Here is a 527,846-nt window from a genome sequence, read left to right on the forward strand (position 1 = left end):
TCCTTTTCTTGAGACAGAGTCTCATTCTATACCTAGGCTGGAGTGCAGTGGTGTGATCACAGTTCGCTGGAGCCTCCACCTCCTAGGCTCAAGTGATCCTCTCACCTCACCCTCCTGAGCAGCTGGGACTTACAGGTGTGCGGCACCACTTCTGGGTAAATTTTGTATGTTTGGTAGAGGCAGGGTCTTGCCATGTTTCCCAGCCTGGTCTCAAGCTCCTGGACTCAAGCAGTTCACCCGCCTTGGCCTTCCATAGGCCCGGCTTACTAATGTAATTTAAAAGACTTTACAGAATAGTGTAATGATTCAAATTGAATATTCTAAATTAGATTTATGCTGCTAACAAAATGTTTTTTAAACGTAGGGCATTTATTCATATTTTCTTCTCTAAATAAGTTTCCTTATGTTCTATATTTATGTCAATGTCTCGATCTATATGTATTTATCTACAAATCTATTGATTTAGTTTTCATGTATGTTGTAGACTTTCATATTAACTATGGTAACACCATATAATGTTAAATCAGTACACTCATCTTTGAGGGACTATCATGTTATTCTCTCATACGCTCTTTCTCCTTATCTTTTTAATTTTGATATTTGACTGTTATATTTTCTTATGAGAGTTTAGCTATAAACATAAAAAAACTAAATTATTAATAATAGTATTATTAATAATTTATTTATTGGAGGGCTGACACTTCAATGACACAATTTGAATGAAAGAGAACAGTATCTTATCATCTGATTTCATTTTTTAAAGTGTTAAAAATATTTTAATTGTATTTAATTCGTTTGATATTTTTAATCCTGATGTTATATGCCATGTAACAGAGTATCAAGCGACAGGTTGTTAAGATATTTTTTCCCCTAGGACTGTAGTATGATCTCTCACTTTTTGAATGTATAAGCTTATGGAGACATATGTTACTTTATATTACTTCCCCCTGTGATTTACATTTTCTAATAGCAAGTTAATATGAGAAAGCCAATGAAGTAAAAAAATATAGCATTGAAATACACCTGTGTTATTACTGACAACTGGGTATTGGGATGATGCTCTCTGCCTTCTAATGCTGAATATTTCTCTTGATTATTAGTTTTCCTGTTTGCTTATTTGTTGTAACTTTTTCCTTACTGCTCAGGTCAAAGTTTAGGTATTAAGTTCATCATCTGAACTTTTGCTTGAAGACAGTTATATCTCCTGTGTAAAAGTGAGGTCTTAACTTGTACAGAGCACCATGTGTGATCCCATTTATTCATGCAGTTGGGGATCATCTAGCCCAGGCAGAACTATGTCTTGTCTGTGCCTTGGCTTGCTTGAGGGCTGCTACCCAATCACAGCCCTCTCCTAGCAATCTAAAGGTGAGAAGAGGACACACGTTTACAAAACAGTCTTTCAAAAAATAATGGGCTGTGGGGAGATTGATCCAATGTAGGCTTAGAACATCAGAATATTCCTCTCCCTAATACTGTGACCAAATTACATTCTAAACCTTGAGAAAGACTAATCCTAGCTTTACCTTTTGTAGGTTGAATGGGAGCAGGGTAGCACATTTTAGTTTCTAGAGATACCATCAAAACAGTGTCATATCAGAAATCAGCTGTGGCAGGCATGGTAACCTTTATTTAGTAATGAAAGGAGATAAGAGAGAAAGCATACAACCATGTCCTACTCCATTACATGATTAAATGTTTGAGAGTGGATTCTTTTCTTCTGATCACTTATCTGAGCAAGAGCTGGCATTATCTTCTAGGTATACTCATTGGGAACTGAGACAAGTTTTAATTCTATCAGATTATGTGTGTGTGTGTGCGTGTATGTGGCAATTAAAACATCTATTCAAATGATGATCATAATTTTCCTCCAAAGGACTAATGAAGTGAAATATCGATTTTGAGGAGACTTATTAGGATAATAAAATGCAATGACATTCTGAAGACTAAGGCTATAATTTAATTTTTTTCTATTGTTTTACCATAAAAACAAGGGTGAGAAACCTACGAGGCATTAGGACGTTTGAATATGTTGGAATTGGATCTTTGTTTTGATTGACATTGAACGACCAGACCCTTTCATTCAGTTCTGTGTGTCTGTTGTATTCTTATGTAAACTCATCATTTTTACTCTTTTTTTTATTTTATTTTATTTTTATTTTTGAGACAGAGTCTCGCTCTATCGCCCAGGCTGGAGTTCAGTGGCGCGATCTCGGCTCACCACAAGCTCCGCCTCCCGGGTTCACGCCATTCTCCTGCCTCAGCCTCCCGAGTACCTGGGACTACAGGCGCCCACCACCACGCCCAGCTAATTTTTTTTGTATTTTTAGTAGAGATGGGGTTTCACCGTGTTAGCCAGGATGGTCTCGATCTCCTGACCTCATGATCCGCCCGCCTCGGCCTCCCAAAGTGCAGGGATTACAGGCGTGAGCCACCGCGCCCGCCCATTTTCACTCTTTAAGAGATTGTATAAAAGTTTTCTTCTGACCTTTCTTCTAGTTTACTAGTTCTCTTTAGTTGTTCTTCTCTACTTTTAAACTTACCTATTTCTTGAGTTCCTAATTTTTGTCATTACAGCAATCATTCCCAGAATTTCCATTTTATTCCCTATGGCATCACATCTTCCATTTAAATTATTCTTGTCATTTCATTTCTTGAAAGTATTAATTGCTGTTAAAGTCCTTCAGTGTCTGACCTGCCTGTTAGTCTGTTTTCAGTGTTTCTTCTCCCGTCTCATTTCTCAGACCATCTACTTTTTTTTTGATGCCTGCTATTTTTTCCCCTGTGTTTTGGGCATTGTGATTTGATGCTCTGTAGGATGTTTCTATTTTTCAGAGATCATTTATTTTTGCATTGGGTTGGCTATTATGTAGTGACAGATCCCCCTAATCCAAGCAAAGATTGAGCAGATCTGTGGGGGCTAATTTATGTTTAGGTCCCCTTTACTTCTAGTATATATCCCTTGTTATTCCTAAATAATACCCTGGAGTTTGTACGGCTCCTGAATTCCAAATTTGTCCCTTTATTCCTTGGAGCCAGCCAAAAGCCTCAGGTGAAAAATGATATTAAATACTGAGCTCGTCTCCCTGTATGCCTCTCCTCTCTCAGACTTTGGCCTTTCAAAACTTTTGTGACTTGCAGCCTTACCAATACTTTTAAATAGGTGTGTGTGTGTGTTTACATGTGTGTTCATATGTGTGTGTTCATGCATGTGTACAAGGATATGTGTATGTTCTATCCACCTTCTCTTCTTCTTCTCTTTGGGAAGTTTAGCTGAAATTAAAATAGTCTGCAATTTTGAGAAGACATTCCTTGTTAGGAAGTAAGTTGTGGTATAGCAGTGTGCCTGGAATTGTGCATAAACCTAAGAGAACTGGCAGGCAATTAGTCACACAGCTATGACAAGTTCTACGCACATGCATAGAAATGCATCACTAGGCAATTTTGTTATGTGAACATTATAAAGTGTACTTACACAAACCTAAATCGTATGACCTACTGCACACCTAAACTATATGTTGTAGCCTATTACTCCTATGCCACAAACTGGTACAGCATGTAACTGTACTAAATACTGTAGGCAACTGTAACACAGTGATAAATAATTGTGTATTTAAACATATCTAAGTGTAGAAAAGGTACAGTAAAATTATAGTATAAAAGATAAAGAATGGTATACCTATATAAGGCATTTACCATGAATGGAGCTTGCACGACTGGAGATTGCTCTGTGTGAGTCAGTGAGAGAGAAGTGAGTGAATGAGAAGACCTAGGACGTCACCACACACTATTGTCGATTTTATAAACACTGAATATTCAGGCTACACTAAATTTATTAAAATTTCTTTTCTTTCTTCAATAATATATTTACCCTAGCTTATTGTAACATCTTTATTCTATGAACTTTTAAAATTTTTAACTTTTGGGCTTTTTGTAAGAAAATTTAGCTTAAAACACACACACATTGGGCAGTCATACAAGAATATTTCTTTCTTTATATTCTGATTTTATAAGACTTTTTTCCATTTTTAAAATTTTTTATCTTTATTTTTATAATTTTGAGCTTTTTTTGTCTGTCTGTTTGTTTTTTTTAAAAACTAAGACATAAACAGATTTGCCTAGACCTACATAGGGTCAGGAGAATCTGTATCACTGTCTTCCATTTGTACATCTTGTCCTGCTGGAAGGTCTTCTAGGTCAATAACACGCATGGAGCTGCCATCTGCTATGACAACAATGCTTTCCCCTGGAATACCTCCTGAAGGACCTGCCTGAGGTTGTTTTACAGTTAACTTTTTTTCTTCTTTTTTTGTAGAGACGGAGTCTTGTTCTGTTGCCCAGGCTGGAGTGCAGTGGCGTGATCTCAGCTCATTGTAACCTCTGCCTCCCCGGTTCAAGCAATTCTCCTGCCTCAGCCTCCCAAGTAGCTGGGACTACAGGTGCACACCGCCCCGCCTGGCTAATTTCTTTTGTATTTTAGTAGAGACGGGATTTCACTGTGTTGCCCAGGCTGGTCTCGAACTCCTGAGCTCAGGCAATTTGCCCGTCTCAGCCTCCCAAAGTGCTAGGATTACATGCATGAGCCACCACGCCCTGTCTTTTTTTGTCGTTGTTGTTAAGTAGAAGGAACACACTCTAAAATACTGATAAAAAGTATAACAAAGTAAATACATAAACCAGCAACATTGTCATTTATTATCATTTTCAAGTATTATTTACTGTGCCTAATTGTATGTGCTACACTTTTATATGAATGGAAGTGCAGTAGGTTTGTTTACATCAGCATTACCACAAGCCCATGAGTAATGAATGCTACAACATTATGATGTCACTAGGCGATAGGAAGTTTTCAGCTTCCTTAGAATTTACGGGACCACTCCCATTTTATATGCAGTCTGTTGTTGACTGAAACATAGCTATGCATCACACGGCTCTACATTTTACCTTTACTGTCCTCTACATTGTTTGCTTACCCAAGCCATGCTATTTTTTCATTTCATTATAGATGTGAGCAGAGACCGCGTTCTCCTTGTCATACAGAATGGGGCATTATATTTACATATTTCAGAGATAATGTATGTGAGAGAGAAAATATACTGTTTTCTCATCCATCTTGTGATTTCACAAAATTACTTTGTGTAAGATTACGTTAAATTGGGCGACAACCCTATTAGGTGTAAAATTAAAATACATTTCTATTTTATGTCTGTGACTAGGAAAACATTTGTGAAGATTTTAAGTTAAAGTTTGTCATTGGACCTCTTGTTTTTCTACTGTTAAAGATTAGGACTGTGGACCAGGCGCTGTGTCTCACGCCTGTAATCCCAGCACTTTTTGGGCGGCTGAGGCAGGCGGATCACGAGGTCAGGAGATAGAGACCATCCTGGCTAACATGGTGAAACTCCGTCTCTATTAAAAATACAAAAAATTAGCCGGGCGTGGTGGCGGGCGCCTGTAGTCCCAGCTACTCGGGAGGCTGAGGCAGGAGAATGGCTTGAACCCGGGAGGCGGAGCTTGCAGTGAGCCGAGATCGCGCCACTGCACTCCAGGCAGGGTGACACAGCGAGACTCCGTCTCAACAACAACAACAACAGAAAGATTAGGAGTGGTTAATTGGTCATAAATGAACATTGATTTACAAAAGGAAATAAACAGAGGAAGAAAGTAGAGAGCCTTATATTAGAAACAGCTTTGGCAGTGGGAGCAACAGCTGCAGTAAGGATTATTGGGTAATACACGACACAGGCAGCCTAAATTCCCAAGAGAGTTCTCACAACAGACTGTCTTTTGTTTCTGGAAGTGCCTGGAAATGCGCTGAGGGCAGGAGAAGAGAGAGGTAAACTATCCAGACACACAAGAGTGATGTTAGGTCAGAATCCCCGGCCATTTGTATTGCACAATTTCAGAAAATAAAACCTCACAGGTGTGGGCATACCAGGACACCCTGTCTGCTAAGAGTAAATAACTGCTCCTTCTTACCCCAGGGTCTCCACAGTTGACCGTCCTGGAGGAGAAGAGGTTAACTGCTCTAAGAGATGTGGCTGACCCTATCCTACAGGCTTGTCTGAAAACCTTTCCGGTGTATTGAGGACCTTATAAATCCCAAAGTATCCTTGGAACTTCTTTTGCAGTTTCCTGAATTGAGCAAGTTTGGATTTCTATGAGAATTGACATGCAATTACAAATGGATGAATTTATAAGGAAAATGCAAAGATAAAGAAGGAAAGCTACCTGCATAGTATATATTTATCTACACTGCATGTTAGTATAATCTGTGAATATTTCTGTATGTGACCCAATACTTACCATAAAATTAGAGAAGCAAATGAACAAATTAATGATTGTATTAATGCTAAAATATATAATTTTTCTATTTTGTCATTTAAACAATAAAACAGCTCATTCTGATTTATTTATCAATAATAAGTACCTGTGTGTATAGCTTATTATTACCAGTGGAGAGGTGGCTTATAATAAAATTATAACAATTTATAAAGCTATAGTTAACTATGTAGAAAAGAATGGTTTAAGCTCAATAAAAATCCAGTTTAATTACTGCCTCAGCATTGTAATAGTAAGCAACAAATGCACTCTAGTGGGTGCATATAGCAATTTAAAAAGCTATTCAATCTATATAAAACCAGGTTTTTCGTTTGTCTTGTTTTAAATATTTACAAGTATTATTAAAACACATTAGAAACTTTATTCTTAGAGCAATATCCTTGTATGGCTCTTCATTCATATTCATCCATACCTTATAGAATCAACAATTCTATTTTTCCTAAATCATTTCATAGGCAAAACAAACTGGCTTGTCTATTCAAATAAAACAAGGATAAACAAGAAAGGGAGAAGGGTAGAAGGAATATATTGCAACTGATACAGAAATGAGCTTAAGTTTTAAGCCTGGACTCTCTTTAAATTCATGGTCATTGTATTAGTTTGTTTTCACACTGCTGATAAAGACATACCTGAGACTAAGTAATTTATAAAGAAAAAGAGGTTTAATGGACTCACAGTTCCATGTGACTGGGAAGCCTCACAATCATAGTGGAGGCCAAAAGGCATGTCTACATAGGGGCAGGTAAGAGAGAATGAGAGCCAAGAGAAAAGGGAAACTCTTTATAAAACCATCAGATCTCGTGAGACTTACTCACTACTATGAAAACAGTATGGGGGGAACCCATAATTCAATTATCTCCCACTGGGTCCCTCCCACAACACTTGGGAATCATGCGAGCTACAATTCAAGATGAAATTTAGGTGGGGACACAGCCAAACCATATCAATCACTAACCTCAAGAGTACCCTTCATTCTACTTAGCAAATGTGCCTCTTTTTTTTCCACATTCCCATATTCTTTGGAAATTTCATACTTCGTCTTTTTCATAAACCTTCAGCATCTTTCCCCAACATCTTTGCATTTAACTTTCTGTCATTTCCTCTTCTCCATGTAAAATGAAGTTCTTAGAAAATAGATTTCATAAACTCTCATCATCACAACTCTTGACTACTCCACATTTCCCAGCACTTGCATCTATGTATTCTACCTGCCTCCCTAAAATTTCTTATAGACCTATGCTTCCCAATACAATAGCTGCTGTCCACATGCGGCTGTGGAGCATAGGAAGTGAATGAGGCTAGTTCAAAGTGAGACGTGCTGTCAGGTAAAACTCACATTAGATTCACAGAGAGTATAAAAATTAAATGTAAAATATCTCATTCAATTTGTTATATTAAGAAGCTATCCTTCAAAAATGAAGCAGAAATAAAATCTTTCCCACACAAATAGAAACCAAGGTAATTCATCACCACTAGATCAGCCCTACAAGAAATGCTTAAGGGAGTCCTACATCTGGCAGCAAAAGGACAATATCTATCTTCATAAAACACGGACAAATAGAAAACTCACTGGCACAGAAGAAACAAAAGAATAACATTTTGGATATATTGGGTTAAATCACATATTAGAGTGAATTCCACATGCTTCTTTTACCTTTTTTTTTTTTTTAGTGCAGCTGTTAGAAAATTTAAAATGACCTACGCTGTTCATATTATAATTCTATTAGGCAACATTTCTATTAGAACTCTCCAAACTTCCATCTTAAGCCAATCTCTCCAATTTCGTAGATTTTTTAAAAGCAGACTTTAGTTAGGAACATTGTTCTAGCACATTTCCTATCTCCTACATTGCCAGTTTGTTTTCTCTCCCACATCTTTTCCGATTGTATGTAGATATGATGTTATTCTCCAGGTTTTAAAAAGACATTCACGTAATTCTTCTTCCCAATGAGTATCCCATTTCTCCAGTTTCCTTTTTAGTAAAACTTTTCAAGAGTGTCCCAAATTCTTAGTGTTTGCATTCTCCTTTTCTCATTCTTTCTTAAACTTACTTTTATTTGGCTTTTGCCCTCTCCTTGTCATCCTCTGCTTCTCAACAACAAAAAACCTCAATGACAACAAGCTGTTTTTCTTATGGTCACTATTGACTCTCATATGGTGTAAATTTAGTGGTCAATTTTAGGCAGTCATCTTTCTGGACCTACCATCAGTTTTGGCAGAGGTATCTCTCCTTCTTGACATCGTTCCTTATTGAGCTTCCAAAACACCACATACTCTTGGCTTCCCTTCAACGTTCTGCTGTTACTCCTTCTCAGTCTCTGTTTCTGGAATATTCTTTTCCCCCTGAGCACTTATGTTTTACATATTCTCTTTTAGTCTTTTCTTTATGCATATTTCTTGGTGATCTCATAAAACCCCAAGAATTCTCAACTTTTATCTTCTGCCAGACCTCTGCAAGAACTCCAGACTAATATATACAAATGCCTGTTAAATATCTCTTTTTATGTTTCTAATTTGCCAATCAAACTTAGCCCTTCTAAAACTGATATTCTGACCTCCCTGACTCCAAAACTGCTCCAGTGGCAGTTTCTTCGTCATCTCAGCTGATAAAAACTCTTTTCCTATTGCTGAGACTAAAAATCTCTGTGGAGTCAATTTTAAGCCTCTGGGTCTCCTCTTACTGATCATATTCTATTGGGCACCAAAACTTGTCTTTCATTTCGAAACTCAATACAAATTCCAGCCATTTCCCATCACCACCATTTCTACCACTGGGAATGTACCTCACTGGCCCCAATTCTTACACAGCTCTTTAACTGTGCTCTCTGGTTCTACGCTTGCTCACTGTATCGTGTTCGTAGCATAGAAAGTGGAGTGATCCTTTTAGGACACAAATTAGATCATGCCTAACTTCTACTTAAAGCCCTGCAATGGTTCTCCATCACACCATAATAAAAGCCCAAGTGTTTGCAATGGTGTGGCTGTGAAACCCACATCATCTCTTTTCCTCCAGCACTCTCCTGCCGTTTTCTTTTACTCATTTTATACTAACCTTTCTTTGTTCTAAGTTGGCTGAAGCTACACTGGTTTCCTCTTTGTTCTTGGAAAAAAAAAAGTTCACGCTTTAAAAGTAGGCACTGGTCGTTTGCTCTCCCTGAAAAGTTTCTCCTCTGGATGTAACATAAGAATAACGTTGTTACCTACTACTAGTCTTTGTTCAAGTGTCAACTTCCTGATAAGTACCCTGAGACAATTAATCAGAATCCCTTTGCCATTCCCATGTCTTTGTCCCATCCCATTGTAATAAACTATTCTTTAGTTAAAATATGGAAAACTTGATCTTTCAAAATTCAAATATGTGCATTAAAACATTTAGATTAATCATTCGCCCACTCCCCACTTTTCTGTGATGAGTAACAAGATTTCCTCTTTGCTTGACTGCCAACTTTCTCCAAGGAATCTAGAATAAATAATGAATATTTTCAGTCATAATGTTTATTTGAACTTCTCAGGGAAAAACCTGAGGTATGGGAGAAAAGGGGAAAGAAAAATTGCGTATTTAATTAACAATGGCATGTGAAGAGAGAATGAAGACTGATTACACTGTAGAAAGCCTTCTATTGGATTTTGTACTTTTTTCTGTTGCCTGAAATGCCAGAAGCAAAATCTGTATCTTCCTGGTGGATGCTGCACTAAATACTGAGGTGCAGACACTTGTGGACACAGAGGCTCAGGCCAAAATCACAGAGGATTTTATTTCCTTGTTACTTAAAAAAAAAAAAAAAAAAAAAGAATGTTTTTGAATACACAGTATCCCTAATAGTACAGGCTATTGTTTTTTCTTTAACTAACTATTATTATTACTATTATTATTACTATTTGGAGACAGTGTCTAGCTTTGTTGCCCAGGCTGGAGAGCAGTGGCACAGTCAGAGCTCACTGCAGCATCAGACTCCTGAGCTCAAGTGATTCTCCCATCTTAGCCTCCAGAATAACTGAGACTTACAGGTGTACCCACTGTGCCTGGACTGATGGTTTTTATAGAGTCAATTTTATTCTCATTAGGTTAAGGAAGTCACTAAAAGAAAATATTTTAAAAATACAAATGAGAAGAGAAGAGACTGAATCAGGAAGCATTATTCATTTTGTCTGTGATTAGCAGAAGTAACCTTTGGAGTATGTTGTGTTTCCTTAGTGAAACACAATTATTTCACCTATAAATAACACTCATAACTTGACTTTTTACCCCCTTTTTGTCCCATTGATTCTTATCTTCTGTTGCTCATATTGTTGGTTTGTGGTTTGTTTCTTTTGGTAATGTTTGATCTCTTTTCAAGTCTATAGTAAAAGTGAATTAAGTATCATTCAGAGATTTTCTTGAATCAAGGACAAGGTAAGAGTAATTTTTATATAACTTCATTAAATTAAGTGCACTAGAAGTACTGGGATCTTTAGGGAACTATAATGTTTGACCAGATCAAAGACTATACCAAAGGCATGCTCTTAAAATTGTCTAAATCTAAACACAGTGGGCTGGCTTTTTATGGAATTATTAACTATTTTAAAAAGTTGGCTATGCTAGCTCTTCCTATACTAGAATAATTTTTAAAAACCACAAAATGGTAGACCTAGTTTATTCTATATAATTTGATCATTTCTGCTGGTTATCTGAACTTTTTCAGATAAGGCTTCTACCATCTCCAATCTCATAGGTACATTCTGCATATACTTAGTATTTTTTCTAATCATTTTATGGACCAATGTGAATATATAAAATAGGATTTCAGATACACGGTGGCCATTGTACATCTTTCTTTGATTGCTAAGTGGAATAGGGCTCTCTCAAAATAATTTACATTGCTGTGTTTATTCCAGGAATAGCTTCAGCAGTTTTGGCGTGGATTGTCTTTAAATCTATATCACAATGTTGCTGCTACAGATAATCATAATTGAAATTAATTGTGGCCTGAAAACTATTTCTATTAAAATAATAGTCTACATCAGCAATTTCTTTGATGCATAAAACCAATAATAATTTATGTAACTACATTTATTTCAGTCTAAATGGAGATGTTTATTATTAGGCTGAACAAGGGGATATATTTGCCTGTATCATCTCACTTTTTTAGAATGAAATAAGTGGTTCTAGAAACTTTCCCTACATGGTCAAAAATGTATCAAAAATTGATATTTATCATTTTGCACTTTTATAATAATGGTTCAACTACGAAGATGCAGCTATATTGTGACCAGCAGTGAAGAGTTTTTAAAAAGATAAGATTAAAAATTTGTATACATAGGAAAGATTCATAGCAGTGCCTGCTTTTAAAGCTCTCAGGATGGCATCAAGTATCATTAATATCCCTGACAGTATTTCTTTATATATGTCATGGACAAGTATAGATTTTGATAAGCAGTCACCTTCTGGATCAATATTTTATAAGAAATTAAATACCTTTAATGATAGAAAACTACTCTGGACAGTTTCATCTTTTTGTAATGAAGTTTTTAAATTATAAAAGTAATAATTTATTGTAATTAGAAATTACAGAGTGCTAAGAAATTTAATATTTGCTAATTTCATTATTCATATTTTTCACTTTTTTGTGACAATGCAGTGCACTGCAATTTGGCATTTTATGTCAGTATATATTATGGGAGGGTTTACACATTTTTATAACATTGAGATCTTATCTTTGGAAATTTTGAGTCCAGGTTTTGTCTTGTTTACTAAATCCTTTCTGATACTGAAATCACTAGGACCGTTTTCTATTTTTTTCTAACACTTTTAAGTTTATTCTCCTAAATTGAACCCTTTAATTATTCTGGAGTATATTTCTGCACAATGCACAATACGGATTTTCTGAAATATATGCCATCTAATTTATATTTTCCAATATTATATTGTAAACATTTTCAAATTTTAAAAAAAGAATGAATTTACATACCCTCAGGGTTCTATAATTAAGATTTTATTATATTGTTTTGTCAGACACTTTTAATTTATTGATCTTTCGTCCATTAACACATTTCCTTTTTGAATAAATTTCAATGTATATTGAAGATATCAATACATTTCCCCTTGAATACTTTGCATATTATTAACTTGAATCTGCAACACGACTATAGACTATAGTTTTTATGTAAAAATTGCATACAATGAAATAAATAAATATTACATGTATTAAATGTATGTATTAATCCTAGTCCCGACTCACAGACACATCTTTAGGTCTAGTTATGTTGTTTGCTTTATCTATTGAAAACAGGTTGTTTTCTTCTTGGCTCTTTGTGTATCTCATGTTTGGTTGAAAGCCAGAAACTATTTGTAGAAGAATGCTAGGAACCAAGGTAAATGAAAATTACACAGAGAAATGGGCACACATTTTCATCTGTCAAGCAGTCAGCGTAAGGAATTCTGTCTTGTCATGAGTTGAACTAGGTTTGTGTTTTGTTTTTATCATTTTCAGTGCTCCACAGACATCAAATTCCCAGTGTTTTCTTTTTTTGTTTTTGTTTTTTGTTTTGTTTTGTTTTTCTTTGTGACCGAGTCTCGCTCTGTCACCCAGGCTGGAGTGCAGTGGTGTGATCTTGGCTCACTGCAAAGCTCCGCCTCCCGGGTTCACACCATTCTCCTGCATCAGCCTCCTGAGTAGCTGGGACTACAGGTGCCCACCACCACGCCTGGCTAATTTTTTTTGTATTTTTTATTAGAGACAGGGTTTCACCGTGTTAGCCAGGATGGTCTCCATCTCCTGACCTTGTGATCCACCTGCCTCGGCCTCCCAAAGTGCTGGGATTACAGGCATGAGCCACTGCGCCCAGCCCCCAGTGTGGTTTTAATTAAAGATGGGCTGCTCTTGCCTTGGGCTTAGAGTGATGCTTAGATCTTTCTTCTGAGTTCCTGCTTTGTCCCTAATTTTGTTCAGTCCCTGGACACTTGGTGCAAAAGTAGGGATCTTATCTTTACTCTTGATCCTTCCCCAGCAGCAAGCTTCTCTTGCTTCTTTCTCTGGGTTAGGCTGCTGAGTGGTGGTGGTGGGGATCCAATTCTACTGTTTGGACCACTAAAACTCTGCACCTGGGATTTAAAACTAGGCTTTCTCAGCAACCCCTACTCCCCAGCAGCAAACCTTTGTTCTGCATTAGCTCAGAATGTTTTGGCAGATAAAGTTTTGTATCTTTTGCTGCCAGGCAAAGCACTTTTGTTTCTACTTTCCACCAGGACAAATGGATCTTATCTCAATGGTTATATTTGAAAATAAAGGTATGAATTTTACATTACTAAAGAGAATTAAAACTAAATTTAACAGAAATTATTGCAATATTTATATTTAAGTTTCTTGAGGACACACTTAAATATTACATTTGTAATTTGCCATGTTGACTTTTAATTTATAAGAACTATATCATTGGATTAAAGATAGTTTGAAATGCTCTGCATTCAAATTCTAGTAATTCCTTATGTATATATTTCTTTCTTCTGGATCAAATATTCTTGTACAAATTTTAATTTTTAAGTAGAAAAAAATATTTGGAGTTATGACTTACCTTCCCACACGAAACTTTTAGGTGGTTATGATGATACAAAATTTACCAGGTCTTCTACCTGTGCATTGCTTTTATTTTTCTTTGGATAAGAAAAAATAATGCTCACTCTATCTTACTGGCTCATCTATCTAGAATATATGTACACAAACACACAGACACTTGTATTTTCTTCCAGAAACCAAATTCTAGAAATTTTTGAAACTATAATTTTCTTCTTCGTGCACTTTTTTTTTGCCATAAACACGTGGATAAGTTGTGGACATTAGTAACAAATCAGGTATGTCATGGCATTATGAAGTTTAAAAGTATCTGTATGAAATAAACTCTGTACCTCATTGACTCAATTCAGATATTTCTTCGTTAATTAACTGAAAAGCTCTACCCAAATCATACAGCCATAAAGCCTCTCTTTTCATCTTTCACCATCATGAAATACTAAATTTCCTTCTCTACTACCAGAAATCCAGTGTTTATTAGTAATAAAGCTAAGACTCAGAAGCTAAGGTATTTTTCCAGCAAACCTTAGGGACCCTTTCTCTAGTATTCCAGATGCACATTACAAACAGTAGGAAAGGTAGGAAGTCTTTCTAAAAAATTTTCCATGTGGGATCTTGAAGACAGAATTATTTACTGCCCAGGCTTTAGTTCATTGTTTCATCATTCTTTTTTTGAATAACATTTCATACCTTATGCTTTTTCTTGTTTTATTTTTGTTATGTGCTCAGAATGGCAAACCTGAGGTCAGAAGCAGTCTATAGCTTGACAGAGGATGTTTTGGTCAGAAGCAGGCTCCAGTGTGACAGTGGGTGTCTCTGGTAGCTGAAAGACAAGACATTAATTAATACCTGACAAGGTTTGCAGGCAGTTGGGAAACCCTCCTGATGAAGAGCTTCTTGTTCTGCTTCAAGCAGCCACCATGTACATGGCCAATCTTGTGTGTGGAAAAGGCTCTCAAGACTGTTAGTCACCATGTGCCCACTACATAACAGGAAGAGAGAGCTTGATTTTAAGCAGTGTTAGGATGCTAGACTAAAAGCCAGTCTGCTAGATTTCCATACGTGCACTTAGTCAAGTTCCAGCCCTTTCTAGAAGATTGGCTGCTAAGATTACTGCCTTACCCTTGTGGAACAGTCTCAGGCTAGGAACAGCAAGGATAAGTCCTCAGATGTTATGGGACATTTTCCTAATTCAATTGGCATGCCCTAAGGAATTCCATAACATAAAAACAACCTATCTCAAAGAAGTTCAAAGCTTTGAGAATTTGAACCCACCAACATGTAATGTTATTTAAAAAATTTTAAATATTAGAAGCAATAAAGTTTTCACATATGAGATCATCTAAAATCTCAGTAAAACCAGGCTGTTTCCTTACTCTTGAACACCTTACCCACTGTTCTAAGATTTTAATTAGTAACAATATCGTTGGTTATTCTAATGACATTTATAAATGGTTAAAATAAACTAATATCAGTCATGAATACTTAAAACAGAACAAAACAGACAACACTGTCAAGTTTTATAAAATATTAATTACCTGCAAAGCTGTTATTAATGCTACTAGTGTCAAACAAATACAATTTGGAGGAAAAAAGTAATACATGTCACTTTATTACCAGAATCCTCACTGCTTCCTTAAAAAAGAAACATTATATTCTATGTTCAGGCTCTTGAAATAAATACACCAAAAGTCATAGATATATTGTTATTTTATGGATATTAATTTTAATGTAGATGATATTATAAATTTATTTCCTATTATACATAGCTGATGAGTAACTTTATTGGTTATTTAAAATACAAGTTGTCTCATTTATTTACACAGCAGCTAGAAGTTTCACTATTTAAACTCCCAGCTTAATTTTTAGGTATGGTTGCAGTCATAAAAATAAGTAAATTTTATACATACCATACACAAGATTAGGTTTACATTTTCTGTTTGCACAGTTACCTAAGCCTTTTTATTTTTAGAATGTGTCACAACTACATCAAGGAGATGCTTCCAGATCAAAAACCCTGAAAATAAAAACTTTGCCTTTTCTGGTTTAATGTAAGAGCCAGGTATTAACTTTAGATGTAAACAATCCACTACTGAAAGTTACTTAAGTACACTAGCCAGACAACAACATCACCATCTAGGTGATAAGTTGATATCACCAATGAAAATTTGGCTGTTATAATTCTCAACACAACATTATCAGATAAAGCTACACAAAATCTGAGCTGGATACAAATCCCTCCCTTCTTGAGAAGCTGAGATTTGAAAGTTGTTTTCATGACTACATCACAGATAATTGACTAATTGCATTCTACAGTCAAAACATGCTGACTTGAAAGTATACTAACAAAAAAAGTTCAACAAGTTTTCCAAGCTAACGTAGATTCAAAATTGATTTAACTCTTTTGTTAATTGGTCACATTTTATTTTGTTAATATATTTGTCTTCCAATGGTATATTTTTAAAGCTAAATTAGTACTTTCGGTAATATTCAAAACCTAAGCCCAAACTACATTTAATGAGAAGATATTTTTAATTTCAAATGTTACAATGCGTTTCTACTTACAATAGTTTATTTAAATTGCGTCTTTAGACTAGTGGTGTTATCAATAGTATCTCTCTACTTTTGCTCTAAGGTATTGGTTCCAATGGAGAGGAACAATGCAAAATAATCATTCATATTCTGACTTGGATCAAGAATAGTTTTTGTCTTTAATGTCATCAAATAGAAACTTTATTACCTTTCCTTTTCTTATTAAATAGTTCTTTAAAAGAAATTTCCACCGACTAGTTAAACATATTTATATTTATGTACTGGTTAATTACTGCTTATCTGAAATGCATAGATCAAAAGTGTTTCTGATTTCAGATTTTTTTTATTTTTGGAATACTTGCAACATGCATAATGAGATATGTTGGAAATGGAACTAAAGATGAAACAAAATTCATGCATGCTTCATATACACCTCATACCCATAGACTGAAGGAAATTTTGTGCAATATTATACATTATAGAGTGTACTTACACAAACCTGGATAGTATAGCCTACTACAAACCCAGGCTATGTGATGTAATCTATTGCCCCTACACTACAGACCTGTATAATATGTTACTGTACTGAATAGTGTAGGCAGTTGTAACATAATGGTATTTATGTATCTAAACATTTAAACATATAAAAAAGATACAGTAAAAATAAGATACTATAATGTGGGAACACTGTCATATATGAAGCCTGTCATTAACTAAAGCACTATGTGGTATGTGTATTCCTTTGTGATTTGTATTTTCCCACTAACAAGTATTAGGTTTTCAACATCGCTTTTAGTTCTTTGAAATGTCAGCTAAATTTATCTAGGCGTCACTTTATTTTATTTTGTTATTTTTATATGTCCCTTTAGGGATTCATTGTACTTTCAAAATATATAGTTTCTAAACTGTCTAGCTCTAGAAAATTCTCAGGTATTTTTAAGTTTAACCTCTTAAACTCGCTTCCATTTTTTCCATTCCTTCTACTCTCAGTAATGTTTTCTGAATAACTAACTGGTGTTTTTTTTTTTCTTTAGTAATTTTCTTTTCAGCTTTTAAAATATACTTTGTCTCATCCATGAATTGAAAAATTTTAGGTTTTATAATTTACCCTTCTATACTTTTATAAAGTTTCATTTATTCAAATATGTTTATTAGTGTTTATAGTATCTACTTCCGTACTTATACTTTCAGTTTCATCTTATTTTCTTAATGTTCTTACAGATATTTATTTATTTTATATTACATAATTAATAATATCAATGTCTTTATTTTTCTAATTGTTCTGCTTACTTTTGTTTGGATTTTTGTTAATGGGCTTTATTATTTCATGTGTCTTGTAATTTTATGTTTTGGGTATGTTCATTTGAGATTCATGTTTAAAATTATTTGGGGAATATAGATATGAGGCATTTTCTTTGAAATGGAGACAAAAAGAAAAGTCCTATTTTCTTCTGTAGTATACAAAACAAATCTCAGTAAGTGCATTTTTAGTTTTTGTTTGTTTGTCTTAAATTCTGTGGTTAGTGAATCATCTGGGTCCAAACCTATATAAAAGGTAGTTCATGGTCACCCATACTCAGAGGAGACCCCCTCCTCTGTCTAGTACCAAGACCAGGTCAGATGAAATCTCTTTTTATTTAAGTGTCTACCGGCGAGTTTGTGTTGGGGGTATAAATGGGGGTGTTTGAGTGTTTATAGTTCACCCATACTGTGCGCTGAGTCTCTTCATGAAGACTTTGATCTGACATCCCTGATTGAGGTTCTTTAACATTTTTGACGTGGTTACAGAGAACAACCTTGGCAAATTCCTCCAAGGCAATAGTCAACTTTATCTTGCTTTTTCTTGATTTACACGCCTCACTGTTGCTTATTTACTTACTTATTATAGTTCTACCTTTGATTATTATCCATAATTTGTTGGACACTCCACCATTCCTTAATGAGATTTTGAATTATGTAAATATATGTATTTTTTTCTAAATTTTTGGTTATTTTTCTTTTTTAATTAAAGCCAATAATTTGTCCATATATGTAAATAAACTCATGAATCATGTAATGTATCATGTCTTTATACCCCAGAGTTTGCTATGATAGTGCATTATACAGTTCATCCCATCTTGTTTGTTTCAGAGCTTTTTTCAACAAACCTGTTGCTTATTACAAATAAATTAGCAATGTGGCCTGGCCAATTTCCTTTTACAATAATTTTCATAGAAATATAATAGATTTCTTCATTATTAGGATTTCCAAATTTTTAAGTTAAGGAATAGCTATAACTATAATTTCAAACATATGTAATCTTAATCAAAATATATTGTATGAAAATGTGAAAACCAGACTTTCACCACTATGTAATACATCCATATGACAAAACTGCACTGGTACCCCCTAAATGTATATACGTATAGAATAGAAAAGAAAACAACCTAAATTCCTTACCTTGAGCCTTATGATAATATTGCAACACAGGAACAACTCAAAGGTGGGAATTCTGTGGAGGGAAGAAATATAAAGGTTTTATAAAATAGGCTGAGGAATACAGTCAATTTTAAATTTTGTTCTAAGAATCATTCACTGAATTCTTGGAAGCTGTGGAAAAACTTGGGTTACCATAGACATGAAGCAGATTGTCGTGGGAAGCAAAGACTGTAGTCACAGTTGGGCAACCGTTGCCCAGGCAATTTGGGTTTAGCCAGACGGGTGGTGTTATGGACTGAACTGTGTCCCCGCCAAATTATTATATCAAAGCTCTAAAACCAAATATATTTGGAGATAAAGTCTTTAAGGACATAAATAAAGCAAAATCAGGTCATAGGGGTGGGACCAGAATCCACTAGAACTGGAGTCCTTATAAAGAGAAGAGGACACAAAAGCACTTTCTCCATGCCCAGAGAAAAGGCCACATGAGGATGCAGCAAGAAAGTAAGCCAGGAAAGAAGTCCCCATCAGAAGTCATCCAGGTTGATGCCTGGATGCTGGACTTTTAGCCTCCAGAACTGTGAGAAAATACATTTTTGTTGTTTAAGACATTAGTCTGTGGTATTTTGTCAGGGCAGCATGAGAAGACTAACATAGGGAAAGAAGGATGATCATGAGCTAAAGTCCTACTAGGATTAGTAAAAACTAGTCTTTCATCCATCTTTCATAATGATATGTATGGTTCTAACGATGTTCTGCAATAACATATACTTTCTTGAATTATAGGCAACGATGAATATGTCCAAGCTGGATGTGGGGATGGAAATGCAAATTAACGTCTTTGAGACTTGGAACAGCAATCTCTGTCTCCTGTCCATGCTATCTGGAACATTGTCATGGTAACTAATGAATGTACCCCCTTTTGGTAGACAATTGATCTGTTTGCCTTTTGGAAGTACTTGTTAGGAGAAGAGAGTAATTTGAAATATGAGAAGGGAACACAAATGAAAGAAAAGTTTCTGTTGAGGAGATAAAACTTGACTAATTATACTTTAAAAATATAATTTAGTAGAGTTGAAGTATCATTATTCTAAACCAATTTATAGTAAGTATGTTTTCAAATTATAGGATAAAGTATTTCAAAGGCAAAATTTTAACATTATTTTATTTAAGTACTCTAAGCACCTGTGAGATTAAAGAGTTCTGTAGACCATGATTTAAAAGATCAAATCTACAGATAATTGTGTCAACTCTAATTAGTAAATTTAGAAATACAGCGGTGTGAAGAGTCTTTCTTATTTTGTTCTATGAATTACCAGAAATCTCTGTCTCCTTTATGATAAACCTGAATGGAATTAATTTCAAAGTGCATGTATGTGTTTAATTTACTAAACAAGATAAATTAAATAACAGGCTTTTTCAAGGAGATTGGATACCTCAGATTTGATAAAAATCAGAAATTTAAAAAGGAAAGCAGCAATGAAATACTCATAAAATTCAACACTGGAAGATATTGAACATTATTCTCAAAGTATTATATTCCTTTACCCACGTTCTTTCAATTTAAGTTTTTACTTTAATCTCTTTTGCCTTTTGTTTTTAAAGTGATGCTTTTATTTATCTACTTATGCTATGAAATTGTCTACATGGATATTTTTGTGCTCAGAATTTTAAAATAATGCATTTATTCAAATTTGTCTAACTCTGTTTTTTGATCCAAGTCTTATTTACTTCAAAGGAAATTCACCTTTTAAAGAACATCACTTTGAAAACTCTTTAAATGCTTTCCCTTGTTTGGGGGTTGTGGGAGGTGAATATGAGTACTGCATTTTCCTCTCCCTCTAAGCTTAACCTTGGTAAGCCTTGACTCAGTACCAGATAAATTAACTCCATATAAAACACCACCTAGTACTATATTTCTAAAATTTAATAAAGGCTTCTACTTGAGACATTATTTTATTTTTAGAAAATTTGGATTGAGTGTTTTTGAGGCTGAATATATATATATATATATTAACAGCACTTCATAGATTCACTATAGTCACTCCTTCTTATGGATGGGACTGAGAAGATAATGTATCTTCCAGAACCGGAAAAGGTAACGTGGGCACCAGGAGTACATACCTTCTATATTACACTGATGATACAATATGGAAATCCAGTGTTGTCACAACAATCTACATTTTGAGTATTTAAGCAATACATTGGTTTGCACTCCAGCTGCTTTAGATTTTGACATGTCTTAGCTGGCATCGTGTGTGTGTGTGTGTGTGTGTGTGTGTGTGTGTGTGTGTGTGTGTGTGTATGTGAGCATGTGTATGAAAATGTCGATTATATAAAACATATCTTTGGGGTTGTGTATTTTGGTTGTTGTGTTGTTTTAATTCCATTCATTTTGGTCATGTGTGCATAACTGTATCTATTTGATGGTGGGGTTGTTTGAAAATGTTCCTTAGGAGGATGTAGGATGTGATATATAATCTTCAATACCTGTTAAATATCCATGGCCTTGAATCTCCAGTAAGTTCATCTGCCTTTTATATCTTTGCTTTCTTCTTGTAATATGTGAACCAACTGCAATACCTCCTCCTGCTTGATTCTCGGAAATAAACTATTCTTTTGCAAAGCATTTAGCCTCTTTTAAAAAGCATTAAAACATAGCTTCCTGATAACTCTATTGCTGCCTTTCTCATCTTGATTATGGATCATTTTGATGTGATGTTAGTATGTTACAAAAGAGAAGATTGTTTTCTTTACCATAAGGTACTAATTGCTAGAAGACACTTTACAAGTGATAGGTAGCTATGTGGTGGAGGAGGCAGTTGCTTTCAAAGGACCTGTGCATCATACATTTTAAGACTTGGCACTTGAGTATTATTTTCTAGATTAAAAAATTACACATTTGATGATGATGCTCTTTCACAAGTACCGACATCTTTTAAGAAAAGACAAATTATAAGACAAGTCTGCAGCAGCAAATGAGTCAAATGAAGCTAACCTAATTAGCACTAATAGGACAGTAAATTTTATTATACTATTTATTGACTCCTTGCATTTACTAAAAATGATAACCAGGCTTCAGCCATGTTATACAGCATCGAGTCTGTAGTACATCTCTAAATCTGTACTGCAATAAAGCAGACTATCAGCATTATTTGGTGAAATAACGTATTACCCCTAGATTAGTCAGCCACTGTGGTATAGAAAAGAGAAAAAAAGCTTCAGGTAATTAAAGAAATTGTAAGTACTTGACATTTTACATCAAAGTTCTTTTGTCACAATTGAGATGTTCCTACAAAATGTAATACATATTTTATCACATTTTACTTTAAAATGAATTTTTATTAGTTTTATGAGATTAACATGTGAAAAAGCATTTTATCAAAATTTCATGGGTTCTGATTGAGAGATTATACTTATACAGCCCTCATGGTTTTAAACCTTTTGAAGAAAATTAACCAAAATCTTGGTTAATATTTTTCACTGTTATTAAACTGATTTGCTTGGGCCGTGTGTGTGTGTATCTGTGTGTATAAAACTTTGTTAGCAATAATAGAAATATGATAGATGTAATTAAATACAATATTAAAATCTATATATTTGTGATTCTGGAAAGAGAGCAGATCCTCTCTGTCTGATTCAAAAACCAATTATCATACTCAATTAAAATGTTTGTCCACTTGCAGATTGATTTAGAAAGAGAGGGACAAAGAGGCATAGTGAAAGGGAGAGAAAAAAGAAAAGAGAGAAAAGAAGGGAAAGTAGAAGAATAAGACAGAGAGAGGGCAAGAGAAGAGGTCCCTTTTTCTTGCTAGGAGTGTTTGCTGGGAACCAGGACTGGGGAAGCTATACTTGCTCACTTCCACCACTCGTCCTGTCACTGCTTTCTTTGTGACCTTGATTTAGGAACTTAATTTTATGCATCTCATGTGTAGAACAGAAATGTTAACAATTACTTAATATTTGATCACTGTGATATTTTATTATGCTAAGATAGTAAATGCTACTTAAAGGTCATCATTATTAGGGGCATTATTCTCTATCATGTTGCTGTTGGGAGGATTTGGTGAGTTAACATGTATCAAACGCTAAATGTCTCAGTCAGTTCAAGCTGCTATAACAAACATACCTTAGACTGGCTGGCTTGAACAACATTTACTTCTCATAGTTCTGGAGGGAGTAGCAGATCTGGTGTCTAAAGGGAGTTTGCTTCTTGACTTATAGATGGCCATCTTCTGGTGGTGTCAGGTGGCAGAGAACAGACACAGAGAGGCAAATCTCTCCAGTCTCTTCTTAGAAAAGCACTAATCTCATTCATGAGGGCTCTGCCCTAATGACTTAATCTCCTCCCAAAGTCCCCATGTCCAAATACCAACCCCTTGGGAATTCCAAGATGTTGACTGAATGCTGATAAGCTAATGTGTTTGCAACATTTTTCTATAACACAACTCTCTGGTGTTATTTTATAATTTTGTAATTAAAATAGGAAAAACACTTTTTAATTTAATATTTTAAAAATTCATTTGCAAGAGAAAACACATTTCATTAGTTGCTGCCATATAAATTTCTGATTCAGTAAACAAGAGCAAATTGTACACACCACATATGACGTACTAGCTATGTAATAGTTTCACAATTGTGACACGAAAATATTAAGTGCATATGCTTTTAAAAAAATTGGATTCACAGAATTTCCCTCCTCAAACATCAATACACACTTTAAAAAAGTTGTCAGTGGAAATAAATCACAACCATAGAAGACCAGAATGCTTCAACTATATCCATTTTAATTATGCCAGTATTCGTGGGAGAAAACAAATCTTTCCCTCAGCAATGTTATTTTACTTCAGCAGTGACAAAAATTTTGTCATAGAAGAAAGACAGTACTACTTTTCCTTTTATATGCTAAACAATAGCTCTGACACATTTTTTGAAAGTTGGTGGTGTTGCCAGTCTCAGAATTTATATGATTCATTTAGGTTCTGATTAAAATACATACAAAGAAATAAAGAATACAATAAGACTGAAATTTATACTTAGTGACAAATTTATATGGAAGTAAAATCTATTGTAAGGAAGATAAAGAGTGACCTTCTCTGGGGAAACAAACAACACTTACTTCCAGCTTCATTCTTTTGTTATTAGGTGCCAAGCAGCGTATGTAATAAAATTGTTTTAAGAATTATTTGGAGGCCTAGGACAACATTAACTTCTTTCAGAGGAGATTTGCATTTACTTCTGCCAGGCACCTCTCAGAGACCCTAGCAGTCTGTGGTCTCCTACCCCAATTTCAGAGACTGAGATTGGAGGTTGGAAGTAGGGTTGCTTCACCCTTATTTCTGAGGTACAGCTTTTCAGGGCTCCTTGCTAAATTCAGGCAGTTTAGCAGAGCCCCAAACTCGTTGGCTGTTAATTTCAACTTTTATCCTTTTCTTCTCACAAAACCCTCAAACATCCTGCTCATATTCATTGAGTGTCAGACACCTCTTTCAGAATTGAAAAGAAGAATCCTCTTTGAATTTCCGTCTCCTACCAAGATTGTGGCCTCATAAGCTTCAGAGCCTTGTAAGGCCCCAGTCCGGTTTATGCTTTGTCTATGGTTCTTAGTAGGAGGGTTGCTCTGGATTTTCTAGTTCACTTTAAGGGGACAAATATTCCATATTTTCTATAATTTTAAATAATTTTCCATTCCTAAGGCTGAATAAATTCCTTCTAAAATTTTGAATCTGTGAGTGAAGGTCTGGCAAGTCAAGGTTACCCACATCAAATCAGCAAAGAAAACCAAACTTTTGTGCTTTTAAAATTCATTATACTTGCTTGATAAGCATTCTGATTCTAATAACAATAACTGGAATAACATTAGACAATGAAAAATAATCACCAGGCAAGATCATTTCATGACAAGAAAAGTATTAACTTGGGAGAAAACAGTAATTTGGGAGAAAATATTCATTCATGTGTTCATTTACTCAGTAAATTTCTATCAGTGCCTTGCGTATGGATATATACAGCACTGAGCTGGGTACTGGGGGTTTATGTGATGACAATACGGATATGGGCCCTTCCCTCCTTAGAAGGCTTGGAATCCAGTGTGTGCTGAAATGTGTTTCGTGTTCATGAGCAGTGAAGAGTCATCAGTGATTAGGTTTCTATGTTTAAAGTAAAGTAGGCCTTAGAAATCACGTAGTCATTCTGAGCAAACTATCGCAAGGACAGAAAACCAAATACTGCATGTTCTCACTCATAGGTGGGCACTGAACTATGAGAACACTTGGACACAGGGAGGGGAACATCACACACCAGGGCCTGTCATGAGGTGGAGGGATGGGGGAGGGATAGCATTAAGAGAAATACCTAATGTAAATGATGAATTAATGTGTGCAACACACCAACATGGCACATGTGTACATATGTAACAAACCTGCACGTTGTGCACATGTATCTTAGAAATTAAAGTATAATAAAAAAAAGAAATAATGTTGTCAAATTTTCTTTTCTTATTGAAAAGTGAAAACTTGCCAATTAAGCTCCACTGAATTTCCTAAGGCCTCAAAGGTAAGTTAGTGGATGAACGTAGAGTAAAACTCTTCCAACTCTCAGAAGAGTTCTTTTCGTGGTAATAAAATGGCCTCTTTCATCCTCTGGGTGCTTTGAATAATCTTCACAAATACATTTTAGACATTGGAAATAATGATACAGGCTCGGAATTCATAGACATAATGACTGAAAGGCCATTTTTGTTTATGTAATTTCAAAAATTAATTATAATTTTAAAATAAAATATTTAGACTAAGTTGGTCCACTATGTCAATCTACTATACTCATATACGATTGAACTTGAAATGGCTGGCATCAAACACGAATGAGAACTTGAAACATTGTAAGTTAAATATTACCTAAAAATCTGTTATAGTTTTTAATCAAAAGTTTATTTACTAGAAAACTCAGTTCTGCTAGCACTTTTACATTATTCTCATTGTTTTATTGATTATAATACAATCATAGTTTTATATCTGTTTTCATAACAAATTAGAGATTTATGGCACTTAAAGTCAATAAAATATTAACACATATATAGCATGCAACTAAAATGTCGTGTGTGTTTCACATTAGGTGCAATCTATGACTTTTTTTCTTCAACATTTCTTTGCTACATGACTAAGTTCTATTATCATAGTTCAAGCTAAATTCTAATTTTTCCTTTTAAATAAAGTAAAAATTTTGAACTTTTCATTACAAATGATCATTTTATAATATTTAAAGGAAATAAAACAGAGGTAATTTGCCTACAATACCAAAGGCCATTTTTTATTTTAACATTTGCAGAAGGTTGATATGCCAAATTGCACTTGACCCAAAGTTTGCTATTTTTAACAGTGAAAAAATTTCTAGTATTTTTACAGAAATTAATAATGCAACAGGGAGGAAAAAGTGAAGTCTTACAATGCCTAGAAACTATATGCCAAATATTTGGAACAATAAGTACTCTAACTCCAGCAGCAGAATTATCTTCCTGGTACATATTTAAGTGAGGAGTTGTAATGATGTGTACATTTCATTTCTTAATGTACATTCACAGTTTGCTAAACATTCAGTTTGCTAAAATATGGAAAAATAACAAACCGTTCTCATTTCTAACAAGAGAACGCAGAAGTTGCAATTTTTGTCCTGCATGCATATTCCAAGCAGCACATTAAAAAAAGGTAAGGGTCCAAAATTCACTGGCTTTTACACTAGGGTGATAGCTGCTAAGGGCATTTTAAATAGTGAGAAAGATAAATGGTCTTTGAATTATAATCCCTAGTGAAATCTGAAATAAGAAAATACAGTTTCTATTACAATAAATAAAATAGAAAACATGGTCTATGCTTCCCAGAACGCCATATTGAAAGGACAAAATGAAATAATTAGAAACTAGGACTTTAGCTCAAAATACAAAATTTATGTCGGTAGCTATCACAAACTATTCTTTTCCTTTGATGTATCAATAAGTAATTCATTCTTTGCTCACCTGCTTATGACCCTCACTTAGCTTGGAAAAAAATGTGTTTTTCTTCTAGTGACTTTATTGTGAGAAAAATAAAGGAAAATATTACAATGTTATTATGCTTGATGAAAAAAATTGAACTATGCATTATTAAGAATTATCATTTTGCAAATCTGTCATAAGCCACATGGGATTTCTAGCATCTTCATCTTTATCTGTTTGCTCTGTTTTGGCATATCCAGAAACCTGTGAGCAATTCTTAGAGACACTTTTTTCTATACATACATCAAAGTGGCAACTTTTTAATAATCCCTAAGCTAGAGAAGGCCAGATAGTATCTCCTGCCTTTGTGAAACTATAAAAAGAAAGCAGGGGATATTTTATTTCTTTTCTTAATTGCCTTCCAAAGTTCTCAAGGTAAGCAAAATAAATTATGTACACAAAAATGAAGATCCTCAAAGGTTGCTTGTTACGGTCTAGATATTTTTTTACTTTCTAACATATATTTATAGAATTGTTATACTACAGAAAGCTTTAGGTAACAATGAATAGAGCCAAGCAAAATTTTTTTTTTAAGTACAGTAATTTAGGTGGAAGTTAGTATGATAGAGTAGAAAAACATGAAGATTTTACTGGAAGAGAGATTCTTAGCTTTTGGAATGTAGGTTTCCTTTTAAAATGGAACATTGCAAACTCAAGCTACTTTGTGTATAGGATCTGCTAATTTAATTTGGCGATTATCTAAAAAAGTTGCCTCATTTTGATTGATTTTATTTATTAGCTATTAATTTCTTGTCACTAAAGAAGGTGTGTGGGTGTGTGTGTTTATGTGGAGCTAAGCATAATCAGGGGAAGGGAGGTCATTTCAAATAATGTTTTCCACCAAAAATTTATCCTGGACTCTAAATTATTTTCACACAAGGAGGGGGCAGAAGGGTGCAGCAGAAAAATAATGGACACTAGAGTCTTGAGTTTGAGTTTCACATGTAGCCACTTATAGGAAAGTAATGTAAGACAATTTACTTAGATTCTCTAAATTCTTCTTGTGAGAATATGATAAACCGTATGAAATCCCTACTCTAGTGCCTGGTACATAGATGATTGATGTTTCTCAATAAAAGTTCCAACTATTTTTCATGAATAACAAAATAGATTGTAACAAGTATGTGAGTTGTATGTTGCCCTCTGCTGCATAAGAAACCAAAAACATAGGGGCTTAAAACCATCACCACGGGTCTAGGGTTCTGTAAATCTGGGCCAGCCGTGGCTCTTTCAGCTGGTTTTTCTCATTGTCTTGTGAGCTGCTGGGTCAGCAAGGGTTGGACTGGTTAGAATGGCTATAGCTTGGAAAACTCAATTTTTGCTCCACATGATCTCTTCTCAGTAGGCCAGCACAGTCTTTTTCTCAGAGTGGAGACCAAATTCCAAGAAACTGAGGTGATGCACATCAGGCTTCATGGATCAAAATGAACAGCCAGTGATATAGACACCAGAGTGGACCTCTATAAAGATGACTGACTGAGAAGTCTGTAGGTAGCTATCAGCCTCCCCTCACTGTGAGTCTGCACACAAAGTTCTGGTGATAGGTTTGATCGTTGGTCATTATGGGCAAGAGTCAGGAATAAGAAATGGGTGTGTTATTTAATAGAGCAAGAACAAGCTGGAATTTGCTGGTTACTCTGCCTCTGCCACAAGAGCCTTTCAATGGTGTTCATATAGTGATAGCTATTTTTTACATCCTCATGCCAAATCACATGCAAAGCCTTTGAAATCAACCCTAACCCCAAATCGTACTGAGGAGGGGACTCTGGGAAACATAGCTCTACATAAACCAAATCCACTCCTTGTCAACTTTTCATCCATTCACATATATCTAAATTGTGGTTTTTCATATCTCTAAAGTAAGTACATAAAACATTAAACTTATTTGTTTTGGTGTACAGTTCTATAAACTTTACCATCTGTACAGATTTGTGTAACTATCACAAATTAAAAAACAGGATGGTTTTATCATCCTAGAAAACATCTTCATAGTTATATAATCCCCCAACCGTATACTTTCCTAACAGTGAGCCTCTGGCAAACGGGAGAATCATTTCAAGACTGAATTCCTTCACTCAGTATCATAACTTTGAGATTCAGACAACTTACTGGGTGTATCAATAACTGGTTCATTTTTATTGCTGATTCATATTCCATTTTGTATACGTCTACCAGTTGAAAACATTTTGGTTTGAAAAACATGGGCTGTTATGAACAGAGCTACTACGTAAATTGGTGTATAGGTTTCTGTTTGCACTCAACTTTTTATTTATCTAGTATAATTCTTAGAAGTAGATTGCTGGACCATACTACAGATATAGATAGAGAATTATAAGACATTGCTAACGTGATTTCCTAAGGGCTGTACCATTTCGCATTCCCACCAGCCTTGTCTGAGGTTGCCACTAGCTCTGCATTCTCTCCCGCCTTTAGTATTGGTATTATTTTAACCATTCTATTAAGTGTATAGTGATATCTCATTGGAGTTTTAATTTGCAGCTCCCCATAGTCTAATAATGCACATTTTTGTCTATTTTCTGTCTGTATACCCTATTTGATAAAGTATCTTTTCAAATTATTTGTCCATTATTAATTGTGTTTTCAATTTCCTTTTACTTAGATTTTGAGAGGTCTTTTTATATTCTGGATACAAGTCCTTTACAGATGTAATTTTAAAAGATTTATGCAGGTGTAAAAATCTGTCCTTCCATGATTTTAATAGGGTCTTTGCAAGAAAATTTTTAAAAATACAGACTCCACTTTGTCCGTTTTATAGCTTTGATCAGGTATAAGAAACTTTTGTCTCATCACAGGACAGGAAGATTTTCTCTTTAAAACTTTGATTTTATAACTTTATATTTCAGATTTGGATCTATAAAAAATTTAAGAACTTTTTGTGAAGTTTAAGATTTGTGTCAAATTTCTTTTTTTTTGTATAGTGTTGGCCAATTATTCTAACTGCTGTTGAAAAAAATCACAGTTTCTGATGATAAATCTGAGGTCATTAGAATTTTTAGGCATTTCTCTGAATTTTCAGAGTGAATATTCCCTTAAAGCATTTTTTTGTTAACTTTTATTTTACTTTCAGGAATACATGTATAGATTTGTTATATAGGTACATTGTGCATCCTGGGAGTTTGACATACAGATTATTTCTTCACCCAGGTGATAAGCATAGACTCCAATAGGTAGTTTTTTGATCTTCTCCCTCCTCCTACCCTTCACCCTCAAGTAGGCCCTGGTGTCTGTTGTTCTCTTCTTTGTGTCCATGTGTACTCAATGTTTAGCTCCTACTTATAAGTGAGAACATGTAATATTTGGTTTTCTGTTCCTGTGTTAGTTCACTTAGGATAACAGCCTCAAGCTCCATCCATGTTGCTGTTAGGGACAGGATCTCATTACTTTTATGATGTTGTAGTATTCCATAATGCCTATGTACCAAATTTTCCTTATGCAATCAATGGTTAATGGGCAGTTAGATTAATGTCATGTGTTTGCTACTGTAAAAAGTGCTGCAGTGAACATATGTGTGGCATGTGTGTTTATGCTAGAATGATTTATATTCCTTTAGGTATGTACCCAATAATGGGATTGCTGAGTCAAATACTACTTCTGTTTTAAGCTCTTTAAGGAACCACCACGCTGCTTTTCACAATAGCTGAACTAAATTAGATTTCTACCAGCCATGTATAAGTGTCCCCTTTTCTCGTCAAACTCACCATCATCTGTGTTATAAACATCTGTTAAACATTTTGCTAAATTTTTCTCCCATCCTATAGGTTGTCTGTTTACTCTGCTTATAGTTTCTTTTGCTGTGCAGAAGCTCTTTAGTTTAATTAGAACCCATTTGTCAATTTTTGCTTTTGTTGCCACTGCTTTTGGCATCTTTGTTATAAAATCTTTGCCAGGGTCTATGTCCAGAATGGTATTTCCTAGGTTATCTCTTAAGGTTTTATAGTTTTGGGTGTTTTTTTTTTTGTATATAGTGTGAGGATGGGGTCCAGTCTCAATCTTCTGCATATGACTATCCAGTTATCTCAGCACCATTTATTGAAAAGGGAGTCCTTTCCCCATTGCTTGTTATTGTCAACTTTGTCATAGACAAGATGGTTTGAAGTGTGTGGCTCTCAATTCTATTCAATTGGTCTTTGTACCAGTACCATGCTGTTTTGCTTACTATAGGCTTGTAGCATAGTTTGAAGTCAGGTAACGTGATTTCTCCAACTTTGTTCTTTTGCTTATAATTGCCTTGGCTATTCAAGCTCTGTATTTGTTCCGTATGAATTTTAAGATTTTTTTTTTCTAATTCTGTGAAGAATGTCATTGATAGCTAGGAATTGAATCTAGCTATCAATGCTTTGGGCAATATGATCATTTTAACCTTATTGATTATTCCTATCCATGAGCATGTAATGTTTTTCCATTTGTTTATGCCATCTGTTATTTCTTCGAGCACTGTTTTGTAATTCTCATTACAGAGATCTTTCACCTCCCTGGTTAGCTGTATTTCTAGGTATTTTATTCTTTTGTGGCTATTGTGAATGCAACAATTTGGCTCTCAGGTTGGACACTGTTGGGGTATAGAAATACTACTGATTTTCGTATATTAATTTTTGTATTCTGAAACTTTGCTGAAGCTGTTTATTAGATCTAGGAGTTTGGTGGCCAAAACCGTGGGGTTTTCTAGGTATAGAATCCTATTGTCTACAAATAGAGATAGTTTGACTTCCTCAATTCCTATTTTGATGGACTTTTTTTCTTTCTCTTCTCTGATTGCTGTAGCTAGGACTTCTACTGCTATGTCAAAATAAGAGTGGTAAGAATGGGCATCCTTGTTTTCTTCTGTTTATATATTAAGGAGAATGCTTCCAGCTTTTGGCCCTTCAGTACAATGTTGGTTGTGAGTTTGTCAAAGATAGGTCTCATTATTTTGAGATATGTTCCTTCAATGCCTAGCTTGTTGTGGGTTTTAAACATAAAGAGAGGTTGAATTTTATTGAAAGACTTTTCTGCATCTATTGAGAAGATCATGTGTTTTTTGTTTCTAGTTCTCTTGATATGGTGAATCACATTTATTGATTTATGTATGTTGAACCAACCTTATATCCCAGGGACTAAGCCTACTTGATTGTGGTGTATATGCTTTTTGATGTGCTGCTGGGTTTGGTTTGCCAGCATTTTGTTTACAATTTTATCATCAAGGATATCTGCCTAAAGTTTTCTTTTTCGTTGTTGGGTCTCTGCCAAATTTTGGTATCAGAATGATGCTGACCTTGTAGAATTAGTCCGGTTGGAGCCCCTCCTTCTTAATTTTTTGAAGTAGTTTCAGTAGGAATGGTACCACCTCTTGTTTATACACTTGGTAGCATTTGGCTGTGAATCTCTCTGGTCCTGGGTTTTTTCTAGAGGGTAAGCTTTTCTTTATTTCCTGATTCAATTTCAGAACTTGTTATTGGTATGTTAAGGGAATTAGTTTCTTCCTGGTTCAATCATGGGAGGCTGCATGTTTCCAGGAATTTATCTCTTTCTTGTAGGATTCCTTGTTTGTGTGCATACGGGTGTTCATAGTAGTCTCTGAGGATTTTTTTTTTTTTTTGTATTTCTGTGGGGTTGGTTGTAATGTCCCCTTTGTCAACTCTGGTTGTGTTTATTTGGATCTTCTCTTTTTTCTCTTTATTAGTCTGGCTAGCAGTCTATCTGTCTTATTAATTCTTAAAAAAAAAACAAAGCCTTGGATTTGTTGGTCTTTCATAATTTTTTTTCTCAACTTCATTCAATTTAGCACCGATTTTGGATATTTCCTGTCTTCTGATATCTCTGGGGTTGGTTTGCTCTTGTTTTCAGGGGCTCCCAAGGGAAATAATACAGTCATGGTTTCTTAGTTTCTGTTTCTGATTGGGCCAGTAAAGATCCTTCCTTATTCCACTTTTCTGCCTATCACCAGAGACAGAAACTAAAAACCATGGCTTCAAGCTGCTAAAAGCCTAAAACAACAACGAAATAATGTGGGTTGGATAAGATTTTATTTCTTTAGTTTTGATGTAAGATTGTTAATTTGGAATCTTTCTAAGTTTTTCACGTGTGCATTTAGCACTATAGCCTTCCCTTTTAACACTGCTTTAGCTTTGTCCCATGGATTCTTGCATGTTGTATCTTTGTTCTTATCAGTTCCAAATAATTTCTTGATTTCTGCCTTAATTTCACTGTTTTATCCAAAAGTCATTCAGGAGCAGGTTGTTAAATTTCCATGTAATTGTATGGTTTTGAATGTCTTTTTAGTATTGATTTCTATTTTTATTGCACTACTGTCCAAGGCTGTGTTTAGTATGATTTCAGTTTTTTTTTTGGAATTTTTGGAGGATTGTTTTCTGGTTGATTTTAGAATATGTGCCATGTTCAGATGAGAAGAATGTATATTCTGTTGTTTTTGGGTGTAGACTTTCATAGATGTCTGTTACTCCCATTGTTCAAGTGTCTTTGCTAGTTTTCTGTCTCAATGATCCATGCCCTTCTTTGTCTTTTTTGATCATTGCATGTTTAAAGTCTGTTCTGTCTGGAATTAGAATAGCAGCCTCTGCTTTTTTCCTGTTTTCCATTTGCTTAGTAGATTATTCTCTATCTCTTTACTTTGAGCCTATGGGTGTTACTATATGTGAGATAGATCTCTTGAAGACAACATATAGTTGGGTATTGCCTCTTTATCCAACTTGCCACTCTGTGCCTTTTAAATGGGGGCATTTAGCTCATTTAATTTCAAGGTTAATATTGATGTGTATGAGTTTGATTCTGTCATCGTGTTGTTAGCTGTTTATTATATACACTTCATTGTGTGGTTGCTTTATAGTGTTAATGGTCTATAGATTTGAGTGTATTTTTGTGACGGAGAGTAACAATCTTTCCTTTACATATTTAGCACCCCCCTAATAACCTCTTACATGGCAGGTCTGGTGGTAACAAATGCCCTTGGCATTTGCTAGTCTGATAAGGATCTTATTTCTCCTTCTCTTATGAAGCTTATTCCAGCTGCATAAGAAATTCTTGGTTGGAATTTCTTTTCTTTAAGACTGGTTAGTATAGGCACTGAATCTCTTCTGGCTCTTGGACATTTTGCTGAAAGGTCCACTGTTGGCCTTATGGAGCTCCTTTCGTAGATAACCTGCCCCTTCTCTTTAAACCATGTTTAACAATTTTTCTTTCCTTTTGAACTTGCAGAATGACGACTATGTCTTGGGGATGGTCATCTTGAATAGTATCTCACAGGGGTTCTCTGCATTTCCTGGATTTGAATATTGCCCTCTCTAGCGAGGTTGGGAAAATCTTCATGGATGACATCCTCAAATATGTTTTCCAAGTTGCTTGCTTTCTCTCCCTCTCTTTAAGGGATGCCAATGAGTGTAAGATTTGTTCTCTTTACATGATTCCACGCTTCTCAGAGGTCTTCTTTATTTTTGTCTCACTGAGTTATTTTGGAGAGCTGGTCTTCAAGCTCTAAGATTCTTTCATCAGCTTCGTTGAGTCTGCTCTTAATACTTGTGATTGTATTATGAAATTCTTGAAGTGAGTTTTTCAGTTTTATCAGGTCATTTTGGTACTTTCTTAAAATGGCCATTTTGTCTTTTAGCTCCTGTGTCATTTTATTGGATTACTTAGATTCCTTGAATTGGGTTTTGGACTTTTTCCTGAAAGTTGATGATCTTTGTTCCTATCCATACTCTGAATTCTATTTCTGTCATTTCCACCATTTCAACCTGCTTAAGAACTATTACTGGGGATCTAGTGTAGTTGTTTGAAGGTAAGAAGATATGGTGGCTTTCTGAGTTGCCAGAGTTCTTGTATTAGCTCCTTCTTATTTGTGTGGGTGGCTGTTCCTTTCATCTTTGGAGTTGCTGTCCTTTGGAGAGATATTCTGGGGGACTTTTATCTTCTCTGATGTCCTTTGGGGTTTTATTTTGGTATAAGGTGGGTTCAGTCAACTTCCTTTGGTTCTGGAAGATTTCGGGTAGCCAAGCTTCAGTTCTGTGCTTCCTCATGCTGTAACTCTAGGGGACTGGGACAAAGTCCCTGGTTTTGTTCTCTGAACCCTTGAGGATAGGAACCTGCTGTGTTGCAGGGATTGACGTGTTCCTGGTCTTCTGGACACAACACTATGATGGATGTCGCTGGTCAAAGTGCTTCATCAAGGTGGTGGCAGTGGCAACTGTGCTTGCTTGCATGTGCCAGCAGGTATGGTGGTGCAGCAGGGTGCACACACATTGACTGGTGTGGGGCACTGATGGGAGACTTTGCTTTCATTTTCACAAGTGCTTCATATTGGCAATATATTTTGGTATTGTATTTTGGACTATGATCCAGTAGGTGGTGGTGAAGAGTGTTAGCCATCAGATATGCTCTTACTTGGCTGCACGGCTTTTTTGTGTGTGTTTCGGTGTAGTTGGCAGTAGTGCTCCGTGGTGGATGGGGAAAGAAAAGACTCCTTTACATAGTCCACTCCTGTGTCTTGGAGGAGCCCCCTCTGATGACTGTCTCTGTGCTCACATTTCTTTTGTTGGCTGTTCTGGTCCATGGGGCTCCCTCAGTCAGGGGCTGCAGTTTGCAGCCAGGCTGTATCCTCCTCGGGTCACCCTACTCCTCCACTGATCTGTAAACCCGAGCATCTCACTTCTCTCAGTAATTCGAGAGTAAGGGATCCTCCCTGCTTAGACACTGCCCAAACCAGCAAGTTCTGCTGAGCTAGAAGATGTGGGTGTGGGTGGGGTCACCCAATTTGCTATCTGAGTTCTTCCCAGGAAAACATGGGGTTGTGCCTGCCCAGAGACTTCAGGCAGTAGTGGGACCACTGCGCTGGAAGCTTTGGGAGGTGCGGCCCATCTAACTAAGAGAAGTGGGGTGGGTGGTGTTGTCCTCTCTGCCATCTAGGTGTTTTCCAGGGCAACAGGAGGCTGTACTGCTTGGCAGAATTCAGAAAGAAGTGGGTCCTCTTGGCCAAAAGCTCCTGCTGGCATTGCTCACCTGGCTACCAGTGGCAGGGATGGGTGGGGTCGCCTGCCCTGCCATCCAGGTGTTTCCCAGGATGAAAGGATGCTGTACCCATCAACACAGTCCACACAGAAGTGGGACTGCTGGGCTATTAGCTCTAGCATGCATTGACTACCTGATTAACAGTGGCAGTGGTGGATGAATCACTCACCATCCCTGGTGTCTGGTTGCTTCTGGGGACAACAGAAGGCTGCACCTGACTGACTGAGTTCACATAAAAGCAGGATGGCTGGGCTGGAAGCTCTAGCATGCATTGCCTTCCTGGCTACCAGTGGCAGGGGTGGAGTCTGGGGGATTGCTGGCCCTGTCGTCTGGGTACCTCCTAGGACAACAGGAGGCTGCAGCTGCTGGCCAAGTTCAGGCAAAGCAGGACCACCAGGCTGGAAGCTGGTACTGAGCCTTGTCTGGTGAAGTAGGGTGGAGCCATCTTACTGCTCCCATGAACTGCAACTGTGGCTTCTATTGGAGCTATAGTGCTTATGCTTGTCTGTTTCAGGGTCCAAGGCTTGTAGAGGACCCCTTGGACTTGATGGTTGCCTCCACAAAAGGGAGACTTTCTGCCTCAGCTTAGAAGTGCAGTGGAGGGGGCCAAGGGGCTTCTATCATTCCCAAGTCTTGCAAGGGTCCCTGTGGAAAGTATAAATCCCCCAAGGGACTCTCATTCATTTACCCTTTCCTGAGTCGGGGAGCTTCTCCTGGCTCCACATTGGGCCCTGTTAGGCTAGTGCCCAGTTTTGCCCCCTCTCTGTTCTCTGTGTCCCCCTGATGCCTTGATGGATCTTAGCATGGCTTCTTACATGATCAGCCTGTAGGGTCAGTGTTCACCAGCCCTATGTTTTGCTTTCCATGAGTGGCACACATGAGCTGCTCTAGTCTGCCATCCTGACCCAACATTTAGAGCATTTCTCTATAAAAATATATTATATTTTATTTTAATTTATGCCTTTTCAGACATTCTTTTTTAATTTTCATAGATCCACTGTTCTGACCTATGTCATATTCCTTCTACCTGGATAATTTATTTTAACATATCTTGTGGACAGTTCTGCTGGCAATAAATTTCTTGTTTTCCATTATCTGAGAAAGTTTTTACTTCTTCACTTCTTAAGAATATTTTCTCTGGACATGCAGCTTCTGATTGTCAACTTTTTCTTTCAAAATTTCAAACATTTCAGTCCAGTGTCTTCTTACTTGCCTGGTTTCTGATGAGAAGTCTGTTGTAATTATTGGTCTTGTTCATCCACAGGTGACATGCCCTGTCTCCCCACCTCAAGCTGCCTTCTTGGTTTTCTCTGTGGATTTTTGTCTTCAGTGGTATGAATATAGTATGTCTGGTTTGATTTATTTTTGCTCGTTAGTTTTATCTTTATATTTATTCTGTTATGGTGCAGTCTGTGCTTCTTGGATCTGTGTGGTTTGTTGTCTGTAACTAGTTTTGCAAAGTTTTGGGTAATTGATTATTTAAAAATTTCTGCTGCTCTAAATATCTTCTCCTTGTGGGATTGCAATGATGATGTATATCTTACATTGTTTATTACCTCAGAGTTCCTGTTTGTCATATTCTGTGTTTTCGACTTTTTGCTCTTTGCATTTCAGCGTTCTATTGAACCATCTTCAATTTCATAGGTAATTTGGCTGTCCTAAGTCTACTCATGGGCTCATTGAAAATATTTTCAGTTTTTGCTACTGTTTCTATTTATAAGATTTCCATTGGATTCTTTCATATAATTTCCATCTCTCTGATGATATTACTCATCAAATATTGCAGATTTTCTGCCTTTAATTATTTTAAATTCCTCTCTAATAACTTCATTGTCTCTGTTGTATCTGAGTATGGCTCTGATCATTACTTTGTTTTCTCACATTGTGCTTTTTCTTGCCTGTGGGCATGCTTTCTACATTTTTCTTCTGAAAATTGAATATCTTTTCACAAGGCAACGGATGCTTTAGTAGATAGGACTTTACTGTGAGAATTTTAATTAATTTAATCTGTACTCGAGCTATATTTGAAGTGTGTTGTTGGTGTGGGAACCAGAGGCTTCAAACTCCTCTAGTGACCTTGTTTCTAATCTCCCTTCTGATTTGGGTGCTTCCCTTTTAGCCATATCTCAGAGAAAGTCTATCTGTTGCCACTCGTAAGCTGCAGCCCACTGTTGTATTATTAATGGGGGCTTCCTAGCATGGTTAGAGCATGGGAAGAGCATTATCTAATCTTCTGATTAAGTCTTTGTCTTTGGAGTACACAATAGGCCTGTGTCTCAGGGGTGTGAACTTCAGAAACATTTCTATTTCTCCTTCAGGGCTAGAGACTTTTCCCTCTGTCCTCCTAACCCATTTCCTGGTTGCAATTGGACAATTTTCCTAATGTCCCTTAGGCCATTGTTCTTGCAGATTATGGCTTTTTCTGTGTCCTAAGCAAGACTGGGAGGCTGCAGCTGCACTTAGTTTGCTTCCCTTAACTATAATGGAATTTCACTACTCAGGAGGCGTTACTCATTTTCTACCCCTGTGGACTGAGACTTTGTTCTGTAAGTGAAAAGGATGTCTGGGCATCTCACTTGTCCCTTCCCACAACTGGTACTGGTGGGGCGTGTGTAGGGGGGTACTTTTTGCAGATCCACATTTTGAGAGACTTTGGGGGTTCTTGAAGGAAAAGGCTACAAAAGCATGGTGGTATCCCTACGACTATTGATCCCAAGCATTTCTCACTCTCATCCTAGCCCATATTTGGCTTCCAGCAATTTGTCAGAATTTTCAGTTTGATCTTACAATTGGTTTCTGTGGATTCCAGTGGCTTCTGTCCAGGTAAGAAAATTCTCAAATCCTGTATCTCGTTGCAGGTGCCTTGGGGATAGCAGTTTGTCCCGAGACCTCAAGATTCATGAAAAATCACTGGTTTTAAATTTGTGTAGTTCTTTCTATCTGAACTGAACTTATGTCAATTAATTTTTTTTATATATCAATTTATAATCTGACTAAGCAAATTGCTTGATATTTTCTTTACTAAAATAAATAAAAAGTGGATTGAAGAAATTAAGAGCTTCTTGCTTACAAACATAGAACATATAATGCATATTAAAACCTTAAGTATTTTGAGTTTTTTTTTTTTTGCCTTTGAAATAGTACTGGGATACTTCAGAGTTTTGTAAAAAAATTTTTTCTTTTTTTTTTTTTTTGAGACTGTGTCTTGCTCTGTTGCCCAGGCTGCAGTGCGGTGGTACGATCTCCGCTCACTGCAACCTCTGCCTCCCAGGTTCAAGTGATTCTCCTGCTTCAGACTCCTGAGTAGCTGGGACTACAGGCATGTGCCACCAGGCCCGGCTAATTTTTTGTATTTTTAGTATAGACGGGGTTTCATCGTGTTAGCCAGGATGATCTCGATCTCCTGACCTCATGATCCACCAGCCTCAGCCTCCCAAAGTGTTGGGGTTACAGGCGTGAGCCACTGTGCCCAGCCCTGTGAATATTTGAATAAAGAAAACAAATGTGAATCTTTACAAACATAGTTCCTTATATAAAGTTCTAGAAATGATAGTTAATTTGAGAATTCTTAAGGAAAAAATTAGATTGTTTATAACAACACTAGCAACCTTAATTTTTTGAGCAGCAATCAGAGTTTCTGTAAACACTTGTCATTAAAGAAAATAATTGTTTTTTAAGATTTATTAAACTTTTTTTAGAAACTTAGACAATTTTATAAAAAACCACTAAATCAGAGATTATTTGGAAACTCTAATTTTCACTGTACTGTTTTTGTATATTTTTCATCAGTTAGAGAGAGTTTTCAGTGATGGTAGAAACTAATAATATTTTGCTCACATATATTTATTATTTGTGAGAAATTATTTTTGAATAGGTTTCTTATTTCCCAATTGTTTCTTTTACAGAGATTTATTGGTTTAAATGGTGAACTGGTGGATATCTTACTCACCTCTTGTACCAGAGGTTTCTGCCTTCATAATTTTTGTATATAATTTGGTACCATCAATAATGTGCTTTTGCAAAAGCATAGTAATTGGTGTATTAACAAAAGCACATCTCATGCACTCACAAATGATTCTTATTGGAGAAGAAAGCCAAATATTTTTCCATGATAAAACAGTATCATTTACTATTCTTAACGTCAAGTAGAATAAAAGAGTACTGAAAACATAACCATACTGTGTAACAGTAGGACAAGTCTGTGCTTTGGATGATGCTGTGGGGTGACTTGTGCCCCCTCCCTGAAGTTTGTATGTTGAAGTAATTACCAGTACCTCAGGCTATGGCTGTATTTGGGAATAGGATCTTTTAAAAGGTATTTAAGGCCCTTAGTATGGGCTTTTATCCAGTATGATTTGTCTCCTCATTAGAAGAGATTAAGATACAGACACACACAGTGGAAAGATCATGTGAAGGCAGAGGGGAAAGATGACCATCTACGAGTCTAGGATAGGGGACTCAGGAGAAATCAACACTATCAACGCTTTGATCTTAGACTTCCAGCCTCCAGACCATGAGGAAATAAATTTCTGTTGTTTAAGCACCCAGCCTGTGACACCTTGTTATAGAAGCCCTGGCAAGCAAATATAGGTGATTGAGGATAATCATTTTTGGATTACAGTACAGATCTGGATGAAGGCCACCTGTCTCAATGAAAGCAATCATCAGTCTCATTAAGTTCTTGAAGATAATTAATAACAAACCAAAGAATAGAAATAATGTAATAGCCTTATGACAGTACAGTGGGAAATCTGGACAAAGCTTAGAATTCATGACTTCAAAAACTATCATCTTTTTCTAAATTTTTTATTTTGAAAATTGTTAAATTATAGGTGTTGACATTAGGGCACCAACTCATTTTTATTAGTTAATCCTTTTCAAAGAAGACTATGGTCTATTTATAAGAGCTCCAGAGAAGAATGTGTGAACATTGGGCTGTCACGATTCTCTCCTATGCTCATATGTTAAGACATTGCAACCATATCATGTTCTATTATTTCACAGGGGTCTAGATGGAGTCTCCGTATTCTTTCTGAACACAGTGTTCCACAACTCCCATGGCTATTGGTGATACTTACTCAACTTAGTCACTAAGAAAATGATTTTTCAGGCTACCATGTGCCCGACACTGCTATAGGCACAAGAAAAATAGTAGACAAAAAAGGAGTCAAGCAGCTGGTCTGGAATCCATTGATTTCCCTCTACCAGGAGGATGCTCAGACAGAAGGCAGGTGGCTTTCAATGGCATCATAAACTCTTTGGCAACTGACCTTCTGGTTACTAACTAATGGTATGTGTTATTTCATTAACAAAATAAAAATATTTTTGGTAGTTTGTTTCTGGTTTAGCATTTCTTTTGGCAGACAAACTTAACTCCTGTGGGCATGAATCCCTGGAAATTTTCATGTAAATTCTAACTATCTAAGTAAAAAAACAAATAGATGTTTCATGACCTAAAATATTGCTTGATGTTTCAGGGTGACTGTGATCTGCATTTGGAGACTTCATCCTTCAATCTGGGACAGAAAGCACATTTCCAGCAGAAAGAACCTGAGGAGTCACATTCTGTCCCAGCTTTCTCTAACCTTTGCTTGTGTTTCTTGATTCTTGTGGATTGAAAATGATGAGCAAACCTTGATTCTGTGCACTGCTTTGCCATTCCAGAACAACAGCATGGTTTTAACAAGGAGACGTAACCTTCACGACCATTGTTTCTAAAGTTTATAACAATTAGAGTTATTTCTTGAAGTATAAAATCTGTAAAACTGAATACAGTCTTCTGAGCTATTATTACAATTGCAGTTCGTCAATTTCTCCTTTGAAAACCTTGGGGCAAAATATAATTTGAAATTCGGTTATTTTTTAGATGTTAGGAGATACCAGTCAGGTATTATAAATGTTATAACAGCTGCAGTAGATTTGAAGGCATAGCTCCATACTCAAAAATGTTAATGTTTCTGAAATTAAACATATGAATATTTATACAAAATATCACACATACAGATTATAATATGTTGTTTCCTGTCAGTTCAGACTATGCCACCAAAGGAGTTAGAAAAAACTTTTAGTTTTCAGATAATTTTGGTTTATAATATTATAAATAAATAATTATGCAACTGAATTATCATTATTTATTTCTACATTTTTAACAAAAACATTTTTCAAAGCATTTTTGACTTCCTGTTTTAGATTAAACTGATTTCTTTTTCTGCCTGTTGTGGGCTGGGTATTTTTATACTACCTTGTGTATTTAATTAAATGCATTGATTCTTGCATCCCATGACTTCCTTACTGCTTTTTTGTTTTCAGTTTAGCTAAAACATGCTCAAGCAGTTTTATTTTCAAATGGATACGTGGGGGAAATTTAGATGCTTTTGCAAGAACAAAAATATGTTTAATTGTTTGTACACGTAATTTATAATTTGGTTGGGTAAAAAGTTCTAGATTCCAAATTCTTTTCCCTCAGAACATTGAAGATATTGCTCTATTGAGCTTTGAACTCAGTGCTGTTAATGGATTCTTTGATGACAGTCTGGTTTGCATTTATTTGCCAATAACCTGATCATTTTTTAAAGCCATTAGTATCCTCTCTTCATCTTTTATTCTTTGAAATTTCAACATGATGTTCTAAGGTGATGGTCCTTTTTAAATTTATCCTGGTGGTTACCTGGCAGAGCCTTTTATTACAAACGCTTTTATCTACTTTTTAAGCTTAGCTATTTTTCTTATTAGTCCTTTGTTTTCATTCTTCATCTATATATTCTGTTCCTTTATTCTAATGTAATATATTTTGCCATCCTGGTTTAATTCTATGTATTTCCTAACATTTTATGCATCTTTTTATTTTTATATTTTTTCTTTGTATTATGGGAAATTCTTTTAATTTTAATATTTTTGTATAATTTCAGGGCTTTTAACAAAGCAAACTTGTTCTCATATTCTTCAACTTCTTTATATGACCCTATTATTTTTAAAAAATATAATATCCTCTCATATATTTTTGTGAATAAAAATTAAAGTATTTTGAAAGTTGTTCTCATTCCCTTAAATATGCCTGTTTTCAGTACTAACTTTTTTGTTTATTAATCTTTCCCTTTCATGCTGTGCACTTAACCACAGTGTCATGATTTGTGTTCTTGTACATGATTGGTAAGGCCACTACCTGCTACCAGGCATCTCTTGTAACGCTCAGATCCTCACACTCCACATTCGCTATGTCATGACCTGTCAAGATCCTTCACATGATAGCTGCTTGTATTTTAAAAATTAATAGAAACCCAATAAGTGCAACAGAACAAGCTGCAGCTCTCCTCACCATGGTTGTTCCCATAGCCATAATTGCTATTCATCATTTCCTTCCTCTACCACTAATTCTAGATTCCTCTCATTCTTAGCCAGTATGTCTGCTGGCCCGTGACCTTGCCCAGCATCCTGCTGTGATCCTCAGTCATAAAACTATTTGCTTACCAGTTTTGTATTCACCACCTTCTCCAGTGCAGCACCCACAAGACCCATTCCCAAGCATGTTTTCTGAGTTACTTATTGTGTCTATTGACCACATCTCATAGCTCCTTTTGTGAATAACCTCCTTAGTCTTGAAGGGAGAACAAGACTTCTTTGATCAAGTCATGCTTAAATGCAGCCCTAGTTTTAGTCAAGTAGCAATGAAGTGAGTTTGATGCAGATTTGAAGACAAGTATCATCTTGCAAAGCATCCACTAGAGAATAGGACTTTCCATGGTCTTCAGGGGAGTGGAGGCTGCTTTCCACCAGCAAAGTGGAGAACATAATTTCAGAAGCTAGAGGCCTTGGACCTTTATATGTGTGTTTGAAACACATCCAACAGGATGTTCCTACTCCAGGTCTCCTGGGACCACACCTTCACTGTCAAAGCCTGAATTGCGGTGTAGGAATGCACTATTTTTTTATTGCTGCAAACAAAATACTACATCCTTGTCAGCTTCAAACAATACCATTAATGTCAAACAAAATTCTACAAACTTGTAAGCATTAAACAACACCATTAATTTATTAACTCTGAAAATCTGAAACCTGTTCATGGCCAGGATAGATTCTTTGTTCAAGTTCTCACAGATTAAATTCAAAGTATTGGCTTATCTAAGTTTTCAGCTGAAGATTAACATCCTCTCCCAAGCTCCGGTGCCTGTGACACAATTCAGTTCCTTTTCATTGTGGGACTAAAGTGTTTTTTTCTTGCTAGATGACAGCTAGATGCAGCACAAAGAGGCTGCCCACATTTCTTGCCATGTGGCAGCTTCTATCTTCAAAGCCAGCAATGGAGAATCTCTCTTGTGTTGAATCTCTCTCGTGAATAAATTTCTTTTGCCAGGAGGACTTCAGTGTTATTAAAAGACTGACTGATTTGGCCAGGTTTCTTATGTTCATGTCACCTGGTTAGAGTATTAAATACGTCTGTAAAATTCCTTTATAGCAGCACCTAGATTAGTGTTTGATTGAATACCTGGAAGAGTGGTGTGTCTACCAGGGATGGGAATCTTGAGGGCCATCTCAGAATTCTGTCTTCCACAAGGAGACTTGCGAGGGCTGTGAATTCAGCTTTCTCTGCACTTCTCTTCCCTCACAATGCATTCCTTGAATTGATATGCAGCACAGTCATCTTTCTAGATACAAGACATGGGGCCCTTAATACTATCCATAGAGACTGTACTGGGTTGACTGGTGTTCCTCCGAAATTCATGTCCACATGGAACCTCATAATGTGACCCAGTTCAGAAAAAGAGTCTTTGCTGATGTCATTAGTTGAGATTAGGTCATACTGGATTAAGTGGGTCTTAATTTAATGACTGGTGTCCTTATTAGAACACCACAGAAGCTAGGAAGAGACAAGACAGAATCCTTCCCTAGAGTTTTCCAAGAGAGTGTATAGCCTTGCCAACACCTTAGATTTACAGCTTCTAGAACAGGAGAAAATAAATTTCTACTGTTTTAAACATACAGTTTAAAACAGTATGTGTTACTATACAACTAATGCTGAGGAAACTAAGATACAGGCTTTCTGACTTTCTGACCATGTCCTGAGTCTGTAGTTGTTTAACCAACACTGTTATTTTCTTCGATTAGTACTGCAAAAATACTAAAAATTAATAAACCAATATGACAGTCCTTATGATTAGCATTGCCACTGTGGAGATATTGCAAAAACCAGTGTATACTTTCCTACCTATATCCCGTCCCACATGACCATGGGTGAGAATCCCTTAGCTCTGTGCTACAGCAAACAAACAGGTGCACAGGTTTTCTCTATATATGTATATCTATATACATATCATTCTTAGCTCTATATCTCTTTTTATTCCTATATCAATCTATCTACAGATTTATTTTAAGGAATTGGCAGACATGGTATTTCGGCTCCCATCTGAAGGAAGTCTGGAGGCACAATGCCTTCTTCCTCAGGGGAAATCAGTCATTTTCTCTTAAGGCCTTCAATGGATTCAATAAGGCATATTCACCTTCTGAGGAGTAATCTGCTTTACTCAGATTCTACTGATATAAATTTCAATTTCATCTAAACATGCCTTCACAGTGACATGTGAACTTGCATTTAGTCAAATATACGGGTATTGTGGACCAGAGAAGTGGGCACATAAAATTAACCATAATCAGCTGGGCGCGGGCGCTCATGCCTGTAATCCCAGCACTTTGGGAGGCAGAGGGGGGCAGATCATTAGGTTAAGAGATTGAGACCATCCTGGCTAACATGGTGAAACCCCATCTCTTTTAAAAATACCAAAAATTAGCCAGGTGTGGTGGCATGCACCTGTAGTCCCAGCTACTCAGGAGGCTGAGGCAGGAGAATCGCTTGAACCCTGGAGGCAGAGGTTGCAGTGAGCCAAGACTGCGCCACTGCACTCCAGCCTGGGAGACAGAGCAAGACTCCGTCTCAAAAACAAAAAAAAAAAAACAAAGCAAAACCAAAAAACCATAACCACTAGCAATTGAGTTCTCTTTGCTATGTCTGTTAAGTCAAGAAACCCATATTTCTAGGTACCAATCATGTTACTTAAATAACAGTAGGTAAAAATACTGTATACTGGTTATACTTAAAAATCACTTTATTGAAAGTTTCTGATAAAAATTTTAATGTTTCTTTTTAACTTTTAACTTATGAGTGAAGAATAAAAAAAGTACTATGGTGAAATACTATCAGTCTTGGAAGGGACCTCACAGCTATGTATTTTAGTCCTCATTTCACAGATGAGGACATTTTGATAAAGAAAAAGATAAGCTTTCTATAAGTGATTGTTAGTTTCATCATGCCTTTCTTATTTTTCAATCATTTTCCCAACATGACAATTAGTGGAGTCAGTGGCTCATTACTGGGGACATATGGCTAGGTTTGCTTTGTTTTATACATGTATTATATTTGTTACGGCATTTATTCCAGTTAAAAGATATATAATATATGCACAGATCGTAAGACATGTGCTAATAATTCCCTGACTGATTCTAATGATTTTCTTGGTACTTTTCTTCTTGTTTCAGCTCTGTATGTTTACTGAGAATTTCTGAATATCACAAATTACAATTGGTGGAAAGCTTTTGTTTTTACCACCTCGATTGAATTTGGCCACTGTGGCAGGAGATTTTTACAATGCCAAATATTCAACCAAGATTTACTGAGCCCTTAATTTATATTTGGCAAAAAGAAGAATATTGATTGTTTAAAGCATTGATCTTGTCAAAAAGTAGATAGGAAAAGCACATTACTATTTTTAATAATAATAACAAAATAATTTTTCAATTAGACTTATATAAGGTTTCAAAATATAACAAATATAAATTTCCAATAAAATTATTAAATTCAACAATAAACAAATAACTTTAAATTAAGTCCACAAGCATGAGTTGTTCTTCTCCTATCACACCTGTCAAATAAGTTTTTTTTTTTTTTTTTTTTTTTTTTTTTTTTGAGATGAAGGTTCGCTCTGTCACCCAGGCTGGAGTGCAGTGGTGCGATCTTGGCTTACTGCAACCTCCGCCTCCCAGGTTCAAGCAATTCTCCTGCCTCAACCTCCTGTGTAGCTGGGAATACAGGTGTGTGCCACCACACCCGGCTAAGTTTTTGTATTTTTAGTAGAGACAGGGTTTCACCATGTTAGCCAGGATGGTCTCGATCTCCTGACCTTGTGATCCGCCTGCCTCCGACTCCCAAAGTGCTGGGATTACAGGTGTGAGCCACTGTGCCTGGCCTCAAATACAATTTTTAATGTGAAAATAATCACTTAAATGCATTTTTCCTGTATAGCAGATTATTGCACAGTTAATTAACTGTTTTATTATATTTATGTTGCTTAAAGCTTCACAAGAGTCACTGCATTTCAACTTACTACTACCCAAATAATTTTATTAATATGCACTTATCTTAAAGTCTATGCCTTAATAAAATTTTATGTATAATTATGTTAAATATTACATGCTGTGTATTTGCCAAGCTATATTATTTATGAATATTGGTTCTAATGGCAGCGTTTGGTTTGAAGCATCAAACATTCATTTTATATTTTATAATAAACTATAATTACTAGTTTGGAGAAAAAAATGAAAGCATACATTGATTTAAAGAGCTAAATGTCACACATGTTACATAATAGAATGGTTTTAAGCCAGCATCAGATGCTTTACAGAATGCTTTTAGGAAAGAAAATTTACAGCTAATGGAACTTTGGGAAATAAAATTATAAGAAATAATTACCTGTGACACATTCATAAAGGAATAAGGATTTGAACAACATTTGAGGCAGGATTAGCATCTTGACTCACATTTTAAAAATTAGCCAACAACCTGATTTCATTCAAGAAATGATTGTTCTTTTCATTTGAGATTATTAAAAGGGAAGTATTATTATTCTGTCTGAAAGAGGCTTGAAGACAGAAATTCCCCAAGTTGGGTTTATTTTAAAAACTGTTGGTGGGACTGTAAACTAGTTCAACCATTGTGGAAGTCAGTGTGGCCATTCCTCAAGGATCTAGAACTAGAAATACCATTTGACCCAGCCATCCTATTACTGGGTATATACCCAAAGGATTGTAAATCATGCTGCTATAAAGACACATGCACACGTATGTTTACTGCAGTACTATTCACAATAACAAAGACTTGGAACCAACCCAAATGTCCATCAATGATAGACTGGATTAAGAAAATGTGGCACATATACACCATGGAATACTATGCAGCCATAAAAAATGATGAGTTCATGTCCATTGTAGGAACATGGATGAAGCTGGAAACCATCATTCTGAGCAAACCATCGCAAGGACAGAAAACCAAACACTGCATGTTCTCACTCATAGGTGGGAGTTGAACAATGAGAATACTTGGACACAGGGTGGGGAACATCACACACTGGGGCCTGTCTTGGGGCAGGGGGAGCGGGGAGGGATAGCATTAGGAGATATACCTAATGTAAATGACGAGTTAATGGGTGCAGCAAACCAACATGGCACATTTATACATATGTAACAAAACTGCACGTTGTGCACATGTATCCTAGAACTTAAAGTATAATAAAAAAATTTAAAAAGCTAGCTCAATATTCAGAGATCAATGTCATCCACCATATTAGCAGTCAAAAGAAGAAAAACCACATTATTGCATCAATTTATGTAGTTAAAGCATTTGACAGAACCCAACACCTACTCTTAACAAACTAGTATTAGAGAGAAACTTCAACTCCATAAAGAGCATCTACAAAAAAGTCCTACAGTTAACATCATACATAACATTGCAAAGGTGAATGCTGTCCTGCTATATAGAAAAAACGGTAAGGATGCCCACTCTCATCACTCTTATTCAGCATACGACTAGCCAGTGACATAAGGCAAGATAAGAAAAAGAAATGCACACAGATTAGAAGAGAATAAATAAAACTACCTTATGTGTGCATATGACAGGATTGTTCGTGTAGAAAATCCCAAGGTACCCAAAGAATCTCCTAGAACTAGTAAGTGAGTTTTGCAACACCACAGAAGGTCAAAACAAGTAAGTCAATATTTTGATATATTATCACAGAATATTTTGAAACTGAAAAAATATGATTTACAATAGCTTTAAATAAATCTGACAAAACACGTAGACGATCTATAAGCTGAAAACTTCAAAATGCTGATGAAAAACCTAAATATATGAAATGCTAGGTTTAACTCATTTTCCTTCAATAATCTGGCATGAATTCTTATAGATATGGTTAAATCTAAAATTATATGGAAATGAAGAAAGAACTAGAATAACACAATTTTAAATTAAGAAGAAAAAAATCGAAAGACCATACAACCAGATTTTAAAATTTAGTGTATTTCTACAGTGATGGAAAGGCTGTGGTTTTGCACAGAAATAGACACACAGATCAATGGAACCAATGAAAATTGAGAAATAGAACCAGAAATGTAGAATCAACTGAATTTTGAGATAGGCGCAAAGAAAGAGGAGTGTTTTCAAAAGTGATGTTGGTGCAATTATGCATCCATATGCAAAAGAATGATTCTTGACATAAGCCTTATACCTTTCAAAAAATCAAATCAAAATAGATAATTGGTACCAATTAAAAATATACAATTACAAAACGTTCAGAAGACAACAAAAGAAAAAAAATCTATGTGACCTATGAATAAGCAAGCAGTTTGTGAACTCATAAAATAAAAAAGTAATAAATTGGACTTTTTCAAAGTTAAAACTATTTGCTCTGCCAAAGACACTATAAGATAACCACACAATGGGCAAAAATATTTTCCAATAATATATCCAGCGAAGAACTTGTATTCAGGATATAAAAAAGGGTTCTTTAAACTTAACATTAAGAAAACAAATAATCCAATCAGAAAATTAAATACACTTCACCAAAGGGTATGTATAGCTGACAAATTACTACATGAACAAATATTTAACATCAGTAGGCATTAGAATAATGCAAATTAAAGCAAAAATTAGATATCATTATATAACTACTAGAATGGGATAAATAAATAAATAAATGAATAAATTTGCTCCACCAAGTACGGATAAGGCTGTGAAGCTCTAGAATCTCTTACATCTTGCTGGTGAAGACACAGATGTGTAGTAACTTGGAAAAGAATGCTGGCAGTTTCTTGGAAAGCTAAATATACAGTTATCACATGCCTCAGCCATCCCATTTCAGCATATTTATCCTGGAGAACTGAAAACGTATATTCAGGAAAAGAACCTGTACACATATTTCATATCATCTTTATTAGCAGTAGCCCCAAAATGAAAAAAATCTTTGATGTCCTTGTGTAGGAGAATGAATAAACAAACTGTCATTCATCCATATAATAGCATATCATTCAGCAATAAAAAGGAACAATTCACTGATGTGCACAATTTTAATGAATATAAAAAACTTTATGATAAGAGAAAATAATCTGTCTCAATGGGTTGCATAGTATATGGTTCCATTTATATAAAATCAAAATAACAAGCGGTGTTGCCAGAGTTAAAGTGTGGAGAGATGACATGACTATGACAGGGTAATACAGGAGTTTCTTTGGGGTGATGCAATTCTTGCCTATTCTGATTGCGGTGTTGGTTGCAAGAATCGATACATGTGATAAAATTTTGTGAACTTCTACAAATACAAACGAGTGCATAAAAAATAATAAATTCTGTATAAGGTCTGCAGCTAACAGTATTGTACCAATGTCTATTTTCTAGATTTGATAATTATGCTATGGTTATGTAAGATGCTATCATTTGGGGAAGTCAGGTGAAAGGAAGGTGAGAACCTTCTCATTATTTCTGCAACTTCTACAACAGTCTAAAATTATTTAAAAATGAAAGTTTACAAATAATATATTCAGATATTTTATATATATGTGTGTGTGTGTTTATACATACACACACACACACCATGGCATACATAATAATGGGGTAAATGCTAGTGTATATTTCCAAGATTTCCATTTTTTTACATAGTTGGTGCCATGTTGTAATACATTTTTTTAAAAAATGTAATACTGTCTTGCTCTGGTTATAAGGTCTTGGCTAGAGGCCAGTCAGGTCTCTTCTTGAGCAGCTGATTAAGTCCACACCCAAACCACTTCCTTTATGGGGCTTTCACACCTTTCACATTCCAGGCCTCTATGAACCTGCCCTAATTGTTCTAGGGCCAAGTATGACAACTAGAGACAGAGCTTTTGTCATGGAGCCCATGACATTATTCAAATTATCAAAGTGTTATGGGCTGATTTGCATCCCCATTGCGTCCCCCTCAATTTAATATGTTGAATCCTTAACGCTTCATACCTGAGAATCAACTATATTTGGTAACAGGGTCTTTAAGAGGTAACTAAGTTAAGATGAGGTAATTAGGGTGTGTCCTAATTCAGTATCACTGGTGTCCTTGTAAAGAAGAGGAAATCAGGCTATATGAACATATAGAGGAAAGATTATGTCAGGGCAGTGGGAGAAGAAACCAAAAAGAAACTCTCAGAAGAAACCAACCTTGCCAACACTTTAATCTTGGACTTCAAGACTCCAAAATTGTGAGAAAATAAATTTCCATTGTTTAAGCCACCTAGTCTATATTAGTTTGTTATGGCAGCCCTAGCAAACTAATGCATCAATCTTCAGAGAGCACAAACACCTAGCTACTAACCCCATTCCACTCAACATATGTGAACTGCCTCTAGCAGCTCCAGCTTGCTGTTTAACCGTGTCCCTGCATGTGACACCTTGTGTGACCCTACCTGGCAGCCTTCTCTCACTTGCAGCTGTAAGCAGCAAAGACTTCTTCCTTTCATCTCTTCAAGCACCAGTGTGTTCTGTCCTACCATCAATGAATCTCTAAATTTCAAAAAACAAATATTAATTTTAGGGTATCCTGTGAAAAGTTAAGAATGTATATTGTAGTACCTAAACAAGCCACTAAAAATGATGCACAGAAGTATCAGTAGTAAGCTGACAGACATATTACAATAAGATCCTAGGAGATATTCAAGTTATCCAAGGAAAACAGGGAATAAACAGCACCTAAATTGTTTAATATTAACGGACAAAACACCCAGTTAAAAGATGGATCCAGCTAATTGTTGTATACATGAGATGCACTCACAATATACAGACACAGAACTGTAGGAGTAAAAATGGTTGTAAAAATGTAACTACAAACAGTGACTCTAAGAGGCCTGAAATAGCTATATTAATATAAAATAAAGTACAAAACAGCAAGTACTACCTGTGATAAAAAAATGACATCTCACAATGATAAAAGTGTCAAGCCTATAGGAAGACATAATAAACTTAAGTGTGTATGTACAAAATAACAACTCCTCAAGGTAAAGTTGACAGGATCCAAGGGGACAATGAATTTTTCTTCAATTTTATTTGGAAAAATGTGAAACAATGTCTTAGCAATTGATAGAATTACTTAAAAAATTGAGGACAAAGGTGATCTGAACTAAACCTTATGAAGAATTCCACCCTGCCAATTTAGAATACAGATTTTTTTTTCATATTTGTGTGGTGGTGTATTTACTAATGTAGAACATATGTTGTATGACAAAATAGCATCAAATAATTTAAAAGAACTGGAATAACACAGTGTGTGCTGACCACAATAGCATTTAGTTAGCTATCAATAAAATATCTTGTTTGAACCTAACTATTTGGACATTAACATAAAGCTTAATAACCAATGGGTAAAAAGTAACTTGTAAACAGAATGAGCTCTTCATTGATTAGTGTTCGCATGATATGTCTTTCTCCAATCCTTTCACTGTAACCAATCTAAGTCTTTAAATTTAAAGTGGGTTTCTTATAAACACAACATAATAGGGTATTTTTTAATCCACTCTGGCAATCTGTCTTTTAATTGGTGCATTTAAAATGATTATTAATATAGTTGGATTAATATATACCATGTATGTGAATGTCTTCTATTCATTCCATTTGTTCTTTGTTTCCTTTTTATCTTTTTCTGCCTTCTATGGTTTTAATTGCACATTTTATATAATTCCATTTTATCTCCTCTTAGCATAGTAACTATACTTCTTGTTTTAATATTTTTAATAGCTGCCTTAGAATTTCCAGTATCCATTTTAACTAATATAAATTCATCTTCAGATAACACTATAGTGCTTCATGTATAACGCAGGTACTTTATAAAAAAGTATTCCCAATTTTTCCCTTTTGCTCCTTATAATATTGCTGTGATTTATTTTGCTTATTCATATGCTAAAAACACCCAATATATTTTTACCTTTATTTCAAACAAAGTTATTTTCAAATTGATTAAGAAAAAGGAAAATTGATCTCTTCTTTATTTATTCCTTCTATAACACTCTTCCTTTATGTAGATTTGAGACTTGTAAAAGCTAAATTGCACCACACACTAGTTAAAAACAGCAAAGAAGACTTATTTAACTATTACAATAAGGGAGAGAGCTTGAACTCAACTCAGCTGAAGCAAAAGGTGAGGCCATCCGTGTTTGCTAATAGCCACTTATGAAATTTAGGCTCCTATTCTCCCACAGATCTGAGAAAGTCTATTTCTCCTTCACTTTTGAAACAGTTTCACTGGATATAGATTATGGGTTACTGGGCTTTTTTTTTTTTTTTACCACTTTAAATATTTAACTATCCTTTTTTTGTGCATTCATAGTTTCTGACAGGAGATCCACTGAATTTCTTAGGCATATGCCTCTGTGAGTATGGTGTTTTCCCTCTCTCTCCTTTGAGTTATTTTAAGACCTTTGTCTTTGGTGTGCTACAGTTTGAATACGATATGTCAAAATGTAATTATTTTTCCTTTGGTGGTGTTCTTTGAGCTTTCTAGATCCATGTTTAGAGTCTGACATTAGTTCTGGAAATTTCTCAGCCAATATTACATCAAATATTTCTTTTACTCCATTCTCTTTCTTCTCCTCCTGGTGTTCCCACTATGCATATATTACAGCTATTGAAATTGTTCCACAGTACGTGGCTGTTGTATTCTGTCCCCCACATTCAGTTTCTCTTTTTATTTCAGTTTGGAAAGTTTCTATGCATTTGTTCACATTTTTCAAAACACAATGAATGTACGGTCAAGATTTGTGCATTTCATTTTACACTGAAGACATGAGTTCGGCCAGGCACTGTGGCTCATTCTTGTAATCCCAGCACTTTGGGAGGCGGAGGCAGGAGGATCACTTGAGCCTAGGAGTTCAATACTAGCTTGGACAATATGGTGAGACTTGTCTCTACAAAAAAAAAAAGTTAAACATTTTTTTAAATAAGAAATTAGCTGGGTGTGTTTGTACATGCCTGTGGTCCTAGCTACTTGAGAGACCGAGGTGGGGGGATTGCTTGAGCCTGGGAGGTTGAGGCAGCAGTGAGCCATGATTATGCTACTGTAATTCAGTCTGGGCCACAGAGCAAGATGCTGTAAACCCCATTTCTACTAAAAATACAAAATTAGCCAAGCGTTGTGGCGCATGCCTGTAATCCCAGCTACTTGGGAGGCTGAGGCAGGAGAATCGCTTGAATTCAGGAGGTGGATGTTGCAGTGAGCCAAGATCGTGCCACTGCACTCCAGCCTGGGTGACAGAATGAGACTCAGTCTCAAAAAAAAAAAAAAAAAAAAAAGAAAGACAAAAATTTATGATAAATAAATTGTGAACTCTAATTAACAATATAATGTTGGAGTATTTGAGTAAGTAAGTTAATTTCTGCTACTATTTGTGTAATTCATTGAAAGAGTTGGATGATTGATAGATTGGCGGTGGCAGATGGATGGAAGGATATGGGATAAAACAAGTCGAGTAGAATTCTATTTGTAGAATCCCCATGGTGAGTAGATAGACATTCACTATAAAATTATTGTATAACTGAGATATTCCTAATAAAATATTTGAAAAAAATACAATTGCTCAAAATCTCCTGAGGACTATAATTGAACAAAATGAGGCAATCAAATAATGAGGAAAATGTTGACCAGAGAACCCATATCAATCTGTCCCTAGATAGGCCGCACTTATTTTTGTACAAAGAGTATTATTTGTTATTAACCTAAACTCTAGTTTTGTTATTGACTTAAACACTAATTTAAGGTCAGACTCAATAAAGCCTCTCACATTTGAAATAAAATAATTTTAACTTAATACAGTAATAGACCTTTAAATCAGCAGAGTAGGGTTAAACATACTATGTCAAAGATATCAATGAGGATAAAAAGGATCACATGGTGATATTTAAAAAACAGAAATTAATTGTATGACTGTTGAAGTTAATGACTTTATACTAGAGGGAACTCAACGATTTAACAGACTATTTTGTGTTCTTTATCACATTATATAGGGTGATAAACCATAAACTTGAAAGGATTCTCTTTTATTTTCTCTCCTTATCAGTGCCATAAACATGCATTCTAATAGTGAGTATTTTCCTTTTGATAAAGTGGCAAATGAAAAGTTTTGTATTAAGTCCAGAGATAGATCAGCACATATCAAATTAGTTAATCTGCATCTGTGCTGCTTCACTTTGATATATTATCTAGCCATCCTGACCTCGAGCAGACATGTTCCTGCTGATCCTTCTGGTTGTCTGATGCTCAGGACTTTTTTCTCTGCTATTTCTTTAGATCCCTCTAGCATTGGGTGCATATAATCACAGATTTCCTCGTGGCTATTTTTGGTTTCTAATCTATCTTTCAGTTTGGGCACAGCTTCATTCTTTGATATTCTATTTACAGCTGCCTAGAGACCATCACCCTTTGAATGTCACCAGGTAACCTGTGATTCAAAATTTTTTTACACCAACTCTACTACACAGTCTTGGTATCACTTTTTAAATCAAATAGACTAGAAATCTTACAGTCCTTTTCACTATTCTCTCTGTTCCTTGTTTTCTTCTATTCTTTTATTCTCTCTATGACATATTCTTGCTTTTCTTCAAGTTTCTCTGGTATGTGGATTTTTCCTCATGTTACAATCATCATGAGGTCAATTCCATGCCCCTAGAACAATCAATTATTCAGTTCATCTAACAAAAAGAGCATATAATTTTGAAAGTATATCCAAGTAACTTCTCTAAGATTCAGAACAACTTTTTATAAAGTAGGAACAATAGTGATATTAATGAAAGCAAAAATATACATGGATGACAATGGAGCCTGAAATATATTGTTTATAAAGAGTTATAATGGCAAAGTCTTCAATCATGGCCTCTAGGGAGGCATTTTTGTTGGATTACAAGAATGTCTTGTCAAGTACGTTTCTGGCTCATGAGAACTGGCAATACCTATATATGAACTTAATCAAACTTTTTTGGGTTTAAACCATCTTTCTTTTATTTCACCATAGAAAAAACACAGAAAGATGCTAATTATGTGACAATTCTTAGAGAAAAAAGGTAAAGCCAAGAGCCAGATTATTTTATTTTCAGAGAACATAAAAAGGAACAAATCTCTGTATGAAATTTTTAAAGTTCATTATAGAAAATATGAGTAAAAGGAAATCTCATACTTCTAGTGCAGATAAAAGTCCTTTTTGTATGCACTTGTGTGATTTAACAAAATTAGCACATTACTGGATAGTTAATTTGCCATCTTTCAAGTTCTTTCAAAATTAACATCATGTAATAAGCAATTTTCCATCCATTAACTCATCCTCATGAGCATAATATAATGCATTTTATATGATAAATTATGCTTCATGATCTAATTGATCTTGTTAATATTTTTATATTAGAGTTTTTTCAATTTTGTAATATTGTTTAAAAAGTTTTTATTTTTTAGTTTTATGGGCACATAATAGATGTATGTATTTATGAGGTACATGAGATGTTTTGATACAGGCAGGCAATTCATAATAATCACATCCTGGAGAATGGGGTATCCATACCCTCGAGAATTTATCCTTACAATTTATCCAACAATTCAATTATACTCTTTTAGCTATTTTGAAATGTACAATTATAGTATTGTTGACTATAGTGACCCTGTTGTGCTACTTTTTGTAGGTCTTATTCATTCTTCCATTTTTTTTTGTACCCATTAATCATTCCCATCTTCCCCCTACCCTCACACTACCCTTCCCAGCCTCTGGTAATCATCACTCTACTCTCTATCTCCAAGGGTTTAATTGTTTTGGTTTTCAGATCTCACAAATAAATGAGACCATGCAATGCTTGTCTTTCTGTGCCTGGTTTATTTCATTTAACATAGTGATCTTCATTTCCATCCATGTTGTTGCAAATGACAGGGTCTCATTCTTTTTTAAACGGCTGAATAGTACTCCATTGTGTATATATACCACATTTTCTTTAACCACTTATCTGTTTATGGACATGTAGGTTGCTTCACAATCTTGGCTATTGTGAAGAGCGCTGCAACAAACATAGGAATGCAGGTACCTCTTCAATATACTGGTTTTCCTTCTTTTGGGTATATAGTCGGCAGTTAGATTGCTGGGTCATATGATAACTCTAATTTTATATTTTTGAGGAACCTCTAAATTGTTCTCCATGGTGGTTGTAATAACTTAAATTCCCACCAACAGGGTATGAGGGTTCCCTTTCTACACATGCTCACCAACATTTTTTACTTCCTGTCTTTTAGATGTGAGCCGCTTTAACTGGGGTAAGATGATAGTTCATGGTAGTTTTTATGTGCATTTCTGATGATCAATGATGTTGAGCACATTTTCATATGCCTGTTTGCCATTCTGTATGTCTTTTTTTGAGAAACGTCTATTTAAATCTTTTGTCCGTTTTATAATCAGATTATTAGATATTTTCCTATAGGGTTGTTTGAGCTCCTTATATATTCTGATTATTAATCTCTTTTCAGATGGGTAGTTTGCAAATAATTTCTCCCAGTATGTGCGTTGTCTCTTCACTTTGTTAATTCTTTTCTATGCTGAGCAGAAAATTTTTTCTCAATGTGATCTTATTTGTCCATTTTTGCTTTGGTTGCCTACGCTTGTGAGCAAAGTTACTCAAGAAATTTTGCCCAGACCAAGGTCCTAGAGATTTTCCCTAAGGTTTTCTTGTAGTGGTTTCATAGTTCATGGTCTTAGATTTAAATCTTTAATCCATTTTGATTTTATTTTTGTATACGGTGAGAGGCAGGGGTTTAGTTTTATTCTTCTTCATATGGATCATATAGATATCCAGTTTTCCCAGCACCATTTATCGAAAAGACTGTCTTGTCTCCAGTGTATGTTCTTGGCACCTTTTTTGAAAATGAGTTCACTGTAGGTGTTTGATTTGTTTCTGGGTTTGCTACTCTTTCCCTTGGTTTATGTGTCTACTTTTATGCCAGTACCATGCTATTTTGTCTACTATAGATTTGTAGTATAATTTGGCATCAGATTATGTAATTCCTCTTTCTTTTTCTTAGGATAGCTTTGACTATTCTGAGCCTTTGTGATTCCATGTAAATTTTAGGATGTTTTTTATTTCTGTGAAGAATGTCATTCATAATTTGATAGAGATTAGATTGAATCTGTATACTGTTTTGAATAGTATGGACATTTTAATAGTATTGATTCTTCCAATCCATGAACATGGAACATGTTTATATTTTTTGTGTGTCCTCTTAAATTTCTTTAATCAGTGTTGTATAGTTTTCATTATACTAAGATCTTTTACTTCTTTGATTACGTTAATGCTTAGGTTGTTTATTTTATTTTTTTGCTATTTAAATGCAATCACTTTTTAAATTTCTTTTCAGATTGTTTGCTGTTGTCATATAGACAGGATACTGATTTTTGAATGTTTGTGTCCTACAACTTTACTGAATTTGTTTATAAGTTCTAATAGTTTTTTTCTTTTCATTTTTGAGACAGAGTCTCACTCTGTTGCCTAGGCTACAGTGCAGTGGCTCAATCTCGGCTCACTGCAACCTCCTCCTCCCAGGTTCAAGCAATTCTCCTGCCTCAGCCTCCCAAGTAGCTGGGACTACAGGTGTGCAGCACCACCATGCCTGGCTAATTTTTTTGTATTTTTAGTAGAGATGGGGTTTCCCCATATTGGCCATGCTGGTCTCGAACTCGTGGTCTCAAGCGATCTACCCACCTTGGCCTCCCAAAGTGCTGGGATTACAGGCGTGAGCCACTGAGCCCGGCCCTAATAGTTGTTTTAATGAAGTCTCTAGTTTTTTTTTTTCCCCAAATAGAAGATCATATCTGCAAAAAAGGATACTTTGATTTCTCGCTTTCCAGCTTGGATGCCCTTTATTCTTTCTCTTATCTGATTGCTCTAGTTAGAACTTTCAGTATTATGTTGAATAACAGTGGTGAAAGTGGGCATTCCTGTTGTGTTTCAGATCTTAGAGGAAAGGCTTTCAGCTTTTCCCCATTCAGTATAATAATAGATGTTGGTCTGTTATATGTGGCTTTCATTATGTTTAGATATGTTCCTTCTATACCCAGTTTTTTTAGAGTTTTTATCATGATGGGATGTTGAACTTTATCAAATGTTTTTTCAGCATCAGTTTAAATGATGATATGGTTGTTGTCCTTCATTCTGTTCATATGATGTATCACATTGATTGTTTTGCATATGTTGAAACATCCTTGTATCCCAGGGGTAAACGCCACTCGGTCATGAGCAATGATCTTTTAAATATATTACTGAATTTGATTTGCTAGTATCTTGTTGAGGACATTTGCATCAATATTTATCAGGTATATTGGCCTGTTGTTTTATTTTTATGATAAGTATTTGTATTGTTTTGGTATTAGGGCAATACTGTCCTCATAGAATGAGCTTGGACGTTATTAGTCCTCCTCTTTTTCAGAACAGTTTGAATAGGATGCGTATTAGTTTCTATTAAAAACGTTTTATAGAGTTCAGCAGTGAGGCTATTGGGTCCCAGGCTTTCCTTTACTGGAAGACATTTTATTAAGATTTCAATCTTGTTACTTGTTATTCACATGTTCAGGTTTTGGATTTCTTCCTTGTTCAGTCTTAGTAGGTTAGATGTGTCTAGAATTTTGTCCATTTCTTCTAGATTTTCCAGTTTATTGTCATTTAGTTGCTCATAGTAGCAGTTAATGTTTCTTTGAATTTTTGTAGTATCAGTTTGTAATGGCTCTTTTTTCATCTGTGATTTTATTTATATGGATCTTCTCTCTTCTCTCCTTTTTTCTTTTTTCTTTTTTTTCTTTTTCTTTGAGATGGAGTCTCGCTCTGTCACCCAGGCTGGAGTGCAGTGGTGCGATCTCGGCTCACTGCAAGCTTCACCTCCTGGGTTCACACCATTCTCCTGCCTCAACCCCTGAGTAGCTGGGACAACAGGCGCCCACCACCACGCTGGCTAATTTTTTTTTTTTTTTTGTATTTTTAGTAGAGATGAGGTTTCACCGTGTTAGCCAGGGTGGTCTCAATCTCCTGACCTCGTGATCCGCCTGTCTCGGCCTCTCAAAGTACTAGGATTACAGGCGTGAGCCACCGCACCCAGCCTCCATTTTTCTTAGTCAGTCTGGCTAAAGGTTTGTCAATTTTGTTTAACTTTTCAAAAAAAACCTTTTTGTTTCATTGATATTTTGTATCATTTTCTTCATTTCAATTTCATTTATTTCTGCTTTGATTTTTATTATTTCTTTTGTTTTAGTAATTCTGGGTTTGGTTTGCTCTTGCTTTTCTAGTTCTTTAAGCTTCATTGTTAGGGCATTTATTTGAATTTTTCTTCTTTTCTGATGTGGGTTATTACAGTCATAAACTTCTCTCCTAGTACTGCTTTTCTTATATCCCATAGATTGTGATATGTTGTGTTTTTCTTATTTTTTTCAATAAATTTTTTAATCTCCTTCAAATTTTCTGCATAGACCCACTGGTCAGAAAGAAGCATATTGTTTAATTTTCATGTATTTGTATGATTTCCATAATTCCTATTGTTCTTGCTTTGTAGTTTTATACGACTGTGGTCATAGGATGTGCTTGGTATTATTTAAATTACTTAAAATGTCTCAAGACTTGTTTCATGACCTATCATATAATCTATCTTTGAGAATGATCCATGTGCTGAGACAAAGGATGTATATTCTGAAGCTGTTGGATGAAATATCTTGTAAATATCCATTGGATCCATTTGGTCCATAGTGCAGTTTAAGTCTGATGTTTGTTGATTTTCTATTTAGAAGTTCTGCCCAATGCTGAAAGTGAGGTGTTGAATTCTCCAGCTATAATTGTATTGGAATCTATCTCTCTCTTTAGCTCTAGTAATATTTACATGCCTGAGGGCTTCAGTGTTGGGTGCATATATACTTATAGTTGTTATATCCTCTTGCTAAATTCACCCTTTTATCATTTTATAGCATCCTTCTTTGTCTCTTCTTATACTCTTTGTCTTTCATCTGATATAAGTATAGCTACTCCTGCTTGTTTTGGGTTTGCAGTGACACGGAATATCTTTTTTTCAGGGTATGTGTGTCTTCATAGGTGAAGTGTGCTTCTTTTAGGCAACAGATCAATGTTTCTTGCCTTTTTTTTTTTTTGCCATTCAGCTACTCCATTGGAGACTTTAGTCCATTTACAGTCAATGTTATTATTAATAAGTGGACTTTCTCCTACCATTTTGATATTTGTTTTCTGGTTGTTTTGTAGTCTAAGCATCCATCTTTCCTTCCTGTCTTCTTTTTGTGAAGGTAGTTTTCTCTGGTGATATCATTTAGTTTCTTGCTTTTTATTTTTTTGTGTATCCATTGTATGGTTTTTGGTTTGAGATTACCATGAGGCTTGCAAATTCTATCTTATAACCCATTATTTTAAGTTGATAACAACTTAACTTAGTTTGCATAAAAAACCTAAAAAGCAAAAAGAAAACTAATAAAAACTCTACACCTTCATTCCCCACTTTTAGATTTTTTGTTGTTTCTATTTATATATTGTACTGTTTATATCTTGAAAAGTTGCTGTAGTTATTATTTTTATTGGTTCTTCATTTAGCCTTTCTACTTAGCCTAAGGTGAGTAATAACTAACCACAGTTACAGTGTTATAATGTTCTGTGTTTTTCTGGATACTTATTATTACCAGTGAGTTGTGTGCCTTCAGGTGATTACTTATTGATCCCTAATGTCTGTTTCTTTCTGATTAAAATACTCCCTTTAGAATTTCTTGTAGGACAGGTATAGTGTTGACGAAATCCCTCACCTTTTGTTTGTCTGGGAAAATCTTTATTTCTCCTTCATGTTTGAAGGATATATACCAGTATATCTGGAGTATTCACCAGATATATTATTCTAGTGTAAAGGTTTCCTTTTTTCTTCTTCAGCACTTTAAATATGTCATGCCACTCTCTTCGGGTCTGTAACATTTCCACTAAGAAGTCTGCTGCCAGACATATTGGAGCTTCATTGTATGTTATTTGTTTTTTTTTTCTCTTGCTGCTTTTAGAATAGTTTCTTTATCCTTGATATTTGGGAGTTTGATTATTAACTGCCTTGAGGTTGTCTTTGTGTTAAATCTGCTTGGTGTTTTATACATTCTTGTACTTGGACAATGATATCTGTCTAGATTTGGGAGGTTCTCTGTTATTATCCCTTTGAATAAACTTTCTTCCCCTGTCTCTTTCTCTACTTCCTCTTTAAGTCGAACTCTTAGATTTGCCCTGTTGAGGCTGTTTTTTAGATCCTGTAGCCGTGCTTCATTGTTTTTCATTCTTTTTTTGTGTGTGTGTCTCTTCTGACTGTGTATTTTAAAAGAGTCTGTCATCAAGCTCAGTAATTCTTCCTCTGTTTGGTCAAATCTGTATTTACAAACTCTGGTGCACTCTTCAGCATGTCTATTGCAATTTTCGGCTCCAGAATTTCTCCTTGAGTCTTTTTAATTACTTCGATCTCTTTGTTAAATTTATCTGATAGAATTCTGAGTTCTTTCATGGTGATACCTTGAATTTCTTCAAATTTCCTCAAGACAGCTGTTTTGAATTCTCTGTCTGAAAGGTCAGATATCTCTTTTCTCCAGGATTGCTCCCTGGCACCTTATTTACTTCTCTTGATGAGGTTGTGTATTCCTGGATTGTTTTGATACTTGTAGATAGATGTTCAGCTGTGTCTGGACATTGAATAGTTAAGTATTTATTGTAGTCTTCACTGTCTGGGCTTGTTTGTAACCATCCTTGGAAAGGCTTTCCAGATATTCACAAAGACTTGGGTATTGTGATCCAAGCTGTATCTGCTTTAGGAGGCCCAATAATGCTGTGGTTCATGAAGACTCGTAAAAGTACTGCCTCGATGATCTCGGACAAGATCTGGAATTCTCTGGATTACCAGGCAGAGACTTGCTCTCTTCACTCAGTTTCTCCCAAACAAATGGAGAAACTCTCTCTAGTTTCTGAACCACCTGAAGCTGAGGGTGGAATGACACAGTCACCCTGGTGGCCATCACCACTATGACTCTGCTAAGTCAGACCCGAAGCCAATACGTCACTGGGTCTCACACAAAGCCTGCTGTAAGTACTCCCTGGCTACTGCCTATGTTCACTCAAAGCCTTGGGACTCTATCGTCAGCAGGTAGCAAAGCCAGCCATTCCTCTGTCCTTCTTTTCAGGGTGGCGAGTTTGCCGGGAACCTGGAGGGTCCAGAGGTGCTGTCAGGGAGCCAGAGTCTATATTCAAATACCTTAAAAGTCCACCTGGTGTTCTATTGTACTGCTGCTGAGCTTGTACTCAAACCACTAGATGCTGACCTTCCACTCTTCCGTTCCCTTTCCAAAAGCAGAGGAGCCTCATCCCATGGCCACCACCACTACAGGCCCATGGAGAATACCTCCATACTACTGCTGATGTTCCCTTGAGGCTCAAGGGCTCTTCAGTCAGCTTGCAGTGAATGCTGCCTGGCCTGGGACTCGCCCTCCAGGGCATTGGATCCCCTTTTGCCCAGGGCAGGTCGGGACATGCCATCCAAGGGCCAAATTCTGGAATCAGGGACCCCAAGAGCCCACATGGTGCTCTACAACTCTGTGGCGGAGATGGTACCTAAAGTGCAAGACAATGTCCCCTTTACTTTATCCTCAACTTTTCTTAAGCAGATAGTGTTTTGCCTCATAGCCACCACAGCTAGGAATGTGCTGAGTCTCACGTGAAGCCAGCCGATCTCAGATTCTCACCCAAAGCCGTTAATGCAGTTCCTGGGTATCACTGCTTGTTTTTCAGGGCCCAAGGGCTCTTCAGTTAGCAGGTGATAAATGCTGCCAGGACTGGGTTCTTTCCTTCAAGGCAGTGGTTTCCCTTCTGACCCAAGGTGTACCTAGTATTGTTGTCTCGGAGCGATGCCCAAGGGCTAGGAAAAGGGATATCAGGACTCTGACAGGGGCCCTATCCTGCTGTGGCTTAGCTGGTAGGCAAAATGCAAAACAATGTCCTCCCCACTCTTTTGATTTCCTCTGCTCAGGGAGAAGGAAGGGGTTTCTTTTTAAACTGTAAACTGTGCAGCCTTGGCTTAGGGTTAGGGTGATGGCAGCATTACCTTAGCAACCCTGGCTTGTGTCTCAGTAGGTTATATGCCCACCCAATCTAGTATCTCTAGGCGCAGTTCAGCACTAGGACTCACCTAGTTGTTATAGTTCTTGTGGCATAGACCGCCTTTCTAGTTTATTTTATTTAGATCCTCGGAGTACTTTAGCCCAGTGTTGAGGCTTGCAGAATTCAAATTTGAGCTGCTGGGATTGATAATTTCTCTCTGGCGAGGGCTGCTTAAAAGCTCCCTCTGTGGGCTGGCATCAGCTGAGTTTGTTCTGATTTTCTTTTCTGCTGTAACAGGACAGCATTGAGTTTAATGCCTCATAATTACCGGGCTCTCCCTCCCCCAGCCCAGTTAAAGGCTCTCTGTACCATTCTGCTGCTGCCAGGTGGTGTCAGCAATTCAAAACGGTTTTTCTTCCCTCTTCAGTGCCTCTTTCAGTGATACGACAGTAAAACCAGGTACTGTGAGTGCTCAACTGATTTTTCATATGTACGAAGGTGTTTTCTTTTGTGTGTGTAGATAGTTGTTAAATTACTGCCCTTTTGGTGAGGGAAACAATTGATGGAGCCTTCTATTCTACCATCTTGCTCCACCTCCACCACGTGTTAAAAAGTTATTTTATTTCAATAATTATATGTTATATCTGACAAAGTCTTGTGGTGCTTTATCCCTCAGAATTTTGCGAAAACAACACAAGCCTTTAATGACAATGAAGAGACCCACATCGTGACATGGATACGATACCTTAAAGATTTTTTACAAACTCCCTCTTTCCGTGACACCAATACACTAATAAAAAGGTTTAGATCCTTTAGGTAGTAGGCAAAGTAATGGACCTCCAGCGCTTTTACTCCCTAATCTTTGGAACCTGTGAATATGTCACCTTACAGGGTAGAAAGAAACTTTGCAGGAGCAATAAAGGATAAACTGGAAATGAGATATTATTCTGAATTATCCAGGTGGGTCCCACCTAATCACATGGGTTCCTAAAAGTGGAAGAGGAAGGCAGAAGTTTGGGTTGGAGAGATGCAACAGAAGAAGAGAAAAGGTGGGAGTTGAGAGGGATTCAAAGGGTAAATGAGACACAACTGTCATTGCTGGCTTTGAAGAGGGAGGAATGTAGCCATAAGCCAAGGAAGTTGATGGTTTCTATAAGCTGGGTTCGGGCCTCAGCTTAAAGTCAGAGAGAAAATGGGGATCACAGTCTTAAAATCCAAGGAACTAAATTCTGGAAACCACCTAAATAAACAAGGAAATAGATTTTCCCTTAGAGCCTCCAGAATGAAGCATTACCAACATTACCAATGTCTTGATTTTAATCTGTTGAAATTATTATTATTATCTTTCAACATACAGAACTGTAGATAATAAATTCATGTTCTTTTAGCCCACTAAGTTTGTAGTAGTTTGTTGTGGTACTAATAGAAAACTAATATATTACACCTACTATATTAACAATAATAATGGTATAATTACAGTAATCATAATAGTTTACTATTTTTATTGAGCACTTACTATGCCCCAGTCTGTATATAACTATAGTAATTATATTAATTCAATTCATATTTAGACTCTATGAGTTAGAGTTAAATATCAAAGATGTGAGGAAACTGAGGTGCTAAATGGTTAAGTAACTCATTCAAAGGCATTTCATTAAAAGCACCATTAAAAGCAGCAATGTCAGGATTTGTTTTTAATTTTAGTTTGGATGTAGTTATCATAATCTTTATTTGTAAACAATTGATAATATGACATAACATATTTAAAGCCTTGAAACGTAACTATTAAACACAAAATCAATGAGTTATTGAAATGCATCATTGAGATACAACTTTTAAAACTCAACTTATATACTGTTTTTATTTTAATTTACTTATTTCTAAAATCAACCAGCATTTAGTGTCTATTCTATTTTTTATATGTTCATTTCTGATTTATTTAAAAATATATGTATAAAAATGCTTGTAACAAATTAATAGATTAAAATGAAAAACATTTTTTGGCAATATTTATTAATTCTTTGAACTTCTGAGTGTCATGTGCTCTAAATCACATAATAAACTCTCACCACAAAAATTATTTTTAAACCTATATTCCTTGACCATAAGGTAAGATCTTCTGCCAATTTAGTTGAGTTAAAATGATCTTGCAAAAAAAAATTTGCCTACACATTTGTAGTATCTACAGATTTACTTCATTTGAATTATGGGAAATAATCTCCATAGAAACTCATTGCCTGAAGCCCTGCTTCTCAAAACAAAAGCAAAATCACATACTCTCTCTCAGAAAAAGTCTCCCATATGACAGCCGGGATGGCTTTTTGGGAGGGAGAGGACACTAGAAAGGAAAAGATCAGAAAAGCCAACCCTTCTCCATGTTTCTCGGGTTTGGAGGAGTGACTATGCATACCCTCTGACCCTACACAGTCAGAGGCTTGGAAAAAGGAGAGGTAAGTATTGGACAAGTAGCTCACCTTAAGAAATTGGGGTACAGGTGCTCTACCCACCTGGGGAGCTTCCACAGAAAAATGCTATGTGACCAGGAGAAAGAGGCCTGCCAAATACTTTTGCCTAAATGTCCTTGAATTTAGAGTGCCAGGACCAGTGGGCAAGGGTGGCCTGCAGCAGTGGCAGAGGTAGGAGGTCAGGGTGCTGGATGAGTAGAGGATGAAGGATGTGATCAATGCCCAAGTGTGCACTTCGCAAGCAAAAACAACATTAAGCTCTGAGTTACAGCAACTAACACTTCAGCCCAAATATTCAACAGGGCAAACAATACTCAGTGGGGTGAGAGACACAGCTCTGGAGACGAATATAAGGAGGAACTAGCACAAAGTCAGCTGGTTCTTCTTAACACAACGCAGCTGACATTGAATTCCATTTTAGGAATAGGAAGGAGGAGGCTGGAGGACAAAGTAACACATTTCTAAAGATCATCTTTAAATAATCCTATAAAACTAACTTCAAACTAATTTGGTTACGTATTTATTTTGTTTCCTCTTATCATAAGAGTCAGGTCAGAGGAAAGTTCAGACTAGTCAGAGATACGAGTAGCTCCATTTTTTTCAGACATCTGTCCTGTACTGGGAGTTAAATTTGAAACTCTATTATATGTTATCTGGAAGTTTGCATTTTATTAACTTAAGCTTTGTGTACCTACAATGATACTTGCTATGTTCATGGAGGAAAATATCTTTTGGGAAAATAATAATTGCTGGAATTCTTTTTATCATTTACTAGATGCCATAGACTATTCTAGTACATATATTGTATTTTTTAAAAATCCTTATAATAACCCTACAAAATCACTCTTCACCTGCTGCAAATGAGAAAACTCTGGAACACAGGTTGTAAATAATCTGACCAGGACCAGCATTTTAATAGAAGGTGGAATCAGGATTCTGGACCAAGGAGTTTGAATCTAGAAGCTGAACTCTGAATTCATAAGTTGTACTTATATCCCAGGATGTAAAATGACATAGATCAGTTCTGAGTGGAAACTATGGAAACAAGAACAACATGTTTAAATATAATTCCCCCTTTTTAACCTGCCATTGGAAAAAGAAAGCGAGCTGTTGATTGATTGGTTCCCTTTTCTCACTCAAGGTATTTTATCAAAAAATAACTCAGCTGGCTGGATCTATAAAAGTCAGTTCCAAAATATGTTCTGTCTTTTCCTATTCACAGGAAGCTACTTACACTGCTTTACTGCTAACAAATCAAAAATTGGTCTCAGACAAACAGTCGGCCAGAAAACATCCTTCTTCCTTTTTAGCCAGAGAGTGAGGTATGGAGTATTGATTCTTCCATACAATCCAACTAAATCTTATAGTCAAATCTTATGTGATATAGCAAAATTTAAAGATACCTTCTTTATATACAACGATTGTGGCTCAGCAGGTGATAAAAAGTCATTTTCATTAGTGATTACGGAAAGGGATGTTTGTGCCTTACTGTAATAGTACCTCAACTGTCAGCAGGATAATTATTAGTGTGGACCCATCATTTTCTCTTTCACAACAACTAATGGTCCGTGAGGCCGGCAGCTTAGACCTGCCACAGACAACTGCAGTTGCTGAATATTTTTTCCTCTGACGTCTTCAGATGGCGAAGTTGGGATGGTGGGTGGGGGAAGAAAAGGAATATAAAACAAAGGAAAATCAGAAAACATGAGATATTCTTTCCCAAATATCCTCTTTTAGGTTTCAGAAATAGTTTGTGCCTAGTCTGGGTCTTCTGTCTGCCACTATTTTGTTAAACTTACTTATTCAAGGTAAAGAGTCAGGCCTCTGAGACACCTGATGAGTTTTGTAAGTAAATTCAGGCAGTGCATTGAAACCCTACTGAAAATATGCAGCCGTGGGAGTGTCTTATTCTATGATATCCACCTTATTTTTTTTATAAGGACACCATCTGGTTCCTACTAAAGTGGGAGCAAAACTTTGAGCACACATGGACATAAATATGGGAATAATAGACACTGTGGACTAGTAGAGAGTGGAGAGGAAAAGGTGGGTTAAAAAACTACCTATCAGGTACTGTGCTCACTGCCAGGGTGACAGGATCCCTGCTCCAAACTCCAGCATCATGCGATATTCCCATGCATCAAATCTATACATGTACCCACTCTATCTAAAAGTTACAACTAAAAATAAAATAAAATTTCAGGTAAAAGAAATAAAATGCTTAGGCAAAGCTTAATTTCCATTTTTAAAAAACATTATTTTTGATTATTAAATTTAATGTTATATTTCAAATATGTACTTTGTGGCTCCTCAAAGATTCCTGTTTGTTAGATCTTTCAACTTTTGACCTCCAGTGTCTCATGGGCAGGAATGAGCAGAGAGTCCAAGACCTTGAGTTATTTCTGGAAGGACCACCACCCACTTCTCCCAACCACATTCACCTCTCACCCCCTTTTCTGTCTTGATGCCACTAGCATTAGTTTCATTGTGGATATTAACTTTGTTTATCTTAGTCATCAAAGAAGCCCAGGACTACTGGATCTTCTTCACCCCAAACTCCTTAATTGTTAATATAACCCAATATAACCCCTTTGGTGATCCCCTACAACCATTTCCCAGGCTTTAACCAACTCCTCAAATCCTTCCTATTGCTCATGGAACTCCTGGCCTGTCAGCAGCAAAATCTCCAGAGGATTCATCTGTTCTCTGAGTATGCCCTTCCCTTTCTGGCTCTACAAGGAAAACAAAACTCTATGCAAGGAGTCACTGATCCCTGCAGTCCTCTCCAGTGGGAGCTTTTTCACTCCTGTAAATCTTATAACTTTGGTCTGGAGATGGGGTGTCTTCCTTACTCCCCGTGTCCACTTCCAGACAATTTACACCTCTCATTCCTTTAAACACCAGCTATGAATTTAGTAATGTCACATTGCACCACACACATTATCTCCTTGGAGTCATGTACCTAACCTTTATCACTGTCCTATACTCTGGACATTTTCCCTTCTGATGTGTGGTCACATTATGACTCTTCTTGATGCAATACTCACAATTCAATGCCCTGAGTGTCTCAGTATCTGGATCTTCTATTTGCTAATACTCCTAGTTCTTAAGTCTATCTCAGCCCTTCACTGCCAAGGTCTTTACTTTACACATCTTCTCATAAAGAAGTGGCCAGAAAGAACTTAGGCAAATTCCTACCACAATGTCTATTCACTACCTGCATTTATGCATGAATTCATATCTTTATAGTTTGAGTAAACTGCCCTTTCACAGAGCAATGCCTCTGCCATTGTTCTCAAACCCATTTTCCTCACCTACTCATGCACATAGTGCCAGCAGTTCTCCCGGCTGTCTCCTACGTCATCATTTTTTCTTCTCTCCTAGATAATTTCAATCAACATGGAAAATGCTTTCATTTTCCAATCTGCCTTCATTGTTACACATATGACAATCATTCATCCTTTCCAGTGCCAGACCATAGCAGCTTGGTGCTTTAACAGAGTCAACTGAAAAAAACTCTAGTTACAGTCTTGGGAAAAATGAAGTGCACTCCTGTATTTCCATCATCTGTGTCATTCCTGGGATTGTACTCTGGTTACTTCACACCTTACTACTACTACAATTTGCTAGAAAGATACCCAGAATTTTACTCAAGACAAAGATAAATGACTGGATTAGTAAATCTGTAAAAGTTGATCAATAACAACAGATTAATAAGCAAGAAACTCTTTAAAAAAGGAAAAAATGATATTATAATTAACCATCCCAATGTTTGCTTGGTCAGTTGCAAGCTGTTATTCCCCAAATTGACTAACTCTGTCTCCAATCAACAAACTGGCCATGAAAGAAAAACTGACACCAAGACACAGACAAAGGTTAGTCACCCCTGGGTCTCCTGTTAGATTTCTTTCATCTTCCCTAAGTTTAATTTAGTCTGTGAAATAAGTATTTTTTGCTGTTAATAAAAGAGAGATGGATCTCAAGAGCATTATGCTAAATAAGGGAAACCAGATTTAAAAGACTTTATGATTGCATTTACATAAAATATTAGAAAAAGCAAAATGATAGTGACAGCTAGCAGATCAGTGGATGCCAGGTTTTGGGTATGAGAAAGGAGACTGTAAATGTAAGAAGTGGACTTTCTGGAAGGCGGAAATATTCTACATCATGATTGTGGTGGTTGTTTTACAACTGCAGACATTTTTTTGAAAACATTGAATTGTAAAAATAAGTGAATTTTATAGTGTGTGAATTATAATTCAATAAAATCTAAAAAAGTATTTTGTGAATTATATAGCCTCTGTAGAGAGTTTATCTGAAAGGATTAATTTCACCCCAACATTAAAAAATTTCCAAGAATCTGTGTACTATACAATAACAAAAACAGTTGTCTCTTAGTCAAATATCAGATATATGTACATTTCACTCCAAAATAAATTATAATAATTTCATCTTTTACAATAAAAATTATATAATCAACACTTGATACATTTATTTTATAAAAATATACATTTAAAATTTTAGTTTTTAATACATTTCATATTTTTATTGGTTGCTAATAAAGTGTCCTAAAAAAGTAACAAGGCATTCTTGTATTTTCTAAAACTCAAGATAAAATATTTATACTAATAATTTCTATTCAAATTTCCAAAATTCAGCTCTACTTGTGATACAGTTTGGCTCTATGTCCCCACCCAAACCTCATCCTGAATTGTAATCCCCATGTCAAGGGAGGGACCTGGTGGGAGGTGATTGGATCATTGGGGTGGTTTTCCCCATGCTGTTCTCACGATACTGAGTAAATTCTCAAGGGATCTGATGGTTTAAAAGTGTTTGTCAGTTTTCCTGCCCCTCCTGCCACCATGTAAAATATGCCTTGCTTGCCCTTCACCTTCCACCATGATTGTAAGTTTCCTGAGGCCTCCCAAGACATGTGGAACTGTGAGTCAATTAAATTTATCTTCTGTATAAACTACCCAGCCTCAGGCGGTTCTTAATAGCAGTGTGAAAACAGACAAATACAGAAAATTGGTACCAGGATAGTGAGGCACTTCTGTAAAGATAACCTGAAAATGTGGAAGCAATTTTGGAACTGGGTAATGGGCAGAGATTGGAACATTTTGGAGGGCTCAGAAGAAGACAAGAAGATGTGGGAAAGTTTGGAACTTCCTAGAGACTTCTTAAATGACTTTGATCAAAATGCTGACAGCGATATGGACAATGAAATTCAGGCTGAGGTGGTCTCCAATGGAGATGCGGAACTTCTTGGGAACTGCAGCAAAGGTGACTCTTGTTACACTTTAGCAAAGAGACTGGTGGCATTTTGCTTCTGCCCTAGAGATCTGTGGAACTTTGAACTTGAGAAAAATGATTTAGGGTATCTGGCAGAATAAATTCCTAGGCAGCAAAGCATTCAAGATGTCACTTGGCTTTTTCTGAAAGCACATAGTCCTATGCATTCACAAAGAGATGATCTGATACTGGAACTTGTTTAAAAGAGAAGCAGAGTATAAAAGTTTGGAAAATTTGCATCCTGACCATGCAGTAGAATAGAAAAACCCGTTTTCTGGGGAGAAAATCAAGCTTTCATCTGCAGAAATTTGCATAAATAAAGGGAAGTGGAATGTTAATAGCAAAGACAATGGGGAAAATGTCTCCAGGACATTTCAGAGACCTTCATGGCAGCCCTTCCCATCAAAGGCCTGGACACATAGGAGGGAAAATGGCTTCCCAGGCCCAGGGCCTCCCTGCTGTATGCAGCCTCAGGTCATGGTGCCCTGCATCCCAGCTGCTTCAGCTCCCATTGTGGCTAGGGGAAAAAGGTGCAGCTCAGGCCATTGCTTCAGAGAGTGCAAGCCCTAAGACGTAGCAGTTTCAACATGGTGTTCAGCCTATGAGTGTGCAGAAGACAAGAGTTGAGGTTTAGAAGCCTCCACCTAGATTTCAGAGGATGTATGAAAACACCTGGATGTCCAGGCAGAAGTCTGCTGCAGACTTCTCATGAAGAACCTCTACTATGGCAGTACTGAAGGGAAATGTGGGATTAGAGGCCCCACACAGAGTCCCCACTGGGTCACTCTCCAGTGGTGTTGTGAAAAGAGGGCAACCATCCTCCAGACCTCAGATTGATAGATCCCATGGTAGCTTGCACCATGAGCCTGGAAAAGCCCCAGACACTCAACACCAGCCCATGGAAGCCACTGCAGGAGCTGTACCCTGCATAGCCACAAGGGTACAGCTGTCCAAGGCCTTAGGAGCCAACTCCTGCCTTCAGCGTGCCCTGAGTGTGTGACACAAAGTCAAAAGAGATCATTTTGAAGCTTTAAAATTTAATGAGTGCCCTGCTGGGTTTTGGACTTGCATAGGGCCTGTATCCCCTTTGTTTTGGCCAATTTCTCTCATTTGGAATGGGAACATTTATCCAAAGCCTGTAACCCCATTGTATCTTGGAAGTAACTAACATGTTTTTTATTTTACAGGCTCATAGGTGTAAGGGACTTGCCTTGCTTGTCTCAAATTAGACTTCGGACTTGGACTTTTGAGTTAGTGCTGGAATGAGTTAAGACTTTGGGGGACTGTTGGAAAGGCATGATTGTGTTTTGAAATGTGAGAAGGACATGAGATTTGGGAGGGATCAGGGGCAGAATGATATAGTTTGGCACTGCGTCCCCACCCAAATCTCATCTCAAAGTGTAATTCCTGCATGTTGAGGAAGGGACTTGGTGGAAGGTAATTGGATCATGGAGGTGATTTCCCCTATGCTGTTTTCATAACAGTAATTGAGTTCTCACAAGATCTGATGGTTTAAAAGTGTTTGGCAGTCTCCTACTCCCTCCTACTGCCAGGTAAGATATGCCTTGCTGCCGCTTTGCCTTCTGCTGTGATTGTAAGATTCCTGAGGCTTCCCAAGTCATGTGAAATTTTGAGTCAATTAAACCTCTTTTCTTTATAACTACCCAGTCTCAGGTAGTTCTTTATAGCAGTGTAAAAATGGACTAATACAACTTGTCAAACGCAGAAAATGCATTTCACAAAATTAAACACCAATCATGATATAAACACTCAGTAATCCAGAAATAGAGGTAATTTCCTCAATTAGATAAAGAGAATCTATGTAAACCAACAGCTAACATCACACTTAATGGTGAGAAACTAGATACTTTGATCCTAATACCAGGAACAAGACAAGATGTCCCCCTCACTATTTCTATATAACAACATATTGTATGTCATGGTTAATGAAATAAGGAAATAAATGGTACATTAATTGGAAAGGAAGAAACAATACTGTATGTTCACAAGTAACATAATTGTTTATGTATAATATTCCAAAGAATTAACAAAATAAATTCCTGGAACTAATAGCAAGGTTGTAGAAAAGAAGACTTCTATATAAAAGTCAATTGCTTTCTTATACCAGCAATGAACAATTGTTAGTTAAAATTAAAAATGTAAAATTAAATTTACGTTAACAATAAAAAATTAAATAGATATGAGCATAACAAAATGTACAGAATAAATGTTAAGAAAATTATAAAACTCTAATGAAAGAAGTCAAAGAACAATTAAATGAAGGAGATATATTCTTTGTTCCTAGATTGGAAAACTCAATATTGTTAAGATTTTAATTATTCCCATGTAGATGTATAGATTCCATACAATCTCAATTGTAATCCCAGTAAGCTATTTTATTGATACCAACAAATTAAACCTAAGTCTATATAGAAAGACAAAAAAAAAAAAAACAAGATTAGTTAACACTATATTTAAGAAGAGCAAAGTTGGAAGACTATAACTACCCAATTTTAAGACTCACCATAAACCTACAGTATCAAGACAGTATCAAGTGTTGAACTGGCAAAAGAATAGACAAATAAGTAAATGGAACAGAATAGAGAGCCTAAAACTAGCCCCAGTCACACATTGTCAACTCATCTTTAACAAAGGGGCAAAAACTATTCAAAGGTGAAAGATAATTTATAAATCGTGCTGGAAAAATTGAAAATATGTAGGCAAAAATAATAAATTTAGACACTTATTTTACATCTTTCACAAAAATTAACTCATAGTGGATTGATCATTGACCAGAAATATGAAAGGTAAAACTATACTACTTCTAGAACCCAATATAGGAGAAGATCTAAGGGACCTTGAGTTTGGTGTTGAGTTTTTAGATACAATACAAAAAGTACAATCCATACAAGAAAAACATTGATAAGTTGGGCTTTATTAACTGTAAAAACTTTTCCTCTGTGAAAGACCCTGTTAGAATGAAAAGAGAAACCCAGATTGGAAGAAAGTATTTGAAAAACACAAGTCTGATAAATGAAGTGTATCTAAATATGAACAGAACACTGTATATCTCAAAATAGCTGAGAATAAATTTCAAACTTTCAAACCCCCAAAATGATCAGCTTTTGAGGTGGTGGATGTTTTTCTTAGCTTCATTTAATTTTTCCACATTATATTCATAAATTTTAACATTACTTAATACCCCATGAATGTATACAACTATAACTTCTCAATTTATAGTAAAATAAACTGCCAAAGTCATGAATTAAAAGAAAAACTGAGAAACTGAAAACTGGATTGGATCCTGGAATGTGAAAAGAACATCCATGTAAAAACTGGTGAAGGAAAGGAGATTGTAAGGTTGTTACAAATACACTCTTGAGACAAACTTTAGACACGTCTAATCCCTGCAAGCCTCGGCATTTGCATTCACACTTGAGGGGCCTATATTGCTCAGTTGTAGCAAGCATCCTTCTAAGTCAATTTGGAGAGAAACCATCACCCTTGATATTGAACACCTGACTTGCTTTCAACAAGAATTCTGTCAAGTCAGTTTAGCCAGAATCCCCCATCCTCACTCCTGATATTCCCTGTAAGAACTTTTCCATCCGCTAGTCTATACCCTGCTCCTTGGGTATCCAGCCCCATCTGCCCATGGTGTATTCAGAATTGATCCAAGTTCTATACTGAAGTTTCTTTTCCCATATTGCAATAGTTCTGGTGTAAAATATATTTTTACTACTTTACTGTCTGGCTCTGGTTTTCTTTAGCAGTTAGTAAACTATTCTGTATGATACTTAATGGTGAACCCATGACATTATGTATCCCATAGAATTGCAGAACACAAAAAGTGAACTTTTATGTAAACTATGGTATTTAGTTACCAAAAAAGTATCAATATTGGTTCGTTAATTGTAATAAAGCTCCCACACAAGTGCAAGATATTAATAGTAGGGAAATATGTGTGCATGTGAGAGAGGGATAGATGTAATAAATCTCTGTACTGTCTACTAAATTTTTTGGTAAGTTTAAAGCTGTTCTAAAAATGGTGACTCCATTGACTTATCTGGAAAAAAGCTCTTATCTTTTGATCAAGAGCTGAATTATGTGTGTATGTACCCCTAATATGCAGATGTTGCATAGGCAGTTGTAGCTGGATTTCAGAAGAGGGCGCTTAGTTAGAGATAGAGATATAAGGGTTATTTAGAGCAATGACAATAAATAATCGCCAAGGCTGAAATTATAGAATGAAAGAAAACAATAGCAAGATTATTTCTGAAGAACCCCAACATTTGGAAATTGGGAACGTGAGTAGATGTGGGCAAAGTGTAAATAACATTGACTTGAGAAATAAGAGGAAAATAAGAAGAATGAGATATTAAAGTGCAGAATTGCTTATGCAAGACTTAGACTCAAGATATTTTTCTCAGTTGAAACAGGAAAAGTTATATTATGCTATGCAGCCAGGAAAACTTCCATCAGTGTATTAGTATGTAAAATACTGTCAAATGTATGTGAAAGACAAGTAAAAATTTTCATCTTTCCCCAAAATAATCCAACCCTAGTAAATAATTTTACCTAAGAGAAGACATACCAATTAATGATTGTGTGTGTGTATATATTATATATACTATATATATAGTGTATAATATATACACGCTATATATAGTGTATATATAGCGTGTATATATAGTGTATAGTGTATATATTATACACGCTATATATAGTGTATATATAGTGTATATATTATACACGCTATATATAGTGTATATATAGTGTATATATTATACACGCTATATATAGTGTATATATAGTGTATATATTATACACGCTATATATAGTGTATATATAGTGTATATATTATACACGCTATATATAGTGTATATATAGTGTATATATTATACACGCTATATATAGTGTATATATAGTGTATATATTATACACGCTATATATAGTGTATATATAGTGTATATATTATACACGCTATATATAGTGTATATATAGTGTATATATTATACACGCTATATATAGTGTATATATAGTGTATATATTATACACGCTATATATAGTGTATATATAGTGTATATATTATACACGCTATATATAGTGTATATATAGTGTATATATTATACACGCTATATATAGTGTATATATAGTGTATATATTATACACGCTATATATAGTGTATATATAGTGTATATATTATACACGCTATATATAGTGTATATATAGTGTATATATTATACACGCTATATATAGTGTATATATAGTGTATATATTATACACGCTATATATAGTGTATATATAGTGTATATATTATACACGCTATAGTGTATATATAGTGTATATATTATACACGCTATATATAGTGTATATATAGTGTATATATTATATATATAGTGTATATATATAAATATATTATATATATAGTGTATATATATAAATATATAGTATATATAGTATATATACACACTATATATATAGTATATATACACACTATATATATAGTATATATACACACTATATATAGTATATATACACACTATATATATAGTGTATATATACACACTATATATATAGTGTATATATACACTATATATATAGTGTATATATACACTATATATATATATAGTGTATATATACACTATATATATAGTGTATATATACACTATATATATAGTGACAGATTCTCACTCTATTGCCCAGGCTGGAGTGCTGTGGCACGATCTCAGCTCACTGCAACTTCCGTTTCCCAGCTCAAGTGATCCTCCCACCTTAGCCTCCCAAGTAGCTGGGATTACAAGGGTGTGCCACCACGCCCAGGTAATTTTTGTATTTTTAGTAGAGATAGGGTTTTTCTATGTTGACCAGGCTGGTCTCGAACTCCTGACCTCAAGTGATCTGCCTGCCTCAGCCTCCCAAAGTGCAGGGATTACAGGGGTGAGCTACTGCACCAGGCCTGCCTTAATAGTTTCTTATTTTATTCCATAAAACTCACTATTCTTTCAAGTCCTTCAATTTTCTACCTGAAAGAAAGCGTTGGTAACTGACCTGCTTACCATAGTAAGCTCTCAATTAGTGGCTTTTCATTAACTCTATTAGTCCTTTAGACATGAACAACAAAGGAAGAGTGTGTGAAATTCTTTTGAGCTGTGTGCATTGTGTTTTAAAAATAATCTGATGAGTTCACTCATTTATCAGTATATCACATAATAGAATACCCTTATATCTATTCCTAATTTTAAGAGTGTATGTTATATATTTTATTTGGGTTAACTTGTTTGTGTTTAGATCTTGTGACCTCTATAGTAATAACATTAATTGAAAAAAAGTACACAGTTAAATATGTATTCTACTAAACCAGTTTCTTCAAGCAAACATTAGTAATTTGAGGTTTAAGACATCAGCTCCTTAAATTATTAAGAAGTGTGTAATACTGTAGTAAGTTATCTTTGTCCTCTTTTTGTTAACAGACAAATAGGAACTTACATTTATGGCAAGACAAAATACTATATATACATATGTATAATAAAACTTAAATGTGTTTTGTTAAACTGGTAAACAATACATAAAAGATTTACTTCTTATTTTTCCTCTTTAAATAAAGTAAAATATTGAATATAGTATGTAGTGCAGTATTCACAAAACCAACTGCAATGATATCTTCAAATCCTCAGGTTTCCTGAAAACCAAAAGCAGAGAAATTATGTTTTGTCTGTATTCAACTATAATTTTAATGAAAATAAAATGAAAGATATTTAGAATTAATGAAAAATTATATCTACATCCCTGAGAAAAAGTCTTTAAATTCTCTTTCCATGTAGCAGCATGGATATCATTGGAGTGTCATTTTCAGTAAAAAATTCAATGAAATCGAAGAAAGATTGACATATGAAGAAGACCCAATAGGAAGTGAGAGAGTGAAGCCTGCATCATGTTTTTTCTCTAAACATTTCTGCCTTAGACTTGAATAACAGACTGTCTTATGTCTGGAAAGAATGCAATAGAAAACAAGAGTAGTGCTAAAGATGAAAGCCCCCTGAGCTGTGTGAGGACAAAGATTCATCTGAAAAATGACATGGCAGAGAAGGTGGAAGATACATTGTGATTGGACAGCATTGGCTTTAGTGACAGCAGCCATTTCTACTGCAGGCTTTCTCCAGAAGTATTTGGCTATTTAGAGTCTGCCTGTGACACGTAGGTGGTTGGGTAAGTTCAGACTGGATTTTTAATGAGAAGGTGATGGAAAAAGAAAAAGAAACGTGTTGGGAATATGTGTTAGTTTATTGTGGCTGCTGTAACAATGAGCACATGTTTTGGGGCTTAAAACAATGCACATTTATTCTTTCACAGTTATGGAGGTCAGAGTCCAAAACCAGTCTGAAATGGGCTGAAATCAAAGTATCCGCAGGTCCACTCTCCTTTTGGAGGCTCTAGGGAAACCTGTTCCTTACTTCTTCCTGCATCTGGTGGCTGTAGGCATTCCTTGGATTTTGGCCACATCACTCTAATGTCTGCCTCTGTTGTCACACTGCCTTCTCATCTATGTGTGTCAAATCTCCCTCTCCTTTTCTTAGAATACATGCTATTGCATTTAAGGACCGCTTGGAAAATCTGGGATAAACTTCCCACCTTTAGATCCTTAACTTTATTATACCAGAAAGACACTTTTTCCAAATAAGCTAATAGTTACAGTTTCCAGGAGTTAAGTCTTGGAATCTGGGGGCCATTATTGGCCTGCAGAGGGTATTTGATGATGATTTCAAAGATCAAAGCGATAAGAAACCTAAGCTAGATGAAAAAGTGAGAAAGTGTTAAAACATGGAAAAGAAGACAACTGTAAATCATATAATCAATATATTAAGAGAGAGAAAAGTCAGATGCTAAACCATACAGGCTATTTTAATTTATATTAAAAATACATACATATTAATGTGTGTAGATGCAGCTACAGTATATAAATTTATGCAAGTATGTTAACAGTGGTTTTTTTCCTGGTGGTGCTATTGGAGTGGCCTTTATATTTATTGAGTTTGTATTGTCTCCATGGTAGCACAGCCAAAACCTAAACTTAAAAGAAAAAAATCCTGCACCATTTTATCTCATATATGAAGTCTTTTTGATGGTCTTTGCAATATAACCATATTTCACTTGAAACATTTGCGGGAAAATCTGACATTGTGAATCAAACAATGTAATAGAGCCAGCAACATAGACTCCATTAAACCGAGAAAATATCTTAAGTTAGAGCAACACAAACTTCTTAAACATAAGAGTTTGTCATTTAGGATAAAGACCATGTAATTCTGACGACCTGTGGAGTTGAACATCAATAATCAATTGTTTTGATTTGGCAATTTGTTTTCCCTAACTTCAATCCTCCTTCAATTGCTGGTAAATATAATTCTTCAGCTCCCCCTTGATCTCAGTGAGGGTCTCTGACTTGAGGCTTACTTGGTGGTTATAAAATACCTTAAGCTCTTCAGATAAAAGGGATATTAGTGCAAAATACTAATAAGCATTATTATTATAAGTGGTCTGAGCACTAAGGTGTTTGCTTAGTACTGGAAGCTGGGAAATACGTAGTTTGAATGTAAAAGTGTCAAAAACATGTAGTTTGGGAAGTATTTTAGGAAAGTAAAGTGATGTTTTCTAATTCTTTCAAAAAATAATGCAAGAAATTAGGCAATGACTCAATGCAAGCCAACAGATAAAAATAGTAATTAAAAAATAAATTTTTCTAAAAGGAAAAGTCAAGCTACAAAAAAAGAAGAGTAATTTAGAGCAGTATTGATCCAAGGGAATGAAACTGAATGACAAAGCTCTATCCTAGGTAAAAGACAATGTCATGAAATTGGTTTTATTGGAGACACCTAGCAAGATAGATTTTAGTGAAGATCATTATTGACATGTTATATTTGGGAAATAGACAACTAAATTAGTATGTTCCTCCATCATTATTATGCATTGATGGTATTAATTTGTTCTGCAAATATGGTACATATATGCTTAATGTCTGCCATTTAGTTTTCTAACTACAAAAATATTTGCACTACTGATTTTTATGAGCATTATGTGGTCATGACACAATAGTTGCTATGAATATGAACAGTTACTGTAAATGCTCACACTTTTTTCTCACTGTGTGACTGCCCTTAGAGGGTCTTATTTGTTGTCTTACAAAATGTTAACAGAACCTCAAAGTGACAATATTCTCTTTATTTTTAAATAAAATGAAGGGCATGTTCTGATTGCTCACAAGCTGTTGTCTCTGAATTTACTGACATCTTAAATTCAAATGTCAAACTTCATAGTGATTCAAGAGAATGTTTTTATAATGAATTGAATAGATGAACTTTTGAAAGAAGATTATTATGGTCAGTGGGTTAACAAAATGCAAGAAATTCAGGATGACTTTGGAAAATATAATTTTGTATAATTATCTGTAGAATAAATGGTTTTTAACATAGAGAGTAACTTATTCTCAATTAATCCCACTCAAATATATTTTCTCTAAAGTGTTGTGGCTGCATGAGAATTTATTAATGGGCAACATATAAACATCCTAACTCCTCAAATATTTCAAGGAGGATGAGGATTTTTATGCACATTTATGCCTAGGGCTGTACTCCTTAAACATTAATGTATATAGGAATAGCCTGGAGGTTCTCTCTCTGATTCAGTAAGTCTCATTTGGGCTGCACGATTCTGCATTTCTAGACAGCTCCCAGGTGAGATTGCTGCTGCTGATTCACAGACTACATTTTGGAGTAGCCCAAGGCCCCACCCCACAGTGCATCACACACAGCTCTCTGTGCTGAACAAAATTATCAGCAGATGTAAAAAAAGCGAGGCAATGAAAGCTTATTATTCAAGTGGAAAGCAAGTTATTTCATGTATGTATTTATTATTTATTTACATTATTATTAAAGTAGAATGCAAGTCAGAAAGAAGCTTATAGTCAGACAGCAGGTTTTGTAGATAAAGTTCATGAAAGTGATTTAATGGTCAGACTAAATTTTCCACTCTTTTTAGTCATAATTTCTTAAAATTGATGTGTTGTCCCCTGTATCCCTGTAGAACAATACCATTGGTAGAAATAAACATTGTCCAATTTTTTAAAGGTAGATGTGCTTTTTGTTGCTTGTAAAGTGCATCTGTTTAGATGTGAAAAGATAGACGGTGTCCGTTTTATACCTGCCAGCTGTAGGCAGTGATGCTAGAAATAAATTTAATGATTTTTTTTCCTAGAAATTGGAATAAAACAAATTAAATTTAGCTTTAATAAGGTGGTTTAATCCATTTTCTAAAATTGTACCAGTACAATAAATATAAGCATCTTTAGCATTTAAAAATATGTTGTGGAAATCAATCATTAAAGCTAAAAACAGATTGTGGAAATCAATTATTAGAAACAATTTTAAAATGTTTCTGAAAGTATACAAATAAAATATACTAAATTGGTAATATGTTGGGTGCCAGTAATCAAATAGTATAATACATATGTGTGAGAGGGTAGATTGGAAGTGAAAGAACAAAAATCATCCACACAGAGACAGCATAGAACAGTTTTTGAAAGTATCCAGTAGTTCTGTAGCCTGGAGTAAATTACTTCAATTCTGTGTCTATCAGTTTTCTCATCTATACAACAGAGGTCATTATAACTGCCTCAAAGTGTTGTTCTATACATGAATACGTGTAAAATCTAAGAACAACGCCTGGAAGATAGTACATTCTCAGTAAATGTCAGTGTCTCAGTTCTTTTAGACTGCTCTAACAAAATACCATAGACAGGGTAGCTTATAAACAACAGAAACTTATCAAAAATCTGGAGGCTAGGAAGTCCAAGATCAAGGTGCCAGAAGAGTCAATGTCTGGTGAGAGGGCCTCTTTCCTGGTTCATAGATTGCAGTCTCTCTCTGTCCTCACCTAGTGGAAAAGGGTAAATCAGCTCTTCTCTCTGGGGCCTCTTATAAAGGTGGTTCTGCCCTCATGACCTAATCACTTTCCAAAGGCCTCATCTCCTAATACCATTACTTAATGGGTTAATATTTCAACATATGAAGTTTGGGGAGACATAACTATTCAGGTCATAGCATTTAGCTATCATTATCTAAATTTTTGCTAAAGTTAAAAGTTTCTTTGTGAAGAATCAGTATTTCTAAGTGATATTTGGGAATGTCTATAGGGATATTTTATAAGCCCTTTAAAATCAATGTCTTCAAATCTGTACTTATCAGGTTCAGCATTAATACTCTGTCTGCCTATTTACTGTCAACTCCTCCCCACAACAAATACATAATCAATAAAACCTTTGACCAAGGAAAGCTGAGTTTATTAGACCTAATGTAATAACGGAGAACACCACTTAGGTAGAAACTCAATACAATCTCAGAATAGAGACTTTGGGGAAAGGTATTGATATTGATTGAAACGTGGGAAGCTGATTGGGATTGGACAAAGTTCATGGCATGATAATTTGGGATTGGCAGGTACAGATGGCAGGAGGGTGGTTAAAGTGAGTCACAATAAACAAATAGCTTCCTGTTAGGGGAGTTCTTTGCCCAGGTGGGCAATCTATTGTCCAGAAAAGGAGAGCTGCTGTCTCAGAAGAAATAACTGTCTATATAAATCAATTTTCAGGGATTTTATGGAACCAATGTTAAAATATTTGTGGATTATAACTTTATATTCCTGACTGAGACTTTCACTGAAGAAATGGTTAAGTCATGTTGACACAGGTTGTGTGAGTTTTCAGGTCCAATAGTGTGTGAAGGTAATCTTAATTCTGATACCTAAAGTTCTCATGCCTTAATGATTGTCATGCCTACAGTTCAGATATAGACCCCTAAGTGACAACAACAAAAACATATTATATTCCCCAATTGTGCTCCTTTTCTCGTTCATATCCCTAGTTTACATCAACTATCTACCAGGTATTTTGGAAGACTCTATCTTCTCTATTGATGTCAGATTTCATGTCAGAACTACCAAAATGTCTTTTTAGCTTTATCCTCACTGCCAACTCTCATTGTCCTTCAAACCACATCTATAATCTTTAGAATATAATCCCAGTATTATCATTCCACTGCTTAATATCCTCTTTGTCTATAGGATGAAATACATTCTGTTTCTCAAGAAATAAAACTCCTTATAGCTTGTGGGGTGACCAGTTTTGCAGGCTTAACTTCTTCCTTGCTCATTAGAACCCTTCCCTTCCCTTCCCTTCCCCTCCCCTTCCCTCCCCTTCTCTCTTGTTCACTTTCCTTTCTCTCCTTCTTCTCTCCTCTCCTCTCACTCCCTCCCCCCCTCCATTCCTTCCTTCCTCTTTCTTTTATTTTCCTCTTTCTTTCTGTTATTTTCCTCTTTCTTTCTTTCTCTTTCTCTCTTCTTTCTTTCTCTCTCTTTCTTTCCTTTTTCTTCTTGTTCTTTTTCTTGTTCTTTCCTCCCCCTCCTCCTCTCCTCTCCTCCTCCTCCTCCTCCTCCTTCTTCTTCCTTTTTTTTCTCTCTCTCTCTCCTTGCTTTCATATCTCTGTTCTTAGTCTTGTTCCTAGTGAGCTAGGGTATCTTCCATGATGTGCTCAGACCAATAACTTAGAAATACGATTGTTATATAAATAGCAATGTTAAAATAAACTGTTCATTTATCATGATGTCTTGGCTAAGTGGAAAGTAAGAGTTGGCTTCTACAGGTGAGACAAATTAGATGGCACTTTAGTCTTATGTATCCACTTGTTCAAGTAATTCAATAAGCGTTGTTGGAATAGAAGTCATTTCCATCTGCCACTGGTGCCATATCTGATGGACTGTGGTCACACTGGCAGAGGCTTGGCTGTGGAGAGCAATGGGGGGACATGGAAATGAATGATCTTAAAGGAATAGTCTGACTGGTTAATAACAATATCTAGCTTTGGATGAATTTAGGAATTCCCATCTCTTCATATAAGTATTGATATCCCGGACCACTTGGACATGGAGATGTCTCTAGTGTAGGCAAGTGTTATAGCAAAGGTAATGGGGACATATGTGTAATACTTTCAGATTCAGAGTTGTTTGTCTGTACACCCATCTCCTACAATATTTCTGCCTACCCAACAATCATTAAAAGAATTGAAAGGATTTTTCTTTCTGCATTTGATCGGGAGGAGACTCTATGACATAGACATTTGAATAGTAGTCTATTTCTACCAGCTAATGAAGTCTGACAAAATGCTAGGCAGTAGACTCTAGTTCTATGAACAAAGCCCATTTAGTGTCGTATTATTACTGTTAACACAGTCTCTAGGAATGAGTGGGTACTTGATGAATATTTACTAAAGAATGGAAGGAAAAAAGAAAGAAGGAGAGAGAGGGAGGAACAGAAGTAGAGGTAGATAAGAAAAAAGAGTAGAAGAAAGAAAGGAAGGAATGAAATATTTGAGAAGAATAGAGGAAGAAAACAAAATTGAAGAAAAGCAAAGCAAAAAGGGAACTAGCATACTTAAAGGCCAACTGCATTCTTGTGTCTTAGATATAAAAAATCCCTACCCATAACGTAAGATAAAGGGAATATCTTAACTCTTTCACTATGTGAAATATATTCAAATATGTGTTTTTTTTGTGAGAAAAATCTCAAATATAATACTACATTTTACTATTTGCTATGGCCTCTTTTAAAATGTTATTTATAATTGCTAGGTGAGAATGTTTCAGAAAAGCATAGCTACATAAGGAAATATACAAATATTTATATGTTCTATATTATACTATATATAATTTATATATTGTATATTATACTATATATAATTTAATATATAATTTTACATATTGTATAAGATATAGTTTATCTATTTGTATTAGTCTGTTCTCATGCTCATGATAAAGACTTACCTGAGACTGGGTAATTTATAAAAAAAGAGAGGTTTAATGGACTCATAGTCCTACGTGGGTGGGAAGGCCTCACAATCATGGCATAAAGTGAAAGGCATGTCTTACTTGGTTGCAGGCAAAGAGAGAATGAAAGCCAAGCAAAAAGGGCAACCCCTTATAAAACCATCAGATCTCAGGTGACTTATTCACTACCATGAGAACTGTATGTGGGAAATGACCCCCATAATTCAATTATTTCCCACTGGGGAATAATTACTGTGTTAACATATTATTACTGTGTTAACAGTAATAGTATGACACTAAATAGACTTTGTTCATAGAACTAGAGTCTACTTCCTAGCATTTGATCAGGTTTCATTAGCTGGTAGAAACAGACGAACATTCAAATGTCTCTCCCACAACACGGGAATTATGGGAGCTATGATTCAAGATGAGATTTGGGTGGGGACACAGCCAAACCATATCATTATTCTATATATATAAAAATACCCCTCTCTCTCTAATATATATATATATATATATATATATATATATATATATACACACATATATATGTTATATATATATCACATATATAGTGTATATATATCACATATATATGTGTATATATATCACATATTATATATATATATGTTCCTCACAGGGAAAACAGAAGTTATAAAAGTTAGATTAACTGGTTTGTATTCTTTTTCCTTTACTCCTTCCTTTTCCTCTTTTTTCATTCTGACTCATTATTAAATCCTGCTTTCATTTAATATATATAAATGTAATTCTGCTTTAATTATATATAGTTATATTTTATATTTATTATAAATATTGTAATATATAAAAATATTTACTATTACAAAGATTCAGCATAAAGTAAAATAAATCCTAACCTTTTTGATAATTTATGTAAGGTATTTCTACTTAGTCAGAAAAATCACTCCTAACCTGTAATTTTTCATGGTCCTTTTGGGAAGTTTGTTTGACGCAAAAGGGATCATTTTGGAAATTATAAAGCTTCAATTTCTTTCTTTTTCCATATATATTGAGTTAGTGATCATCCACCCAAAAAATTTCTTATTAGGGTCATTGTCTATGGTTCTAATTTTTTTTTTTATAAACACCAACATGTCTGAGTGACATTACAGAAGTGAAAGGAAAGATGAAATTCTCTAACTTCAAATTCCTTACAACTCAGCAATTTGTTTCCTAGGGTATCTTAACATTTTAGGCTGAATAATTCTTAATTATGAGGGGGGTGTAGGCTGATCTGCACATTGTATGATGTTTAGTAGGATCCCATCCATTAGATGCCAGTAAGCTCCTCTTCCCAGTTATGACCATCAAAAATGTTCCAGGTACTGCCAAATGTCCCTTGGGGGACAAAACTTCCCCAGTTAACCATTGAAAGGCTGCATAAGTATATGTTAGTATAGTAGTAACATATTTTTTCAACTGTGTGTTAATATGGGTACTCATTTTTCAGTGGTAAGATCAAATACATATTTTTGAAAAAATCTATTTTGTAGTTTGCAATGTTGCATATTAACTTCATCTTTCCCTTAGATCTTTCTACATCAAAATGTAATTATGTTGTTATGCTTCTTGCTGGGATGTTTGGGTAATATCAGTTGTTGATAATAAAAAATAAATTTTTTTATACTAATAGAATTTGATTAAGACAAAAGCTGTACCTTTAAGTACTAACTGGAATTTATAATCTAATTCTGTCAGGCTGCATTGGCATGAGCTTCTAAGCTTGTGTTACAGAGTAATTGGGCATCTGGTACACAGAGTGGTGAGAAATAACATTTGGTACCTGGATACCATATCTTATTATAGACACTTGAAACATATGGTATCCCAACTTCTGTTTAGGAAGTTAGAATGGCACAGTCACTTTCATAAACAAAAGACTCAATGGCAATCTTCTTTCTCTCATTCGGAATCCCTTATGTGAAATGATATTCAACTCAACTGAAAGTAACTACAGAAAATTTCACATTTTAGAAGGTAAAGTGGTTTTGTGACTCCTAATTGTTCCTCACAGGGAAAACAGGAGTTATAAAAGTCAGATTTACTGGTTTTTGTTCTTTTTCCCTAAAACCTTCCTTTTCCTTTATCTTTTCTGACCTATTACTAAATTCTGCTTTAACTTCCTATCTTCTAAGTAGTATCACAATTATGAATATGTTACACTTGAGATCATCTGTAATCTCAAGCTTACCCTAAATTGCCTCTTGCTGAGATAAAAAATTCCTATGTATCTCTCTGTAGGAACTTGAAGTTGGAACTCAAATAGGGGAAGCCCTTTTATGGAATGAAATGAACTCCTGTTAATCTAGGGGTTCTCTAAGTTTGGTTTCCCAGTAGCGGCATGAGCTGCTAGATGTTTGTTAGAAATGAAATTTCATAGTCTCTGCTCCAGATCTACTGGATCAGATTCTGGTAGTAGGGCCCAGCAATCTACTTTATGAAGCCTGCCAAGTGGTAGTGATGACTGCCTACATTTAAGAACCAGTGGGCTCATACATCTATATCATCAAACTTTCAATGGAACAGGGATTCAGAATTTGCAAAATGACATTTGTTATATCTATCTTCTTGGAAAGATGGAGTAGAATGTTAAAATAACACACCACATAGGATGCAATTTAATAAAATCCACTGAGATTGTTTGAGTAACCTGTCACCATAGCAATTTCTTATCCACATAACATGTTCTTCCTTCTCTTCTCTCCTAGTGGTGCACATGGGGTTCCACATAAGTAGGCAATCAGACCTTAAACCATCAACTTATCAGCATATTCATCCAGTAAAAGCCAACCTTTTCCTACGGAGGGACTAGGTGCTGGAATTTCATAGCAGCTTCTGGAAGAATTATATTTATCTCTAGCTAGATAGCCATGTAAAATCAGCCACAGCTAAATGTTAGAAGAAACTTCAATAATATTCTACAGTTGAGGTGGTGATGAAGGGGATCAGGAGACATACAGTGATGGTTGGATGAGAAGAGAGAATTTAGGAGATTAAATTGGTTTTGGTAGACAAAGAATTTAGGCACACCTGAGGCCTGGGACTTAGGGAAAATGTGGTCATGGAAATTGACTTTCATGTCAACTTCCCGACAAGCCATTCAAGAATGTCCTCCATCTGTTCCCAGGGATGGGTTTGCAGATCACTGTCCCTAGAAATATCAGGAGGTGTTCAGAGGGTAAAGAATCTGCCCAGTTTGAATAATAAAATGACAATGATGATCTTGAGGTTAAAAACCCAGAGAAATTTGCTATCCCTAGAGAGAAAGCTATGGTGTGTCCTACCCTGTATAGCTCTATGTAGAAAGCTCTGTCATCTAAAATCATTACCTGAATTAAGAGAATTAGACTATGTCCCTGTGTTTATCACTAGGTGATAAAATGATTGGTGTATGTGTGTGTGTGTGTGTGTGTGTGTGTGTGTGTGTGTGTGTTTGAGATTGATGGATGGATAAGATAAAAAAGGAAAATGGGACCAAGATTGAACCCCTAGGATTTGTCTTGAGAAACCAGATGTTTAATCATGTTGTTCACAAGATAATATAAAAATAATAAAGGGAATCTCATTTAGTCATATTCGTATTAGGCATATAAATCTTGGACAGTTTTAGATCACATGATGCTGAAAAAATAGCTAAGATTACTCATGTCTTTCTAAATTAGCATGCATGAAAAAAATTGGTTAAAATGTATCCACTGCTTAACTAATTTGTACAAAAATTCTCTAGTCACCATTAGGTTCTATAAGGAAACGTGTAATACATGCCAGCTTCAATATTTTGCTTTTTTATAATATTTTTTCCTGTGTGTAAAATCATAGAGAAAAGTAGGTCATCCATTTGACTCCTGGCAAAGTACCTTAGGGAGACACGGATAAAATGCGGGATTTGTAGTTTGCGATAGGACCATGTTAACGATTTTTTAGTGGTTTGAACTTTGTGCTGTGATCAATATCATTTGGCTGTGTCATATCATCTTTGTCTGACTATTTCCGGGCATCTAATACAGGTCAGTTTAGATCGATATTAGGAAAAGCTGTTTTGAACTGTGGACAAAAGAAGAATGATTCTGAGTTTGGGTTCTCTTTAAAACTGTGCAATACTGTTTAATAATGCAGACATGCTAATATTAGGACATTGAAAATACTGCTCCCAGTATCGTTGGAAATTTGATGACACAGCATACACAGCAAACATATGATTTAGGAAGCCAACTGTACTGTATTTCATATAACTACATATAAATTGTTGTTAGAGACATTTTCTTGGGAATTGTTATTCTTTTTTTTTTGAGACAGAGTCTCGCTGTGTCGCCCAGGCTAGAGTGCGGTGGCTCGACCTCCGCTCACTGCAAGCTCCGCCTCCCGGGTTCACGCCATTCTCCCGCCTCAGCCTCCCGAGTAGCTGGGTCTACAGGCGCCCGCCACCACGCCTGGCTAATTTTTTGTATTTTTTAGTAGAGACGGGGTTTCACCGTGTTAGCCAGGATGGTCTCGATCTCCTGACCTCGTGATCCGCCTGCCTTGGCGTCCCAAAGTGCTGGGATTACAGGCGTGAGCCACCACCGCACCCAGCCAGGAATTATAATTCTAAAATTTGGTGAATGGACACATACATTCTTAACCACAATATTTTTGTTCATTTTTTCACATATATTTGTTAAAAGGATAAATAAAACATTTTTCTGCATCTAATTCAGTCCTCCAAACTGTCAGGTTCTACTTTTAATACCCTGATAGAAAACAGGGGAAGAATTTCTACATTTAGGGATTTTCAAAGTGGGCTAAGGCCTAACAGCCATTGAAGCAGCAATAATATAAAATAACATTGTTCATAATGACTTCCTGAAAACCACTTTATTTATTGAATTGTGGCGACATGAAGTCTTATATTGATGCCACTTCTCATGTAGGGAAAATACAAACGTCACAGCTCACGTTTTCAATGTGGTGTGGCTATAAAATAAGAGTTACTAGCTTTAAAATTGATGTAACAAAAAATGCATTCAAAGGATTATTACTGAATTTTTAAAAAGACTGTTTGGAAGGCTCTATGTATTCCAGTATATTGTATTGCTTTAACCATTTCTGAAATTATGCATGCAATTGTTATCAGAATCAGTAGCAAAACTTCTTTCACTTTTATTATATTAAATATTTTCATTTTATTAAAATAGTAGAATCTAATTTCAGAAAATTTAGAACATTTAGAAAAGCATGAAGAAATAATTAAAAATACCTGTAAAATGTTTTGATAGGTGGAAATAATAGCTATAAATATATTTATTTATTTCCTACCAATGTAGTACTTTGTTACTACCATTATTAATATGGCTTATATATAATGTATATGTGTATGTATGTGTATATGTGTATATATATAACTTAGTTCATAGTATCTGTATATCCTGTTCATATTAATATTTTAAATATTTTTGAAAAATTTAAAAAATATGATTGCATAAGCCAATGTAACGTCATTTATAACTAGACTCAAATTGATTCTTCTAGTGTAAAAATTGAGGTGCATATTTTTAAACATTCATATTTGTGCATACCTCATAATTTTCTTAAGATATTTGCTATTAGAGAAATTTGGGAGCAAAGTAGCGTAAAGTTTTTGTAGGTTGCCTAAACCATGTTGCCCTATTACATTTTGAAGATTGCAATGAACTCTGCTGACTCATAACCCCAGATTTGTTTCCAACTATCTTTTTTTGTTTGTTTGTTTTTGGAGACAGGGTCTCTCAGTCTATCAACCAGGATGGAGTGCAGTGGCTCCATCTTAGCTCACTGCAACCTCTGTCTCCTGGGCTCAAGCGATTCTCCATTCTTAGCCTCCCGTGTAGCTGGACTACCGACACGAGCCACCAACGCCCGGCTAATTTTTGTATTTTTTTTGTAGCGACAGGGTTTCGCCACGTTGCCCAGGCTGTTCTCTAACTCCTGAGCTCAAAACAATCTGCCCGCCTTGGCCTCCCAAAGTGCTGGGATTACAAGCTTGAGCAACTGTGCCTGTTCTCAACTATCTTATATTGAACAAGGATACAATTATTAAAGATGTGACAACTATCAAATGGCCATAAGAAATATTCCAAATGAATCACAACTTGGCCAGCCTGATAGTGTAAGCAGCTGAATCACCTCTAGAAGTCATATTTAGAATAAGTATCTGAGACAAATGAACTCCTAACTCTTTCAGACCACTTTTAGGAGGGTCTTCTTTGTCTTGCCTTTTGCCTTTATGATTGTAATGTGATTGAAATTACTTATAACTCTTATAAAGATCTTTAGTAGGGGGCAAATGCTTTTTGTCATTTAATACAAAATAAAAATTTATTTGGTATTAAGTCTAATGGATATTAACATTCACGTAAGAGAAAATCTTGTTTTGAAGATAAGTGTAATTTTTGACTGGGAAAGCAAAGAATCTTCAATATCTTTTAAACTATCTAAAGTTTTTAAAAATAGAAGTTCTGGAAATGTTTCGATTGGATTACATATGCAGATTCCTAAAGCTGGTTGCTCCTCAGGTAACCCTTCTCATTTGAGATTTCAATTCCCATGGATGTATTGAGTGAGGGAGATGAAGAAAAATAGATGCCTCAATAAGACAGAAATGGATAGAGGTAGAGACACAGATAGTACAAGAGTGAGAAAGTGAGATACAGAAAGAAAAAGAGACAGAGACAGAGAGACAGAAATTAAAGTGCCATATTTTCAGTGATTTTGAAAATGTTGTAGAAAAATGGTGTCTAGTTTACTGTTCTCATTTCATTTCATGTGATGATCTTTAACTCCTGCTCTTTTTATTTCCCTTCTTATAGGAGGAAAATCCTCCCTTACCTTGGCCCATTAAAGTATGCGGGCAGAATAAATTGTTAACTCCAACAACTGGCAAATATACTGAGAACCGAAGTTTTCCCACTGAAAAGAAGAAAAATATTGCTGCACTTGCTATTATTGAAATATGCCCTATTATAAATAATTTCTTGTCCTAAATTCTCATCATAAGGCACAAATAACATTCACCTGGAAAATGCAAAGAACCACATAACTGACGCACAAGGCAGAAAAACTGAAATGAAAATAAACAATTTACAAATTTGTACATCAGCATTTTTCAATATTTGGATAGAAAATGTCAATAGTACAATATATTCCATACTGTATAAATTCTTTCTGTGAGAAATAGTGTCTTTAATCCTTCCCTATGTTTTAGTTTTATTAGAATCACTAATCCATATGCATTTTCTCCACACAAACTTTCACATCCTTCTCTTGGGATCCACTCCACTTTCTACATAAAGTTAAAATATCACAACAGTTTCAAAACTACTCTCTGGTGTTTTGTATTCATCTTTCACAAAACCTAACTGAGTTGGCTATCTATAGTTTAGATTCTTCCTAAACTCTTACTTCTGCTACCCTAACTGCAGGGATTCTTTAAAAGCCAATACAAGTTCTGGAATCATTGCTTTTTCCCACTGTGTCCTTCAATTTCCCATTTCTGAGTTTACTTGTCTTCCCTAAAATGTCTTAGTTTCACAAAAACAACAGTCATGTCAATCATATTTATCATTTTCTCTCTGTGCCAATTACAAATAAGTTATTTCATAAATTTTTTTGAATCTTTTTATGTGTTAATTAATTTAGAAAGTGACAAATGGCGAGAATCCTAACAATCACCTAAATCTTTCAATAGTGGGTGATAATATCCTCCTAAATTACATTTTAACTTCTATTTCCAGAGTTAAATGTCATCAAATTGTTTACATTTTTGAAATATTTTGCCTAGATGGACTTATAAATGTATGAATAAGATATGTTTTGTTATTCTGCATAATTTAGACAACATGACGTTTATCTAACAATATATTATGTACTTCAGTTTTTAAAGGGCTTTATAGTATTCCAGAGAGCACAGTAATTCACTTTCACTAAACACTTTATAGTCTCCAGAGAAACAAAATCAAGAGAGGATACATGGATACACACACACACACACACACACACACACACACACACACACACGCGTATATACGTAGAGAGAGAAAGAGATAGTGGGGCAGGGGGAGAAAGAAAGGAGCAGAGGGAGGTTTTAAGAGACTGGCTCACATGATTGTGCGAGGTAGCAAGTTCAAACTGAAGGGAAGGTAGCAGACTGGAAATGCAATTAGGATTTCTATGGTGCATATTTGATGAGAATTCCTTCTTCTTTGGGAAATCTTAGTCTTTGCTTTTTATATTTTTACTTAATTGAATGAGGCCAATCTGCATTATAGAGGACAATATGCTTTACACAAAGTCTACTGATTTAATCATGTCTAAAAAATACTTTCACAGCAATATTTTACTAGTGCTTCACCACACAATTGGACTCTGTAGCCCAGTAAAATGGACATGTAAAATTAACCATCACAGCAATCTATCCATTGCTCAGGGCCAAAATTAGAGTTATTTTTGACTGATCTCCTTTATATGGCACAACCACTCCATAACTAATTCATATAGGCTTCTTGATCCAAACATGTCTACCTCTCTCCACATCTAATCCACTATACCATCATAGCCCAGTCACATTTTTTGTGTAGATTACTGCAATGGTACCTTAACTGCTCTCCTGCCTTCCACACTTGACCTCCCTCATATCCCACCCTCCCCAACACATATATATTCTCCATAAAACAATCAGAGTAATTTCATTTAAGGAAACTCCTCTACTGAGAACACCCCAATAGCTTCCCATCTAGGGCCAAGTAAAATTAACACTCCTTACTTCTTAGAACGCTCCAGACTCTGGGCCCTTGCCTCATTTCCTACCACAGCTCCATCATATGCCACTTCAGAAGCATTAGCTTACTTGACGTCCTGTGAACATATCAAGCATGGCCTCTCTCAGAACATTTCCTTTCTGTCCCATCTGTTCATAACCACCTTTCTCCAGGTATCTGTATTGCATTGTTTCTTACTGTATTTAGGTTTCTGCCTCTAAATCACTATAACACAGAGTACTCTCCTTATCAGTGTTTTTAAAGTACCCCAATCAAACACTGAAAGTCTTCATGCCTATAATTCTCCTTTATTCTTCCTTATTGCAACTATCATATTCGGATGTAAAGTGTATATATTGTAAACTTGTAAACTTATCTGTTGGTTTACTCCTTCACTCCCTGTGCACAGGAATAAAAGTGTCATGAAATTGGAGACCACACCAAAATCTTTCACTGTGGTTTTCTCAAGCAATTGAAGTTAATTTTGGCATATAGTGCCTCTATTTAAAAATGTGAAGATTTATTACTTAATTTGCAATATTTCTTCAATTCGAATGCCTCTTTTTCTACTTATTGAATTATGAATTATTGAATACTTATTAATTACTAAATATTCAAAATATTTTATTTCATGCTTTAAAAATCATTTTATGTGTGTCTATTATACCCCTTTTATAAATAACAACACTGATATTCAAATAGTTAATAACTCTCTGTCAGAGAGCTTACAAGAGATAAAACAAGAATTAAGATGCTGGATTTTGTAACTCAAAAGGCTATGATACCATAAATGAGTTACATATTAATAAAATAATGTTTAATTAATAAAATAATGAATAAAAGTGTCAGAGAACTAACACACATACACATTAACAAAATAATGAATAAAAGTGTCAGAGGACTAACGCACATACACACAAATCATCAGATAAATTCAGAACTATGCAGTCTAAATGTGAGTATAGAATGGGTAAAAGTATCTTGACTGAATACCATTGAAACAATGAAATAGACTAGTATAAAATTACTCTAAAATGTGGCAAGAAGAAAATAAATGGACTAGAGACCTCATGACTTGAAGAATGAGAATGAATTGAGTTTCTGTAGCTTTATTTTTATTCCTCATATATCTCATACTGGGTGCCAGAGAACTCTGCACACTCAGACTGCCAGCAGAGATAAGTAAAAAATAAGACAAAAAGAAAGAAAAGTGTACTCTGTCTGACCAAAGACTGCTAAAGGAGAATCCCAGTAGAGATTTAGTGTGGAGTCCCATGCCCAGTGGGAATGGTGGCCCAATCTGCCTGATGCATCATTGCCAGCAGATCCTGAATGGGCCAAGTTATCCCTTGTTTTACACCCACTGGTAGTAGCAGCTCCTTCTAACTCCAGTGGTGATGTCAATAGATACAGTGAAGGCTGTCAGAACCTACATTATAAACCTAAACATTTTGATAGCCAGTTAAATTAGAAGATTTAAATAGAATCAAGAATGCCTTAACATAATATCAAATATAACCAGAATATAATTGAATATCACTCATCATACCAAGAACCAGAAAAATCTCAATTTAAATGAGAAAAAGACAATACAGTTATGCCAAGGCTGAGATGAAATGGTTTTTAGAGCTATCTGGCAAAGAGTTCATATCAGCCATTATTAAGTAGATTTCTCAAATCGTTACAAATTTCATTAACACAAGTAAAAATAAGAAGCCTCAAAAATAGAAATATAAACTATAAAAAATCCAAATGGACATGGTAAAATAACAAAATGCAATAACAAATATGCACTCCTTGGAATGCATCAATAGTAAAGGTAACAAAAACCAGGATGTTAGGATAGATCATTGGAATTTACCTTATCTGAACAACAGAGATAAAACAGAATCAAAAATAAAAAAGCCTCACGAACACGTGGGATGATAAAAGGATCTCAATTTATGTCATTGAAATATCAGAAGGAAAGGAGAATGAATGAGGTGATTAAAAAGAATTCTAAGAAATAATGAACAAAAATGTCACAAACTTGGCCAAAGATAGAAACCTACAATTTCAAGAAACCATGTGAATACCAAATACGTAACTTCAACGAAATCTATGCCAAGACAGATCATAACTAAATCTCTCAAAACTAAAGACAAGGGAAAAATATTAAAAGCAACCAGAATGACATTCAGAATCTAGGTTTAAGGAAAGATATGTTAGCCTTGACTATGAAAGCATGTTTTATATAAGGAAAATTGACAAATTGGACTTTATTGAAAATAATAAGTTGGCTCCATGAAGAGGATACAAAGGTAAACTATAGACTTGGAAAAAATATTTTAAAATACTTACATGCCAGAGCACTAATATCTAGAATCTATATAGAAGGTTTTAAACTTCAAAAGTTAAAATTAAATAATTAAGTCCGAAAATGGCAGGTAATATTAAACAGATAGTCTAGAATCCTCACCCTCAGTGGGGTAGATAGAGGTTGGGGAGAGATACTTGAACAGCTGCACAAATTCCTGCAGCCTAGGCCACTGAGGAATCATGGATGTTGACAACAGCTGAAAACTGTATGAAGATGATACTACAGCGCCCACCCAGAAATCAAATCCAGTTCACCCCATCTAACCAAAATCCTGTAACACATCTGGAGTTGAAAATCTTTCCCTACAAAAACCACTTTACAAAACTGAAAAAGGCAGTTGTTGTGCCAGATGCACAGATATCAATGCAAGGACACAAGAAACATGAAACAGTAAAAAGAAATGACACAGTAACTGATCACTTGGAAAAGGAAATGTACAAATTGTCTGAAAAAGAAATCAAAATAATGATCTTAAGGAAATTCAGTAAGATACAAAAGAATCCAGATAGAAAATACAATTCAACCAGGAAAAAATTCATAATTTGGATTAGAAATTCAGCAAAAATATAGATATCATAAAAAATCTCAGAAACTTTGAAGCTGAAAACTTCAATAAATAAGATAAATATACAACTGAGAGCTTGAAAAGCAGACGATCAAATGAGAAGAAAGTGCTTATTTAAGAAAGAAATTTATATTTAGAATCAGAATCAAATCACAAAAAAGTGTAAATTTTGAAAAAAAATCAATAAATGCCAACCACATGAGATAATCCGAAAAGCATAGTTTTTTCTTAGCTACTTTCATCACACAACTCTATAGTACCTTTATTCCTTTGTTTTCCTTTTTGTTTGGCTGCACACTCTTTGGTCACCTATTCAAGTGACAATGATTTTATAATATTTCTAATAGCTAAGATAGAGTGATTATTTATTTATATCACTTATTGTTTCTTCTAACTTTTATCTTAGCCTCAGAGGTTATGTGAGCCAGTTTGTTACATGGGTAAATTGTGTGTCACTGGAGTTTGGTGTACAAGTAATTTTCATTACCCAGGTAGTAAGCATAGTACCTGACAGGTGTTTTTTTTAATCCTCACCCTTCTTCCACACTGCACCCTCAAGTAAGTACCAGTGTTTATTGTTTCCCTCTTTGTGTCCATGTGTACTTTTTGTTCTCATCTTTGTGTCCATATATTCTTAATGTTTAGCTCCCACTTATAAGTGAGAACATGTGGTATTTAGTTTTCTGGGACTGCATTAATTTGCTTAGAATAATGGCCTCCAGCTGCATTCATATTGCAGCAGAGGACCTAGTTGCATTCTTTTTTTATGGTGGCATAGTACCCCATGGTGTATATGTACCACATTTTCTTTATTCAGTTCACCCTCGGTGAGCATGTAGTTTGACTTCATATCTTTGTTATTGTGAAAAGTGCTATGATGAACATATGTGTGCATGTGTCTTAAGGGTAGAATAATTTATATTCCTTTGAGTATACATCCAGTAACGGGATTTCTGGGTTGAATTATGATTCTGTTTTAAGTTCTTTGGTAAATCTCCAAACTGCTTTCCACAGTGGCTAAACAAATTTACATTTCCTCCAGCAGTGTATAAGTTTCCTTTTCCCTGCATCCTCACCAGCATTGGTTATTTTTTCACTTTTTAATAATAATCATTCTGACTGATGTGAAATGGCATTTCACTGTGGTTTTGATTTGCATTTATCTAATAATTAGTCATGTTGAGCATTTTTCCTTATGTTTGTTGGCTATTGGTGTGTCTTCTTTTAAAAAATGTTTGTTCATGTGCTTTGTACATTTTTCAATGGGGTTGTTCGTTTTTTGACTTGTTGATTGGTTTAAATTCCTTATAGATTCTAGATATTAGACTTTTGTCAGATGGATACTTTGCAAATATTTTCTTCCATTATGTAAGTTGTGTGTTAACTCTGTTGATAGTTTGTGAGTATTTTGTGATTCCATATATATTTTAAGATTGTATTTGTGTTAAAGACTCCAAGTCTTTAACAACATCCCACCTGTAGTCGTTTGGGGCCCAGGACAGTCAATGTCAGCATCCTTCACAACTCTGAAATTCTAGTATATGTTGTATACATTACATACTTTGTACATTTTTTTTAAATGACAGAAAGCTAGATCCGACAGTGGTAATTCATTGGGACACAACAAATCACCAACTACTTGGGATATAATGGAAACCTTTTATCACCACGTGGATGACAGGAATAGGTGAAACTAATGGTCCTAACACAGGGAAATGATCAATGCTTGAGGTGACAGATACTCCCATTATCCTGATTTGATGATTAAACATTGTATGCTTATATCAAAATGCCACATGTATCCCATAAATATGTACAACTGTTATGTATCTGTAACAATTAAAAATTAAAAAATAAAGATCCTTTAGAAAGCCAGTGTTTATTAGAATACACTTAAATATTTATTTAACAATAAATTAATTATAATTTCCCAATGAAATACAAAATACAAAATTATAAATAATCTATTCAAAATTAAACTTGAAACTTATTTGAGGGGTTGACAACAGGTAAAATAAACTCTTTCCCGATCATAATTCAACTTCCATTTTTGTAATTATTTGTATTTAAATTGCCTGGAGTAGAGGCTTGCATATCATGATAGTGTTGTTTTGTTTCCCTGCACTGATTGGATGCTGCTTATTTAAAGAACTCTGGTAGTGGCACTCAAATAGTTCATAGATTGATAATTTTTCTTGTATATACGACAAGCAACAGGCAGTGATTTCTGTGAACTGCTTATCAACTTATTATAGAAGAAAAGCTTAAATATGCATATATTCATGTGATTCCTCTGTGCATATTTGAATTTCAAAAATTCAAAATTATTCAAACTATTTTATCTTTGTTAGTGTGTGTCATCGGCTACTTAGACCCTTGTGATATGGCCCTGAAGGAAAAATGCTTTTTTATTGATTTACTCACTCACAGAAACTAATGTCATCTCTAACTCTGCTCACTTGCTATTACTGTAAAAGAAGGTCAATAAGCAATATTTGGGATCTTTACTTTCTTTATTAGTGAGTTGAAATATAATCAGTGCAACCAATGTAATTTTCTGTTCCCCAAAATATATAAAAGCTCAAATTTCAAGAAGTATATTTGTCAATAACAATTGATTTAATAGCTCAAATATATACATAATTTAAACAGAAACCAAGTTGTCAAGAGACATATTTACCTTATATGTGTTTGACGTTCTTGTATTTTGACCAATTTACCAATAATAGCATTGCAAATTACCATTATTTTTCAACATAAATAAGAATTTTTGCTGAAAAAAATTGTGGATAATATGAAAATTTAAGTAATTCTCAGTAAAATATATTTTTTAAAGGGCTTGAGGACAAATAATTAACTGAGTAATAATCAGTTTCATTTTCCCTAAAATTTTTAGCAAAATGAATCACAATCTCTCTAGGTTTTTCTCCAGCGTAACTTCCTGTAGCAGGTCACACATGTGGATGCAACAGAGAGCTGGCATATGCTGCTACTACTTTGAGATCCTTGTCACCAAATAACCACTCTGTGAAGGACCTCTTCAAGGAGAACTACAATCCACTGCTCAACGAAATAAAAGAGGACACAAACAAATGGAAAAACTTTCCATGCTCATGGATAGGAAGAATCAATATCATGAAAATGGTCATACTGCCCAAAGTAATTTATGGATTCAATGCTATCCCCATTAAGCTACCACTGACTTTCTTCAGAGAATTGGAAAACACTACTTTAAATTTCATATGGAACCGAAAAAAAGACCGCATAGCCAAGACAATCCTAAGCAAAAAGAATAAAGCTGGAGGCATCATGCTACCTGACTTCAAACTATATTACAAGACTAAAGTAACCAAAAAAGCATGGTACTGGTACCAAAACAGATACATAGACCAATGGAACAGAACAGAGGCCTCAGAAATAATGCCACACATCTACAACCAACTGATCTTTGACAAACCTGACAAAAAACAAGCAATGGGGAAAGGATTCCCTATTTAATAAATGGTGTTGGGAAAACTGGCTAGCCATATGCACCAAGCTAAACCTGGATCCCTTCCTTATACCTTATACAAAAATTAGCGCAAGATGGATTAAAGACTTAAATGTAAGACCTAAAACCATAAAAACTCTAGAAGAAAACCTAGGCAATACCATTGAGGACATAGGCATGGGCAAATATTTCATGGCTAAAACACCAAATGAAATGGCAACAAAAGCCAAAATTGAAAAATGGGATCTAATTAAACTAAAGGGCTTCTGCACAGCAAAAGAAACTATCATCAGAGTGAACAGGCAACCTACAGAATGGGAGAAAATGTTTGTAATCTATCCATCTGACAAAGGGCTAATATCCAGAAGCTACAATGAACTTAAACAAATTTACAAGAAAAAAAAACCCCATCAAAAAGTGAGTGAAGCATATGAACACACAGTTCTCAAAAGAAGACATTTATGCAGCCAACAAACATATGAAAACAATCTCATCATCACTGGTCATTAGAGAAATGCAAATCAAAACCACAATGAGATACCATCTCACGCCAGTTAGAATGGCGATGATTAAAAAGTCAGGAAACAACAGATGCTGGAGAGGATGTGTAGAAATAGGAATGCTTTTACACTGTTGGTGGGAGTATAAATTAGTTCAACTATTGTGGAAGACATTGTGGCGATTCCTCAAGGATCTGGAACTGGAAATACTATTTGACCCAGCAATCCCATTACTGGGTATATGCCCAAAGGATTATAAATCATTCTACTATAAAGACACATGCACATGTATGTTTATTGCAGCACTGTTCACAATAGCAAAGACTTGGAACCAACCCAAATGCCCATCAATAATAGACTAGATAAATGTGGCACATATACACCATGGAATACTATGCAGCCATAAAAAACGATGAGTTTATGTCCTTTGCAGGGACATGGATGAAGCTGGAAGCCATCATTCTCAGCAAACTAACACAAGAACAGAAAACCAAATAGTGCATATTCTCACTCATAAGTGGGAGTTGAACAATGAGAACACATGGACACAGGGAGGGAAACATCACACACCAGGGCCTGTTGGGGGATGGGGCCTAGGGGAGGGATAGAATTAGGAGAAATACCTAATGTAGATGATGGGTTGATGGGTGCAGTAATCCACCATGGCACGTGTATACCTATGTAACAAACTTGCATGTTCTGCACATGTACCCCAGAACGTAAAGTGTAATAATAATAATAATTAAAAATAAAAAACCTTTCTGTGAAGAAGCTGAAATGAGATTGAAGAAACTATTTGGCGAAGACAAGTTCTGTAACAGAAGACCTCTGTATATGATTCCAGCCAATAGAGTTTAATATCTGCATTAAAAGAATTGATAAAATGTACTCAAATCTTCCCCGCCTGATTAGTATGCTGAATTGACATTGATGGGAACCAGATGACTCAACTGAGCAAAGCTTGAGCAATACTAAAATGTGAAACCCTGGCAATACGACTCTGAGATTTTGTCCTATGCACGATTTAACATTTTATCACAATAATAATTTGAGACGCTTTTATAGATTAGTGATTATAATATGATGGAATTTAGCTTTTTGTAACACTGCTTAAAGAGAAAAATTAAAAGGTTTTGTAGATAATTTAATACATTGTCTAATTTTATTAGAAACTTCAGGTGTGTCATGGAAGGAAATCTGTATCTCCTCAAAGTTCATAGGCTGAAGCTTTAATTCCTAGTATTTGAGAGTCTCTGTCTCCTAGTACCTCAGAATGTGACTGTGTTTGGAGATAAGGCCTTTAAAGAGGTGAGTAGGGTGAAGTGAGATAATAGGAGTTGGGTTCTAATCCAACAGGACTCGTGTCCTTAGTAAAAGAGAAGAAACACTAGGAATGCTGGTGCACAGAGGAAAGGCCAAGTGAGGAGAGAGAGAGAAGGCGGCCATCTTCAAGGCAGGGAGAGAGGCCTCAGGAGAAACCAATCTTGCTGGAACATTGATCTTGGACTTCCAGTGTCCAGAACTATGACAAAATAAATTGCTCTTGTTTAAGTCACCCAGTTTGTGATATTTTGTTATGGCAGCCCTAGCAAACCAATGCAAGAGGACTTATGTTTTCCTTAAACTCCTAAAAATTTACTTTGTTTTTAATTTCATTTACTATATGTAAACATGCTTTCAGAATTTCAGACTTCCTCAGAATGTTTAATTCCTTTCCAAAAAACATGTGACTCTTTTAATTATAGTATATTTTTCTATACTTACTGAAGAAATGATTTTATTATTCCCAATTTAGTTTCCACATTTCAAAGCTGGTTATGTATAGCAAGTCATACTTTTATATATAAAAAAATACCTTGCCAGTAACCTTCTCCAAAGTTATCTTCAGGTTTCTTAATGAAAGGGAGGATTCAATTCTTTTCTTTGTTGTGCTTCATAGATTTCAATTAATTGAAATAGTGGCTTTGACAGAAAGACTAACATCTCTCTTTTTTTTTGGTAAAAATGAGTGTAATTTTAAAATACATAAGTGTTAAATATTTTTTTTTTTGTTTTTTTAATTTTTTTTTTTATTATACTCTAAGTTTTAGTGTACATGTGCACATTGTGCAGGTTAGTTACATATGTATACATGTGCCATGCTGGTGCGCTGCACCCACTAACGTGTCATCTAGCATTAGGTATATCTCCCAATGCTATCCCTCCCCCCTCCCCCGACCCCACCACAGTCCCCAGAGTGTGATATTCCCCTTCCTGTGTCCAAGTGATCTCATTGTTCAATTCCCACCTATGAGTGAGAATATGCGGTGTTTGGTTTTTTGTTCTTGCGATAGTTTACTGAGAATGATGGTTTCCAATTTCATCCATGTCCCTACAAAGGACATGAACTCATCATTTTTTATGGCTGCATAGTATTCCATGGTGTATATGTGCCACATTTATTCAACAAGAGGAGCTAACTATCCTAAATATTTATGCACCCAATACAGGAGCACCCAGATTCATAAAGCAAGTCCTGAGTGACCTACAAAGAGACTTAGACTCCCACACATTAATAATGGGAGACTTTAACACCCCACTGTCAACATTAGACAGATCAACGAGACAGAAAGTCAACAAGGATACCCAGGAATTGAACTCAGCTCTGCACCAAGCAGACCTAATAGACATCTACAGAACTCTCCACCCCAAATCAACAGAATATACATTTTTTTCAGCACCACACCACACCTATTCCAAAATTGACCACATAGTTGGAAGTAAAGCTCTCCTCAGCAAATGTAAAAGAACAGAAATTATAACAAACTATCTCTCAGACCACAGTGCAATCAAACTAGAACTCAGGATTAAGAATCTCACTCAAAGCCGCTCAACTACATGGAAACTGAACAACCTGCTCCTGAATGACTACTGGGTACATAACGAAATGAAGGCAGAAATAAAAATGTTCTTTGAAACCAACGAGAACAAAGACACCACATACCAGAATCTCTGGGACGCATTCAAAGCAGTGTGTAGAGGGAAATTTATAGCACTAAATGCCTACAAGAGAAAGCAGGAAAGATCCAAAATTGACACCCTAACATCACAATTAAAAGAACTAGAAAAGCAAGAGCAAACACATTCAAGAGCTAGCAGAAGGCAAGAAATAACTAAAATCAGAGCAGAACTGAAGGAAATAGAGACACAAAAAACCCTTCAAAAAATCAATGAATCCAGGAGCTGGTTTTTTGAAAGGATCAACAAAATTGATAGACCGCTAGCAAGACTAATAAAGAAAAAAAGAGACAAGAATCAAATAGACACAATAAAAAATGATAAAGGGGATATCACCACCGATCCCACAGAAATACAAACTACCATCAGAGAATACTACAAACACCTCTACGCAAATAAACTAGAAAATCTAGAAGAAATGGATACATTCCTCGACACATACACTCTCCCAAGACTAAACCAGGAAGAAGTTGAATCTCTGAATAGACCAATAACAGGCTCTGAAATTGTGGCAATAATCAATAGTTTACCAACCAAAAAGAGTCCAGGACCAGATGGATTCACAGCCGAATTCTACCAGAGGTACAAGGAGGAACTGGTACCATTCCTTCTGAAACTATTCCAATCAATAGAAAAAGAGGGAATCCTCCCTAACTCATTTTATGAGGCCAGCATCATTCTGATACCAAAGCCGGGCAGAGACACAACCAAAAAAGAGAATTTTAGACCGATATCCTTGATGAACATTGATGCAAAAATCCTCAATAAAATACTGGCAAACCGAATCCAGCAGCACATCAAAAAGCTTATCCACCATGATCAAGTGGGCTTCATCCCTGGGATGCAAAGCTGGTTCAATATACGCAAATCAATAAATGTAATCCAGCATATAAACAGAGCCAAAGACAAAAACCACATGATTATCTCAATAGATGCAGAAAAAGCCTTTGACAAAATTCAACAACCCTTCATGCTAAAAACTCTCAATAAATTAGGTATTGATGGGACGTATTTCAAAATAATAAGAGCTATCTATGACAAACCCACAGCCAATATCATACTGAATGGGCAAAAACTGGAAGCATTCCCTTTGAAAACTGGCACAAGACAGGGATGCCCTCTCTCACCGCTCCTATTCAACATAGTGTTGGAAGTTCTGGCCAGGGCAATCAGGCAGGAGAAGGAAATAAAGGGTATTCAATTAGGAAAAGAGGAAGTCAAATTGTCCCTGTTTGCAGACGACATGATTGTTTATCTAGAAAACCCCATCGTCTCAGCCCAAAATCTCCTTAAGCTGATAAGCAACTTCAGCAAAGTCTCAGGATACAAAATCAATGTACAAAAATCACAAGCATTCTTATACACCAACAAGTGTTAAATATTTTAATGTTTAATCTCTTTGAAATTATCATTACCAGGAAGACAATTAAAATAAAGACACCCAAATGTAGAATTATTTTATATTTTGCATCCCTTACTGGAGAGGATTTAAAGAAAGACAGCACAGTCACAAGGCATTACTTCAGAGAATTGATTTTTTTAAAGGCTTTTATATGATAGGCTACAAATTATCTCCTGGCCAGAAAGTGAAAACCAGTCAAGGTTGGTTATTATAGTTTTAATCATAAACCCCTCCAATGTTCAATATTTTGAAATTAGTTGAAAGAATTATTATTATTGTCTTTGAAAATAGCTGTTATTGGAAATATATGTGTATGCATATGTATTATATATGTAATTCTGATGTTTCTGTATCCATTAACCTTATCCTATGCATTTCACTACAAACTTCATATTTGAGCTACTACTCAAAAGTGTGCTTTCTTTTCTTATGAAATTTCTCAGTGAGGCTATGAAGAATGCTGGGACTTTTTATGATGTTGCTGTTGCTGTTAATACTTGTGTCATTTTATTCCTCTAGAAGACTGCAACTGTGTGCCTGTTGAGAGATTTGACTCTGTAATTTCAGCAATCCCTGAAGAATAAAGTAATCTACACTTTGAAGTACAAGTTTTGAAATATTTCTGAGGCCAGTTCTTTCTGTATGGAAAGAATAAACACACCAAATATTCTCCCACTTGGTGAGATAAAAGAGAAATTCAGGCTAAGCACAAGAATATCATCTTGATGTAATAATAGTGATAATTATAATAACATCTTTATCTTGTGTAGTATTTTCTTATTGTAAAAATCATTTCAAATAACTTTAATGATTATTCATAGTGACTTCATCAACATGTTAAATAATACTCTGCAATATTGTAGAAATGGAATATATTTTAGTTTTTTTTGCATTCTTAAAATATCCTTTCATATCTTCATATATTTCAGCCACAGATGTTTCACATCTGCACATATAAATGATAGAGCTACATTTTACTATAATTGTATCTTTTGAGCCCAGTTTCACTCTTGTTGCCCAGGCTGGAGTGCAGTGGCACGATCTCGGCTCACTGCAACCTCCACCTCCCGGGTTCAAGAGATTCTCCTGCCTCAGCCTCCCGAGTAGCTGGGATTACAAGCATGAGCCACCACGCCTGGCCAATTTTTGTATTTTTAGTAGAGACAGGGTTTCACCATGTTGGCCAGGCTGGTCTTGGACTCCTGATCTCAGGTGATCCGCCTGCTTCGGCCTCCCAAAGTGCTGGGATTACAGTGCTGCTATGCTGGGCCGAAAATGAACCCATTTCTAAGAACTACCTTCCTATTTACTTTGATTTAGCTTACTCTTAAAAATGTTTTTATCATATACTCAATAAAACACACACTAGTAAAAATAAAAAGTCAACTTTTTAGAAAATACAAAAGTTAAGTATATTTGATATTCACACTTTTTTCTTACCAAGTAATTTATCTCTTTTATGAATTTCCAAAATCCTATGAGATTTATGATGTTCTAAATTTACCATATAAACAGGATTTTTATCAGTGTTTTGAATATGCCTTAAACATGGTTTATTTCTTTAAGTTTCTAAGTGATAATGTATAAAATGCAAACTAAATCTAAGACAAGAATGATCATATTTTCTAACTGCATGGTTATAAAAACGCAAGAGTTTTATCAAAATCTGATTCAAAGGAACCAATCCCAAGGAAAACCTAAGCAAAGCCAGTAAGCATTTAGAAATTACCTAGTGGATATCCAGCATTGTGCTGAACTTGCTGTTGAATTCAGAAAGAGTGTAGGTGAAGATTCTCCACTTAAACTATTAATAATCTAAGATATATATCTAATTAATTGTCTAGAAGATACATAAAATGATGTATATCAGCATATAATACACTAAATATGTGTATTTTATGTATTAATATATACTCATATTTTATACATTCTTCAGTGTAAAGCAAATGATTTCTTAATTTTCTTTACATGTTTCATCAGAGGTAAAAATAATGACCTTTCCATAAATGCATAAGGAATGAGGTAACTGGAACTGAACAGGTCCTCATGAAATAGTTATCATGTTTGTAAAATGTTTTTGGTATAATTATGGGTACCCATATCACAACTGAACAACTAAATTGCAAGGCCTGAGATTGTGGGGCTATGTTTTAACATCCTCTGTCCTCCATCTTGCGTTGAACCATGCTTTGGTTTTATCAGACATCGACTATGTTTCAGAGAAGGAATAAAAGATAGGAAGAAAAAAAAGAAAAGGCAGAAATGGGAAATGAAGGATGGAAGCAGAGGTCCAGGAAGAAAGGAAGATAATCAAATTGAAGTTTGCAACAGTCAACAAATTAAAACAAAGATGACTGGAATTGAATAGAAATACAGTTGATAAAAAAAGTAAAGATAGAAATGGGGCATGACACTTGATTTGGTTATCCTCTGTCTCTCCATGTCTGCACTCCACTTTATATTTTTTCTCTGCCCTCTACTTTACTCTGGGAGACTGATTCCCACAGATTGCAAGACCTAGGCCCTTGTGCTTTCTGGCTTTCAGTTAAGTGGTATCAATGGGGCGCAAACAAAAGATAGGAAGGCAAGAAGAGATGTATAACTTCCTGCCTTCTCATTATTTCACTGTGGATTGGAAAAAACTTTGTTTTCTCACTTATGGCTTTAGCTTCTCTTAGGTAGCTTTGCCCCTACAATTACAACAATTACTGGTTTCCAACAGCATTGTTCTCTCTCAAATAATCTACAGATCTAGGGCTACTAATGACTCCTTGCTTTTGTTAGTATCTGGAAGCTGTACCATCCCCTCTTAATTTCCTTAATCTTTTCCAGACCTTTGTAAACAGGCCTTTATTATTTTTTTAAATTACCCTTTTATATGTACCATCTCTTTTTCTACCAAAATTATCTGACAATTAGTACTAGGGTGGCCTCAAGAAAAAACCCACAAAACTAGATTATGTAATAAAAATGTTCATCTAATGACTCCTCAAAAAATCTCCATGTTGAAGGAAACGGGATTTAAGAGAATATAGCGTAGAGTGGTGTATCACAATCACACACATTATCACTGACACTGCCATGGGCTTGAATGCAAATGGAGGTCAAGGCATTGGGAGACAAGAATAAATGACACTCAATGGCCATGCTAAAAAGATTGGTATTGATTATGTTTTGCGCTGAATGATGTTGATCGTATTGCAATGATACAATCATTAAGCAATGATAGAAAACTTTGAGCAATGATAGAAAGATCAGTGATAGAAAACTCTGAATTTATATCTCAAGGTACAGGTCAACCTGTATCTGGCTACCTCTTTGGCAGATACAGATTCAGGGCATATATGGCTGAAGATTGATCATAAGAATTGGTTGTAAGAGTTGCAGAGTTGGAAGCAAATAAATACTTCATAAGGCACTGGTTGAGAAGAAATGGGAAAATCTTTCAGGAACAACACATGTAAGGAAATGAGGAGGCACAACAGGCAAAGGGAGAAACCGAAATATGATACATGGCTACAGATGTTTCAGCTGACCTTATGGGGAACTGTGAAGCCAGGATGATCCTTAAGAGAGTTTTTAATTGACAAAAAGGAACCAGGGTTTTTACCCCTCTATCCACGACCCAGTGGATGTAGGCCTTCCCTGAGAGGGATCATTTCTCAGTTAACTTATTATTGCATTAAAAACCATTCCCGAATTTAGAAGCCTAAATAAAAAATAATTATTTTTTCATCATTCTCTGTATTACCTTGTGATTCTTCTTTTGGTCTCACTTGAAATCACTCACGTGGTTGCATTCAGTTGGTCATTTCATTGTGGCCAGAATTCAGCCACATTTCTGCCATTTTCCTCCTCATGTTTAGGTTGAGCCCTAAACAGATTTTTGTGTTTGTTTTTAAACTAAAAGGCCACTTAAAGCCTAGCCTTAGAAATCACTGACTCTCTTCTACCACATACTATTGGTCAAATAAAATCATAGAGTCAGTTCAATTCAAGAGGAGAGGAAATACATTTCAAGAGGAGAGAAAATACATTTTGCAATGAGCAAATTCTCACTGCAAAAGGCAGGCAGGATGGGGAATGCAGTTGCAGCCATCTTTAGAAACAAACCACTGCAGGTTGCAACCTTGTGTGAGGCAGCTCTTTTTGGTTCATAAGAATTCTTGAAGAGATACTCATTAGTGAGCCATGGCAGACAAAGTTTCCTGCATTTGGGTCAGTGAGTGCCTTGATATTGAAAAGATCTAGGCAGTGTACCAGAACTTCCACTACCTTGACTGCACCTCATTTCTTCCAAGTTCTTAACTGGTTGGATCTCAGCAACTCCCAGATGGAAAAGTGCAAAGCATGATCTTCTTGGAAGAGAGTTGACACTCTTACATCTTGACACCATTTTTGGCATAAGTGTGGAGAACATATGGGAATACATTCTGAGGGTGTTAGACCAAAGAAGGCAGAATGTAAGATTTAATATTTCTGGATTTATCACTGTGAACACACGCATAGTGTTAGAAGGTTGACAAGTTAACTTAAAGGATATTAACAGTCTGCTAGGTTATTTAAGTGAAGCCTGCTTGTCAAAACATAGATCGTTAGGTCTCACTTTCAGAATTTCTAACTAATACAACATGGGCCAGAACTTTGGGCCAGGCTTAGGTGGAGCCTCTGCTCAGTGTGTTCAAGGGCTCATCATGTGAGATGTGGTCCTCATTTTGAACTTGGGATGCTTTTTCAAGTCTGTCCTGGTGATTGGAAGACTTTAACTCTTTGAGGTTGTAACACTGAGACCCTCAGTCACTAGATGCTACCTCTCTCTATATATAGTTTTGAACATCATTGTTTGGTTCTCTTCTTTGAGGCTAGAATGAGAATCTCTTTGATGTTTTAATATCTTTTAAGAGCTCACCTTATTAGGCCAGAATTACCCAGGATAATCTTATTTTATATTAACTCATTGTAAATATATTAATTATTAAACTGAGGCAGCCATATCCAATACAAGGACATGTACACCAGGGACTGGGAATCTCGACAATCATCTTAGAATTCTGCACATCAGAGATGGAAACAGAATATTTCCATTTCTACAAGGTTCCCCTTTACACTGGTGCTGTCAGGTTGGATGGCATACCTAGGAAAAAAATCAAACAGAGTAGATGAGTTTTGGATACCATAACTTCCTTGGCATAATGTATAAGAAGGGGTTTGAAGGTTCAAGGAGGTGAGGCTGTTGGAGAAGGTATGTTGTTTATAGCCTTCTCATTGAATACCTACTCATACCTTAATCCATAAAGACCTAGAAGGTTCTCTCTTCACCAAAGAATTTAACAATATTTTTGTAAGGGGCTTGTATATTTGTACAAGAACTTTTGTACTTGAACATTTCTGCTGCAGCTGACCTCTTCACTCCAGAGTTCATAGTTGGAGTGCAAGAATTAGATGTGTGGTAATGCCTAATTGATCACAAAGGCCCTAGGATTGAAGAATAAGGGGTATAATGAGATGACACATGACATATATAAGGAAAACAGTTCTAGGTCAAGTCATAGCGAGTAATCTTGGCCTGTTTCCCAGTTCACAGACACAGACTAATTCAAAAGACAGTACATTAACTGGCTGAGGGATGAATATAAATCCCTTAACAAACGTCCCAAATACATTCTGCAACTTTTCTCCCAAACTTTCCTGCAGAGACTCTTAATAATTTGTGTGGAAATAAAACAGTTCCTCTTCAAAGTTTCCCTTCTTGTTAAAGAATAAATCGTAAGTGTTAGAAATAATAGTTTCTTTTAAAGAATAACTTCCTTCACGCCTCCTTGCTTTTTGCTAATAACTCTTTGTTAAGCCCTATCCTATGTAGCTGTTAGATATAAGAGAATGAGTACATTCTACGTCCTTGTACTTTAACCAAGATATTTGTTCTAGACATGCTCAGGCCTGTCCCAGCTCACAGCATATGCCCCTTCCTTATTTGGAAATGTTATTACTTCTCTAAGTCTTTTCGTAAGCAAATTTCTCTTTTCCTTTGTTCTCCCTTGCCTTTACCTATTTCAGAAAGTTTTAAGTTATTAGCCAGTCGGGTTTAGCTTAGATTGTGCGGTCTGGCTCCAACCAATGGAGACAGGACAAAGTAGCAGGGACAAGCTGCGTAAGAGATAAAAATTGCTTCCCTCCTTTGTTCAGGTGTGCTCTCACCATTGTTCTACCTGTGAGGAGCCCCCTTTCTGCATAAAGTAAAATTGACTTGCTGAGAAAACTTTTTGTCTGAATGCTGATTTTTACTGGCAGTACTGAGGAATAAGCATTTTACTTATAACAATTTCTCAAGGAAAATGTAAACTGGGGAAACGAAAATGCCCAGAGCTTCCACAGACATATAAAATGCTCAATTTAAACCAGTGTTAATAATATGTAAATAAAATGATATTAAAGACATTTAGTGCTTAGGAAGGTTGGGTCATAAATGTAGCTATAGCCCTGGTTACTTTCCTAGTATGTTCAATGTGCATAGGAATCCTGACTTTGATTTTTATCCCAGGCTATACGCATAGTGGGAATGGACACACATTATCTGTAAAACTCTGCTTTTGAGTTCCTGACTCATGAAGACTATTATTCATGAAGGTCCAAGAAGGCCCTAAAACTAATTACCCAACTCTTAACTTGGAAAAACTACACATTTAAAGGAATACCACAACCCAAAGAAATAGAAGAAATTAGTGCTACCATCTAACACTTGAAAAATTCAGGATGGTGACTTTTTTCTACATACCAAGTTAGTGCACCTGGTTGGCTATGTCAAGATGTGGATCAATTTTGGATAAAGTATTAATATTAAGGTTTTGTTGTCAATTGCTGATGCTTTTCCAGATGTGCTATTTTAATTGAAGCGAATCAGTGTCAGCTCTGGCACTTGGCGTATAATTATTGACCTAGAAAATATTTTTTTGGTATTTTCTTCAACTAAGAAAACTAGAACAAATTTGCCTTCATTTCATAGAAATAGCAGAGTGTTTCGGGTTTCTTGTATCAAGAATACAATATTCCTCTTATCTCTCTTGTCATAGTCTGGAGAGATCTTGATGAGCTTGACATCACACAAAGCCTAGTAATGGCTTATATGCTTGGCAGATTAAGCTAACTGGATTGTCGAACAGCATAAAGCAAATGCACAAGAGGTTATAATGACATGTGCGCCAGAGGGTGGGAAATAACATGGAAGTTCAGATATCTGTTAAATCAGTAAATATTCTAGGGTTTCCATGGCCTTTGGCATACCCAGGTCTTTCAAGGAGGAGACAATTTGCTAGACCTTATGCTGTCCACAAAAGGCACAATGATTGATAGTGCCTTTTTGGATTATTGAGGTAATATGAATTATATTTGTATGTGCTGTCACCACATATTTACTGGGTATACCCTACATTTTCCAGTTTTGAATGTGCCTAGTGCTAAGGCATGCTTCATGCCAGGTCCAAGTTGCAGGATCTAGATGCTGCTGCATTAGATATTAGGAACTATCAGAACTATGATATTAGAAGAGTCTGTGTCAAATTGGATCCCTTGATGAAACCTCTCATGAGACCCAGAGCAGAGAAAATTAATAGAGATTTTGGGTAAAAACATTTTTTCATCGACCAATAACTATTTTCTATTTGAGAGAAGGTAGGCTTACTCTTGGAGTTCAGTAAAGAAGGAAGGTCTGACAGTGGCAACCAAGTGACAGTTCTCCTTCAGTTTCCAACATGAACTGGTTGTTATCTGGCACACTAAATCATAAATTAAGCTGTGCTCAGTAATATTCCATTTTAAAATATACCATCTTCACTTAAATCAATAGGCCCTCAAGCATAAGTGATAACATGTAAGCATGCAAAACAGATTCCCATGTAACCTATTTTACAGCCTCTCTGCTTGTCCTCTAGCCAAATCTATGGCCCCAAAGGTTATTCTCCATATTTAGTTAACAGAGAATGAAGCTATACATATCTTCCTGGTATGCTTGGATCCACCAGAAGTGGTCCCTATTAAGGGTAGCCTAAAAACAGCAATAAGAAAAATTTCCAACAGTGGATAGCACTGTTGGAAAACACATTTGATTTTTCAAATTCTGATGGAAAAAGAGACGGCCAGAGATTACCATAAGTTATAATTATTGGATTGGCCAGCTCATCACAGGCTCAGTAAAGGCCCCAAAAGAGCATCCACAAAAAAGGTGTTCTCAATAAACATGGTAATAAGTGAAATCTTCCTGTGGATGAAAATCAGCCACCTTCTTAAATTAACGTGGGCTTGTTCAAAGGGCCCATGAACACAGATGTTAAGGACATCAGATATGAGATACTAGTGGGCTCAACAAATTTTATTTTACATTATCAAGACCAACTGGGTCACTGAACCTGCTGAGGGATCAAAATTTCAAGAGCAAAGGTCAATGTCAATATATGTTTAAATAAATAAATATTTCAGAGTCCAGGAGAAATATGGACATAATTATTGATATATTAAGAATGAGAGCCAAACTACTAACAATAACAAAGACATGGAATCAACCTAGGTACCATTCAATGGTGGATTGGATAAAGAAAATGTGGTACATATACACCATGGAGTACTACACAGCCATAAAAAAATGAAACAATATCCTTTGCAGCAACATGGATGCAGCTGAAGGCCACTATCCTAAGTGCATAAACCCAGGAACATAAAACCAATTACTGCATGTTCTCATTTATAAGTGGGAACTAAACATTGAGTACATGTGGACACAAGGAAAGGAACAATAGACACTGAGGACTACATGAGGATGGAGGCCAGGAGGAGGGCTAGGGATGAAAAACTAACTGTTGGGTACTATGCTCACTACCTGGGTGACAGGATCAATCATATTCCAAAAGTCAATATCACCCAATCTACCCATGTAATAAAGCTGTACATGTACTCTGAATCTAAAATAAAATTTGAAATTACAAAGAAAAACAAAGGGAGAAAAGAATGAGGGCTAAATTGTCTCTTCCTATTTTTAGCTCATCATACCAATGAAATAATAAAGAAGAATGTCATTATGGTAGCCAAGGTAATTGATTTCAATTACCAAAGGCAGTTTTGATTGCTGCTACTGAATGAATGCAATTCAAGAGACATACTGGAGTGCCTCTTAGATTTATCATATTCCATAAAAATAGACAATGGGAAATGAGAAAAAGATGGGAATGCTATTAACTTAGATCAGTTAGTTTGGTTTATCCAATTAGGCTTGAAAAAGAAAGAAAAAAAGAAAACAGCTGAGGTACTAGAAAATGTTTGAAGGAAAATAGATTGGGTGTTATTCAATTCGGCCTTCTTAACATCTACATATGGAGAGATTGTGGCAGCTCTTGTATAATAATTAAATATATGTCATCCTCTCATTTTTCAAATACCTTATGTAAAGAGTGCTAGGAGTACATTTAGTAATTACCATAAGGATTTGTGTATCTTTGGTACTTAAAGTGTTTGTGAGATGTTCAAGCTTACAAAATTACGGTTGGTGATTTAAATTAGAATTGGGTAATTTATTTTACTATTGTGATTTTACTCTGAGCTATATGGGAAAAATGTCTTATTTGTAAAAACTGTAAATTGCTCAAATGAATTGGACTTATAGTAATAATTTTAATATACTTGATTCACAAGGGCTGTTAAGTCATTTGGAATATTTTGCTGCTTAAACTTTAAATGTTGTCCACTTTGGCTTTGAAAAGCTTTAAATGACTGTCAAATAGATTACATTCAAAAGTACTTTTTAAAATGATTAATGAAATTGCATTAACTAAGTCCTAAATGTTTTTGAGAACTTAGTCTGTTCAACTAAAGTTGATAGAACATTAATCAGATTTCCCTAGGAAATGTTCTAGAATTATAAATAGAATATTTTAATTTGTATGTCAAATGAAAATGTTTAAAAATATTTATTGCAATAAATTAACATTGACTTTAAATCTAGGACACTACTGGTGGACTTTTTTGTGTGGAAAATCCCTGGATATTAAGATATAAACATTAATTCTTCAGATACCCATTGTATTTTTTATATGCAGAAAAAAATTAGAAACTCATGACTATATCCTAAAAGACATCGTGATACAAAGTTGACTACAGTTCAACCTTTATGCCACCCAGCCTTCTTGTTCTCTTGACATGTAACCCAGTGTCTTTGACCTTTCTTCAAATGACTTAATCTATCCTTTTATTTAGGTCTCAGCCTAAAAGTCATCTTCTAAGAGAGGCTTTCCCTGAACCCTTGACTGAAATAGTCTCTGTATCATGATGGTTTCCACCTCCATAAGAACACCAAAACCTGGATAATCTTCTCTGTTTGTTTTTTCATTTAGTGTATGTTTCTATCGGAAGATAAATTTTTGTGACAGTTAGGTCCTTGTCTACCTGTTTCAGAGCTATATTTCTAAAAGTTAGCCGTGTGATCTTGGATTATGGTATATTCATAGTTAACACTTGTTAAATGAGGTTAATTTTCCCCTTCCTTTCCCCCTTTATTGGTATCAAGCTTCTGACTCTAAAGTCTGCAATGTCAGCCAGAAAGATATGCTGTGTCAGGTTCTAAGATATAAATATTAGTTGAGGTTATTAAGTAATACAATTTTATAAACCAAGTAGCTCAACTTTAGTTCAAAAAAGTTTTTTAAAGAACCATTCAGGAAATTAGAATATAGATATAAACAAGCTTAACAGTCTCCCAGGCATCATGAAGTTTAAAATCTCTATATTGAACTAATTTCAAACTATTAAGCATCTATCTGTATATACTTTTGTGGGTCTACCAATGCAGTTAATACAAGAATCGTATTATTTAATCTATAAAACGTAGGTAATGAAATAAAACTTTGCTCTGGCACTCATTGTACAATGCATAATGAACTAAGGAGATAGAATTTTTATTCTTCAAAAATGCCATTTAGTTTTTACATGTGCATTGTAACAAAGAAGCTCATGCTCTTTCAATGTTTTTATTCATTTTTTAAATCTTATTTAGTGACAGGCCATGCACAAGTTCCTATCAATAAATGAAATGTAATTGCTTTAATTATGGTCATTTTTAAACTGTCATTTTTTTATTTGAAGGATAATTATCAACAACTGTTAAATAAAGGATTAAAAAATTATATAAAAAACCCTGATTCCTGAAAAAGTACAAAATCCGAGCCAAATATAATTGTCTTTGATGGTAAAACACAGGAAAGCATAAAGAAATAACTTTGATAAGGATCAAGTGCTTTGTCCCTTGTCACTGTTAAGGATCAAGTGTTATGTCCCTTGTCCACTGAAATCCTTACATTGGGAGTTTCTACAAGTGCTTTTCCATATAAACATTGTGAAGTACTTTTACCTCATTCCATAGCATCAACCACTTACATCTCAAATGTTAACATGATGGTTGTGTTTGGTATTGTAAAGACTAAACTATGAATAATAAATAACACTTACAAATAATACATCATTACATAGGAGAATGTTGGAAGTAATGAAGTCAAAGCACTACCCCTTCTTCCCTTATGAATTTTAGCTACTTTGTAAAAGAACATAGGCAGCAAAGTCGGATTTAGTCATAAGATAGAGTCATCCCTCCATTACTCCACAGGTTCCTGGTAAAGTCTGTTGGAGTATAAATTTTAATCCTGAAGAGAAATTGAGGTTACCAATGAGCTAATCCTTCCTACTCTTCTTACCCAATTTATACGTTAGGGTCTGTCCGGGTGAACCCATAGAATTCCTATAGTTTGTGGTTTATATATTTGTAGACTGTTCACATCTTTTGGATTACAAGAGAGGTGTGTGTGTGTATGTGCGTGTATGTGTGTGTGTGTGTGTGTGTGACAGAGAGAGAGAGACAAAGAAAGAAAGAGAGAGAGAGAGAGAGGTGTGTGTCTGATTATATGAGATACGAAGAAATAAAGAAGCAAAGACCAAGTCAGAAAGGTCCTTACCATTTTCCTCTTTCAGTCCCTAAAGAAGGTGGCCTAGTAGCTTTCAAGTGTCCAACTTTTCCAGCAGATATAAAGCATAGGTTTGGTCTTGCTCCAAAATAGCCAACTAGACACCGCCAGAAAGAAAACCTCCCACAGAGAGACAAGGACATCAAGAAGACTGGCACACTCCTAGCAGATCTTCAGAGGGAAGGCCTTGAGAGCAGACAGAGGAAAAACACAGATGCTGGGCTGAAGTGGGAGGAAGCTGGGAATCTCGCACAGGGATATTATGCTACCATGTTCCTGACCCCCAGTGACTCCTGTGGAGGGTGTGAGTTGAACAGGCAAGGCAGAACCTGCTCTCCTCATGGGCCTCTGGAATCCCAGCAGGAGGAAACCCCTCGACCACCATGGACACTTGAGTTTGCAGGGAAAGTTACTTATAGAAGTGGTAGGGGAAGACCATCTGCTGCTGCAGAGCACAGGGGGTTTGGTGCAGGAGTACCTGTAGTGGAGCAGAGCCAGGGATGCACAACCCCCTAAGCTTGACTTGCTCCCATGGACAATTTTAGCCCTAGGAGAACTGTTGGACCTGAACCCTTCAGGGTGGTCTTGCCCATGAGACTGGGCAAGTACAGCCTGAGCACCTCATGGTCTAATGGGCTCTCCTGGGTTCCCAATAAGGTTGGGCCTCCTTGAAGTGTAGTCCCCAATACTTCCTGGAGGCCCATATATAGCTCCTGCATTGGTGGACTGCACATGACTGGCAGAGTGCTCCAGCAGAGATGGCCCTGTGGACCCACACAAGCCTGCCTGTGCCCTGCCCCCACTGCAGCCTTCCCCCGGCACTCTGTCTGCAAACACTTGCCCAACAGCACCCCCTACATTGCTTTGCTGGAGCATGTGTGCATGGGTGCTTGCCTTCCCCACCGGTGCCAATGTGCTGATGTACCATGCTGTGCCACTACGGCTGGCGTGAGTGCATCCCACTACCTCTTCCCCCACCACAGTACCACTGTAGTCAGAGCATTGGCAGGAACAGAGCCCACCAGCTCCACCCCCATCAGTACCCTGCTCCTGCATCAACACTGCCAAAAGCATGAAATTAAGCACAGAAAACAGTGGACCTGACCCCAGCCCTGAGTTGCCACTACTGCCTTCATAAAGGCACACAAAGGATAAACACTGTCTTGAGCCCACAAGTGCCCACCCCCATGCTAACATCCCCAATGGTGTGAACACATGCACTGTAGCTGGCAGGGGCCCCTTCATTCTACTGAGCTCTATTTCCACCACTGCTGCTATGAAGGCCCACATATGGGCTGGCACTCTGGCACCTGCCAGCACCCTGCCTCAGCCATTGAGTGTGCACTCTGCCACACTGCCACTGCCACTGCTGCTGGCATATGTGAATAAGGATGGATCCAACTGCCACTGCCCTACAAAGTGTTTTGGCTGGCACCACCCCTCACAGTGTTGTTACCAAGGGTCTGGGGGCACCTCAGCCCCCTCCAGTACAGCAGGTTCCTAACGTTGAGGAGCCAGTGAATAAAGCCAGGGCCTGATGCCAGTCCCCCAGAGTAAGAGCACATAGTCTAGAGGTCCTGAGATGAACCTTGGATGCCTAAAATTTCCCAGTAATGAAGCCAGTCAACTGGCCACAATCAAACCCCCAAGGTCATCAAATAGGATAAAAGAAAAAAAAAAAGACCAATCCAAGGGACAGCAACTTCAAAAGAATGAAGGAACATCAGCCCACAAAGATCAGAAAGAACCAGCACAAGAACCCTAATAACTCAAAAAGCCAGTGTCTCCTTTCTCCCAAAAGACTGCACCAGTTCTCTAACAAGGGTTCTTAACCAGGGTAGGATGGCTGCAATGACATAAATAGAATTCAGAACACGAAGGGGAAAGAACATCATCAATTTCAGAAGAACATTAAAACCAAATCTAAGGAAGCTAAGAATCACAATAAAACAATAAATGAGTGGACAGACAAGATAACTATTATAGAATAAAACATAACCAACCTGAGAGAGCTGAAAAACACTTTAGAAGAATTTCATAATGCAATCAGAAGTATTAACAACATACTAGAACAAGATGAGCAAAGAATCTCAGAACTTGAAGACTGGCTTTATGAAATAAGACAGACAAGAATAAAGAGAAAAGGATGAAAAGGAACAAACAGAACATCTGAGAAATATGAGATTATGTAAAAAGACTGAATCTATGAGTCATTGGTGTCCCTGAAAGAGATGGGAAGAATGAAAGGAACCTGGAAAACATATTTGAGGATATTATCCATAAGAACTTTTCCAATCTAGCCAGAGAAGACAACACTCAAATTCAGGAAATGCAGAGAACCCCTGAAAAACACTTCACAAGAAGATCATCCCTAAGACACATAATTATCAGATTCTCCAAGGTTAAAATGAATGAAAAAATTTTAAAGGTAATTAGAGAGAAAGGACAGGTTACATACAAAAGGAAGCCCATTAGACTAACTGCACCCCTCTCAGCAGAAACCCTACAAGCCAGAAGAGATTAGGGGTCTATATTCAGCCTACTTAAAGAAAAGAAATTCCAACTAGGAATTTCATATCCAGCCTAATTAAGCTACATAAGTGAAAGAGAAATAAAATTCTATTCAGACAAGCAAATGCTAAGGGAATTTATTACCATAAGATTTGCCTTACAAGAGGTACTTAAGGGAATGCTAAACATGGAAATAAAAGACCATTATCTGTCACCACAAAAACACACTTAAGTAGATAGTACTCTAACATTATAAAGCAACTGTACAATCATGTCCACAAAACAACCAGCTAACAATACAATGACAAGATCAAATTATCACATATAAATATTAATCTTGAATGTAAACAGGCTAAATGCCCCACTTAATGGGCACTGAGGCAAACTGGATAAAGAAGCAAGACCCAATTGTATGCTGTCTTCAAGAGCCATCTCATATGCAATGACACCTATAGGCTCAAAATAAAGGGATGGAGAAAAATGCACCAAGCAACAGAAAACAGAAAAAAGTAGAGGTACTAACTTCAGGTAAAAAGAATTTAAACCACCAAGATAAAAAAAGGCAAAGAAAAGCATTACATAATGGTAATGGTTCAATTTAACAAGAAGACCTAACTGTCGGTATTTAGGATAGTTATCCTAAATACATATGCAGCCAACACAGGAGGATCCGGCTTCATAAAGGAAATTCTTAGAGACCTTCAGCAAGACTGAGACTCCCACACAATAATAGTGGGAGACTTCAACACCCCACTGACAGTATTAGGCAAATCATGGAAGCAGAAAATTAACAAAGGTATTCAGGAGCTGAACTCAACACTGGACCGAATGAATCTGATAGACATCTACAGAACTCTCTACCCGGAACAACAGCGTATACATTCCTCTCATCTGCACATAGCACGTACTCTAAAATTGGCCACACAATCAGACATACAACAATCTTCAGCAAATGAAAAGTATTAGAAATCATACCAACTGCTCTCTCAGACCACAGTGCAATCAACATAGAATTCAAGATGAAGAAATCACTCAAAACAATACAATTATGTGGAAATTAAACAACCTGGTCCTGAATGACTGTTGGGTAAATAATGAAATAAAGGCAAAAACCAAGAAGTCTTTTGAAACTAATGAGAACAAAGATACAACAAACCAGAATCTCTGAGACACAGTCAAGACAGTGTTAAGAGGGAACTTTACAGTACTAAATGCTCACATCAAAAGAAAAAGACAGATCTCAAATAACAACCTAACATCATAAGTAAAAGAACTAGAGAAGAAAGAGAAAACCAACCCCAAATCTAGCAGAAGAAAAGAAAAACAAAATCAGAGCTAATTGAAGGAGACTCAGACATGAAAAACAGCTCAAAAGATCAACAAAACCAGGAGCTGTTTTTTTTTTGAAGTAACAAGATAGACCACTAGCTAGACTCTAACAAAAAAAGAGAGAAGATCCAAATAAACACAATCAGATATGACAACGGGGTTATTACCATTGACCCCACAAAAATGCAAATAACCATTAGAAATTATTATGAACACTTCTATGCACAAACTAGAAAATCTAGAAGAAATGGATTAATTTCTGGACACATACACCCTCCCAAGAGTGAACCAGGACTAAATGGAATCCCTCAAGAGATCACTAACGGTCTTGAAAATTGAATCAAAAATAGATAGCCTAGTGATGAAGAAAAAAAAAGCCCAGGACCAGATGAACGATTCCCAGTCAAATTCCACCATATGTACCAAGAAGAGCTGGCATCATTTCTACTGAAATCATTTCAAAAAATTGAGATGGGTGAACGCCTTCCTAACCCATTTTATAAGGCCAGCATCATCCTGATACCAAAACCTGCCAGAGACACAAGAAAATAAAACTTCAGGCCAATATCTTTGAGGAACATCTAAGCAAAAATCCTCAACAAAATAATAATAAACCAAAACCAGCGGCACATCAAAAAGCTAATCCATCACCATCAAGTAGGCTTTATTCCTAGATGCAAGATTTGTTCAACATATGCAAATAAATAATTGTGATTCATCACATAAACAGAACTAAAGACAAAAACCACATGATTATCTCAATAGATGCAGAAAGGCTTCTGATAAAATTCAACATCCCTTCATATTAAAAACTCTTAACAATCTAGGTATTAAAAGAACATGCAACAAAATAATAAGATCCATCTGTGACAAATCCACAGCCGACATCATACTGAATGGGCAAAAGCTGGAAGCATTCCCATTATAAACCAGCATAAGGCAAGGATGCCCTCTCACACCACTCCTATTCAACATAGTATTGGAAATCCTGGACAGAGCAATCAGACAAGAGAAATAAGTGAAGGCATCCAAATAAGAAGAGAGGAAGTCAAACTATCCGTGTTAGTAGACAGCATGATTCTTTACCTAGAAAACCCCATAGTCTTGGCTCACAAGCTCCTAAAACTGATAAATTCAGCAAGGTTTCAGGATACAAAATCAATGTACAGAAATCACTAGCATTCCCATACCTCAGCAATAGCCAAGTCAAAAGCTAAATCAGGAATGCAAACCCATTCACAATTGTCATGAAAAGAATAAAATACATAGGAATACCAGGGAGGTGAAAGACCTCTACAAGAAGAACTACAAAACTCTGCTCAAAGAAATCAGAGATGACACAAACAAATGGAAAAAATATTCCATGATGATAGGAAAAGAAGAATCATGTTGTTAAAATGGCCACACTGCCCAAAGCAATTTAGAGATTCAATGCTATTCCTATCAAACTGCCAATGACATTCTTCACAGAACTAAAAAAAAAAAAATCTATTTTACAATTCATATGGTACCAAAAAAGAGCCCAAATAGCCTAGGCAATCCTAAGCAAAAAGGACAAAGCTGGAGGCACCATGCTACCCTAATTCAAACTATACTACAGGGCCACTGTAATCAAAACAGTATGGTACTGGTATAAAAACAGACACAAAGACAAATAGAACAGAATAGAGAGCCCAGAAATGAATTTGCATGCCTACAACAAAGAGATCTTTGACAAAGTTGACAAAGATATGCAATGGGGAAAGGACTCCCTATTCAATAAATAGTGCTAGGATAACTGGCTAGCCATATGCAGAAGATTTAAACGGGACCCCATCCTTACACCACATTCAAAAATCAACACAAGATGGATTAAAGGCTTAAATGCAAAACCTAAAACTATGAAAACCCTATAAAAATTTGCCAAAAAAAGAAAATAGGCAATACTATTCTGGACATAGAACCTGCCAAGGATTTCATGACAAAGATGCCATAAGCAATTGCAATGAAAGCAAAAATTAACAAATGGGATCGAATTAAACTAAAGACCATCTTCACAGCAAAGAAACTATCAACAGACTAAGCAGACAGCCTACAGAATGAGAGAAAATATTTGAAAACTATGCATCTGACAAAGGTCTAATATACAGCATGTATAGGGAACTTACACAAATCTACAAGAAAACAAACAAGCAACCTCATTAAAAAGTGGGCAAATGATATGAACTGACGCTTCTCAAAAGAAGACATACACATGGCCAACAACCATATGTAAAAAGGCTCAATATCATTGATCATTAGAAAATCAAAACCACAATGAGATATCATCTCACACCAGTCACAATGACTATTCTTAAGAAGTCAAAAAATAAGAGATGCTAGTGAGGTTGAGGAGAAAAGGGAACACTTATACGCTGTTGGTGGGAGTGTGAATTTGTTCAACCATTGTGGAAAGCAGTGTGGTGGTCCCTCAAAGAACTAAAAACAGAACCTCCATTCGACCCAGCAGGCCCATTACTGGGTATATGCCTAAAGGAATATAAATTGCTCTACCATAAAGACAGATACATCTATATGTTAATTGCAGCACTATTCACAATAGCAAAGACATGGAATCAACCCAAATGCCCCTCAGTAGTAGACTGGATAAAGAAAATGTGGTGCATATACACCACGGAATACTATGGAGCCATGAAAAACAAGATCATGTTCTTTGCAGGATCAGGATGGAGGTGGAGGCCATTATACTTAGCAAACTAATGCAGGAACAGAAAACCAAATACTGCATGTTCTCACTTATCAGTGTAAGCTAAATTACGCGAACACATGGATACAAAGAGGGGAACAACAGACACTGAGTCCCACCAGAGGCTGAAGGATGGGAAAAGGAAGAGGAGCAGAAAAAAACAACTATTGAGTACTATACTTAATACCTGGGAGAAAAATTAATCTGCACATAAAAAGCTCAGGACCAGAAGGCTTCTACTGATGTGTTTTACCAAACATTTAAAGAAGAATTAATGCCCATCCTTCATAAACTCATCCAAAAATAGAAATGTTAGTACACTTCTCAACTCATTCTATGAGGCCCTTATACCAAAATTAGACAAAGATATCACAAAAAAACAAAACTACAAGCCAGTATGACTTATGAAGATAGATTAAAAAATCCTCAGCAGAGTACTAGCAATCCATTTCCAGTAACTATCCCTGAATTTGGACCTCTACTTCACATGCACACAAAATTTAACTCAAAATGAATAAAGACCTAGAATTTAATGCTAAATCTATAAAATTCTTAAATAAAAACTAAGTGCAAAAAAAAGCACAGGTGTGCACAAAGTAACCAGATGAATTACTCCAAGAGATGTCCATAGTATGATTAGAGTCAATTCCATTTATTAGGAATAGAGGAAACACCTTCCATGACTATGATTATGGATATCTGCCTTTTTTTTCTCTGAGGCTAGTTGAAACTGTAAAGTATTTTAAAGTAATATACCTTTTTTATCTTTCAGTACTAAACATAGTGGGACTAAAAATGTCAAAATGCCTTTTTCTTGTTAATGAATATAGGAAGAACAAGAGTGAATGTGTAACTTCTATATTTCTATGTTAAAATATAGTTGATTAATAATTTTCTTGAGAAGAGGATTCATTATAAAATCACTGGATTACTGTCAAAGTCTTTTCTTCAAGTATTTTGTATAGTTGTTTTTATTTCTGTTGTTCTACACTTCCCTCCTTACAAGAACATAGATTTACAACATTAGATTTAAAAAATTTTAAATACAATGGGATATTGAAGCATTATTTGTGTCAAATGCACATCATCTGCTACAAGTCAGTAACATCTCTGTTTATCATGAAAGATTTTGTGGCTTTTAGAAATGTCAGATGTCATCAAAATATATTGCCAGGTAAAAGCTTGAGTGGAGTGGAGAAAACTTTTTGTTGTTTAGGGTTGAAACATTTTTGAGTCTTGCGTATACATTAGGCTATTGTTTTGTCGGTAAGAAAGACTATCAATTAGTAATATTACGTGACTTTCCATATAGGCATGAATTGGCCTCTGCTATACTTCTTAAAATATCTTAACCTAGGGAGAGAGAAAAATGTGACTAATTTCAAAACCATCCTACTGTTAACTTTTCAAGATTTGGAGGCTAGGAAGGTACCCCAAATTCTTTAAGCACTTGACAGAACTTTAATCTTTATCTATAATATTTTTCACTTTAAAGGAGACAAAGAAAATAAGATACAATTATCACAATTTGGAAAGAAGAGGTTTACTCATGGCTTTTCTTAATTTTTGAGTATCTTTAGTTACACAGATGAAGTAAATATTTCTATTTAAGACTCAACCCGGCACCACTGGATATTTTACTGAAATAACGACAATGTAAAACTAAATGGCACTTTAGTCAAACTGCTACACTCTCAAAGGTTAAGTCAGAAAATGATGTAAATTTTTCAATACTCCTGGAGGAGCTGCTGCAAGCTGGAGTCAATAGTGATAAATCTCTGTAAATTTCTGGGCAGGTTGAAGATTTCAGATATTGGAAATTACCACAGGATGAGTTCTTAAGGTCATTTTTTAATTTAACGTTATGTGTTTTTAGTGCTTCATTTTATTCTGTCTGTTTGTACATGAACTATTTTTTTCTTTGCTTACTTTGTGTGTGCAAGTTTTACTTCTGATAAAAAAGCCATAGTGTCAATTTTCAGTTATTATACTGTTTACCTTTACCGCCAATGGAAATATACAAAGACCACCCAGATGAGAAAAACAAGGTCATTTATTCTTTACTTCCTATAGCAAGGGAGTTGGACATTGTCACTCGTGTTTGACAGAGACTCAGAGGCAGGCAGAGGAGTGGGAAAGTTTTATAGTGGAGAAAGGGAAGGGCTTGGGTGTGCCCTGTTGGTCTGGAGAAGCTGCACATGGGATTAATTAGAATCAGAACATCCCATGTGACGGTAAAGGGTGCACGTTTGGCTTTCTCTGGTTGGCCCTATTTGAAAGCAGGGACAAAAATTAAGGAAGCTGTCAGTTACTAATCAATTCCTGGCCTTTTCTGACTGATTGTTACAGAAGTTATTATTCAGCATCCTGGATTTTCATGGAGATAGTATTCTGACTCCCTGCAAGTCTGCCTCAAAGCTGGCTTCATGAGTTCTTTATTGTAGATAAGATCTTGGTTTCTTGGGCAGCTTGCTGAAGGTTGTGGGTCAAAGATCCATTTCTATATATGGTCTGGCCATTGTCTACTTCTATATTCAATCTTTCAACCTTCATGTATTGTTTCCAACCCAAAAGACCTTCTGTTTTCTGATCATGGGTGATTCCTATAGACTCATCTCTACCACTTCCTTTCTTACTCATCTTACCTGAGGTGTGATGGCCTTCCTTACCTTAGGCCTTTACATTTTCTATTTCTTCTTTATGAAATGCTCCGCAGCAAAACATGCACATGGCTCTTTTGCACTCTGTTATCTGGTCTCTGCTCAAATATGACTACTTCAGTAAGATTTTCCTTTATCAGCCTACACAAACTACACCAAATCAAAATCATTCTGCCCAATTTACATATTTCCTCCTTGTATAAATAATCATGACTGTGTTCCAGCTGTTCAATTTTGTTTGTTTATTATTTCTCCCTTACTAGAATGTAAACTACATGGCCTCATGGATACTGCCTGTTTTGTTCACTGCTATATCTCTTCTTCTTTGGACAGTAAATTAAGCAGAGTAATTGGTCATGCATTATCAGTTAAACACAGCTACGTACCTGTGCTCTGTGATTTAATAAATTTAAGCAGTAATTTTTCATCCACCACACGAATTATGAAACCTTACTTCATTGTTTTTCTACTCCCCATTTCCTATATCTTCTCACTATTTTAATTTGTTTTATTATCTTTAGTTTATCAAGACATATTCATTTCAGAATTATCCTTAATTTAATTGTAAAGTCAGAAAAAAGTAAAATATTGCCAACTAAAAACATTCCTGGATTAAAAAAATGAAAAAAACATTTTTTGCCATCTTGTTTAGTTCATGTCTCCCAACATCAAACCACACATTGCTTCCAAATTTGTAACCATTACTCTCTTCTATTGTATATGTTTTCAAATGATTCTATATTAATCATGGTAAATGAATGCTAATTCCTATAACAAGCAAACTTATTAATGGAAGATATCAGGAACTTGATATATTAAAGGTTTATTAAAATTAAAAGTATGATTAAAATTAGTTGTTTCTCAAGAAGTCACTGTTTAGAAATAAATTTCTCTGGAAGTCACCTTTCAGAAAACCAGGAATCCAATTTCCTTTATAATAAGCAATGGAAGATTCAATATCATGGTATCTGCACAAGGAGGAGATTGAAAATGAGCAAGAGCTATGCACTGGTCCATAAGTGGTACCATCAATATGCTCACATTTTTTTTAAGATTTAATGAAGTACACCAAAACTAACATGATGGGAAGTTGCAAAATACAGTCTGTTTATTCAGGCAAAATAAGTAGAAGACAGGGCCTTCTAAGGATAATAGCTGAAGTCAATCAAACAGAAAGCATATAAACAAAAATCACTTCAAAGTAGTTTTTGAAAAAAATCAATAATATTAATAATACTAACTTTAGCCAGATGAAGCAGTAAAATGATAGAAGACACAAATTATTACTATCAGAAAAAAAGTAGATAATACAGCAGATCTTACATGCATTAGAAGTATAAGGGGCTATTATAAACAAATGTTTAACAATAAATCAAAAAATTTAGATGACGTTGGCAAATTCCTTGAAAACCCCAGTATCCAAAAACTAATATAAAATGATGCAGAAAACCTGAATTGCAGTATATATGGAATACCAACCGGTATTTGTATTAAACCCAAGTACTGCCAATTTTAAAGTATCTCTTTAAGAAAACTACAGAGAAATATTTTTCTCCTCTATGATGCCTGAATTATCCTGATGCCAAAATAAGACAAATATATTGAAAGAAAATAAACAGAAGATGAATACATGTCATAAATATCAATGGAAAAATTCTTAACAAACATTAGCAAATAAAATTTAGCAATATATTTAGAATGAATTGTAATGATTTATTAGAGATTATAGCAAGAGTGAAAAATTCTGTATCAAAAAATCAAAAAAATTTGAACATGTGGATATGCACATATAAAGCCTTAGAAAATTTACAAAAAATTTGCTAGAACAAGTGAAGACTTTAGGTTGTGGAATACAAAGTCAATAAACAAAAAAACTTGCATTTCTATAAACTGAAAGATCATAAGAAGATGGAACAAATTACTATTTTTAATAGTTTATAAATACAAAATACTTTGAGCAAGATTTGGACACTGAAAATTTTGAACTAATGCTAATAGAAATTGAAAAAATTAAAAACGAACAGAGATATGTCAGTTCATGGATTCAGAGACAGTATTCATTAAGATGTCAATTACCTGGAAAGTAATCTAGAGATAGAATAAAATTCTAAACAAATTCCCTTATGTTTCTCTTAAATTAATGAGATGTTTCTAAAAGTTATATTAAAATGTAAAATATCTAGAATTATCTAAAGGAATCCTTAAAACTTAAGAATAAATAAATTTAGATGACATACACTACATTATTGCAAGTTTAAATATAATATAAATATAGCATATAAATATAAATACAGCAATCAAGAAAGTGTAATACCAGCCTAAGGATACATACAGATCAGTGAGACAAAATAGAGGATATAGACATAGACCCACAAATGTGTACATGTTGACTTTCAACAAAGATGCCGAGTTAACTCAGTAGGGGAAAGCCTCATCTTATGCACAAATGGTTCTAGTGAAATTGGATAACCATACTAAAAAAAATGAGCCTCAGTCTGTATATCATACCATAAATAATTAAAAATGGAGCAAGAATCATTTAGTAATACAAATCCTAAAACTCTAAAATCTCTAGAAGAAAACAGGATAAAATCTTCACAATAGACCTGATACAGCATAAAAATAACTATATCTTTAAAAAACAGTCAAATGGACTTCATCAAAATTTGAAATTTGAAATGTCAGGGGATGAAATATCTGTACTTCAAAAGGATACATTGTTAAAATTAAAATAAAAGTTATATTTCCGTGTGTGTGTGTGTATGTATTGGTTTGGTTACATGGATGTGTAACTTTGGCAAAATTCATTTAACAGTACTTTGTAAATGGGTGCTTTTATTATATGTAAATTACATACCAATAAGCTTCACTTTAAAAATTAATATGTAAGAATGATGTTTTCAGGCAAGCAAATATGAGAAAATGTGTTGCCAGTTAACCTGTACGAAGTAAATTACTAAAGGTAATTTTATCAAGCAGAAGAAAAATTATCCCGGACCAATTAAAATATTGGAGGAAATGAAGGGAACTGAACAATTTAAAAATGTGGATGTGGAAAAGCAAATAAACACAAATGATACACAATTATAATAATAATGCTTTGGGATTATAAAATATCAAAATATAAAACATTCTGAAAACCAAAAAGCAAAACAGTGGATATGAGGAATTGGTGCTAAAGTGTTCTAAAGTTCTAGCAACATTCAAAAATTAGTAGAAGTTACAGTCCATAAAAGTTTTATTTTATTTATTTTATTTTATTTTATTTTTTATTTTTTTGTTTGAATGGAGTCTCACTGTATTTCCCAGGCTGGAGTACAATGGTGAGATCTCGGCTCACTGCAACCTCTGCCTCCTGGGTTCAAGCAATTTTCCTGCTTCAGCTTCCCAAGTAGCTGGGATTACAGGTGCTTGCCACCATGCTTGGCTATTTTTTTTTTTTTTTTTTTTGTATTTTTAGTAGAGAAGGGGTTTCACCATGTTGGTCAGGCTGGTCTGGAACTCCCGAGCACAGGTGATCCACCCACTTTGGCCTCCCAAAGTGGTGGGATTACAGGTGTGAGCCACCATGTCTGGCCAAAAGTGTTCACTTCTAGAACAGTCTACAATGTTGTAATCATTGGGGTTTTCACTAAAAATAATATGAAAGCAATTAAGAATGTATAATTAGCAAGTGAGTGGATGGGCAAAGGAGAATAATGAAAACTGAAAAAAATCAAGGGAAGATAAGTAAATCTTAAAAAAAAAACCCACATAAAAGCAGTGGGTCAAATAGAAAACAAATAGCTTTATGATATAAACCCAGATATAGTGATGATTAAATTCATGTAAATATACTAAAATGTTTTTACTTGGTGGCACACATGAGGGTACAGAATGGTTGAAAGAAAAAGGGTAAAGAATGTATTTCCTAAAACACTAACCTAAAGGAAGTTTCTGTAGCTATATTCCTTTCAGAAATTAGTGTAGTAATAATGTAGTAGTAGACTACAAGCAAAATAAAATAAAATAAAGCATTATAGGAAATGAAATTTTTTATAATAAAAACAGCTAATCCTAAATATGTATGCTGTCAATAATATATACATTAAAAATAATGTAGAAAGTAGAAATAAGCAAATCCACAATAGTCGGAAAATTTAATATATCTCTCTAATTAGCTGGTAGAACATAGTAAAAGTACCATAAACAAAATAAAAACTCAATAGGAGCATGATACTTATAAAACATAACAGGCAAAAAGCAAACCTTCCTAATATATACAGAGTTCTTACCAATCAATAATGAAAGAACCATTTGCCCAGTGGAAAAAAATGGTCAAAGATATGAACACACAGTTCAGAGTGAAGCAACTACAAACTGCACTCAGAAAAACTCTCAAAATAAACATGTCTAGTGGCAAAGATTTCAGAATATTTATAATACACTACGATGCAAAGGTGTAAAGAGGTGCAAGTTGTCATAAAATGCTGAGGGGGACGTAAATATGTAAAACTCTCAAGGAAAACAAAGTGGTGAATTCTATCAAAATTCTAAATGTACATACTCTTAAATTCTGCTCCTCAGAATTTAGCATACTGATATGTTAGTGCTCTTGAAAAATGATTCATCTGCATACAGGGTTACTTATAACAGCATTGTCTGAAATGCAAAACACTAAAGCTTATCTAAATGATTACCAATGTGAAACTACATATATAATGTTTGCATATATATCATATATAATATACATATACATTTTATATTCATACACTAACAGATTAATTATATATAAATACCTGTAAATATTTATATACACTTATATATAAATATCTAGAAATACCTTACCCAAAATACCTAATAATTATGCCAGAATAAAAGATCTTAGTAATAGGATTAGGAGAGAGATTTTTCATTTGCCTTTTAGGTAATAGGGTGTGAGGGGAACATTTCATTGTTCCCATTTTTACTTGTTGTGAAGGTCAAATAATTTGGATACAAACATTCCAGAGGAAAAAAACTGAGGTGGAACTCATTTCACTGAATTGATTATTCCATTAATGTGCCACGTGTTTAAGTTAAAAAATTGGATTGGAATGAAAAACTGCTTAGTTAATAATATTATTTTACTGAGGCAGTGATATTGTATCTCTTCAAATTCTGTTTCAGAAGAAAAACAGATATAGATGTAGTGCCATCTAAGTCAATCAAAAAATATCTGAAGCTAGGAGCTATCTACACCACGAAATTCTGGCCAATAAATATCTGCATTAAGCAGCTTTATTGAAACAAAAACTGTTTTTTCTAGCCACTCTAATGTCACTCTCATCATCATGTTTGTTTCAGTAGGTTCTAACAAACTATATGTGTTAAGCCCAACCTATTTATGCAATCTGAGCTTCCCACAGGATTCACACTCTCTGCTATCTCATATCCAACCTACCCTATTTATTAAGTCATCAGCATGGATTTTGTAGGCAGTTGAATTTTAAGAATACCTGTTCCAAAGCATTAAGGATAAGAGAGGGATCTCGAAGGAAGTCAATCAGTGTGATGGCTTATAACTCAGTTAATCTTTACATTAATCAAGTTTAAGCCTGAAAACAAGTACTTTAAGCAACTTTATTAAATTAGACTAAAATTACATTTCCTTATGTGTGAACCAATATGTAATTTCTTAGATAGTTTTGAAAATACTTTCTAAACCTAACATTAGAGATTGAAATAGTAATCAGAAATAATTATTTAACTATGCAAAACACAGGCACTGGATACCATATGTATAATACAAAGACAAAGAAGCTGTAAACATGTTTTCAGCAAATAACATAATCTTATGTTTGGTACCTTTAATATGGACAGTTGTCATATAATTAGATAAGAGGAATATTAAATTCCAGTTCCAGAGGGGAAATATACATGCTTAAAAATCAGAAAATGTATAATTAAAAGACTCACTAAAATAACAGAAAAAATGTCAACCATTCCCATACAAATTAACTGAGATTATAACCTGGCAATACTTACTACTGGTTAAAGTGGGAGGAGGTGAATGTGAAAATGGTACTCTTTGTCTCAGTCATCAAAAAGTGATGGGCACAAGGTCCTAAGTCATCTGTTCCCATTGCCGATTCTTTTTCTATTTTACATTGTCTCCTTTCACTCTCCTCATTACTCACTTTGCATCAACCTGCTTGACCTCTGTCTCCTTGAACAGGCACAAATACCTGTAGATCTTTAACTATTCTTCTTTCTTCTGTCTAAATTTATTTGCCCTATGGATTGCTCACCAGATTCATACATGAAGCTCATATTAGAAATAGTTTCCTTAACCATCAAATATTAAAACGCTCACCCATATAAAGTCTGTTCCCATATTTGACATATATTTTTATGTATTTGTTGGTTTGCTTTTTGACTGTCTTCCCCACCTTAATATTCATGAATATCGATGTGTGCATATGTGTGTGTGTGTGTGTGTGTGTGTGTGTGTGTGTGTGTTTTCATTACTGCAGGTTCCAAGAACAATCCGTGGCACAAACTGTTTTGTAAATATATGTTGAATGAATCAATGCTCCCTCAACTTGGCAATCTGTCCTAAAAAGTGATTAAAATGTAGCCAAATATATATTAAAAAAGAATATTCATTGCAATATTTTCAGTCATAATGAATTATTGAAATGACCCAACATCCTATAATGTACAAATTTTTAGTCAACTTTTAACATAGAAACATGAACACATATTATACACAGTGAGGTGTTTTAATAATGTTGGAAAATATGCATCATATAATGTTACCTATATTGTACAAAAGTATGACTGCAATTGCAAAAGTAAACAAGAAAATAAATGGGGAAGAAATCCGTAAAAATTATGAATAGAATCATGGAGAAATTGATGCCAAGTTTTTCTTTAAACTCTTCTAATTAAAAAATGTTTAAAAAGTAATTATTACTAAGCAAATACCATTAATGAAAGTAGTCTGAGGATTAAAAAAATGAGTTTTTTTTGTTTTCTTTTTTTGAGAAAATGAAAATGATCAAGTCACTTGACAAAATCCCTACAAGCTTCAATTTTCTATACCCTTTTGGAATTATTTTATGACCATAGACTTTATTTTTTACGCCAAATGCACAACACATAAATTTGTTCTTTTAGTTATGAGAGAAACAAAGCTCTAAACTGTGGATGGAAGAGCCTAATTCTAGCACCCCCAGTAGAAATAAGAACACTGTCATGCCAAACTTTATCGAGTAATTAAATAGAAGTCTTAGGATCTTTAAATCACTGTATCTCCATGTGTTTGCAGTAGACGTCTAATTCATAAGATGACTTACTAGAAACATTTTCAAAACATCATATACCAAATACTGTTTATGTCTCATGTATGTATGTGCATGTCTCACGTATGAGTGTGCATGTATGTCTCATGTATGCGTGTACACATACACACACAATTACATATCTGAAGTTAAGAAAGTTCTTCCACTTCATTTAAAATGGTGTAACCACTATGGAAAACAGTATGGAGTCCGCTCAAAAAGTTAAAAATAGAACTACCATATAATCCGACAATCTCATTTCTGGGTGTACATAAAAAAATTGAAATCAGAATTTCAAAGAGACATGTTCACTCTCATGTTTGTTGCAGCATTATTCATAGCCAATATATGGAAACAAATCCAATGTGCATTGACAGATTAATGGGTAAAGAAGATGTATATAAATACATTTACATAAATGCAGAGAAATACATGGACTATTATTCAGCCTTTAATAATAGGAAATCCTACCATGTACTACAATATGGACAGACCTGAAAAACTAATGTGTTACATATACTAAGTTAGTAACAGATAAATACTGCATGATTCCACTTATATGAGGTATTAAAAATAATGAAGTAGGAAATAGAATGATGTATGCCAGGATCTGGGGAGAGGGGGAAACAGGGAATTGTTGTTCAGTGGGTATAAAGTTACCATTATACAGGATGGAGAAGTTCTAGAGAGAGGCTGTACAACATAGTGCCTACAGTTAATATGGTATTGTGCGTGTAAACATTTTTGAAGAGAGTAGATCTCTAAATTAAGCCATCCTTGCATTGCTATAAAGAGATACCTGAGACTAGGTAATTTATAAGAAAAGAGGTTTAATTAGATGACAGTTCTGCAGGCTGTACAGGAAGTAGAATGCTTGCATATGCTTCTCAGGGAGGCTCTGGGAGTTTTTACGCAAGGCAGAAGGTGAAGCAGGAACTTGTGCACCACATGGCAAAAGCGGGAACGAGAGAGAGAGAGAGAGAGAGAGAAATTGGTGGAGAGAGGGATCACATACTTTTAAATGATCAGATCTTGTGAGAACCCAGAGAACTCACTTATCACCAAGAAGATGGCCCAAGCCATCTGCCCCCGTGATTCAAAACCTTCCACCAGGCTCCACCTCCGACATGGGGGATTACAATTCAACATGAGATTTGGGCAGGGATAAATACCTAAACTACATCATTCTGCTCCTGGCCCCTCCCAAATCTCCTGTCTTTCTCACATTGCAAAATACAATTATGCCTTCCCAATAGTTTCCCAAATTCCAACTAATTCCAACATTAACTCAGAAGTTCAAAGGCTCATCTGGGAAAAGGCAAGTCCCTTCCACCTAGGAACCTGTAAAAAGAAAACCAAGTTATTTACTTCCAAGATGCAATGGGGATACAACATTGGATAAATATTCTCATTCCAAAAAAAAGAAATCAGCCAAACAAAAGGTACTACAGGTCCCATGCAAGTTCAAAACCCAACAGGCAGTCATTAAATCTTAAAGCTCCAAAATAATTTCCTTTGGCTCCATGTCCCACATCCAGTGTACACTGTCACTAGGGGTGGACTCCCAAGGCTATGGCAGCTCCACCCTTGCGTCTTTGCAGGGTTCAGCATCAATGGCTGCTCTCACAGGTTGTTGAATGCTTACAGCTTGTCCAGGTGCAAGGTGCAAGCTGCCAGTGAATCTATCAGGAGGCCAGTGGCCTCCTTCTCACAGCTCCACTAGGCAAAACCATGTTGGGGCTCTTCATGGGGACTCCAATTCCACATTTTTCCTCTTCACTGCCCTAGTAGAGGTTCTCTGTTAGGGTTCTGCCCTTGCCGCAGGCTTCTGCCTGAGCACCCAGACTTTCCTCTACATCCTCTGAAATTCAGGCAGAGGGCCTCCCAAGCCTCATTCACTTTTGCATTTTGTATGCCTACGAGCTTAACACCACATGGAAGCCACCTCCTTTTTTTTAAAGGAGGAAACTCACATTTACCGAGGCAATCAGTGAGCAGTGTACTACAGCTTTTCCTTCCTGTATATTTTCCATAAAAACTATTTTAATTGCTATTTAATATGGTTTGGATTTGTGGCCATGCCCAAATCTCATGTTGAATTCTAATACCCATAGTTGGAGGAGGGGCCTGATGGGAGGTGTTTGGATCACGGGGAATGAACATCCCCCTTGCTGTTGCTGTGATAGTGAGTGACTTGAGATCTCGTTGCTTAAAAGTGTGTAGCATCTCCTGCTTCTCCCTCTTCCTCTTGCTCCAGCCCTGTAAGAGGTACCACTTTCCTCTTTGCCTTCTGCCATGATTGTAAGTTTCCTAAGATCTCCCCGGCCATGCTTCTTGTGGAGCCATGAGCCAATTAATCCTCTTCTCTTTATAAATGACCCAGTCTCAGGTAATTAATTATAGCAATGTGAGAAGGGACTAATACGTTATTATTTTTGACAGATAAAATTTGCATATATGAATGGAGTACAATGTGATGTTTTGATATATGTAAACAATGGAATAATTAAATCAAATTAATTAACATATCTATCACCTCACTTTAAAACAGACAAGAGAATAATTACTATTACCTGGAATTTTATGATTTTTAAAACTGTTAATTGTTTGTGTAAAGATCTTGGTGCAGTGTCCAAAAGTAGCATTATATATGTTTTCTTCTTAATGTTTATGTTTAACTCAGTCTTTTTACTAAATTGCTTATTCTTTCAGGTTTTTCCTAACTTCTCTTCATCATGGCTAATCATGGCTAATATATAAATTATGATGGTGTTTACTTGTTCTTGGCGTGATGGGGCTCTGGGGTCTATGTTGGTCCTTGCATGTGCACTTCCTCTCATCCTCTGACTTATGGTCAATTGGTCACCTGTGGGCTCACTCATGCAGTTGGTGGCCTCTTGGTACCATATGTATCTCTGAAGCACATCTGCTGTGTGACAGTAGCCTAGGCTGACCTCACTGCAGCCTCTGTCACATTCTTGCCACCCAGTGCCCATCATCCATACTTCCAAAAGGGAGAGAATAAAATTTATTTTATTTTATTTTATTTTATTTTATTTTTTTGAGACGGAGTCTCACTCTGTTGCCCAGGCTGGAGTGCAGTGGTGCGATCTTGCCTCACTGCAAGCTCTGCCTCCCGGGTTCACGCCATTCTTCTACCTCAGCCTCCCAAGTAGCTGGGACTACAGGCACCCGCCACCATGCCCAGCTAATTTTTTGTATTTTTAGTAGAGACAGGGTTTCACCGTGTTAGCCAGGATGGTCTCGATCTCCTGACCTCGTGATCCACCCTCCCAGGCCTCCCAAAGTGCTGGGATTACAGGCGTGAGCCACCACGCCTGGCCTAAAATTTATTTTGAATTTGCTATTCCTTTTACCCACACAATTCAGGAAATACTTGACCACATTTGTGGAGCTCTGGAGCAGGGAGATTGGAACACACATTTCTACCAGTCTTCCTTTACATCCCATAATGTAGTGGTTCAGAAGAGGTTTTTTTCCTTACTTTCTACTCTGTGGCCTCTCCACTTTATCTAAAGCTTAATGGTTGGGATGTGACAGGGTGTGAAGAGAGAGAAGCTGTCCTACTAACAAATATTACACAATAAGAAATAATGATGGACACAATATATCTATTGTTCTTATGTTCATATCATATAAAGCCACTGCTCACTCCTCCTTTACCCTGCCCAGCTGAAGTTGATATGTATCAGCCCTTTTCCACGTCTTAATGAAATTCTCTATTCACACCATGCCTCAGTTTATCCTCCTAACATTGAAAATTTTATGTATAAGTTATATTATGGAAAATAGAACGTCCATTCAAATGTCAGTTATCAATGTTTAAATCAAATGTCTCCCATTTTCAATGAAGATTTTTGTATCTACCTTTTGAAAATAAGGATGTACTTAAAATTCTGGTCAAACAGCAAAATTCACATTTCTGGCTCTGTATTAAATTGCATGTCTCATTAGGCAGTAACTTCCTTGACAGTACTTTTCACCTTAAGTCCTGCATTTTCAGTTCCTTACATAGTCACAGATGCATAGCACATATTTTTAAAATGCCAAATGAATGTTTGTTTAATGAATTGATAGTAGCTAATTCATATTCTTGAATTTAGTAAAAACCTTTTTTCCACAGCAAATAATTGTTGGATGAATAAATTTTGTTAATACATTTAGAGGAATTGTCATTGTGTTCAAAAAATAACCATGGAGAGTGAAAAGGCAGCCACTAGAATTGTTTGGCATTTGTCCCCTGATAAAAAGGGACCAAATCAACAAGTAAACAACTATAATTTGACTGGAGTGACTGAAGATGTATGCTGGAGAGGACCAGGAAAACACAAAAGTTTGTGGAGGTTGTAAGCCCAGAATAGCACTATACAGAAGGGGGCAAGCCATCCTGCCTCTGCCACATTGTTTTCCCCAACAGGATCAGCTCAGAGTCAGGGGAGTCATCTTACAGGATAAAGGTGAGCTGGCGGCCCTGTGAGATCCCCATCACCCCGTAGATGTCAGCAGTTTTTGCTACAGAGGATCCCCTAGTTCTCACAGGTCTTGAATTCAACATGGACAGTTCCTGGGAGTTTGCCAGTTGTTTTGCCTGAGAGAAGTAACTCCCTTGACACACCCACCTCACCCCTCCAACATAAGCTGCTATGGCCCAGTGCCAACTGCAGTAGATTTTGCCCTGGGAGCCAGTACCCACTGATGCCCTCTATCTCTGAGACCCCACTGTCAGCCCAATACATTCATGCAGGTGCCCGCAGCACCAACACCCTGGCTGCCTAGAGCCTAGACATGAAACGAGGACCAAAATCCCAAATCTGAATCCATGAAGAACCTGATTTACCAGGAAAATAGGTGGGTCTGCACAATGGAGAAGGCTTGTGTGACCTCCCGCTCAGCATGTGCCAGCCACTTGAAGGACAGCAAACCCAGAGGTGGCCACCATACCCTCTTTACCCACCTGGTATGCATACTCACACTCAATCCAACATCCAGCCTGACAGCAGCACCTTCTTGGAGAGCCTGCCACACAAGCTGCTGGCTTGCTGCATCCACATGCACCTGGCCTGAAAAACAACCTGGTGCCCCTTCCCCTAGAAAATCTACACCATTGCCGTCATAAACTTCCACAGCTTATGCCACCAAAACAATTGCAGACATTGCAGATCTGGATTACAGCTAAAGCATCTGTATGGAAACCACGTTACCTCATCTACCTAGAATCAAAGCCAATACAACATTCCCAACAATTAACCAAATGGCAGAAGTAGATATTCACATATAAATAACTTTGTAAATGCATTAAATTCTCCAATTAAAGGATACAAATTCACTGCAGAGATTTAAAAAATAAGACTCAACCAAATTCTGTCTACAGGAGACATAATCCATTGTTAAAAAAAATGTAGAGTGAAAATGAAAGGATGAAAAATATATTCCATACAGATGGAAACCACAAGAAAGCAGGAGTAGCCATACTTTGATAAAATATACTAAAATTCAAACAGAATAAAAAGAGAGAAAATTGTAAAAATATATGCATCCAGCCCTGGAAGACTCAAATAGATAAAGCAAATATTTGATATAAAGGAAGAGAAAAATTGCAATCAACACTCCTCTTTCAACAATGGTCAGATCACCTATACAGAAAATCAACAAAAAACCCACTGAATTTGAACTAAACCTTAGACCAGAAGGACCTAGCAGACATTTAGAGAACAATCCATCCAACAGGAGCAGAATACACATTCTTCCTGACTACACATGGAACATTCTCCAGGATACATCATATGTTAGGCCACAACATAAGTCTTAAGAAATTTAACAAAACAGAGATCATATTAAGTGTCTTTTCAGACCACAGTGGTATATAACTAGAAATCAACAATAGGAGAACTTTGGAAAGCTTACGAATACAAGGAAAAGAAAAATATTCTTAAATAAACAATGAATCAATGAAAAGTTAAAAGGGAAATTTAAAAAACTTTTGAGACAAAAGAAAATGGAAACATACCATACCAAATCCTATGGGACACAGCAAAAGCATTTCTAAGAAAGAAGTTTATAATAATATATGCCTACATCAATAAAGAAAAAGCTATCTCATAAATAACCTAATCATGTACCTCAAGGAACAAACTGAACCCCAAATTCTTAGAAAAGGGGAAATAATGCAGCTCATAGAAGAAATGAGTAATGTAAATACTAAAACAATTCAAAAGATCAATAAAACAAAGGGTTGGTCTTTTGGAAAGATAAAATTAACAAACCTTTAGCCAGGCTAAGTGAAAATAAAAAGTCCCACACAAATAAAATCAGAGAAGTAAAAGGAATTATTAAACTGATATCACAGAAATACAAATGATCATGAGACTATTTTAAACAACTCTATATCAACAAATTTGAGAACACAGAAAAAACAGATAAATTCTGGACACATACAACCTATCAAGATTAAATTATGAAGAAACAAAATCTGACCAGAGTAATATAACAAGTGAGAAAATTGAATTAGTAATAAAAAGTATTCTTGGCTGACTCTCTTTTCGGACTCAGCCCGCCTGCACCCAGGTGAAATAAACAGCCATGTTGCTCACACAAAGCCTGTTTGGTGGTCTCTTCACAGGGACACGCATGAAATTTGGTGCCGTGACTCGGATCGGGGGACCTCCCTTGGGAGATCAATCCCCCGTCCTCCTGCTCTTTGCTCCATGAGAAAGATCCACCTACGACCTCAGGTCCTCAGACCGACCAGCCCAAGAAACATCTCACCAATTTCAAATCCGGTAAGTGGCCTCTACTCTTCTCCAACCTCCCTCACTATCCCTCAACCTCTTTCTCCTTTCAATCTTGGCGCCACACTTCAATCTCTCCCTTCTCTTAATTTCAATTCCTTTCATTTTCTGGTAGAGACAAAAGAGACATGTTTTATCCGTGAACCCAAAACTCTGGCGCCGGTCACGGACTGGGAAGGCAGCCTTCCCTTGGTGTTTAATCATTGCAGGGACGCCTCTCTGATTATATACTCACGTTTCAAGGGTGTCAGACCACGCAGGGACGCCTGCCTTGGTCCTTCACCCTCAGCGGCAAGTCCTACTTTCCTGGGGTAGGGGCAAGTACCCCTCAACCCCTTCTCCTTCACCCTCAGCGGCAAGTCCCGCTTTCCTGGGGTAGGGGCAAGTACCCCTCAACCCCTTCTCCTTCATCCTTAGCAGCAAGTCCCGCTTTCCTAGGGGGCAAGAACCCCCCAATCACTTATTTCCACACCCCAACCTCTTATCTCTGTGCCCCAATCCCTTATTTCCGCACCCTGACCTCTTATTTCCATGCCCCAACCCCTTCTCTGCTTTTCTGGAGGGCAAGAACCCCCCACCCCTTCTCTGTGTCACTACTCTTTTCTCTGGGCTTGCCTCCTTCACTATGGGTAAGCTTCCACCTTCCATTCCTCCTTCTTCTCCCTTAGCCTGTGTTCTCAAAAACTTAAAACCTCTTCAACTCACACCTGACCTAAAACCTAAATTCCTTACTTTCTTCTGCAATGCCGCTTGACTCCAATACAAGCTTGACAGTAGTTCCAAATAGCCAGAAAACGGCACTTTCAATTTTTCCATCCTACAAGATCTAAATAATTCTTGTCGTAAAATGGGCAAATGGTCTGAGGTACCTGAAGTCCAGGCATTCCTTTACACATCAGTCCCTTCCTAGTCTCTGTGCCCAGTGCAACTCGTCCCAAATCTTTCTTCTTTCCCTCCCGCCTGTCCCCTCAGTCCCAACCCCAAGTGTCGCTGAGTCTTTCTGATCTTCCTTTTCTACAGACCCATCTGACCTCTCCCCTCCTCGCCAGCCCAAGCTAGGTCCCAATTCTTCCTCAGCCTCTGCTCCTGCACCCTGTAATCTTTTTATCGCCTCCCCTCCTCACACCTGGTCGGGCTTACAGTTTCGTTCCGTGACTAGCCCTCCCCCACCTGCCCAGCAATTTACTCTTAAAAAGGTGGCTGGAGCCAAAGGCATAGTCAAGGTTAATGCTCCTTTTTCTTTATCCCAAATCAGATAGCGTTTAGGCTCTTTTTCATCAAATATAACCCTGAGACGCTTCACAGCCCTAGGCCCTAAAAGGTCAAAAGGCAATATTATTCTCAATATACATTTTATTACCCAATCTGCTCCCGACATTAAATAAAACTCCAAAAATTAAATTCCGGCCCTCAAACCCCACAACAGAATTTAATTAACCTCACCTTCAAGGTGTACAATAATAGAAAAAGTTGCAATTCCTTGCCTCCACTGCGAGACAAACCCCAGCCACATCTCCAGCACACAAGAACTTCCAAACGCCTGAACCGCAGCGGCCAGGCATTCCTCCAGAACCTCCTTCCCCAGGAGCTTGCTACAAGTGCCAGAAATCTGACCACCAGGCCAAGGAATGCATGCAGCCCAGGATTCCTCCTAAGCCGTGTCCCATCTGTGCGGGACCCCACTGGAAATTGGACTGTTCAACTCACCTGGCAGCCACTCCCAGAGCCCCTGGAACTCTGGCCCAAGGCTCTCTGACTGACTCCTTCTCGGCTTAGCGGCTGAAGACTGATGCTGCCCGATCGCCTCGGAAGCCCCGTAGACCATCACGGACGCCGAGCTTCCGGTAACTCTCACAGTGGAAGGTAAGCCCGTCCCCTTCTTAATCAATACGGAGGCTACCCGCTCCACATTACCTTCTTTCCAAGGGCCTGTTTCCCTTGCCTCCATAACTGTGGGTATTGACAGCCAGGCTTCTAAACCTCTTAAAACTCCCCACTCTGGTGCCAACTTGGACAACACTCTTTTATGCACTCTTTTTTAGTTATTCCCACCTGCCCAGTTTCCTTATTAGGCCGAGATATTTTAACCAAATTATCTGCTTCCCTGACTATTCCTGGACTACAGCCGCATCTCATTGCCGACCTTCTCCCCAACTCAAAGCCTCCTTTGCGTCTTCTTCTTATATCCCCCCACCTTAACCCACAAGTATGGGACATCTCTACTCCTTCCGTCACCCTTACCCCGCTCAACGCCAATATCCCATCCCACAGCATGCTTTAAAAGTATTAAAGCCTGTTATCACTCGCCTGCTACAGCATGGGCTTCTAAAACCTATAAACTCTCCTTACAATTCCCCCATTTTACCTGTCCAAAAACCAGATAAGTCTTACAGATTAGTTCAGGATCTGCGTCTTATCAACCAAATTGTTTTGCCTATCCACCCTGTGGTGCCCAACCCGTACACTCTTTTGTCCTCAATACGTTCCTCCACAACTCACTATTCTGTTCTCCATCTTAAAGATGCTTTTTTCACTATTCCCCTGCACCCCTCGTCCCAGCCTCTCTTTGCTTTCACTTAGACTGACCCTGACACCCCATTAGGCTCAGCAAATTACCTGGGCTGTACTGCTGCAAAGCTTCACAGACAGCCCCCATTACTTCAGTCAAGCCCAGATTTCTTCCTCATCTGTTACCTATCTCGGCGTAATTCTCGTAAAAGCACACGTGCTTTCCCTGCCAATCGTGTCCGACTGATCTCTCAAACCCCAGCACCTTCTACAAAACAACAACTCTTTTCCTTCCTAGGCATGGTTAGCGTGGTCGGAATTCTTACACAAGAGCCAGGACCACACCCTGTAGCCTTTTTGTCCAAACAACTTGACCTTACTGTTTTAGCCTAGCCCTCATGTCTGCGTGCAGCAGCTGCTGCTGCTTTAATACTTTTAGAGGCCCTCAAAATCACAAACTTTATCAGTCCTCCAGGCCCAAGTTGACTCTTTAGCTGCAGTTGTCCTCCAAAACCGCCGAGGCCTTGACTTACTTACTGCTGAAAAAGGAGGACTCTGCATATTCTTAAATGAGGAGTGTTGTTTTTACCTAAATCAGTCTGGCCTGGTGTATGACAACATAAAAAAACTCAAGGATAGAGCCCAAAAACTTGCCAACCAAGCAAGTAATTACGCTGAACCCCCTTGGGCACTCTCTAATTGGATGTCCTGGGTCCTCCCAATTCTTAGTCCTTTAATACCCATTTTTCTCCTCCTTTTATTCAGACCTTGTATCTTCCGTTTAGCTTCTCAGTTCATCCAAAACTGTATCCAGGCCATCACCAATCATTCTATATGACAAATGTTTCTTCTAACATCCCCACAATATCATCCCTTACCACAAGACTTCCCTTCAGCTTAATCTCTCCCACTTTATGTTCCCACGCCGCCCTAATCCCACTTGAAGCAGCCCTGAGAAACATCGCCCATTCTCTCTCCATACCACCCCCCAAAAATTTTCGCCGCTCCAACACTTCAACACTATTTTGTTTTATTTGTCTTATTAATATAAGAAGGCAGGAATGTCAGGCCTCTGAGCCCAGGCCAGGCCATCGCATCCCCTGAGACTTGCACGTATACATCCAGATGGCCTGAAGTAACTGAAGATCCATAAAAGAAGTAAAAACAGCCTTAACTGATGACATTCCACCATTGTGATTTGTTCCTGCCCCACCCTAACTGATCAATGTACTTTGTAATATCCCCCACTCTTAAGAAGGTACTTTGTAGTCTCCCCCACCCTTAAGAAGGTTCTTTGTAATTCTCCCCACCCTTGAGAATGTACTTTGTGAGATCCACCCCTGCCCACCAGAGAACAACCCCCTTTGACTGTAATTTTCCATTACCTTCCCAAATCCTATAAAATGGCCCCACCCCATCTCCCTTCGCTGACTCTCTTTTCGGACTCAGTCCGCCTGCACCCAGGTGAAATAAACAGCCATGTTGCTCACAAAAAAAAAAAAAAAAAAAAAAACTATTCTTTCAGAAAAACAAAAAAAAAAGAGCCTAGGATCTGATTATTTCACTCCTGCCTTCTATCATACATTTAAGGAAAACCTAATACCATTCAAACTACTTCAGAAAATTGAAGAGAAGGAGATATTTTCAAACCAATTTTATGACGCCAGCATTACCTTTATTTCAAAATCAGACAGGAACACAACAAAAAAAGGAAACTACTGGCCAATATTTCTGATAAACCTAGATACAAAACATCTCAACAATATACTAGCAAACCAAATAAAACAGCACATTACAAAGATCATTCATTATGATCAAGTGAAATTCATCCCTGAGATGCAAGCATAGTTCAACATGTGCAAATTAATAAACATGTTATACTACATTAACAATAAAAGTCAAACAAATCGTCACTTCAACAGACACAGGAAAAGTATTTGGCAAAATTCAACATTCCTCTGAAAAAATTAGTTATAGAAAGAATGTACCTCAATATAATAAAGACCATGTCTGACAGAACCACAGCTAACATCACACGAAATGAGGAAAAACTGAATTTACCCTAACATCAGGAACAAGACATGTATTCTCATTTTTGCCATTTTTATTCAACACAGTGCTGGAAGTCTTAGCCAGAAAACCTGGACAAGAGAAAGAAATAAAAGGTATCCAAATTGGATAGGAGGAAGTCACAATGTTTCTGTTTGCAGTGACATGATTGCACATACAGACAACTCTAAAGAACAGTTCCCCAAAAGAACTGCTATAACTAATACACAAATTCAGTAAAGAAGCAGAACACAAAATCCGCATGCACAAATTAGTAGCATTAAAAACAACTATTTTTAATTTTTGTGTGTACATAGTAGGTGTATACATTTGTGGTGTACATGAGATGATTTGATACAAGCATGCAATGCATTGTAATCACATCATGAAAATAGGGTATCTATGTCCCAAAGAATTTATCCTTTGTGTTACAAATAATCTAATTATACTATTTTTAGTTACTTTAAACTGAACAATTAAATTATCATTGACTATAGTAGCATTTTTATATCCTCATAGTGAACTATCTGAAAAAATAAAAAAATTCTATATCCAATAGTCACAAAACAAAAAAAGATACCTATGAATAAACATGACCAAGTAGATGAAAGAGATCTACACTAAAAGCCATAAAATATTAAGCGAAAAAAAATTGAAGGAATAAATAAATGAAAAGATAGCCCATTTGCATGGATTGGAAGAATTAATATTGTTAAAATTACCATATTACTAATCTTCAAATTTAATGCAAATCCTATTATAATACCAATGACATTCTTTTAGAAATATAAAAAAATCTTAAAATTCAGTTATAGTAATAAAAGACGCATGATACTGGCATAAAAACGGACACACAGACCAATGGAACAGAATAGAGAGCTTGGAAGTAAATTCATACACCAACAGCCATCTGATATTTGACAAAGGTATCAAGAAAACTCAATGAGGAAAAGACAGTCTTTTCAATAAATGTTGGTACGGAAACTGGATATCTACATGCATAAGAATAAGACTAGACCTCTACCTCTCACCATATACAAAACTAAATTCAAAATGGATTACAGACTTAAATGTAAAACCTGAAACTATGAAACTGCCATAAGTAAACATAGGTGAAATGCTTTATGACATTGGGCTGGGCTAGTGTTTTTAAAATAAGACCTCAAAAGCATAAGCAACAAAAGCAAAAATAGACAAATAGAATTACATCAAACTAAAAAGCGTTCGCATAGCAAAAGAAACAACACATTGAAGAAACAACCTTCAGAATGGGAGAAAACATTCTAAACTATACATCTGGCAAAGGGTTAATATCTAGAATATGTAAGAAACTCAAGCAACTCAGCAGCATAAAACACAAATAACCTGATTTTAAAAATGAGCAAAATACCTTGAGACATTTCTCAGAAGACATACAGTGGCCAACAGGTACATGAATAAATACTCAACATCGCTAGTCAGCAGGGAAATGCAAATCAAAACCACAATAAGATACCACTGAACTCTTTTTTGAATGGCTATTATCAATAAGACAAAAGAAAACAAGTGTTGGTGAGGATGTGGAAAAAAGGGAACACTTAAACACTGTCAGTGACGTCTTAAATTAGTACAGCCACTATGGAAAACTGTATGAAGCTTCCTTAAGTCATTAAAGATAGAACTATAATTTGATCTAGCGATCTCACTACCAGATATATATTTAATGAAATAAAATTACTATATCGATGTTATCTGCACTCCCATGTCTACTGCAGCACTATTTTCAATAGCCCAAGTGTCTTACAACAGATAAATGAATAAAGAACATGTGGTGTGCGTGTGTGTGTATATGTATGTCTCATTTCTTTATATACATATAGTTTGTACACACACACACAATGTGTATGTGTACACTATGTATATGTATACACAATGGTATACTATTTAGCCATAAAAAATGAAATCCTAGAATTTGTGACAACACAGATGTATTTGGAGAATGTTATATTAAGTGAAAAGCCAGACATAGAAACACAAATACTGCAGGATCTCATTCATTGTTTGGAATCTAAAACTCAAAAGAGTTGGTATTATAGAAGTGGATAGCAGAATAGTGGTGGTCATTGGGTGCAAAGTTACAATTAGATAGAATGAACAAGATCTGGTGTTCTACTGCACAGTAATGTGATGATGTTTAGCAGTAAGGTATGAGTATTATAAAGTAGCCAGAAAAGAGGCTTTTAAATGTTCTTACCAGAAATAAATAATAAATGTATGCAGTGATGAATTTACTGACTACTCTGATTTGCTCATCATAGATATGATCAACATAAACATGTTTCCTCAAATTGTATCACATAAATATGTACAATTACGGTGTGTCAATATAAATAAATAAATGATTAAATAAATAAACAGCATCACAGGTCATGATGACATGGATTTGTGTATGAACACATAGTAGAAATTTGGGATTAATAATACTCACATGATTTATTGGAAATAAGCATGTAAAGATGGCGGTATTAGTCAGGGTTCTCTAGCGAGATAAAACTAATAGGATAGACAAATATAAAGGGGAGTTTATTAAGGAGTATTGACTCACATGATTAAATTTGAGGTCCCACAATAGGCTGTCTGCAAGCTGAGGAGTAAGGAAGCCAGTCTGAGTCCTAAAGCTGAAGAACTTGGAGTCCCATGCTCGAGGGCAGGAAGCAGCCAGCACAGGAGAAAGATGTAGGCCAGAAGACTAAACCTGTCTAGTCCTTTCATGTTCTTCTGCCTGCTTTTATTCTGGCTGTGCTGGCAGCTGATTAGATGATGCCCACCCAGATTGAGGGTGGGTCTGCCTTTCCCACTCCACTGACTCAAATGTTAATCTCCTTTGGCAACAAACACCCTCACAGACACTCCCAGGAATAATAATTTGCATCCTTCAATTCAATCCAGCTGACACTCAATATTAGCCATCACAATGCCCTTTCTATTTTTAGAATTTGGGGAACGTAAAATATCAAGCACTGTAGCCCCCTTTTCTTTGGGCTTTACTTATTGCAAAACAGTTCCCATTGCAAATGACACTGATATACAAGTATTTTTATGAGATTCATTTCCTCATACTTGGCAATTATCAATTATCTTTGGAGGATAAAGAAAACACTTATAGCTTGACAAGTCATGTGTACCATTTCAGAAATTTCCCTTAAATTGATAGAACAAGTAAATAACATGTACACCATCAGATTTAAAGTTCTCTGACAAAAAAAAAAAAAATGATGAAAGGAGTTTGCTCCTGTTTCCATATCAAGGATTGTTTTAAAAGTGTTTCTTAAGAAGAATAGAAAAATTTATGGCCTTAAATTTTTAGAATCTTGAGAATTTACTGAGCCTCAGCCATCAGTTTTATATCTTATAGAAGTAGTTGTTCATATTTTTTAAATGGATCAAATCACTTTGAAGAAACTCAAACCATTCTACTGGTGCAACTAAAGCTAACAGCGATGGTCGAGGTCACTGGAAATTGAAAAATGCAAGTCCAAAAGAGGAAACAGTGACAAAAAGCTATCACCTATTTGTGACATTAGAGTGAAGCTGAAAAGGGCATTAAAGGGAAACATATTCTATTGTTATTTTAAAATATATTTAGTATTTTATAATTCCAAATGGATACATATAAAAATACATGTTTTTCAAGCTCAACCACAGCATGGAAAAGATAAATTTAATAGATAAAGTCATCTGATATGTCAGAAACACAAATAGTTTTAGAAAATTGAAGGAGTAGCAAAATAAAGACCCATAATAGAAGGGCATCCATGAAGTATATGATATGGAGAGAAATCCATTCCACTGACTTTCCAGTTTTGTTCTTTATCAGGCTTATCCTCAGGCTTACCTTGGTATAATACAGTATATCTTTCTCAGTATAGCCCATAGTTAAGAATACAAAGAGGTAAATCAGAAGCTGTAAAAACATACTGTGTTGGTACAAAGGGAGAGATGTCAGTAATTTCATCACCTAACATAAAGGATAAAAGGTGCTTACATCCTGATAAAAGACAAATATTTAGGGAACTGAAATTGTCCATTTCAAACCATTAGATCTGAAACCAGTTTACTTATAAACTTTACCTATAAATTTTGTGTCAGTATGGCTAGAACAACACACAAAACCTAGTGTGTGGTCTGTCAGCCAATATACTATGATTTAGGAAATGTAAAGAGAGAAAAATGATCTATTGACAAAAGTATATCACTATATACACAGACAAATTTGTATAATTACAATGCAAATTTTATGCTTTTATTTATTTGCCTAAGCAACAGATTTTCTCTCACTCACTAAGTGTACTTTCCTTTAGACATCTTATATATTTTGTCATGAAAGGGTGATAATATAAAAATGCAATGCCGCTAGTAATTTATTCAAATGGTAGACCATTTATTTTAGGTTTGTCTGAACATTTTAACCTATCTTTTTCTTAATACAACATAATATTGAATATATTATATAAGAATACACTACTGGCTGGGTGTGGTGTCTCACGACTGTAATCCAAACACTTTGGGAGGCCAACGTGGGCCAATCAAAAGGTCAGGAGTTCGAGACCAGCCTGGCCAACATGCTGAAACCACATCTTTACTAAAAATACAAAAAATTGGCTGGGCATGGTGGCGGGTGCCTATAATCCCAGCTAGCCGGGAGGCTGAGGCAGGAGAATTGTTTGAACTCGGGAGGCAGAGGTTGTGGTGAGCCAAGATTGTGCCACTGTACTCCAGTCTGGGCAACAGTGCGAGACTCTGTCTCCCCTGCCAAAAAAAAAAAAAAAGAATACACCATTAATAGTAATATATATTGGCAAAATTAGTTTATGCACACCTCTATAACATTTTCCGTGTGTGTCTGTGTATGTGTGTGTGTGTGTGTTAGTGAGTGAGTCAGAGAGAGAGAGGTATACTAATGTTTTCATGTCTTAATGGTTTGTGGCATAATATGTTATATTCAAGAAATGCAACAGACAAGTAAATGACTAAAGAAGCATCTGGCACTACTAAAATACCTTGGAAATAATAATAATTTCTTCATTTGGGAAAGTAATTTTAAGCTCATTTATGTTTATATATTTTGTATATATACATATATATAGTGATAACGTAATACTAACTATGAGAAATTTTAAGATGTAGCTGACCAGGCTTATTCACCATTTAGTTCTATGTGTGTGCATTTGCATCATACCAGTGCAATGATAGAGCATAGGTTATGTAATAAGACTCTGGAGTTCCAGTGTGAACTTTGCCATACGTTACCTGTGTGGAGTGAATTACCAAATCTCTCTGTGCCATAGTTTTCTTATCTATAAATTGGGTTAATAACAGTGTCTGTCTCCCAGGGTTGCTGTGAGGATGAAATGAGTTGATATATGAAATGTGCTTAGATGATTGGTGCATATGTTCTATTAGCTATAGTAGTAATGATAAAAATAATTACATGTAATATATTAATTTTAATGATAGTTATTATTGATTTTGTTTAAAAGATAAGCTGATTGATAATTTATTTTATCATTAAATATATATAATTGCTGTGGAAGAACCAACTAAAGTTTTCTAATAGTAAGCACATATGGAATTCCATAGGAACAGTTTTTTTATTCAAAATGTCATATTCATTTGCTTATTTGCCATCTTCTTTTCTCACTTGAAACTTTATGATGACATTATCTCCAGGTCACTAAAGTATATAGTAGAATATATTTAGTTACCCTGTTCCTTTTCTTGGTCTTTCTCCATAAATGAGGTTATCTACAACTGTAGCCTTCATTACCATCTATAGTTTGATCATTTCCAGAACTACAAATGCAGCTAAGAATATGACTGGATAGATAGATAGATAGATAGATAGATAGATAGATAGATAGATAGATAGATAGATAGATAGACACATACGTACATACATACTACATAGGTGATAGATAGATAGATTTATAGATAGATGGCTAGATGATTTTGAAAGTATCTTTAAGCTAATATGTCCCAAATTGAACTGATCATCTTCCACTCACAATGTGCTCTTCCTATTTGACCACAGGTGTAAACGGCATCATGTTTCTGCCCTGTCCTGGAACTCAGTCAGTATTTTTGCCTACTCATCTCTCTTGTGGTTCATGTCCCTCATCAGGTCCTCCTGGCTCTGCCTCCTGAAGAAGTTTCAATTATCCCCCTTCCCTCTACACTGATGTTGCTGTAAGTTAGGGGATGTTCACCTCCCACCTGCCTTGCTAAAGAATCTTATAACTATTTTTCTTCCATTTATAAGATTAAAAACTACTCATAGATCTGTGTTTTCTTCAATATAATAATGACTTTAAAAATACTGAGTAATTATAATGTGATAGGCACCTTTAAATTACTTTACATATCTTTTTAATTATCAGGAAAAATCTGATGAGAAAGATAATGATTGTTTTATCAATTTATCGTGAAGGAAACTGAGAAAGAAAATTTAAGTAATAGCACTATTTCACCTAGTTAGAAGGTGCTAGGCCAAATAAAAATTGCCTAATCATACTTAGAAGGCCATTATTTATGCCCTTGATTCACTTCAATGTGTTGCTCAGCTAATGTGCTTGCCTCTGGCAAGCCTCTCTTGTCCGCCCAACACTGGGCTAAATCTCATAGAATTCTCAACTTCAGAAAACACAGTATTCATTCAAATTTTTAGAATACTCATAGCTATTAATTCCATATCTACTTGTCTCCCTATTACTATAGGCTTTGTGAGAGAGAGGACTGGGCATCTGTGTTCATGTTTATCATTGCATGTGTCTGTCACATGTCAGGGAGGTCAATTAACAATTTTTATTAAAATAGTGAACCACTTGAGGTTACCCATGTCTCTTCATGGTGGTTTACCAAATTTCTAGCATACTTTTCTATAAGCATAACACCTATGTCATTTAAAAACTGAGCTATTAAAACATAGTAATTGTACGCACACTTGGGAGGTGTGGGTGAATGGAATGAGGAAACAATGATCTAACATAAAAGGGTTCTGAGTCTCTTTGTATAGATTTCAGGGGGATGACCGCTTATCACAGGCCTGAGATTAATTCATGGGCATAATCTGTTGTTACCTTCAGTTTCTCCTTCAGGCTTTTGTTGTTATCAGGCCAGATTTCTGTATTTGAAAACAGGTATCTTTGCTTTGCAATAGCTTTCTCTTTTTACCTATTCAGAATTGTTTAGCCCTTAAGCAAACTTTCACACACTTATTTTATTGCCATATCTGAAAAGGGAAATGGCTCTCTCTGTTATTCCTGGGTGTTAACCTTTTCAGAATAAAATTGTTAGTTGTGAAGATTTTACACATGTATCTTGATTTGTTAATGATGGTTTCATGCAACATGCTCTGTGGGTTAAAATGTATATATGTGTGAGAGTAATACATGACATATTGGAAGAAGTCTATGCTATTTATACTGAGAGAAAGGAAAAAAAGCATATAAAGCTAATTTGTGTCAAGTGCTGGATATCAGCCGATGTGTTTTCATTTGCCCTTTAGAAAACCCTGTATTGCAGGTAAGAAAATTGTGACTTAGACAGGAGGTGCTTTATGTAAGACCATGCATGCAGGCAGTAAGAAAAATTTTAATGTTCAACACATAGTGATAATATATGCTATGAAGAACTGCAATTATATGTAAGGTCTAATGTTCACACTCAAAGACATAAACATTAGTTGAGAAGAAAAATGATATTCATTAAAATCAAAGGCAGCAATCAGAAGAGGTAAATTACAAAGGTTATAGAAGGGAGTGTCTTAGTCCATTAGTACAGCTATAACAAAATACTTGTAACTGGGTTCTTTATACAAAACAGAGATTTATTTCTCAGTTCTGTAGGCTTGGAAGTTCAAGATCAAGGTGCCAGCAGGTGATGTTTGGTAATGGCTTGGTTTCCGTTTCCAAGATGGGACCTTGTTGCTGCATCTTCTGGATGGGAGGAACTCTGTGTTCTCACATGACAGAAGGGCAAAAAGGGGTGAATACTGTGTGAAGCCTTATTTTTTTTTTTAGCTTTTAAGTTCAGTAGTACATGTGCGGGTTTGTTACGTAAGCAAACCTGTATTGTGGGGGTTGGTTGTATAGATGATTTCATCACCCAGGTATCAAGCCTAGTATCCATTAGTTATTTTTTTCTGATCCTCTCCCTCATCCCATCTTCTACCTTTTGAAAAGCCCCAGTATGTATGGTTCACCTCTCTCTCTCCATGTGTTCTCATCATTTGGCACATACTTATAAGTGAGAACATGCAGTATTTGGTTTTCTGTTCTTGCATTAGTTTGCTAAGGATGATGGCCTACAGTTCCAACCATGTTCCTGCAAAGGACATGATCTCATTCTTTTTTATGGCTCCACAGTATTCTGTGGCATACTTGTACCACATTTTCTTTATCCACTTTACCATTGTTGGGCATTTAGGTTGATTCCATATCTTTGCTATTGTGAATAGTGATGAACATATGCATACATGTGTCTTTATAATAGAATTATTTATATTCCTTGCACCATTGGTGGAAGAGTAAATTAGTTCAGCCATTGTGAAAGATAGTGTGGTGAGTCCTCAAAACCTAAAGACAGAACTAACATTTGACCCAGCAATCCCATCACTGGGTATTGTAGTTCCCATAATCCTTATGTGTTGAGGGAGGGACCCAGTGGGAGGTAATCGAATCATGAGGGCAGTTACCTTCCTGCTGTTCTAGTAATAGTGAGTGAGTTCTCACAGGATTTGATGGTTTTGTAAGGGAATTTCCCCCACTTCACTCTGCACTTCTCCCTCCTACTACCATGTGAAGAAGGACATGTTTGCTTCCCCTTCCACCATGATTGTAACTTTCCTGAGGTCTCCCCAGCCATGCTGAACTGTGAATCAATTAAACCTATTTCCTTTATAACTTACCGAGTCTTGGGTATGTCTTTATTAACAGCATGACAATGGACTAATAAAGGTTGTTTTTTCTTGTAAATTTGTTTAAATTCCTTATAGATGCTGGATATTAGACCTTTGTCAGATGCATAGTTTGCAAAATTTTTCTCCCATTTTGTAAAATGTCTTTTTATTCTGTTGATAGTTTCTTTTCTGTGTAGAAGCTCTTTCATTCAACTAGATCCCATTTGTCAATTTTTGCTTTCACTGCAGTTGCTTTTGGCATCTTTGTTATGAAATTTTTGCCATGCCTATGTCCTGAGTGGTATTGCCTGATTGTCTTCCAGGGTTTTTGTAGTTTTGGGTTTTGTATTTAAGTCTTCAATCTTGAGTTAATTTTTGTATATGGTGTAAGGAAAAGGTCCAGTTTAAATCTGCATAAGACTAGCCAGTTATCCCAAGAACATTTATTAAATAGGGAATTCTTCCCTCATTGCTTGTTTTTGTCAGGTTTGTCAAAGATCAGGTAGTAATAGGTGTGCAGCCTTATTTCTGAGTTCTCTATTCTGTTCCACTGGTCTATGTGTCTGTTTTGTACCAGCACTGTGGTGTTTTGGTTACTGTAGCCCCATGCTATAGTTCGAAGTCAGGTAGCGTGATGCCTCCAGCTTTGTTCTTTTTGTTTAGGATTGCCTTGCCTATTTGGGCTCTTTTTTGGTTCCATATGAATTTTAAAATAGTTTTCTCTAGTTCTGTGAAGAATGTCATTAATAGTTTCATAGGAATAACATTAAATCTCTAAATTGTTTCAGGCAGTGTGGCCATTTTCATGATATTAATTCTTCCTATCCATTAGAATGGAATGTTTTTCTATTTGTTATTGTCATCTCTGATTTCTTTGAGCAGCGATTTGTAGTTCTCCTTGAAGAAATCATTCACCTTCCTTGTTAGCTATATTCCTAGGTAATTTATACTATTTTTGGCAATTGTGAATGGTAGTTTGTTCTTGATTTTACTCTCAGATTAACTGTTCTGTAGAAATGCTTGTGATTTTTGCACATTGATTTTGTATCTTGAGACTTGCTGAAATTATCAGCTTAACAAGCTTTTGGGCTGAGACTATGGGGTTTTCTAGATATTGGATCATGTCATCTGCAAACAGGGGTAGTTTGACTTCCTCTCTTCCCATTTGGATGCACTTTATTTCTTTGTCTTGCCTAATTGCCCTAGCCAGAACTTCCAATGTTATGTTGAATAGGAGTGGTGAGAGAGGGCGTCTTTGTCTTGTGATGGTTTTCAAGGGAAATGCTTCCAGCTTTTGCCCATTCAGTATGATGTTGGCTGTGGGTTTTTTACAGATGGTTGTTATAATTTTGATGGATGTTCCTTCAATACCTTGTTTACTGAGAGTTTTTAAGATGAATGGATGTTGAATTTATCAAAAGCCCTTTTCTGTATCTATTGATATAATCCTATGGTTTTTGTCTTTAATTCTGTTTGTGTGATGAACCATTTGGTATGCTGAATGAAACTTGCATCCCAGGGATGAAGCCTACTTGATTGTGGTGAATAAGCTTTTTGATGTGCTGTTAGGTTTAGTTTGTCAGTATTTTGTTGAGGATTTTCACATCGACATTCATCAAAAATATTGGTCTGAAGTGTTCTATTTTTTGTTGTATCTTTGCCAGGTTTGGGGATTAGGATGATCCTGGTCTCATAGAATGAGTTAGGGAGGAGTCCCTTTTTTGCAATTTTTTTGGAATAGTTTCAGTAGAAATGATACCAGCTCTTCTTTGTATTTCTGGTAGAATTCAGCTGTGAATCCATGTGATGCTGGGCTTTCTTTGGTTTGTAGGCTATTTATTACTGCCTCAATAACAAAACTTGTTGTTGATCTGTTTAGGGACCCAATTTCTTTCTACTTCAGTCTTGGGAGGGTGTATTTGTACAGGAATTTATCCATTTTTCTAGCTTTTCTAGTTTATGTGCATAAAGGTGTTCATAATCTCTGATGATTGTCTGTTTTTCTGTGGGAGGGTAATATCTGCCTTGTTGTTTCTGATTGTGTTTATTTGAACCTTCTCTCTTTTCTTCTTTATTTGTCTAACTAGTGGTCTATCTTATTAACATTTTTCAAAAAAACAGCTCCTAGATTTGTTGATCTTTTGAATTTTTTTTTCTACCTTTATCTCCTTTAGTTCAGCTCTGATTTTGTTTATTTCCTATCTTATGCTAGCTTTGGGATTTGTTTACTCTTGGTTCTCTAGTTCTTTTAGTTGTAAAGTTGCGTGATTAAGTTCAGATTTTTCTGATTTTTTAATGTGTCATTTAGTGCTATAAATTTCCTTCTTAACACTACCTTAGCTGTGTCCCAGGGATTCTGGTACATTGTATCTTTGTTAGTTTCAAAGAACTTCTTGATTTCTGCCTCAATTTCATTATTTACCCAAAAGTCATTCAAAAACAGGTTATTCAATTTCCATGTAATTGTATGATTTTGAGTGAATTTTTTAGTCTTGATTTCAAACTTGTCTGTATTGTGGTCTGAGAGAGTGTTTCTTATTATTTCTGTTCTTTTGCATTTGCTGCAGAGTGTTTTAGCTTCAATTATATGATGGATTTTGGAATAAAGGCCATGTAGTGATCAGAATAATATATGTTTTGTTGTTTTTTGAGTGGCGAATTCTGTAGATATCCATAAGATCAATTTGATTCAATGCTGAGTTCAGGTCCTGAATATCTTTGTTAATTGGCTGTCTCAATAATCTGCCTAATATTGTTAGTGGGATGTTAAAGTCTCCTATTATTACTATGAGGGAATCTAAATCTCTTTGACGGTCTCTATAAACTTCCTTTATAAATCTGCATGCACCTGTATTGGGTGCATATAAATTTAAGACAGATCTTCTTGTAGAAGTAAACCCTTTACCATTATGTAATGGCTTTTTTTTTGTTGAAGCCTCCTTTATAAAATCCTAAATTCCACTCACTAAGGCTCTGCCTTCATAACTTAATCACCTTCTAAAGATCCTGCCTCTTAATACTGTCATATTGACTTTAAATTTCAACACATGATATTTGGAAAGAATATTATTCAAACCATAGCGAAAGAGAACTTTAAATGTAGGTAGTGAGGAAACTCCTTTTCAAAAACAATAGCGCCTGAAGTATTCTTAGTTGAAAACAATCAATGAGTAGATTGTGATTACTTATCTTTATTTTAAGAAAGGCTTGTAGTGGGACTCTAGGAAGCATGCTTGGAAGTTTGAGGTTTTCTTAACTGGACAGTATTTTTTTTCCTTCAGCTTTTATTTTAAGTTCCTGGGTACATGTGAAGTACGTGCAGGTTCATTATGTAGGTAAATGTGTGCCAAGATGGTTTGCTGCAAAGATCAGCCCATTGCCTAGGTATTAAGCCCAGCATCCATTAACTATTCTTCCTGATGCTCTCCCTCCTCCCTCCCACCTCCCTTCAACAGGCCTCAGTGTGTGTTGCTCCCCAAAATTTTTCTACTTGTTATCATTGTTCAGCTCACACTTATAAGTGAGAACATGCAGTTTTTGGTTTTCTGTTCCTGTATTAGTTAGCTGAGGATAACAGCTTCCATCTCTATCCATGTCCCTGCAAAGAACATGATCTTCCTCCTTTTTATGTCTGCATAGTATTCCATGATGTACATGTACTACATTTTCTTTACCCAGTCTATTATTGATGGGCATTTGGGTTGATTACATGTCTTTGCGATTGTGAATAGTGGGGCAGTGAACAAACACGTTCATGGATCTTTATAACAGAATTATTTATATTCCTTTGGGTATATACCCAGTAATGAGTTTGCTGGGTAAAATGGTATTTCTGATTCTAGATCTTTGAGGAATTGTCACACTGTCTTCCACAGTAGTTGAACTAAATTACACTCCTACCAGAAATGTAAAAGCATTCCTTTTTCTCTGCAAATTCACCAGCATCTGTTGTTTCTTGACTTTTTCATAATCGTCATTCAAACTGGAGTGAGATGACATCTCATTGTGGTTTTGATTTGCATTTCTCTAATGATCAGTGATGTTGAGCTTTTTTTTTTTTTATGTTTGCTGGTTGCATGAACGTCTTCTTTTGAGAAGGGTCTATTCATGTCCTTTGCCCATTTTTTAATGGAGTTGTTTTGTTCTTGTAAATTTGTTTAAGTTCCTCGTAGCCTCTGGATATTAGACCTTTGTCAGATAGATAGATTGCAAAAATGTTCTCCCAATCTATAGGTTGTCTGTTCAATCAGATGATAGTTTATTTTGCTGTGAAGAAGATTTTCAGTTTAATTAGATGCCATTTGTCAATTTTGGCTTTCAGTGTTTTCATCATGAAATCTTTGACTGTGCCTATGTCCTGAAAGGTATTGCCTAGATTTTATTCTAGGGTTTTTATAGTTTGGGTTTTTACATTTAAGTCTTGAATCTATCTTGAGTTAACTTTTTTATAAGGTGTAAAGAAGGGGTCCAGCTTCAGTTTTCTACATATGGCTAGCCAGTTCTCCCAGCACCATTTATTAAATATGGAATTCTTTCTCCATTGCTTGTTTTTGTCAGGTTTGTAAAAGATCAAATGGTTGTAGGTTTGCAGTCTTAACTCTGAATTCTCTATGCTGTTGCATTTGTCTATGTGTCTGTATTTGTACCACTACCATGCTGTTTGGGTTATGGTAGCTTTGTAGTATAGTTTGAAGCCAGATAGCCTAATGTCTCCAGTTTTGTTCTTTTTGCTCAGCATTGTCTTGGCTAGACAAGCTTTTTTTCCCCATATGAATTTAAAAATAGTTTTTTTCTAATTCTGTGAAAAATATAAGTGGTAGTTTAACAGAAATAGCATTGAATCTATAAATTGCTTTAGGGAGTATGGCTAATTTCATGATACTGATTCCTCCTATTCATGAGCGTGGAATGTTTTTCCATTGTTTGTGTCCTCTCTGATTTCCTTCAGTAGTGCTTTGTAGTTCTCCTTGAAGATGTCCATTAATTCCCTTGTTAGCTGTATTCCTAAGTATTTTATTCTCTTTTTAGAAATTGTGAATGGGGGTTCATTCATGATTTGGCTTACTGCTTGCCTGATGTTGGTGTATAGAAATGCTAGCAATTTTGCACATGTATTTTGTACCCTGAGATTTTGTTGAAGTTGCTTATCAGCTTAAGAAGCTTTGAGCATGAGAAACTTTGGGGTTTTCTAGATATAGGATTTGCCACCTGCAAAATAAACAAACAAAAAAAATGATTTCCTCTCTTCCTATTTGAATACCCTTTATTTCTTTCTCTTGAGTGATTGCCCTGGCCAGAACCTCCAATATTATGTTAAAAAAGAGGGGTGACAGAGGGCATCCTTGTCTTGTGCTGGTTTTCAAAGGGAATATTTCCAGCTTTTGCCCATTCAGTGTGATACTAGCTATGGGTTTATCATATATGAATCTTATTTTGAGGTACATTCCTTCGATATCTAGTTTATTGAGAATTTTTAGCATGAAGGGATATTGAATTGTATCAAAAGTCTTTTCTGCATCTATTGAGATAATAATGTGGTTTTTGTCTTACATTCAATTAATGTGTTGAATTACATATACTGATTTGCATATGTTGAACCAACTTTGAATCCTTGGGATGAATCCAATTTGATGTTGTTGGATAAGCTTTTTGATGGGTGCTAGATTCTGTTTGCCAGTGTTTTAATGAGGATTTTTGCATCAGTGTTCTTCAGGGATATTGGCCTGAACTGTTCTTTTTTGTTGTTGTATTTCTGCCAGATTTTGGTGTCAGAATGATGGTGGCCTCATAAGATAAGGTAGGAACGAGTCCCTCCTATTCCACTGTTTGGAATAGTTTCAGAAAAAAATGGTACCAGCTCTTCTTTATATCTCTGGTGGAATTCAGCTGTAAATCCATCTGGTCCTGGGCTTTTGTTTTTTTGTGATTGGTAGGTGATATGGGTTTAGCTGTGTCCCCACCCAAAATCTCATCTTGAATTGTAGTTCCCATTATACCCACTTGTTGTAGGAGGAACCTGGTGGGAAGTTATTGAATCATGGAGGTGGTTTTCCCCATGCTGTTCTCATGATACTGAGTGAGTTCTCACAAGATGTGATGATTTCATAAGCATCTGGCATTTCCCCTGCTTGCACTTCTCCCTCCTGCCACCTTGTGAAGAAGGTGGCTGCTTCCCCTTGCCTTCCACCTTGATTGTACATTTTCTGAGGCTTCCCCAGCAATGCAGAACTGTGGGTCAATTAACCTATTTTCTTTACAAATTACCCAGTCTCAGGTATTTCTTCATAGCAGCATGAGAACAGACTAATACAGCAGGTTATTTATTACTGCCTCAATTTCAGAACTTCTTATTGGTCTACTCAAGGATTCAGTTTCTTCCTGGTTCAATCTTTGGAGGGAATATGAGTCCAGGAATTTATCCATTTCTTCTAGATTTTCTAGTTTATGTGCATAGGAGTTTTTATAATATTCTCTGATGGTTTTTTTTTTATTTTTGTGGGGTCAGTGGTGATATCTTCCATATAATGTCTGATTGCATCTATTTGATTTTCTCTCTTCTCATATTAGTCTAGCTAGCAGTGTACTTTATTATTTGTTTTAAAAAAACTCAGCTCCTTGATTTATTGATTTTTGAACGGTTTTTGTGTCGGTATCTCTATCACTTCTGCTCTGATCTTGGTTATTTCTTGTCTTTTGCTAGCTTTGGGTTTTGTTTGCTCTTGGTTCTCTAGTTCCTGTAGTTATAATGTTAGGTGGTTAAGTTTAGGTCTCCCTAATTTTTTGACGTGGGCATTAAGTGGTTAAATTTCCCTCTTAATACTGCTTTAGCTGTGTTGCAGAGATTCTGGTACATTGTCTGTTCTCATTCGTTTCAAAGGACTTTTTTATTTCTACTTTAATTTGATTATTTATGGAGGCATCATTCAGGGACAGGCTGTTAAATTTTCATGTATTTGTGTGTTTTGAGAGAGTTTCTTAATCTTTAGTTCTAATTTAATTGTGCTTTGTTTGTTTTGATTTCAGTACTTTTGCATTTGCTGAGGAGTGTTTTACTTCCTACTATGCAATCAATTTTAGAGTAAGTGCCATGTGGTGATGAGAAGAATGTATATTCTGTCGTTTTTGGGTGGAGTGTTCTGTAGATATGTAACAGGTCCACTTGATCCAGAGCTGAGTTCAAGTCCTGAATATCTTTGTTAATTTTCTGTCTCAATAATCTACCTAATATTGGCAGTGGGGTGTTAAAGTCCCCCATTATTATTGTGTGGAAGTCTAAGTCTATTTGTAGGTATCTAAGAACTTGCTTTGTGAATCTGGGTGCTCCTGTATTGGGTGCATATATATTTAAAATAGTTAGCTTTTTTGTTGTCATTGAATTAAACCCTTTTCCAGTATGTAACGGCCTTCTTTGTCTTTTTAAATCTTTGTTGGTTTAAAGTCTGTTTTGTCAGAAACTAGGATTGTAACCCCTGGTTCTTTTATGTTTGCCTTTTGCTTGGTAACTTTTCCTCCATCCCTTTATTTTGAGCCTATGTGTATTTTTGCACATGAGATGGGTCTCTTGAAGACAGCATACCATTGAGTCTTGACTCTTTATTCACCTTACCATTCTGTGTCTTTTAATTGGGGCTCTTGGCCCATTAACTTTTAAGGTTTATTTTGTTATGTGTGAATTTGATCCTGTCATCATGATGTTAGCTGGTCATTTTTCACACTTGTTTATTTGGTTGCTTTATGGTATCACTGGTCTGTGTACTTCAGTGTGTTTTTGCTGAGGCTAGTAACAGCTTTTTCTTTCCATATTTAGTGCTTCCTTCAGGATCTCTTTCAAGGCAGGCCTTGTGGTGAAGAATTTCCTCAGCATTTGCTTGTCTTAAAAATATCTTCTTCCTCCTTCAATTATGATGCCTAGTTTGGCCAGATATGAAGTCCTGGGTTGGAAGTTCTTTTTTTAAAAGAATGTTGAATATTGTTCTTCAATCTCTTCTGCCTTGCAGGGTTTCTGGTGAGAGATCCACTATTAGTCTGAGGGGCTCCCCTTTGTAGGTTACCTGGTCTTTCTCTCTGGCTGCCCTTAACATTTTTCCTTTCAATTTCACTTTGGATAATTTGATGATAATATGTCTTGGGGTTGATCTGCTCATGGAGTATCTTACTGGAGTTTTCTGAATTTCCTGAATTTGAATGTTGGCCTGTCTTGCTAGGTTGTGAAATTTTTCTTGATAATATCCTGAAATACATTTTCCAACTTGGTTTTATTCTTGTCTCTTTCAGGTACTCCAATTAGTAAGAGGTTCAGTCAGATATAAAAAATATGTGTTCTTTTTTTTCTATCACATTGTCAGGCTGCTTCCACATTCTCAGGTATCTTACAGCAATGTCTCACTACCTTGGTACCAATTTATTGTTTTAATCCATCTCACACTGCTATAAAGAAATACCTGAGACTGGGTAACTTATAAAGAAAAGAGGTTTAATTGATTCACAGTTCAGCATGGCTGAGGAGGCCTCAGGAAACTTACAATCATGGTGGAAGGCATGTCTTCACAGGGCGGCAGGACAGAGAATGAGTGCAAGTAGGGGAAATGTCAGATACTTATAAAACCATCAGATCTTGTGAGACTCACTCATTACTATGAGAACAGCATGGGGGAAATCATTCCCATGATCCAAGTATCTCTACCTGGTCCTGCCCTTGACATGTGGAGATTATTATAATTTAAGGTGAGATTATGGTGAGGACACGGAGCCAATCCATATCAAGCAGGCACCTTCTTTACAGGTGGCAGGAAGAAGAAGTGCAGACAGGTCAGAAGAACCTCTTATAAAACCATCAGATCTTGTGAGAACTCACTCACTGTTATGAGAACAGCATGGGGAAAGCTGTCTCCAAGATTCAATTACCTACACCTGGTTCCCCCTTGACAAATGGGGATCATGCAGATTAAAATTCAAGGTGATAGTTGGGTGGGGACAAAAAGCCAAGTCATATCACCCCTAAAAAAGTAACTTGCTAAAAGGACCCTTTAAAAATTATGTCATATAACCCTGTGGGACACTAGCTAGTTTTGTATCCAACCTAGAAAATTTATCCTAAGATTTATTTTTTAACTTGTATGTGCACGTGCACACACATATACATTTGCCTGAGAATCATGATTTTGAGCATTTCCAAATTATAATTTAACATGAAGTATGGCTGTTTACAATAATATTAAGTGAAAGAAAGCAGAAGGAAAGAAATCTAAGAAGCTAGAAGAAAATTTAGTGATTATTAGTTTATAAGTGTGGGGACCAAGCTTATGAGAGATTAGATAAAGGAAAACTACATACTGAAATCAGTCTCTTGTATTCCAGAGAAGAATCTCATTTAACAGTTAGTTTCACAGCTTAACTGTTAAGTTCCTGGGCCTATAACGTTCATTTTTTTATCTTTCCTCTCTGTTCTCCACATTGCCAGCAGGATTCTGACTGTGGGTACCAATGGTAGGAAACTGCAGGATTGGGAGAGATAATGGGAAATATGCCTCTTTCTTTTCTAATGAACTCTTTGACCTTTCTGATTGCAAGTGTAGATTTTCCCTGGGGATTGCACCTCCAACTCCAACTGAACCACTGCCTCTGTCTCTCTGGCCTAAGTGTAAAAGAGGCTCTTTTTTTTTTTTTCTCCTAGTGTCTAGGATGCTTCATTGTCTCCTTAGATCTCCAACTATTTTATTAGCTTTGCAAATAATCACCTGCATGAATTTACCATGATTGTAAACAATACTCAAGTGGGGTAATTTTCTTATTGGACATTAATGGTCTATTTGATTTCCATTTTATTGAGTAAAGTCAGATTTTTTTTCAGGGTTATTCCAACCAACAAATCTATTGTTGAATTTTGATTGGCCTTAAATATTAAATGAGAAACCAGTGAACATATTTGATTTTACTGGGGCTTGAGAGTGTTAGAACAGATGACAATATGCAGAAACTTACAGAATAATGAGATCAAATATTGGAATTAACAGACCTGGGATAAAGGAGTTGGCAAAGAAAAGGGAAAGTAATTAAAATGACAACAGGTGAGGTAAAAAGGGGATTTTTGTAGGCAAATAGAATTTGATGCAAAATTCTGACTAATTAAATCCTTGCAAGTATAAACATATTAATTAAACTTGTACACAAACAATTTATTTATTTGCTGTGTAGAACTAGTACTACCTAAATTCTAGTTTTTTAAAAAATTAATATTATTTGTAATGCACATAGTACAGCTTTTGATACATGGTGTAGGCCAAAATTTTGGGTTAGTATGGTGGTTAGTACTGCTGCCACTACAACAAATGCTACTGTTATGTGTAATGCGAAATATATTTTGTAGAAGAATCAGTAGTTTTGATAACTAAATATATAGGAGAAAAATGAGAGAAAAGAGTCAAATAGTTTCTTGAAAAAGTTAAACCAACTTTATTGGGTTAATCATGGAGCTGATTTTAGAAATAGGGAAACCACAAGCAAATAAAGAACATATACTTTTATCTGGTAAAACATGATGTGACTTAAAAAACTATGTCTTCATTATTATAGCTTCTAGGATATCACAATTGAAATACAAAGGGGAGGAGTGTATGTTTATTATATTTCCTGTCTTATTTCTCCTCCAAATCTTTTGGTCAACTAGTTACTTCTGAATAACCAGTGTGTCAGAAAGATTGTAGTGCAGTTTAAGTAGCATCACAAAACTAAAAGCTGGTAAGGGGAGAATAATTAATGTAATAAAAGATGTGAAATTATATCATATAAACAAAAGTTGAAGAATACAGGAGACATCCAGAATATAAATCTAGACCAGAATTTCTCAAATTCAGCATTTTTGACATTATGGGCTAAATAAACTTTATTTGGGGGTTGGAGGTAGCTTTCCTGTGCACTACCGGATGTGTAGCAGCATTCCTGGACTCTACCTACTAGATGCCAGTAGTAACACCCTCCTTCTTCAGTGTGACAAGAAAATATTAGACATGTTGTTACCTATGCCATAGGTGTCAGAATTGCCTCTAGTTGAAAACCACTGGTTATGTTGACATTTTAAATATATTTTTCTTAATATGTATTTTTCTCGCTAAGAATCTCATGTTTTAGAAGCAGCCACTATTTCTTCTGAAAACTGTTCCTTCTTCTCCCTCCACCATCTCCATTCGCTTCTCCAACTATGGAGTCCTGAGGGACTTGAAATTTTTAATATATTATATCTTATTCTTCTCACTTGATTGGTTCAGATATGTACATCTGATCCAAACTGGACCAATCCTAACTTTTTTTTCCTTCTGGATCCAGTTGACTTTTCTGAAGGTTAGCATTTTATTTAAAATAAACTAATAAGATAGTCAGGAGTTTTAAACTTAGCATGAATAAATAAAAAAAAAAAAGTCCAGGGCTTCTTAGGAGGTGAGAGTAGAGTGATGTCTGTACCTTACCATAAATTGTTATTTAAACTGAAGCTAGGTCTCTTATTTCTTCTATCTCATAATAATTAAAATATGCTATTATTTTGTCATAAGATGTCCTATATAAGCTGCCAGTGAAAAGACTCATATTGAATAACTTATGACACTACAATCTTATTCTAAAACATGGTATTTAATTCTGAGTCATCGCTGTAATAAGGCAAGTTTGGTTCCATAACTGAAAAGGTACTTACATATGATTTCTAAAGATGGGGTTATCTGGACATATCATTCTAATAGCAGCCAGGAATGTTGGCCAACATTCTTAATGTAGATACCATGTTGTAAATCCGATGAGATTAACAAGTTTGGTACCATAAGCATGTGGTAGCCTAAAGACAAAGGTCATCCTGAGAATTTTTAAATTATTGTTGAAATGCATGTCACATTTTTTTTGAAAGGTGACTTCTGATGTCTGATGGTTGTCAAAGTAAAAATTGGGCTGGATAAACTTAAACAAGTGATATGGTTAGGCTTTGTGTCCCTACCCAAATCTCATCTTGAATTGTAGTTTCCATAATCCCCACATGTGGGAGGAACCTGGTGGAGATAATTGAATCATGGGGGCCGTTTCTCCCCTCCTGTTCTCGTGATAGTGAATAGGTCTGATGAGATCTGATGTTTTTATAAAGGGCAGTTCCCCTGCACACACTCTCTTGCCTGTCACTATGTAAGATATGCCTTTGTTCCTCCTTCACCTTCCACCATAATTGTGAGGTCTCCCTAGCCATGTTGAACTGTGAGTTTATTAAACCTCTTTTTCTTTTTAAATTACTCAGTCTCAGGTATGTCTTTATTAACAGCAAAAGAACAGACAAATACAACAGGCAAGGAAGACTTTATACAAGACTACTGCAACAGGGGAGACAGACTAAACTGAACTCTGCTGAAACAAAAGAAGTCTCTGTGTGAGCTTGCAGAAGAGTACTGAAAGACATCAAGGGGTAGGTTGATCAATGAGATGTCTGGCATGTTGAGTTATTTCCAAATTTGTAAAGGTTTTTCCATGTGATTAGGCCATCTATACTTGCTTACTAGTGCCCATCAAAGTGGAAAAGTGCCTACCTTCCCATAGAGACTGGAAGATAGACATGCTACCTTTCTCGATGATTGCATTTCAAACGGATGGCTCTGAAATTCTTGAGAAAGATATTGCTGAGTTGTAAAACTGGCAAGAGGCTTTTAAGGAGATTTATATGCATCTAAATTGGGCAGAGAAAGAATTTGCAATTACAAGTATTTGTAAATCCTCTAAGAAAAAGGAGATCAGGAGCCTATAGTCATCAAGAAAACTGTCTGAATTAAGTCAACATAAAGAAAATATTATGGCAATCTTATTCATGACTTTGGGAAACAAAAAAAGGAATCCCAAGTTTCAACTGGTTATTTGCTTTTCTAAGTGTTCTAATGGTTCATTTAAATTTTAAAATTATATGATTTCTTTTGATATGCAGAGTATACAAATAAAAATCCATTATTATATCATACATTTATTTTTAAAATATAAAGTTTGATTTATGTCTTAGAGTATAGTTTTATTGATAGTCTTTATTACCATCCTTAGATATAACAGTAAATGACTGTTTATACTAAAATTAGATTCTAGTAGTTAGACAAGTTCTTAAATCTTCAAGGATAGTTAACATAATAATTGACAAACGTGTTGATTATCAAAACACATTTATATAAATAGCTTTGAAAATATTCTATAATGAATAGTGGAGTGGGTTAGTAAAGTAATTTAATTGTTACTGTAGTTACTTTTTGGTATCCACTGCAATATTTTCATAACCATATTAATTGGTCTTGTCACATACATGGGCCAATCCTCAGTTGCTAGGTATTTACACTACTAAAACTTGGAAAAACAGAAAAATTTTGAAGAAAACATTAAATCAATCCTTTAAAATAATCTTGATATGTTAAAAATAATTTAAAAAGTATTTGTTTAATTCCATGTTCTTTGATGTTTATTTATTCAACATTTTCCCCAATGAATTTATATTTTCTTTTACACTCTCTTTCTTATGCTAATTTCAGTAAAATGCTAATATATGCCATTGTCACAAGTTTTTTTACTTTTAGTTCAGCTGCTCAATATGAGACAATTTTTAAATTATACCTATTTGATATACCTGGATAATATTTTATTAGATCATAGGGAGTACAATCACCAAAAACAATGATTCGAAAATTACCATATTATCATCACAAGTCAATAATGCATTAGTCGTTTTATAGTCTTTGTATTAGGACAACGCATTCTACTTTTGCTTAATATATGATTGGAAAATAAATTATTTTAGAGAAGCACTAATGTTTTTGATTTGTTGGTGATCTTCAAATCTCCTACATTTATAGTGTTATGACTATCAAATGAACAAAGATGCCTGTATTCTGAGAATAAGCCTCATTAGGATCATCAGCAACATTTGACAAACAGGGAACATTGCTTTTGCAAACTGGCTTTTCATATCAGGAAGAAAGTGTTTCTGTTTTGTGTTTAATTACTTAGTCTCCAAAATGCAACAGTATGACTAAAAGAATTTTAAAAAATCTAATAACATTATTTCTTCTTTCATATATTGTGTTAGTCCATTTTCACATTGCTGGTAAAGACATACCCAAGACTGGGAAGAAAAAGAAATTTAATTTGACTTACAGTTTCGCATGGCTGGGGAGGCCTCAGATTCATGGTGGGAGGTGAAAGGCACTTCTTACATGGCAGCAAGAGAAAATGATAAAGAAGTAAAAGTGGAAACCCCTGAAAATCCCATCAGATCTTGTGAGACTTATTCACTATCATGAGAATAGCTGGGAAAGACCAGACCCCATGATTCAATTACATCCCCCTGGGCCCCTCCCACAACATGTGGGAATTCCAGGAGATACAAATCAAGTTGAGATTTGGGTGGGGACACAGCCAAACCATATCATTCCAACCCTGGCCACTCCATATCTCATGTCCTCATATTTCAAAACCAGTCATGCCTGCACAACAGTCCCCCAAAGTCTTAACTCATTTCAGCATTAACCCAAAAGTCCACAGTCCAAAGTCTCATCTGAGACAAGGCAAATTCCTTCCACCTATGAGCCCGTAAAATCAAAAACAAGCTAGTTACTCCCTAGATATAATGAGGGTACAGGCATTGGGTAAATACAGTCATCCCAAATGGAAGAAACTGGCCAAAACAAAGGGGTAACAGGGCCCATGTAAGTCTGAAATCCTGTGAAGCAGTCAAATTTTAAATCTCCTAAATGATCTCCCTTGACTCCAGCTCTCACATCCAGGTCATGCTGATGTGAGAGATGAGTTTCCATATTCTTGGGCAGCTCTGCCCCTGTGGCTTTGCATGGTACAGCCTCCCTCCCAGCTGCTTTCAAGGGCTGGCATTGAGTGTCTGTGGTTTTTCCAGGCACACATCCACGAGGGCACCACCCCTGCAGCAAAAATTTGCCTGGGCATCCAGACATTTCCATATATTTTCTGAAATCTAGGCAGAGGTTCCCAAACTTTATTTATTTAATTATTTATTTTTTTGAGATGGAGTTTTGCTCTTGTCCCCCAGATTGGAGTGCAATGGCACAATCTCAGCTCACTTCAACCTCTGCCCCTCAGGTTCAAGCGATTCTCCTTCTTCAGCCTCCCGAGTAGCTGGGATTACAGGCACCCACCACCATGGCCAGCTAATTTTTTTTTTTATTTTTATTTTTAGTAGAGATGAGATTTCACCACGTTAGCCAGGCCAGTCTTGAACTCCTGACCTCAGGTGATCTGCCTGACTTGGTCTCCCAGAGTGCTGGGATTACAGGCATGAGCCACCCCACCCAGCCCCAAACCTTAATTCTTGATTCAATACCACATGGAAGCTGGCAAGGCTTGGGGCTTGCACTCTCTGAAGCCACAGCCTGAGCTCTACATTGCCCCCCTTTAGCTATGACTAGAGTGGCTGGGACACAGGGCACCAAGTCCCTAGGCTGCACACAGCCTGGGCCCAGCCCACAAAACCACTTTTTCCTCCTGGGGCTCCAGGCCTGATGGGAGGGGTTGCCATGAATGTCTCTGATATGGCCTGGAGGCATTTTCCCCATGGTCTTGGGGATACACATTAGGCTCCTTGCTACTTATGCAAATTTCTGCAGCCAGCTTGAATTTCTCCCCAGAAAAACGGTTTTTTCCTTTCTATCATATAGTCAGGCTGCAAATTTTCCAAACTTTTATGCTCTGCTTCTCTTTTAAAACTGAATGCCTTAACAGTACCCAAGTCACCTCTTGAATGCTTTGCTGCTTAGAAATATTTTCCATCAGACACCCAAAATCATCTCTCTCAAGTTCAAAGTTCCAGAAATCTCTCAGGCAGGGGCAAAATGCCATCAGTCTCTTTGCTAAAACATAACAAGAGTCATCTTTGCTCCAGCTCCCATCAAGTTCCTCATCTCCATCTGAGACCACCTCAGCCTGGTTTTCATTGTCCTTATCATTATCAATGTCTTTGTCAAAGCCATTCAACAAGCCTCTAGGAAGTTCCAAACTTTCCCACATTTTCCTGTCTTCTTCTGAGCCCTCCAAACTGTTGCAATCTCTGTCTGTTACCCAATTCTAAATTCCCTTCCACATTTTCAGGTATCTTTTCAGCAATGCCCCACTCTACCTGTACCAATATATTGTATTAGTTCGTTTTCATGCTGCAGATAAAGACATACCCAAGACTGAGAAGAAAAAGAGGTTAAATTTGATTTACAGTTCCACAGGGCTGTGGAAACGTCAGAATCATGGTGGGAGGGGAAAGGCACTTTCTATATGGTGGTGGCAAGAGAAAATGAGGAAGAAGCAAAAGAGAAACCCCTGACAAACCCATCAGATCTCCTGAAACTTATTCACTATCATGAGAATAGCATGGGAAAGACTTGCCCCCATGATTCAGTTACTTTCTAGGGTGTGATATGCTTTGGATGTTTGTGCCCTCCAAATCTCACGTTGACATGTAATCTCCAATGCTGAAGGTGAGCCTGGTGTGAAGTGTTTGGGTCATGGGGGCAGATCCCTCATGAATGGCTTGGTGCCTTCCTTGTGGTAACCAGTGAGTTCTTGCTCTGAGTTTACAGGAGATCTGGTTGTTTAAAAGAGTGTGACATCTTCCTCCTTTCTTCCTTGCTCCCACTCTCACCACCTGACATGCATGTCTGCTTTCCTTTCACCTTCTGTCATGATTGGAAGCTTCCTGAAGCCCTCACTGGAAGCAGATACCAGTGCCATTCTGCCTGTATGGCCTGCAGAACCACAAGCCAAATAAACCTTTCTTTATAAGTCACCCGGCCTCAGGTATTTCTTTATGGCAACCCAAACAGATTATCACAGTGTGGATACAACATTACTGTCTGGTAAGCAAGCATATTTTAGAATTGTCGTGCTCATTACAGTAGTCACTAATCCTTATATGGCTTTAAATTTAAATGTAAGTGCTCTATACCCATCTGTGGTTAGTCTCCACTGTCATAAAAAGCTCAGAAATAGTATATTTCCATAATTACAGAAGGTTATGTTGAACCAATGTATTGTAGAAAGAACTGAGAATCTCACTAGATATGGCAAGAGTAGTAAAGATACTCACCTTTAGTCAAACCAGAGTAGATTGACTTCATATTTAATTAATATGGCAGAGGGTGCAGCCAATTCCTAAGACAAGGAGTAAAATCTACAAAAAATGATTCAGAGAATAGGAGCATCAAACACACGTATGTGCATGCATGTACACATGTGTGCACATGGGCACACACACAAGTCCTGATTATGTTTGAGATAAAAACAAACAAGGTTAAACTGTATATTTTTTGGTGTAATGGTATTTTTTTTAACATATATTGATGGTTTTAAAAACTGAGAAAGAAAGCCAGAAAAAAGTTAATAGTTTCCTCTAAATTAAAATTGCTCTTCAGGGAACAAAATATTCACTAGTTACAAAAAAAAAAAAAAAAGAGCAGAGATATGACCAAATATTGAATTACAGTAGCTGGTCTTGAACAAGGAATTATCATCTACACTATAGTCCACTTGATAAAGAAATGCATGGAGGTCGTCAATATTTGTGAGTGATTGCTATGATTTGGATATTTGACCCCTCCAAACCTCATGTTAAAATTTGATCCCCAATGTGGAGCCAAAAGGTAGGTGTTTGGGTTATGGGGGCAGATCCTTCAGGAATAGGCTTATGTCCTCCCTGGAATGCGGAGGTAGTGGGTGAGTTCTCAGCTGTTAGTTCCAGTGAGAGCTGGGTGTTCAGAAGAGCCTGTCGTCTTTCCTCCCCATCTCTCTCGCTTTCTCTCATCACACGATCCCTGTACATGCTGGCCCCCATTCACCTTCAGCTTTGAGTGGAAGCAGCTTGAGGCCCTCAGCAGATGCAGATGCTGGGCTGATGCCAGGTTTCTTGTACAGTCTGCAGAACTGTAAGCCAAATAATCCTCTTTTCTTCATAAATCACTTAGTCTCAGGAATGCCTTTATAGTAACACAAATAGGCTAAGACAGTGATCCACGAGCAAATGAGATGTATTCTCAACATAAGGAAGTAAAGTAGAAAAAAAGAAAGAAATATATTTAAAAAAGAAGAAGAATTTGGAGGACTATCATGAGAGTGAACATGATATTTATATCACATCTATCATAATGTCCAGTGAGCTCAACTTTAAAAACGTTAAATTCCACCTGCTGCTTTCTAACTGTTGATAAAGGAACTGTTTTCGTCGGGTGGGGTGGGGGAGCAGTGGGCAGGTGCTAAAGGAAGGTGAATCATTTCTGTTTTGACATGTTAAGAGTGAGATGCCAAGTGGATATGTAAGTGAAAATGTCAAATACGAATTCTGATGACTCATAAGCCTGGACTTCAGAAGAGAGGTCAGTGATGGAGGTTCAGTGTTAGAGTCCTTCACTAATACAGGATGTTAAAGCTCTGGAACTAGATGAGAACACAGGGATTAAATATGGATATAAAGAAGAAAGGTCAGGCCCAAACCCGGGGAAACTCCAAAATTTAGAGCTGTGAAAAAATACAGGAGCTAACCAGAAAACTATGAACAAAAACTCATGAAGGGGGAGGTAGTCTGGGATTACACATTTCATTAGAAGCTTAAGGAAAAAACATATTAAAGAAGGGGGAGTAGTCTAGGTTGAATTAGCTGCTGAGTGTTCAGGTAAAGGGAAGAAGAGAGGTGACCCCTGGATTTGGCAAAAGAGAAATTATTATTTACCTTGACAAAGTAGGTGCAATGGATTACAGGGAACAGCAATGTAACTAACTTGCACAGAGGGGATAATTCAAGGGGAATAAGTAAAGGCAATGCCAAAATGTGCCTTGTGTGGCAAAAATTAAAACATAGAGATGATTTTAACTCTGTCACAGGATTTCTCAATATAATAGCTTTATTCAGATATTTAAATTGTTAGTTAATTCTGAATCAAGTTTGTAATAATAAGCAGTACTTTGGGGTAATCTTTATTTGAATGTAATGCATACACTGGAAATAATTTTCTTTATTCATGAAATGTTTTACTATATTTATTGATCTCTTAACAGAGTTAATTGACACTCATTTATGAAACATGTCTGCATACCTCTAAAGTAAATGCTTCCAGAAACACCAAGATGAGAAGACAATATCTTCAACCAGCAAATTCTAATAGATATAAAGCAGCTAAAACTGATATTTATATTACCATTAGTTTACATAGTGATATAATTTATAGTGATTAAATTACATAGTGACATAATTTATGTCACTATTAATATTAAATTAAATATAAATAATTTGAGGAAGGCAAAATAAACACCTTTTGGAAATTAAAGGTGATCTAAGGAGATATCTGGTGGTAAATTCAGTAAAAAAGGAGATGTACTTACAGTTGAGTTCCAAAATATATTTAAGATTTGTAGGCAGTTAGAGTCAAAAGGGAGAGGTATGGGCAGTAAGAATTGTTTAGTGTGCCTGGAAGATGACTTCTCATTTATTCTGACTAGAGTATGAGGTACATCAAGGGAAGTGGGAAAATTGCTTGTGTGATTAATTTGAGGACAGGGTGGGATGTTAAGCTTTGCTAGTTTATACTCTCTTCTATGTTGTGACTATTTTATACTACCTTTTAATTAATTTTGTGATAATTATTTAAATAGAATTACATATTATAACAATAAAAGTTATTCTTATTTTCTCATATTCTGATGGTTTTGTTTTGTTGCAATACATGATTTCAGAGTCATACTTGAAAGTGTGTCTTCAGTGATAGCCTCAGACATAACATACATTCCTATATATTAGTTAATTTGACTTCAAAAATTAAATTAGGTCAAAATAATTTTATCTTAGAAACTTAAAGATATTTTTCTACAATGTTTTTCTAAAAAAAAAGCTTTTCTCTTTTGCAGGAGTTTTAATTATTGCAGAGAGTTTATATATATCTCTTAACTAGTTTTCCCTGTTATTGACATCTTATATTAGAACAGCAGATTTGTTATAATTGTAGGCCAATATTTACACATTATTATTACCAAAGTTCATATTTTTTATCAGATGCTCAGTTTTCCTCTCATATCTATTTTCTGTTTTCAGTCTCCCATCTAGTATACATCACATTGACTCAGCACATCTCTTTACACTTCTCTTGGTTTCAACAATTCCTTGAATATTTTCTGTTTTTGATGAATACTGGTTAGATATTTTATATAATGTCTTTGAATTGGCCTGAGGCTTATATGCTTTGAGTAGAAAGACCAGAGAGGTAATGTGCCATTTCATCACACCATATTAAGGGTAAATCATTTCAACATGACTTATAATTGTTGAGGCTGAGTTTGCTCACCTGGGTGAGGAAGTGTTTATCAGGTTTCTCCTCTGCCATGTTACTCTATTTTCCCTATTTATTATACTCTTTAGAAGAAGTCCCTTTTTTCAGATGAGTTCATGTCCTTTGTAGGGACATGGATGAAATTGGAAATCATCATTCTCAGTAAACTATCGCAAGGACAAAAAACCAAACACCGCATGTTCTCACTCATAGGTGGGAACTGAACAATGAACACATGGACACAGGAAGGGGAACATCACACACCGGCGACTGTTGTGGGGTGGGGGGAGGGGAGAGGGATAGCATTAGGAGATATTCTTAATGCTAAATGAGGAGTTAATGGGTGCAGCACACCAGCATGGCACATGTATACATATGTAACAAACCTGCACATTGTGCACATGTACCCTATAACTTAAAGTATAATAATAAAATAAAAATAAATAAAAAAATTTAAAAATAAAAAAAGAAGTCCCTTTTTTCAAACTACATTTACTATGCAAGGAGTTATGCTCCACCTTCTAGAGAGTATTTATATACATTATTTGGAAAACTGACCTATGAAAGATTTCTCTATTGTCCTTATTTATTTATGTATTCAATAACTTATTTATATCAGTATGAACTTATGAATATTGATTTCATATTTTGGGTTATAATTCAGTGCCACTTCGTTTTTTTTTTTTTTTGCTCAAATGTTTTCAGTTTTGGCCACTGACAATTCTTTCATTTGGCTTTTATGTCCATTTGTTACATCCCCACTCCCATAATTTTATTTTGTTTTGTTTAAGTACTTTCTTACTTCCGGCATTAAGCTTGAGTCTTTTTATTGGAAAAGGGTATGAGAAAACAAGATCTGGGTGAAAGAGGTGCTTGTTGCTATTGGGGTGTTATGTTTTCTAGTCCCTCTAAGCCGACACTGTTATCTTTGCATTTCCATTTGGGAAATTTCTATTGACCTGTCTTCAGCAAATTCTTCAATTCTTGATAAGCATTTTTGACAGTCCATTTTTTTGTTGTTAGCAGAATACATGAAACTAGATAATTTATAAAGAAAAGGAATTTATTTCTTACACTTATGAAGGTGGAGAAGTCCAAAGTTGACAACTCACATCTCATGAGAGCCTTCTTGCTGGTGGAGACCATCTGAAAGTCCAGAGGCAGCACAGGCATTGCCTACTGAGGAGGCTGAATGTACTAGTTCAGGACTCTCTTCCTCTTTTTGTAAAGCCACCGTCTCACTTCCATAACTTCTTAATTCATTAAACCATTAATCTATTAATTCATGAATGGATTAGTCCATTTATGAAGGGAGAGGCCTCATGACCCCATCACCGCTTTAATGTCATACCTCATAATGCTGCTACATTGGGGATTAAATTTCAATATGAGTTCTAAAGGGAAAAATTATTCAAGCCATAGAAGTTTCCATTTTTCCACTTATGTTACCTATCTCCCTTGCATGTTGTCTACTTTCTCAATTAGAGCCCATCACGAATTTCATCGGAAACTTCCAACATCTGTGTGTTATCTTTGTCTGGTTCTGACGCTTGATGTGTTTCTTCAGACTGTGTTTTTCTTTCCCTTCATTATGCTTGCAATTTTTTTTTCTGTGTTGAAAACTGGGCATGTTACATCAGGTAAGAGGAGAGATAAATAGGAATTTTATGTGAAAATTTAGACTATTCTGGCTAAGAGTTAGGCTGTATCTAACATTTGCTGTATCTGTTTATGTAAAAGGTTTAGATTTCTTAAGTATATTTGTTTCTGTCTTACTTCTTGAGCTTGGGCTTCCCAAATACTCCTCCTCAGAGAGAGTCTATGTCTTGCGGATGGCTTATCTGTACTTTCCTTTTACTACAGTGAAGCCCTGTTGCTGTGGAGGTATGTGGTGAAAGGCATAGCATTCTATAATCTTCTAAGTCCCAGTATTTTAGTGGGTCTGAGTCTTTTTTCTGTGACCTCCACATGTGTTTCTTAGTGGTATAGTTCTTCTCACCTTCTTACCCAACCCTATGACTCAGGGAGGTTAGAAATACTTAAAAGTATGAGGAAAGTCTTTCCTCAAAGGGATAGAGTTCTTGTATATTCTTTTGCCTTAGAGAGTAAGCCTTTGTAGTTCAAAATACTCAATGTACATTTTACAATGATAATCCTTCCCTCCTTCTGCCAGAGCCATAAGGGGATCTTTGTAGGATTTCCACCTTGACAATCTGGTGTTGATCCCGCAAATAGAATCCAAAAAGTGTTAAGGTTTCTCTAAGACTGTGGCACCCTGGAATTTCTCACAGTCAGGCTAGTTAGTATACACTTGACCTCTGGAAATTTGTCAAAATTATCATATATATGTTCCTGCCTGTTTATGATATCAGTGGCTTCTGCTCCAGGTAAATATATCTCATCTATGACTCTGTTATATATTCACCTCTCCAAATTTTGGAGGGATGTTTGCCCTGTAACCTTAGATCTCTAATGGGTACAAGAAAAGTGGTTGATTTATAGCTTGTCAAGCTTTTTCTTATTATGTGTACAGAAGTGATGACTTCCACTCTTTTTATATGTTGAAGCCACAACTAGCAGTTCCTCTTCATTATTTTTTTACTTCTTATTCTCTCATAATCATCATTTTTTCTCTCTCTGAGAATATAACAAATTTTATTAAAAATTTGTATCTAGAAATGTTACATAATGTTTGTGGTTTTAGGTCTGTTTTTATTCGTCTTACTGGACATACAGAAATCATATTTAATCTGATTTTTGCTTACCATTCAGCTGTGTAAAATTTTCCAACACTATGTTTTTTAGTATATTTTTCTTCATTCTCCCTCTTCTAATGTTTTGGAGCCCTTATGAAGGATTAAAGATCATTTAAAATATTCCCTTCTCTTATTTTTTGTGGCTTGTAGATGCTATTTATTTAGTGTAGACTGATGACAGAACTTCTGGAAAAGAGAGACATTGTCTAGACAGGTAAAGTAGGTCTCCAGCTTTTCTAGTTCCAGTGGAGCCTCTGCTTCTCTTGGTGTTCATAACTTAAATGAACCTATCCCTGCTTCCATAGCCCAAGTATGTGTAGGTCAAACACCTCTTCTTTGAACCTCTTTGAAGGCTTTCATATTTTCCATTTGTTTTCTCCTGAATTGGTTTCACATGATGGCTTTCTTTCCTGGACATTAATTGTCTGCCTGTCTTTCACGTATTCATTATATTCTGGTGTCCTGATGGGAATTCCTTTATACTCCAGTGATATTCTTTTTTTTCTTTAAACATTTATTTTAGGCTCAAGAGATACATACACAGGTTTGTTACACGGGTAAATTGTGTGTCTTAAGGGTTTGGTGTACAGATAATTTTGTCACCCAGGTAATCAGCATAATATCCAATAGGTAGTTTTTCAATCCTGTCCCTCCTCCCACACTCCACCCTCAAATAGGCCCCAAAATCTGTTGTTTCCTTCCTTGTGTCAACGACATTCTAAATCTTCTTTTTTTTTTTTAAGATTAAATTAGTTTTACCCAATTTTTACCTACAAATTTAAATCGTAGATAATTGTAGAAGTCTTTTTTCTTAAAGACAGCATAGTAAAACTATGCAGTGAAACAGCTTTAGTGGCTTGCATTAATTGTTTGTTTAATTTAATCAGTCTTGTTGTTTATTGATAAAATACTTTGCAATATACAAAAACAATGACCAAGAAGTGTACCATTTATGAACCTAAACATCATTTCCCATTACTCCTGGTATGTTTGTGACAAATTATGTTAAACTTATTAGTCACCTCAGATACTTGATACTTTGTGGTATAATCTATACTTATTAGGGCTGGAGAGCACTCTTCCTGAGGTGCCAACACTGAATTTATCACAGCTAAATCACAATGTGTCAGTTGTATTATGATAATGAATTTCTTTATCTAGAATGTATTCCTGACCCAGACAATTAGTTACTCAATCAGCAATGTTTCTTGACCCCTAAGTATAAGGAGGATTAATTCTACTCTGCATAGTGGGGAGTTAGAAGCAGATTTTCTTTCAAGTAGCAATGTACTCCAATTGTTAGGAAAATTATGCTCAGATGATAAGTTTAAGTTGAGGAAAGGATATTCCTCTTCTAAAATCCTATGTCTGTGTGAACAATTCATTGAATTTACAGAGGGAACATAGTCAAAACAATTAAAACTGTTACAGCATAAGAGCCAGCCAATCAAAACAAGTGTCTCTGATGCACCATACACAGGCAGAAACATGGCTAAATATCACTCATGTTTAGCAATAAAAGGAAAAAAGTCATATATATATAGGTAATGGGGATGGTAATAGTGTTTCACTATCTACTCAGGCACACACAATTTGCAGGCATTGGAAAAAATCTAAACCTACACTACCTATGTAACTAACTGAAAACACAAAGATTACTTTTTCCCAAACTTCCCAAACTCTTGAAAATAAAATTCATCCAAAAATATTTATTGAGCACTGTCTACTTTTGTAATGTGTCAAACACTGTGAAATATGCTTATAAGAGAATTCTAAATAGACTGTGTAGCAGTTTTCCAGGAGCTAACATTCTCTTAGATGGAGATAGGCTAGGCAAATTTATAAAATAAAAAAAATTATCAGATTGTATTAAATTCCATTAAAAAATTAAACGAAGTGATATGATCTTGCAGAAATAATTTTAAGATAAGTGTCCAGTAAAGTCACTTGCAAGTGAGAGTTGAGTAGTCACCATCTGAAGTTCTGTACACTTATTAAACAATGTAATTCTCACATAAATGCAGTCAGCTAAGCAATATTTTTATTCCCATCTTTCAGATGATGGAACAGAGGCACAAAAATGTCAAGTAATGTGCCCCAGGTCAGGGCACTCAGATCGTAGGTCTATGACCTTTATCACTATACCACACTGCATCTCCTGGTGAGAACTCATGAAAGTCTAAGATGATGAGACAGTTGACTACCTGAAAACATAATAGAATAAGTTTCTATTTAGAGATGACCATCCTTACAAAGCTAGAGGAAGACGTGGATGAGGAGTTGAGGTTGGAATGGGGTCCTGGTCCAAATCATGGAGAGCTTGCAGGGGATATTTAAAAAATATATACATATATAATTTACATTTACATATATGTGTATTTGTATATGTAAATATATATGACCAGATAATATGTTTTAAGAATCTTTTGAAAAGTGATAAATAACTTCAAAATAAAGATCATTACTGCAATTTATATACACAAAGAGATTCTTAAGTCATAAAAACTTGTCATATTACCATACGAAAGTATTGACTATTATACAGCAAATGAGATACTCTTCTTCTAAAGCAGTAAAAATATTGTTTATAATAATAGCTAACATTTTTGAGTACTTACTCCATGCCAAGCATTGCTGTTAGATGTTCTACAAGAAATATCTCACTTAATTCCATAAAACACCAGGAAGCAATACAATAATTTACAGGACAAGATCTAATTTTGTCTCGATTAAAAGCCTCTGTTGTAGGAGTTCTTTTTTCCCTTGACAGTAGTGATTTTTATGTAGAATATCAGTAAGTTCTGCTAATCTGATTCCTGTTCAGAAGTTTAAAATTATTTTTAAAATAAAAATGTTACTTGTGTTACATATACTGAATAGAAAAACAGAATTCCTGATATGACTTAGTTGAAATAGTTTAATGGATTGGGATTTTGTTAAGAAAAAAATTAGATGCATCACCGTTAGCCCATATCATCACCGTTTTGTTTCAACATTGTTAATTGTTTATATAAGAAGAGGACATCGGCTTTTGATTAGAAAACCTATCCTAAGTCTTTTCTCATGTTTAGATTTTGACACTGGTTGTTCCTTATCTCTTTTTCTCAGTTTTTCATCTATACAACTCACTGATCATTGCATCAGGTGATCTTATAAGGAAGCAGAAGGCAGGATGGGGAATTTTATCACAGACTGTTGCTTCCTCATGCAAGATCCACTCTCTCAGGAAGACGTGCTGAGAAAAATATAATTCATTTTCCTGGCAAACCTCTGGCCTCTGAGAAACCCTTGAGAAAACCGAAGCCTACTTCTGTAAGCGAGGCAGTCAGGGAGAAGTTGCCTCATAAAGCAGATGGTGGTCAGCTTGGTTATGAAACGATAAACTAAGGAGACAAATCCCAGCGATGTTTTACACTTACCTGTATCTGACTTTGCTCTTGGACAGTCAATACCAATCCTGCCTGTTCCATTTTAGCAATCAGTGGAACTACTCTAGTCAGTTGTACAGGTGGCCTCAGGTGAAAACTCAGGGCAGGACAAATATTCAGGAGATGAGACCTGGGGAAAACAGATGACAATGGACAAGTTACAGTCATTCCTTCATCCATCATCCTTCAATAAATGCCTGGTGAGTGGACTATGACTTAGCCAGTGCTTCCTCCCAATGCATCTCCAGAGGTTTTGAAGTTGAAGCCCTAAGCTTTGGAAAGGCATAAGTTCTTAAATTTTATTAAGTACTATTACTGCTTTCTCTTTTATTATATTTTAATGTCATATCTAAGAAATCATTATCTAGTGCTAAATCACACACATGATTAACGCTAAATCATGCTAAATCCTGCTATGTTACCTTCTAGAAATTTTATAGTATTAGGTTTTACATTTAGGTCTGTAATGCACTTTGAATTATTTATATGATTTGACTTATGTATTGATTTTTTTTTTTTGCATATGGATGCCAACTTGTTCTGACAACACATTACAAAAGAACTATTCTTTCTTCATTGACTAGGCTTTGCATCATTGTGAATAACAGTTGACTACATATAAGTGTATCTGTTCTGATTTTTTATTTTTATCTAATGTATTTGCTTATTATTAGGCCAATACCATCCAGTCTTTATTAACTAGTACTAGCTATACTATGTTTTGAAGTAGGAGACTGAAACTTTGGCAACATTTTTTGTGAAAGTTATTTTGGCTATTCTAAGTTATTTGCACTTGTATATAGTCTGTTTTACACAGGTTTTTTAAAAAAATTCAAATTCCCTTTTACACCCATTTTTTAAAAAATATTGTTAGTTTTAAGTTTACTGTCCTGTAATTTGTGACTTTACTGTCTGTACTTTGTTCCTTTTTCTTCTTATTTTTTAATACATTGACTAGGTTTCCTCCTAGTATATTTTTATTGTTGGCTTTAACTCTATGTCTTGTTTTTAATGGTTGCTTTCAAGTTTACACATCTTTCATTTATCTAATTACCTATTTACCTTCAGGAACTATTATGCAATTTCACATATAAGAATCTCTAAACATTATACTTTATTTCTCACTTGCCCGAATTCATGCTATCCTTGACAGACATTTTAATTTATATGTGTTATATATACCCAAATATATTATGTATTAACTTGCTTTAAATTGAAAAATATCTTTTAAAAATAACTAAATAAAATTAAAATATCTTTGTTTCTAAAATTTATATTTTCAAATTTTGTCACACTTCCTTTCTCTATGTAGATGTACATTTTTCACATTTCAAAAGGACCTTTCTCAATATTTATTGTATTACAGGTCTGCTAATGTTAATATCTTTTATTTTTAAATGTCTGGAGCCAAGATGGCCACCTAGACCTAGCCAGGAAGGGCTTCTTCCACTGAGAGGGACTAAACCATCAATTAGACTGGCACATTCCAAAGAGACCTTCAGAAAGAAAGCATTGAGAGTGGACAGGAGGAGGATGCAGACTCTGGGATGAAAGGGGATGAATCTAGGAACCCTGCACGAGGTTGTCAAGCACAAGAACTAGTTCCTCACCCTGAGCGGCTGCTGGGGAAAGGGTGAGTGGAATAGATATGGTTCACTCTGCCACAGACCTCTGGTAACCTAGGTAGAGGAGAGAGACCCTATGACCTCCATGGAAATTTCAGCCGACAGGAGAAACTGCCTAGAGAGTTGGCAGAGACAGAACCCCAGCCTTCATGGAGGCCATGGGACTTGGCCTGGGAACAGCTGCAGTGGAGCATGGCCATAAGTACTCATTCCAGAAGGCTCACCATCATCTTCTAGGTGGCTTTAGCCTTTATTAGCTGTCTGACCAAAACAGAGCAGGGCTATCTTACCTATTGGATGGACCCAGGCTGATTTGAGCACCCCTTGACTGCTGGTTTATCCCAGGGTTCCTGCCTGGCCACACCTGCTTGTAGCACAGCCTCAGCTGCCAGCTGAAGTGCTTGCTGGTGGCCCCCACTGGCAACCACATGTCCACAGCTCTTGCACTACCAGCATGCACTTGCCTGCAGCCTCCCATCCACTGCTTCACCACTGCACACGTGCTTCTCCATGTTGCTGCTGGCATATGTGAACACAGGGACTCCCCACAGCCCACTGCCTCCCCACCAAAGTGCTTTTTGCCAGAACCCCTCATCAAAATGTTGTTGCCAGTGGACTGGGAACAGCTCAGTCCCCGAAGTACAGCAGGTACTTAACTTCAAGGGGCTAGAGAAAAAAAAGCTATGGGCCTGGACCAGCCCCCAAGATAGAGCACACAGCCTAGGAGTGTTGAACTAAGCCTTGGCTCCCTGAAATTATTCAGAAATGAAGCCAATTGACTAAATCCAAATTAGACCACAGTCAAATCCTCAAGGGAATCAAAGAATATAAAAGCAAGATGTTCCATTCAAAAGATTAAAGTAACTTTAAAGATTAAAGTAACATTAACCCCAACATATGAGAAAGAACTGTGCAAGATATCTGGCAGTTCTAAAAACCAGAGTATCTTCTTACCTCCAAAAGATTGCACTAGCTCTTCAGCAGTGACTTGTAATCAAAATGAAAAGGCTGATGTCTGGATGGCAATGAAGATCATCAAGATTATGAGAAAGTTGAAAACCAATGCAAATAATCTAAGGAATTCAATAAAATGATACAAGAGCTGAAAGATGAAATAGTCATTTTAAGATAGAACCAAAGTAATCCTCTAGAGCTGAAAAACTCACTATGAGAATTTTGTAATACAATCAGAATTGTTAATACCAGAAGAGACCAAGCTGAAAAAAGAATCTAAGAGCTCAAAGACTGGTTATTCAAATCAACTCAGTCAGACAAAAGTAAAGAAAAAAGAATTTTAATAATTAACAAAACTTCTGAAAAATATGAGATTATGTAAAGAGATCAAATCTGTGACTGGTTTGTGTCCCAGAAAGAGAAGGGGAAGAGCAAGACATTTGGCAAATATATTGAGAATACTGCCCATGAAAATTTTCCCAATATTGCTAGAGGACTCAAGATGAAACTATAGGAAATTCAAAGAAATCCAGTGAGATACTATATAGGATGACCACCCCCAAGACACATAGTCATCAGATTTTCTAAAGTCAATGTGTAAGAAAATACATTAAAGACAGCTAGAGAAGAGGAGCAGGCCACATTTAAAGGAAACCCCATCAGGCTAACAGCTGAACTTTAATTCAGCTGAAACCTTTTTTTTTTTTTTTTTTGAGACGAAGCCTTACTCTGTCGCCCAGGCTGGAGTGCAGTGGCGTGACTGCAGCTCACTGCAATGTCCACCTCCGGGGTTCAAGCGATTCTCCTGTCTCAGCCTCCTGAGTAGCTGGGGCTGACTACAGGCATGTGCTACCATGCCCAGCTAATTTTTTATTTTTAGTAGAGATGGGGTTTCACCAAGTTGGCCAGGCTGGTCTCGAACTCCTGACCTCAAGTGATCCACCCACCTCGACCTCCCAAAGTGCTGGGATTACAGACATGAGCCTCTATGTCTAGCCCAGCTGAAACATTTTAAGCCAGAAGAGATTGGGAGCTTATATTCAGTATCCTTAAAGAAAAGAAGTTCCCACTAAGAATTTTATATCCAGGCAAACTAAGCTTCAAAAGTGAAGCAGAAATAAAATCCTATTAGACAAGAAAATGCTAAGGGAATTTATTACCACCAGACTGCCTTACAAGAGGTAGTTGAGGGAATGCTAAACATTAAAACAGAAGAATGTAACCTGCCACCATGAAAACATGCTTAATACATAGCACACTGACAGTATAAAGCAACATCAAGTCTCCATAATAACCAGCTAACAACACAACGACGAGATCAAATCCTCACATATAAATATTAACCTTGAACATAAAGCAGCTAAACACCCCACTTAAAAGACACAGAGTAGCAATTTGAATAAAGAAGCAAGATAAAACTGTATGCTGTCTCTCCACATCCTCTCCACATCGATGTGGAGAAATAGGAACACTTTTACACTGTTGGTGGGACTGTAAACTAGTTCAACCATTGTGGAAACCAGTGTGGTGATTCCTCAGGGATCTAGAACTAGAAATACCATTTGACCCAGCCATCCCATTACTGGGTATATACCCAAAGGACTATAAATCATGCTGCTATAAAGACACATGCACACGTATGTTTATTGCGGCACTATTCACAATAGCAAAGACTTGGAACCAACCCAAATGTCCAACAATGATAGACTGGATTAAGAAAATGTGGCCCATATACACCATGGAATACTATGCAGCCATAAAAAATGATGAGTTCATGTCCTTTGTAGGGACGTGGATGAAATTGGAAATCATCATTCTCAGTAAACTATCCCAAGGACAAAAAACCAAACACCGCATGTTCTCACTCATAGGTGGGAATTGAACATTGAGAATACATGGACACAGGAAGGGGAACATCACACTCTGGGGACTGTTGTGGGGTGGGGGAAGTGGGGAGGGATAGCATTAGGAGATATACCTAATGCTAAATGACGAGTTAATGGGTGCAGCACACCAGCATGGCACATGTATACATATGTAACTAACCTGCACATTGTGCACATGTACCCTAAAACTTAAAGTATAAGAATAAAAAAAAAAAACTGTATGCTGTCTTCAAAAGACCCATCTCACATGTAATTACACCTATAGGCTCAAAGTAAAGGAGTGAAGAAAAACCTACTTATCTAATGTAAAACATTAGATAAGTTGCTGATACATTTGGGATATATGTTTCTACTCAAACCTCATGTTGAAATGGACTCCCTGATGTTGGAGGTGGGGCCTGTTGGGAGGTGATTGGATCATAGGGCAGATTTCTCATGAATGGTTGGCACCATCTCCCTGGTGGTGTCCTCATGATAGTAAGTGAGCTATCATAAGATCTGGCAATTTAAAAGTGTGTTGCACCTCCCCTTACCCTTGTTCCTGCTCTGGCCACATGAGGTGCCTGTTTTCCCTTCACCTCCTGCCATGATTGTAATTCTCCTGATGCCTCTCCAGAAGCTGAGCAGATGCCAGCATCATCCTTTCTGTATAGCCTGCAGAAACATGAGCCAATTTAACCTCTTTTTTTTTTTTTTGAGATAGAGTCTCACTCTGTTTCACAGGCTGGAGTGTAGTGGCATGATAACCATTCATTGCAGCCTTGACTTCCAGGCTCAAGTGATCCTCCCACCTCAGACTCCTGAGTAGCTGGGACAACAGATGCATGTTACCACTTTCATCTATTTTTGTATTTTTTGTAGAGAAGGGATTTTGTTATGTTGCCCAGGCTGGTCTTGAACTCCTGGGCTCAAGTGATCCCACCCTAGCCTCCCAAAATACTGGGATTACTGGCATAAGACACCATACCTCACCTCTCTTTTCTTTATAAATTACCCAGTCACAGGATTTTTTATAAAAATGTGAGAACAGCCTACTACAGATTGTTATTCTTATTTTAGACTAAACATACTTTAAACCAACCAGTATCAGAAAGTAAAAGAAAGTCACTACATAATGATAAAGAATTCCATTTAATAAGACTTACCTATCCAAAATATGTATGCACCCAACACTTTAGCACCCAGATTCAAGTTTTTAGAGATGTACAAAGAGACTTAGATAACCACACAATAATAGTGAGAGACTTCAACACCCCATTGACAATGTTAGACAGATCACTGAGGCAGAAAACTAACAAAGATATTCAAAGTGTGCAGCCAACACTTGACCAAATGGACCTAACAGGCATCTATGGAACACTGCACACAACAGCAACAGGGCATACATTCTTTCCATGTGTACATGGTGCATACTCTTAGATTGACCACACACTTGGACATAAAGCAATTCTCAAAAATTTCATAAAAATAAAAATCATACCAACCACACTCTTGGACCACAGTGCAATAAAGATAAATAACTATGCCAAGAAGATCTCTCAAAACTGTAAAATTGCAAAGAAATTAACCCTTTTCTGGTTGGCCCCAAGAATACTTGCCCACAGTGCTTGTGGCTTGGTGTTTGCCCTGAGATAACTTTGCCATGAAATATTTCGCTTTTCTTCTTATTTTTGCATCACTCTTTAGTATATTGACCTTGGAAACAGAAGACATTGTTCTATTTTATAGCATTCTGGTTTTAGTAGTGGTATTTCCATGTATAAAATATGGTAATTCTTGATAGCTGAAAATATCAAATCCTAGAAAACATAGTATCCCTACACATGATATTAACATTGTTCTAAAACAATTGGCCAAAGATTGATTTGATGAATCCATTTTTTTAAAAAATAAATGACTCCGATGATTCAGGTGATTTTGATGTTACTTCTGTTTAGAAATTACTCCAAGAGCAGTTTTTATATTTTATTTTCATATAGAAAATCTGTCAGATTTGCTTCAAACTCAAAGAGCATGTTTATGTAAAATTAAATGATTGCAGACAGTGAGCTGCACTTATTTTTTTTAAATGGAAAAAGGTTAAAGAACTGCCTCCTAAATTATTTAAGGTAAAGAATAAAATTAATACAGAAATCAAGAAATCCACTGAAAGTAATGAAAACAAAGATACAACATTTCAGAATCTCTGAAACATAGCTAAAGTAGTGCTAAGATGAAAGTTTATAGTGTTAAATTCCTACATCCAAATGTTAGAAAGATCTCAGATAAACAACCTAACATCACATCCAGAGGAACTAGAAATACAGGAGCAAAACAACTCAGATGTGAGCAGAAGAAAATAAATAACTAAAATCAGGGCTGAACTCAATGAAATTGAGACATGTAAATTCATAAGGAGAATCAACAACACCAAGAGCTAGTTCTTTGCAAGAATAAATAGAATTTACAGACAAATAACTAGACTAATAAAGAACAAAAGAAAGAAGGTCCAAACAAACACAATCAGAAATGACAAATGTGACATTATCACTAACCCCACAGAAATATAAAAAACCTCTCAGAACCTATTATGAACACCAGTATGCACACAAACTAGAAACCTTAGAAGAAATGGATAAATTTCTTGAAACATAAAATATTCCACGATTGAACTGGGAAGAAATTGAATCCCTGAGCTGACCAATAATGAGTTCCTAAATTGAATTAGTAATAAGAAATTTACTAACCAGAAAAAAGGTCTGTACCAGACAGATTCACAGCCAAATTCTACCAGACATAGAAAGAAGACCTGGTATGAATCCCAGTGAAACTATTCCAAAATTTGAGAAGAGACTCCTCCTTAACTTCCTCTACAAGGCCAGCATTATTCTGATACCAAAACTTAGCAGAGACATAATGAAAAAAAGAAAATTTCAGGCCAGTACCCTAGATAAACATAGACACAAAAATTACCAACAGAATACTAGCAAATCAAATACAGCAGAATATAAAAAACTAATCCATCACAGTCAAATAGGCGTTGTTCTTGGTATGCAAGTTTGGGTCAACTTACGCACATCAATAAATGGGATTCGTCACACAAACAGAACTTAAAACTAAAGCCACATGGTCATTTCAATGGTCATAGAAAATGCATCTATCTCTTCATGTTTAAAACCTTCAACAAACTAGGTATTAAAGGAACATGTCTCAAAATTATAAGAGCTATCCATGATAAACCCACAGCAAACATCATACTGAATGGGAAAAAGCTGGAAGCCTTCCCACTGATAACTGGAACAAGACAAGTGTATCCACTCTCACTACTTCTGTTCAACAGAGTACTGGAAGTTCTAGCTGTCAATCAGGTAAGAGAAAGAAATAAAATAACATACAAGTAGAAAGACAGCAATCAAATTATCTCTCTTTGCAGATGATATGATTCTATACTTAGAAAAATCCCATAGTCTCTGCACAAAGTCCCCTAGAACTGATAAACAACCTCAGTAGTTTTATGATAGAAAATCAATGTTCAAAAATCAGTAGCATTTTTATATACCAGGAACATCCAAGCTGAGAGCCAAATCAAGAATTCAATCTCATTCACAATAGCCACAAAAAGAACAAAATACCTAGAAGTGCAAATAACCAGGATAGTCAAAGATGTTTAGAATGAGAATTATAAAACACGACTGAAAGAAATCCGAAATGACACAAATAAATGGAAAAATCTTCCATGCTCATGGATAGGAAGAGTCAATATTGTTAAATGGACATCTGCCCACAGCAATATACAGATTTGATGCAATTCCTATCAAATTATCAACATTATTTTTCACATAATTAGAAAAAGCAATTCTAAAATTTATATATGACCCTGAAAAGAGTCCAAATATCCAAAGCAATCCTAAGCAAAAAGAAAAAGCTGGAGGCATCACCTTATCTGATTTCAGATTTTAATTATAAGTCTATAGTAACCCAAAGAGCATGGTACTGGTACAAAAATGGGCACATAGATCAATGGAACAGAATAGAGAATCCAGAAATAATAAAGAAACATACCTATAACCTACTGATCTTCAACAAAGTTGACAAAAACATACAATTGGTAAAGAAGACCCTATTCAATAAATAGTGCTGGGAAAACTGAATTGCTATATGCAGAATAATGAAACTGGAACCCTATCACTCATTAAATACAAAAATTAACTCAATCTGCATTAAAGACTTAAATGTAAGACCTGAAACTATCTTAATTATCAAAGAAAACCTAAGAAAATCTCATTTAGGCATTGGACTAGGAAATGAATTTATGACTAAGACCTCAAAAGTAAATGCAACAAAAATAAAGCTAAACAAAAAAATCAGAACATACATAAATTAAAAAATCTTTTGTACAGTAAAAGAAATAATCAACAGAGTAAATATGTAACCTCCAGAATGAGGGAGAATATTTTCAAACTATGCTTCCAATAAAGGACTAATATCCAGAGTCTATAAGGAACTAAAACAACTTAGCAACAACAACAAAAACAATAACAGCATTAAAAAGTGGGCAAAGGACATGAACAGACATTCCTGAAAAGAAGACACAGAAGCAGCCAGAAAACATATGAAAAAATGTTGAATATTATTAATCATCAGAGAAATGCAAATTAAAGCCACAAAGAGATACCATCTCAAAGCAGTCAGAATGGTTATTAAAAAGTCAAAAAACAACAGATGTTGGCAAGAATGCAGAGAAAAGGGAATGCTTTACACACAGTTGATGAGAATGTAAATTAGTACAACTTCTATGAAAAATAGTATGGAGGTTTCTCAAACAATTAAAAATAGAATCACCATTTGATCTGGTAATCTCATAACTAGATGTTTACCCTCCACAAAATAAATTGTGATATCAAAAAGACACCTGTACTCCTATGTTTTCTGCAGCACTATTCACAACAGCTAAGTCATGGAATCAACCTGAGTTTTGATCAACAAATTGTTGGCTAAAGAAAATGTGGCATATATACACCATGGAATAGTACTCTGAGATAATAAAAAATAAAACCATGTCATTGCAGCAACATGCATGTTGCTTGAGGCCATTATACTAAGTGTTTTTTTACTCAGAAATAGAAAAGCAAATACCACATGTTCTCATTTATAAGTGGGTGCTAAACAATAGATACCTATGGCCATATAGAGGAGAATGATAGCAACTGGGGACTCCAAAAATGGGGAGGGTGTTTGTGGGTGAGTTTGGAATAATTATCTATTTTGCACAATACTATTTGACTGTCCAGGTGATGGATACACTAGAAACCCAGACTTTGCCACTATGCAATATATATCCATATTACGAAACTGTACATGTACCCCCCGAATCTATAAAAATTAAAAAAATACATTTTAACATAATAAAATATAGAATTTTAAATTTAAACTAAATAAGTTTTATTCAAAACCTACTTCTTAGAGACTGCCAATAGACTCTATATACTTGGCAAAGATTCTTGAAATACAGAAAATAGGCAAAAGACAGACCCTGGCATGTAATGCAGTTGTACAAATTAGAAATAAAATGACAAGTAATGAGTAGGAAAAAAAGGCAAATGATATAAAAGACATGTCATGAAATAGGAAATACATGTCACAGGAACATTTTTAAAGATGCTGAGAAATCACTTAACAGGTACAACATACAGTGTTTGGGTGATGGTTACACTAAAAGCTCAGAGTTCACCACTATGCAATATATCCATGTAACAGAATTGCACTTGAACCTCTTAAATTTTGTTTAAAATATACTCGAAATTATTTATAGGTAAATTCCAATGAAGTCCACACTTATTCAGTTGGTAAACTTTAAGAATGTTGCAATATCGTATTCTATAGAGCACATGTATCAGTCAGATGACTTGTATATTATGCTCCTGAGTTTAACATATTGCAATCCATTTTGTTAAATGGCTTGGCATTATATTGTGAAGACCAGTTTTCATATACAATGAGTCAATAACATACTTGTCTACACTCGTGAGAATTTTTAGTCCTTGTATCCCAGGAGAGAGTTACAATACTTAAAATGGCACTGCTCCAGATGTTAAAAGACAAAAGGAAGAAGACGAAATATAATCTGCCTTGATAGAGAAAATGAATAAATTGTAACACATTGCCACAAGTAATCCACACATTACAGAAATAAATGATAGCTACACTTAGCAATACGAATGTCCTGTCCTAATCTCTAATCTCTAGTGAAGAAAAAGACAGTTACAGAAAAATATATACTCTCTAATATTATTTTTGTGGAATTCAGCAACAATTGTGTGTGTATGTGTTTTTGTGTATGTATGTATAAGCACATTTATATGAAGCACTCACATAAATATTTTAATAAGTGATAAAATGATATTTAAAATTTTATAAAAGGGACAACAAAAAAATGCTTTAAGGGAGGGCGTAAGTAGATGAACATGGCTGTTAAAGTTCTAGAGCACTGAGCAATGGCCGTTCTTTGTATTATGAGAAACCCATATGGATAAGCATATGTAAATCTCTTACTGCACCAATAAAATCTAAATTGTTTCTCTTCTCATATCAATGAATAAAATAATATGAATATTACTAGCTGTTGCCCCTTTTTATATCTCTTTTTCTTCTATTTTATTTCTTGCAACACCTAGAATCTGATTTTTCTAAATTTCAAAGTGAAGCTGAAATAAACTTAGTTCCTTATATGGTAAGACAGAGCCCTTTAGGGAACAAGGAAATGGATTTCTTTGGCTACAATGACAAAAAGGAAATAAATATTTTACCACATCTTGTTTCACAGGGCTAACCTTGTCCTGGGCCAAACTGTCCTCAGGAAATCCAGTGCTATGTTGAGGAAATCCAGTTTCCCTCTCAGATTCTTTTTGAGTTCTTTTTTACTAAGTGAATAAATTATGCTGTTTTCTGGAAGAAAAATGAAGTCCTAACGAAATAATCCTCAGAAAAATCACCTACTTAAAGTGTATATGTTACATATGTTATAAATATTATAAATGTGTATCAATGAATTTCTAATAGGTAAATATAAGTAAGAAAAATTACAATATCTACAAATGTCTTCTAAATGACTTTAGACTTGACAAATCAGTGTCAATTGAGATTCTTTTTCTGTTGCTTGAGGGACACTTTAGCAAAATAGATAAACAATCAGACCCTGGATTTAGCACTGAAGTCTCGTTTGAGATCTAAATCTGTCATGTACAAGACTTGTAACACAAATCAAGTTATATGTTCACTTGTGCCTCAGTATCCTCAACTATAAAATAGTAGTTCTTCCCTCACTGTATTGTTGTAAGGATTAATTAAATTAATAAATAAGGGACATTTTAAAAAATCCTGTCAAAATAATACTATACATTGATTTGCTATTTTTTTCCATAGCAAATCTTTTTTCACCCCTCAAAAATTTGCATGCATTGTAATAGATGCCAGACATTAACGACTATGCCAGACATATGCATTTCTTCCTGGATGGCTGTTACAATATAGCAAGGATGACACTGTGAACAGTAAACATAAAAAGGCATTTATTTCTCATGAAGGAAGATGGTATGGGTGAATAAGTACATTTGGGAATTGAGGTGGAGCTTTCTTGAGGAAACGATATTTTAGATTGTACCTAAAGAATAAAATGGACACTTTGGGAGGCCGAGGTGGGCGGATCACGAGGTCAGGAGATCGAGACCATCCTGGCCAACATGGAGAAAGCCCATCTCTACTAAAAATACAAAAATTAGCCAGGCATGCGTGCCTGTAATCCCAGCTACTCGGGAGGCTGAGGCAGGAGAATTGCTTGAACCAGGGAGTTGGAGGTTGCAGTGAGCCGAGATATCGCCATCGCACTCCAGCCTGGTGATAGAAGGGAAACTCCATCTCAAAAATTATAAAATAAAATAAAATAAAATATAAAATAAAATAAAATAAATAAAATAAAATAAAATACATAAAATAAAATAAAATAAATAAAATAAAATAAAATAAAATAAAATGGAGTAAGTAAGAGGGGCAAGATAATTCCAATGAGAATTAACCAAATGGGCCAAGATCTGAGGCAAGAAAGGGAATAGTGGGGAAGATTAAGTTAAGAGAAGAGCAAGGACTAACATACAAATGAAAGAAGTTACACTAAATATTAGCGATTTTAGAGGGAATAAAATAGGAAGCCATGAATTAGTTTCTGGAAAATAAAAAGAAAATGATCCGATTTATATGTTTTAAAAAAATACGTTAACATTTGAAGTAAGGGTTTGGAGAAGAAATAGCAAGAGCAGAGGTAAGGAGACTAGTTCACGTGCCTTTGCATGATATTGTGTTGGGCTGAGCTACAGTGGTGGAGGTAGGAGAAAGAATTTAAATGACTGCAGAAACCAGTTAGGTGCAGCATCTATAAAACATTGCATGAGCATAGACAGGAGGAAAAGGAAGGTGTTAAGAATACATTGAGAAAAAAGATGGACTATTATCCCTTTTTAAATATGGAGAACCCTTTGGATTTAGGAAAAAATATAGATATCGGGTATGAGTTGTTGAGTTTCTGAATAAAATGAGACAATAAAGTAAATATGTCAGCCTGGGATTCAAAACTGTATGTAAGTGTGCGTATGTTTGCATGTTCTATGTTTGTAGATACATATATATTTACATATATAAGACAGATGCAAAATATGACATTTCAAAGCATGAGAATGAGTAATGTTGCCCAGAGATAAAATTGAGAGAGATAATGTGTCCAAGACTTGATTTCTATAAAATTGGGGAAATTAAAATAGAAATTAGGGCCACGTGTTAATATTAAATAAAAAAGCCAATGTTTCTACAAGAAATGAAGAATCAACTATATTGAACATATCTGCAGTTCCAGGAAAGATGTGGACTCAAAAGTTCCAAATGCCTTGGAAATGGGTAATAAGTCTAACATAAGCAATAGCCAATTTCCTGGATATTAAAAACTGCAAGACTAAAAAGACTTGGTTGCAGAGTGTGGGGAAAATGTGAGTGGGGACAGGTTTCATGAGAACATGAATGTTTTGAGCCATGTGAAAGAGACATGAGTACAGTCATTGAGTGGATAGAGTCTAGGGTAGATTGGGGCACTGTAGTACATTTTCACATAGAGGTGCATGATCTAGGAGAGGGATGTGAGGAAGGTTCAGGAAAATAATAAGATAAAGAAAGTTGCTGAGAAAATGAACAGGGATGGTGCAGTAGCACTGCAACACTGCTAATAAAGACATACCAGAGACTGGGTAATTTATAAAGGGAAGAGGTTTAATTGACTCACAGTTCCTGTGAGGGGGCTGGAGGGGGCTCACAAACATGGTGGAAGGTTAATGGGGAGCAAAGTCATATCTTTCAAGGTGGTAGGCAAGCGAGTGTGTGCAGGGGAACCCTCCTTTATAAAACCATCAGATCTCGTGAGACGTATTCACTACCAGGAGAACAACGTGGGAAAGACCCGCCCCCATGATTCAATTACCTCCCACTGGGTCCCTCCCATGACACGTGGCAATTATGGGAGATAAAATTCAAGATGAGATTTGGGTGGGGACACAACCAAACCATATCACTTGGGTTCCAAAGCTCATATGGAGAAATGGCCTCAGGTAAGCGAAGAGCAGACACCTTAGGAAGGAAAAACTCTACTCTCTGCTTTTTAATTTATTGCTTATTCTGGAAATATCTCATGTTGCACTATAGTTTTTTCTAATAATATCTGCGTTATTACATGAAGTTTTTCCCAAGCATGCTTGCATAATTGTAGCCTATTGTATTATTTTTTATAATGTAGTCTGAATATTGGTAGAAAAGTTGATAGAAAAGTTTTGTTTCCTTCATTCAACAATGTATAGTTTCAACATAACGACTATATTTTAGAAAGGAAAATATATTAATGTATTGCCACATGACATATCGGTTATAAATGACTATTAACATTCAACATTTTTAAGTTAGCTTTTTAACATTATTGCATTGTGAAACTCCTGAATTATCTTGAGGGAGAAAGACTCTATATACAATTTGACCCTAAACTACATTATCATTATCATTATTTTTTGAGATGGAGTCTCGCATTGTCATAGGGGCTTGTGTGCAGTGGCACAATCTTGGCTCAATGTAACCTCTGCCTCCCAGGTTCAAGTGATTCTCCTGCCTCAGCCTCCTGAGTAGCTAGGATTACAGGTGCCCGCCACCCCGCCTGGCTAACTTTTTGTATTTTTAGTAGAGACGGGGTTTCACTCTGATGGCCACACTGGTCTTGAACTCCTGACCTCGTGATCCGCCCGACTCAGCCTCCCAAAGTGCTGGGATTTCAGCCACTGCACCCGGCCTATTATTTTTGTTTTTTTAAAAATGATTATTTATTATTACATGTGCTGGGATTACAGGCGTGGGCTACCGTGCCCAGCCTATTATTTTTGTTTTTTTAAAATAATTATTTATTATTACATATATATGTTTTATGAGTCTCACATCTTTAAAGGATTATAGTTGACCAAATACATCCTTAAAAAGTTCTGTAATTCCCAGACAATATTATGCAAGTTAATAAAAATTTGTTGTGATTAGGCTACACAGATTTGTTGAAGATGGACATGATTTCTTCCTTTGTATTATGCAATTAAGAATTTCAATTTATAACATACATTCAGAGCTAATTATAAGATACCAAGCATTTTGAACAAAATTGGAGATCTATATTTGCAGATATCTGTGACTTTCATTCATTTCCAAGAGGGTACACTGTGTTTCTGGACACGAGTGAAAGTTCCAGGTGCATGGGTGTCTCATTGAACAGCAGAAGGAGGATGAAAAGTACTGTTGAACTGTAGGGAGGCTAAAGAAATACTCTTCTTGGAGACTAGTCTCATAAAACATTACTGCATTCCCTCACTTCTTCATTCATTCATTTATTCTACAATTCTTTTGAGATTTTAATACATTCCAAGAATTATGTTAGCTGTTATGAGTTGCATAAGTATTCTCATCCTGATTCTTCAAGTACAAATTGAAGTATGAGAAAGACATACGATAATAAACCCCCCCCAAACAATAGCATTGGCTCATGGAACATCAAGGACAGTGTCCTGGGAGGAGAACTGTGTGGAAAACATTTTGCCTGCCCCCTGACCTTGTAGGGGGATATTTTCTTCAAAATCCTGGGAGATTTGGGAGAAATCTCATAGATCCACATAGATCCCAAATCCTGGGATTCTATGTGGATAAAATTAATGTAAATATAGACCTCTTTCTCTGCTCTTTAATTTCATCTATCCTACTTTAATTATTTATCTGATTGGAAAACTAAAATGAGAGAAATTGAAAAAAGGGAGAGAGTGAATGAAACTAGGTAAGCTTGGCTCAGTTTTGTATTTCTTCCTTTCAGGAGAATACTGCACACTTGGGTTGGCAAGCTGCTTTGCTGTACTGTCAATGGGCATCCTCCTGAGAACAAGAAGTCTGGCATTCCTAGGACTGTGTCTAGGAAAAGGTAATAACTTGCCCTTCATCTTCTATTCTCTGCATCATTTTAAAGCTTGTTTAGAACCTGGGAAGGGAAGAGGACCATTAGTTTTTTGATTCCCCTCAGAGTATCCCCAAGCAACTTCAGCATCCTTCTGGTTGGTTATTATCATTAAACTGAAATCTGAACCTAAAATATGTATCTTCAGAGAATTTTAAGAATTTAGCCAAGAGTGTTTTAGTAGTGATTTGAGGAAAGAAGAAAGAGGAAAAGCTAGGTTGAATTAGCTGACTCAGCAGACTCAGATATATATATATATATATATATATATATATATATATATATATATATATATATATATAATATGTATATATATGATCTATATATATCTGAGAATATATATTATATGTAACATAATCTTATAATATATTTATGTGAACAATGGAGAAATTTTTACTTACAAAAAAGTTACTAACAAGATATTTTGAAAAATTACTCTAGGAAACAGGATATTTTTATGGTACAAAATTTTGAGGAATTAAAAGTTTAAAACAAAACATGAACAACCTGAGATAAAATCAAATTTAGAATAAGTTAAAGACATACTTGGTAGAATTTAAAAAAGGAATCAAAAAAGGAAAATACCATTGAGTGATTTATTACTATTTACAGGGGAAAATAAAACCCTACAAAATAAATTATTTAGATTAAAAAAAAAACAGCAGCAATAATGGGGACATATTGGAGAATATGACAGAGTAGTCAGTAAAGGCAAATAGATAAAAATGAGTTCCAAGAATATTATTCCTCTGGACACAGACACTATGATATAAAATGTCCATAATTGATGTATTTGAAAGTAGACGAGGAAAAATGAAACAAAATATTCAGAATAAATACAGGAACATTTTCTGTAAAAGAAACCTGAATAGGTAGATTCAAAACACTCAATGTATTTCAGTGACTCAAAAAGCATTAATAATGATCAAAAAGACTGAGACAGATTCTGGTAAACTTACTGATCTTCGGGTTTAAAGAAGGAAACCTGCAAGCATCCAGGGAAAAAGACAGGAGGTCATTTAAAAAGGGAAATACAGAGATGATTTTATATTTCTCAGTAACTTTAGGTGACAGATGACAACAGGGAAACCTCTACAATGCATGAAAAAGAAATGAATAGACCCAGCAATCTTATGACCAGCTGGCATGTTATCCATTGTATAGCACAAAATGAAGATGAGTTTGACAAATCCAAGGTTCAGGAAATAAAGCATTCACTAACTCACTGTTAAAGAATATGCTGGTGAATGTGTCCATTCATCAGAACTATAGCTAAATAACCATAAAAAGTACAAACAGAGAATGGGATGTAAAAGCTACAAGTAAAAAAAAGATGTTTAACATGAAAAATAATATATTTCTTATACACTGAATGAGAATGTATCCAGATATTTTCCCCAGTCTCTTTTGAGAAAAAAATGACTAATTATGAAAGTATATTCATTTATTTATGCCTGAATAAAACAAATTATTTATTTAACACACAATGTGTCAGCCACCTCTCTGCATGCTAAGGATACTACAAAGAAAAACAAAAATTCCTTCCTTCCTAACAGATCCTTCCTAACAGAGTATATGTGCTAGAGCAGGGGTCCCCAACCCCTGGGCCATCCAGTAGTGGTCTGTGGCCTGTCAGGAACGAGGCCACACAGCAGGGGTTGAGTGGTGGCAAGTGAGCATTACCACCTGAGCTCTACCTCCTGTCAGATCAGCAGCAGCATTAGATTCTCATAGGAGCACAAACCCCACGGTAAACTGTGCATGCGAGGACTCTGGGTTGCATGCTCCTTACGCGAATCTAACACCTGATGATCTGAGGTGGAGCAGTTTTATCCCAAAACCATCTCCCCCCAACTGTCTGTGAAAAAACTGTCTTCCACAAAACCGGTTCCTGATGCCAAAAAGGTTGGGTACCACTGCTCTACAGAGATAGACATAAATTAAAAAGGTAAATATATAATATGTTAGATAATCAGTGTTATATAGAACAAAAGCAAAGAAGGAGCACAGGGAATGACTTATTAATCACCTTCCTTATTTAGTTGAGTTTGCAATTTTAAACTGGGTGGTAAGTGAAGACAAATAAGAAAGAAGGTTGTATTTAAGCCTTCTAAAAGAAGATGTGTATGACCTTCAGATTCCCTTGGGGAGAGGTCACCTAGATCCCACATGTAATCATTATTCTCCTTAAAATAGCTGAGATGTAGGTGGAGAGGAAGGGTGAGATCAGGGAGCTTGGAGGGAGAGAGCAAGTCCATGTCAGGAAGCAAGGATTTACCTTTTTTTTTTTCAGTTTTGAATGACGGCCTCCTGAGGCAACATTTTGTTGATTCTGGACAAATTCAAGCATCGTAATGCAAAAGTACGTCATCTCATCCTCCTGTCTTATACCCTTTAACTTCTGCACTAGATCTCTGCTGCTGACCCTGAGGCTGGAGAAGCCACAGGACTATGTACAAGCTTGTCCAACCCCCAAGACCCACTGGGCTGCATGGGCCACAAGCAGCCCAGGACAGCTTTGAATGCCGCCTAACAGATTCGTAAGCTTTCTTAAAATATTATGAGATTTTTTGTGATTTTTTTTTTTTTGGCTATCGTTAGTGTTAGTGTATTTTATGTGTAACCCAAGACAATTCTTTTTCAAATGTGGCCCAGGGAAGCAAAAAGATTTGATGCTGCTGCTGATGAATTCTGACTAAATGTCCTATAAGGCAAAACACTGACAAATAACAGAAAAGCAATGGTGAATACAATTTTCTTTCTTCCACTTTCCAACAGGCTTGTCTTAGTTCATTTGTGCTGTAATAACAAAACATACAGACTGAGTAATTTATTAAAAAAAATAAGAAATTCATTTTTTACAATTCTGCAGGCTGGAAGTCCAAGATCCAGGCATGGTTAAGGTTGGTGTCCAGTGAGGGCTACTCTCTGCTTTGAAGATGGTGCCTTGTGGCTACATCCTCTCATGGTAGAAAGTGAAAGGGCAAAGTGGGAGAACCCTATGTGAAGGCTCTTTTATAAGAGCCTTAATTCATGCATGGGGGTGGAGTCCTCATGACTAAATCATTTCCCAAAAGGCCTCACCTCTTAATATAACTGCATTAGAAATTAAGTTAAAAACGTGGATTTTGGAGGGGACACAAACATTCAAACCCTAGCAAGGCTATATTGAATTATCATTTGTGTGGCTTTTTAGAAGAGGGTCCTGCAAAATGGAACAATCAGTAGTGCTTGATATCTCGTTCCCCTTTCCCTGCCCTTTTGTCCTGGGGTTGCACTCTCAAAAATATAATAGAATGTAAATATATGCTACAGGATCTGCTTCTGGAGAAGCTCAGGGTAAAACAATATTTATAATTTTACAAATTACAACATCTATAAATTCTAGAATCACTAACTGTTTCACTTTGGTCTCAGATGGTTTATTGGACACGGCTTTCATTAATGGCATCCTAATTGTCAAAGGGGTCAAAACTGCCCCAACTTCTCTCGGGGAATAAGCCTATACAGATATTTTGGAAAACGAATTGCCCCATAAAGATATGTCCTGGAAATAAGGGTGTCAGTGTCTTGGCAGACCTTCTGGGACAGTAACCAGCATCTCACAAAACCAGATGCTCCATGAATGACAGGCGGTCTCTGAAGAAACTGGTGGTCTTGTCCATTATACAGCAGCAGAGGGAGTTAAAATGTCTCCATTTGCTTCATTTTGGTTCATGTGACCCTATTTTCTCTGGAGAAAACAACAACAGCAGCAACAAAACCAACAATAAGAACACCCAATTTGCCATGAAGTATTTCTTCCAATATTTATTTTTTTTGTGTGTATATCTTTGTTTTTGTTTTTACAGATAGACTCTCACTCTGTTGCCCATGCTGGAGTACGGGGTGTTCTATAACTCACTGTAACCTTGAACTTCTAGGCTCTAGTGATTCTCCCACCTTGGCCTCCCAAAACACTTGGATTACAGGTGCAAGCCACCATGCCCAACCTTATGATAGCATTTATTTTGTATCCATAGACTTTCTTTGCTAGATTGAGTAAATCTTCTATATCTGATAGAAGGGAAAGGAGAAAGTCATAAGGGAATGTAGAGTTAAGAAAATTTGATGAGCTTTGGTGTACAGAAAAGGGTAATACATGTGCATCAAATATTTAATTATTTAAGTATATAAATATGTTACAAATGAGTGCGTAATAATATCATTGTTATTTGGTAGGGAAGTGGTGACACAGAGGACATTAATACTTTATGCCTCATCTTCTTAGAACACCTCTGATTTCCATGCACAATTCTGTGCAACATCAGCCTCTGCCCATGAATCCCTTCCTATGCCTGGACTGAGAGTCTTACCATTTCCTATCCAGTGCCATTTCTAGGTCTTTTCGAAGACATGTAAGAGTTACCCATAATGTAGAAGGGTTAAGGTACCCAGGGTCATCCCCTAACAAATGAATTAATAAAAGTTTTCTTGTGTTTCAGGAGGAAAATTCAGACAGGCATTTTATACATTGGTTGGGAAGTATCAGCAGAATTAATTCTGGTAGCCACAACCGTGATCTTGACAAAACACTCTCCATATTGGCTTTTCCAACTTCTTTCCCTTCATGTCATCCTCCCAAACTGCCCATCTCTGCCATCATCTCCCCAGTAAAATATGTCCACCTATTCTATTGACCTCAAGCTCTGCCTTGGGGAGGGAGTTATTAACCATATGAGAGTTTTTATTTCATAGGGAGAACACTATGTTTGCCAGTTGCCACATTCATATGCAGAAAAAGGGAAAGTCCAGTGGGCAGTAAGAAGCAACTGAAAGAGAACGAAATGTTTTGCAAGGGAAGGGGATACAAGGTAAACTATTAAAGAGAAGACTGAGTTTTACATAGTTTTATATAAGAATGACTCTACTTATAATCAAGGAATCTCATAGATATTCCAATTTTTTTCTAAGTAAACATTCGTTTTCATGACAGATGATTTAAAATCTCTTTCCTTATGCTAAACAAAAGTAACTCTTTGGGGACAAATTTATAAATAGATTTATAGGGAATATGATTTGGAGAATGTGATAATTAGGGACCTCAAGATATTCCACATAATCTGGAGGTAAAGAAAATAAAAGTTTAATAAGAAGTGCCTCAGGATATTGGAAATCAGAAGTAACATTTTTTTTTTTTTTTGCACAAAGTTATTTTAAGATGTAATGACACCCAAAGGAACATGATATTAACACAGCCAGATTGAAGGAACTGCACATAAAGTAATTCACTGACGTTTACTCAGGAAAGAAACATAGAAAGAATCCTGGAATCAAATCCCAGGAGAAATAAACCCAAGTCCCAATTATAATTTTAATCACATTGTGTGAATGGACACATTAGGTCATTTCTAATCTTTTTTATTTTGACTTTATGCTCAAAACAGCTATAGCTTTGGGAATGGAGAAAAGAACCAATTTTCTCCAAGAATTAGCAGAAAAGAACTATTTTCTTACTATATTAAAAGAAGATGGAAATTTTAAACATTCATAAAAGCAATGATATAAATTTGTCACACACAGGCAATCGTTTCATATACTTAGAAACAACTTTTTTATCCATTAGATATCAATGTGAGATAGTTAATATCAAAGAGCAGCAACTATTGCTTAAAAAGAATTGCTTGTGTTTAAGTGAATCACAGTTTATCAAGATTATAGACTTAAGAAACTTATTTTTATCTTTTAATTTCAAGTTAAAAAAGTAAGTTTTATGTAAAATAAAATCAATCCATTTATAAGCATGATTAATGTTTGCATGTATACATTTCTTATAAATAGTTCCATTTTTAGACTCATTTCATGATTTTCCTTTAAATGTTTCAAACTATTTATTAATTTTCTAGGTTTGATTTTATTTTAAGCAGTTAATTGCTTCCTGATTGAACAAGTTTATGAGTTTACCAAGAAAATATTCCTAAGTACTTAAACAACATATGCAAATCCAGTAAATTAAAACTGTAAATATAGTAAAAATAGTCTGCAAAAATATTCATTCTTTATGTATTTACTAAAATATATATCTTTTAAATTAAAATAATAAATTTGAAATCAATTTTATATTGTTAGATTGAGATTTTTAGGGCTGATCTGTCAGGTTCTCTAATGAACCAAAGTTTTTCAAACATAACAATACTTCAAACATTATTCAGATTTTTTCTAATAAAAAAATTGCTCTTGTGACATATCTGATCTACTGTTGTAAATCACCTCTATATATTTATCCTTTTTTTAACACAAACTTGTAAAATCACTTATCTTTTGATAAAGCAGATTTTATGTTTCAAAGAGTTGTAGTCTGCAGATCAATTATGTAGGACCAGGTAATGGTGAAGATGTCAGGTAGATTGAGGTCACAATGAAGTCTTGGAGGCTGCATTCATTTAACTGAATTATTTCGTCCTGTACATAAGCATACTGAGGACTTTTCTCATTCTGATGACATGAGGAATCTTCACTAAGAAGGCTTCTACAACTACATTAAGATTGATTTCAGGGCTGGAGTGGCGGCTCACATCTGTAATCCTAGCACTTTGGGAGGTTGAGGGAGGAGGATCTCTTGAGCCCAAAATTCGAGATCAGGCTGGGCAACATGGCAAAACTCTGTCTCTACAAAAAATACAAAAATTAGCTAGGCATGGTGTTGCATGCCTGTAGTCCCAGTTACTCAGGAGGCTGAGGTGGGAGGATGGCTTGAGCCTGGGAAGTGGAGGTTGCAGTGAGCTAACATCAAGCCACTGAACTCCAGCCTGGATGACAGGGTGAGACTTTGTCTCAAAAAAAAATTTTAAAATGGACTTCAAAACATTAATTTTTTACCTCAAATACTTCACATGTACTACATTCATCTAATTAGAACTGATACCTATTTGCACACACTCTTACAGATAACTAATTTTACAACTTATTTTTACTCTGCATTACAATAAAACAATATGTTTTCCAATATTTTAAAATATATTATAATTCTTAATTCTCACACATAACTTTATCTGACTAGTAACAATTTGAATGTCACTCGGCATTACAATAAAATAATATGTTTTCCAATATTTTAAAATATATTGTAATTCTTAATTCTCATACATAACTTTATCTGACTGGTAACAATTTGAATGTCAGGAAAATGAAAAGACAGACATAGAAATAGAATTAGAAAATCAAATTCTCTTCCTGAATTAAGTAAAGCCATCTCTCAATCACTGTAGATATGCTGTATCTATGTTCCCTAAGAAAAAATAACAGCCGGGCACGGTGGCTCACGCTTGTAATCCCAGCACTTTGGGAGGCCAAGGCAGGTGGATCACGAGGTCAGGACATCGAGACCACGGTGAAACGCCGTCTCTACTAAAAATACAAAAAATTAGCCGGGCGTGGTGGCGGGCGCTTGTAGTCCTAGCTAATCGGGAGGCTGAGGCAGGAAAATGGTGTGAACCCGGGAGGCGGAGCTTGCAGTGAGCCGAGATTGCGCCACTGTACTCCAGCTTGGGCGAGAGAGTGAGACTCCGTCTCAAAAAAAAAGAAAAAATAACAATAATCAATATTCTCATGTCTTTCATGCCTTCAGAAGGAAAAAAATAGAGGTTTACCAGTTGTCGAAAGAAAATGTAAACAGCCATTCCACTTTATATACCTTAAACTATTCGGTCTTGGATATAATAAGTGCCTTTATAAATAAACAGACGGAAACAGGAATTAGGAAAGTTGTGACTGTAAAGTAACATAATAGAACAGGATGTGTAAAATACATTTTAAAATAATAATTATTAAATGTTAAATTTCAAAGTAGAAAAACATAGTAAAATATCTTTAAGGACACATGATGAATTAATGGAAATTGGTATTAATTCAAGTTGAAACACAAAACAAGGAGAAAAGATCAAGTTTTTCAGACCCTAGAAGGTAAAAATATGTGATTGCAATCTTAGAAAACAAGATAAAATTACGGAATAATAGTATTTTAGGGTTATATAAGCTAATACAACCTCACCTGCTTACATTACAAATAAGGATATTAAAATTCTGTAATGTAACATGACTATTACTATTTTAGACACATGTATATTTAGCACCAAATATTTAATAATATAAATCATTTGAGAAAAACCAAATTAGTTCTTTTTCTGATGTAGTGATCACCAAACCACACTCTGATGACAAATTCAGTATGTAGAGTTAACATGCATATGGCAAGGGAATGTCTAAGATGCTTCTATATGTGTTAAATTATTTAATAACTGAGGGTCATGTAAACCTTCAGTCTTTGACAAGTCATTCCAGTTACAAGTATTAATTAAAAAGTTATTGAGTAAGTAGTTGATGTGCAATAGCATCTATCTAAAAAAGTCTACACTGTCACTTTTTAGAATGGAAATGAAAAATACACATAGATGTAAATTTCAAATTTTATTGACTTTGTTTTATTGTAATCTAGAAGAAAGACTTTTTAAAATTTAATGAAGTTTCTCCTCAAACCTATTTTGACATGATCTTTGAGAGACCATAATTCTATAATATTCTTTTAAACAGTAGATAATGTATCAATTATTCATGTAACTATTATATTGCAGATAAATGTAAAGGGCACAATAACACTCTTAATGCCAGCTAGAAATACATCTTATAATTGAAGATTTATATTAAAATATTTAAAAAGTAGCTGATACTTTGCCTAGGATACATAAGTACATAATTTTTATTTAGACTTAGGCTAATTTGAATGACTATATTTGACTATATTTGAATGACTGTTTAATTTGAATGACTTTAATTATTAATTACAATAGATTGTCAAAATGTATGTAAAAATTCACACAAACACTAGTGTCTTAGTTAATATGTAAAACAAAACTTCAATATGAAAGTTTTATCTCAAATTAATATTTATTATTATGATACTGTTTGCTTATCTCAAAGACAATGGTGTCTTGAATAACACAATAGAAAATTATCTCAATAAAGAATACTACTTCTGGGTCAGGTGCAATGGCTCACACCTGTAATCCTAGCACTTTGGGAGGCCGAGGCAGGTGGATCACAAGGTCAGGAGTTCAAGACCAGCCTGGCCAAGATGGTGAACCCCCATCTCTACTAAAAATAAAAAATTAGCTGGGCATGGTGGTGGGCGCCTGTAATCCCAGCTACTCGGGAGGCTGAGGCAGAGAACTGCTTGAACCTGGGAGGTAGAGGTTGCAGTGAGCAGAGATCGCACAACTGCACTCCAGCCTGGGTGACAGAGAGAGACTCCATGCCAAAAAAAAAAAACAAAAAACAAAAAAACAAAAAACAAAAACAAAAAACTAGTACTTTTGAATACTGCTAAAATTTTCAAAATAATTCTAGCTATTGAGGTGTATTTTGATCCTTTAAGAAAGATACAGGAAGCAGTTATGTCTTCCCTGATTTAAAGAGTCTTCTAATGTAAAGATTAAGTAGGCTATGCATGTTCTCATGTAATAATTATCATTAAATTTGTTGTCACAAACACAAAAGGCATTGGTGACAATATACATTATTTTTTATTCTCCATGTTAATTTTCAGTTATGTGTGTATGTGTGTGACAAATAAGAATTTTAAAAATTTTAAAAATTTTAATATTCTTTTCTTTCCAAATATTAGACACCTTCTTTCATGAAAAATACTTTATATAGCTTTAAGTGTTCTCAAATGTTGCACATTGACTTATAACATCTAAATTACACAGACACTTTTCCTGCACATTTACTTTAAGCTGTCTGATGTTGTTATTATGCTCCTTTTTTTTTTTTTTTTTTTTTTGAGACGAAGTATCTCTCTGTCGCCCAGGCTGGAGTGCAGTGGCGTGATCTTGGCTCCCCACAACCTCTGCCTCCCAGGTTCAAGCAATTCTCCTGCCTCAGCCTCCCAAGTACCTGGGATTACAGGAACGTGCCACGGCACCTGGCTAATTTTTTGTATTTTTAGTAGAGACTGGGTTTCACCATGTTGGTCAGGCTGGGCTTGAACTCCCGACCTCAGGTAATCAGCCCACCTCGGTCTCCCAAAGTCTTATGATTACAGGCGTGAACCACAGTTCCCAGCCATGTTACTTTTTATATAACAGAAATAGTTGTGCTAATGGTCTTCTGAGAAGGAAGGTAGGAAACTACAAATCTTAAAGGAAGTAAACCAAAAGTCAAATGCCACCTTATATGGATATTGAGTAATTGATTTTGTGATTTAGTAGTTTGTTTAGCTTATCATTCAAAGGCATACGTTAATTGTTACTCAATTTCATTTTTGGTACATTAGGAAACTGAAAAACCTGACGTGCATGTGTCGATTTGTGTTTATAAGCCATGGACTTTGTGTGTGATCATTATATTAGCTGCTCTAATGAAAATTGTTACACTTTCAATGCTCTTTCAACCTGCAGTTTCTAATCTGTCACAAATCATTGTGGGTACCCCTACTGTAGCTAGATCACCTCGTCAGTGTTAAGACAATTGCAAGGCACAGCCAGTATCTGGAATTTTGTTTTCACCTTCTGCCCATAAACATTATTTTCATATTATCTACTCTCTTCACAGTCAGAGCCAAAACTTTGTCTTAATTCTAAAGTACTACATTACAAAAATTTTAAATATCTTAATTTCTGACTATATTGACAAATATATCCAGCCTGCTTACTCACCTTGTTTGTTCAGTCGATCTCTCTATTTGTCCTGTCCTAGTTCTACTTATATTTCTATCCAACTTAGATCTCTTGGGCCATTATTTCAATATTTTTATTGCCATTTCCAGAAGGAATTTTGTTGACTTTCTTCTAACAAAACTATAATTCTGGAAGAGGCCACGTCACCCAATATCAACAAAATGCTTATAATTGCACATGATTTATATCAAGCTTTTCTAACCAATATTTTTGGAAGGTAGGCCTGGCTACATAATTTGCTAGGACTAGTGCAAAATAAAAATGCAGGTCAAAAGCTTTATTTTTGTACAAACAGCTGTACTTAAAGGCATTAAAATATGTAGCTTTCCCCATTAAAAATATTTTATAACTTATAAAATGTAATAATGATACATGAAAACAACATAAAATTCCAAAATTATTAAAAAAAACCCAATATTATAAAATACAATAGAAAATAGCACCTTATGAATGTAAAATCTTGATTGATAAAATATTGTCCTGAATATTTATTTATTAGGACATTAAAAGTTATATATTTATCAACTTTATTTTTAATTGGTACAAATAAAAAGTGATGTTATTCACTCTAAAAATGCATGGTTATGAATAATTTTTGATACTTTTTGATTCTGAGAAGGATCTGTTGATGCAATTGCTATAGAAGCTGTTAGAGTATTTTGTAGACTGTTAATATATTTAGATAAATTCCTTTGAAGTATAAATTTTAGTACTTCTACAGCTAATAATTTTCGTGGAATGAAATATTTTTCTCAAAAGATTTAACTGTATACAAATCTGTTTGATATAAGTATGAATTTAATTTTAAATATAAATGTATTCAATAACATTTTAACGTTCTCTCTGACATTTGCTGTGTGGTGGTGACAAAGAAACCAAAGTCACTTCATGAGTTGTATCTAACTTAAAATTTTTACCTAACCACCAGAGGTTTGGTCTAGGTCCTGGTGCTCACTGCACTGAAAGATGATGACTGAGACAACAGGTATTACCAAGGAAGAAGGCTTTAAATCAGGCACTACAGCCAAGGAGATGGGAGCTCAGTCTCAAATCCCCCTCTGAGGAGCCAAAACTAGGAGTTTATATAGCAGGGAAGAAATTTAACAATGTGTAAGAAAACAGCAACTAGGGAGGGGCAAGGAAGCAATCACGATAAATGAGGGATCTGGTATTTCATTGTCTGAATGTGGTGATCTGGTGAGTTTCAGTTCTTTGATAAGTTTTTTTGGGGACCAGAATATCATTTTCTGAGGAAGCAACTCAGATAAAACAAATGTAAATTTTAAGTTTTAAGGCCAGAAGCATCCATTTCAGTTTATCAAAAACAACAACAACAACAACAGCAAACAACAACAACAAACCTATCTATGGGACTGTTGGGTCAGTTTCAAAATGGCTGTTTTTTTCTTAGTGCTATATTTTCAATTTAGGTAAAAAATAACTTTAAAAATATATTCCTCATTAATAATTTTTATGCCATTTAAAACTGCAAATTTAAGGAAAATGTTGTCAAGAACGTCAACACAGTGACCGCAGAGTGAGCAAGCTGTGTCTCATGCCCTTAAGCCAACCCTGTTAGAAGACATGGATGCAGCAACAGTATTTTTTAATCTAAATACTTTTATTTGCTGTCCAAAAGTATAAATCCACAATAGAACATAAATAAATAAATAAATATATCCATCACATTACATACTTTTTTTTTTTTTGAGACAAGTCTCTCTCTTTCTCCCAGCCTGGAGTCCAGTGGCAGGATCATATCCCCTCGCAGCCTCAAACTCCTGGGCTCAAGCAATCCTCTTACATCAGCCTACCAAGTAGCTGGGACTACTGGTATGTTCCACCATTCCTGGCTAATTTCTTTTAAATTTTATTTGGAACAGATGGGGTGTTCCTTTGTTGCCCAGGCTGGTCTTGGAAGCCTGGGCTCAAACAATCCTTCTCCCTCAACCTCTTAAAGTGATGGCATTATAGGCATAGACCAGTGCACCTGGCCTACATACATTTTTTATTTATTAGTAGGAATGCCTGAGAGTTCCAGGCCAGAAAATCAGAGACATGTAAATTCCGGAATGCCTTTTTTATTGACAGTAAGAATAATGGTGCTATTTATAAGTTTGAGAAGGCATAATGATTTTATGCTTTGTCATACTCAAGGAAGATTAGTTTTTTTCTCTTTATTTTTTAAGGACCAAAAAGTCTATATTGCAACTCAATATAAAAATTTGCAAAAACTTAATTCTAACAATAAACTGAATCATTTTGGAGAACTAACAGTGTATTATGAGCATGAAGATATGATGATGACATTAGAAGGAATGTTGGTCTAAAAGGGATACCTTGGTCCTGCCTAAAATTAAGGATCATTGGTTCCCTAACCTCCAAACCTTTCCAAATCACACAGTAAAAGAGAGTGACATCAGTACCTTGATCTCATAGATAAACTATTAATTCTACATTGATTTTGTCTTTAATTTTTTCTCTATTTTTTTAAAGGTACTAAGCCTCATATAGCTTTGGTGTGTTTAGCAGAATGACACAGATGAAACGTGGATAAATAGTAGTATGATGTATTCTTCCTCCTTTCACCCCAGGATGCATCCCCTAGTATTCAGATTTCAAAGTTGACTGAAATAGATATTGATATAGAGAATGCTTTTGTGGATTATTACTTGTTTGCTCAGTGAATTCCATAATCTACTTTTCTATATCTTGCTCAGATTCATTTCCTGGAAAGCTGACTTCTATAAACTATATCATCTAGGCCACTTTTCTCTTTGGGTTGAATCTGGATTTGAAAAATGGCAGGAGTTACTCAGAGATAGAGAAATTATTTGTAAAATTTAAGCCACCCTAATTTCCTGGTAAGCTGTTTTCACGGTTACCCTGATTATCCTAAAGTGTACAGATCCTGACAGATCGCAGTTTTCCTTATATGTTTAGATACATGCTCCTTATCAGATATATGATTGCAAATATTTTCTTTCATTGGTGGTTTGTCTTTTTCTTTTCTCTTGACTTTTATTTTAGGTCCAGGAATACATGTGCAGGTTTGTTAGATGAGTAAATTGCATGTCTCTGAGGTTTGGTGCATGAACGACCCCATCACCCAAGTAGTGAGCGTACTATCCAATAGGTAGTTTTTCAACTCACTCCCCTTCCATTCTCCCCAATAGTCCCAAGTGTTTATTGTTTCCATGTTTGTGTCCATGTGTTCTCAGTGTTTAGCTCCTGATTGTAAGTGAGAACAGGCGGTATTTGGTTTTCTGTGCTTGCATTAGTTCTCTTAGGACAATGACCTCAAGCTGCATTCATATGTATTTTGAAACATAGAAGCATGGAACTGTGAGGAAGACCATATTATCTTTTTTGGGTTTCTTTTACTTCTTGTCATTCTAAGAAACCATTCTAGGAAGTCATTATCAAATTAGAGGGTATTCAGATTTGCCCATAATAGTTTTCTAGTTTAAATTTCTACATTTAGGTCTTTCACCCATTTAGTTATTTAATATTGTGAGAGGTAAGAATCTCTATATGTGCTATCCAGATGTTTCAACAACATTTGTTGAAAAGACTTTTTGTTCATTAAATAATCATGGCACTCTCATCAAAATAAGTTGACCATAGACACATTACTTATTTCTGAATGTTAGATTTGATTCCATTGTTATACCTGTATATAAATACTGGTACCTCGCTATCTTGATTACTGCTGCTTTTTAGTAAGTTTTAATATTGAAAAGTGTGAGTCCTCCAAGTTTTTCTTCTTTATCAAGATTATTTTGTCTATTCTAGATCCCGTGCAATTCCATATAAATTTTAGGATTAGCTTGTCGGTTTCCAAAATTGAGACTCCAAAATTCCAAGATTGTGGTGAATCTATATATCAATTTAGTGAGTATTGCCATCTTAACAATATTAAGTCTTTCGATCCTTGAACATAGGATTTTTTTCCACATATTTAGATTTTTCTTTAATATTTTTCAACAGTTTTGTAATCTTCATAGAGTAAGTTTTGCATTATTTTTGTTAAATATTTTCCTAAGTATTTTATTCTTTCTAATGCTCTTAAACATAAAATTGTAACTTCACTTTTAAATTGTTTGATTAAAGTGTCTAAAACTAAAATTGATTTTTGTATATTAACCTTGAATCCTATAATCTTGCTGTACTTATTAGTATTAATTTTCTTCTAATGGTTTCTATAGAAATTTATATATACATATATAATATATAATTATGTGATCTTGTGTATATACGTATGTATATATGTATATATGATCTTGTGTGTGTATACAAGATCGTATAACACATATATATTAATATATGTTATATATGTGTGTACGTATATATAGAATAGTGTGTGTGTGTGTGTGTGTGCGCTTGTGTGAGAGAGAGAGAGAGAGAGAGAATGGGGATAGTTTTCCTGCTTTCTTTCCAATCTGTATGTCTTCCATTTCATTTTCTTGCCTAATTGCTCTAGCTAAAACTTCTAGTATAATGTTGAATAGAATTAAAAAGGGTGAGTATCATTACCTTGTTCCTGATCTCAGGGGGGAAAACTTCAGGCTTTCACCACTGTGATGTTAGCTGTGAGTTTTCCATAGATGCTTTTTTTCTCTTTTTTTTCTTTTAAGTGGGAATAATTTTATTTTCAAACTTTCATCTTGGATTTAGGAAGTACATATGCAGATCTGTTACCTGGGTATACTGCATGCTCCTAAGGTTTGGGGTATGAATAATCCCATCACCCAGGCACTGAACACAATGGTATAATTTGAATTGCAAATAATTTTGCCACACAATAAAATAAATTATGTATCAAGTAGCAAAAAGATTTCAATTTTAATAATAGGCAATTTTCATTGTTTTCAAAATTGTATGAGGGTTTTACCATTTATGAAAACGTTTCGCTTCTGTGGTTACATCAAAAAGAATTTTGTGATCACTTTTTCTTTTCAAAAAATATGACACACCTGTGAAAGATCAAATATATCAGACATATTCAATGTTACTATTGATAAGAAATATTTTTTATTCTGTCACTTTCTACAAAGTCAAAAAGAATCATAAACTTAAGAGGAGGTGAAAGTCCTCTTAGAAATGTTACCTCAAATAATTGAAAGAAGACATGACATCTGAATAAATATTTTACTTTATTTTTCATTATGGCACACTTGTATGTACTGGATTATTACAATTAGGTTTTTGTTTTCATTTAGGTAGACACAATGCTGTTATCATTAACGTTCATATTCTCCAGGGACAGAAGAAGAATAACATACAATGATTTTTTTATTGTCAGGTGAAATATTGCAATGTGGCAACCAGATTACTTGGGTGAAAGTGACATATCCTTAGGAGAAAAAATATATTCCTCACAGCAAAAAACTTTTCTTTTTCTTTCTTTCATACCCGTTGTATTATTTCCTGCACAAATGCAATTTTAATGTCATATTTTTAAACTGGTAAAAAAAATTTCAAAAGACATTCTTATTTCTACCCATTATATGCTTAGGAAATAACATAATTCATTTTCTGTTATTCATACCTCCAACAACAATGAAGAATAATTTTGAGCATTAAAATATAATTTTTTTCATTCATTTGTCTTTTATTTAAGTTCAATTGTTACAGTTTAGTTCTTACAATTGAGTTGCTGCATCACCAGGCTTAACCAACTGGTCTTCACCATGTTACTTAGAGACTATATACACACCATCATCCTAAGATTTATTAAATTATCAGTCTTATTCACTAACATTAAAACTGGAAGGTAATATGAGATTGATTATTCTTATTAAGTGCACTGTTTTGAAATAAGACAGGCATTCATAAAATTTCATTGAACAGTACTATACCAAAAGCTTATTTCATATTTTCTCATTAATCTTATTATTTTCCCAAATGGACATCTGACACAGTAAAAGGAATAAAATATTTACATACATATATGATACATATATAAATGATAAATGTATGACACACATATGATGTATATATATGCCTCATATATGTACCATACATGTGCATATGCATTATATATATGCATCATAGATGCGTTATTATATATGTGTGTGTGTATATATATATGTGTGTGTGCGTGTTTGTATATATATATAATTTTATCTACCTTCCCCAGTTTCTCCAAAAGTCAAACTGATGATATAAACTGGGCACTGGTTTCTAAGAGTCTGTGCATTGCAGGCCCTTTATAAGACAAGTGTCTGGGAAGCAACTCAAAATAGTTTCAGCCAAAGAAGAAACATAATGGGTCACAAAACTGAGGACATGGGTGGTTTTGTTTTAATAAGATGGAGTACAAGACTGTATGGAATATTGCAGACACTCTTACTATCTTTAATCTGTGCTATTCCTGTATTCTCATTGCCCCATTTAAGAGACCAATAAGAGGGTGCAGCTTGGATGAGGGTAAAGTGACTGCAGGCCTCTCCAGACATTTTTTTAAAGGGAGATGTGGCTACCACATGCCCTGCTTTCCTTACTGTGTGGCATCATAGACATGTTATGGTTGTTTTTAAATTTTATATGAATGGCATCATAGACAGTATTTTGTCTTTTTCCTAAGTAATATGTTTGTTAAATGGACCTACGCTCTTGTATAGAGTATCTATGTTAATTGTTACTTCTATAGGCTTGTATTAGTTTGTTCTCATGCTGCTGATAAAAACATACCTGAGACTGGCCAATTTACAAAAGAAAGACACTTAATGAACTTGTTCCACATGGCTCTGGAGGCCTCACAAGTATGGTGGAAGGCAAAGAGGAGAAAATCACTTCTTACATGGATGGTAGAGAGAGAGCTTATGCAGGAAAACTCCCCCTTATAGAACCATCAAATCTTGTGAGACTTATTCACTATTCATGAGAACAGCACAGAAAAGATCTGACCCCATAATTCAATTACCTCCCACCAGGTCCCTCCCACAAGAGAGGGAACTCAAGATGAGATTTGGGTGGGTACACAGACAAACCGTATCATTCCACCCCACCCCCTCCCAAATCTCATGCCATTACATTTCAAAACCAATTATGCCTTCCCAATAGTACCCCAAAGACCTATCTCATTTCAGCATTAACTCAAAAGTCCACAGTCCAACGTCTCATTTGAGACAAGGCAAGTCCCTTCAGCCTATGAGCCTGTAAAATCAAAAGCAAGTTAGTTGCTTCCTAGATACAATGGGGTTACAGGCATTGTGTAAATACATCCATTTCAAATGGGAGAAATTGGTCAAAAGAGTGGGGCTACAGGCCCCATGCAAGTTTGAAATCCAGCAGGGCAGTCAAATATTAAAGCTCTAAAATGGTCTCCTTTGACTCCATGTCTCACATCCAGGTCATGCTGAGGCAAGAGATGAGTTCCCATGGTCTTGGGCAGCTCCACCCCTGTAGCTTTGTAAGGTACAGTCTCCTTCTCGGCTGCTTTCATGGGCTGGTGTTGAGTGCTGGCGCTTTTCCAGGCGCACGGTGCAAGCTCTCAGTGGATCTACTATTCTGGGGTCTGGAGGATGGTGGCCCTCTTCTCACAGTTCCACTAGGAAATGCCCCAGTAGAGATTCTGTGTGAAGGGCTCCAACCCCACATTTCCCTTCCACACTGCCTTAGCAGGGGTTCTCCATTAGGGCCACACCCCTGCAGCAAAATTTCTGCCAGGGCATCCAGGCATTTCCATACATCTTCTGAAATCTAGGTGGAGGTTCTCAAACCCCAATTCTTGACTTCGTTGCACTCGCAGGCTCAACATCATGTGGAAGCTGCCAAGGCTTGGGGCTTGCACTCTCTGAAGCGACGGCCCATGCTCTATATTGGCCTCTTTCAGCCATGCCTGTAGCAGCTGGGATGCAGGGCACCAGGTCCCTAGGCTGCACACAGCATACAGACCCTGGGCCTGGCCCAAGAAACCATTTTTTCCTCCTAGGCCTTTGAGTCTGTGATGGGAGAGGCTGCCATGAAGTCCTCTGACATGTCCTTGAAACATTTTCCCCATTGTCTTGGGGATTAACATTTGGCTCTTTGTTACTTAAGCAAATTTTTGCAGGCAGCTTGAAATTTCTCCTCAGAAAATGGGATTTTCTTTTCTAGCACATCTTCAGGCTGTAGATTTTCCAAAATTTTATGCTCTGCCTCCCTTGTAAAACTGAATGCCTTTAACAGCACCCAAGTTACCTCTTGAATGTTTTGCTGCTTAGAAATTTCTTCTGGAAGATACCCTAAATCATCTCTCTCAAGTTTAAAGTTTCAGAAATATCTAGTGTAGGGGCAAAATGCCGCCAGTCTCATTGCTATAACATAACAAGAGTCACCTTTGCTCCAGTTCCCAACAAGTTCGTCATCTCCATCTGAGATAAGCTCAGCCTAGATTTCATTGCCAATATCATTATCGACATTTTGGTGAAAGCCATTTCACAAGTCTCTAGAGAGTTCCACAGTTTCTCACATTTTCCTGTCTTCTTCTGAGCCCTCCAAACTGTTCCAATCTCTGCCTGTTATGCAGTTCCGAAGTCCCTTCCACATTTTTGGGTATCTTTTCAGCAGCGACCCACTCTATTGGTACCAATTTACTGTATTAGTCTGTTCTCACGCTGCTGATAAAGACATACCAAAGACTGGGTAATTTACTAAAGAAAGAGGTTTAATAGACTTACAGTTCCACATGGATTGGGAGGCCTCACAATTATGGTGGAAGGCAAGGAGGAGCAAGTCTTATTCTACATGGATAGCAGCAGGTAAAGAGAAAGCTTGTTCAGGGAAACTCCTTCTTATATAACCATCAGATCTTGTGAGACTTATTCATTATCACGAGAACAGCATGGGAAAGACCTGCCTTCATGATTCAATTACCTCCTACAAGTTCTGTCCCACAACATGTGGGCATTCAAGATGAGATTTGGGTGGGGACACAGCCAAACCCTATCAAATATCAATGCTATAACATTATATCAATATTCTGCATTATATTTATGCATTTCAATTTGATACATTAGGTAGTTCCCAGATTTAGGACATTATGAAAAACATTGTTACTAATATAGCATTACTTTTTTTGGTGGTGTGTGGTAGACATGAAGACATCACACCTAGGTCACACTTCAAGGAAGACATCTATGTAGAGCTTCAGAGAATGCAGTCACTGAACAGACTCCAGGTGTCAATTCCTTCAGGACCAGCCTCCTATGCAGAAAGTCACCTTGCCCAAAGCTCTAAAAGTTTGAAAATTTGGTTTGATGTGGTACAAAGATGATGAGCAATTTCATTGCAGAGATCCCCTCTGGGTGACAGAGGCTTTCTTGGTCCTGCAGTTTGTCTAATCCAGCTTGCTTTGTTCCCTTTTCCCTTACTGATGTTGACTCTTAAAAAGTATCTTGTACTCCAAGCTCTGACTCACTTCCTGGAGTGGTCCCAGGAAGGAAGGAATAAGATGGGGTTTGGGAATTGCATCACTCACTGCGCAGGTTGCAATGAAGAACCCATCACTGCTGACAGAGCACACTGCCCCTGGCACAAGTGCCAAGCCAGCTTTTAAACCTTTCAGCCATGGTGAACTGGGAGGGTTTCCCAGTGGGGAAGAATGCAATAGCTGATGTGATATTTGAAGCACTTGAAGCATGAAAAAGCAAAATATCTATAAGAATAAGAGGATTGATGACTATTGCTAAATCTCATTAATGCTAACAATAGCTGAGGTCAACATCCCCCAAAAAACTCAAACTTTATTTTTCTAGTTCCTCAATATGAACCAGGCTTTAGAAATTGATCTCATAACTAAAAATTACTGAATCCCAGGCAGAAGGACTCCAAAATATTATGGCAAATATGTGATATACTGATTCAGTGCTTCTCCAAAGGGACATATGGCCATTTACTTAGAGAGCTATAATTAGAATCCATTGTTCTTTTCCCATATGGCTGCTTGGATAGAGTTAAAAGACCCTGCTAAAGGCATGAAGAAGTTCCATCTGAGAAGGAATACTCTTAAAATTTGGTGTGCCATACTCCAGGGTGAACTGGATCAAAAGAAACAAATCAAGGGATGGAAGTGAGAGTTTGTTGAATCATGTAACTTTTTATAATGCTATATAATCAATAAAAAGAATACCTGGTCAGAAAACTAAGAGATGAAAGCAGAAGGAGTCCCTCTAAGCACCATTCTCAATGACCTGTTGGGGAATTTATGCTTCCCATCCCTGCAGCCCTGGGATATGCAGGGTTAGAGTTTCTTATCCTCAAATGTGGCACCTTTCTACTGGGGACATAAGAAAGTCAGTTGAACTATAAATTATGGTTGCTCCCTAGGCATTTTGAGATCTTTTGTTTTGTTTTATCAACAATCAGAAAATAGAAAATTGAGTTGTAATTTTCAGTGGACTTCTGTTACACCAAAGGGCAAGGAGAAATCCAAGTGTAACCCACATGATCCATTTGAGCCCACTACTATTTCTTTGTCCACCCATGGTTTAAACAAACAGATACAGAGACTTTGGTATAAGAAGGGCATGGAAATCAGGAACTCAAACCCCTCAAGGATGCAGGTCTCACCTCCAGGTAAGCTACTAAGGTCAAGCAGAGCTATTTGCTGATTGAGAGAGATATAGAATGGTTAATGGAAGGAGGAGAAAATGGGTGTCAATTGTGGCCCTGACAATAACTGCTTCAGTTAGTTTCTTTTCTCTTAGTTTTCCCTCAGAAGAGAAAGAAATGCAAGAAGGAGTCCTGGGAAAGCTTTTCCCTGAAAATGTATATGAGAATGTATTTGAGTGCTGCAAGAGATCAACTGCTGTACACAAGAAGACATGCCACACAGCAATCCTTTCAGAGACATTCTTGCTGGGTTCTGGAATCTCTTTTCCTCTCATGCCTTTATCTGTTTATCTATTCCCACATTGATTACGCAGTATGGTATTTGTGTATTAAAATAAGATGTGATTTTTAGTAATGGAATTTCTCCAGGTTTGTTATATCTCTTTAAGATTATCTGGGCTATTTTGAGCCCTTTATATTTGCATATAAATTTTAGAGAAAGTTTATCAATGTATGCACATTAAAACAAACTCTGAGGAAATATTTTCTGAAGTGGTTGTGGGATTGCATGCATTTATAAGCATATTTGGAAGAAATGCTGTCTTCAAATCTATATTTATGTACAGGCCTCACAGACCTATTTATGTATTAATATCTTTCAGGAGTATGTTGTGTTTTTCATCATATAAATTGTTCCTATCTTTTGTTAGATATATTCATAGGTAATTAATTTTTATATGATTGTAAATGGTAAAATTTATCATTTTATTTTCTATAACTTTCTGAGTTTTGCAAATGCAATTCATTTATTTTGCATTGCTCTTATCTTTTCCAATATTATTGTATTAATTGATTAATTCTAATATTTGTTTAGTGTACTAGTCCATTCTCTTGCTGCTATAAAGAAATACCTGAGACTGGGTAATTTATAAAGAAAAGAGTTTTAACTGACTCGCAGTTCCACATGGCTAGGGAGGCCTAAGGAAGCTTACAATCATGAGGGAAAGCACCTCTTCACAGGGCAGTAGGCGAGAGAATGAGTGCAAAAAGGAGAATTGCCAGATGCTTATAAAACCATCAGATCTTATGAAACTCACTCATTATCACAAGAACAGCATAGGGGAACCTGACCTCTTGATTCAGTTACCTCACCTGGTCCTGCCTTTGAAATGTGGGGATTACAATTCAAGGTGAGTTTTGGGTGGAAACACAGAGCTGAACCACAGCACAGAGAATCTTTTGGATTATTTTTATTCATATTATTTTGAATGAGGAAACACCTTCACGATGTTTCTGAATATATTATACATTGAATTTTTTGGGTTTTTTTGTGTTGTGCTATCTTAGATCACTGGCACAAAATTGAACAGAAGTAGTGAATGTGGGTATCAGTGTATTTGTAATGATAATTCATGATAGTTTTCTGTATGGATGCATTAAAAAGGACATTTTATTTTTTTAAAATTTGCTTTGCTTTTAAAAGTTAATATTTGTTAAATTTCATCAAATATTTGAATACATCTATAAAGACAGTCATACATATTTAATTTCTTATGTGATCATGCAGAAAGATTAACATTAATTCTACATTGTCTTTGCATTCGTGATTTATAAAACAGACATCTGTAATTTAATACTAATCTTATTTGTTTCTGGATTTTTATTTACAAATGTTTCATGTAATTTGTTTTGATGTGTATACATATACTCTATGTTCTTGTTGGATTTTGTTATCATGGTTCTGCTGGCTTCACAAAAATACTTTTTAAATACTTTCCCTGTTTCTTCACTTTAGAAGAATATGTGTGAAGTTGCTGTTATTTTGGCAATAGCTATTAGGAAAAAATCACTGATAAGGTAATCTGTTTGTGGGAATGTTTTGGAGAAAGATATTAATAATAGGTTCAACTTCTTTAACTGGCATAATATAAGGTACAAGTAATTTTAAGTTGCCACACAATAAAAAGAACACAGAACATACGCAAGATGCAGACTGTGACAGCATCATTGGATCAGCCTCCTAAACTCTGGCTTCACTGAGCATGTCATTCCTCTAGACTCAGTGGCTCATGCCTGTAATCCCAGCATTTTGGGAAGCTTAGGCGGGCAGATCGCTCGAGCCCCGCAGTTTGAGATGAGCCTGGGCAACATGGTTAAATCTTGTTTCTACTAGAATAAAAGAATAAATAAATAAATACACAAAAGTTAGCCAGGCATGCTGGCATGCACATGTAGTCTCAGCTACTCGGAAGGCTGAGGATGGCTTGAGTTCAGGAGGTGGAAGTTGTAGTGAGCCAATATTGCACCACTTCACTCTACTCTTGGCGAAAGAGATAGACCTTGTCTCAAAAAAAAAAACAACTAATTTTTCAGTTCTCTTGCTTATCAGATACCAAGAGTTAGAATTGAGAATATTTATAGGATTTTAAAATGAAAATGTGATATAGTTAGTGAGTTGAATGATATCTTCTCAACATATATGGTCACCTGAAACCTTTTATTTAGAATAAGAGTGTTTGCAGATGAAATGAAGGATCTGAAGAAGAGTTCATCCAAGATTTAGCCAGACCCTAAATCTAATGAGTTTCCTCATAAGGACAGAAAAGAAGACACAAAGATAGACAGAGAACAAGTGAATGTGAAGATGGAGGCAGGAATTGTAGCAACGTGTCTCAGCCAGGGAATGCTACAGATTCCAGGAAACTACCAGAAACTAGGAAAGAGGCATGCACAGACTCTCCCTCAAAGCCACCAGGAGAAAGTCATTCTTATTTCAGGAGGCATCTGACCTCCTGAACTGGGAGATAATGAATTTCTATTGTCTTAAACCACAAAGCTTTTGGTAATTTGCTATAGTGGCCCTAGGAAACTAAAATATGACCCTTCATGTATAGATGATAAAAGACAAAGTAACTTTAAGGTTCTACTATATTGAAAAATGTGATTAGTTCTTTTCCACCCAGTAGTCTCTTGACAAATCCCTGAAGGCATTATATCTGTTCTTTCCTTCCACAGAGAAACTATTTGCTTTGGAGGAGAGTTTGTTTTCTCAAAAAGGAAAATAATCCATTGAACATGTAAGCCTCTGATCCTTTTTTTTAATCCACAGGAGAATCAGAAGATGATTTTGCCATGACTAACACCCTGCCGATGACAGAAACAAATAACTCTTAAATTCTTATATCCTGTCTTTAAACAATTGAAATGCCTTTGACAATTGACCTACACTGCAAAGTATGTTTTCCACTCTTGATTGTATTGATCAGTAAATAAAGCCAGAGCCAAACTCTGTGCCTTTTTCTTGCTTAGAAAACCTCAATATAATCCTTGACCATTTGGAAAATAAAATAATGGTGAGGATTGAAATGATTTTTAATAGGTAATTCACCAGTTTTAAAATTTTCATTTTACAGAATAGTCTTGGCTTCAGGCACATAGATAACTTGTTTGATTATTCAAGTTGCATATTGTAATTAGTTATTTTTGTTTAAATGAACCTGGTAAATTCTGTTTAATTATTTTTTTAAAAGATGGCCTGGAATTAAATCTTCTCTGTTTCAGAATACCTTCTCTTTATTATCTCAGAGTAGCATTAGAGCATTTGATCATTGTGACTGTTTGTAATGCATAAATGATGAGTCCGGTGACGGCTTGTACACTTTTATTAACCGAAATTACATGCACCCCATAGAAAAACCAATACTTGAAACTAATGAAGTCTCTGATGTTTTGAATATTTTTTGTACAATCAAGTGCATGTGTATGTTCATTTTGCTAGTCCAACGGGTATCTGAACCTCAAAAGGCAAAGAATCCCATTAATACTAGATGCAATTTGAGAACAGAAGCATAATCTTTGTTACTGAGATTTCAGGTGGAGCATCCCACAGCATCAGACTTTGTTAAGATCAAATAAGAGACTACATTCCAAGACAATTGAGAGCATATATCCTAGAGGCAGAAAATTGTTAACCTACATAGATACACCCTATCATCATCTCTACCACTACTATGATAGTAATATTCTGGAATTCTGGAATTCTGCTGATGGGAAGTACTTAAATCTTAAGTTTACCTGGTGTATCATGGTACATGCACTTTGCGTCAATCTTTAAATCTTCTATTTTTCAAATGGTCGTAGTTCTGAAATGGGAATCCTGTAACCTGTTAGGTAAATGTGATAGTTACTAACTTGAACAACTAGTAAATGTGGAGCGCGCAAATATCAAAATAAAAATTGGTAACACAAATTCTATAATGTCAAAGAGAATCAGAGAAGAAATAGGACACAAATATTTCTTATGTCCCTGAGAGCAAAATGCTCTCATGCATCACAAATATTTGAAGTACGCTATCCACCACTAATATTGAAGTACCAATGTGAGGTAAAATTTGTGGTTTGAGAAAAAGCAAACAAAAACAAATGGAACAATCTTTTGATGTATATGCACGTGTCTTGGTCTATTTCATGCTATCATAATCGAACACTGAAGACTGAGTAATTTAGAATAAACAGACATTTATTGGTTTACAGTTCTGGAGGCTGGAGTCTATTATCCTGATGCTGGCACCTGTGAGGGCCTTTTTGCTGCATCATCAAATGGCAGAAGGTGAAAAGGCTAGAAGCGCAAGAGGGGGCTGAATTTCTCCATTTATAATGGCACAAATCCACCCATGACGGTGGAGCCTTCATGGCCTATCACGTTTTAAAGGTCTCACCTCTTAATACTGTTAAATGGTGATTAAATTTCAAAATGAATTTTGAAGGAGACAAACTTTCAAACCATAGCAGCGTGCCCTTACAAATAAAAATTGCACGTGTTTTCATTTAGTATTTATAAGGCCCTCACTCTATATCCTACAGCCGCCTTTTCTATACATGGCAATGTGAAGGTAGGGGTGTGGAAGGAAATAATTGGTTGTCTATGAAGCTTGAAAGGTTTAGAAAAATACTTATCAAGCCAAGAAATAATACAGTGGCATACAAAATAATAATTAAAAATTCAAAGATTACACAAGGACAACCACCACCACAAACATGTAATACCTGTAAGCTATGCCTTTTTTTTTTTTACTTTGCTAATTGGAAATCAGATATAGTTTATGCAACGAACCAAGTATTCAAACACAATATGAGAGAAAATCTAAAATGTTCTTAATTGTTGAAGTTGTCCATATTTTACAAATTCAACATGGTTATAGTTTCTGAAAAGTACCTAGGGCTCTAAGTAATAAGCATTGCCTAGTATTCAGAGTAATATACATGCACTAGACTCAAGAGTCTAGCATAGCTCCTGTACATAGCATTTCTTCCCTTAAAAGAAAGAGTTACCAAGCTGTATGAAAATCATGTGATCCTTTAACTTCTCTCTGCATTTAAGTAATTAAGATCGATTTGAGAGTGAGCATGGTGACACTCTCATTGTGGCTATTCATTGGATATTGCTAGAGCAAAGCCTGTAAGGCATCTTTAAGGACAAGGAGCTCCACATAGGCAGATGACCTATTTTTATAGGACATTCTTTTACGTTCTAAAGTCAAGAGAAATATTTTAAGAAATTGACATTTTGTTTCTCTCTTGAGCACTTATGTTCAATGAAATAAACTACTGTTTGTTTCTATTGCTTACCATCTTCCTATGAGTTCTTGCGTGAAAAACAGCTGATATTTGCCTAGTTTGAAATTTTAATCGTGAATATAATTGTTTTCCTACTCTGCTAATTCTAACTAAATTGTGATGAGTCAAAATCATTTTAAAGAGAGAATATGGGGGTTGCATTATTTTTCGTAGAAAATAAATCCACAGAGGACATGTAAATCCCATGAATTCCAGCTTGTTATGAATTGCTTACAAAGTGGAAAGACTGTAGAGTAACTAATAGTTAGCAATGATTACAAATTTCAGATGGTTTATGCTAATTTCCATTATTTATATAAATACCTCTATCTGGGCACATGTACAATTGGAATCCTTGTTAGCCATAATTATTTGCTGCAATTCATAGGTGGGTGTTCACATCAAGTGTTTTTTTTCCTGCTTCAGTGAACTTCCTCAGAGCTTATTTATGTGATTAAAAATAATCTGGTTCTGAGTTCTCTTGAAATGGTTTATTGTTTTTCTCTCCAATGTAAGTGCAATGTACAACCATCAGCCGTCCCTAAGAAACTAAAATTGTTTGATTTTTTTATGTGCTAAGAGAGGACACTCCTCAGCCCTTGGGTGGTCGACGGGACTGGGCGCCGTGGAGCAGGGGGTGGCGCTCGCCGGGGCGGCTCCGGCAGCACAGAAGCCCATGGAGGGGGTGGGACGCTCAGGCATGGCGGGCTGCAGGTCCCGAACCCTGCCCCGCGGGAAGGCAGCTAAGGCCTGGCGAGAAATCGAGTGCAGCGCCGGTGGGCTGGCACTGCTGGGGGACCCAGTACACCCTCCGCAGCCACTGGCCCGGGTGCTAAGCCCCTCATTGCCCGGGGCCAGCAGGGCCAGCCGGCCGCTCCGAGTGCGGGGCCCACCAAGCCCACGCCCACCCGGAACTCCAGCTGGCCCGCAAGCGCCGGGCGCAGCCCCGGTTCCCGCTCGCGCCTCTCCCTCCACACCTCCCTGCAAGCTGAGGGAGCCGGCTCTGGCCTTGGCCAGCCCAGAAAGGGGCTCCCATAGTGCAGCGGTGGGCTGAAGGGCTCCTCAAGTGCCGCCAAAGTGGGAGCCCAGGCAGAGGAGGCGCCGAGCGAGGGCTGTGAGGACTGCCAGCACGCTGTCACCACTCACCGTGAGCCCGCACTCCTCAGCCCTTGGGTGGTCGATGGGACTGGGCATCGTGGAGCAGGGGGCGGCGCTCGTCGGGGAGGCTCGGGCCGCACAGGAGCCCACGGCGGGGGCGGGGGGAAGCTCAGGCATGGCGGGCTGCAGGTCCCAAGCCCTGCCCCGCGGGGAGGCAGCTAAGGCCCCGCGAGAACTCGAGCACAGCAGCTGCTGGACCAGGTGCTAAGCCCTTCACTGCCCAGGGCAGGCGGGGCCAGCAGGCCGCTCTGAGTGCCGGGCCCGCCGAGTCCACGCCCACCCGGAACTCACGCTGGCCCGGAAGCGCCGCGCGCAGCCCTGGTTCCCGCCTGCGCCTCTCCCTCCACACCGCCTTGCAAGCTGAGGGAGCCGGCTCCGGCCTCTGCCAGCCCAGGAAGGGGCTCCCACAGTGCAGCGGCGGGCTGAAGGACTCCTCAAGTGCCACCAAAGTGGGAGCCCAGGCAGAGGAGGCGCCGAGAGCGAGCGAGGGCTGCCTGCCAGCACGCTGTCACGTCTCAGCAATAGACTGCTCTTGAGGTAAGCAGTAAGAATAAAAAATGAAATCAAGTCATTTTGCTTAGTGTACTACAACAATAGAGAATATTTTCTTTTTAATACAAAGGTTATTTAATTTTCCAGAGTAACTCTATTGCATCCAGTGGTGTAATTCTCAATTCATAAGGATGAAGAGAAGTTACCTGTGACCTATTACGTAATTTATAAACCTCTTCTTACAGAGAATGATGTGTCTTAGAGGAATAAAAGTGAGGCATTTTATTTTCTTCAAAATTAAATATTAACAATTGTCTTATACTGATCATGGGAAAAGTAAGCTGCTACCACCAATTCCAATCTGTATGAGGTACTTTTATTTAAGAATTATAACTAATGATTCAAGAACTAACTTAAGTCCTATTTTATTTACAATGATTCCTGAATGTAAGAACACCTACTGCATTTGCTCTGTATCCATGTAGGACCTAATTAGAAAGCTGGGCTCCATATAGAAAAACCAATGAATATTTTTTGATTGATAACTAGCCAAAATGACAGAGTTTTCCGTCTGTAAGCATACAAACATGCATTTTATTTTGAACTTTCATTTTGTTATAATTCTTTATGATTTTATCGGCAAAACCAACAAAATAATACATTGTTCTTAAAGGAACACATGCTAAAACAGAGGTACATTATACATGTTTACCAAAAGTACTGTAGGGTTGTTTTTACATTGAAAAATGCATTTGTCTGTATCCTTTGGAAAATCAAACTGATCTAATATAATTTCATTAAGTCTTTAAACAAAAAATACTTTAGAAATGTATGCAACTAACAAAGGGAAGAACATTTTATGCTCATGGATAGGAAGAATCAATATCATGAAAATGGCCATATTGCCCAAGGTAATTTATAGATTCAATGCCATCCCCATCAAGCTACTGATGACTTTTTTCACAGAATGGGAAAAAACTACTTTAAAGTTCAAAAAAGAGCCCACATTGCCAAGACAATCCTAAGCCAAAAGAGCAAAGCTGGAGGCATCACGCTACCTGACTTCAAACTATACTGCAAGGCTACAGTAAGCAAAACACAGATATAGACCAATGGAACAGAACAGAGCCCTCAGAAATAATACCACACATCTACAACCATCTGATCTTTGACAAACCTGACAAAAACAAGAAATGGGGAAACGATTCCCTATTTAATAAATGGTGCTTGGAAAACTGCCTAGCCATATGTAGAAAGCTGAAACTGGATCCCTTCCTTACATCTTATACAAAAATTAATTCAAGATGGATTAAAGACTTAAATGTTAGAACTAAAACCATAAAAACCCTAGAAGAAAACCTAGGCAATACCATTCAGGACATAGGCTTGGGCAAGGACTTCATGTCTAAAACACCAAAAGCAATGGCAACAGAAGCCAAAATTGACAAATGGGATCTAATTAAACTAAAGAGCTTCTGCATAGCAAAAGAAACTACCATCAGAATGAACAGGCAACCTACAGAATGGGAGAAAATTTTGGCAATCTGTCCATCTGACAAAAGGCTAATATCCAGAATCTACGAAGAACTTAAACAAATTTACAAGAAAAAGTCAACCCCATTAAAAAGTGGGCAAAGTATATGAACAGACACTTCTCAAAAGAATACATTTATGCAGCCAACAGACACATGAAAAAAATGCTCATCATCACTGGCCATCAGAGAAATGCAAATCAAAACCACAATGAGGTACCATCTCATGCCAGTTAGAATGGTGATCATTAAAAAGTCAGGAAACAACAGGTGCTGGAGAGGATGTGGAGAAATAGGAACACTTTTACACTGTTGGTGGGACTGTAAACTAGTTCAACCCTTGTGGAAGGCAGTGTGGCGATTCCTCAAGGATCTAGAACTAGAAATACCATTTGACCCAGCCGTCCCATTACTGAGTATATACCCAAACTATTACAAATCATGCTGCTATAAAGAAACATGCACAGGTATGTTTATTGCGGCACTATTCACAATAGCAAAGACTTGGAACCAATCCAAATGTCCATCAATGATAGACTGGATTAGGAAAATGTGGCACATATACACCATGGAATACTATGCAGCCATAAAAAAGGATGAGTTCATGTCCTTTGTAGGGGACATGGATGAAGCTGGAAACCATCATTCTGAGCAAACTATAGCAAGGACAGAAAACCAAACACCACATGTTCTCACTCATAGGTGGGAGTTGAACAATGAGAACACTTGGACACAGGGTGGGGAACATCACACACTGGGGCCTGTCATGGGGTGGGAGGAGGGGGGAGGGATAGCATTAGGAAAAATACCTAATGTAAATGATGAGTTGATGGGTGTAGCACACCAACATGGCACATGTATACATATGTAACAAACCTGCACATTGGGCATATGTACCCTAGAACTTAAACTATAATTTAAAAAAAAAGAAATGTATGCAACTTCAAATAAAACAAGAACATTTAATTCTGAGTTCATGTAACGATGTTAATGCTCAATGTTTTCACATTTTAGTGAATAAAAATTTTCCTTCAAAACTGTAAAACAATTTAAATTTACATACACCTCTAACATTTGTGAGGCTCAGGGAATGAGTGTAAGTGAAGACATCTACACTATATGCCAAAAATTTAAGGTTATAAATCAAGCTAAGAAACAATTAAATAAAATATGCTTGTCCTCCTACCTTAACAAATGAGACTTCAGTGTTGAAATTGAAAAATGTATGTAAAGTTATCTGTGTATATTACTTCTAGACAACTATCAAAAATAATTGAATGTAAATATTAATGTCCATAGTTGTACTGATAGCCAAGAATGTGGTGAAGGATGTAATTTATAAGTCATTTTATATTTATAGTAAGCATAATTTTTCTTTGCCTTTCCACATAAGCAATAATTAGGTTATTAAATCTAGGCTGTTTTCACATGTTTTCTTCTATCTATATAGCACATATATAAGTGCTTAGATTACAATCGTATTAGAGGTGTACAATATTTTCCCAAAAAATATAAATGGAATGAAATATTTTTAAAAATATAAGAAACAATGTACGTTATTATAAAAGTCAATATTCTTATAAAATACCTAAATTAATATTAAAATGTAATAAAATAAAACTAATTTTAACCATTTTAACTAAATATCATTGAATACTTTTGTAAAATAAAACTACAATTTCACCCCCAAATGTCTCTCTAATTTTCAACATAAGTTATTAGCATCAAGCTTTATGCATTTTACATATAAAATTATATATACATAGATTTCAGAGAGTAATAAATTGTTGAAAAGTATGTATGTTCCTTACTCCAATTCTTACACATGATGCATTAATTTTTGAATAGTGCTACAACTAAAATTATAGTAATAAAGAGATTCAAGATACCCATGTTAGCATTTTTAGATGATACTACTTAAGGAAATATATATTTCATTGGTGCAATTTCAGTGGAAGGAAATGACAATTATTATTATTTTTTTCTTCCTTCCTAATTGCTTCTGCCACTAATAGCCTCCTCACACTTTGAATCAATATCCATCTCTAAAGTCTATCGGGGCACAAACCACACAAATTCACAGAATCTAGACGAGATCACAATTTTTTTTTTGTTTTGAAGACACAGGACTTCAAGGACATGTAGGAGGAGAAAAAAAAATACTGTGGGGCTGGGACAGTGTGAAACATGACTGTTTTTCCTTTCTTTCTTTCTTTTTTTTTTTGAGACAGAGTCTTGCTCTGTTGCCCAGGCTGGAGTGCAGTGGTGTGATCTTGGCTCACTGCAACCTCCGCCTCTCGGATTCAAGCGATACTCCTGCCTAAGCCTCCCAAGTAGCTGGGACTACAGGTGCGTGCCACCACACCTGGCTAATTTTTTGTTTTTTATATATTTAGTGGAGACGGGAGTTTCACCATGTTAGCCAGGATGATCTCGATCTTCTGACCTCGTGATCCGCCCACCTCAGCCTCCCGTAGTGCTGGGATTACAGGCGTGAGCCACGGCGCCTGGCCATGACATGTGTTTTTAGGGCTAAAGTCACTCTGCGTCAGTGTTGTATGTTAGACACCTAGTGAGAGACTATGCTTGATAAATGCATTTTTTTGAGTTTGTGATATATTGAACCCTTGAAATCATGAAACCCAAGGCAGAGGTACCTCTTGCATAGGTTTAAGTAAGTATTAATTACACGCATGTTATTGAGCAAACGTTGAACGGAGGGACACTGGATTTTTACTCAGGTTTCTATAGGTGATTAAGATTCACTAACAAGGTAAACAAAGTATAAAGATATATTAGAAATTTTCTTAGTGTCTTCAAAACTAGCTTTAATGGGATAAGAACTCACTCCAGAAAACATAGCATTGGCAAGTCAAGTTTCAAAAATATGACACTAAAAACATTCAAGCTGAGATCCAAATAAGAAATGCAATCTCATTTACAATAACCACAACTAGAATAAAATACCTAAGAATACAACTAACCAACGGGGTGAAATGTCTCTATGAGGAGAATTACACACAGCACAACTGAAGGAAATAACAGGTGACACAAATAAATTGAAAAACATACCATGCTTATGGATTGGAAGAATCAACGTCATTAAAATGGCCATATTGCCCAAAGCATTTTAAAGATTCAGTGCTATTCCTATGAAACTACCAATGCCATTTTTTACAGAATTAGAGAAACAATTCTAAAATTCACAAAGAATTGAATACCCCAAAATGAAAACATGAGTACAAGGAAATTTTCTGTGTGGAACAGTGGCATCACCAGCAGTAGGAATTTGAGACCCATCTCAATCTTGGTCATGAAATCAACCAGAACATGCCAATATCAAGGGAAATGTTCTATTCTTAGAAATGTTTCCACTGACCTGTTTGCAAATATCTTCTTTTTTTTCACAAATATGTTTATTGCAGCATTATATATATGTAATAGTATAAAAATGAAAAAGTATAAATATGTATCCTATATGGGTGACATAATATTTTCCTCTACAGATTTCCATACAGAGGTTGCAAACCAAAAAATGTAACTTGTATAATAAAATTTTTAATCTTTGGAAGTACCTAGATGTTCCCTTGGAAGATTCCATGCCCATCTGACAAATAATTAAACAGTTTAATTTTTATCAATTGTTTAAATTTTTATTTTATTTATACTTGCAACACTATTTGAGGATGGTGGCAATAGCAGTAGAAGTAACAGCTCTGTTTTCAATTCTAAGTGGCTTTATTCTACATTGTTTTCTAAAACATTCTTTCATCTACTAAATCATGAACATATTCTCATGTAAATACACACATACAAACACCGTTTCCTCCTACATATTAATATCCCTTTTCACTCTCTATTCTATCATGTATTTGTGTGTGTGTGTCTGTGTGTGTTGGTATGGGTGTAATTTTCAGTATCCAAATGTTTTACATATGTATACCTTCTGATGTGTGCTTTTGATGGATTGGGGGTGTTAAGTTGTGTTTTTATTCTCTTTTTGGAGTCTTTCTGTTTTTAGAATGCCGGCTTTTTACTCCATATTCTTTTATTTGTTTTATTAGTAAATTAGTACATTTGTGCTGGTACCTAGTGAGAAGAATCTCTTGAATGCATTTAGTTTAATTTTATCTTTGGAATAACATGGATTTCCCTTTTGCAGCTTAATAAATAACTTGAATTATGAAGAATGTTCTTTTACACATACTAGATGCAACTACTGCTCCATGAGTGGTTTTACAGAAGCATTTCATTATGTCTGCAAACATCTTTACAATTATTGAGACACCATCTCCCAAAAAGCGCTCTTCTGCCTTTGAGTGTAAGAAGATTGGTAGTTTTGCACACTTTGCACCATATTTTTTATGTATATGCCTTTTGTTTGGGGGGGATGATACCATTTTTATGTGACTCTTAATTAGATACATTATATGTAGAAAATTGTGTGTATATTGCTGGCCACTTTGTGTTTCTGACAAACCATAGTAACTTGGAATTGAATCATGAAAGTTTTCAGAAGTCTCTAAGTTTTTAACCTGAAAAATCTGTATGTAATTCTCTCAACCATAAGCTTCCAAAAAATTTAGGTTGTGTTATCTTCTAAATTTATGAAAGCTTGTTCTTCAGTAACATTTTTGTCTATGTTATTATCCATTACTCTTTATTTTTCTCGTTTTAGTTTGTGAGTAGAACAGCCGTGACATTTATTTTCAATCCTAGTGTGAAATTCCTCGGGCCTCTCAATTAGTACTAACTAAAAATGTGTTTTACTTATCCTCTCAAAAGTTACAGTAATGGCTAAGAAGCTAAACCAACCCATGTTCTCCTTGGAGTTTGATGCTAAACCAGCAAAGCTGATATTTTCTTGAACCCCCCTTTTTTTGACACTATTGACTATTCAAGACCATTCCAGTGACCAAGATTTCTTGTTTGTTTTTAGATGACATTTTTATAGGTATGTTTAAAATGAGAATGTAAAATGTGTAGATGGAAGATTCTCTCTTCCTCTCGTTGATTAGCCTTCACTTTCTTGTAAATATTCTTTTTCTCAAAAGCCTGTGGGAAATCACAGGAGATATTTTTTATTGCACATGTCACATGTGCATGGTTTAACTCACAAATGTTTGAGGCATATTATGACAGCAAAGTTATATGGCAGAGGACAAGCAAGTATATACAAAAATTGAGAAAGTAAGGATTTTTAACATGCCACATTGTGAAAATTTACGTATAGGAGGCTAGCGATGACCAGTGATACACTCCAATAGGTAGATTTCAAATTTATGAGACTATTTTGAACACATTGTTCCAAGGTTGTTCATAAGTACAGCACATTTGTTCTTCTGGAAGGTAAATCTTTTGTTATTTAATTCATGGATTAGAAAAATTGTTTGAAAATTCTATTACTTTTTAAAATTAAAAAATCAATCATAATTTTATATTCCAATCCTATCTGAAATTGAGTTAGATCATTTCTGTATTGGTTGCTTTTTATGCATCTATTTTTTAAAGTATTTTGGAGGCAATGACCTTAACAACAGATTCTAGATTACTTTGCCATTGTTTTCCAATTCTCAAATCCTAATCAGTCAATTGAGAGCAGGAGTCATACTTCATCTGCATTTGTAACTTGAACATATAACAAAATGGCCTATAAATATAGAATAGGTAAAAAGCAAGTAAGACAAGCAATACTTTTGCTTAATTAGAAATGTTTTTTAAAAACTTTAAGATATCCTGGAATGGTTCAAATACTGATTCACTAATATATTGCAATCTAGAAAGATAAAACTCCTAGTGTGTTTATTCTGTTTCAGTTACTAAGACACATGGTAAAGAAATTAGTTTTAGTAAATTATCTTTTACAGGGGATATTAAGATTGTGTGATTATAGAGTGTTTTTTTTAAGAAGTACCAAATATAACTAAACTTTAAATATTTAATCATATTTTGTTCAATATCAATGTAAAATTTATTTAAATCTTACATTAAAGTTAAAAGCCATGTTAAATAAAATATTATTTATGAAAAACAATTATAATATACTATGAAACATTTGCTTTTAATTCAGCTATGCTAATTATTTTTTCCATTTTAAAATAAATATAAATCATTGTCATCATAAAATAGTTTTCAGCCAGGTGTGGTGGCTCACACCTGTTATCCCAGCACTTTGGGAGGCAGAGGTGAACAGATGACTTGAGATCAGGAGTTGGAGATCAGTCTGGTTAACATGATGAAACCCCATCTCTACTAGCAATACAAATATTAGCCAGGTGCAGTAGCACACCTCTGTAGTCCCAGTTACTCGGGAGGCTGGGGTGGGAGGATCACTTGGGCCTGGGAGGCAGAGGTTGCAGTGAGCTAAGTAAGATTGCACCACTATACTCCAGCCTGGCTGACATAGGAGACATTGTCTAAAAAAAAAAAAATTTTTCTCTTAAAAGTTTTATATTATATATAATTAACATAACTATTTTTTATATTTATGGGATACAGTGTGATGTTTCTCTTTTTTTTCATTTTTACTTTTTGTGGGGACATAGTTGATGTATATATGTATGGGGCACATGAGATGTTTTTATATAGGCATGCAATGCACAATAATTACATTATGGAAAATGAGGTAACCATCCCATCAAGTATGTATCTTTTGTCTTACAAGTAACCCAATTATACTCTTCCAGTTATTTTTTAAATGTACAATTAAATGATTGTTGACTATAGTCACCCTGTTGTGCTATTAAATATACATTCTTTCTAACAATATTTTTTTGTAGCCATTAACCATCACCACCTTCCCACCACCCCACACACTACCTTTCCCAGATTCTGGTAACCATCGTTCTACTCTCTATATCCATGAGTTCAATTGTTTGGAATTTTAAATTTCACAAATAAGTAAGAACGTACTATTTCTGTCCTTCTGTGCCTGGCTTATTTTACTTAACATAATGACTTTTTGTCATATCCACACTGTTGCAAATGACAGGATCTCATTAATTTTATGGCTGAATAGTACTCCACCGTGTGTAAGTACCACATTTTCTTTATCCATTCATCTGCTGATGGACACTCAGGTTGCTTCCAAATCTTAGCTATTGTAAACAATGCTGCAACAAACATAGGAGTGAAGATATCCCTTCAACATATGGATTTTCTTTCTTTTGGCTTATATGCTGAGCAGTGGGATTGCTGGATCATATGATAGCTCTATTTTTATTGTTTTGAAGAACCTCCAGACTATTCTCCATAGTGATTATACTAATTTACATTCCCACCAGCAGTGTACAAGGGTTCCTTTTCTCCACATACTCACCAACATTTGTGTTATTACCTGTCTTTTGGATATAGGCCATTTTAACTGGGGTGAGATAATATCTCATTGTAGTTTTGATTTGCATTTTTCTGATGATCAGTGATGTTGATCACCTTTTCATATGCCTGTTTGCCATTTGTATGTCTTTTAATAAATGTCTATTCAAATATTTTGCTTATTTTTAAATCAGATTTTTAGATTTTTTTTCTACTCAGTTGTTTGAGCTCCTAATATGTTCTAGTTAAGAATCCTTTGTCAGATGAGTAGGTTGCAAATATTTTATACCATTCTGTGAGTTGTCTTTTTACTTTGTTAACTGCTTTGTTTGCTATGCAGAAGCTTTTGTACTTGATGTAATCTCACTTGTCCATTTTTGCTTTGGTTCCTGTACTTGTGGGGTATTACTCAGGGCATTTTTGTCCAGATTAATGTCCTAGAGATTTTCCCCAATGTTTTCTTCTTGCAGTTGTATAGTTTGAGGTCTTAGATTCATTTTGATTTGAGGGTTTTTTTATATTGCAAAAGATTCTGTAGGTATGCTGCATTATGGTTTATGCTTTTTTCTTTTGTCTACTCTGTGTATTTTCAAAAATAGCCTGTCTTCAATCTCACTAATTATTTCTTCTGCTTGGTCAATTCTGTTGTTAAAAGACTCTAATTCATTCTTTAGTATGTCTATTGTACTTTTTAGCTTGAGAATTTCTGCTTAATTCTTTTAAATTATTTCAATCTCTTTGTTAAATTTATCTAATAGAATTCTGAATTTTTTCTCTGTTTTACCTTGAATTCCTGTGAGTTTCCTCAAAACAGCTATTTTGAATTCTCTGCCTGAAAGGTCACATATCTCTGTCTCCAGGATTGATCCCTAGTGCCTTTTGTTTTTTTTTTTTTTGACAGAGTCTCGCTCTGTTGCCCAGGCTGGAGTGCAGTGGCGCAATCTTGGCTCACTGCAAGCTTCGCCTCCCAGGTTCACGCCATTCTCCTGCCTTAGTCTCCCGAGTAGCTGGGACTACAGGTGCCTGCCACCATGCCCGGCTAATTTTTTGTATTTTTAGTAGAGACAGGGTTTCGCCATGTAAGCCAGGAAGGTATCGATCTCCTGACCTCGTGATCTGCCCCCTCGGCCTCCCAAAGTGCTGGGATTATAGGCGTGAGTGACTGCGCCCGGCCCCTAGTGCCTTTTTTAGTTCATTTTGTGATATTATGCTTTCCTGGATTGTCTTGAGACTTGTAGATATTCCTATGTGTCTGGACATTGAAGAGTTAGATATTTATTGTAGACTTCGCAGTCTGGTTTTTTACCTGTCCTTCTTGGGAAGAATTTCCAGATATTCTTAAGAACTTGAGTGTTGTAGTCTAAGCTGTATCTTTTTTTATGGGGACCCCAAGTCCAGTAATTCTGTGGTTCTTGCAGACTCCTGGAATCTACCATCATGATAGTCTTTGATAAGATCAAGAAGAATTCTCTGTATTACCAGGCAGAGACTCTTGTTCTCTTCCCTTCCTTTCTCCCAAACAAACACAGTACCACTCTCTGTTCTGAGCTACCTGAAGCTAAGGGTCAAGTGACACAAGTGCCCCTGTGGCCACCACTATTAGGGCTGTGCTGTGTCAGACTCGATGCCAACACAGCACTGGGTGTCACTGAAGGCCTGCTGTAACCACTCCTTGGCTACCACCTATACTCACTCAAGGCCCTGGGCTTCTACAATCAGCAGGTGACAAAGACAGCTGGGCCCGTGTCCTTGCATTCAGGGTGGTGAGTTTCCCCAGAACCTGGGTAGATCCAGAGGTGCTTTTTGGGAGCCAGGAGATAGACTCAAAACCATAGAAGTCTGCTTTTTCAAAGGTACATGGTTGAGCTGGCACTCAAACCACAGGATGCAATCCTTCATACTCTTTATTCCCCTTTCCAAAGGCAGAGGAGCCTCACTTCATGGCCACTGCCACCACAGACCCACAGGGAGTACTGCCAGACTACTGGCAATGCTCCTGTAAGGCCCGTGGGCTCTTCAGTCATCCTGTGGTGAATGCTGCCTGCATGGTCTAGGACTCACTCTTTAGGGAAGTGGTCTCCTCTGTGGCCCAGGGCTGGATCAGAAATGCTGTCAAAGAGTGAAATCCTGGAACTGGGGACCCAATGAGCTTGCTTGGTGTTCTACACCTCTGTGGCTGAGCTGGTACCTGAGGTGCAAATCAAAGTCCCCTTCACTTTTCCTCCACTTTTCGCAAGCACAAAGAGTCTCACCCCATAGTCACTACAGCTGGGAATGTGCTGAGTCTCACCTGAAGTCAGAAAGTCTCAGAGTCTCACTCAAGGCCTTCAACATAGTATCTGGTTATCACCATTCTTCACACAATTAGAAAAAAGCTATTTAAAAATTCATGTGGAACCGAAAAAGGGCCCAAATAGCCCAGGCAGTCTTAAGCAAAAAGAATAAACCTGGGGGCATTATGCTACCAAAGTTCAAACCATACCACATGGCTACAGTAACCAAAACAGCATGGCAATGTTATGAAAACATGCACATAGACTAATGAAACGGAATAAAGAACCCAGAAATAAGACCACCCACCTACATCTGAACTTCAACAAATCTGACAAAAACAATCAATGGGGAAAGAATTCCCTATTCAATAAATGGTGCTGTGATAACTGGTTAGCCACATGCAGAATATTAATACTGGACCCATTATCTTCTTATACTACTCCAAGAAATTATATGAATTAATTTAAAAAATCTCTATGTCATCATTTTTCATAAATATTATTTATTAGGATTATTTTCCCCTGTTGGAGGATTGTGATAGCATTAATACAATTCAATTGTTTGTGATGGATATCTGCATTTTATCTTAATGGCATACCTTATCATAATTTTAATGACATACTTTGTTTTTTAAATTTAATTTGTGTCAATTTTTCATCATTACACATTATGAATGTGCTTATGTTTTTAATCTCTTTTTTCCTCAACTTAATTTCTAAACAAAATCAATTTAGTAAACATAAAACAAATTTATAAAACATTTGAATATAAGCAAAAATGAAAATAACATCACAATTGCTCATTGAAAAAGATTTGTTTAATCTAGAAATAAAAATGATGTGCTAACATTTTTGGGAATATCTATGTCATTATTATCAATGTCTGTATCTTACAGCATCTTGTTTGTACATCTATGTATTAAAGAGCCCAATAATGCCTATATATGTATTAAGTAATCATATTTATGCATATGACAATAATTTGTTTTATGCAAACACACACAAACATATACACACTCAAATAAAATACAACATAAACCACCCTTCAAAATGACAACAACCTGGTTTTCAGTTTGTTTTCAATAATCTTTGAAGAGAAAATATATTGCGATATATCCATGCTTAGTAACTTTTATTTTGAAACCTTTTATTGATAGCTTTTTAGGACATTTTAGAGAACCTGGGGAAGATTTCTTTTCAGTACTTCGGAATCACTCAATAAAAATTAATCAACTGTGATTAAATGATAATGCCATTCTGAGCTTAGTGACTGCAAAATAGATGTGTAATTAATGAGGACAAACTTCTAATAGACATCACAAAGGTAAGCAGCTATAGAAAAAGTCTAGACACCAGGATATTTTAGATTTCCTTCTACCCTCAGTCCTGACACTCAACTTTTTATCCCAATTTCTCTACTCCCCCTTATTTTTTACTCTCTTCTTCCCTTCCCTGTTAGTTTTTTGTCAGTCTCATCCAGCTCAACACCCTTGCTAAATTTTTGAAAAGTCTATTTCAGCTCTTTATTGCCTACATCCCCAACTTAGGATTTCTTCTAATCATGATTTAGATCTCCATTAATCCCCATTTATCTTGATTTCCAATGGGCAGAGAATTTTACCTTTAAATTATTGAGTGTAAACAAATAAATTATATTACTGAGAGATGTTTGGTTGGAGATACATCTGGAATTTTTTTTTCTGAATGTATAAAAGAGAAGAATAGTTTAGAATTATAAACAGAGTTAAGAGTAATTTATTCAATTGAAACAATACTGATACATCAACTTTTATTTACTTTCTGCTGTTATATTTCCAGCTATACATGTTACAAATATAACATACAATTCCTCCCCAGAGTGCTAATAGGGAAATAATATATACATATACAAAGGCAGCTAATAATATTATTGGATTATCCAAATATGTATCAAATTGACTTGTGACTTTAAATGCTATAAAAGTTTAGAATAGGGTAAGAGACTACTATACATTTTTTTCCTTTTCAATCACAGTTAAATTGGAACATATTTTAGATTATCATAATACCACCTAGAGAGGCATAATAAAAATTATTTCAAGCTCTCAGGTTTGATAAATAATTTGTATTTCATCTTCCACAGTTTCTCAGAAACTCTGTCAAATAGTGTTTGAAAATCTTGAAATGTCCTATAATCCTAGTACTTTGGGAGGCCAAGGCAGGAGGATCGCTGGGCTCAGGAGTTCAAGACTAACCTGGGCAACATAGCAAGATCCTGTGTCTACTAAAAATTAAAAAATTTAGTCACACATGATGGTGCACACCTGTTGCCTCACTTACTTGGGAGGCTGAAGTTGGAAGATCGCTTGAGCCCATGAGGTCAAGGCTGCAGTGAGTTCATGTTGTTGAGCTTATTATTAGCCTGCATATACACTCCCATGGCAGCATTTTTCATGAAATTCTTGTGCAAGCGCCATGGTAGCTCAAAACAGAATGGTTCACTATCTTTGGTATAAGTCATCCTGTCCACTGTGAGTCAATGCTTCTCCTGCAGTAGATGCTCTTTGGTGAAAATTAACATGTGTTATAAAGATTCTTATATATTTTGCCAACTCTCATGTGCCCACTCATTCACCATAGCCAAAATTTCCTTTAGATTAAGATCCCTTGGCATTTTTTTCTGGCCTCTCTTCCCATTGTTCCAAATCCTGGGATTAAGTTACTCCATTTACCAGCTGCTATTCTGGATTTCTACGATCTCCATTGTCACTAGGATCTATAATAACATCCCCTACATGAGCTGCAGATAGCTGTCACCTGAAGAGGATAGTTAGGCACTAGTGAGCATGTCTATGCTACCATTGCCTTTTTGGTAACATATTTCTTACTATATTAATTCTATGAATGTCTTCTGGATCCTTTCAAGAAACAGAAGCATCTGTTGCCTTCTCCATTATTGTACACTTAATTTGTTTGAGCATGCTGAATTTTTTATTCTTTCTTCAGAATCCTGCAAAGACATTTTGGTATTTCCAACTTGTTTAATATGGGACATAATTTTTCCCAAGGTTCCAACAGCCAGCCCAGTGGCATGTTAGTATTGCTCCCACTGGTAACACATTTTATCATGGCTAAAGGAAATTTCCCAACGTCAAAGAGCTCTCCATTACTTAACATTAAATTTTACCTCTTGGTCTATTGCCCTCAAGGTCTCCTCTCAAGTATGCTCTCTCAGTTCCCGTAGGTATGCATCTATGAGGTCCTGAAGCTCCCTTGGAGAATAATTCCCTTCTTAGTGTGGTCAGAACATTCCTGATTACTACTTGTTCTAATTAACTAACCCTAGATATTGGTATTAGCTGAGAGCTAAGGTAGGGAAAGTCTTGAGGAGGGCAAATACAGTCTTGTAAGTCATCTGCCCCGGTTGATGCCTCCAAGAAAAGCTTCTTGGTAGTCCAGCTATAATTCTCTAACAAAGGAAGGAGCTCACTCCTATTTGCCCAAATTTTTCAGGAAAATGTGATGTGTTCATTGCTATAGGTTTGACAAAATACAGAGATCCACATCCCAATTTCAGTGTCATACTCTTGTAAAGAAGACTGGCTAAAGATAAAAGTCCACATTTACCTGAAGCTCTTCTACTCATAGAATTAGCTATGATAGGTATGAGGTCTGGTTTTCAACATGATTGCAAACCTGGCTAGTGGAGATGATTGTCTCTTTAAATGTTAATGTGGAAGCCTACTGACTTTTCCAACATGCCTTATAATGGATTATGCTGGCAATATCTTTTTTATGTTTTAATGGAGCTCAGTAACTATTAGCCCATTTCATAGACCTTATAGTGTCAATTTGCCTGTTTTCTCCAGGCCATATCCACTGCAGAAGCCAGTGCATCTCCTTCCCCTCTACTGCACCCTGATTCCCTCAGGCAATCTGTTGGTAATCAGTATGCTACGGTATGCCAGGGGCTTCCAACTATCTATTTATCAACAGCCCCCGTTTATTTGTTGCCATGTTACTGGCAAGCAATATACCTCAGAATCTCATCCTTTTTTTGTTTTCGTTTTTTTTTGAGACGGAGTTTCGCTCTCGTTGCCCAGGCTGGAGTGCAATGGCGCGATCTCGGCTCACCGCAACCTCCGCCCCGTGGGTTCGAGCAATTCTCCTGCCTCAGCCTCTCAAGTAGCTGGGATTACAGTCATGCACCACCACGCCCAGCTCATTTTGTATTTTTTTTAGTAGAGTCGGGCTTTCTCCATGTCGATCAGGCTAGTCCCGAACTCCCGACCTCAGGTGATCCGCCCACCTTGGCCTCACAAAGTGCTGGGATTACAGGCGTGAGCCACCACGCCCGGCAGAATCTCAATCTTAATTCTTACAAGATATGAGTTGTCTAATGAGACACCTGCAAAAGAGTTATAAATTAAAAATTCATGTTCAGGAGATTAATTAACTGCTCCCAGGAGATACTGGTAAAGTCCTGAGGAAGGGAGGCCAGGGGAGGAGTGGAAGCCGAGCAAGGATGAAAGTTCAGGCAAACACCCACAGAAGCTTCAGCTCGACTACATGAAGGAAGTCTGGCATCAAAATTACATTCAGAATTATAATGACACAAGGCATTCTCTAATGTGCAATGTTCATAAAATTATATGCCTCCTTAAATATAAATATTACTATTTATTTTATATTACATGCAATTTGATATTTTAAATTGCATGACAATATGAGTCTTTTCATAAATGACACAATCTAATAGTATTCAATAATTATATTTTAAAATATATTAAGCATTTTTCACATTGTGCTTATTTTTTCTTTTAAAATAAAATCATTTTTTACAACACCTCTTTGCTTTGAGGATTTCTTTATTGTTCTTTTTAAGGTGCAACAATTTATTATTAGAAGAGTGATACATTTATAGAAAATGGGTCTATTTAATCCAAGGATCACTAGTTCCCCTTTAAATATCACATTATATGCACATGGACAGAGCTAAAGAAAGATGGAATAAACAATGTTAGAGTTAACTTGTAGTTACATTTCATTCAAAATGCATTATTTCTGAATGTATGGATTTCCCTTCTTTTCACGTCTCTAACACTTCCTTACTTTTATAAGATGTTTTCAAAACAGCCTCAGAAAAATAAGAGACAGTTGTACAAAGATTTTTTTAAAAAAAAAAAAACCCTCAATTTATGTTATTGTGCATTGAGACTAAATGAAGTGATATTTCAAGGACCAATTACTCGCCTTAATAACAACCAAGTTTTATTTACTGTTAAAGCAAAACAAAACACAAAAACACTTAGCTCATATACTTCATGGCTACTATGATAAAAGACAATAAGGCATATGGTTCCATCTAAATCTGGAAGTTGTATACTTTCCATAGAAACTTATATAAAATAATGCAATAAATTAATAAGGAAAGTAACCTATTAGTAATTTGGAAAATAAGTAAAATTTGGGATTTATTATTATTATTATTTTGAGATGGAGTCTTGCTCAGTTGCCCAGACTGGAATGCAGTGGCACAGTCTCAGTTCATTGCAACCTTAACCTCCCAGTTTCAAGTGATTCGCCTGCCTCAGCCTCCTGAGTAGCTGGGATTACAGGTGCCCACCACCACACCTGTCTCATTTTTGTATTTTTAGTAGAGACAGGGTTTCACTATATTGGCCAGGCTGGTCTCTAATTCCTGACCTCGTGATCCGCCCTCCTCAGCCTCTCCTCAAAATTTGGGAATTTGTCTGAGCAAGTAGTACTTTAGAATTGTTTTTTTTCTCATCTAATGGGTTTCTAGTTTATGAAATTCAATTCAACCTTAAATGTCAAATATTTAAATTCTTACTTGTTATATTACATAATGTATGCATCTTGATATTGTTTGTACACTAGAGACTATGCAGGCAAACTTCATTAATTTGTAGATGAGGAAATTTAAGCACAAATAATTTAAGTGACAATCATTTGTGATAATTATAAACAATGCCTAAGACAAAAGCCAATTGAATGTTAGCCCCGTGATATCTTCTTGCTGCTTCACAGTCACACTAGAGCAGCAGGAAGCTCTGTAGCTTGTACCTCTGATTTGTTAAAGTTATAAAATGTTAGAAAATGTGTTGTTGCACAATAAGTAAGACAGATCTCCTAAGAAAATTTACTCTGGCTACTAAAATATGAACTATGATCTTGCTTCACGAGAACGCTTCTGACAGAATTCTTGAAAGTATTGCTCTCCTGAAGACAAGTGCTTTAGAAACACATAATTGTCCCCTTCATGAAAGTCAAAACCTTCCCTTCTATGAACCAACATACGTCTCTCTCTATCTCTTTTTCAAGAGAGTGAGTCACTGTATGAAAACTTAATCTATACAAGATTCTTACAAACTGGAGTATTTTTAACCTAACTAAAATTCAGTTTTACTTTCATGGTCAGCCTTTCCAGAGAGCAACATGTATATAAAAACTGAACTCACAATTAGAATGGGCAACTATTATATGGTTAATAGTCTAAAAAGGAAAAGTATTAGAAAAGTTTTTTTTTCTTTTTATTTAGAGGAGACAGCAAAATATTTCTTACATAATCCTTCAGAGACAATGAAAAGTAAACCAAGAACTCTTAAATACTAAAGAGATACAAAAAAAATTAATTCCTCTGGGCAATATATCACATGTAGTAGATTGTAACACAAAAATCAATGAGACATAAATGAATGTAAATTCCCCATGAGATTTAGAATATTACGTCAAAATGCATGTATAGATCATCATCCACATGTTACAGAAGCACCAGCACCCTAATTTGTCTTTCAAAATATCATAACAAAATTATAAGTCAACATGTACTACATTTTAGATGCTTAAATATTTCAAGACAAAATTAACATTTAATACATATAACAAATGTTAGCAATTTTTAACCAGGTAGACAATGATAAGGTCATATATCAAATTTAATGTAATGGAAAGTCCATTTTATAAAGAATGAAATTTGCAAGTGTACAGAAAAATTATTCTCTTTTTGACCATTTTAGTTGATAAAAAGGCACTAGAATATAATTTTCTAGGAATACAGTAGAAAGTAAGATGAGGTTTCATTATCTAAAAACCATAGAGGCTATGACAAGCAGTTTAACAAAATCAATAATTGAGATTTTTGTTGAAATACATTAGAGACTTAGAAAAAGGAAAATGTAAGATATATATGTATAATCATAATGTATTCACTTTCTTCACTTAGAAATTCAATATTTTGCAAAGAATAATATATGCTCTCAACTTCAATTACATTTATTTTGTAATGTCTCAGTACAATATTATATATCTTAAATGTACTATGGCTTTCAAAATATAGCAAAAGGGATATAAGTTTAATGAGTTAGGAAAATGAGCTATAAAAAAGTGATGACTAAATAGAAGAATTTACAAGGATTGTAACTATGAGTGAGAAGGCTTACACAATAAGATCCATCAATTACTTCTTCCAGGAAAACTAAGCTTTAATTATGGAATGGCAGAATACATCTTCATTTAAACTTATTTCTCACATCAGTGTTTGGTTGGGAGAATGTTTCTGCATGGATTTTTGTGGCTTCTTTATTCCTAAACTAGAAACTAGTGTAAGCGCGTGTGTTTTTGTGTGTGTGTGTTTTAATCAAGATTATTTGAAGAAAAGAATAGTATTACATCTAAGGAGAAAACTATGTCAAGGAGAGGAAAATTATTAACAAAAACATTGGACACAGAAGAAAAAACAAAAGAGGAAAGCCATGTGTCAAAATTTCACAAGAGCCTATTACAAAATATAAAGAGACTCAGAGTTTCAAGATTATATGATAATTTTCAAAACTCCATTAAAGACATAGGAAAATCTATTTTCTACAGATGGAGTCAACTTACTCTTTAAATGAAGTAAACATGGAATAGCAATTTCTGAAGGCAGGTCATAGCAACTTGAGAATGAAATTATGTGAACTATTACAAATAATTAATTACATACATTTTATTTCTTTTTGTTAAATTGTATGAGATTTACAGGTTATATGAAACAACTAGCTCTATCAAATTGATATAAACAAAAGTTATTCATGTAAAAACAGTTCAATGATTTTAGCTTTTAATGTTTAATAATTTTTAACTTTGTAAAGGAAACATTTACATTAGAATTTTAAATAGGATTCAAATTATGTGACCACTAGTAATTGCTTTATTTCTCAGATGATCTAAAATTAATTGAGGGGGGTAAGCCCATACAATGTATATGGATATGAGGTAAAACATTTTGTATTAGTTACCAATCTAAAAAACATTGCCAAATGCTAACAAACTTTTGCAGTTTAGAATCCACAAATATAAAATCTGAATAATAATTCTAAATACTTGGGTAACATTGGGAGCTCTTTATTATTCAAATAAAATAAAAACTCTTTAGAGTGAATATTGAATGAGTTCATTTTTGTAAAATTGGAGTATTCCCAATGTATTAGTTTTCACATTGCTATAAAGAACTACCTGAGACTGGATAATTTATGAAGAAAAGAGGTTTAATTGACTCACAGTTCTGCAGGATTAGCAGGAAGCATGACTGGAAGACTTCAGGAAACTGACAAGGCAGAAGGTGAAGGGGAAGCAAGGCCCCTTCTTCACATGGTGGCAGGAGAGAGACAGAGAGCAAGTGGGGAAGTGCCACAAACTTTTAAACCATCAGATCTCCTGAGAACTCTATCACAAGAACAGCAAGGGGGAAGTTTACCCTCATGATTCAGTCACCTCCCATCACGACCCTCCTCTAATTTTACATGAGATTTGGGTGGGTACTGAAATCTAAACCATATCACCCAACATGCAGTAAGTGTTTTGATAATTCTTTTGCTACTGTTATAATACTGGGATATGAGAAAAGACATGTACATCATGAATTCCTTGACTTGTGTACAGTGTCCCTAGTTTAATAATCCTGGGAACTGGTAAGTAAAGCAAATTCAACTGGTCTCTTTGCTCAAGCTTCCTTCAGATATCCATATTTAATTGTTAATATCCACTGTAAATCTTTGAATGGTATATGTTATACATGTGCAATGCTTATTTCAATCTAGCTATACTTTCTTTAAACATCCAAAAGCCTTTTGATATAGGCACAACTTACCTTCCACATTGCACACAGAGTAAATTCTTAACTATCCAAATGCTGGTTATTAGTCTCAGCAATGGCTTTAAAAGCTTTGAAACAAATGATTAGTTAAGAACTCTATGTTCATTATTTTAGCAAAGGTAAAAATAATCTAAGTCATAGCCCTGATGTAATCTCTGTTATTCTTAACCAGTGTAAAGTAGTAGTTATATATACTTTGTTATTTTAATTTGAAAGACAATGATTTATGATAGCCTCTTCAGTTTGTGGGATCTCAGTTTACTTCAAATCTAAACCAAGATTGAACCAAATAGCAAATGGATTTTCATAAATAATGAGAGATTTAAAAGGTGTGATCTAGCAATGGATACAGAAAATAGAGTAATCTAGATGTTGTTCCTGTTCTTTTTTTATTTTTTATTTTGTTAAAGACAGCGTCTTGCTCTGTCCCCCAGGCTGGAGTGCAATGTTGTTATCATAGCTCACTGCAACCTGGAACCCCTAGTCTCAAGAGATCCTCCAGCCTCAGCCTCCCTGGTAAGTAGAACTACAAGCAAGTGCCACCATACCTAATTTTTCTATTTTTTTGTAAAGATGGAGTCTTGCTATGTTGTCTAGGCTAGCCTGTAAATCCTGGCCTTAAGGGATCCTCCTGCCTAGGCCTCCCAAAGTGCTGAGATTACAGGCATGCCACCATGCCAGGCCTGTTCTTGTCCTTAAGTAGGTCCACTGTAAGTGATTCTGGGCAGACATTTATCTCACTATAGCTGTCAGCTTTAGAAAAAGTCACTTAGGTAACTTTGGGCTGTGAAAAATTATATAATCAGTTCAGGAACCCCTTTGGTTTTCTATCTTGATTTATTTGTCCATAGCACTTGGATTAGAATTGGGTACTTAAATCAATTCAAGAAAAATATTAAGAAAGCCATTATCTCATTATACAACAAATTAAGCCAGGATTGTTGGCATGTGCCTACAGTCCCAGCTACTCAGGATGCTGAAGTGGGAAGACTGTTTGAGCCCAGGAGTTCAAGGCTGTCGTGCTCATGATCATGCCTGTGAATAGTCATTGCACTCTAGCCTGGGCAGCATAGTGAGACTCTGCCTCTAAAAATATAATAATAATAATAACATAAATTACTTCTATAAAAATATATGATAAAATGTGAATATTGAATTATGTTTTATATCAGGGATGTGTAGGGTTCATTTGCTGTATCTTCTTCACTTTCAAAACCAATCTCCTATCTTTATAATACAATAATATATCTTTATGTTAAATACAATTGGATATTTTTCTAATAAAGGATTAAGCAAATTAACAGTAGGAACTTTAAAAAAAAGTTAATTCTATGTGTGACTCATTTTCATCAATACCTGTCTGTAATTCAAAATTATTTTAAAAACAACACAATATTGTGTTGATTATATTAATAATTGAGCATTCAATTGAGATGTTCCATATTACTTGTTCCTAAATTGCCAAAATCTAATCAGGAAAATGCAAACAATTTGCTTTGTGTTCTGTTTGTAGATGTTCGTTGTTTACTGGAAATATTTGGAATGTGGGACAATTCTTATTCTACCTTCCTTGATATTTCTTCCCCACTCATTTCTTGTGATTCTATTTTCAATAATCATCTTTCTAACATATATAAGTCTATAACAGTAAGTTTTAGAGAAATGTAGTAACTATATTGCATCATATGAAGAGAGTCTGTATTCTTTTTATTATTTATTTAGGAACCTCTAGCCCAGAGTGTAATCGATATTAAATTTTTTGGTGAGTGTATAAGTGAGAGCATTAATCAATGAAACATATAATTTTTTATCTAATGGAATCACCTAGTGCTTTTTTGTTATTCATTTACATTTCTAGTTAAAGCCAGTTTATGTGTACATCTTTATACTAAATACCATCAATTTTTTTTCTGTCATTACACAATCAGCATATAAATTGTATGAGGATTAAAAAGTATTTGATTGACTAAAAATGCAATCATATTTAATTGTGACTTCCCTCAAAAGGAGTATGGGTACCTCACAAAACTATGTATCAACCCATAATATTCTGTTAGTAAAACCACTTATTTTAAAAAAGAAGTGCTTTGTCGTCAAAAACACTGAAGGCTTTCAACGACAATGAAAAACCATAGATTGTTTACACTTTTTGTCTTAAAGAACAAAGTATGAGAAGCCTTTTACATTTTGTTTCTTTTAATACTTGTTTTGAATGAGCAGATGAAGTAATCAAAATTATAGAGCAGCTCTACCCTGCTACGCTGCTAAGCTGCTATGCTAGCTCTACGCTAGCCCCTATTACTACAAGTAACAGCTAGACAGACAATGTAATAAATTCTGTTGTCTTACTGTCCTTATACAGACCTGACCTGAGAAAATATCACTCTAGTTTCACACACATGTTTCATCTTTTTCTATGTTTGAGAATTGCTCTCACTTTGATAAGATTCATGGCCATGAATTGGGACTATAGTTGGAACCCCCACAGTGTCAAGTGATCTTTTTATTTCTCCCTTGCAAGAGTTCTATATGCCCAAAGTTTTCACTTTAAAACTTCACTAACTTATCTCCAAAGAATAAAATCTTGCTTTTCACTTGATATAAATGGCTCTACCACTCAGATCACATATAAAAGGAATAAAAAGTTTTGTGCTATCTGTTTGTCTCTATTGTGATACCATATTGGTTTGCATGGAGGTCATGAAACTCTCTGTGACCAGAAGAATTCTCAGGTTGAGTGTGGAAGTGTGGGCAAAGAGAGGTTTTGCCCTCAAATCCACAACTTTGGCGTCTAGTCCACCTGTGTTCTCCAGGTCAGCTTCACCACTGAGATCTGTACTTTGCAAGGCACAGGACTTCTCTTAATATAACTGAATCCTTGATTCCCATTTCATATGCTACTTCTGTTATCCGTGGTTGGAACTTTTAGGAAGAGAAAGGTATGATTATTAGACACCCTATCTATAAGTGACCATGTCCCTTTTATTAAATGCAATAAGGGCCCAAAGTTAACATCATCTTGTTAAATTAACAAAAACATTCCAATAAATAAAGATTGTGAATCCCTTTTATTGCTGTCAAATGTATAAATATTTATTACTTTAAATGGAATATAAATGACACTAGACATTGACTATCATTCAGAAAGGTTTCCTTGTGTTTTTGTTTGTTATTTTTACCTTTCCTTTAAGGTTTTCTAGCTCACAGTTGGGAGGGGGAAACATATTACTTGTGAGACTGCTTGAGGCACATTAAAGCATTAAGCAGCCATTGGGCAATCGAGTCTTAGAAAGCTCCCTTGTGAACAAATGTGTATAAAAAGGGGACAAAGAATTCTGAATGATTTCATGCTGAAAAACATACAGAGTATAAGAAAATAACTTATAAATCTGGGGTTTTCTACGACTTATGACTTTTTCTCAGAAAAGAGATAACTCATCTGGAATTATTTCTGATTTAATTACTTGGACAAAAACAAGGTACATTTTGTTTCCCATTTTAAGGGTTCATTAGGGTCCTACCTTGCAAACCCCATGCAGACAGAGAGCACCCTCTTCTGTCACTTAATTTTAGAGCCAGTATACATTTTTCTCTGATACCAATTTAACAGGATTTTGAAAAGTTCTTGGTTATGAGGCATCATGACTAAAAGTACTTAACTGACAAAATGGCCCTGAATGAAAACCATGGAGTCCTCAGGAGAGTAGGGCTGTTTTGGGAAGGTGTTTTTATCATCTTAGAGATTCCGTTTGATGTTCAAAATGGCTTGTAAATACCACCATGGGGTAAGTGACTGTAAGTTTCTGCGTATAAAAAAGCCCATTCGTGACAACTACTGCTTCTACATTAAATATATCACTGGCTGTCGTATGAACTGTGTCCTCACTGCAGCAAATACAGTAGATTCTGCTTCTAGTGTCAGGAAATTAGAACTCTGAGCATTGATGGTCATGCATTTTTATCTTGGATCTATCCATAATACACTGGAAACTGATTTTCTCATAACATTGAATCTACTTATGTAGGATCCATCAGTGACTTTTTTTCTCATTTGAGAATTTGCACTTTTGAAATAATATCTGGTTATAAGTACTATGATGTGAATTTATCCAGGGAAATTCTAAAACTAGATTTAGAGTATTTGCACATTGGATCCCCTGTTTTTTTTCTGATTTAATAAGAATTCTACTTTAGAATACATGAAAATATGTGTGTGTGTATATATGTATATATGTAAATATGTATATATCTCCGTGTGTATATATATGCATGTGTAAACATGTGTATGAGTATACACATGTATATACTTATAAGCATACGCATATATACTTATACATATTTACACATGCATATATATTTACATGTTTCTATATGTGTAAATATGTATATAAGTATACATATATACTTACATATACATACACACATATACTTATATACATATTTACATATATATGTTTACATATTTGTGTATATATGTAAATACGTATATAATTATACATACATATTATATATACATACACATATACACACACATATATATTTACACACATATATATACACACGCAGATTCTCCCAATAAACTACTAAGGATATTTTGTATTTATCTGTGTATTCATTTATCTGGCATTTCCCTAAAATGGGCTTACTGGATGATAATAAAATGACACAGAATTTCAAGTATACATTTTAAAATATATGCACAATACAGCATAATAGAGTTAATTCTTCTTGAATTGAAAGTTTCAATGATTGCTTCTCAGACTACAAATATTTCTTATATTTCTTACTTTTCATACTTCTGCATTCTCTTGCTTCTCTTCTCATTCATTTACTTTTTTATTTGAATCATTCTTTTTTTTACAATACTCTTTTCCTGACCCAAAATATATTATAGAAAATATGTAGGACTGAACTCAGGTCTACTATTTGTACCCTGTTATTCAAAAATCTCATTTACTCCCATGGCTTTGTCCTATCACTTTACATTTTTCTATCTACATGTGGCCTTTCTCCTGAGTTCCATTAGTTCAGACTGCTTGCATGTAGGATGTCTTCATGTTGGATACCCTTCAATCAACTTGAATCCATCTTTGCTCCAAAAGCCATGATTTCTCTGGACTTTTCAATTTTAATTTTTTTTTTTTTTGAGACAGGGTCTCACTCTATCACCCAGGCTGGAGTGCAGTGGCATGATCATGGCTTACTGCAGCCTTGACCTCCCACACTCTAGCGATCTTCCCACCTTAGCCTCCTAAGTAGCTGGGACTACAGGCATGCACCACCACTCAATTTTCATTTTTGAAAGGGTAATTTTCCCATATCCCAAGTTTAAATTTTTATGGCTACCTTTGTCTCCCTCCTAGCTCTCATTTTTCTACCTACTCACATTTCTACTTACTAAGTTCTTTTTATTCCCTCTGAAACTAGTTCAATGCAGGCCCTTAGGACTTGGCACCAGGAATTTCTATTATTCTTCTAAAGCCCTCTCTGCCTCTTTCTTTATTTCTGCAAAGAAATTTCAAAAACACATTACTGGAACTTTACTCTACACGTTTCGTTTCCTAAGTTCTCACTACCAAAGCTTTCAAGAACAACTTCCTTCTTGAAGGTCCCGCATCCTGCTGTGCTTAGAACAGATTAGTTCAATACTTACACTGTTATACTTCTGCCAGGCTTCCAGGTCCCTCAGGCACCTGTGTGACTGAATCCCTGGCTCATCTGAAAGTTGACCAGAGTACTTTATAATAGGTTAAATGCCCATGTTAGCATGTTTTTTCCTCTTATGGAGTCATGCTTAATTTTGGAAATTCGTTGGTCACTAAAAAAAAAAATAGTAATATTTATTGTATTTTAGTCTATCATTAAATGTTGTTTGTTTTATTAGGACTTTTCTGATACCTAACACATATTCCCATAGTACATTTCCTAATACTTCTCATTCTCATTCAAATTATCTGTTTAGCCCTGGTCTGGACTTTCTGTAGAGGTCAGCGGGATCCATGTGACCTTTGCAATATATGTGATTAGGTAATTGATTTTTTTTAAACAAATACTCGTGCTTAGTACAATGCTCTGTATTAGGAATAGAAAAATTCATAAATACAGAATTGGTGCTTTCTCCATATTTTCAAACTCTTTTTTGGCATTATATATTTCTTATCTTACCATAAGATATTCTTATTCTCTTCTCTATTTATTTTACAATAAAATTTCTTCTCATTTTATTCTTTCTTTAACTACTGATTTATAAATTAGATTTTCTCTAATTTAATGCATTTGTTTACTCATACATCAGTGACCGCTGAGTACAGTATCACAGTATCATATTCTAACATTAAGCTTGATTGATATCACTATCTCAGATTGTTTTTACAAGCATTACTCATTTTACCTTGAATACAATCTTGGAGGTAAATGACATAATACTATTATAACCATTTTACATATGGATAAAATGAATAGCACAGTTTCAAAGCAAACTGATGATTTGACACACATGGCTGGTATTCTTATCACTCACATTCTGATTTCTTCTGTGTGTATATGTGTGTAATGACTTGCTCATTGGTATAAAATGTTAACTCTTATTATGATGATTTTTCCTGTAGTTTGATCAAACAAACTCTTTTTGTCCCCCAGAGAATAAAAACAAGTCAATAACCACACAAAGATTTTCGTTCTCAAGGGCAGCATATTTCATTTGCATGATTCAGAAAATGTTTAGTCTTGGCAGGATTTTCTTAACATCTTGAACATGAGATATGTGAATAAAATTTTCTGATATTGTTTTAAAAGTACACATTTTAAAATTGGTGCTGAGTTGAGATGAAAATTGAATGCATTGTGAATTACCCAAAAATAATAATAACTTTGGTTAAAGATACAATGTCTAACACTTTGCCTAATTGAAATTTAATTCATCTTTAAATCAATCACTAATTAGCCTTTATGTTGCCTAGAAAATAAAAAGTGTTTAAAAAAATATTTTCTTCCTGCTAAGGTGTAGTATTTCTTAAAGAATGTGTGGTATTTCTCAAAACACTCAACTCACTGAATTTTATTTGTACTCTACATAGAAAAACAAAATTGAACACTAGTCTGTATAGAAAGGTGTTGCAGACACCCATTCCTGATGTGGATATACAACATCAACTGTTTTTCTTCCACCTCTGAGTGATCATTTTATCCAGTTCTAGACAATAAGATAGATGTGGAAATCTGCTGTGTTTTCTCCAATTTTTCATCTTTTTCTGCCTCGTATATAGACATGTTTAAAGCCATTGGAGCTATGAATTAACAAGCATGTGGGAAAAAACAAATAAATTGCTCTGCATCCATCCTGCTACCACCTCTCACCATGTATTTACATAAAATAAGTTCTTATTTAAGTTGCTATTAACTGCTTTTTAAAAAATGTATGCAACAATAAGCATTTATAGCAGATATTGAAGGGTACCACTATATACAGAAAAAATGTTGTTGTACATCAAAAATATGGATTCAACAAGGAATATTATTATAATGAATAATCTAAAAATAAGATTGATGCCTAATTTTAGATATATACTTACATTTTGTATCAAATGAAATTGCAATGTAAAGTAAGATGTACGTTTTCAGTGGCATGAGTTTGAAGTATTTTTGTTTAACTTTTGAATATTTTTTCTTTTTTTTAATTATACTTCAAGTTTTAGGGTACATGTGCACAACGTGCAGGTTTGTTACATATATATACATGTGCCATGTTGGTGTGCTGCACCCATTAGCTCGTCATTTAACATTAGGTATATCTCCTAATGCTAGGAAAGCTCAGAAAATAACTCAGTATCTCTATAAGTTTTAACTTAAAATATTATAGAAGTGGGACAAAATCCTGGTAAACTATCTCTAGGTAATGTAGTAACATATGGCTAGCTATTTAATTGGGTCTAAACTTTATATAAAATTACAGTCTTTGCAGAAAGTTTTGGTATAAATTACATAAAGGCATCACCTCTGATTTGCTCCAATTGGTTTTATATGGTGTCTTGACAGCAAAGAGAAATTATCCATGATTGATAGAAACTGGGAGATAAAGCATCTACTTGAAACATTAGAAAGAACGAATATAATCAGTGTGGCAGAGGAAAAGCTGAAAGGGAGAAATGTTTCTCAGTGACTTTATTTTCAATGTTAAAAAATGCATGCCACTGTAATCCCAGCACTTTGGAAGGTCGAGGCGGGCGGATCACGAGGTCAACAGATTGAGATCATCCTGGCTAACCTGGTGAAATGCGGTCTCTACTAAAAATACAAAAAATTAGCTGGGCGTGGTGGCGGATGCCTGTAGTCCCAGCTACTTGGGAGGCTGAGGCAGGAGAATGGCGTGAACCTGGGAGGCAGAGCTTGCAGTGAGCAGAGATGGCACCACTGCACTCCAGCCTGGGCAACAGAGCGAGACTCCATCTCAAAAAAAAAAAAAAAGTATGCCAAACTTTAAGAAGTAATAATAGTAAGGTGTGGAAGGAAACATAAATTTAAAAGTCAGTAGAAAGTTTTGGTGGGAAAAAGTTTGCAAGACATGGAAGTTTGTTATAAACAAAAAGAGAAAATTGACCCACATATACTTTTTTTACTTTTTTGGTTTTACTTAAGCTTTTATTTTAGGTTCAGGGTTACATGTGCATGTTTGCTATATAGGTAAATTTCATATCGCAGGGGTTTGTTGTACATATTATTTCATCACCCAGGTAATAAGCATAGTACCTGACAGATACTATGATCCTCACTCTCCTTCCTCCCTTCACTCTCAAATAGTCTCTAGTGTCTATTGTTCCTTTCTTTGTGTACAGATGTACTCAGTGTTTAGCTCCCTCCTATAAGTAAGAACATGAGGGATTTGGTTTTCTGTTCTTGCATAAGTTTGCTTAGGATAATGGCTTCCAACTTCAGCCATGTTGCTGCAAATGTCATGATGTTGTTCTTTTTATGACTGTGTAGCATTCCATGGTGTAAATGTACCACATTTTTTTCTTTAATCCAGTCTACCACTGATGGGCATTTAGGTTGATTCCATGTCTTTGCTTTTGTGAACAGTGCTGCAATGAACCTACATGTGCATGTGTCTTTTTGGCAGAATGATTTATATTCCTTTGAGTATATACCCAATATTGGGATTGTTGGGTCTAGTGAAAACTCTGCTTTGAGTTCTTTGACAAATCACCACACTGTTATCACAATGGCTGAGCTAATTTACATCCCTTCAGCCATGTATAAGCTTTCTCTTTTCTCTGCAACCTCACCAGCATCTGTTACTTTTTGATTTTTAATCATAGCCATTCTGACTGTTATGAGATGGTATCTCACTGTGGTTTTGATTTGCATTTCTCTAATGATTTAGAATATGTGATAATATTTGAATATGTAACATTAGTTTACATATTATAAATATTACATGTTATGTAAAATTAGAATATGCAATGTCAGTAATGTTTAGAATATGTGATAACCTTTTCTAGTTACATATTTCTCTGTCAACATAAAAATTAAGAAAAATCATATTTATATTTTGTGGAAGCATCTTTCCCATTTGAATAAGATTTTACAAAATAAAGTAGATATATAGGCACACATTTTCTGAATTATATTTACTAAGACTTAACTGAACAAACTAATTTCAATATTACAGCATAAACCTGGAAAATATATAAAGTATGTGAATGCTTTAATTTGTACATTATTGGAAGTATGTGAATATCATCAATATTATAGGATTTCAAAAAAGAGCTGTGGAATGTATACTTTTTTCCCAGTACAATTATAGAAGTTTGATAAAATACCAAAAAACAAAGCCATTTGAAGGCATTGAAAATAAAAGATCAACAGATGTTCAAAATTCCGGAAAGAAGACAAGCAAATGATGATTATACCCACATCAGTCTTCTGTTTTCCCCCTTGAGGTATTTGTCAATTCACAGAAGGAATAATTTAGGATTAGTAGAAAGTGGATACTTTGGTTTGCTGGCAATTGTGTAGGTCTGAGGAGGCAAAGGTTAGGGTTTGAGGCTGCCAAGGAGCTGGGTTAAATGTGCTGAGAGAAAGAAAATCACAGGGAGTGAGCCTCAAATTCCAAGCGTAATTTATCCTGAGTCACTCTGTGGATTCCAAATCTGAAACTTTTGGAAACCAGACATAAACAACAGAGTCTAAGGTGCTGAGCAGAGATTTCAGCAGTTACATAGTGCTAAGAGACAGGTCTGAATTTAAATGCATGCCAATGATGTGAGACTGTTACACATGTTCTGTTTAACAGTGTGTTTCTGATGAGAACACAGAAGGTTTAAACTGTTGGAGCAAGAGCATACCTAAAATAGACGAGCCTTAACGATGTTTGTATAATTTTTCATACACAATGTCTGGTATACAAGTAAAATTTTTATAAAAAGCAGGAAAAGAAACAGTATCAGAAGACACTGAATCACAGAGATGTGATGAAATAATGAACAAATTCTGGAGATGGTTGGTGGTGATGGTTGCATAACAATGAGAGAATGTATACTTAATACTTCTGAACTGTACACTTAAGGGACATTGGATTTCTAACATTGAGTCTGAAAGAAGAGAGAAAGGAGATAGAAGCAATTTTTTCTAATTACTACCTGATAATTTTCTAAAACTGATAAAGGATATTAAGCTCTGAGCAAAAATCAAGGTTAAAAACATCCCCACCACAAAACAATCACAAAAACAACATAAACCTTAGAAAATCAGAGTTAAGCTTTTGAAAAAAGAAGTAAGAAACAGAAATATAGTTACAAAGACAGAGACACAATTCAGATTACCTTTTAGGGATCAATGTAAGGACAGACTGAAATTCTGAAGAGAGTTCCAAGAAGCTTGTTGATAGAATATAGTGGAATGATGTCTTTAAAGTGCTAAAAGATAGCAAATATCAGTGTATAATTTAATATCCAGCTAATATCTTTCAAAAATGGGATAAAAATTAATAGGTGTTCATAAAAAACGTTGTGATATTTAATTTTTAATAGTCCTATACTAAGGGGAAATACTAAAGAGAGTTCTTTAAAGTGAAAATATGTCATCGCAGATGGAATTGTGGAAGAAAAAATCAAACCTTCTGAGGGCACATAAATGTAAACAAATATTAACTAGTGATGTACTTGGGAGACTGTATGTAGAATTAACGTACATTATAATGATATGTAATCAAATCAAAATCACAAGATAAAACTTCGTATCAATTAGGCTATTAAGAAAAAATTAAAAATAACAAGTATTGGTGAGGAAATAACAAAATTGGAATCCTTGTGCATTGTTAGTGGGGATGTAAGATAGTGCAACTACTGTAAAAAATAGTACAGCAATTCCTCCAAAATTAAACATGAAATTAAAACATGATACACCAACTCCACTTCTGGGCATATACCCAGAATAACCAAAAGCAGGGAATAGAATAAAGATTTGTACACCAATATTCATAGGAACATTATTTATAATAGGCAAAAGATGGAAACAACTCCCAAGTGTCCATTCACAGCTAAATAGGTGAACAAAGTGTGGTATGTGCGTGCAATGGACTATAATCAAATTTGATAGGAATTACATTTTGACACATGCTACCACATGAATGAACCTTGAAGACATCATGCTAAGTGAAATAAGCCAGACAGTCAGAAAAGGACAAATGTTGTATGATTCCACTTATATGAAGTACATAGACTAGTCAAATTCATAGGGACAAAAAGTAGAAGGGAGCTTACCAGGGGTAAGGGGAACTGGGAATGGGGGATTATTTTTTAATGGGTAAAGAGTTTCTGCTTGGTATGATAAACGGATTCTGGAGGTGATGGTGATGATGGTTACACCACAGTTAGACTACTTAATTTTTCTGAACTGTTTACTTAAAATAGTTAAAATGATAAATTTTATGTTATATGTATAGTTTATCTTAATTAAAAATAGTATACAAGAATGGATTTGGGCTATTAAAATGTTATAAGTTTTTTTCAGCCAATAAGTGGTGAAAATATGACTTTAAAGAGGATATCAGCAAGTCAAGGTTGTGTGTTTAAGTTCAGGGTAAACACTAAAATAATAATAATAATCTATACCATAATCAAGAAAGTAGAAGGTACATTTGGCTACTGAAAATAAGTTTGAACTTTGGGAGGCCAAGGCAGGTGGATCACTTGAGCTCAGGCATTTGAGATCAGCCTAGACAACATGGCAAGACCTGTCTCTACTAAAAATACAAAAAATAGCCAGATATGGTGCTTTCTTGTTGTCCCAGCTACTCAGGAGGCTGAGGGGGAAGGATTGCTTGAGCCCCAGGGGCAGAGGTTGCAGTAAGTTGAGGTTGTGCCACTGCATTACAGCCTGGGTGACAAAGTGAGAACCTGTCTAAAAAAAAATTAGAAATCCAAAATTGGTTATGAATATTAAAGAAAGAAAGAAGAAACAACTAGAAAACAGAAAAAGTTGCTGCACATATCATCCCGTCATGCAGGTATTAAGCCCAGCACCCATTAACTGTTCTTTCTGGTGCTCTCCCTCTCCCTATACCCTGGACAGGCCCCAGCGTGTGCTGTTTTCCCCCATGTGTCTGTGTGTTCTTATTGTTCAGTTCCCACTTATAAGTGAGAACATGTGGTGTTTGGTTTTCTGTTCCTGCATTAGTTTGCTGCAGATTACCTCTTCCAGCTCCATCCATGTCCCTGCAAAGGACATGATCTCCTTCCTTTTTATGGCTGCATAGTATTCCATGGTGTATAGGTAACACATTTTTTTATCTAGTCTACTGTTGATGGACATTTGAGTTTATTCCATGTCTTTGCTATTGTGTGTAGTGCTGCAGTAAACATATCTGTGCATGTATCTTTATAATAGAATCATTTACATTACTTTGGGTACAGACCAAGTGATGGGATCGCTGGGTCAAATGATATTTCTGCCTCTATGTCTTTGTGCAATCATCACACTGTCTTCCACAATGATTGAATTAATTTACATTCCCATCAACAGTGTAAAAGTGTTCTTATTTCTCCACAATCCTGCCAGCATCTGTTGTTTCTTGACTTTTTAATAATTGTCATTCTGACTGGCGTGAGATAGTATCTCATTGTGGTTTTGATTTGCATTTCTCTAATTATCAGTGATGTTGAGCTTTTTAAAAATATGTTTGTTGGGTGCATGTATGTCTTCTTTTGAGAAATGTCTGTTTGTGACCTTTGCCCACATTTTATTGATTTTTTTTTTCTGCAAGTTCCTTGTAGGCTCTGGATATTAGACGTTTGTCTGATGGATAGCTTGCAAAACCGTTCTCCAATTCTGTAGGTTGCCTATTCACTCTGATGCTAGTTTCTTTTGCTATGCAGAAGTTCTTTAGTTTAATTAGATCCCATTTCTCTAGTTTTGCTTTTGTTGCAATTGCTTTTGGCATTTTTTGTCATAAAATCTTTGCCCCTGCTTATGTCTTGAATGGTATTGCATAGATTTTCTTCTAGAGTTTTTATAGTTTTGGGTTATACATTTAGGTCTTTAATCCATCTTGAGTTAATTTTTGTATAATGTGTAAGGAAGAGGTCCAAGTTCAGTTTTCTGCTTATGGCTAGCCAGTTCTCCCGGCACCATTTATTAAATAGGAAATCCTTTCCCCATTGCTTGTTTTTGTCAGATTTGTCAAAGATCAGGTGGCTGTATTTGTGTGGTTTTATTTCGAAGTTCTCTGTTCTGTTCTACTGGTCTATGTGCCTGTCTTCATACCAGTACCGTGCTGTTTTAGTTACTGTAGCCTCGTAATATAGTTTGAAGTTGGTTAGCATGACACCTTCAGCTGTGTTCTTTTTGCTTAGGATTGTCTTGGCAATTGGGGTCTTTTTTGGTTTTATATAAATTTTAAAATAGTTTTTTTCTAATTTTGTGAAGAATGTCAGTGGCAGTTTAATAGGAATAGCATTTAATCTATAAATTACTTTGAGCAGTATGGCTATTTTCACAACATTGATTCTCCCTATCCATGAGAATGGAATGTTTTTCCATTTGTTTGTGTCCTCTCTGATTTCCTTGAGCAGTGATTTGTAGTTCTTGAAGAGGTCCTTCTCTTCCCTTGTTAGCGGTATTCTTAGGTATTTTATTTTCTTTTTAGCAATTGTGAATGGGAGTTCATTCATGATTTAGCTCTCTGTATACCTGTTGTTGGTGTATAGAAATCTTAGCAATTTTTGCACATTGATTTTGCATCTTGAGACTTTGCTGAAGTTGTTTATCACCTTAAGAAGCTTTTGGGCTGAGGTGTTTGGGCTGTCTAGATATGGGATCCTGTCTTCTGCAAACAAAAATAATTTGACTTCTCCTCTTCCTATTTGAATACCCTTTCTTTCTTTCTTTTACCTGATTGCTCTGGCCAGAACTTTCAATATTATGTTAAATGAGAGTGGTGAGAGAGGGCATCCTTGTCTTGTGGGGGTTTTCAAGGGGAATGTTTCTAGCTTTTGCCCATTCAATATGATGTTGGCTGTGGGTTTGTCACATATGGCTCTTATTATTTTGAGGTATGTTCCTTCAGTATCTAATTTATTGAGAGATTTTAACATAAATGGGTGTTGAATTTTATTGAAGGTCTTCTTTGCATTTATTGTGATAATCATGTAGATTTTTGTTTTTATTTCTGTTTACCTGATAAATTACATTTATTGATTTGCATATGTTGAACCAGCCTTGCATCCTGGGGATGAAGCCAACTTGATCATGGTGAATAAGCTTTATGATGTGCCTCTTGATTTGGTTTGACAGTATTTATTGAGGATTTTTGCATAAATGTTCATCAGGGATATTGGCCTGAAGTATTCTTTTTTTGTTGTATCTCTGCCAGATTTCAATATCAGGAAGATGCTGGCCTCATAAGGAGAGTTAGGGAGGAGTCCCTTCTTTTCAATTGTTTGGAATAGTTTCAGAAGAAATGGTAATAGCTTCTCTTTGTACCTCTCATAGAATTTAGCTGTAAATGTGTCTGGTCTTGGGCTTTTTTGGTTAGTAGGCTATTTATTACCACCTCAATTTCAGAACTCATTATTGGTCTATTTAGGGATTCATTTTCTGATTCAGACTTGGGTGGGCATATGTGTCCAGAAATTTATTCATTTTTTTTTAGATTTTCTAGTTTATGTGCATACCGGTGTTTATAGTATTGTCTGATGGTTGTTTTTATTTCTGTGAGGTTTGTGGTGATATTCCTGTCATCATATCTGATTGTGTCTATTTCATTCTTTCCTTTTTTTTCTTTAAAGTCTAGCCAGTGGTATATTTATTTTATTAATTTTTTTTCAAAAGACCACCTCCTGGACTTGTTTTTTTAAAGGGTTTTTCGTGTCTCTATCTTCTTTAATTCCACTATCATCTTAGTTATTTCTTGTCTTCTGCTAGTTTTGGGATTTGTTTACTCATGATTCTCCAGTTTATTTAGTTGTGATGTTAGGTTGTCAATTTGAGATCATTCTACCTTTCTGATGTGGGCATTTAGTGCTATAAATTTCCCTCCTAACACTGCTTAGGTGCATCTGAGAAATTCTGGTATGATGTATGTTTGTTCTTCTATTTTTTTTTTTTTTTTTTTGAGACAGAGTCTCGTTCTTTCGCCCAGGCTGGACTGCAATGGCCTATCTCGGCTCACTGCAAGCTCCGCCTCCCGGGTTCACACCGTTCTCCTGCCTCAGCCTCCCGAGTAGCTGGGACTACAGGCACCCGCCACTGCGCTCGGCTAATTTTTTGTATTTTTAGTAGAGACGGGTTTTCACCGTGTTAGCCAGGATGGTCTCAATCTCCTGACCTCATGATCTGCCCACCTCAGCCTCCCAAAGCGGTATCTTTGTTCTTTTTACTTTCAAAAAACTTTTTATTTCTGTCTTAATTTCATTATTTCCCCAGGAGTCATTCAGGAGCAGGTTGTTCAATCTCCATATAGTTGTGTGGTTTTGAGTGTGTTTCTCAATCTTGAGTTCTAATTTGATTGTGCTGTGATCTGAAAGACTGCTTGTTATGATTGTTATTTTGCATTTGCTGAGGAGTGTTTTACTTCCTATGATGTAATCAATTTTACAGTAAGTGTCATATGACAATGAGAAGAATGTATATTCTGTTGTTTTGGAGTGGAGAGTTTTGTAGATATCTATCAGGTCCACTTGATCCAGAACTGAGTTTAGGTCCTGAATATCTTTGTTAATTTTCTGTCTCAATGATTTGTCTAATACTTTCAGTTATGTGTTAAAGTCTCCCACTATTATTTTGTCAGAGTCTAAGTCTCTTTATATGTCTCTACAAACTTGCTTTATGAATGCAGGTGCTCCTGTATTGGGTGCATATATATTTAGGATAGATAGATTTGCTTTGTGAATTGAAACCTTTACCATTATGTAATGCCCTTCTTTGTCTTTTTTGATCTTTGTTGGTTTAAAGTCCACTTTGTCATAAACTAGGATTGCAACCCTCCCTTTTTTTGTTTTCCATTTGCTTGGTAAATTTTCTAATTGTCTAATTTTCTTTGTTTTGAGCCTATGTGTGTCTTTGCATGTGAGATGTGTCTCTTGAAGGCAGCATACTGATGGGGCTTGAGTTTTTATCTAGCTTGCTATTCTGTGTCTTTTAATTGGGGCATTTAGTCCACTTACATTGAAAGTTAATATTGTTATGTATGGATTTGATCCTGTCATCATGATGTTAGCTAGTCATTTTGCAGACTTGTTTATGTAGTCACCTGATAGTGTTGCTGGTTTGTATACTTTGGTGTGTTTTTATAGTGGCTGGTAACAGTTTTTCCTTTCCATATTTAGAACTTCGTTAAGGAGCTCTTTCAAGGCAGGCCTGGTGATGATAAATTTTCTCAGCATTTGCTTGTCTGAATAGAATCTTATTTCTCATTTGCTTATGAAGTTTAGTTTGGCCAGATATGAAATTCTGGGTTGGAAAATGTTTTCTTTAAGAATATTGAATATTGGCCCTCAGTCTCTTCTGGCTTTTAGGATTTCCACTGAGAAGTCCACTGGTAGTCTGATGGGCTTCCCTTTGTAAGTGACATGGCCTTTCTCTCTGGCTGCTCTAACATTTTTCCTTTCATTTCGACCTTGGAGAATCTGACGGTTATGTGCCTTGGGGTTGATTTTCTTGTGGAGTATCTTAATGGAGTTCTCTGCGTTTCCTGAATTTGATTATTGGACGGTGTTGCCAGGTTGGAGAAGTTCTCCTGGATGATATCCTGCAGTATGTTTTTCAACTTGGTTCCATTCTCCCCATCTTTTTCAGGTACCCTAATAAGTCATAGGTTTTGTCTTTTTTACATAATTTTATATTTTTTGGAGGTTTTGTTCATTGCTTTTTATTCTTTTACCTCTATTCTTATCTGCCTGTCTTATTTCCAAAATACAGTCTTCAAGCTCTGAGATTCATTTCCCTACTTGGTCTATTTATCTATTGATGCTTGTGATTGCATTATGAAGTTCTTGTGTTGTGTTTTTCAGCTCCATCAGGTTATTTATGTTTCTCTATAAACTGACTATTTTGGTTATCAGCACCTGTAATGTTTTATCATGATTCTTAGTTTCTTTGCATTGGGTTAGAACGTGCTGCTTTAGCTCAGCAAAGTTTGTTATTACTCATCTTCTGAAGCCTACTTCTGTCAATTCGTTCATCTCAGCCTCAGCTGTTCTGTACCCTTGCTAGACAGGTATTGCAATCATTTGGAGAAGAAGAGACAGTCTGGCTTTTTGGGTTTTCAACATTTTTGCATTGATTCTTTCTCATCTTTGTGGATTTATTGACCTTTGATCTTTGAGGTTGCTGACCTTTGAGTGGAGTTTTTTGGGGGTCTTTTATGTTGTTGTTATTTTTTGTTTTTCTTTTAAATGTCAGGCTCCTCTTCTTTAGGGCTGCTACATTTTGGTAGGTGTCCACTCTAGACCCTGTCACCTTGGATCCTCCTGCACGAGAAGTTATCATCAGTGAAGGCTCCAAAACAGCAAATATAGCAGCCTGCTCCTTCCTCTGGGAGCTCCATCTAATAGGGGGCACTGACCTCATTCCAGCTGAGATGCTCCTGTAGCAGGTTTTTGGACATCCCTATTGGGAGGTCTCACCCAGTGAGGAGGAACAGGATCAGGGTCCCACTTAATGAAGTAGTCAGGCTGCCCCTTGGCAGAGCAGGTGCGCTGCACTGCAGGGAAGTCCCCTTGTCCAGATTGCCCAAACTTTCCAGAGCCAGCAGGAAGGAAAGTCTGTCAGCTGAGCTGCAGATATGGTGGCTGCCCATCCCCATGGTGGCTCCATCCCAGGGGGAGATCAGAGTTCTGTTTATAAAACCGTGGCTGGAGTTGCTGAAATTCCTGCAGGGAGACCCTTCTGGGTAAGGAGGGATGGATCAGGGTCCTACTTAAAGAAGCAGTCTGGCTACAATCTGCCACAGCAGCTGTGTTGCACTGTGGGGAATTCCTCCCTGTCTGGACCACCCAGTTTCCCTGGATCTGGCAGGTCAAAACCAAGGTTTTTAATATTGCTTTTGATGTAGACTTTTCGTTTTCCACCGACCAGTCTTGATTATTATAAAAATAGTTACTTGCTGTAATATATTGTGCCATTGTTAACATGAAATGGTTGATGATTCCCCTTTTACCCCCTTTATCCCCTTGGTGTTGATTAGACAACATTAGAAATAGTGACAAATAAGCAACTTTTACAAAATATCCTGTTTTGTTATAGTGATGAATGTGAGTTAGTTTGACCCAATAGGGAAGCTTTGAAGCACGTATAGGCTGCAGCTTAATATTTTACCAATATTTCAAACTCCAAACTTTTATTTTACTCCTTGGGTGTTTCTGGAAATATGAAATTACATATTTGAATACCTTTGAAACTTTAACTTACGATATATTTAGATACTCAGAATCTTGAGAATCGTCTTTCTACTCATTGTAAGGATTACCATTTGATTTTAACTGCACTCAGTATTGAAATGTGTAGTGTGATAACACTGACAAAACAATAGGCAAAAATAAAAATGCAACATGGAGGTTCTTCTATTTTACTTTGATGTTATGATTAACTGTTGTATCTTATGACAACGTACTGTATGTGTAACAGTGGAGAACTATTGTGAAAAGTCAAATTGTAAATTGTACTCATAGTATTGCTTCTATGAGAATGAAACTCACATAAATGAATTGCAGTCTTTGCAGTTACAACCAGTCTAGGAGAGGTGTTTGAGGAGAGTCTTTTAGACAGAAAAAGCATCAGCTTATGTTTATCAGGAGCCTAAGTATCAGCTACTAAGTGATTCAACTGCAGTATTGATAAGTCTTAAATCAATTAAAATTATCATCTCTAGTGTTTTGGCTTAAAGGATTACATTTTGGAAACAGGAAGTGAGTAGATTAAAAAGAAATAAACAAGGTTTTCTGGCAAATATATTTCCATGAAAGAAAATTAAGAATTTGTGAAACACAAACTACCAACCACTGTATCTCTAAATCTCCATGAAGAGATGTTGGCCAAAATCCAGACTTTGAGTATACTTCTGGTGAACATTCAAAAGGAAGAGAAGAACATGCTATTGGACACTAGAGAAAGGGGTATCTTCGCTATGTGCTGGAAGAAATCTTAGCAAAATTGTTTCCCTTAGAGCCAGTTAATGTGGAAAGAAGAAATTTGTTGTCTACTTAAGGAGATTTCCAAAATAAGGGTTGAAGCTATGGGCCTATGTATTTTTGTTGCTTATAACAAAATTTGAGAGGAAAAAGAGAAATTGAGGGAAGAACTTGTAAAGCAAAAAAAAAAAGGAAGGGCTTGACCATTTTGGATATTCTCAGCCTCTCCAGACAGCAAAGAATGCTAACATTTTGAAAAGGTTTCCAAATAACTTCAGGAAAATAAGGTCAAGAACAAAAGCCAGGAGTGTGACTGAATAAACTTCTGTTAACATTTCAGAAAGACAGAAACATGGACATGGTACTCAGTTACACAAAGGACTGTTTTAAGAGATTAAGAGTGTGCCTTGCAGACTTCTCAACCAAACCGCAGAATTTCTAGGAAGCCTATAGACTACGTCCCCAGCCTTGTCAGCAGAAGCCCAAGAAAGAAGAGCTTATCTTAAAAGCAGTCTGTGGGTATGGCTTTTTTATGACTGAGTGAGCCACAGGGATATTTTTCATGAGACTCACAAAGTATTTGAGAGTTATTTCAGCAGACATTACCAGCTTGGATCAAAAAAGACAGAGAGAGTACAAAATGAAAGAATATTGTTTTGTACCCCCAATTCTGCTGACAAACAGAAGGCAAGCAAAACTACTCAGCTGCAAATACTTGTCAGCTTTCATGAAAAAGAAAGAGGGCAGAACCAACAGCACAGAGAGTTGAACCCAGAGTAACTGAGAACTATATGCAGCCCTTAAATCCCAACCAAGCAACTCTGGACATTTACCCAGCTGGATTTCAGCACGGCTATTGATTAGTGACTATTTTGTGCCTTCACTTTCTCCATTTTTGAATAAGAATGTCTATAACTATTATGCTATGACTGTGCCACCATTGTACTCCAAGTTTGAAGGGCAAATAACTTGTTGGGTTTGCTTTCCAGATTGTCAGATAAAGATTGTTATATGCAAGGAGTCTCATCCACATGTGGAAGTAATTTAGATTATGACTTTTGGGGTTTTGATCACATGTTATAATAGGATTACAGACTTGGGGACTTGAAAGGGAATGAATGTATTTTGCATATAGGAGGAATGTGAATTGAGACTCTGGAGTGCACCCCATGATGCTCAACTTAATAGTGTTCTTACTCTTTCTTGATTCCCTCCCTTTAAGTGGAAATGGAACCTGTGACCTGCTTGTAACAAACAGATCACAGGAAAGGTGGTCTGTGCAATTACCTCAACCTGACTGTATTATGTAAGATTATAGTGGATCTTGCAAGGAGATTTTTGTCTTTCCCTTGGAGGTTTTAAGAAGCAAGCTCTTATACTGTAAGCTGCCACACAGGAAGGAGCCAAGGACAGCCTGTGGCTGACAGAAACGAACCCAAAACTTCAATTCAGCAGCTGGCATGGTCTGATATTTGCATCCTCCCGACATTTATACGTTAAAATCCTAAACTCCAAAGTGATAGTGTTAGGAGGTGGGGCCTTCGAGGGGTTATTATGTCATAGGAGTAAAGTAGAATTAGTGCCCTTACAAGAGAGACTTCAGACAGATCCCTTTCTCCTTACATCACGTGAGAACACAGTGAGAAGGTGTCATCTGTGAACGAGAAAGTGTGTCCACACCAGACACCAAATCTATTGGCAAGTTGATCTTGACCTTCCCAGCCTCCAGAATTATAAGAAATAAACTTCTATTCTTTATAAGCTACCCAGTTTGTAGTACTATATTATAGCAGCGGAAAGAGACTACGAAAGCAGCCCATGGAAACTGAGTTCTGTCAAAAACCATGTGAGTTTGGAAATGTCCCCGTCTCTAGTCAAACCTCAGATGAGATCACAACCCTAGGCAGTATCTTTATTGCAGCTTTGAGAGACCTGAAACAGAATACGCAGATAAATTGTTCCAGGACTCCTGATTCACTGAAACTATGAGATAATAAGTGTATTATTTTATTATTTAGAAATTATTTTTATAGTTTTAGTGGCACAATTTTTTTATTGTTATTGTTGTTGTTACATGGATGAATTGTATAGTGGCGAAGCCTGGGATGTTAGTGCACTCATTATTATTCAAGTAGTGTACGTTGTGCCCAATACATAGTTTTTCATCCCTCATCCAAGTCCCACCCTCCTTTGTTTTGAGTCTTCGATGTCCATTCTATCACTCCGTATGTCTTTGTGTACCCATAGCTTAGCTCTCACTTAGAAGTGAGAACATGCAGTATTTGTTTTTTGATTCCTGAGCTACTTCACGTAGAGTAATGGCTTCAAGTTCCATCCAAGTTGCTGGAAAAGACATTATTTCATTCTTTGTTATGGCTGAATAGTATTCCATGGTATGTAAGTGTGTGTGTGTGTGTGAGTGTATACATACATACATACATACCATGGAATACTACTCAGCCATAACAAAGAACGTATGTCACATTTTCTTTATCCACTCATTACTTTTTCTTTATCCTCTCATTGGTGGTTTGGGCATTTAGGTTGATTACATTTCTTTGCAATTGTGAATCATGCTGTAATAAACTTATGGATGCACACTTCTTTTTGATATAGTGACTTTTCCTTTGGGTAGATACTCAGTAATGGGATTACTCAATTGAAAGGTAGATCTATTTCTAGTTCTTTGAGAAATTGCCATACTGATTTCCATAGAGGTTGTACTAACTGTATGTGCACCAGTAGTGTATAAGCATTCCCTTTTCATCACTTCCATGTGAATATCTATTGTTTTTTGGCTTTTTGATAATGGCCATTCTGGCTGGGGTAAGATGGCATCTCACTGTGGGTTTAATTTGCATTTATCTGGTGTTAACGATGTTGAGCATTTTTTCATAGTTTTTTTGCCCAGTTGTATATGTTTTTTGAGAAATTTCTATTCATGTCATTTGCCCACATTTTAATGGGATTATTTGGTTTTTTTCTTGCTGATTTGTATGAGTTCCTTATAGATTCTACATATTAGTTGTTGGAGGCATAATTTTCAAATATTTTCTCCCATTCTATAGGTTATTAACTCTGATGATTACTTATTTTGCTGTGCAGAAGCTTTTTAGTTTAATTAGGTCCCATTTATTTATTTTTATTTTTGTTGCATTTGCTTTTGGAGTCTTAGTCGTAAATTCTTTGCTTGGGCCAGTCTCCAGAACAGATTTCCTAAGTTTTCTTCTAGACTTGTTATGGTTTCAGAAATTAGATGTAAGTACTTAATCTATTTTGAGTCAACTTCTGTATATGATGAGAGGCAGAGATCCAGTTTCAGTTCTTCTACAGGTGGTGATCCAATTTTCCAGCACCATTTATTGAATAGAGTGTCCTTTACCCAATTTATGTTTTGTATGCTCTGTTGAAGATGAGTTGGTTGTAAGTATTTGGCTTTATTTCTGGGCTCTTCTATTTTGTTTTGTTGGTCTATGTTTCTACTTTTTTATTAATACCATGCTGTTTTGTTTAGTATAGCCTTTTAATATAATTTGAAGTCAGGTCATGTAATGCCTCCAACTTTGTTCTTTTTGCATAGAATTGCTTTGGCTATTTGGCCTTTGCTTTCCATAGGAATTTTAGGATTCTAATTCTGTGAAAAGATGATGTTGATACATTGATAGAAATTGCATTAAATTTACAGATTGCTTTGGGCAACGCTGTCATTTTTACAGTATTGATCCTTACAATCCATGAATATGTGGTATATTTCCATTCGTTTCTGTCACCTATAATTTCTTTCAGCAGTGTTTTGTAGTTCTCTTTGTAGACGTGTTTTACCTCCTTGGTTAAGTATTTTCCTAGGTAATTTTTACTTTTTGTAGCTATTATAAAAGAAATTGAGTTCTTTATTTGATTCTCAGCTTGGTTGTTGTCAGTGTATAGCAATGCTACTGATTTGTGTATATAAAGATTTTGTAAACTGAAACTTTATTTATTTATCTGATCTAGGAGTGTTTGGGAGGATTCTTTAGGATTTTCTAGGGTTAAGATTTTATCATTGGCAAACAGCAATAGTTTAAATTCCTCTTTTCCAATTTGGATGCCTTTACTTTCTTTCTCTTGCCTGATTGCTCTGGCTAAGATTTTAATACTATGTTGAACAGAAGTGGTAACAGTGGACTTCTTTGTCTTGTTCCAGTTAATAGTGGAAATGGTTTTAACTTTTCTCCATTCAGTATGTTGGCTGTGGGTTTGTCATATATGACTTTTAGTATTTTGAGGTATGTTTTTCATACTTAGTTTGTTGAAGGTAAAAATCTTCATAAAAATCATAAAGAGATGCTGGATTTTATGAACTAATTTTTCTATGTCTATTGAGATGATCATATGGTTTTTATTTTTAATTTTATTTATGTGGTGAATCAGTTTTATTGACATGAGTATGTTGAACCATCCCTGCATCCATGGGATGAAACCCAGTTGATCATGGTAAATTCTTTTTTGATGTGCTGTTGGATTTGCTCTGCTAGTATGTTAATGAGAACTTTTACACCTATATTCAGCAGAGATATTGGTCTGTAATTTTCTTTTTGTTTGTTTGTTTGTTATATCCCCTTCTGGCTTTGGTATCCAGATAATACCAGCTTCATAGAATGAGTTACGGAGAATCCTCTCCTTCTCAGTTTTTTAGAAAAATTTCAGTGGAATCGGTCCTAATTTTACTTTGTGTATAAACCTCAAATTTTGCATTCTAAAATTCAAATTTTAGAATTTGGCTGTGGGTGCATCTGGCCCTGAGATTGTTTTGTTGGCAAGTCTTTTTTTTTTTAATTACTGGTTTAATCTCACTACTTGTTATTAGTCTGTAAAGGGTTTCTATTTCTTCCTGATTCAAGCTAGAGAGTAGAATGTTTTGAGGACTTTTTTCATTCAGTTTAGATATTCTACTTTGTGTGCATAAAAATGTTCATGGTAGTCTCAAATGATCTTTTGTGTTTCTACAGTGTTGGTTGCAATGACTCCATTTTCATTTCAAATTGAGCTTATTTGAGTCTTCTCTTTCTTTTCTTAGATAATTTAGCTAGTGATCTATCAATTTTGTTTATGTTAAAAAAAACACTAACTTTTGTTTCAGTGTTCTTTTGTATTTTTGTTTCAATTTTATTTGATTCTGCTGTGATCCTTGTTATTTCCTTTCTTTGGTTAGCTTTGATTTTGGTTCATTCCTGTTTCTCTAGTTCTTTGAGGTGTGATCTTACATTGCCAGTTTGTGATCTTTCAGACTTTTTGATATAGGTATGTAGTGCTATAAACTTTCCTTTTAGTGTTATAAGCTTTCCTTTTAGCACTGCTTTTGCTGTATCTCAGAGGTTTTGATAACTTGTGTCACTTTTATTATTTATTTTTTAAAATTAAATTTCTTTCTTGATTTCATTGTTCACTCAAAAATCATTTAGAAGCAGTTTGCTTAATTTTCATGTATTTGTTTAGTTTTGAGGGTATTTTATGGAATTGATTTCTAGTTTTATTCCACTGTGGTCTGAGAAGATGCTTGATGTGATTTAAATTTTTAAAAATTTATTGAGACTTGTTTTGTGGCCTATTATGTGGTCTGTTTTGGAGTATGTTCCATGAGCAAAATGTATATTCTGAAGTTTTGGTGTAGAATGTTCTGCAAATATCTGTTAGGTCCATTTGTTCTACAGTGAAGTTTAAGTCCAGTGTTTATTTGTAGACTTTCTGTCTCAATAATCTGTCTAGTTCTATCAGTGGAGTATTAAAGTTCCCACTATTACTCGGCTGCTATCTCTTTTTTTAGCTCTAGTAGTCATTGTTTTATGAATTTGGGAGCTCCGATGCATATATATTTAACATTATATATGTTATATGTTCTTGCTCAATTGATCCATCATTATATAAGGACCTTCTTTGTCTTTTTTGTAAACGTTGTTGCTTTAATGGATGTTTTACTTGATAGAAAAATAGCTACTCCTGCTCACTTTTGGTTTCCATTTGCATGAACTTTGTTTTCCACTCCTTTACCTTGAGTCTATAAGAATCCTTATGTGCTAGGTGGTGCATCTCCTGAAGATAGCAGATATTTGGTCTGTAATTTTTATCCTTTCTGCCAATCTGTATTTTTTAGTGGAGCATTTAGAGCATTTATATTCCACATTAATATTGAGATATGGGGTATTGTTTCTGTCATCATAATGATTGTTATCTAGTGACTTTGTTTTCCTCACTGTGTTGTTATTTTATAAGCCTTGTGAATTTTATGCTTTCAGGAGGTTCTATTCTGCTGCATGCTGGTAATTTGTTTCAAGATTTAGAACTCCTTTTAGCATTTCCTGTAGGGTTGGTCTAGTAGTGACAAATTCAGTCAGCCTTTATTTGAGACATACTTTATTTCTGTCTCATTTATAAAATTTGTTTTCTTGAATACAAAATTCTTGGCTGACAGTTTTTGTCTTTAAGGAGAATACAGAAAAGACCCCAATACCTTCTGGCTTGTAGTTTTAGCTCCCTCAGTTCTCTGCTGAGAAGTCTGGGTTAATACGATACATTTTCCTGTACAGGTTGCCTTGTTCTTTTGTCTCACTCTTAGGATTCTTTCCTTCACATTGACTTTAGATAGCCTGATGATTATAAGCCTTAGTAATATTTTTTTTCAATGATTCTCCTAGGAGTTCTTTGAGCCTCTTATATTTTAATTTCTAAATTTCTAGCAAGGCCAGGCTTATAACATAGCAACATAATGAGGAAAACAAAGTCACTAGGTAATAATCATTATTCCAGCAAGGTCAGGAAGTATTCTTCAACTATTCCCTTAAATACGTTTTTCAAATTTTTTCAGTTTTTCTTTTCCCTCGGGAACACCTATGATTCTTAGGTTTGGTTTGGCCATTTTACATAATCCCATATTTCTTGAATAATTTGTTCATTAATTCTTTTTTCTCTATTTTTCTGTTACTGGGTTAATTCAAAAGCCTTGTCATCAAGCTCTGATAATCTTCCTTTTACTTGGTCTAGCGTATTGTTAACACTTTCCACTGCATTTTGTAGCTTTCTAAATGTATCTTTTATTTCCAGAAATTCTGATTTTTTTTTTGAAATATCTCTTTAGCAAATTTCTCTTTCATATTTTGAATTGATATTTTAACTTTATGTTGGTTGTCACCTTTCTATTGTATTTCATTGAGTAAGTGAATAATCAATCTTTTGAATTCTTCATGTGTTATTTCAAAGATTTCATCTTGGTTTGGATTCAACAGTTAGTGAGAATTAGTGTGATCTTTGGGGATGTTTTAGGACACTATTTTTTTTAATATTGCCAGAAATATTTTTCTGATTTCTCCTCCATTTGTGTAGAATATTTCTTCTAATTATTTTTGAATTTATTTTTAATTCAACAGTGTTTTTTTAACTTCTTTAGTTTTTTCCCCTTAAGGATGTGATTTTACTTTTATTATTTATTGTCACTTAGCTTGGCTCAGGGTGCTTTAAGTGGTGATAATTATACCATTTCCATGATTATAGAGAATCTTAGTGTGATGATTTTTCAGATGCTGGTTGTAGTAGCAGTGTGCTAGGTGTGTGAGCATTGTCTCCTTTGAGACTGGAATGGCAGAATCTCATGAATCTTATCTCGTCCCCCAGTGGTGTGCACTTTAAAAACATTTTCCCCAATATTTTATTCTCTGTGTTGAACAGTTTAGGCTTTAGCCAGTAGAAAGTACCCATGGATGAAAAAACAGCTGTGGCTATAACAGGTTGGTAAATGCAATACCCAATGGTGGACAACAGTCCCAGCATTGACAAAGGCAGCTGGGGAAGCGCTCATTGAAATGCACTGAGGTATTTTCAGGGGTAAGAAGGGGCCATGACAGCTCTCCTTCCATGCCAGAAGGAAAGCAGTATGCCTCCAAGTCACACTGGCCCAGTCTTCCAGCTATTCAGATCAGACAAATACCTCTTTTCATTTGCCAGAATGCTGATGTACCCTGTAGAATGGGATTGTGACTCTCCCCCTTGTGCAAATCTGAACCTAAAAGGCACTCGTCTTGTGGGAATGTAGTCACCCTGAGTATTCCAGAAAGGCTGTCTATAGATACACCCCTGCAGAGCTCACATGGGAGAAGCCCCAGCAGTGTCTTCAGTGGTGGGTGAGGTGGAGAATAAATCTCATTCTCCGAGGTCCTTCATAACCTTTAGGGCTGCCTGACTGTTGTGTGAGAGCCACAAACTTTCCCTACTGAGCCCAGAACTGCACCTGTGCCTCTGTTGAAAGAAAATTTCCACAAGAGGAAAGAAAGTTCAGAGACACAGGGCCTGCAGTCTAGTTTCTTTTGTCCTATGGGGTGGTCCCTTAATGTCGTGCACTTCCCCTTCTCCTAAGAGTAGCAGCCCCTGAGGGCTAGGCAACTGTGAATTCTCCTGCTCCTTAGTGTCTAGCCACCCAGTAGGGCTGCCATGTTCCAGTGTGGTGCTATAGAATATCTGCATGGGATTCAGCTATGTGATTTGTTCTCTAGTCTCCCAGCATCAGGTACCAGCATCAGTTCTGATGGGGGTAGGAGAAATACAGATTCTTCAAGATTTTTTGGTTATAAATAGCCTTATTGTGTTGGTTATCTCAAATGCAAGCTGTTGTAGTAATGTGCAGATTCAGGACCTCCTGGTTATCCAGGATGATGCAGGCAATGCTAATAGCTACAGTCATGCAAAAGTTTTCTCCTAAGTAAGCACTGTTATTGTGTCTGCAGATGTTGTAATGGGCTGTGCCAGTTGGCTTCCAGCTGGGAGGTGATGCTTTCCAAAGAGCACCAGCTGTGATGGTAACAGTGAAATTTCTGCTTGTCTTATTTTACACAGTGGAAGTATTCTCGTGCCTCTGGCAATAAGCAGGTCCATGGAGCTCTCAAAAGTCCCTGTGTGTTATATTATGCTACCAGCGCAAGTAGAGGAGCAAAGCTGGGTGGGGGTTTAGTCATGCAATTCTGGCTCCCCACATGTGGGTTGGGGAATGTGTGTTTCCAGTCAAATCTTATATTGAAATGTAATCCCAAGTGTTGAAGGTGGGGCCTGGTGGGAGATGATTGGATCATGAGGGCAGGTTTCTCATGAATGGCTTAGTGCTACCTCTGCTGGTACTGTCCTTGCAATAGTGTGTGAGTTCTTGTGAAATCTAGTCATTTAAGTGTGTAGCACCTTTCCCCTCACTCTCTTGCTTCTGCTTTTATCATGTAACGTGGCTGCTTCCCCTTTGCCTTCCACCATGATTAGAAGTTCCCTGAGGCCTTCCCAGAAACAGATGCTGTTATGCTTCCTGTATGGCCTGAAAAACCATGATCCCACTAAACCCCTTATCTTTATAAATTATTCAGTCTCAGTATTTTTTTTACTGCAATGCAAGAATGGCCCAATACAGAAAATTGGTATCAGGAATGTGGCATTTCTGTAAAGATACCTGAAAATGTGGAAGCAGTTTTGGAACTGGGTAATGGGAAGAGGCTGGAAGAGTTTGCAAGACTCAGAAGAAGAGAGAAAAATCAGAGAAACTTTGGAACTTCTTAGAGACTGGTTAAATGGTTGTAACCAAAATTCTGATAGTGATACGGACAGTAAAGCCCAGGCTGATGAAGTCTCAGATGGAAATGAGAAACTTCTTGTGAACTAGAGCAAAAGTCATACATGTTATACCTTAGCAAATAACTTGGCTGGGTTGTGCTCATGTCCTAGGGATACGTGAAAGTTTTAACTTGAGAATGATGACCTAGAGTATCTAACAAAGAACATTGCTAAGCAGTAAAGTGTTCAAGAAGTAGTGTGGCTATTTCTAACAGCCTAGCTCAGATGCAGGAGCAAATAAATGTGTTGGAACTTATATTTAAAAGGGAAGCAGAGTATCTAAGTTTGAAAAATTTGCAGAATGGCCACATGGTAGAAAAGAAAAGCCCATTTTCAGTGGAGGAATTCAAGCAGGCTGCAGAAATTTGCATAAGCAAAAAGGAGCCAAGTGCTAATAATCAAGACAATGGGAAAAAGGCCTCAAAGGCATTTCAGAGAACTTCCCAGCAGCCCCTTCCATCACAAGCCCAAAATCTAGGAGAACTGAATGGTTTTGTGGGCCAGGCCCAGGACTCTGCTGCCCTGCACACCCTGGGGACACTGCTCCCTGTATCCCAGCCACTGTAGCTCAAGCTGTGGTTCAAAAGGGCCCAGGTACAGCTTGGTGACTGCTTCAGAGGATGCAAGCCATAAACATGGTGAGCTCCACATGGTGTTAAGCCTGTGGCTGCATAGAGTACAAGAGTTAAGAATTGGGTGCCTCCGCCTAGATTCCAGAGGAAGTATGGAAAAGCCTGAGTGTTTCAGGCAGAAGCCTGCTGTAGGGGCAGATTCCTCACTCTACTAGGGCAGTGAAGAGGAATAATATGGGGTTGGAGCCCCCACAGAGTCCACACCGGGGCACTGCCTAGTGGAGCTGTGAGAAGAGCTCCACCATCCTCCAGACTGTAGAATGGGAGACCCATCAGCAGCTTGCAGGCAGTATGTGGAAAAGCCAAATGGATTCAGCTATAACCTGTGAAGGCAGCTGCAGGGGCTGAACCCTGCCAAGCCACAGAAGCGGAGTTGTTCAAGGCCTTGGGAGTCCACCCCTTCCATCAGTGTGGCCTGGATGCGAGACATGGAATCAAAGGAGATTATTTTGGAGTTTTAAGATTTAATGACTGCCCTGCTGGGTTTCAGACTTTCAGAGGGCCTGTAGCCCCTCTCGTGTGGCCCATGTCTCCCTTTTGGAAGAGGAGTATTTTCCCACCTATATTCCCATTGTATCTTGTAAGTAACTAACTTGTTTTTGATATTACAGGCTCATAGGCAGAAGAGACTAGCCTTGTCTCAGATGAGACTTCGGACTTTGGTCTTTTGAGTTAATGCTACAATGAGTTAACACTTTGGAGATAATTGGGAAGGCATGATTGTATTTTGAAATGTGAGACGAGCACGACGCGTGGGAGGGGACAAGAGTGGGATGATATAGTTTGGATGTGTGTTCCTGCTCAAATTTCATACTGAAATGTAATTCCCAATGTTATAAGTGAGGCCTGGTGGGAGGTGATTGGATCATGGGGGCAGGTTTCTCATGAATGGTTTAGCACCATCTCCCTTGGTACTGTCCTCACAACAGTGAGCGAGTTCTTGTGAGATCTGGTCATTTAAAACTGTGTAGCCCCTCCTCACTTTGCCCTGTTGCTCCTGATCTCACCTTGCGATGGGCCTGCCCCCTCTTCGCCTTCCACCATGATGTTTCCTGAGGCTTCCCCAGAAGCAGATGCTGCTGTTATTTCTGTACACCCTGCAGAACCATGAGCCAATTAAACCTGTTTTCTTTATAAATTATTCCCTCTCAGGTATTTCTTTATAACAATGCTAGAACAGACTAATACATAGGGGCAAGCAGTGGGACTGGTGGGAATCAGAGGGCAGATCTCTGGCTGCTCAGGTCATGTTCAGGGAGGAGTGCAGCTGCCTGTCTTACATAAAACAACACACATGGGAGCTGGGTGCGGTGGCTCACACCTATAGTCTCAGCACTTTGGGAGGCTGAGGCGGGCAGAACACTTGAGGTCAGGAGTTCGATACCAGCCTGACCAACATGGTGAAACCCAGTCTCTACTAAAATTACAGAAAATTAGCCAGGCATGGTGGCACATGCCTGTATCCCTGTTACTCAGGAGACTAAGGCAGGAGAATCACTTCAACATGGGAGGCAGAGATTACAGTGAACCGAGATCACGCCGCTGCACTCCAGCCTGGGTGACAGAGTGAAACTCCGTCTCTAAACAAATGAGTAAGACCAGAAAAGAATACACATGGGGAGCAGGCGGCAGTCAGCCCCACTCAGCTCTCATGCTCTTGCCAAGGCAGGTCTCACACCCACAGTGTTTTGCTAGCAGCAGCTAGCTAGTTTCCAGGTAGTCTGCACTTGGTACTCCAAACTGCCACCTACCATAAGCCCTCCCAACTAAGAGAAAAACAGTGGCTTTCAGGCTGTGATCCTCCTGGTCCACCCTCAAAGGAGGGGTGCCCGGCTGAGGTTATATAGGTGGCTATAGCACACTTCCCGCTCCTCTCTTGGTTCTGGCCCAGGGGGTTCATCCCCACTTGAGATTATTTTGCAAACCTCAGTTAGGAACCTCTGGAAACCTGTAACAACCACCTGAGTGAGCTGGCACACTTCCGTGAGGTGTCCTGTGAAGTAGGATTAGGATGATTTTCCTACATCTCTGCTGGAGTCTGAGAGTACACACAAATGCTGCTCCTTCCCACATTCTCCCTACTGCTCACTAAGTCAGCTCCAGCGCTGAACAGAGTGAAGGCATTTCCCTGTGGCCTGGGTTGTCCTGCTGCTCAGTGGGAGTGTGTGTCATGGAGGCAATCTCTCCCCTCTCACATTCTGAAGACTCACAGTTTTCTGCCTCACTCATGGTGTAGGTTGCTGCCTGCTGCTTCTTTCATAAAGTCTGTAGTTATTTTCAGTTTTTCTGTTAAGTTCTTCTGTTGTTTCTTGGGAAAAAAAAATACTCACAGCATGAAACTCTGCACGATATTTTGTCCTTCGAAGTGGCGGAGCCATGCTAACAATGCCCCCAACCCGCCATCTCGGAAACAGAATTAAACAAACAAAGAAAAAACAAATACGTTGTTGTAATCTGAAATGTTGGTGGGAATATGCATCAAAGATAAAATTACAACAAATTTAAAGATCTTAACTGGTTTATATTTTTAATTCTAGAATTGTTCTAATAGGCTGAGCAAAGGATGTTATTTTATAGACAATAAAGGGCTGAGAAAAGTAAATATAGAGAACAAAAAGTGAATTGGTTGATTCAAAGTTACTTTTCTTATAAAGATTAAAGCAGAGGAAACTTTCTTATCACACCGACTAAAACTGGCCTGTTTGCGGATTTGGCTAGTATTTATCTTTCTTCTAATTTCCTGGACAGTCAGAAGAATATCTTTTGGTTTGGAGGTGTACTTCAGCATGAGTAATTTTGTACTTTTTGGGCTGTTGGACCTAACACAGGAGCTCAGTCCAAACCAATGGCCTCCTATAAATGTTATCTAACATAAGTTGGCTGGGTGTGGTGGCTGAAGCCTGTAATCCCAGCACTTTGGGAGGCTGAGGTGGGCAAATCACTCGAGGTCAGGAGTTCGAGACCAGTCTGGCCAACATGATGAAACCCTGTCTCTACTAAAACAAACAAAGAAAATAAAAAAAAAAAAAAAAAAAAAAAAGCTGGGCATGGTGGCACACACCTGTAATCCCAGCTACTCAGGAGGCTGAGGCAGGAGAATCTCTTGAACCCGGGAAGCAGAGGTTGCAGTGAGCCGAGAATTCTCCACTGCACTCCAGCCTCGGTGACAGAGTGAAACACTGTCTCAAAAAAAAATGTTATTTAACATAAATTATGCAGCGATACATAAGTCACACACAGATGCTAGTATAACTATACAATGACATTATACTTATAAGCTATATGGATGTGGCCACTAATTGTTGTTGTTTACTAACAGCCTTAAGCATCTTAAATCTCTGAGAAAATCATGCTGATGATAATGATAATGTTTATATAACACTGAATGTGTTCCAGTTATTGTTATAACTTTTGTATTAATTATTATGTCTTATGTATTAATTTTTGTTTTAATTATTGTAAAGTCTCCATTCTATAAACAAAAATATTGAGATGCAAAGAAGTTGAGAAATTTCCCCAAAGTCACATGACTTGTGAATTTTGTGTCACTTTTTTCTACATAATATTTATCCAATACTTTATCTAGTTTAGTGGACTGCTCCTATTTTTTTTACAGTTTTTGCTTCATCCTGTCACATATTCTAAGGGATAGGTTGAGACATCATGAGCAAATACCTTTAACGTTAAATCTGTGAGTATGTGAATATTTCAGCCTGAAGTTATAGGAGGAAAAGCAAGAATTATTATACCAAAGCATTGCAGAAACTCAGAAAAGGTGGAGAGGAAATTCCAGATATGTAGTAATTGGTTACAGTAAATCCCACGTATTTGTCTGTTAGTATTGGCAGAATTGTTAAAGCCTTGAGTTTGTTCAACACAAAAGGTACAGAAGGATATTAGATTTGATTGTTAGAGTGGAGTGGAAGTGATAACACAATTAATTGTTAAAAATTAGCCTTTTTTGCATTATAAATTCTGCAAGAATATAAACTATCTCACAGTTGGACAAAAAAAGAAAAGGTTGCAGAAAGCACACCAAATGCACTCTTTTGAAGAGCATAATTTGGGCTATATGTTTTGCTTTACCCATGAAGAAACAGCACGTAAGAAATACATTATCCTGGACCAACCAGGCTTTCGGGGATCACAGATGTTTGTCTCCATCACAATTAAATTTTCAGTGAATAAAATACCTGCTGGAATGTGTATTTTTCCTGCCTAGGCTTATGCTAACCGTTTATGATTAATAAGCTTCAGAAACCGACGATTGTGGAATGAATATGACATTTAACATAACATAAGCCTGAACGGGAGTCAGTGACCCAGATAACATCAATATGCTGACACTACATGCCAATATTTTGCTATAAAACTCTTTCTTTGACACATCTAGGTTGGTATGAGATATCATCTGTCCTCTACAGGTGGCCTCTAGGCAAACTGAGAAGAAAAATGTGTGCATATATACAGGACATAGTTTCACCTTCTCATTAATCATCTAGGAATTGGGTGAAACATTTTTGTAATGGCAGCGTGATAAATGGACTGATTTAGATTTTAGTTAAAATAATAAGTACAACACATTTCAGATGTATAGAATATTTTTAAAGGATACTTCCAGAACTACAAACCAACTGTCACAGATATTAACGTGTTTGACATAAACTTAATGTTTTTAATGAAAATTTTACACATTCAGTGGACTATTGATGTCTTCCATTCTCTCTCTCTCTCCCTCTTAAGAGGTAATTATGACTTTAAATCTGTATGTGTTCTCCTTATCCATATTTTTATACATTTGATGTATTTATTGGTATCAATAAATACATTTGCATTTTTATGACATTATAAAAATGATATAATACATGAATTGTTTCATACTTCCTTTATTGACTCTATGCTCTTGTTAATTATCTAAAATACATGTAAATATGTCCATGTATTTCTAGTTTGTACTTATGTCTACTTTATCATTTGTATGGTATTTCTTTCCTTATTGTGATATGTATTTCAATATTCCCCTTTCGAAGATCACTTATGCAGTTTCTTTTTTTGCCTATTAAAATATATCTCTGAAAAAAACCCATCAACAGTTGTGTATTCTAGTGATAGGTCTTCAGAACTGAAATTAGTATACAAGGGAGATGCGTATCTTCTATTGTACCAGATAATATAATAATAATATTCTAAGTGGTTATAACAGATGACATGGTTAGCAGAAAACTAATATCATTTCATTTTCTACATTTAGACAAAAACTAAAAAAAAAAACCAAAAATTTGAATTGAGCCAATAGAAATTGTGAAATATATGTTATATTTGTTCCATAATTTCTTTTGATTTATTACAAGTGACATTAAACATTTTTTCCTATGTTTATTGTCTGATTTAGGTTAACTTTGAGTTAACCATCCATCTAATTTTCCCTTTCTGTTGTGCTGTCTAAATGTATTTATGGATTTAAAATATTTATATATCTTGGATATATACCACTGATGATTACATGTCTGCAAATATAGCTTCATACGCTCTCACTTATCTTTTAACTTCATGCAGTTGTATTTTACCATGCAAAATTTGAAAGCATTCATTTTATCAAAATTCTTTATTATTTATTAGGTTGGGTTGTCTGTAACTTGTGTTATTATTCTACTGCAAATAAAATAACTACATTACTGTTATTTATCCTAGATTTTTTTCTATTTATTTTTATGTCTTTTTATCTATCTGGAATATATATATTTTTTGTGCATGGTGTATCATTGAAATCTAACTGTATCTCTCTATATATGTATACATGTGTGTACATATATACATATATATTTATACACTCACATATATACACATATGTCTTTTTCTAAAAAATGGAGATGTCTTGCTCTAGAATTACATATCGTTTAGCTTATTATTTATTCCATTGATTTTATAATGTCACTTCTATTGCATGGCAATATTTATATAATCATTAGCCTGTAGCTTGTATCTCTATGCTATTCCAGTTTTCTTTTGTCACCTTCAGATAATAAGCCATTAACATGACTTACTGTAGTACAGGTGCATTTCTTTTAGTATTTTCTTTCTTCAACTTTTAAAATTTAGTTTTTATAAAACTCTGTTTTGTATGAGTTTTAAAAAGAATGTAACAAGTTTATTTACAAAATGTGTATATTTACTAGTAATCCACTTAGAAATAGATAAATTGATAGTTTTACCTATTCCTTATATATTTCAAAAATTAAATTTAGTTTAATGTAATACCTTAATAGAAGAAAATATATCAAAATATGTTTATAAATTCAAGGTAAGGATGAATCCCTAGAGCAAGTCCCAATAAGCAAAATCTATAAAATTAAACTTCTAATAAGTTTGATTGTAACAAAAATTAAATAAAAAGCAACAAGCAACTGCAGTATGCTTAAATATTCTTATAACAAAGTACAATTTTATACGTGATTCTGAAAGAATCCATTTTCAAATAGATATAATAGACAAAGGATAAGTTGTCAAAAAATATTGAAAAATGCCTCTAATTGATTAGATCAGGTCAAAAAAGTTGATTAAAATATTGGAACAATATAGACATGAAACTGAAAATAAATGAATATTTGAAAAGATACTCTAACTCACTAATCAGGGTAGTGAAGATTTACCCAACCAAAATACCATTCGTTTTGGCAACCTAGAAAAATACATTCATTTTGGGCTGGGCCTGGTGGCTCACGTCTGTAATGCCAGCACTTTGGGAGGACGAGGCAGGCGAATCACGAGGTCAGGAGATTGAGACCATCCTGGCTAACATGGTGAAACGCCGTCTTTACTAAAAATACAAAAATTAGCCGGGCGTGGTGGCGCACGCCTGTAGTCCCAGCTACTCAGGAGGCTGAGGCAGGAGAACCGTTTGAACTCGGGAGGCAACGGTTCCAGTGAGCCGAGATTGTGCCACTGCACTCCAGCCTGGTGACACAGCGAGACTCCATCTCAAAAAAAAAAAAAAAAAGCATTTTGTTTGGAGTTCAGCTTGTGTAGCTATTTTAAGAAGAAATTAGATATTTGTAATGAATTAAAAATCTACATGACTATTTCCTATTAACTTCACTTCTTGACAAGTATCAAAGAGAAAGATGTGCACATAAGCACAAGTGACATACACAAGGAAAACATATCCAACTTTGTTTTCCTAGTGGAAAATAAAAACATTTTTATTATTCATCTCAACTATATAACACTTTGCAAGAATATAATACAGATTGGTTTCCTCTTAGCTTTTCCCTAAGTCAACTTTTGCAAAGAAACCTCCCAGTCAGGTTACAAACCCATTCCCTTACCTGCTCCTCTTCCTGAGAAAAAACTTCAACCATCATGACCCAACATTATCATAAATGTCTTTCCTTCATTTTTTTGCTTCTCTTTTTTTACTGCTGCTAGGTCAGTGAGGCTGGCTGCATTCTCACATGTAGTATACAGAAAATATTTCTGAGTGCTTCCTTTGAAGGTATGAACTTTTCCACAAAAGGGAGTCAAGGCATACATTTTATCAGATATCCAAACCACGTCCTCCCAATTTGCTAAAGAATTGTTGACCAGCCTGACCAACATGGAGAAACCCCATCTCTACTAAAAATACAAAATTAGCCGGGCATGGTGACGCATGCCTGCAATCCCAGCTACTCGGGAGGCTGAGGCAGGAGAATCGCTTGAACCTGGGAGGCGGAGGTTGCGGTGAGCCCAGATTGCACCATTCCACTCCTGGGCAACAAGAGTGAACTCTGTCTCAAAACAAACAAACAAACAAAACAAAAAACAAAACAAAACAAAACAAAAAACGAAGTGTTTACTGTGTTCTTGATTTCTTGAGCATGTGAGCCTTAGTAGGCGCGAATGCTTTGCTTGCCCTTTAATTATCAGTTTCCTGTCTTTATACACAATTAGATCCACAAGAATATATTCCAAATATATATGTCTAAATTCAGTTTGATTTACTCACACACTTTTGAAAATAGAATTGAAAGTAGTTGTCATTGTATCACTTAGGTATCAACTGCAGGCAGCAATTCTCCATAATTCATCCTGGCCAAAGGCAAGATCCCCTTTCCTCAACATGCCCTTATTTATTCTGTGGAGGAATATTCCTGTGCTCCTCCTTTTCAGCACCATTATCATTTCACAATATTTTATCTCTTCTTGATTGTGAGAGTGGCACAGAAGGCAAGATACAGCAGGGTATTTTTTCAGTATTCTGGTTCTCCCATAATATTTCAGGCAATGGCATAATTGTACTTCTGGTTCTCTTTGAGATTGGTTTTGGCTATGTTGCTAGTTTTGGCTGATGGGCTGGAAGGGAAAGAGAGAAATGCACCACTTCTGGGATGATGTATATAATGCTGAAGTAAGATCCTCTAGAAATCTCTTTGCCTCCGCTATGTTTCGTGAACAATGTTCTAGATTGTTGGCTGATCCATAAGCCTGGGTCCTAGAATGAGGTCAACCACAATGTGAGAGCAGAGCCTCAGATTACCTTTCAAAATTATGATGTGAGTGAGAAATAAACCTCTGATGTTTAAAGCCACTTTAGTTGGGTTTAGTTTGTTCATGTGTATAACCCTAGCCTATATATTCTTACTGATACACAGACTATGCTTTTAGTTCACAATCTCTTGCTTTTAAGTTAAAACATACTTTAAAAATTGTCACCTCCTTTGAATGTTTTGTGACAGTCTTCCAAATTTCTAGATTTTGAGACAATTTGAAATCAAGGTTTCTCTAGTAATTTTTCTAGTTCTGGAGTTTAATTTCACAACACTTTTGAACACACTAGATTCTATATGAGTTCATTAAGCTCTCTCCACAATTTAAATGAGTAAAAAAATCAATTTTGTTGCTTCAAGAACCAGGCATGAAAATAAATAAAGGGAGAACAAGTGACATCTTGATAGGACTTTCTACCTGCCAAATTTCTATCTTGTAAGTCATGCAAATGTTCCCTTTTTTTCAATCTTCAAACTTATCTTGTTGAGCTATTATTAACAACACCTGTGTATGCATTCTCACACAAACATTCATACACACACACACATACGCACTCATAGCTTAACTTATTAAGAAGATTTAGGTAGGACATGTCAGCATCTCAGCAAACTTTGTCACTAATGCTCCCTTTTAATCCAGGAAGTCATGGTTTCTGCTAAGTTTAAAAACTGACTGTATAACTCATTAATACTCTTCCAAATATATCTGCATATTTACATTTCTGAAACTTAAAAGCAAATAATTTATCCCTTAGTTTAGGCTTGCATTCTCCATCAGCTTTTCATTGAGAAAATAAGTTCTGATTTTGGAATTGGAAATGCAGGTTAGGACATTAAAGGCAACAAGTCAATGATGACAGCATTAAGGAAAGTGAGGTTTTATTCCTTTTTAATCTGCAGTTAACACATTGAGCACTAACTCTGTGAATGGGCCTAAAATATGCTGTCTTTTCTAAAACTCTCTCACCATTTACCCCAGGAGGTAGGTATTGTCAACCCATCTCACAGATGAGGGACTTGAGACTTGGAGCTTAAGAAGTCTCAGGATCAATGAGGTGGCCAATCCAGGTCTCGAATACAAGACGTGCTCACTGTAGGGCCCACCCTCTGTCCCTTATACTATGCTGCACACATTGTTCTCTTTTTGTTGACACTCTTTATGGGCTTTTCTGGTGGTCTAGGTCATGAGACCTAATCAAGACCAACATAGACAACAACAAAAAACTTAGATCGTCATCTCCCAAGAGAACAAAGTGTCAATTTTTGAGTCCTTCCAATAAAATGGTGAACAGAAAAAAAATAAAAACACAGAAGAGAATCACTACACCTGCTACATAATTGAAGATTTTAAGTACTGAGGGTTTTTGTTCCCTGCTATGAAATAATTAGTTTATTTAAACACAAAGATACAGAATACTTATCTGGAAATAAAAAAATAAAATACTTTGATAATAACCTGGAGTGAATCCTTTCTTGAGTGATTCCCCTGAAATCTAGCAATTACAGTTTGAGTTTTCTGTTAATTTTCTCAATGGGACAAGACAAGAGTTCAATAGAAATAAAATTTCTAATCTTAGGCAGTTCTTTGTGACTTATGAGATATCATGATCCCCAAAGTTTTTAAAGGAAAACAAATACCTATGATTGAGCAAAAACTATTTTTAAAGCCTTCAAGGCAAAACCAATACGTGTTCATGGTTACATGGTAGAGAGCCTGTCAGAGAGTGTTTAATGAAGAGCTAAAGAGTTCTGTGTCTTGGTTAGAGGGCATGCGATCTTTTCTTACATGATTATGATCTCATGTGCTGTGACTTTATTTTGTTTTGTGGATATCCTAATCATAAAATATATAGCCATTTGTTATTTTTCTGGAGTCATGTAGTGCATTACAAATCATAGGATCTCAACAAGGAGAAGTTGAGATACCAATAGCCTGAAATATTTACAGTATGTATAAAAAACACATTTTAGAAGTTGAGGTATAAAGTATTGTCCATATAATAATGAAAGTATATGGATAAAAGGAGTCATGCAATACTTTCAAGTGCTAAACACCTTCTAGACTAAATAGTAGAAACTAAATAGATTCTACAAAGTGAGTTCTGAACTGGATGCATTTTCTGAACTTGCAGCACATGGAGCAAATATAAGGGAATTTAGCAAAGTAAGTAAGAATTTCACAATGCAGGGCCTTAGAAGGTAGAGCAAAAGGTTAAAATTTTACTCTGACATTTTTGGGAAATCATCACCATAGTGTCAACATCTAATTGCCTCTGCTTGTATGTGGTAACAAGAGAAGAAGGAGGGAAATAAATTAAGTTCAATAAATTATGGTTAAATTTTAAAATAAAAACTTTGGACAAATTCAATTTAATAGAGTTTATTTGAGCAAGGAAAAGAAAAACGATTCAGGAATCAGGTAGCTCTTAGAATCACAGTAGATTCAGATAGACTCTGGAGCAACTGTGCAGCTGGAAAAAATTTATAAACTGAAAAAGATAAGTGATGACGGAAAGTGGAAGCGAAGTACAGAAACTGCCGGACTGGTTACATCTTTGCATTTGCCTTATTTGAACATGGTTTGAAGAGTTGACCGTGGATGAGTGGTTGACATCTGACTACTGGGATAGGCTTAAACACAGCTATTGTTATCAAAGCATACCATTAAGCTCTGTTTTCAGATTGCCTACCTACTAAGTTAGAATACAGGTTATCCATAATGACTCACGTATTTAAGTACAGAGGCTCTCTCAGGCCAGGTTTAATTCGATTTACCATAAGGTGCAGTGAGTCAGACAGTGTGATGACACATTGGGTTAGTGGTAATGGGAGTGAAGTAAAGTGATCAGATAAACTTAGGATATAGTTTTGACTTTAAAATGGCGTGATTTGCTGGTTGCATGAATGTGAAATATTGAGAAATACAGAGGAATCGAATTGTCTCCTATATTTTAGTGTAAACTATTGAGCAATGTAGTTTTATGCAGAATGACAAGGAAAGCAGAGGGGGAGAATACATACTACGGGCAGAGAGCAGGAAGTCAAGTATTTGGTTTTGGAAATGATACTTTTGAGATGACTATGACATATTTAAGTGCTAATGTCCATGAGTTTGTTTAATGTTTAAATCAGGGATGCAGAACAGGAACAAGATACCAGCGTTATTGACAAAAGGCCTAGGAAGGAGGGAATAGACATTGAATTAGAAAAGCAGAGGGCTCAGGACTAAAAACGCCAATACTGAGAGGTCATTTATAAAGAGAAAAGTCAATAATTTAAAGAAGAGAAGATTCCAAGGAGGAAAAGCAGAACACTTTTTCTTTGTTAGGAAGTTAGAGAAGGAGATTGCTTCAAGAAAGCAACAGGGAACTGGTCCAAATTATGTCACATTTTATAAATACATTATTTATAAAAACAAGTAAACAGAATCATTTTCACTCTGCACTTTCTTAAAGTTTTACTGTATGTATTAGTCCATTTTCATGCTGCTGATAAAGACATACCCAAGACTGGATAATTTATAAAGAAAACAAAGGTTAATGGACTCACAGTTCCACATGGCTGGGGAGGCCTCACAATCATGGCGGAAGAGCAAGGGATGTCATCTTACATGGCGGCAGGCAAGACAGCATGAGAGCCAAGTGAAAGAAGAAACCTCTTATAAAACTATCAGATCTCGTGAGACTTATTCACTACCGAGAGAACAGTATGGAGGAAACCGCCCCTATGATTCTGTTGTCTCCTACCGGGTCCCACACAACACATGGGAATTATGGGAGCTAAATTCAAGCTGAGATTTGGGTGGGGATGCAGCCAAACCATATCAGTGTATTAATAAAAGGTATACTAATATATGTATGTTAATATACTGTTTTACTATTTTCTAAATAAAAATTTAGAATGTAGCTTCAAAATTTTTCAACATGTTGTACAGTAGAGGAATTCTATATCTTGGCCATATATGCTTCATTCTGAAGGAAGTGTTTGTTAGCATAAAGAAATTCATAAAGATATATTTATTTTAGGTTGGAGAATAAAGTGATGCAATCATGTTGATAAGTACCAAAATGCACTTAAGAAAAGTTGGAATACATTTCTGATTTTAGGAGAAAAAAACTACTAACCAATAAGAAATAGACACTTTAAAACCATAATGTAGGGTAACTATGTTCATACAATATATACAACAATATAGGTATGTATATTTATAATATAGTGAACTATATTCTCAAAAAAAGTTGAGAAACTAATGGGGGAAAGATATATCTATTGGTTAACAATTAGAAGACTCAATCAAGGAGAATACCTGAATTCTGTATTACTGCAGTATTCGTTATATATTCAATCAACACTTTAAATCCAAAAGAAAACTTCAATCAATTTACTTATATCTGTCTAAACTGTATTTATTACTCAGTCTGCATCCTAACATGTCACTCAGAGAACACAGCAATAGTATACTAACTGGCAATTTTCTTCAGCCTTGCTCCTCCCCAATTTATTAGCTGTACTTCAGGTAGAATTATGTAAAAACACAAATTGGATCATGCCATTTCTACATGCTTCACCTTTCATTGAAGGTAGAATTCATACTTAGTATTCGAATTTACAAAGCCCTAGGTGATATCTACCCTGTCTACTCATAAAACCTCATCTTGCATCATCTTGCTTTCTTCTTGGTACTCAGTCTCTTCTCTACATCTTTTAAGTCATTTCAACTTCTCAAATTTTTAAATACAATTTTCGCTTTTATGCATACCACTTATTCTGCAAGCAGGTCCTCCATTCTTTGCACACACAGACATTTTGCCTGAGTGTATGCTACCTGCCTGTCATGCCTATGTTTGTTTTTATTGTTTCTGGAAAGGTACTTAAGAACTGTTAATTATGAGTTATATTTGCCTTTTTATATTCTGCTTCACATATAACTTTGTGCTTCCCCTATCATTACATAACCATGGCTTGTCATTATTACCTGCTAATTTTTCCATATCTCAATGAAACTACAAAGTTTATTGGAAGAGATACCATGATAGCATTCTTCCTTGAATGCTTGAGTTTAGTGGAGGACTTTTCTCATATGATGATTAAATAAAGAAATAAATAAGTAAAACACATTGTCTATGGAATTATAAAAAATAATACTAAGTATGCATTTTGTGAATAAAATATTGAAGAATAGACTTTAATATCCTTATTTGAAATAAGTGCGATTGTCAACACAAGTCTCAGAGCTCTCAAATCTATTAGGGAATAATAAAAAAATGAAAATATGATTTTTCAATGAAAGAACACATGATATAAAGAACAGTAATTAAATAAAGAATATAAATAAATCAAGATTGTTAGGGTAATGGATACACTAAATTTAGAAAAAATAAAATTGAATGGATTTTCTGGAGCAGAGACAAGAGCAATTCAAGAAAAGCAGCCATAAATCTAAGAAAAGACCGTGCAGATTTCGTTCAAGGAGCACAAACAAGTGAGTCTCTAAAAAATTCCAAGAAAAAATGAAGAAGAAAAATAAAGCAAGATGTGGAGGGGGGAGATCAAGTGGTCCCTTGTTGATGTGGTCAGGGTTGACATTTCATTTGAGTTTAACTGAAAGTTACTACCTACTCGTGAGCAGGTCGGAATCATGATGTAATTTTTATTTTTAAAAAGATCACTTGGGATGATGTGAGAAGATAACACAGAGCAAAGAGTTGGACCAATTAGGACCAACCTGTCATTACTAAAATGTTGATAGTTTGCTGAGCATGTTTTCATGAGAAAGGACGTTTGATTTAAAAAAACAAACAAAAAACCATACTGCACTAAAAGATTAAATTTGGCATGCTTTAAACTTTACACCTGAGGGAAGTACTTCACCCTAAATCTGGCCCTGATAAAACGCAGCAGTTTTAATGATAGACCACATAATCTAAGCTGATTAAAAAGGAACTTGAGGATGTTAGTGTATGAGTGACAGTGAGAATGCGGTAGGACCTTTCTCTCTGTCTGCCCTTAACATTTTTTCCTTCATTTCAACCTTGGTGAATCTGACGATTATGTGTCTTGGGGTTGCTCTTCTCGAGGAGTATCTTTGTGGTGTTCCCTGTATTTCCTGAATTTGAGTGTTTGCCTGTTTTGTTAGGTTGGGGAGGTTCTCCTGGATAATATCCTGAAGAGTGTTTTCCAACTTGGTTCCATTCTCTCCATCACTTTCAGGTACACCAATCAAATGTAGGTTTGGTCTTTTCACATAGTCCCATATTTCTTGGAGGCTTTGTTCCTTTCTTTCTTTTTTCTCTAATCTTCATGCTTTATTTCATTAAGCTGATCTTCAGTCTCTGATATCCTTTCTTCCACTTGATCGATTCAGCTATTGATACTTATGTATGCTTCATGAAGTTCTGCTGTTTTTCAGCTCAATCAGTTCATTTATGTTCTTCTGTAAACTGGTTATTCTAGCTACGCAGCCACAAAAAAGGATGAGTTCATGTCCTTTGCAGCAAACTAACACAGGAACAGAAAACCAAACACCGCATGTTCTCACGCATAAGTGGGAGTTGAACAATGAGAACACACAGACACAGGGAGGGGAACATCATACACTGGGGCCTGTCGGGAGGTGGGGGGCTGGGGGAAGGATAGCATTAGGAGAAATACCTAATGTAGATGACGTGTTGATGGGTGCAGCAAACCGCCATGGCACGTGTATACCTATGTAACAAACCTGCGTGTTCTGCATGTGTGTCCCAGAACTTAAAGTATAATTTTTAAAAAATTAAAAATAAATAAATAAATAAAATTTAAAGAGTGAAAAAAATAGATTGAATCTAAATGATGTGGTTGTGATTATTTAACATCTTTCTTCCTCTTAAATTTTTGCAATGACATGTATTATTTATATAAACAAATTTTTCAGTGTACTAGTAAATTAATTTACTTGATTCATTAAAAATGCATTTTTTTCTAAAAATTAATATAATCATTTAACAATACCAGGGTAATGACAAATTGAATAATTCTTTCAGTATATTTTTTCATAAGTTGTTCACTAGAGGTGAATTAATTCAGAGATCGATATCTTAGTTCCAGATCTATTTCCACTTATTTAGCCATCTAGGTGTCATATAAAACAATGAAAGTAAAATTGACAAAGATCCCACCTGAATGAGTGCTTTCCTAAACTTAATAAGTTTACAAGTCACCTGAGGATCTTATCAAAATGAAAAACTGATTTATTAGATCTGGGAATGGGCCTGAAATTCTACACTTCTTACAGCCAACCTTGACCCAATGCTGTTGGCTTATGAACCACACTTTTATTACCATGTCGCAAGATAAAAATTCTTCTGAGATCCTACTCTGGATTTGGAGACAATGTGTTTAGTTCTAAAGGAACAGGTGAAAGTTAACAGATAAATTTGACCAAACAAATTATATCAAACATTCATCTGCTAAGCTGAAAGTAGTCTAAATTTTGCTATAATTTTATGCACAGGAGATAGTGCTATGTCCTGGACACCCCTTCTGCATCACTTATAAATAATTGGCCTCAATTTTCTCTTTTATTCCAAGCAGTCCAGTGACTAGTTTCATACACCTTCCTTTCATCTCCAACGTGAATTATGGCAGCACTTTGCCACAGGAGGATTTTGTGCTCTTTGCTTCCATATTAAAGGATTCTCTGTTAATGCAGTGTGAGCTTCTGAGGGAGACTGTTCTGCACCATACTTATGAATCAACAGAGTTAAAGCTCTAGAGGGTGAAGTTTTCTAGACAATAAGGAACAAGAGCCAGTAAACAAATAGTTTTCCCATTCTGTCTTGCGGTCATGGATCCAACCAATAGTCACCCATAGCAGTGGGTCAAATTGAAGATGCATCCTTTATTGTATTCTCTTTCGTTCTTGCTTCTTTCCTCCAATTCTTATTCCCACCTCTGGGCCCACAGTTGTCAATAAAAAGACTTGTAAACAAGGCTTTGCCTCTGTACTGCTTTCCGTTGAGCCCAGGCTAAGAGGTTAAATGATTTAGTTTGTCCAGGATAAAAAGATTACTTATCTAGATTACTTCCCTACATGAACAGGGAAGATCAATATTTCTAAGGAAATTGTGTCCAGATTAAAGAGTATTGCTTTATATAGTAAATCCTTTTAAACACATGCCACCTTTAGTTAGTTACAAAATAAAAAAAAAAGTTGATTAGAATTACACTATTTCCTTAGACTTTTGGTTTTGGTGGCATTTTAAATTTAAAGCTCCTTACTACTTGTGACTCTTAACCGCCCTGACTTTGAGAAAAAATTTCTCTACCTAACATCTTTGAACATTTTAGTTTGCATTTGCTTTGAGGTTTATTTTATATTTTCTGGCATCAAACTATCCCATTTTCTTATTATGCTGAGTCCCATTAGCATTTCACTTTAATTTATTATGTTTGATAGCATTAATATTCTTTTTTTCATTGACTTGTTTTGATTGTAAATTTAGTTATACTGTAGGTGTAATAAAAGAAACAAATACAAAAACGAAGAAAAAATAACATTACTGAATAATGTTTATATCTAGTTAGTATACACTGATAGGCATCTCCTTTATATTGATACCTGTGCAAAATGAAACCTTTTATATTTTCTTGATAAAATAGCTAGAATCTTCTTCAGAGTTATTTCCTGCTTTTGTTTTATTTTTATATGCTTCCATTACCCTTGTATACAAATTATTTCCTGGATTGCCAGTTCCTTGTTAACAATTTTCCAGATGACTGATTAAGAAGTTTCTACAGGTTTGAAGTTGCATCAGACTTTTCATGCAATTGGCTACCACCTTGTGATTTCCATGTACTGCTGACACAAGATATTTCTTGCCATTAGTCTGTTTTTCCCCTTAGTTGTATACCAGACTTTGCATAGGTCATCTGTTTAAATCTATAAAATAAAATGTGAAATGTAGCATCTCAATAACTTTTCCCAGCTTTCATTAAGTAGCATCATTCATCATCTATAATGGCATCATTTTAAGTACTAAAACGCAACATATTCAAACAATGAACACATGAATAAAAACAAGAAATGATTTATTTGAAAATAAACTCTATTAAAAGCATGCAGTTAAAATGTTTAGCATAAACATTATGACCACTGCATAATCATAAACTTTTACTGAAATAAGTAACTATAGGTACTAAACTAAATTAAATTCAGTTTACTCATATATACTCACTCTGATATTTTTAAATATTATTCTGGACTTGGTTATATATTCTGTCCTTAATGTTGAGAATGGCACAAACCTAGGCATCAACAATTATCTTTAGCTACCCTATGTTTTTATAGGGTATTTAAAAACTCTATCCATATTTATCTTCTAAGTGATTTAATTCAGGATCTGAACTTAGTTGCCTGATGACCAAGAAACTAATTTATCATACCCTTAATATTATTGTAGGATTGGTGATCTGAATTCCTCATAACAGCTAGAAAGTCTCACCTAAAATTAGCGTATTAACAAAATTCTCAATACGAGGAAATATCAAGAAAATTAAGAAAATCACAGAATTAGGGCATGCATTTTACATATGTCAAAAGAAAATGAAGAGATGGGATTACATGAAAGAATAAGAAAGTAAAGAACCATATATGTGGAAGTTTAACAATAATGTGTAGATAGAAAAAGGGATAAAATTGATTAAGTGAAACAATATTTATTACAATTAAAATAATTGTAGATGGAATAAGTTCTAGTCTTGAAAAATATAAGAGAAAGTTTAAATTATTTAGAGAATTCTCAAAAAACACAATTCAAATACCGAAGTGTTTAAAATATGTTAAAAATGTTAAATGAAATAGAAAGCACATTTAACAGCTTGAGAAAACATCTAACAGGATTCCTAGAATGAGACACTAGAGGAAATTGTGAAGAAACTGGCATTTGAAGGGATAATAAAAGGAGGTACTTTCTTAGTGATAATTATTCAGGTGTGAAGAAAATAATGAATCCTCAGAAACAATGAGTTCTGAATACAAAGAGAAAATATAAAAATAAATCCATATCTAGAGGGCAGGAAAATGTGGAATACTAAAAATGAAGAAAACTTGGTTAAAAATACTGAAGGAAAACATGGTGTTGTCCTCCAAAATGAATAACAGACTAACAGTTCACTTGGTATTAGGGAAAATACAGTACAAAATAGAAGTATAAGTGCTGAAGGGAAACTGTGCTATATTACGTATCCCTACTCAGCTAAGCCATCAGAAAAACCCTTCTAGACATTGGCTTAGACAAAGAGTCCATGGGCAAGAACCCAAAAGCAAATGCAACCAAAACAAAGATAAATAGATGGGATTTAATTGAACTAAAATGCTTCTGCATAGCAGAAGAAATAATCAGCAGAGAAAATAAACAACCCCCAGAGTGGGAGAAAATATTACCAACTATGCATTCCACAAAAAACTAATATCCAGATTCTGCAAGGAACTTGAACAAATCAGCAAGAAAAAAAATAATCCCATCAAAAAGTGGGCTAAGCTCACACGTGGGGGTAGCTTACTGCCTGGGGTACTACCCTTGCCCATGCCTCTAGCTACAAAACAATTCAATTGTTGTTTTTGTAAATAAAATCTCAGCTAGCTCTGCCAACTGCCAAAAGAAAAAAAGAAAAAGTGGGCTAAGGACATGAATAGACAGACCATTCTCAAAAGATATACAAATGGCCAAGAAACTTGCTCAGCATCACCTGTTATTAGAGAAATGCAAATCAAAACCACAGTTTGATACCCCCTTACTCCTGCAAGAATGGCCATGATAAAAAAAAATAGATGTTGGCATGAATGTGGTGAAAAACGAACACTTTGACACTGCTGGTGGGAATGTAAACCAGTACAACCACTATGGAAAGTAGTATGAATACTCCTTAAGAAACTAATAGTATAACTACCATTTGACTCAGCAATCCCACTACTGAGTATCTACCCAGAGGAAAATAAGTCGTTATATGAAAAGGGCACTTGTACACACACTTATAGCAGTACAATTTGCATTGCAAAAATATGGAACCAGCCTAAATGCCCATTGATAAATAAGTGGTTACATACATACATAGTGAATGTGACATCAAGAAGACACAAAAGGAAAATGTCAATATCAATTATATATTGGTTAGGAAGGATTCATAGACATATAAAAAAGAAAGACTAATGGAATATTTTAACATTAACTATATATATATTTATAAATTTTATTGAGGTATAATATTCATAAACTAAAACTTTCTTAAAGATACACCCCATTACAAGATATATAGTATTTATAGAATCATAAAAATTCCTCTTGTTTTCCTTCCAGTAAATATTTCCCCAAAATATAACCACTCTGACTTCTACAAACACAGAGTAGGCTTGCCTGTGTTTGAAATTAATATCATAATATGGTAGATTATACTATTTTTATCTGAATTCTCTTGTAGATCATTGTAACTGTCAGATTCATTCATGTGTTGCAGTACTGTGGTAGCACATTCATATTCATTCTTTTGTAGTAATGCACAATATAAAAAGCACAAATTACTTCCTATAATGTTGAGAAATATTTGGGTAATTCATGTGTTCATTGTGAATAAAACTGTTGTTCTTTTACCATTTTAGCCATCATTTGTGATTTTCAAAATTTTTAATGAAGTTTAAATAATCAAATCTTTTAGCATGTCAATACTTTTGTTAACTGCTAATAAATATTTGTCTTCTTGAAAGTTGAAGAGATATTCTTCTCCATTTTCTTCTCAAAACTTTATCATTGTACTCAACATTTTGGTCTACTATTCATTTTAAATTGATAACTCTGTGTAGTGTAAGGTAGTAATTTAGATAATTTTTTCCCAAAGTAGGAATCTAATTTAAGCATTTTTTAAAGCATTTACTCACTGCACCACTAAATTTCAGGAGCAAATCTGTCATAATCAGGTGATATTATTTGTGTGGTATGATTGTGTTTCTAGATTCTCCACTAAATTTTATTGATATTTATACTTGTTTGTATCAATAGCATTTTTAAATTGTACTGTTATTTTATATGAGTTCTTATCTGATACTATATTCTGCAACATTGTTATCCTTCAGGACTGCTTTCAGTTTTTAAGTCCCTTGCATTTTTATTGCATCATCTTATCAATAACTGCCAAAAGGAAAAAAAATCAGTTAAGATTTTAATGGAGTTTTGCACCAAAAGCAATGGCAACAAAAGCCAAATTTGACAAATGGGATCTAATTAAACTAAAGAGATTCTGCACAGCAAAAGAAACCACCATCAGAGTGAACATTCAAAAATGACTTCATCAGATGAAGTGTTTCCTCAATATGCCAGCAGTCAACATTATAATTAATAATAATATTGTAAGCTTTGACCCTGTTAGTTCAAGGACATAATGAAGACTTACATTTCTGAGTTATAATAAACATTGTATTAAATGTCCTAACCAGTTCAATAAGAAGTGAATAGAAATAAAAGGCAATCATTTTTGGAAAGAACAACATAAAATTTTCGTCGTTTGCAGACTATTAGTTTTCTACCAAGAAAATGCAAAAGAAAGCACTAATTATCATTTAGATTTAATAAGTGAATTTGTTAAAAGTCTTTGGATACAAGACAATTATATAAAAGTCAAGTTCGTACCTAGTAACAACCAATAAAAATTAGAAAGTTTAAATTATTCCAATTTAAATAGCATGCAATATATTTAAGAAAACAGTAATAAACAGAATAAGTTGTACAAGTCTTCTCAGAAAACTGGAAGTATTACTTTTGTACATATTAGTTATACTGATTTTTAAATACTGTCTATGATAACTCTAAAATATGGATCATCCTATGGCCTCTTCTTTACTTGTACTAAAAGGAAGAAGTCCTTCTCAGATATGAAGCAGAAGTCTCAAAAATTAAAAGATTTTTCTAAGAAATTCCAACATAAAATGGGTAGGGAAAAAATGTTCAAATCTTTTGATATAAAGCAAAACAAACGAAATAGATAATTATCAATAAGATAAAAGTTTAAATTGGCAGCATACTTCTTATCAAAAACCCTGGCTGTCTGTAGAAACACAAGCCAAACTTTCAACATCTTTATTACACATACAATTCTATTTATAGCAAAAATGCACTTTCAATACATGTCTGCATGTGTGTTTGTGTATGTGTGTGAGACAGAGAGAAAGCCAGAGGGATAGAGAGAGAGAAGGAAACAGATTAGCATATTATCCAAAGTTTTGTGGATCCAGTCAAATTTGGACTTGTCAAAATTAAACACACACTCTCTCAGACACAGAAACACACACATTAAATAACAGTGCATAAAGATGGAAATTGTAGTTGTTAATATATTTGGTTAACAAAATTTAAACACATCATAATATTCTATGTTGATAAGGGTGTGTTGAACTCAGGAAATCTCAACTTGATAAGCATTTGAGAAATACAAGTTGTTAAATATATATTTATAAATATAAATAAATATATATTTTTATATATATATAATAAATATATATATGTTTGATTACACCTTTCTTTTACCCAAGTTCCATTTGCTTAGAAATTAATCTTATTGAAATAGTCATATGTTCTAATCATTTGATCAACTCTCTTCATTCATAGCTATCCATCAAAAACATGCCATCCATATCTGATTCAATGGTCAAAATACAGACATGGTTTTGGATGGTGTATTGTGTATATTTTACTAATAAGTATAGGGAGAATAAAAGCAAATCTGTAATATTAAGTAGTAGTAAACAAGAAGAAACTAATCTAACTAGGAAGTAGTAGAGATTTAGCTAAAGTGACAGTCTTAGGTGGAGACCTAAATTAAAGAGTCATTTTGGCCATGTAATAATAGCATGTTAACATGTGGTGACGGGGTGGGAGAAAGAAGGCATGAGTGGCTTATCTCAGGTCCAGAAGAAGCAGGGTGGCTGGGTGTGAGGGGCTATGAGAGAGAATGATATGGTTTGGCTATGTCCCCACCCAAATCTCATCTTGAATTGTAGCTCCCACAATTCCCATGTGTTATGAGAGAAACCTGGTGGGAGATTATTGAATCATGGGGCAGTTTGTCCCACATTGTTCTCATGGGAGTGAATAAGTCTCACCCCATCTGATAGTTTCCCCTTTCGCTTGGCTCTCATTCTCTCTTGCCTGCTACCATGTAAGACATGGCTTTCACCTTCCGCCATGATTGTGAGGCCTCCCCAGCCACGTGGAACATGAACACGAGTCCATTAAACCTCTCTTTCTTTTCTTTTCTCTTTTCTTTCTCTCTCTGTCTCTGTCTCTCTCTCTTTCTTTCTTTCTCTTTCTCTCTTTCTTTCTTTCTTTCTCTTTCTTTCTCTCTCTCTCTCTCTCTCTCCCTCTCCCTCTCTCTCCCTCTCTCTCTCTCTCTCTCTTTCTTTCTTTCTGACGGAGTCTCGCTCTGTCACCTAAGCTGGAGCGCAGTGGCACCATCTAGGCTCACTGCAACCTCTGCCTCCCGGGTTCAAGTGATTCTCTTGCCTCAGTCTCCCAAGTAACTGGGACTACAGGTGCCCGCCACCACACCTGGCTAATTTTTTGTATTTTTAGTAGAGATAGGTTTCACCGTGTTAGCCAGGATGGTCTCCATCTCCTGACTTCGTGATCCACCCGTCTTGGCCTCCTGAAGTGCTAAGATTACAGGCGTGAGCCACCGTGCCCGGCCGAAACCTCTTTTTCTTTAAAAATTACCCAGTCTGAGGTATATCTTTATAAACAGCGTCAAAACTGGCTAATACAGAGAATAATGGAAGCTGACGCTAGACAGCAGGCATGGAAAGGAAAGTAATGCCTGGTCACCATCACAAAGAGTTCTATTAGTTTCCCAGGGCTGCTAAAGCAAAATTCTACAAACTGGCTAGCTTGCATAAGCAGAAATAGTTCTATGTGCTAGATTTCTGAAATTAAGCTGCTTGCAGGGTTTGTTTCTACTGGAAACTTTGAGGAAAATCTATTCTATGTCCTGCCCTTTGCTTCTGGAGATTGCAGTCAATCCTTGGCACGTAGATGCATGGCTCAAAATTCTGTCTCTCTCTTCACATGGCCTCTCTGTGTGTCCCTTTGTGCCTCTCTTTCCAAATTTATCTCTTATAAGGACATCAGTCATTGGATTAAGACACATATTGCACATAACCAATACATGATTACAACTATACAAACCCAAATTCCAACATACCCTTTTGGGAGACAACATTCAATGGGATATCCTGCATGAGTTTTAAGTCAGAAAGTAATTTTCAAATATTTATATTATTTATTTAGAGCTGAATTGTATTGAGCTGGAACAGAAAAGCAAGACTGAAAGAAAAAAGGCCAACTAGATTACTTCTGAGGTAAATGATAGAATTGGAGAAAATAAAATAAGGTAGATAAGTAGAAGTGTAGAAAAGAAGAAAAAGTTAAGATATATTTGGAGATGAAATTCAAAGGACTTTCTTTAAAGAGATTAAGAGAGTAAGGAAATTAAGGAATAATAACATATGTATCTATGTATATATAACTATGTTGTTTACTGCACAGTCTTTAGCATAATGTGATTACTATTAATATAGATGTCTATCCACAGAAGAATAGTTAAATTTATTAGTATATAGTCCAACTAGAGAATACTGCGCACTCTCTGAAAAGAACAAAATGTCCTACAGATAATGGCATAAACATAGCATATCTTCCATATTAGTTACTAGCTGATAAAAGAAAAATAAAATGGACATAAAATATAATATTTATATACATGTGTATTTTAATTAAAGGACATCATTAGAAAATCTTAACAATGCTTTCTTTTGAGTATGGAACTGGATTAAGAAAAAAAGAGAAGGCTTTGAAATTTCTATTTACATTATTTCTTTATTTTGTCGGCATGTTAAATGATGTATACGTGTATTATGCTTGGAATAACAAACAGATGCTGCTTTTGTTATTTTTATAACATGATCATTTACCCAACTTTATGGTTTAACCCTAAAGAGTTCAATTCAGTATATTTCTTAATTCCATAAAATTATACCATGTGATTCATTTTACTTGATTTAACAAATAAAAATATAAATACATTGTAATTCATTTTTGGTAAACCATTTCACAAAAGTGTGGGGAAATTAATTTGGGAATTACTCTCCTCATTGAAAAATATCTCATTTGCTAAAATAAGACAGTAAAACAGTACAGTTTAAATATTTATAAAAATAGGAAAGTTTGGCAAAAAGAGAGGAGTACACACCTGTGACTACTGAGTTGCTGTGAAAATTTCATTTCCTGATACAAAATTGTCTAAAGCACTTGGCTTTTGTTCAGTCACAATCCAAAGAACAAAACCAGCCAAGTTTTATATAACGAACATCTAGTTCCCTAGAGCCTTGTATCAGAAAACCTACACAACTTTTTGAATTTTCTAGTTAAATTTGCAATAAAGTTGTTAAATGTTTTTGGGTATATAGCCCTCAAATTCTTAATTTGCTTCATACATTGCATTGGGGTTAAAATTCATAGTGTCAAAATCAGCTCCTTTCTTACATGTGGTATAAAATTCTGTCTGATGTTTGTCTGTCTAGCTCCTATCCTATCTAACACCTATCTTACTTGACTAGATCCTTTATAGGTACCAATAATTACATTATATTTTTAAGGAAATTTTAAATTCACTGAAAAGAGCTGAAAGAAGGACAAAAGCAGAAAGGGAGAAATATATTATTTTACATTGAGGACATATTTTGAAATGCTTTAATTAGTATGCAGCAGGAAGGTATAATAACAGCTGTAACTTCCTTGATTGGTGAAATGTCACTCCATAATACAAGTTTATTTACTTTTCAATTATTAATTGAAGAGTCTTATCATTATTTCATCCTATTACTGATGAAACCAATTACTAAACCTATTACTAAAACCAATACTAATCTAACATCAAACTGATGGTGAATTCTATAACCTTATTTGTGGTTCCAAATCTTCACCTTTTAAAATTTTATTTTGCATCGTGGCCACTTCCTTTCTCCTTATACCCAGGACAGTCATGGAAATTATTTCATTTCTAGGCCTATGATAGGAAACATAAATTTTATTAAACAAGAATGTCCAAAAGTACTTAGAAAGTTTCATGTTATTGATCTCAGTGATGATTACATGGTTGTTATCATGTTGTGAAAAATTTCTGCTGCAATATATTTATGATTTAAGCTTTATTTTTCATATGTGTTGTGTATCAATAAAATCTTTACAGAACGTTATCATCCAATTAAACACCTTATGAAATTAGAAAATCACACAAGACTGATGGATTAAGATTTAAGGGTGAAAATCACAGGAAGGCTTGATGATTTGAAGCTTTCTTTTCCCTATTGTATTTGTTATCTGAGACACTGAGAATTGAGACTTAGCCAAGGCAGTTGGTCTATGCTGGAATAGAAGAATGAGCAGAGTATATGGCTTTCTGTCTTCCAAAAATTCACTAATATTTTTCTCTAGATAGGAAACCATTTTATCTTTACAACTTTCTTGTGAATTTATTATCTTGATATATCATTCTTGATATTTCAATGATGTTTCTAGATCATTGTAATTGCTGCATATCTACTAAGTTTTCTATTTCTTTAGGTTCATTTGTATCTTATTCTTGAAAATTTTCTATTAGAATTGTGTATTTTACTCCTTAGAGTGTTTTCTCTTAAACTTAAAAAAGGTGTTCTTTAGTTCTTTAGCTTATCTTTCAGGGCCTTTTCATTTTACCCACTTACCAATTTCTATGCTTATTTTTCTTGTTGGTTATTATATTAATACAATTTAATTCCACAAATTAGACACTAATATTTTATCATTTGTAACAAACAATACTTTTCCACCATAAAATCACAGTTTTTCTTATGATTCATAGTCTGTCTAATAAATGGCATAATGTGAAGACAAACATTCCCCTAAGTCCTTTTGGGTCCTTAAAATAATTTATATAAATGTCATATCGTTATAGAAAATATGACATCAGATTTTTTCAAAGTCTTTAAATATCTTCTTATATGTTACTTTTCTCATTTTTATACTTGATTCTACATGAGTTATTGGAAATTACCAAATATCTTGTGTACTGCAAGTTCATCATCTAGGATTGAAACAAATGTTGGGGCTTATAGATATACTGTTTACAAGAGTGTGTGTGTTTGCATGTGTGCACGCTTGTATGTGAGTGTGTGTTTAAGCCTCATTTTCATCGGCAATTATAGAAACATTTTTCAGTGAGAGGCTTAAGGTGTTTTTCTGCATTTAATCCACAGAAATGTTTTTCTTCTTACTTGGTAACTTATAGAATTGCTAGTATTTCTGTCTAAGGGGAGGATGGAAAATAAACATAGAATCATCAGTGTGTTCTACATGATTGTACTGCTGGTATGTCTACCTTATAAAAATGAGAGACAAATTTAGCTTCTGGCTCTGAGTGTGCGTAGAGTTCAGAATAACATTTCTATTAAAATATCTTCAAAATTGAACAAAATATTGGAAACATTTTTCTTATATCAGACAATAGGCAGTGTAGGGCTACGATTCTTAAGAGACAGGAAGCTAACAAAGTAAGCTCAACATTTTCCCCAGACATTTTGGCCAAGGACAGTTCTACACAGTAGCTAAAGGAGGAGGGACTGGAATAAAAACCAGCAATCTTGCTGAGTGGAGCAGACAGAACACAAAGTTAAGGGAAAAGAAGAAAATGCGGAGAAGAAGTGTTCCAAAAATCTTCGTAAGTTTGGCCTTGAGCCTTTGGCATGCATAGAGTGAAATTCTACAAGGGAAGACTAAGAAAATGTTCCTGGAAAATAATTATGAGGGAGTTATAATTCAGACAATTCCCAGAGCTCATGGATGGCAACAAACCTTTGCGCCCTCACTAGCTGGAGAATAGAAGGTGGACTAAATACAAGCAATATTGAGTAGAGACCACTATGCTTGAAAAAATAAATTAATATAAAATAAAATATTATCTCTTAAAAAATAAGACATTTAAAATTTATTGTCTTTCCTATGGCCTTTGCCAGTTTTTGAAATTAACGTGCCAGCTTTCATAAAGTTGGAGAAATATTTGTTTATTATTGAGAACATTTTTCCAAAAATAATTTTTATTTCTGGAATTTTTAAATTATTCATACACAAAATTTTCTGCAACTGTACATTTTAAAGCCATATTTTTTTCTTCAACTTTTATTTTAAACAAATTTACTTTTAAAATTCTTGGCTGGCCATGGTGGCTCACGAATGTAATCTCAGCACTTTGAAATGCCAAGGTGGGAGTATTGCTTGAACTTAGGAGTTCATAACCAGCCTGGGCAACAGAATGAGACCTCATCTCTTACAAAAATTAAAAAATAAAATAAAATTCTAGTATGTGGCTTCAATATGTTCACTCTAATTACATTAAGTAAAAGATGAGAATATGCCCACATTTATGCTTTCTTCTTTAAAAGTTTCCCTTTCTAAATAACCACACAAGAGATCATTTTCCCCACATGTTAACATGCTCTAAGATATAAGTCTAAACTGTTATAGTCTAAATTGCATTTGTATAATCTCTCTCTGAAAATATTGACTGATTTCTGCTTTAAAATTATTATCATAATTATCATGTCATGTATTATCACCAAATTCATTTGATGGTATCACCAAATTCATTTGGTGATAATCATTCTTTTTAAATAGTTAAACCATTCTTTTAGTCGTAATTCAAAAAAGATACTTGCACACACATGTTTATAGCAGCACAATTCACAATAGCAAAATCGTGGAACCAACTCCAATGCCCATTGATCAACAAGTGGATAAAAAAACTGTGATATATATATATGATGGAATACTACTCAGCCATAAAAAGGTATGAACTAACAGCATTTACAATGACCTGGATGAGATTAGAGACTATTATTCTAAGTGAAATAACTCAGTAATGGAAAAGCAAACATTGTATGTTCTCTCTAACATATGAGACTTAAGCTATGAGGACCCAAAGGCATAAGAATGATACAATATACTTTGGGGAAGAGTGGGAGGGGGGGCGAGGCATAAAAGTCAACAAGTATGGTTCAGTGTATACCGGTCAGGTGATGGGTGCACCAGGATCTCACAGATCTCCACTAAAGAAGTTACTCATGTAACCAAATATCACCTGTATACCAATAACTTAAGGAAAAATAAAATTTTAAAAAGAATTTTATATACCAAGTAAACCCAGGAAAAAAAGGTAATAGTACTTTTTTTTTTTGGGCAGAAAAAAAACCCGAAAACACTCTTTTAAAATAACTAAACCATTCTTCTTAAATAGTTGTTACATTGTGAGAAAGAGGTGATGAATAATTATAGCATATCTCATTCTGTGCACATTTGCAAAGCTGTTGCTTTTGATCCTAAGGATGATACCTTACTTTTATCTTTAGTTTTTTTTCTGATTCTGCTGAGATGTGTGCATTTGTTCTTTTTCATGTTAATTTGAGAAAAGTTTTAATTCCCCGTAGTGAGGGTGAAATTATAACAAACACTCATGTATATTCTAACTAGAATTAAAAATAACATTAAAATTTAACATGTTTAACTAAATCTGCTTTAATAAAAATTACAAATTTTACAGACACAGTCAAAATAGTTTTAAAAATTCTTCCCACATTCTGTTCCACTCCCTTTCACACTCTCCCAAGCATCACTATTCTTAACTTAGGCTGTTTATTTCTAAATGTTGTTAATATTAAATTCTATTCCTTATATATTCATTAATAATAGATACGTATATCTTATATACAAGTGTTTTTATTAAATTTACATTGAACCTGTGGTATTTAAAGTATAATCTGGTGACTTGTTTCTTGATCAACACTTGACATTGAAAATCTATCCATATAAAATTGCCAGTTCATTAATTTCAACTGTTGTATGACATTAATGATAATGCGATTTATTCATTCATTCTCCTAGGGATGGCTATTTTTGTTACTTCTGAATTCTACTACAAAAGAGTGCTGCAATAAAAATCTTTGAACAAGTTCTAATGCCGTTCAACTGGAATTGAAGTTTTCAATCGTTGGATATGTCAAAATTTAATCAGATTGTATATTGCTCAATTACTTTCAAATTATGTACACCAAGTCATTCTTGCTCTGGCAAAATAAGAATATTTTCATTAATATATCATTCAACTTGAAATTGCCCAGCTTTTCCTTCTCATTTCCCCCCAGTCAAATGAGTTGAATTAATACTGTCTAAAAATATATATTCATTTGCTTACCTGTTAGTATTTGTTCCATGTATTAAGAAGCTTTGCTAGTATATGAAAATATATGTATTACCATGTCTTGTGAATTAGTACTTTTATCATTTTGAAATGTTTGTTTTCATTTCTGCTGACCGTTCTAACCTGGGTATCTATTTTGACTGGTTTTTAATGTAACTACTAACATCTTTTTATGTTCAGCACTTTTTCACAATTTTACTTTCAATGTCTTTATTTTTAAAATGTATCTTCTGTAGACAGTGTACAGGTGGTCTTGTTTTATTGTAAATCAAGTGACAATCTCTATTTCATAATTGACATATTTAATCCATATATATTTAATTTAATTGTTGTTATTTTGAGACTTAATATCCAGTTTTACTATTTTGGCCCATTTATTTTTGGTTTATTTTAGATGTCTTGCCTTATCTTAGATTGATTGATATTTTTAGTATTTAATTACATTTCTTTTATAAATGTAATTTCTTGAATATTTGTTTTTATTTTAGCAATTGCTCTGGGAATATAAAAATCATCTTTAAAATCTATTTAGAGTTAATGGTACTACTTTATGCAGTAGGTAAAAACATTTCACTAGCACAATTTCATTTGCAGGCACCTAACCTTCTGTGATAGTATTGTCTTATATTGTTATATTTATGAGATACAATCACTACAGTAAAATACTATTTTCTATTCATTGTGCCATCTTATAAATAAACAGATGAATAAACAGATATTTTTGAACAACCTTTGCTTGCCAAGATAAAGTAACGGGCCAGAATTTCCTTTCCAATAGAAATCAAAAAACAAAAGTTTGAATAACATAAATGTCAACGTTTTCAACATCCACAAGACACCAGGCATAGAGGGGCAGTGATTCCTGATAGATGGAGAACAAGCAAGATGAATCTGAAAGGGTTTCTTCAACTTATTGCCTTTCAGCAAGTTTCTAGACCGCAGCATTGGGAAGAGAACTTAGAGAGAGCCCTGAAGACTCCTGGGTTGAAGAGATGGAGCTAAGATTCCAGGAAGACCATGGCAACTAGATCTAGTATAGAGTATCCATAACTTTTGGGATATACTGTCTCCCCTCCCATGGGCATTTGAAAGATTACTGATTGATATATTCATGTGATAAAAGCACCTGGAAGAATTAAAGGTAACAAAAGCACCTGGAAGAATTAAAGGTAACAACACCCAGGGCTATACAGGATATGGAATACTTCTTGTTTCCAATATCAAGTCTAGAAAACCTCTTTAATTATGTACCGTTGGTAGAATATTTAGAAGATTCCGATTGCAGTTGTGAGCAACAAGTAAGCCTTAGACGAAGCACAGATCAAATCACACCTAAAAATTTTAAAAGCAGGATGAACAGTGATCAAGTAACTTAACTTCATGCCAGAGAAAAGCAAAAGTATCTATCATTTATCTATATCTATCTATCTAATGTATATATCTACACACACACGTATATATGCACACAAACATATTTATTACTCAACAAGATAAAATTCACCACCTGTGACAAGCAATCAAACTTTACAAGGCAGGCAAAGAAGCTGGAAAATATGATCCATGCCAATGAATCAATAACAATCTGTTGAAACAGTCCTTCAAATGACACAGATGTGAGAAGTGGAAAACAAAGAATTTAAAAGTTATTATAATTCATTTTTTATGTCCTCAAATTAAAGAGTCATTTTCATTAGAAATAAACAAGAATAAAACTAGGAAAAAATTACAATATTTGAAATAAATAAACTGCATAGGGCAAATGCAGATTCAACATTGCAAAAAAAAAAGATTAATGAATATGAACACATAGCAGAAGACAAGGGGAAACAATACAAAACAAAAAAGTAGAGAATCAGGGGAAAACATTATTAAATATAATGAAAAATAATTGGCATATCCAAAGGGAGAATAAGAAAAAACAATTGGAGAAATGACAACTGAAAATTTCCCCGATTTGAAGAATATTGTAAATGCTTAGATCCAAGCAGTTTAATGAACCGTAAGCACAGAAGGAGGAGGAAGAGGAGGAGGAGGACAGTGAAAAGGACAGGGTGACAATTACACCAAGAGGGATGATATAATTTTTCAAATCCAGTGATAAAAAAATCTTAAAGAAAATTGATGATGGAAGACACATTTGTAAGATACTGTGAAATAAAAAAAGAATGTTAGCAGATTATGCATCAAAAGCAATGGAAGTGAGAAGAAGGTAGAGCAACACTTTCAACTCATAGAAAAAAGGGAAAGAAAAAGTCTATTTTAGATATCTGTATCCAGGAAATATTATATTTTAAAATAAGAATTAAAAAAAGGATTTGTTCAGATTTACAAAACTTTGTTCTGACGACAACAAAAAGGATTCACCACCCGCAGACCCACAGTGTGGGAAATGTCAACGGAAGCTCTTCAGGTGGAAGGCAAATGATATAAGATTAATTCAGATTTCCATAAAGAAATGAAGAGCACAGGAAAAGAGAACAGTGTAGATACATGCATAAGAATGTTTTCCAAACATTTAAATATCTTTATGACTTAACTTACTTTTTAAGCAAAAGTAATATTATCGATTAACTATACTCATTATAGCCTTAGAAAAACAAGACCTACAAATGTAAACATAGACATACACAACTTAGTACAGTAACTGTTTGTAAAGAGATACCTCACTTTGCAAATACGTACTAAAAATTCCTTTAAATAAATTATTTTATTTTATTATTACCTTTAATACTTTTCTACAAATAAGAATACTTAAAGATTAGAATCTCAAAATAATAATCTCTCTTGCTGTCAGTAATAAGCAACATATGTAATCTCCTAAATTATCCTTAAAGTCAAAGTGGAAAATATAGTTTTTGTAAATTTTTGCTAAACACTAGACTATTCAGTAATTTAACTCATTTACCAAAATATTATGTTTATAGTTATCTTTGATTTTACTATAGAGTATTTATTTTTTTAAAATTTTATTTTAGGTTCAGGGCAATATGTGCAGGTGTGTTATATAGGTAAACTCGTGCATGGGGGTTTGTTCTACAGATTATTTTGTCACCCTCGTACTAAGCCTAGTACCCAATAGTTAATTTTTTGGATCCCCTCTCTCCTCCCACACTCTAGCCTCAAGCACGCCCCATTGTCTGTTATTCCCCTCTTTGTGGCCATCTGTTATTATTGAGCTCCCACTTGTAAGTGAGAACATGCAGTATTTGGTTTTCTGTTCCTGAGTTAGTTTGCTAAGAATAATGGTCTCCAGCTCTATCCATGTTGCTGCAAAGGACATGGTCTTGTTCCTTTTTATGACTGCATAGTATTCCATGGTATATATGTACCACATTTTATTTATCCAGTGTACCATTGATGGGCATTTAGGTTGATTTCATATCTTTGCTATTGTTAATATTGCTGCTGATCATTAGAGAAATGCAAATGAAAACCACAATGAGATACCATCTCACATCAGTTAGAATGGCTATTATTAAAAAGTCGAAAAACAACAGATGCTGGTGAGGCTGCAGAGAAAAGGGAACACTTATATCCTGTTGGTTGGAATGCAAATTAAATCAACTATTGTGGAAAGTAGTGTGACTGTTCCTCAAATAAGCATTCTTATTTGTAGAAAAGATCTAGAAGCAGAAATAGCATTTGACCCAATAATCCCATTACTGAGTATATAACCAAAGGAATATAAATCATTTTGTCATAAAGATACATGCATGTGTATGTTCATTGCAACACTGTAAGGCATTTTAATTTTCATTCTGACTTGTCTCTTGATCTCCTCTATATTAAGTCATTTTTTCCTTCACTAATTAAAAATTTCATAAGTCAACTGTGTTAACAGTGATTTACAGTTTTTTTCTTTGAGGCACACATTGCCCATATTTCTCACACTTATTCTTTTCTCAACACTATCACTAATATTATTTTTCCTAAAATGAATTTTTTTACATCACTTTTCCCCATCAAAGGTTTTTTGGAGTCTTTTTCTAAGAAAGTATTATAATCTGGTCCCAACTCAATGAGTTGTCATACAAAGTGCATTGAGCGAATCTAACCACAATAGGTGCTTAATACATCCACTTAAACAACTTTATTCCCTGCCACTCCACCTCATATGTCATTTATTCCAAACATGGTGAGCTCTTCATAATTATCCGAGTATAACTCAAGGTCATCCCTTCTAACAGTTTCATGCTTTTTCACCTATTATTTTCTGTCTTCACTCCTACTTTGATCTTTTCAATAGCATCAGAAGAAGTGCTCATGGCCTTCCTAATTAGGCATAGTTATCACCATCTCTCGACTCCCTAGTCCTTTGCTTGAACAAAACCAAAACTGTGGTTTATTGGACCTTGCTAGTTGCATTTTCAACCCTAAAATCATTGTACATGCTTAGGAATAAGTCATTTCTGAAATTATGGCATGAGAATAACAAAGAATGTTATTTACGGAACTCAGTAGATCCTGGTTAGCCTTTAGAAGTGATCCCAGTGGGCTCCTTTATAAAATATATTTTTATCCATTAAATATTGACATCCCTACATCTGGCATTGCAAACTACACAACTGCAAGAGAAATATGGTCCTGTCAGTGAAAACAAAAAATGACTTTAAGATGTAATTTTGATAGGTTTTGGTACACGAAGGTGTCATGTGGCAGGCATTTAGAAAGTCTTTTCATTGATATTTTACTAAAAATTTGAATAGCTTATAAACGACTTTAGATAGTGTTTTTCCTAAGACATTTTTTAGAGCATGTTTTAGAAAGAGCGGATGGATAATCCTCCAACCCAGGTGACGCACAAGGGCCCAGGAGATCACAAGAGTTACAGGAAAACAGGATGTGAAGAGATGCCTCAGGTGTGTTTGAATTGTAAACACTTCAGCATTATTTAGGAGCACTCTAATCCACCCTTCTCAGAGAATTGCTGACACACTTCAGGTTAACCCTAAATCCTATTTTTAGCTTATTGAGAAATGTAACTTCCAGATGTGCTTTTGGTTATGCCAAAATTTTGCAGTGAACATATTTTCAGGCGGTAAAATTGCAGAAACGTGACTAACATTTTAAATGTCAAACAAAGTTCTGTCATGAGTGCATTGATTTTTTAAAAGTCTCATAGTACTAAAAGTCTTATATCAAAACCAAGTCCCTTTTGAAACCCATATTCTCAGGCCACACTCTGTTCCCCAGTTAGTGACTTTCACTGCTTTATTTTTACCTGTATATTTTAAACAATATGTTTATAATTTAATTCCTTATGGTACCCACTTTAGACGATATGCATTTATTTATTGGCCTTTAGTGGTTGAAGGATCCATCTTGTTTACACAGCCATTTCTCACCTTTACTTTCCTCATCCATCTAAAATTCAGCCCTATCACAATATTTGGTTTCACGTTATTATTGCATGCATAATTGTTACCGGGGGTCCTTGCTCCCAGAGATCCCAAGATGGCAGCGGGCCGCTTCCAAAATGGTGGCAGGCCGCTTCCAAGTGGTGGCAAGCCTCGTATACTCTGACCTGGGGTTCTTGGCCTCACGGATTCCAAGGAATGGAATCTTGGGCCATGCAGTGAGTGTTATAGCTCTATTAGAAGCTGTGGGTCATGGAAGAGAACCGTGGAACCCAGTGACTAGTGTTCAGCTCGATTAGGACGAACCCAGGCACTTAGCCGTGCAGGAACAATGGCAAGCCTTTAGCCCGATCAGGAGCGGCAATTGGCGCCTTGCTGGATCATGAGCACAGTGGACACCCTGGTGGATCCGGAGGGATGGAACTCAGCAGCGGGTCTGCGACGGCGGAAAACAGCAGTGGTGGACAGCCAGCAAAACTCAGCTTGAGCTGTAACAAGCACAGACCAGAAGAGAGCGCAGTTGCAAGATTTAATAGAGTGAAAAAAGAGCTCCCATACAAAGGGAGGGAACCCAAAGAGGGTAGCCGTTGCTGGCTCCAATGCCTGGGTTTATATCCCGATCATTGTCCCTCCTGCTGTGCTCTCAGGCAATAAATGATTGGCTATTTCTTTACCTCCTGTTTTTGCCTAATTAGCTTTTTAGTGAGCTCTCTTTACTACCTAATTGGTTGGGTGTGAGCTAAGTTGCAAGCCCGTGTTTAAAGGTAGATGCGGTCACCTTCCCAGCTAGGCTTAGGGCTTCTTAGTCGGCCTAGAAAATCCACCTAGTCCTGTCTCTCATTATCATGTTCTGTTTGACCATGTGGTCTGCTATGATTGTTCCTTTATTTTACAACTTATATTTTTTACTTAAATTAATAATAACTTTGATTTTTGATGTTTCTTTTGTTAGTTTAACATTTATCTGCTGCTAAAATACTTTGCAAGAATTGATAACCACTTAGAAATTACTGTCCAAATGAAACAGCTCCGTTGTTTGGGGTATATTCACTCGTTCTTGGTTTGGGTAGAGAAAGAATTCAGGACATGGACACACATGAGGATTTAGGAGCAGACGAGGAGTGGATTTAGGAGTGGAAAGTTTAATGGAAAATAATAGGAGAGAGAGAAAAAGCTTCCCTGTGCTGAGAAAGAGGGTTGCCCAAAAGAGGGCCTCCAGTTTGCGGAGGAAGGCAGACTGTTTTGTATAGAGACTAGAGGAGGAGGTAATTGGTTTACATAGGGTCCAGGGGATTGGTTTGACCCAGTGTTCCATCTACATAGCAAGCGAAAAGATTGGCCCTCTAACCCTAATCTTTTATTATGCAAATGTGGCCTCCATTCAGCCGCGGCCCTGATGCCTGTATATGTGGTTTTGAGAGCTGACAACATGCTAGCAGCCCTCGCTCGCTCTTGGTGCCTCCTCGGCCTCGGCGTCCACTCTGGCTGCGCTTGAGAAGCCCTTCAGCCCACCGCTGCACTGTGGGAGCCTTCTCTGGGCTGGCTGAGGCTGGAGCCGGCTCCCTCTGCTTGCAGGGAGGTGTGGAGGGAGAGGTGCGGGCGGGAACCGGGGGTGTGTGCGGTGCTCATGGTCCAGTGTGAGTTCCCAGTGGGCCCAGGCTTGGCAGGCCCTGCACTTGGAGTGGGCGGCCAGCGCCGCCAGCCCTGGGCAGTGAGGGGCTTAGCACCCAGGCCAGCAGCTGCAGAAGGTGCACCGGGTCCCCCAGCACTGCTGGCCTGCCCATGCCATGCTCGAATTCTCGCTGGGCCTCAGTTGCATCCCCGTGTGGCAGGGCTCAGGACCTGCAGCCCGCCATGCCCAAGCCCCCCACTGTGGTGGGCTCCTGCGTGGCCTGAGCCTCCCTGATGGGCGCCGCCCCCTGCTCCGTGGCACCCGGTCCCATCTACCACCCAAGAGCTGAGGAGTGCAGGTGCGTGGTGTGGGACTGGCGGGCCGCTCTGCCCACAGCCCTGGCACAGGATCCACTAGGCGAAGCCAGCTGGCGTCCTGAGTTGGGTGGGGACTTGGAGAACTTTTATGTCTAGGTAGAGGATTGTAAATGCACCAATCAGCACTCTGTGTCTAGCTCAAGGTTTGTAAATGCACCAATCAGTGCTCTGTGTCTAGCTAATCTAGTGGGGACTTGGAGAACTTTTGTGTCTAGCTAAAGGATTGTAAATGCACCAATCAGCACTCTGTGTCTAGCTCAAGGTTTGTAAATGCACCAATCAGCACCCTGTCAAAACGGACCAATCAGCTCTTGGTAAAATGGACCAATCAGCTCTCTGTAAAATGGACCAATTAGATCTCTGTAAAATGGGCCAATCAGCAGGATGTGGGTGGAGTCAGATAAGGGAATAAAAGCAGGCTGCCAGCTCCAGCAGCGGCAACCTGCTCGGGTCCTCTTGTACTGTGTAGAAACCTTGTTCTTTCGGTCTTTTGCAATAAATCTTGCGGCTGCTCACTCTTTGGGTCCGCACTGCGTTTGTGAGCTGTAACATTTACCGCGAAGGTCTGCAGCTTCACTCCTGAAGCCAGTGAGATCACGGACCCACCAGAAGGAAGAAACTCCAAACGCGGCCGAACATCAGAAGGAACAAACTCTGGACACACCATCTTTAAGAACTGTAACACTCACCGCACGTGTCCGCGGCTTCATTCTTGAAGTCAGTGAGACCAAGAACCCACCAATTCCGGACAGTTTTACCTGGAGGCTGCCATGATACTGGTAAGTGTTGTGACAAGAAAGAGAGGGCGGAAGATGCCATATTGAATGTACCTGGCTTCCAGGTATAGCTGCCAGCATTTACATATAAAGGCTCCTAGTTTGCATATCTATGCCTGTCTTCTCAGGCTGCTTTCTGTTAGGGAAGAAACGGTTTGGGGGCTGATTTTTATTAAAGGAAAATTCCACAAGAACTTTCACCCTTTCTAGCTGCCTAAGAATTATTTCTTAACTCCTGTATTACAAGTATTTAAACATTTTAAATGATCTGTCAGTGCTGGTTGGTTTTGTTTCATGATTTGTGGCAAGTCTTTCACCACAGTCACACCCTTTTCAATATAACGTGCTCACCAGAGCTGGCATTTGCTGTTATGATCCTTGGCTGGATGTTCTGTTTCATGGATTGCATATCTTTTTTATTTACAACCTTATTTCACTGGTGCATATTCTCTGGTAGCTTCCTGCTGGCTGTGGTTGTGCATAAAAGGAAGAACTGAATACTAGCTATCATGGGCCAAGTTATGTCTATACAGCAGCTTAAATGGGCTGTACCCTGTAGCATTCCGAGGACAGGCCTGAATTCTGAGAAGGGAAAGTGGTAAAAGTATTGTCCAGTCCTTTTTAAGTTGGTGGCTGAGCTTGGTAAGGTGTGTTTTTAAAAGACCTTTAGTCCATTCTACTTTTCTTGAAGATGGAGGACCGTAAGGGATATAAAGGTTTCACTGAATACTAAGAGCCTGAAAAACTGCTTGGCTGATTTGACTAATAAAGGCTCGTCTGTTATCAGACTGTATTGAGGTGGGAAGGCTAAATTGAGGAATTATATCTGACAGAACAGAAGAAATGACTGCGGTGGCCTTCTCAGACCCTGTAGGAAAGGCCTCTACCTATCCAGTGAAAGTATCTACCTAGACTAAGAGGTATTTTAGTTATCTGACTCAGGGCATGTTGAGTAAAGCTAATTTGCTAGTCCTGGGTGGGGCAAATCCTCGAGCTTGATGTGTAGGGAAGGGAGGGGGCCTGAATAATCCCTGAGGAGTAGTAGAATAGCAGATGGAACACTGAGAAGTTATTTCCTTGAGGATAGAGTTCCACGATGGAAAGGAAATGAGATGTTCTAAGAGGTGGGCTAGTGGCTTGTACTATAGCATAACCTGCCTTTGCTGGTGTGTGGCTATTAGGCCTGGTGGAACCGCCATCAATAAATCAAGCGTGATCAGGGTGAGGAACAGGAAAGAGGGAAATTTGGGGAAATGGGGTGAATGTCAGGTGGATCAGAGAGATACAGTCATGGGGGTCAGGTGTGGTATCAGGAATAACGTGGGAGGCCGGATTGAAGTCTGGGCCAGGAACAACGGTAATTGTCGGGGACTCAACAAAAGAGTGAGTATAGCTGAAGGAGCCGGGAAGCGGAAAGTGTATGCGTCAGGTATGAGGAAGAAAATAGATTTTGGAAGTTATGAGAACTGTAGAGAGTGAGTTGAGCATAGTTTGTGATTTTGAGGGCCTCTAAAAGTATTAAAGCAGTGGCAGCCGCTGCACGCAGACATGAGGGCTAGGCTAAAACAGTAAGGTCAAGTTGTTTGGACAGAAAGGCTACAGGGTGTGGTCCTGGCTCTTGTGTAAGAATTCTGACCACGCTAACCATGCCTAGGAAGGAAAGGAGTTGTTGTTTTGTAGAAGGTGCTTGGGTTTGAGAGATCGGTCAGGCGCGATTGGCAGGGAGAGCACGTGTGTTTTTATGAGAATTATACCGAGATAGGTAACAGATGAGGAAGAAATTTGGGCTTGATTGAAGTAATGGGGGCTGTCTGTGAAGCTTTGTGGCAGTACAGCCTAGGTAATTTGCTGAGCTTGATGGGTGTCAGGGTCAGTCCAAGTGAAAGTGAACAGAGGCTGGGATTAAGGGTGCAAAGGAATAGTAAAGAAAGCATGTTTGAGATCTAGAACAGAATAATGGGTTGTAGAGGCAGGTATTGAGGATAGGAGAGTATATGGGTTTGGCACCATGGGGTGGATAGGCAAAACAATTTGGTTGATAAGGCGCAGATCCTGAACTAACTTGTAAGACTTGTCTGGTTTTAGGACGGGTAAAATGGGGGAATTGTAAGGAGAGTTTATAGACTTTAAAAGGCCCTGCTGTAGCAGGCGAGTGATAACAGGCTTTAATCTTTTTAAAGCGTGCTGTGGGATGGGATATTGGCGTTGAGTGGGGTAAGGGTGATTAGGTTTTAATGAGATGGTAAGGGGTGCATGATCGGTCGCCAAGGAGGGAGTAGAGGTATCTTATACTTGTGGGTTAAGGTGGGGGGATACAAGAGGAGGACGCAAAGGAGGCTTTGGATAGGAAAGAAGGGCGGCAATGAGATATAGCTGTAGTCCGGGAATAGTCAGGGAAGCAGATAATTTAGTTAAAGTGTCTCAGCCTAATAAGGGAACTGGGCAGGTGGGGATAACTAAAAAGGAGTGCTTAAAAGAGTATTGTCTAAGTTGGCACAGAGTTGGGGAGTTTTAAGAGGTTTAGAAGCCTGGCCGTCAATACCCACAACAGTTATGGAGGCAAGGGAAACAGGCCCTTGAAAAGAAGGTAATGTGGAGTGGGTAGCCTCCGTATTGATTAAGAAGGGGATGGGCTCACCTTCCACTGTGAGAGTTACCCGAAGCTCGGCGTCCGTGATGGTCTAGGGGGCTTCCGAGGCGATCGGGCAGTGTCAGTCTTCAGCCGCTAAGCCGAGAAGATCTGGGAAGGAGTCAGTCAGAGAGCCTTGGGCCAGAGTTCCAGGGGCTCTGGGAGTGGCTACCAGGTGAGTTGAACAGTCCAATTTTCAGTGGGGTCTCACACAGATGGGACGCGGCTTAGGAGGAATCCTGTGCTGTGGGCATTCCTTGGCCCAGTGGCCAGATTTCCGGCAGGTGTAGCAAGCTCCTGTGGGAGGAGGTTCTGGAGGAATGCCTGGCCGCTGCGGTTCAGGCGTTTGGAAGTTCTTGTGTGCTGGAGATGTGGCTGGGGTTTGTCTCACAGTGGAGGCAAGGAATTGCAACTTTTTTCTATTGTCGTACACCTTGAAGGCGAGGTTAATTAAATCCTGTTGCGGGGTTTGAAGGCCGGAATTTAATTTTTGGAGTTTTATTTAATGTCGGGAGCAGATTGGGTAATAAAATGTATTTTGAGAATAAGACTGCCTTTTGACCTTTTAGGGTCTAGGGCTGTAAAGTGTCTCAGGGTTGCTGCCAAACAAGTCATGAACTGGGCTGGATTTTTATATTTGATGAAAAAGAGCCTAAATGCTATCTGATTTCGGATAAAGAAAAAGGAGCATTAACCTTGACTATGCCTTTAGCTCCAGCCACCTTTTTAAGAGTAAATTGCTGGGCAGGAGGGGGAGGGCTAGTCACGGAACGAAACTGTAAGCCGGACCAGGTGTGAGGAGGGGAGGCGATAAAAAGATTATAGGGTGGAGGAGCAGAGGCTGAGGAAGAATTGGGACCTAGCTCGGCCTGGCGAGAAGCAGCCTGGGAGGAAGGGAGAGGTCAGATGGGTCTGTAGAAAAGGAAGATTAGAAAGACTCAGGGACGCTTGGGGTTGGTACTGAGGGGACAGGTGGGAGGTAAAGAAGGAAGATTTGGGACGAGTTGCACTGGGCACAGAGACTAGGAAGGGACTGATGTGTAAAAGGATGCCTGGACGTCAGGCACCTCAGACCATTTGCCTATTTTACGACAAGAATTATTTAGATCTTGCAGGATGGAAAAATTCAAAGTGCCATTTTCTGGCTATTTGGAACTACTGTTGAGTTTGTATTGGGGTCAAGAGGCACTGCAGAAGAAAATAAGGCATTTAGGTTTTAGGTCAGGTAAGAGTTGATGAGGTTTTAAGTTTTTGAGAACACAGGCCAAGGGAGTAGAAGGAGGAATAGAGGGTGGAAGGTTGCCTATAGTGAAGGAAGCAAGCCTAGAGAAAAAAGAACCCCCGAACCCCTCCCCTCCGTTTCTCTACTCTCTCACCTTCCAGAAAAGTGGGAAAAGGGGTTGGGGCACAGAGATAAGAGGTTGGGGCACAGAAATAAGGGGTAGGGGCACGGAAATAAGGGGTTGGGGTGCAGAGATAAGAGGTTGGGGTGTGGAAATAAGGGATTGGGGCACAGAGATATAAGAGGTTGGGGCGCAGAAATAAGGGATTGGGGCGCAGAGATACGAGGTTGGGGTACTTGCCCCTCTAGAAAAGCGGGACTTGCCGCTAAGAGTGAAGGAGAAGGGGTTGAGGGGTACTTGCCCCTCCCCCAGAAAAGCAGAGAAGGGGTAGAGACAAGGAGAGAAGGGGTTGGGGTACTTGCCCCTTCCCCAGAAAAGCGGGACTTGCCACTAAGGGCGAAGGACCAAGGCAGGCATCCCTGCGTGGCCTGACACCTTTGAAACGTGGATGAATAATCAGGCGTCCCTGCAATGATTAAACACCAAGGGAAGGCTGCCTTCCCAGTCCGTGACCGGCGCTGGAGTTTTGGGTCCACGGATAAAATGTGTCTCCTTTGTCTCTCCCAGAAAACGAAAGGAATTGAAATTAAGAGAAGGGAGAGACTGAAGAGTGGAAAGGAGAAAGTGGTTGAGGTACAGTGAGAGAGGTTGGAGAAGACAGTAAGAAGAGGCCGCTTACCTGATTTAAAATTGGTGAGATGTTCCTTGGGCTGGTCGGTCTGAGGACCTGAGGTCGTAGGTGGATCTTTCTCACAGAGCAAAGAACAGGAGGACGGGATTGATCTCCCAAGGGAGGTCCCCCGATCCGAGTCACGGCACCAAATTTCATGCGTGTCCGTGTGAAGAGACCACCAAACAGGCTTCGTGTGAGCAACATGGCTGTTTATTCCACCTGGGTGCAGGCAGGCTGAGTCCGAAAAGAGAGTCAGCAAAGGAAGATGGGGTGGGGCCGTTTGATAGGATTTGGGTAGGTAAAGGAAAATTACAGTCAAAGGGGGGTTGTTCTTTGGCGGGCAGGAGTGGGGGTCGAAAGGTGCTCAGTGGGAGTCTTTTTGAGCCAGGATGAGCCAGGAAAAGGACTTTCACAAGGTAATGTCATCACTTAAGGCAAGGACCGGCCATTTACACTTCTTTTGTGGTGGAATGTCATCAGTTAAGGTGGGGCAGGGCGTATTCACTTCTTTTGTGATTCTTCAGTTACTTCAGGCCATCTGGGCATATACGTGCAAGTCACAGGGGATGCGATGGCTTGGCTTGGGCTCAGAGGCCTGACAATAAGTATGATTCACTAAAATATATTAATAAGCTGGACTTTATTAAAATTGAAATTTTCTGCTCTGTAAAAGAAACTGTAAAGAGAATAAAAAGGCACGTCACAGAGTAGGAGAAAATATTTGCAAAAGAAATATCTGACAAATGACAGTTCTTAAAAATATACAAAGAACTCATAAAACCCAACAGTAAGAAAAGGAGTCATCCAAGTATAAAATGGGGTAGAAATCTTTACAAACATCTCATCAGAAAGATATACAGATGGAAAATGAGCATATGACAAAATAGTTAACATCATATATTATTGGAAAAGCCAATATCGGTAGGGCGTGGTAGGGTCAGATGTTGGTCTTTGAATCTCACAGGCTTAACAAAGAAGAGACCCTTTTTAACTTAGGCTGCCTTTACAACAGAGATCAGGGGCTTCTGCTAATTGCAGCCAACCAGAGGCCCAGGCTGCTTTTTCAACAGGCTTCCACTTCTCTAGAGCAGTAGAAATGGGAAGAGGGTATGGCCAACTTCACATTGGCTTTTAAAGCCCTGATAAAAACGTAGCACACCTTATTTTCATGCACATTTCTTTGAACAACGTGAAGCAAGGGAAATATTTGGGGAAACTGTAATACAGATAAAAGCTATACTCCACCTCAGTGAAGTTCATTTGACACCACCAGCGTCATGACACTAATCAGACCGCCAAAGACAGAACTTTTATTTTGATGATTTCCTTTCCCTATTTCCTTTCATGCATCGCCCTCCTTCTTCAATGCCATATGCAGAGAATGACATTAGCTCGTCTCCCTGATCATGAGGACATCCAGTCTTTCATGGGCAACAGACAGCACATACCACACTCAGTTTATTTCATCTCTCTTTTCTAATACCAGAGTTTAGTTTATTTCATCTCTTTTCTAATACCAGAGTTTAACAACCGAGGACATTTTCCCTTGCACATACCGCATCAGTGATAATCTGTTACTACTTCCCTATTTTTATGAGCTTTAATAACAAATACAATCATGATCACATTAAAAGATCATTGATATGCAGTAAGATGACATGTGTTGATCAGACCTTGCCTTTCATGATGAACATGTCTCTAAATTGCCGGAACTGTTCCTGTAATCACTTGTTCCACCAAAGCGTCTTTCCTGGGATCTGAATGGGAATGTGGGTGGGCATCAGCTCTCCTAGTGAATAGCTCCACACCACTAATGGGCCTAATTTACAGACTTTATTCAGGCTGCTGAGTGTGTCTCCAGGAATTTCCCCAGAATCCTGGAATGTCATGTGCCCCTCTAAAAACTAGTGGAAGTCATGTCCTTATTGAAGAAAGCATTCAATTCTATTATCAAGCTATGTATAAAAATGCCAAAAGTCTTTTATGTGGCATTTATAACTCCTCATTAGCATGATCTTTCTAATATTTGGAAATCCTCAAAGCTGCATCAGAGCTTACCTAATTTTAAACTTGATGGGTGAGTAGATTATTTTAGACAGAGTCAAAAACCTTTTTTACTGTCAATTTCACTATCATTTATTGATTATTCTCAGTAATATGGAACTTGCTAAAAATGTTCACAATTTAGTGGATACTTTTCACAATGAATAATGCAAATCCATTCTAAGAATCATGATCAAGTTATCCAATGTTAGACATTTTGAAACATTCCTTCATATAGTCTGGAAAAACATCTAGTACATGTAAGAAGATGAGGATATCATTTTCTTTAATATTTAGTACGTTTGAAATGTGCTTGAAATTCAAAAGCAAAAATGAACCAATATCTCACTCCAGTGAGAGCCTAGATTTAAAATAACACATACAGATTTTTAATAACATAAGTATTGTATAATCTTAAAATGTCTAGCAACGTGATACTTGCAGAACTTCCTGTTTTTCAAAAGAACAGGGCTGAGCTTTTCTATTGATACTTAAGGCTGCATGATAGCCCTTCAGAGTGTAGAGTAGTATAGAAGATTGCTGAAACCTGTAGCTTACTCCATTTTAACATAAGCCTCTTTGAAGTTAACATTTCCTTTTATTTTCATTACATATGATTGAGATATTAATTTTGATTTATTTTAAAACTAGTTTCTTTAATAAATTCTCAGCCCCTACTGTATGGTCATGATGAGAAAGACTTTGAGTGTCCATAGGCAATATTCAGTCATTACATTATATGACAGTATTTCCCAGAACACACCGTATTTTGTGTAATAATGAAATAGAAGTGGAGTTTAGTTATTTTTATTGTGATCACATTTTCTGTAGGAACCATTTGTCTTTGTTTAGATAGGAGTCTTCTGCCTTCCAATTTGTGAACGTTTTTCATAGATGGTTCAAAATCCCTGGGATTTTGCCAATCTAGAACTTGTAGTGTATTTATGCCACACATATGAATTTAGGCACCACATTGAAATGTACCAGAGCTTTATCAACTCCATTTATAATATTTATTTCCATCCATTTGTTCATTTACTTGAAGATCATTTTTCCCAACCCAGTGCTTTGGGTGACAGAGAAGTAAACTTTCTTTGTACTTCCCTAGATCAGAGAATAGTGTTTCTTAGTCATCTTTAAGAAAAAGGACCACTTCCTTCTAAACTTCTATTTTGCAAAAGCTAAGGTTAATTCTCCTTATCGTCTTTACTTTCTGCCCCATGCCTCTGAGGAGAGACTCTTCCCTATTCTCTGCCCTGCTCTCTGAACTCCAAAAATTCACCTGTTTGGATGACATCCAGGCTCTTTCTTACCTTCTGTCTTCTTTTTGTGTCTGGGCAGTATGAAGCCCTATCACACTGAAAGGAGAGAGAAGCGAGGTCAGTGTGGTTGGTTGGAGCCTGGGGTCCCCTCTGCTTGGTCACCTACCTCCTGGTGGCTGCATCTGCTGCAGAGTAGCTCAGCTCCCATAAGGTGGGCCTCCCGACGGCCCTCTGTATTTCCAGTTCAGATAGCACAGCCTTTCTTCTGCCCATCGGGCATAGGGTTACTATCAGCCCATCTTATAGCCCAGGAATCACCCCCATCTCATGTGATTTCCCAGTCACCTTCCTGTATCTATAAAATCTGCCTTTTTAGTAAAATCTTCTCACAGTGTCTTAATCTGACTATGCTGTTTTCTGCTTGACTGTGACTGATTATCAGTCACAGAATAAAGTTTAGAATCCTGTTAATTCCTCATGTCTGTAGTTTATCAATACAGAAGTGCATTTGTTCCTTATTTGGTTTTATCTGGCCAAGCATTTCTCTATCTCTTCCTCTCCCTCCTCCACCCTTGTGTATATATGTGTGGGGGATGGGATGGGGGTGTATGTCTATGTGTATATGTTTCTGTGTGTGGTGTTGTGGGAGAATGAGGCCAATTCCTACCATCATACTGACAGAAATTTACTACCATTATATACAATCTAAACTTGGATTCTACTTCTGGAAACATAACTCTGGGACAGTGCCTGAAATGTGACTTTACAATTTTCTTCAGAGACTTAAATAATGCAGGAAAGCAGAAATACTGGAAAGAAGCAAAGAGGTATCTCTGGATGAGTTCCATTATACCAATAGTGATTCAATAGTAGGAAGATTTACTTTGTGGTTTACTAATCAAATTTACAATGCAAAATGATCCCTCACATTAATAGTCATTAACATATAAGCTAGGCATTTTTTTTTGTCTGAAGCTTTGTTTTTTTAATTAAATACATGTTGAACTGTGCTTGCAACTAAAAAAAAAAAAAATCAGAGAAAGACAACCACATCAGCTGGATTCCTGAGTGCCAGTGGCAACATGAGAGGCTGGAGCTTAGAAAAAGAGGCTGTCTCATATTTTTCCTGACCAAGAGCACATAGAGCACAATCAGAGTCCATGTGTCAAGGGCTACTTTAGATAAGTAATAAGAACAAGTTAAGTGGCCAAGGCAGGCAGATGCTTGAGCCCAGGAGTTGGAGACCATCCTGGGCAACACGATGAAACCGCATCTCTACAAAAATGTAGTCAGGCTTGGTGATTCACAGCTGTAGCTCCAGCTACTTAGGAGGCTGCGGTGGGAGGGTCACTTGAGCCTGGGAGTTTGAGGCAGCAGTGAGCTGTGATCACATCACTGTGCTCCAGCCTGGGAGAAAGAGTGAGATCCTGTCTCCAAATTATAAAAATAAAAATAAAAGATCATGGCCAAATCTATCTTAAAATTTGAGAATTGACCAATTCCAAGGTGGGAAATGAGATTACTCAGAACACTTATTAAAATTGTTAAATATTAGCCACCACTGTCTTCTGGCTTGTAGGGTTTCTGCAGAGAGATCCACTGTTAGTCTGATGGGCTTTCCTTTGTGGGTAACCCGACATTTCTCTCTGTCTGCCCTTAACATTTTTTCCTTCATTTCAACCTTAGTGAATCTGATAATTATTATGTGTCTTGGGGTTGCTTTTCTCAAGGAGTATCTTTGTGGTGTTCTCTGTATTTCCTGAATTTGAATGTTGGCCTGTCTTGTTAGGCTGGGGAAGTTCTTCTGGATAATATTCTGAAGAGTTTTTTCCAACTTGGTTCCATTCTTCCTGTCACTTTCAGGTATAGCAATCAAATGTAGGTTTGGGCTTTTCCCGTAGTCCCATATTTCTTGGAGTCTTTGTTCATTCCTTTTTATTCTTTATTCTCTAATCTTGTCTTCATGCTTTATTTCATTAAGTTGATCTTCAATCTCTGATAGCCTTTCTTCCGCTTGATTGATTCAGCTATTGATACTTGTGTATTCTTTACAAAGTTCTCATGTTGTGTTTTTCAGCTCCATCACGTCATTTATGTTCTTCTCTAAACTGGTTATTCTAGTTAGCAGTTCCTCTAAGCTTTCTTGAAGGTTCTTAGCTTCCTTGCATTGGGTTAGAACAGGATCCTTTAGCTCAGAAGAGTTTATTACCCACCCTCTGAAGCCTACTTTTGTCAATTCTTCAAATTCATTCTCCATCCAGCTTTGTTCTTTTACTGGAGAGGAGTTGCGATCCTTTGGAGGAGGAGAGGCATTCTGGTTATTGCAATTTTCAGCCCGTTTGTATTGGTTTTTCCTCATCTTGTGGATTTATCTACCTTTGGTCTTTGATGTTGGTGTCCTTTGGATGGGGTTTGTGTGTGGACATCCTTTTTGTTAATGTTGATGCTATTCCTTTCTGTTTGTTAGTTTTCCTTCTAACGTTTAGGCCCCTCTGCTGCAGGTGTGCTGGTAATTGCTAGAAGTTCACTCCAGACCCTGTTTTCCTGGGTATCGCCAGCAGAGGCTACAGAACAGCAAAGATTGCTGCCCGTTCCTTCCTCTGAAAGCTTAGTCACAGAGGGCCATCTGCCAGATGCCAGCCAGAGCTCTCCTGTATGAGGTATCTGTCAACCCCTGCTGGGAGGTGTCTCAAGGTCAGGAGGCACAGGGGTCAGGGACACACTTGAGGCAGTCTGTCTCTTAGCAGAGCTCTAGAACTGTGCTGGGAGATCCGCTGCTCTCTTCAGAGCCAACAGGCAGGAACATTTAAGTCTGCTGAAACTGCACCCACAGCCGGCCCTTCCCTCAGGTGCTCTGTCCCAGGGAGACGGGGCGTTTTATCTATAAGCCCCTGACTGGAACTCCTGCCTTTCTTTCAGAGATGCTCTGCCCAGAGAGGAGAAATCTAGAGAGGCAGTCTGGCTACAGTGGCTTTGCGGAGCTGGAGTGGGCTCTGCCAAGTTCAAACTTCCCAGTTGCTTTGTTTACAGTTGAGGGGAAAACTGCCTACTCAAGCCTCAGTAATGGTGGACGCCCCTCCCCTCACCAAGCTCGAGCGTCCCAGTTCAACCTCACACTGCTGTGTTGGCCGCAAAAATTTCAAGCCAGTAGATCTTAGCTTGCTGGGCTCCATGGGGGTGGGACCCACTGAGCTAGACCACTTGGCTCCCTGGCTTCAGCCCCCTTTCCAGGGGAGTGAAAGGTTCTGTCTTGCTGGCATTTCAGGTACCACCAGGGTAAGAAAAAAAAACTCCTGCAGCTAGCTTGGTGTCTTTCCAAATGACCATCCAGTTTTGTGCTTGAAACCCTGGGCCCTGGTGGCATAGGCACCCTAGGGAATCTCCTGGTCTGTAGATTGTAAAGAATGTGGGAAAAGCCTAGTATCTGAGCCGGAGTGCACTGTTCCTCACTGCACAGTCTCTCACGGCTTCCCTTGGCTAGGGGAGGGAGCTCCCCAACTCCTTGGGCTTCCTGGGTAAGGCCACGCCCCACCCTGCTTAGGCTCTCCCTCCGTGGGCTGCACCCACTGTCTAACCAGTCCCAGTGAGACGAGCTGGGCACCTCAGTTGGAAATGCAGAAGTCACCTGCCTTGTGCATTGATCTCGCTGGGAGCTGCAGAATGGAGCTTTTCTTATTTGGCCATCTTTGGTCACCTCCAATATTAATGATTATGATTCAACATGGGATTTTGGTGGGGACACACATCCGAACTATTTCAGAAAGCAAATCAAATTATAAAAAGAAATATATGTAAGATCAACTTGTTAAATAATATAAATTGAAATACATAACATATTTGTAAAAATAATTTTAAAATAGCAGACTCAGGATTCGTGTGGCATTTAAAATAATTAAAACATTGTAGGACTAGACATGTTTATAGCCTGTGTTTAAAAAGTAAGTCATCCAACAAAGAAAAAAATAAAAAAACTTAATGAAGTCCTTTAGTATTTGTGCTAGATGGTGTAAAATTATATATAATCTGTAGTCATCATCATTATTCTGAAGATGGCATGCAAAAATCGATATGAAGATTTCCATTTGATAAGAAAAATATATTCTAAAATAATCAAGAGAATAGATACAACTTTTTGTCGTGAGAATAAGATTCTGAATTTTTTACAGTTGTAGAGGTTGTAATGTACAAAAAGTCTGTGCTTCATATCCCTCAGGTATGACAAGTTAAAAATTATGTGAGAATGGAAGATACACTTTATAAACTAGCAAGCTCATAATTGTTAGAGTACTCATGCAGAGCTTAAATTCTTGTGGACTTGTACTGTTGGGGAAATGAGTCCTAAAAATGTCTGAACTCTCATTTGAAGATATAATTTTGTGATTTTATGCCTATGCTAATGACTTCTCATTAGGTAGTATACATATAATTTTTATTTAAAATATAATGAAGTGTGATTTTATATCAGTTAAATAGTTAATATATAAGCAGTAAGTAGTTTGGAATTGTGTAACAGAAAAGTCAACTGAAACTTTTGCAAGCATAATTGATTGGTTCATTAAATGAATTTTTTATATAAAATAGATATTAGAAAGATTGAAAAGTGGCCAAAGGGCCTTTGTGATTCTACTTTGTAATATAAAGGATGGTTTCTTACTACGGTTGGTGTCCTTGCAGGAGTGGGAATATCATTGTAATATTCAACCCAACATGCTTCCTCAGAAAGTCCAGCTAGATTTTAATGATGCTTTCTGAAGTTCTTCCAAAAACAAAAAATAATAAGGAACCTTCTTTCCCAAAAGATACAAACATGCCTATCCTCATATATCACTGACCTGAATGGACCACAGTCTTTTCTAGTAAAAGACTGCAGCAAGAGTTATGAAACTGTTATAAGACCAACAGGTTTGTAGGACTGCTGCACAGCAACAGATCAATACGCTGAGACAGCAGAACTTGCAGCAGAGAAAGAGTTTAATGATCACAGGGCACTGAGCGAGGGATGGAAGGAGATCCTCAAATCCATCCCGTCTTCTGGTTTTGGGATTTTGAGGGGATCGTGGAGGGCAAGGAACTGGAAATTTGGGGTCATTGATTGGTATGGCTATTGGGATGCGGAAACTGCATTTTATGTTGAGTCAGCTATTTGTAGGATCTTTCAGACCCGCTAGCATTAGTAGTTTCACTGGTATGCAGAACCTAAAAGAATATCTCAAAAGGAAAAGTTAATATTTCTTAATATTCAAGTTGTTATCTATAGAGCAGTTAAGGCAATTATAATCTTGTAACAGGGTCTATGTGATTCTGAGGCAATAAGCAAGCAACTATGAGGGAGTAAGTCAGAGAGTGTATTAGTCTGTTCTCACACTGCCATAAAAAACTACCTGAGACTGGGTGATTTATGATGAAAAGAGGTTTAATTGACTCACAATTCTATAGGCTGTACAGAAACCATGGGTAAGAGGCCTCAGGAAACTTACAATCAGGGAAGAAGGCAAAGGGGAAGCAAGCATGTCTTACCATAGCAAAGCAGGAGGGGAGAGCAGGGAGGGAATTGCCACACACCTCTACACCATCAGATCTCACAAGAACTCACTATTATGACTGATAACAGGAAGGGGGAAGGGATCCCTCATGATCCAATCACCTCCCACCAGTTCCCTCTCCCAACACATGGGGATTACAATTCAAGATGAGATTTGGGTGGGGACACACAGCCAAACCATATCAGAGAGCAAGATGACCCAATGATTAATGCTTAATATGCTGCAAGTTTGGTTTATTTTCATTTCTCCCCTCTTTTTTCCTGATTAATTTCATAAAGTTTATAGGGATGGTTTTGAATTTTTTCCAATTAGTTTCATCACACTTTAGTCATGAAATGAATGTGGAATCATGTGATCCTACAACTCATGTAGTGCATGAGGAAATAGTGGACATTTGAATAAACCAGGGTTCTGTTTCAAGGGATGAAAGAGAAAGGAAGAGTTGATTTTGGAAAAGTTACAAAAAAAATTACACGGTGTAAAACAAAAAATATTAGCTTGTTTAAATAATGCATCTGACATAAAACATTTTGCTGCACTTATGAGATACTGTTACTGTTAGAAATTTTAATGTGAAATATTATAATAGAGTATCATTGATACTAATATAAAATACTTCAAAAATTATAAAAATAATTACATTTTTGGACAGCCAAATTAGTGGTAGTCACCTCATTGTGAAGTTCTCCATAAATCTTGTCAAATCTTCTGACACATTTTGTAGATCATATTAAACTATGCCAAAAGTCATGGCTTCAGAAAAACTTCAAGGAAGGGAACCCTACATACTTTAATAAACTGGTGAATTGAAAAATCTATTTCTAGCAGAGAAAACAGTTGAGATCATGCTGCAAGTCTTCGTGGGGAGCAAGAAGATGAAAACAAAGTACCAAAACAAAAGAAGCAAACAAGTAAAACAACACAGAAACAAAAACCAAAACAAAACATGTATGGAAGAGAGAACGTGACATTGAGGGCATAGAGTGCACAGACACAAGTGAGGTAGTCTTGGGCAAAAGATGCTTCTGAAGGAGAAGCAAGTGAAAGGGAAGCTGGTGGAGGTGAACTTTGAAAGCAGCTGGCAAAGGAAAAAGAAACAGAAAAGGAGAGCACAGGATTCTGAGAAACAAGACTTGGGCCAAGGGAATAGAGTGAGCCTTAAATATACTTCATTCTAGATCTAAGATTCCAGTAAAACAGGAAAAAGGGTGAAAACTAAGATATAAATATTGAACATACTGTCGCAATAGAAATAATGCAACTAAAACCACGGGAGGGAAACAAAGTGGGGAAGAGAAACAGCACATTAATGGTAGAAGCAGTAGATGGAAATCAAAAACATCATTGCCACTAACACAAGGATAATAAAAGGGTAAATACAGAAACAGGGGGTTAAGTGTTCCAAAAAACATATAAGCACAAAGGTAACCACTAGAACAAAAATATAAACATTTTTAGATTCCAAAAGAATTTACAAAGAACAAAAGACAGCACCCAGTACAAAAAATAAAGCAGGGCGAACATAATATATTACACATAGTAATAATTATAACAGAATAATAAGACAGAGAATACATCAAACTGACCTATCCCATCAATAAAAAAATTATAAAATTAGCCAGTTATTTACAAAAAATATTTTTAATTTAACTTACAAAGATTTGTTTACTGTATATAAGACACAATGCATTAACACAAGGTAATTCAGGTGGCTAAAAATAAAGAGATTGACAAAAGAATACCAGATAAATGAAAATAAAAAGAAAGCAGAATTTGTGTTTTTAATAATAAACATCTTAAAATGCATGCCAAAATAACTGAAGGAGCCAAGGGAAGACTGCGTTTCAGTGTTAAATAATGAATCACAGTAAAGATGTAAACCAGTATACACAAGCAGCAGATAAGACAGAAACTTTGTAAAGCAGAAACAATAGTAGATTCAAGGAACCATAGATAGAAATAAACTTATAAAAGTAAAATAAATAAAAAGTCACCACTGTCAGCATAATACTGATAAAACTGACAATATGCAAGACCTAACTGCATCATGAATAAAGTCATTGGTAAATACAGATATCAAACTATATACCCTAATAATAGAGAATATAAATTATTTTTATGCACTTAGAACATTTATTTTTTTAATTTTATGAAGAGAACAGCAATAAATGCCATAGAGTAGAAATATTTTTTAAAGTTTCCAATAATAATACATTAAAACCAGATATCTGATAGTAACTGCAAAGCCAAAGGCCATTTTAACTGAAAATTAAATAGAAATATTATATTCAATACCTCTTGCTTAAAATTGGTATATAAAAAATGTAATGAAAGAATCATAATCATACCATATTACTACATGTTGTGTATCTAAAACAGTGAAATGCCTAGGTTTATGCCTGAAGCACATATAATCAAAAATTTAAAAAATTAAATCCAATCTCAACACAGCAAAAAAGTACAAGGACAGAAATCATATAAAATCAGAAATTATAAGAACAAAAACAGATGAAATTACTAATTATAAGTCCTCTTTTTGATTAAATAATAAAACAACCTACTATCTAACATAATAAAGATGGAATAAAAATCTAGAAAAATTAAGATGTGACAAAGAAATAACTATTGCAACAAATTACATTAGCAAACAACAGATTTTGCAATCTTTATCTAAATAAATTGAAAACAAAAAATAGAAGTATATAATTTATCAAATTTGAGCCCATATAAAGTCTAAAACTTCAAATATATCGATTTCTATAGATGAAGAGAAATAGTTATTAACAGATTATACTGTATAAAAGCAATAATTCTGGCTAGTTTAATCTTCAAAAACCACATAGGCTTAGTACTCAATGAATTATTCCAGAGCATATAGAATGAAGAAAAATGTCCAAATTATTTTTATGACTAAAGGGTAACATTTATACCTAATTTTGAAATTTTAGCTTCCTAGAGCCGCTTTCATAAAATTCCATAACCTGAGGAACGTAAAGAACAGACATTTATTGTCTTACAGTTCTGGAAACTGGAAGTCCCAATTTAAGGACTCAGCAGAGCCATGCTCCCTCTGAAACCTTAGGGGAATTTTTCCTAGCATCATAAGAAAAGCAGTCATGGTTTTCTTTGCACTAAAGTGCGAGATACAAATAAAGACAATTTGCACTCATCAATTAAAGTTAATTCAAAAGAACATTCTGAATCATTTTATATAATACATATTTATAATTATAAATTATTTTAAATATATAAAATATGTATTTTATATAATACATATTTATAATTAAATAATTAAACAATTTATAATTAACTTATTCAAATAAATTTAAATAATTAATTTATTTAAATAATTTATTTAAATTAAATAAATTTAAATAATTGAATGATTTATTTAAATTAAATAATTCAAAAATATTTAAAGAGTATTGATATAAAATAAAACATATTTGAAAGTTCTATCAGGATTCTAACAGTCTCTGCTTAGTTATAAATCAATCAAGCATTTTGAAAATATTCAATATATAATTCAAGTACCAAGAAGATATAAGAAAAAATATTTCTATGGTTGTAGACTTATGATCAAATTTGTGGCAAACTGTACATCTACTAAATGAGAAAATAAATTAGAGGACATAAATTTGAAAACTGATAAATATTTCAGTATGTCAAATAAAACTATCTTTCTGATTTACCTAAAATGTAGAATTCAAAGCTTAGGATATGGTGTATTGGGTTTTGTTTATCTTGAAGTTTTGGAAAAAGCAGCATCTGAAATAATATATCAAAATTTATTATCAGTGTGCAATGGATTAAATATTGTATTCATGTATAGAGAGTGACCATAAGATGTGAGGTACAAAGTCTAGAGTTGTGGTCAAATACTTAGAAAAATTATGGAAAGTTATATTTACCTCTGTGTTAGTCTATTTATCTGTACGTAATTAAAAGATATAAATTAATTATCGCATTATCTTATTGTTATATTGGATATTTTGTAATCTTCATCAAAGAAGATAAAGATTTTAATAACACATTTGAAAAGTTGGGACTTAAAATTATAAAACATAGACAGTATCTGTAGCTTGAATGGAATTGTGTCTGGATGGATACATAAATCAAGCTGACATTTTAGCAAGTCTCAGATATTCATTGTTACAGAAATAGAGATTCGAAACTATTTGGATATTTGACAAAAAAGCCATACGTTTTATCTTAATATATTACATTATGACAGAGATGCAAATAGTCATTTAATGGTACAATAAATATTTGATTAATCCAAACTGGCAAATTTATTGGAGCAAAAGAGTGATTCCATAATTTAGATTGAGATATTGAATAAAAAATATATATATATAATGAATCAGTATAATAGGCTAGTATGCATAAAGAGTTAAATTTCTTCTGATTTGAAGTATGTATAAAGCACCTAGTTAGCCTATTTTTAGAGTAGCTGTAAGGTGTTCAGGCATTACTAACTTTGCAGAGATGACATTAGAAGACAGAAAAAAAGAGCTGGTATGATTTTCACTTAATAAGAAGCTTAATTATTCCTTGTAGCTCAAGCTTGAACAAATGGTTGTATTAGTTCTGCATAGCATATGATGAATTTTGATTGTGACCTTACTTACAAGTGAATACTTTTCTCTAATAGAGAATATAACTTATTTTATCTAAACATTGTATATTTATTATTCACTGTAAACTTTTGTGATAATGGAAATGCAAACAAAACACCCCCTGTAGAAGTTATTGATGTTGTACTTAGAAAAGTATAGTATGATATGTACTATTTGATTGGCCGTGTGATTTTATAATATATAGTATAAGCATATATATCTTGAATTCTTAATATTTTTGTTCTATCATCATACACGGACAGTACTATGCTTTATTTTAAAAAACAATATTTATGTGTATTTAAGTATTACATTTACAATAACTATTCGTTATCCCCTATAAATATAAGACTTTGCATTTATAAGATCTATATTGCATCATATAATAACAAAATAAATAAAATGTATATACTAATGCATATATAAAAATATATACATATACATAAGCTAACATATAAACATATCCTCATGACTAGATACACTCTATTGGAAGATTTTAAAATGGAAATTAAGTTTTTAAAAATTATTTTGAACTGAATCTTTCGGGGCAGAGGAGTCTGTACCCTCTAAGCACAATTTATCCTTTGTGTTACAACAATTCAATTACACTCTTATAATTATTTTAAAAGGCACAATTAAATTATTATTGACTATATTCATTCATTGTGATATCAAATATTAGGTCATTCTTTCTTTCTATTTTTTTAACCTATTAATCATCCCATTAATCATGAGTTTGAGTTTTTGACATTGTGTTGTAAGCCCTTCTCACCCAAAGGCTTAAGTGTATTACATATGTATTCCCCAACTTTTAAATTACCAAACATAGATAGATTTCCTCCATAGACAAAGCCATTATTCTGACTTTTCTGGTAATAATTTCTTTGCTTTATTCAGAATTTCATAACCTGTCATATATTTATAGTTTGGGGAAAATGACCACAAATTTAGTGGCTTAAAATAACACCCCTTCATTATTTCACAGTTCTATTGACAAGAAGCAGGGCAAGATGTGCCTGAATTAGCTGTTCATGGTATATCACAAAGTTGAAATCAAGGTGCTGGCCAGGTTGAGTTCTGGTTCAGAAGCTCTAGGATAAAGTCTGCTTCCAAGATCCTGTAGATTATTGGTATTATCTAGTTCCTTGCTGGTTGTCAGCTGGAAGTAGATCTCAGCTCTGAGAAGCTGTTCTCAGGTCCTTTTCAGGCAACCTCCTCCATCTTCAAGCCAGCAACTGCTTGTGGAATTCTACTTATGTTTCACATTTTTCTGCCTTCCTTCCCTGCAACAAATCCTTTAAAATAAACTATGCTATTAAAGAGATAAATCCCTTTAAAAGAAACTATGCTATAAAAGAGATAATGTTATTAGATTAGGATTATGCAAATAATCTTCCTATTTTAGGGTCAACTCTGCCCTTTAGCATAATCTAATCACAAAAGTGTTATACATCATATTCAGAGTTCCAGGGAATATGCAGAATGGTGTATACCAAGTGGGGAGGAAAATCTTGTGGGCAGTCATAAAATTTTGCCTATCACATTGCTTATGTATTATTCTTCCCTAAATATTGCATAAAGTTTTCTGGTCTTGAGTTTTACATAAATTGTATCAAACTGAATTTATGCTGGTACTTATACATTTTTCCTGCAGTCTTAGGTTTGTGAGAATTCTTTTTGATACTGAAATTGCACTAGTTTATTAGCTATTGTTGCAATATAATACTCAATGGTATAAAAATATGAAAAACTAATTTGTCCTTTCTCCTAGTGATAAAAATCTGGTTTGATTCCAATTTGGAGCAATTAAGTATAAAGCTAACATAAGTATTCATGTATGCATATCTTGACATATATATATACCAGAGTTCTTTAAGAATATACATTTAGAAACAGTTTTTGGACCCCATTTTGTCACCTTTTCAAATTTCTTCATAATAACAAACCATTTTCAAAAGTGTTTCAGCCAATTAATACATCAAAAATCAGTTTATGAATTTCTGTGTTTTTACAACTCTGCCAACACGTGGTTGTGGTGGCCCTTCAAAAACAAAAATGTGTTTGCTAATTAGGTGAATATGTAAATGTATCTGTAATGGTCAATATCAAGTGTCAACTTGATTGGATTGAAAGAGGAAAAGTGTTGTTCCTGGGTGTGTCTGTGAGGGTGTTGCTAGAAGAGATTAACATTTGAGTCAGTGGACTGGGAGAGGCAGACCCACCCTCAATGTGGGCGGGCGTGATCCAATTGGTTACAGGTACAGCTAGCAGCAGGTGGAAGAAGGTGGTATAAGCTGGCTGGCTGAGTCTTCTGGCTTTCATCTTTCCCTGGTGATGGATGCTTCCTGCCCTTGAGCATTAGACTTCAGGTTCTTTAGCTTTTAACTATTGGACTTAGACCAGTGGCTTGCCATGGGCCACAAGCTGAAGGCTACACTATCGGCTTCCCTACTTTTGAGGTTTTGGGACTTGGACTGAGCCACTACTGGTTTCCTTGCTCCTCAGCTTGCAGATGGCCTATCGTGGGACTTCACCTCCTGATGATGTGAGTCAGTTCCCCCTAATAAACTCCCTTTCATATATATGTGTGTGTGTGTGTTTGTATATATATTTATGTGTGTGTATATATACACACACACACACACACATACATACATATGTATATGTATTCTATTGGTTTTGTCCCTCTCGAGAACCCTGACTCATACAGTATCTCATTATGGTTTGAATTCACTGTTCTATTATTAATAATGAGATTTTAAGTATCTTTAATTTTTTTGGTTATCTGTCTTTACTAATTTTGAAGTTCTTATATTTTACTTACTGATTTCTAAAATCTTTCACCTCCCCTACTGCACCCTTATCCCACTTATTCAAAATGCACATTGCAAAAATTTACTCAGGCTTGTCTTTAATGTTTTTCCTTTTTAAGTCCTAAATTTGCATGGAATATATGGATAGAGATAGTAATAGAAATTCAATTTCATGATGTTTTCCACATAGGATACCAGTTTTACTCAAATAGCAACATGAAAGGAAAGAGAGAAAAATATAAAAGCATCTTAAATAATTTCTATGACAAAAATAACAATAATCAAAACTAAATAAACCTTAGTAATGAAGTGTCATCCATATTATTGCAAATGAGATAAAAATGAGAGAGACATGTAAATATTGGGGTCAGAAAATTCATGTTACATGTATTTCAAGTGTGTAAAGCAAGGATTAGCAAACTGTGGCCTCTGTGTCAAATGTTTCTGTACGTAAGATTTTATTGGAACATAGTCACATCCATCTACTCTCCTGTTGTGTATAGTTACTTTTATGTTGCAATGACAGAGTTAGGTAGTTGTAACAGAGAATGCGTGGTTTCCAAAATCTAAAATATTTTCTATCTGCCACTTTACAAAAGAAGTTTGCCAATCCCTTGTCTAAAGAATAATGTAGAGTGCTATGAATAAGCACTACTTTTTGTGTATGAAATGTAAAATAAAAGATATTTTATATAAAAGTTATATAAAAGTTATTTTGAAACATTTTATAGCCATAGGATAACTACTGAGCCTTTTACAGAATATGTATTACAAAGCCTGATTTATATACTTCTGCCATTTTTTATTGTTATGTAATAAAGTTACTCTTTAGTACCCACTAATTAAGCTTTAGGGTCAAAATCCATCCCTATTAGGTCTATATGGTGTTCCACAAGCTCACAGGGTGAGTCCCTCCTTTACTTGCTTATGCGTTTGCCTGTTACACCTATTTTTATTCATTCTAAAGGATAGATCCTCTCCTTAAAAGACCAGAAACCATGATACTTGATGTATAAAATCTTTTCTTTTTAACCGTCCTTTAATTATGTCATTTCCCAAGTAATACACTTTTTATGTTCATTCCACTAATTTTTTCTTGTAAAAGGTTCATCTTGAATTGTTCACATTTTCATCACTTATGTGCCTGTGGATTAAACATCATCTCAATAGATTATGTTAGGCAACTGATTACTAAGCAGTTATTCAATAAACATCTTTGTTAAAGGCATTATGTGAATAACTGGTCACCCTTTGTTAAAAGCATTATGTGAATAACTGGTTAAGCAAAAAATAGACTGTTACCTTTGTTAAAGTCATCTTTGTTAAGGGCATTATGCCAATAACCAGTTAAGCAAAAAAAAAAAAAAAAAATAGACTACTCTAATACTGGTTTCAAAACAGCCTGAATTTGCTCATGAGTGTTAACAGTTTCTTCGTAGTTTTCCCTGGGTAAAGACAGGAACAATTGAATGTAATTTGGATTCCCTAAACCCAGCTTGGCTTAACAACTTTTTATTTTATGCTTTTAATTGACATATAATAATTTTACATATTTATGGGGTACATAGTGATGTTTTAAAAAAATAATATATTATGATCAGATTATAGAAATTAGCATATCCATTTTCTCAAATATTTACCATGTTTTTGTATTAGGAACATTCAATATCTTCCTTGTAACTTTTTAAAAAAGGATTAGATCTATTATTACATATATTGTGTGATGGTTAATTTTATGTGTCAACTTGCCTGGGCTAAAGGATGTCCAGAAAGCTGGTAAAACATTATTTCTGGGTCTGTCTGTGGAGGTGTTTCCAGAAGACTATATACAATGTATTACATGGTTTATAGTTCAAGCGTTTTATCCCTTCCAATGTTGAGATGCATATAGCTTTTTCCTTCTGGAATTAATTCCAAAAAAATTAAGGAATAGTATACATATCTTTGGGTACACTAGGTTTTGCAACAACCTTCTTTTCCCCTGCTGTCTTTCAAAGTTATCTTCATAATAAATCAAATGTCTGCACACATGTAGACTTAAAAAAAGTTTTTTTTTTGCTGGCTCTATCCTGAAATGTTCTATTCTTTTGCTGATACCCCACTGTGTCAAATATTGTAGTTTATAATATCCTTGGTATTTGATAGAGTAAACACCTGCATTTTTCTTCTTCAGTATTGTGTTGATTAATCTTAGTTCTTTGCATTTCATTATATTTAAAATCAGCCTGATGATTTACACAAAAACGAAAACTATTTTATTGATATTTTATTGTTTCAACAGTTTGAAGAGAATTTACATCTTTAAAATATATCCTATAAGTTCTATCAATATACTTTTGTAGTTGTGCATTGCTTAATATCCAAATGTTTGAATATACACAAATTGTCTTTGTATTATTTATTCTTAGCTTGATTTTGCTGTGTTCTGGTAATATGATCTAAATGTCTAATAACTATAAAATGACTAATTTATTTGCCTTTAAACTACTTTTCTGTCTATTCGACCCAATCATGGTTTGTATGTTGTGCTTTCTTCATTTCTTGATCTTTTATTAGATTATTAGAGTACCTTTATCATTTTATTTTCCCTATTACTATTTGTTTAATTATTGGGGGAGGGTGCTATCCTAGAGATTGTAGAATGTAAGCCTGACTTAATAAAGTCTAAAATTAATCTGTGCTTTAACAGCTTATCAGGCAGTTCTTTTTCCATCTTTTACACTCAACATGCCATATTACAGTCATGGTCATATATTTTTATTTTGTATGCATTTTAAACTTAACAATGTATTTTAATTATGTTTACTACATCAATGTCTATTTACATATATAAACATATTTATCTTTTATATTGTTCTTTTTACCTATCTGAGTTTTCATTTTTCTACCTGGGATACATTTTATCAGTCTGAATATTCCCATTTTTTTAGCTCTACTCTGACAAATTATGTTATTATTTATCCTAATTTATCTTTATGTTGTCTTCATTTTTAATGTATATTTTTCCTGTGAACAGACTTCTCAGCTGGCAGTCAATTTAGCTCAACAGTTTAAATATATTGCCTCCTTGTCTTCTTTTATATAAAATTTTTATATACTCTGTAATAAATAAGCTATCTGTGAAGTTGCTTTTTTGCATTATGATATCACTTTTTTATGAATTAAATATTTTTTGTCTCTTTTTTCCAGCATTTTAACATTTGATATGCCTAGATGGTTTTTTACTTTACTTTTTAAAAAAAGCTTTGCTTTAGGTTTATATTGCTTTCTGCATTTGTGATTTAGATGATTTTATCACATGAAAATAATCGTCAGAATTCTTGCTTGGTTAGTTCTCAACAACTCCTCTTATTTCATAATCAGCAAAACCTGTGGCAAAGTGGATCTTAATAATTTTAATCTTAAAGCCTCTGGCATTTCTTTCATAGATAAAAGCTCTGCTGTCCTTCTCTAACTTGATTTTCTTCCACATTTATGTTCAGATTTTTAAATTTATTCTGAGGTTGAGAGATAATCCAAAACAATGAAAGCTGTTATTTCTAGAACAATAATACAAATAAAGTTTTAGAGATAATCAATAGTAATTTTTTTCTAAAATATCCTAGAATCTCAAAAAGTTCAATACATAAGTTACTAAAGCATAATTATTCTGAATAATTGTTGTAAAGTAACACCTGGCTTTAAAAGAAAATCTGCTTACAAATATGCCTATTATTTTCTTAAATATAGAATTATGGCGAGAATTACGGTTACCAATTCGACTATGAGAAGCTTCATAATATAGTATCTTCATAAAAACGCACACACAAAAATGTTTGGAATGTAAGGAATTCCCTTTATAGTTATTAGCCTAATATAGTTTGCATCTATTGTGTATTAGTGTATACTAGATAAGGTAGCATAGTATATATAAATATACAGTTAATAGCATATATAATTTGAAGGATGAATTTGTGATAAAATATATAGCTATTTACTCTTTCATATATATTTCAAGTAACTTCATCGGGATCCTAAAACAAATTGCAGTTGTTAACATTTGAGAAGGATGACGTTGCTCTTACTGATCAATTTTGTGAGACTAATATTATTTAATAAAATTTGTTCCGTTGAGGAATGTTAATGTGCGTGCCCTCAATGTAGAAGCATTAAGAACTTTCTTGTGGTGGTGCTTTTTTTTTTTTGAGACAGGGTCTCGCCCTGTTGCCCAGGCTGGAGTGCAATGATGTGATCTCAGCTCACGGCAACCTCCGCCTCCCAGGTTCAAGCGATTCTCCTGCCTCAGCCTCCTGAATAGCTGGGACTACAGGCACCCGCCACCACGCCTGACTATCACGGTGCTTTTAATCAATAAAGGACTGTAGTTGATGAACATATTTTTTAGTTCCTTTACACCTTGGGTGGGATAACCTAAGGTGTAAGGGAACTAAAGACATGCGGTACATGTCTTAAACTGTCTTCCGATGGCACCTTCAGAATATCTCTCTAGGAACTTGTTTTGCTTCACTTTCTCATTTCCTCACTTCCCTGTTAAAGTTTCCACGGATCCCATTCCAAACGAAACACACGTGAAGTCCAACCCTGTTTTCAGAGTCTACCCAAATTGACAGAACGGCCTTTCTTGTTCCCTTTGTTTATTCAGCATTATCTTCCTAATCCTCAGGCACTGGCTTCCCGAATGTGTCATTCCTCTCAATATGCCTTTCACTTGGGTCATTCTTTATGTCGTCCCATCCTGTGCCATGACTTTATCCCTTTTCTGTTGAGACTCTAATTTACATCTTCCGTCTCTTCCCCTCTCTCGGAACCCTAGACACACGCATCTACTGCTCACTCACCATTTCCATTTGCAAACCTAAAAAAATTATTCAACTTACTGTGTCCAAATTTAAGCCTTACTTCCTCTATCACCCACTTATCCTTCTGGGTCCTAATTTTTTTCTTTTCTGGGTAATGTCAACTACATTTTTGTGGCTTATTCATTACAAATTATTTAGAGCCATTATTTACTCCTGTCTTTCAAAAAAATGTTTGGCTGAGCTGATAGGGTCATCTCTGCTTTTGAAATGCAGATGAAATCTGACCACTTATTTTATACTTCTGCCCTTGTCAAAACTACCATATTTAGATTCCAATATATTTTTCTTATTTCCTGCCTTGCCACTCTAGGACAGATACAGTCATCTTGTAAAAATTATGTCAGACCATGGTACTTTTCTGTTCAAACCTCCATGGACTCTTTGTCACTCATGTTAAGATATAAATATCCTACTTTGGTTTATATTTCTTGACATGATCTGGCCTCTCCACCCACTTTGAACATCTTCTGTCACTGGCCTCGTCACTCACTCCATGCAAGCCTGTGGCCTTCCCATGGTGTCTGCAGCACATCAATACTGCTCTTTCCTCTAAGCAATTGCTTTTGCTTTTCTCTACACCTGGAAGACTATTCCAAAAAATGGCTCCATGATTTCTTCTCTACTTTATTTTCTTGCTCTCTGTAAATGTCTATCTGAGAGTTGCCGGAAAACTCTATGGTAAAATGATGTTCCTGTATCATTCGTTATTTCCATACCCTGCTTACTTTGCTTCATAAAATTGATTCCAATCTGATATTGTTTTATGTGTGTGTAGTGTGTCTGTACTTCTGTGTTGTTTTATTTTTTTCTCCTCCATTAGAGTATAAGTACTATGGTGGCAGCAATATTGTCTGTTGTGTCAGGTATTGTATCACCAGTGCCTGGTTTATAGCATTTGTTTAATAAATACCTGTCTAACAAATGAGAATGTGGATGGATGATTTTGCTGCAGTATAAGTTAAAAGACAGTGGAACAATTTTTATAGGCTACCAAAAGCAAAAAAAATTTAGTACTAAGTTGAACAAGTAGAAGGACTCTGAAATGGTTTTGTTCTTATACAATTGAAGAAATCAAAAAGTTCTTTTATGATATTTTCTATAATATTTCTAATTAATTCATACATCTCCTCTAGCACATTGTAAAATAATTAAAATGCAAGAACAAAAGGGAAATACATACGTTGTCCAAAAGATCACCAGGATGGTTAAGTATTAATAGTAAAATGGAGAGCTTTATTGGTGATGTTGGTTTGCAAAATGGGAAGAGACAACAATCTCTGGTGTGTGCCAAAGGTGCTCTCTCTCAGAAAAGGGGAAAGGCAGGTAGTTTTATGCCTCACAGGGTCTGTTTCACACAACAGAGTCATACATATTCACCAAGTTTGGGGAGAAATTTATAGATATTTATGAGATAGTTGAGCACATGAGCAGTGGGTTAAATGTATATGTAATATACAACCCATGCTCACTTTGGGGTAAGATTTCAACATTAAAATTAGGTAGAATTTGGCTCTTTAGGTCAAAAGGTGAACAATAGGACACAAAGACAGTTCGTGTGCAGTCTATATAAGCTGGCTGAAACTGACTTAAAGTCTGCAGTTCCTTATTAGGAAAGAATATTTGTAAAGCCCTTCCTCTGTCCAGTCAGAGTTGTAGTGGTCTGGGTTGTAAATCAGTGTTAAGAGGTGTCTTTACATTTGCTTGAAAGCTCTTTTTCTTACAGAGTTTAGCAAGAATGAGATTTTTCTTACAGCCAAAGGAATTTAGAGCTTTGCCATGCCAGCCAATTCCTGAACCGTCAACTCATAGCAAACTTTTTTTCCTTAACCTTGGGGTCCATTTTAGTTGATAAAGTTATGTCTATTTTGTTCTTTCAGATCACACATACATATCCAAATTTATGACATGAATTATTATTCACCTCCTATCGTTATTAGCTTGTGTATATCCTTTACTTATGACCCTGGACTGAGAGCCAAGTATTCATCCATAATTACTAGATTGGTAGTAGCTAGATGAGTTATAATTTGTTTTGGTTATTTTTTTCTGTGATTATTTTATGTAAATTTGCATATGTTATACAAAAATGTGTATGTGTGTGTGCATGTGTAGGTGTGTGTGTACATGCCTATCTGAATTTCTTTTGGGAAAAAATGTTTCTAGTTTTTAGAAAAAATTTAGAAGTCAATGTATAAAAACCCTTAAGAAAACCTATGGATATCTGATTCGAAGCACATACTTGTTCTGTAGATATACAGCTTGTAAAACATAATTAAAAGCAAGATGAACATATGGATATATATTTATGTATATATATATTATGTATATATATTTATGGGACTGGAAAAAGGCCTGATGTGCAATGGGTAAGAAAGGACTGAGACAGTGAATCTTTTGGTTCTGGGTCTGGAAGAAAGCAAGGAAGGTGAGTTGTTTCCTGTTCAAGAGTCTGAGACTAAGTTTGCTCCATGGAAAACGTGAAACTTCAGCTAAGGTAAACACAGGAACAGATGGTTGTCTCGTTCATGTAGAATCTGACAACACTGTTTTCCTCTGCTACCTGAGGACATAGCTCCGTTGAAGTGTATTGCCTAAGGAAGATAAAAGGCAGAGACAAAGTCTTCAAAACAGGAATTGAGTAAGCACACACGGGCAGAGTGATTGGATTTGTGACGTCAGGCGCTGACTCAACGATACGGCCTTTGGGCTCCCAGTGAATAGAATCCTCAGGATATCAGACAAGAGTTGGGAAAAGACGACAAGATAAAAGAGACTAAAAACATATACAGAAATGCACACAAGATAAAACTTTAAACCAGAATTACATGAAGAAATATAAGAATCAGAAGTTGGATTCACTGTCGGCAAAATAAAAACATTCTCACATTTACAGAGACACAGAGAGCATAGCTATCCACAGTCATACACTCACCAAAAATATTATTAATTTATTTCATTAGGCAGAATATGCAAGCAAGTGTAAAGAACAATAATGGGCAAATCAATTCATTAATGCGTATAATAAGTCACGGACTTTAAAAACATTAACAAATTTTCTTTGTAATTTTAAAAACAAATGAACAATGTGGACTCTATAAAAAGAAATATGTACAGAGCTCAGGGTTTTTTGGTGCTAAAGTATACTAAGATATATAAAGAACAGGGTAGAGATTCTGAGACATTTTAAACTTCTAGAAAATATAGCAAAATATAAATTTTAAAGAGACATATAGACACTATTGGAAGAAACTATGCTTCACAGCTTCTAAACCATCAGAAATAATGCGTCAGAGGGAAGTGTATTTAAAAAATTGCCTTGAGCTAGGCACAGTGGCTCACACCTGTAATCCCAGCACTTTGGGAGGCCAAGGCAGGCGGATCATGAGGTCAGGAGTTCAAAACCAGCATGGCTAACATGGTGAAACCCTGTCTAAAAATACAAAAATTAGCTGAGCATGGTAGCACACACCTGTAATCCTAGCTACTCAGGAAGCTGAGGCAGGAGAATTGCTTGAACCTGGGAGACAGAGGTTGCAATGAGCCGAGATTGCGCCCCTGCACTCCAGCCTGGGCAACAGAGCGAGATTCCGTCTCAGAAAAAATAAATAAATAAAAAGTTGCTTTTGGGAAATTACATAATAGAAGAAATAAGAACATGGAAATTTAGATTCCTGCAAGACAAAAGAAAATAAGGAAGAACACACAGCTATTCCTCCTTGCTACCCTCCACACAAACAACAAACAAACCATAGAAAAAATCACATACTTCATCACACTGACAGGTCAATAAAAAGAAGAATCTTATAAATCAGTACAGAATAGCTCCTTACAAACATCTTAGTAACTACAAAAGAAAAGACAGTAATTTACAGTGGAGAAAGCTGGCAGACACTTTTCTAGCGAGTGATCATGGTTAAAATCACAGCTAATGAGACACGTCAATACCACGTGCCAGCTGATCTAAGGCACCGCAAAGAACACAGCATCAACTCTGTGATGTTCCTGCAAATATTATGTGACTTAAATTAAATCATGAGGGATGATTAGAAAGACCTAATTGAATGGACATTCCAGAAGATAGCATCCTCCTATCTGCAACTCACTGCCAAATGATTCTAGAGAAGAAAAAAAGAGAGAGAAGGGAAGATACGTAGAGGACATAAAAATGACAGAGGGGGAGAGAGACAGAGAGAAAGGAATAGAGAAACAGAAAAAATAAGAGTTTGAGAGATATTAAAAAATGGTAAAATACTTTGCATATGCAAGAAGTGGGGGAAAGGTATACAGAAAAATTACAAGAATTTGTAAATTTTTGTAATTTTTGTAATTTGTAAAAATTACAAATTCTTGTAATTTTTCTGTAAGTGTAAAATTAAATAAAAATAAAAAATTTTAATCATAAAACATTAGAGATTAATAATGTTTTACTTTTCTATTTTAATTCATAAATAATAATTGTATATATTTGTGGGGTACACTATAAAAATAAGTATTTGAGGTGATGGATTTGTTAGTAATTATTAATTTTTTAAAACTCATTTAGTAACATACTTAGACTAGGAGTTTCGTGTTTGTTTTAATGAGCTGGTTTTGGGGAAATATAGCATAAAATGAGAAGAAATTCGATAATGTATAAATGAGAAGAAATTAGATAATTTATAAAATGGAAAATACAAAAAACAAAACCACTAATATTTCAACAAGAATGTAAAATAATGAGGGACTTCTAGGCATTAATATATGCTCAAAATGTAAAATCATAATTCACAGTAGAACAAGAATAATTTTATAAATAACATATTATTGATAGAATTTAACCTGTTTAAATGTTTTTCAACCAAATGGAAAATGAATGGGAAGGAAGCCAATACATAACATAAAAAGGCAAAGTTAAAAACATAAAAGAGGAATTTTGAAAGATTCCTGAGATAGGGAAGAATCCAGAATCCAATGTGGAGCAGCTTGTCACTATGAAAATTAAAGAGGAATCCTGGGACTGATAATCCAGATGATATGGATGTCTGTGTGCGATCTTCAATATGCCTATTTTGAGATAATGGCATTTGGACTTGCCAATAGAAGATTTTGAGTTGAGAGTCCTCTCCATGCAGTTGGTAGTTGAAACCAATGGAAAAAAAAAAAAAAAAACAACACAGAGAATGTGCATCAGATTTGGCCAAGAGTGAGTCCAGGACAGAATACATGAGAGTACCATTATTTAAAAGAAAGCCAGAGAATAACCACTCTGAAAGTGGGACAGAGTGGGAATTGGCAGACACTTGTGTGAGGGATCCTGGAAAGAACAGAAAGCAATGGACTGTTTTAACACTGGGCACAGTGGCTCACGCCTGTAATCCCAGCACTTTGGGAGGCTGAAGCAGGTGGATCACTTGAGGTCAGGAGTTCAAGACCCTTGGCCAACATGGCAAAACTCTGTCTCTATTAAAAATACAAAAACTAGCTGGGTGTGGTGATAGGTGCTTGTAATCCCAGCTACTCGGGAGGATGAGGCAAGGAGAATTGCTTGAACCCAGGAGGTAGAGCTTGCAATGGGCCTAGATCATGCCACTGAACTTCAGCCTGGGCAACAGAGCCAGACTCTGTCCCCTCCCTACCACACACACACAAAAATAAAAAATAAATTAAAAAAAAGAAAGCAATGGACTGTTTTAAGAAGATACTGATTTAGATTTAAAATGCATTTGATAATGTTCTAATGTTATCTGTTGAGGCTTGCTACCATTACAAGGCCAAAGCTCATTGACTTGTGAAGGCAAAAGCCAGATTGACTACTATTCTAGTAAATGCATGGAATGAGATAAGTTTTCATGCTTCTCTGCATGTGGGCCATATACATATATGTGTGTGTGCATGTGTGTACATTTGTGGTACCTAAACAGAAACTATACAATAGTGTTGGAATGTAAATAGAGTATGTAATGTTAAAAACAATTAGATTGGTTTATTTTTAGTTTAAATTTATTTTTTCTCTATATAAAACCTGTTATAATATAGAACCTGGCACATACAATAACAAGTAACTGAAATTAGTCGCTTTGTGAAAATGTGTTATTATTCAGTGACTTTTTACATTATTAAATAACTGACGTTGCTAAGACATATATATGTATATATGTATATAAATACATATATGTGTATATGTATATAAATACATGTATGTGTATATGTATATAAATACATGTATGTGTATATGTATATAAATACATGTATGTGTATATGTATATAAATACATGTATGTGTATATGTATATAAATACATGTATGTGTATATGTATATAAATACATGTATGTGTATATGTATATAAATACATGTATGTATATACATGTATGTATATATATGTATTATATATATGTATATAAAATTAACTTTGTGGCCTTCTGGCTCTAATTTTTACATTAAAAGTAAATTCATATAATTATGTTACAGCCCCCAGAGTTTTTTGTCGTGCACTCATAGATAACTAATGGGCTTTATCCAGCTTACAGTTATTTTAGCATGTTTTCAAGAGAGCAGGCTTATTATCTATCTTTACTTTTATTCCACGTAGGCATGCTTTTGCAATCTCTACAGTTACTCCAATATTTTAGACTTATAGGGAAAATGTAAACAAACCAAAGCTTAATTTTTCCTCAACTTGAAATTACACTGCCACCAAACCTTGTTATTCTACCCTCAAGAGAATTACTAGATCATATCCCTTCAATTTATATATTCTAGGAAAAATAAACATATGTCTACTTTAGCCTATCTTTCCTGAATTTCTCTACATCTCTTTGCCAAGATTTCATACAAAATAGTTTTCTCTATCTTTTGTTTTATTACTTCTTGCCTCCAAAAGAAACAGCAATCACAAACACTATGCCTAGAGAGTATTAAAAAGTGTCAAATCATCAGCTTTCCATTGTCCTATTTTTACAAAGCAGAACTCCATGTGGAAAGAGAGCATGTCAAGCACACTACATTACCATGTGATTTAACATGACAAATTGAATAGATCTGATATGGGTAATGGAAACATTGATGGACCTTTAAATACAGTGCTCAGGTTATGTTTCTATTCATAAAACTCATGCTCTCCGGATGCATCCTGAAACACTCTAGTGGCTTAAGATGCTAGAGTTAAGAAATAGTAAATGCCATTTTAAGGAGAGAGAAACTTTTCACCCATTTAAATAATGGGAAGGTGAAAGGTTTGTTTCATCAGTCACAGTTCAGTAATGTCCGTCTTCATTGTTGAGTCAATATGTACTTCACGTCCAGTCCCTGAAGGAAAGAGAAACAAATCAAAACACTACTCTGACATCAGAACATATTTATGAAGAACTCTTTCTATAAACTTTTGTCAATTTTCCATATTAACCATAATGCTGCCAGATGATTACATCTTTCATTGAAACATAACAAAAACTTTACATTTGGGATTCAGGGTGGTATTATTTATTTTTGGAGGGCTTTGTAGAGTCAGGCTATCAGGTGCCAGTTGACGTTTTTTATTAATCTGGATAGCATGATATTAGTTCAGAAGGCAATTTCCATTTTTAAGGTTATGTCTCAGAAAACTGTAAAAGGGATTTTAGCATGATGAAAACTTTGACTATTTTCTCATGAGAGTCTATCAAACTGTAATTTCAGGTTGAATTTTAAGATAATATCAGATGTGTGGATTGTGCTTTAACAATCAGTAAAGTGCCACAGGATCTCAGGTGTATTTTATGAAGAACTTTGAACCTGACAAGCCACAAGTTACCCTAGTCAGAAATATTCCCTCTAAAGAATCCCCAGGGATATTATACTCTAGGAGTATAAAAATATAAAGCTGGGCTTGGCATATATTTAGCTAGAGAAGAAGTTTGAAGTCTTTCTGAATCTACTCAAACTCCTGTCACATGGCCATGTCATTCACTTTTTGTGATTATCTCACATCTCTGACTTCTGTCTTTGATGCTGTTTATTTTGATCTTGTCTTTTGTCTTCTGGTGAGTGTCCCCACACTGTGTCATGGCTTCCTTATGTTAGTTCTTGTCAAGAAGATAGGAAATGATATTTCAGTGCAAGGCACTGAGGATATGTGTAATGTATTTGGAAAGTTTTGACATCAAAATAGTACTTTTAGAATCACATTAAATAATTCAATTAAAAAAGAAAAGTTAAGCCAATAAGATAAAACTGGTGACTATGACAATCATCAGTGTGGCAAATTTGGCACTCATTATAATTAGCAATAATATTCACTAAATTTTAAATGCCATTTCTTAAATTTCAATTTTGATAATAAATAATTATAGTAAAAACAGCATGGAATTTCTGGGATACTCTTGCTAATCAGTCAACGTTCAACTTCAAGAAATGCTAACTAAATTTAAAAAGAAAAAAATTTAATTCATCTCCTTCATGGTGATCTTCCTAATTTATATATGTTTTCCTTCTGTTCATCTTTATTTTTGAACAATTAATATTTAATCTCTCCATTATTGTCTCCAAGAACCTTTCTGACTGCTCAACTCTTTCAGTGGTATTCCTTTTATTTAGTTCCTTGGACCCTCTTTAAATTTTATTTCTTTTATTCATTCTTTCTTATCAATTCGTTTGCTAAATATGCTAAGGTAATTCAATGGGGAAATGGCATTAATTTCAAGAAGTTTATAGAAAGTACTAAATGTCAATATGAGGAAAAAATGAACCTAAAAACTCAGTTTATGCCATAAACAAAGATTAAAGTGGATCATAGACTTAACCATTCAAACTTATACATAAAAGTCCTAGAAAACAATATAGAAGAAAATTTCTATAATTTGGGGAGAAAGTAAAGATTTCTTAAATAGAAGAGCTAAAGCAGGAACAAATAAAGATACAATAAATGAATCAATATATTGTCTTCACCCTATAGGCATCATTAAGAGAATAAAAAGATAATACACAAATTGGGAAGTTATTTTATATTCCATGTATCTGTTAAAAACGGGTATATAGACTATATACAGAACTATTTAAATCAAACACAAATTATTACAAATAAGACATAAAAGCAAAATGGACAAACTATTTGAGCAGACATTTCACTAAAGAATGTTTATGAATGGCTAACAAATACATAATCCCATTAGTCATCAGATAAATGCAAATTTAAACTGCTACTGGATACTAATGCATACTCCTTATAATGACTATAAGTAAATAATAAAAATATCAAGAGTTGCCAAGGATGTGGAGCAACCAATTTTATATGGCTGGTGGGAAAAATATTTCAACTACGTTGACAAGCAATTTGGCAATTTTTAAAAATGAAGTTAATGCAGCTGGGCGTGGTGGCTCACGCCTGTAATCCCAGCACTTTGGGAGGTCGAGGTGGGCAGATCCATGAGGTCAGCAGATCGAGACCATCCTGGCTAACACAGTGAAACCCCGTTTCTACTAAAAATACAAAAAATGAGCCTGGCGAGGTGGCAGGCGCCTGTAGTCCCAGCTACTCGGGAGGCGGAGGCAGGAGAATGGCGTGAACCTGCGAGGCGGAGCTTGCAGTGAGCCTAGATCACGCCACTGCACTCCAGCCTGGTGACAGAGCGAGACTCCATCTCAAAAAAAAAAAAAAAAAAAAAAAAAGAAGTTAATGCTGGTTTCACTTCCAGGTATTTGCCCAAGAGAAATTAAAATTTAGTTTATACAAATTGTTTCAAATGAATATTCGTAGTAATTGTATTCCTAAATACAAAAATTTGGAAACAGCTCACATGTCAATTAACAGGTAAATAGAAAAACAAATTTGGATATATTTTGTAAAGTGTAATACTTCTCATGCATATAAATGAATAAAATGTTGATACGCACATGATATGTCCACCTCAAAACACTTTGTTGAGCAAAAACAAGCCAGTCAAAAGTGTGCATGCTGTGTGACTCCATTTGACTCCTCCTCACCACAAGATCGGATATGTCCCACAGAAAGACTTCACCTTCATCTCTGATCTCAAAATGAGAAGGCACGTGGATGAGATCCAAGCAAAGCTAAGCAGACTCAACCACAGTGGGAAGAGCACAGCTGCCGCTGCAGACGGGGCATAAGAAGCAAATCTTTTGAAGAAGTTACTGAGATTGAGATTTTTGTTATCGCAGCAAACCTGATAAGCACAGGAAAATACAAAAGACCCAGAAGAAAATGGATACAATTTCAAGAGTGATTTCTTTAAGTTTATGGGAAAAGGTATGATCTCATACACAATGCCTATGTCTGTGTAGAATATAATCCAATGTAAACTGGAACACATGGAAAAAAAATAAATTACATAAAATAATTGTATTTATAAATATGTATGGACATGCAGTAAGAAACCCTGACATGTACATTTACACCTTTCAAAAAATGGGCTGGAAAGTTTATTTAAATTACTTGAAACATCCATCCTTCAGTAATGGAGAAATCACAATGACAAATTCCTTCTATGTGTCTCTTTTGAAAATTTAATTACCTTTTTGTTAATATATTATTTGATTATCTAGAAAACTTGATTAAATTTCTTAATATAAAGTTACACTCTTCTCTATGATAGTAGATGTTATTTTAATTTGTATTTTGTGTAGTAAACAGATTCCTAAGAAATATATTTAAGACCAATCTCTTAAAATCATACTACAGATAGATATTTGAGGGTGGTTTGGAGATCACTATAATTAGCCTTAACATATATCTACAATTAAACTCCATCCTCTTACACTATGCATATCCTCAATCTCCAAGTTATGCCCATCTCTTAAATAAGTCCCAGAATTTCTATTTTTCATGTTGACTAACTCTTAAATTTATTCAGTTCTTCTAATTTATAGCATACAGCTTTATGTATTTTTTCTTTATTTCATTTCCTTGTGATCTGTTTTCTCACTACTATAAAAATAGTGCTTGTAAAATAAGAATCAGGATATATCTTTAACATAATCAGTAATGTCCTATAAATTCCAAAATACCTACTTTAGTGTTTAAGTAATTCATGATCTGGTTCCTGTCTAAATTTGCAGAAGAACCTTTAATTTTACTTCAGTACATGTTCTATAATCTGACCATATATACTAACATGTACTGAATTGTTATTTGAGCCAAACTGTCTTCTAAGAACTTTGCAGATATTAGTACATTTAAGAATCTCAACAATTCTATGGGATAGAAAGTCTGGGAGCAGTCTGTCTCCGAAACCACCATGATCTAACAAGACTTGAGGGTCACTGCAAACACGGTCTTACAACTTTTTACTAACTTTATAAATTTGGTATTTCCCCTATCTTGAATGCCCCCTCTCCCTGTATATAAATAGAAATTCATTTTTTTCAAAATCTATTAAAATCCTTGCATTTTGTTAAATTGTTAACATTTTAATTTAATTCTTAAAAAAATGTAAAACCAAAATTTAGTGTTTAATTCACTGCCTCCTTCCTTCAGTAGAGAATACATTCTTTGAGTATTGGCATGTTTTACCAAACTTTAATCTTCACTGAATATCACATAGATGTGTTTTGTACATGCTGACTGAATAAATAAACCAAATTTATGCATTAGTACTGAAAATCATAAGCCAAAACATTTGACACAGCTTTGTCAAGAGGACAATTGGGACAGAAAGGTCTGGAGTTTATAAGGAATCAACATAATGTGGCTGTCTTCATTGAGCACTCCATCCCACAAAGGATCGTTCTGAAGGTCATGTCTTACATTATAAATATTTTTCATTCAATACATAGAGATAAGTATGTAGCTTTGGGAACATAGGGAGGTTTCATCCTCTCTCTCTCTCTCTCCCCCTCTCTCCCTCTCTCCCTCTCTCCCTCTCTTCAAATTAAAATATGTATCTCTCCAGTCCATTCTCCACTTCTGCAGCATCATGTTTTTATTATTCATCTGAATGGGTTTGACTTTATCCAGTATTCAGTAATCCTTGATTGTCTTCTAGTTTGATCATAGAGAAACTGTCTGATGCTGAATTCTATGCAATTTCTTAAAACAACTTGATAATCAGTCATAGGTTTTAATTTAAAAGTCTATGTAAATCTTCCCTGCTCTGCAATGTTTAAAAACATTTAGTAACTACAGAGAAACATATATACTATCCAAACAACTTCATGATAATATTGAAAGGCCATTTACATTGCGTTTTTATTTTTTTCCTTTTTCTCAAAACCTTAAAAACTAAAACCTGGTTAAAGTGCAAATATCCATTTCTCTGTGAGTATACTGGTATAGTATTATAATTAGATATCAAAAAGGTTTAGTTATACTTTTGTCAAAATCCTGGTAGTTTTTTTTTTTTTTGGAAAAGGAATGTAAAATATAATTACCTACTCCCAATACAGATAATATATGCACATCTAAAACATACATGTGCACATACACCCATAATCATGCACAGACATACCTATGCACATTAAAAGGTAAATTTAAATTTTAAGCTGGTATAGTTCTGCAAAAGGTTGTCTAAGTTTTTCTCTGTGCATTCTGTTATCTCAAGCGAATATATCCGTTTAAGTTGGCCACTTACGATGGCATATTTCTTCCATTACATATCCTGTGTAGACAAGTAAAAATGCAAATGCTTCTTCTATAATTATGAATTTCAATCAAATCTCCTTTTTTAGGTATTAATTTTTCTACAGTGAATTATGAAGTCCCAATTACTCATATTGCCCTTACTACATACATTAGTCCCACATTACACAAACATAAATAATATTATAATAAACTACTAAACAAATTTCATTATAGTAAAATCCATGATTAAATCAAATACCAGTAACTACATATTATAAAAATAGGGCGTTTATGTATCTTGTAGCCCTTCTTGACTATGAGCTGATCAAAAGTGGAAATTTATTTTATTTACTTTTTTTTTCAAACCCAGTACCAATTCTTTGCCTTCCATAAAAGATGATAGTTACTTAATGATGACTTTTGATAAAGTGTAGTTTAGTAAATCGTACATTCATTAGAATTTTGTGAAAATTGCTTAAGGAATCAGGAATCAAAAAAGATTTATTATCACCTTAGAAAAGCTATTTAATGATTGAAGCTTCATGTTCCTCCTCTGTAAAGAACAAAAATAATATTAACTGTGATTAAATTACCTAATGAATATTGATAGGTTTTAGAGATGTGACATAAAATTTTTGCATATTATTGATATCAATAAAACTATGATGCTAAAAACATTGCTAACTCACAGCTATAGACAGGAAGGGTTCTAAATTTCTCTGTAGGACATTTGCAAATACAATTTTTGTTATTTTAATTCATTGAAACAGAAGACTAGAAACCTGTTTGTTTCTGGTTTCTTTCAACTCTGTGGATTTTGAGTTTTAATTTTGTAAAGCAAAGTCAAAGATTACTTACTCTGATTTGATTTTCAGTTCATTTGTAGAAAATGCATTTTTCAATGAAAACAATTATTTTGAAATATTAAAATTAGTATATCCAATAAAATGAAAAGAACAGAATCTAAAAATATTTTTAAAATATGTATCATCTACCTAAATTGCTATGAGTACTCTAAGTTCTATACAATTTTGCTTAGAAAGCTGTACTTCAATTTTCTTTATCACCTTTTTTTTTTTTTTTTTTTTAGACATGGGGTCTTTGCTCTGTTGCTCAGGCTGGAGTACAGTGCCACAATCATAGCTCATTTCAGCCTCAGACTCCTGGGCTCAAGCATTCCTCCCACCTCAGCCTCCCAAGTGGATGGGACTACAGGCATGTGCCTCCACACCTGTCTTGTACTTAAATTTTAAGTTAAATTGAGTTAAATTTAATAACTAGATAATTTCAATTATACAATCATCACTACATTTGCAAATACATCTTTTCTACAGTATTTAAAATTATCTGTTTTAAATAATACAGACGATTTTTTCTTCTTAATCCTCCAGAGTAATATATTGCATAATACATTTAAATATAATTGGCCTGAAATTTTTAAATTTCTTCTGATGGAAAAGATATGTAACTAACTTAAATATTTCCAGCAGAAATATGACAAAGACTATTGCAATAATCTTATCCAGATTTTGCATAGTTATGTTTTAAAAATCTGAGGTAAATTTAGGAATATTTTGATTTATTTTTTCCTTTACTTTCAAATATATCAGCTTTATTTTCATATGTAATCAGAGTGCTTTGAGAGCTCATATCTTCAGGTGACGATAATACCTTAATTCTGAGGCTTGCTAAAATACAATATACTTTGCTCACTAGGAGAAACCACTCTTAGTAGCATCATATTTTTTCTTATGGATACTTTCCTCCCTTTCAATATCTTGGAATATTTAAATGGCTCTTACGTCTACCAGTAGTAGTAGTGGAAATCAGAAGTGATCAAAATTCTTGTTATATTTTGAGGGCTGGGTAAAAGAATTTGCTAATGGGCTGAACATGGGATATGTAAAAAAGAGAAGTGTTTTGAATGAATCTAAGGCCCTATTAAATAAAGAGATGAGATGTCAAGTCTTTATATATAAAAATAATGCAAGAAGAACAATTTAGGAACTGGGAAGAACAGGATATGTATAATCATGATGTCATCTTTCATAGAGAAAAATACTTTTTCATGTCTACTAGAGATAGAATGAAAATACTTCATAGAGGATTGTTTAATAATTTTATAAAATGTTCAAGGGATGTCAAGTAAGTTATTTTTATGGAACTGGAATTCAGGAAAAACATCTGGTTGGTCTGGTCTATACATTTTGAAATCATTAGCAGTTAGGTGATACTGAAAATTCTGAGACTCGATTAGACAACTTACAAAGTGAGTATAGATAAAGAAGAGAAGAATCATTAGAGAAGGTCCTGTGAGGGTAAAAAGATGGGGAGAAAATGGAAAAGAAGACTAAAAGGGTAGTTATAATCTGGAGAATAACAAAGGAGAATGTGTTCTGCTGCTATGCAAATGAAACGTTGATTTAGAAGAGAAAAATCCAACTGTATTAAATGAAATTGAATAGTCAAATACAACCTTCTCCTACTTCCGATTTCAGCTGCTCACTTCTATGGTCATACCTTAGCCTTGTCATTAATAATACGGAAATCCTTCAATTATCTAAATATTATCTCCCTTTTTCATGCCAACTTCTCAGTTTCCACCTTATTGCTTCTATTATCCCAATTTAACTTTCCTTCAATGATACTAGGACTCATAAGCCATTAGTTTTATCACCTATTTAATGTATCACAGTCTCATATTCCTTTATATAACATTGATTATGTGGTTAATCTTATAATTATTCCCCTACCAATACCAACTTCCCTGTCCTACCTTGTGTATTGCTACATTGTATCTCTGGTTGAATTCAACTATATGCCTGTCTCATGCTTGTGCCCTCAGTGCTGAACATGGCTGGAGAGGCACAAAGGACAGCAGAGACACTTGGCTGTCACTCCTCACTGGTCAGTTACTTCACAACATATGCAGACCGCTTAGGGCCCAGAATTTGTGCATTGCCTTAGGAAATTCACTCTCCTTTCTCCTGAAGATATGTAACAAGATCTGTCATATGTCTTAATCCTACATTGCCTTCTCTTCCTACTTAATTGGGAAATAATGATAAGCTTTCTTCTGTGTTCAATGAGAAACTAGGAAACAAGAAAGCCATAGTATTATCCAGTGTCACCAAAGTTAAACAGGTTTCTTCCAGAGTATAAGCCACTGAACTTCTCTTTTTTATTTTTATTTATTTTTTTTAGAGCATTAACTTTAGAAAGCTTGTACTAGTAAATCCTTTCTCTGCCCATTTGAGATGTAAATCTTTTTTAAAAGCCTCTAACCAGTTCCAAACCCAGGAATGTCTTTCTCAAGGACCTGGGATCCATCTCTTGGAAATGTAATCATCAGGGAAGATAGAGCCCCTACCTCCCAGCCTCTGTGGGAGAAGAGAAGCCTAATTTCAGCAGGGGTGGCTTGCTCCAAGCTGTTAAACTACTCCCTGTCACGAGGATAGAAGAAAATTTACTTATCTTTTTTGGCAAAGCTAATGGAGAAACGTGAGGGGCCTGGTGATGGTTATTACTACATCTCTGAAGCTAGGAACTATTGGAACGCAGATGCCCAAGTCAGAAGCTCAAATTCTCTCTCCAGGACTGCCACCACACATTTCTGAAGGGCCACTACAAGTCAGAAAAAATATATAAAAAAGAGTAGGAAAAGTCATTTTCTCTCAGATTGGGAGTCAGATCTCTCAATCTGAAGGTAAGTCAGTTGAAGAGAGAACCTGAGAAATGTGATCTTCAGGCTTACCACTGTGGGGCGCATAGCATGCTAGAAAAAAGTAAGTATGAGGTTTAGAAGTGGAGAAATATACACTTTCCAAAATAGCCTCTGGATATTTAGTATTTAACCACATTTAAATGTACCCTTCTATGCATAAATAAACTTCTGTACCAGAAGAGCAAAAACATTATGCATCTACGTAACAGGAAGCAACTGTCTTTGTGAAAAAACAAGGACACACTTAACTTGCCCTCCAAAGTTGAGACAAAATACCTCAAGAGACCCTGTGTTCATTTCTGGTTATGTTAAATACCCCTCCTCTTCTAGTTCGTTCCTCATATAACCTGCATATTCTGTAACATAAAGGGAAATTACAGAAATGATCACAATCGTTGATATATACGGCGCGATTGTGTAATTTGTCTTTGAACGCTTTTGAGAGTGAAAGGATATAATAACTACTCCTGGATAACAAGCAGTAACTAGCAATTTTCTGGGCAAACAGGTATCTGTACTGCACTCTTTATATAAAATCATTTTAAAATGGGAAAGAAAAATTTGATTATATGTTTAAGTTTATTACAAATATGAAAGGAAATTTACATAGAATTGACTATTTTTATATAAATGGCCATATTTGATCTTTATCACTTTTCTCTTCCATTATGTTGTATTATTCTCAGCAAGTACATCAGTAAATTGTTACTTACATAATGGGGCAATTCAAATTTTAGTTTTGCAGGATATGAGACATTGTTGCTATTAGATTTATAAGGTTACTGTAATCCTAAGAGTACTAAAGATCCCTCAAGAGGATGCCCTGAGTTCCAGACAGATTCTTTATGTGCATTTCTCCTGATAAACACATTTAATTATACCAGGGTTTACAGGAATCCCTTAATTTCCTGTTGGCTCAGTATCAAAATGGTCAAATATTACATTATAACCGTAAAGAATCATTGTGAGCTTTGAAATAAATCTTTCTTTGGAATTAAAATATCAAAACCACTAAAATTCAAAATATTAGGGAAAGATTTAAATGAAGGTACTGTTACGTATAATAACATAAGGCATTCCCACTTAGATTTTAATTTCATGTATTCTGGCTTTGAGAAAAGCCATGCCAAATGTTGCTCTCTAACTTAAATAATTGATTATGTTCTTGGGGTAACAACTGAAATTTCTGCATTTCACATAGCTGCAAAATGATTTTCTTGTTAGAAAGCAATGTTGTATAGGACAGGATAAGAGTGAATTGCAGGAATTCTGAGAAGATGGTGGCAATATAGATGGAAATGTTTAATCTTCCCGGACAAAGCAACTGGAATAATAATTAAAAAAAACTACACGGACAACATTTGCAACAAACGAACAAACAACTAGGTCTGTTTCAGTTATATATTGCTGCAAAACAAATCACCTTACATATAAATGCCTTAAAACACACTTTGTATTATCCCTCACAACTTCACAGGTCAAAAATTTGGGGAGGGCTCAAGTTAGTAATTCCACTGTATGTTGCATTGACTGAGGTCTCTTAGTGATATTCGACTGGCAGCTGGTCTGATCTGAAGGGCCAAACACATCATCCCTTACATACCTGTGACCTTAAAAGGAAGGGCTGAAATACTGAGGTCAGCTTGAACTATCAGTTAGTTGACCTACTCAAGGACTGTCCTTCATATTATCAAAAGGGAGAAAGATTTCCTATGTGATAGCTCCAGGCTTACAGATGAGCATTGCAAGAGAAAGAAAATAAAAGCTAGTAGTGTCTTGAGGAATGGTATGGTGTCATTTGCACCATCTGCTGTTTATTTGTCTGAACACTCATGAGGACCTCCCGAGTTCAAGGTACAGAGCATAGACCTCATCTTTTGACAGAAAAAAAAATGTTAAGAAGTGACAGCCATATTTAATCTGCCACACTAGGTGACAACACATGCTAATAAATGCCAAAATATGAGCAGGTAAGAATAAAACAAAACCAAGACAATTATTGCATTGTTACGTTAAAAGAAACAGGAAAGGCAGAAGTGCTTGTGATGTCCCAGAGAAAGAGAACCCCCAAAGTGCTGTTGCAGTGTCACTGGAAATTTTGGAAGCAGAAATTGGGAAGGCAAACTGCAGACTGGAACAAAACTCCTACTCTTCTCCCCTAATTTAGCTCCTCTTAAGAAAGAGGAGATTCTTCTCTCTAAAAGGCACCACCACCATTCTTGTTTCTCTTTCTGCCTCCCATCAATCAACTCGCACACATCCCATTTGTTCTACCTTCAAAGTACATCCAAAGTCTGACTGCCTCCCTTCACCTTCCATTATTTCACACCTCTGATTTCAATACATTTCGTATTTACCTTCCCAGCTTCTTCCTTTGACTTTTTATTACAGACCACACTCAACTCCTAAAGTGTTTGTCAATAATCCTTTCAAAACACAATTCAGATCTGGATTTTGTAGTAAGCAGGATTAATATTCCTTTGAAAGGCAAATCAGGTATTTCTTCATTACCCTGCTGAAAACTCTTCCAGTACCTCCCATCATCCTTAGTAAATGCATCTCTTGAATATGAATGGCCTCTAAGCCCTATCAAATCTGGTTCCTTTCAGTCCTCCAGGACTCTTCCTGTACTGTTCTCTCCTGAGCTCACTGGGATAAAACATAGAGCTCCTGCTGCTTCTAGAGCCTGCCTCACCTGAGCCCATCCAAGGCCACTATGCTTTGCTGTTCCAGCTGGCTGGAATCTCTTCTCTCCTATGTGCACCTGGTTCTTTCCTCAACATTTTCAAGTATTATCTCAAATGTTACTTTGTCAGTATATGAATCTTTGGCTACCCTAATTACATTTGTAATCCCCTTCTGGCCCAGCAATTCCTAATTTTACTTTTAAGTAATTTAGCATGGTATGTATTCAACTTATTTTGTTTATTTTCTAACGTTTCACACTAAAATGTAAACACCATGAAGTCAGGGCTACAGGAATTTAGTAATCTTAAGTAATTTAGCATGGTATGTATTCAACTTATTTTGTTTATTTTCTAACATTTCACACTAAAATGTAAACACCATGAAGTCAGGGCTACAGGAATTTAGTAATCTTAAGTAATTTAGCATGGTATGTATTCAACTTATTGTGTTTATTTTCTAACATTTCACACTAAAGTGTAAACACCATGAAGTCAGGGCTACAGGAATTTTTATGTTTTGCTCATCACTCCAAGTACAGTGACTGGAATAGCATCTGGTACATCAGAGATAACGTTGAGTAAACTTGTGGAGGGATGAATCAATTAATGAATGGCAAGACCCCACTGTAATCGTAATAACATTAGGGGATATCTACTTCTCATTTCATATATTTCCAAGAATCTGTTTAGAAGTAAACAGATTCTGTTTAGAAGTAAAAATTCTAAACAGATTCTTGGAAATACATGAAATGAGAAGTAGATATCCCCTAATGTTATTACGATTACAGTGGGTTCTTCTCATTCATTAATTGATTCATTCCTCCACGCCAGGCACGGTGGCTCATGCCTGTAATCCCAGCACTTTGGGAGGCAGAGGCGGGCGGATCACGAGGTCAGGAGATCGAGACCATCCTGGCTAACACGGTGAAACCCAGTCTCTACTAAAAATACAAAAAATTAGCCAGGCGTGGTGGCAGGTGCCTGTAGTCCCAGCTACTCGGGAAGCTGAGGCAGGAGAATCGCTTGAATCGGGAGGCGAATGTTGCAGTGAGCCGAGATCACGCCACTGCACTCCAGCCTGGGCGACAGAGCGAGACTCCATCTTTTTAAAAAAAAAAAAAAAAAAAAAAAGAACTTTTAGCAATAGTTGTTCTCAGTTTTGAACTTTCATGATAATGTAGAATTATTTTCTAAGAAGAATGTTTTAATCATTGTAATTCATATCTATAGTCTGCAAAATTTTCAACTAACCCTTGTGAGCTCAAAATATCTGAGACAGGTCTTAAAGATGTACCCGTGACAGTCCTGATGGCATGTGCCCAAGGCAGTCAGGGTACAGCTTGCTTTTATACATTTTGGGGAGACATAATGCATCAATCAATACATGTAACATTTACATTGGTTTGATCTGGAAGAGAGAAGGAGGATGGCTTCCAGGTCATAGGTACATTTAAACGTTTTCTGATTAGCAACTGGTTGAAAGAGTTATTATCAGTAGAAAGAAATATCTGGGTTCAGGAGATTGAGACCATCCTGGCCAACATGGTGAAACTCTGTCTCTACTAAAATACAAAAAATTAGCTGGGTGTGGTGGCACAAGCCTGTAGTCCCAGCTACTCAGGAGGCTGAAACAGGGAAATCCCTTGAACCCGGGAGGCGGAGGTTGCAGTGAGCCGAGATCGTGCAACTGCACTCCAGCCTGGTGACAAAGCAAGACTCCATCTCAAAAAAAAAAAGTCTGGGTTATAATGAGGTGTTGGGGGCACTTAGGTTTTGCCATGCAGATGAAGCCCCCACTAGCAGGCTTTAGAGAGAAAAGACTGTCATGTTTCTTATCAGACTTAAGGTCTGTGTTGATGTTAATGCTGTCTGGGTGTAATGAGGCATGTCTGACCCTCACTTCCTGACATGACCTGAACCAGTCTTTCAGGTTAAATTTTAGAGTACCCTGGCTGAGGTCCATTCAGATGGCTGCAGGGGGCTTTCGGTTTTTATTTTTGGTTTTCACCTTACATGAAGCATAGAATTTGATGTATTTAGGGATGGTATGTTACAGATATGTTACTAATATTACTGATTTTTCTGGGTTTTATGAAACCATGATGACCAGTTGCTGCCATTTTAAAAGCCTAGGAAAGTGACCATAATTCAGAGAGTTTCCAATTTATGTTATCTCCAAATTTTGCTGATATATTGTTGGTTATACATAGGCAAAGTTAAAACATTCGTTCAGAAATAACCATTGTCATTATTTATTGAGTGTTTGTTCACTGAATAGTCTGACATTTTCCTTCATAGAAAAGTAGTGATTTGCCATCTTGCTCAAGCATAACTTTGCTTTGTGATTTTGTGACAATTTAGCTTAAAAGTTACTGAGTTTTAATTAGGCTAATAGCTTAAAATTATTGTTTTGATTACTATATAAATTTATTCAAAACTACTATAGTATCCTGATTAAAAAGAAGAGATTCTGATTGAAAAGATTGGAAAAGAAAGTCAAATATCAAAACTTTTTGTAATTTTAATTGTTTTTAGTTTTTGTAGGTACTGATTAAATACCAAAACTTGTAGCACCAATACTCATATTTAAATTTACATTTATGCATGTAATACAGTCTAATTTCTTGCCTAGTCCAGGTTCCTAAGTTGATTCTTGGTAATGAAGTCAACTTTTTCTAGGTATACTCTCTAATGGAAATCATTAAATACCCTTAATAGGAGTGTATGTATATGTGTGTGTGTGTGTGTGTGTGTGTGTGCCCATGCATGTGTGTGTACATGTATTTCATGTGAATGATTTTTCAAAATGTGCAATCAGATTTTATTAATAAGCACTTCATATTAAAACAATGTATTTTGATAAAACAATGCATTTAATCATGAATAAAAGTGTTCTTTCTACACCTTTAATACATGACTGCACATACTAACATTTGCTTCCTAATTTTTATAATATTTGAAACCAGAAAGGGTTACCATTTTTAAGAAAATGAAAACTGTAACCCTCAATTGTCTCTTAATATTTATGTATAGCTTCAAATTAAGAAACTGAGGATTTTCGTCATGCTTTCATGGATTTTGGAAGCTGGTCATTCTTGCTCAGTTTGCCCTTTGATAGTTAGTAGAACTGCAAATTTAAGTAAGTCATTTGCATTTATGTATATTGAGGTTTTCCATTATAAAAAGGGCATAATTGTAAAAAGTGAAAAAATGTATATCAAGAACTTGGCAAAGTATGTGGTAAAAATAAACACACAATAAATAGTGACAACAGTTATTTTTGAGTGAATGTTTTAACTTCTAGTTGGAGGGTGTTTATCAATTGTATATTCTTTTTTTTTTTTTTTGCATTTTACACCTGTGTGACTTTTATTTTATTTTATTTTTAGTTCCAGGATACATGTGCAGGATGTGCAAGTTTGCTACATGGGTAAATATGTGCCATGGCAGTTTGCTGCATCTATTAACCCATTACCTAGGTATTAAGCCCGGTAAGCATTTTTTTTTTCCTGATGCTCTCCCTCCCCATCCCCACCACTGACAGACCCCAGTGTGTGTTGTTCCCCTCTCTGTATCCACGTATTCTCATTGTTCAGCTCCCACCTATAAGTGAGAACATGTGGTGTTTGGTTTTCTGTTCCTGTGTTAGTTTGCTGAGGATAATGGCTTCCAGCTCCATCTATGTCCCTGCAAAAGTTGAAGTGTGCAATAAGACCATACATTGTGCTGTGAAATATATTTTATATTTTTAAATACTTTAATATATGCATTGTTTTATATAGTTTCAAATTATCTAAATGCATTCCTTGTTTGATTTGCCAATAATTGAGAACAAGCAAATGAGGCAAATTAATATCTTTTGAAGTTGAGTGAAGTAATAGAACTCCATAGAGACTTAATTCTAATATGACTATAAAAATATATTTTACTAAGAATTATTTAGTTTTCTTACAATGATGTAAAGAAGAAAAACAATTAAGTTTGATCTAAAAACAACCATTAGTGCTCCAAACCCAAAATAGTAGTAAAAATAACAGTTATTATTGTATTGTTATTATAAAAGAAATATCAAATTCAGGATGCACTCAAATTCGATAAAGTAGAGCCCCCTATTTATATGTTCTAGAGAAGAGTAAAATGTTATTAAACTCAATGGAGCATTTCTGAAAGGTGTAGACTAACAACTATCAACCAGATAAAATTTTGCTTGCCACAGGGCATTTGGAAATATCTAAAGACTTTTTCGATTGTCAACTAAGAGTGGGAGTTCTACTGTGATCTAGCAGATGGAGTCCAGGGCTGTTGCTCAGCATCCTACAATTACAGGATAACCTCTCACAACAAAGAATTATTCTACAAAATTTAATACTGTCAAGGTTCCTGATGTATAGAAACTTGAAAAGAACATGAAATTTTAAAAAAGAAACCTGTTGAACTGCTATGAGAAGGACATAGCCAGTGCTACTCAAGACCTGAAATATCCAAAAGCCAAAGCAAGCCAATGTTGTAGGCAGTGCATGGGAGAAGTTGCTGTTGTTGATGTTCCTCTTGTCCTTTTTACACACGATCTTTGAAAGCATCCATAGCATCCTCAGGTCTGGCATTTTCTAAATGGCGAGACTCCTGAAAGAGAGGACACTTTCCCAATAGAGCAGGTTTCATAGGTTAAGCGAATTCTGAACCCTGCTGTGGCCTAAAGTGAAAATGCCTGATTAGAAGAGTGTGTCACAGCCATGCTTAATCTCACTAGATCATCCCAGTGTGAGCATTCCATGGTTGATAGAAAAGATGACAATTAAGATGATGAAATATATAAAATAGGAATGAAAAGGGATTATTTTGAGATATCTCAGACACTAACTCAAAGTTTAGAGTGCAAATAGTTTATGTGGAAGTTAATCCCAGGATTCACTAGAAGGAAAATCGATAAAGTGTGACTACAAAGCCAGTAACCGCAGAACACCTGAAGCTAAATTCTTCTACAGAACACTATCCCACAAGTAAGAGCATATGCCATAGAGCTATCTCTAAATAGAGAATCAAGGCACTGAAGTTTTGGTATATGAATACTCATAAGTCAATGGATGAGGGCTGCTCTATTGGGAATATTTTGCTGTACAGGGGGAAATCTTCCTATAGTCACTTTGCCTTATTGATCCTTGTTTCCTTTGGAATCATGCTGGAAGGTAACCACTGGTATGTTGCAGCTGGCCTGTATGGCTGTGAGGGAGGGCTAACTGTGCATCTCTTCCCAGTTCAGTGGTCAGGGGCATCATATAGGTGGCTTCAAATAAATCCTAAAGAATTTGCACCAAGGAAAACAAGGTAAGAAAATCAGATATTGGAAAATTTTTTGCGATGTCTTTTTCTCAGTGAGTTGGTTGTTAGACCTTTATCAGCACAGCACAGCTCCCACTTCCACAGTCTTTCCTATAGACAGCCAAATTCACTGCCTGGAGAAAAGGCACAGCCTGGTCAGCATACATTTGCTAGATCCATTCTCGGTTGCCTCTGACTATTTTTTCTTTAAACACTATATTTACTGTATAGCAGTCTTATAATACAATACATGAACCAATATTGTACAATATTTTATATTGAACCAGAATGAACCAATAATACAATAAATGAACCAATTAATGAGACAATATTGCTGTCAAACAGCACCTTTTACCATGCATATCAAATCTAATAAATTTCCCTTATGGAATATCAGAAAGAAATTAATTGTTGATCTTTCTTTGTATCAGCTGTTTAATAATTCATCACAATAATAAAATTACAAGTTAATGCTTCAGTATACCATGAAGGAGAAAATACTAATCAGGAAATACCATTATCTTTTCCAGAATATTATAAAAACAGTTCTAACATTTTTTAACTGTCATGTTTAGGTGAAATAAAGCTTAAGTAGAAGAAATAATCTATTGGTATGTAACATAACTGAGTTTGAAAATCGTTCACCTTTAATAAGCAATAAGAGCCCTGTGGTGTCTTCTTTAATTCCTTTAAATAATTTATCATTTGAATCTCCCCTGCCTGGAAGTTATATAGGGTAAGTTACTACATATTTTTTTCTTCATCATGCCCTTTAGCTTATAACTACATCAAAGATAGTTCTGAGCTGCTCCGAAAAAATGCCTCCTCTTCAACATGCATGCCGTTATTTTAAAAGATGTTATGAAACAACATGGCTTATTTGAAAAGACCACAGGATTTATTTTAAGATGTCAAAATAGCACATTCAACATTGGCTTTGATTTTTATTTCTTTATTTAACATGGTTTTGATATAGTAAGCATATTAATTTGGTCCACTTAAAAATTTATAAGTGTTTTTCTATGCAAAGCAATGAAATAATCAGAAAACTGAATATCAAAGTATGGTTGAAAATGCCTGTGACAGCCAAACCTCAGTCTCACAAGTATTCATGAGTATTATTAATACTCTTCAATTTGTGATATATAAAAATGAGATCTTTAGTGAATGAGAAAATTTTCATTTTGGTTTTAGTGTTTCACTTAACATTGATTAAAAAGTAAATAAAATATTTCATAGGCCAAGTGCAGATCTTAAATGGGAGTATAAATCAACTATCATTCTAGATGTTATATTACTATTTCATTGTCCTTACCCAATTCATTATGCCTTTTCATCAAAGCTTAAATAAAATTAAACTGACACTTTCAGTTGAATAATGTGGCATAGAAGTTGAACGTTAGAATGATTTCTTTTAACATTTTCCCTCTTGTCATTTATTTTAACTACTGGCATTTCCCCAATCCAACTCTCTTGAAAATTTCCAGTGAATGCCCATGTTTGTGATTAAGTTAATTTACTTAGTAGGCAGAAATTCTTCCTAGAAGATAAGCAGAGAATATAACAAAATCAAGAAAAATAATTTATGTATTAATAATCTGATACCTTACAAATGTTGTGATAAATGTGCACATTTTTATAATCCTTAATTGTAGTTTATGTTTGAACACTCCAAAATATCAACCACTGTAACACTGCAAAGTATTAGGCACTGAAATGAGATAAGGAATTTTTCACTAAAATTGTATTTAATTTAAATACATATAACTTAACAAACTTTATATTTAAAAGTAACATTTTTATCTTGTAAAATTTGTCTTCAAATATTATTTTCTTTAAATATATGATCAGTAATTTAGAAAGCATTTTCATATAATGATATGTCTTTATTTACAGATATTAAAATAGTTGATGACCAATAACATTACAAAATTATCTTTTGCTATCCAAATTTTCATTATCACCATATTTGCTTTTTCTCTGAGGATATGCAAAAAAGTATGCAAAATTCATTGTCTGAAAAATTCATCCTAACTAATTTTCAAGTGAATATGAATGAAAATGTTTAGTTTTGTTCGAGTTCGAGAAACTATAGGAGATAGTGTGTCATATCCCAACTGTGTGTATGAGAGGAGCACCTCTTGTGCTCAGTAAATGTTGCTTAAATGTGTTTGTTGTCCCTCTTATCTTCCCTTTTCTTACTATGACCTTGTTTCTGGGTCCTCAAGTTTACTCTACTAGGCATTTGGAACACAACCACTCTAAAAATTTTAGATTCTGAATTCTATGATAAGTGAGGAAAGTTGATGGGCCTCCCTCCAAGCCTAATCCTCCTCGTGAGAGTAAGCTTGGATGCACGTTTCATCCACTCTCCCAAGAGACTGCACTCTATATTTAATTCAATTTAATATGAATGGTTATGTTGTGGCAAATTTGTTTAAAAATTACTTTAGTAAAATAAGCAATAAGCAACAATTATCACTTGCTGACACATGCATCATCTCTGTGAATAGAATAGAAGGAGAATAATTTAATAAGCCATACATTAATTGGATAAACTGCTAACGGATCATGAGAATATAATCTTAAATTGGCGTGAATATTATACTATGTTCTCTATTCCTCCAGAAATACCAACTTGTTAATATGAATTCTTGATCAAATGCCTATATGACTATACTAAAATGAAAAATCCCACTTAACTTTCAAAGTTATCTATTTGATTTATCTATAAGAAGTCTGGTTGAGGGACAAAAAAAACTAACACTGTATTATTCTTGCAGTACTTCTTTTACTTTTACTTCTGTGTTATGTTTCACAAGCTCTCAACTGGTCTAGTGGTTTGTACTGTATCAACTTAGCCAAGCTTCAAGATTATACCGTTTAGTTAAACAGCAGGTAGTCAATATGCCAAAACTTTAGGTATGTACAAGAACAAATTAAGGTGTACCATGAACTATCTATTAAAAGAGAGAGAGAGAGCGATTGTTCAGTAAATGGTTTTCCTGTATATTTTTCTAGCTATGATATATTTCTGATTCATTAGGGATAAACCAACTTTTCTGGAGTTGCATACTGTTACCAAAACACCAGGGGTTTGATCTGGGTCCTGCTGTTCACTGCACAGAAACCCAATGACTGAGATGATGAGTGTTGCCAGAGAAGAAGGCTTTAATTGAGTGCTATAGCCAAGGGGGGAGCTCAGTCTCAAATCCATCTCCCTGACTGACTAAAGCTAGGGGTTTATATAGTAGGGAAGAAATGTAACAATATGTAAGAAACCAGGAGCTAGGGAGGGGCAAACAAATCATGATGAATGAGTGGTCTGGCATCTCATTTTCTGGATACGGTGATCTGTTGAGTTTCAGCCTTTGCTAGTATTTTTGAGCGGCCTAAAGGAAAGAACTATGTTAAAACAAACATAAATTTCAAGCTTTAAGACCAGAAGGGTTAATTTATATGTTTATTTAAAAAAAGAAAAACTATCTATGGGACTAGTGGGTTGGTTTCAGTACTAAGCTTCAAGACACCCATTTGCATATAGAAATACACATATGTGCATACATGTATTTCTATACATATATTCATTTATAAGTCTATATGTCAACTTTTTAAATGAATTATCCAATAAAATAATTTAATGAGCATTATTGATGGCAGTGGCAGCCCATCTGGAGCAGCTGCTGCCATGATGCCTCCTGCAGTGGGAGAGGTGTGGCCAGGGCCGAACGCTCCACAGAGCCAGCGGGAGCTGGGAACAGTTGGAAGCCCTGCTCCCTTCTGAGTCGGTAGGGTGGGAACTTCATGCTACATGGCCACAGCTGTGGTTGCCCAGCGATGGCTTTGGACCCAGGCATCCCTGTTCTCTTGTGGGATGAGAGCAGGCAGGAGCCCTGTGCTCCTGGGCACTGCTGCAGCTGTGGGCCTGGGAGTCTCTTTGCTCTCAGGAGCCAGGGATACCCCTACAGGCTTACAACTGCCTGCTCCTGCTGCCTGGCCTCTCTTTACTCTCAGTGCTCAGTTTGATCTTGGAGAAAAGTTGAGGCCGAGCCTAGGCACTGTTGCAACCCACCCAAGTATGTGCACTCAGGGCAGTGCTGACAAGAGAGCCCCCTCCTGACTTGGTACCCTCCAGAATTTGGGTCCTAATGAACATGGGAAGGAGGCCAATGAGGGAGCTGTAGGCAGTTGGGTGCTGGCCTACAGGCACCCCTCAGCACAAACAACCTGGGTGCCATGGATGAAGGTAGGAGGCAGACAGGCTCCTGGGTGGAAAGTGGCAGGTCCCTGGTGAAGTCACACTCAGGCCAGATACCACCTGAAGCCTGGAGGATGGGCTGATTAACCAGAATAGGAACTTACGGTGCTTTTTCTAGGCCCACCCATGAACCAATCAGCATGCACATCCATCCCTCTGAAGCCCATAAAAACCTTAGACTCAGCCAGACTTGAGGAGATGATGGGACAGCCAGCTGCAGAGTGGACCTACCCAATACAGGGTCTCCTCTCTGCTAAGAGTTGAACACTCATTGGGACACCCTGGCTGCTGAGAGGAGCTACCCACTGTGAGTCTCCTCTGAGCAGTTCTATTGCTTGATAAAGCTCCTCTTCATCTTGCTCACCCTCCACTTGTCCACCCACTTCATTCTTCCTGGAAGTGGGACAAGAAATGGGGACCCACCACATGGTGGAGCTGAAAGAGCTGTAACACAAACAAAGTTCAAACAAGCTTCTTGCTCACCACATTGCCAGAGACAAGGAGAGAAGAGAGAAGGAGAGAAGTGCTGTGGCCCTTTTGGGATCCCAGACCTAGGAGCTTCCCAGACAGGGCTATGATACCCTCTTTGGGGCTTGGCAGTTCCTGGCATCTCCAAGCTTCTGGGTACCACCGCATTCCCTAGTGCTAGCTGTGGAAGCTGTTTGAGGTATGCCTGGTCCAGCTAGTCTTGAAGGGAGCTCACACCTATGCTAGCACCTGGAGCTGACCAACCCACTGCAGCCAAAATGCCTGGCTGTGTGTGGTGGCTGGACCTCATGCTCACTCACACACACCACTCTCTGCTTGTCTCACCTTTGGTGGCATGGGATCCAGGGTGGCAGTGTGAGCTGAATGCGGCCTACCAGGCTGAGTGAGTCCAGCAGGCCCAAGCAAAACTCAGGCAAAGGTGCCACACTGTCCACAGAGGCTTCCTACTGGTGAAGTGACATCTCAAGGATCCTGTAACATTATATTTATAAGACTTTTCTCAAAATATTAACAGTATTTCAAATAATATTATTTAAATATATGCCTAACCATTTAAAAATACCATTTAATCTAACCTCTTAATGGCGAGAGCCCGGGAGGCAGAGCTTGCAGTGAGCTGAGATCATGCCACTGCCCTCCAGCCTGGGTGACAGAGCGAGACTCTGTCTCAAAAAAAAAAAAAAGAAAAAATTCTGAATGCAGAGGTTATGATTACCCATTTTATAGATATTTATAAATATTTACAGATATTTAACAAATTGAAAGATTTATTCAAAGTACAGCTCAGTGGTGTGCCAAGGTCTATCTCTAATATGATTTTCATTGATTTTTCACTTGAATTATAGCTTAAATAAATACTCTTTCTTTTCAATGCCTAGAATTAAATAAAATCTATCTAGAGATTACGTATATGTATATATAATTGTAAAACAATATTATACATAATTCCATATAAATATATGTAAATATATTTATACAATGTATGTATAGATAGCATTCAGCCACAGTATCATTTAAAAGCCTTCTGTATTCTGCTCTACAAATTAATTTATTCTTTTAAATCTTATGTTATTTAAATGAATCCTAAGGACCAACCTAGACCTCAGATTTTTAAGGATACATCTTTATCTTCACCAGTTCTAATAGTTCCTCAGCTGTAGTCAAAATGATGATCTTTCCTATATAGAAGATTTTAAATAGATATTAAATTCTTCACCCCCTACTCTCAACATTATTGGTTTCTAAATTAAGTCAGTGCTACTTGTGTACTTCACGCAGGACAGCATTATTTGGTTATCAGTCATTCATACCCTTATTGCTTGGAGAAAACAAAAAACAATAAATAAAACCACAGTTTTGAGGGTGATAAGAATATCCCATGCTTCTTTCCCAGATACTCGGTTTCTAAGCATGGTTTGCAAACGGATATGGCCATGAAACCTGGTTATCACCTTTAAAGTGAAATCTGGTGGGGTTACAATAAAGTTAAGATCAACCCAAAGAAAAACCCTTTTTGCTCACCCTTCACACTCTTTGAATTTAGGAATGAGATACGAAGTTGAATAAAGAGGCTGTATAATGAAACTCAAGGACAACACACAAAAAATGGCTAAAAAGAGCTATTGACTGATGAATTTGAGGGTATGCTATTTGACTCTCTGGCAGTAGGATAAATAAATCTGTTTCTTTAGCTACCATTAGTTGAACATTCTGGGGTTCACCATTGATATAATTCTAAAGTGCATAAACAAATATTATTACACCTGTATGTGTGTGATTGATGAAACCAGTGCTAATTAATATAGCATTGTAATTGTCCACTTAAGAGGAAAAAGTCAGTCAGACTGCTCATAACATATATTATACTCTTAAATATGAGAGAAGAGCTTGTAAATATATGGAAGAAATAAAGTATATGCCATTTTCAATCATAATTTTAAAGAAAACAAGTGTAGTAACACTGATATTTGAAGAAATAGACTTGAAAAAAATATTACTAGAAATAAGGAGAGGTATTTGATATTAAAAGTATAAATTCAAGAAAAAAGTATCACAGCATAAATGTGTATGCACTGAATAACATGGGCTAAAATATATAAAACAACTTAGTTATAAGATGAATAAGTTCTAGCGACCTAATCTACAGCATAATGACTATAGTTAATATATTGTACATTGAAATTTACTAAAAAAGTAATCTTAATTATTCTTAGTACATGCACACACAAAAGTAACTATGTGAGGTGATGGTTTATGTTAATTTAGCTTGATTGTGGTAATCATTTCATCATGTTTATATTTCAAAATATCTCATTATACACCTTAAATATATAAAATTTTAATTTGCCAATTATACATCAATAAAGCTAAAAATATGTAACAAACATTCAAGATAAAAGGAGTAATATGTAAATTTATTATCATATTTGGCAATTTTGACTCACCACTCTCAGTGACTGAGAGAGCACAATGGAAAGGCAATTAGAATACAGAAGATTTAAACAATAAGATTATTCACTGTAACTTAATTGATATTATAGGACATCACAAACAATAGAAATCAGTTCCAGTAAAATATGACATTACATCTTGGCCATTTAGGATTGTGCTTGTCAATGGATAATTAGGCACATATAAAATGATTTTGTGTTGTTTGGGGGTGGCTAATACTGATTATTAAAGAGTAATAATGTTGCTATTACAAAATAAATTTCTTCAGTCATACTTGTTGTTTTCCTAAGAAAATGTCTAGATCTTTGAGGAATTTCCTCCTAAGGATAGATTTGTAGAAGCATTTATTTTTTGCGTCCTACTACACAAGTTAGAGGGTGCACACACACTCATCTCTAGGACAGTGGAGATACCCTCTTAACTGCTGTGTGACATGGACTTGACCTATCTGTAAATTGACATTTTTTTTTCACACTCACAAAAGTTTCTCGTTAAAATTCAGTGAACGAAGTGCAACGTGGGTTGGATTCTGCATCAGAGAAAGGACACTAATTGAAAAACAGATAATATCTGAAAAAATGTATTTCCTTAATAAAATCAGTTGAGATGTTTATCTTTGGCTATTGGTTGTTTTAGCATATGCTATGGTATGAATGATTGTCCCCTCCAAAACTCATGTTGAAACTTAATGTGGCAGTGTTGAGAGGTGGAGCCTTTAAGAGATGATTGGGTCATGAGGGCTCTGCCATGATTGGATGAATGGGTTAATTCATTAATGGATTAATGGGTTATCACGGGAGTGGGACTGTTGACTTTATAGGAAGAGGAAGGAAATCTGAGCTAGCAGGCTCAGTGCCACCTTAGGACTCTGCAGAGAGTCTTTACCAAACGAGGGACCAGGTCCAGTCTCTTCACTGTGGACTTCGCCTCCAGAACTGTAAACAATTCCTTTTGTTTTTTGCAAATTATCCAGTTTTAGGTATTCTGTTATAAGAAACAAAAATGGACTAAGAATATAATCATATATGAACCTGTTTCATTTCTTCTAATAGATTGTGAGTCCTTGAAGGACAAATATCATAACATAAACATTTATATAATTAACTCACTGATTTTAAAACTTTTGAGTGTCTACCATATCCTTGCTACAAAGATTATGTATTGATAAACAAAACACATGCTGCATGTATTCCATAGTCTTTTGGGTGGGGATACGTATTAAGAAAACATAAATAAATACATTGTTAAAATATACAAAGAAGGATGATTACAAGTTTTATGAGAAAGAAAGTTATAGTACAATTGGGGCTCAAAGAGATACTGTCTGAGTAAATAAAATTTAATCAGAGATTTGAATATTAGTAATACTTTTCCAAGAAAACTTCAATTGAGAAGGTTATGAGAATGATGGAGATTTTTCTGAGAAAAAGAATAATATGCATAAAGTTTCAGATTTGAGAAAGATGTCATAACAAATAACTAAAGTAAAACCAAAGTGGTTAGAGAGCAGAGCTGAAGGAAGAGACTGATGTCAACTGAAGCAAGATAATTTAATAAGGGATACCTCAAAATGCAGGCTTTAGATTCTATCCTCAGAAACAAGGTGAAAGAGGTTGACAATACCAATTGCTTTATAACATTACTTATGATGCTTTTCTTGTAAATACATATGATAAACTAAGAAAAACAGAAGTGGCCGGGTGTGGTGGCTCACCCCTGTAATCCCAGTACTTTGGGAGGCCGAGGCAGGTGGATCACGAAGTCAGGAGATAGAGACCATCCTGGCTAACATGGTGAAACCCCGTCTCTACTAAAAATACAAAAAATTAGCAGGGCGTGGTGGCGGGCGCCTATAGTCCCAGCTACTAGGGAGGCTGAGATAGGAGAATGGCATGAACCCGGGAGGCAGAGTTTGCAGTGAGCCGAGATCGCACCACTGCACTCCAGCTTGGGTGACAGAGCGAGACTCTGTCTCAAAACAATAATAATAATAAATAAAATAATAATAAAAAAAAGAAAAACAGAAGTGAGGAGACAAGTAGTAGGATTTTGGACCAAAAAAAAAAAAAAAGATGCCCATTTGAACTAGACTGAAAGAGAAGGAATTTAGAGGTATGAGAAGAATTTATATATATTTGGGGAAAAATTAACAGGATTCAGGATTTAGTGATTAATTGAATGGAGATGTTGAAGAAGTGTCAACAAAGGATTTTAGGTTTCTAGAATAGATCATTTTCCTTAAATGGAGCAGTACATATTTGAGGTGGGGATCAAAAAGTAAATTTTACTAATGTTTGCTTTATGATATTTGTTACATATAAATGTAACCATCAACATACGAGTACGGTCCACAAAAGAAAGTCTAGAATTAAAGATATACAACTGAAAGCCACCATAATATAAAAGTTACTTAGTGTCATAACTCACTTGCTTTACTCTCTGTATAACCTCAACAAATAGTTCATGATTGAGTCTCTTTCTAACACACACTCCTGAATGCCATTATAGCATAAATCAATCTGAATGTTTATGGTTGTTTTGAAAAAGCAGTACATGAAATCCCTGATAGGAGACAAGATATGCATGAGATATTTTTATATAAACTGCATTGTCATAAAAGTCCTTAGACTTTCATTTGTGTAAGCAGCATTTGAAGAAGGCTGCTTTAAGTTGAATGGTATTTGGGAATAAATCTGAATTACATTTTAATACAAACCATAAAACCAACAATAGGAAAAAAGTACTTTGGGCTTCACAGAAATTATCTGTAAAGATAAACGGACAATGAAAGGTTTTTAAAAAATCTTAATGAAGTACTTTTTTTCATATTGTGATATGACTAAGAGTGATTGCAATGTTTTAACAACCACCAAATGAGGTTAGATATGTATGATTCTAAAGAGAACAGGAGAAACATAGGGCTTTATTGCATATATAAATATTACTTTTAAGTGTTCTGTTTGAGATTGCTTGAATTTTTGAGATGAAATGCAACTCACATCTCTATATATGAAGTGCTATACAAAATAGAAATGAAGATATATAAACTGACAGTAACCTTTATTATATTAGAATATACATTCCCAGCTGAAGTTTGTTGACTACTCTCAATTTTTTTTTTTTTTTTTTTTTTTTTTTTTTTTGAGAAGGAGTCTCTCACTGTTGCCCAGGCTGGAGTGCAGTGTTGAGATCTAGCTCACTGCAACCTCCTCCTCCTGGGTTCAAGCGATTCTCCTGCCTCAGCCTCCCGAGTAGCTGGGATTACAGGTGCCTGCCACCACACCCGGCTAATTTTCTTTTCTTTCGTTTTTTTTGTTTGTTTTTTAATTTTTAGTAGAGACGGGGTTTCACCATGTTGGTCAGGCTGGTCTTGAACTCCTGACCTCGTGATCTGGCTGTGTCGGCCTCCCAAAGTGCTGGGATTACAGGTGGCTACCCTCAATCTTAAGCTATCACATTTGCTTAGTAAATGTCCACATGTTACCAAATACTTTTTTTTTTTTTTTTTTTTTTTTTTTTTGAGACAGGATCTGTTCTGTCGCATAGGCTGGAGTGCAACGGCACGATCATGATGGCATCTACCTCCTGGGATCAAGTGATTCTCCCATCTCAGCCTTCCGATTAGCTGGGATTATAGACGCATGCCACCATGCTGAGCTAATTTTTAAATTTTTTGTAGAGACCCTGGCTGGTCTCAAGCTCCTGGGCTCAAGCAATCCTTTCACCTTGGCCTCCCAAAGTTCTGAGATTCAGGTGTGAGTCACCATGCCTGACATACCTCATACTTTTATTCGGAAGGTCATAAAACATGCAGATATATTCTTTTTCAGTGATTTAAAATAATCTAATATTTTAAGAGGCACAACAGTTAAAATGCATACTTTAGAGAATTAACATTAAAGTCTTAAATATTAATAATCAAGTTTTAGTTATGTAAAACTGATTCTTCTTTGTATTTTCATGGTTAATATTAATTTGAGTGAAGTACACTTTGAGAAATAGTAGGTATTTTGAGTTGAAAAGAGGCAAAGAGTTAATTTACTATTGAATATTTTTAAATTTTTTTTTGATTTTTCTTTAGAATGTTTTTTTCCTCTGTATAATCTTACTAAAACTCCAAAATAAAATTTTCCCAAGCTGAGCGGATCTGGTTAGTGAGATGAAAGAGAAGCATATTAAGGTCCCACTAAAAAAATAGAGATTTGCCAAAAAGGGCTGAAAAAACTCTATATTAGTCTTATCAGTCCATATTTGGATGAGAAAAGTAAATCTAGCTAAGTTATTCAAGTTTGCAGGATTATATTTCTGTCCAGGACTCCATATAAAACTATTTCTGTCTAGGACTCTATAAAACTTCCTACAATGGCAGGTAATAACTTTTATTCATAATGTTGACAAGATCATTTCTGTGGCAAGATTTGTCATTTATATTTGCATAGTATGTAATTTATATAACCTGTTATGAATTGCCAAGTTTAATTGATATACTTTTTGACATGACAAAAATAATGAAAAATGATAATAATGGACTTTTCCCCATTCTAACAGAGACTATTGGGAAGAAGGGATCAACTTGCTCAAATGTCCTATAGTAATATTCCCACCCAGGTCAGCATGCTTTTGGTTCTGCCTAGCAGAAAGACTATGGGGAGTTCTTATGCAGGATGCACTTTATTTGTCTACATTTCTTATTGAAAAACAAACTGTAATTTATAAATTATGGAGCATGAATGATTAGAGAGTGGATACCATTCTAGTATATGATATAAATAACACAACACTGAACAGAAAAGTTCTGAAACAAAAAGATCTCTTTTTATAGGTGAACAAGGTGTCCCACATGTAGTTCTCATAAGTCACCTCATGTATTAAACCTGAAACTAAAAATTATCTTAATGTGGGAACAAATTTATAATTTTGGAGATCTGCATTTGATGACCTTAAGAGAGTATTTCAATAACAAAATATTATTTTCCCTGAGCCTGGTACCTTCATATATTCTTTGAATTTTTTAGTACAGTTTGGATTTTAAATGTCTGATTCATCTGAGACTGATTGTACAGTTCAACACTTTATATTTTCATGAGCATTATAATTTGTTATAGTTTCCATTTTATCGCTTTTTAAAATTTACTGTATTAAATATGTTTTCTTATATAGAAATCAGTTTTGATAAATGAATTTTTGACTTCATTTTTAGCTCTTTTGGAGTTCATTTTTGTAACTATCATGTTTATGCTATACAACTTAAGATAGCATATGTTGGCACACCATTATGTGCAATGATGAAATTAGTATATTATTTTGGAGTTATCTTTAGAGAGGATCAATCTCCCTTAACAGTTGGTAAGGAGCCCTTCCAAACATCTCTCCAGTAAGTTGTCTCCAGCTGAACTGCAAACACTGAATAAGATAAAAATAAAAATTCATAGTGATCACAGCAAGACTCTATCAATCATTATATCTTTCCTATGTAAGTTAAAAAAAGTCGCTGTTTTTAGATTTTGCTCAGTGTTTTCTTAATCAAGCTTCCATGCAATATATCACAGGCTAATTTTATACTCAAATAATATTCTTAAAGCAATTAACTTTGAATTTTCTCCATATTTTTATGTTTTTAAATATTATGATGTAAAATTATTTGGAGGATCCAATACATATCATTAAGAATTATGTTTGTCAGGCAATAACAAAGAATGTTACCCCAACAAATAACAGCAGTTTAAAAACTTGGATTGTTATTTTCTCATAAAAATCTTGAGTTTGGCAGTCTAAGGGCTCATTATGCTGTCTCTGTTCCAAGACATTCTCAAAGATTGAAACTCTTGCTACCTTTCTGCTCAAATATATGCCTCAAAGATGGTCTCCATTCTCAAGATCAACTCGTGTTCCAGTAGGTGCTTCAGGTCTGGTCATCATAAATATATTTTGACCAGCATGGAGAATGAAATAACAAATTAAAAAAAGAAAACTATACTGCACTTTTTTCTATGGAAAATGTTAGACTCTGACACTTTACATATTTGCTTACATCTCATTGATTAACCAACAAAACATGAGCCCATGGAAATAACCTAATACAAGACAGAACTGGAAAAATGAGGGATTACACAACAGTATACCCTAGCAAGGATTCTGGAAACAGGCTCTATTTAAAACTTGGCTTTGCCATTACTAACTCTGAATTTTGGCAAATTGAGCTGTCCTTAACTTCCTCAACTATTAAATGGAAATATAATAATAGTCTCATCTCCTATTTTTGTGAGCATTAAATTTAGTAATATATTTAGCAGACTTAGAACAGTGGTTATACACTATGAAATCTTTAGCAATACTATTATTATTACTTATTCTGGAAAACTAAGTGATAGCTACAAGTTGGGGATCCCATTAAAATGAAGAAGGGGAAATGGAATTAGGAAACTAATTGGTATTCTCTTCACCCAGGGTATGATAAAATTATAAAAGAAAAGTAATCTGTAACATTTATAGCAGTGTTTTCATTTATATCAAAATGAAGTTTGACAAAATATACAATTTCACAGATATTAAACCTGTTTCTGAATGACTTTTAGAAAAAGAATGAAATTAAGGCAGAAATCAATATTTTTTGATACTAATAAAACAGATACAGCATACCAGAATCTCTGGGACACAGCTAAGGCAGGGTTAAGGAGAACGTTTATAGGGCTAAACACCTATATCAAGAAGTGATATAGGTCAAGTGATATAGCTCAAGTGATAACTTGAGTTCTTTCTAGAGCTCAAATTAACAACATAATATCACACTTAGAGGAACTAGAAAAATAAGAGCAAAGAACAAATCAAGCCCAAAACGAGCAGAAGAAAAATAATCAAAATCAATGCTCAGCATAAAGGACTTGACATGCAAAAATTCATACAAAAATCAACTAAAGCAAAAGTTAGTTTTTTGAAAGAATAACACTGGTAAACTGCTACTTAGACCAATAAAAAAGAGAAGGTCAAATAAATACAATCAGATAGCACAAAGGTGACATTACCACCGACCCCACAGAAATATAAACCACCCCACTACAGACTATTACAAATGCCTGTATGCAAACAAACTAGAAAACATAGAAGAAATGGATAAATTCTTGGAAACATACAACCTTCCAAGATTGAATCAGGAAGAAGTTGAATAATACCTGAACAGACCAGTAAGGAGTTCTGCAGTTGAATCAGTATTTAAAGACCTGCCAACGAGGAAAAGCTCTGTACCAGGTGGGTTCACAGCCTAATTTTACCAGATGCATAAAAAAGAGCTGGCACCAGTTCTACTGAAACTATTCCAGAAAAATTGAGGAGTTACTCCTCTCTAACTCATTCTGTGAGGTCAGCATCATTCTGACACCAAAATCTGGCAGAGACACAGTGAAAAAAGAAAATTTTAGGCCAATATTCCTGATGAAAACAAAAGCAAATTCCTCAACAAAATATTAGCAAACTGAATCTGGCAGCACAAAAAACCTAATACATTATGATCATGTAGGCTTTACTCTTGGGACACAAATTTGGTTAACCGTATACAAATAAATAAATGTGATTAATCACAGAAACGGACCTAAAACCAAAACCACATGATCATCTCAACAGATGCAGAAAAGGCTTTTTATAAAATCCAACAATGCTTCATGTTATAAACCCTCAACAAGCTATATTTTAAGGGAACATACCTCAAAATAATAAGAACCATCTATGAAAAACCCACCGCCAACATTACACTAAGTGGAAAAGCTGGAATATTCCTCTTGAGAAGTAGAACAAGACAAGGATGCCCACTCTTACCACTCCTATTCAACAGAGTACTGGAAGTCCTAGCCAGAGTAATCAAGCAAGAGAAAAAATTAAAAGGCATCCTAATACAAAGAGTGGAAGTCAAGTTATCTCTCTTTCCAGACAATATGATTCTATACCTAGAAAACCCCATAGTCTCTGCCCTCCAACATTGATAAATAACTTCAGCAAAGTCCCAGGGAAAAAAAAAATCAGTGTACAAAAATCAGTAGTATTTTTATACACTAATAACATCCAAACTGAGAGCCAACTCAAGAACACAGTCTTATTCCTAATAGCCACAAAAAGAATATAATACTGAGGAATACAGATAACCAGGGAAGGAAAGATGTCTATAACAAGAATTGCAAAACACTGCTGAGAAATCAGAGATGACACAAACAAATAGAAAAACATTCCATGTTCACTTAGAGGAAGAATCAATATTATTAAAATGGTCATAGTGCCCAAAATAATTTACAGATTTAATGCTATCCTTCTCAAACTACCAATGACATTTTTCACAAGTTTAGATTAAAAAAACTTCTAAAATGTATACAGAATAAAAAATAAAGAGCAATAAGGGACAAGGCAATTCTAAGCAAAAAGAGCTAAGCTGGGGGCATCATGTTACCTAACTTCAAACTATACTATAAGGCTACAGTAATCAAAACAGCATGGTATTTGTACAAGAACAGACATATATACCAATGGAACAGGTAAGAGAAACCAGAAATAAAGTTGCACACCTACAACCATCTGATATTCAACAAAGTTAACAATAAAAAGCAATGGGGAAATTACTCCCTAGTCAATAAGTGGTGCTAGGATAACCGCTATCTATATACAGAAGAATAAAACTGAGCCCCTTCCTTTCACCAAATATGAAAACTAACTTAAGATGGATTAAAGACTTAAAAGCAAAACTTAAAACTACAAAAGTCCCCAAAGAAAAGCTATTAAATACCATTCTAAACATAGGAACTGGCAAAGATTTCATGATGAAAAGTCCAAAAGCAATTGCTAAAACAATAAAAGAGCCACCCAATTGAGAAGTGGGACTTAATTAAACTAAAGAGCTTCTGCACAGTAAAAGAAACTATGAACTGAGCAAACAGCCTACCTAAGAATGGGAGAAAATATTTGCAAAATATGCATCTGACAAAGTCTGATATACAGGATCTATAAGTAGCTTAATCAACAAGAAAACACACTACTAAAAAATGGGCAAAGGACATTAACATACACTTCAGAAAGAACATATGCATGCAGTCAAGAAGGATATAAAAAAACTCAACATCACTAATCATCAGAGAAATGCCATCAAAATCACGATGAGATGCTTTAAAAAGTGCTAAATGAAAGTACTACCACTCAGAATGGCTATTATTACAAACTCAAAAAAGAACAGATGCTAGTGAGGTTGCAGGGTAAAAGGAATGTATACACACTGCTAAAGGAAAATAAATTAGTTCAGCCATTGTGGAAAGCAGTTTGAAAATTTCTCAAAGAACTGAAAAACTACCATTTGACCCAGCAATACCATTACTGGGTATATACCCTAGGGATATAAATTGTCCTTCCATAAAGACACATGCAATTGTATCTTCATTGTAGCACTTTTCACATTAGAAAAGGCCTGGAATCAACCTAGATGCCCATCAGTGGTGGACTGAATCAAGAAAATGTGGCACATATACACCATGGAATACTAGGCAGCCATAAAAATACTTAAATCATGTCATTTGTAGCAACATGGAGGTAGCTGGATGGCATTTATCCTAAGCAAAGCAACACAACAACAGAAAACCAAATACTAGAATGTTCTTCCTTTTAAGTGGGAGCTAAATATTGAGTATACATGGACACAAAGATGGGAACAACAGACATGGGGTCCTACTTGAGGGTGGAGGCTGGGAGGAGAGTGAGGATCAAAAAACTACCTATCAGGTACTATGCCTACTACCTAGGTGATGAAATCATTTGCACACTAAACTCTAGTGACATACAATTTACCCACATAACAAACCTGCACATGTATCCCCTGAACCTAAACTGAAAGCTGGAAGAGGAAAAGAAAATGGAGTTTGAGCTCATGTGTCTCTTTCCTTTGAATGTGCCACTCCAGTTAGAAATGAAGGTAGATTATTAAAATATTATATTAAAAATAGCTTTGGTTATAAATATAAGAGAATTTCAGTAACGTGCTATCAATAAAATTCAAAAGAAGAATCAGTTTTTCATGTTAAAATTTTAGGTGTTTTAATTTCAAAAACTGGAAACAAGCAGATGTATCAAAATATTTTACTTTTGAGAGGTAGGAGCAGTGGGAGTTAGAAGCAGGGCCTTGATAACCACATTCTTGTATGAAAGAAGCAGAAAGAGACAAACTCTTAAAGCTAGTCCATTAAAGTGTAGAGTCAGCATTCTTGAGAAGCCATGTTCTGAGTCAGTGATGCTGAGAAACATAAGGACACAAACCTGCTTGGTTGATGCCATGAGCCAGCTCAGTGACTGCATCTACAATATCTTGATGGCATTACAGGAGTAGCAGCCTGTCTTTGCTAGAAGAGAATTTGGTGACGCAAAGAGACCCAATGGCTGTGTGCATCTCCAACAATTGGAATTATAATTCAACATGAGATTTGAACAGGAACACAAATTTGAATCATATTATTCTGCCCCTGGCCCCTCCCAAATCTCATGTCCTTCTCACATTGCAAAATCCAATCATGCCTTCCCAATAGTCCCCGAAACTCTTAACTCATTCCAACATTAACTCAAAAGTCCAAAGTCTCATCAGAGACAAGGCTAGTCTTTTCCACCTATGAGTATGTAAAATCAAAACCAAGTTGGTTACTTCAAAGATACAATGGGGATACAGGCATTTGCTAAATACTCTCATTACAAAAGGGAGAATTTGGGCAAAATGAAAGGGCTATATGCCCCATGTAAGTCCAAAACTTAGCAGGGCAGTTGTTAGGTATTAAAGTTCCAAAAAGTATCTTTTGACTTCATGTCCTACATCCAGTGCACGTTGGTGTGAGGTGTGGGTCCCCAAGGCCTCGGGCAGCTCTGCCACTATGGCTTTGCAGAGTTCAGACCCTGAAGTGGGTTTGAAGGACTGGCATTGAGTGCCTGCAGCTTTTCCAGGCTCAGGGTCCAAGCTATCAGTGGATCTACCATTCTGGGGTGTGGAGGACAGTTCCCCTCTTCTCACAGTTCCACTAGGCAGTGCCCTAGTGGAGATGTTGTGTGGCAGCTTCAACCCCACATTTCCCCTCCATACTGTCTTAATAGCGGTTCTCCATAAGGGCTCCGCCCCTGCAGCAGGCTTCTTCTTGGACATCCAGGCTTGTCAATACATCCTCTTAAATCTAGGCAGAGGCTCCCAAGCCTTAACTCTTGCACTCTGAGCACCCACAGGCATAACACCATGTGGAAGTTGCCAAGGCTTATGGCTTGCATCCTCAGGAGCAGTGGCCCAAGATATGTCTCTATTGATTTTATCCATGGGTGGAGTTGGACTGGCTGGGATGCAGGGAGTAGGACAGTGGGTCCCTGGGCCTGACCCATGAAACCATTCTGTCCTACTAGGCCTTCAGATCTGTGATGGGAAGGCTGCCAGGAAGGTTTCTGAAATGCCTTCAAGGCCTTCCATTGTCCTGGCTATTAGCACCTGCCTTCCATTTAGTTATGCAACTTTCTGCAGCCTGAATGAATTCCTCCTCCAAAATGGGCTTTTCTTTTCTACCACATGGCCAGGCTGCAAACTTTATAAACTTTTACACTCTGCTTCTCTTTGAAATATAAGTTCCAATATCAGGTCATTTCTTTGTTCATGCATATGAGATAGACAGAAACAAAGTCATCTCTTGAAGACTTTGCTGCTTAAAAATTTCTTCCACCAGATACACTAAATTATCACACACAAGTTAAAAGTTGCACAGATCCCTAGGGCAGAGACACAATCCAACCAAGTTCTTCACTAAGGCATTACAAAAGTGACCTTTGCTCCAGTTCCCAATAGGTTCCTCATCTCCATCTGAGATCTCCTCAGCCTGGCCATGTCTGTCCATATCACTATTAACATTTTGGTCACAACCATTCAACATGTCTCTAGGAAGTTCCAAAGTTTATCTCACCTTTCTGTCTTCTTCTGAGCTCTCCACACTGTTCCAAGCTTTGCCCATTACCTAGTCCCTAAGCCACTTCCACATTATCAGATATTTTTATAGCAATGTCTCACTCCTTGGTACCAATTTTCTTTATTAGTCTGTTTTTGCACTGTTATAAAGAAATATCTGAGACTGGCTAATTTATAAAGAAAAGATGTTTAATTGGCTCATGATTCTGCAGGCTGTACAGGAAGCATAGTGGTTTCTCCTTCCGGGGGGACCTCAGGAAATTTACAATTATGACAAAAGGCAAACAGACAACAGACATGTCTTACATAGCCAGAACAGAAGCAAGAGAAAAAAGGAGGAGGTGCCACACACTTTTAAATTTTATTTATTTATTTATTTATTTATTTTTTGAGGCAGAGTCTCACTCTATTGCCCAGACTGGAGTGCAGTGGTGCAATCTCAGCTCATTGCAGCCTCTGCCTCAGCTTCCCAAGTAGTTGAGATTAGAGGCACTCACCACCACGCCTGGCTGATTTTTGTATTTTTAGTAGAGATTGGGTTTCACCATGTTGACCAGGCTGGTCTTGAACTGTTGACTTCAGGTGATCCACCCACCTCGGCCTCCCAAAGTGTTGGGATTACAGATGTGAGCCACTATGACCGGTCGAGGTGCCACACACTTTTAAATAACCAGATCTCAAAAGTACTCACTCACTATCACAAGACCAGCATGAAGGAGAAAATCTGCCCTGATGATCCAATCACTTCCCCTCAGGACCCATCTCTAACACTGGGGATTACAAGTCAACATGAGTAATCCCCATGTTGGGGGGACACAGATCCAAACCATATCAGTGTCCTAAAGTGGATTGGAAAAAGTTTCAGAAAACCCAGTGATGGCGATCAATGATCTATCTTATAGTGAGCCTTGACGTGTGACAGGCTTTTTACAAAAATCCTTGTAGTATATAACAGGATGATACTACCATGAGAATAAATTTAGTAAAACATAGTATTATTGATATATAAGATACACCATTTAATATTAAAATTGTGATTTCTTATATTTTGTACAACATTATCAATGTTTTAATCCTCATTAATTAGTATATTTAAATTTAGTACTAATGCAATGTTTCTGCATGTTTTAGTGGTTTATCTTAATAATAGTTTTATACACGATGAAACATCAATTGTGACATACTACCTATGTTAGAAGTCTTAGATAGGAGGTAGTTCTCTGAAAGTGTTCTTTAAAATGTTAGTAAACTTCCTAGAAAATCAAGAATTTTTTTTTTGTAATTTCCTTTAACCAGTGAAAAGGCGATTTTGGCCTTGTTTACAAAATGCGTAAAACAGATTTCATACGTTATAACTTATATTTGGATTGATTCAGTTTCCTCACTTTTCTTTCAATTTATTTTTAATCAGTTTATATTTATTTTCAGATAGAAGAACAATCTCACTGAGCATTAGTTTAATAACCTATTAATTACCTTATTAAAATACTTGTATCCGTAGTCCCAGCTACTCAAAAGGCTGAGGCAGGGGGTTTAGTTGAGCCCAGGAATTTGAGGCCAATGTGGAAAATGTAGCAAGATTCTATCACTAAAAATAAATAAATACACAAGTAAATTTCATCGTAACAATTCTTCTGCCATTTATGTAGCTTGCCTTTAGAGTCTTTCAATGTTCTTCTCTGAAATGTATTTCTATGTGCTTGACTATATCTTCCCGTAATAATGTCAACTTCTGATATGGCACAGATTAGATAGGCTTTGCGAAAAAGGCTGGAATAGTAAAGTTTATTTACTTTTTTGTGTGTAGATTTGTGTTATCCATCTCTTTTTAAATTTTATTTAACTTTTATTTTAGGTTGAAGGGTACATGTGCAGGCATCTCTTGGTGCATTTACAGCTGTGCCATTTTAAAGATGCCATTCCTTAGTGCAGCTACATAATTCATATGGACAAAAAGATGTGATTTTTAGAGGAAGAGTGCTTGCACTCCTTATTTTTTCCTGTCTTTTCAAAAAAAAGACCAGATGTCCCAGAGCAAAACACACTAGGGAATTATTTTTTACCCTCTGCTAGCATGGAAATATTTAGTGCTAGAGTCAAGAGAACTGACAGTTATTTTATAATTTGCAAGAGGAGCAAAGAGCATACTTCAAGTAGAAAATATATATGACACACATAAATAATGAATTCCCTTTATGCATTTTTTCTTTTATTAGGTTCTTAGCTTCGACCAAGTAGCAGGTGAGTAAATCATGATGGATAGGCCCCAAATCTCATATTCCCCAGAGTAGTTTAAGGAGGAGAAATTTTCAAACATAGAGAAGATTCTTCATAAGAATAGTATAAATCCCTTTTCTCAGGGAGCTTGTTATACGTACAGTGTCCTGTTAGTCCTGCAAGTGGGCTTCTGGATTGTTGGTGGCACCCTTAGTTTCTGTCCAACTCTAGAACATTATAGGCCATCGGGAGAGTTCAAGGTACTCTTACTTCTCATCCCCAAGTAGTGGTGGGGATTGGAATTCTCAGCGTGGTGCATGGGTTTTTACATTTCAGGCTTCTACCTGATGTCTACTGACTTCCTCTGTATCTTTCAATCTTATCTAGAAAGGAGGTTCTTCTCCACAAATTAAGGAGACCCCCTCAGGCCCTTCCTCTGCACGCAGTACAAGATTCCACCCAGGACCTCTCCCTAGAAGATGTACCTCTTTGTCTTTTCACCTTCGGTCTTCAAACATGGAGCAGATGCAATAAGATTTGAAAAAAGAAACCTGGACCTGTAGCTCTGTGCCTTAGCAAAATGGTCCTGTGTTCAAGAGCAAAAATTTCTGTAAGCAAGACCTATAGAATGAAGACTTCTGCCCTGTCTGTGGTTAGTGCAAGTTTCACACCAGGAAAATGAAGTTACCCTTACAAAGTTACCCTTACGATGACAACATATGATCCAGGACAGGTTGACTAGAGCAGGGAGTTTTCCATGGGAGAGGTTGGAGCTAGAGTTCAGCATGGTTTCTGTGTGAATGTGTGTTTCTATATGTGTGCAGGGGCAGATGTACTTGAAGGTGCATCTGAATCTGTGTTACAATAATAGATAAATTATTGAGAACTTGAAATCTTAGGCCATTGTCAAAAATTACTTCAAAAATAGCATCTTAAGAAAGCAAGATTGGTATACACAAGGAAGCAGGGAATGAGATGAAAGACAATAATTAGCTTAAGAGGGCATATCTTTACATCTGGAGAATTCTCTAATTTCAAAACTGAAAATACAATTGAAACCAAATACTGTGAGTAGTGTTCTATAGGAAAATTAGCAGAATCTTCACTATGGTGATAAAATTCTTCAGGCCAAGGAAGCAGTCACCTTAAAATTGGTAGGGTAAATCTGAGAGGTCTTTGACTTTCTGCGTTGAGCTTTTTGTGGCTCCACAGCATCCAAGCATGAGGTGCTTTTGCTCATGCCATGTTGAGATAGTGTCAGGTCACCATGGAATAGTGCATTGGAGGAGGTGGGTTCCAGGAAGACTCTGGAAGACAGATGTCCAGTAACATTAGTCTGTCTCATCTTTTGTGTGTGAGAGGATGAAACTCCAATCTTATTTAACCACTTTTTAACCAGTGAACTTTAACAAAAATTCACAAAATAATTAGGGGAGAAAAAAACATACATGGTAAAGGATACAAGGAGAAGATTCACAACAAATTCACAACAGCAAGAAGACAGAAGTAGTAGTATAAACTAGTTTCATTTTCAAATTTTCTAACAAGCAAATAAGTATATATAGAAGTGATAAGATAAATCAAATGTTAACTACATAGATACTATAAGCACGTAAATTAGAGCTTGCAATAAATATTAAATTGTAAGGCGTTTATATCATGTAATATACATTATACTATTATAATGATATACATGTGATAGATTTTAGCAATTGGATTGTCAAGCTTTATAAAATTTTGTTCAAAATCTGTGTTGACTAACTTATTAGGTCCTCAGCAATTCTATAATTTACTTGCTTTTGGAAAGAAAACTGAATAGACCATCTGAAGTCCAATTTGATGATAAAATCAAATCATTGCAAAATTATCGATTCAACAATTAAGAAATAATCTAATACATTTCAAAATTATACTTATATGGCTCTACCTAACTGGCTGTACAAAAATATACAGTCATATTTAGAAATAATATCCATTATAAAACATAAATTAGGGATCTATGATCAAGCAACAAGCATATAATCTCTGAATTTAAAATTGAAGGCATATTATTGAGGATAGACAGACTTGGTTTTTCTGGAATGGGAGTAGATAATTTTAATGTCCAAATCCCTACCCTATTTCTATGTTGCAACTGATGCCACAAAAAGGAAATCTTGTCAGTATATCATACCAATGGAGCCAACACAGTTGATACTATGAGTGCACTGATTAATAGATTTTAATACTTATTGCTATACATGAATTTAAATTTTATTCTTAAGAAGAGCATGAAGATTTAGCCTGACCTACCATCACCTAGGAAGGCATTATTGCTAAAAAGAAATAATGTGAACTTTATATTATGGATTTTCAAACATGCTAAAACATTACCTTAAATTAATATGAACATCTTTCTGTTTTTCAAGATCCAAAAGCAAAGTATTTTATTATCAATAAAATACTTTGTTTTTGTAGTAAAAAATAACATTTTATTCTTTTAGTCAGCAATTCTCAAGATAAACATTATATATTTGATTTTGTTTTTCATTTAAATATTTGCAAGCTCACAGAAAATAAACCTAATTTCTGGGTAAATGTAAATTTTTCTTCCTCAAAAATTACATTATGTGGAGATAGACTCAGTAATCAGATAGCCGCAAGCCCCTGACCATGAATAATCATAGCACCTCACTTTTACCTCTCTTGAAAATTAAAAAAAAAATAACTCCACCTATGTATAGTTACCTTATTTTGGGGGCTTCTACCTCTGTTAGTGGCAATATAATGAATTATTTGGATAGTGTTGCCTTACATTTCATTTTGTAAATGAAACACTGATACAACATTTTATACAGTTTTCTGACAGAGGTAAATTGCAATTAAAAAATGAAGCTTTTATTACAGTGACAATTTTTCACACTGATGGAATTAAGTGTGTGCCAACATTACAATTAAATTTCTTATTTTCAGGAATTTCAAATCAATACATTAAATATGACTTATTCTAGCACTTGGCAAATAATATTTTAGGCAATAAAGAAATTAATCAGAATAGTTTTACAAAGACATTGAAGAAGTAGGATTAGAGACTCAAATAATGGAATGGAAAATGTGTACAGCAGTTCTAAAGTAATTTATATGTGCATATAATTTAAAATGAAGTAACATGTGCTTAATAAAATCATCATGCACCCTTAGACCTATGTCCTAAAGCTATTCAAAAGTGTAATAAAGCAAAAGCCAAAGCAACATTTCATGTATAATAGCCTAGAAAATTAAAAATGTATTCCTTTATTAAATAAGCAAGTAATGTAGATATATTTATACAAAATAATAATGATTTCAGTTTTATTATCTAGAGATTTCTGAATCTGATTCTTGTCCCTAAAATTCCAGTGACCACAGATGTATCTATATAGAGCTAAAAGTATAATATTATCTTTTAAAACTATTAAGGAAAAATACTTTAAATAAAGATAACTATACAGTCTGGAGAAAAATAAAAACAAAAACCTGAATGTAGTGTAGGATGAAGAAATGCAGTCAGATTCTAAAAGGAAGTGAACATTTGCAAGAACAGAATGGCAGAAGCTAAATTTCTTGTCTTTAGCATCTTATAGCTGGAAGGCATGCTGCAGTTCACCATATACAGCAGCTAAAACTCTGATAGAATGCCCACAAAAGAAGCCAAAGGGAGAGATAGGGACAACCACAGATGCTGCAAAATGTGTGTAAGTATCTAGGAGGGCTGTACCATGGGAAAGAGAGTCAGAGACAGATAGACATGTGTTCTACTCATAAACCCTGCAACAGCCTCTGGCTCATCCCTGAGCCACTTATGCATAGGACAAAGTCAAAGGAGCTCAGTATAGGATAAAATGCCTCAACTCTAAGATTCTATCCAAGAGATAGCATTTCCAGATTAAACCCAGCTGACTTATTTGTTGCTGAAACAAGCAAACAAATGAGAATCTCAACACTATCTAGTGGACTACAACAGAATTCAAATAGCACATAGCGTAGCATTCACAAAGCATAGGATACAATTTAAAATTACCAGACTTGGAAGAAACAGAGAAATGTGTCACTTTCTCAAGAGAAAGGCAGCAGATAATAACTCTGAAATAACTGAGATGTTGGATGTATCACACTAAGATTTTTTTTACGCATGAATTTTCATTATGTTTAATGTAAAGAAAGAATGTTTGCTATAAATGAAAAGTTAAAAGAATATCCATAGGAGATTGGAACAAATAAACACAAATGAAAAGAAAATTCTGGAATAGTGGAAATATATCTGAAATAAAAAATGCATTGATGGATAGCACAGCGAGGATTGTAATAGCTTGCTATGGCTGTCGTAGTAAAGTGTCACGATGTTGGTGGCTTACACAACAGAAATTTTTTTTCTTACAGTTCTGAAGCCCAGAAATCCACGATTAAGGGTTGTCAGGTATAGTTCCTTCTGAAGGGTATGAGGAAGAATTTGTTTCATGCCTCTTCCTTAGTGTCTTAGTCAGCTTGGGCTACATTAACAAATTACCATAGACTGGGTGGCTTAAACAACACATGTATTTCTCACAGTCTGGAAGCTGGGAAGTCCAAGATCAATGTGCTGGCATATTGTATCCTCACATAATAGTGAGCAGAGAGATGAAGCAAACTCTCTCAGGCCTTTCCTTCTAAGAGCACTAATCCTATTCCTAGGGCCTCACCCTCATGATCTAATTACCTCCCAAAGTCCCTACCTCTAAATGCTGTCACATGGAGGATAGTCTTTAACATATGAATTTTAGGGGGATAAAAACATTTGGTTCATAGCACCTTGCTTCTGGGAGTTGCTGGCAATGCTTGACATTCCTTAGCTTGAGAAAACATTTTCCCAATCTCTGCTTAATTCCATATGCCATTCTTCTCCTGTGTGTCTGTGTCCAAAATCTCCCTTTATATAAGAACACTAATCATATTGGAGTAAAGTCCAAGAGAATGACCTCATTTTACATTAACTAATTACCTCTGCAGTGACCCTATTCCCAAATAAGGTTCTTAGATGCTAGGGTTTAGTACATATAAATTTCAGGGGAAACAATTCAAAAAGAACAAATTAATTAAAAAAGAATTAATTTATCTTTATGTTACTCAATAACAAAAAGAAATTAATGAAAATTTTCTGGAAAAATAGACAAAATGATTTAAAAAAAGAATACACAAAAGAACATCCCCTCATGAAATCTTTGGGGAGTATTCAAAGATCTAACAAGAATGTAACAAGAATCCACAGGAGAGAAGAGAAAAAGCAAATGTGGCTTTAAACAAAGGATTTGAAGAAATCGTGACTGATAATTTCACAAAAATGGTGTGGGGCAAGAATTTACGGTTTTATGAATAAGAGTGCACCACAAGAAAAATAAAGTCAAATTAAGGTAGGCAAGATGATAAAAAACAAAGATGTAAAATTTTGAAAGTAGCCAGATTAAAAGAGCACATTACTGAAGAACAAGAAATTGAATAACTGATGACTTCTAATCATAAACAGTAATGCCATTGACCAATATTTTTAACATGTGAAAAGAAAAAAATTACCAATAGAGAATTCTATATCCAATAAAAACACCTTTCAATAATAAAAGTGGAATGAAAATATATATCCTCATATGTAATCATATTATAAAACATAAGAAAATTCTAATATACTTCCAGAATGTGCTATAATATTGTCATATTTCATATAGGTAGCAGGAATTACATTACTATGAACACTAAAGATCCAAATAAAATAATTAACAAACTGTTCTTTACAATTGCACATTAAACACTTATAAAAATTGAGATTGAGAACCATGTTGAATACAAATTGCAAAGGATGATCATAATTCAATGTTCCCCAGCCACATTGAATTAAGCTGTACATTAATAACACAGGTTTAACTAAAAGCATCATTACATAGACATTATAATATATTTATAAATAATCTATATGTCTTAAAAGAATGCAAAAGAGAAAGAAAATATTTCAAAATGAATAAAAACATACCACATTTTATTGTGTTTCACTTTACTATGCTTCACAGATATTACATTTTTTACAAATTCAAAGTTTGTGGCAATCCTGCATCAAGCAAGTCTATCAGTGCCATTTTTTTTTCAACAGCCTGTGAAGGTAGCTACACTAAAAAGCAGATTTTCAATGTAGACACAACAGCCTTCTATTGGGAGAAGATACCATCTAGAAATTTCATAGCTTGAGAGAAGAAATGAATGCCTGGCTTCAAAGGACAGGCTAATTCTCTTGTTAGGGGCTAATGCAGCTGGTGACTTTAAGTTGAAGTCAAATCTCATTTATCGTTCTGAAAATTCTAGGACCCTTAACAAGTATGCTAGTTATCTGCCTGTGATTTATAAATGGAACAACAAAGTCTGAATGAGAGGACATCTGTACAGCAATGCTTACTGAATATTTTAAACCGTGTTGAGACCTACTGTTCAGAGAAAAAAAGATTTCTTCACTATATTACTTCTCATTGAAAATGCAACTGGTCATCCAAGAGCTCTGATGGAGATTTACGAAGAGAATAATGTGTTTTCATGTCTGTTAACACAACATCCATTCCGCAGCCCATGGGTCAAGGTGTCATTTCAACTTTCAAGTCTCATTATTTAAGATACACATTTTGTAAGGCTATAGGTGCCATATATAGTGATTCTTCTGATGGATCTGTGCAAAGGAAATGGAAAATCTTCTGTAAAAGATTCAACATTCTAGATGCCATTAAGAACATTCATGATTCATGGGAGGTCAAATTTCAACATTAACAGGAGCTTGCGAAAAATTCACTCTAACCCTCATGAATGATTTTGAGGGGTTTAAGACTTTAGTGGAGAAAGTAAGTTACAGATGTGGTGAAAATAGCAAGAGAACTAGAATTAAAAGGGGAACCTAAGGATGTTACTGAATTGCTTCAGTCTCATGATAAAAATTGTATGGATGATGAGTTGTTTCTCATGGATGAGAAAAGAAAGAGATTTTCTGAGGTAAAGTCCACTCCTGCTGAAGACGCTTTGTATGTTTTTGAAATGACAACAGATGAATTGGAATATTACATAAACTTGTTTGATAAACCAGCAGGATTTGAGAGTATTGACTCCAATTTTAAATGAGGTTCTACTGTGGGTAAAATGCTATCAAACCGCAATATATGCTACACAGAAACTTTTCATGAAAAGAGTCAATCAATGTGGCAAATTTTATTGGCATCTTATTTTAAGAAATCGACACAGCAGACCGGGCGTGGTAGCTCACGCCTGTAATCACAGAACTTTGGGAGGCCGAGGCTGGAGGATCACCTGAGGTCAGGGATTTGAGACCAGCCTGGCCAACGTGGTGAAATTCCCTCTCTACTAAAAATTCAAAAAAGTAGCCGGGCATGGTGGCGTGTGCCTGTAGTCTCACCTACTGAGGAGGCTGAGGCACAAGAATCCCTTGAACCCAGGAGGTAACAGTTAAAGTGAGCCAAGATTGTGACACTGCACTCCAGCGTGGGTGACAGAGTGAAACTCCATCTCAAAAAAGAAAAAAATAAATCGACACAGCTACCCCAACCTTCAGCAATCACCACCCCGATTAGTCAGCAGCCATCAACATTAGACAAGATCCTCTACCAGCAAAAAGATTATGACTTGCTGAAGGCTCAGATCATTAGCATTTTTAGCAACAATGTATTTTTCAATTAAGGTACATACAGGTTTTTAAATATAATGCTATCGTATGCTAAGTAGACTACAGTATAGTGTAAACTTACCTTTCATATGAATGGAGAAATAAAAGTTGTGTGACTGGCTTTATTTCAGTATTTGCTTTGTTGTGGTAGTCTGGACTAAACCTGCAATATCTCCGAGGTTTGCCTGTAATAGTGAAAGTACAACCATATATTAAAATTTGTAGGATATATTAAAATCTGTTAAGTTATGCTTGTAGAGAAATTCATAGGCATAATACATAGAATCTCATATGTATATATAACACATTTATTTTGGACAAATAGGTAAGAAAAAAATAAAAATACAAATCCAATAATCTTACATTAGTAAAATGGAATAATAAAATCAAATTCAAACTATGGTGCTAGAAAAAGTAATTACTATAAAAGGAATACTATTAATAAAAAATACCAATTTTTGGCTTACTTATTTATCATCATTTCCTTACCCTTTTCATTTTCCCCTACCCATGCTCATCTTCCCTTTCACCTCTGTTACCTGCCAGAACAGAGATGTTCAAGGAGGCAGAGCAGTGAGTAGGTGAGGGTGCCATGTACAGGCATTGGCTTGCCTGGGTGCCTAGGACATAAAGTGGGGACGGGAGACAACACGGTTATCTCAGACAAAGGAGATATCTGAGTAATTGAAGACTCCATTGCAGTGAGCAAACAAATTACGTGATTTAAGATGATTATCTATCAATCAAGCAATCCTCTCTCTTTCTCTCTCTATTCACCTATCTACTTATCTATCATCTATCTATTTTCCCACAGTCCTTTCAGAGAAAGCGTTTACACATGAAAAGTCCAAAGACTGGAAAGTACTCTCAGATGTTCTGTTAGAACTGCAGTAGGTATTATCTTTACAAATGTATCAGTAATAACTGTTAGGTATTTAAATAATTGTATATAAATAAAGATGCAGAAATATTTATGCATATAAAATACATACATATAAAATACATAATAGTTATACATCTTCGTCTCTGTGTATTTTCATTTCTATGTGATTATGCATACCTCCATACCCCTAGGTCTGTCCACAGGGAAAGCCAGGCAGATTGACGCCTTTAAGCAATAGGTGCAACAGAGGGTCCATAGCTTGCTCTCCAAATTCCAAATTCCTTGGGTCCAAATTATTTGGGTCAAGGGACCCAAGGCTTCTTGAAGGAATAGGTGAATCCAAGACTGAGGCACATGAATCCTAGACATCAGGTACATAATAAGTGGAAAACATTACGTTGGAAAGAAAGCAAATGCTCTAAAAATGATGTAAATAGGTTTTTGAAAACGATACGAACAAACAAAAACTCAGAAAATAGTTTGACAGGGCTCTCACTGCCCAAATCTAGTACAAACTGAGCATAAACAAAATGAATGAATATAATTAACAAAAAGGGAGAGGCCGGGCATGGTGGCTCACACCTGTAATCCCAGCACTTTGGCAGACCGAGGTGGGTGGATCACAAAGTCAGGGGTTCGAGATCAGCCTGGCCAACGTGGCGAAACCGCGTCTCTACAAAAATACAAAAATTGGGTGCAGTGGCAGGCACCTATAATCCCAGCTACTCAGGAGGCTGAGGCAGGATAATTACTTGAACCCTGGAGGCAGAGGTTGCAGTGAGCCGAGGTGGCGCAATTGCATTCCAGCCTGTGAGAAAGAGTGAAACTCCATTTCAAAAAAAAAAAAAAAAAAAAAAAGGGAGAAATTGCAGAAAAAACTTAATGAAATTCAACAATGATTCATTAAAAAATCTTCTAGCAAGTTAGTAATTTAAGGAATTCCTTTAATCTGACAGAATATTAAAAATCTGAAGTTTATATCAATCTCAATTACAAATAACATTGAATGTTGTTTAATTATATTTTATTATAATCAGAGATCCTCAGTGTACCACAGTAGTATGAAAAAAAGGCTAATATAGTAAAATCAAATTATTTTTACTGCATATAACATCAGAATAAACGGAGTACAGAAAGGCGACATATTCTTGATACATATATCTGAGAAAGGACTCTTATCCTGAACATGCAAGAGTACCTGCAACTAAAGAAAAAAGAGATAACCCGATGAAAAAATTAGAAAAATTCATGAACAGAGATGTTACAAAGGAGCTACACCAAGGACCAATAACATGAGAAAAGTTTCATAAAGTTATTGATTGGCAGAGAAATGCGATTTAAAACCAAATTATGGCACCCTGTGGCTAAAATTATTTTTTAATTGAGTATTTGTGAAAATGTGGAGTAACAGGAAGTCTTCAATACACATTCAGCTGTCGGAATGCAGATTGACAAAATCGATTTTTGCAGTATTTCCTGAAGTTGTGCATATGCGTTCATTACCACACAGGAATTCCACTCTGAATTACAGGTTCTTATATTTCCACCAAAGATAGTTGTTGTTGTTGTTGTTGTTGTTGTTTTGTTTTTTGTTTTTGCTTTCTTTTTTTTTTTTTTTTTTTGAGACGGAGTCTCGCTCTGTAGCCTAGGCTGGAGTGCAGTGGCACCATCTCAGCTCACTGCAACCTCTGCCTCCCGGGTTCAAGCAATTCTCCTGCCTCAGCCTCCCAACTAGCTGGGACTACAGGCGCATGCTGCCATGTCCAGCTAATTTTTTGTATTTTAGTATAGACAGGGTTTCACTGTGTTGCTCAGGCTGGTCTTGAATTCCTGAGCTAAGGCAATCCACCCATTTTGGCCTCCCAGTGCTAGAATTACAGGTGTGAACCACCACACCCAGCCCAGGGATAGTTTTTAACACATACTTATATAATGATATTTACAAGTCCATATATATTTTTATGTGTATGAGTGTGTGTGTATGGGTGTGTGTGTGCATGTGTATGGGTGTGTGTGTACACAAATAAGACAATTTAAAATCAGTCCTCTATTATTTCTGATCTTTTGCTGTCATATATAATGCTCCAATCAGTGGTCTTTTATTAAAATACTATACCTGTCCTTAAATGAAAAGGTTAGAGAGATGCTTCTCAACTTACAATGGAACTGCACCTGGATAAACCCATTGTAAATTAAAGTTAAGTCAAAAATGCATTTAATACACCTAATCTACTAAACATTACAGCCTAGTTTAGCCTATGTTAAATGTGCTCAGAACACTTACATTAGCCTATGGTATGGGCAAAATTATCTGGCAACACTCCACTGTCTGGAAGCTGGGGCCTACTGAATGCGTATGACTTTCACACCATTGCAAAGCTGAAAAACTATAATTGAGAACTGACTGTGTGTGTATACATATATGTACGTATAATTTTTAGATTTTGATAAAAATACATTTAAATTTTAGTCTTCTGAAGGATGAATAGAATCTGCTTGGATTTTATTGTATTACCAGTTTTTTAAAGGAGTTTTTTTGTTTTTTGTTTTTTTGTTTGTTTGTTTTTAGTGTGAGTATAGAAAAATATTATACTGTGATCTCACAGCAAACTATAATTTCCTGAAGGGTGAAGATGGTGCTAGGTCAAAAAATAGACAAAACAGGAAATAAAATGTGGTTTAGGTAAACCATATTATACAGTGAAATAAAACCATATCACCTGGCTTTTAATCACACTGTCCCCAGTTTACTTGTGTGAGTTTCTATTTATTCTTGGCCTAATTCCCCTTTTCTCTAAAATTAAAGGATGGACTCGTGAACTGTGAAATGTTCCAATAATAGTTCATCCAGAATGGTTTCTATTTTCTACCTATCATCGCAACATGTAGACAACACTGAAGAAAATCTGCTTTGATAGAAGGCAATATGGGCCAACCACAAAACTTGCAGTGTTTGCTCCCATTGCATCCCCAGTGTCTGCAGACCCAGCTCTTTCTAGATGATCTCTGGTAAACAGCTAGAGTTTCCAAGGATGCAGTTTGAAAAGCCCTGCTCTAGAAAGTATATCACGAATGTTTTGAGATCTAAGAGGCTATGTTATTCTTCCCATAGCAAAACAATTTTTAAGATATTCTCTAATAGTTTGTCCTTCCACTTCTCAAGATAATTATTTGTGACCACCACAACTAAAGACTGAGTACATAAATGCTTGTTTTGAAGCTTATACCCAACTTAGTTTGCTACATCTGACTTTGAGTGGTTTGAGAGTTCAAGAAGGCCTTGGGTTCAATTGCAATGACATTTTACTATCAAATATTCAAATGATGGTGTTTGCACTAAAATTTTGTAGTTTCAGCTACAATCCCATGCAGTAGTCAGTTTTGCACGTTTAATTGAATACCTTGTATGAGTCATTTAGATGCAACTTCTTGCAAATAAGCTTTGATTTTGAGTAAGAGAAGACTAAAATATATGTAAAGCACCATGGTAATGCATGGCAGAGAGAAATCAAGTGGAGACAGCTCTGTGATTGCACACCAATGTTTTGATTTGTAGGAAAATAAATCAAAATATAAGAAAGCATAGTGTATTAAATTTTCTACCTACCACCATATTTCATTATTATACATTGTTTTAATGTATCAAAATATCACATGTACCTCCTAAATACACACAACTATTATGTACCAATAAAAATAATTGAACAAACAAACAAAAAAGATATAGTGTACTATAAATACTTGTCATTTTATTAAAAACCTTTTCTGGTCGCCTAGGATGCTATTTGAAGTGCTCTTCACTCGGCTATAATACGAAGAAAGTGCACATTGATTTACATTCTTCCTGGCTATGCTCTATGGGTAATAATTTAGATAGTTATTATGTTCTTATATTCATAGAGTTTTATGATTTATAATTAGTGCATTTATTATACTCTCTTACTTCATGGAAGGCAGTTAGATTCATTAGATCAAATAAAGTTATCCTTGTGAATCTAAGGGAAGACTAACTTTTCCCTACAGATCAAAACTGTATTTGTAAGTTTTAATCCAAATTGCATGTGATTATGGTACACATTTTACAATTTTAAATTCACTTTATATGGTTAAAATATACATATGGTAAAAATTGAAATGTTAGTAAAGAAAAATATATAGAGACAATAGTGAAAACATTTCCTATTCCCCTAAATATTTATTTACATTATTCATAGTTGATGAAATACTGTTACAACATTTACCCTTACCATATAAAATCTTGAGTCACATTGAATAGATTATAACTCAGATGAAATAGAAATAGTATTTTATTATAGTATTCTGTTACTAATAGTATTCTATTAGTATAACTAATGATTATACTAACCTAGAAGCAACAATAAAATTGAATGGATCCTATACTAATTTCCAGATAATTATATCAAGTAAAATTTATAAATAAGACAAAGAGTATTTAAAATTCACAAAATAACAAATGCAAGGTATCAAGGACACAGTTCCAAATAATCAGGAATTAAAATTAATATTTTTAAATGAAATTACTTGATCAACTTTATTTTGAATAAACAAGAGAAAACTTTTTTTGTACTGGTGAAATTCCTTTTCTGTATCCCAGGCCAATTTCTGTATTTCCTTTTTTCCTGAGAAGAACCACTGTTTTGAATTCACAATGTGCCATCAGAGCTATTTTATATTTTCACAAGTGTAGCCAAGATTTTGGGGAAAAAGCAAGCTACTATTCTGAGCAGTTTTCTGGTTAAGCATTAATACATTGGCAATATTAGGTTAAAATAAAATATTAAAATTTTATATTTTTATTGCTTGAATGTATGCATGCACACATGTATGTATATAATGTATACACACATATGTACATATATGTATAGCATATGTTATGCATTATGTTGATCAGTGTGCATAGATTTTATGTCTTTATACATACATATAATCACTTAGGTGCATGGCACATAGACATATACAGAGCTCAATTTATTTTAGCTAGTATTATTTTGTCACACATGTTTAAATAGTGTAGCTTTTAAATAAACATGGCAGATGTTGATCTGAAACTTGATTTATTTTCTCCCTCTCGCTATTTCTCTCTCTCTCTCTCTCTCTCTCTTTGTTTGTCTCTCTCTTTCTTTGTTAATCATGCCATTATGTCTTTCCCATTCATGGAACTTTCACTTTTTTATAAAGTTTAGAATCAGTTTACCTTGTTCCATGAAAAGGATCTTTTGTTTAAATGTGATTGCATTGCATTTATAGATTATTTTGTTCAATATCTGTGTGTATGGTGGAACTTTTTTTAACGTGTTAGTAACATTTAGCTATTTTTCTGTAAATAGCTTACATATCTTCAGAGAAAAATATTATGAAATACCTTCAGTACAAATGTTTTATAATATTTGCCATTCCTATTAATATATGAAACTTGAACCCTCAGATTGTGAATTGTACACATATAACATAAACTGTTAGGATAATTACTCCAGTAAAATATTTTTTCCCAAAAAAGACCTCTCTTTGCATAGTGATCTGTCTCATTATTACAGAACTGACACTGTCTTTACAGATTCTTTCCACACTAGAATAAAATGGTACCTTTCCTAGTTTTCTGTTATTTCAGAAAATGAGGAAATGAATCCTGGATGAAAACGGCCTTCACATTTTGCTCAATTCTTCCTCTGCAGAGGTGACACTTGATAGTTCACTTTCTGACTTGACTCACAACTAACAGTCTGTATTATAGCACTGACACCTACAAATTTACAATGGCCTTTCTTACATGTTTTGAAAATAAGAGCAGAATAATGCTAGTAAAAATATGTAGGAAAATCTAAGTTCCAGGTTGTTCCATACCAAACACTTTAATGCATATTTAAAGTATCAAATATCCAATTATTTCTACAAGTTAAGATTTGTTTTGGTGTCTTGGCTTCAGGCATGCCCTAAGCAGGTGCTTGGGTTTGCTATCAGTGGATTCATCAGTACTGGCAAAGCTAGGCAAGTGTGACATTATGTGACTAATATGAGGCTGATAGATCCCCTGTCACAAGGAGATGTTCACAAAGGATTGGTCTTGAACTGGATGGCTCATCAGATGTTGATTAAGATTATGAATGTTCTGTTACATTCTGAAGAGTCTAATGAGAGTCATCGAATGCAGTTGCATTCATTTAGAGTAGTTGAGCAGATGAATATCATCTAATTATTATATATCTTTCTGATCACATGGCTTGCTGGGGTTGAAAAAGAGAAAGACGTGGCTTGAGGATTTCTTTGATATGTTTTATTATTATTTTTCTGCAAGCAATTTTAATATATTTAATTCACATATGTATTATATGTACATTATTGCATAAAATATTTTGTATGGCCCACACAATTGTTGATTGACCACTGACATTTTGGCTATTTCAGAAAAATTACTACTGAAACTGTGATTCCAACTCAGTGTAATTGTTAAAGTAGAAAAGATTTTTTCTTGACCATGTTCTTCTTCAGTTACTAATAAACTAGGTATGACTTGCCCTTGGCAAGATTTGCTCTGTCTGATTGGACATAGTCGCTATACGTGATTTTTAATTTCTTTTATGAAGGACATGGCAGGGATTCTGAAAGATTAATGTTGTCAAATTGAAGTCTGAATGCCCCCAGGAAAATATGCCAAGCAAAACATATGCATGGCAAGTTTCCTGAAATCACTGGTTTTTAAAAATGTATATTTTAGTTATAATCCAAACAGATATGATACAGTGAAAACTTTAATTAGTATTAATGTAAACACCAGACAGCAAAAAAAAAAAAAAAAAAAAAAAATCACACATAAGACTGTTCTCTGCAACTTACACTTCAGAGTAAGTAAGGATATCTGCACAGCTTCTTCACAGAGAAGCAGTGAACATGCTTCTCTGGAAACATTTGAGGAACACTTTTTTTTTTTTTTTTTTTTTGGAGACGGAGTCTTGCTCTGTCGCCCAGGCTGGAGTGCAGCGGTGCGATCTCGGCTCACTGCAAGCTCCGCCTCCCGGGTTCACGCCATTCTCCTGCCTCAGCCTACCGAGTAGCTGGGACTACAGGCGCCCGCCACCACGCCTGGCTAATTTTTTTTGTATTTTTAGTAGAGAGGGGGTTTTACCGTGTTAGCCAGTCTGGTGTCGATCTCCTGACCTCGTGATCTGCCTGCCTTGGCCTCCCAAAGTGCTGGGATTACAGGCATGAGGAACACTTTTCTAAAATGCAAAAATACGTACAGTAAAAGTATCAGTTCTACTCTTTAAGATGTTATTTACAAAGGGTAAAATTCATAAATCTTAAGGGGACAACTTAATAAATGTTTACACCCAAGTAATCACCCAAAACAAGCTGTAGAACATAAATGTGTACTTCGTCTCATTATCTCAACAAAATATTTAGAGATATATCCATGCTGTTGCATATTTTATTTGATATGTCTACTAAATAATCAGGAGGATTTTTATTGCTTACACAATATCCCATTGTATGAAGATGCCACATTTCTTTTCCATTGTCTTTTTCCTAGGTAGGAGGTTGTTTGTAACTTTTAGTTGGCATGAATAAATCTATTGTGGACATTTTTGTGAACATATTCACTAATTTTTCTTAAGAATATACCTAAAAGTGGGATTTCAGTGTGATAAGGTAACTTTAAATGTAGCACTTAATTCAAAGATTAAAAATGGTTTTCTGAAATGTTTTAAAAATTTTACACTTACACAAGCTATTTGTGAGATTAATATTTTCCTCGATTTCTCTGCGTGTTGCCATTCTATTTCTTAATAAAATCCTTGCAATTAATATAAGATGAAAGGTACTCATTTTAATAAATAGTTTTATTAAATTATGACAAAACTAGACAATTGTGTAACTACAAACACGATCAAGAGAATACTAACACTACCCATTCTAGCTTTATGGTAAACTATCAGTTACTACAAGTATAACAACTTTGTATTTTTCTATTTTGTAGTAATGGTTGTTGCATTTTGTCACAAGTGTTGAAATAATTGGTTGTTTTCCTTTTTTAGTCTGTTGATATAGTAAATTACAACCCTGCTAAAATTAACTACATTTTTATAAGAAAATAAGAATTGACTCATTTTATGTAATAAAAATGAAGGACTATAATTCTAAATAGTAATAAAGTGAAGATAGCAAAATATTTCAGAGTGAATTAAAGTATGCTGAATTATTTGTCTTGTTATTGAAGACACTATGGTGACTACAGACATTTAGATATTAATATAAGTCAAGGTTAAATAAATTTAATAAAAGCAGAATATTCAAAAAGTAAATTAAAAATATACCTTCAAATTACATAAGAATGAATGATAAACAAGATAATTTAACAATTTAACACAAAAATTACAATTTTACAAGATAATTTAACAATTTAACAGAAAAATTAAAATTTGATAAAGTTTAAAATTAAAATTTTAAGAGCATTAAGATTTTAAGGAAATTTTGAAGTAATTTCAGTTATTTATTTTGTGCCTTTTATGTTTATTCAAACCTTGGAGCATTTTATTTCCACTGAAAGTATCAGATTTTTATAAAACTGTCAGAGTGAAATTATTGATTTTCTGAGATAAGAAATAGTGTCACAAAATTTGAGCTTATTTTAGTTACCCTTTTATCTTTTGAAAAGACATTATTATTTTTATGTACATGTATATCTAATTCATTGCACAAATCCTTACCTCTTAAATAATACAATTAATGATGGCTTTTTCTATAAGTGTTAGCAATCTTTCTATGTCCTTAGTGACAATATTTAAATATATTTCATTCGTATTAATTTTCATATTTTACTAGTTTTGAATTTCATTTGTTTCACATGCACATATTTTTATATAAAGTGCAAAATGCAGATAATTTGCAAATATTCAACTAATATGATTATATATATTATAAAAAACAAAGCAGCATAAAAGGCATGATTGATGACCACAATGACATAACAAAAGTTGTATGACTTGGATGTCATGAGAGACCCCAACATAGCTCTTAACTGATTTACTCTACCTCTTTAACAGTTTATCAGTAGCATAAGGAGTTAGAAATCTAAAGAAAATGAATGAACATTAAAACTGAAGGATAGAAAATAGAAAAAAATTTTATTTGAATCTTTGAATAATTATTGAAGAGTAAAAATATGATCTAGACAGTATTTTATGTAATTAACATGACAGTGATTATATCTAAATTCTCACATCACTTTTAGCTAATATATTAGAGAATTTAGAGACTTGAATAAATGTACTTTCTTTTTAATATCTAAACAGTTTTGAAAGATCTTCCCAAAAGTTCTCTTTTTACTTAACAAATAGTTAAAATGTATTTTAAATGCTTTGAGTCAATATTTTCTTTTTAAATATTATATTAAAATTAATGTACAATAAATTCTACCAAGTGTAAAATGTGATGAGTTTGACATACACATATGTCCCTGTATATGTATATGCCCATATATGTATATATCCATGAAACCATCACCACAATTGAATTAATAAAATAGAAAGTATCCTGTTGACCCTCTGTAATCTATCCCTTCCTTATATCCCTACCATTCTCAGACAAACAGGAATTTGCTCTCTGTCGCTATAGATGACGATAATTTCCTGTTTTTAGCTATTATAAACAAAGCTGCTATCAACATTAGTGTTTAAGTCTGTGAGAACTCATTTTGATATCTCATAGGTAAACACTTAGGTGATAAACTTGATAAAGGTAAATACTTAGGCTGAACTGTATGACAAGTATATGATTGACTTTTTAAGTAATTGACAAGGTGCTTTTCATGATAATTGTATCATTTTACATTTTCACCAGCAGTGTTTGAGTGTCCATTTTTTAATCATATTCACTAATAACTGTTATAATTACTCTTTTTAAATTTTTAGCCATTCTAATGGTATATAAAAGTACCTAAAGGTGCTTTTCATTTTCATTTTTTCCTAAAGATTTGTTGATTTGAGCCTCTTTCCATGTGCTTGTTTTCCATACATACAGTTGTTGAAGTGTCTATTCATATTCTTTGCGCATTTTTTGTTGAGTTGATTATTTCTAATTAGTAAATAATAAAACTCTAAAACTCTTTATAAAACAATATTTTGGAGGATCCATATTTTACAATTTTTTTCTCCGTCTGTAATTTGCTCTTTTATTTTTTAAATGATGTCTTCTTATAAAGAGCAAAATTGTTGACTTTAATGTGGATGAACTTTAATTTCTTTTTTTATTTAGTAATTAATGAGTTTTGGATTCTATTTAAGATATTGTTGACAAATTCAAGGTTGTCTGCAGGCTGAGGAGCAAGGAAGCCCGTAGTGACTCAGTCCAGAGTCCCAAAACCTCAAAAGTAGGGAAGCTAACAGGGCAGCCTTCAGTTTGTGGCCAAAGGCCCAAAAGCCCCTGACAAACCACTGGTCTAAGTCCAAGAGTCCAAAGGCCGAAGAACCTAGAGTCTGATGTCTAAGGGCAGGAAGTATCCAGCATGGGAGAAAGATGAAAGCAAGAAACCTCAGCAAGCCAGCTTATCCCACCTTCTTCCCCTGCTTTGTTCCAGCCGCACTGGTAGCCAACTGGATGCTGTCTACCCACAATGGTGGCGGGTCTTCCTCTCCCAGTCCACTGACTCAAATGTTAATTTCCTCTGGCAACACCCTCACAGACACACCCAGAAACAATACTTTACCAGTTACCTAGGCATCCTTCAATCCCATTAAGTTGACACCTACTCCTAACCATCACATCACATCAATGATTTTTAAGGATCACATATTTTAAATAAAACTCTGCTCATAGGCTCAAATGCAAACTTATTTCGGTCAAAATATTGATTCATCTTTTAATATCATATTAATTAGTTATCTTTTTCACATAAAGTAATTGCTTAATAAATGTTGAATAAATGAATGCAAGAAATATATATGAATTAATGAAATATGTTGATAATAACAATACCATTGCTTTTAATGAAGAGGAAAAAAGGGATAAAATTATGATAGGAGTAAGAGGCAAGAAAAAATGAGCATGATTTTGAAACAAAGTGGGGAAAATAAGGGAAGATAAATATATAAATTTAGATATAATAGTTCACAGAGCTCTTTAAGGAGATGCCCAAATAGACATCTGCCTCCATCCAGTCACAGGTGCCAACTTGCATTTGAAATGTATTACAAATTTGTATCATTACAAATCCAATTGATAGCACTGAGAATATAATCCAAAATTATTTGAAAATAGTTTTTCAAAAAAATGTATTCCTACAAGAGGAGAACCAAAATCATATACAACTTTATCTGACATTTCCATATTAGAAACAAATCCGGAAAGTTTCTGTCAAAAAGCTTTACATTTGAATAAGAAAAGATTTTTAAAATTATCTCGATGAAACCAATTAATGATGGCAAATTTTATAAGCCTATTGCTATAATTAAGGAATATGTTTGCTGTGCAAGCTGCTAGTCTCTGAGTAGTTGAAGTTGACCTAGATCTTTGTGATACTCAAAACTGGCGCAATTCTTGTGTGAAGTGCTAAATTCAACATTGCTGGTAGAATATAATAGCTTAGTCATCTGTCACAAATTCACTCATATGTGGCTATTATTAGAAACCACTGATTCGCCTAGGTGTAAGTCAAGAGGTAATTTGATACATGATAGGCTGTGATGGGATGTGAGAGAATCAATTTTCATTTTGGAGCAAATGGAATAAATCTGCACCTGCAGGTGACATGGAGGTCACAACCTCATCCTAGGAACGCATAGTAAGCCACAGATGTTCATAGCTTTACAATTTCTAGATTTGATTACTGTAATTCACTGAGTCTACAAACTGGAACTACTCAGTGACTTCTGCTTGTATGGGATGAAGTGGATCAATAATTTAAAATTGGCTATTGATGGTAACACTTCAAATATGATTTCATACACATTGTCTCTACTTCAGTGACACTTCACCATCATTTCTAAAGGCCAAGTACAGGAACCTGTAATAATATGGTTGAAATACTCTGTGAACCTTCAAATAAAATAGAACAAGGCAGCAAAGCTTTCCTTTAATCACATACTTTACTGCATATCAGATAGTGATACAGGCATATAGAAGCAGGCACAAATGTTTAGCTCATTTCATAATTAGAATGACTCTGTTATTTTGCCCTTATTGCTTCCATGTTAAGATTAGGATTTTAAAACTGAATAATAACAATAATAGTAAGAAAATGCCATTGCAAAGTTGGAGATGATTGACTTTAAAATCAAACTCAAGAATCTTGTCAAGAGTATGGGTACATGCAATTTTTATTATTCTGGCTATAGTTTCAGTTCTTTGAAATCATAGGGTTTTAAAAATGTTCCTTTTCCTATTACAGTTAATATATCAATGTAAACTTTTATTTATCTCCTTTATGCCATTTTATATTACAGAATGTGTTATGTAATATTTAGCACAATAAATATATTTTAAGTAAACAGAAAAAACATTTATATGTGAATTAGAACTGGAAAATATTTGTTCTTCAAAGACAAGTAAAATTTTGGATAGAAGCCGCATTCAAATGGTAATTCTTTTCCTGAAAACCATGAGTCAACTATCATTGCTACCATTATAATTAAAACACTTTACTTCTTTTTCTATGAGAGAAATAATTTGAAAATACTAGAGAAAGTAATTACTGGGTATATATCCAAAAGAAAATAAATCGTTCTACCAAAAGACATATGCACTCATATGTTAATTGCAGCACTATTCATAATAGCAAAGAGATGGAATCAACCTAGGTGCTCATCAGTCGTGGATTAGATAAAGCTAATGTATCACATATACATCATGGAATACTACACAGTCATAAGAAGTGGAATCAGGCCCTCTGCAGCAACATGGACGCAAGTGGAGATCATTATCCTAAGTGAATTAACACAGGAACAGAAAGAAATGCCTCATGTTCCCACTTACAAATGGGAGCTAAATGTTGAGTACACATTGATATAAAGATGGCAACAGCAGGCACTGGAGACTAAAGAAGAACAGACGAGGGAGGCAAGGGTTGAAGAACAATGGTTGGACACAAAACTCACTACATGTTGATGGGATCATTCGCACTCCAAACCTCAATGTCACTCAATACAGCCATGAAACAAACCTGCACAGGTACCCCCCTGAACTAAAATAAAAGTTGAAATCATAATAAATAAATAAATAAAGTTTCTCTGTTATGTTTAAAATACATAAAAGGCATGGAAAAGAATATGGAAGAAAAGAAAACAGAAGTAGTTCTCATTGTCTTAGATATCTGTCATCTTTTTTGTATTGTTCCATAGATCATCTTCAAAATAATAGAGATTATTTGGTGATTACTTAGGCAGGCCTATAATGAGAGTTTTTGGGGGATAGGGAGTAAGTCAGAATGGACAAGATATGGGTTGGACAAAGAAGGCTAGACATAGACATGCTTCCAGGAGTTAGATATTTCTTTTCCAAATGGAGATAGAGAATTTGACCATTAATATTTGAATTCACCCATATCTATGGGCAAGCAAAAAGAAGTGAACTTGTAGACATTTATTGTCAGGCTGAATAACTTCAGGGTTGTTCTACGTGATGGGTCACTTTTGCAGAGGGTGCCAGGCCATGGTCAGGTTTATGGAAAAAAGGGTCAACTCCTGGGAGGTGGAGGAGGCATGTGCTAGACAGATTGTTCAGTGCTATAGGGACAGGTTGTCATAAGCAAAAACAGAAACAAGATTATAATGACTGGATCAATATAGTGGTCATTAATAAAATCTTTCAGCTTGATGGAAAAGCAAATGCACAGCCTAGAAACTAATTCTGGGAATTTTCTGACTTGTAGGTGTGAGGCTAAGAATCATCTTCATACCTTAATTACAATTGGATCAGTTATCTGGGGGGATAAATCAGTTATCTGTAGGATAAATTACTTTATAGCCTAATATTTAGGGGACTTAAGAGAAGACTGGGACAAAAAACTTTTAGTATTAATTTTTAATAGGGAATTCTAATGAAATTACACTCCATCATATTATGGGTGTCTAAATTTGCCTTTGAAATCTATCTAGAGATGAAAATAAGGAGAAAAAAGAGGGAAAGATTAAACAGTGTTATTTATGGCAAATGCTTGACAGGCAGGAGATTAATCTAGGACATTTGAATGGCCCTTTTATCTTATCAACAAAAACATGAGGTGAGGTCAACAATTCCTTTCTTGCTCTGGTAAGACTGAGACTCAGTAAATTTAAGTAACCTGACTACATCACATTTACAGGGATGTTGTATTCACTATATGAACCAAGGTTTGCCTGACAAGCTCTGTCTGAGGAGAAAATTCAGGAGCTTTCAGACACATTAACACTTCTGATGTGCCGTTTCTCAATGTATGCTTTTTTCCAACACTACTGATCCATGCTAGATTGACTTTTAAAAATGCGTGTGAGCTGGATTTATCACATGGAAGTGCTTTCCAATTTTCTGCAAAACATGAGCAGTAGAATTAAGTAGTGGCAAAAAAACTTTTTGAGAGCTAAGGGGACTGAGCAGTGTTAATAAATAAATGGGGCTTTTCTCTTCTTTTGTGGCTAGAGAAACAACTTTCAGATACAACATTGAATTATATCCTCCAAACTACAGAAAGAGATAATGTATGTTGTATATCAACTAATTTTTAATAGCTAAGATGGATTTAATATGTCAGTATCATAGACATATATGTATAAATTATAACTATTTTTAATATTATTTACTGAGATTCTATTAGAAAAGCATATGATGGCTAATTTGGACATTTAGAAAAGTTTTATAAATAGGCCGGGCGCCGTGGCTCACGCCTGTAATCCCAGCACTTTGGGAGGCCAAGGTGGGTGGATCACAAGATCAGGAGATGGAGACCATCCTGGTGAACACGGTGAAACCCTGTCTCTACTAAAAATACAAAAAATTAGCCGGGCGTGGTGGTGGACGCCTGTAGTCCCAGCTACTTGGGAAGCTGAGGCAGGAGGATGGCGTGAAACCGGGAGGCGGAGCTTGCAGTGAGCCGAGATCGCGCCACTGCACTCCAGTCTGGGCGACAGAGTGAAACTCCATCTCAAAAAAAAAAAAAAAAGTTTTATAAGTAAATAATAAAAATAGCATAATGTTGCTACCTAAACCAGTAGTCAGCAGGCTATAGTCTGCTAGGCAAACCCAGCTGTAGCCTGTTTGTATAAATAAATTTTATTGGAACACAGACATGCCCATTTGTTTATGTTCTGTGTATACCTATTTTCACGCTACTGTGGTAGAATTGGGTGCAGACTACACCAGCTGGCCTGCAAAACCTAAAATACTGGTTGGCTCGCCCTTTATAGAAAGAGTGCCTGTTCCTAACCCAGAGGATAATACTTTTTACAATTGACTCTATTATTTTGCTGTTTCCCTGTGCATTGTATATGATTCCAATTAACAGGCAGATAATTATTGAAGATAGCTATAAAATGAGAAAATCTATAATCTTTGTCCAACATTCTAGTTATTTTTAACATATTTGTGAGAAGATGTAGATAATAGGAGAATTTTCTATTTAACCTGTAGTTCCATTCATTTATCTAACACATAATGTTTGCATAAATGGTACCAAGGTCTGTGCTAGGTGCTGGGACTACTGTAACTCAGTTTTGGAAGTTTTTAATTTGACATACTTATTAGACATCCAAGTGGAGTTATACAGTGTGCAATTAGGTAAACGAGTTTTGAATTTAAATCGGAGGTTCTGGAAGAAGAGTATTTTTATTATATTACCTCCTATTCCCTCCATTGGTGAGAGAGGGATTCCCACGCTATTGTTACATGGATGGCCAAGGAGCAACAGTCAACATGGGGAAGATGAGCTAGACATCAGTGTATTAGTCACCTAAATTCAGCTTAGGGGAGGAGACCCAAGTAGAAAGGAGATCTACTTTGGGCCAATTACAGGGAAGCCCAGGAATTATTCCCATAAAATTAATGATAACTTATGCTATCTTTATCTTCCTGGATATGAATAAGAAATATATAATCGCTCTATTTTTAACAGTCAAGTAGTTAACAAATCTACACATAGAGTACCTGTGACCAAGAAGACACATAGGGAAACAAAATTGAAACTGATCATGTTGAGAACCTCGATGTATTCCTAAAGTTTTGCTTGAGACACAGCATTTCAATGTAGACAGTGATAGGGTTCCTTTATTGGTTAAGCCCATTTTTAATTCTATTTTGTGTTACTCACAGATACAAGAGTTATGGAAAAGCTGCACTCTTCTACTTCCAAAGTTTAACTTCTTCACAGAAGTCAGTTTCAGAGTTGAGAAAAGCAAATACTTGCTACATATTTTGAGGAACAATAAGTATTGAAGTTGCAAACAGGTTCTATGGATATTTGTCAACAGAAGATAGCTGATCACAAATGCGCAGAGAGGTAGAAAAATGACACAATGACCACCCTACCCTCTGAGTCAGCAAATTGTTTTCTCAGTACATTTCTACTCTGGTCCTTGTTTAATAAAACCTCTTTCTCCTTACAGCTGCGTGCAGTAATATTTATTATTTAAAGTTCTTGTCTTCACCTTAACAATCTTAGTTTCTGCTTTAAAATAATCTCTTAAATATTCATAGGGATTGCACATGTTTTTCAGCTGCCAATAATTATTATTTACTATACACTGTATAGATCTAAATTTTATGCAGATTATTCAGACAATTTTTAAAATAATAGATTCTGTCCTTCTTGTGACAGAAAAGTAATTTCTTACCAATGATAATAAAAGATTTTTTGTGTATTTGCTACAGTTAAGTTTTTTTAGATATTCCTGCTTTAAGAACTCTAAATTATTTGGAATTTGCTTTTATAAATAATGTGAAGTTGAGATATGGCATATTTTTTCTTCTAAGTTCATAACTTAGAGTTCTAACTTCTTTTTCTGGCTGATTTGAAAATGGTGCATTTTTAATATGGTAAAAACCTCCATATGCCTGTGTATTTCTTCCATATTTTATATTATTATATTTATCTGTTCATTCTCCCTTATGAGAAAAAATGTCACCTTTAACTACTATGGGTTTTTAGCACATATAGGATACAATATAATTAAGCACATTTAAAAATATTTTTTAAATTCTCACTTATTTTTTCTCATGAAATTTAAAATTGATTTGCCAATTTTCTTTCAATTTCCTTAAGTGTATACATAATTTTGGCCTGTCTCCTATGGTTTGTATCACTACTTATCCTATTTTAAAATTGTAAAACTTTTGTGGTTTTCTTAATATGGACTTTCCTAATTTCTTACGAAGTTTATTTCTACATAATTTAAAGTTTTATAACTTTTGTGACTGGGATTTGTTTTTCATTGCATTTCCTAAATAGTAATTTCTGTTACATAGTCAAGCTATTGATTTTTGTTTCTCTATGTAAAGAGTGCCTTACTAATATCCAGATATTCTAATGACTTTCCTAGGGTTTTCAAAGCAGATAAACCTTATATAATATAATGCTTTTGTTCCAATATGTATAACTCAAGCCAAAGCTTGAAAAAATGATTTTTAAAAGCAGCTATGAATGTGACTATTTACATCTAACTATATTTCTGCATATGTCTTAAATATTGATATTTATTTTGACTTTCATACTTCTAAACATATTCAATAAATATCATTTTGATTCATTTATCTGAGCTTTTTTTAGTTTTATCCTCTACATCACATTTGGCAAAAATAATGTGATTTTTTTTTTCATTTTAAGAATTTACATGATAAAATATTAAAATGCTTTCTAGTAGTGAAACCTCCTGAGTGTTACTGACATCTACCAATCCCATTCCTGCCTTATCGCTTCTTTTGGGCAGTCATGTTCTCGACTTGTTAATATTTTCTTAACATTTTTTAATCAAAATGCATCGATAAATTTTACACACTATTTGTCCTTTTTCTTTCCATTTTATCTAGTGGCAACAGAATTCTGTACAATGCAAACTGTGGAACATATTTGCTAATACTAAGGGCTTTGTATTTATACAGTGCTGTATTTTAATCCCAGCTATGTCATTTTCTAGCTTGATCGTATTAGGTAATGTGTTTTAATCTACATTTTTCTGTTTCTTCATGTTATAAATAGGGAACCCAATAGTGTTTGGTGATGATTAAATGAGGTAAGAGAAAAGGCAAGCCAACCAGCTATCCCAAAGGCTGGAACCTCAACATTAGTCAATAAATATCAGTCATGAAATAATGGTACAAATCTTGTCTCTTAATTTGTCATTTCTTATGTTTAGATGGTATTTTCTAAGTTGATAGGTTGTTAATAATGAAAATACTCATACTTTTTCTTGGACATTTTGAGGGGTCCTCTTTTCCAAGTGTAGACCAAACAAGAAAGCTACAATATTTCAGGTACCCATCAGCTTGTTAGAAAGAAATAATCACAATTGGTATAATTGCTTTCTCTATTGGAAAGTTTATTTTCCCTGATCTATAGCATCTGTCGATTAGCTTGAGTAGTGCCTCTATTCATTACTTGTCATGATGTTATTTGCCGTATCAAGCAACATGAGACATTTAACTCTCCCAACCCGATTTGGCTACCATGGCTAGCCCTACTTTTTATTATTATTTATTATATACATTTAAGGTATACAACATGATGTTTTAATATATGTGCATATATTTCGTGAAATGATTACTACAGTCAAAGAAATTAACATTCCGTTATCTCACATAGTTACCATTTTGTGTGTGTGTGTGTGATAAAAATACCGAAAATATATTATTTTATTGAATTTCCGGTATATAATCTAATATTGCATAGTATTATAATATTATTATATAACAGGCATATGCCCACTCTGGAGCCTAGACATGCTTCCTAGAGATGCTTCAAGGAACACAGTAATCCCCAATTCTGAAGCAATCTTTGCATTCTGAGAAACTGATTTTGCTGGCAAATCTTCCATTGACTTCCTTTATATTCAGAAAGTCATGCATTAGGTTGAGCTGCCTTCAATTTTACAGATATATAATAACTGTACATGTTTGTGAAGTACATGTGATTTTTAATACATGCAATGTGTAATGATTAAATTGGGGTAATTAAAGTATCCATCACCTCAAACATTTATCAGTTCTTTGTGTTGGGCACATTTCAAATATTCTATTTTGAAATATGCAATAAATTGTTAACTGTAGTCATCCCGCTGTCCCATCAAACACAAGAAGATATTCCTTCTATCTAACTGTATTTTTGTACCCCTTAACCAGCCTCTTTTCATTGCTCCCCAGTTCTGGGTTCTGTTAACCCACCATTCTACTCTCTACTTCCACGAAATCAATTTTTTTAGTTCTTGCATATGAATAAGAACATGTGATATTTGTCTTTCTGTGCCTGGTTTATTTCACTTAACATAATGACCTCCAGTTCCATCCATGTCTCTGCAAATTACAGGATTTCATTCTTTTTTATAACATGCCTTCCTTTTTTATTCCATTTGCAGTATTTATGAGATTTTTTCTTTAATGACTGTCCCCATTTCCTTTTTAAAAATACTGTTGTAAGTTACTTTGTCTTATATATTCTATCTGTGATTTCAACAGATTGGTGGATAATTAATACATGTTCCATCCTTATCTTACTGAGAGTCATCTTTATCTTTGAGCCAACAAATACTCCTTCCTCTTTTATTATTACAATTATTAGGTCATGATGTGATTCCTCAGAGTCAGCAATAAAGAAAACTAAGTAACACCTGAGATTACAGCATCTGCTGTACCCAATTTAATTTCTCCTTCATAACAATTTAGGGAGAAGTCTATCATATTTTAGAATAGTTAGAGAACAGCTGCTGAAAAAAAATCTGCCTGTCAAAGTTATATCCTGATGTTAAATTAGCCTGTTACCTGATTGTTGTCTTCTGGTCCTGAAAAACCATAAAGACTATGCCAGCAACTCACTTAGAAGCAGCACACATGTACATATTACAGCCCATCATCATAATTAGTGGAGGAAAAGATAACACAAAGTGAATGCTATATAAATATATCTAAAGGCATTTATGGAATGGTGGGTAACAATATAAACTAGTAAAATATATTTATAATATAAATATTTCTAAATATATAAGGCACAAGTTCAGCCATAGAATCATAACATTGTAGTAGTATGCAGAGAAGACATGCAAAAAAGAAAGCTGATTGACGTTTTGATATGTGTGTATGTGTATAAACAGGTAAATATACCATATATATGTATATTTAAGAATTTTCAGGAAATATGTGGTTATTGGTACCCACACAGGTAGGTAGCCTCAGCTACCTACCAAACATTTAATATTAATGTTAAAGAAGTTATAGAATACATATATATGTGTTTTACATATGTGTTTGTAATAAAATGTCTATAACGTGTTTTACCATAATTCAATGCATATTTAAATTAATTAAGAGTACTAAACTGTGCTCAGATTTCATGCAGTATCAACAGAAGTTCTGCCTTAGAGGCCTACAGACTCTTACTTAGTTCCATGGCACGTTGAGTGTGTGGGATTCCCTTAGAATGATTTCCCTTTAATGGAAATGAATATTAAATATATTGGAATGACCTATTTGCAAATACTCCTTCACTGATTAAACTAAAATATTTTCTTTAACATTTGGCAAATCCATCAGCTTTCTTTTTTGTTGTTACATAAGTTCAACACCAAAATCTGTTTTAGAGTTAGTTACCCCGAATTTGATTTAATACACATCAGGCATAAACTTTCATTGGTTGTTCATTTATGTGTTTATTACTTATTCTACCTGTTGTTCTCATTTTTACAAAGTAGTTTATGCCATTCAGGGATTTTCTGTTTTGTACTAAAGCTCTAAGTAGCAGCTTGTTAGAGAGAGTGTGGAGTAAAACCTTCCTTCACTCCATATCCTTCCAGTTACCTGAGCAGTTTATTTTGGAGACCTTCTTCTCCAATTCAAAAACCCTATGAAAATTGTGTTATTTTCATAACCTGTGCAAATAACTACTCTTCTAATTGGTGATTTTCATACATAAAAATCCATTATGGATTTTTATGTATGAAATCCATTGTGAATTTTTATGTATAAAATTCACCAATTAGAAGAGTAGTTATTTGCACAGATTATGTGATTGGTAAGGAATGAATTACCGAAAATTATTAACCAAATTTGGGGACAAATTCAGAAGGGAAAAACATCAAAGGCAAAAAAATTACAAGGGAAAAGTCTGATGTTTCATGGTCATGAATATCACAAGAGAAAAATAATACTTCAAGGTTTTGTATAAGAACCATTTTCCAAGGGAAAGAGCACAAAGTACTTATTCCTAAAACTTGATCTCTTTTTTCTCCCGTACCTAGAATCATAGAACAGGAGACCTTGCCTGTATATTCTAAACTTCATTCCGTACAAATTGTGTAACACATTTCATCATACTGACTTTTTCCTGTGTTAAAAACCTGCCAAGATGCTTCTCACTTCAGGATATTTTCATTCAATTCAAAAACCATTTTCCTGGTCTTTCACAAAGCTGGCTTCTCTCATGAGCCAAGATTCACAGCTAGGTCCATTTCCCAGAAAGGCCTTCCCCAAACACATTATGTTAAATGTCTTAATATACTCCATGACAGCTAGTATTCATTTTACTTTGAAAAATTATATTCATTTATTTGCTTTTCTTTTTTCTTTTTTTATTATACTTTAAGTTTTAGGGTACATGTGCACAACATGCAGGTTAGTTACATATGTATACATGTGCCATGTTGGTATTTGCTTTTCTTTAGAGTTCATCTCTGATAGAATGGAGACAAGCAGGGAAAACATTTCTCTTATTCCTGATTTTGGCAGATGCCTGAAGGACATGGTACTGAATGCATATGTGTTGAATAAATAGATGGATAAATGCAAAGGAGAATGATGTCAAGACAAAGTGTTTGTGAGGAAAAGGTAGTAGCTACAAATTTTGTCAGCAAAGTAAATTAATCCAATGTAGATAAACTTACTTTTATTCAAATATAATATGAATTCAGAATAGAACACAAATTTCTCGGCTGCCCACAATTTTACAGAATGAACACTTCTATATAACCAGCATACAGTTTAACAGGTAGAATATTATGCTTCTATTCATGCCTGTTTTAGTCATTACACTCTCCCAAAGTTAATGTCTAGTATTATTTAGCATATATTAGATTAGTTTTAAAATTTATAAAAGTAGAACCATATAGCTTGCATCTTTAGTCTCTGCTCTTTTATTCCATATAATCTTTTTGATGATAGTGTTAGTCTGTTTCTCATTGCTATAAAGGAGTACCTGAGGCTCGCTAATTATAAATAAAACAGGTTTATTTGGCTCACAGTTTTACAGGCTGTACAAAAAGCATAATGCTGGTTCCTGGTCAGGACCTCAGGAAGCTTTTACTCATGGTAGAAGGCAAAACGGGAGCAGGCATGCCACATGGTGAGAGAGATAGCAAGAGAGATGTCAGGCTCTTTTAAATGACCAGCTCTCATGTGGACTAACATAAGAACTCACTCTCCCACTGGAGGCCACCAAGCCATTCATGAGAGATCCACCCCCATGACTCAAACCCCTCACACTAGTCCCACCTCCAACATCGGGCGTCACATTTCAACATGCAGTTTAGAAGGGACAAATAATCCAAACCCTATTACTTTCTTCCATATCGCTGTGTATTGTAGTAGTAGTTTCATTGCTGTTGGTGTCTGGCATCTCCTTGCAAGAATTTAATATAATTTATTATTCATTCTACTGTTGGAAAACATTTGAGAGTTTTTTCCACTTGATGTGATTACTAGGTGGGACAGCTATGAAAAATTTTGTGTATATATATTTTTGTACATGTATGTAAGCATTTCTCTTGAGTATAACTTTAGGAATATACTAACTTGTCCATAATAGATTCTTATGTTCAATTTTTTAAGTACAAGTTTCCAAAACAGATGTACTGCTTTGTAGTCTAACAAGAGGTATAATGTTTCTGGTGTTTTGACATCACTGCCCCACTTAGTGCATTCAAAAACAGTAAAATTTAGCACCATATCATATGTGATATAGTTTGGATAGTTGTCCCCATTCAAATCCCATGTTGAATTGTAATCCTTAATGCTGGAGGTGGGGCTTGGTGGGAGGTGTTTGGATCATGGGGGCAGATCCCTCATGACTTGGTGCTGTCCCTTCATGGCTTGGTGCTGTCCCCTCATGGCTTGGTGCTGTCTTTGCAATCGTGAAGAGTTTTCCTGAGATCTGGTCATTTAAAAGTGTGTAGCACCGGCCGGGCGCCGTGGTTCACGCCTGTAATCCCAGCACTTTGGGAGGCCGAGGCGGGTGGATCACGAGGTCAAGAGATCGAGACCGTCCTGGTCAACATGGTGCAACCCTGTCTGTGCTAAAAAAACAAAAATTAGCTGGGCGTGGTGGCATGCACCTGTAGTCCCAGCTATTTGGGAGGTTGAGGCAGGAGAATCCCTTGAATCTGGGAGGCAGAGGTTTCAGTGAGCCGAGATTGCACCGCTGCACTCCAGCCTGGGTGACGGAGCAAGACTTCATCTCTAAATAAATAAATAAATACATACATACATAAAATAAATAAATTGTATAGCACCTCCCCACCCCATTCCCTCCCTCTATTGCTCCTGCTTTCGCCATGTGGTGTGCCTGCTCCTCCGCCACCTTCCATGAGTAAACGCTCCCTGAGCTCTCCCCAGAAGCAGATGCCAGCATGATGCCTCCTGTACAGCCTGCATAACTGTGAGCCAAATAAACTTCGTTTCTTATAAATTTATAAATGACCTAGTCTCAGGTATTGCTTAATAGCAATCCAAGAATGGCCTAATATGTTTAATCAATAGGTTTATTGAATATTTCAAAATTCTTCTTTGAAAAGTGTCTATTCAAGATTTTTCCACATTTTAAAAATAGGGCTGTCTATCCTTTTCTTATTGATCTGTAGGAGCTCTTTACACATTCTGGATAAAAATTCTTATATAATTATTGCAAACATCTACTTGTATCTTTTGATGATTAGAGTCTTCTTATTTATTGGTTCATTCATTTATACTCTTATTTATTTATGGATTTTAATGTGAACTACATGCAGTCATGAGTTGGATGTAACATTTACAGGATCCTGCCCTAGTTTGGCTAATGACATTTTGCTTAAGCAAACTTGATGAAATCAACTCTTCATGGACTACAAAAAGTTATTTAACTATAAACATTCCTAGACCATGAGATGGAATAGAAAAATACAGTATTTAGAAGAGTTGACTGTCTACAAATCCTTTATAATACCCTTCCTAAGAATCACTATTAGTATTTTAAATCTTCTTAATAGTTTAACAATTGTGATTTTCCAATTGTGAACCCAAATATGACATTGAAACACAATAGAGTATGAAGCTATCAAAGCCACATTTAATGTCTAGTTTTACCAACTGCATCAAAACACTTTATGGCTGCATATTACTGCTATTACTATCATTACTGCCACTGATATTACAGTCATTTCTGTATGGCCAGCTGCACTGTGCATACGAGCTCCTCAATGGATATACTTCATTTTTAAATCAAGGTCTACGATCAAAATATCTGAATAGAGAAAATAAACAAATAGAATGTAAATCCTCTACATCACTTTTAAACTCTAAGATAGTTTACTTGTACATGTTACAGGCCAGAGGAGACTGTTTTCTCCAATGAAATTCTATGTATGGTAGTAATTAATTCCAATGGAAAAATCTACTGGTAAATGGCCAAATCATTCTTAATTGAAAATGATGTCAATATTAAATTATTTGTATGAAGACCAATGCACCAGAAGAATTACTGACCCTTAAAAGTTCTTAGCTTAAAAGATAAATAGATTCCTTCTGACTGAAGCAAGTTTCTCAACAGTGACTAGGAAGACAGGACAGGGTTTCCCTCATGAAATAAAGGCATTTACAAAGACTGAGGCATATCATCAGACCTCTATTAGTTTACTCTTTTATTCAGCATTTTTTAAAGTTTGTAACACACTAGGAATTGTTCTGAGTTAGACTGAAGTACAAAATGAAGTCTCAAAAATAGACGTGGATGTGAGACATGCAAAAGGAGAAAGTGCATTCAATTTCGGCAATAACAGTAATGTGTGGGCAAATCCATAGTGGGTGAGTTTGTGATTGACTAGATATTACCTTTGCTTATCAAGCCTGCGTTTGAGAAAACAAAAATATTTCCAGCTTTTACTTGTAGAAGCAATTTTTTTTTTTCAGGAAAAATACATAGCTAAGTAAGGTGCTTAAATTAAATTAGTTACTACTGATCTGTTTGGAAAGAGGCAAACACTGACTCTTCCATAAGCAATTATTTGTTAATTTTAGAATTAGTGTTTAGATGAAAAGTGTTGTTGAATGTTAAAATGAGTACAATTAGAGCATTTGTTTCAGAAATGTCAAAATTCTGAGAATATTTAAAACATTTAATTATGAGCTGAGATGGACATACCTAACATAAGGCACACATTGCTAGTATCCTTTATGTAAAAGTGCATACAAATATAAGCCAAATAGAGAAATACTAATATTAAAGTCATTTTGGAAAATAAACTAACACCTATTGATTATGAAAGCTGATTTACAAGAATTGTAAGAATCCTGAAACATAAATGTCAATTGCAGATTCAAAGCACACTAGCAGGAAGGAGGAAACAACCCAGCTTGTCTCTCTGGAGGGGCTCAACCTTCTCAAGTACAACTGCCCAATTTTCCCTTTCTTCTGAAATAAGGTCGCTTCTGGTTTTGAAGTAAGAAAACAAAAATGTGCGCAGAACTTTGTTCTCAGAAGAGGGAATTTTGGTTTGGATCTTGCTATAGTTTGAATGTGTCACCAAAAGTTTGTGTGTTTAAAACTTAATCCCCAATGCAACAGTTCTGAGAGGTGAGATGTTGTAAAGGTGATGAAAATTCTGTTCTTATGAATGGATTGCTGCCACTATCTCGGAAGTGGGTTCCTGATAAAAGAATGAGTCTGGCCATCTTCCCTTCTTTCTCTGTCTGTTATACTCTCTTGCTTTTCTGCATTTCATCATGGGATGACACAGCATAAAGGTACTTACCAGAGGTGGTCCATCAATCTTGGACTTCCCAGCCTCTAGAACCATGATCCAAATAAATTTATGTTCTTTATATATTAGCCAGTCTCAGGTATTATCCTATAGCAGCACAAAATGAACTAAGACAGTTCTTCCTACTTTTATATTACAATATGCATGCAGAGAGAAAAATATCTGCCTAGCTCTCTTTCATACTCCAGCCGGATATGCTCTGTTAAACCGTGACTTACAAGTATACTTACCCATTTAGACAGACTGAATATGTCCTGCTAAATATATTTTTGTCAAGATAAAAACTCTCTAGTATCACACACTTAGCAAATATTATTAGCATTTACAAATAGGTCCATCTTTTGAGTTTGTCATTGCCTACAGAGTCCCCTAGGAAGGTGCACACTACTATATCTTCCCTAATTTATAAAAGAAGATGGGGCCGGGCGCGGCGGCTCACGCCTGTAATCCCAGCACTTTGGAAGGCTGAGGCGGGCAGATCACAAGGTCAGGAGATCGAGACCATCCTGGCTAACACGGTGAAACCCCGTCTCTACTAAAAATACAAAAAATTAGCCGGGCATGGTGGTGGGCGCCTGTAGTCCCAGCTACTCGGGAGGCTGAGGCAGGAGAATGGCATGAACCCTGGGGGGCGGAGCCTGCAGTGAGCCGAGATCGCGTCACCGCACTCCAGCCTGGGCGACAAGAGCTAGACTCCGTCTCAAAAAAAAAAAAAAAAAAAAAGAAGGTGGTCAAAACTTTAGTCAGCATGTTGGAAAAAAAATCTTACTCATTATGAAGTAATAGCAAATTACAACAATAGTTTTCTAATACCAACTATTAAATCAATCATTTTTGTTTTGTTTTTTATTATGACCCCATTTCAGATATCGTGTAATGCTGGAAAACTATTTTACAATTTGGATAAGCATTCTTAAAAATTCTCCTAAGATTTAACCTGGTGATTTTACTCCTAGAATGTTATCAAAGATAATTATCAGTAAATTTGTGAATAATGACAAAAGAGTCCAACATGATCTTAACATTAATGTGTCACAAATTAAAGATGGCTAAGTATATGGTGCTTTTATCTAAAACTAAATTTTTCTACCATTTGAAATGTTTTGGAGACTTACTGACCCAAGGGTATGCTCATGGCATAACTTGTAGCAAGACCCTTTAAAAGTCTTATAGCTTTGAGTCAGTAGTTCATCTAACCTGAAAGCTATCTAATTAAATATAGAAACATCGAAATATACTAAAATATCTCAAATTATGTATTCAGTAGAAATAATGTGTCAAACAGTTGTAGAATAGTAATATAAAATTGCTAATTCCATACATGATAATAGAATACAGTTATTATAGTTGTTATGAAAAATTACAGTAATATTAGATGCTTATAATAAGGTTAACATTTTAAAAGTATACAAAAGTACACATAAGATAATTAAGTAAAATACATTTAAGATAAAATTACATGACATCTTTATAAAAATTGTATTTTAGAGAAAAATGGATGATTTTCTAGATAAATGTAAATTACCAAATGTCATCTCTTTGTAACAGTAATATCATCATAATTATTATTACATTGTAGAAGATATCCCAAGCTTTCTGTACAACATCTTAGTTAATCTACATAATAGGTTTGTTATTATAAAATAAGGTGACATTAGTGTCAAAGAACCTTTTATCACCATCTTTGGAAAGTGAAAGAAATGAAATCATACATTGCCTATGTGTTTCTTATTGTTAAAATAAAATACAGGTTCTTTTACAGAAGCTCATAAAAGAGTGACAGTAATACACATACTAAATGATTATGTAAATTCTACTATTAAAATAAATCAGCTTCCAACCAATTTCAATAAGCTTGTAAATTATTTGAGGTAGGATTTTCCTTTCTTTTTGTGTCAGGTTTATAAAAATTACTTAATCAGCACAAGGAAAGATCAATGTATATCCTTAGAAAAGTTTTATTTTATTTGTTTCACAAACAGGCAATTTGTAAAATATGAATCCAAAAATAAACGTGGATTTAATGTATAAAAGGTAGTAAAAATATATTTAAAATACCAACTTTCCATCAAATCTTATATATTGTCCTTTAAATACAAGAAATGAGTAAAGACATCTATCTATCTAGATAAGTAGATGTATAATGTGATTCTATTTTAGATAAATCACTCTGTACATTCAAACAAGAACATAAATGTTTTTTTACATGTGTCAGCTCTTAAAACCTGTTTGTGTACAAGGCTTGAAAAAATACGATCATAATAAATAAGACCAAAACTTTCATAACAATATTCAAAACACTCAGATTTTAATCTGAAATCACTCATCACCAAGAACGAGTTTTCTCAAACTGAATGAGAAAAGACAGTAAGTGGATGCCCACAATAATAAAGACATTAGAAGTATTTGGCTAAGACTCTATAGCAGACATCATAAATATGCTTTAATACTGAATCACACATTTGAAATAAATGAAAACATAATTATACTAAATAAATAAGGATTCTGAAAAAAGTAAAACATGAAGGATAAAAATTAAACTTTGAGGACTGAATAATATCATGACAAACGCTAATAATAAAATAACACTTAGTGGAAAGTCTCAATAGCATGAAATACTGAACATAAAAAATAATCAGTGACCTTGGAAATAGAACTACAGGTTGTCCCTGATTTACAATGATTTGACTTACAATTTTTTTTACTTTACCATGGCATGAAAGTGATACACATTCACTACACCCCTTGACTTACAATGAGGTTACGTCCAAATAAATCTACTATAGGTTGAAAGTATTATGTTAATTTATGTTATTTTCAACTAATAATGGGTTTATCAGAATGTAATTCCATCATAAGTCAAGGAACATTTGCTTAGAAATTATCCCACCTGAATAGTAGAGAAGAAACACGCTAAATAAAAATGAATAGAAACTCAGATATATGTGAGACTATAGCAAAATAATAAGTATTTGTGTAAATGAAGTCCTTTAAGAAAAGAAAAAAAAAAGGATGGTTCTGAATAAAGATTTTTTAAAATGGCTGAAAAATTTCCAAATTTTGCAAAAGACATAAAACAACACATTCAACAAATTCAGATTGACACCTGTGATGGTTAATATTGCCCGTCAACTTGATTGATTGAAAGATGCAAAGTATTGTTCCTGGGTGTGTCTGTGAGGGTGTTGCCAAAGGAGGTTAACCTTTGAGTCAGTGGACTGGGAGAGGCTGACTCACCCTCAATGTGGGTCAGCACTATCTAATCAGCTACCAGCATGACCTGAATAAAGCACGCAGAAAAAAGTGAAATAAAACTTGCTGAGTCTTCCAGCCTTCATCTTTCTCCCATGATGGATCCTCCTGCCCTCGAACATCAGACTCCAAGTTCTTCAACTTTTGAACTCTTGGACGTACACTAATGATTTGCCAGGGGTCCTCGGGCCTTTGGCCACAGACTGAAGCCTGCACTGTCAGCTTCCCTACTTTTGAAGTTTTGGGACTTGGGCTGGCTTCCTTGCTCTTCAGCTTGAAGACGGCCTATTATGGAACTTCACCTTGTGGTCATGTGAGTCAATTCTAATAAACTCCCCTTCATATATACATCTATCCTATTAGTTCTGTCCCTTTAGAGAACCCTGACTAATATAACACCTCAAAATTTCAAAATTCAAGGAAGGAAATAAGCTCCAAAAAGGATAGTTTCAGAACAATCTGTGCTGCACCATACTCAAACTTCTGAAATCTAAAGACAACAGAAAAAAATCTTGGCACATCAGTGTGATGTGAATGATGATGACCTTCAAAGATGTCCACATTCTAATCCTTAGAACCTGTGAATATCTTACCTTATATAATAAAAGGTGCTTTGCAGATGTAATTAAGAATATCGACTGGGGAATTTCATACAGGATTATCTGGATGTACCCAATATAATCAAAAATATCTATACGAGAGAGAGGCTGGAAAGTCAGAATCATGAATGGAAGTATAATGATGAAAGCAGATGTGGGAGCAATACCAATTCTGGGAAGGGCTCAAGTGCCAAGGAACATGGGCAGTTTCTGGGAATCTGGAAAGGACAAGTACACAGATTTTTCCCCAACAGATCCTTTAGAAGAAACACAGATTTTGTAAACTACTTTGGCTTTCTGACCTCCAATATTGTAAAATACGCATTTGTGTTGTTCTTTGCCATTGAATTTATGGTAATTTTTTATGGCAGCAATTGAAAACTAATGTAAGAGGAGGAAGAAGAACACTGTAATATGGGTAAAGGCAAGAGACTGTCCTTCTTGATCTTTTTAAAGTATGTTTGACTATGGAAACCAAAATTATAGCCCTGTCTTATACAAAATAATACACATAGTAATATTCTAGATAAAAATAAATGCTAAAAATAGTTTAAGAAACCCACAGGAAGGCAAAAAAAAAACAACCTAAATACACTCAAGAAAATACAGAAGCAGAAAATCAAACAAAAAGAAAAAATTGCAGATTGATGTCTTAAAATATAAGTGAATATATTAAACATAAATGATCTAGGCATACAAATTAAAAGGCAGAAACGGGCAGAGTGGACTACATAAAAATGATCAGTGTATGTCTTGTTTATAAGACACTCATTTTAAACAAATCAATACTTTATAAAAGAAGAGCAATGCCCAAATACATATCGTTTCACTGAATAATTCTACAAAGATTTAAAAAAAAAAAAACCAATTCTACACAATTTATTACAGAAAGCAAAAACACTTACAACTCATTTGTGAGTTTAGTATTATCCTGATATTAAAACCAGGCTATGACAGCACAAGAAAGAAAACTGTAGATCAATATTCCACATGAAAATAGATACTGATATCTTCAACAAAATAAGATCAGAAAAAAATTCAGAAATATATTAAAAATTGTACACCATGACCAAGGGGGATTTATTTCTATGGGAGCAAAGCTATATCAATAATTTTTAAAGGACAATTTAATTCATTATATTAACAGAGTTACAAAGAAATATTACACAATCATAGCATTAAGTGTAGAAAAAGTAATTGACAATATCATTCATGAAAATCTTCTAGCAAAATATAAATAAGGAAGGCCTTTTTCGAATTGATAAATAATATGTACAAAAACATCCTACAGGTAGCTTTATATTCAATGGAGAAAGACTTAATGGGAGAAACACTGAATGCATTTTCCCTGAGATTGTAAACAAGACAATGGGGTCATCTCTCAATATTCTCAATCAATTCAATTCTAGAAGCTCTAAAGACTTCAATATGGCCAAATAAATAAATAAATGAAGGGCACGCATGCTGCAATTGAAGATAAAAAAAAGTCCCGATTTGCCGATGACATAATTGTCTCCACTGAAACTCTCAACTAATATACAAAAACCTCCTAAAATAAATTAGGTCATCAAGGACACAAGATACAAGCAGGATACAAAATAAACATCCAAAAATAATTTGTATTTCTATATGCCAGCAATAATCACATAGATACTAAAATTAAAAATTTTATACCATCTTCAGTTGTTCGCACACACGAAGAAATGTTTTGTTGTAAATGAAATATGTAGAAGACTTGTGTATTATAAAGATGTGCAATGGTTATGAAAAGATCAAAGAAGATTTAAATAAAGAGAGACATATACTATGTTCATGAATTGGAAGACAGCACATGAAAGATGTTAATTCTCCATAATTATATACAGGTATAACCAAATTCATATCAGAATATCATTAAGATTTTTATAGATATAATGAACATTATTCTAAAATTGGTATAAAAAAGCAAAAGACCTGAAGAATTAAAATAATATTGAAAATTATGAATATAAAAAGAGGAATCAGTCTATCCATTTTTAGACTCACTATATACCTACAGTAATCAAGTTTGTGTGATATTGATGGAGGAATCAATACATAGATCAACAAAACAGAATAGAGAACTCAGAAATAGACCTATATGAATATGCCCAATTGAGTTTTGACAAAAGTGCAAAAGCAAAATCATAAAGGAAACATAACCTTTGCAACAAATGTTCTAACATTCGTTATAGCAATTGGACATGTCTCAAACTTTATAAAAAGATTAACTCCAAATGGATTACAGACAGAGTGGGAGAAATAGAGAGATGTTGGTCAAAAGATATGTTTCACTTATGTGATGTGAAAACTTTATAGAGATCTAATATACAGAATAGTGACTATAGTTATTAATACTGTGTTGACTATTTTAACTGTGCTAAGAGAGTAGATCTTAAGTGTTCTCACCACACACACCTGCTAAAAGGTTACTATGTGAGGTGACCAAGATGAATATGTTAGTTTTCTGTAGTAGCCATTACTCAATGTACATGTATATCAAAACATCATGCTGTACACCTTAAATTTATGCTTTTATTTTAAAAGTGATTGCAGACAAATGTAAAATGTGAAAAATAAAACTTTTGAAAATTAGGAGAAAGATATTTGAGATCTAGAGCTGGGTAAATAATTCTTTTGCTGTGCAGAAGCTCATGTCCTGCACATGTACCCCTTAACTTAAAGTAAAAGTTGGGGAAAAGAAAGAATTCTTATAAAAGGCACAAAAATCAAAGAAAACTTTGATAAGTCAGACTTCATTAAGAACATCGAAATATATTTTCACTGTGAATGAACCTTTGAAGAGGGATAAAAGACAAGCTGCAGGCTGGAAAAAAACAATTTCAAATTACATAGCTATCTAGATTTTACAGAGAAGTCTCAAAAGGCAACAGGAGGAAAATGAGAAATCAAATGAAAAAATTGGCAAAGGACGTGAAGAACCATTTTAATAAAGAAGGTGTATGGATAGCAAATAAGCACATGAAAAGATATTCCTTATCATTAGCCACCAAGGCAAGGCAAATTAAAACCGCAATGAACTATTACTACAGACATATCAGAAATGCAAAATTTAAAAACAAAATCAAACCAAACCAAAAAATGTGGCAACACCACATGTTGATGAACATGCAAAGAAGTGCAATCACTCACACACTGATGACTGAAATACAAAATGGTTCAGCCACCCTGAAAAACAATTTAAAATTTCTCAAAAATCTGAACATATCACTACCATATGAACCACAGTTTGATTACCATTTGCCAACAATAATTGACATTTATCCAAGAAAAATGAAAACGTATATTCACAGAAAACTTGCGCATAAATAATTATAGAAGCTTTATTTGGAAATAACTCAGATGTTTTTCAATGGATAAATAGAAACCCCACAAAACCATGGTATATCAATATCATAGAATATCTCCCAACAAGGGAGAAAAAACCACTCTTTATAAATATAAGAATCTTGATGAATTTTCAGAGGAATTATAGTAATAAAAGCCAATCCCAAAAGATATATTTTATGATACAATTTATATATAATTAGCAAAATGAAACTAGAGAAATAACAGATTAGTAGTTGCTAGGAGTTAAAGGGGGTGAAAATGGAAGGAAAGTGCTCGTAGATATAAGAGTAGCATAAAGGATGCTGTAGCGATGGAAGTGTTCGGTATCTTGTCTGTATTTTATGTCAAAATCCAGATTAAAATATAGTTCTATAGTTTTACAAGATGCAATCATTAGAGTAGATCTAATAAAAGGTACATAGTACTTCTGTATTATTTTTTACAACAGCATGGAAATCAGTAATTTTCTTAAAATAGAAAAAATAATTAAAAACATTAAAATCTTGTTTGCTTTTTAATTTGGTATTTACAACCATATTTCTCTAGTATTTACAACTCTATTTCTAAACCAAAAGTATGTAGAGCTATTTTTAAATTTTCATGTTTGAAATATATTTATACTATACCATATGAGGATTTACCTTTATTAAAATGTGTTTATAGTCACACATATAAACACATAAACTCACCGTCTTCATCAGTATTCTCAGCCTAAAGTTCACAGCAACTCATGGTTAAATCATTATTCACTCATTTCAATTATTTAATATAAAAATATTTTTATGATCAAGCCATGTTATAATTATTATTCCTCTGTAATCAAACTATTTCCTTTTCCCCGATATTAATTATTTTGGACATTTAGTTCTGTCATGAATTGAGAATGTTTGGCTACATAAGACATAAAGAATTTGTGGAAATCTAGCATGCATGCTGTGGAGGCAAAACAACTGTAATAGAAGGGTAGTAAATATGGATAACAGAATGGTGATGTAGGACCTAGAGATGGTAGGAAGTAAGTGAAAAGCAGGGAGATTGTGGCCTGAGATATGAATGTATCAGGAAATGACCACAGAGAGACTAGTCATCTGCCTCTTGCCAAACATTTCATGTACAATGCTGAAAGTGTATATTGACAAAAGTCCTTACTGAAGTGAAGCTAATCAGAAGAAAGGCTTCTTATCGCCAATATTAGGCTGAAAATCATCTTTCTCTCTGTCTCTCTCTCTTTCTTTCTTTCTTTTTTTTTTGGACGGAGTTTCGCTCTTTCACCCAGGCAGAAGTGCAATGGCAGGATCTCGGCTCCTTGCAACTTCAGCCTCCCCGGTTCAAGTGATTCTCCTGCCTCAGCCTCCTGAATAACTGGGATTACAGTGCCGGCCACCACACCCAGCTAATTTTTGTATTTTTATTAGAGACAGGGTTTCGCCATGTTGGCCAGGCTGGTCTAAAACTCCTGACCTCAGGTGATCCACCCACCGCGGCCTCCCAAAGTGCTAGGATTACAGGAGGGAACCACCGCTCCAGGCCTAAAATTCATATTTGTAAATCACTTTGTTAATATTGGACACTAAGGAGATTGCAATACAGACACTTACCTCTTCTGAACTGACATTCATGGTAATACACGCAACATTTACCTTGGTAGTTATTCTTGTTATATAGTGGGAGGTAAGGCTTTATCCTAGACAGCCTTTTAAGTTAGAAATGACAAACTATATCAATAAATTATATTGCAAGAAAATCAACAGGACCAGATGGCAGTCATTCAAACATTCTGCAGACTCTTTAAAATTAATTCACTGAGCTAAAGATAAAAATATGTATAATCCATCATTGACAACAGCTATCCTGCCTAAAGACTGGACATCAGCCAATCTTCAACGTCTATGCTGCCACAAAAGTAACTAACATAAGAAGCATATATAAAAACATTTGAAAGAGATTCTATGGTTTCATATAATAAAGTAAGCTTACATCCATTTTTCTGAAAATTGTCTTAGGAAATATAGTTTGTCTATATTTTCTATAAAGTCACATATTTATGTAGATAAATAGATAATGTGAGTTGTAATATGATAAAATTAGGCTTCATGTAAATGCAAAATCATTTGGCTAACCTAATTATCCAGGATAGTAGAGGATTGGTATGTTAAAAGGTAGACTTAAACTTGGTATAGTTTGGATACCATCTCTAAGAACAAGCTGTGTTAGCTTAACAGGCATGAGATTTTCTAGGATTTCTAAGTATACTGTGACAATACTGAGGGTAAAGGATTTTTCTAGAGAATGCTTGTCAGCAAACCTGTTCTTTTGTGAAAGCGGTGGACCCAGAGCATAATTTAAAGATGTATTAATATGGGATATTATCTGACTCTTTTTTAGAAACAAAAGTTATAAAGAGAATCTGTATATTTCTCCAAGTAGTATCAATGGTTTTCACAAATATGAGAATTGTTTTGCACTTGCAAAAATCCTATTTGCCATACAACAAATAATCATAGAAATCATATTCCCTCATGTCCACAGGTCATGTTCATAATCAAAGGAAAGGAGTTACACAGGAATAAGTCACTGGGGATCACTTCAGCACTCTGAAAACCACAAAGTTTACTTTGTTTCTAATATGCATTTACTCTTTGAAAAGCATAGTAAATTTATGTGATTGCAAAGTAAAAACAAAACTTTCTTGATCCCACTCTCCAATTTTAAGTTCTAATAAAAACAGTTAAAACTGTAAAACAAAGAAATACATAAAGGTAGGAGAAAGTAAAATTATTCTTTACATTATAATGTCAACTAACATGTGGAAGAAATGACAGTTAAACTCATTGTAATAAGATTTTGATATGTATCAATGGATGTTCAAACATTAGATGAATGTTTGTTGAAAACAGGATCAAAATTGCTCCCCGTAAATGACTTATCAAATTCTAAGGGAAGGAAGGAAACTGTGTGTGGGAAAATCTGATGGTCACTTCCACACCAAGGTTACCAGCATCAATGATGGCGTGCACTGATACCAGGTGTTCCTTGATGTATCATTTTACACTGAAAAGGATACAGCTTCAAGTATATTATATTCCTGCCAAAAATTAATTACCTGGATCTAGTTAGGATAAAATATGCAAGCAAACACAACTTGTGGGACCTTCTATAAAGCTCTTGGCCTCTACAATTCAGAAATATCAATGTGAAAGGCTGAAAAACAGTTCCAGAATAAAGTATGCTAAAGGAACATTAACATTGAAAGTAAAATACATTTTTGTGTTGGAACTGGAGTTGAATAAAAATTGCTATGAAGGAGGTTTTAAAGGTAATTAATAAAAGTTAAACATGAATTTGATGAGAATTATAAGTATTGCATCCATGTAAATTACGTGAATTTGATAAATGCCTTGTAGTTTCATAAGAGAATGTTCTCCTAGTTCCTAGGATATTCATACTAAAGAATTTAAGGGTGAAGGATCATGTTATCCAACACTTAATTTTGGATGTTTCAACATAAATATTAATAATCCTAATAATATGTATATATTTATTGATAAGTAGGAATAAATAAGGAAATGTTAGAAATCTGTAAATCTAAGCAAAGTTTAATCCATTTTTATTGTACTATTCTTACAGTTTTTATTTAGGTTTGATAATTTTCAAAATAGAAATCAAATAATAAAAGTCTGTTTAAAAGATTTAAAATATTCCCAAAACACAATTGGTTCCTTTCCAGTTGAAATAAGAGCTATTTTAACCCCTTCTGGAAAATATTAATTGAAAAAATAGTGAGAAACTTACACTGAGAACCCTAGAAAAATGTATGTTGACATATAAGGGAACAAAATTAGAGAAAAAGAGAAAACAAAAGCAAAGGAAGATAAGTGCAATTGGAGTACACACAATAATTATGTTATTTTTGTTTAAAAACAAATTTGTCCCTTTGTACTATTAATCTCATATCAATACAACAGATTTTATAAGCAGAGCAGTGAATATATTTCAATGGAAATCACATATACGACAGTTTTATATGCACTTTGGACAAACTCTGCCCCAAAGATAAAATATAGCATCTGTTTCACTATGCATTGAGGAAATGCAGAACAAATTTAAAAATGAGGCAAAGTATTATATTCTGCCAATCTATTTAATCACTGCTTCTTTTGGTCTTTATTTTTTAAAGTTAAAAATAAGCTGTTCACATGTGGACATGGAGACACAAGAAAAATGTACGTTATGTCGACATATGTATGCTTAGTCACATTTTGGAGCATGCGCACTGTTGCTACAAGAAGTAAATTGCATCATTATTGGTAAAAGTCAACGAAAAACATTCAATTTAAAATAAATGCCGGGCTCTGGGATTTCTTCACCAAAATTTTTAATAATTATTTCTATTGTTAGTAAAAATTTACTAAAACACTAAAAAAGAGTATTAATAATAGAAATATTCTAGTATCTCAGATATATTTATACTAATGATATTACTAATGAGATTACATTTGCTATAAAGTCACACTGTACTACAACAAATAGAGCAAAAATCCCTCCCTCATAGTAAGTAGAAAAACCTATTGTTCTTGTCCAGATGAGCACCCTGTTTCAGGTATGCAAGTCTGTTGCTTAAAACACTGAAGAGACGATGTCCAGGGGTTGTTGACCCAGTGATGGTGTTGGTGTTTCAGAGTCAAACCTTGATGCTATGCGGTAGCTTTTACTCTTTGGCTACTCTTTAGCATATAGCAGTATTCTTTCATCCCCTTCCTCCCTTCCCTCTTTTTCTTCCTTACTTCCTTTCCTCCTTTCCTTCTTCTCCCCTCCTTCTCATTTGACCATATCCATTTGGCCACAGTGAGCTGTCAGTTAAACTAACACTAGATGACACACAGTGACCTTGCTTTGATGTCTCTTTGATTGCTGGCTTTTGGCTGAGATACTTTTCATACAACTTTTCGTGTGACTTCACCAGCAGCCTAGCTCAGGGTAAAAATGTTCCAATAGAGCAAGAGCAGAAACTACATGTCCTCTTGAAGTCACGGCTTAGAACTTACAATTTGTCATTTCTGCCTTATTGTATTTCTCAAAGCAAGTAACATGGCCATCCCAGATTTAAATGATGGCAAAAAAGACTTGATGGGAGAGACTACAAAGTATTTTCTGCCATCTGTAACCTGGTATAATGCCTCTTCTACAGTGGATGCTACCTGGCGAGTGTGGAGACTTTCACCCATCATGTCCCTTTCCACTAATGCATTCAAATGCTTCTTTCTTAGGCTTCTTTGTTTCTAATTGTCTACTTGCTCCTTCCAGGACTCTGATAATAAATTGATAATTACTTTTAAAAAGCTAAGCCACACTCAGTTCCTAGAATTCCAGGAATATCCCTACCTCAGGCCACTTCTCCTTCCTCACAAATTTCATGGCCAGAAACACTGGTCAAAGTCATGTGTACTAGGAGCATTTTGGGGCCACCTAGATTGGGGCAGTGTGTCCATTCTGGTAGCACACAATCATATCAAGTTGATGTCTCCATAGAACAGAACTGTAATTTTTCCCTCTGACATCTGCTGCTCTTAAGGATCCTCTCGCAAGGCTACAGAATGAGATAAATTAAATAAACTGTTCCTCAGAGGGCATATATGTAATACATGAATACTCCAGACTTGATCAGACTTGAAGCCAAAACCACTGCTATTTCATTGGGCTATGGAGTACTATGGTTCCCACTCAACTTTAGGACTGGCTGGGCTGAAAATTTCCAGTTTATGATGAGCAATACCAGTTGTAGAGTCTTTTAATGGCCTTTGTTTAGGTATGCTGTCTACTATGGCAAGCATGCCTGGAGCTGCTTTTTATATCATGGAGAGCTTTTTACATCATGTAGACTCTATATACTGCTACTTAACAGAGAGCAGTGGTTCATGATGGAGCTTTGGTTCATCTGATATTAATAAGTTGGCCCTGTAGCCAACATCCCTAGGAAAACCTCTTTATGTTTTTGACCCTTCTATCAATATTCTTATGAAACAATTCTGATATTTCCACTAAAGTGTTAAGTATAGATATTATATATAATATTTATTATATACATACACATATATATCTATTTATATACACACACAAATACAGAGAGGGAGAAGAAGAGGGTGAAGGAGAGAAGAAGAGAAAAAGAAAGACAAAGAGAAAGAGAAGTAGGGAGAAAGACATAAACTTTAAAGAGCCATCCTAGAAGTGTTTTAGGACTATCTCCAGGTGTCCTGTTCAGAACTTTATATCCTAAGTTATCTGAGTTATGGGAGCATGCTCCCACATCAATATTTTTATATTATTTTACTTTAGGGATATGTTCTAGAAGAGTTTCATTCTTTATTATCAAGATCCACTTTTTGCATTTTCTCTGATTCTTGGTCCACATTTGCCAAGCCCTGAAGTTATTTTGGTGGGGCAGGAACACTTTCTCCAATTGGTTCAGCTAGTTCATCCTTCCATAATTAATTATGGAGGTACAATTCAAACAGATTTTGGTGAGATAAAATATCATCGTGTGAGACAGACACTTCATCTGAGAGCTTCATGTACTTTTCAGTCTGCCATTCCTAACAGAGAAGACAGAGTTATTTCTTCTAGCCCAGAGGTGGACAGTTGGAAACTGCTCATGAGTTATGAGAATGTTAAGAGTGGTAAGACCAAGGGAAATTTGGCGACTGGGGGACCTAAAGTGCATCCACCCAAACGCCAGCATACCAGGTCCCAGGGTTTCCTCACTTACCTCTCAGGGACCCCATTCTAGCATAAAACATATCCTTGTGATTCACATTTAACCTTTTTTCTATAACTCTTATACTCACAAAATCAGTGGCTGGAATTCTTATCAGTGCAGTTTTTTTCCTGGCTCCAGGAGATGAGCGCCTTTGTCACGGAGGTGTTCTAGCTTTCACACCAAGCCATGAGTTTGTGGTTACCTAACATAAGCCTATTATTTCCTTCCTTCACAGTATTTGTGGTCCTTAGCTACAATCAAAAACTCTGCAATACTTAAAATTACTTTTTTGCATCTCAAGCACTATGGATATTACATAGGTCCGTAAATGCTTCCAGTTGTATGCTGTACATCTCAGTTCACAATATGTAATAGTCTTCAGAATTGTAATGCTATATATGACATGTCAAGGAGTGTCACCACCCTATCTAAAAGCAGCAATGAGTCCCTGACTGCCATCTGGCCAGCATAATAGTCAATGTCACAATCCCATTCCGAAGATCTGCTTCCTAGGACAATACCAGTTGTCTTAGTTGAGATTCCCCTAAAGATACCCACAAAGTTTTAATTACAAGTAGCTTATTTAAAAGGTAATCCCAAGAATCACTGGCACAGAATAGGGAAGAGTAAGGGAGAAACCAGTGGCCATGCAGTAGACTGTACATTGTCAATAAATTACTTTCATGAGTACTTGGAGCTTAATCCCACCAAAGAATTCTGAAAGCCAGTGTAGAAGCACCTGCCTAAGAATGAGCCCACTGGAGGATTTACTCATTAAGTGTTTTCACTCATTGTTTGAGGGCTACTGGAGAAAAGTCTGGGAATAATAGTCATTATTTCCTCACCATTTCAGTCTGGTATGGACTGAACTGTGTCTCTCTAAATTCATATGTTGAAACCTTAATCTCCCATGTGACTATCTGGAGATAGAGTTTTTCAGAAATAATTAAAGTTAAATGAGGTTGTAAAGGTGGAGCCCTAATCCAATAGTATTATTGGTCTTATAAAAAATAGGAAGAGAGAAAGAGCTTGTTCTTTCTCTCCACCATGCGAGGACACAGCAAGAGGGTGGTGGTCTGCAAGCCAGGAAGAGAGCCCTTACCCGAAATCAAGCTCTATTTGGACTTTGCAGTCTCTAGCACTATGAGAAAATAATTCATAATTGAGTCACCTAGTCTATGAGATTTGGCTGATTAAGACACAGGTCTACTACGCATGAAGGGCAAAAAGATATCTTTTGTCAGAGGTTGACTGTGGGAAATTGGACAAGGGTGACAAGAACGTTAAGGGCAAGTGTGACAAAGACTATGGGATATTAGTGTGGTACTGACAGCCTCTGTTACAACTATCATAGGAAAATTGTATACATTCATGGATATTTTACTTCAAGCATCTTATACATGTAAGGATGGCGTTTACTCAAAAAAATGATGTTTTATGGGGATAGGTGCTCACTGTCTACCACAAGATTTCAACAAGTACAGAGAGGTCTTGTTAGGCTTAGCATTAGCTGAACCTTTTGCATAATATGACAAACAGTTTGATAATGTTAACAATTTAGATACTAAAATAATTAGTACTGAACCTATTTAAATATACAGTAGGATAATAAGGATAGATAGTTTTAATGATCCAATCATTGTTTAAAATTGCAAAATCAATTAGTGTTTTTTATTTGACAAGACACTCTGTTTTCCTATTGAGTAGTGTGATTTATAATAATATAAACTATTGATTATATGTTTTAGTCATTCTAAGTAATTAAGACCCAGGAATTGTAATAGAAATCTAATTCATTGTTTTCTTATTCAAATTAAGAGCCCACTTTATTATAACAAACCATGCTGATAAACTGGTACACTCATGCTGTAAATTATACTACATTATGGAATCTGCAAAACACACTTCCATGGACCTATACCTCTTCCCAAGTATTATCTATACTTTATACCAATTATTTTCTGATATTTAGATCTGAAGACCTAATTTGATTCAGTTTCCATTTCTAGAAAAAATGCTTTATACCTGAACATGTGAAATTTCAACAAAACCTACCCACTATTCACTGGTCCTTGTTTTATGGATGATTACCCCACTCATGACTATTGCCTACAATCTATATTTCAAAAAGGCTTGAAAATAGTGACATTCAAATTATATCATGCCTTATTCACTTATTAACTAAAATTATTTGTTTTTTAGATTTAATAATCTGATCCATTTGGGATTTATCTGGGATATACTGTGAGAAATTGATATAGTTCTTTTTCCCAAATGACTAGCAAGGTATCTCAAATATTCCTTATTGTAAAACCTAATTTTTCTTCATTTTTTTGAGGTAATGTCTTTTTATACTCTAAATTTTGAAATGTAGTAGTGTTCACTTATGGAATTTCTGTTCTGTTCCATTGGTCTGCTTTCTTGTAGGCCAATATGACAATCTTTTAAATGTAGAGACGTCATAATACTATTCCATACCTGGTAGATTAGCACACCATAATTGCTCTTACATTTTAGGAAATTTGTTACTCTCCTTGACTGTTTGTGATTCCAACTATAATTAATAATCAGCTTGCTTCCGAACAAAACTTGATGGTATTTTTAGTGGTAATGCATTATATTTATAAATTAACTTTTGGGCAACTGATAACTTTATGATATTTTCTTTCTGTGCAAGGATATAATAGGTCTTCAAGTATAATAGTGAGCCTTGATAAATTTTTTATGGTTTTCTAGATTAGGAATATTTCCCATTAAGCTTATGACTAAGATTTTGTCTGCTCATTTTTTTAAGTTAAATAATTTTGTTTTTGAGCAGATTTAATTTTACAGAAAAATTGACTAGGAAATATTGACACTTCCCCTATGTCTTATCATGACCTTCAGTTTCTCCTATTTTGTCTTACATCAGTCTGGCATATTTGTTATAAATAATGAATTCATATTGATATGTCATTGTTAAAGTTTATAGTTTACATTAGAATTCACTCGCTGTGTCATACATAATGTAAGTTTTGACAAATAAATAATGGTATTTGCCCACCATTACATAATCCTCAAAATAGTTTCATTGTTCTGAATATTCCCTGTGCTTTATCTATGCATCCCTTTTTCCTTCCAAAATTTTGGAAACCACTGTTTGTTTTACTCCCCATGGTGTTGCCTTTTCCAGAATGCCACATAGGTGGAATCACATAATGTGTAGTCTTTTCAGACTGGTTTCTTCCACTTAGAAACCTGCATTTAAGTTTCCTCCATGTCTTTTCATGGCTTGATAGATCATTTCTTTTTATTATGGAATAATATTTCATTTCCTATATGCACTACCATCTGTTTATTCATACACTTATTGAAGGAACATATTCCTTGCTTCTAAGTTTTGGTAATTGTGAGTAAAGTTGCCAAGGAGCACCATTTGTGGTCATATGGAAAGAATATGTTTAGTTTTTTAAAAGCCTATCAACAGCCTTCCAAAATGACTGTGCCATTTAGCATTCCTCCCATCATTCCTTGTTGCTCTGCATACTTGCTACTTTTGGTGCTGTCAGTGCTTTAGATTTTAGCCTTTCTACCTGATAGGTGTGTAGTAATATCTCATTTTATTTTTAATTTTTTGCTTTTGTCTTGTTTCCATTAAAACTAATAGCCACTTCTTGCTTTGTCTATATATGTTTTATTGGTTTTATGTTAATTTTACCTAAAGTATTTATCTAACATCACTTTCATTATTTTTTTAGAATATTTTGGTGGTCAAGATGTATAATTATGCTGTCTAACTAGATTATTTTACCTCTCCTTTTGAATTTATTTTGCCTCTAGTTGTTTTCTCTCCTCTAGTCAGTTTGTACTGACCAGTATAGTCATAATGTTAAATAAGCAGAGGACCCAGAAGGCATCATTAGTCATTACTTTTATGATAAGTACAAAGTGTATAGTTGTATATACACATGGACTACGTATTTTAATGTATTTTTTATAATTTTTTTCTTATTTGTCTTGTTCTTGATTGAAGCATTTATGTATGCATACATATATGCTTCATAATAAGGAAGTAGCTCCCCATTCTTATCTGAATAAGTAAGTTATATTTATTTAGATTATTCAAAGGCATGATAAAACAGAAAATTCCAAATTACTTTTATCTAAGAAATATAATATTTATCCCCAAACCTGCAACAAAAAAATTAGTGACAAACAGTATTTTAAACAATCAATCATGTAAATATATTTACTAGAGTATTAGGGAAAATGATTACAAGACAACATTTAGACATAATATGTTATAATCACTTGAGTTTTAATGCAGGAATTCAAAAGATTTTAGGAAATCATAATTCAATTCATAATAGTATAGGAGCTGAGGAGAATAAATTAAATTGATAATCTACGAGATACAGAAAAGTATCTGAACTTAATTTACACTTCTGAAATCACTTAATTTTGCTTATATCTGGTCCTTCTACTTTGTTTGGCTTTGCTGCTGTTTTCTGACACTGGTGTTTATAGTTATATAGTATTATGTTGATATATGTGTCTAATACTATAATATTCCTCTGATACCTGATTTTGCTGAATTCCTTAGATTGTAGTTTATTAGCTTTGCATTATCATTACACTTTAAAAAATTATAATTTACCTAATTTTTTTCTTTGAATCAAGGGTATTTAATATAGCATCTTTATTGGTGCTTATATATTTTAAATTTTTGCAGCAAGTAGCATTTTGATTTTGTTATTAATTTATCCTATTTTTATCCACAAAATTTATTTATATTATTTCTTTACATTTCTTGTGTTGTTCTTTTCAGTCAAGCTGTTAGAAAACTTTTGTGAATCTTCCAAGTATATTCCAAATATAGTGGTTATTTTTGTAACACACAAATTTTCATCTGAAAGTATATTGTTTTAAGCAACAAATCAAATTTTAGTGCGAGTACAGCATTCCTTCCCCCGCAAAAAAAAACTCTACTCCAGAAAAAGAACAAAGAGAAAGAAACTCATATAAAATACTAAGTAATCAAAGCAGCACATATAAAAAGTCTTTCCTTTTTGAATTTGTCTTTATTTCTCCTTGAATCTTTTGCTGTTTCATCTTTATATCAGTTGTCGCTATGTACTGTGGATTGTAGCCTTTTGCATTATAAAGTATCCAGTTTTGTCTCTTCATTCTTTTGATCAGATTTCTACCTTTACATATAAAGGCATAACTCAGAGATACTGGGGGTTTCATGGTAGACCACTGCAATAAAGCACATTTCAAAAAAAAGGGAATCACATCATTTTTTAAATTTTGTAGTGTATACAAAGTTATATTTAAAGAACATTGTAATCTATTAAGTATGCAATTGCATTATATATCAAATTATTTACATACCTTAATTAAAAATACTTTATTGCCAAAAATAGTAATGATCATCTGAGCCTTGAAGGAGTCATATATTTTTTTTTTTGCTGGTGGAGAGTTTTGCATCGATGTTGATGGCTACTAACTGATCAGCCTGGTGGTTGTTGAAGATTGGGATGGCTATGAAATCAGGAATGATTTTTCTGTAACATGCAATGCTGTTTGACAGCATTTTAACCACAGTAGAACTTCTTTCAAAATTTCAGTCAATCACCTCAAACCCTGGTGGCTACTTTACAAATAAGTTTGTGGAATATTCAAAATCCTTTATTGACCTTTCAACAACGTTCACAGAATCTTCCCCAGGATTGGATTTCATCTCAAGAAATCATTTTCTTTTCTGTCCATAAGAAACAACTCTTCATCCATTCAAGCTTTATCATCATATTGCACCAATTCAGTCACATCTTTAGGTTTCATGTTTAATTCTAGCTATCTTTCATATGACTAATCTGACACATCTGTAGTTGTTTCCTCCAATGAAGTCTTGAACCCCTCAAAGTCATTCATTAGGGTTGGAATCAACTCTTTGTCCCAGATCCATCAGAAGCATCACTATTTATCTCAGCTATAGCTTTGCAAAATGTATTTCTTAAATAATAAGACTTGAAAGTTGAAATTACTTCTTCATCCACTGGCTGCAGAATGGATGTTGTATTAGTAGGCATGAAAGCAATATTAACCTCCATGTACATCTCCATGAGAGCTCTTGGGTGACTAGGTACATTGTCAATAAGCAGTAAAATTTTGAAGGGAATCTTTTTCTTTTTTCTTTTTGCCTGAGAGGTAGGTCTCTGCAGTGGGTTTATAATACTCAGTAAACCATATTGTAAAGAGATGTGCTGTCATCCAGGCTTTTATTTTTTTCCATTTATATAGCATATCAGAGTAGAATTCGCATCACTGTTTTCCCTAGGATTTTTAAAGTGGTCAGTGAGTATTGGTTTCAACATAAAGTCATAGCTACATTAGTTCCTATCAAAAGAATCAGTCTGTCCTTTGAAGTTTTTAAGCCAAGCATTGGCTTCTCTCTAGCTATGAAAGTCCTAGATGGCATCTCCTTCTGATATAAGGCAGTTTTGTCTACATTAAAAAATCTTGTTAGTGTAGTCACCTGCATCAGTGATGTTAACTAGATCTTTTGGATAAGCTGCTGCAGCTTCTCCAGCAACACTTGCTGCTTCATCTTGCACATTATGTTATGAAGATGACCTCTCTCCTTACACCTCATGAACCAACCTCTGCTACCTTCCAACTTGTTTCCTACAGCTTCCTCACCTCTCTTAGGCTTCAATAAATTGAAGAGAGTTAGCATCTTGCCTGGAATTAGGTTTTGGCTAAACAGAGTGTTGTGTCTGGTTTGATAGTCCATTGAGAACACTCAAACTTACTCTACATCAGCATAAGGCTGTTTCAGTTACTTATCATTCATGTGTTCACTGGAGTCACACTTTTAATTTCCTTCAAGAACTTTTCCTTTGTTTTCACTGCTTGGCTAACTGTCAGGTATAAGAGACCTAGCTTTCAGTCTGTCTCTGCTTCTGTCCTATCTTAGCTTTCAACATGCCTTCCTCAATAAGCTCAATCATTTCTATCTTTTGATTTAAAATGAGGGGCATGTGACTCTTCCTATCAGTTGAATAGTTAGAGCCCACTGTAGGTCTATTAATTGGCCTAATTTCAATATTCTTCTGTTTCAGGAACTAGGGAGGCCTGAGTAGAAATAGAGAGATGAGGGAGAGAGCTGTCAGTGGGGGAGCAGAAAATAAACATGTATTGATTGAGTTCACCATCTTATATAGGTAGAATTTTTGGTGCCCCCAAACCATTACAATAGTAACATCCTAACAAGAATACAGCAAAAAAAACTAACATAACTCTCACTCTAGTTGTGTTTAAGAGGTCTTTACCCATACCTGCATGTAGACTAGGATAATTTTAGAGCACTGAGATAATATGCAAAAACAGCAATCATGTAGTTTTTAAAACTAACTCTGAGATTAAAGAGAAAGTATGAAAACAGCTAACTATGTTTTGTTACAGATATATATGAGCATTGTGATCTGACCAAGGTTAAAGACATTCCCAGTCTACTCAAACCCTCACTGGTGCCCAGATGTCTGTGGTTGTTGGTCACCTCTTGATAACAACCTCTTTCTCTTTGCCCACCCTTAACATAAAAAGACCCTGAAATATGTTTTGACTTAAGACAGCACCTTAGGATACTAGTCCACCATCTTCTCAGATTACTGGCTCTCCAGATAAACCTGCTTTCTTCCCGCCATCGCTCCTCTCCTGTGTTTGGCTTTTGACAGGTGAGCAGCTGAACCTGGGTTTGATGACAACATCGAGGGTCACTGATCACAGATCACCATAACAAATATAATAATAATAAAAACTTTGAAATTTTGCAAGGATTATAAAAATGTGACACCCAAACCGAAAGTGAGCACATATGTTGGAAAATATTTGAAGAACATCTAAATATATTAATAGAATAAAAAATCTATAATCCAAAACAGCATAATTAGAAAATAATAGACATTTTTAATAAAGATTGAGAAAAAAGATGTGAAGAAAATATCATACAGACCCACTTGCAATTTGAAATTATAGAAAATATTTCATCAATGAAGACTAAATTAAAACACAAAAGCTAAAAACCCAGTGTAAGCCATAAAAATATAAGAGAGAAGGAAAATATAAAGAAATGAATAGAAAACATAAAACTATTTCAAAAATTCTAAAGAATTAATTAATTTGTAGAGGTTGAAAATAAATTATAGATTAAGACTTACTAGAAAAACACATGTCAGAGAATGGTGGATGAGTAATGGAGGGAAACATGGTTTCCTTAGTAAATACTTCTTGTCTATGCTACATTCCTTCTTGCTGGTCTTCAAATATTTTTGTGTGTCCTTTTTCCCACACAAAGAACAAACTTAATCCATGCTGGGAAAAATAGTCCAAAAGTTTCATCCTGTCAGTTCATCTAGCTTAATGCCCAGGATTTGATTCTTACACAGCATACTTTGTTAATTGTGCTTTGGTGATACTGCTCTTTCTATAAAATGAAGGTTTGTGCAACTCTGTGTCCAACAAGTCTATTTTTCCAATGCATGTTAAAAATGTTAGAGCAAGTTACACCTTCAGGTGTAATATTGAAGTCAAATGTTTTCTAACACCACGTTTAAATCCATCACTATCATTAATCACAAAACCTCACCTTTGCCACAGATAAGTTGCGGTTAGTACAATTCCTGAAATTAATCAGCTTCAGTAATGGCCTAGAAAATCACCTTTTAAAAAATGTCTGCAATGACTGCCAGTGTTTTTCATCTGGTTTATTATAGTGCCCAGTAGTTCATCAAGTTTTGGGAAGACTATTTAAAGTGGCACTCTCCACCACCCGTCATCTAAAAGAAGGTGCTCATTTTCCTTGTTTCATTAATTATTTGCAAACAATTACAAAACTAAAATCTTTCTTTCTGGAAACTTCTCAGTGGTTGGGTGTCTCCCAACTATATCATGACTTTATGTCTCTGATCCTCACCTTCATGACTAAGATAACCTTGTCTCTGCCTGACAGAGGATGGATAGAATATACCCATGCTGCACTGTTAGAAGAAATGACCTTTACAATCTTAAGCAGTGAGAATATTAGTAACATAGATAATAACATATTTGCAATGTGACTCATACCAAACCTTCAAATTTTAGTTCTTCTAATACTGTAAGTGTGGATGGTATGGGGGTATGTACATGTGTGTGTGAAATCCTGTGAATCAGGCATGTATTGAGCTAAAATCAATTTAGTGAATACCAGTTCACTAAAAACCAATTGAACAAAATTTTGATTCACTAAAATTTTGTATATATTACATATTTATAAAGTTTATAGATTATTACTTCAACAGGTTTCAAATTGTTTTGAACATTCTTTTGAGGTTTCAATTTCCCAGTAGCTCTTTCATCTTAGCAACTGTGTTATATTTGTTTAGTAGTCAAAATTGTCCCTGTTTTATTGAATAAAATGATAAGAATATAATAGTATGTTGATTTCTGCTTCCAAATACTGAGCATATTTCAGATGCTTAAATGATATACAAAGTAGTGTTTCTATCAAGCAAGCTAAGAAAATGGTAAGTAAGAAAAAATAAGAAGACATTAAATATTGTGAAAATCTATTGGAGAAAGAAACTTGCTTCACGTATTATGCTTGAATTTCAAAAAATATCTATATAACTCTCATCTTGCAATGTCATATTTCCCAAAGTACTGAAAATTATACTCTGGAATTAACTAAATTTTATTCTGCAGTGGCAAAATTATTTCAGCTGTATTAATATTAATTATATTAAGCTATGTGATGATTTTAAAGAATATCACAGGTAGTAAAATATCCTAGACACAATGAATAAAAAAGTAGTTGAGAGGGTAATTTTGTGAATAAATTTTTGGTAATGACCATTTTGTAAATTAAAAATAACTAGCCTTTAATGGTCAAATATAATCCTATGTGGAGGTCCTATTTTACCACCCATAAAGATAAGTAAAGTGAGGCAGAAAGAGTTTAAGTAATTTGCCCAAATGCATTCTTCAAATAATGTGGAAGATTAGAAGCATGCCTTTAGAACTTGTACTATATTGCTACCTGATTTGTGCTGAATTGACTTTCTGTGACTTTCTCTCTCCCTAATTGGTCAGCTAACTAAATGATTTTTTGCAAATTGATTTCACTAAACAATTAGTACATAGTTAAGATTTTTGGACCTATAAGGAAAATAATATCCTATCACATGCTCAGTAAAAGTTTATAGTAGCGTATCATTTTCAATCTTTGAAGCATTTTGTCTTTCTATCTATATACCATCCATCTATCTATCACCAATCTGTTATCATTTATCTACTGTATCTAGAATGGTCCAAAGTGAAATAAAGCTGAGGTAGCAATTTCCAATATCAGTATAGGATAGATGGCTCTCAAGATACATCCAGTGAGGTAGGTAGGGGAATTGGAGTCACTGTATTTCACTTGAGGTTAAGCTCCTGCTTATAATTATAGATAATGTGACTATATAAGCAAACATACCAACATGTTTTCCATATGCCAAATATTAATTCATTATTTTTCAATAAAATACATATATCTTTTAAACAAAACCAACACTTTCATTTTACTAATTACAATATTTCACTATGGAAAGGCAACTTGGAAAACAGAAATCTCAGCTCAGGGGCAAAGGCAAACTCTCTTGAGAAAGAAGGTAGCCCAGAATCAAAGGCCAACAGCAGGTAAGTGCTAGGTGGTGGAGTTATGGGGAGGGGAGGCTTCAAAACTACTCAGGATTTCGGTTAATGGCTGGAACTTTGGGAGACCTCACAGGTAACCACAGGGCAGGCAGGCCATTCACAAAGTGGGTAGATGTTGATTCCTTCTGTGAGTCTTAGAGGATGCTCACAGAGGGTCACAGCTCAGGTGGTGTAGTGGGGTGCGCTGTTTTCTCTTTCGGCCTACTCTCCTGGAGGGGCAGGGCTCGGAACATAAAGCTCTGGCATCAAGGCACGCCTAAGGCTATCAGGGCTAAGAGTGGAGATAGATCTCAGGCCCAAAATCCTAGGGGAAGAGGAAGAGGAACTCTGCTCAGAAAACTTAGATGGGAGGAGGAGCTGGAAGCACCAGAGGAGGAGGAGCTCTCATTGCTGATGGATGGGAAGGAAGAACCTCCCAGGTGGAGAGGGTGAGGAGGCATGCATACGGACTGCATGCCAACCAGGCGGGGAAGCACTTCTTGGGACCTCAGGATCAGAAGAGCCTGAGCTGCTCTGAAAGGCCAGCTGTCCTAAGCCAGCCCCATGGGAAAGCGTGTTCTCATCAGCTGGCCCAAGCTGAGAGCGGCGGCTGAGAAGGGCTGATCTTCGCTGGGTGGAACGGCTCCGGAGGGCAGTGCCTGGCGTCATGCTGGTGCTGTGACGAGCAGGGCTTGACCTTGCTGTGCGGCCGCGAAGGGCAGGGCCTGGGGGGTTGCCACAGCGTTGGAGGGCAGGGCTTGGCCCGGATGCACCTCTGCGGTAAGCAGGGACTGGCGGGGTGGCTCGGAGAAAGAGCAGATGCAGTAGCAGGACACAGTGCCCGGAAGGCAGAACAATGAGGCTGCCCCTGCCTCCGGTGATGGCTGTGGGACCGGGAATGAAGATCCTGTTGCTTCTGTCCCACCTTCTCCTGTGACGCGTCTCCCTGCGGCAGCGCCGCGCTGAGGTGCCACACTGCTGGTTCCAACACCGCAGCCGCCACCGCCGCCGCCATTTTCGTGGCGGATGAGGGCCCGTGGCTGCCCTTCATGGCTGCTGTGCCGGCGAAGAGGCATTCTGACCTCCAGGGCTGCCGCAGGCCTCACCATGTCCTTGGATGTGTGATGCCCTACGGGGACAGCCAGGCCGCTGTGGGGCCACCCCCGAAGGCCACTGGCCACTCCGACGAGCACCCGGCCCAGACCAAGAGCCCTGCAAACAACCGTCATAGGAAGCGGCCAGGCCGCAACCAGGCTGTCGCAGCTCAGAGGCCTCCAGGGCGGGGTCTGTTTCCTCGGCCTTTGCAGCCATCTTCTCCAGGGTCCCAGCCTAGCAGCCGTTGCGGTTCCCGGGCTTCTGTGTCGAGTCAGGCAACGCAGCCAGGCCCTGCACTCCTCAGCCATGCATCTGGGCCAAGCCATGCATCTGGGCCAAGCCCTGCTCGCCGAAGCAGCATCGTTCTGCCAGGTCCTGCTCTCCGCAGACGTGCATCTGGTTCAGGCCCTGCCATCCGACGCTGCACCACCCAGTCAGGCCCTGCTCTTCCACGCCGCGCCACTCATCCAGGCCCAGCTCGCCGAGGCCGTGCACCCGCGCCGGGCTCTGATCTCCGCAGCCATGCCTGACTGGGTGGCCTTAACGCCAGGTTCTCCCTCAGAGAGCAGGAATGCGGCTGCTAGTCAAAATACATGTATTTTTTAAAGACCTACAAATGTGTCTACAGTTCAGGGCACCATTTTCTTGGTTTCAGTCAGAACATTTCTTTAATTAAGGCATAGATAATTGGATGTTTTTCATTTAGGCAGTCACGTCTAGACCCCCAGAGCCCCATCACAGAGGTTGGCACAGATGTAAAATGTGATAGCATGTACCTATTAACAATGGGTAAACATTGGAAGGGCCTAATGAACTATTCCTTTCCCTAATCATATCTCTCAAGTGTCACAAACCTCATGCACTCAAATACTCTCTATAATTTCCAGATGTGGTAGATAAATATGGCAAAAGTCTTGCTCTTTGTGACATTGCCTGCATCAAATGAGTAGCGACTCAATCCTTTTTATTTCAGCATAGCTACATAATGATGTCATCTTCATTTGATTTCTAATGTCTCCTCTTTGTTCCTTTTGTTTGCATTGCCTGTATCTTTACTTGTCCCTTTATTTTCAACCAGTTAACTTTGTTGTCAGTGTGCTTTCTAGCACGTATAAATAAATATTTTGCTGATTAGCACAATATGTGCCATGATAGTCAGAGGTGAAGCCAGCTGGACTTCCTGGGTCAAGTGGGGACTTGGAGAACTTCTGTCTAGCTAAAGGATTGTAAACACACCAATGAGCACTCTGTAAAAACACACCAATCAGCGCTGTGTGTCTAGCTAAAGGATTGTAAACGCACCAATCAGCACTCTATAAAAACGCCCTAATCAGCACTCTGTGTCTAGCTAAAGGATTGTAAGTGCACCAATCAGCACGCTGTAAAAATGCACCAATCAGCACTCTGTGTCTAGCTAAAGGATTGTAAACGCACCAATCAGCACTCTGTAAAATGGACCAATCAGCAGGACATGGGAGGGGACAAATAAATGAATAGAAGTTGGCCACCCCAGACAGCAGCAGCAACCCATCGGGGAGCCCCTTCCATGCTGTGGGGGCTTTGTTCTTTCGCTCTTCACAATAAGTCTTGCTGCTGCTCACTCTTTGGGTCTGCACCACCTTTAAGAGCTGTAAAATTCACCACGAAGGTCTGCAGCTTCATTCTTGAAGTCAGTGAGACCATGAACTCACTGGAAGGAAGAAACTCCAGACACATCTAAAGGAACAAACTCCAGACACACCATCTTTAAGAGCTGTAACACTCACCGCGAAGGTCCGCGGCTTCATGGCTTCATTCTTGAAGTCAGCAAGACCAAGAACCCACCGGAAGGAACCAACTCAGGACACAATAGGAGTAATCAGAACATTAATATGTAGAATGTTAACTTCTGTGTTTTTGATTTCTGCATAGGGGAGAGCCATTCTCATAATTATTTACATAATGGAAGATTCTGTCTTATAGTTCTTAAGGACTAGATTCTCTTTTTGAACTTTAAAAAGTGAGGTTTCAGGTTGTGAGACGGCCTGTGAAAGAGTCATCTGCCAGGGAACTACAGGCAGCCTCCAGGAGCTAAGAGCAGCCAGCGAGAAAGCAGGGACCTCGGTTCTGCAACTGCAAGGAACTGAATTCTGCCAACAATTGCATAGTTTTAGAAGAGAACACTGTGCTCTAGAAAGAAGTAATGCCTGATAGAGACATGTGTTGCAGCCCTGCAACTCTCTGAGCAGAGGGACCAGCTAAGGCGCACCAGGACTCTCTGACTCACAAAAGCTAGAAGATAATCAATAGATGCTGTTCTGAAACAACAGAAGCTTATTTCTCACAGTTCCGGAGACTACGAGTCAAAGATCAAGAGACTAGCATATTTGGAGTCTGGTGAAGGTCCACTTCCTGGTTCAGAGATGGTGCCTCCTCCCTGTCATCACATGGTGTAAGGGGAGAGCTGGTTTCTTGGGATTCCTTTTATAAGGGCACCAATCCCATTTATGAGGGTAGGCCTAAGCACATGCCAAAGGCCCCACCTCTTAATCCCTTACCTCCTAATACCTAATACTTCCTAATGCCCAATCATCTTGAGGATTACAATTTCAATATGTAAATTTTAGGGAACATAATTAGAACATAATATGATTATTTTTCATAAACTTTATTCTTCTTTACTCTTAATGCTCCACCTGTTTAAAGATTTTGTCAGTTTCCTCTGGTAGTTCTGTGTCACTAGGTCTGAATTTTGACGACTACACCTGAGATCTTCTCTGTGTGTTATTCTTTCCCATAGATAAATTTTCAGTTTCTTGTTCAGCTTATTTTTTACTAAACTCAGGTTTTAGGAGAGTACTAAAGAACACATTTCCATAGACAGGAAAGAAATCTAGTATTTATTTGCATGGCCATGTGATATATAAAGTGTGGCAGGCTCTGCTTCCTTCTCTCTGGTCTGCTGCTTCTCTTTCAGATGCTAAGGTTTAGCCTGACCCTGAGGTTATTACACTCCTAGCCATTCTTGAGTCAGAAATTCCCAGTACACACGAGAATAAAAAACCTTTATGGAAATGAGGCTGTTATGTATACAACTTTGAGCATCAAGCTCTTCCCAGGATCCCACCTTTCTGACTGTTCTCCACGATTTTCTGTAGCCAAGAAGGTAGAAATTGTGCACAAATCCCTCTTGCTGAGATGCAGAGCAAGGCCGTGGTTTCACTTACATGAAGTTGCCACATCTCAGGAGCCCTTTGGCCCATAGGAATCCAACATCATGGAGCTGGCAGGAGAGCAGAAGGGAAGCCAAAAGCTGTGTTTCCTACACCCAGAATTCCCCCATTTCCCTTGTCACTTCCATTCCATCTCCTTCTCTTAAGACCCTTCTATACCTTCCTACATTAGCTTGGGGTATGCCCCTTGGGAATTTCCAAAAGACATGCTTTAAGAGTGAACTTTAATAGTTTAATGCTAAAAATAAAAATAAAGACATGGTAAAAAATAAGACAAAGTAAGAAACAGGCCCTGTAAACATGGACAGCACTTTTTAAAAATCTAATTAGCATTTTCTTTTTAAATACCAATATTAAAAATGTTATAATTTTAGATACAGCACTTCTAGATAGAACAAAAATATCACATGAAAAATAATCAGTATTTTACAATCTGGAGAGCTAGTTATTATCTTTACATTAACTGAGAAGGGATAATTCAGTTAAACCTTTTGTTTTGTTGTTGAAACGGGTCTCGCTCTGTCACTCAGGCTGGAGTGCAGTGGTGCCATCTGGGCTCACTGTAACTTCTGCCTCCCGAGTTCAAGTGATTCTCCCCTCTCATCCTCCTGAGTAGCTGGGATTACAGGTGTGCACCACCACACCCAGGTAATTTTTGTATTTTTAGTAGAGACAGGGTTTCACCACGCTGGTCTTAAACTCCCGGCCTCAAGTGATCCACCCACCTCAGCCTCCCAAAGTGCTGGGATTACAGGCATGAGCCACCACACCTGGCCTGTTAAACCATTTTTTAAGTTCATTTATTATCATTTGCCTTCATCCTTTAAAAGACAAGTATTAATTACCCTCTTATGGAATGACAATAAAATCTAACATGTTCTTTGTTTTCCCCTTAATATAGAATATCTTAATGCATCAAACTCTATTCAAGTAGATTCAGGAGACATGCAGTCTTTAAAACTGTAGTTCTCTTCTCACATGAAATTAACGTGCACACAGACACACATGCACAGAGTGGGAAGAATATTTCAGAAAGCATACCTTTAATCATTTCATATTGGATTTATCATTTTAACGTATTTAATAATATTTGAAAGATAACTTTAGATCTTAAACCAATTTATGTTTTCATCATACTTATGCAATGAAAATACACGTAATTTATAATTTATACAATTTATAGTAGAAGTCATAATTAAAATGCTGTTAGAATTTATTTATAAATTGTTGATTTTAATCATCAATTTAAACGCTCTCCTCCCTCAACACCTAGTTTTGCCACCTACATGCACGCTCATTCCAGCTATTCTAAAAAATTTTAAGAAGAATTAAAAGAAAATACTTTCATTTATACACCTGAATCTCCGTTGTTATATAAAGTCATTACAGTATTAGTAAAATGCTTTAGTGATAAAGATAAGTAATGATCTGAACTTGATTATTTTGAAAAGATAAGCACAAATTCATTAAGCCTATGACATTTAATGATGTTGTGTTCCTCTTCTTCTAACAATTTGAAAAATATATTTTTATCTGTCTAAAAAATATAAATGAACATTAAACCCACTATTAATTTAAATTTAAACTAATATCCCCTGATCTTGAAGAATTAAGCAAATATGTAAACAGACCATTGTTTCTTTTGAAAGGATCTATCAATCGCCATAACATACTTACTCTTTAACATAATGAATTAGAAATCAAACTTAGCATCTTATCTTTAGTGTTCCTCTGTGTAAATAATTTTAAAAAGCTATTAAAATGTGGGAGAATAAAGAGTGAGGATTCACTTTATTCATTTCAGACTAAACCATATAAACTAAATTTTGAACTAATTTTGGATTTATATTTGTAGAAGACAGTGCAAATGACAGATCAAACAGTGATGCACCTAATCTGTGTTTCTGCCAGTATGACCTTAAGAGGGACATGGCTTGCAAGCATAGGAGAATCTGATGGGTGCTTTCCTGAGGTGATTATGGAAATGTTGTGTATAAATAAATAATCAGTACATATATTTATAAAGACTTCTAATCAGAGACTATAGCATGTGTGATTGCAATCATATTCTATTTATTAAGACTTGTTTATGACAATGAGACGTGTTTTATAGCTAAGAGTTTTTATTCCAAAGAAGGTTTTTCACATTATTTTTTTCTTAATTCATTTAATAGTATTGTTCAAACTGATTGCTTTATTTTATTAGATTTGCAGACTGGGGACTTTATTCTTTATCTAAGTACTAATACTGCTTACTTGTTCAAAAGCAAAATATTAAATGCAGCCCTGTACAATTTAGGACATGAATTTAAAAAATAATGCAATCTAAAGGCAAAAAGTGATATTCTCTTAAAAGGCCCCAGTAGTAACATAACAGCTGAAAGTAGCAACAATTCTGGTTCTAGTTAAGCTCATCTCATAAGCAAAATTACTTTGTGAACATCTATACTCTAACATAAACCAGACTAAAAATATTTTTAATATACAGCTGTAACTTAACAATAAGATAACTTTTCTAAAAATGAGTTTATAATCCTCTATTTCTTCACGATGTTCAAAAATCTTCAATCACCCTATTCAAAAACTCGGAAAATGCCATAGTGTATCAAAGAAATATTAATTTATCAACTTATCTGAGACTGTCTACTGCTTAACTCTTCATGAAATTGCAAAGTTTCATCTTAAAATATAATCTGTTTTTAACATCTGTAGAATAACATGCCACTTTGAGTGATAGTTGCTAGACTCGGTAAATACTAAAACAATATTGGGAAATGTTACCTAATAAGATAGTGTTCTATAAGCAGAATTTTGAGTGTGCAACATGGAAGGTCTGTTTAGAAGTCCATATATTAAGTTAATGATGCTACAGCTTTTGGCCCATTTATGGAGCCCTTGTCAGGAGTTGAAACATAGAGCCTGGCGGCCTCTAACAGACTGGTCTGCTTACAACTTGCAATGAACTGGTAAAGGATAGACTAGAAGAGGAAACTTTGAGTGTATTATATATTTTGCAGAATCACCTATTTCCTTCTTTTTGTTTACTTTTATCATCTTTAAATGAGAATAAATCCCCATTAAAAAGAATGTGAGAAGACAGAAGGTAATTGCTATGGTTTGAATGTATCCCCCCGAAAAGCATGTGCCAGAAACTTGATCCCCAATGGAACCACGTTGGGAGGTGGGGCCTAATGAGAGGTACTTAGGCCATGAGAAAGGAGTGAATAGATTGATGCTATTATCTTTGGAGTGGATTCATTATAAAAGGGGAAATTTGCCCCCCTCCCTTTACACACACCCATTCTCTCTCTCTCTCTCCCCCCCCCCTTCTTCTCTCTTTCTCTTTCTTCCTTTCTTGCCCTTCCACCACCCACCATGGGATGATACAGCAAGAAGGCCCTCACCAGATGCTGGGCCCTGTTTCTTAGGCTAGCCAGCCTCCAGAATTGCAAGAAATAAATTTTTGTTCTTTATAAATTACTCAATCTTACTTCTGTTTCTTATAAATTACTCAATCTTTGGTATTCTATTACAGTAGCACAAAGTGGACTAAGGCAATAACTGTATATACTCAACAAAGGTTATTTGTATGGAAGCGAATATGTTCTTAAGACAGAAACTTCAGTAAAATTAAAATGTTATGGGGCATGATGCTAGTTTTTCTTCTCATATTTATACAATGAGAATAAGTTATTACATGCTGCAAAATATATTTGGAAAGCAATATATGTGTTGTTACATGATGCACTCTTATTCTGGGCCAAGAAAACTTACCCACCCCATTGGTTTGACCACATGACTTCCTTTGACCAGTGGAATTTTATTTTGAAAAATATTAACTGAGGCTTTTAATGAATTCAGCCAGTTTAACTTACTACTTGCCATCTGGTGAACCTACCTGAGAAGAGAATGTCCAAGTGGCCTGGAGCCTGGGCTTCTGCAATAGGAATACTAATGGTCCCCCAAAGTCATCTATGCCCTAGTCTTAAGAATATGTGAATATGTTATCTTTCATGACCAAAAAAAAAAAAATTGCAGATGTGATTAAGTTAAAAATCTTTGATTATGTGGATGGACTCAGTGTAATCACAATGTTTATAAAAAAAAGAAATAGAGAGAAAAGGGACGTGATGACAGAAGCAGAGATTGGTGTGACACTAAGAAAGGGCTACTAAGCAAGGAAGGTGGGTAGACTTTAGAGACTGGAAAAGATAGGAAAGCACATTCTCCCTTAGAGACTCTAGAAATAACACAGCCCTATCAACACTTAGCTTTTAAACCTCTTACTGCCATAACTATCAGATAATACATTTGCATTCGTTTAAATCCATGTGTATGGTAATTTGTTTTTTGTTTGTTTGTTTGTTTGTTTGTTTTTGAGACGGAGTCTCCACTCTGTCACCCAGGCTGGAGTGCAGTCATGTCATCTTGGTTCACTGCAACCTCCGCCTCCGGGGTTCAAGTGATTCTCTTGCCTCAACCTCCTGAGTAGTTGGGATTACAGGCATGCGCCACCACACCCAGCTAATTTTGTGTGTGTGTGTGTGTATTTTTAGTAGATACAGGGTTTCACCATGTTGGTCAGGCTGGTCTCGAATTCCTGACGTTGTGATCCACCCGCCTCAGCCTCCCAAAGTGCTGGGATTACAGGCGTGAGCCACCATGCCTGGCTGTAATTTGTTAGAGCAACAATAGGAAACTAACAAAGCATCCACGAACACATAAGACAAGACCTGAACCCAAGAGCCTGGGCCTAGGTCTGCCAGATTTTGGTCTAAAAGAGATCCTAGATGAACCGAAAAGTTTATTTCTGAAGTTGAAATTCTCTCTTTCTCTCTTTGGCTTTCTATTTGAAAAAAAAAAAAAAAAAAAAAACTCTCTCTATATAAACATATATATATATGTATTTTTCCGGTTTTAACAAAAACATTGGATTATAGACAGGTACATAACACACAGATTCTATTACAAACTTGCTGGCAGCATTACTTAATACCACATCTTGTACATCATTACATCATTTCATATCTGCTTATATAGATATATTTGTTCTCTTTAAGTCTCCATGTTATTAAACACCAAATTACATAGCCAGTAGCCAGATGAGGAATTAAATTTAGTCTAACTGTCCTTACCATATAATAAGAGAAAATAGAATGTTGATATAACTTAAACATGTTATAATTGAGGAAAGTTTGGATTAAAAACTAATTGTTCAGAATTTGTTAATTACAAATACACATAAATGCTAATTAATGACTAATTATCAGCACTACATCTGGCCTTAGTGGTGATGATTAAAATTTAGACGATAATTCACACTTAACTGAGAATTATATAAATTTTTTTATTAATTAGGCTAAACTTTTTTTCTGTACTTATAGAAACAGAGAAGTAGAATTTATATGTTGGGAAAAAAGGATTATTTTTGTACTATTGGTTATGCCATATGTTAAAAAGATGAGTAATTTTTAAACTTTGAATTGTGTTTATTTTGAATATCAATATAGACTATAAAGCATATATGTTAGCTAATTCAAGAGAATGTAGGTAATTTCATTTAAAAGATAATTAAATACATACTTATCATTTAAGATTACAAATTAATCTTTTAAGTCATCTGAGTTGTTAGTTTTATTTTTGCCCAAATCATAGAAAAAGTTGATAAGCATTTAAAATTCAGAGCTATACTCAATATTTGTTAGTAATCTAATATTCCGATTTGGGATGAATAGAAAAATACTTAGAGAAATTGTTAGATTAATATACTAAAAATGTATGAAACAGCGCCTCAATTTGACAGTTTCGTGGCACTGTAACTATATTGAAGCTGTACGTTTATTTTAATTGTTTTCCTGAGGGAAAAGGATATGTATGAGCCTATCTCTTTGCACCTGTCTGTCTATCTACTTATCTGTTTATCTATCTACCAAATTTTTGTTAGAGAAACTAAATGCTAAAATCATTTTACAGGAAATAAGAATGGCAGAAATGTGAAGAGTTATTGTGTGGGGAAGTGGCCTCTACATAGAAATGTTTTTCCACTGAATGTTCCTGTTGTGCTGATGAACAAAGGAGTTCATCACAGGCCAGAAACTAAGATAGATAGATAAATAAATAAATAAATAAATAAGTAATAAATAAATAAATAACCTCTAGTGCTTTTTTGTATAACGGTGATGTAACTTTCTCCCTTCACAACATAAGGATATCAAGGTTGTTCTGTCTATAGCTCTCCCACAACCACATCCCCAGATGTCCAGAGGTAACGACTTTGGTTCAGGGAATGCCCTGGGGATGGCATTCAACCAGGATAGTGTTAAACACCAAGTGATATTTTGACATGCCAACATTTCTTGAGTTACTGCAAAATATGAGTAAAGTACTATCACATGTTAATGGGCTGTGAGGACTAACTGGCTTGGATCTGGGTTTGAGTCCTTTGAGATTATCAGGTAAGTAATAACTATGTCAGGAGGGGCTGAGGACTCCATGTGATTCTAATGAAGATCAATATTGCTTGCCATGGCCCATTGATAGGGACAGGGGGCAGAGAAATTCTAGGCAGACAGGGGCAAAGCCCCACCTTCAAGCTGAAGCCTGAGATCGCAGCCCAAAGTGAGAACTTAGATCTCTATTTCCCTGCTCAAATGCTGTCTTTTCCTAAATCACCCATGACACTACCCCACCCCATCCTTTGCCTGTAAAGATCCCAGAAAACCTGCAGAGAGAAGCAGCAGCTGGACCTCGGGATGACTATGGCTGGACGTCAGGAGAGAAGCAGTTTGACTTCAGAGGGACAGCTTGATGGTGTAACTTCAGAGAAGAATCTGGTTAGAGATGGCTAGACTCCAGGAAAAGATTACCTACCCTTCCCCTACCCTTTTCTCAGCTCCCCTTCCCACTGAGAGCCACTTTCACCGCAATAAAATCCCCCACATGCACTATCCTTCAATTCATTTGTGCAACCTCATTTTTCCTGGATATCGGAAAAGAACTCGGGAGCCACGAGCGCAGATACAAAAGGGCCCACTGAGCTGTTAACACTTAAGCTGTATACAGACGGAAGAGCAAAAAGAGCACTTTGACATGGCCACTGGGACTTCCGGAGTCACAGACAACTCCCCGCCCCCAGCCTCCAGACGCTGCCCCTGGGCCGCATGGATGCTCCTACTGACCCGAAAGTGCTCACCCCCGTTCCTGCACCCATTCATCTGTGTGCTCCCTCCTGTGCGGGGTGAAGTACAGCAGGTCTGAGTGAGTGGAGTTTACTCCTGCTGGCGCCCAAGCAGCCGGCTCCTTTCAATGCTTGTGTACTCCACCAGTTCCTGCCTTGTTTGCTCACATGCTTCCTCCTGCGAGGAGCTGAGAGTGGCAGGCTGAGTAAACGGGGCAGTCCTGTCTCGAGTCCCACGAAGGGGTCAGGGAAATATCGTGCTTCACCATGACTAGGTCCACTCATCCTGCTTTAGGCAAAAGACCTCTTCCATTTTGGCAAATTTTCTAAAATGAGCTCCTGTGTTTGAGGATCACTGTCTGTTAAATTTCTGTCCTTCTCTCTACTCCCACAATCCACTGGAGTTCTGTCCCACATCAACTTCATCCCTCTCTCCCTGTGATTTGTTTGCAAAAATGATTTTCTTCCTATTCTTTTTGGGCACAACTTGATAGGTTATTATACCCAATGCTCTAATTATTAGTAGTTTTTAAAAAGTGACATTTTTTTTTTCTTGGAGTGGAGGAAGGGTTTAAACCCCGGACATCTCAAAATATGTGGGGACAATATGGGCTTACCATTATTCTAATGAAGTACAGAACAATTATACAAAGAAACAAGAAAAGTCCGTTGATCATCAGTTTTGTTACATTTAGTTTTAAGTGTGAATGACATAGAGGAATATTTTCTAACAAATTTCAGAGTTGCTGTTGTTAGATATTCATAAAACGAAATTTGGCTATTAGAGATTAGCAGTCCAATTAAGCAGTTTGCTGTTGACTAGAAAGTCTATCCACCAAGTTAAATTCCTAAGTCCCATAGCAAATGGTCATGGTCAGAAAGTTGGAACTTCCCTAGTTTGAAAGATGAATATTTGCTATTTTTTTGTCTTGATTGTGTGTATTAATCACTTTACTTATGTTTGTTTAATTGTTTTTTGAGACGGAGTCTTGCTCTGTCGCCAGGTTGAAGTGCAGTGGCACGATGTTGGCTCAATGCAACCTCCGCCTCTCGGGTTCAAGCAATTCTCCTGCTTCAGCCTCCCGAGTTGCTAGGACCACAGGCATGCGCCACCACGCCCCGCTATTTTTTGTATTTTTAGTAGAGACAAGGTTTCACCATGTTAGCCAGGATGGTCTCGATCTCCTGACCTCCTGATCCACCTGCCTCGGCCTCTCAAAGTGCTGGGATTACAGGCGTGAGCCACCGCGCCTGGCCTACTTTTGTTTTTAAATGATAAATTATTTTTACCCTTATTATTACAGAGATGATTACATAATTCTCAAAGTGTTATCCTATATTAGTTACACTTGAAGACATAGTCTCTTATAAGTAGATGCAACTAAAATATAGTTACATATAACTTGGAATCAATGTAGCTATAGTAAAATATTTTTGTAATATTTAGTAAAATTCAATATTGCTTTAAATATGTCAATTATATGTTATTTAATATTTTAAATCATTTAATTTAAATTATTAGATTTTAATTCTTTGGTAAAATTATTACCTAAGAATTTGATATAATTTCTTAACAGCACATTTGCTGAAACTAGTTTATGTTTGCTTCTCTCTAATTCTTTGCTATCTTTTATTCCTTTTGCTCTGTAAAGTAAAAATTGTGCCCCATGGAATTTATGTTATTGTATTTTTTTGCTTTCCAAAACTCAAAAAATAGTTTGAAGATGAATTTAAAATAACATAATGAGATTAGAATAACATAATCCACAAAAAGGAAAGCCCAGCCACCTAAACATATAATTGTCCATTGGAACCTAGAGATGTGAGAGATGCCACCTCTTCCTAGGCCATGACTTCATTGCCTGGTATGCATTATATATTGCTGTTCAGGAATCATCGAAAGGCAGACAGTGCTCTGCAGTCTCCAGAAACCTCCATAAAATGCATAATGTCGGTCAAGAAACTCATCCAACTGATATGCAGTGTTTGTGAGTTATGTGAAAATAGTACGAAATAGCTAAAATTGGCTACTTAAGACTGGAAATCCAGCAAAGGTCTTTATGAACTTGATAATTTTTTTTTTGATTGTGGGTTTTAACCTATGAAGTTCGTTGCTGCTAATGGAATTTCCCAAATGATACCAACAACAAACTCAGTCAATGAAAATAGATTCTGGTTCATCTGGGGGGTATGCAAGTAGTTTTGATTATTTATAATAGTAATCATAATTGTAATAATAATAGGGTAAACTTAATATTTCAGGCATTTTTATTTGTGTATTACTGGGTTTATATCTTCTCTGCATTTCAATTATCAGAATAAATATAAAAAATATTTCAGTTGTACACGGTTGAGTCAACCCATAAATCATTGTTAGAGTGGCTTTCTACATTTTAATCAGTGCACTAACTCATATTTAATGAAAAAATATGTATAAATAGAAAAGAAGAAATTATGTGCATAATACTTTCTTGTGTTCAGAACTTTCAGGCATTGGAAAGCATGTTTATAAAATATAGGTCATGTACACATAAACATTTTATTATATCACAATCGTTGATACATAGCATGAAATTAGCCAAATGATAATAAAACAGTTAATGCTCCACTTTACAAATTAACAGTGATTTCTAATGGATTTTGCTATTCCAATAGTCTTGTTTTTAGTGCTTTTCTTTAGCAGTTAGAAAGCAAACATGATTATAGGAAAGCCCAACTTATTAGCTCCCTTAGGAAATTAATACCTGCTTTATAGAGAAAAGTACATTAACCCTCTAAGTTTCTTGGCAGTCAAAGAAATATTTTCATATGGGTATTATGAATAAAACAATTATATTCTATAATTCTTAAACTTTTTTTGAAAGAGTGACATTTTACAAAAGTAGAAGAATACATAATTTTATAATTTTCACTACAACACAATTCCTTTAAAAAATTAAATTTTATGAACTAGTTCTAGTTTAAATTCTCATAATATATTGATTTTTAATGTTTTTCCTGACAGGACACATAACTCAGTGGTTTTGTACATCTCCAAAGACAATGACCTACTTTTGAAGAAATAGTGGTCTTCTCAGATAAATTACAAGTATAAAAGCAGTTGATATTCAGTACATTTGAATAAAGTTTTATTTTGCACAAAACACTGTGAAATACATAAATCTGCATATCATAAAATGCTTTTAAGAATGTTTTTCTCAAACACCCTGTACTATTCCTGTCATAATTCTAAATTTTCTTGCTAGTTTACAAATTCCACGAAAGCAGATGACTTTTCTGTTATCCTCAGAGTTAGTAAGAGCAGACTGAAGTCCATGTTAAAATCCTTGATTTTAGACACCATTTCAGTATTTAACTGAACTGTGCTAATTGGTTATCTGATGGGTAAGCTGAAATAGGATACAATGAGATAAACACAATGAACTTACTAAAATGCATTTCCCAGACACAAGTGTTCTTAGTTTTATACTTGTATGATAGTATCAATATTTTTCCTTAATCTTAATATATATCAACATATTAAATATATGTGCGTGTGTGTGTATGACTTACTTTTGAAGAAATAGTGGTCATCTCAACTAAATTTAAAGTATAAAAGCAATTGATATTCAGTATGTTGGAATAAAGTTCATATATATAAACTTGACATATATGAATAAAGTGTAAATTTATATAATAAAGTTGGCTTCACTGTGAAGCCATATGAATATATGCATATATGAAAAGTTTGATAACTATATGAATAAAGTTGAGTAAAATTATATAGATAGATAATTTTTATAGACTGAATGTTTGTGTGCCTTGGAAATTCGCATGTTGAATCCTAATCCACAATTTGATGTTATTTGGAGGTGGGGGTCTTTGGGAGGTGATTAGGTTATGGAGGTGGAACCTTTATGAATGGGATTAGTGTCCTTGTAAGAGAGACCTTAGAACTTACTCTCTCTCTGCCCCAGGAGGATACAATGAGAATATGGCTGTCTGTAAACCAGGAAGAGATTTATCTGACCATGTTGGCATCCTGATCTCAGACTTCCAGCCTACAGAACTGTTAAAAATAAATGCTTGTTGTATAAGCTACCCATTCTATGGTATTTTGTTACAGCAGCCCAAACTAAGACAATAATGTTTTATGTATGAAACACAATATATAATTCAATATACATTATACATGTTTCACATATATATATATATTTTTTCAGATACATTTAATTTCAAAATTTTGAGTTGACATCTAATTGTTCATATCAGGCTCAGTTGTTGATATGAGCTGCTGCTGTCATTTAGTGAGTGGATGTCAAGAAAGTTGCTAAACATCCTAAAATGCCCAGGAGAGTCTTCACATCAAAGAATTATCTGTTCCCAAATTTCAACAATGCTGAGGTTGAAAGTCCCTGATGTAAACAGTCAAGGGATGGTAAATACTAATTCTTTTAAAATATAAGAAAATAAGGACTTACTATATAAATTTAATTGAACCAAGGTCTACAAAATACAGCAGGTAAAGTCACCATTATAACCTATGTAGTCCTGGAGTCCAAACTGTTGTATATTACCAGTAGATAAAACCTGGTATTATTTTTAGCGATGTTAACTGTAAAGTTCTTGGAGTCTGAACCACATTGTTTAGCTTTATATTGGTTACTAATCATCACATGCCTTCGTTTACTCATCTATAAAACAGTCACAATTGAACCCACATTTTTTTAAATTTATTTGTTTATTTTCTGAGATGGAGTCTCTGTCGCCCAGACTGGAGTAAGGTAGCACGACCTCGGCTCACTGCAACCTCCACCTCCCAGGTTCAAGCGATTCTCCTGCCTCAGCCTCCTGAAGAGCTGGGATTACAGGCTCTGCCACTACACCCGGCTAATTTTTGTATTTTTAGTGGAGGTGGAGTTTCACCATGTTGGCCAGGCTGGTCTTGAACTCCTTACATCAGGTAATCCACCCACCTCAGCCTCCCAAAGTGCTGGGATTACAGGTGTGAACCACCGCGCTCAGCCAGCACTACATTTTAGGGTTAATGTGGTATTAAATTATCTAAAACATAAATTCTTTGTATCAATGGCTGTCATACATTAAATGCTATATAAATATTATTATATATCTTGAATACTGAATATTGTAAATAACCATATTCTAATATCATGAGAGATTTACAGGGATACGGTTTTCAGGATATAAAAGCATCTTATTAATTCCAAAAAAAGCATTTCTTCTCTTAATTTGAGAGCATTTTGCATTAATAATATTTTGACTTAGAGGTTGCTGTCATGTTTCTTAAGTCTAACATTTTAAAGATGCTTATAAAGTGAAAATAATTTAATTAATTATCTCTTAAGCAAGCAAAGCTACCAAAGCATTGTATCCAAATGAGTAAGTTGCAGTCTATCAAAGAAGGGACAATGTTTTCATAGTGCTTATTTCAGTAATTAATTATATTCTACAGGGTAGTGTTAGTGTTTGACTATAATTTTAACTTTTTTTGAGTTAAATGATGATAAAAATGACTAAAGTGTCCTAGAAGAAGCATTTAAAAAATTTATCTACTGAATATATGAATATTTAAAATATAATAGAATTATTCCTATATAATCTTCAGTTTTATTAGTCATCTGGCACATAGTGTTAATAATATATACTTTCTCTTTATATAGAATTTACTTATTGAATTTGAATATTATATAACATCTTAGAAATATCCCTAATAAAGCTTACAGTAGAATTTCTCAGGCTCCTTCTGCAGGCATTGTGCCATATATATGTTGATAAGTCCCAAAATGTGATATCTACTCCAGAACTGTATTCAGTTTATACTTTAACCAACAGATAGCTTTTATAAGTAATATTATATTAGTGTATGTCAGCATCATCCTGAAATCTACTCCTAAAAAGTTAAAATATAAAAATAAAATAATTATGATGTATAAATATCTGTACTCCTTGCTCTACATAGTACCATGCTAACTGCAATCTTTGCATACGGAGCACTAAATTTGCAAATTCCTGTGCATTAAAGTGGGACTGTAGTCACTGTGAAGCCATACAAAGTGAAAACTGCCTGTAAATTAAAATGAATTGTCAGGAATAACATTTCCCCATTTACCACCCTACCCCCACAATAGAGGCATATGATACTCATTTTCCATGTGAAGAAATTTTGGCTGAACTTGATAGAGGCTTTCTCGTCAACCTTCCAAATTACGATTTAAATACACTCATACTTAAAGTTTTCCCAGAATAATGTATAAATTCAAGTTTAATAACATCTAAATTATCTTCTAATTTTGTAGGGATTTTTTCAGATCTCTAGTGCTTAAATTTAAAAGGTTTTCAAATCCTGGATGAAATTGGTTTGTCATTTTTTTTATTAATAATAGTTTTCGTTTAAAAAACTACATGGTATTTTTTAAAATTGTATTAAATTTTACTCTCCAAATAATTTATATTTGTATCTGTGTTAAATTAAAAATAAGAGCTATAGATCAAAACTGTAACTTATGTAATCCCCTATCCAATTAAAAATAGAATTCATGAGATGAAAAGATACATTACTTCTATGGTCTTCCTCCAGTAAAACATTAACTCTAGTCTAATCATGAAACAAACATCAGACAAACCCAGACTGAGAGACATTCTAAGAAATGACGGATCAGTATTCCTTACATCTCTCAAGATTACCAGGAAGAAGGAAAGTCTGAGAAAAGGCACACACCAGAGGAGGCTAAGGGGACATAATAGCTAAATATCAAGTGTTATCCTGGTTAGGATGGTAAAACATTAGCAAAGATGGAATGAAATCCAAATAACTGGCATCTAGCCTATAAAAATATACCAATGTTGTGACAAATGTAACATTTATTTCCTTAATTCTGACAAATGTGCCCAGGCAATATAAGATATTAATAGTGGGGGTTACTGAGTGTAGTATATATGGGGAATCTCTGTATTCTGTAATTATCTGTAAATCTAAAATTATTTTAAAATAGTCATTTGCATAAAATATCATTCAGAAAAAGGTGAATAGATGATACAAATGAAATTATAAAGGAAAGTTAGCCATTTCAAATAATTGATTTTTTAACTAGCTTTCATCATTTGGTAGGATGGAAATTTAGGGCATGGTCACATATGACAAGACAAGAAGGAAAAATAATACCTTTTTCCAGGTACAATTAAGTACAGGCCACAGAGAAATACACAATTCACAATTAAAATTCAGAACTTAGGAAACTACAGCTGTATGTGTCTTAATAAAACAGCCTTCTCTCTCTCCATTTGGAGATACTGCAAATTAAATAAAATTAATGAGCAGAAGACAATATGAATACCCATTCTAAATTTCATTTTCAAATAATTTGCCTTTGTCCAAATTCCTAGAAAAATTTAGATTACTCCAACTGTATTTTAATTAGCTGCTTTGAAAGCAAGTCAGTACAACTGAAGTATCTAAAAGGTAAAATCAACTTGACTGTTTTCTCAGTCCCAACAGTATTCTGACCCCATTCTTGGTGAGGAGTCAATCACATAGCATCATGAGATCAATCAGACTGTCACAATTTGGAGAAACAAAATATCATGTACAACTAAAGTAAATGAGTTCATTTTTGAAAGGATAATATAGTTCTATTGCCCATGTAAATTCATACTGCACCTGGAAAATAAGAAGTTTACTTATAGCACTCATAAAATAGTATAGCTGCATTTGCAGTAGAAGAAAATCTGTTTCTTACCAAGGAAAAATCACAACATAACCTTTAAAAGGATGGAAAATAGTGGCAACTTTCTCACACTTGGAAAGAAGCAACCAATGCATGCTGATAACAGGGCTTGCACTCAATTTGTTATAACAGGATAGCCATGGCAACCAGTCCTGATGATAAAATTCAGAGAGGAGGGAGAGGAAGATAAAGGTCCTTGGCTTGCAGACCAAATTTATTTTTCTCCAACCATTAGTTCTAGAAAAGGTAAAAATACTCTGACATTTCTTTCCTCCCATCAATTTGTTAAAACCCAACTTCAATTTTACATAGATTGTTCATTCAGTCCCATGGAGGGATCATTCAGATCTCACAGGAAAGAATTTTGGCGTCAATCAGACACTATTTCAAAATGACTCTACCTCTGTGTACCAGGAAGACATTAGAGCAAGTAAACCATTTCTCACTTGGTAGGAAGTCCCTTGTAAAAGGTTATGGATTATGATGTGATTGTTTTTCTGTGATATTAATGTCATATGATGGAAAAAATCTATCATGTTTGTCAAACAAGTTAGAGTTTGATGAAACCCTCAACATACAATGTATGAATCTGTATTTGGTATAGGGTTGGTAAATATTTTAAGTAAATATATTTGCCAATATATTTTTATACTGAGTAAACATATTTGCCATATTTCTCTTTACAGAGAAAATTAGAAGATAAAGAGTTTTGTTTTCTTCTGTGAGCTGTAATGAGGAGAGCACTCATTTTTGTATCGATATGCCAGATATTCATACTTCAACAAAAGTCATTGTTAGAAGAATACATATATTTGTGACTAACTGCAAAACCACACAGTATTTTATATAAATCACATAGTTAATTATCAATAATTGCTGATTTTGATTCACTTTTTAAAAATGTAAATCAGCACCCTTGATTATATATGATTTCAATGTGCTTTAAAAAATAAGATAAAAACAGAGCAAGGTGATAACAAATAAACAACTTTGTTTTCTACACTCTGAAACCTTCTAGCCATCAAAGCAAATGCTCATACGTGACTTTTGAAATATTTAAATAAAATGTCTATTTTAATGACCTTCTTAATACCAGTAACTACCTTTTATATCATTTCACGTATATCTGAAGGGCCTCAAACCTGGTGTATATCACAGTTACACATTAGCATATTAACAAGATCTAAATATATAATTTTAGTGTAATAACAATTAAAACATTTGAAGTTTTAATACCACTACTAATTAAGAACATGTTGTGATCTACTTAGTTTGAATTCCAAGATTTGGACTCTTTCTCTCTCTGTTTTTTAAGAATTTACTGATGCAATATATTTTCATTAACTCTAGTCATCATGTAGTACAATAGATCTCTTGAACTTATTTTTCCTATCTAACTAAAATTTTGTATCCTTTGAGTGATATCTCTTCAATCTTTCCTTCCCAACTGCCACAGCCTTTGGCAACGACCATCCTACTTTCGATTTCTATGAGAACAACTTTTTTTATTCCACACAAGAGTGAGATCATGCAGTGTTTGTCTTTCTGTACCTGGCTTCTTTCATTCAACGTAATGCCTTCCAGGTTCATGTTGTCACAAGTGACAGTATTTTCTTCTTTTTACGGCTAAATAGTATTCCATTATACATATATTTTTTTATTCATTCATCCATTGATGGACATTTAGGTTTTTTTCATATCATGGTTATTGTGAAAACCTTGCTTATTCTCTGTAGTCATCAGATCTTAAAAAATGATTAAATATCACTGATGTATTTAAAATGTATTAAAATATTTACTTGAATATTAATAATTATTGCATAGAATCAAATGCAGTCAAATTTTACACTAGAAACCCATTTCTTGATTCCCTCTTTTTTTCCAATTTAAAACAATTTTCTAGATTTTGAAAGTTATTTTATTTTCTTCAGAGTACCTTATATTATATTTCAAGTGGTCTTCAGTAAGAAAAATATGCATGGTTTTGGGGTCTATTATACTTTCATCTTTTTATTCAAGAGCTCTGTAATTTTCAAATTCCTATACTTATTTTTTGTGGTTGAAATTTTCCTTGGCAACTATATTACTCCTAGGGTTCAAAGCTTGGCGATCACTATTTTAGTTTTACAAAAGCAATCTAGTATATTCGTAAAAGAAGTTGAGAAAGGGAAAACAGCCAACATTTTGGAGAGTGGGAGAGCGAGTCAATTAGAAAAAATTTGAATTGAGACTGAACAGTACAGCTTCACCAATCACCTTGTGAGGTTTACGTGAAGACAGATAATTGCATTAAGTAGGAGTCACGTTATTCCAGGCATTATAGGAGGATCGCTCTGAAGTGAGCGATCTTGTGTTTGTAGAGCAATGGCTCAAAATTTAATATGTGGAGCAGCAGTATTAGCATTATCTAGGGATTTTCAGAGAAAAAAACTCTAAGCTCCCATCTTAGATCAACTGAATCAGTGCCCTAATGGCAAAGCCCAAAAATCTCTGTCTTCAAAAGTCCTCTGAGTAATTTTGATGCATGCTAAAGTGTGTCTGCGTGAATAAATTTGTAAAGTTAGGAGTTAATGCCAAAAGAATGGGCTTTTCCAGTTGAGATTTTGTAGGTGGTGTATCATGCCCAAGGAAATAGATGGTTGATACGGGATGATGAAAAAAACACCAGGAAGTGGAGGTCAAGGGATAGAGAGACAAGCTGTTGGTTAAATTATATATGTGCCTGTTCAATTCACCAAAATTAATCGTAAAGCACTAACGGATAGAAATTCAGTGAGTTGGGAGCAAATTTGGAGGCAAGGCCTTGCGTTATCACCCAGGCTTCAGTGCAGTGGCGTGATGGTAGTTCACAGAAACCTTAGACTCCTGGGATCAAGTGATCTTCTGCCTCAGCCTCCCAAGTACCTGGGACTACAGATACATGCCACCATGCCTTGCTTATTGTTATTATTATTATTGTAAAGACAGCATCTCACTATGTTGCCCAGGCTGGCCTTGAACTCCTGTCCTCAAGCATCCTCCCACCTCAGCCTCCCAAAGTGACAGATTTATAGGGGTGAGTTGCTGCACCTGGCCAGGGAGCAAATGTTTTTAACACATCTGTAGTAATTGGGACATGAGCCAGCAACTACTAATTGAAACCGTGGTACTTCAAAGGAGCTGATGTTCTTTAAAAATATGAGGAGTAACATTTCTAAGTATTAAAAATGAGAAATAAACACACCTATTCCACTTCTAGGCATCATGATACATTGCATAAGGCAAAAACAAAAACAAAAAACAAATGTACAGACAGGTCAGTAGGACATAGTGACTCAGCATTGTAGACATTCCATGTCTTCGTGGAACACAGAGATTTTTTTTTCTTTCCTGTAGGGGAAGTTTTTGTTTTAGCAAATAAAATATTTGCCATCTTCAGGAAAGAATTAGCTTATGCCATGTTCAGGGATGCACAAAATAGGAATTTCTTTTTTCACAAAAATTGAAGTTAGAAATAAAAAGGATGAATTGAAATAGTTACAGATTGGCATATATCTCAATATAACCAGTATGTAAATATTTCAATTCATCTTGTTATTTTACATAGGTCTGCTCAATTTTCACATAATCACGGATTCCTTTTATAACCAGCTCCACAAAAAAAATTCCTCCATCATTATCAATCTCTTATTTTTTCTCAATCTCTTATCAAGCACAGTTATTTTTTATTGATACTTCTTGCCAGTAATCTCCATTACAATAGGCTGTCATTTATTTATTTGTATTACCTACTTACCAGTAAAATACTTTATGAGGTTATGCACTTCACCTTGTCTGCCACTACATTATTAATTCTAATAGTTGCTGACACATATTCGGCAGTCAGTTATTTTTGCTGGATAAATGAATGAACACATTAATGACTCCGATGCTGTAATGATCAAAGCCCTCCATTAGATAGACTGACATATTTATTTTTACATCAGCTGTCATTGTTACTGACAATGATGTCTAATTTCTTAGGCAGTACACTATTTTTAAAAATTCTCAAGGAGTAAACCTATGTCATTTTCAAAATCTTCAAAGAGATCAGTGAGGGAGAAATGTTAGGAATCACTATTAACAGAAAATAGATGTAAAATAGACGAAGTCCTGATGTAAAATAGATGAATCTTCTCTCTCTTTGTCTCTCTCTCTCCATATTATATATCCCATATGTTTATAAATATGTATAAACATATATATGTATATAAATATGCATAAAGATAAAAATAAAAACAATATATCTCATCTAAGGCTGCCACCTTTAACAATATTCAATGGTTTTATATATTTTAAATATTTACGTATTTAATATCATACCATTTATTAACAAAACCTGCATTTTTATTCAATAATATGACATGGACAGAAATTCGTGACAATAAATATGGACCTGCTTCATCTTTTCAATGGCTACATAATATTCTATTGCAGGTTTCTATCATAATACAGCTAATTAGTATTGAACGTCACACCCCTAACCATACAATAAACAATGTAAAATGTATATAGTTGAATACTTTTCTATTTATGATAATTTTTGTCATGACCAAAAAGTCTCCTAAATAATGTGCAGAATTTCATTTTCTGATTTTTTACATCACAAATACTCTTGTATTAATTATATTGTTTTGTTCTAGAAAATATTTTAACGCCAACTAAACAGAGCTGAAATTATAGACTTGCATACAGTTTAATAGAAATTCACTAATAGCTATCCATTTGAAAATAACCCTGAAATATAAGAATATAGAGCACAGAATCACCAACTATGGAATCCTCACTGCCACGGGCAGAAGAAGGTGAGATCTTGATCATTGATGGAAGCTATTGCATTCAAATCAGATTGAAATTAAAATATACTGTACATCTGTATTAATGCTAATGTTGCGATAAATGTCTTGGAAAAATTTATTTGCCTCATTGGAAAATCAGGGTTGATAACAACTTAAGTATTATTGTCTAGATAATACAAGAAAACAATTGTTAGCTACAGTACCATAGAAAGTAAAAATATTCAACGGATTTTTACTCTCTATCGTACTGAATCTCCATTTGTCTAATAAAAAGCAAAACACCGGCGGGGTGCGGTGGCTCAGGCCTATAATCCCAGCACTTTGGGAGGCCGAGGCGGGCGGATCACGAGGTCAGGAGATCCAGACTATCCTGGCTAACATGGTGAAACCCCGTCTCTACTAAAAATACGAAAAAATTAGCCGGGCGTGGTGGCGGGCGCCTGTAGTCCCAGCTACTCGGGAGGCTGAGGTGGGAGAATGGCGTGAACCCGGGAGGCAGAGCTTGCAGTGAGCTGAGATGGCGCCCCTGCACTCCAGCCTGGGCGACAGAGCCAGACTCCGTCAAAAAAAAAAAAAAAAAAGCAAAACACCACCATTTTTGTGTTAGAGAAAATGTTTTTCTAATGAAAATGAATAATTTAGGGTATAATACAAGGATCTCTGTGTAAGGATATTGCAAATACATTTATCTGTTTTAACAGAATTAAAGCTGAGTCAGTCTATACGTCCTAGGAGAGTGGTTGCTACACTTTTCCCTTTGGGAATTGATTTTTAGGTTTGATCATTGTTAATTTTTCCAGAATGTCAGAACTTACTCAAGATCTATTACTTTCTCTATTATTTAATAATTCAAACTGCCCTTTGTTGGAATATCAGCCACAGTACCAAGATCATTCTAAGATAAAAACCAGTGCAACTTCTGTCATTATATTTAGCAGGAAATGGATGTCTGATTTCCCAGCTTACTTTTTTTTTTTCTTTTGAGACGGAGTTTCACTCTTCTTGCCCAGGCTGGAGTACAATGGCGTGATATTGGCTCACTGCAGCCTCGGCCTCCTGAGTTCAAGCAATTCTCCTGCCTCAGCCTCCCAAATAGCTGGGATTACAGGCATGTGCCACCACGACCAGTTAATTTTGCATTTTTTGTAGGGACAGGGTTTCTTCTCTCAAACTCCTAACCTTAGGTGAGCCTCCCATCTCAGCCTCCAAAAATGTTGGAATTACAGGTGTGAGCCACTGCGCCCTGCCACAACTTACTTTCTTGAGAGAAATAAAGATTTTTCTAGAAATTTCTAGAAAATACTTATGGTCAGCTTTTCGGTACATGCTTATTTATGGCCAAATTCATGTCAGAGAAAATGATTTTGTTATTAGAACAGTTGAGTACTTCTTGTGAAACGAAAATTTTCTTTATGTCCTTAGTTCCTTGAAAGTACTTCAACCATATGCCAGTCAATAATTGGCTTATTGTTTTATTTCCATGAATTGTCAGAATTTAATATCATAAAATAAAGATGTCAGATGCTATTTTAAAAATATAGTTTAGGTAAAGCAATATTCTGACTAATTTCAAAACATGGGTCTGAAAAAAACAAACACAATTAAATGGCAGAGTCGCAGGAAATGTAAATAGAGTTTTAATTTCTCCATTCCCTATTTAAATTTTTCCTATAGCCAAGAAACATGCTCTTATTAAACTCTGTTTTGTATCACTGTAGGAAATTAAGTAATATATATCATTATAAGAATAATTGTGGAGTGCAACAGATATTTTAATGTTGCTAAATATATATGGATAATGAAATTTGTAATAGCCAAAGTTAGTTTTACATACAACTATCAGAGTAATAAATATATTTGATCTACTCCTGGGGAATGCAAGGATTCTATACACACACACACACGCGCACGCGCAAGGACAATTGAATTTTCTGTTTTATTTCTTTTGTAAACCTGCAATAAGTGATCTATTTGGATATAACATCTTTATTTTGCAGAAAAGATGCTGAAGTGTATGAATGGCAATCATAATTTACACGATTTCTGACCACATGTGTACATATGAAACGTAAAATTGATAACTTTAAATCAGAATCCCACAGCATTTTTTTGTGGTATGCTGAGAGTTCTTAATTTACCTCTTTAAACTCTTCTTAAGAACATTAACTTATTATGTAGATGATAATCTACCAAGAATAGAGCCTGGATATCTATTCATTTTGAAATTATCATGGAAACATAAATTTTAACGTAAAATGGAGCCAGGTAAATGATCTTGTGGTTGTGCTTAGATACTTTTTTTTTTTTTTTTGAGATGGAGTCTCACTCTGTCTCCCAGGCTAGAGTGCACTGACGTGATCTCGGCTCACTGCAACCTCTGCCTCCAGGTTCAAGTGATTCTCCTGCCTCAGCCTCCTGAGTAGCTGGAATTACAGGAGTGCACCCCCATGCCCAGCTAATTTTTGTATATTTAGTAGAGATGGGGTTTCACCATATTGGCCAGACAGGTCTCAAACTTCTGACCTCAGGTGACCCACCCACCTCGGCCTCCCAAAGTGCTTAGATACTTTGTAATCTGAAAGAAAACAGTAACAAATAGCAACATAATACATTTTGAAATGTCTTTAGATCAGGTTGTGAATGAATTAAATAACTGATAAAACTGGACTGCTTTACTTTAAAATATTTTGATAGAACATTACTGCATTTTGAGCCACTAAACCTCTTCTCTTGACTGTAGTTGAGATTTAATGTTTGGTTTTTTTTGTTTCTATTATCACTTTTCCTTCATTCATGAATTCAAAAAGAGAGCAAATGGAAACCATGCTTGTATTCTATTTCATTATCCTTACAAAAATTCTGAAGAGTGTTGTGGAGGCTCTCAAAATATTTTTCTGAATTAATATTTAAATATTAAATATTGTGGAAGCACTCTTGTGTATATAAAGTTGATTTTATGCTCTCTGGCAAAACAAACAGTATATCCTCTTTATATTTATTAACAATAAAAACTAGTGGATTTTTTTTAAATGAAAAAAGTGGTTATGTAGATAGTTGATTAATGGCCAATTATTCCTAGTAAGAATATGTAATATTGTATTGGAAACATCCTTGTGATTGGAAATTCAGTATCCTTTAAGATAAATCAGAGTGTTACTGTAACACATCACTAGGTTGCTACTGTGAGTAGTATTGGTAATCCCGAATGCTAATTACTTGATGCATTATTTTCAAATTCTAAAAATTTTTCATGGACTTAGGGGTACGAGCAAAGTTTTGTTACATGGATATATTGCACAGTGAAGGAATCTGGGCTTTTAGTGTACTCATCACCTTATTAACATTGTACTCAATAGGTAGTACTTCATCCCTCACCTCACTCCCACACTCCCACACTTTACAGTCTCCAGTGTCTATTAAATAATAGACATAATACATACTCTGTATGTCTGTGTGTAGCCACCAAAACATGCAGTTTTTACTTTCTGTTAAAATAAAAAACTTTCTGTTTGGGTTATTGCACTCATGTTAATGTACTCTAGTTTCATCCATGTCTTGCTGCAAAAGACATGATTTCATTCTTTTTTATGGATGTGTAGTATTTAATGGTATGTTTATGTCACAATTTTTTAGCCAAACATCTATTGATGGACACTTAGGTTGATCCCATAACTTTGCTGTTGTGAATAGCGCTATGATAAACATACAAGTGGAGGTGACTTTTTGATAAAATGATTTCTCTTCCTTTGGGTAGATACCCAGTAGTGGGATTGCTGTTTCGAAGGGTAGTTCTATTTTTAGTTCTTTGAGAACTCTCTGTACTGTTTTCCATAGGGCTTGTACTAACTTACATTCTCATAAGCAGAGTATGAGTGCTCCCTTTTCCCTATATCCTTAACAACATCTGTAGGTTTTTAACTTTGTAATAATAGTCCTTCTGACTGGTGTAAGATTGTACCTCATTGCAGTTTTAACTTGAATTTCTCTGGCAACTACAGATATTGAACATTTTTTCATTGGCTATTGGCTGTTTGTATGTCTTCTTTTGAAAAATATCTGTTCATGTCTTGTCCACTTTTGTTGAGGATATTAGGTTTTATTCTTGTCAAAACATTTGAGTTGCTTGTAGATTCTGGATACTAGCCGTCTGTCAGATGAATTGTTTGCAGACATTTTCTCCCATTCTGTAGGTTGTATGTTTACTCTTTTGCAGTGAAGAAACAATTTAATCAAGCCCTATTTATCTTTGTTTTTGTTGCATTTACTTTTGAGGACTTAATTATAAATTCTTTACCTCAGCCAATGTCCAGAAGAAATTTTTGTGTTTTGTTCAAAAATGTTATAGTTTCATGTCTTCTATTTAAGTCCCTAATCCATCTTGAGTTAATTTTTGTATAAGGTGAGAGATAGGAGTCCAGTTTTATTCTTCTGCATATCGCTCTGCAATTTTCTCAGCACCATTTACTGAATGGGGTGTTCTTTTTCCAGTGTACATCTTGGTTAGCTTTGTCAAAGATCAATTCGTGGTAGGTATGTGGCTTTATTTCAGTTTCTCTATGCTGTTCCATTAATCTATGTGTCTGTTTTTATACAAGTAACATGGTGTTTTGATCATTATACGGTTGTGGTATGATTTGAAGCCAGGTAACATGATGCCTCCAGCTTTATTCTTTTTGCTTACGATTGCTTTGGGTATTCGTGCTTGCTTTTTGTTCCAAGTCAAGTTTAGGATTATTTTTACTAATTCTGTGAAGAATGATACTGGTAATGTGATTGGAATTGCACTGAATCTGTAGGTTGCTTTGGGCAGTCTGGTCATTTTAATGATATTGATTCTTTCAGTTCATGAGCAAGATATATTTTTACATGTGTTTGTGTCATCTATGATTTCTTTCTTCCGAATTTTGTATTTCCCTTTGCAGAGATCTTTTGCCCCCTCGGTTACCTGTATTCCTAAATAATTTATTTTCTTTGTGGTTATTTTAAGTGGCACTGTGTTCTTCATTTCGCTCTTAGCCTGGACATTGCTGATCTATAGAAATGCTACCAACTTTTGTACACTCATTTTGTATCCTGAAACTTTAACGAAGTCATAGATCAAATCTAGGATTCCTTTGAATAAGTCTTCAAAGTTTCCTAGGTATAAGATCATATCATCAGTTGAACAGGGTTAATTTGACTTCCTCTTTTCCAATTTGGGTGCCTTTATTTCTTTCTCGTCCCTCACTGCTCTAGTTAAGACTTCCAGTAATATGTTGATTAGCAATGATAAAAGTGGGCATTCTTGTCTTGTTCCTGTTTTTAGGAAGAATGCTTTTAACTTTTCTATGCTCAGTATGATTTGGACTGTGGGTTTGTCATATATGGCATTTACTACTTTGAAGTTTGTTTCTTCTATGCTTAGTTTAAGGGTTTCTTATCATGAAGTGATGCTGAATTTTATCAAATGCTTTTCCCATGCCTATTAATATGATCATATGATTTTTTATTTTCATTCTGTTTAGGTGGTGAATCACATTTATTGATTTGCATATGGTGAACCATCCTTACATGCCTGGAAAAAATTCCACTCGATAATGGTGTATTATCTTTCTTGATGGGATGTTGGATTCAGTTTGCTCATATTTTATTGAGTTTTGCAGCTATATTCATCAGGGAGTTTGGTCTGTAATTTTTTTTTTTGTTATGTCCTTGCCTGGCTTTGGTATCAGGGTGGTGCTGGCTTCTTTATGAGTTAGAGAGGATTTCCTCCTCTTGGATTTTTTGGAAGAGTTTTAGTAGGATTGGTATCCTTGTATGTCTCATAAAATTTGGCTGTGAATCTATCTGGTTCTGGACTTTTTTCGTTGGCCGAGTTTTTTTCTTACTGATTCTGCTTCACCACTCATTATTGGTCTATTGGGGTTTTCTATTTTTTCCTATTTCAAACTTAGGAGATTGTATATTTCCAGGAATGCATCCATTTCCTCTAGGTTTCTAGACCTTCTGTGTAAAGATGCTCATGGTCTCTGATGATCTTTTGTATTAAATGGTATCACACCTTTTCATTTCTGGTTGTGTGTATTTGAATCATTTCCCTTGTTTTCTTAGTTAACTAGCTACTTGTCTATCAATTTTATTTTTCCAAAACAGTAAATTTTTAAATTAGTTTTTGTATTGTTTTTCTGGTCTCAATTTCATTTAGTTTTGCTCTGATTTTTGTTATTCATTTTCTTCTGCTAGCTTTTGGTGTTTTTTGTTCTTCTTTCTCCAGTTCCTTGAGATGCAACATTAGGTTTTTAATTTGAGATCTTCCTTTATTTTTGATGTAGATATTTAAGACTATAAACTTCCCTCTTAGCACTACCTTTGCTGTATGCTGTAGATTCAGGGAAAACAAGTCCCCATTTTCATTTGTTTCAAAATCTTTAAAAATTCCTGCCTTAATTTAATCATTATCCAAATAATCATTCAGGGGAAGGTTATTAATTTACATGTATTTGTGTAGTTTTGTGGCTTCCTGTTGGTATTGACTTATAGTTTATTCCACTGTGGCCTGAGAAAATATTTGATATGACTTCAATTTTTAAAATGTATTGAGACTTCCTTCTGGCCTACAATATGGTCAATTATTAAAAATGTTCCATGGACAGATGAGAAAAATGTATAGTCTGTGATTGTAGAGTGCTCTATAAATTTCTATTAGGTTTATTTTTTCTAGGGCTCAATCTAAGTGCAGAGTTTCTACATTGATTCTTGAACTCCATGATCTGTTTAGTGCTATCAGAAGGGTGTTGAAGTTTCCCACTATTATTGTATTACTACCTATGTCTTTTGTTAGGTCAAGTCGTATTTGTTTTGTGAATCTGGGTGCTCTTGTGTTGGCTGCATATATATTGAGAACTGTTGTATTTTCTTGTTGGGGTGATCCCTTTATCATTATACAATTAATCCCTTTGTCATTTTTTAACTGTTGTTGTCTTAATTCTATATTATCTGATATAAGTATAGCTACTCCTGCTCATATTAGGTTTCAACTTGGATGGCATATCTTTTTCAAACCCTTAATTTTGAGTCTGTAAATGTCTTTACCAGTTAGGTATGTTTCTTCTATGCGTTACATAATTGGAGCTTGTTCTTTTATCCACTCTGCCAGCCTCTATCTTTAAAGTGAAGCATTTAGTCCATTTATGTTCAAGATTAGTATTGATATGTGAGGTTTTGTTCCTGTTATAATGTTAAATATAATCAAGTTGCTTTACAATATATGTAGTGAAATTGCTTCTCTTACGACCTGCAAGTTTTACACATTCATGTATTTTTATGATGATGAGTATCATCTTTTATTTCCGTGTTTAGAAATCCTTTGAGCATTTCTTTTAGGACCTGTCTAGTGTTGACAAATTCTATTAGTGTTTGCTTGTCTAGGAAAGACTTTATATCTCTTTCATTTCTAAAATTTAGTTTAGCAAAAATTCTTCATTGGAACTTTATTTTTCTTTAAGAAGACTGGAAATATTACCTCAATGTCTTCTGGCTTGTAAGGTTTCTGCTGAGTTGTCCTCTGTTAGTCTGATTGGATTTACTTTAGAGCTGATTTGATATTTCTCTCTAACTGCTCTTAAGATTTTTTCCTTTACATTTGCTTGGACAGAATGATGACTATGTGTTTTGGTGATGTGCATGTTCTAAAGTACCCTGAAGGTGGTCTCTGAGCTTCTTGTGTCTGGATGCCTACAAATCTGGGAAGACCAGGAAAATTTTCCTGAAAAATTTCCTCAAATATGTTTTCTAAGCTTTTTACTTTTTGCTCTTCTCCATCAGAAATGCCTATTATTCATAGGTTTTGTCACTTTACATAATCTCATATTTCTAATAGCTTAAGTTTTGTCTGACTAGGTTAATTCAAAAGACCACTCTTCACACTCTTAAATTCTTTCTTCTGATTGTTCTATCCTATTGTTAAAGCTTTCAACTATATTTTGATATTTCTTTAGTAAATTTTTCACTTCCTGAAGTTCTCTTTTTTTTTTTTAATATTTGTCTCTTCTTTTATATTCTGAATTTTTTGCATTATTTGTGTTGCTTTTCCACTTTATTTTGGATCTCATTGAGTTGATTTACAATTCATACTTTGAATTATTTAACTGTCATTTCAGAACTTTCTTTTCAGTCAGGATACATTGTAGAGTGAGTGAGCCTTTGGGGGTATCACAAAAATATGTTTGCTTATACTTCCAGAATTGTTTGTCTGTTTTCTTCTCATCTGGATAAACTATCTTGTTGGTATTTTTAAATTTACTTTTATTTGGATGAGATTTCCCTCACCTTGAGAATGTGACTATAATAAATGTTGTGTAGAATCCTTGGGCTTTGGTTCTGGGTGCTTTCAGTGGTAAAGACTCTGCATGTTTCTTGGTTATAGATCCCCTTTTTATGGTGGCTCTCAAATGCTGGTCATAGGTGCTATCTACTGGGTATGTAAGCAGGCTCACTAACTCCTGTGGTACTGAGATAGCAGAGGTCTCAGGAAGCTTATCTTCTCCTTAGTTCTGGGCAATTTTGTCAGTAGATTTTCTATTGAATTGTGCACTTCATCCTCCCGTCCAGTAGGTGGATAAGAGCTGGCTGTGGCTGACACCAATGGTTATATGTTTGATCTTTATTTACTATGAGGAGCTCTCTTTTACCTCAGGCAATGGACTGCTCTGTGGAGCACACAATTATCTAAACTCCATGCTCAGCCCTAGATTGGAGGAACAAGCTGGACAGAGCCAGACTTTGCAGGCTCAGCTAAAATGTCTAACAATGGCAAGCAGAGACACAAGCTTCGAGGAGTGGTTTAGCAGTCGGCCACCAAGGATCCAGAGATATACCTGGGTGTAAAATGAAGAAACCTCTGCTGCCCAAGTTATTTGCATGGGGAAAGAGGGGCAACCTAAATTCCTAATCTAGACGAATGGATGCTCCAAATGCCAGGAGATATGTGCAGGTGTGAAGAGGAGAGAGCTGCTATATCAAATTGTTCACATCAAAAGAGAGGGGGTGGCACAGGCTTCTAATCTAGGTAAGCATGTACACCAAATGCCTCAATATATGTTCCTTTGTGATCTTCTTAAATGACCTAAGTCAATGTTTCACAATAACCATGGGATCACTATGGATGAAAATATTGCTGCAAATGTTATTATACCAAAGTTAAGTTTTAATTACTTCTAATTCAAAAGATTTTACATATATTATGACGGTGAAAATTAGGGTTCTACTCCTAGCTCCATTGAATAACTATGATGTATATAAAAATAATGGGTGCCAATGCAGGAAAACAGTGAATGATCCTTGATATTAATTTAGAATCCATTTCTTGAGCTACATGGAACCATTGTGATTCTACGTGTAAAATGATGGCCTATCTTTTCATGCATTCTGATATGTAGTGCTTGGAAAGCAGAGGTATGATCATCTCAAAGAATTTTTTTTTTTCAATTACTTGATATCATGCCAGGGTGTTTCATCAGATGTAGGGTTAGGACTTATCTCTAATTTCCAGCATTTACTGCTATAATCCTAACCAATGGATATCTCAAAAGCAGCAGGATGTCTGTATAACCTACAATTGCTAGAAAGTTAAAGTATACTAAAGAAATCCTGGAGTATTTCAGTCATTTTGGGATGGCACAGGTTTGTGCGTTTCTAGGTTCTTTGCAAACTTGTGGGGAAAATTAAATGAAAGAATAAGTGGAGCAAAGAAACAAAGAAATATGGCTGAATAGAAGCCTTCACCGATCATCCTCTCCACAGGAACACTAAAATGACAAACTATCCACACTATCTTTCTTTTTAAAAATATCTATCTATCTTTTCTGTTATATTCTGGTTTCTTTTGCATTCTTTGTGTTGCTTTTCCACTTTATTTTGGATCTCATTAAGTTGCTTTACAATCCATATTTTGAATTATTTAACTTTCATTTCAGAACTTTCATAAGGTACATTTCCTGAAAATGCCACAGGAACTGAAAGGGGTAAGAAAGACAGTCTTGAATTTATGACAGTAAATTCAAAGAAATCCTAATGAATTGGATTGTATGAAAATTGCAAATTCTACTTCTCAATATAAACATTAAGAAAAGGAAAATGCAAACCAGAGACTACAAAAAAAATTTAATTCTAATTTCTGACAAAAGACTTGTATCCAGAAAATACATATATTTAAAAATGGGAAAAATGTTGAAATATAAATTTTATAAAAGGAGATATGAATTAGTAATATGCATACGGAAGATATTCAATATACTCAATATCTTCAGTGAAGTGCAAATTAAAATCACAAAGAAATACATTTTCACATCCACTAGGTAGCTAAAACTTGAAATCTGATTATATCACATGGTGATAAAGAGTTCCTGCAACTGAAATTCACATATTCCTGCTGAAAGTGCAAAAAGTACAAACACTTTGTAAAAGAGCTTGGTGGTTTATTGAATAAACCTGCATTTATCACATAACTCAGGAATTAATTATGCTTTTATCTATATTCCCCCCAAATGAAATCATATGTACATACAGATATTTATACACAACTGTTTATAGAGTCTTTCTTTGTAAATACTAGTCTAGGACTCAAAATAACTCAAATTTATGTTTATAGGTGAATAGATAAATGGTGGTATATCTATAAAATGGGATCTTACTCATCAATAAATAGGAATGTTTTACATAATCAGATTAACACTTCTAAGCAAAATAAGGCAGACATAAAGGAATACATACAGTATAATTCATTTATATGAAATTTTATATCAGGCAAAAACAATCAATGATTTTAGAAATCTAATTATTTGTTACTTAGACTGGGGATGGGAATGAGTGCAGAGCTCATGAGGGAATTTGATGCGTGATGGAGACATTATAAATATTAATTGGGCCAATGGATAATTGGGTACATATATTTGACAAAATTTTTTGAATGGTATACTTTAAATGTGTACATTTTAAGTAAATTATACCTCAGTTAGTTGATTTAGAGAAATGTTCATAAAAATCAAGTTTTGATGAGGATTTGGAACAACTGGGTATTTCATAAACCACTGTTGAGAGTAAAATTGGTGCAGATACATAGGAGAATAATTTGGCATATGCAGTGAAGTTAAACATAAGCACACGCTGCAAACCAGAAATTCTAATCTTTACAATCTAAGTAAAAGAAGTGAGTACACATTTGTACCAAATACAAGTTTATAGTACTGTCATAAATTAAAATTCCTAACTACAAACAACGATTAATATAAGTAAATATTTTAAGGTAAATTGTTACAATGGAGTACTACACACAAAAAAATGAAACTTAAAACACAGGCAGGAGTCTTCAAACATCATACAGAAAGTAAAAAAACAAAAGCTAGATATAAAATCAAAATTAAAGAAAACTACATCATATCTTTAGGAGGCAGGAGAGTGGCTACCATTTGGAAAGTTTAGGCTTTAGTTATGGTGGCTTCTTAAGGTACTGAGAATGTCTACATCTGGATGCAGAGATTATTAGACAAATGACTTTATTGTGAGAAAACACATTGTGTATTTCATGATTTGTGCATTTTCCTGTGTGAATGCTATAGTTGACTAAGAAAGACTTATTTTACGAAAAGTCATTTATAATGTGTTAATCTTTTCTATTTTAAGCTTAAATTATCTCAATTGATTCACTGATTAAACCAGTAAAATTAGTTTATTTCATTGTCCTACATGTCTATTAGTGCACATTTAATTTTTATATTTTGGGTCACAAAATGCAATCAGATCAAAACCTACCATAAACATAGCCTCACAGATAATATGTTATTTAGATTATTTTAAAAGGAAGATGTGAGAACATCTCTTTAATTATATGCTATCTGCTTTTTCTAACTGATGAAGGAAATGAAGCACATTCTGTGATAAAGAAAATAACTACATTATTAGGAATTTTCCCCTTATATAGTCTGATCTCAGAAAATCTAAGTAAATTCTAATAACAATAAATTTAATTTTCTTTTTACTGATAACATAATTTGCACAGTTTGATTTATATATCTGTTTTAAAATATATAATTGTTCTCTGATGACTAGAATGATAATGACACTTCAGAGTATGTACATTAGTATATAGAGATATCAGTTGTATCATTTTTTTCATTTATTTCTGATTGTTTTAGTCATTTGTTTATTCTCACAGTTTTGAAATATTAAAGAGATCATTTTAACATACAACTGTAAACTCAGGTATAACATTTTAAAAATATCTTTGTTAGATTTAAACACAGAAGTGAATTGCATTGGAGGATAATAAATTAGAATACATGGAATCCAATATTGGTAAGATAAATAGTAATATATGAAAATTTAACCATATTTAAAGGAAATACATGTATATCTCCGAAAGAATTGTTTCTGAAGGAATAATAAACTTTCCAAGTGTCTGATAACTTTAAAGTTTTGTTTCGACATTCAATAGCTGAAGCATTTGTGTATTAAACCCTGATGTAAAATTTGACCAATCAGCATCTTGAACACACGTTTGTAAACAGACTAAGGCAAAAATAAGCATGCAGTAATGGTTTTAAAGTTCATATATTATTACGTAAGATTGTAATTAACTGAATGGTCCTTGGGGGAATCAAGACATGAAACCCAATTGCCAAATTAATACCACCATGTTTGTTTATTTGAGGCTTTCACAGTTCCCTTTGAATGTCTTATATTTTGCCACTTCACTCTTGGTAGTATATCTTGTCCCTTCTCCTTCTACCCTCAGCCTTCCTTGTCAGTGAAGCTTACTTTTTCACACCATTGCCCATGACTAAATAGTTTCTATGAATAAGATAGTGTATGTAGTTCTCAATGAGACATTTAAGATTATTATTACAGAACATTTTCAAAATTATGCGATTTTTAATATCATTAAGTCAGAGTCATTGAATGGATGTCATTTATTAACCTTGTATCAGTTTGAAAATTACACAAAGTATCAGTTGAAATTTATTGAATGGTTACCATGTACCAGGTATATGTCAGGTTACTATGTTTTAAATGGCACTAAATGCTGAAGACTAAGCAAAATACAAACTTTGTTGAAGAACAGACAGCTAAGGCAGAATCAAAGGCTCATGTCTATCCACCTTCAAATACCTAGCTTTCCTCCCTTAAACTGCACAGCCCTAAATGCATATGTGTACACACATATAATACATATACATACACAATCAATACTCACATACACACACATATATACATTTACGTATAAACATAGACATGTATTACACATCTGTTATGTCTATATGTATTATATGTAAGTATATATGTAACAGATATCTATGTTTATATGTAAATGTGTATACGTGTGTATGTATGTATAGCCACACGCATATATATTTCATCCACGATAAAAACACATACACACATATATAAACATACACAATAAAATACACAATAAAAACACACATACAGACATATATACATTTACATATATCTATATGTATTATATGTATGTATATATGTAATAGATATCTATGTTTATATGTAAGTGTGTATACATGTGTTTGTATGGGTGTATGTATAGCCACACGCATATATATTTCAAAAATTTGGACTATGTAAGCAAATTACCTAAAATATTTGTGTCTTAATTTTCTCTTCCATAAAATTGGAATAATAATATAACCTAAATCAGAGAGCTGTTAGAAAATTAAATAAATGAAAGAGTATGCTTAGTACAGGAAAACAAACATAGGTTTCAATAACTTGACCTTCCCAAAAAGACATATTTAAAGGCTACTGGGTTTTTTCTTAGTTCAGGATTATTTTTCTTGCCTGATCCTGATTCTAATAATTTCCTTATCTGAGTCCCATATTATTATTTTATCATTCTATAAATAACTAAGATGGTCATTTTCTGATATCAAGATCATATTTGTATTTTATGTATTTATAAACTTGATCAAAGTTGATGTAAACTGTTCAATGTTTACAGAATTGCTTTTATCATCTAATCCTGGACATTTCTAGGAAAGAAAAGGCATGCTTCTAAAAATAATACAAGGAGAGGAACTAGAAACTGAGGCTATTATCGGAAAATGGATACATATAGTCATGATGCCAAGTACCAGTTGTTTTGCCAAAATGGTTTTGCATGATGCATGATGTTTCATCCTGGAACGATTTCTTTTTATGTGAGTATTGTTTATGAATGAGTTCTACTCATTTCCAATATAAAAAATTCTGTCTTTTATGACAATTTCCATTTATTTTTCTGCCTTGGCTTTAATGACAGAATAAATAATTTAAACTCTGAAATTGTGGTGGAAAAATATACCCTCAGGTAATGTCAAACAACCCCAATTTTGTACTCAGAGTAATTTCATAAAAAATTTATTTGAAACAAATGGCCTGCCTTTACACGCCATGGTTTCATACTTTTACCATTTCATAGCCCCTCTTATGAAGATTATACATGACTATTATATGTGAATGTGCAGAATTGCAGTTCCTCAAATCATTTTTAATGTGTTAATGGGACAGAAATTATATTATAAATATACCTAAATATTTAATTAATTTTTATATATTTGAGCAATGAACCTTTTAGCCAAGCTTCTAGTTAAATTGTTATACATTCTGAATAAGATCTAGATATATAGATTTTCAAACACACAGAGTATTTATATAACATATGTATCATGTGTGTATGTGTATAATCCATGACTATTTTTATATGTGTATCTATATGTTTACATGCGTTTAGGTACACACTCTTAGATATTTCCAAACTTTAGACAATGTTAACTGAAAATATTACTTACAGTCTTTGTGTCTCAGTTTCTTCTTTCATAAAGTGGGAATAATAATATAATATAAATCAGAGTTTTGTTGGAATAATGAACTAAAATAAGTCAAAAATTATGCTTAGAATAGTTTTACAAGCACATAGATTTTACAGGCACACTAAAAGCATAGGGTTTAGGCTGACTGATAACAGTTATGGCAATAGCAACCATATCAACAAGAAGAGGCTTTGCAAGCTGCGACCTGGAAGGAGAACTGTCAAAAGCATCCTTTAATGTATCAGGTATCTGTTACAGGTAGCAGAGTCTGTCAACAAAACCAGGTTAACAATTTTCATTTGGCTATTAGGAATAAAAATGAAGCTTAATATTAGGCAATAGTTAGAATACAATGATTCTGGCTTCCTCTAATAATTTATTAAACTCCTCCTTAATATTATCACAGAATAATGATTTGGAAAAATAAGGGAGAAATGAATGCAGAAATTTTCAAGTGATCAATTATTGTAAGGGAGACAGAAATTCTGGACGTAGGAAAAAGTCATAGTCTGGGAAGATATTCAGAGTCTAGAAACAAAATAGAAGAGGAAGGCATATTTTCCTTTGACTATTTCTCGCACCTTAAACCCTGCAATCAGTCCACTTAGTATTCCTAAAAATGCACATTTTCAGTAGTTCTAACAAAGTGAAAATTTTCAAGGCAGCATTCTATTGGCACAGCTTTATTATCACTATATGCAGGACTGTTTTAAATGCTGAGCCACAGCAGATTCAGGAGAACACAGTCATAAGTTTAGAATCAACACATTTAGACCAAGATCCCGATTTGTACAAATGGTGGAAAGTAAAATTAATTTTCTGAGAAAAGTGAAAGAAATGTTGGGATGGAGACTAATGAACGTCTTATGCAGGAAAGAAGAATGAAGACGACAGTAACTGAGGGCTTAAAGCAGGCAAGGGCCAACAAAACAAACAAACAAAACCTGTGAGTCAAATGTGTATCCTTCAGTTTTAAGTTGTTGATTGTATTGCAGTGTACCCTGAATTCTGTTCATCCAAAACTTCAATAAGAGTTTTCTTGCACGCACAACAGCATGTGGAGGAAAGCAAAACAGCAGAAGCACTGCCCAGTGTAGAGTGAAGTAGCATAAAAAGATTCCAAATTTGTTGGAGCCAATTACATAGCAGAATTAAACAGCAGAAAAGATTGTAAGAAATAACACAAGAGGGATGGACCTTTTCTGAGGACATTCCTAGGTGATTAAGTATTAGAGATGTAACTATTATATTTGAACATTCAAGGGAGGCCGGGCATGGTGGATCACACCTGTAATCCCAGCATTCTGGGAGGCCAAGGCCAGTGGATCACTTGAGGTAAAGAGATTGCAACCAGCCTGGCCAACATGGTGAAGCCCCATCTCTACTAAAAATGCAAAAATTAGTCAGTTGTGGTGGTGCGCACCTGTAATCCCAGCTACATGAGAGGCTGAGGCAGGAGAATGGCTTGAACTCGGGACGCAGAGCTTGCAGTGAGCTGGGATCGTGCCACTGTGCTCCAGCCTGGGCGACAGAGCAAGACTCCATCTCAAAAAAAAAAAAAAAAAAAAAAAAGCCATTCAAGGGAAAGATATCCCCAAAGTTGATTCCTTCAGGCCCCAAAATATTGGTTACATAAATGCACAGACTCAACAGCATATTTGCCTGCACATGTTACTGGAATGGCATATCTGCCATGCTCATTGCCTTGGTAAAGAGAACCTTAAACAAGAGAATTTATTTAAGTTTAAATACAAAGAGATTCTTAGAAGTGATTTGAGAAAAAAATCAGGGAAAATAAAGTGTTGATTCTGTAGAACTGTGTGACTCAAAGTGTGGGCTGCAGAGCACTATCGCTGGCATCCAGTGGGAGTTCGTAGGGCATGTAGAATCCCTGGCTCTGACCCCAGACCACTGAGTCCTATTTTAAAATTCATCAATATACCCAGGTACTTTAAATTCACCTTGAAGTTTCAAGAGCAACACTCATTACAGTTGTCTGTTTCTGTGTAACAAACCACTCCAAAGTTTAATGGATAAAAATAAAATTAGTTTTATTATTCTCATTTCTTATGGTTTTTAGGAGATTGGTTCTTTTGCTGGGCTCACTTTGTGTCTTTTATGCAGGTGCAGTTAGATAGTGCATCTCTCTCTCTCTCTCTCTCTCTCTCTCTCTCTCTCTCTCTCTCTCTCTCTCTCTCTCCCTCCCCTCTCTCTCTCTCTCTCTCTCCCTCCTCTCTCTCTCTCTCTCTCTCTCCTACATTTTCTTTATCCAGTCTACCATTGATCAGCATATAGGTTGATTCCATGTATTTGCTATTGTGAACAGTGCTGCAATGAACATATGCTTGCATCTTTCTTTTTTTAATTTTACATTAGGTTCTAGGGTACATGTGCACAACGTGCAGGTTTGTTACATATGTATACATGTGCCATGTTGGTTTGCTGCACCCATTAACTCATCATTTACAGTAGGTATTTATCCTAATGCTATCCCTCCCCCATTCCCCACCCCATGACAGGCCCTGGTGTGTGATATTCCCCGCCCTGTGTCCAAGTGTTCTCATTGTTCAATTTCCACTTATGAGTGAGAACACGTGGTGTAATGGGATAACCGTCTCCACTTCCCCACTTATACTACCCTTCCTTAGCATCCTTAATGCTTTTTTGTTACAAGTAAATTTTTTCCCGTTTTAATGTCATGAAAATTTAGCCTTGCATTTTCTATAAGTTCTTTTTTTTAATTTTAATTCTAGGTGTATGGTTTGTGTCAGAGGATAGGTTTATTTTGTATATATAAATATATATACCAAAAACTTGTTTTATCAGCAATTTGTTGGAAACACTTATCCATTGAATTGTATTGGTTCATATATAAATTTGAGGACAAATTATGTAATAAGGAATCTTCCTACCATTATTATTCCATACTTTGTATTTATTTAAATATTTTAAAAATTTCTCTCCACGGTATTTTTTGAGTTTGTTTGCTAATATTTTGTTATGAAACTATGTGTCAATATGCTGTGGCTTTCATTTTTAAAATATATACGTATGGTTTTGGTGCTGCAGTACTTAATGCCTCACGTAATGAATTTAGAACTCTTTCTTCTTTTATGAATCACTGAGAATATTTGTGAAAGATGGGCATTATTACCTTCTCAAATGTTTGGTAGAGTTCACTAGGGAAGCTTTACAGGCCTGGAATATATTTTGAAATAAAGGCTTAATAAAAGTTCAATAATAGATAGAGAGCTATTCAAATTTTTCATTTCTTCTATTCTCAGTTTTGGCAAGTTGTGATTTTAGGACATTTGTCCACTTTTGTTATCTGCTTTTGTTTTGCCACAAAGTTGTTTATAATATTTTCTCATTATCCTATTAATATTGGAATTATCCGCAGTGATGCTCCATTTTTCAATCCTGACATCAGTAGATTTTGCTCTCCTCTTTTTTCTCTCTCTCACTCTCTCTTTCTTCCTCACTCTCTCTCTCTCTGTCCCTCTCTTTCATAGGTAAAAACCTAAATAATTGGACAAGTACTTCCTTTATTCCAATTTATTCCAATTAGTTAACATAAAAGAATCCTTCATTTTCACTCTTTCTTATTTCCTCCTCTATCATTTTACAAAGAGTTCCACTGCTCAGCTACCAATCCTTCATCTATGCTTTCTTCTCGAGAATATTAGGCCTTTAATTACATCATGACTTCTGTAGGCTCACACAATTCTTCATCATTCAGATCTTTTGCAACATTTAAATACACTCAACACACTTGAATCTCAAAAATCATCAATTCCTCACAGATACCTCTCTTTTCTTTACTCCCACATACCATTACTACTGTCATCCTATAACTCAACTCTTTTACCCTGAACAATCAAACTTCTTGGATTTATATTGAGTTGAGAAAAATATATTTATTAATGGAATACAAATAGCCAAATGTCACAAAGGAAATGAAAATGTTATGTTTAAACATATTTTTACTAGGAATCAATATTATTGACAGAAATGGAGCCATATTGGCTTGGTTTTAAAAATGTGTTAGTCCTATATTCAGAATAGAAGAAATTAAAAAAATTAAAAACACTACATGGATAAAATAAGATGCATTTTTCTAATATAATTTTCTAGCTTATGGAAGCCACCTTAGACCTATGATAAAAGGAAAAGCTGATGTACTTGTTCCTAAATGATATCAAATACAGAACAAAGAATTAGATGGTATAACTAGTGTCAATATATCTGGAGGGATGATTAGGGTCTATGAAGTTCCAATAAAGGAGTCAGAAAGAAAATTGGTTAAAGCAATTTAAAATGATTACCCCCAAAGACGACACTTAAAAGCTTTTAGAAAGAGCCAAGTGCAGTGACTCACGCTTGTAATCCCAGCAATTTGGGAGGCTGAGGTGGGTGGATTGCTTGAGGCCAGGAGTTTGAGACCAGCCTGGCCAATGTGGCAAAACTTCGTTTCTATAAAAAACAAAACAAAACAAGAAAAAAATCTTTTAGAAAGATTTGAGAGAATGAAATGAAGATCAGTGTTGAGCATTTTAGGTATCATGACAGCATTATGATTAAGTTAGAAACAAATACAAAATAAACACAAAGGCATTGTGGGCCCCAAACAGAGTTTTCATATATCCTGAGGAAGAATTTAAATTAACATCTGGGGTAACAGGTGGGAGGAAAAGAATTGGAGAATAAGCCGTTGTCAAGTTTTGGGCTAAGTGTTGAACATATAGAAACATGCATCCCAGGCAGAAAGACACTGGAAATGGTATTGAAAAGTGGATAGTTTTCAGTAGACTCCCTGGTATATCTCACTATGGCAATATAAGGTAAGTAGCTTGATATACCTGGAAATAGGATGTTAGAATAATAAAGAATTTAAGGGAATACATTCTCCTTGGAAATGTGCTCGTAAATGTGTGACGTGCTGACACAAGTGGAAGATATGTCATTAGACAGACCTGCACTCAATTCAGCTCTGAAATGACAGAAGCTAAGCTTTCAAGTGGTTAACAGAAATCAGGAGATTTCATCAGACATTCTCCAAGGGAAGAAAAGAGACGACTGAAGTAATGCCTGAACACTGGCACACTTACCGTGCATCGAAATCATTTGGGTATAGGCATGTCTTCAATGTCACTTGAAGAAAGAGAATTATTCAGATAGATAGTGGGAGATTACTCTTAGCTTCATTTATTTTGCCGGTTTGTAGATTCTTGGCTAATACTGCTGAAGTGAATAACAAGCAGACTTTTTTTTTTTTCCTTTTTACCTGTATTTTCTCTGTTTGCTCACCTTCCTCTAGACATAAATAAGTTGTTTTAATACACATGACAATTTAGGAATAGAGATCTGTATTGAAATCTTTAGTGGGTTCCAGAAACATCATTTTCATTCAGACAATTACTTCAGAGGCTGATGTTTTGCTGGTGGTTTTAAAAATTTTGCTTAAATGGGTTCAGTGTCATGGTAATCTTACATATTCTAATGAAAAATGTTTCTTAAAAACAGTAGGTATGTGGCAGACTGCAGAGTGAATTAATTTAGCTGGAGAAGTGCTAAAAGAATTTTACAGCTGCCAGGAGGAGAACATGAAGATATAACTAATGAAATTGCTTGGCTCCACCTATATTACATGAAAGTTTGTGGCTGAGATTGAAGAAAAGCCAAAGTTAAAAGGGTGGAATACTGGACTTAATTATTTTAATTATTATTACCAACTTAAATTTTTTCCTAGTAATCTGACAAAAAGCTCATTTGATAATATAATTTGCATACTTAATATTGCCATTTGAATTGATTGTACAAAATCTACTTTAAAAAATTGGATAATATCACCAAAGTTTAACTAAGAAATAGAGTAGAAATAGAATTGTTGGCCTAGGCTAAAAAGTGGCCTTAATATTTCTTTAATGATTATTCTATTTTCAGTCATTTATTATCTTTAAGTAAGACATGTTTTACAGTCCTAGGAAGAGGTAGTGGTTGCTATTGGACTCCTGACCTCAGGAAAGCAGAGTAAGTCTATGCTGGTAAAGTCTTGGTCTCTTCCTCATGAGGCAAACAAACACACACATTGTTGACGACAGCCTTAGTTATTCACCTGAACAGGTTTTGAATAAAAATTTATGGAGAAACATTATCTCATTGCTCCTAATATTTTAAGGATGAAAGAGCGCAATAATAAAGCATTATGAAAAATCCACCCTAACTCTGCATTATATTTTTCTCAAAAGAAAGACTGTGATTAATTCTGTTGATACAATTATAGGAAGTCTGAAAATCATTTGGCCGCATTGTGTATAGAAAAGGAGAATTTACATTTCAACCTCTCATGCTTTGGATCTATGTATCTTTTGGCTTTTTGGACCAGCTAAGCATATCCTAATTTATCTCCATTCTGTTGCAAATGTTTTTACAATGTTTTACATGGCTGCCCCCATGAGCTTGGAATAATTATTGATAGTTATACACATATTTCCAATTGCAGTTACATTGATACAATACATAGTTCATGGAAAAAATGAAGGAAGATAGGAAGAAAGGATGCATGAGTAGTATGTGATTCTTATAAGAATATTAGGAAATGAACATTATTTCCCCTTTTTCCTAAAATATGCAGAAAGATTTTTCAATTGGCCTATGACTAAACACAGTAATGATGAAACTAACAAGATCTTAGATATTCTGATTGTTAATATGGCATCAATCCAATTATACAGGTTACTTTACTTTTCATAATTTCCTGTCATAGTTTAATAAATTATTTTTTATAAATTATAATGCAAAATTGATATATTTCTTTAGTGATTGAGAGTCTTCTCAATATACTTTCGACATATTATAAAGTACCCAGTCTTAATCATGTCTTGCCTTCAGGTCTTTTTTCTTTTCTTGCAAAAATACCAATATAAGCTAAAACCATAACTAATAGGATAGTAATGTAATTTAAAATATGATACAAAACATGCACTCTCCTATTTATCTCTAGAGATTGCTACATAAACAAATTCAGCAGAGTTTTTCATTTCATTTTTTATAATAAATGATGATGTGTGACAATATAGAAAGCAGTCTTAACTAGATTTACACATTTCAAATTGAACTAGTTTTAATTTCATATCTAAAAAGGGTTTCAAATGGACATCATTTACAAGAATTACTGGGTTAATATTCTCAGAGATTTAATTGTAATGGATTATTACCTAGCTATGATTTATCATAATGTGGAAAAATAGATTAATTCATATGGTTTCTAAAAAGACTCAATATTATGATTAAAAGCAGTGACCTCATTTTTTATTAGTTTGATACTGCCTGGGAAGAATTCCTCACCTTATATGTTTGAGCTAGAAACGCAGTAGCTACTGCAGCATTTTCTGAGGGCCACAATGGTCACTGTGCCAGAGGCTATGTCCAGTGTCTGTTGATGATTGTGTGTGGGATATTGGCTAGATCACCTTCTCTCTGGAAGATTCTGTGTAGTGATCAGAGCAGAAGACGTGGCTACTTAGCCTCTCTGGATAAATGCTTATTTATCAGAGTGGTTCTCCAGCCATTTCAGTTATTCAATGAGCTCCTTGTACCTTTTATCACGAAATCCCTTTCCTGTTTAATTCAAGCACAGCTGGGTTTTTGGAACAGTGTATTATTTCCTAGGGCTGCCACCACAAATTGTTACACACTAGGTAGCTTAATATGACAAATTTATTATCTCAGAGTTCTGAAAACCATAAGTCCCCAAATCAAGGTTTTGGTGGGGCTGTGCTCCCTCTGAAGGCTCTAGGGGAGGATTCTGCCTACCTCTCCCAGCTCGCGGTGGCTCCCGGCACTCCTCACTTCCCTGGCTGCATCCCTCAAAACTCTGCAGTCACGCTGCCTCCTCCTCTTCATTGTCTGTGTCTTCTTTCTCTTGTAAGGGGAGTTGTCATTGGATTGAGGGTTTACTCAAATAATACAAAAGATCTCATTTTAAGACCCTTAATTGCATTTACAAAGACCATTTTCTCATAGAAATTCACACTCACAGTTTTCCAAGGGCCAGGATGTGGACATATATTTTTGGGGGGCCACCCCTTGACCCACTCCAGAAGTGTCCGTGGATTGACACTTTACAGAATTCTCATTTTATTTAATCTAGTTTGTATCGTCATTGAAAAGTTGTATCTTGTTTCTGAGCTAAAACACCCTCTAGTCCACCTTTTCACAGTCTAAATTCAGGAATAAAGGGTAATAAATATTAAGGAAACACTCGTCTTCAAAATAGCTGACTCCCTCAGCCCATCATCTGTCAGTCTACTTTAAGCACTGCCTGATAGACATGAGTAGGCTCACGTCACGTTGGGGGTTTTACAAGAACATTAACTATCTTGTACTAGAAATGGGCTAATCAGCTGTCACCTGTATGGCAGTTCAGACAAGTGCAAGTACTTCCTTTGAGTTATGATCTTGTAAAAATGAGAGTTTATAACTGAAAAGCTGGTCACTGTGACATGCAATTCTGAAAGACTGTTTAACATTTCTGGAGACAACATAGTTTGTAAATAAGGGGCATTTATTACTACAGACAGCCTCGGGGTACACATTCATTATCCACTGACAAGTACAGATACAAACGCAAAGGCTTAATTCATTAGCATGTAGGTAACATGTTATATTTAAAATTAGGGTAAATGGAAATATATTTCATAAAGATACAATGATTTAATTAATTCAATTACTTTTTAACTTAGAATATGATTTTAGATAGAAAAAGTCTGCAGATGTGTAACTTGCTTTCCATAGTCAAAGATTTTAAATTGTTTGGCTTACTTCAAAAGAGAGGTACTTATGTCAATCAGCACTGATTTAGATTGATGTATTTATAGCTTAATAAATGTTCACACTTTTTAAAAATAAATTTCTAACATGAAAAATCCTATATGGTATAGTAAACCCAAATTTTGTTGGAGTAGATTTTTTTTCTCTAGCTCATTTAATGTCACATTGTTTGACATTACAAAAAGTTCCTGAATGATTTGTGTGTTTTAAAGAAACTATTAACATCATTCCTTTTCTACTCAGTTTTCATACACTCAGTATTTATTTTCAACTGATGTAAAAATTTGAAATCATTTATGAATATAAAAATATTACATATTATAATTATAGCTTTACATATGTTTTTTCAATCAATCAATCAATAAGTACTTTTTCATAGCTAAATTAGAGAGTGGCATCCTTTGAAGTGCTGTGAAAACTGAACAGAATTAAAAAGAAAACATCCCTGCCCTCAAGTAGCTTACATTCTGGAACGGAGAGACATATGCTAAACCCAAAACTTTAAAATATATAATATGTTACATAGTTATAAGTACTAGGATGAAATGGAAAAAGGCAACAGAAAGGGCAGTAGGTGTGGAGGATAATTTTAAATTTAAATAACTCAGAGTGCACTGGCATAACTGAGAAGGTTCTTCTGAGCAAAGACTTGAGAGAAGTGAAATATTCATTATATACAGATATCTGAGGAAGGCTTCTCCAGGCAAGGGGACTTGCAGTGCAAAGACCCTGAAAAACACAGTACTGCTTAGAAGTCAGTGGAAAGAAATGAGGGACAACAATGGCTGGAATTAGATGAGGGAATGATAGGAGAGGTAAGATTACACTAGAAAGGGGAAGGACAGGGATTACTACAATAATAGGGACTTCACTCTGAGTAAACTGGAAGGTCACTACACATTCTGAACTGACAGAACCAATGTATATTTTATAGAATTATTCAAGCTGCGTAGGCAGTGGATGAGGTTAAGGGTGGTGGAGTTAAAACAGGAAGACAGTGACAAAGTTATTTCAATTTTTCAAGTAAGAAATAGTGGCAACATTGAATAGGGTAGTGACGACTGGCTGATTAGAAGTGGCTGAATTTCTGAACATATTTTGAAAGTATTATGTTGCCAAGAAATTTAACTGGAAGACAGATTGTGAGGTTTGAAGAGAAAAAAATGAGGCCAAAGTGACTCATATAGTTGAGCCAAGCAACTGAAAGGCTGTTACTATTTATCAATAATGGAACGCCTATAGAAGAACCAAGTGTAAGGAGTAAGGTTATGTGCTCAGTTTAGAAATAAAAGGTGTGTATATATCCTTTGCATCTGCCTTAACAGCACCTATATCTCTTTTTTTTCCTATATTTTATTTTATTTTAAGTTCTGGGATACATGTGCAGGCCGTGCAAGTTTGTCACATAGGTAAATGTGTGCCATGGTGGTTTGCTGCACCCATCAACCCATCACCTAGGTATTAAGCCTTGCATGCATTGGCTATTTATCCTGAGCTTTCCCTCACCCTGCACCCACAACAGGCCCTGGTGCGTGTTGTTCCCCTCCCAGTGTTCATGTGTTCCCATTGTTGAGCTCCTACTTATAAGTGAGAACATGTAGTATTTGGTTGTCTGTTTCTGTGTTAGTTTGCTGAGGATAATGGTTTCCAGCTCCATCCATGTCCCTGCAAAGGAGATTATCTCATTCCTTTTTATGGCTGCAGAGTATTCTGTGCCACATTTTCTTTATCTAGTCTATCATTGATGGGCATTTGGGTTGATTCCATGTCTTTGCTATTGTGAAGAATGCAGCAATATACGTACGCATGCATGTATCTTTATAATAGAATGATTTATATTCCTTTGGGTGTATACCCAGTAATGGGATTGCTGGGTTAAATGGTATTTCTGCTTCTAGATTCTTAAGGAATCACCACACTGTCTTCCACAATGGTTGAACTAATTTACACTTCCACTAACAGTGGAAAAGTGTTCCTATTTCTCCACAGCCTCGACAACATCTGCTGTTTCTTGACTTTTTAATAATTGCCATTCTGGCTGGTGTGAGATGATATCTCATTGTGGTTTTGATTTGCATTTCCCTAATGATCAGTGATGTTGAGCTTTTTTTCATGTTTGTTGGTTGCATAAATGCCTTCTTTTAAAAGTGTCTGTTTGTGTCCTTTGCCTGATTTTTGATGGGGTTGTTTGGTTTATTTTTGGAAATTCGTTTATGTTCCTTGTAGATTCTGGATATTAGACCTTTGTTGGATGGATAGATTGCAAAAATTTTCTCCCATTCCATAGGTTTTCTGTTCATTCTGATGATAGATTCTTTCGCTGAACAGCACCTGTGTCTCTACTTCTACATCTGTGTGTAAGTGTTTCTACATATATGCAACTGTATCTCCAACTCTTATCACAATATCTGGAATTAGTAGACAACCTGTAAATATTTGTTGAATAAATGTTGAGTACATACACATCACATGCAATTTGGTTGATATTACAGGTAGTGTGAAACAACATAGCATCCAAATTTAAAATTAGATGTAAAATATGTCCTATATTCTTTCAGAAACATAATTTTAATGGTTGTCAATATATATGTACAAATATTCTAAGTAATTGACAAAGCATTTAATTGGTATCTACTGAGATAGGATATCTGCATCCCAGGTCATTTTTCTTATTAAGTGAATGAACTAAATAAAATTATTTAATCTTTTTAAGATACAACTTTCTTATTTCTGAAATGTGATACTGTCACATTTTTCTGAGATTAGAATATGTATATAATAAACATCTGAACACAGCAGGCAACAAATGAATTACAGATGTTATTAAAATGTGTATCATTTGAAGTATGTTAAAATTACATTAATTCAATAAAACTTGTGGAATTGCTGGGTCAGTAATATATGTATTAATCTGGGGAAAAACAAATATAAAATATAGTAGAAAAATGTATACTGTAGAAATAATGTATATTAAAAACATAAAGTCAACTGTAGTATATGTATATGTAGCATAGTATATAATGCGTGTATATATAGAGTGTTTTATGTATATGTTACAATGTATATAGTATATATATAGCATAGTATATACAGTATATGAAAACAGTGTGTATATAGTAGAAAAATGTATATTGAATTGAAAATACTTGATCTTAATTAGTTACAAAATTGCCTAAAAACAATGCAATTGTGGGACAAACAAATCATATGCTATTACAGACCATGTTCCAGACTTCAATTATAAGACACTGAAACCTACCTCAAATTTGTCCCTGTTTGTAGGGGGTATGAATCATAAATGAATAAAAATTGTATAGAAACAATATGCCAACTATTTAGCAATTAAATAGAATATGTCTCGGTTACCTTGCAATGTAAAGATGAAAATACTTTGTATTAGATTATTCCATATATGATTTGATTAAATCATTCTAACAACACTTGCTCTAGTTGGTCTGAACTTGTTTAATTTTGTATTAAAGCAAATGCTGCAGAATAAAGTTCAAATGCGGGCCTTGAAAGCAGTTTCTCTGTGTAGACATTTAACTTATTTTTGTGATAATTTTTAACTAAATTATTTTTTAAAGCTTCACTATAACCTGTTCAGGCAATCATCTCTAATGGAATGACATCAATATTAAAAGGTCAATACTTTTAATGCATTAAATTACAGGTACCAGAAAGTCAAAACATAAATCACTATATATAATATATATATATATCAATATATCTCTATCTATTTCTACATATATATTTTTTCCTGACTACTTAGTATACTTGACCATTTGTGAATCATATATCTTTATTAAATATAATCTAGGTACTTGAACTTATTTTAAATATAATTAGAAGAGTGATGTCAGCAACATGACTGATAAGAGGTGTCTGGCTCTTTTCCTTCCACCAAAAAACAAATAAATTTTAAAAACCACCATTGAATAAACAAATACATTTCAACTAGATTGTCTGAAAGAAAGTCCTAGAGGACAAGGGAGTGTTGACCCTGTGAGTCAAGAAAAGCCAGGATGGCGGCATAAAGAGGAGGGGAAAGAATCCTGCCTCCGCCACTTTATCTTCCCTGCTGGGAGGGGCTCAGGGCCAGGAGGAGCTTCTCCTGCAGAAGAGTATAGGCATCAGGCCCCTAGAATTCCCCATTGCTGTGGCAGACATCTGCATCCCTTGCTACAGGAGAATCCCATAGGCGCTGAGCTCAGTTTAGTGAGCTGGCTGCAGTTCACAGGGCTACATTGCTACAGGGTAGGAGCCCACATCTTGCACTCTGCACCACCGTGACCCAAACTGCTATGGCATGGCCTTATTTTGAAACTGAAACCACTGATAGAATGCAGCCTGCTATGAGGGCCAAAAGCCACTGCAGCTCTCCATCCTCAAGGCTCCACTGTTATTCTACCAGACTCATGCATGTGAATGAAGAACCACGAATGCAGATGTTCTGAGCCTAGGCCTAGCTGAACTGCAGTGATTCTGGCAACAGAGCCCACATGGCACCTTACCTCCCCAAAGAAGGCAGTCTTGCACAGCAGGGAAGTTGACCCCGGACAGGAAACTCATCATATGCATGTACATTCAGCCTAAAAACCAGCAGGAAGACCCTGCCTCCAGCAAGGCAGCACTGCTGCAGACACAAAATCCTGCAACTTAGACCACTAAGGCACTCCCAGGCATTGCTTATCTGGATTACAGCTGAAGAAATTAAAAGTAGGCTTAAAAAAAAGTAAAATGGACAAATCGGTAGTTATATTAACTAGGAGAAAAAGAGATAAGACTCAAACAAATAAAATCAGAGATAAAAGGAGAAATTACAACCAATATCATAGGACAAAGGATCATGAGAGACAATTGTGAAGTTATACCCAAAAAATGGAATAACCTAGAAGAAACAGATGAATTCCTGCACACATACAATCTGTCAAAATTGAATTATGAAGAAATAGAAAATCTGAACAGACCAATAACAAGTAAGGAATTTGAATCAATAGTAAAATTTCTCCTATAAAAGAAAAGCCCAGCTACTGAGGACTTCACTGTTGAATTCTACCTAAACTTTAAAGAACAATTCAGACCAATTCTTCTGAAACTATTCCAGAAAATTGAAGAATAAGTAATATTTCCAAAAATTCTACAAGGCTGTCTTCCCCTGATACCAAAACCACATAAGGACCCAAATACAACAAAAAGAAAACCACAAGTTGATATCCCTGATAAGCATACATGTAAAAATTCTCAAAATATCACCAAACAGAATTCAATAGCACATTAGGAAGATCTTTCACAGTGGTCAGCTGGGGTTTATCACAGGGATGAAAGGATGGATTAAAATATATATATTAATAAATGTTATACATCACATTAGCAGAAAGATGAGGGAAACCATATCATCACGTCCATAGAGGCAGAAAAAGCATTTCACAGAACTCTGTATCCTTTCATGACAAAAACTATCAACAAATTAGGTAAAAACAGTACTTACCTCAACACAATAAAGGCCAGCTAGCATTATGCTAAATGACAAAAAGCTGAAACCGTTTTTGCTAAGAACTGGAACAAGACAGGGATACCCACTCTCACCAACTGTATTTAGCACAGTACTGGAAGTCGTAGCCAGAGAAATTAAACAATAAAAAAAAATGAAAGATGGGCAAATTGGAAAAGAGGAAGACAAATAGCCCCTGTTTGCAGATGAGATGATCTCATATACAGAACACACTAAAGACTCCACCAAAACAGAACTAATAAACAAATTCAGTGAAGTTATAGAATGCAACAACAAGATATAAAAATTAGTAACATTTCTATATGCTAATAGCGAAATATTTAAAAAGAAAGCAATAAGCAATATAATTCACAATAGCTACTAAAAAAAAAAAACCTTGATGTAGATTTAACCAAGGAGGTAAAAGATGACTACAATGAAAACTATAAAACATTGATAAAAGTAATTGAAGAAAATATAGATAAATGGAAAGATATTCTGTATTCATGGATCAGAATTACATTGTTAAAATGTCCATACTACCCAAAGCAATCTACAAATTCAATACAATCTCCGTGAAAATATCAATGATATTCTTCACAGACACACAGAAAACAATCATAAAAATAGAAAGCAAAATCTTAATACGGAATCACAAAAGACACTGAATAGCCAAAGCAATTTTGAAAAAAAAAAAAAAAGAGAGAGAGAGAGAAGACAAAGCTGGAGATATCCCTTTACCTAGCCAACAAAAGTTGGAGACATCATGCTACCAAAACAGCATGGTATTAGTGTCAAAACGGAAACAGACCAACAGGACACAATAGAGGGCTCAGAAATAAATCCATGCATCTACAGCCAACAGATTTTCAACAAAAATGTCAATAACACACATTGGCAAAAGGACAGTATCTTCAGTAAATGGTGTTCAGAAAATTAGGTATCTGTATGCAGAAGAATAAAAGTTAACCCCTATTTTTAACCATATACAAAGTTCAACTCTAAATTGATTTAATATTCTATTTAAGACCCAAAGCTATGAAACTGCTAGAAGAAAACATAGGGGAAATGCTTCACAACACTGAACTGGGTAAGAACTTTTTGTATAAATACTCAAAAGCACAGAGAACAAAGGCATAAATAAACAAATGAGATTACATGAAACTAGAAAGCTTATTCACAACAAAGGAAACAAGCAACAGAGTGAAGAGAGAACCTCCAGAATGAGAAAAATATTAGTAAGTTATACATCTGATGTGGACTGGATATTCAGAATACATAACGAACACAAACAAGTAAATAACCAAAAACCCCCACAAATAATGCAATTAAAAATGGGAAAATAACCTTAATAAACATTTCTCAAAAGAAAACACACAAAAGACCAAAAAGAATTTTAAAAATGCTCAATATTATCACTAAACATCAGGGAAATGCAGTTATAGCCACAATCTCACTCCAGGTGGAATAGCTATTATCAAAAAGACAAATGATAACAAGTGTTGGTGAACATGTAAAGAAAGACGAACTCTCACATGCTGTTGGTGGAAATGTAAATTCATACAGCTGTTATAGAAACAGTATAGAAGTTCCTCAAGAATTAAAATACTTCTACTACATGATTCAGCAATTTCATGGGTATATATCCAAAGGAAATGGGTATATATCCAAAGGAAATAAAATCAGTATGCTAAAGAGATGTCTGCACTTGCTTATTGAAGAACTCTTCACAATAGCCAAGGTATGAGTCAGCCTACATGTTCAACAAAGATTGAATTGATAAAGAAAATGTCATGTGTAATGGGATACTATTTAGTCATAAAAAGAAGAGAATCCTGTCATTTGTGACAAAATAGATGAACCTGGAAGATGTTATATTAAGTGAAATACGTCAGGAGCAGAAAGACAAATACTGCACTATCTCACTCATATATGGAATCTAAAAATGTTGATCTCATTGAAGTAGTCAATAGAATAGTGGTTATAAGAGACTGGGGAGGAGAGGGTGATAGAAGGACGGAAAGAGGCTTGTCAGTGAGTACAAAGCTACAATTAGAAAGTAAAAATAAATTCTGATGTTCTATTGCACAGTAGGATGACTGTAGTCAATAATAAGGTATTGTATATCTCGGAATACCTAGAAGAGACAATTTTGAATGTTCTTACCACACAAAACTGATGAATGTTCAAAGTGATGAATATATTTAGTATTCTGATTTGAAACGTATTAAAACATCATATTGTACCCCATAAATATGTGCAATTATTATATGTCAGGTAAAAATCAAAATAATTTAAAAGAAGAGCATAAATCCATACTTACTACATCATTAAAATAAGATTAATATCAATTTTCGTTCTGATTAAATTTTATGATCATCTTAGAATATTGCTATTTATGAAAATATGGTTTATTTTATGACTGCATGTTAAAGAAAAAAAAAACTCCCATTTCAATACCAGAATCCTGAATTCTGCTGCCCAGAGTTATTACCACAAGCTAGAATTTGAGCCTCAACTCTTCTCCATTTGATTAACTTTAGGTTGATATAAATACCCTAAAATTATATGCTTTTTAACTTTGGAAGATAAAATAAACAGCTGTTGGAGCTTACCAACTGGTGAGAGGGTATGTATTCTCTCCAAAGAACCTTCAAAAGACAGTCACCTCACATCTTCTCACTTCAATGATAAATACAATCATCCAGGTCTGTGAGCTTGCTGTTTGTGGTAGACAGAATTCTGAGATGGTCCCCAGGATTTCTGCCTTTTTTTATACACCCTCCCCTTGAGTGTGAGTATGGCATGTAAATATGATGTGTTATTACTCCTATGATTAGGTTACTAACCAGTTGACTTGGTATGAACTAATATGGAGGTTATCCTGGGTAGGCTTGACCTAATTAGGAGAGGTCTTTGAAAAGGGTGCAGTGAGTCAGACAGACTGACCTCCTGCCCTCTAAGAAAGGTGAAACATACAATCATGTATTGAGCTGCCTAGGGAGAAGAGCATCTTCAAAGAGTTGAGGTCCTAAAGCTGCAGGAACTGAATTCTACCCATAGCTTGAATGTAATTGGAAGAAGACTGCAAGAATCAGATGAGACTCCCAGCCTAGCTTCCATCTTGACTGTAGCATGTAAAACCTCAAAAACCCCTCCTGAGTGCAGCCTAGGCTGTCGACCTGAAATATAGTAAGATAATAAATAATGGTTGTTTTAATCTGCTAAATTTGTGATAATTCGCTACATAGCAAATAAAAATTATACAGTGTTCTGATAGACTAAAAACGTATAAGATTAAAGTTACATGATTTTCCCTTAAGAAAATAGCTCATTTTATGATGAGTTCCTCTCTGGGAACCCTAGCATAATCTCTACAACCTTGCTGGCTATCAGAGAATAAATATATTCAATAGCCCAGGAGACATTTAATAAATAGTAACAAGTAGAGGCCCTACTGACCCATATGACATCTTTATTGGTATTGGGAAAAGGTGCTGTAGCCTCAAGCTACTGTATTTCCAACTGGGGAGAAAATGTCAAAACAAATAGAATATATGCAACATTTAAAATTTGAATGACTTCTTTTAGGGTTATGAAATACCCAGCCTGCACAACTTTATGCAAGTTAATTGAATGTTGGCATAAAAAATGACAAAATAAACAACCCATGCCTTCTAGAACAATCAGCAGTGAATAACATTTTGGTAATAATTATTATTACATTATTTAAAGAGTTCACTTAATAGTTTAGTGTGCTTGAATTATTTTTAGAATGTATTTGTTGTTTGTGGTGAGTACAGTCTGTGCCTTGACACATCCCATTAATGAGTCTGGGATACTCATTCTCTAGCTAACATGAATGTCACACCTCAAAGCTGCCCCCTTCATATGGTTTGGCTGAGTCCTCACCCAAATCTCATCTTGAACTGTAATAATTCCCATGTGTCAAGGGCAGGTCCAGGTGGAGGTTACTGAATCATGGGGGCAGTTTCCCCCATGCTGTTCTCATGGTAGTGAATAAGTATCATGAGATCTGATGGTTTTATAAATGAGAGTTCCCCTGCACAAGCTCTTGCCTGTAGCTAAGTAAGATGTGCCTTTTGCCTTTCCCAATGATTGTGAGGCCTCCCCAGCCATGTGGAATTGTGAGTCCATTAAACCTCCTTCCTTTGTAAATTACCCAGTCTCAGCTCAGGTATGTCTTTATTAGCAGTGTGAAAACAAACTAATGCACTCCTTTTCTGGAGAACTGCCTGCAAGTGTCAGAAGCCTTTGTTGTGGAATGACAAAATCTAGCTAACTAGCATATGCATTACTCACATAGTTATTATTTTTGTGGTGAGAACACTTAATATCCATTCTCTTAGCCTTTTTTCAGAATTCATTAACACTGTAAGAATATATTATTAACCGTCATCACCAGGTTATACAGTAGGTCTCTTCAACTTTTTCTACCTGTCTGATGGAAATTTGGTATCCTTTGACTAACATTTCTCCAATGCACCCCCATCAACCACCACACCCCTGATAATCACCATACTACTCTCTACTTCAGAACATCATGTTGTACTCGATAAATATATATAATTTATCTGTCAATGTAAAAAATAAGATAATCATTTTTAAAAAGTAAAAGAGGCCTTCACAGTAAAGTTTGGCATTCTTCTCCAGCTGTCCAATGCTAACAAACAACTGAAACACGGCAAAGACTGGCTCCTTGGACTTGACTCAGGACCAGTTTTGGTGTACTTTCCACTCCAGAGTCCCTTTACGGTTAGGCAGAAGCTAGTCCCTAGCCAAGACCACACACTTGCTTATTTGTTTCCCTGACCAATCTTTTGTATTTCACTCGCTTCCTTCCTCAATAAATCACTTGAACAAGAACTTCCTTGCCATCTCAGGTTCTAATACAACCCCCTGTGTATTACGCTTTACAACACAGGCTTCATGTGATGTAAAGAAATTAGCTATCAGTATACCCTAAAGAAGCTAATAAAACCCAGAGACCAGGTCATCTCACACACGGCCTATTTCAAAGCCCTAAAGGAGTCTTAGACTGGTGCTCACACAGTTGCATAGTTTATAAAATGTTCAAAGTTAAATATTTTGTGTTGTTTTCTTACAAGAGGATCCCTAAAACAGGATTCAGGCCCCTCAAAATCCCCTTCTCCCTTGGAAGAAATTCATCTTTTGTTCTTCTAATTGCACATGTTATCTGCCTAACTTTCAGAACTACATTAATAACAATTATAATGTCAGATTTAAAGAAAAAGGGAATGTCATGTTAGAAAGATAACCTTCAGGGAACATCACACACTGGGGCCTGTTGTGGGGTGGGGGGAGAGGGGAGGGGTAGCATTAGGAGACATACCTAATGTTAAATGACGAGTTAATGGGTGCAGCAAACCTGCACGTTGTGCACATGTACCCTAAAACTTAAAGTATAATAAAAAATACATACATAAATAAAAATAAATAAATAAATAAAAAAAGGAAAGATAACCTTCAGATTTACTCTTTCTGGGACTACTGGAAACCGAGTTAGTTATTTTCAATACATGAGCATTTAAATAGATTTTCTCTGTAAAATGATATGTTTTAATTGTCTTGTACCTGTGTTTCTGCAAGTTTCAGCACAGAAGTGCAACAACTGCTATCAGAATGCCAGAGGTTCAGTCTAGGTCCTATTGCTCACCGCACAGAAGGCCAGTCATTGAGATGAGTATTGCCAGGTAAGGCCACTTTATTCCAGTGCTGCATCCGAAGAGAATGGGAGGCCAAGTCTCAGCTGTGTTTGGTCAACTGACTTAAATTAGGAGTTTATATGACAGGGAAGAAATGTAACTAACTACTTGTGGAAAAACAGGAATTAGAAAGAGGTGAGGAAAAGTAGTTGGTAAGCAGGCATCAGGTAGTCAGTTGGGCAATCGTGATGGGTGAGGGGTGTGGTATCTCATTGTCCAGATGCCATGATCTGGTGAGTTTCCACTTCTTAATACTATCTGAGAGGGTTGATGGTTGCTTTCCTGACCAAGGAACTCGGGTAAGACAAATACGGGTTTTAAAAATTTTAAGACTAAGAGGGTCAGTTTCCGTATTTATTCAAAAAATTCATAAATATTCAGTATGTGGGGAAAATTAGGCTGATTTCACAATTGCCCCCAAAATTCCACCGTCTCAGGAATAATGAACAAGGAAGGCTGCAGGCAAGACATTTTCAAGTTAATGGTGAAATTCCCATTGCCTATATCTTATGACTGTCTCAAAAGAAAAAAAAAAGAAAGAAAGAGAAAGAAAGAAAGAAGGAAAGAAAGAAAGAAGGGAAAGGAAAGAAAAGGAAAGGAGAAAAGAAAAGAAAAAAGATGAGACTGCGTAAAGACTCATGTGTTCTATACTCATCTGAGATGAAGCTGCCCCAAAGATCAAATTCAGAAATAAAAGACATGCAACGTGCTTACTACATTTGGGGTGAGAAAAATACTAACATTTGAATAATTTTAACTTTATATTTAAAACCTTCCACATAGTGCTATATGGACATTCCCTTCAAGCTGTAGGGGGAGGGGAATTTGGCCCAACCTGTGTACATGTCCCCTTCTCCCTCTCTGATTTAAAGCAGATCAAGGCAGACCTGGGGAAGTTTTCAGATGATACTGGTAGATACGTAGATGTTCTACAGGGCTTAGGACAAACCTCTGACCTCACTTGGAGAGACGTCATGATATCAGATCAAACCCTGGCCTTTAATGAAAAGAACATGGCTTTAGCTGCAGCCTGAGAGTTTGGAGATACCTGGTATCTTAGTCAAGTAAGTGATAGAATGATGGCCGAAGCAAGGGACAAATTCCCTACTGGTCAGCAAGCCATCCCCAGTATGGATCCCCACTGGGATCTCGACTCAGATCATGGGAAATGGAGACGTAAAAATCTGTTGACCAGTGTTCTAGAAGGACTAAGGAAAATTAGGAAGAAGCCATTGAATTATTCAATGATGTCCACCATAACTCAGGGAAAGGAAGAAAATCCTTCTGCCTTCCTCAAGTGGCTACGGGAGGCCTTAAGAAAATATACTCCCCTGTCGCCCGAGTCACTCCAGGGTCAATTGATTCTAAAAGATAAGTTTATTACCCAATCAGCTGCAGATATCAGGAGAAAGCTCCAAAAGCGAGCCCTGGGCCCTGAACAAAACCTGGAGGCATTATTAAGCCTGGCAACCTTGGTGTTCTATAATAGGGACCAAGAGGAACACGCCCGAAAGGAAAAGCAAGATCAGAGAAAGGCCACAGCCTTAGTCACGGCCCTCAGACACACAAACCTTGGTGGTTCAGAGAGGACAGAAAATGGAGCAGACCAATGACCCAGTAGGGCTTGTTATCAGTGTGGTTTGCAAGGACAGTTTAAAAAAGATTGTCCAACGAGAAACAAGTTGTCCCCTGGCCCATGTCACTGTGCCAAGGCAATCACTGGAAGGCACACTTCCCCAGAGGGCAAATGTTCTCTGGGCCAGAAGCCCCGAATCAGATGATCCAACAACAGGACTAAGGGTGCCTGGGGCATGTGCCAGCTCATGTCATCACCCTCACTGAGCCCCGGGTATGTGTAACCATTGAGAGCCAGGAAATTGACTTCCTCCTGGACACTGGCGTGGCTTTCTCAGTGTCAATCTCCTGTCCCAGACAGCTGTCCTCAAGGGCCGTTACCCATGCCTTTCTTGTTATGCCTGAAAGTCCCATACCCTTATTAGGGAGGGCCATATTAGCCAAAGCTTGAGCTATTATCTACATTAATATGGGGAACAAGTTACCCATTTGTTGTCCCCTGCCTGAGGAGGGAATCAACCCTGAAGTCTGGACATTGGAAGGAACAAACTCAAGCTCCAGCCTTAAGCCTTCCCACAGGACAAAACTTCTCTTTATACGTCACAGAGAGAGCAGGAATAGCTCTTGGAGTCCTTACTCAGACTCGTGAGACACTCCACAACCAGTGGCATACCTAAGTAAGGAAATTGATGTAGTAGCAAAAGGCTGGCCTCACTGTTTACAGGTATTTGTGGCGGTGGCCATCTTAGTGTCAGAGGCTATCAAAATAATGCAAGGAAAGGATCTAACTATCTGGACTACTCATGATGTAAATGGCATACTAGGTGCCAAAGGAAGTTTGTGGCTAACAGACAACTGCCTGCTTAGAAACCAGGTGCTACTCCTTGAGGGAATGGTGCTTCAAATATGTACATGTGTGGCCTTCAACCCTGCCAGTTTTCTCCCAGAGGATGGGGAACCAATTGAGCATGACTGCCAACAAATTATAGTCCAGACTTATGCCACCCGAGATGATCTCTTAGAAGTACCCTTAGCTAATCCTGACCTTAACCTATATACCAATGGACCTTAACCTATATACCAATGGAAGTTCATTTGTGGAGAATGGAATATGAAGGGCTGGTTATGCCATAGTTAGTGATGTAACTATACTTGAAAGTAAGCCTCTTCCCCCAGGGACCAGCGCCCAGTTAGCAGAACTAGTGGCACGTACCCAAGCCTTAGAACTGGGAAAGGGAAAAAGAATAAATGTGTATACAGATAGCAAGTATGCTTATCTAATCCTATATGCCCAAGCTGCAATATGGAAAGAAAGGGAGTTCCAAACCTCTGGGGAACCCCCATTAAATACCACAAGGAAATCATGGAGTTACTGCACACAGTGCAAAAACCCGAGGAGGTGGCAGTCTTACACTGCCGAAGCCATCAAAAAGGGGAAGGAGAGGGGAGAACAGCAGCATAAGTGGCTGGCAGAGGCAGGGAAAGATCAGCAGAAAGGAAAGAGAGAAAGAGAGAGACAGAAAGTCAGAGAGACAGGAAGAGACAGACAAAGAGGGAGTCAGAAACAGAAAAAGAAAGAGAGACAAAGAAGTCAAAGAGAAAGACAGAGATAGAGGTAGTAAAGAAAAAAAGTGTACCTTATTTCTTTAAAAGCCAGGGTAAATTTAAAACCTATAATTGATAATGGAAGGTCTTCTCTGTAACCTTATAACACTCAAATCCCACCTTGTTGTCAGTGTAAACAAGGGCACAGCCCAAAAGCACTGAGTCCACTGACAATCCATAGCCTTCCTATCAAAAATCCTTAACCCAGCAGGTTTCTTAACAGGGGATCTAAATCTTAATTATCATACAAAGGTCCGACCAGCTCTAGGAGGAATCCCTTCAGGACAGGACAATAGATGGTTCCTCCCAGGTGATTAAGGGAAAAAGACACAATAGATATTCAGTAAGTGATAAGGAAACTCTTACAGAAGCAGAGTTAGGAAAATTGCCTAATAATTGGTCTGCTCAAACTTGCCAGTTGTTTGCATTCAGCCAAATCTTAAACTACTTACAGAATCAGGAAAGAGCCATCTATACCAATTCTAAGTTATTATGGACTGAATGAGGTTTTATTAATAGCAAAGAAAAATTAAAATCCCAAACTTACAAGGTTTTCAACTAAAGTAAACGTCACTAAAAGTTAACAGTGGAACATGTATTATCCTACTACCACACACTCAAAGGATTTCTCAGACAGTTTGCAAGAAATAACGAACTCTATCCTTACTCTACAATCCCAAATAGACTGTTCGGCAGCAGTAACTCTCCAAAACCGCTGAGGCCTAGACCTCCTCACTGCTGAGAAAGGACTCTGCAGCTTCCTAGGGGAAGAGTGTTGTTTTTACACTAACCGGTCAGGGATAGTACACAATGCTGCCCGGCCGGTGTTTACAGGAAAAGGTTTCTGAAATCAGACAATGCCTTTCAAACTCTTACACCAACCTCTGGAGTTGGGCGACATTGCTTCTCCCCTTTCTAGGTCCCATGACAGCCATCTTGCTATTACTATTATTTTGTGTTTCTTTGCTTAGAAGTTCTTTAAGGTAAGCAGCTGCTGGAAGCAGAGCCAATAACTGCTAGTAATTCCAGTTGTTGGAACAGTATACTTGTGCTAAAATGCCATATTTCCATCCCTGAATACTACATGTAAACTTTTTTTTTCAACTGTAGTCCAGCATTTTACTTATCCTCTTCTGTGCATTCTTTAGCAGAGCCCTCTTTAATTTATCATACAGCATATGCTCTGGCAAATCCAAATGAATTCCAAAGAAAATAGATCCAGTAATGGACCACAAACTCACTCCTTAAACTCTTTTTAGTGACACTATGATTTTGACCATTTTAAGACAATGACTTAGCCATAGATAAGAAACCTCAGCTGATCTGTAGCTGCTGTACAGCATTGAATAATATACGATGGAATTAACCTGCATGTCACAGTTTCTGGCCAAAGCTGCCAGATTTTTTGCAGCAAACATTTGGAATCAGGCACACATGCATTTAAATGTTTGAACTGTTGCTTATTAATTGGGAAATTTGGAACCGTAAATAAGTTGCAGCATTTTCTGATTTTGCAGCACGATTATCTGACTTCTGTATGATCTTTCAAGGTTAACTCATGAATATGTTAGAACATATTCCATGATGTTTCATGGCTCCCAGACATAACTCTCAGTCTTAAAGGTATTTCAAATTGGAAACTAAAGCCTTTGCTTGTTTTTTCTCCTACTTGTATTAAATTCAGATATTATATTTCATGTCTTCAATGATACTTTAGGCAGAAATGCAAATTAACTTGCCCTCTCTCTTTTTGTTACACAGGCCTAACAAAATCTCAGCTTTGGATGAACTTACCGGTTTGGTTTTATCTATATATATGTTTATACAGTTTTATTTAAATAGCTATGCCCAATCAAAAAATGCCCACTGATTACTGTTACCTGTTGTATTACTCTGTTCTCAATGCTGCCATGAAGAAATACCCGACTGAGTAATTTATAAAGAAAAGAGGTTAACTGACTCAGAGTTTCGCAAGGCTGGAGAGGCCTCAAGAAACACACAATTATGGCAGAAGGGGAAGCAAACACGTCCTTCTTCACAAGGCAGCAGGAAGGAGAAGTCCCAAGCAAAGGTGGGGAAAAGCCCTTTATTAAACCATCAGATCTTGTGAGAACTCACTCACCATCATGAGAACAGCATGAGGGATAATTTAGGGTATCTGGTGGAAGAAATTTCCAAGCAGCAAAGCATTTTACTTAGGTGCTGTTAAAATCATTCAATTTTATGTATTCACAAAGATATTGTTTGGAATTGGAATGTGTGTTTAAAAGGCAAGCAGAGCATAAAAGTTTGGAAAATTTGCAGCCTGACAATGAGATAGAAAAGAAAAACTCATTTTCTGAGGTGAAATTCAAGCTAGCCATAGAAATTTGCATAAGTAACAAATGTTAATTGCCAAAACAATGGGAAAAATGTGTCCAGGGCATGTCTTAAGTCTTCGTGGCAGCACCTCCCATCACAGGCCCAGAGGTGTAGTAGGAAAAAAATGGTTAGGTTGGTTGGTTCCAGAGCCTTGCTGCTTTTTGCAGTCTTGGGACTTGGTGCCTTGCATCCCAACTGTGGCTAAAAGGGGACAATGTAGAGCTCATGCCATTGCTTCAGAGGGCAAGCCCCAAGCCTTGGTGGCTTACACATAGTGTTGAGTCTGTGGGTGCACAGAAGTCAATAATTGAGTTTTGGGAACCTCCACCTAGATTTTAGAGGATTTATGGAAATGCCTGGGTAACCAGACAAAAGTTTGCTGCAGGAGCTGAGCCCTCATGTAGAGTCTCTGCTATGGCAGTGTGGAAAGGAAATGTGAGGTTGGATACTCCACATAGAGTCTCCACTGGAGCACTGCCTAGTGGAGCTGTGAGAAAAGGGCCACCATCCTCCAAACACCAGAATGGTAGATCCACCAACAGCTTGCACTGTGCACCTGGAAAAGCCATAGTTACTCAATGCCAGCTTGTTAAAGCAGCCAGGAGTGGGGCTGTACCCTGCAAAGCCACAGGGGTGGAGCTGCCCAAGGCCATGGGAGCCTACCTCTTGCATCTGTGTGCCCTGGATGTGAGACATGGAGTCAAAGAAGATCGTTCTGGAACTTTAAAGTTTAATGACTGCCCTATTGGATTTTGGACTTGGATGGGGCCTGTAGCCCCTTTGTTTTGGCCAGTTTCTCCCATTTGAAATAGATGTATTTACTCAATGCCTGTACGCTCATTGTACCTGTGAAGTAATGATCTTGCTTTTGATTTTATAGGCTCATAGGCAGAAGGGACTTGCCTTGTCTCAGATGAAACTTTGGGCTTGAACTTTTGAGTTAATGCTGGAATTAATTAAGATTTGGGGAACTGTTGGAAGGGCATGATTGTGTTTTGCAATGTGAGAAGGACACGTGATTTGGGAATGGCTGGGGCAGAATAGTGTGGTTTGGCTGTGTCGCCACCCAAATCTCATTTTGAATTGTAGTTCCCATAATCCCCACATGTCGTGGGAGGCACCCAGTGGGAGGTAGTTAAATCAGGGGGGCTGTTGCCCTTACGCTGTTCTCATGATAGTGAGTGAGTTCTCCCAAGATCGGATTGTTTTACAAGGGGCTTTTCCCCTCCTTTTGCTCGAATTTTTCTTTTCCCTACCATCCTGTGAAGAAGGACATGTTTGCTTCCCCTTGCCCCATGATTGTACGTTTCCTGAGGCTGCCTGAGCCATATTGCATTGTGCATCAACTAAACCTCTTTCCTTTATAAATTACCCAATCTTGAATATATCTTGAATATGTCCTTATAGCAGCATGAGAATGGACTATTACAGTATTACAGTAGTTTGGGTTTTTGTTGTTGTTGTTGTAGTAGTTTTTAATCACTATCTCACTTTCTGTCATTATGAGATACTCAATGCTTATTTTGTGTATTTTCTGCCCTAATCCTAGAATCACCCATTTCTATAAGGAGCCCTCTTTTCTTTTATTGGAGAATGTTATTCAAAAAAAAGACCTGAGCACTAGATACGGTAGTTTCTCTCTGTAGCACTTTTCATAGACTGCAGATATTTATATAACTAATTATTTAGTTTAATTTTTAAATATATCTTAACTACATGAGAAACTAGCTTTGTACCATCAGGAACCTCTAGTAGGGACGATGGCATAGACATTACCTGTAATGATATTTAAAATTTAAGATTGTGGTGTTTATCTTAGAATATTTTCTTAACTAAAAAATACAATTAATGAGTTATGCATTGGTATTTAGTTGTGTGATTAGTGCAATGCTCTATGTTATAGTCTACATAGCAATGATAGGTTTAATTAAACAGAAGGTAAAATGCTTAATTTATAATAATATAATATAAAACCACAAATAACTGAGAAATGCAGAATATCCATTACATCTGCATTCTTATTTTTAAAACTATGTCCTTTGGCCGGGCACGGTGGCTCACACCTGTAATCCCAGCACTTTGGGAGGCCGAGGAGGGCAGATCATGAGGTCAGGAGATTGAGATCATCATGGCTAACATGGTAAAACCCTGTCTCTACTAAAACTACAAAAAATTAGCCAGGCGTGGTGGTGGGCACCTGTAGTCCCAGCTACTCAGGAGGCTGAGGCAGGAGAATGGTGTGAACCCGGGAGGTGGAGCTTGCAGTGAGACAAGATTGCGCCACTGCACTCTGGCCTGCTGACAGAGCGAGACTCCATCTCAAAAAACAAACAAACAAAAAACTATGTCCTTTATAATGTGACTGCAATTAGAAAAAATATTTTAAAATGTTTATGAAGCATATATAGATTTTAATTCAAAGTCAGTATTATTTGGAATCTGTTAAATATGATCACCACTCTTCTGCTAGCCATTAACCCCTAGAAAATGTCACTGGTTTGACAGCTAAAAATTTTTAAAGGGAATTTCAACTTTTTAAAATGCAATTCTCCTTTTGTGAAATGTAGTTAACCCGTATTTCTCTATAAGGCTCATTGACACTTATACCATACTGCCATACTGTTGCTTTTTATGGAATGACGTGCCAGAAGATATGGCTAAATCACACAGATGCTTGATAAAAGGAGTTCAATCCACTACTTCTATTTGTCTTACTCTAATTCTGTCTTTACAATTAAAGATCATGACATAATTTCATATTAATGTACTCAAGTTTATAAATGTAACTTGTAAAATTAAAAACAATTAAAATTATGTCTTATTTGCAACACTGAAAATTATTAGCATTAGACTTTTTGATGCCATATAGAATGAGATATAACTTGACATTCTTAGGTTAAATACATTATTTAATATATTTTGTGCTTTAGTATCTGACTTGGGCATTGAGGAAGGCACTTAAGCCCTATTTGTGGTGCATTTGTTTTCTTTAACTATCCCCAAAATGTCAGAAATGAAAAGAATCTCAAAAATCTTCTAGCCCACGAACATTTACTTCTCTTAAGCAATAACAACTTTCTTCAAACTCTGTCTTTCATAGAAACATATATACAATAGAAAGTAGATTTTTATTAATTTTAATACTTTGGAGTATATATTTTATTATGAAACAGACAAGTGAAAATCATGAAATAATTTAATCTTAACATCAAACTTTTGAAGTGTTTTTGAGTAGTAAAAAACATAATTAAGGGAAGATTACATAAAGCCTTGCAGGACATAGTGAAGAATTTGGCTTTTACTTTTATTGTAATGAGGAATTATAGTGGTCAGACTTAAAGACAGTCCCAATTATTTCTGACTCCTGGTGTCCTTGAATGTGTGTGGAGATTATTTGTTTCATGATTTTCTTCTAAACAACAGAAAACAACAAAATTGTTGACTGTTATTATGAATTTTACCTGTAATTGTAACATCTGTCTTGCTAGTAGCCTTTCTCTCTTGTCGAAGGGTGATGAAGCAACTTATTGTGGCAGAGAGGCCCCCTTGACAGGGAAACGGGTGATCTCCAGCCAGCAGACATCCAGCAACTGAAAGAGGCACAAGGCTGAAATTCATCCAGTGACTGTGGTTCTTATTTATGCAACTCTCAAGGAACTTAATGCCACCAACCATCACATGAACTCGCAATGCGATCGTTCCCTCATCAGGTCTTGAGATGGAATTGCACCCTTCGTCTCAAGATGCTGTAATAAAGGAGTTGGCTGAGGGTTCAGTTTAATCTCAAGGATCCAGTTTCTGCAGTTTGACCTCAAGGACTGCACTTTCAGCAGAGGACCTAGCTAGGCAGTGCTCAAACTCCTGACCCACAAAAATAATGAATGTGACATAAATAAGGGTGTGTTGCTTACAGCCACTATATTTGTAGGCATTTTTTACACAACAATATATATCTAATACAGAAGTATTACAGGGTTTTAGCAGAGAGTCATCCGTGTTTTAATTACATAGTGAATTAATCACTCTGGTTGCATTTTGCACTATAAGCTCTATGTGGAAGACAGGAGATCAACTGGAGCTCTGATGCAAGAATTTGAAAGTGGCTTACAATAATTCATAGAAGAGCAGTGCAAGTGTCTAGAAATGGCTAAATTCTAGATGGATTTGAAGGAGGAGCTGAAAGGATTTAGGAATATATTAAATTATATGTGTGTGAGGAAGTGAGGAATCAAATTTTTAGTGCATAGGTAAGTAGAAAGATGACAGTTGTTATTAGCAGAGATGGATGAATTATAAAGAGAGCACACGCAAAGAGCAGCATGGTAGATTAAAATTCTAGTATTTAACATATTAAGTTTTATTCTTTTTCTTTAGGTGTCTAGTGGAGAAGTCAAGTAGCTAGGCAGATATACATGCCTAGAATTCAGAAGAAAAGTCCAGATTGGCAATATAAATTTGGAAGCTGTAAATGCATAATGATAATTAAAGCCTTAGTACTAAATGAGAGATAATCAAGAAAGAGCACTCGATAATAAAAAATAAACTATCTAAAAATGAAACTTGGACCCTTTGAATTTCATGGCCATAAAGAAGAGAAATTGCCAATAAAAGAAGCTAAAGAGGAATGTCTATAAAGCAAGTAAGGTGTTTGTAGGCCGTTATCAATGTCTAAAATATTCTGTTGGAGTAAGCCTGGAAAATGTTAACAATTAAACGTTGGGTTTTCAACACAGAAGTCATTGGTGGCCTAAAGAGGAGTAGTTCTGATGATACGGTGGGGATGAAGTTTAATTGGATAGAGATTGTGAGTAAATGAGATACGGAAAATTGGGTATAGGATTACAGACAAACGTTGATAAAGAGGAGTAGAAAAAAGGATTGACAACTAAATGTAGAAACTAGACTGAAGAGTGTTCTTTTTATTTCTTAAAGAAGGGATGGATAATAGAATATTAATATGCTTATGTAGAAAATTAAATATACAAAATACAAAAAGAGAGAGAGTATAATTTCTAAGAATCCAACTAATAGTTATATTTTCCAGCCCTAGACTTCCTGATGCATTGCCAATCTTGTCGAATTCACTGTTAATATAGTTTTGTCTCCTTTCTATTGGTTGCTTCCTAACTTTAATTAATTAATTCATTAATTTCAGACAGGGTCTCACTCTGTCACCCATGCTGGAGTGCAGTGGCACAATCTCAGCTCACTACAACCTCCACATTCCAGGCTCAAGCAATCCTCCCACCTCAGCCTCCAGAGCAGCTGGGGCTACAGGCTTGGGTCCCCATGCCCAGATAATTTTTTGTATTTTTAGTAGGGATGAGTTTTTGCCATATTGCCCGGGCTGGTCTCGAACTACTGGCCTCAAGCGATCTGCCTGCGTTGGCCTCTTACAGTGCTGGAATTATAGGCATAAGCCATCACTCCAAGCCTGCTTCCTGACTTTAAACTTCACTCTTTCTTGTATGGACTACTAAAGAAGACTAACACACCATTTAAGAACATGCTTCCACTGGTGTATCTGCCACTGGGGTTTCCCAATCATTGTGTGATGCTCATTTATGTGTGGTTTTAATCATTCATGTACTCTGCTTCTGACTATCCTATTTCAGTTTCCTATGAAACCTGTCCTTGTTTATTTTTTTCTTTCTTCAAACAATTTTTATGCAGCAGCATATTATTTGGGAATTTTACATCATCCAGCCATCTTCATGATATAAATAAAAAAGGCAAGGAGTAGGAAATGAACCATCTTATACAGAACATTAATTTTTCTTGCATATTAATTTTGCTGAGTAAATTGGGCTTTGAATTAGTACATATTGTTCTTTATGAAATCCTATTATATAGATGATTATCTGAGCCTTTTCTTCAGGGTACACTGAAGAATACACTCTTCTATAGTGACTTACCTGATGGAAATTTTGTTACCTAGTTTTGATATTACTAAAATTTTTTAAACCTGTGTGTTTGGTACACTCATGTATGCATTTAATTGTAACTGAAGTAGTATTCAGGTGTATTCATTGAGAAAAAATTCTTACCCTTGAGAAGGATTGGATTGTTAAATTTTTAAAAAGAGTTAGAAAAAATCTTTGGCTTGTACAATGTTACTCTCTAGGTTTTTGAGGAAATTTAAGACAAATGGAATGGATTGTTTATATCATCAGAGATTATTTATAGCATCAGAGATATAATTTTGCTTAGATCTTTAACATCTTACTGGACATTTCTATTTAAATGTGATAACAGTAATAACCAATACATGTGATGCTTTTATTTACACATTACAAGGACAGGCACTGCTCTACACCTGTTACACAATTTAAATTACATACTGTTTACTAGATATCTACGAGTTGAGAGCTATTTGTATCTTCATTTAATTCATGAGGATACTTGTATAAAAATAAAAAAAAATCTTGTCCAAAATGACACAGAGTGTAAGAGTTGATACCTGAATTAGAATCCATGGAGTCTAGATCCACATCATCGTATTATTCTGCCTTTCTAAAGAAGGAATGAAAGAAAACAGGGATCAGCTCATGTAACAGAAGTCAGGGGAAAGCACTTTCCAAAGATTCGAACCCCAGCAATAAAACAAGAGAATACTCTTTCTCAAATACACTGCCTTTTTATTAGGGTTGCTTCTTTTAGTATATTTATCTTATTATGTACTACTCAAGAATACCTTCCTCTAAATTAATTAATGAAAACATACTTATTCTAATGAAGGAGCATTCTAGAGAAAGATTTTCACTGGTCTGGCTTTGGTAGTCACCATTATCTGGGGCATTTATTCACACACATATCTCAAATATAGGGCTGGGAGACAGTGTGGCTTTGGTTGGCTTTCCCCCGTACCCATATTTACGCGGGAGACTAGCAGTTCCAGCAAAGAGAGGTGGAGACACAGGTGTGCATAGAGGAAAATATAAACATGTGGTACCCAAAACATTAAATGACAACAGTCATTTAATGGCTAAAATGTGTGCAAGTACGGATTCCAAAATCAACTGTGTGATTCTCAAAGAGTTGGACATTATTAAAGGTAATCATTCTAAACAACTTTACTCTCAGGGACTTCCTTACTTTATTTTTCTTCCTCTTTGAGTGAGGATAATGGAGGGTAGAGAAAAAGGTTACTGGCATTCACCATTAACTCCAAGCTTCCTTAGGCTCCTAGATAATCACTTCCTTTGTGGTCAGACAAACCCTACTCCTCTGAAGTTCATTCCACTGTACTGAGTCCTTCTCACCATCCTGATTGCAATCATCTCACCACATCTTGGCCTTTCTGCCTCATTTTTCCAAAACATTAGCACCAAGACCTCAGTTTTCTTTCCAACCTGTGTTTTAAAAGCATTCCTAGATACTTTAAATTCCTCCCATGCAGATGCAGATGTCTGAAACACCACCAAATCCTCTCATTTACTTAAACTATTGATCTCTATTTAAAATTCTCTACACTTCACCTTACTCAGAAGCTTGTATGTTTATACCTGGAATATCTAATCACCATAAAATACGCTGCTTTGAAAATCATTAATTCAGTGCCTTAATGTAATGAACCAGTCTTCTACATCACTTCATTAGGCAATCTCATTACAACCATTATTTAATTTCACTGCATACATTTGCTTTTATCTTACCCCAAATTTAGTTTCAATAAACTATAAACAATACCAATTTATTTAGCTCATAAATAAACAATACCAATTTATTTAGCTCAAAACTGTGGTCCTAGGTTGGGGGTTTTCAACTGGTCCCCCTCATGTCTCTGTGGACAACTCTCGGGTTACCTGAGGATTGGCTGGTGATATAGTTTGAATACATATTTCTGCCAAATCTTGTGTTGAATTGTAATCCCCAGTATTGAAGGTGGGGCCTGGGGGAAGGTGACTGGATCACAGTAGCACACCCCTCATGTCTTGGTGTTGTCCTCACAATAGTGAGTGACTTCTCACAAGATCTAGCTGTTTAAAAGTGTGTGGCACTGGCCGGGCGTGGTGGCTCACGTCTGTAATCCCAGCATTTTGGAAGGCTGAGGCGGGCGGATCATGAGGTCTAGAGATCTAGACCATCCTGACCAACATGATGAAACCTCATCTCTACTTAAAATACAAAAATTAGCTGGGCGTGGTGGCATGCGCCGGTAGTCCAAGCTATTCGGGAGGCAGAGGCAGGAGAATTGCTTGAACCCAGGAGGTAGAGGTTACACTGAGCCAGGATCACACCACTGCACTCCAGCCTGGGAGACAGGGCGAGACTCCATCTGAAAAAAAAAAATGTGTGTGGCACCTCTCCCCATACTTGCTCTTGCTTTTGCTATGTGTCATGCTGGCTTATGCTTTGCCTTCCACCATGAGTAAAAACTCCCTGAGGTCCCTGATCCCCACAGCCTCCCATTAGCTGGGCAGACGTCAAGACCATGTTTCCTTTGCATCCTAAAGAACTGTGAGCCAAGTAAGCCTCTTTTATTTATAGATTTCCAAGCCTCAGATCTTTATTTACAACAATGCAAGAATGACCTAATACAGAAAAGTGGTATTAAGAGTGGATTATTGCTATAAAATACCTGAAAATGTGGAGCAGCTTGGAACTGAGTAACAGGCAGAGGTTAGAAGAGTTTGGAGAGCTCAGAAGAAAACAGGAAGATGAGGGAGAGTTTGGAACTTCTTAGAGACTGGTTAAATGGTTGTGACCAAAATGCTAATAGTGATATCAGCAATGAAGTCCAGGATAACGAGGTCTCAGAAGGAAATGAGAAACTTATTGGAAACTGGAACAAAGGTCATACACATTATGCCTTAGCAAATAGCTTAGCATCATTGTTTCCCTATCCTAGGGATCTACAGAAATTTAAACTTGAGACTTATGATTTAGGGTACAAGAAATTTCTAAGCAGCAAGTCATTCAAGGGGTGACTTGGCTGCTTCTAATAGCCTATTCTCAGATGCAAGAGCTTAAAGTTATAATTTATACTTAAAAGGGGAACAGAGTATAAAAGTTTGAAGGGGAGGAGTTGCCCAGGCCTCAGGAGCCCACCATTCACCCCAGTGTGACCTGGATGCACAATATGGAGTTAAAGGAGATTATTTTGGAGCTTTAAGATTTAATGACTGTTCTGTTGGGTTTTTGAATTGCATGAGCATGTAGCTTCTTTTTTTTGGTTGATTTCTCCCTTTTGGAATGGGAATATTTACCCAATGCCTATACCTCCATTGTCTCTTTGGAGTAAATAATTTGTTTGACTTTACAGGCTCCTAAGTGGAAGAAATTCATCTTCAGATGAAACTTTGTACCTGGACCTGAGACATTAGAGTTAATGCTGGAATGAGTTAAGATTTTGAGGGACTGCTGAGAAGGGATAATTGTATTTTGCAATGTGAGAAGAACATGAGACTTAAAGAACCAAGAGCAGAATTATATAGTTGTAAAATACATCCCCACCAAATCTCCTGCTGAATTGTAATCTTCATGTTGGAGGTAGGGCCTAGTGAGAGATGGTTGGATCATAGGGGTGGATCCTTCATGGCTTGGGGCTGTTCTTGTGATAGTGAGTGAGTTCTTGTGAGATGTGGTTGTTTAATTGTGTGTAGCACCTCCCTTCTCCACTTGCTTTTACTTTCATCATGTGACTTGGTGGCTCTTGCTTTGCTATCCACCATAGGCAAAATCTCCCTGAGATTTCTGCTCCCTGTGGCCCCCCAAAAGGTGAACAGATGTCAGTGCTATGTTTCTCATGCAGCCTGCAGAACCGCGAGCCAATTATACCTCTTTTCTGTATAGATTATCCAGCCTCAGATATTTCTTTATAGCAATGCAAGAATGACCTACTATAGCTGGCATCAGATGGTCTCAACTGAGCTAGCTCGTCTCTGCTACATATAGTCTTTCATCCTCCAGGCTTTTTCTCATAATGACTGGGAAGGATTCCAAGAGAGCCAGCAGGAGCTTGTAAGGGTGTCTGAGGTCTAAACATAGTTCTGACACAAAGTCATTTCTGCTCAATCTAATTTTTCAGAGTTAGTCGTAAGTATTGACAGGAGACATGGTAAAGTTGCATTGCAAATAGATATGAATTGTAGGAAGGGAATAATTATAGCAATTTATTTCAGGAAAATAATAGATTTATCATTGTCAGTCCTCCAAATCTAATCATTTACATCCCTCTTCTTCACCTCCTCCCAAGACCACCAAATCTCCAAATCTCCTCTGATCAATGGTGTTATGTTTGACAACCAGGACCTCAACCATCAATAAGAGATATATAAGTGGTCCCTCTTGATTAAGGTGCCTATGAACAAAGATTAACAAGCCAGCCTTCCTCTACATATGCAAAGTACACTGGAGAGACAAGGAGAGGATATGCAGGAGATACTCTCATATAACATTATATACATATAATGTGTATGTGTGTGTATATATATACACACGATATGTATGTACACACATTATATGTATATACACAATGTATGTGCGTATACACATATATATAGTGTGTGTGTATATATCTGTTGTGCGTGTATATGTGTATATGTGTATACACGTTGTGTATGTGTGTATATGCACACGTACAACAGCCACTGGTCTACAGCAATGACTGAAATTCCAACGGGAAAATGTTGCCAGCTTCTCCAAGACCAGACCAGAATGTTTGTTCATTAGAACTCAGTTCTGTTCCCTGGGAAAAGCTCTCCAGGCTATTGCTTTTTAATGCTTCTTGGGAACAACTTCATAATCCACTGGTCTGTAAAGTTTTCTGGGAGTGGCTCCTTAATGCATTGTTCTTCATGCTTCTCTCCATGATCCTCAGCTCGACACCCTGAAATATTGTGTTATTTTCTCAAAGTAATGATCTGTGTTTGTATGGTGATAACTATTGATGAGTTGGTAGATGATTCTGTATGTTTGTGTGTGAGTAGCCTGCTTTATGTTCACATAAAGTTAAAATGCCAGAAGCCTTTCTTGTAATTTGAGCTGTCTCAGTCACTTTTAATCTAAGTTACCAGTGTTTTCAGCCGCATACTTTTCTAACAATTTTGGATGTTTTTTGAGGTTGAGTAAACTTCATTACCAAAATTTACATAACATTTTAATTCTAGACAGGTAGATGCCAATGCATTTATTTAGAAGAAACATACCATTCAGCTCTTGGTTTTATCTTTGTCCATAGGGCTTGTTTCACTTCAAAATCTGTAATTATCTGTGAATCCTACATGCTAAACAAAGTTTATTTTCCAATATAACACAACTGGTCCTATATATTTTCTGTAAATTCTTTTTTAAAACATTAATTCTTTCTATAACTCACCTTTTTCAGTGACTTAACAGTGACAGCTAGGTACTCAGGTGACACATTCAAAAATATGCCTAGATCTGTCTTTAGCTAAGTCCAAAGATCTTTTAGTGCACTTTATATCTTCTAAATTAATTTAGGTGGTAGTTTTGACAATTGTTCCACTAATACAGATGTCATTTTTCCAGACTCCAGTTATACTATATTCATTAATTCTGCAGTCTTTGCTAAAAATATATCATTTTTCAAGCTCTACATGCCACTTGGTCTTAAAGCTAGTTTTACTTTGAAATAGGAGAGGTCCCCAGATGATCTTGGCCTTGTCAGTTCTTTCCTCTCTGCTTGTAGCTCTCAGAATATCTGCAAATGCAATATCCTGAGATAAGGAAGAAATGTCTAGAACAGCCTGCGCTGTGTCCTCATGTCTACCAAAACAAATTGTCCTGCAATACTTTAACTCAGTGATCCTTGTTGTGCCTGGTATATAAAATCCAATATGGAATGCTTTTGGTGTCTCTCAGCTGCTGTGCAATGTGGTGCATGCACAGACAGCACTCCACCTGCCCTGGGCAGCTTTCCTGATTCTTTTTTTTTTTTTTAATTATTATTATTATACTTTAAGTTTTAGGGTACATGTGCACAACGTGCAGGTTTGTTACATATGTATACATGTGCCATGTTGGTGTGCTGCACCCATTAACTCGTCATTTAGCATTAGGTATATCTCTTAATGCTATCCCTCCCCCCTCCCCACACCCCACAACAGTCCCCTGTGTGTGACGTTCCCCTTCCTGTGTCTTGATTCTTAAAAGACCGGTTCTCCATGAATCCTACACTTCTATTTATCCTTGCTGCCTGTCTGCTTTGCCTGACTTGTGTGAATGTTCTGTATCCCCAGACTCAAATGGTAGAAAACCTTTGCACACATTTTTTAGGATTTTATTATGGCAAGGCCACAGTTCTAATACTTGACTTGTAGCATGAGAAAACTTCTACTATGGAAAACAAGCCAGAATAATACCAAAAAATGAGGTAATGACTGCTTAGGCGAACTTAAGAAACGCTTCCCATTAATTCGTTACTGTCAAACTGAAAGAGATACTTCCAGTGACACACTAAAAGCTTGATTTATGGCACTAATATATTAGACATTTACCTTCAGTGACATTAAGAGAAGCATATCGATTAAACTGTATGAATAATTTGATGTTAAGACAGGATTAATACAAGTAACAAAATAAACTTTCCAAATGATGTTAATATACTGTTATGAACAACATGAATTTAAAAGGATAGCCATACACAACTCTACAGCCATGTACAACTCTACAGGAAAACAAAACAAAAATTAAAAACAAAAGATGTAACACATACACCCACAAACCAACTGCATAACCACATCCTCTTCACTGTGTAACTTAGAAGATCAGGTATAAAAAGGAACATAGGGCTATGTTTCTAAAATATTTTCATATGACAAAATTATTACTTAATTTTGAGGTCCTTGATGTATGTTAGTATAATAAAGACTGAGTAATTATTGTTATAAAGACATCTAATATTCTTTGTGTGTGTGTTTAAGATTTCCTCATGTATATTTAAATGTAGAGCAGTTCCTTTTTGTCTGGGACATATCTATTGGTGTCTGTTTCAGTCTTAATTTACTGAAAGAGCTCTTCTTGGTTACATATTGATTATTTTGCATTGGTTTATTTTTGTGTATATTTTGACTTAGGAGCTTTTAATCTTTGCTACTCTTCAGAGTTTAATAAACAGGTTTGTTTTTATCAAATAAAATGAGTAAATAAGAGGGCACCAATTTTACACAATTGTTTGGAAGTAATAGTGTCAGAATCTGACAATCTCATGACAACATTTAAGTATGTGCACTATGAAAGAATAATTGTAATGTCCTTGAAAGTGGAATATTTGTATACTATTATTTACTGCAGGCCCTGATATAATGTGAAAATGACAACAGGTGCTAGATAAATATTTGTAATGTTAGTGATCTTTAATATTGGCACTTTCCAAATTGAAATTACAGTTTTATTTCAATAATATTATGAGAGGTTTTTAAAACACAAGGAAAAGGAAAGATCTTTCATGTTTATAGATCAGAAAAAGTAATATTGTTAAAATGTTCATAATACCCAAACTGAATCATTGATTCAATGCAATTCCTATCTTCCAATGACATTTTCAAAAGAATTAGAAAAGGAAGTCATAATTAATTTGTATGAAACTACAAAAGACACTGAGTAACCAAAGCTTTCTTGAGTTAAAAGAACAAAGCTGGAGATATCACACTACCTGAATTTGAAATGTACTACAAAGCTATGGTAATTAAAACAGCATGATATTGGCATAAAATCAGACACATTGATCAATGTAAGAAGATAGAGAGCCCACAAATAAAGTCACAGACTTAAAGTTAACAGACTTTTTACAAAGGTGACAAGAAGAACACACAATGGAAGAAATGGAGAAAAGGAAGTCTTTTTAATAAATGGTGCTGGCAAAGCTGGGTATCCACATTCAGAGAATAAAATTAGATCCTTATTTCACACCGCATAAAACAATAAACTCGGCCAGATGCAGGCTTATGCCTGTAATCCCAGCACTTTGGGAGGCCGAGGTGGGCAGATCACCTGAGATTGGGAGTTCAAGACCAGCCTGACCAACATGGAGAAACCCCGTCTCTACTAAAAATACAAAACTTAGCTGGGCATGGTGGTACATGCCTGTAATCTCAGCTACTCAGGAGGTTGTGGCAGGATAATCATTTGAGCCCGGGAGTCAGAGGTTGCAGTGAGCTGAGATCACGCCATTGCACTCCAGGCTGGCCAACAAGAGTGAAACTCTGTCTCAAAAAAAAAAAAAAAAAAAAAAAAACCTACTCAAAATGGATTAAAGACTTAAACATAAAACTTGAAACTGCAAAATCATTGGAACAAAACATATAATAAAGCTTCATAACATTAATCTGGACAATACTTTTTTTGAATATGCATTCTAAAGCAAAAAGCCAAAAGCAAAAATAGACAAATGAGATGACATCAAACTAAAAAGCTTCTGCAAAGCCAAGGAAACCATCAATAGAGTAAAGAACCAATCTACAGAATGAGATAACACACTTGCAAGCCATGACTTTCACAAGAGATTATTATTTTAAAATATATAAGAAACTCAAATAACACAATAACAAGTAAACAAATAATCTTATTAAAAATTGGGCAAAAGATCTGAATAGACATTTCTCAATAGAAGATGTACAAGTAGCCAAAAGGTATATAAAAATGATCAATATTACTAATTATCAGGAAAATGCAAATTGAAAGCACAGTAAGATATCACCTCACACCTGCTAGAATGGCTGTTATCAAAAAGACAAAAGATAACAAGTGTTGGCAAAGATTTGGAGAAAAGGGAACTGTTTTATACTGCTGTTGGGAATGTAAGTTCACACAGCCATTATGAAAGAAAATGTATGTAAGTTCCTCAGAAAATTAAAAGTAAGACTACCATATTATCCAGCAAATTGACTACTGAATTTATATTCAAAGGAAATGAAATTGATATGTCAAAGAGATATCTATCCTCTCATTTGTATTGCAGTAGTATTGGTCCATTTTCATGCTGCTGATAAAGCCATATCTGAGACTTGGAAGAAAAAGAGGCTTAGTGGACTTACAGTTCCACATGGCTGGGGAGGCATTACAATCATGGTGGAAGGCAAGGAAAAGCAAGTCACATCTTACATGGATGTCAGCAGGCAAAAAAAAAAAAAAAAGAGAGAGAGAGAGAGAGCTTGTGCAGGGAAACTCCTGTTTTTTAAAACCATCAGAACTCGTGAGACTTATTCACTACCATGAGAAGAGTCCAGGGGAAACTGCCCCCATGATTCAATATCTCCCACCAGGCCTTTCTTACAACATGGAGCATTTATGAGAGAACAAGTCAAGATGAGATGTGGGTGGGGACATAGAGCCAAACCATATCAACTGACAATAGTCAAGATATGGAATCAACCTAAGTGTCCATTAATGAATGAATGAGTAAAGAAAATTGGGTGAATATACACAATGGAATATCACTCAGCCTTAAAAAGAAGAAAATTCTTTCATTTGGGACAAAATCAATGAACCTAGAGGACATTATATTAAATGAAATAAGCCAGGCACAGGAAGATAAATGCCACATGATCTCACCTATATGTAGAATGTAAAAAAAAATAAAATGAATTTTGGAAGTGGAAAGCAGAATAGTGGCTACCCGCAGATTAGGGTTAGAAGTGACTATTAGGTGTTCATCAAAGGATATAAAATTTCAGTTAGATGAAAGAAATATGTTAAAGACATCCATTGTACAACATGGTAAATATAATTAATAAGAATGTATTATATTTTTAAAAATTGCTACAGTATAGATTTTAATTGTTCTCACCACAAAGTAAGTTTGTCTGGTAATACATATGTTAATTACTTCAACTTAGTCACTTCACAATATATACCTGTTTTAAACAACATGTTTTATATAGTAAGTATATACCATTTTTTGTCCATTAAAAATAAATGTTTATTGGCTACTTGTATTTCTTCTTTTGAGAATTTGTCATCAGTTACCCACTTTTTAATGGAGTTATTTGGTTTTTTTCTCACTGAGTTGTTTGAGTTCCTTTTAGATTCTGGATATTAGGAATTTGTCAAATGCATAGCTTGCAAATATTTTCTCCCATTCTGTAAGCTTTCTGTTTACTCTGTTGTTTCTTTTACTATACAGAAGTTTTTAGTTAATGAAATCCCATTTGTCTATTTTTGTTTTGTTGCATTTGCTTTTGAGGTCTTAGTCATAAATTCTTTGCCTAGGCTGATGTCTGGAAGACCTTTTCTTAGGTTTTCTGTAGACTTTTATAGTATCAGGTCTTCCATTTAATTATTTAATCTATCTTGAGTTAATTTTTATATGTTGTAAGAGGGGTCCAGTTTTATTCTTCTGTGTATGAAAATTTGATTTTTCCTTGTATCAGTTATTAAATAGAATTCCCTGTTTCCATTGTATATTTTTTGTTGATTTCTTTCAAATATCAGTTGGTTGTATGGATGTGGCTTTATTTCTGGGCTCTCTATTCATTTCCATTGATTTATGTGTCTATCTTATACCAGTACCATGCTATTTTGGTAACTATAGCCTTATAGTATAATTTGAAGTCAGGCTCAAAGAACTGAAAATTGAACTACCATTAAACTCAGCAATCCCAATAACTAGCTATCTATTCAAAGGAAAACGAAGTGTTCTGTCAAAAAATACCTACACTCATGTTTATCACAGAATGATTCATAAAATCAAAATCATGGAATCAACCTAAGTGTTCAGTGCAGATGACTGGATGAGGAAAATGTGGGATATATACACCATGGAATACTATGCAGCCATACAAATAATGAAATCATGCTTTCTACAGCAATAGACATGGAGCTGGAGGCCATTATCCTAAGTGAAACAATTCAGAAACAGAAAACAAATACAACCTGTTCTTACTTATAAGTAGAAGCTAAACAATGGGTGCACATGGACATAACATGGAAATAATAGTCCTGGGGATTCAAAAAGGGGAGAGGGTTGGAAGCAGGTGAATGTTGAAAAATTACCTATTGGGAAAAATGTTCACTAATTAGGTGATGGAGCCCAAACCCACCATTATGCAATATATTCATGTAACAAACCTGTACACATACCTGCTGAATCTATAAAAGTTTTTAAAAATAAAATAAAATTAAAATCAATAAATCAATACAAGCTATTTTGATAGCTACTTTATCAAATGACTTTCCAGATTAATTTTCTACCTTTATATGAGATGTCAAAAATAATTTTCTTTTTTTTTATATCTGCATGTTCTATAGTGTTACTTCTGGCTCCTTACAATCTATTACAATCTTAGTTCTATCACCATTCATTTCAATTAGAAGTCTGTGTGCCTTTTCTTGGCAAATTAAAAAGAAAAAATTCCATTTGTGTAGATTACAAAGTTTTCTGAATGTAAACTAGAAAGATGTTTGAATATTACCTCCAATATCTATTATTGAACATCTGAAATTATCTAGGTGGTAACATGTGTGCATACATAAGATATGTGTCTTGAAATATAGTTTATGGTATTTTTAGCCTGTCACCATAAAAGCATATTTAGAACCAAAACCAAAATACATTACAAGTGAAAACAAGACTGAAAACACCTGATTTCTCAAGTGTTTTTGAATGTTTGTGTAGCCCACAAAAATAACTATGAAGAAGTAAAATGGCTTGCTTATATTCACATGGGACTTACACTACATCTTATAGTGATTGTGAAAGAAATATTTAATAATATATTCACTTTCAAGGAAAATAGGTAATAACTGCTCTATTTACCAGGGTTTATTTATTTTTAAATAGATTTATGTATTTATTCGTTTATTTTATTTGAGACAAGGTCTCATTCTTTTGCCCAGGTTGTAGTGCAGTGGCACTATCTCTTCTCACTGCAACCTCCACTTCCTGAGCTTGAGTGATCCTCCCACCTCAGCCTTCTGAGTAGTTAAGACTACAGGTGTGGACCGCCACGCCTGGCTAATTTTTGTACTTTTGTTAAGATAAAGTCTCCCTATGTTGCCCAGGTAATCTGAACTCCTGGGCTAAAGTGATCTGCTTGCCTCAGCTTCCCAAAGTGTAGGATTTACAGATACTAGCCACTGTGCCATGTTTATTCACAAAGAAAAATATTGAATAAGAAAATCCATGGAATACCCAGTTTCAAGATTCTCATGCAAATTTAACCAGTAAGCAAGCTAGAAAACACTAAACAACATCAATTTCTCCTTGTGATAGGGACAGGGGGAAGAAAATTTTTTTTCTAGGCAAAAAAGAGTGGGTCTCCAATGAAACTCCACCCTCAAGCTGAAGAGCCTAAAACCACTGCCCAAATTGAGAACTTATATTCCTGTCTTCTCACTCAAATGTTGCCTTTTTCTAAACCACCCATGACCATACCCCACCACATCCTGTGCCTATAAAAACCCCAGATTCAGCCAGTAGATGGGACTACAGCTGGATGCCAGAGATAAACAGCTTGATTTCAGAGGGACAGCTTAATGGCATAACTTCTGAGAAGAATCCAGCTGGAGATGACCAGACATCAGGGGAAGAATACCTTCCCACCTCATCCCCTTTTCAGCTTCCCTTCCCACT

The 527,846-nt window shown here is 35.6% G+C and overlaps 5 long non-coding RNA genes and 1 pseudogene across 7 annotated transcripts, besides 8 other annotated features; 3 read left to right on the forward strand and 3 right to left on the reverse strand.

Moving 5' to 3' along the window:
* The first annotated feature begins 5,697 nt into the window (after positions 1-5,697).
* On the forward strand, positions 5,698-19,680 carry LOC105374656 (uncharacterized). The gene is made up of 3 exons (XR_925793.2): positions 5,698-5,833; positions 5,982-6,258; positions 19,623-19,680. It is a non-coding gene; the product is annotated as an uncharacterized LOC105374656 (long non-coding RNA).
* LOC105374655 (uncharacterized) lies at positions 12,296-225,555 on the reverse strand. Of its 3 annotated transcripts, NR_188266.1 has the most exons (5): positions 225,419-225,555; positions 222,731-222,819; positions 181,390-181,528; positions 18,858-18,909; positions 12,296-14,709 (listed from the first exon to the last, which is right to left on the reverse strand). It is a non-coding gene; the product is annotated as an uncharacterized LOC105374655 (long non-coding RNA). The 3 variants fall into 3 exon arrangements; NR_188267.1 differs by lacking the exons at positions 12,296-14,709; positions 18,858-18,909 and having other exon boundaries at positions 179,990-181,528; NR_188268.1 differs by lacking the exons at positions 12,296-14,709; positions 18,858-18,909; positions 181,390-181,528 and adding an exon at positions 202,790-204,953.
* A 216-nt stretch (positions 225,556-225,771) lies between these two features.
* LINC01194 (long intergenic non-protein coding RNA 1194) lies at positions 225,772-456,098 on the forward strand. The gene is made up of 4 exons (NR_033383.1): positions 225,772-225,967; positions 246,612-246,693; positions 362,113-362,214; positions 455,855-456,098. It is a non-coding gene; the product is annotated as a long intergenic non-protein coding RNA 1194 (long non-coding RNA).
* Positions 312,552-312,846: a silencer, noted in NCBI's record as "tiled region #1944; K562 Repressive non-DNase unmatched - State 23:Low". NCBI's record gives its function as "represses a minimal TATA promoter and a strong SV40 promoter by Sharpr-MPRA in K562 cells {active_cell/tissue: K562}" and the evidence as "EXISTENCE:reporter gene assay evidence [ECO:0000049][PMID:27701403]".
* Positions 317,458-317,996: an enhancer, noted in NCBI's record as "NANOG-H3K27ac-H3K4me1 hESC enhancer chr5:12666655-12667193 (GRCh37/hg19 assembly coordinates)". NCBI's record gives its function as "activates a minimal SCP1, AML or CMV promoter by ChIP-STARR-seq in primed H9 embryonic stem cells {active_cell/tissue: H9 hESC(primed)}" and the evidence as "EXISTENCE:reporter gene assay evidence [ECO:0000049][PMID:30033119]".
* Positions 317,997-318,534: an enhancer, noted in NCBI's record as "NANOG-H3K27ac-H3K4me1 hESC enhancer chr5:12667194-12667731 (GRCh37/hg19 assembly coordinates)". NCBI's record gives its function as "activates a minimal SCP1, AML or CMV promoter by ChIP-STARR-seq in primed H9 embryonic stem cells {active_cell/tissue: H9 hESC(primed)}" and the evidence as "EXISTENCE:reporter gene assay evidence [ECO:0000049][PMID:30033119]".
* Positions 318,535-319,073: an enhancer, noted in NCBI's record as "OCT4-NANOG-H3K27ac-H3K4me1 hESC enhancer chr5:12667732-12668270 (GRCh37/hg19 assembly coordinates)". NCBI's record gives its function as "activates a minimal SCP1, AML or CMV promoter by ChIP-STARR-seq in naive and primed H9 embryonic stem cells {active_cell/tissue: H9 hESC(naive and primed)}" and the evidence as "EXISTENCE:reporter gene assay evidence [ECO:0000049][PMID:30033119]".
* Positions 319,074-319,612: an enhancer, noted in NCBI's record as "OCT4-NANOG-H3K27ac hESC enhancer chr5:12668271-12668809 (GRCh37/hg19 assembly coordinates)". NCBI's record gives its function as "activates a minimal SCP1, AML or CMV promoter by ChIP-STARR-seq in naive and primed H9 embryonic stem cells {active_cell/tissue: H9 hESC(naive and primed)}" and the evidence as "EXISTENCE:reporter gene assay evidence [ECO:0000049][PMID:30033119]".
* LOC124900941 (uncharacterized) lies at positions 435,330-441,908 on the reverse strand. Its single transcript, XR_007058695.1, has 3 exons — positions 441,763-441,908; positions 439,517-440,458; positions 435,330-439,381 (listed from the first exon to the last, which is right to left on the reverse strand). It is a non-coding gene; the product is annotated as an uncharacterized LOC124900941 (long non-coding RNA).
* Positions 445,646-446,451, forward strand: LOC100420683 (EZH inhibitory protein pseudogene; annotated as a pseudogene).
* Positions 455,812-456,313: an enhancer, noted in NCBI's record as "H3K4me1 hESC enhancer chr5:12805009-12805510 (GRCh37/hg19 assembly coordinates)". NCBI's record gives its function as "activates a minimal SCP1, AML or CMV promoter by ChIP-STARR-seq in naive H9 embryonic stem cells {active_cell/tissue: H9 hESC(naive)}" and the evidence as "EXISTENCE:reporter gene assay evidence [ECO:0000049][PMID:30033119]".
* Positions 456,314-456,813: an enhancer, noted in NCBI's record as "H3K4me1 hESC enhancer chr5:12805511-12806010 (GRCh37/hg19 assembly coordinates)". NCBI's record gives its function as "activates a minimal SCP1, AML or CMV promoter by ChIP-STARR-seq in naive H9 embryonic stem cells {active_cell/tissue: H9 hESC(naive)}" and the evidence as "EXISTENCE:reporter gene assay evidence [ECO:0000049][PMID:30033119]".
* Positions 488,132-515,826, reverse strand: LOC105374657 (uncharacterized). The gene is made up of 3 exons (XR_007058694.1): positions 515,772-515,826; positions 512,773-512,901; positions 488,132-488,170 (listed from the first exon to the last, which is right to left on the reverse strand). It is a non-coding gene; the product is annotated as an uncharacterized LOC105374657 (long non-coding RNA).
* Positions 506,916-507,561: an enhancer, noted in NCBI's record as "NANOG hESC enhancer chr5:12856113-12856758 (GRCh37/hg19 assembly coordinates)". NCBI's record gives its function as "activates a minimal SCP1, AML or CMV promoter by ChIP-STARR-seq in naive H9 embryonic stem cells {active_cell/tissue: H9 hESC(naive)}" and the evidence as "EXISTENCE:reporter gene assay evidence [ECO:0000049][PMID:30033119]".
* Positions 515,827-527,846: the final 12,020 nt, after the last annotated feature.

The sequence above is a fragment of the Homo sapiens genome, chromosome 5 (genome assembly GCF_000001405.40).
Source record: "Homo sapiens chromosome 5, GRCh38.p14 Primary Assembly".
NCBI classification, from domain to species: Eukaryota; Metazoa; Chordata; class Mammalia; order Primates; family Hominidae; genus Homo; species Homo sapiens.